This window comes from Jaculus jaculus, chromosome 4 (genome assembly GCF_020740685.1).
Source record: "Jaculus jaculus isolate mJacJac1 chromosome 4, mJacJac1.mat.Y.cur, whole genome shotgun sequence".
Taxonomy (NCBI): domain Eukaryota; kingdom Metazoa; phylum Chordata; class Mammalia; order Rodentia; family Dipodidae; genus Jaculus; species Jaculus jaculus.
In genome coordinates, this window is record NC_059105.1 from 104440398 (window position 1) to 104868163 (window position 427766).

At 42.9% G+C, this 427766-nt stretch overlaps 2 protein-coding genes across 3 annotated transcripts; one reads left to right on the forward strand and one right to left on the reverse strand.

The window, feature by feature from the left end:
- Positions 1–67958: 67958 nt before the first annotated feature.
- Positions 67959–403462, reverse strand: Sh3rf3 (SH3 domain containing ring finger 3). Of its 2 annotated transcripts, XM_004651809.2 has the most exons (10): positions 402580–403462; positions 204722–204997; positions 173960–174055; positions 156865–157224; positions 135571–135671; positions 125240–125410; positions 121011–121264; positions 102661–102980; positions 75968–76302; positions 67959–71065 (listed from the first exon to the last, which is right to left on the reverse strand). In XM_004651809.2, exons 1-10 carry the CDS (start codon positions 403138–403140, stop codon positions 70897–70899), a joined length of 2643 nt encoding a protein of 880 aa, XP_004651866.2. In that variant the 5' UTR covers positions 403141–403462; the 3' UTR covers positions 67959–70896. The 2 variants fall into 2 exon arrangements, with proteins under 2 accessions (XP_004651866.2, XP_045003087.1); XM_045147152.1 differs by lacking the exon at positions 173960–174055.
- Positions 136564–137111, forward strand: LOC101600190 (activated RNA polymerase II transcriptional coactivator p15-like). The gene has a single exon (XM_045147154.1). The coding sequence runs from the start codon at positions 136601–136603 to the stop codon at positions 136982–136984; it is 384 nt and encodes a 127-aa protein (XP_045003089.1). The 5' UTR covers positions 136564–136600; the 3' UTR covers positions 136985–137111.
- Positions 403463–427766: the final 24304 nt, after the last annotated feature.

Here is a 427766-nt window from a genome sequence, read left to right on the forward strand (position 1 = left end):
ACTTTTACTTAATGATAAAAGCATGTTTAAACCCGGGTGTATCATTTTCATTAGGATATATTTGATTAAAACTTCCTTTCAGGGAAAGAATAGTAAAGTTGAATAACTTATTAAAATTTTTCTTAGGATTGTAACTATGAACACCTGAATATTAAATATGTAAAAAAAAACCCTAATAATTCTTATTTCAGAGGATGTTTTCATTCAGTGCCTTAGTAGTCCAAGAACATTTTAATAGTTTTTAACATTTTATTAATGATCATAGGTATATAAATTTTAATCTTTTTGTACTTGGATATACTTTATCCTGCATTGATACCTTAACAAATAAAATACATCTGCATATTTACTAAAATGTGTTTAAATTATTGTTTTAACTTTACATTTGTTTTTATTTGAGAGCGAGTATGGGTGTGCCAGGGCCTTTTGCCACTGCAAATAAACTCCAGACACATGCACAACTTTGTTCATCTGACTTTATGTGGGTACTGGGGAACTGAGCCCATACCTGCAGGCTTTGCAAGGAAGCACCTTCAACTTATGTGCCATCTTCCCAGCCCTTTTTCACTTTTAATTTGTATATAGTTTATGTGTTTATGGAGTACAGTGCTATTTCAATGTGTAATGGTCAGATTAGGGTACTTGGCATAATCATCACCTCATTTTTTTTTTGTTGTGGTGTTGAGGACATTTAAAGTCCTCTTTACTATTTAAAAATACACAGTTGGGGCTAGAGAGATGGCTTAGTGGTTAAGGCGCTAGCCTGCAAAGTTAAAGGACCCAGGTTCAACTCCCCAGGACCCATGTTAGCCAGATGCACAAGGGGATGCATGTATCTGGAGTTCATTTCCAGTGGCTGGAGGCGCTGGCATGCTCATTCTCTCTCTCTCTCTCTCTCTCGCTCTCTCTCACTCTTTCTCTCTCTCTCTCAAATAAATAAATATATATATGTATGTATATTTAAAATACATAGTTACTATATTATTATACTGTGCCATAGAATATTAGAAATTATTCCTCCGGTCCAACTGTATCTTGTACCTATTAACACTACTTGATTATTTTTCCCTCCACACCCTTCTCAGCCTGTACTAATTACTATTCTCTTTTCTACTTCTATGAGACCAAATATTTTAGCTTCCATATATAAATGAGAGCATGCAGCATTTATATTTCTGTGCGTGGTTTCACTTCACAGTGTTCTCCTTTTCTTCCTGTTACACCAGTGACAGGGTTTCATTCTTACATCTGAAAAACATTCTGTTGTGTGTAGATAGATATGTACTGCATTGTCCTTTCCATTTCTCCCTTGGTAGAATGCTAAGTTGATTAAAGGAGAAGTAGGGAATGCCCAAGTCATCATCTTCTGTCTTACAAACTTTTAACCACCTATATAAGAACAGTTTTACAATATAAAAAGAAATGGTTTATATTCTTCTACACTGGAGCCTGACCAAAATAATAACTACCCACTCTTCTATCAACCATTCTACAAATGGAAATAAGACAACTTTTTTCCTACTTGGGTGTCATGTACTGGAGGAATAAGGGGTTCAGGGCACAGGTGTGTTCAGTTAAATCCTCTCACCTCAGGAGATGTTAGGGTACTGTTGAGAAGTACAGTACAAAACACAGATAAGTTTGAATTAAAACCTATCCACTGCTTTGGGAACCAGTTTGATCACACAAGTAAGTGCCTGCATCTTAGGTGCAAAAGATTTATCTCACACTAAAGAAAGGAAACCCTTTCTGTGGAGAACATTTAAAAGATAAATCATTCTCCTAAAAGTACTTCCTCAAATATTTTAAAACATAAAACAATTAAAAATCCTCACTTAAGAAAAAGATATTTCCTGTCTAACTTTTGTTTGGGAATTCAGTCATTTCTCCAGAAGGTTGCCTGATTTGATGTTCTATTATTTATCTGCTACCTTACATTTGTTCTTTTTCTCTTGCTTGCCAAACCAAAAGCATCATTGTCCAGATAAAATATCCACAAAATATGTCACCATCCAAAGTCTTGAAAGCTCTGTTATCCCTTGAAAATTTTCACTTGTTTTTTCTCAATATTTTTCTTTATTGAATTCTGTTTTCATACCCTGAATTTTTTAATTAGACCGACCCACTACCTACTTTACTAATGAAGCACCTATGAATTGATTTCAGTCTTGCCCATGCTGACCTGGAACTCACTGTTTTGTCTCAGGCTGTCCTCGAGCTCTTGGTGATCCTCCTACTTCTGCCTCCGGAGAGCTGGGATTAAAGCTGTGCACCATGAGTGAGTTTATTTAATGTGCTATTTGTTTATGTTCTCTCGGAATTCATTCAGGTGATTGTTCATGTCCTCTTTAAATTCTTTGATCATATTTATAACCATTCTTGGAATTTTACCCAAGTTCTGTAACAGGATTTTCTCATTGCTGGTACAAAATCAGAAGCAGCTTAAGGAACATAGTTTTGTTTTTTTTTTTTTTTTAAATTATTTATTTATTTGAGAGTGACAGACACAGAGAGAAAGACAGATAGAGGGAGAGAGAGAGAATGGGCGCGCCAGGGCTTCCAGCCGCTGCAAACAAACTCCAGATGCGTGCGCCCCCTTGTGCATCTGGCTAACGTGGGATCTGGGGAACCGAGCTTCGAACCGGGAGGAACATAGTTTTAATTAGATGTCCCCCATAAACTCATATGTTTTGAATGCTTGGTCCCCATCTGAGAGCAATTTGGCTGGAGACGTACTGGAGGAGGTATATTTCTGGAGTCCAATTTAGAGGTATTATAGCCCAGCTTCCCATTGCTAGAGCTCAGTTCTCACTTGTGCTGCTTTCTTCCAGTTGCTGTGGTAAGATATGAGGTCCAGCCTCTGCTCTACCATCCTTTTCCTGCCATAGTGAAGGTTTTTCTTGAGATGACTGTAAGCAAAATAAACTCTTTTCTCCCATCACCTGCTTTTGGTTGGGTGTTTGCCCCCAGGAATTCCCATCAGCTGCCTTTGGCTGGGTGTTTTTTTCCCGTGATTTCCCATCAGCTGCTTTGGGTTGGGTGTCTTGCCCCCCCCACCCCCAGCAAAGAGAAAGCAACTGCAACAGTGGATGCAGTGGCTGTGATTACTTTTATATATAGAGGTCAGAAGACAACCTTGAATGTCCTATGTCATTCCTTAGGTCTTTCCACCTTTTATTTTGAGACATTGTCATTGGCTTAGAACCCCCAATTAAGCTAGATTGGCTGGCAAGTGAGCCCTGAGAAATCTGTCTCTCATTTGCATCAAGAGCCTTGATACTACAAGTGTGTGCTACAATGCCTGACATTTTTGTTCCCTTTTCTATTATGATGATTATTATATTTTGCATAAATACATCATGTGTTGGTACCCTCTTTTCCCTCGTTCCTGCCCCATAGTACTGAGGACCCTCCTCAGCGGGGTTTCAGATATTCCCTATGGGATTGTGGGTTAAGAAGTTGTGGGTTATGCATTGTAGGAGTAGTAGTCAGTTATTTTGGGGGGTAGGGAATGACTCTGGGCATGATGTCTCAACCTGTAGCTCTTACAGCCTTTCCAACCCCACTTCTGCAAAAATTCCCTGAACCATAGTGGGTGAGCTTTAAGTCTAGTTCATTGATGAGCTCTCAGGAGCCTCTGGATCTGTGCTTTGGTAATGGTTGAGTATCCTCAGAGTCTGTCTACTTAACCTGGTGAGGATTATCAGGTTCAGCATGGAAGCAGCAATCATGCTCATCTCCCCAATTCCTCTGTGGTTTCATCTATGGCTTGACTGAAGTGTGAGGGGTAGTTTATCTCCTCAGGTCTTACTACCTTCTGAAAAAGAAAAACAGATTCTCCAACAGAGAGTGAAGTCAGCTTAGTTTAAATGGGATAAGCATTATCAATTTAGAGGGAATTTGATGTATGTAACCCCTCTTTTTTAGCCAAAGATTAATGAAATCTTGACACTAAAGAGCATAATCTTTGTCTCCATAGGATTCTGACCTGGTTCCCAATTCCAGATATGGGTTCCTTTGCACTGAGCAGATCTCTTAGCCAATCATAAAGCTACTGGTTACCCACCAAGGTTATGTGCCACTATTGGACTGGCATGAACATCCTGTCAGGGTGTTTGCTTCTAGCTCAGACCATTGGTTCCCCCAGTAGCTCATGTAGTGCTTTCCAGCACTAGACGGGCTGTCTGGTGACTGGCTCTCTTCTGCATTAAAGCCAGGTTTCTCAATGCTCTATGTTGGCAGTATATGGTGTCTTCAGCAATAGGGTCTTATCTTTTGCCTCAGGCAAGTAATCATGTGCTTTGACTGAAACCTGTCTTGTTCTGGGGAACTCCTAGTTCTCTCTGATCAAAAGCTCATTGTAGGTAGCAACTGATTTCTGGTATTGGAATTGCAGGCCAGAGACCAAAAAAAAAAAAAAAAAAAAATTTTAACTTAGGCTTCATCCCACCCTCTCCCAGGCCCTTCTTTTCAGGTGCTCTCCCTTACTACTTCTTTGGGTTATATATTTTAGGCTATTTCCAAGGGTAAAGGCTAATGTGGTACCCATCATTTTTGGATTTAGTTTTGTGTTTATTTTTCCCCACCCTCCTCTTCCCCTCACCCCAGACTCTAACCTCCCTATTGTCTTGGCCTTGAGTGGTCTATCAGGTATGTCAGCAACTCAGGCTGGTCCAGGTTAGGAACCAGGTAAGTGACACCCTGTGGCATTTGTCTATCTCTGATTGTGTCAGTTCAGTGAGTATAATCTGTTCCAAGTCCGTCCATTTTTTCTACAGGTTTCATTGTGTTGTTTTCTCTTGCTGCTGAATAGAATTCCATTGTGTAAATTGTACCACAACTTCATTATCCATTCATCCAATGATAGACACCTGAATTAATTCCATTTCTTAGCTATAATGAATTGAGCAGCTATAAACATGGTTAAGCAAATATCTCTGTTAATGATGCATGGAGTATTTAGGATAAATGCCCAGTAGGGAATAACTGGGTATGTTGGTAACTCTTATGTTCATCCTTTTCAAGAATCTCCTTGATGATTTCCATAGTGGTTGTACAAGTTTATATTCCCACCAACAGTGGATGAGGGTTCATCTTTCCCCACATCCTCACCAACATTTGTTGTTAGATTTTTTAAAAAAATGATTGCCAATCTTAACTGAAGTAAGGTGAAATTTCATAGTTGTTTTAATTTGCATTTCCTTAATAGGTAGGGATATTGAACATTTTCTTAAGTATATGTTAGCCCCTTGTATTTCTTTCTCTGAGAACTCCCTATTCAGTTCTCTGCCTTTTGGAGTGGGTTGTTTGATTTTTTTTTTTTTTTTTTTCCTTTGACAGAGAGACAGAGAAAGAGAGAATGGGTGCATCATGGTCCTCTGACTTTGCAGGCAAATCCCTAACCACTCTCCAGCCCTGTTTAAATTTCTTTTTTATTGTTTAGTGTTTTGAATTTTGTTGTTGTTGTTGATTCTAGATATTAGGCTTCTGTCAATGGTTTAGCTGGTGAAGATTTTCTCTGATTTAGTGGGTAATCTACTGGCTCTTTTTATGGTATATTTGTCTGTGCAAAGGTTTTTTTTACCTTCATGAAGATCCTATTGGTTGAAGGATTGTTTAATTTCCTGAGCTACTGGGATTTTGTTCAAGAAGTATTTTCCCATTCCTATGTTGTGCAGAGTTCCTCCTATTTTTTCTTCCAGTAGAAGAGTTTCAGTTCTTATATTGAGGTCTTTAATCCATTTGAACATAATTGTATATGGTCAGAAGAGTTGATCATTTCATTTTTCCACATATGGTTATTCAATTTGACCAGCACCATTTGTTGAAGATGCTGTCTTTTCTCCAGTCTATGTTATTGGTACCTTTGTTAAAGATCAAGTAGCTATAGTTACTTGACCTAAGGTCTGTGTCTTCAGTTCTGTTCCATTGGTCTATGTTTTTGTTTTTTTATGCCAGTACTGTGCTGTTTTTGTTACAATGGCTTTGTAGTATAGCTTTAGATTGGGTATGGTGATACCTCCAGAGGTGTTTCTTTTGCTGCAGATAAATTTTGGATATCCAAGGACTGCTGCCATTCCATATGAATTTGGAGATCTTTTTTTTTTTTTTTTAACTCTGTGAAGAATGATACTGGAATTTTTAGTTGTATTGCATTAAATCTGTATATTCTTTTTGGTAGAATTTTCATCTTAACAATATTAATACTACCTACCTAGGAGCATGGGAGGTCTTTCCAGCTTCTCAAGTCTCAATCTTCATGAATGTGACAGTTTTGTTTAGGAGTAATCTACTGTTTTTTAGTTTTAGTAGGTGGTATGTGGCTAGGAATTCATCCATTTCTTTCAGATTATCCAATTTTCTGGAGCAGAGGTTTTGGAAGTATGTCCTGATGATTCTTCCAATTTAATTGATTCCTGTTGTGACCTCTCCTTTTTCACTTCTGGTTTTATTAATTTGAGATCTTTCTCTTTTATGTATTGTTGTTGTTGTTGTTGTTGTTGTTATTATTATTATTATTTTGCTTGATTGCTGGATCAGATTGGCCAGGGGTCTATCATTCTTGTTTATTTTTTCAAAGAACATACTCTTTTATTTCTTTGAGTTTTTTAAGTTGCTAGTTTTCAGTTTTTTTATTTTATGCTCTGATATTAATTATTTCTTATTTTTATTTCATGGAGCTCCTAGGCTTGGATTCTTTTTTTCCCCCAATGGCTTTAGGTGTACAGTTAAGTTATTAATTTGCAATCTCTTTGCCTTTGTTATTATTGCAGTCAGGTTCTCATTGCTGCCAGAATTCACCAGACCAAGAGCAACTTGTGTGTGTGGGGGTAGTATTTTTGGCTTACAGACTTGAGGGGAAGTTCCATCATGGCAGAGAAAAACAATGGCATGAGCAGAGGGAGAGCATCATCCCCTGGCCAACATAAGGTAGACAATAGCAACAGGAGAGTATGTGCCTGCCATACACTGGCAAGGGGAAACTGGCTATAATACCAATAAACCCTCCCCTAACAATATACTGCCTCCAAGAGGCATTAATTCTCAAATCTCCATCAGCTGGGAACCTAGCATTTAGAACACCTATGTTTATTGAGGTCTCCAGAATCAAACCACCACAGTTATGAAGGTATTTAGTGCTCTTGAGTTTTCCCCTTAGGCCTGCCTTCATTGTGTCTTGTAAGTTTGGGTACATTGTGTTTTCATTATCATTCAATTCTAGGAATTTTACAATTTCTTTTTTTTTTTAATTCCACAACCCATTCATTGTTTAAAAGTGTATCATTTTGTCTCCAGGAGCTGTTGGAGTTCCTGATGTGTCTCTTGTTGTTAATTTCTATCTTTAAAGCTTTGTGATCTGATATAATACAGGAAGTTACTTCCGTTTTCCTGAATTTATGGAGGCATGCTTTATGGCCTAACATATGGTCAATTTTGGAGAAGTTTCCATGTGCTGCTGAGAAGAATGTATATTCTGTAGAGTTGGGATGGAAAGTTCTGTAGCTGTCTGTTAAGTCTAGTTGATCTATGGTTGTTAAGCTATTATTTCCCAGTTGATTTTCGTCTGCTTTCATGATCTGTCTATTGATGATAGTGTGGTATTGAAGTCTCCAACTGTGATGGTGTTGGTGGTTGTGGTAGTCTGAATAGATGACCCCCAATATATTCAAGTGTTTTATTAGTTTGTAGTTTGGGTCTGCAGCTATCTGGCTGGAGAAGGTGTGATGGTGGGTTTGAAATTACAATCTAAAGATATGCAAAGTGCCTAGATTCACCTGGAGTTCCTGAAGTGTGCTGTGCAGATTAGGGCTTTTGGCTTGGACCTGGAAAGCAGGGCCAGCCTCTTCAGCCATTATGAAACCTCCTCTATATCTGTAAGCTTCAATAAATCTCTTCCTCCATAACTGTGTCTGGTCTGGAAGTTCATCTCAGTGAACCAGAAGCTGCTGCTACAAGAGTGGGGTGAGGTGAACTTGATCATGTGGATTTGGGTCTTTTGAAACTTTTGTTTTGGTGGAATGGGGCCACAGACATGGTACTTACAAATAAAGATGCCTTCTGGAGTGGTAAGCCAAGTTTTATGGACTATTATGATGAGAATTTGAGTATGCTAAGGGCAGTGAGAATTATATTTGGGGGCACAGCTTATGAACTTGGAAGCTTGGCTTATGAGCAGAGGACTTTTTTAGAACTGGGCTACTGACATAAGGGTTGGCTGCATTCTGCTTCCCAGACCCAGAGAGTTTGATCAGTGTTAAATTTGTAATGCACTAATGTGCTTGGCTAAGGATATTGGACTGAGAGATTTAAGATTTTAAGTTGGAAAACCTCAAGCAAGTGAAAATTATAGACACTGAGACTGGTTTTAGGTTTCTGAAGCTGCTATTATCTATGCATTAGCAATCTTAAGGAAGATGACCTAACTTCTTTACGTTAAAACAATAGAGAGGATGCCTGAGGGAAAACTATGATAGAAATGCAAACTCTTTTAGAAAGATTCGACTAGAGAAGGAACCTGCTTTTCTTGATTAAGATTTATTTTACTCTTGAATTAAGAATATGGCTGTATCCTGCACACCTACTATTAGTTTTGGAAGCATGAAAAAATGCATGGAGTGGTCATGAATTGCACACGGTTCTAGGAGCCACAGCTGAGATGTGGCATGAGGCAGGGAGTAATGCCTTGTAGGCTGAAAGAGCCTTTGGAAAATGGACCATGGTTTGCATGGAGACCCAAAGATGTTTTGGATATACCAAGACTGTTCAAGGGCATCCATGAAATACATTGTTGGCTTGGGATGGAAGTTTTCTCTGGCTACTCTGCCCAGCTGGAGGGGTGGAACTGGAAAATCTGGAGACTGTCAGTCTCTGTTTATATTGGACTTAAACTGAAGAAATTTGATGTTTGCCTGATGGTGGTTGAGTTTGCATTGCTTAGTCTCTCCTTCCTATGCCTTATACCAGTTGAAAATGTTTACTCTGTGCCTTTATATGTTGAAAGCATATAACTTGTTTGATTTTTGCATGACTCATAGCTAAGAGACAATCTTAAATTTCAGATGGGACTTTGGAACTATCTTAAGTTGGTAAAGGCTATGGGGACCCTTGATATTGTACTGAATACAATTTACAATGTTTGATGGTTTTGAATCTATTGGTGGCCAGGGGTGAAATGTGGTAGTTTGAATAGATGGCCCAAATATATTCAGTGTTTTATTAATTTGTAGTTTGGCTTTGTAGCCACATGGCTGGAGAAGGTATGGTGTTAGGTTTGAAATTCCAATATAAAGATATGCAAAGTGCCTTGTTCCACCCGGAGTTCCTGAAGTGTGCTGTGTGGCTTGTGGCTTTTGGCTTGGACCTGTGAAAGTAGGTCCAGCTTCTGCCATTATGAAACTTCCCCTGGATCTGTAAACTTCAATAAATCCCTTCCTCCATAACTGTGTTTGGTCTGGAAATTCATATCAGCAAACCTGAAGGTGTCTGTTACAGTTATTTCTGATTTGTTGTCAAGGAGGTTTTGTTTTATAAACTGTACTATGTGAGGTCCCTGGTTCTTCAGGTGGTCATTGCCCACCGTCTCCCCAGAGGGGTCCAGGTAATTGTAGAGCAGGGTCTTGAGTGGCTGTGAGTGTGACATGCAGAAACACCCAAGAGACAGCTTCAGAGAACAGTTTGTTTATTTGTCGGGGGACTGAGTTTTTATAAGCAGTTGAGAGAGAGCAGAAAGAGGGTCCTAAGGGGATTGGTGAGTTCAAAGGTTGCTTGCTGAAGCCTAGGGATGTTCATTCCAGCACATGGGAAAAAGTCAGGTGATCTTTGTAGTGGTGGGAAAAGGCATGGGGTACAAGTCACAGGGCAATAGGCTGTGTGAAGGCTGTTGACTAATATCCTAAAAAGAGTTTCCTAGGCAAGTGGCCCAAAGTCACAGGGCTGTGAGGGAAGCCTGTTTTATTAAGAGGTCCAGGTGTTCCAGGCTGGAGAGAAGAGTGGCCTTCTGTAGCCCAGGGGCACTTAGTGGTGACTAGCAGCTCAGGTCTGCTTTAACCCTCAGTGGCCCAGGCTCTTTTGTGCCCGACAGTGGTGCACCTGTGTTTCCACATATAGATTTATGACTGAGATATCCTCATATTGGATTTTTCTCTTGATGAGTAAAAGGAGGCCTTCTTTGTCCCTTTTGATTAGTTTTGGTTTGACGTCTATTTTGTCAGATATTACCATAACAACAACTGCCTGTTTCTTATTTCTATTTGCTTGGAATATCATTTTCCATCCTTTCACCCTGAGGAGGGGACCGAGGGGCCATTCAATCAGGAAGGTGGAGCAAGGGTCCTGCTTCTGCAGCAAGCTTGCCAGGTCCAGGCAGCCACAGTCCAGCAGCAGGGGAACTGACTGGGACCAGGGAACTGGGAGGAGTGGGGTGAGGTCAATGAGATCTGGCCTACTCACTCTGCATGCACCTATGCCTGGCTTTATAAAAGTGGGTTCTGGAGATCAAACTCAGGCCTTCATGTTTTCTTGGTGAGCGTTTTACTGAGTAAGCTATCATCCCACCTCCTGTAACTTTGCTTCTTAACCATTGATCATTCAGGAGTATGTTCTTTAATTTCCATGTGTTTGTACGATTTTCACAGTTCCTTTTATTGCTGATTACTAATTTGATTCATAGTTATCCCAAAAGATACATAGTTTCTGTAGTTTTACCTAAGGTGTTTCCCAAATACCCTGAATTTAGTCCCCAGTGTGCTATCAGTGAGAAGTGGTAGTACCTTTAAGAGGTGGAACCTGGTACAAGGGCTTAGATCATTGTGGTAGGCCCTTGAAGGAGATTGTAGGATCCTGTATATCTCCTTTCTCCCTCTCATTTGAATCCTGGTCTTGAGATGAATGATTTTGCTTTGCCTAACACTCTTACCATGGCGTGCTACTTCCTGCCCCCCCCCATCACTACATGCATAAAAGCAACAAATAAACTAAATCAAGGACTGGAACCTCCAAAATTGTGAGCCCCTTTTATTTATGAACTGATGACCATAGATATTTGTAAAATAGCTGATTAGTACAATGGTATTTTAGTTTTTAAGTTTGATGAGACTTGTTTTGTTAGCTAAAATGTGGTATATATTGAATAACATTCCATATGCTGATGAGAAGAATGTTAGACTATAACTATGGATAAAGTGTTAGGTTAAAATTCTGTTAGGTGATTTGTTTTGTCTGGATAATTGTGAGCACCTCATGAAAGTAAGATGCTAAATTGCCCAAGTATTATTATCTTTTGTTCTAATAATATATGTTTATATACTTCGGTGGCATTGTGTGTGTGTGTGTGTGTGTGTATTTTTTCTCTGTTCTCTTCACTTTTATTCTTACTGGTAAATTTTATTTTTACTGGTAAAGTAAATTTTTTATTTGTTTTTGTTTTTAGGTTTCTCTGTTTTGTTTATTTGAGACATGTATCTCCAAACTCATTATGCATGACTTACCGCCTCATCTTCCTGTCTCTACTTCTAATAAGTAACTTATTCCTAACATTTGTTAAATATTTTTTTTCTTTTGTTGCATATCCTTTGTCCATTTCTTCCTTACTCATTGTAAATCTTTGTGTTTTGATAGTGGTAAGTTTCCATTTCTTTTCTTTCTCCATTTGTATATCTACATTACCAGTGAGTTTTACACTTTGATGGTTTCATAATCATTGTTTTTATCTCTTAGCTTCTCTACATAGAGCTCCCTTAAACATTTTTTTAATTAATTTATTATTTATTTATTTGAGAGCAACAGACACAGAGAGAAAGACAGAGAGGGAGAGAGAAAGAATGGGCACGCCAGGACCTCCAGCCTCTGCAAACGAACTCCAGACGCGTGTGCCCCCTTGTGCATCTGGTTAACGTGGGACCTGGGGAACCGAGCCTCGAACCGGGGTCCTTAGGCTTCACAGGCAAGCGCTTAACCGCTAAGCCATCTCTCCAGCCCAGACATTTTTTTTTGTATGCCTTTTCTGGTGGTGATGAATTTCTTTATGGTTTGATTATCTGAAAGTCCTTTATTCGTTATCCTTGAAGAGAGCTGTGCTTAGTACAGAATATTCTTGGCTGTAATTTTTTTTCTTTTAGCACATTAATATATCATCTAATTCTCTTCTGTACTGCAAGTTTTCTGCTGATGAATCTTAACAGTCTCAAGAAAATTCTCTATATGTAACTTGATGGTATTCTTTAGCTACTTTGATTTTTTTAAACGTCTGTGTGTGCATGTGTTTGTATATGTATATGTGCACACACATGCCATGGCACATGTGTAGAGGTCAGAGGACAGTCTGTGCTTACCTTGTTTGAGACAGGGGCACTTGCTTTTGTAAATAAATGAGCTTCAGATTCTCCTGGCTGTGCTTCTCATTGATATAGGCACATTGGGATCACAAATACCTGAACCACTTTTGTATCTTTTATATCTGTACATCTAGTGCAATAGTCACTTTTTCTAATTTTTTGTAGTTTTAGTTTGTGTATGCATATATATTCTTTCCCCATAAGGAAAGAATTCTGTAATTCTGTACATGCAAGGGCATGAGTTGGATGTGATATGTTAACTTTGATTCTGAACTGACTCACAAGTGCCTTCTCTGCAGTTTCTTCAGGTGTAATGTTGTCAGTGATATCTTTACTTGAACCAGTAGCCTATGCTAAATGTGTGACTAGAGTCCTAGGCATGGGACCACTGCCTGTTTGGCTATTGGATTACATTTGGGCATTGTGGTGGTTTGATTCAGGTGTCCCCCCTAAACTTAGGTATTCTGAATGCTAGGTTCCTAGCTGATGGAGATTTGGGAATTTGCACCTACTGTAGGCACTGTATTGTTGGGGGCGGGCTTACAGGTGTTATAGCCAGTTTCCCAATGTCATTGTTTGGCACACTCTCCTGTCCACCTTATGTTGGCCAAGGGGTAATGTCTACCCTCTGTTCATGCCATCTTTTTTTCCTGCCATGATGGTGCTTCCCCTCAAGTCTATAAGCCAAAATAAACCCTTTTCCCCAAAAACTGCTCTTGGTCAGGTTATTGCTTTTTGTTTTTGTTTTGGTCAAGGTAGGGTTTCATTCTAGCTCAGGCTAACGTGGAATTTACTATGTAATCTCAGGGTGTCCTTGAACTCACAGTGATCCTCCTACTTCTGCCTCCCAAGTGCTGGGATTAAAGGCATGCACCACCATGCCCGACATGGTTGGGTGATTTCTGCCAACAATGTGAACCTGACTGCAACAGCATGTAGTGGGCACTGCAACCAGATCATGTGATTCCATTAAGATTCTAAAAATTGCATGTAAACCAAAAAAATTATCTATTACACTACAAAGTTCAATCTGCTTTTAATTTTATCAAGTGAATTTATCAACTATTTAGGTATAAGATTAGAAAATGAATTCTGTTATCCACTGGTGCTTAAATTAATAAATCTCTAGCTGGTGGTGCGTGCCTTTAATCCAGCACTCAGGAGGCAGAGGTAGGAGGATTGCCGTAAATTCAAGTCCACCCTGAGACTACAGCGTGAATTCCAGGTCAGCCTGAGCTAGAATGAGACCCTACTTTGAAAAACCAAAATAAATAAATAAATAAATAAATAAATAAATAAATAAAATTGATGAATCTGAACAAAATAAAACAAATAATGTTTCATTTAAAATTTGCTTCTTTAAGAATATGAAAGGATATTTTATCTACTGGCCATTAATCTGTGAACCTGAGTTTTTAAGCTCTTCCATGTGGACTACTAGCATCAAAAGAGAAAAAAAAAAAAAAAAAACATTACCGGAATTGTTATTATTCCTACTTTGTAGATATATGAAATTATAGCATATTTTAAAACTGAAAATATATAAGCATTGAAAATATAATGCAGCTGTAGAATGAAAATTGGGATAGTGGGAGCCATTTGAGTGATCAAGATTCTTGTATTAACTGGGAAGATAACAGGCCCAGTCAGAAAGGTATTTACCACAATCACTGTTAGCCACTAAATGCATAGTGAAATGTGTGACTTCCAAGGTAATCAAAGAGACTAGTTTAACAACAACAAAGCGAAGTTCAGAAGAAAGCAAGGGAAGCAAGTATGACAACCAGAAAGCACATACTATTGGGACTGATAATATGGCTTGGCAGTTAAGGTGCTTACCTGCAAACCCTAAGGACCCAGGTTCGAGTTCCCCAGTACCCATATATGCCTAAGCCAGATGCACAAAGTGGCATATGCATCTGGAGTTCATTTGTAGCAGCTAGAGGTCCTGACATGCCCTTATTCTCTCTCTCTCTCAAATAACTAAATAAAAGATTTTTTTAAAAAGAAAGCATGCACTATTATGAAGGTATTACAGGTTTTGAGAAGAATAAAGCCTTTATCAGCTCTAGGCAAACTTAACTTGGGTGTTAGAGAGCATGTACACTCAATGGTCACTAAAACTCCCTAAGCCAGTGGCTCTTGAGTTCTTGATTTGTGACCCTTCAAGAATGACAAATGAAGACACAATATAAAAAAGGTAAGTTAAATAGAAGTTTATTAGAATGTAAAATGCAAAGTAAGGTTGAGGAGCTCCAAAGCTGGAAGAGGTTCCAAGCAGGTTGTCAGCTAATGACTTAGATCATGGGTTTTTATACCTTTGGGGTTGCAAATTAAGTATAAAGTCAAACTGAATGGTATTGACTACTTGGAATTTAAGTGGGATCTTCTGATAAGCTGATGATTTGACACCCTTGGGGATGTAAATTAGGCATCAACTTGGCATAGATTGGTGACTTTGAGTGCATATAGGGGCTCCTAATAGGCTGCTGAGCCAGAGAATTTATTTATTTATTTGAGAGAGAGAGAGAAAGAATGGGCATGCCAGAGCCTCCAGCCACTGCAAAGGAATTCCAGGTGCATGCGCCCCCTTGTGCATCTGGCTTATGTGGGTCCTGGAGAGTTGAACCAGGATACTTTGGCTTTGCAAGCAAATGCCTTAATTGCTAAGCCATCTCTTCAGCCCTATTTTAGATTTTAGTTCTCACACTCAGGACCCATTATTCTAATCTCTGTGCTCTTTGGCTCTGTCAGGCTATATACTTGTTTGTTGTTTTTGTACCTGTAACCTAGTTAGCTACCTACAAAATGTGGTTACCTTAATCCTAATCCTTATCAGTCTGCAAGATTTTATTGGAAAATAAATATAAGAAAACTCTCTGTAGAAAGGGTGGGAGGACTCAAAGAAAGTTGTCCTTGCCCCTGAGGACTAAAGTGGCTTTTATAGTTTTGGAACGTCCAGTGGTGAATCATATAGGACATGTACTAATAGTAATAGATTTACATAAACACATCCAGAGGTTACTGACTGGTGAAGTGGTGACAGGTAACATGAGATTGTTTAGGCTCACAGGGAAATCACCAAAATTTAAAGGAAGGTGACAGTGTAGGAAATCAAGAACAGTAGGGCAAAAACAGGTGGTTAGCTGGTGTCCTGATGAATCTGGTATCCTAATGAGTCAGTACTGGTTGTCCTGACAGAACCTGACTAAACTGCTTATAAGAATACTACCTAATCTCTATCAGTATTTAGATCCACACATATCAGTAGTTACGTAAAATACTTGCTCTGGTTTTGTTGAAGGTTTGTTTATTTTTTACTCAGCAGTATGCTGTTTATATGAGAGTGGTCTAAAACTTTGTTAGCAGAGAAATTTTTTTTAATGTGCTATATATTTATTTATTTACTTGAGAGATGGTTGGAAAGTAGAATGGGCATGACAGGACCTCTAGCCACTGCAAATGAACTCCAGACACATGTGCTACTTTGTGCATCTGGCTTACATGGGTACTGGGTAATTGAAGCTGGGCTCTTAGGCTTTGCAGGCAAGTATCTTAACCACTAAGGTATCTCTCCAGCCCCAGAGAAAGGTTTTTAAGAAAATGAGAAAATATAAAGTAACCAAAAGCTAATGTGTTATTGCTAAGGGTGAAGAACATTTTAAATAAGAGAATAAATAACAAGTATAAACTCTTGTGTAAAAAGTAATAGTCTTAAGTATATTTAAATTTGATGGGAACACATGGAGAAGTATGCAAACCCACACAGTGCAAGATTTTAGCATACCTTTTTTTATATTGGAAAATGGGAAGAACAAAAATTATTTAAAAATAAAGGAGACTTGAAAAGCAAATTTGTTGTGTATGTGAGTTTTCTTGGGGAGCTGTAAACAGCATATATTCAACATAGGGCACCAATGGCAAACCAAAGAAACAATTCACCCAATAATAATAAGCCAGTGAGTTTATTATTGCATCACTAAAGTGCTAACCTCAGCATGTGTGATGATTCTCGCAAACAGCATACCATTATATTCCTGCCCAATCACAGGTAGCTCTGCCAAAGAGTTTCTTCTCCCCAGCAACCATTTATTACTTTTCAACCTTGAAAAGAGTCCTTATCAGTCTTGTACCTTTCTGAGTTTACTGAACCTCTTGAGTTTCTTTAGCTTTTTGAGTTTTATCAACCTTGATTCTGTCTTCATTAAGGAATGTTTCATTTTTGAGGCAACAGCTATGCAACAGTGTTGACTAATATTGGCTTTGTAAGTATTTCTAGAATATTCTCCAAACATTCACACGTTGATTAAGTACACTGGAATCATTAATAAAGGAAAAAAAAAAAACTATGTTCTACTCATCTGTAATGTAACCTCAGAAAATTTCAAAATAAATCAGATTAATTTATTGATCATAACAGTTTAGAAGTCAATAAAAAATTCCTTAAAATTTCCCATATTGGGGAGGCTGGAGTTGTGACACAGTGTCCCAGATTGAATTCCCCAGTGTCCATGTAAAGCCAGATGCACAAGGTGATGCATATGTCTGAAAAATGAAAAATAGAAATTATCTAGGCAGTTGAGGATAATAGAGCCCTGAAAGTGAAGTATTGTGTATTGCCCCCTACCAAATTGGCTAAAAATGGGAAATGTCATTGAGCCTATAAAGTTAAACCCAGTTCTGTATTTCATTTTACCTAAAGGAACCCCCAAAGTCTCCACCTTGCTAGAGGCCAGAAATGTCAGAAGAGTCTGGTCTCATCTATACTTTTTTAAAGTAGTCCTTTTCTAGAAACCAAAGGTAAGGATATGACTTAAGAGTATAAGTCAGGCTTAGACACATGGTATGGAAACTGAACTGACCAGCCCATCAATCCAGAAAAGCCTTATTCCTATTTAGAGAGAAGGAAAACAAAAAAAAACAGAGTCACCATATGGGTTTTCTGCTTGGAGACCCCTTGTGCTATACAGGAGCTGTACCACCTTCTCTTAAGCTCTATAATAAAATATTTGTAAACCTCACCCTGTATGGCCTGTGAGTTTCATTCTTCAAATTCACAAGACAAGAACCTGGAGGCCACTAACTCAGTGGAAGTTTTGTGTCATCATGAGCATCAAACACCCTTCTTGAATTAAAAACCCAACCAAAAGCTGAGAAAGACCTTGTCATTCTAAGAAGATACCCTGAAATCTCCATATCAATCTGTTTGGAAATCAGAAAATACACTTCTAATTAACTGATGGGTCAGAGAAGAAAAGGGTATTGGAAAATATTTATATATATAACTTATTGTGTGAGAGAAAAGGAGAGAGAGAATGGGCCTGCCAGGGTCTCTAACTACTGCAAACAAACTCCAGATATGTGTGCATCTGGCCTACACGGGTACTGGGGAATTAGGCTCCACAGGCAAGCGCCTTAACTGCTAAGTCATCTCTCCAGCCCCAAAAATAATTTTAATGTCAATGGAAATACATATAACCTAAGAAGTAGTCAAAAACATTCTTTGAGACATTATGTATTGGCAAGGGAACTGAAAACAAAAATATATATATATATAAAATTTTTTATTTATTTATTTGAGAGCGACAGACACAGAAAGACAGCGGGAGAGAGAGAGAATGGGCACGCCAGGGCTTCTAGCCTCTGCAAACGAACTCCAGACGCGTGCGCCCCCTTGTGCATCTGGTTAACGTGGGACCTGGGGAACCGAGCCTCGAACCGGGGTCCTTAGGCTTCACAGGCAAGCGCTTAACCGCTAAGCCATCTCTCCAGCCCCGAATATATATTTTTTTCAAGAAGATAAATTATACTAAACAATAAGGATTAGAGCAGGAATTGAGATAGAAAAATACATAGAGTTCTTATGTTTTTAAAAGATTAAGGTTGATGAAGGGGGGGGGGAGAGCCGATAAGGAATGGGGAAAGGCCTGGAATGTCAATGTGGTTAGGTGAATGTGGGGATTAAGACAGGTAGACTGAGAATGGTAAATAAGAGGCCTTGAAGCTTAGCATGAGATAACCAAACTTACCATATGAAAAGAAAGAAAGGAGCTGTGAAAAAGCAAAACAGTGTGCTCCTGCCAACTCCCAAAAGTCCCCTACTGAGGAATTTAAACAAGATACTTGCCCTTTAACATATTCTTACAACTGATGCACTGGATTACAATAGACTAAATTTAAGTATGGCATTTGAGAAAGCCTCAATCTATTCCAGGAAGGAGGTCACCACAAATGCAAGGAGATAAATCCAGGTTAACTGTGGTAGTTTGAATGGGTGTCCTCCAATAGATTTGGGTTTATTAAAGCATCTTGGATCTCTTACATCCTGGCTGGAGTAGGTGTCACTGTGGGCAGATCTTGGAGTCCAGTCCTAAGGTATTTCAGAACTCTAGCCTAAGATATGCATAGTTCAGAGTTCTGCCTGTGGGTATCTGGATTGTATTTGCTTATGCTAGTGATTATTGCTTTTTTGTGTGTGGACCTGTGAAAGGTGACCAGCTTCTGCCATGTTGGAACTTCTGCATTTGTAAGCTTCAAATAAATTCCATTCCTCCTATACACTGCCAGGTTTGGAAGTTTATCCCAGCAACTTGATAGTGTTACTATAGAATTGTTACCAAGGAAAGGGTAGATTGCTGAGATGAATCTGACCATGTAGATTTTAGAACTTTTGTTTTGGAGGAATGGGCATGGTCTTGGGACTTGGAAGTGAAGATGCCTTCCAGAGTGCTAAGCCGAGTATTGTGAAATATTCTGAGAGTTGGAAAATGGAAAGTACAGAGAGAATTGAACATGGAGGCATGGCTTATGAACTTTCTACGGGGAAGGAAAGACTGCAGAGAACTTTATTGGAACTGAGCTACTGGCATAAAGGCTGGTTGCATTCTGCTGACCAAGACCAGACAGTTTGATCAAGGTTAAATTTATAATGGACTGATGTGCTTGAGCTAAAGATACAGAATTGAGAATTTTTTGTTTTGATTTTTTTTGAGGTAGGGTTTTGCATTCTATCCCAGGATGACCTGGAATTCACCATGTAGTCTCACAGTGGCCTTGAACTCAGCAATCCACCTTTCTCTCTGCCTTCCGAGTGCTGGGATTGAAGGCATGCACCACTATGCCCAGCTTGGAACTGAGAAATTTAAGATTTAAAGTAGGAAAACCAAGTTCAATGTTTACTGGCACAAAGACTGGTTTTAGGTTACTAAAGCTGCTATTGTCAAGCACATTAGCAATCTTAAGGAAGATGACCCAACTGTTTTACATCAAAACAATTCAGAGAATTCTTGAGGTGATTCCACCCCAGAAAGACTAAATGGTAGGATGTAAACTCTTTTGAAAGGTCTGAAAGGAAGGAGCATGCTCTTCAAGGTCACAATTTATTTCATCCCTGAATTAAAATTATGGCTGTGTCATGTATACCTGGTATTGGCTTCAAAAGCATGAACAATATTTGGAATGGGTCATGAAGTGCAAAGTATATAACTTGCTTTGTTTTAACAAGGCTAACAGACAATCTTAAATTTGAGATAAGACTTGAGACTTTGGAACTATCTTAAGTCAATACATCTTATAGGAACCTTTAAAGCTGGACTGAATACATTTTACAATGTGAGATGGTTAAGCATTTATTTGGGGCCAGGTGTGGAATGTGGTAGTTTGGTTGTCCTCCAATAGATTTGGTTTTATTAAAGCTTCTTGGATCTCCAACCTCCTTGTTGGAGGAGGTGTTACTGTGGATGGATCCTTGGGTCCAGCTCTAAGGCGGATCTGAATTCCAGCCTAAGATAAGTAGAGTGCTTAAGCTTTGTCTGAGTTCCTAGAATGTGCTTGCTTGTGGTGTAGGTGGTGGTTTTTCTCTCTCTCTCTCTGCATGAACCTATGAAAGGGGCCAGCTTCTGTTGCCACTATGGAACCTCCCTCCATCTGTAAGCTTCAATTTATCCCTTCCCCCTGTAACTTGTGCCTAGTTTGGAAGTTCATTCCAGAAACATGAAGTGACTGCAACAGTAACCAAGGAAAATTGCAGTTATATATTGGTGTGGTGTGTGCTGATGATCAGTGTAAGGAAAGTAAGAGAAAAGCAAGAGAGAACATTGGATTTGATCTCTACAGACAGTTTGTTGAGAGACATATCAAAGGGCAGCAACCTTTCTGCAGAATGAAGGGTGAGAAGCACTGAGTCAGGCTGGGGTTCAAACTTACAAAGAGGATCCTAAGGTAAACAGACTGATTTAGCTACAGGTCTAAGGGAAATAGACAGGGCATCCAAGTTAATTTGCTCAGAATAGGCTTTTTAGCAGAATTGCTAGGGAGGATATCCCACCAGGTGGTTTCTGAGCTGAATGTCTGTGCTTTCTAATCTTAAGGTTATTAACTCTTTATATTAACTCTTTACTTCCGTCTAGTTTTCAGGAAAGGACATTAACCCTTAAATCTGAATGGCCCTTTTTGTTGAAACATCTTTGAAGCTACAGTTAGGTCATTTCCACTGTATTAGAGATTAAGGCTGCTCAGGGGACACACACACACACACCTTGTACTAACAAAGGTTCTAAATCTTCAAAGTACTTAACATCACAGTTACATTCAGATCCATATTGCTGGGACAAATATTCGACCAAAAGTAGCTTATAAAGGGAAGGGCTTGGGCTGGAGAGATGGCTTAGCGGTTAAGCGCTTGCCTGTGAAGCCTAAGGACCCCAGTTCGAGGCTCAGTTCCCCAGGTCCCACGTAAGCCAGATGCACAAGGGGGCGCACTTGTCTGGAGTTCGTTTGCAGAGGCTGGAAGCCTTGGCGCGCCCATTCTCTCTCTCCCTCTATCTGTCTTTCTCTCTGTGTCTGTCGCTCTCAAATAAATAAGTAAATAAATTTTTTTAAAAAAGGGAGGGCTTATTTCAGGCTTACAAATTCCAGGGGAATCACCATCAATGGCAGAAGGACCTGGCTCATTTCCATAAATTCAAGCAGAAATATCTGCAACATACCCAGCAAGCATCAGAGGTACAGCCAGAGCTCCAGCAGCTCTCCACACTTCTTAACGCTAAACTCCACAACCCACCCCCTGTGACATATCTCTTTCCCAGTAAGACTCAGCCCACTGGAGACTCAAGATTCAAGTCTAGGTCTGTGGGGCCATACATTGAAACCACCATAATCACATGGTAGTTTGACATCCCTCCCATTATGATTAGGACAGGAAAAGGGTTACCTTACCTCATGAATATGCCATCACCTCATACATATAAACACTCCTTTAAAATCCACAACACAGAACCCACTGTGTTGCTCCTTTGTCCTTGCCTTGGCACAACCCACTTCAATCTCTTTGGAGTCCTCACTTTCCTTAGCTTGGTTTCTGTTGCACTGTTGAGTAAACTTCTGCTCAAACTATGGATCTTGACTGAATTCACTCCTTCAAGAAGACAATCAAGAGACCCCCACTACATCCACAGCTCTGGGATATAATTCTATGGCAGAGTGCTTGCCTAAGTCTCTTGAGTTTAATCTTTAGCACTGAAGAAGGGGGGAAAAAAGCCCCTCCTCCCCCCCAAAAAAACCCTACCAAATACAAGGATATAGAAAGACTAGAATATTTTGTCACTGGTGAGAATGTAAAATGGTTCAATCATTTCATAAAAGCTTTCCAGTTGTCTTCTTACCAAAGGTATTCCCCCTATAGCTGGTCTAATACCACAAGCAGGGGCTTAAAACTCAGCACTACTTTGGAGGTCAGAGGCTGACACTAGTCTCTGTGCTAAATCAAGTTGTTCACGGCTGGGCTCCCTGCGGAGGCTCAGGGAGAATTCCTTGCCCTGCGTTTTCAGTTTTCAGAGGCCCTGCACCTTGGCCACATCCTCACAGTCATCTAGGTGACTTAAGTTCTTTCATAGCATCATGGGATGGATCTGGCCTTTCCCTCTGCCTCTCACTTTAAGGGCCCTATAATGTCTAAAGAGGAGGGCTTTGAGAGGTATCTATTAGTCCACCAAACCCCCCAGCAATATAAGTCCTAGAGAAGCGGTCTTCAGGCACTTATTTAAATGTTGTTAGCAGTGTTTTCTCCAGTCCACCAAAACCCAAAGCAACCAATGTTCATCACCTGATGAAGGCATAAACAAGCAGTCTGTGGTTTGTCCACACAGTAAAAAGGAACCAGTGGAAGCAAAATCATAGATTAGTCCCATTGTGCTAAGTTGAGCCAGACCAAAGGCATACTGTATAACTACATTTATGTGACTATTTTATCAAAACAAAGCTGTAAGTACAGGCATCAGCTGTGGTTGCTAGGCCTGCTGGACTGATCTCAAAGTGCACATAAAATCTTTGGGAGAGGTGGACATATTCCATATCATTAAGCAAGTGGTTACATTACTGCATACATTTGTAAATAGGAAGTAGAACTCTACATATAAATATAAATTTACCATTTATAAAATATATTTTTATTTATTGACTTGAAAGAGGGAGAGCAAGAATGAGAATGAATGTTTCAGGGCACCAATGTGCTGCAAATGAACTCCATACGCATGTGCCTTCCTGTGCATCTGGCTTATGTGGGTCCTAAGGAATCAAACCTGGGTCCTTTGTCTTTTCAGGCAAGCACCTTAATTGCTAAGCAATTTCTCCAGCCCTGTAAAATACATTAGCCAATTTCTCATCGTGGGGCAAATTACCTGACAAATCAGCTTAAGGAAAAAAGTGTTTATTTCAGGTTACAGTCCATTATGGAGGGGAAGGTAAGACATCAGAAGCTTCAAGCATAGCTGGTAGCATCCAGCTTACAGTGAGGAAGCAGACAGCAATGAGTTCTGGTGCTCAGACAGCTCTTTCCTTCTTGGACAATTCAGTATCCCAGCCCACAAGTCAGGTCTTCACACCTCAACAACCTAATCAAGATCATCCTTTATAGGCATGCTCAGAGGCTAATCTAATTATGTAATACTTCACAGGGCATCCTATGTCCTGTGAAGTAAACAATATAAACCATCACATAACATGTACCTCAGTAAATATTTAAAATGTTTTTATTTGTAAGCAGAGAGAAGAGAGCCAGATTGGGCACACCAGGGCCTCCAGTCACTGCAGACAAACTCCAGGTGCATACTCCTCTTTGTGCATCTATCTTTATGTGGGCACTGGGGAATCAAACCTGGGTCATTAGGTTTTGCAGCCAATCACCTTAACAACTGAGCCATCTCTCCAGACCCTGACATTTTTTAATTTGATTTTTTTATCTTTTCTAAATTTTATTTGAGAGAGGGATAGAAAGGTGGAGGGAGAGAGAGAATACGTGCTCTGGGGCCTTCGGCCACTGTAAACAAACCAGATGCATGCATCACCTTGTGCATCTGGCTTACGTGTTTTCCTAAGGAATGGAATGTGTGTCTTTTGGCTTTGTAGGAAAATGCTTTAATGCTAAGCCATCTCTTCAGCCTTTGGCATTTTATTAAAAAGGAAATGTTAAGGCAAACATTGTAGGAATGTTAAGAGGGTATAACTATTAAATCTTGCCAGTAGATTTGAAAATATAGAGGAAATGACAAATTGATTTTAAAAATTAACTTACCAAATATAGGAATTTGTTAGAAAAGTCTCATAATAAAAAGCAGTCCATAAGTGCTCATAAAGGTTAGGCTGAGAATCATTCAGAAATTTTCTGAAGTATTGAAAGGTAAATTCTATTTTTCATAAATTCCTCCATGGCAGGTGTAGTAGACAGCTTCAGGACCCTGAGATGAACTTCCAAACCACACACATTTATGGAGAAAGGGATATATTTATTGAAGGTCACAGAACCGGGGAAGGTTCCATAATGGCAGAAGAAGCTGGCCTGCTTTCACAGGTCCAAGCAGAGAGAGAAAAGCAAGCACACTTCACAAGCTCCAGTCAGAGCTCAATCAGTGCATATCTTTAGAATGGAATTCCAAAGCCACACCACATCTTAGGGCTAGACCCTAGGATCCAGCCAGTGACACTTCTTCCAGCCAGGTGGCTGCAGATCTAAATTACAAACTTTGGGCTGGAGAGATGGCTTAGCGGTTAAGCGCTTGCCTATGAAGCCTAAGGACCCCGGTTCGAGGCTCAGTTCCCCAGGTCCCACGTTAGCCAGATGCACAAGGGGGCACACGTGTCTGGAGTTCGTTTGCAGTGGCTGGAAGCCCTGGCGCGCCCATTCTCTCTCTCCCTCTACCTGTCTTTCTTTATGTGTCTGTTGCTCTCAAATAAATAAATAAAAAATAAAAAAAAAATTTAAAAAAATCTAAGAAGATATAAATAAGTCATGAAATTTTTGGTTTTTTTTGGACAGTGGAACACCCAAAAGCCATAAATTTTTATTAGAAAATTTGCAGAGCCAGGGATAGGATTCCTTCCAGTGAGTTATTGGCTAAGGAAGTCACTGATGCCTCCAAAACATTATATAGAGCCATTGCCAAGGCTCTTGGTTTCCCACCAGGACTAAGACCTTATTGCTGATGACTCCACATACTTGGGCTGCAAGGTCACTGAGAACTCCTGCTAGAGCTGAGCTGAAAACCTCCATGTAGACCAGCTGACAGCTGGAAAAACCTATGCAGCATGCAGTCCAATGGGAGAGAGAAAAATAACTAGTGGAGATACTCAACAGTGGACACTGCAAGCCTTAAATTTAGCCAGCCAGGCATATCTGTTATGGGGGAAACCAACAGCTCTCTAATTGGACCAGAGGGCTGCCCCATGGGAGGTAATACATCTCTGATGCTAAAAACCTACAATGGGTAGTCATGAGCCCTAGGAGGGTAACGTCTGCTGGTATCATGCTAAATGTATATACTATGCTCACCAAACTGCCCAGTAAGCACTTCTAATATTCATACCCATATATTAATGCTAGTGTCACTTTTAGTTAAAGAAGCTTCTGTTTTCAGATGGCAGTGGCCTTGTGTTGCAGTCAGGTTCACATTGCTGGTAAAAAATCACCTAACCCAGAGCAGCTTGGGGGATAAAGAGGTTTATTTTGGCTTATAGGCTGGAGGGGAAGCTCCACAATGGCAGGGGAAAACAATGGTATGAGCAGAGGGTGGATATCACCCCCTGGTCTACAAAAGGTAGACAATAGGGACAGGAGAGTGTGCCAAACACTGGCATAGGGAAACTGGCTGTAACATCCATAAGCCCACCTCCAACAATATATTCCGTCCAGAAGGCATTGATTCTCAAATCTCCATCAGCTGGGAACCTAGCATTCAGAACACCTAAGCTTATGGGGGACACCCGAATCAAACCACCACACCTTGGGATGACTCAGAAAGTACCATGGTGGTGAGAAAAAGTGACAGAGGAGTGGTCAGTACTGAAATACCTCTATTCACACCTTTCAAGGCTCAGGGTCCATTGCAGAAGAGGTGGTAGAAAGAATGTAGGAGCCAAAGGCAGGGTAGAACTACTTACAATGTGTTCTTCCAGACACAAAATGGCCTGGATATCCTTGACCTCACAGTGCCTGACACTACCTATACAAGACCATCAGAATAGGAGGAAAAGATGATGACATTAAAATAAAAGTGATTGACAGGGGGAAGGGATATGATGGAGAATGGAGTTTCAAAGGGGCAAGTGGGGGGAGGGAGGGAATTACCATGGGTTATCATCTCCAATTATGGAAGTTGTCTATACATTTTTTTTAAATAAGTAAAAAAATAGAAGAGAGACTAGCTGGAAAGAAGGGATTTAGTGCAGGAGAAATATATTTGAGTGGGGAATGGAAGGTCGTGGCAAGGGATTATTTTGTATGTTTATATGTATGGAGGTTGTCAATAAAAAGTTTTTTTTAATTAAAAAAAAACACATTTGACAAACTGGGAATGCATAAAAAGAATAGGACTTCATGTATTTACTGGTGTATTCCAGAAATAAAAAGTTGTTTTAAACTTAGAAAATTGGTGTAATTTATAGTATGAATGTTAAAGGAAAAACATGGTCATCTCTATTTATTCAGAAAATATCAATGTAATTCAGAATCTTCTCAAAATTTAAAATGAGAAGGAAAAGTTCTTAGGATACTGAAGAGAAACATTTTAATAAATGATAATTATCAAAAATCCAGTAGCAAGCATCATACTGAAAGATAAAATTTTGAAATTCTGCTTTGGGAATAAGCTAAGGATGACCACCAACATTCTCTTCATTCCACCTTTTACTGGAGGTTGACTCCACTGCAGAAATGAAGGAAAGTGAATGAATTGAAAAGGAAGCAATGAAACTCAGTATGTGCAGGTAACGTGCTCATGTTTATTACAGTCCAGATGATGTTTCAGACAATATATTATGATCAGTAAGTAAGTATAGCAGAATTTGTATATATACATGCCTACATATTAAGAACAGTGTTCTACATTGCAGAAGAGGTGGCTGAAAGAATGTAAGAACCAAAGGAAAAGTGCAATACTGTCTTCCAGACACAAGTGACCATGGCATTCATGACTTCACAGTTGCTGATGCTATCCTCACAAGACCTGCATAATAAGAGGGAAAAATGATGACATCAAAATAGAACAGGAACAAGTTGGAAAGAAGAAGGGATTTAGTAGAGGGAGGATGAGGAAGAAGATTATGTTCATGGTATATTCTGCATAAGTAATGAAGATTGTCAATAAAAAATTTAAAAAAGAATAATGGTCTGTGATTCATAGAATACTCAAATGCCTTGATCCTTTTCCACTTTCTATACTATGAAGTAGTTAAGTTGGTTGTTCACTTCTTGATTTTGGCTAGAGAATGTTAGGTTTGTGGCTTGTGCATTCATACAATTCCCTAAATTGCATCCTTGGCTCTGTGACACTTGCCTTTGGCCTCAACAGTTCTGACACTGACTGATCTTTGATCAGGTTCCTGCCACCAAGCACCCATAACAACTATAGTTCAAAGTCATGGTCATTTGAGTTCATGGAAATGACCAGCACTGCTTTTGCTGAGGTCCAAGCAGCCTCACATAGGCTCAGCCTTTGCTTCAGTCCTTGCCTTTGTGGAAACAGTCACTCACCCATAGACAGAGCCAGAATAGGTAGCAGTAACAAGGTGAGAGCAGCACAGGCCACAAACCTTACATCCTCTATCCCAAGTCTAGAAGTGGAAAACCAACTATACAATACATATATTCATGTGAACCAGCATTACCATAGTACACCAAGCCATGACATGCTGCCATTATAAATCTGATTATTCTTGTAGAAGAAGAAAGACTAGAAAGCAGTTAGGGTTTGGCACTGGAGAATTTCTGGATTTTGGCATTGTCACTGTTCTGTGAGACTAAGTTGGCCCTTTTAGATGTGCACTCTTCTGTTATGAGGAAGAAAAATGACACCATGCTGAGGTCTACACCCCCTGGTTTCTACAAGGTCTATGTTGGAGAACTTTGGTCAGTGTCATCCATTCTCTGTTATCACTGTTCCTGACCAGTGCCATAAGTGAGCAGTTTCCAGGGGTCTAATATCCCCCAGAGTTCTGAAGAAATTGAAACAAAAGAGTGATAGCTGAAGGCCAGAACATTACCCTATTTCCTAAAGGCCAAACTTAATGTAGGATAAGCTGGATAAGAGAAGCCCAGATCTGAGCAAGTTCACCCTCACATACCTAGGCAATGCCAGAGAGCCTAGACCTATTTAAAACCATGTCCACCACTCTCTTAATTGATCCTATTTCATTCAGTTGAAAGCAAAACCGGGAAACTTTTGGTCATAAACATTTAGATAACATGGCACCTAATTGCTCTTAAAGTGCTTAATAAGTGGATTGCTCTAACACCAGTGCTTCTCTGTGAACCTGAGGAAGCACAGACAGGTGTGAAATAAAAGGGATACAATTTGGAAAGGAAGAAGTTAAGTTAGCTCTATTCACATATGACATGCTTCTATATGCAAGAGACCCAAGAGACTCCATCCCAAAACTCTTGAAAGTGACTAACTCCTTTACCAAAGTATCAGGATTCAAAATCAATGCACAGAAATCAGTAGCCTTTCTATAGCAAATGACAAAGATACAGTGAAAAAAATAAGGACAATGTCCCATTTTCAGTAGCAACAAAAAAATAAAATAGCTTGGAATAATGGTAACCCAGGAAGTGAAATATCTATACAACGAAAACTTAAAACACTCAAAAAAGAAATTGAAGAGGACTTGAGAAAATGGAAAGACCTCCCATGCTCCCAGATAGGCAGATTTACATTGTGAAAATGGCAATCCTTCCAAAGGCAATGTACAGATTTACTGAAATTCCAAATAAAATGCCAACATTGTTCTCTACAAAGAGAAAAGAATGATCTCAAAGTTAAAATGCATAGGCAGGCCTCAGATGTCCCAGCATATCCTAAGCAAAAGAAATACTTCTGGAGGTATCACCATACCTGATCTAAAGCTATATTACAAATCCGTAGTAATAAAAACAGCATGGTCCTGGCATAAAAGCTTGAGTAGAGACCAGTGGAGTAGAATTGAGGACCCAGATTTTGGGTCAAGCAACTATAGCTACTTTATATTGGAAAAATGCCCTAAAAATATAGGCTGGAAAAAAGACAGCATCTTCAACAAATGGTGCTGGACAAATTGGATGACCATATTCAGGAAATTGAAACTTGATCCACACATTTCACCATGCACAATACTCAAGTTCAAATTGATCAAAAACTTCAATATAAGACCGGAATCTCGGCTACTACTGGAAGAAAATATAGGGAACTTTCCATGATATAGGAATGGAAAAAGACTTCCTGAACAACCCACCCCCCCACAGACAAGCATACAATAAGCAAAGCCAATAGATTACCCACAGAATGGGAGAAAATATTTGCTAATTATCTAACTGACAGAGGCCTAATCCCTAGACTCTACAAAGGATGCAAAAACCTAAACAATAAAAAGTGAAACAACCCACTCACAAAATGGGGCAAAGAAGTGGACAGGCAGTTCACAGGGGAAGAAAAAATGGCAAACACACACTTAAGGAAATGTTCATCATCCCTAGTTATTATGGAAATGCAATTTAAGATAACTATGAGATTCCACCTTACCCCAGTAGGGATAGAAAACATTAAAAAATTAACTGAATATAAATGCTGGCGAGGATGTGGAGAAATAGGAACCCTCATCCACTGATGGTAAGAATGTAAGATTGTACAACCACTTTGGAAAGCAATATGGAGACTCCTAAAAAAGCTGACTACAGAGTTAGCAACAGACCCAGTTATTCCCTTACTGGGCATGTACCCTAAAACCTCCAAGCCTCAGTCCAGAGAGATTTGCTCAACCATGTATATAGCTGCTCAATTCATAATAGCTAAGAGCTGGAATCAACCCAGATGTCCATCACTAGATGAATGGATAACTAAGATGTGGTATATATACATGATGGAACTCTACACAGCAGTAAAGGGAAAAAAAAAAAAAAAACCCACACAGTGAAATTTGAAGAGAAATGGTCAAACCTAGAACAGATCATTCTCAGTGAACTCACCCAATCACAGAAAAATAATCGCCACATAGTCTCACTCATCTACAGCACCTAACCTGAATCTACCCAAGATGCTGACATACCCAGCAAGCATCTGTAGGACTGGACAACATGGTGGGTGGGGAGAGAGGGGAGGGCAAGAGAGGGGGTGGGGGATACAAATTTGGACCCAAACAGCAATGGTACCATAAAATTCTACATCCTAAAAGACAAACCAAATGGTTGAACCTTCACCAGGCCCTTAGAGGGAACACCTGAGTCACAAGGCCCTAGAGAGGGTTGGATAAAGACTGACCTTAATCTTCTACTGCTTCTCTCTCTCTCTTTCTCTCTCTCTCTCTCTGTCCCCCCTAACTCTTTTATATTATCTTTTTCTTTATTCTCTTTGTGGGCTCTGACCTATAACTCCCAGTACTAGCAGGTTGCTATCATCCATAATGAGCATTTGATCAGAGAGACCTATGAAGTTCCCTAAAAGAATGACAGATTTCTGTCAGAGTACTTGATGAGCCACAAAAGGTTAGTGGTAAGAACCTACTGCTGAAGATACCATATGCAGTTGACATGAAACATAGAGTGACATGGCTGGAAACTGGAAGAGAATTAGTCCCCAGACAGTCAGCGCATCTAGTGCCAGAATGTGTTACATGGGTGACTGGGAAAAATGACCAATATCTGTCCAAGCATCTCATGGTCTAACCTACTTAGCAGCAAATTACTCGTCATGATGCTCACACAAGTGCAATAGTGGCACACAGCCAGGGTGAGAAACCACCGATCTTGATTTGGCTAACTGATCTGCTCAGTGGAACAGGACCCATAGCTGGAGCTAGGAAACAAGTTAGAACCATATCCAAAAATGAGCCCGCTCTCCATTATCAACTATTACCCATTATGGGCCTACACCTATTAAATTCTCTCTTAAAAAATAATGGTTACCCCATTTATCTGGTGCTAACTTTACTCTCTGTCAGGGAATCTGCTTCTCCTTTTTGGACACACACAGATCCTAAGGAGAGAACCACCCCATAATACCTCAAAAGGGTCCCAGATGAAACTAAGAATAATTGGTGACACAAGTAAGTATGCTGTTTTCTTGGTGAATCTGGTACCAGCACAAGGGTGAAGAGAACAATCAACCCCTACCAAACCAGATATCCATAGACGCATAGGCTCCCAAGACCTCATCACTGAAGCAGACCTAAAATGAGCCCAACATGGCTCAGGAAAATTTCTGGAAGAGGGGGAGAAAGAATGTCAGAGCCACACACTGGGTCATAATACACAGAGACATTTCCTCCTACCCATAACTGAGGGCTAAACCCACAATGCATGACCCATATACCCCAACAAGGAGGGGCCAGGTGGATGGGGGAGGACAGGGAAGAGGCTAACAATACTAACTTGACTGTATTCACTGAGTAAAAAACTAATGAAAAATAAATAAATTGGGCTGGAGAGATGGCCAGTGAAGCCTAGGGACCCAGGTTCAATTCTCCAGTTCCCACATAAGTCAGATATACAAGGTGGCACATGCATCTGGAGTTCGTTTGCAGTGGCTGGAAGCCCTGGAGTGCCCATTCTATCTCTCTCTCCCCCACTCTCTGCCTCAAATAAATAAATAAATAAAAACAATTCTTTAAAAAACAAAAAAATAATTAAATATTTTAAAAATATAAAAAAGTTTTTATCTGAAAACAATAAAAGTGTTCTAAAGGCTGCAAAAGAAAAACAGCTTGTTGCATACAAAGGTAAACCCATTATCTCTTTTTCTACATGTTAATTGATTTTTCCCTGTTTTGTATTTTATCATAGGCTACAGACTTCAAATATCTCTGGAAATAATAAAATGTTTTCTCAAAGAAAAAAAAATCTTAAATTTTTCTGTTAAAAATTAGGGACTGGAGAGATGCTCAGTAGTTAAGGCAGTTACCTGCAAAGCCTAACAACCTGCATTCAGTTCCCCAGTACCCACATAAAGCCAGATGCACAGAGTGGCACATGTATCTGGAGTTCATTTGCAGTGGATAGAAACCCTAATGTGCTCATTCTTTCCCTGCCCCCTCCCACTCTCTCTGCTTGCAAATAAGTAAATAAATAAAAATTTTTACAAATTGACTTAAGGGGGGCAGGGAGATGAGTCATTGGATAAAGCACGTGCTGTGCCTGAGTACCTGTGTTCAGATTCCCAGAACTCCTATAAAGCTGGGCATGCTAATGCAAATATATATTATCCCAGTGTGCCTAGGGCTATAAAGGTGGTAGAGACAGAAGAATCATCTGGAAGCTCACAGGCCATCTGGCTTGGCAAATGTCCTTGTGAATAATGAGAGACTCTGCCTCAAACAAGGTGGATGGTGAGGATGAACACTCAAAGTTGTCCTCTGACCCTCACATGCACTCAGTAGCACACACCCTCACCCACACTCACACACATGAACATGCACACACACAAACATCATGCAAACACACCAAGACTTGAGGTTTTTTATTTATTTATTTATTTATTTGAGAGCGACAGACACAGAGAGAAAGACAGATAGAGGGAAGAGAGAGAGAATGGGCGCGCCAGGGCTTCCAGCCTCTGCAAACGAACTCCAGACGCGTGCGCCCCCTTGTGCATCTGGCTAACGTGGGACCTGGGGAGCCGAGCCTCGAACCGGGATCCTTAGGCTTCACAGGCAAGCGCTTAACCGCTAAGCCATCTCTCCAGCCCAAAACTTGAGTTTTGATTATGATATTAAGTGAAGAATATCATTGGGATACTGCTGGAACGACAGAAATGCAATTAAATCTTTCCTCGGCTGACAGCTTCAAGTATATAATCCTATAAGTAGTTCCTATGCAATTGCACTCCAAAATTTCCCATGGACTTCTACTCCAAAATGCTATGCCTTACCCCTTCCCTGCCACGGGTCTGTGTTGGTAGCAGCCTTGTGTGGCTATGCACTGGCATATTGATTTCTCAAAGCTTACTTCTAAAGTTTAGGAGGAAGAGGCCATTTTTATCTTTTTTTCTCATTCAGCAACAAAAGTAATAAGATTTGTATTACTACACTTTCCCTAATGTATATGTATATAAATTTTGCCACAGCCAACATGATTTTCTTTTCAGACCCTGGTATTTCCACTTCCCACCAGTAGATGCTGCTGAGCAGTTACATTGAGTCAGAGGTGGTCTATAGTCTTATTCATACTATGAAGTTAGCTGTCTTTTGAAGAACAGAAAAGTTTGAGCAAAGTTCTAAACAGATGAAGGACTTTCCTAGTGTCAAAATAAGTAATGTCAACTTAAAACAAGTGAAGACTTCATGAATCATTTGAAACTGTCCAGAAAATACCTGAGGAATTTTTGAAGAGCATTTAAATCATAATAAAATATTCCTGGAGATGGCTTACTTCAAGAAAAGTCTCTTGTAGAAAATCTGTCATTTAGATAAAAATAAGATGCATGATTTCTTTATGTCTGTATGTCACATTGTGGCATAAATAATGATAAACAGTAGTGATAAAGTATTAGTTATAAAAGAAATCTCAACTTATACTAAATTATTTATCTTGATATTAAGGTGGATAATTGCCTAGCCACTCATATGCTCCTTGACTTAATTTCCACATCCAGATGAGAAAGAGCATTTTACATGCTCCAAAAGTGCCCACTTTCTTCATGAGTGATAGGAATGAAAGAGCTAAAACCCATGTGTTTTATATTATGCCCATAGCATGTATGCCATACCTTAGTGTAATCCTCAAAATACTGCAGAAGGTAATTGCTTTTCTCTCCATCCTACTTCAGATGGACATTGAAGCCAACTCATGCACTTTGTTTGTTTGTTTGATGTAGGTTCTCTCTCTAGCCCAGGGTGACTGAAATTCACTATGTAGTCTCAGGCTAGCCTCAAACTCACTGTGATCCTCCTACCTCTGCCACCCGAGTGCATGCCTGACTTCATTTACCTTTTTGTTTTGTTTTATTTTGCTTTGTTTTGAGACAGGGTCTTACTATGTTGCCGTGGCAGGCCTGAACGTGCAGTGATCCTCCTGCCTCTCCCTCCTGTGTGCTGGAGCTGCAGGTGTGAGCCACCATACCCAGCCTCTCACCTACCTTTCTGATAACTCTTCATGCCTGGCCTGGATCAGCTCCATACGGGAGCCTCATCAAATTTACGGCCTCAGCCACATGGTGGCATTCTATGTCTGTACTCTTGGCCTCTCTTTCTCTCAAGCTCCAGATCGTCTTTCTATCTGCTGGAAATCTGCTCTGCTTGAGTTAGTTGGCCCTCATGCACTAAGTTCGGTGGAGCCAAGTGGTCTCCAGTGTCTGCTGCCCACCCTGGTCCTGTGAATCTAGGGTTGCCAGTAGGAACCTTCTCCTTGGCATCCTCTTGGCTCCCATGCCCAAGAAGTTGCAACCCTTCTCAGGGCTATGGGGCCCACCACAGCACTGCCACTCCCTGCCTCATCTCGCACCTTGACAGAAGTTGCCATCATCGGTCTGTAGGCTTTGAGAGTCTCCTTCCCTCAAAGCTGGGTCAACCCTGGAGGGATGCCTGGCCCGAGGCTGGCTGTGTTCCCAAGAGCGGACAGTCTGAGCCAGCATGCGTGCCTGGGGAGTGAAGAATGCGGCGCTCCGCTCCACTCAGGAAGGCCCGGCTCTGGTCAGTTCGGGTTCCGGAAGAGCCGAGCATCACAGAACTTAATGCTGGGGAGCTGAATGTGCACAGATGCTGGAGCGGAAAGGGAGCTCTGCCCCTCAAGAGGGAGGGTAGCTTCAGGGGCAGAGTTCACTGCAGTGCAAGAAGCGGCAGGAAGAGCACCCAAGAGCTAGGGACCGCGGCCGGGCCAAGATGGGAGGGAGGTGGCATGAGCGTTCCAGCCTGTGGTGGATTGCAAAGGAGGTAAGCTAGGGTGTGAGCGCTTAGCTACTTATCTCGACATGGATTCTCCCAAAATGAATTTCGCTGAAAGAGAGCAGAGGTCAGAGCCCCCTTTTCGGCTTGCCCCAGAGCTGGTTTTCTGCTCCAGCGGGCCAGTCTATAGGACAAGCAGTCAGCAATCATGTTTCCCCCAGAGAGCAAAGAACCGGCCAGCAGTCAGGCCATTCTGTTCCTGGTGGCACACTATAGCCATCTTTTTTTTTTTTTTGTAATAAAAATTATTTATTTAAGAGAAAGAAGGAGAGAGAGAGAGAGAGGGAGGGAGAGGGAGAGAGACAGAGGCAGAGAGACAATGGGCACGCCAGGGCCTCCAGCCATTGCAAATGAACTACAAATGCATGTGCCCCCTTGTACATCTGGCTTACTTGGGTCCTGGAGAATCTAACCGGTATTCTTTGGCTTTGCAGGCAAATGCCTTAACCGCTAAGCCATCTCTCCAGCCCTCCCCCCTTCCTTCCCTCCCTCCCTCCCTTCCTTCCTTCCTTCCTTCCTTCCTTCCCCTCCTCCTCCTTCTTTTTTCTTCTTTTATTTCAAGGTAGGGTCTTGAACTCATGGTGATCCTTCTACCTGTGCTTCCCAGTGCTGGGATTAAAGGCATGGGCCATCATGCCAGGCTCACTATGGCCATCTTCATAAGCAACTGCAACCCTGCATGACAGACTCAGGAAACTGAGTCTGCTGATCTTCCTGCATACAAGGAAGGGGGCAGGCCCCTCACCTGAGATGTCAGGCACCCTGGGCATCTATGCAGAGGTGATTTTTGTTACCTCATGTGGAGATGAGGGTGAAGGATCAAGCAATGGAGAACAGACTTTTACATGCTATGGCTTCTTTCTGTGCTCCTGTAAATATCCCAACACATATTCTGCTAAGGACAACCTCCAAATTTATTGGTTTGCCAAACTGAACTTTGTTGGAACTGGTCTTTAGTCAGCTGTGGGTGCCCTGCCTGTGAGGAACAAGCACTTTTAAGCATCTCTCTAGGAAAGAGCTCACAGACTAAGGATGTGTATCTGTGGAGTGCACACAGGGTTTGGGGTCTCTGTCAGTGGATTTCAGGCTGTGTTCCTCACAAGGAAATTAGGGGTGTCACAGGTGGTGGTACCCAAGAAAATGGGTACCCAAACTTTTTTTCAATAAAAATCACACTTTATTCTTACCTGCTTCATAAATATTATCTGGATTTCATTTGAACCAAAATTTCTAGGACTTTGTTAATTTGAAGTATAAAATCCTTTGCAGCTTACTGGAATGTTCTTATTAACAGATAATTCCAGGTTCTGGAGCATGGCCTAGTTTATAATTGAAAAGAAAATTTCCTCCTTTGTGAAAAACATGATTCTGCCCCTTCTTCCCAGCAATGCCGTTTCAGTAGTCTGATACTGCTTCAAGCTCCAGGGCCTCAAGGAGTGTCCTGGTTCACTCCCATCCCCTCTCCAAGCGCCATCCACCCATGGATTCCCACATACTTGCACATCGGGACCCTTTTGGGGCAGGGGGCCCGGTGCAGAGTAGAGTGAGCCTCTGTACTCATGGAAGCCATTTTGTACTTAGATTTGTCATAACAATGACATCCTTCTAGAACCCTGGTCTGAAAACGATCTTTGGTCAAATGCAATAACTTAATGATTTCTATAAAGCTGTATAAAGTTTAGTTATTGAGGTTGAGCCATAGCTCACTGATGTTGGAGTCCCTTCCCTTGTGATTGTGATCTTATATTGTATCTATTATTATATCTTCCTACCCTAGTACCCTAAGCTTTGAGTCATTGGTAGTTGTGATATTTATGACTTGATGTCTAAGTTATAGGAATATTTTATATGATAGAGCCCCAGGTTAGACCACTAGAGACCTCCCTTCAGATAGACAGTGATTTGAATGGGCCTCCATAGAAGATTGTATCATTAAAAGAATTAAAAGATTGTAAGGAGATTGTATCATTAAAAAAAAAAATAGTAAGTCCTTTGCAATGGAACACCATCCTGGAACCAAAAAGGAAACTAACTCACCTATTGTTAGCCTTCATAGTGCTGGAGAGCCCTGTGAGCTGTGAGGTACTAGAGGTCAACAGTCACCAATAGCATAAACAAGCAGGAGACCCTGCAGACTATGAAATCAACCAGCCAGACAAGAAGTACACGCTAGTGCAATAGTGACAGACAGCCTCTGTAAGTAACCAACCGTTCTCTGATTGGAAATGAGACCCAGTCAGTGGTAGAGAATTCACATCTGGTACTAGAAACCAAGTCAGAATCCCATGGTCAGGAAACTCAGACATCAAAGAGAGGCCCCTACTGCTCTCTGGAGAACAAGAGTGGGCTTACACACCAAAACTCTCTCAAATAAATTTGCATACCCCCTTTAACCCAAGATACTCTCATACTTGGCTAGAGAATCTGTTTTATTTACAGATGGCAGAGGAAAAGGAGGAGAGTCAGATTCCATTGATAAGACAAGAAGATTGCTGTCTGCTGACCATAAGACATGCCACCTCTACCACATCTGCTAGGGCCCAGGAGAAACTGCAGAGGAAGAGGCAACATGAACAGTGCTCTTACTGGTAGCCCAACCACTAGCTCCAGGATGATGGTGACAGACACAGTGATCAGTTTAAACCTATCAAAACAGAAATCCAGATGCTACAGAGAACTCAGCACTAAATCAGACTGCCAACAGGCCTGCCATGGCTCAGGGAACATTGCAGGAGGGGGGCAGAAAGATTGTAAGAGCCACAGAGTGAGTAGGAATACCTTGAGACACAGTCTCCCCACTACCCCACGGGGACTACTGAGGCCTTCATGTCTCACAGTGGATTCAATGACACCACAGGGGAGGGCTCCCAGGGTGGTAGGTGCCAGGGTGAGGAGATGGAAGGGTATTTATAACCTGTTATATATAAAATAAAATTAAGAAAGAGAAAAATAAAAAGTATGTCCTTTTATGAGTTAATTCTAAAGATATAAATAAATCATGAAAGGCCATGCTGAAACTCACATTTTTGGGAGTTATGATGTCTATTTAAGAGATACATTTATGAGTATCAGGTGATGTATTACATTTATGATGATTTAAATACTTTTAGCTATTTTCAAACAAAAAGGTGGTGTGGGGAATGAAGATGGGCATGACAGGGCTTAGTGCCACTGCAAACAAACTCCAAACACAGGCACCATTTTTGCATCTTGCTTTATATGAGTACTGGGGAATTTGACCCAGGCCATCAGGGTTTGCAAGCAAGTGCCTTTAACCACTGAGCAATCTCTCCAGCCCCACTTATGATGATTTCTAATAGTTCTGCCCTGCTGTGGGATCTTCCGTGTCCTTCCCTTCATAAGTGCTCAGTGACAAGCAGCTGCTATCAGAGGAGAGAGGAGTGGCCAGGAGTGAGGCTTCTGGCATCAGTGTCTCTGTAGTAGTGCAGAGCACATCCAGAAGCCATGCATGGTCTGACATCAAACACAGTTAGCTTGGAAGGTGAGGTGATTCACATCAGAGACTGAGCATCTCTGAACATCAAAAGACAAAGAGGGAGAGAGAGAGAGAGATCCCACAACAGCACTGATAACCAAAGTCAACAGCTCTGATATCAAAGACCAAGGTGCTTGTGCCATGTTCTCAGTGACCTGAGTCATAGGCCTGTCTTCCAAAATAGGTCATCTGCTTTTTAAAGCAACAATTATGTTTTTTCATGTGGAAGATGTTTATATGGTTAAGCATTGCATACCACATAAAGGACACAGATATCACGTGAGTGCATCTCCTCTCAGCCTGTGTCCTATTCCTTAACCATTTTTATTAGCACCTTGTTTATCATTCCATGATTTCTTTTTTATTTTTATCTGTTTCAGAGAGAAAGAAGAAAAAAAAAACAGAGAGAGAAAGACAGAAGAGAAGAGGAGAGGAGAGAGAGCGAATGGGTGCACCAGGGCTTCCAGCCACTGCAAACTCCAGACACATGCGCCACCTTGTGCACCTGGCTTACATGGGTCCTAGGGAATGGAACCTGGGTCCTTTGGCTTTGCAGGTAAATGCCTTTCCTTCTAAGCCATCTCTCCAGCACCATTCCACATTTTTATGCAAACCAATCAAATACAAACATATAAATATGTATGTACACATACATATTAATTTGTTTTTTTATTTCTCTGAGAAAGGGTCCACTATGTAATTCTGATTGCCCTGGAACTCACTATGTAAACAGACTGTCCTTGAACTTTCTGTAGTCGTTTTGCTTCTTGAGTGCTGGAATTACAGGTGTGCACCATCATGACCACTATGCCCAGCTGCAATTATGCATATTTCTTATTAACTCCTATTTACAAGATGTAGCTCACTACTCTACGGCTCTGCACCTTGTTTTCTTCATTCTGCAACTGAGGAGAGGAGCTGTAAATCTTTCTTTACTTCTTTGAACCTTTGCAGCTGCATGGGCTCCATGGTACACACATGCCACAGACTGTTTAGTGACCCAACAGTGGACTCTAGTTTGGTCCAAAAGTGCTACAGAGCATGGCTGGACCACATGTGACTGTGCATCCCGCCTCTGTCCCCAACAGTATGTGGTCAAGCTTCAGTTTTCTGGTATTCCAGTGGGTAAAAACTGGTGCCACCACGTGGTATGAATTTGCATCTCTGCAATGACAAGTGAGTCTCAGTGTCATTCTACACAGGGCCAGGACCACTCTGTTCCTTTCTGGCAACTCTGTTTACCAGACACGTCAGCAGATCATCAGATTCAAAGTAGAAACATCAACCTTAAAAATCAAGAAGAGGGCTGGAGAAATGGCTTAGCGGTTAAGTGCTCGCTTGTGAAGCCTAAGCACCCCGGTTCCAGGCTCGGTTCCCCAGGTCCCATGTTAGCCAGATGCACAAGGGGGCGCATGCGTCTGGAGTTCGTTTGCAGAGGCTGGAAGCCCTGGCGCGCCCATTCTCTCTCTCTCTCCCTCTATCTAGCTTTCTCTCTGTCTCTGTCGCTCTCAAATAAATAAATAAAATATTTTTAAAAAATCAAGAAGAGCACTATTTATTTTCCTTTTTTTTTTAAAATTTTTATTTATTTATTTGAGAGCGACAGACACAGAGAGAAGGACAGAGAGAGGGAGAGAGAGAGAATGGTCACACCAGGGCTTCCAGCCTCTGCAAACGAACTCCAGACGCGTGCGCCCCCTTGTGCATCTGGCTAACGTGGGACCTGGGGAACCGAGCCTCGAACCGGGGTCCTTAGGCTTCACAGGCGAGCGCTTAACCGCTAAGTCATCTCTCCAGCCCCTTTATTTTCCTTTTTGTGTGTGTGGATGTTTTGTTTTGTTTTTGTTTTTTGATTTTTGATTTTGTTTTTCATGGTAGGGTCTTGCTCTAGCCCAGGCCGACCTGGAATTCACTATGTAGTCTCAGGTTGGCCTCGACATCACAGAGGTTCTCCTACCTTTGCCTCCTGAGTGTTAGGATTAAAGGTGTGCACCACCGCACCCGGCTTCCTTTTCCTTTTTTTTTTTTTTAAACTGAAACCACTTATTCTCAATGCTAAATGGCCAGGAGTGGGAAGGTGTGGCCAGACAAACTAGAGTTGGGGACAGAGTTTGGCAGTCTGTGGGTCCCTAAGAAGGGTACCCATGGCCCACCACCCTCTTAAGTTTGATTCCTGGGAGTGTGACAGATAAGCTGACCCTTATAACATTCAGTATCTGCCCTTCCTCCTTTCTGAGGACCTCGTCCCTGGAGACACTGCAGGTCACTCCACACAGGGGAACCCTCTTTCCTTCATTCCTGGTTCACACTCTGGTCTTTGGCTGGCCTCTGTGTTCAACCAGCCCCTAAATAGACTGGTACCCCTCCAGGTACTGCAGTCAGCTTCAATCATTTGATTTATGACTGGGCCTGTGATGAGTTCAGGAAGCAACAGGACTGGCCTGCAGGGCCACAGGGATAGAGTAAACCCACATTCATAGCCATCATGGTCTTTCCTGTGGATGCCACAACAAAGCACTACCAAGTAGGGTGATTACAGATTTATTGTCCTACACGGAAGTGCACTTTGGGACTTAGTGGGCTAAGGGTGGACAGGCTGGTTCCAGAGGCTTCCTAGGACACTGCCCATAATCATTGCTCAGCTTCTACCTCACTGATATGTTGTTGATTAATGTCAGCTGAGTACTTATTATGTCTCCTCACTCCTACACTGACCTCTTGCCTTCAAGTTAATCACATGAGGCCCCAGATCAAGGCTGGCTGTTGAGCATACTGAACCCACCTTTGTTCTGTAAGGGGACACATAGGTCCTGGGGATCAGGGCATGTTAGGAGCCATCTCATGCTGTGCTCATTACGTATTTCTATACATATTTTTAAGGTTTATTTGTTTACTTATTAGAGAGACAGAAAGAGAATGGGTACATCAGGCTCTCTTACATCTGCAAAGAAACTGCAAACACATGCACCACTTTGTGCATCTGGCTTTATATGAGTGCTATGAAATCGAAAGTGGCCTGTCACGCTTTGCAAGCAAGCCCCTCTAACTACGGAGCCATCTTCCTAGCCCAGCACTGCCTGTCACATATCTCAGTAGTGTCCGTCCTACCATGGTGCTCCTGGTTTCCTTCCAGTCAGCTGCCTAATGTTTTATCCTTTTTTAAGAATATTTTTTATTGACAACTTCCATAATTGTAAACAATATTCCATGGTAATTCCCTCCCTCCACCCACTTTCCCAATTGAAACTCCACTCTCCATCATATCCCCCTGCCCCAATCTCAATCAGTCTCTCTTATTTTGATGCCATGATCTTTTCTTCCTATTATGATGGTCTTGGGTAGGTAGTGTCAGGCACTGTGAGGTCATGGATATCCAGGCCATTTTGTGTTTTGAGGAGCATGTTATAAGGAGTCCTACCCTTCCTTTGGCTCTTACAGTCTTTCTGCCACCTCGTCCACAATGGACCCTGAGCCATGGAAGGTGTGATTGTGATATTTCAGTGCTGAGCACTCCTCTGTCACTTATTCTCAGCACCATGGTTCCTTCTGAGTCATCCCAAGGTCACTGCCATCTGAAAAGAGAAGGTTCTCTAGCCAAAAGTGAGAGTGGCATTAGTATATGGGTATGAACATTAAGAGAAGTGCTTGCTGGGTAGTTTGGTGGGCATAGTATATACTTTTAGCCAGACAGCAGCACATGTTACACTCTCAGGGCTCATAACTACCCCTGTTGTAGATTTTCAGTATATTTACTCCCATGGAGAGGGCCTCCAGTAAAATTAGAGGGCAGTTGGTTTCCCCCATAACAGATGTGCCACTATTGCACCTGTTGGCTCATTTGGCCTGGCTGGCCAAATATAAGGCTTGCACTGTCCACTGTTGGGTATCCTCACTAGTGATTTCTCTCTCTCCCATTGAACTGCAAGCAGTATGGCTTTTTTCCAGCTTTCTGTCAGCTGGTCTAGATGGAGGAGGTTTTCAGCTCACTCCAACAGCGTTCCTCAGAAACCTTGCAGCCCAAGTATATGGAGTCTTCCGCAAGAGGGTCTAACCATCTATTCCTGGTGGGAAACCAAGGGCCTAGGCAATGGCCTATAATGTTTGGGGGCATCAGGGACCTCCCTGGCCAACAACTCACTGGAAGGTATCCCATCCCTGGCATGGAAAATTTTCTAGTAACCATCTGTGTCTCCCCTTGTCCAAAAAGTAGGTTTCCATGTGACTTATTTATATTCTCTTAGATTTTGATTAGCTCTCCCTCCACCTTGGGTCTTTTTACCCCCCCCCCCACATTAATCTGTTCTTCTACTTACATATAATCAATACCATCCTATTAGGTCTCCACCCCTCCACTCCCTTTCTATTCCCTTTATATCTCCTTTCTAGCTTACCGGCATCTGCTACTGAGTTTTATTCCTACTAATCCCACCTCCTCAGAGTAATTGGAACTGCTTTGTAAAGCACAGACCCCTCTGTCCATGAGCCAGGCATGAAAGCAGGTCCCTCTGTGGTATCATCGGATTCTAGCCTCCTCTGGACTCTAGGCAGAGAGGTAGTCTTCAGGAGTTCTTTCACATAAGCTATTTGGGCAATGCTTCCAAAGGTCAACAAAGACTGTGCTGACAAACAGAGCAAAATCCATCCTCTGATGCTCCCTGCTAGAGGCTGAAGTCAGAAAGGGAGTTAACTAGGAAGGTGGAGGGAGCACAGAACATCTGTTTGCACATCACTTACTAAACTACAAGTGGTGACATGGTGCCACTAAATCTGGCCTTATAGAAAACTTCAGACGCCACCAGTGCTCAACCACTGATGCCTGCCCTAGCCTGGACCTCCCCAGCTGCTTGCTCTTGTGCTGACAAACCAGATGAACTATATTTTCTGTCCATCACTCCATGTGTTTGTCCTGTGTGCCTGTCCAAAATGGCTGACATTCTGATGGGTGCTGGGCATGTGCCTGTCCAGACCTCAGCCTTTTCCAATGTGCTCCTGGGCCAAGCTGGCCATCTTTCAGTTGACCATATGTTGAGCTGCATCTTTCAGCTGCTCCCTGAAACCTTCAACATATGGAATCATGTGGCCCCTCAGGTTCCTGTGTCCAAATGTCAGCCTTCCTTACCATGTGGTAGTTTTTCCACTGAGGTGCATACCTGGGGTCTCCAGGCCTCTTTAGGAACAGCGTGGCACCAAGTACATGACTGCTGATCAGAATGCTATCTGAGGGGATGATGAGATGACTCAGTTAAAAACACTTGCTTACAAAACTTGATGCCCTGGGTTCAATTTCCTGATACCCATGTAAAGCCAGATGCACAAAGTGACATATGCGTTTGGAGTTTGCTTACAGTGGCAGGAAGTTCTAGTGTGCCTATTCTCTCTCTCTTCAATAAATATCTTTTTTTAAAGAAAAGAATGCTATCTGAGTTCAGATATGGACGTCTGGAGTATGTGAGTTCACAGGAGGTGTCCTTGAAGGTGCATGTGAGCATTTGTAGGCATGCAGTAGGGTGGGGTATGTGCATGCTCACAGTGGATCTTCTACAGATACCTATGGTAAAGAGCAGTTATTTCTCTAAGTCACAAAAAGCCATGAACTGTTCAATCAGTCTCAATCAAGCTTCATCCTTCTAGCAATCACCCTACTGAATAAATACCATGATCAATCTTGGAGGGACATCAAGACACCATCCCTTCTCTGGGGATGTACTGATCTTTCATGTAAAGCTGATGTTTGTGGGTTGAAGCAGACCTCTTGTGAGAATGAAGGCCATAGAAGAAGTGACCACAGAGGACTAAATAGTAGCTGACCAGCCAAAGGAGTAGGAGCAAGAGGGCTATGCTGGAGTCTAACACAGGGCAGGAGAGAGGATGAATGTAGGGAACCACATCCAGGAAAGAACAATAGCCACAGTACCACCTACTGAGTTTTTGCACTAGGTGTAGAGCAGTCACTTTTGCATATCTTCTCCAGGCACACAATTCCAATAAGTCAGTGCAATAATCTTCCCTTCAAAAAGAAGGTGATCACCTCCTCAAATGATCGGGGAACCTTACAGAAGAGGGAGCAGAAAGAATGAACAAGCAGGAGGATGGAGAGGAGGGCTGCAAAACACTGTCTTCGGGATCTGACATAGCCATTACACTCATGAATTCACAGCAGAGATGGTTTCCTTCACAAAACTGAACCTGTCGATACTTCATTATTGATGGCTGAAGGGTCCATGAGACCCACACCTTCCAGAGAAGCTAATGGCGGCTAGTGCTGGCTGGGAAAGGGAGTCAGCTTTATTAGTGGTGCAGTTACTGGTAAGATGCCCATTCACACAGTGAATAACCCTCCAGCCATGATCATGCAGGCAACCCTAATTTAATTCAATGGTTAAAAGAGGCATGAAAGTAAGATGAGAATTAACAGGAAAGAAGAAGGGTGTTAGTGTTAGACTCAAAAAGCCTGGCATTTCACCCATGGCCACAAGCTAGCAGGAGATGGCCCTGGGGCTTAAACTGAAGGAAAAAAGGTCTAAACCTCCAATTTGAGGACTTAGAGGATGTTAGGCAAGAACCTCCTATGAAGTGAAAGGAGGAAAATTTTGTCTGTATAAGGACATTGCAAAGTCAATCCAAGGACCCCATGTGCCAGATTCATACTGCTCAAGGGCATGTAAGAGGATCAGATGGTAAATAATGGTGGTCCAGGAGCCATGCATCTTATTGCTGGTCACTGACCTGACGAAGAAGCAGTCACTTCCCTGCATGTTGTAGTCATTTGGAGGATTTTAATACTAAGGCATTTGTGGTGGTTTGATTCAGGTGTCCCCCATAAACTTATGTGTTCTGAATGCTAGGTTCCCAGCTGATGGAGATTTGGGGATTTATGCCTTCTGGAGGGAGTGGATTGTTGGGGGTGGGCTTATGGGTGTTATAGTCAGTTTCCCCTTGCTAGTTTTTGGCACACCCTCCTGTTGCTATGGTACACCTTATGTTGGCCAGGGGGTGATGTCTACCCTCTGCTCATGTTGTCATTTTTCTCTGCCATCATGGAGCTTCCCTTATGAGCCTGTAAGCCAAAATAAACCTCTTTTTTCCCACAAGTTGCTCTTGGTTGGGCGATTTCTACCAGCAATGCAAACCTGACTGCAACAGCATCTGACAAAACAGTGAGAACTAGCAGAATCATCTGCTTTGTTGACAATGAGAGGACAACAGAGAATATGACAGAGGAGAGAGATCCAAATAGTGATAAGGATATGCATCCATGGGATGGTAGATGAGAAGGAAAGGCCTCTGTTTTAGATATGTCTCCTTTTCCTAGTAAGAGAACAAAGAGTTACCATGTGCTTAGAGTCAGAATCACTACCATTGTGCCACAAAGTCACATCATGATCTTTCCCTCTGATACTTTATGACAAATAGGATGCAGACAGGTGTCCTGAGCTCCTCTGACAGATGACCAAGAGTGCTGGCTTCCTCAGAGAACTTGGATCAGTTCAGGCCCAGCAACTTTTTGACCATCATTTACTCACTTTTCTTCCAGGTCCCACTTTCAATGCCTGATGCCAGGAAGAAGATTTGGGTGTTGTAGAGGGTCAGGCTGGAGTGGGAAGGTCCATGGGGTGCTGAGTGAGGGATGAAGAAGAAGGAAGAGATAAATAACATTTTCACTTGGGGTCTAAGAACCTCTATGTAGAAGAGCTCTGTGGGAGGGGATGTCAATAATCACGTGGAGGCCCCTCCAAAGGGGCCCTCGATGGTGGCGGGAAAAGTCTAAATTTTCACAGCTGCCACAGCTCAGGGTCCCAGAGCATCATTTTCTCCATCATGTGAATGTTTTTGTAGGAGAGGGGATGGTCCAATTACTTTATTTTGCCCAAGAGGGTATTTATTGAGGTTCACCAGGGCTGGGGTGTGAGGGGCAGCAAATGAAGTCAGGGGTGGAGGTCAGCAGAAGGGGATGGGACTCACTGGTTAAAAGGACATCAGGTGTTCATTTAACTACTGAAAGTCCTTGGGAGAACTTTCCAGGCCAGAAGATTCAAATGTCATGCTGAATCATTCTATTTTGTGAGGGCCCTCAGGGTTTTGCAACAGGAAAGCCAGGGCCACCCAAGAAATTGTATCCACAAGAAGTTGTATCCACTGTGTCCAGTCTCACAGGGACACAGACCAGGCCATAAACATACTGGTAGTCTCCTCTGGGTACTACAGAGTAACACTGTTCCCTTAATGTATCCTACTTGGTATAAAATACTTCTTTTTTTAACTTTTGAGAGAAAGAGAATGAGTGCACCAGGGCCTTTCAGCCACTGTGAACAAACTTGAGATGTGTGTGCATGTGCAGCATTGCACACTTGTGTCACTGTGTGTCTGGCTATGTGGGACCTAGAGATTTGATCATGTGTTCTTAGCCTTTGCAGGCAAGTGCCTTAATGGCTAAGCCATCTCTCTAGCTCATGAAATACTTCTTAATCTGACCTTTCAACTATGACTTCATAATTCTTTGGAGTGACCTGCACAGTAGAGCTGGGGCATTCTCATATAAGTGACACATAAGCCATTGAGAAGCAGAACTGGCTCAGCTACCATGGTAAACTTCATTGGGATACTGCCAGGCCTGGTCCACCCTTTTATTTCCTAGGCCATGGGCTGCTGTGGTGCAGTCTTGCAGGTCTGGCAAGTATCCATGTCATCCATGTGCGGCTGACACCTCAGGATCAGGGACATGTGCCATCAGCAGCCTGAGAGTTTCCTCATCTACTTGCAGCTCAGAACTTGTTTTTCAGCTCTAATTTCAGCCATTTCCACTGAAATCTATCTTCTAATAACTGTGGGGTACTGCCCATGTCACTGGAAGCATCACAGCTGCCACCTGCATAAGTGGGATAGGGCAGACTTCATGCTCCAGAAGCCTCAGATGCCTTCCCAGTTTCACTTTCTGTATTGGTTTAAATATAAAATTTCTCCCATAGGTTCATGTGTTTGAATCTCTAGCCATTGGCACTACCCTTGAAGGTGTGCAACTTTTAGGAGACAGAGTCTTGCTAGAGAAAGTATGTCACTAGAGGTGGGCCTTTGAGGTTTTATACTGTTCTCTGTCTACTTCCTCCCTGTTGCTGTGACAATGTGATGCTGCCTTCTATTCCTACCATACTTTCCCTGCCTTGATCAACAATACCCTCTACAACTGTAAGATAAATGAAACCCTTTTCCTTCCGTAAGTTGCTTTATGTCAGGTATTTTGTCCCATCAATGAGCAAGTACCTGATATACCTGTCTGTTTTAACTTGTCCATTCTTACCCGCTCCCTGGGATTTGGGCCTTCTTGTCCCTACATTGTATGTAAGGACAAGAGCTTGATGATCTAGAAGCATAATTTGAGGAAACTGACCATATTTTTTCTAATAAATATGTTCAAATATTCAGTGGTTCAGTTATGACTCAAAACAGACTTCTCCCAGAGAATTAGCTAACTGAAGAGTCTCATTTCTCTGTGTTTCTACCTTGTTTTTGAGCAGTGTTATTCAAATTTATAACTCAGCTCCTGCTGAAATTTTTTCATTTTTGAAAATAAATCTAACCTCAACAGACAAAGAAAAGCCAGTATGAAAGATACTTCCAACAGGAGGCAGAGGTGGCCAGTTCTGGAATGAGGCCGCCCTGCTGGAGGCTGTGCCCCCGTGGAGCCTGAGAATCACTTTCATGCTTGCTCCCCTGCCCTCCCTGCCTGCTCCCACACAACTTGGGTAAGGCCAAGGTCTCTGATTGAATCATTTAGTACTTTGTAATAAGCCAGACCAGAAATGAACTGCAGAAAATACCCTTGCTTTGTTTATTTCACAGTCTGCAGTTTTGGCTGAGCTGACAGTCCCATGTTGCTGGGCTACAAGACTAGGCTGGCTCTGGGTCCTCAGGGGTTCTGGCTGTGAGCTTGGTGGAATGATCCCTGAGGCTGACGCATGAGGGGCAACGCTAAGAGAGGACAATCTCTAAAGGACACACTTTTGAACACGTGCCGGGGAGGCCCTCTCTGAGGTCTTCTAAGGACACAGTGCTCTTGGGACCAGGACTACGCTCTTACGGCACGGCTGCCTTTACCAATGAGTAAACAGAACTGCTTATTGTTGTCACTGACAGATTTCCCAGGGGAAAATACCTCTTTCCCATCAGAGAACCCTCAGCAGTGAGGTCCCTGGAGGAGGGGTAGCAGCTTGTTAGTGAATTTTCCTATTGATTATGAACTTTCCAATGGAGTCTTCAAATAGTAGAGACAGGACATGGAGTTTCTGAGTAGGTAGAATGGTTAATCTCATTGTCATAACAGGATTTAGAATTTCCATGGACACAACTCTCTGGGAATGTCTGTAAGGGATTTTCCACATTAGATTAACTGAGGTGGGAGGACACACCTCAAGGCAGTACCATCCCATGGGCTGGAGTGCCCTAGTGACAAACAAGGAAACGCAAGCTGAGCATCAGCATCCATCTCTCTCTCTGGTGGTTGTGCACAGACTGTGACCAGCTCTTGCTGCCATGCCCTTCCCACTGTGATTAGTTTTAACCTCAAATTATAAGCCAAAATAAACTTTCTTCTTTAAGTTGCTTCTGGTTAGTTATTTGGTCACAACATCAATAAAGTAACTAAAACTCGGGTCTAGTTGGCCACTCATGACCATCATATGAGGTCAAGATACCACTTGTGGAAAAAGTACTAGTCAAGCTTTCCAGTAACAAAAATGTGTATAATCCTCTTACAAGGAGATTTCAGTCATGATCAATTGGCCTTACTGCTTTTGCACCTCTAGCAGGGTAGCATAGTATAGCAGAAGCATGTGACAGAGAAAAATCCACTCATCTCATGACCAGGAAGCCAAATAGAAGAGAAACGAAGGGACCATTAATCTCTTTGAGGGAATACCCCAACTACTCAAAGACCTCCATCACTCTCCCCACCCATTGCACCATGCTAGGAACCAAGTCTTTGACACTCATCCAAACCATGGTGTAAGGGTTTCTAAGTCAGACAAGTGCCCATTATAGAAAACATGGATATGAGGAGGGAAGAATCCAGAAGGAAATGAAACCGCATGGAATTCCAAGAGTCAAGATTGTGATGCATATCTTCCAGTTATTTTCCTATTATCAAATCCCAGAGGTGACAGTTTATGCCCTGCACATTCACGTACTGTGATGGCCTAGCCCCACTGTGTCTGCAGCTGACAGACTTCTCCACTGCTGCCAATAATAATCCTGAGAAACACAAACTCAAATGTTGAAATTCTGAAAGATCAAAATCCTTCAAGTATAAAATCTCCCAAATCACAACCTAAAAGATTAAAATTCCAAATGCTGAAATTCTGAAAGTGAACATCTCCCAAATCATAATTCATATTGAAAAACTAAACAAGCAATAAAAGAAGGTACATACAGACCTCTGTGAAGGGCTAGTGTGTTTACACAGCACACAGGTTAGTTCAGTGCATTAGGTGGGGTAGTGAAGCATTTTTTGGGGTGTGTCTGTGAGGGTGTTTCCAGAGGATATTAGTGTATGAATCTGTGGGGACAAGGTAGGGAAGACCTCAGAATTTCCAAAACAGTAATCCACGATGACACTGAATGTAAGGAAAGGCAGACCCTAAAAGTGGGGAGAGAAAGACTCAGTCTTCATTGCAGTGCAAGACTTCAAAATATTGTTAAAGATTGTGAAAATAGGGCTGGGGAGATGGCTTAGCAGTTGAGGTGCTTGCCTGCAAAGTTAAAGGTCTCAGGTTCGATTCCTCAGGACCCACGTAAGCAGATGCACAAGGGGTTGCATGCATTTGGAGTTCATTTGTAGTGGCTGGAGGCTCTGGAAAGCCAATTATCTCTCTCTCTCTGTGTACCTGTCTATTTCTCTCTCAAATAAATAAATAAAAATAAAATATTTTTAAAAGATTGTGAAAATCATCTAGCTCTTATGGATCACTTCTGTGTAGTTACCTGCAACTTTGCCTATCATATACTTTTCATATATCTACTTTTCTTGTTTTCCTTTCAAAAATTATTTTGAATTGTCAGAATCATTTTTTACAATTTACTATGCTGCATATTTTATCTTCATATATTTTCCAAAATTGGAGGTAATAATTATATAGTGATTTGGAAAATATTTTATTTATTTTGTAAGGAGAGACAGAGAGAACATGAATGGGTATATCAGGGCCTCTAGCCACTGCAAATGAACTCCAGATGTACATGCCACTTTGTGCATCTGACTTTAGGTGGGTGCTGGGGAACTGAACCTGGGTTGTTAGTCTTTGCAGGCAAGCACCTTAACTGCTGAGCAATCTCTCCAGTTCTACATAGAGATTTTGAAACTTATTTATTTATTTATGAAAGAGAGAGAGGAAATAAGGATGTGCCATGGCCTGTTGACACTTCAAAGAAACTCCAGACACATGTACCACTTTGTGCATCTGGCTTTATGTGGGTACTGGGGAATGGAACTGGGACTGCCAGGTTTTGGAAGTAAGCATCTTTAACAACTGAGCCATCTCTCCTGCACAGAGATTTTTAGAGTTCTTCTTCTTTTAAAAATATTTTATTTATTATTTATTTTTATTTGAAAATTATTGATTTATTTAGAGAGAGAAAGAGAAAGAGAGAGAGAAGACATGCCAGGGCCTTTTACCACTTTGTACATATGGCCTTACATGGGTACTGGGAAATTGAAAATGCCAGGCTATCAGATTTTGCAGGCAAGGGCTTTGAACTACTGAACCATCTCCCTAGTTTCATAAACAATTTTTTTGAGGTAGAGTCTTAGTCTAACCCAGGATGACCTGGAACTCACTATGTACTCTCAGGCTGGCCTCAAACTCATAGCAACCCTCTTACCTCAGCCTCCCTAGTACTGGGATTAAAGGTGTGCACCACCAAGCCTGGCCCCTTATTTATTATTTACTTCTTTATGATATAGAGAAAAATTATCTATGAGAGAGAGACAGATAGAGAGAGAATGGGCATGTCAGGATCTTTAGCCCCTGCAAATGAACTTCAGACTCATGTGCTATCTTGTGTATGTGGCTTTACCTGGGTACTAGGGAATTGAACCCAGGTCCTTAGGCTTTGTAGGCAAGTGCTTTAACTGTTGAGCCATCTCTCTAGCCCCAGAGTTCTATTTCTTTTATAAGATTTTTTTTTCATATTTGACTACACTAAAGTGTATTATCACAATGTTAACTCAGGCCATAGGCATTGTGCCCATACATAAAGATGTTGAAACTCCTTCAGTAGATGAAAGAGTACCTTTTTGTGTGTCTGCATTTGTGGAATATGCAATAGCTTGAGACCTTGGATCTTTGGTGACTGTATGTGCATCTGTGAACTATGGAGAGTTTTTAATCTACTGTGTCACATGAGTTATGTTGTCTACCACATCATTTCAGATGACCAGTTTATGAAGCTGGAAACACAACTACCAACCACAGTGATATGCATGTTCAGTTTGTCTTCTGACCTATGTTTTTAAAAACAGAGAGGCTAGTGAGATGGCTCAGTGGTTAAATGTGCTCACTTACAAAGCCTTCCAGCTCTCGTTCATTGCCCCAGTACTCACATAAATCCAGAGAAACAATGTGGTACATATGTCTGGAGTTCATTTTCAGTGGCAAGAGGCCCTGGCTCACCCATACAGTCTCATTCTCTTTTTCTTTCTGTCACTGTCAAATAAATAAATAAATAATTTTTTTTCGAGGTAGGGTCTCATTCTAGCCCAGGCTGACCTGGAATTCACTATGGAGTCTTAGGGTGGCCTCAAACTCACGGCGATCCTCCTACCTCTGCCTCCCGAGTGCTGGGATTAAAGGCGTGCGCCACCACGCCCGGCAAATAAAATATTTTAAAATCATTAAAAAATAAAGTTTTTCTGGGTGGGTAGATAGATAGATAGATAGATAGATAGATAGATAGATAGAGTCTCTCTTCTTAAAACTATTAAACCTATGTAACTGTCATTATAATATCTGAGTGTTTACACAGATAACACATTGGTTATAACATATGTTATTATGTGAAGTAGCCTATGAAGTTGTCATGTTCCTATCTCAAATCATTCTCTTTTGTAAATACAAATAAATGTATTGTGAAGAATTTTAATTTTTTTCAGAATTATACTTTTGAGATTTCTGACTTCAGGGATTTTCATCATTTGGGATTTCAACATTTGTAATTCTGATTTCAGTACTGAGTCTTCTGAGATAATGAGTCAATCTCTGTATCCCAGAGGAAGGAGCTAAGCTGTTTCCTATGGATGAGCATTCCTTTCCCTTTGTCCATTATCACAGTTAATGTTTCAGCAAATATTCTTTGAAAAAAACTTGTTCTTCTCTCTGATTATTCTCATTATATTTCCCAATGGGCATGACTTGTTCATCAAGTTGCCCTTTTACTATGTTTAGTATGTTTATCCCCATAGACTAGTGCCGATGGCATCTTTGGTCAGAGAGGCTTCATTTTGCAGATGGCAGTGACCACTGGGAGAACTTAAAAATTGAGTTGCATTTATAAGTTGTAGGTGGTATAATTTAAAGGCCAAAAGGATGAACATCTCAAGGCTTCCTGTACACTTCGCTCACCTCGAAGCCCACCCCTGGAGAGCCCTGTTGTCCCTGAGTCACCACAGATCTTCCCACAGGGACTACTACCCGTCGCTGCTCAAGCCTTTCTTGGGCCTGTTGTGAAGATGAACACTACAGCTGCAGGGACTCAGCCCTTAGTGCCACCACTGTGGGATGACAGTGAGTCTCTAGACACAGGCCACTGGAGGGCTGTTTGGTCCCTGCACAATCAGCAAGGGCCCATCCCCTCTCAAGTGGGCAATGCTTAGCTCTGTGTTGCAGATGGAGAGCTATTGTCAACTACAGGCCATAGAGCAGAGGGCCAGTGCTCAGAGATGGGGAGCCTCCAGCTTAAGCTCCCAAGACCAGAGGGTGTGTTACACATCACCCTATCCCCACGGCTCAAGAAAGCCTTGTTAACTATCAAGGAGAGAGTTCGCGAGGCAGTTGTCATGATGATGCCCTGGCAGACTGTGTACAGGAGAATATAAAATAGCAAAAGTTCTGGAGGTGTACATCAGTCCCAATAAGACATACAGTGACAGCTTTCTAATGTGGATGCACATCTATGCCTTAAGTCCTTAAATCAGGCCATCCATAACTCATGGAGCTTGAGTTTCTGTAGCTCTGTTTATGTGCATTCTTATTTGGAAACATACCCTTCCCTGTCATTTTCAATCAGGACAAGTCTGGCTGCTTATGCCAGCTGGCCCCAATAACCACTGAGCTACTGCATCCTGATATGGAGGCAGAGAGTAAGGGTTCCCAAACTCTAGAGCATGGTAAGGACCCTGGGAGCATATAGAAATGGCTTCACTGAGGCCTGGCAGAATCCTTGGGGTGGGCTGGACACTGGCATTTTTTCCATGATGATTTTAATTGGCAACTAGGTTGAACCACACTACAGATCACCAAGGAAGCAAAGATGCCCTCTTGAAACGTGCCTCCTGGCATTTGCCTCATGCCAGCTGTTAGTAGAGTCCATTTATTTAGGTGTAACCAACAATTTATTGTTTTACAATTAAAGTTTGAAGACTCAAAGCTTTCACTCAAAGCTTTAAATATCACAAAGCAAGATGCTTTTGTTGGGAAGTGATGGTTGTCCCAACTAAGCTGTTGTTATCACTAGACCTGTGCGTCAGTCTGGGACTTGGAGGACCAGCAGGCAGAGTGACAGCGATGAACTTCTCCTTCCTCTGTCTCCACAGAAAGGTAATCTTCAAGCATGTTGTTTCAGTTAGCATGTGTCCTAACAAGTCCTAATAAGAGAGTGCTTAGGTAATGAGCTAATGACAAATCTGTAATGGGTGTCACAAACAGGGAATTCTCAGGACATTCACTGCTGACCAGGTCCGCTTATAGGACTCATTTTGCCTCCTTTCTGTTGTGCAGCATGCTTCTAGGTGCCCTATCCAGCCAGAAATTTCTTTTAATTATTTAAAGCATCAGGTCTCAAATAAGAGGCAAAAATATGTAAGACAACATAGAACAGGATAGAGTCCAATGGAAGAGGTAAATTGCTGGACAGCAACATGCATCAGTGATTGTGAACCTGCGGTAGCCCTGGCTACCTTTCGTCTCTGCTAGGACTGGGAGCTCCGTGACCAGGCCCACAGTGCTGCTGAAGTGATGAGGAAACCCTGCATTTGCAGACCTTTCAGGCTTCTGAGGCATGGCCTTCACTATACTCGGCACAGTCCTTGACACGGCTGCAGGATGCCTACTAGCTGAACTTCATGCCTCGGGCCCATGCTGCAGTCCAGTAAGCTGAGGCCCAGAGCACTAGGAGAGATGCTGCCCACCACACTGCAGCACCAGGGCCTTTGCAGGCCCAAGGGCCAAAGTCATGAAAAATGATTTTGCATTTGAAAAGTTATTGTGGGAAAGCAATGAAACTGTGTGTCTCAAAAAATGCAGCCTTCGTTAAATAAATTTTCAGCTCAGACAAGAAACTGGACGTTTCCACACATTTGATCTGTTTGGTGAACCCAGTGAGCTACGCCCAGCTGTCCGGCCCTGTTTTGTGGCCAGGGCCATACAGGACAGGCATGGTTTTCATCCTTTCTCCTATGTCTTCAGGATCTTGAGTGATAAAACCTTTGCGTGTCTGTGACCAGGACGTAGGTAACTCTGAAGGGTCTGTATGCCTTTGGTGGCGACTAACTCTGCAAATGTTAGATTTCTTGCTTATGACAGGGTTCCAGCATGTGGGCCTCTTATCTGTTGTGGGTGGGTACCACCTGGGCCCCTGAGAATCCCAATCTTGTTTACCAGGAGGGCTTCCAGGGCTCTCAACTTCTTCCCATATCCTCCTATCACTTTTGGAGAAGACACCATTGCTTTGTCCCAGGAATTTTCCGTGCTTCCTCATGGTTTCCCCTTCACATGATCCATTCCCTATACTGCCGCCAGAGGGAGCTCTAATACCCTAAGATGCTGTCACACTCAGCCTCGGAGCCCCTGGAAATTCTCTCGCTTTGACTAAATGGCTCTGCAGGCCAGTCTGAAAGTCTCTCCTTAGTTTATCCTTCTCCCCAACCACCTGCCTCAGTTTTTGACTGTGCCAAGCTCTCCTTAACCACAAGTCTATGCTGTTCCCTCCACCTGAAGGCTCTTTCCTCTCTCTTTGCCTTGCTGTTTTCTACAAAAGGTACTTATTGTGTGGGCATCTAAATAAGACCAGAAAAATCTTGTAGTGACTCTCCATAGCATATCCCTCCAAAAGGTGAGATATTTTGGTATCCCCTCCATCAATTGAACTAGAGTAATTATTTGCCTAGTAAGCATTTTCATTAATTCAACTTTTAACATTCTGGCCAGATCTCCAGCAGCACAGGATACCATGGACTGAACTGTGTTGAGGTCCTAACCCCGTACTTCAGAATATGACAGTGCTTGCAGACTGGTTAACAGGAGGTCAGCAGACAGGAGTTGGATGGTAGCCTGACCCCCAGTATAGTTGTCTGCCTCGATGTTCCTCTATGACACTTGTTCTATACCAGAGGAGAAAGATAGGAGAATGGAGAGAGAGGGAATCTTTGACAGCCAGTGGCTTCTCTCCATTACTTCTGGGGGCAATATGGTCTCCTGCTCCCTGGAAGCCATTTTGCTAACAGTATCAGTTCTAAGAGATTTTGTGTGTGTGTGTGGTCTTTAGGTTCTCTTATATATAGAATCACATCATCTATGGTGATACCTTGTCTTCTTCCTTTCCTATTTGTATCCCTCTTCTTCACTTCTCTTGTCTAATTGCTCTAGCAAAGACTTTTAGTCATATATTAGATAAAAGTAGAGCAAGTGAACACCCTTGCTTTGTTCCTGACTTTAATGCAGATGCTTTGAATTTTCCTCACTTATTAAAATGTTGGCTACAGACTTGTTGTAGACATACCCTTTATTCCACTGAGCCATGTTCATTCTCTTCCCAGTTTCTTCAAAACTTTTGGGGTTTTTTTGGTCTCACTCTAGCCCAGGCTGATCTGGAACTCATTCTGTAGCCCCAGGCTGGCCTCAGACCCAGGCTGTTCCTCTTGTTTCAGGCTCCTGAGTGCTGTGAGAACAGGCCTGTGATGCCACACCTGATTGTTTCAGGGCGTCTATCGTGAAGAGATATTGGATTTTATGAAAGCCCTTTCTGTATATATTGACAGGTGATCATATGATTTCTATCCTTATATCTGTTTATATGATGTATAACATTTATTGATTTGTATACACTGAACTATTCCTATATCTCTGGAATAATTTGATCATGGGAAATGATTCCTTTGATACATTCTTGAATTTGGTTTGCAAATATTTTGTTGAGAAGTTTTGTGTCTGTGTCTATCAGACAGACTAGTCCATAATTTTATTTTTCATTGTGTCTTTATCAAGTGTTAGTATCAGAATAACACTGCTTCATAGAAAGAAGTGGCTAGAGTTCCTACTTTTCCTATCTTATGGAACAGTTTTGAGAAGCATTGATGTTGGTATGCCTGTGAAGGTTTGGCAGAATTCAGCAGTGAATATCTTTGGGCATGTGCCTTTTTAGTTGGGAGATTTTTTAAAGAAAATTAAGTTTATTTGTGTGTGTGTGTGTGTGTGTGTGTGTGTATGCGCGTGTGCACACACATGCCGGGGCTTCTTTCCATTGCAACTGAACACCAGATACTTGAACCAACTTTTGCATCTGGTTTACATGGGTGGCTGGGGAAATGAACCCAGGCCAATAAGCTTTTATAAGAAAGCACCTTTAAGTTTATTGATTTGTAAGGAAGCACCTTTAATTGTTGAGCCATCTTCCCATCCCTATGGAAGATTTTTTTAAATTACTGCTTCAATATCATTCCTTGCTACAGATGTTTATTGCATTGTGCTTTAATTTTGGTAGGCCACATATATATAGCAATTCATCCATTTCTCTAATATTTTCTCATTTTGTGAAGTATATGTTTTAAAGTTATATACTTATGATTTTCTGAATGACCTTGGTATCTGCCATAAAGACCCCTTTTTCTTCTCTAATGTTACTAATTTGAGACTTATCTGTCTTCCCCTTGGTTAGTTTGACGAAGGTTTTGTTGGTCTTGTTTCTCCATTCAATAAAACCAACTGTTTCTTTGATTGTTTGTATTTGTTTGTTCTATTTCATCAACTTACCTGTTGATCTTCTTTTGTCTGTCTCCCTGCTTTGATGTGGGTCCGAACTGAGGTTCTCACACTTGTTCAGCAAGTGCTTTATCCGCTGAGCCATCTCCCCAGCCCCCTCTCGTTCTTAATTGTTTCCTTTGGGTTTGGCTTTTCTTTTAAGACCCTAAGATGCATCATTAAGTTACTTCTGTGAGAGGCACTAGGATCTATAAACTTCCCTCCTAGAGTTGCTTACATTATATTCAAAAGATTTTCATATGCTATCTTTTATTGTCACTTGACTATAAGAATCTTTTGGTGTCCTTGATTTTTTTCAACAACTCATTCATCATTCAGTATTATTTAACCTCTATGAGTCAGTGCATGTTCTACAGTTTATTTTGCTGTTGATTTGTAGCCTTATTCCACTGTGTTCAGAAAGAATACAAGGAATGATTTCAAGTTTCCTGTATTTGTTAAGGTTTGCTTTGTGTTCTAAGATAAGTTCTATTTTAGAGAAAGTTTCATAGGCTGCTGCTAAGAATGTGCATTAGATGGAATGCTCTGTAGACATCTTTGAAGTTCATTTGATGTGTAGTATAATCTAAAAGTTTATGTTTATTTATTTTCCTGCTGGGATGACCTGTCAGTTGGTAGGAGTGGGGTTACTGAAACCATTCACTACTGTGGTACTGTGGTTGATCTATGACTTTACATTTAGTAGTGCTTATTTAATTAAATTTGTTCCACCTATATTTGGTGTGTATGTTTTAATTGTACTAGCAGGGGAGGCACAATTTGGAGACTCAGGGTATGTATTGTCCCAGTGGAGTTTGAACCAGGTACTTTTTGGAGTGAATTTCTGGCAAAATTGTATGAGATTAGCAGTCTTATTAACCGTTGATATCATAGTTTAGCTCTTCCTAGCTTGACTTAGTGCTGTGTGGCATAGGGATGAGTGGGAGCTTTCTACTTCAGCCATCTCTGTGTTCCCAATGCACTGTATAGGGGAGGCGAGATGATAAGTCACTGCCTTGTGATTCCCATAGGCATCACATGGCCCCTGCACTCCGCTCCGGCTTCTCCTGTTCCTGGGGGCCTATGGAGGTGAGCAGCAGCACTTCATGGCAATTTTCACCACGCTTGACTGTACTGCTTGGCTCTGTGAGCTTGTTCACGATGATTCACAGCTGTGTGTGCCTGCCTCCATGAAGAGATCTCACCTGGCTTAATAAGTTCATTTACAGATCTTGTCTACTGCAAGAAAAGCAATTATTGCTTATTATCTTGACTGTTTTCTTTCACTGGGTTTCATCACTGAGGCTTCTAAATTGCTACCTTATCCAGAAGCCTGTCTACTTCTAGTTTCTTTAGGGCTTTTATCATGAGGGAATGTTGAACTTTATCAAAGGCCGGTTCTGTCTATTGAAATAATCATGTGATTTCTATCTCTAAGCCTATTTATGTGTTATATTACATTCATTGATTTGCATATGTTGAACTGTTCTTGCATCCCTTGAATGAAAGCAACTTGATCTCTTTAGTATGCTCTTGAACTCAACTTGCAAGTACTTTGTTCACTAGAGAAGTTGGTCTAGTTTTCTTTTCCTTTTTTTTTTTTTTTTTTGTATTTTTGTTTTTTAGTTCCAGGATAATACTGGCCTTAGTGAATGAGTGTGGTAGCATTACTCACCCCAGCCCCATACTTTATAGAATAAATTAAGAAGCACTGGTGTTAGTTCTTTGATGGCCTGGTAGCATTTGGCAGTGAATTAGCCCAGCTCAAGGCTTCTCTTTATTGGAAAACTGAGATTAATCTCACTGATCTTTGTACACCTGCTTAAATGGAATAAATCCTCTTAACTTTTATGTTGGTAGATTGGTGGGTGTTATGAAACTCTGTTCTTTGAGTAGAATACAGCCATTACCATCTTGAAATCAGAACAGATGTGATTACTCGCAAAAGGCAACCCCAAGAATATGTCTGCTAGCATTTCCACGTGAAGTGTGTGGGGGGGGTCCATGTTGCTTATGCAGTAGACGAAGGGAACAAAGCACACCAGGCTTCTCCCCTCTCCAATGACATAGGTGTAAGCAGAAAACAAACACTAGACACAGGGAGGAGATTCTTCTTTCATGGTGTCACTGCCTGTAAATTTCCCATGCTCCTGTAAGTAGAGAAAACTTCTCATCCATGCTCTTATAAGTAGCCCTAAGTAAACTCATTGGTTTACCAAGCTAGACAGGTGGTATCATTTCTTTGGTCTGTCCTTGCTTTCTCTGTCTAGTGGTAAATAGAAATAGACTCCCCATAAGAACTCACACATCACTTTGTGCCCAAATAGGAATATGACAAAACTAAATGAGTTTTAGAGGAGCAGTTGCATTGCTTCTTCTTAGAGTGAAGATACATAAACGAATCTAAGCCATTTGAAGGTAGAGTACACACAGAGGCAACTCCAGTGTCACCATCCTTCCTCAGGTGGTATGGGATGGCATACAACTGCATTAGTGCTGAAACTGATTCTGTTCCACCTGAACGTGAAGTGTTCCTGGGCATTGTGGTAGTTTGAATACATGGCTCCCAATATATTCAGTGTCTTATTAGCTTGCAATTTGGATCTGCAGCCACCTGGCTGGAGGTGGTGTTACTGGGTGGATCTCAGGGTCCAGCCCTAAGGAGTGGTAGTGGGTTTGAGATTCCAATCTAAAGATATGCAAAGTGTGCCTAGCTGGAGTTCCTGAAATGTGCTGTGTGGTGTAGCTTTTGGCTTTTTGGCTTGTGCTTTTCTCTCTCTGTTTGGACCTTGTGGTAGTTTGAGTAGATGGCCCCCAATACATTCAGTTCTTTATTGCTTGTAGTTGCATCTGAAGCCATCTGGCTGGAGGCAATGTCACTGGGTGGATCTTAAGGTGTGGTGGTGGGTTTCAGATTTCAATCTAAAGATATGCAAAGTGTGCCTAGCTGGAGTTCCTGAAGTGTGCTGTGTGGCTTTTAGGCTTCTGTTTCTCTCTCTCTCCTTGGACCTATGAAAGCAGGACAGTTTCTTCTGCCATTATGGAACTTCCCCTGGATCTGTAAGCTTCAATAAATATCCCTTCCTCCATAACTGTGCCTGGTCTGGAAGTTCATCTCAGTGAACCTGAATCTGTCTGCTACATACCTGTAAAGGCAAGCCAGCTTCTTCTGACATTATGGAACTTCCCCTGGATCTGTAAGCTTCAATATGTCTTCCTCCATAACTTTGCCTGGTCTGGAAGTTCATCTCAGTGAACCTGCAGCTGTCTGTTACTGGGATAAACCCAGAATGGCTATCTCTGTATAGAGCAGCATGCCTTCTTGATGAGTTGGGTACACCAGTGGAACACAAGTATGTCCCCCAAAGGATGAAGAACCATGGAATATATTGTAGTCCCTGCAAGTATCATTGTTGAACAAGATTTCCAGGAAGCTGCAGCAGAAGTTGTACTGACCTTGCTATATGTGATAAGACATGGAACTAAGGCTGAGATGTCAGCCCAGAAATACCTTGCCTGAAAAAGGGAGAAATTAGAATGAACAAAAAAAAACCATGGCACTAGCCCCTTAATTGGTAGGAAAAGTTGGGGGGGGGGGGAGGATGTGACTTACTCTTTTTTTTTTAAGTTATTTTTTTGTTCATTTTTTATTTATTTACTTGAGAGCGACAGACACAGAGAGAAAGACAGATAGAGGGAGAGAGAGAGAATGGGCGTGCCAGGGCTTCCAGCCGCTGCAAATGAACTCCAGACGCGTGCGCCCCCTTGTGCATCTGGCTAACGTGGGACCTGGGGAACTGAGCCTCGAACCGGGGTCCTTAGGCTTCACAGGCAAGCGCTTAACCGCTAAGCCATCTCTCCAGCCCTGACTTACTCTTTTTTGCAGCTGAAAGTGCGTAAGTAAAGAGAGTACAAGTTATAGCTGTGTTAAATAGCCCTTCCTAGGATCTAAAATCATGTCATCTATGCAAATAATTAAGCAGTAAATAAGATGAAAATAAGGCATATATGATAGTGAAGTAACTAGAAATGAGATATGGTGTTTGATGCCCAGTTGTGGTGATATGAATGCAAAATGTTCTCAACTGCTTCAGGTGTTTGTAATTAAACCTTATACCTGATCCCCAGTTTGTGAAGTCTTGCTTGAGGCTTGTCATTTAGGAGTAGGCCTTGGGACTTTAGTCTAGCCCTTCCCCAGCTAGTTGTATCTAGCTTGCTGTCCTTCCTCCTTGCTGATATGTGATGCTGTAAGCCTCTCAAAACTGTAAGCTGAAATAAACACTTTCCTTCCATAACCTGCTTCTGGTCAGGTGTTTCATCCCAGCAAGGAAAAGATAGCCACTACAGAAAACTTGAAATAAGTGACATCATTGCTACAATAAACCTGTGTGATTTTTAGTCTTTTTGGAACTAGTTTTTGGGAGGAATATGGAAGGATTGGGAACTTTGGACTAGAAAAGCTTTACAGTGTTATAAGCAGAGCTTAATGGGTCACTCTGGTGAGAGTCTGAAAGATCAAAACTGTAGACAAAACTGTTGACTGTGAAGGCTTGGCATACAAGATTTTAGAGGGGAAAGAAAGGACTTTGTTGGGAAGTGGGCTAGGGACAGATCTTGCAGTATTCTGGCAAGGACGGTGGCTGTGTTCTACCTGTGTCCTGAGAAGTTGAGCAATGATTAATTTAAAAGTAATGGGTTGGTGTGTTTGGAGGAGGAAAATATAGAAAATGTGACTATAAAGTCCCAAGGCCTGCCTGCTGTGACGTACCTCCTTCAGCAAGGTTGACCATTCAGTGTGAGGCTTAATCATAAACGTATGAGGCTACAGGGGACACTGGATATTCAAACTACCACACTTTCCTCCTGGCCCCATCAGACTAATGGCCATTATGCAAAATGCATTCAATCCAACCCCAAAAGTTCCTATAGCCTTTACTATGTCCCCCATGGCCTCCGTGAGGGGACTTCACCTCTGCCTCACATTGTCTAGTGGCTTGTTGCAATCCAATGACCCTTATTTCCTGCATTTGTCATACTCTCTAAACCATCATCAGTGGAGATGCTACCAAATTTGTTAATCCATGGAGGATAAAGTCCAACTTTGAGGAGCAGGAAACTCCTTCAGCCTTCTTCCTTGAGGCTCCTTCCTTTCAAAAGAACCACATTCCTTAACCTCTTGTTTCACTGCAGAGAAGTGGCCGTCCTCAGTAGTAGTAATCTCTTAGGTAGCCACAGCTGAAGCAGCTACAGTACCTGAGCCCAACCCACATGCATTTCCTCCTATGCCAAGCTTCACATTTTCCCCATCCTTTTGCTCTGTATTTTCCTCCATAAAACTCACCAATCCAGGCTATAAACTCTTTGGAATCTTATGGTTGTGTAAATATAGATAATATCCAGCATCATTATTGAAGAAATTCTACAATGGCCCATGTAAAAACACCAGTTAAGGAGTTTAAACTAAGAAGGCATTCTGAATGGGAAAATGCACACTCAAAAGGCCTAAGGTTATTGAATGGAAATTCCAGTGCCAGGGGTGGTTTTACTTACTTATGAGCTATTGGTCAGGAAGCCTGCTCCTCCAAAACACACACATAATACAGACTATCGCTACTGCTATTTGCTGAATGCCAGAACTAGATGGTAAGACAGCTGAATAGAATTGCTGAAGACACTGTATGATTTGAGTTCATGACATGAAGAAAGTAGGCTGACACTAAGTTAGACACACTTTTCCTTGCAAGTTATCACGTGTAGTGTTGAATGTGCTATGAGGGATGCTGGGAACGCATTGTTGCCAATGGCCTTGCTGAGGTTTGGACATAGTGTGTTCCACAGCATGAACATAAAAGGAAAGGTGTGTCTGGTGGTGTGATAGTGGCATGACAAATAGAGGCACAATCAATTGTAAGTTAAGACCTATTTCACAAGAATGAACCCGTGATTCTGTAAGTAATCCCTTACTCTTGTTCCTTGATACTATAAGCCAGGACAGAAATCCTCTAATGGAGAAGCTGTTGCTTGGCTAAATGCATAGAGTGTGCCCACTAACTTGTCTTCCTAAAACATTTATGTTTTCGAACATAGATTATTGCTACTGTCAGTCTTGGTTATGGAAGCCTCTTTGTGGTGATTTCAGTGAAGACACATCCTGGATAAAGTTTTAAGAATAAATGGGGCTGGAGAGATGGCCTAGCAGTTAAGCGCTTGCCTGTGAAGCCTAAGGACCCCGGTTCGAGGCTCGGTTCCCCAGGTCCCACGTTAGCCAGATGCACAAGGGGGCGCACGCGTCTGGAGTTCGTTTGCAGAGGCTGGAAGCCCTGGCGCGCCCATTCTCTCTCTCTCCCTCTACCTGTCTTTCTCTCTGTGTCTGTTGCTCTCAAATAAATAAATAAAAAATTAAAAAAAAAAAAGAATAAATGAATGTTGCTGTGACATACCAGCCATCCTTACATGAAAGAAAAAAAATAATACATCACTCACTGCAAGGTTAGGGAAACACTGTGGAAGAAAGAATAGGTATAATGTAAGTTAGGGAATGGGTACAGAGTTGTGGGATTTTGCCCAATCAGGGCAGCTGTAATTACTCCTAGTTTACTTCCCAAGAGTGGGCCCACTAATATTCCCTCATAAAAGGGAGGGGCATCCTGCAAGGCACATGAATACTTGAGGCACATGATGTCCCTTCTCTCCCCATATATTGGTTGACAATTGCTGGGTGAGAGACTTTGTGTAGTTGCCTGTAAGTTGCCCATACTTTTGGCTGAGGGTTTGTCAATTTTATCTTTTTAAAGAACCAGCTCCCCGTTTCATTATTGTTTGTATTGTTCTTTTAGTCTCCATTTCATAAACATCTGTACTTGTCCTTATTCTTAATCTGATTTTCAGCTTGGCTTTTTAATTTTCTAAGACATGGAGGTATATGATTATTTGTTTAAGATCTGTTTTTTTTTTAAATGTTTATAGTGAGGAACTTTCCTCTTATAACTGCCATTGTATGTACAAAAGGTTATGATAAGTTGTGTTTTAATTTTCATTTGATTATAGAAATTTTTAAGATTTATGCCCTGGTTTCTTCAATGACCCACTGACCATTCCAATCTCCATCCATTTGACTAGTTTCTGCAGTTGTTGCTGTTGGTTTCTACTTTTATTCTACTATGTTCTGATAGCATACAAAAATGTTGTTTTTGTATTTGTTAAAACTTGCTTTATGGTTTAAAATATGATCTATCTTACAGAAAGTTCTATGGGTTGCTAAGAAAAGTATATTCCAAGGCTGTTAGGTAGAATATTTTGTAGATGTCTGTCAAGTCCTTTGATGTATATTTTAGCTTTCATAATTATTTGTTCATTTTTTTTTCTGCCTGGATTATCTATTGATGAGAGCAGAGTACTAAATTTACCCACTCTTAAGTTATCTGAACCTATATATATCATGTATGTTTTGTGAAGTTGGTACATCAATATATGGTAGTTATATATTTATAATTACCATATCATCTTGATAGGTTTTTCCCTTCTAGAATATGTAGTGGCCTTCTTGACCTCCTCTGATTAATTTTGGTTTGAGGTCTACTTTATCATGTAAAAGTATAGCTAGTCCTGCTTGTTTTTAGCTTTCACTTACTTTTTTTATTGACTCTTGATTTCACTTTGTGTGTGTCACTGCCAGTTATATGTGTTTCTTACAGACAAGAGATAGTTCCATCCTGTTCTTAATCCAGTCATCTAGTCCACATTTATTTATTTATTTTGGTTTTTTGAGGTAGGGTCTCACTCTAGCCCAAGCTGACCTGGAATTCACTATGTAATCCTAGGGTGGCCTCAAACTCAGGGCAATCCACCTACCTCTGCCTCCCAAGTGCTGGGATTAAAGGTGTGTGCCACCACACCTGGCTAGTCCACATTTTTTTTAATTGGAGAATTAAGACTACTTAGATATAGGGTCATTAATGAGACCTTTCTAATTTCTATAATTTTGCTGGTTATTTTCCTTGTTTGTATTAGAGTTTGTTCTTTTCCTTCTCCCAAAATTTGTAGAAGAGACTTCCTAGTTTACTGAGTTGTACATGATTATTTCTTGTTCATCTTCTTTCATGAAAGTTATTCTTTCTGGTGCTCTTGTGAATGAGACTGACTTCTTTAATCTCTTGTGTAACTTCATCTTGTGTAAAATAGAGGTGATAAAAAAATCACAAACACACACAATACACATACACACACACACACACACACACACACACACACACACTTGAAGGGACTATTTTGAGGTTTAAGTGAGATAAGATGTGAAATGCAATATGAATAAAATATTTTGGGGCTGGAGAGATGGCTTAGCGGTTAAGCGCTTGCCTGTGAAGCCTAAGGACCCCGGTTCGAGGCTCGGTTCCCCAGGTCCCACGTTAGCCAGATGCACAAGGGGGCGCACGCGTCTGGAGTTCGTTTGCAGAGGCTGGAAGCCCTGGCGCGCCCATTCTCTCTCTCTCCCTCTATCTGTCTTTCTCTCTGTGTCTGTCGCTCTCAAATAAATATATAAAAAATTTAAAAAAAATATTTTGAGTGTTTTTGCTCCTTGTTTTATGATTATGTGCTAGTAAGACCATTATATTAAAAATATAATTAAATACAGGGGCTGGACATATGGCTTAGCAGCTAAGGCACTTACCTGCAAACCCAAAGGATCCAGGTTTGGGTTTGATTCCCTAGTACCCATGTAAGCCAGATGCACAAGGCAGCACATGCATCTGGAATTTGTTTGCAGTGGCTGGAAGTCCTAGAATGCCATTCTCTCTCTCTGTCTCTCACTCATTCTGCCCCTTTCCCTCTCTCAAATAAATAAATAAAAATTAAATACTATATATATAATTAAATATATTTAACATACCTATCTTACTGTGCATAGTGCCTTAGCAACACAGCACTCTTCAAAGTATCTGTTGTTTCCCCTCAGGACTGCAGGGTGATAGAGCTGTAGCTTGCTGCCCCTTCCCGCAGCATAAGATAGAGAATGGGATTGGGTATTGCTTATCCCAGAAAATAGCCAAATTCAAACTTTGATGTGTTCCTTTTCCTCATAAAGTGGAAAATTCACAAGTTGAACCACCATCCTGACAAGTACCATCTGTGAGTCTCCTCCCTCCTTTAAAAATCGCCTAGGGTCTGCCTGCCCCAGCTCTCTGAGATGTATGGCATGGAGGCCTCCAGCCAGTGTGGCTACCTCTCCCAAGTACCTTCAAAAGGTTTTCTGGGTATTTCTAACATTAACTACAATGCACAATGAATGGCTGTGTATTATCTTTGCAGCTCTGCTAAGGGGAGTGGCTCTCATGGCTAACGTGCTTACCCTGCAGTACCTGGCATAGCTCTTTTTCATTAAGTTCAAACAAAGGGTTTTGCTATGGTGCTTACTCTGGGGGGAAAAAAAAAAAAACATAAGTTCTCAATTCAGGAACCTCACATCAATCAAAAGTATGGATGCTAGCTTCCTGCCCACAAAATTCTTAGAGACTGAATCTCAACTGGCAGCCCTGTTCACTGATGGAGTGTGAGAAAAGTCTGATACTATATGGTCTGGCTACCCTTTCTAATATTTTTTTTCCCCTGTGACTGTTAAATTAACCAAAACTAGTTGGTTCTGTTTGTACACTGTGTGGAATCAGTACCTGAGGAGTGGCGCATGGGATATTAGGATGAAATGGTACCAGGCCATTCACTTCATAACTGCCGTGGTGGCTACCGGGCACCTTTTGCAGAGAGACCATGACAGACACAGCCCACACTTCTGCTGTGCCTCCTCTCTCACACTAGTACTTCAATCATTACAGTCATATTTCTCTTTAATGATGGGATTTGTTCTCAGCTGATGAGATATATCAGTAGATGATTCTGTGATTATGCTAATATCACAGAATATATTTACTCAGACCTACTACATGGTAGAGGTCATTCACTCAAGCTGACCTCTTGATGTCTTCAAATAAAGTAAACATTGACATGAGCTGCTGTCACAACATACCATGTAATGTTTTACAGTGAACTTTCCGTATATACACTCTACAATAAAAAGTACATAAACTGGTAACATAGTTATGTGTTATAAAAATGTACACACTTGTATGTGTTAAAAGGGAGGCCTGAGTGCTCTATAGACCACCTCCCTGCCTTTATGTAAATGTGCCCCTAGAAGGGGAACTGAAGACCTCCTAATTCTTTGCGGCCATGGTTCCATGGCTACTTACTACTCAACTAGTAGAGACACAGTGTGTGTTGGGTACAGGTCATGTTCAGTGTCAATGCTGGCCATGCTCCCTTGTCTTCTCACAGACCCAGCTCCTAATACCCACTGTCCCCTATGCAGGGGCACGAGGTGGCAGGTGTGAGTCTTGGGGAGGGTAAGGTATGCAGACAGTTTCCTTCCAATTGTCACATCCAGGGACTCACCTTTCTGCTCAGACTCACAGCTTCTGCCCAATTTACTCCTCCCACCATCCAAAAAAAAAAAAAAAAAATCTCTCCAGGTTCATTTTTATTTAAAGACTCGGAAACACAGGCATCATAATTTGTCACCAATGCCAATTCTTCCAAAATCACATAGACATTGGTACATAACAGAAATACTGTGTGTATGTGTGTGCACATGCATGTGCACACACATGGAAGTATAAGGGTTTTCTTATACTTTGGTCGACTGCAATAGTTTTGTGGTGCCCAGCAAGGCATTCATACCCTACTGCCATCCTGTTTGCTACCCTTCCTCTTTCAGACCTCTGGGGGCTGGGATGTCCTATCATCTTGGTGACTTCCGACCTCACTCAGGACTCTGAACTATACTTTGCTATTCAAAGAAAATAATTTTGACTATCAAATACCACTGCACAACTTAGAAGTACATGTCATAGATACGGAATGTGAAGGCTCCAGATGAGGCTCTGGCCTCATCTTGGTTGCCAAGACATATGTCCTTGAGAAGAAAGGTGGCTAGAGAAAATGAACTTCTTTTCTGCTCTTGCCTGTGGATTGTATGGTGTTGAAGGCCAAAGGGCTGGATAATGTTCAAAATACTCCGACAATACATGAGGCTGGTCTTGTATTTTAAGGAGCCCCACTTTTACTTGCGAATGAGCTCCAGGGCCTCAGTTCCCTCATTTCCCTCAATGCCCACTCCTGATTCTGCTAGGAGAGGGGACAACTGGGGTTTTCTAATGGTACCTTGATATGTGTCCCAGCTTTCTATTAGACTATCCCCTACTAATCATCACTAAGTGGCCGGGCACATTCCCACTATGAACACATGTGGGCAGCAGCTGAGAGGAAAATGAGCCAGAGTTGGTCCTTTCTATTGGTTGGGAGATGCCCTCATTTAAGGGAAAAGGAAAAGACTATATTTTTATTATCTGGGAAACATGTCTCACCCAGAGTGTAAATCTGTGCACCGTTTTTCTTTTTGACAGCCTGAATTTAAACATACATAGGTCTTTTGTGCACAGGTGGGGAAGTAATTTAGCAATAACCTTCTGGTTGTCAGCAACCAGATTCCTTGTGCTTAAACCAGAGTTTCAGTTTCCCTTTGATTCATAAAAAGTTCTCAGGTCCGGTAAGTCCATGATCATCTAGAGGGTGGAAAAAATTTGCTTCCATGTGGCAGCCATGTGGCAGTCATAATTAGTCAACTTATGTCCCCAAATGGGAAGTTATCTTCAGATAAGTCTATTTCAAAGGCTTCATGTCAGACAAGAGATGCGTTTCTGTCATGTGTGGCATGTCTGAAAGTTAGTGCTAGCCACTACTACCAAAGACTACTTATTCAACTTAACTTAGGTCTGGAGGATTTTGTAAAAATATACATAAAGGATCCCAAATCATTTTTGAGATGATAAAAACTATTTTAATAGCGTGAATATCATACCTTCTGAAAGGCCCTTCAGGCTAGCTTTTGGGAAGTGAGTTGTTACATGTCTAATGAAACCAGAAAGCCCCAGAGTCAAGGTGGACCTTCTGCTCTCACTTTTCAGCACCCCTAGACTCTGCGCATCTGTAAGCCATGGACCAGACCATGTGCTCATAGTGCCTTTGCTCTCTAGCAGATGCAATTTTGCCTGGCTTGATGTGGGAAGTTGGTTTTTAAGAGGAAAAAAAACTCTTTTGCAAGGTAGTAACCTGAGCTTTGAAAAAAACTGTATTTTGAAGCAAGAATTCATGTTTTCCTTCCTCTCTCTCTCTCTCTCTCTCTCTCTCTCTCTCTCTCTCTCTCTCTCTTTCTCTCAATTGGGGATCAAATTTAGGCTCACATGCTTACTTAGAAAGTGCTCTTACCTGCTGAGCCATCTTCCCAGCTTCCAAATTATGTTTTGAGTATGATAATTGTTAGTCATTGTCTCTGCAGGCACCAAAAGAACTTTCTCCTACCCTAGGCCAGAATCAGCTTGTGTGTTTTTACTGCCACACAAAAGGGCAGTTGTATTTCCTTGGTATGTTTTCAGCTCTTGAATCATAAATTATCTCTGTCTAGACAAAGCTTGGGATTTGGGTAAGAGTTTAAAGATATCAGATGTTTCCAACTACCTACAACCTCATATTCACCCCACCGAGCACTGGCCAACACTCTGATGTTGAGGACAGAGGCTCCCCAGTGTGCTTCAAACTTCACATGGTAAGTATATAAAACTCTCCTTTGATGCCACCTCAGACATTTTGTCTTTCAAGCTCACTCAAGTCATTACTAGTTTTACAAAAAGGCAGCACCAGATGTATGAAAAATAGGCAATGTCTGACTTATACCTATTAGAAATATATAAAATCTAAGGGTTGTACATTAAAAAGATGTCATCAAAATGAAGCAATGTACAGGGACAGTGGTGTTGAAACTAATAGGTGTTGCTTATAATCCTGGCAGGAAACAAATCCACAAGGATTGTGCTCCAGTCCCCAACAAGACTTGTCTAGCACATCGTGAGGGACTCTCTAGACTCATATGAGGCCCCCGGATCATAAATACTCTTGCTGAGGGGCCAGGTGGCTGGTGTCTGAGGTATATAGAGAGGTGAATCCCAGGGCAGCAGGGAAAAATTCTCCCCAGCACTGCCAGCTCCAGCCCATAGCCCAGCCCTTCAGCCTCCCAGACTCCAAACCTTACACAGGCAGCTAGTTCCACTTTGGCTGCTGGATAGTACAGAAGTGGCCCATCTGCCCATGTGAGCACCTTCTTCTGTGCTATTGCCCATTCGGAGGAGCAGCATGGCCTTGAAGGATGGACACCCGTGTGTGCTCTTGGTTGAGGGTTCACGTGGAAGTGCGGCCTCCACAATTAGGACCCCACCCACCCTAGTCCGGATATCGTTGACAGGTGCCTCAGAAAAGCCCCCAGCCCTGGGTGCTGAAGCTCCTTCTGCTAACACTGTGGCTTCCTAGGCATCCTCCCCTGGCTGAAAAAGCCAGGTGAGAGCAACAACCCTCAGAAACTCTCCACAAAGCTGCCAGGGAAGAGGCCTGTGCGGCCATTCCGCTGCAGAGTCCCTTTGTACCAGCCATCCTCACGCTTCTTATGCACGAAGACAATGTCACCTTCTTTCAGCTCAATCTCTGCCTCACTCTGAGGAGGGTAGGAGACCACCACACGGTACCTGGGGGCGAGGGGAGAGGGGAGAAGGTACAGCATGTGAGCTCAGGGATTCGCTGCATTCCTGTGCCCTGCAACCCACCTGCTCATCAGTTACAGCCTCTCCCTCTTCTTCCCCTTCATGTAAGCTCTTGCAATTTGGGGTTACTTTTCCTACTTCATAAAATTTCTATTTATCTTTATTTCAATTTTATCCCAAACCCTTTAATTTTTTATTACAATGTTTTAAGAAGAAACTTCCTTTAGTGTCCTTTTAGACGCAGATCTAAGATGTAGGTATGCCTTCTTATTTAGCTCCCAGCCCCAACACAGCCCCTCAGATTCCCATTTTCCCTTCCACCTGCCTTGGTCTACAGTCCCTCATAGTTGGTTGGCTTCAGGGGTGATGCTGTTTTGGTCTGGAGACAAAGGCTGGGGACTTGGCTTGTTCCTTCCTGGCTCTGTGACTCTGGGCTTGTATCTTAACCTGTTTGTATACCAGTTTCTCCATCTGAAAGCAGGGCTCCTGGACTACTTCTCAGGTGGAGGTGACTGGGACCCCACCTTGTCTAGGAAAGGCACAGTGAAGACTGCTTTGCTTAAATGGCCTTTATTTTTTAAGTATATATATATTTTATTTATTTGCAAGCAAAAAGAGATAGAGATAAGAGATACAGACAGAATGGGCACACCAGGACCTCCAGCCTCTGCAAATGGACTTTAGATGCATGGATTATTTTGTGTATCTGGCTTTACATGGGCCCTAGGGAATTGAACCCAGGTTGTTAAGCTTTGCAGGCAAGTGCCATAATTGCTGAGTCATTTCTCCAGTGCCCAAATGGCCATTATTTTTAAGTGCGTTCCCCAAATAAGATATATAGCCTCAGATCTGACCTAGCTGAAGTCACATCATCATTGCCAACAAGGTCTAATTTTTCTCACATTCTATTTTTACAAGGTCTGGGTGCACAGTGTAGCCTCTGAAGATTCCTTCAAGCCTGTTTTACCAGCATGACATAAACTAAAACCAGAAACCGGACTTTTTCTGCCTCAACCTTCCAGGCACCTGGAGGACATGCTGCTGGCTATAGCTCTGACCAGTTGAAGATGGGGCAGGCCACCCAGGATATAATACCAGTATTGGAGCATTGGGCCAGTAACTTTTTCAAGAACCCAGAGCCTTGGGGTCTGCATTTGGCAGTGGCCCTGACAATGCTCCTCCATAAAACTGCTGCTAGCTCCTCTGAGCTCTCCTCTCTACTGGGCCTCGCCCTGGCCTATAGGCTTGAATAAACACTTAACAGCTTCTAAAAGCTCAAGGCTAACTCCTTAGCATGACCTTAGCCTCATTTAACATTCCTTCTTAAAAAACTTCAAACTTGCCAGATAAACTACAGTTTGTTCACGCACATAAGGATGAGACCTATCTTGAAGCCTCCCGCTCTCCAGGTGCCTGGCAGGTGGAGGGAGGGAAAGTCCTATCTGTGTATGAGGACAGGCCCACTGCGCTCCAGATACTAACCCAGATGCCCTCTCAGGAACCAATAATCCTTCCTGATACCTGTGAATTTTCATTTATGACTCTCTGAGTCCCCACTCACCTCACCCTGCTACATTGGTATAGTGGTTTGAAAGCAAAATGCCCCTCATAGGTTCTTATATTTGAAGACTTGGTTCCTAGCTATTGACACTGGGGAAGCTGTTTCTGTATCCTTCCCCAGGCCCAGTGCCACCCTAGCTGTTCCAAGTACATGGCTGCTCTGTCCAAGCCAGACAGGCAAGACCCTCAGGTCCCAAGACAGATAAGTTGCATGTGTCCATGAGGACCCGTGTGCATCCTACTGGTGGTGACCTACAAACCTCTACTTCCTCTCTGACCCTTTGGTCCTATTTCACTTCTCTAGGGAGAAAAAGATAAAGAGGGAGATGATTTCTCAGACTCTGAGTGCAAGTTTTGGCTTTGGCATTAACTGTCACATGTGAGGCATACAAGCAATTTTTAAACATGTAATTTGTAAGAAGGTAGTAATTTGATGCCTCTGATCAAGTCAATGATTTCATGAGTCCAGAGGCATGTGAATTCAATTTAGATGAGACAAGCATTTAATTTAATTTCTGTCCAGATCATTCCAAGACTCTGAGTGGCAGTGTGCTGTAGCAGCTTAGAAATGACAATAATACATCAATACCTGGGGCATAAAACTATAATTTCTTCACAAGCACAGATGTCTTCAACTTACTAAAAAATATTGCAAATTGTGAATATGGTCAGTTAAAAATGGACTTCATACATCTAACATATTGGGCATCCTAGGTTGGCCTTGTTTACATGAAGCATGATCAGAACACTGTCATTAGCCCATATTTGGGAAGACTCATCTAGTATGAAATCTGTTTTGTGTTGGCTATCTCATGTGACTGAATGAAAATTGCACTGAGTGAAAAAAGAGCCCATCATAAAGTAAAAAATCATAATTTGGTCCGTATGACTCAGGAACTATATGTAGTAGTTGCTAGTGCGGCTGTAAATGATCAACTTTTTAGCATCGTGACCCAAACTGGTTCTGAAGGCAATATCCAGCAGAGAGTACCACTGGGCCAAATTCCTGTCTGGTTGTTTCTTTCCAGAGGCTTTAGAAGAGAATCCATTACTTTACTCTTCCAGTCTATGGAAACTGTCTCCATCATGTTTCTAGAGGCCTCTTCTTCCATCCTCAAAGACAACAGGGCAAGTCATCACCTCACCTTTCCTGACTCTTCCTTGAGCCGTAAGTTCTCCCATGATTCCACTGTGCCCCTTGGACAATCTACTCATGCCTGATCTCCTTAGTGACAGGTGGCTATCAACCTTAATTTCACCTGCAAGAGGCTTAATTCCTCTTGTCACATACACTAATAAAACCATAGTTTGGGAGGGATTAGGGCATAGACCTTCTCAGTTTTCTCTGCTGAGAACCAAGGAAGTTTGCATAGAGGAGCTTTCTAGGAGATGGAGGCCAAACATTGCTATGTCTGGAGTTTAGGCCCTTCCTCCTCAGCAATATAGACTCCTTGGTTCTAACTACCCCACACTGCCCTTATGCCTGCATTCCTTCCTTTAAAATCACATACCAGCTGTGCATTCCTCAGTCCTTCCATGAACATCTGACATAGGTATGCAGGCCCAGAATGTCTGCTTCTTGCACTGGAGTTGAGCTAGCCCATGGAGCCAGATTCTCCATAGTCACATCCTCAGCCCCAATCTGCCTGGGCTCCCCAGACACCAGCTGGCCTGTGACTATGATTTTTTTTCTTCCCCACACTGTTGTCCTGATGAACACCATGGCCCCTTTGTGGGGCCTTTGAGTAAGTACCCTGTGGCTTGGGCTCTATAGTCAGAAAGCCCTCAGTTAAATCTCTCATTCAGCTACCAGCCAGCTGTGGGGCCATGAACAAGTTTCTTAGTTTTTTCTTCTGAGAATGGGATACTGAATTCATAATGTTCCTAAGGGTTATTAAATGGGTACTGAACATAATGTACTCCGGAAATACTGGTACACATAAGCTGCCTGCAGAGCCTCCTTATTCTGAGGTAAATGGCAGGATCTGAGTACCAGCCCTTTGCAGGACCCTCAGTGGATGATCCCTACTGTTTCTATAACCACAGATGTCAATACAGATGCCCATCCTAACTGGTCATCAGAAATAAAAAAAAAACCTGTGGCTTATATGTCCCTCCAGGGCCCTTCAGAGATTTGATCTGCTCATGGCCCCACCATAAGATGACCTCAGATGCAGCTCAAAGCATCTACATCTGTGGATGGTGGCTGTGATGTCAAAGCTAACAAAGTTGTGACATTTTGATATGATTGAAAAATAAATCCAAGGAATATTTCACAGTAGAAAGTTGCAGGAAATGTGAATTTTAGTGTCCTTCCATAGATCTTCTGGAACACAATGCTGTTTGTATATATGTGGTCTATAGTGGCCTTTCCACATCCCAGAAGAGGTGATGAGTTGCCACAGATATTCTATGGCCCACAGTGTTCAGCACTATTTACTATCCTATTTTTTGTCAGAAAGCCTTTGTGGCCCTTGATCTAGGTGGACCATTCTTACGCACTGATTGGTGCAGGGCACCATGTCTCCAAGGTTAGCAGACATGCAGATAGCTGCTGGCTTCCCTGGCTCCAGCACCAGTGTGGTTGAGCATGGAAATGGCAGAAATGGCAAAACTTCTTTCTCAGGATATGCTTTGTGTTTTTATTATTTAAGCAATGTTCAAATGAGTGGGAACTGAGCAAGTGCATGACCTATCACCTTTCCACAGTGCTTTCCATCCTTTAGCTGACAGCACTTTCAGGGTGCAACCACAGCACACAGATCTGCTTAGAAAGACAGGAGCTCAGGCCATATGTAAAACCCAGGCACCTTTTGCTTCTCAGTCTGAAACCTCAGCAGGTCACATCACTATAGCTTAGTTCCCAGTCTGTAAAACTTGAGGCTGAACTACATGAAATTGCTAATCTGGGTCAAAAGTGATGAGTATTGGCAGTTTCATATAGTTCACTGTAATAGACTGTATACCCTTGATACCAACTTTGGGATTACATAGCATGATCCCAAAATGTCACTGTGTGCTAAGGATCAAAGAGAAGCTGCTCTTTTGAACAAAGCACAGATGCACAGGGAACTTAGTTCAGGGGTCCATTCTAGAGTCCTGAAGGATTAGGGGAACTGAGTGTCATGAATATTTGTGATCAGAACCACATTGTATCTGACAAATTTCCTCATGAAGCAGATGAGCTGAGATTTGCTCCAGGTCTGATATAACAAGTGATATCTTATAAACTTGACCCTGTTTTCCCAATCCCCCAAGAGGGTTCCAGACATGAAGGGCTTCCCTGAAGCACTGTCATGGGGATGCAAGACCTCCTTCACTTCTTACCTTTCTCTGGGCAGTGGCTTGGGTTCAGGGCGGATGGCAGCCATGGACAAAGGTGCTTGCCGAGTGGGAGATGAGGAGAAATTCAGATCCAAAGAGCCTGCCTTTCTGTGCAGTGGCTCCAGCCCCATGGCCCCCTGCATCTCGCTCTCTATGGGGCAGGAGCCGGCTCTGCCATGGATGGATAATGAAGACACTTCAGGGCCTATGGCACCCTGCAGTGAGACATCCATGGCCAAGAGGGAGTCATGGGTTGGAGAGATGGATGGCGGGGAGCGTGACTTCTTCTTGGTGGATGCCCCCGTTAGCAGTTTCAGCAGCCCACTCTTCTTCTCCTTCTGCAGAGACACATAAGATTGAAACCAAGTAGGTTAGTACTTCTAGGAGAAGCAGCAGCCCAATGTAGAACTTAAAAGATAATCCTAGACAGAGCCAAGAACAAAGGCTTTATTTTCATTTACTGACAGGAGTGTCTTATGAGGCCCTGAACCAGCCTGTGGGCAGCTCCCACAGAGAGGTGCTATAGGCTAGGGATCCCACAACACTGAGATTCCCATTGCAAGGCCCAAGGAAATGTCATGGACTTTCATGGGTGGTGCCATAGGAGTCCACAATCAGCATAATTGCTTTGGACTGCCTGACAAGGGACACTGTTCCTATTGGGGCTTTCCATGAAGCCAGTACCACACTGAGGTCTGGCTTCTTTGAGGGAAGCCCCAGAAAATCTCCATATCATTCCCTGCTAATGTCAAATAACTTTTAAAGAAAACTGTAGGGTTTGCAGCCTAGCTCTGGGGCCGGGGGTGGTGGTAATCATTCTCTACACATAGACTAGTAGCCTCCAGCACAGGGCTGGTCTCCCTCACATGAATAGCAAGGGACAGGCTGGAACTGTTCCTCAGTGTCCTTTGCCTTGTATCTTCTCATTAGAAAATTCTCTGGCTAAACCACTAGTCCAGTTGGTATTCCCTTACTTAAGAAAAAGACCTGCTATGTGATGTGGGGAGACTTAGGGATAGACCAGGTGAGATGACTTACAGTCACGAGGCCTATTTCACCATCATCCCCTTTGTATGTCCAGAATCCTCATGGACATTCACCTCTGACCAATGGCCATGTGCTGGTGGAGCACCAGACACGGGGTGTTTGATAGAGGTCCAAGCTCTCTTCACACTACAGGGCTTCACCAATGAGATCTTAGATCACACAGTCTGAGCAAGCTCTAGAAACCTATCCAAGGGGCAGGCTTAGGCAGCTTGTATCAAATGCCACATGTGATGTTTTTGTCTGTACTAAATTCTGTGTGCTTCATGGAAAGTGAATGGATCTTGGCCTCCTCTTAGCAGTGTGAGTGTATGAAAAGTGCTTAAAACATTGCTCATTGATACGAAAAGTACTGTGTGTATGACAGAAAAAGCACTATTTTTATTCACTTAGGGCTGGGCTGTGCATGCATGAGTGTGGGTGAAGGGGGGGAGTAGGTAGCACATACACCACATAGAGGTTTCATAACCACACGCTCGATCTCAATTCGGGGCATTCATGGTTTGACTATGAGGTAGGTTTCTCCTGTTCAGTGGCAATGAGATGTACTGGTAGTGCTCAGAAGTCTGAAACTATAGACACTGAAGAGTCAGCCTTGACCACAGGGCTCACTGTGCCCTAAGGCAGATATCCCATTCCTTCCTACATCCTTTATCTGCACAGCTGCTACTTGGAGCAGTTAGTGGTGAAGCTTTCTCCAAATGTACCATCAGTGGATGTACACGAGCTAAAGCCAAGTCATGCACACATTGGTATGGATGAGCCCTTCCTCTGAAACTGGCCAGCAAGTCACCTGAAGTCTGCATTTGTTGATACCTGTGACCCAGTTGCCTGGCCAGAAAGGCTGTGGCTACTTTGGTATTCACATTAAAATTGTTCCATGTGGCATCACTGGCCAAAATGTCCTGTTACACCCTTTGGCCTTGAGGCTCATGTGACCATAGGCCCTCTCCTATGGCCCCCAAGAGCCAGGCTCTACAGAACGGTAGGTCAGGCTATGCCAGGCAATGTCCATATTTTACATAAATGTATGCACCCAGTACATATATACATAGACAATTAAGTGACTTTAAGTCTCAGAGTACATAGCTCACAGGTCCATCTGACCAGGACCTGAAGTCTGATTATTTGAAAGCTTCTGGCTCTGGTGACATACAACCTGGAAGTTTTTGGGGTAGCTCCCTTGACAATGAGTAGCCTCCCCCTTGCACAGTGACCCAAGACTCATGAACCTACACCTAGGCGGGTTTCCTTTCAGCTCTCCTGCTGGGCCCTACATAGTCTCATGGTAGGTAATCATGACAGCTGCTAGGAGAACCCATCCAGGGTGATCTTTGAATGGGGTAATCTCACCCCAGGGAATGCCTCTGGCATCTAGCCACCCACACACGCTGCTAAGCATCCTCCAATGCACAGGCAGCATCTATGGCAATAAGTTATTTGGTCTTAACACAACCAATGTGAAGAATTGGAATCCCTGCTACATAGGAACAGGGCATGTCATATGATGTGGGGAAGGAGCAGACCCACCTGGGTTCTCAGTCTAAGCCCATGCATGGTTTATTCTCATGATGTAGCCCTCCTCTCCACTCTGAATGAGGTGGGAGAGGCCAGCTAGCATGGGCCCTATTGTGCACCCCAACCCCAGATTTTTCTGATCATCCCCATGTACTTTCCTATCAGACGAGGCCAGATCACTATTTATCTTCTTCTCAGTTCCCCTCTGGAATACAAACTGTAGGAGGGGAAGAAGTATATTCATTCTGTTCACCACAGCATGCCAGAACCTGGAACAACACGTCAGGTTCTAATACTTCCTTGTCTAATGAACTGAATGCAGTGTTAGAGTTGTCAGTGTGCCTGAGCAGAAACTTGGGGTAACAAACAATTGCTCACAGGGTACCACAGGCTGTGAGAGTTGGTGGTATATGCCAATGAGCTGGGAGAAGGCAAAGCCCTGTCCTTTCACCCAGGCCACGGAGAATACTGGTTAAAAAGTCTAGCTTTAATGGTATATTTTGGCAAGGGATGGAATGGGTAAATGTAATGGGTAATTTTTCTCTGTTCCAGTTCTCCAGGATTAAGTATGACTCATCATGTTCTTATTTTGACTTGGACAAACACTGACATCATGACTGCAAAGACTTCTCTAAAACATCTGCTTTCCAGAATGAAATGCTGCTAATACCCTAAGCATCCAGTCATTACAAATCACTGCAAAGCTCTGCAAAATAGTGACTTGTCATGCTTATGCAATTCATGCAATATGGAGAGAGATGTTCCAGTCACTTCCCTGGGGGTCATCCCATGTGACACAGGTAAGAGTTAACCAATGGATACTTTGCTGCATGTGTTGAAGACAGGCTCATGGATCAGTTTTTGAGGCAACCATGTTGGAGATAACAGCTTTTATGGAATACTGTAGGTTAGGGGCTGAAGAGAAGGCTGAGCAGTTAAAGGTGCTTGCTTGCAAAGCCTGGTGACCTGGGTTTGATTCTCCAGTACCCATGTAAAGCCAGATGCACTAAAGTGGCACATGGATCTGGAGTTTGTTTACAGAGGCAAGATGCCTGGGCACACCCATACTTTCTCTGTCTTTTAATGTGTGTGTTTGCCTCTTTCTCTCTCTCAAATAAATAGAAATTTAAGAGAAAAGAGTTTATGTTAAGGAAGGATGGATTGTGGAGTTTCTTCTGGGCCAGCAAGCAAATTATTAACTTTCACAAGCCTATCACATTTCCTCATGGTGTTCTTGGAGGTTGAGATCTGCTGGCCCCATCAAGAAAGATGCTTCCCTCTCCTGGGAATGGACCACTTTTACCCCAGTGGTACTTCTCATGACCAAGTTCCAGTCAGCCTTTCAGAGGGCACCAAACAGTCCACTTAGGGACAATGAGCTAGTGGGACAAGGTAGAGTTGGGGGCTGCAGTCAAGAGGTGTGACCTGAAGTTCCTATTGTCAAGAACTGCATCTAAAAGTGTCCCTCTTGCAGTGTCATGGGAAGGAGAGCTTCTAAGTTGTATCAAGGAAACAGAATGTGACTTTTGAGATGGCATATTAGAAGTTTCACCAATAAAACATAGTGAAAGAAAACAGTTAGGATAATACTCAATGTTTACTTTTCCTGCAAGAGATACGATCTATAAATGAACTTAGTAAGGTAGGTGTTATCTCCTCAGGTAAGCAGGCAGGAGTTGCTGTGAATCTGTGAATTGGTCTCCAGCTGAACCAAGCTGCCCAGACTACCACAGTGAAAAACCATATGGGAAGTGCTTTTGCTTACATACACTGGCCCTACAGGAACATGAGAAGCTGAACTGAGTGCAGAAATCAGCTGAGGTCCATGGGAATCACCAGGCAATGATTCATAACCCACTATCCCCCACCCACTGGTAATGGGGACACTGAGGTTGTAGTTGAAACCAAAGGTACCAGCTCATCCCTCCCTGACAGAACATTGAGTGGAATCTTAGCAAAGTAAATCATGAGAACCCTAAGGATGGATTTGACTGCTCAACTCAGTGCAGGTGGGGCAGAAACTCTCCAAAAGTCAAAATTCTACTCTAGTAATATTAAGAGGCTTTCCTAGGCATCTGAGCTCCTGTACTAAGGATATTCTGCTGAACTTCAGAATCGCACACCTCAACTCTACCAAAAACCTAGACCCATGTGTTCACTAAAAATATATCAACTAAAATACTTCAACTAATTAAAAAAAAAAAACACCCAGAAATGAAATACCCCAGAACTATAAATCCCAATGTAGTAAGAAACATGAAAAGGCTAAGACAACATCATTCCTCTGAAAATTACAAATCACATTACAACATCCAGTTGATCTCAGACACATAGTTCAAAAGAATGCTTAAAAGTATGCCCAGAGAAATCAAAGAAGGCAACAAATGCTGGAGTAAATCCCAAGAGAATATAAAAAATCAAGCAAATGAGAAAAGGAAGTTGATATAAGATATAAAAGAGGAATTCAATAAAGAGACAGAAATAGAGAACAAAACAAACTGAAATATTGGGAATAAAAAACACAGTAAAGGCTGGAAAGATGGCTTAGTGGTTAACGCACTTTCCTGCAAAGCCTAAAGACCCAGGTTCAACTCCCCAGTACCCATGTAAACCAGATACAAAAGGTGGTACATGCATCTGGAGTTCATCTGCAGTGGCTGGAGGCCCTGGTATACCCTATCTCTCTCTCTTTCTCAAATGAGTAAATAAATAAATAAAAATATTTAAAAAAGATAAAACACAATAACTCAAATAAAAACATCTTTGTGGAAAGCATCATACTATAGATCAAGGAGAAGCCAGAATATCTGATCTTGAAGACAAGGTGCAAGAAGTGAAACATTCCAACAAGGACAAAGATAAGTGATTAAGAAGGCAGAGTAGGACTTGTGAGACATTTCAGAAAAGACCAAATCCCAGAAGCATGGGCATAGGAGAACTAGATCAATTTCAATCTGAATGCATAACAAACATTGCCAACAAAATCATAGAAGAAAATTTCCCAAATTAGGGGAAAAAGATGCCAATCCAAATATAGGAGGCATTTAGAACACCAAATGAACAAAACCAGGAAAGAATATTTTCTAAGAGTGTTGTAATAAAAATACACAGAACAAAGAATTTAACAGTGGCAAGACAGAAGCACTAAATCCCATCTAAAGGCAGGCCAGTCAAAATAACAGCAGTTTCCTCAACAGAAACTTTTTTAAAGGCAGGAGGGCTTGGAATTATGTATTTAAAGTTCTAGAAGGCATCAACTGCCAAACCAGACAACTATATACCCAGTAAAGATTTTTCTCACAATAGAAACACAGATTATTAAAAGAAAATCCCAGTGCAAAGGGTAGGCTACCTCTCTATAAGTCCTTGGTCAGGGATGTTTCTGAGGCTCCAAAATACAGGCCCTTCCAAAATCTAATTAGAAGATATAAAGAAGGTCATTTTTACATATTCAGGGGATAGCAAGAGGAAATTACAATTCTAAAAATATATATGAAAAACACTGGTGTACCCAATTTCATGAAACAAATACTACTAGATCTAAAGTCATAAATTAACAGCAGTAGAATAGTAGTGAATGACTTTAATACCTCACTCTCACTGAATGAGAGATCAACCTAGGAAAAAGTAAACAGACAAACATTTGGATTAAATGACATCATAAAACAAATGGACTTAAGGATGTCTACAAAATATTCCATCCAAACACTGAAGAATAAACACTCTTCTCAGAAGCCCATGAAACTTTATTGCAAATAGAACATATATTAGTATATGAAGGAATCTTAATATAGCAAAATTGAAGTACTTTCTTATAGTCTGTCTGATCAAAATTGAATAAAAGCACAAATCAATAGCAAAAGAAACTACAGAACACACACCAAGTCATGGAGATTAAATAATACATGACTGAGTTGTCAATGAGTCACTGAAGAAATCAAGGGTATCAAAAAATCCCTGGAATCAGTTGCCAGGTGTGGTGGTGCATGTCTTTAATCCCAGCATTTGGGAGGCAGAGGTAGGAGGATTGCTGTGAGTTTGAGGCTACCCTGAGAATACAGAGTGAGACCCTATCTTAAAAAACCAAAAAAAAAAAAAAAAAATCCCTAGAATCAAATGATAATGAAAACACAACAGAGTATAAGGAACTAACATGGCCATGGCAGTGCTTTGAACGAGCTGAAGAAAGAATGGAAAGGGCATTGGCAGAGATGGCCACAGGACCAGAAGCTGGGTGGCTGGGAGCACTCGTTTCCTGCCTATCCTTAGTCCAAGGCTCTAATGAATAACCTCAGTAGTTTGGCCGACTCAGCAGACAGAATGTTAACAAAGCACAATGAGTTTAGAAAAGAGAGTCAGGTAATTCTCAGATGTCATCTCAATCTACAATCCATCAGAAGGACAGACAGACAGACAAAAGGGAACATCTTTTATTCCCCATCACCTGTGGAAACAATCCGTGGCTATATAGTTAGAAAACTGGAGCAGAAGCTGAAACACAGGAAGTTAACACAAGAAGCAATGCTGGTGGCCCTAAGAAGCCTTGAGACATTTAAAAGACAGAGACAAAGGCCAAAGAAGATAAAATGTCCATGTTTTTGCTGAGTCTGATTCCAAAGCAGCAAGCTGCACTTTGTGATTATTATTTTATGTCTGGAGATCTTCCTGTCAGAGATGGGGAAAAGGTAATTAAAAGTTATGCCCTGCTAAAATTTTAATGGAGACAGTGCAGCTCTGGTTTTGCTTGGAAACAATTAGAAAATCAGAGAAAGTTTACAATGAATGTGATGTACTTTTTGAGGGCAAAGATAAAAGATCTATAACAGATAAACAGAAAGAAGTTAACAGACTAATTAATTGTGTACTGAGATATTGGGTATTTTAAACATTAAAACACATCTTCAAAAGTAATGTCCTGGAAAAGACAGAAGATGAAAAAGACTGGTTCATAAAAATTGTGGAGACTGGGTAGTAGCAGTGAGCAAATGCAATCTGGCTGCTTTCTCCAGCTTCTCTTTTTATGGAAGGATACTCACTAGAGTGTGTGGTTTTTCTTGCTTTTATCAGACAAAACCTTTGCTTAGTGGCTTTCTGTCTGTAGTTTGGTTTGAGGAGAACAGGGAGTAAAAAGCACAGAACAACAGGCAGGTTGCTGTGGTTTGAAGGGAACATATCGCCCATAGGCTCATGTGTTTGAACTCTTTGTCTCCAGCTAGTGGCCCTGCTGTGGAACCTTGAGGAGATGGAGCATTGCTGGAGGAAGTGGGTTTGAGCTTGAGGTTTTGTAGCCTGGACTCACTTCCTGTTAGCCCTCAGTTTCCTGCCTATGGTATGATTACCCATCTACCTACTCTCACCACCATGTTTTCCCTGGCATGAACCTTCTCATATATACGCTGAAAACAAACTCTTCCTGTAAAGTTGTGTTGGGTCCAGTATTTGTTCATAGAAACTAGAAAGTAACTGATAGAAAACTGTTACTACTTCAAAGAAGAGCAATACAATTGTGGTTGGAACAGTTTGCTGAACTCAGAAACAGAACAAAGAGCAAAATAAATGCTACCTTCCCTTTATGTGTGCATCATAAAGATGGCCTTGTAGGCAGGTTTCTGTGATCATCCAAGTCCCGTATGATGTGTTGGAGCCTCTGAAGTGAAGAGCTGTCTCCAAGAGGAGCTCCAGGAAGATAAATTGCCACACTAATGTAGCCTGTGAGAAGCTAGCATACTGTGACAGCTCAGGGGACAGATGGAGTTGGATGTCCATGTCATTTATCAGTTGTATTATCTTGAGCAGTTACTTTTGAACTCTTATCCTTGGTTCCCTCATATGTAGAACAGACTACATGCTTATCTAAATATAACTATTACCATGGCAATTCTTTCTTGAGAACTTCTTACAAGCCAGGTGCTGTTAAGTCTTGTCCATATACTAGCTCACTGAGCTCTTAAAGAAGTCATATAAGACCAGTGGAGGCTTTGAGATGGTAAACAGTGAGATGGTAAAGAGTGATAGAGTTTTGCAACCTGGATTTGAACACCAGAGCTTGTCAAGCCCAACTTTTAACCATTACTCAAGTCTTACCATGAGACCAAAATAAGTGTGTGTGTGTGTGTGTGTGTGTGTGTGTGTGTGTGTGTCTACATGTTTTCGTGTGTATATAGATATACATGCACATACATTTCTGCATAGGCCAGAGGTCAACATTTGGTGTCTTTGTTAATTGTTTTTCATCATACTTTTGAGACAGGGTTTCTTACTGAACCTGGAGCTCACTGAGTTGGCTAGACTACTTGGCCAGCAAGCCCCAGGGAGCCTTTTACTCCTATATCCCCAATACTGGGATTACAGGCACACAGTATCACACCCAGTTTTGTTTTGTTTTTTTAAACTGTGAAACCCTTACTTCATTGAGAAGTGGATCTTTTTTTTTTAAATTTTCATTTATTTATTTGAGAGCAACAGACACAGAGAGAAAGACAGATAGAGGGAGAGGAGAATGGGCGCGCCAGGGCTTCCAGCCTCTGTAAACGAACTCCAGACGCGTGCGCCCCCTTGTGCATCTGGCTAACGTGGGACCTGGGGAACCGAGCCTCGAACCGGGGTCCTTAGGCTTCACAGGCATGTGCTTAACCGCTAAGCCATCTCTCCAGCCCTTGTTTTGTTTTTTTAACCTGGATGCTAGGGAACCAAACTCAAGTTCTTATGCATGCATGGCCAACACTTTACCTAGTGAGCTATCTTGCTGGCCCCAGAACAATCAATGTACAAATAAAACTACTAAAACATACCCCAGCTAGAGAAAGCCAGAGATAAGAATGTCCTTGTTACCTCTCTCACATGAGTAGCCAGAGAGCCCAGGTATCTAGGGCCAGAAGAAAGAGCGATGTTATGCTGGGAGGTCAGAGCTCACATCAGCATGATCTCCACATCCTCATATTGGCACAGGATCGCCTGTCCCCACCCTTCTCCTGAAGAGAGACAGAAGTCTGAAGAGTAGTACTGGGCATGGGTTTCCTCCAGGACCTTCTGTGATACTGTATGAGGGACAGCTGTTTAGTGTCCTCTGGGATGATCACTCAGCTACTCTGAGTGGGGCAGAAATGACACCACGTTTGTGACTTAGGAATGGAGTACAATGCACAAAATAAGCTGGGTTCTAAATATCATCTTGGTCTTCTTTTGTCCATGTACACATGTGTGTGGCATGATTACACACATGTATATGGATGTTAGTATGTGAAGGGGACCTGGGACCATGTGTATGTGCAGTGTTGTATGCACATGTGTGTTCTGGCCAGAGGTCTGCTGTCTTCCTCAGTCACTTTCTATTTTGTTCTTTGAGAAAGGGTCTTTCACTAAGTGTGGATCTCACTGCAGCTAGAATAGCCAGTAGTGAACCCCAGGGATTCCTTTCTTCTGCCTTTCCAGTGCTGGGATTACAGGTGTGTGCCACCATTTCTGGCATTGTATATAGGTATTTGGGAACCAAACTCAGGAGAGACACATGCTTGCATGACAAGCACTTTACAAGACTGGCTCTGAGTGACTATATGTTTTGGGGAAACTGGAAACCTTAAAGCTCACCTCCCTGCCCCACATCTGCATAATCCTAATGTCACTCATGTTATAACCAGATGATCCAGAGAAGAACAATGCTCCCAAGTCCACCACAAAGATAGTTTTCATATCCAAAGGGCATGCTACTTTCTGCCCCATTAAAAAGGGCAATCCATGTAGGTCAACCAATGACACTCCTCTTGGCTGGTTCTACTATTTACTAGCCTCCTGTCTTTGAACACATGATTTAACTTGCCTATGCCTCAGTTTCACCATCTGTAAAATGAAGATTATAACTGTACCTACCCTAGGACGCTGTCATTAACTTCAAGTGGGCTCATATATGTACAGTGTGGGACACATGGGAGTGCCATACTTCACTTGTCTGCTCACAGTTATCAGTGTGGGTTACCACACAGAGTCCTGGCCCCATGGTGCTGTGGATACAGGCCTTCTCCTCTGCAGAAGTCTGGAGTAGGAGGCACTGGAGTATTACTCCATAGTTGCTTTTGACTCTGCTGGAAAAGAAACGATCACTTCCACTCCTAGCCAGGGGACAAGTGCCAGGACATAGTATTTTCCTCAGGATAATGCTCCTCAGCTTGTGGCAAAGGACGTGGAGCTGAAGCACACATTCCAGGATGGCCCACTCCCCATGGCCACAGGTCTACTGAGTTCTTTAGTGTCAAAGTCTTCAGGGTCTCAGGCTAATTCTTACTAGTGTATGTGTTGATGTCAACAGTTTGAGAAGCCACAGGGATTGCAAAACTGGGAGCAGTGTTTATAAGGCTACCAGTGAGTTCTCAAGGTAGTTTACTCTTGTTCCCTGGCAGAAAGAAACTGGTTAATTTATTTGAACCATGAGGGTATGAGTTGTGGGGATATGCTGAATGGGTACAGTGACTGGTTTCTAAATGTGGCCCAATACTATCTCTCTACCATTAGCCTTCTTGCAAAGACAGTGTTTCCTTTGGCTAGTGTGTCAGGGAGGTTTTAGGAGACAACCTTTGAGGTAGAGCACAGTGGGACCCTGGCAACATGACAAAGGCTGTTTCCACTGAGTCATATTTCCCAGAGCCCAGACACCATGCCACAAGCACACCCACTGCCTGATGTTTTGATATGGTGCAGCTGGGTCTCCAGTCACCAAGAGGCACTGGCTACCAAACACTGGTGCACATGCCTCCAGATGGTCCAAACTTGGCTGCACCCATCATAGTCTTTCAGGCCTATCAGCCAAAACAAAGACACTGTAGAGTCAAGGCAGGCTCTGGCATTGGTTTATCTACATGGCCAAACAATAAGGCATGAGTATGCCATGGTGATTGAGGCTATAAGCCACTGGGTTCAGGGTGATTATAATGCAGCAACAGTGACTGGAGCCAATTTCATTTCCATTTCCCATGAGATTTCTTAAGGTCAGGGCAGACTAGGATGGTGGGACTATTGGAGCTGTCCTTGAATGCAAATATCTTACCATGAGGGCTTCAGACTCTCTCTCATGTTCTCTGTTCACTTATTTTATTAATGATTTATTGACAATTTTGTACAAGTATATTACATACACACACAATTTTGGGGGGTGGGATAGGGTCTTATTCTATCTAGCACAGGCTGACCTGGAATTCACTACATATTCTCAGGCTGGCCTCAAACACAGTGATCTTCCTACTTTGGCCTCCCGAGTGCTGAGATTAAAAGTGTGCACCACCATGCCTGGTAATATATTTGGATCATATTCACCTTCTTTAACTTCTGTTGTTCTTCCCACCCTCCCAACTAGTCCTACTTCAATGTCAATATCTCTCTCTCTTTCTCTCTCTCTCTGTGTGTGTGTGTGTGTGTGTACCGCTGAGTGTAATTAGGGTGATTTGCATGAACATGGATGGGGGCTTATTTCCTAGAGCATGGGCAACTTACCAGTGACTATGTCACTGAAGCAAATGCATTTCCCTCTTCTAGAAACTATAAACTACCAATAACTTCTCAGGGAGAGGGATTCAAAAGCCCCTCCACCATCTGCAATAGAATGTTGAACGGGCGGTTAAGATGGCGGCGTAGGTACCACGCCAAAGCAGCCTAGGGGGGAAAAAGACCAAAAAAACTCAGCAAAATACACACTTTTACTAAAAAGTGAGGTGTATAGGAAATTGAAGCGGCAGCAGAGAAGTAGAAGAGTTATAGAGCATCCAGAGCCTGCACAGGCGGGAAAAGCGGCTCCGGCAGCTCGGCCAACCGCCGCAGCCGTGGCGCAGCAGAAAACCGCCAGACTCGGCCCGAGCCGCAGGAAAAGCCAGGTGCGGGATTTTCCCCTCACACCACGCTCTCCGCAACTCGGGAAACGTGAGGGGAGAGCGGCAGCGAGCAGCGGAGGAGCAGACCGCGAGGTAGAAGAACACATGGAGCAGCGAGACAACCAGAGCAGCTGCGGCTCCCTCCCCTCCCCCACCGCCTGAACCCAGCTCCAGCGAACAGAGCAGCGGCCCGGGACCCGGCCACGCCAACTTGGGCTGACAACGGGACCCAAGCAGGAGCAGAGTTCGGCAGCAACATCAGCGGCTCCAGCACCGGTAACAGCAGCTCCAGCAGTAGCAGACCCAGGAGTGGCAGCGGCGGCAGACTCGGCAGCAGCAGCTTCAGGGGGAGCAGCGGCAGTGGACACAGCAGCAGCAGCTTCAGCAGCAGTGGTGGCTCCAGCAGTGGCAGCTACAGCAGCAGCAGAGGCAGCAGCAACGGCTCAGTTTGCCCCGTAGGAAAAGCAAGTGCCCAGCTCCAGAAATCAGAACAGCAGCCTGACGACCCAGGCAGCAACTTGACTGAGACCAAAATCACCCAAGGTAACTGGGATTACACCAGGGAAGGGTCTCACTTGGTCACAAGCTGACTTGGATCCCTCAACAGACCAGAAATCTAAACCTCTTTGTTGATAGAGGATCTGGTCATTATAATAACTACTCTTGCATACATACCCGGGGCTGTTTTGGATTGAATGTGTACAGTGTTTAGTTAAATTTTAGAATCTACCTGTATTTTATTCCACTCAGCCTGCTTGAATACTCCTATAGCAGGGAAACTCAACCCCTAAGAACATCTTTGTAGATACTCTGAGAGTCTTAAGAGCCACACCTAACACCTTAAGGTCCTACCCTGAAAATATATTACATCAAATCAATTGATACAGCTAAGAATACACAGCTAGCTAGAAAATCCAAGCATTAACTTAATCCAAGATGCAAAAATATATACATTATAACACAAGAAACACTAAAAAGCAAGACGATATAAATCCACCTAAAAGTATTAATGCATCAGAAATGTCCTCCAGTGAGAAAGAGAGGAAATGCCTGAGAAAGAGTTCTAAAGCATAATTATAAATATGTTCAAAGAGGTCAAAGAACACATGAAAACAATCAAAGAAGAAATCAAAGAGGAAATCAAAGAGGAAATCAAAGGAATCAAAGAAGAGGCAGGACACCAATTTAATGAAATAAAGAAGGCAATACAAGACATAAATAGGGAAATAGAAATAATAAAGAAAAACCAGTCAGAATTACTAGCAATGAAGAACACAGTTAATGAAATAAAAAACTCTGTAGAAAATCTCACCAGTAGGATGGATGAGGGAGAGGACAGAATATCTAAGCTAGAAGACCAGGTGGCAGACCTAATGCAATCCAACAAAGAGAAAGACAAACTTATAGAAAAGTATGAGTGGGAATTTCAAGATATTCGGGACACTATGAAAAGATCCAATATAAGAATTCAGGGCATAGTAGAAGGAGAAGAACTCCACTCCAGAGGCATAGTAGGCATCTTCAACAAAATCATAGAGGAAAATTTCCCCCAAATTGGAAAAGAGGTGCCAATACAGATACAGGAAGCCTTTAGAACCCCAGCCAGACAAAACCCAGAAAGAACCTCTCCTCGCCATATTATAATCAAACTTCCAAACACACACACCAAAGAAAAAATATTGAAAGCAGTTAGAGAGAAAAATCAAGTTACCTACAAAAGCAAGCCCATCAGGATTACAGCAGATTATTCAACACAAACTTTTAAAGCCAGAAGGGCTTGGAGTGATATATTCCAAGAATGTTGAACGGCCTTATGATGTGCAGGTCTTTTGCAAGTAACCATAACTGCTGGGTATATTGGCCATGACATGTCCAGAAGGCATTGTTTCATAGCATCCTTCCAATCCTCTAGCTCCTAAATACTTTCCTTGTCCTTGTTTGTGATATTCCCCGAGCCTTGGAGGGGGTGATATAGAAACATTCCAATTTAGGGATAGGTACTCTACACTCACTTATTCTGAGAACTCTAGTCAGTTGTAAGCCCTAGTAATAACCTCTGCTTACTGCAAAAAGAAGCTTCTTGGCCCAAATCTGAGTAACACTAATCTTTGGGCCTTAGAGATATTTAGAGGCTGGAGAGATTACTCAGTGGTAAAGAATGCTTCTTGTCCAAGCATGAGGGCCAGAAGGAGCCTGAGACAGCCCTAGTTTGATTCTCCAACACCCATGTAAACAGCTGGGTCTGTAACCTCAGTCCTCAGAGGAACAGAGACTGGAGAATCACCAGGGCTTGTGAAAAAAAAGTCAAGTTCTGGACGAGAGACTGGAATCAGTGAAGGAACATGCAGACAAGCAATGTAGGGGGACACCGGATGTGCATGCATCGTTCACATACCACACCACACAAACTACATACACACAGTGCAAAATAAAAATAAAAGCAATAACTAGAAGACAGTTTGAAGGTAAATATCCATATCCACTTAGCCAAACAACATGAGTAGCTTCTATCCTAGGGCCTATGACCTCCCCAGCCACAAGCTTATGACTAGGTTTTAAGTACCAGACATGAATTCCCGTCTGTGTAAGTCACCTCAAATCTAATTGGTTACCCTCATAATAGTCACACCACTGTTGCCCCGGGGGGACATCTTCCCTAGCTGGCCAGTTGTGTAGTTCACAGAGTCTAGCACTGGAATAACTGTTGAGGATTTTTTTTTCCTCAGCACCCTGCACAACACCTTCAGCACTAGTAAAGCTAGCCTTCGGGGAGGAAGCATCCAGCTCAGGCTCAGCTAGATTTCTGTGTTCTGCAACTGAAGCCTCTATTGTCTTCAGCAATAGGGTTTTACTAGTTCTGGTGAGTAACCAAAAGCACAATGCATTTTTGGTAAATGAGTGTGGGATGGCTACATTATAGTATGTCCCAATAGACTTTATTAGAAATGTTTACAGAAATATTGGAAACATATATAATTGAATGTACAGTCATACAAATAATAAATGAGAATTCTTCAAGGAAAGATGCCAATGCCCATTTTTTAGTGAAAATGATGATTTCTAGGTACAATCAAACCAAACAGCAGGGTCATAAAAACTAACAAGACAATATTTCACACTGATGGAGCAGTTAGGGACATATTTTTGTTGTTAAATTATTTTATTTACAAGTGGAGAGAGAGAGAATGGGTGCACCAGGGCCTCTTGCCACTGCAAATAAACTCCAATTGGATGTGCCACTTTGTATATCTTACTTCATGTAGGTTCTGGGGAGTCAAATCCAGGCTGGTAGGCTTTTCAAGCAAGTATATTTAACCACTGAGCAATCTCCTTGCCCTGTGATGTGGAAGTTAGACTAGAAGGCCTGATTTTGATTTTAAGGCATAACTGAGAATTGAAGCCAAAGAATTTCACTCCAAGGACATAGACTGCCCAGAGGTGCCATACCAGGCAAATTTGAATGTGTCAAGTAAGTTAGATGGCTTTGTGGGAATGAAAGGAGAAAAAGACTAAAGAATGTTGCAATGGCAATATGTGACTTAACAACATATAAACATTTAACATATAAACATATAAACAAACTTAACATATAAAGCATCTAAATCACTCACCTAAAAAGTTGCCTCCAGCCAGGCAGCTCAGCTCCATTGAAACATAGAGCCTTTGGTGGTCTTTTCCTCCTCATGGTGGCTGGTACATTCAAAGGTTTTAACCACATGATCATCTGTACTATTTTGTCATCAGAGTGAGTCAGGTAAAGAGGCCAAGCATGCAGGAGCTTGTGAGCAGGACAGGTTTTCCTATATAGGTCCATTTCAAGGGGGAGGAACAGCTACAGTCAGTCAGACTGTTTGTGTCTCCTCAAAGTACTTCTGATTAGTTCTAACTTCCAGTGTGTTAGATATTGAAAGTGTAGCCTTTGGGAGGTAATGATGTCATGAGGGTAAAGCCCACATGAAGCGGGTCACTGCTCTTTATAAAGAGACCCGAGATTAGACAATTCCCATTGCCACCTTGTAAGGACACAGCTGGAACGCTATCTATGACACAGGAACAGGTTCTCACCACATAAGGAATCTGCTGATACTGTGAGGTTGGACTTTGAACCTCCAAAAGTGTGTGAAGTCATTTTCTTCTATGTATAAGTCACATAGTCTAAGGTCTTGTGTTATACAGCGAGAGTGGACTGAGACTGCTTGTCGTGATGGCAGAGAAATAACTGTGACACTCTGGACAAAGGCCATCAGGCAGCTTCTGCAATGCTTGAGCCTAGGTCGAAAGTACAGATGGCCTATGAGCCATGAATCACTCACTACTGTTGTGACTACATCCCCTTCCTTCTTGCGTCTTGCATATTGTTGCTACATCTTGCTGGTCTTGCTCCTGACTGTGCCATGTTTGTCGTTAGCAAGTGAGCTGCTGGAAACAGTGGCAGCAGCTCCCCACCCCAGCCCTGAACTGCATGCCTAGCTCGTCCTTGCAAGTCGGCTCACAGAAGCCCCACAGGCTTTCCTTGTCTGGCCATGCAATTTTTAGAATCATAGCCTATATCTTTCTTCTTACCATGAAGAACAGCCACAGAAAAATACACCCATACCACTTCCCCGTGCAGCACTGGGCTCTTGACAACGGCATGTGTCCTTCTGTGGGAGTTTTCCTGGCACCTGTGTCTTTTGAATATCGGCCCCCCACCCATCCTCATCTCACTCTATACATCAGATGGAAGCCGCAACCCCAAACTGAAGCTGATGCTGCCAGACAGAGGCCTACAAAGGTTTTCCAGCATCACACCCCAGATCATTGCTACCTTGGCTTCCAGGATCCTAGAGAACCAAGGAGGGTATCTATGTGGCCTTTCCACCCATAAGGGATAAATCACTGAAGGAATAATGACAACCCCAATGAAATACTTAGAAGACACCCCAAGCAAAGGCCACCCAGGCTAAGGTGATGGGTATATAGGGGTAGGGGTGTTAAAGGGTCTCTTGGGCTGTAAGAAGTACGAGGAGCTAACCTGGGGACAGGGAAGAGAAGCAGGAAACAGATCAGATATAAGGCTGTAGCAGGACACAGGGGCATCTCCTCCTATCTCTACCTAGGTGCACATTCTCATTCATCCCTTTTGTGAACCCTGTTTGATATGCAGGCTCCTTTTGGAAACTATGTCCTCTGACACTTTGATTAGCTCAGACCCCCTTGACGTTAGCCCTTCTGTCCACAGTTTTCCTTTCCATGGTTTCAGTTACTCATAATGAACCATGCTATGAAAATATTAAATGATAAATCTAGAAATGAGCCATATAACATGATATGGTTTTTCTCTTTCATAATATATTGTAATTTCTATCTATGCTTAACTTCATAGGTGTGTGGGTATAATAAAAAACAATATTTGCCATGGTTTCAGGCACCTAAAGAACATTCAGGTACACTGTGGATAGGGGACTACTGTGTCATTTGTATTCAGTACTTTAACCTGACCCTATAATGGACTGTGAAGGCTCAAATCTCAGCTGATTTGCTCTGTATCCAGGGCCAAGAGCTGATGTGGCTCAGCAAGCTCCCTATTTGAGTATGGTATTAACCTGCATTTAATACCTTGTACAGATGTCCATGGTCAAGGGGAGACTCCCACTCAGACAGGGTGCAGGGTTAGCTCCAAGTTTTCAGAGGTGCCAGGGTATGCAATGGAGACCAAGCTAGACCCAGGGTTTTCATCTGCCCAGAGATGGAGCTACCTCCCGTCATCTCTCTTAGTTTTGCCCTTCATTAGGAACTGGTTTACAGAACATGTGCAGAGTTCCCTAGGAATAAATGAACATTAAATGAAGGAGGGTTAAGAAGCTGAGGTTTTAAGAATGGAGAGATGGCTAAATGGTTAAAGTGCATGCCTGCAAAGCCTAACGACCCAGGTTTGATTCTCCAGGTCCTACAAAAGCCAGATGCACATGGCGGCATATGCATCTGAAGTTCATCTGCAGTGGCTAGAGACACTGATGTGCCCATTCTTTCTCATTTACACAAACACACACACACACACACACACACACACACACACACACACACACACACTCTGTCTCAAATAAATAAAAGAACAAAATCTTTAAAAAAAAAAAAAACAAGTTAGATGTGGTGGTGCACTCCTTTTAAAAAAAAGCTAAGGTTTTAGTTCTCCACAAATTCTTCTGGACTCAGCACCTGAAAAATAAAGCATCACCTGACACTGTCCCCTTGCTCTGGCATCCCTAAACCATTATCTCATCACTGAGGTGGGAAAGGCCCTGATAATCCAGTAGAATTTGTTAATTTCTTTAAAACTGCTTCAAAAGAGAACAAGCCAAAAGGCAAAGGTGGGCAGAGATAAGAAAGTAGAGTAGCCCTGCATCCCAATGATGTGTCTGGAGGCTGCAAGAGCTTTGTCCCATTGGTTCAACTTTGCTTTTGGTTTTGATTTCTAACAGGCCTCTGGCTTGCTTTCTATGGAACAAATGCAATGCCTCCACAAATTATTAAATGAAATTGAATATGCTCAAATGAAATCTGTAAAATCTGGCATCCTTTGAGAGGATTTCTGGAATGGATCAAGAAAGACTGAAAGTATTACTATGTAGCCAGGTTTGCCAAGCTCAGGTACTTGATTATCTTTTTAAACAAATAGAAATCAATTCCAACCAGAAAAGCAGCAAACAGCAGGTCACTTCACTGAGAGGAACAGCAGGCTCCATGCATAGGACCAGGATTTCTGAGGCAGCAGTTACAAATTGAGGCTATTATTTCCATTAGCAGTGACTGCTGGTGCACAGCATGTCAGGAACGGTGAGGCAGATCTGTTGGCTCTATAGGATGAGTGTGGGTTTTCTTCCTGTCTGTGTGTGTCTTAGGGAATATTGATTGCAGAAAACATGATAAACCAAGACAGAACCACCTAAGAGGTGCATGTATGGAAGGGCTTAAGGACCACAGGTCTTGCTATAACCAGCTTAGGCAGCCTGGACTCTGACCAGGCACCTCTCTGAACAGTTGCCCTTATTTGATCTTTGAATGATCTTTAACAGACAACTGCACCCAGAGCTCAGAGCAGAGGCCGTTTATTTGATGTAGAGATAGTTAGATCAGGTGCTATCTCTTGACCAATTCCCATCTATCTTGAAATATCCTAGTAGGATGCCATGTATCAGGAGTGAGTATGCTGTGTGAGCATGTGTTCTGGAACACAGCTGCTGTCTGGATTGCTGGGATGAGGGGAATGCATGGCATGGACCAATACCTTATGTCAGTCTCAGTAGAGGCTGTGAAGTTAGCTTCCCTGCCTGTAAACACTACTTTAGCTTTCTGGCTCTGGTCTGATTACTGATACCCTTTAAAATATCTTGAAATTGAATACTGGTAGCTCCAGGCGACCACTATTCACTGAGAAGGAAAATCCTTATGACAGCAACAAAGAATTAACAAACCTCACCAGGAGACGCTCCCCAGAATTCTACTCTTGCCATCATGCCAAGTAACCATGTGTACTTGGCTTTCCAGACACAGGGAATCATTTTTTTTTTTTCCCTGCACTGTTTGGGACCAAGCAGCTTGTTTTGATCAACAGGTTTTGGGAAATTTGTGAGCCAATGTGATATACATCACTTTTGGGATTACAATGTTCACCTGCTTGAGGGAAGTCTTCCAAGGGTCCAGAGCCCATAATGTGGTGGCAGAGGAGTGAGCTTGATCCTGGGAAAAGGGGACTAGCAGGACTAGCCACTCTAGCCAAATGATATAAAAGGTTTGTTTATATGAGAAGTGCAGAAGCATTTAAGCTCCTCACACCTTAGATTTGTTCCTACAGGTGTGTTACCCTTGGTGATACAAGACAGACTGCAATGGTGAGACTGGGAATGAAAGTGAGTGGCTGGGTAGATTAAAGTAGTGATACTGTTTTAAGTATTGATTTTTAAAACATAATTTTGTTTATGAGAGAGAGAGAGAGAGAGAGAGAGAATGGGCAGGCCAGGGCCTCCAGCCACTGCCAACAAATTCCAGATGCATGCAGCTCCTTGTGCATCTGGCTTTCATGGATCCAGAAAAATCGAACTGGCTTTGTAGGCAAATGCCTTAACTGCTAAGCCATCTTTCTAGCCCTTAAGTATTGATTTTGAAATACATATGCAAACATGAAATAGATATGCTCATTCTTCCTTCTGGCTCTAAAAATATATTTACAAAAGTACTGATTACATTCTGGTAGCTTAGGAGGGAGAGCAAGCAGGTCTGGGAGAGGCACTGATATAAATTCTCCTTTTAGAATTGAAGTTTTATTAGATTCATGTCACAGGCATCATGATGGGGTCCTAAAACCACACTGCAAGACTTTTATTCCCAGAAGGGGTGTTAGCATGTCATGGAGAAGCATGAATAGGGTCACTGAAGCCAGAGAGAGGGGGCCTCAGTTTTCTAAAAAACAAAGGGAGTTTTCTCGCTTTCATAGATTTCCTACTGGAAGGGGAAGGCTGTGCATTGTGAGATGGCAGGCTTAGTTAAAATAATGTGCTAAGAGCCACAGAGGACCTCGATAAGAGAATCAAGTTATAATTCAATGTTGATCTGGCCCAGGCAGCAGGGCTTGCCCACCTAGCCTTAGGCCCTAGGTCTCTTATGACTGCATCTGCATTGTAATACATTCCTTTTTTTTTTTTTTTTTTTCTTTTTGGTTTCTCAAGTAGGGTTTCACTCTAGCCCAAGCTGACCTGGAATTTACTCTGTATTCTCAGGGGGGCCTTGAACTCACAGCAACCTTCCTACCTCTGCCTCCCACATGCTAGGATTAAAGGCATGAGCCACCACACCTGGCTCATTCCTTTTTTAAACAAGTAAAATTCCTATCTTAGCTATTTTCCTACACCTTAACACATTTTGATAGACACACCCTGTACAGTAGCCCCACTGTACAGGGACAAGCATTCCGTCACCTTGAGCACATGCTTGTGCTTTTTCATGTGTTTACCTGTCTGCAAGAACCACTGAGATGCCACTGTAAGCTAGTTTACGTATTCCAGAATTTTCATTATTTCTTTTCTATCTGGTTTCTGCAGTGATTTTGTGTTTCAATGCTATCATTATATGTATCAACAGTTTCATTTTATTTCTAAATGGTGCCCTACTGCATGGCTGTGGCACTCTATTCACTCATCAGCTGACTGATAGCTGGATTGCTTCTAGTTTGGAGAAAGCTGCTGAAATCACTGATCTTTGATTAGGCATGCATTCTCACTTCTTATGGATAAATAAAATATTGAGGTGTCGAATGGTTGTATCACAGGTGGCATGTTTAACTTTTGAAAAATTGACTCAATCTCAAGTGGTTGCACTATTTTTCATTTCCATCAACAGTAGATGAGAGTCCTTAGTCTGCTGGCTCTCATGCTTTAAATCCTCAAGGTTTTTTGAAAGATATTTTGGGAAGATGATATCCAATATAAAGATATCCAATATAAAGAACAGTATTTTTTACTTGTTTTATTTATTTGAGAGAGGGAAACAGATAGAGAGAGAATTGGTACACTGGGGCCTCCAGCCACTACAAAGGAATTCCAAAGACATATACTACCTTGTATGTCTGGCTTATATGGGTCCTGGGGAATTGAACCTGGGTCCTTTGACTTTGCAAGCAAGAGCCTTAATCACTGAGCCATCTCTCTAGCCTCCAAAAGAGTATTTTTAGAAGGAAAAACACACCATAATATGGCAGAATTAGCAGAAGTAGCTCAACTCTATAGGGTGTGTGTGTGTGTGTGTGTGTGTGTGTGTGTGTGTGCTAACTGGGTTTGATGGGCATAATGTAGCAATGTCAGCAATATGTGTGTCAGAAGTAGTACTTAAACCTCACTTCCTACCTCAGCAAATTTCTGGAGTCCAGTGTCTGGATATAGAAAGACCCTACAAGGTGAAGACTGCTACATCTGGTCCCTCTTACAGCACATCACCTGCTGGGCTCCTTTAGATTTTGGAGGTAACATATTCCTCACTTAGATGTGCTATTGTAACTCTTTCAGCAGTTGAACCCAAACCCCACCAGTTTTGAGTGGGGCTCTGAATAAAAGGTGATGTCACAGGTCCAGCCTGTAGTACAAGCTGCTCTGCCACATGGTCACGCACTTCAGTGGATCAATGGGGCTTTACAGTGTTCGTGCAGACGGGATGCTGTCTGACTCTCAGGCAGATATGGCCTTCAGGGTTCTGGAGCAACAGCTACTATCCCTCTTGAAATAAATGCTATTTTTTAGAGAAGCAGATTATGACTTACTAATACTGATATCACACTTGATTTTAGCCAAAAGGCCAAGAAGTGATAAAATTTATTAATACTGGGCCTGGGTAGAGACTTGAAATTTAACCAAGAGCTACTAAGATGCCGTGTGACCTGACCTGCCCATCGTGAACCAGGTGTTTGTTGTCTGACCCACCAAAGTATGAAGTTGGATGGGCGCAGCAGTGTCATTATGAAATGGAAGTGGCATATCCAAGATCAGACCCAGGTAGGTACCGAGTCATGAGTTGGTTACATAGGGAAGTAATACCAGTGTTTCCCTTGCACTATTCTTCCATACCCCTCCTGTAGCCTAGGGGAGGGTGTACTCTTTATAACCACATGACAAAGGAAAGATCTGGGCTTGGTTCTGCACACTGTGTGAGTACCCCCCTGCCTAGTTGACAGCTATATTGCTGCAGCTTCTCCTAGAGACATCCCTGAGGGCAGTAGGCAGGCAAACTCAGTGGGCAGAATTTTGAGCAGTGGACATGGATGTGAAATTTGTTTGGAAAGAAAATAATTAGATGTAAGACTGTAATACTTTGGATAAATATTTATGAGAGAGTTGTAGGGAAATTTTGAAAAAGTTATATAAAAGACCCCTCTGGACAAAAAGGGATAGATACCTGTGTCTCATGTGTCCCATGCTCAGTAAAGATATTGTTTTGACTTGTTCCCCAGCTCCAGCTATGGGTCCCGTACCACTGAGGGGATCAGTTAGCTAAATCAAGAGCAGTTGGTTCCCCACCATGGCTGTGTGCCACTATTGCACTTGTGTGGACATCACAACAGTTTATTTGCTGCTATGTAGGTTGGACCATGAGTTGCTTGGACAGATATTGGTCATTTTCCCCAGTCGCCCATGTAGCACCTTCTGGCACTAGACACACTGACTGTCTGGGGACTGACTCTCTCCTGGCTTCCAGCCATGCCGTTCCATTTCACGTGTCAGCTGCATATGGTTTCTTCAGCAGTAGGGTCTTATCACTAACCTTTGGTGGGTCATCAAGTACTCTGACAGAAATCTGTCATTCTTTTTGGAAACCTTATAGGTTTCTCTGATCAAAAGCTCATTGTGGATGGTAGCCCCATGCTGGTACTGGGAGTTACACAGAGTAGCCTGTGTGAGGAACCAGTGGGACCAGGTAGCTATCAGTATGGGGGAACAGAGTACATATACTGCATGAGCTGGCAGACATCTGGCCCACATGGGAGCCCTGGATCAGAGGACTTCTAGGAGAACTGGCTGTCTTGTTAGTATCTCTGTTGTCCTGGAGGCCTTGCCAGGCCAGGCCAAGCAGAGCTAACTCTATAGCCACCTAGAACAGGGATGGAAGTCCATCCCCATTGGTATGATAGCAAAGAGCCAGCTTCTCAGGATCAGCCACTGGAAATTTTTGTAGCAGTAGCCACCTCCCAACACAGAGCAGGGGTCAAGGCATCTTCCTCCCTAACCTACCCTCAAGGTAAGCCTACTCTGTTTGTTCCTAGGGAGCAATGACACCATCCCCACTTGGGCTCCTGGGAACCCCAGCGGTCACAGCTTTCCCTCTCACACATGCCTAGAAGTGGTTTGCTCTCAGCAGACAGAGAGCTGGAAGCTTTTTGTCTTCTTGAAGAAAATTCAGCTAGAACAACAGCCTGGAGAATATTGCCAGATGAGTGTAAAGAAATTTTTTTGCCTTAATTAGACACACGCACACCCACAGTGGTGTTATTCAGAAGTAATGTGGAGCTAGCCACTATGTCTGAAGTTATTAAAATTCTGCCCAGCTGTGGTCACAGGTGCATAGAGGCACTAGCTTGGAGCTGTTCTAGCTCCAGCCCCAGGCTTCACTTAGTTTCCAGCATGTGCTGTAAACTCCAATATCACAGGTCTATTTGCTCCTGAATAAAAGGATGGGATTTAAGCATTGTCTTCTCTGCTCTTTTCTACCTACAGACGGCAACAACCACACTTTAGATGAGTGCTACCCTGTTTGTTTGAGAGGTAAGAAAGGAGAAGCACATTTAACATTTGGAGAGTGTTCTTCTGGACTGCGCCGGATCCTGGGCCTGTGCATACCTAGCCTCACAGCCTACTCTACCTGGGCACCTCATGGCTGCTCTTTGTCGTGCCTGGCCCCCAGCTGACTGGGTCTGGTCCAGGCTAGTGTTGGCCCCAGTGTCTTGGGGACTACCATAGGAGGAGGGTGTACCACCACAGGCGGACCACCAGGAGGCATCACGGAGAAGGACATTTTGGCGATCCTTGGACTCCCAGCTGCACCTGATGGAGGGTGGTGAGCAGAGGAAAGGCAAAGTGAACGGAAGATGCCTGCACATGGCACCAGGTATGTGGGCAGCAGCTCTGCTGGCTTCCATCAGCTCTACATTCTGGAGTGCTGCCATGGTGAGGTGTGGCACTCTAAAGCAGACTCCCACCAGCCTGCCTTAACAAGCAAGAACACTGCTCAGCACTAGTTGGTGGAAGCCAGCCCTACCTGTTTCAAAAACTTGATGGGGATTTGGAGCAAAGAACTAGAAATATTTACAGACACACATCCAAAATGTCCTGTGGTTTCCTCTCAGCAGCTAGCAAGGGTGGCAGACTGCACCTGTGGGAATGCTTGTTCATGTGAGAATGAAAGACTGTGCTCTACACCTCTACCTTCTAACGACCCCAGCCATGCCTCAGGAACAAGTGGCCGCAGGATGGAAGGGGAAAGAGTCAAAACTGTACTGATTTTCAAACACACACAAAGACAACATCCATTTCACTTCACACAAGGTGGGGGTCCCCTATTAGCTTCACCGCTGAGCATGGCTTCGGTAGCCTGACTAGAGCCTTTGTCACCCAGCCTGTGGGGAGGTAGGTAGGGCCTGTCAGAATGCTGGAAGCCCTGTGGAGCAGAGTTTGGCCCATCCCATGTTTTGGAGGAGGAAGGCTATAGGGGTTAGAAGGAGCTGAGCAGAGGGCCCAACAATCAGTGAGGGAGCTGTCTGTCAAAGAAAGAAAGAACCTGCTCTTGTCTGGAGCATGAGAGATGCAGAGTTCCGGGGAATCTGGCCAACATGCACAGCTCCAAGGGCTGATTTTAAAACAGCCACAGAATGTGGGAAATCAAGAATATTGTTACAAAACTCAGTATAAAAATTAAATACCTCATCAACAATGTTCTTCATAGATTACATATGAAACAAAGTATTTTAGATAATGCATTTAACAGATATGCTATTACAAGGAATCTCTACTTTTATTCTTGTTAACATTATTTTTAAAATCTGTGGTTACTAGAATATTTTTCATTAGATTTTTGGCTTATGTTTTCTACTGGATGGTACTGGTTTAGAAATGTGCATGCTAATCCTGGCTAATCAAGTGTCCAGCTGGTTGGCCACCAGGGCCAACTCGTTGACTCAGATTGTGTTCTATAAAATCATCCTTGTTTCTTTCATAGCTAAAAAAGAATAGCTGAAAATGCTATCCATATCATCCAGCAGGTTGGCATACTCCTGGCTTTTACTCCCTTAGGAAACAGGCTTGTTCCATATGGCTGAACAGGTTGTAAACTGCATAGGAATAACACATCCCAGGGACAAGATGCTATTCACACTGTATACATGCAGACCTGTGTATTTATTACTATCTTATCCCAGAACAAGGCAATACAAAATGGGTATAGTATAATGAGTTTCCAATAGAAGGAACTAAGTCATGTGAAGGAGAGAGATGCCATTTTTTTTCTTTTGATTTGCATGAAAACTGTAGCATGCTTGTATTGGCCCTTGTATTGGCAGAACCCTGATGTTGGCCTGGTTCAGCTCTAAACAGTTGCCTTCTTGTTTTGGTTTCTATCTCTGTCACAGGTCTGGTGCATCTAAGGGCAGGTCTCAGTGCACGTATTAAAACTCCAATTGTCCAAGCCACCATTGGCAACTGTACTAGAGGCTCACAATAATGGGCCAGCCCATGGCCCAGGACTGGTCCAGGATGGACCACTTACCTTCTCATTTTTCTTGTCATCTGTCTTGCACCCTGTGTTGGTGGAGCTGGATGTGGACATGCTACTGACGGGTGTCCCTCCAGCCTCGCCATTGAGGTTGGCAGCACTGACATTGGGAGGCGTGATGGCTGATGCTGCTGAGGTGAGGGGGATGGCTGGCCGGGGGCACATCTGTATCGGGGGCTGCTGGCCATGTTGTGGGGACACCACAGAACGGGGTCTGAGGCTCGTGGTGGGCAGGTGGGATGGAGAGTTCTGAGTGCGCAGTGGTGACACGGTGGCAGCTGGTCGATTCTGGGCCTGGGCGGAGGGGTGGGCAGCTGGAGAGATGGTGATTGAAAGGTTAGTGCATGTTTTGTTACATTTTGCTGTGTAATAGCAACAAACCCTCCTCTCAGGCCCTACCTCTGAGTGCTAAGTCCTCCTAGACGGCAACAACCACACTTTAGATGAGTGCTACCCTGTTTGTTTGACAGGTAAGAAAGGAGAAGCACATTTAACATTTGGAGAGTGTTCTTCTGGACTAGACCTGGAGACCATCACAAGAGGAGATACTGAGGCCAGGTAACCCAAAAATTGCATTTCCATCTTTTGTTAGCCAGAGGCTACACAACCATTCACAGCAGCCTTCCCCAGCGAGGAGCAGGCAGACATGACTGTGAAGAGCTCAGTGATGGTGTATTTCCTATTATTGTGGAATACACCAGAGGTTGGGATGATTAAACACACAGGTGGTGGCTGAAGGGCATGAAACCTACATCAGCTCAGTCATGCCCCCACCTCAATATAACCATACTTTAGGCCAAGCCTCCAATCTCCAGACCCTCTGTGGACAAGCCATATTCAAACTATAGCATCTGCTAACACACCAATGCATTCAGAAGAGATTTTCTTTAATGCCCTGGTCAAAGTGTTTACAAAACTAAATTCCATGTAAGCATCTTGAATAAGTCTCTAAGTACCTCTGAATTAGGCAACTGCTGCATGTAAGCTGGTCACAGTGCACTACTAGACGCTTAGTCTAGACCCCAGGAACTGTGGCCTAAATCTTGACTTCCTCATGGGGCACGGGACCATGCTGGGCTAAGACAGTGAGAACACACTGGCTGTGACAGTCACAGGAGCGGAGGCAAGGGTGCATCCTCCCGATGTAGCTGGAGGCAGAGATGCTCATATCTTGTGGCCATGTTCCTGTAGCTATAGTCTTGCCTGTATGACATAAATCCAAAGGTTTTGGATTTATGAACATCCACAGCTGCGATCCCGTCTCTTGTTGCCAGCAACAATCCCCTGAAGGCCTGAAAGAGCTACAGGTATAGCATGTGTAAACACCTCCCACTGGCAAAGATAAAGTTACCTTTAAGCCCAGCACTACATTGAAAAATTGTCTCCTTCTAAATGCAGAAGAAACAAATGCTCAGATGGCAGGAGAGGGTGATGGCAATCATCTGAGGATAGGGATCTGTGACTCGGGCTGGTCTGGTCCAGGCAGAGAGGCATCTCTTTATCCCAAGTGCCTCACAGCACTCCAGGAAACATCAATACAGTGTTTCCTTGCATTTTTACCCCAGCCATTCTATTATTCTGTACCACTAGCACTGTGGCTTCAGAATATAGGAAAACCCACACAAACAATGAAAACAAGATCCTCAGACCCAAATATGCTTTGACTGTAAAGTATACTTACAAATCTTATCAGTGTCTGTGGGCGATAGGCCACTTTGTACCATATTCCCACCCTGTGGGAGGGAGATAAGCCTTTCTCTAACAGCCGCATGGAGAGAGCTGCAAAGTCCACTCATCCCATGGAGACGTGGGCTACCTATAGGTAACTCTACCAGACGACATAGAAAAAGGCTGCGTATGGGTTTTTTAAAACAAATTATTTCAGTGGTATTGGATGCCTAGCATTTGAACCTTCCCACCATGTGGCCTCACATCCTAAGGAAGGATCAGGCTAGGCAATTACACTGACCAATGGAGCCACTGAGGGCATTCAATCACCCTGCGACTGTATCTACCCCTGAACTCTCCTTCACCCCAGCCTGTGAGCCCCGGAGAGAAAGTAAAACTAGCCAGACAAGAACCGTTTGAACTATGGCCTCAGAAACTCAGTCTTCGGGCTGCTCAGGGCTTTCCACACAGTTCATTCTATCTTCTAGAAAGATGCTTCCAGCCAACTGAGCTGCAGTGTGACTGCTATCTGCAATTTTGACATCTCACTCTAGTTTTTCTTCTATTCCAAGGCACGTAGCTCCTCTTAATAGTCTGTGTAATTCATTTGTTTATTATGTATTTCAATTGTTCATTGTCTTTCCCTCTCCAAGAGGCTGGTTGCTGTATTCACTGACACAATACATTACACACACCTGGAACAGGGCCAGCATGGAGAAAGTGAGTGGTTATTTGCGAGGAGGGAAGCCAAGCTAAAACAATACTATAGATTTCACAGAATTGAACCACTAGAGAAGAAAAAGTGTGCCGCAAGAAAGCAAGGTGTAGCTCACTACCAGCTGCCTAGACTTCTCTCACCCAGCCGTGACTCTGATGATCATCAACACCAACGCGGCTACATTCCTTGAAAAGTCAGAGCAGCAGGTAAAGGCTGACTCAGACAGTGCTATTCCAGTCTGTTTCTCCCTTTTCCTCTCGCCTTCCAACCTCTGGTATGCACGCTTCAGTGATGCCATGGTCTCCTGGACACCACTCTTTCTCCTCAGGTCCCTGCTTTGTCCTCAGTACTGAAATCCTGCTGGAAGCCATCCAGTCCTGGAGTGTTCTTTGTGGCTGTGCTTTTGAATCTCCTCTCTTTCTCCAGGTATTCTATTTTCTTTCTGAAGGTCCTGCCAGGGCTGTGTGGGCCCCTCAATCCGTCCTCCACCTTATGCTTCTCTAGAATACTGTTCATCTCCGGCCCTGTGATCTGATACATTCCTTTTTAAAAAAAATATTCTATTTATTTGAGAGAAAGAGAAAGGCAGAGATGAGAGAGAGAGAGAGAGAGGTGGGGGGGGGGGGAATATGAATCGGCACACTAGGGCCTTTAGCCACTGCAAATGAACTTCAGATGTATGTGCCACCTTGTGCATCTGGCTTCCATGGGCCTTAGGGAATCAAACCTGGATCCACTGGCTTTGTAGGCAAGCTCCTTAGCCACTAAACCATCTCTCCAGCTCTGGTACACTCCTTTTTATGACACCAGTGTCACCAATTTTGTCTTCAAATGTATATACTCTACAGATTTTATGCTACGTATGTTTTCTTTTCCCCAATTTAAAATTGGCTTTTTCCTCCTAGCTATTTCTGATTCATAGCTTTTTCTCCTGTATCACCTCTTTTTTTCTTTCCTATTTTTGCAGGTTATTCCTTTATTTTCTTCTTAGATCTTAAACATGCTAGCTTTGAAGACTTTTTAAGAATTCTTCCTGTTGGGCATGGTGGCACATGCCCTTAATACCAGCACTCCAGAGGCTGAGGTGGGAGGATCGCTGTTGAGTTCAACACCAGCCTGAGACTACATAATGAACAATGAATTCCAGGCCAGCCTGGGCTAGAGGAAGACCCTACCTCAAAAAACCAAAAAAGTATTCTTCCTTATCTATCTCGATTTTGAGCTTTTTGGTTATTTTTTTTTTTTCTTAATGTGTTAGCTTCCTTCCTGTGTTTTGAATTCTTAGTGAGCCAATTCACTTTGAGTGTGAGTGTGAGACTACTGTTCCACACCTCCTGCCCCCAGACCCTGGCCATTATTAGTTCTGCAATAGCATCTAGGCACTCCATCAGAACCAGTAGTGATGGGCTGGCTGGAGCACCAGTCCTGCAGGGGCAGTGTGCATCTGCTGTTCAGGCCAGAGGGTACCAGGGCAAGCTCCTTCTGTTCTCTTCCATTCTCCAGACGGTGGTTCATTGTAGATTATCCCTGGCAGAGCCTGAATCTGTTAGAGCTGGGGCACCTGGAGCTGCCCCCTGCTCCACACAAAAGTCTGCATTCTCCCACAGGAGTTGGAAGTTAATCAACATTCTATAATTTTCATATCACAGCAGTGTGTGCTTCACCCTCACTTGTTACTGTGTGTTCAATTTTGATTAGATTCACAAAGTTTACTTTTTAAACTACTGAAAACAGACATTTTTGTGTTTACAACACAGGAGAGGATCTCCATACAAACTGGAAATCATGCTTTCATACACTCCTTCATTTGCTTCTTAGTAGACCCTTGCTCCATCACTCCACCAGATCATGTGTAGACATGAGCAATTATGAATCCACATGTCACTTAATTTAATAGACAAATGTTTGAGAAAAATGTGTCTAAAAGTCCAGCTGTTCACTTTACAACTGTATCATACAGACTCGATTACTATAGTTTTATAACAAATCTTGAATTCAGGTTAGATCTCTAAATTTGTTCTTTTTCCAGGTTGTTTTTGGTTATTCTAAGTTTTTTTTTTTTTTTTTTTTGCATGCCAATACTAATTTGGAAGCCAGATTTTCAATCTGTACAAATAAATTAGTTGGATTTTGATTGATGCTCCACTGAATTCATATATCAAGTTTTATGAAAGACCATCTTAACAATGTTAAGTCTTTTCACCAACAATGTATATCTCCCTACTTATTTAGAGATTCTGTCATCTCTCTTAGTTTTATAGTTTTCAGTGTTTAGGTCTTTCCTATTATGCTTTGAAGGTGAAATTTCTTCCTCAGGCTTACATGTTTGAAACTGGCCACAGTGTTTCAAGAGGTTATAGAAACTCTAGGAGGTCAGGCTTAGCAGGAGAAGGTGGGGCAAACCTTGAGAGTTCCTGTGTAAACCTGCTTCTGGCCATATCTTTCTGCCCCTGTCTGACACTGCAATGAGGCCAGCTGCTGCAAGCTCCATGCCCCAAATCAAACCACTTCAGCTGCCATGCATTTCCTGCCAAGATGGATGGCACCCTCTAAACTGTGAGCCAAAATAAACTTTTCCTCCTTTCAGTAGTTTCTGTAAAGTATTCTATCACAGGGACAAGAAAGGTAACCAAAGTATCTATCTTTTGTTGGACTTATCCTTTTTTTTTTTTTTGCTGTTATTCTGATGCTATTAAACTTGGCATAGGTTTTAAAATTTTCAAAAATTTATTTATTTCCAAGGACAGTACTCTCGTCCCTTCCTTTCTCTTCCCTTTATATCTCCTTTTTAACTTACTGGCCTCTGCTACTGAGTTTTTCCCTTCTCACACAGAAGCCCAATTATCTCTAGCTAGGATCCACATATGATGGTGAGCATGAGGCACTTGGCTTTCTAGGCTTGGGTTACCTCACTTAGTATAATACTTTCCAGATCCCTCCATTTTCCTGCAAATATCATAACTTACTTTTTTTTTTTTTTTTTTTTTACTGCTGAGTAGAACTCCATTGTATAAATGTGCCACATCTTTATTATCCACTCATCAGTTGAGGGACATCTAGGCTGTTTCCGTTTCCCAGCTATTATGAATTCAGCAGCAATAAACATGGTTGAGCATGTACTTCTAAGGAAATGGGATGAGTCCTTAGGATATATGCCTAGGAGTGCTATAGCTGGGTCATATGGTAGATCAATTTTTAGCTGTCTTAGGAACCTCCACACTGATTTCCATAATGGCTGGACCTGATTGCATTCCCACCAACAGTGTAGAAGGGTTCCTCTTTTTCCACATCCCTGCCAGCATTTATGATCATTTGTTTTCATGATGGTAGCCAATCTGACAGGAGTGCGATGGAATCTCAATGTAGTTATAATATGCATTTCTCTGATGACTAGGGATGTAGAACATTTTTTTAGATGCTTATATGCCATCCAGATTTCTTCTTTTGAGAACTCTCTATTTATACCTCCATGGCCCATTTTTTAATTGGCTTGTTTGATTTCTTAGTATTTAATTTTTTGAGTTCTTTGTATATCCTAGATATTAATCCTCTATCAGATATATAGCTGGTGAAGATTTTTTCCCATTCTGTAGGTTGCCTCTTTTTGTTTTATTCACAATGTCCTTTGCAGTACAAAATCTTTGTAATTTCATGAGGTCCCAGTGGTTAATCTGTGATTTTATTGCCTGAGCAATTGGGATTATATTCAGAAAGTCTTTGCCAAGATCAATATGTTGAAGGGTTTCCCCTACTTTTTCCTCTAGCAATTTCAGAATTTCAGGTCTGATGTTAAGGTCTTCAGCCCATTTGGATTTAATTCTTGTGCATGGAGACAGAGAAGAATCTATTGTCATCCTTCTACAGATACATATCCAGTTTTCCCAGCACCATTTTCTGAAGAGGCTGTCTTTTCTCCAATGAGTATTTTTGGCATTTTTATCGAATATCAGGTGGATATAGCTACCTGGACTTATATCTGGGTACTCTATTCTGTTAGGACAGAAGGAGAAAAAGAGAGAGAAAGTGGGTGCTCATGGCCTAAAGCAGATGAAAAGATGAACTATAAATGCACTTTGTGCATCTGGCTTTATGTGGGTCCTGCCTGGGGAATTGAACCTGGGTTGTTATGTTTTGTAGGCAAGTACCTTAACCACTGAACCATCTCTCCAGCCCTGGCATAGATTTTAGACTGTCAATTTCTCATTTTTTGTTGATAGTAAAGTCATCCCTTTGTGTCTGTGAGGGATCTAGGATCTCATAGATATGAAAATTTGTTTGATTCTCTTGGATGAAGTAGTACAATTGCATAAAACCTGCACAAAACTTACTGTATACTTCCATTCATCTCTAGACTACTTATAGTGCGCAATACTATGTAAATGGAATAGAACTATTTGTATGTTGTATTGTTTAGGGGATAATCACAAAGTCTGTACATGTTTAATATAGATGCATTTTTTTCTTTCTTTTAAAATATTTATTTATTTGAAGGGGGTGGGGTAAATGGGTGTGCCAGGGCCTCCAGTCACTGCAAATGAACTCCAGATGCATGCACCTCCTTGTGCATCTGGCAAACGTGGCTCCTGGGAATTGACCCTGGGTCCTTTGGCTTTCTAGGCCTTAACTGCTAAGCCATCCCTCCAGCCTGTCTTTTTTTCTTTCTTTTTCCTTTCCTTTGAGAGGGGGGGATTTCAATGTAGGATCTCACTCTAGCTCAGGCTGACCTGGAATTAGTGTCAGAGTGGCCTCAAACTTATGACAATCCTCCTATCTCTGTCTCCCAAGTGCTGGGATTAAAGGCGTGAACCACCATACTCAGCTTTATTGCTTTCAAATATTTTTGATCCATGACTGGTTGGGTCCACAGATATGAAGAGCTGAGATACAACTGCCTTTTGTGTGTTGATTTTGTATCCCGCATCCTTACTGAACTAATTTTTAAAGCTCTAAATTATGTGTGTGTGCATGGGTGTGTATGTGCATGTGAGCATATGTGTCCCTCCTTAGGATTTCCATATACAAAATCCTATTGTCTACAACAACAAAAAATTTTCTCTTTCCTTCTCCATCTGCATTACTTTCCCGCCATGCCCCTAGTAAAACTTCTAGTATGATACTGAACAGAAGTGATGAGTGTGCAGCCTGTCCTCTTTCCATCTCTTCAGTCTTTTACCATCAAGTATGATGCATTTGTGTGATCTCACAGAGGCCCTTCATTGGACTAAGGGAGTTCATTTCTATTCCTCATTTTCTGAGTTTCTTAAATAAGGAATAGATGCTGGGTTTTATCATATATATTTTTGAAGTTTTATAATAATCATTTTTAAGTTTGTTACTAAGATGAATTGCATGAATTGTTAAATGGAAATCCAACCTTGCATTCCTGGAATAAATTCTATCTGGTATATTTCCCTTTTTTTTCTTTTTTGTTTTTTTGAGGCTGGGCCTCACTCTAGCCCAGCTGACTTGGAATTCACTATGTAATCTCAGGGTGGCCTTGAACTGTCAGTGATCCTCCTACCTCTGCCTCCCAGGTGCTGGGATTAAAGGCATGCGCCACCACACCTGACTATATTATCGTTTTTATCTGTGGTTATATTTAATTTGTTGAAATCATCTGTAGTATTGTTATGTGTACATTTATGAGGAATATTGGACTGATTTTTACTGATTTTATTTTCTTTCAGTTGTCTGGTTTATTATTAATGTTAACTTTATAGAAAAGATGGGAAATACTGTCTCTCCTTTTCAACCTTCTGGAAATGTTCAGAAAATCCTTTCATTTCTGACTAGGTAATGGTTTTTTAAGTAGGGTCACACTCTCACCCAGGCTGATCTGGAATTACTATGTAGTTTCAGGCTGGCCTTAAATTCAGTGATCCTTCTATCTCTATCTCCCAAGTGCTGGGATTAAGGGCATGCATCATCATGCCCAACTAATGTTTTTATATTTAAATTTAAATGCCATAAATTCTTCCCAAATTATTTTAGATAATTCACCAATTACATCATCTATTTCTAGAGTTTTCTTTTTTTGAGAGAAAACAGAAAGAGAGAGAGAGAGAGAGAGAGAGAGAGAGAGAGAGAGAGAGAGAGAGAGAGAGGAGACAGAGAGAGAGGTTATAAGCACAGTAGGATCTCCTGCCACTACAAATGCAAATCCAGACACAAGTGCAGCTGGCTTTAGTGGATACTGTTGAATTGAACATGGGTTGTCAGGCTTTGCAAGCAAGCATCTTAACCACTGTGCCATCTCTCCAGAGTTTTCTTTGTGGTTGTTTTTAAACTGCTAACTCCACTTTGTTAATACATATAGTCCTATATGCTATATGTTTCTTATTCAGTAAGTCTGACAATTTGTGTATTTAAATGATATATGACTATATCCATTTCATTTAAATTTGTTGAATTTATTCACATGATTTTAAAATAATTCCTCATTATCACTTCTCTGGTGTTGGTGACTTGCATATCTCTCCCCTTTGCTTTGTCCAGGTGGCTAGAGGCTTGATAGTTTTGTTGTTGATCTCAAAGGATCACTTTTTAGCTTTATCTATTTTTCTGGTTTGTTAGTTTCTCCAAAGGATCTCTTGCCACTCTCTTTGTGGTCCTTTGCTCATTTTAGCTTAGCTTCTTTAGGTACAACTAAGGTCATTAACATGACACCTTCCTCAGTTTCCTATTGTAGCGGTTCCACACTATGAACTTCTCCCCCGGGAATGCATTAGTTCCATCCTGTAAATTCCATATGCTGTGTTGTCATTTTGTTTAGCTCAAAATGCTTTCTCATCTCCTTTTTGATTTCTTCTTTGATCCACTGGCTACTTTGAAATATGTAATAATTATTTGTGATATTGACTTGTAGTTCAGCCTCACTGTTGTCAGAGAATGTAGTTTGTATGATGAGTCCCCTTGCACATACTGAGTTTTAAGTATTATAGCCCATATTATGGTCTATCATGGAAATGTTCTATGTGCACATTAAAATAATGTGTGTTTTGATGCTATGGGCAGTGCTCCCTGAATGTCAATTCAGTCAAATTGGTTATGGTGGTGTTCTAATTGAAAGACACAATAATACTGCAATTTTGCATTTCTCCAAGCTGCTTCATCTGTAGTTGCTTATGAATTTGGAAGCTCTATTATTTGGTGCATAAATACTTGGAATTCTTATGTCCTATTAAATGAGTTGACCCTTTGCCATTATTGTCTTTTATCCCTGGTAATATCCTCGGTTATAAAATTTACTCTGTCTGATATTATCCTATCAATTTTCTCTTGGTTAGTATTAGCATGGTATCCTCATAACTGACAGAGTGCAATTTGCAAACTGTTTTATTAACTCTTATTGAGTTAAAGCTCCACATCAATTCTTTTGGTCCTTTCATGACAATTTTGGAGATATGAAGAGTGGCAAAAATTTTGAGTTGTCTAAAACGTACCCTTTTAGCTAAAGTTAAACAAGGTTAACTGCATTTTGGTATCAACTTTCAGACAGAGATGACAGCAGGATGGCACCATGAGAACCCGTGCAGTTCAGAAGCTCTAACTCTGGCCAGTGAGTTGGGCTTTCAATCTCAGCTCTGGCACCTGTTAGTGGGGACTCCTCTGGCCAGCCACTGAATATCTCATTTTGTCTTATGTAAAATAAAAAATAATACCAACTAGGGTGAGATTGTTACCTCTGTGAGCTAGAAATGCAATCATACACATGCATGTGCACACACATGCACTGTTTCCACCTATGAGCAGCAGCAGCAGTTCAGTGTCTATGCTATGAGTGATAGGAACATGCATTCATCTTGTCTTTAAAGTATTAAAATGTCTCTCTTTCATGCATGAGTTCAGTTTGTTTGCTTGCTTGTTTTCAACAAAGTCTGACAGTCTAACCTCGGTTCTATCTGGAGTTACTGAGATCATTTACATTTAATCTGATGGATGATCTATATGAGCTTCTAAACCCATCATTCTATATATGTGTCCTCTTATATTCATGTATTCTTTATTCCTTTCCCTTTCTTTTTAATCTTTTGGACCACTTTTTATGATTTGACTTCAACTCCTTTATTTTCATATTGAATGGTTGCTTAGACCTTCTGTTTATAATAGCCTATTTACTAGTGATTCCTTGCTCTTCATACATAGTGTAAGAACCTACAACAGTATACAGTACTTCCTTTCTCCCCATATGACCTTTTTGTTTATGTTCCCATAATTTTAATTTTATATACATTTAAATAAAACTATTTTAATTTTGTTTTTAAACATTTAAATAATAAGAAAGAGGCCCCCACACTTATTTATGTAGTTCTTTACTATTTTGTCTAGGTTTGTATTTCTTTCTTTCTTTTTTTTTAGACAGAGAGAGAGAGACAGAGGGAGAGAGGGGTGGGGAGGGAGAGAGATAAACACTTGATATGCCAGGACCTCAGCCACTGAAATTGAATTCCAGACACTGTGTCACCTAGTGGACACATGCGACCTTGCGCTTGCCTCACTTTTGTACATCTGGCTAATATGGGATCTGGAGAGTAGAACATGGGTCCTTAGGCTTCGCAGGTAAGGCTTTAACTGCTAAGCCATCTCTCCAGCCCTAGATCCATACTTCTAATTCAAAAGAATTGCAAACATTTCTCACACTGTGATCTATTTCTAGTAGAATACGTGAGTTTTGTTATGTCTGAATTATTCTCTTTTAATTTTGCTGTTTTTCCTGAAAGATATTTTTTTTTTTGCTAGGCACAGAGCCCTAAATTAACAAATATTTATTTCAACATTTCTTTTTTACTGCTTTCTCACTTGAAGTGTTCTTTACATGAAATCTACATTATTATTTTGCTACTTTTTGTAGTATATTTCTCAGGCTGCTCTTGATGTTTTACTTTTCAGTGGCTTTGAACACTTAGGTTATGATTTGCTTTGCTGCAGTTTCTTCCTGCTTCTTGTGTTTAGAATTTAACTCTTTCAACTGTGTATTTGTAGTTTTCATCAAACTGAGAACACTTTTTGGTTATTGTTCCTCCAAACTATTTTTCTGTCCCACCAATTTCTCTTTCACTTTAGGAACTCTAATCACCTATATTGGGCCACTTAAGGGAGTTCCATTGTTCACTGATACTAGTTTTTTAATTCTTTCATTGGGGTTGGGGTAATGACTCAGTAGGCCAAAGTGCTTGCTGCATAGCACTTTTGATGGCCTGAGTTCAGGCCCCGAGAAACCATATAAAACCAGCCACAGTAATGAGCATCTTGAATCCCAGCCTTTGTATGATGAGGTGGGAGGCATTTTCTCTCTCACACATACAAGATTATTAAAGAATTATTTTAGCTATTTCATTTTCTATTGATTCTATAGCCATATCTTCAAATTCACTCATACTTTTTTCTTAAGCAAAGTCTAATTTGTCATTAATTCAACCATCTCATACTCTGTAATTATTTTTTAGAAGTTTGATTTTGTTCTTTTAAATATTTTATAGTCTCAACTTTACAAATATATGGAATATAGATATAATATTGGTTTTAATGTCTTGAAGCTGCTTTATTAAATTTGAATTTTGATTTCCTTTTATATAAATTAAAACAGGATATACTCTTTTATCCTCTCGTCCCAGTTCCCATTACCTTGGGGTTATGGTGTTCACTGTGTAGTCATGAAGGCCTCAGTCAGTCCCTGTGGGGTGGTGGTGATGAGGGGAACCATGCCTCAGGGTATTCCTACCCACTCTGTGGCTCTTACCATCTTTCTGCTCCCACTTTTCCAATGTTCCCTGAGCCATAGCAGGATAGTTGTTACTCTGATTCAGTGTTGAGTTCTCTGTAGCCTTTGGATTTCTGCTTTAATAGGCGCTGACTAATCACTGAATCTGTCACCACTGGCCTAGAACTGGTTGTCAGGGTAGCTATAAGAGCAGTATTCATGTTGTCACTTCCTCTGCTATTTCTCCTGGGCCCTGGCAGATGTAGTAGCGAAACATCTCATGGTGGGTGGGCAATTGGCTATCTTCTTGTCTTATCTATTGATGGATCTTGGTTCTCTTATGTTGTCTTTGCCGTCTGTAAAATAAAATAGATTCTCCAAACAAGAGTAAGAGCAGCTTGGGTTGAAGGAGGTATATGTGAATTCATTTGAGAGACTTTTTTTGGGGTGGGGGGAATGCAAGCCTACTCTTCTTCTCCAGAGATCAGTGGAGGCTTTCCCCTGAAGTCTGGAAACTGCAACTTTTTAGCGTACTCCACTTGGACTAATTGGCTGATTGTGGGCTGTATCTTCTTACTTCTTTGCACACTTAGTGTATTTCTTATGTAGCTGACTTTCTGGGTTTTATGTTTTTAAGGGCTAGGTGTTTCTGTATTCCAACAACTACTCTTGAGCTTGTTCTCTAACACAGCTTATGTGATTGGAAGAAGTTTGAGTCTTTGGAGTTTTGTTTCTCTTGTTAGCTACGACTAGAGCTGTGCTCAGTCCACTAAGGCCAGGTCCTTCTGCGTTGACTACTTGGTGCTTTGTGAATTTGGAATTTTTCCCGATCTGGCTGGTAGAAACAGGCATTTCTGGCCATGTGTATTCTGGACGCTGTTAGCACTATCCTTTCATTCTTTTCCTGGCAGTGGGTATTTTGTTCACATGCATATACTGGTTAGTTCTAAGCAGAATACGGAGCTCTCTCTGAGAAGCTGTTGTCTCTGTCCTCCACCCTGCACAGAGCCATCTTTGCTATGCCTTGCTGGGTTACACCTGGCTTCCTGCCTATGCCACAGTCTGCATTCTCCTCATGGAACATGTCCTTGTTTGTCTCCTATCCAGTCTCCCAACAACTGTTGCCATGTATTTGTCTGCTTAATTGTTTCCAGTGGGAGGATAAAGCCTGTCCTCATATGTTAGCTTGGGTTATAAGCAGGAGTCTAGCTTGATCTTTCAAATAGAAAAGTCTATACCTACTAGTTAGTATTTTCTGTTGTTTCTCCCTGCCCTTAAGATAAAACCTAAACATGGCCCCAAAGCACCGTCCTGGCCTCTGCCTGCTTGCCTACACAGCCTTACTTTCTTGATTCTTCCAAAGTGACCTTTCTCACTTTCTGAATGGCGCAGATCTGTTCAGGCCCCAGGCACTTCTTATGCCATCTCTTCTTATGGACACTCCTCTCACACTCCCAACCACCTCTACATACTGAGTTCTACCAGTTTTTCAGACCAAACATTTGTCTATGTAGAGAAATGTGGTGTCCACATTGGACTATTCCTCCCACACCTCTGCTCCAGACAAGTGAAACTAAACAAATCTACTCCAAAGAGGAGCCATGGCCTTCCTCACTGCCAGGTTGCTGCCCTAGCTGGTTCTCCTGTCCACAGCCCTGTCTGCTTAGACAGTGTCTAGCTGCCTTTTAGGATCCAGGCATCATCACTCTTTTTGAAAAATGCCATACTCTGCCCAGTCCTCTTTCTTTTCCTCCTGATCTGAACGAGTGGCCTCTTCATGCTTCATTAAGGCCTGCCCATGGCTCCACCACAGTACTTACACAATACAGCAGGGACCTACTTACTTACCTACATACCTTCCTCCCTCCCTCCCTCCCTCCCTCCCTCCCTCCCTCCCTCCCTCCTTTCTTTCTTTTTCTTTTTTAGGAATGTACTTTCTAGACCTTTCCTTTAACTGGTCAGAAATAAGGTCTGTCTGGTTTCCTCTAGAACTCCACATCCTAGCTCTTTTCAGTTTTTAAAATGTATTTTTGGGGGCTGTTGAATTGATGGCCATATGTATGGGGCTCCTGCCCATGCTAAATACTGACATAATGTTACAGAAGGAACACTGTTACTTTACAGGGTATGCACTGCCCTTGGAAAAGGATAGAACAAATCATACTAGATGTTATGGACAATGCAATTAAACCTTTGTTAAACTGCCTGCCTTTGGCTCAAGATAAGAACACTTGAAATGCCTACCAACTCAGGGCTGGGATCTACTGAAATGGGTAATTACTATAGTAGACAATTTATTTCCTTTACAGTCAGCCATGGTTTTCACTATAAGTGCAGAATAAAATGCAAAATGTATGAGAAGCCAGTGGCATTTAACTTATAATATCCCTATAAGGTGTGGGAGGAGCAGTCCCGAGTGAAAGGGCATTTCTCTTCTGTGCATGGTAGGAGCCTTCTTTAACCTGACCACCACAGCAATAGTTTAGGGACACACATTAGGTTGGAGAACGCTAGGGGAGCCATTTAGCCATCATGCATCTCACTTGCCTCCCATGTAAAATTAAACTGATGGAAGAGAATGCTTGTCAAACCATCATGGTTGCTATGGTGATGGACGATTGAGACACAATGTTGTGCTGCCCTGAGTCAAACCAATTTCTTTTGGATACTGCTTGTTGTTGCATAGAGGAGGAATGACTGGCAGGACTCCATTTTCTTTTGAATTGGGAAAGTTTCTAGTGAAGCTTGGCATGGAAAGGCATTTTTTTTTTTTTTTTTGCTGGCTGTTTTGTACAGATAACTCGAGGCTGCTTGACACACTTGCAAAGCATTCTGGGCTGACTGGCTGATAAGATGCTTATAACCAGAAGGAACCTAGTCTGAGCCATTTTCTGCCCTCACTCTTGTCTGCTGTTCCATACGTCAAGGAGGTCAGCATCCTGGCAGGCTGCTGACCAATCTGGAAGTTTTGCTGATAGCTGTATCCCCAAGTACTGGGTAGCCAAAAACTACCATTAGATCACCTTAAACCATGGCATAAGTGTGGGTGGTCGAAAGGTAAGAGTTTGGGGGTGAGGCTTCTATAAGCAGATGAAAACACTACAGAGCACTTGTGATGTGAATAACGATGTCTCCAAGGTCCCACAGGCCAAGGTTACAAAAGCATACTCCCCTTAAATCTTGGCTCATTTAAGCAAAAAGATATTCATGAAAAACTAGTGGACAACTGTAGAAACTCTGGCTGTGCAGTCAGTGTTGGAGGCTCAGCGAGCAGGCAGTGCTCAGACAATCTGTGGGGCTGAGCTAGCGCCAGGTTCACTCTGTTGGACACGGTTGCCACCCCTAAATCCACCATGACTTCACCTTGTGCTCACTGATAGTGCCAGACTGCAGGTACCAGAGGTCTCTGCTGGCCTTCGAAAACTGAATGTTTGCATCACTTGTTTCATCTCTAAAGGGAGTCCACATCGCTCCCATGTTTTCTCTTTGGAAAGAAGCATGTGCCAGAAAATGTACCCCTAGGCTGGAACTTTTTTTTTTTTTTTTTTTTTTTTTTGAGGTAGGGTCTCACTCTAGCCTAGGCTGACCTGAAATAATTCACAATGTATTCTTATGCTGGCCTTAAACTCACAGCGATCTTCCTACCTGGGCCTCTCCAGTGAGTGCTGGGACTGAAGGTGTGCACCACCGTGCCTGGCTGGACCTGCATTCTTAATGTGGGGGTGACTTTTATATGGGGAAATTGTTCTAAGTCAGCCTGAGTACACACATGAGTACACATAAATCAGACTGCCATGAACCAAAAACCAGTTCCCCTCAGACACCTTCTGTGCTGGACATATTCTTGTCATTTTCCCAAGCAAATCATCTCAGAATCTGGACCCTGGACTCAGTTTAGCTCTCTGAGTTAATCCCCACAATGTGGCTCACAAGCAGAATCACTGTGCCTCCTGAGTGGTGCAATGCCCTATGCCCGTGCTGCGGTCCTTCACTGGGTCAGGCCCCTTGAAATCTCTTGCCCTCTGGCCAGCTGGCTCTTGTTTCGGGCCCAGATGCTCCACATCAGCTCTTCTCTACCTTGCTCCATGGTAGTCTTTGGAAAAATCTTATTTTTCAGGTTTAAAATCTCTTAGAGGTCCTCCACTGCTCTTAAATTTCACCCCCACCCATAGAACCTTTAGTCCTAATTCTTGTTTACTTTGTGCTTTCCACATGCTCTAACAGCAGAGCTACAAAGTGTTGAGCACATATCAAGTGCCATGCTGGACAGTCCTCACACAATCATCCTAGGCAATGAACACATTCATTTTCCCATTTTACAGAGGAAAGCTGAGAAGCCAGGTGTGTGGCACATGCCTTTAATTCCAGCACTTGGGAGACAGAGGTAGGAGTTTTGCCTTGCCACCCTGAGACTACATAGCGAATTCTAGGTCAGCCTGGGTACAGCAAAACTCTACCTTGAAAATCCCCCCCAACCAAAAAAAAACCCCAAATAAACAAACAACAACCCAGAGGAAAGCTGAGGTCTGTGGGTTGTTCAGGTTCCTGCCTTCAACTAGACTTTTATGTGCTCTGCCTGTATAGAATTCCAGTTGTCCCCTTGTCATGAGGGTATATTCTAAGATCCACCCCTTTGTGTATGCTTTAAATCATAGGTGGTAATGAACTTTTCATAGTCCTTTTTTCTTGTCCATACATGCCTATGACACAGTTTAATTTGTAAATTAGGTATAGTGTGAGATTAGCAATAATAACTAATGTTAATAATGAACTAGAAATAGAATAATTATTACCAGTACTGTGATAAGGTTTATATATGTGTAGCTCTGTCACTGGTCTTTTTTGAGAAGCCCTTTCTTCTCTGTCCTTCCCATGTGCTCCACACTGATCTTAACCTCCACAAGCACCCTCAGCTTTCCCACCAAGCTGCTATCACTTTCTCTCTTTTTTTTTTTTTAAGATTTTTACAATTTTTTTTATTTATTAGAGACAGAGATAAGGAGAGAGAAAGAGAGAGAGAGAATGGGCACACCAGGGCCCCTAGCCACTGCAAATGAACTCCAGACACACGCGCCACCATGTGCATCTGTCTTATATGGGACCTGGAGAATTGAACAGGGATCCTTATAATTCACAGGCATGCGCCTTAACCGCAAAGCCATCTCTCCAGCCCCTACTACCGCTTTCTTGATAGACAGTTTGTCAGTATGTTGGTCAGTCAGGAAGAACCCAAGAGTTGGGATAGTGTCCTGTCTAGTTAGTAGGCCCACTGACTAAAATGCTCTCAAAATGGTCCATGCCAAATTCAGGTTCATCAGTCTTTCCTGTCTCACATAAGCCCACACCTATCAGCAAGGAAATATAAAAAGTCTTGGGTCCCATGGGTGACTATACAGAAGGAGGACCTCCCCCACCCCACCCCACCAGCCATGACTCATGCAGTCTTGTATCAACTTCTCACATGCAAGAAGCTGCTTTCTGGAGCATTTCTCATTGGCCATATTCAGGCCAGCTGATCTAAAAAATACTGTTTGATCCCCTTCTCCCAAAAACATCATGTTCTTTTTGTTCTTTAGGTACGCTTTGAGAAAAAGAGGGAGTTTCTAGAAGATAATGTTGGCTGGAAAGAGAAACCTCTGGATAATACTTCCGCATGGTGGAAGGCTACGTGGCATGGGCTCCCAAGTGCATCCTGCCAGTCAAGCAGTGCATAATAGCTCAATGCTAAGCTTCTAAACCAAAGTGTTTACCTTCTTGTTGCCTTTAAGTTCCACTCCATGGTTTCACTTAATACCACCCTTGGGCAAATAGTTTTCCTTACATTACATCACCTTATGGCTTGATGACGCTGCCTCTGTGCTTCAGGAAGGGGTTTCTCTAGCCTGAGCTCCTTACCAGCACTGTCCTGGAGGGTACTGCCTCCTGGGAGTGCCAATGAAGACCTGTGTGGGCTGCCCACAGTTACCTCACTGGGGAACATATCTGGAGGCACCTTGCTAATTTTGCTAGTCTCTTCAGTCCTCTTACCACAATAAAATGTACAGATATCTAGAAATTCTCTATCCTACTTCAGAAACTAGAACAGGGTAATATAAGGCAAGTGTACATCCTAGAGGTCAGTAGACTCCAAGGTTATGATAAGAAAACCCAAGTCCCCCAACACACCCACTTGTTAGAGACTTGAGTCAAAATATATTCATTCAGGAGCTCTAATGCTGATGGTTGGCAGGGCGAGGCCCTGGAAGTCCACATCCATACCTGTTGGTATAGTGCCTCGTGCCTGGCTGGCTGTTGGCTGGGCTGTATGCCGAAGGCAGCTGCCTGTTGGCAGGGAGGCAGCTGGGTGCTGCATGTGGGACTGTGGTGTGGTGAGGGGAAGGACAGGCCTGTTGACAGTAGCTGGGCTGCTCAGACTTCCACCGCCAGGGTGCATGGTTGTGGCCATTCCCTTGGCCAGCGGAGACCCTCCAAGCACATTATTTCGGGGTGACCCAGTACCTCCTCCAGGAACCCTAAGGAAACAAGCAGAATCAAGCCTGTGAGTGTGCTCAGATGAAACCAGGACCTATACCATGGCAAAACCAGCTCTGACCTGTAGACTCTGAAAGATGAAGATCAAGTGGTCCACAAAGGTCCTAGAACAATGTCAAGTTAGTTGAAGAATATCTGTAAGTCATGCTGAGCAGAAGGGCACCCTTTATAAAAACTTCATAGAGACAACTGCCAAGGTAAACCCTTAGGAAACAGCAAAGCCCTATGGAAAACAGGAATGATTTTAATCAAGTACTTAGTACCAGACCTATTACTCGACTCATAAATGAACTATGTGTAATTTGTAGTAAAGGAGTTAAAAATAATTTCAAGGATAAGGAAGTTATGACAGCATTTCAGTTGGTATCTATCCAACAATCCCAAGAGGTAAAGATGAAGGCACTGAGATGCTAGAATGCGGTCCATCCTGTTTTTCAGAACAGAGCCATTTGACATTTATCAAGCCACTCTATGAGTCACTGATAGTCATTATTTTGTTAGAATATCTTTCACATAGCAAAGAAATTTTCTAGCATGTATATCAAACCTTTTATTTTCGAAAATGACAATAATATATATTACAGCAAAATGATTTTAGATTTTCCAGACAATCTTATAAAGTTATTCAAATATTCAAATAAACTTTGGGGAAAAAAAAGAACCATGTGATTCCAAACACAGCTGGAAAGAATGCCTGACATGGCTTGCCTCACAAGCCTGATGTGTCTGGCACGTGGTGCAGACATGCTGCTCCTTTTACGCAGTGTTACTTTGCTTCTGCTGGGCACTATAAAGGAGTGTCGGAAACACCCTCTCTCTGAAGATGTCAGAGAATTTGGAACTCCATACCAGAAACAAACGTTCTGTCACCCCAAAGGTCTCAAATGGAACCATTTCATGTAAGATGAGCACAACCACTTTGAAAGTGGCCTTTAACCCTTTTCCTCTACATGCATCTGTCTCAATCCTTGCCTTAGCTGCGAGAGTGGAATTTGAGGTTCGGGGGCTTCGGTAGGTTCTGGTTCAGAGGGGTCAGAACACATTATAGTTTTCCAGGGCTGGATACTCTCCAATTCCTGTCCTTTTAGGCTTTCTCTTTTCACACAAGAGGATGCATGGTAGGAGAAGATGGTTATGCCTAACCCTTACCTCTCCTGGACCACAGTTGTCCCATTTTCCTGCAGCCTGCCCTGGGACCTTGGAAAGGGGGAGAGTCCTACAGCACTTAGAGAGGCCCCAGAAGAGGAATCACTGCCAAGGAGCCATGAGTGTCAGGGACCTTCTTCAGCCTCAGAATTATCCTAAAATTAGATTTCAGTGAGTGGCTCTGTCAAAAGGCCAGTCTACTCCATGAATTTAAGACTACTTAGGCAAACTCATGTTTGGTCCCAAACAAATGGGGCTCTGAATTTATGGGTCTCATTTTTGCAAGGCTCTGTTAGCAAGGAGGCAGGCAGCAACAGTGATGCAGTATGGCAGCAGTTTAGCCAGGCCTCCTCCAGCCAGCCCATATTTCCTTAGCACACGCTCACTTGCAACAGCACAGCACCCAGCCCCATTTTAATTTTTAACAAAACCTCCCTGCAGGAGCACAGCTGTGAACTGACTCTAAGTGCTCATTCTCAGCCCCAGAGCACTTTTGAATGACTTGGGTCATGGCTTCAGATTTGCATGTATAGGCTAGGCCTTCCGCTGTCCCTCTGGCATCAGTCTTGAGTTTACAGCTGAGTGGTTTTGACAATTTTCCTAATGCAATGAGGATCACAGGGGTTATCCCAGAGCTGAAGGGATAGCCCTTTGCTTCTGTGAATAAAGACCGAGGTCAGCTTTTACATTTTGCTGTGAGCAGTATGCCCAGCAGGGAAACACAGGCCCCTGAGATCCTTACCCTGGGAGCTCCTGGCAATTCCTCTTCTGAGCAACAAAAGAGGACACTGTGACCTTACAGTACTGTAGTCACCAGAGTTAGATGTGGAAAGATATCTTCACTATGGCCTTCCTGGCTCTGAGTGTCTTCAGAAAACACAGCTTGTTGGAGACAGAGGGGCTCAAGCAACTCATGAAGTGCACAAGCGGAGGTAGTCCAGATCACCCAAAGAATTCTAATTTCATTACTAAAGAGTCTTCTCATAGCAAAGTCCTAATAAGAGGCAGACAGTCCTGTGAACAGAATTTTGATCATAACTTCTTGATTTCTTTGATTTACTCAACCTGCATTTACTGAGTGTCTACCGTATGCAAATAGTATGCAATGAGACCAGAGTGTGAAGCTGGAGATAGCTGCTACGCCCAGGGCTAACAGGCTTCACAAGTCTATGCATGACCAATAATGAGAAGCCCTTTCTGGCTTGGGACATGTGGCATGGCTTGAAAAGGGACACAGGGTAAGTCTTTTCCAACCTTGCATGTGGGCTTAGGACTCAGCTTTCAAGGCTCACTGGATAACAGGAAGAGACAGAAAGCATCCAGAACTGGTATGTGAAGCCACCTAGCTGCTGGAGCTCCTGCTGCTCTGGTTCCCAGCCAGAGCACTTAGTCTGCATTGGGCAAGGGCAGGCAAGCACAGGTAAACTGCGCCACACTAGCAAAGAACCCCACAGGGGTTGTCAGGACCTCATGTCCTAAGCAGCCAGCTCTCTACCCAAGCAGCCAGATTTAGGGGCTTCCTGGAGGTCCGCTGCAACTTGCTTCTCATGCTGGTTCCTGCTGAGAAGGGCCTATCTGAAAGATCTCTCCCCATACACTTTCCTCATTCTTGTATACTGCCTTCCCTGCCTACCAGAAGACCTGGGAAAGCCATTCTCCCCACACCTGTGAGCACCTTCCATGAAGTCCTGGCTTTAGAATACCTGGTAACCCTAAGCCATACACCAATGGTGCATTTGATCTCCCAGGCACCTCCTGAAGCCTCTGGGGCAGGCAAGCATCAGTCTAGCAACTGATGTAAGGCCTATATGTGATTTAACATTTTTTTTTTTCTCTACAATTCTCTTCCAAAACCAGTCAAAACCCAAGGGTTTTATTTGCATGTTCTGCACTGACAGCCAAGAGCAGACCTCTTAGCACAATGGAAAATTCTCAGGCAACTCTGAATTTCCTCTTCAGGGAAGTTTGAAAATTAATTTTTCTGTGTTATAACAGTTATATAAGAGATTTGTGAAATGCCACAAAGTACAAGAAGGAAAAATTTAAATTACCTACAGTGCTATCAGTCAATAACAATTGTGACTTTAAGGCTTGTATCATTTTTCCTCTCCACAGACCTTTTTATGATGTGCTGTATATACATTATACATACATACACACATGCATACTGCACTAATTCTGTTCAAATATGCACATGCTAAACAATCACACATGCTGAATCACACTGCATACACACATATTGTATACAGATATACTGTACCTATACTATGTATACACATGCACATACTACGCCAACACTCAATGGATACACACATCATGACACTTGTATATATAGACACATATGCAAACCAATATGGTGCACATTCTGCATGTACATGTAACACAACTCAACTTACTAGATGTATCTACATGTCTAATAACCACCTCATACACACATTGTGCACATGCGCACCTACATGAGGACACACACTGGATAACATGCACACACTGGGTATTATGTGCACACACTGTCCTCACACACAGCATATATGTACTAGTGACCTTGCTCTTTGGTGACCTGTCCCCCTGCTCAGACACTGTTGCTGCCCAGACTCCAGCTCTTCTTGCTCCCATGCTTATCTCCTGGGTGGCCAGTGTTCACTAACCGAAGTCAAGCAAGCCCAGCTCAGTAGGGAGTCACTCCCCAAGGGAAATTCAAGTGTTCTCATTGCTTCTGGACTGATGAGAACACAGCATGACCTCCAGGGTTTCCACAGCATTAGGGAAATGAAGGCTTTGCTCCCATCTTGCCCAGGCTTCCAGGCCCTCACCTGGAGACAGGTGTCACATAGTTTCCAGGGAACACCCCGGAGACCCCAGTTCTTAGTGAAGCCCCCTTGAACCAGCCGTCCTGGCACTTCTCCAGCACACGGTACATCTCGCCCTTGCGCAGCTCTAGTTCATCATTCTTCTGGGGCTTGTAGGCATAGAGGGCCAGATACCTGTGGGCAGAGGAGGAAGCCAAGGGTCAGTGGATACCTATGAGGGACGGGGAGGATGGCAAGGCAGGCGCTGTGCACACAGAGCTCATCGTTGGATGAATCAACCCAGCAGCAGCAGCTGATGTCTGCTGGGTACTGCAGTTTGTGAAGCCCTCACAACCCCCTTACCTAACTCAATCCTACCACAAACCTGTAAAGCCTGAGGAAAGAGGCAAAGAGTGCTCCTGGTACCCTGGGGCTGTGGGAAGGGCACAGTGCTGTCCTGGCTCACTGGAGGGGCTGTGCAAGAAGCTGTGTGAGTACAGTGGGTGGAGCTCTTTGTTCTGTGTCATAGGAGGGAAGCAGCCAAAGAGGCAGTGATACCCAGGCCCCAGGGTACCTCAGACTTGCACCCTGGGTCTGGTTCCTAGTCCTCACCTTATTTTTCTTTTCTCCATGCTGCCTGCTGTGTGGTACTCTGAGCAAGAGGAACCTTAGGGAAATCCAAATGTGTGCTAAACTAGTCAAGTCTGGGCTTGTTCCCTACAGTTAGGCCTGGTATTCTTGCCTGGTTTATTCAGTCAGCCTGAGCTGGAAGAGAGCTATAGGCCCCTTCCCTAAAGGAGTAGCTCACCTAGGGAATTCCTGACTGTATTCTTCCTAGCAATATCTGTACTGTGACTGGTTGTTTGACTTCTACTTTTCTTTCTTTCTTTCTTTCTTTCTTTCTTTCTTTCTTTCTTTCTTTCTTTCTTTCTTTCTTTCTTTCTTTCTCTCTCTCTCTCTCTCTCTCTCTCTCTCTCTCTCTTTCTTTCTCTTCCTTCCTCCCTCCCTTTTAATTAATTAATTTATTTATTTGAGAGAGAGTAAGAGAGAGAGTGAATGGGCATGCCAGGGCCTCTAGCCACTGTAAATAAATTCCAGATGCATGCACCCCTTGAGCATCTGGTTTATGTGGGTCCTGGAAAGTTGAACTGTGATCTTTTGGCTTTGCAGGCAAATGCCTTAACCACTAAGCCATCTCTCCAACCCTCTTTCTCTTTCTCTTTCTCTTTCTCTCTCTCTTTCTTTCTCTTCCTTCCTCCCTCCCTTATTTCTTTCTCTTTCTCTCTCTCTCTTTCTTTTTTTTTTTTTTTAAGGTAGGATCTCACTGTAGCCCAGGTTGACCTGAAATTCACTGTGTAGTCTCAGGGTGACCTCAAACTCATGCTCCTACTTCTGCCTCCTGAGTGCTGGAATTAAAGCATGTACCACCATGCTAGGCATTTTTTTAAAAAAAAAAAAACTTCTATTTTTCTTTTTTAAATTTTTTTGTTTATTTTTTATTTATTTATTTGAGAGTGACAGAGAGAGAGAGAGAGAGAGAGAGAGAGAGAGAGAGAGAGAGGGAGGGAGAGAGAGAGAGAGAGAATGGGCATGCCAGGGCCTTCAGCCACTGCAAACGAACTCCAGATGTGAGCGCCCCCTTGTGCATCTGGCTAATGTGGGTCCTGGGGAATCGTGCCTTGAACCAGGGTCCTTAGGCTTCACAGGCAAGCACTTACTGCTAAGCCATCTCTCCAGCCCAAAGTTCTATTTTTTTTAAGCATTATTTGCAGATAAACAAACTTGGGCCTATCTTGTTACATACTAAAGATAGCTTGATTTCTACCTTACAGGACAAGTGAGGACTAGATCAACTGGCACAAGTGCTCTGCTCTTCTGGGGGTGGAGAGAACAGCTGGTTTTGAACTACTGCCGCAATTGCATTAGATATTTGTTTACAAGTTTCAGCTAGGAAAGTGGGTAGAGGCTTCATGTCTTAAAAAAGAGGGATCTCACACCAGGCTGGGGACTCAGGAGCCTGCTGACCTTGTCCTGAGGCTGCAAGCTCCTAGAGGATCCTGGGGGACAGCAGCATCTGAGGCTGATAGACTCCCTGAATCCCCAAAGAAACCTCCTGACACTGGGAGGGGTCTTCACAGCAGGCAGAGCAGAAATAGGGCACAGCTTACTAGGTTTTATATAAAAGAGAGTCTAGAACAAAATAAGATTTCTGTTCAGACCAAAGGTTTCCTGGCCTTGAAATCAAATCAAATCTGCCACCCCTTTGAACCTGCTAATTATAGAGTTTTGTTTCTATGTAGTAAGGGCCAAGGCAGAGGAAGGGAACAGAGATGGCAGAGGTCATAAGATCCAACAAGAATGACCCATGGTGTTGTAAAACCTGCCTTCAAGGAAACATAAACTGTGTCCTCCTTCTCTGGTCCTTTGTGTCAGAACAGTCTGACACTGGCCAGAGCAAAATGCCAAGAGGGGTGATGATTCTGTTCTTGAGGTTTGCATGGGTTGCTGAGAGGCTCAAACATCACCAGATAACTATGTTCTTGGTGATGGTGTTCAGGAAGTGGACTAGGGGTTCCCCAGCTACCTAAAGGGAGGATGGTCCAGGACATCCAGCCTATGAAACGAGTCTTGGCGATGCTGATGTTCCCCTCACTACTGGTGCTATGCAGAGCCTGGTGGGTACCCAGGCAAGCTGAGGCCCCACATCTGCACAATGAGCATGTCTGTGGGCTTTTCCTGGCAATCACTGGCTGTAGGACACACCTGCTCCAAGCATGAGCTGCTTGGGCTCACCTCTCTATCATAGAATGGTACCATATAAGTAGTTTGTCGGGCCAGCTTCTGAGCTCTATGCATGTGCAGCCTTGGATCACTGAATGCACAACAGGCCTTTCTTCTCAAGAGCACTGCAACTCTGAATCCATCTACAGCGTGGCTACTCCTTCCAGGACTTCCAGGTTCTCCTTGGAGTGTCCCTTTACTAGTAACATTTTTCCACATGGCTTCTTCCATATAAAGGGGCTCCCAGATAGGGTGACCACCCCAAGAAGGGTGTTAAGAGTTTCAGTTTTTCCTCTTGCTCACTCATCTCCTGCTCTTCTCACCTCATTCCTATGTAGCATGAGGATATTTGGTCAGTTATGTGCCTTTGGCACTGATAACACTTCTAGCAGAGATGCAGCATAGTGTGACAAATAGTTATGTCTCCTCCTTGAGGGGCCTGAGTATAGGTGCAGAGGCCACTACACAAAGAGGCTTGGAGGAAGGAGAGTAGCAAACTTCTCAGGCAGGCATTGTTCCAGGTGTTTTATGAACATGGATGGTATGCAGACTCCTGCCTAAGGACTCTTGTGCCACCATCTAGCTGCAGCTTTCATCTGCCCACAGCCCGATGTGCTGCTCTCTGACTGCAGAGTTTTAACTGATGACTAAAGGCATGGGTAGATTCTCAATATATACTTGTTGAAACAAAGCAAAATATAGGCCTTGGCTTGGAGTCTAAGATTAAAATTGCTTTGCTTGTACATGTGAGAGTGCAAAACCATGAACAAAAGGGACCTATTCTGGCTTGTAGTGTTGCTTCCTGGAACATATGGAGTGATTTCTAGTCACCTACCCATTTGGCATGAGACTGTCCAGAGAGCACAGGATGCAGCAGCCTGGAGACTGCAAGTGTACCTGCACAAACCTGGACACAGTGAGCAGTATCCAGTTAGCATCTCCCTAGCTGGGCACTCATTAATTTATTTCATTTGTTAAGTGTTGGCAGCTGTGATAAAAGTCCACCAACCACTGAAGTGTCTGGCAGCCATTGTTAGTGTTCTGGGGGAGCCACTGCCAAATAGCTGGAGGTCAGTTACATTTATGGGAGTGAGCTGATTATCTTTTATTCAGTATTTTAGGATCCCTAGGTGATTTAGAATAAGGACTTTATGCTTATGTCTAAGCATAAAAGGAATATTTCCATCCTTTTCCTTAAAATTGAAAATGGGGCTGGAAAGATGTCTTGGCAGTTAAGGCACTTGCCTGTAAAGCCAAAGGACCCAGGTTTGATTCCCCAGGACCCACATAAGCCAGATGCACAAGGTGGTGCATGGGTCTGGAATTTGTTTGCATAGGCTGGAGGCTCTGGAGTGCCCATTCATTCTCTCTCTCACTGTCTCTCAAATGAATAAATAAAGACAAAATATTTTGGGCCAAAGAGATGGCTTAGAGGTCAAGGCGCTTGCCTGTGAAGCCTAAGGACCCATGTTCTACTCTCCAGATTCCATGTTAGCCAGATGCATGAAGGTGAGACAAACGCACTGTCACACATGCCCACTAGGTGGCAGAAGCATCTGAAGTTCATTTATAGTAGCTGAGGTCCTGGCACACCAATTCTTTCTCTCTCTCCCTCTCTCTTATTCTCTCTCTCTAAATAATAAGTTTAAAAAAATTAGAAAAAACCTGAAGATGAAGATCATTTATACCAGGGGCTTCAAATTATTTTAAGACCTTTAAGCCAGAAAAATATCCAACATCCCATTCTTCTTAACATTCCGGGCTACATAATTCCGTGAAGAAACAGATGTTGTTGCTAATGAAATAAGGCAGGAAACGGAAAGCTGAAAGATGAACATGGATAAGCTTCCACTGCTATCTTTGTCCACCAGCATTGAGTATGTGGGTATACACTGTGGTGCTAAGTCCAAGCTTACTGGGACTCTCTCACTTACTTCAGTACAGAAGCTGCTGAGAGATACATCATTTCTATCTATAGAAAGATAGATTAGGATTTTTCTGCTACATTAAGCCTCTTCACACAGACCATCTAGCTTCTTAGCAGTGGGAAGGCTGGGCACTTTATTTATCACATGCTCAATGAAACAGCACTCAAGTGCTGAAGCCCAGTGGGGCAGATGAGTCCACTTTAGGTGCCATTACCCTGAGGACTGACATGCCCCTCTTTCCCAGAGCACAGTCACACCTCTGACTTTCCTGGAGAGCTTAGTTATCAAGTGTTAGCTCTGCAAACCCCTGGCACTGTTACAGAACCACAGGTGAGGCAAGGTAAGGGGAGAAGGGCAGAGGTCCATGGTCTTCTGTGTGTCAGACACATGGGCTGACCTAAGCTCCACCTGAGCTCAGAGCTTTTGTAGCTGGGAAACCAAAGCAGGCAAAGCCCAAGAATCTGCCCATGTTACCCCATGTTCAGAGTCAGTTCCAGTCTGTGGCTCAGAAATTCAGCACAGTCCAAGGACATGCATGGCCAGACACCTTAAGAGTCTGAGTGTCCAAGCAAATATAGCAAACGGGAGGCTGGTCTCTGGGTTTGGGACATTGCCACCTAGATCTGAACACAGGCCTTCAGGGAGTGCCAGATAGACCACAGGAGGACACCAATAAACTTGACCTCTTCCTTCTTTGTCTGATAAGCAAGCCTCCCCCTAATCTTTATTTTTCATGTTTGGCCTCTAGGTATGCACTGTGGAAGAACAAAATGGAAATAAGCCTGAGTTCATCTTAAAAAAAAAAATCTGTCTTTTTCTTCTTCTTCCTTCTCTGGGTGCCTCAGAATGGGAACCAAAAGCAGATGGCTGTGCTGCGTGGCTCCTCTGTGTGTGGTGCCTGTGTATCTGGCATACACTTGTGTGGAGCAGAGCGCTGGCCCGGGTTGGGAGTGTGGCACTCTGCATCTGCTTTCCCTTCTGAGTCACTCAAGGGAATGTATCCACAGGTCACAAGGGAAGAGTGCTTTGTACCCAGAGAACAGCTCCTGGCCACCTCCCTCTGCCTGCATCAGCTTTGGAGGTTTCAGCAATCCACCTCTGCACGGCTGACTGCCAGGTTGCTGCTGATAGTCCAGCAGTGCTGCCACTTTCCAGACCTTCACACTTACATCCCTAAGTCAGACCCACACGGGTCAATGTTCCCTACACCGCACACACGTCCTGGAACTAGGGAAGCCTGGTGCACCCGTGGATGACATGGTCCTCACCCCGTGGCTCCCACTCACCCCTTGCTTCAGAAGGCTTTGCAAACTCCACACAGATGTTCATGGGGAGATCAAGGTAGTCTCCCACCACAGCCAGAATAATCAGGCCAGTACCACCTCAGAGATCACCTCTGTCAATGCAGAGGGGCTGGCACTAGAAAGACCTTATTTAAGGTAACGGATTGTTTGGCTAACTCCTTTGCTACCATCTTATAACCTATATGTGGCTTTTGAACCAGTTAGAATCTGACCCACTGTGCAGCTGGTCAAGTGTCAAGGACTGCATGCCAGCCCTGTGTCCTGTGCCTGGTGCCCTGGGGTGGTGTACAAAGACTGGGTGGGGTGGTAGCAGTTGTGACTGGCTGGAGTATCCTGCTTCCTCTGCACCCATGTGCAAGTAGGTGCCACATGCTCTGTTCACTCCCATCACTTGGATCCACAGCAAGCTCTTCACTTGCTGTTGTCGGCAGATTTTCCTTCCGTTCTAATCATGGAATGAGTCAGACTATTTTAGTGTCTCCGCTCATCTCACACCCTTTCTCCTCCAGATGGTGGCTTGCTCACATGTCTTCTCCAGTAAGTGAGGTTTATCTCATTCCTCCTGCCAGGGGTCCTGCCTCTGCTTTTTCCTAAGCTACAGCCACCAGGAGCAGGTTGGGGAAATGTGTGCCCACCCCCAGATTGCTCTCTTCAAGTGATGGCTACTGAATGGCCTCATGAGCAGCAGATAATGGACATATCTGTGTACAAGGAGCCAGTCCAGGAGTATGCTCTACACAAGGTGACAAGAGGTTCTGCTGCTGTGAGGTGATAAGGAGTGGCTGCATGTCTATTGCTATCATGTGTAGATTCCTCTATCCTCTCCTCTTTTGCCCTCCATGCCTAGCTCCATTCCCATGAAGATGACAAGAACCCAGCCTTCCTGTGCTAGGTACCCCACTAATATATGTTCTCATCAACCTTTAGACTCTTGTCCAGTTTCAGCTGTGACTTGAGGAATGGCTTCCAGGACTGAATACTCTTATGTCCCATTATGGCCAGAAAGTTGGCCAAATGAAAGGCAGACAAGTCTGACAGCCAGAGAATTGTAGCATTGCAGAAGAGGAAAGTGTGTGTGTGTGTGTGTGTGTGTGTGTGTGTGTTTGGGGTGGGACATTGTTTCTTTAGAAAAGCCAGGCCTTCATGTACTGGGTATGCAAACTGAGCCCACCACTGTGGGTCACAACAACTGAACTCTGAGGAAATTGGTGCTGTGGAGCCGTTTACAAAGAGATGGAAGACAGCATCCCACCACCAGTGAATGGGCTGACCTACAAAGTCAGCCTTTGCCATCACCAGGGCTTGGGTTTCAAGGCACACAGGATTATGGATGAAAGCAGCTTGTAGAATGCTGTTTTCTGGGTATAACATGGCTATCATCATTTTAATCAGAGCTGCTGTGATTAGCTGCAAGAGACGTTCATAACACAGGGCTTAAAGGAGGAGGTGGTGAGAAGACTCATTAGACCATTCATTCCCTCCTGTACTCCCTTGCTGCTGTATGTAATTCTGCCCCACCTGCACGTGGTTTGGGGAGGTGCTAGACTATATAGGTGATAGAAAGTTACCTGAACAGGGGACTCCATCAGAACAGCTTTTAGGTGATTGTCAAGCATGCTGGGATAGGAATTTTCAGTGATGAAGCTGTTTTGGAGTCTCTCATATTCCTCTCCTGTAAAGTAACCTTTCACACATGCTCCTGTAAGTAAGCCATAAACTCACTGTTTCACCAAGCTAGGCTTGTGCAGAATTGTTCCTTTGGATTGTCATCATTGCCCTATCTGGAGTGAATGGACATTTGTTCATGTCTCCCCAGGAAAGTTAATGTGGCAGGGGCCACTAGAGTTATTCCATTGCTGACCTCCATAACGGCTTCATCTGGACCCTTGCCTGGAGCTCCAAGGCCATCATTCCTACATACTCCTGGCTGCACAGCTGTGTAGTTTCTGTAAATACAGCTTATCTCATGTTCAAATTTAGATTTTTGAACATGACTTACAGCTGCTGTTTTGGGAAGAACAGTCAGGTAAGAAACAGTTGTGCCCTGTCCAGATTCTTTGAGCCAAATATCATCAATGGGTCAGGTGAGTCCCCTGCTTAATAAACTTATGAGGTCAATCTTGTTGTGCTACCCAAGAATAGCATAAAAATGTGATCTTAGTGGTCAAGTTTTCAAGTCGTTGCAGCATGTATATTGCTGCAACATGTGAGATTTCTACGCCAGTGTGGATGTACAAGCTTGTTTTTCCTGGCTTCTTACAAGCCTTGATTCATTTATTGCTCAGACCACCAATGTTACCTGCAGACCCATCTCCACCCAAGTTGGCTACTCCAGGGACATTATCTGATACATTACTCTCCTGTCCTACTACTCAGGTGAAAATCTCAAGTTAAACAGTGGCAATATGCCCTAAGGGTGAGGTAGAGAAGGAGAAAGGAGAGAGCTACATGTCCTGGTGAACTTCTTTTCATGTCAGAAGGGTGCTGGGAAGGAAGAGGACCCTTCATGTTCTGTGTCAAAGTGAAGGAACACTGAGGAAATGAAGGTGTGTCTACAGTTGAGGCCTCAATAATATATCAAAATAGTCATTGCTCTTAGGTCTCAAAGGCAGAGCAACCTTCTCTGTTGGCTCATTCTGACACATAAGATCTGGAGCTCTCTATATCCAGAAGGGGGTTGACTTTGGTTCTCAGAGAAAAGTAGGAAGCTGTTGGGAGTCTAGGCATAGGTATTCAGATGTCAGGTGGGAATGCCACAATAAATCTAGTCATATCACACTGCCTGTGCCCTACCTCTCATGCTAGATACCCTATGGATAAGGGTCTTCTTCCTTGGAAATGTTGTCTTGCATCTGGTTCTTCACAGCATCCTTCTCACTCACCTCCTGACTTGGAATGAAGCCACAGGAGAAGACACAGGAGCATGGTCAGAGAAAGGACAGCTATCCCTCATATCTATAGGGACTGGTCCCAGGATACCCTGACTGCTAAATGCTCAATTCTTATCTAGAATGACAATGCATTTGTGCATAACCTGTGCACATCCTCCTGTATACGTCAATGGAGATGACTTAAAAATACTGACTACAATGTCTATATATCACTTCATGCATGTAGATGCTGCAGAGAGCTTGGTGCATGACAAATTCAATTTCTACTTTTAGGCATTTTCTGGGATTTCCTCTTGAATATTTTCCTTACATGGGTGATTGAACTCAAAGAGAGACGAACCTTAAAATGTGGTAAAGTTGACTGACTATACCCTATGTCTACTGTTAGCAAAAACTTAAATTTTAACCCAGAGACTAATCTGGAACATAGCATACTAATCTATGTTCATGTGAGGAAGCCAGGGAAACTTTGGATACAATTCAGATTTCTTTTATTAAGGTTTTTAATCATGTAGATGGGCACGAAAGAGAAAGGTGTTCAAAACTTTCTTATTCACAACAAATCTAACATTTGGACTTGCCCTAAGGAACTAGGTGAGAGTACACCTGAGTGGTTAAGCTGCTTCCAGCAAACCTTTTGAATTTGGATTACTTTTTTGTCCAAAAGCATTTTTTTTTCCTCTTGAAATGTATTCCATTGTGCCACCACACAGGTTTTGAGTGTCCCACTGACTCACCTTGATTGATGGAACTTTCTGTCTTTATCCTTTTGTTTGCCACATTCATCTACTCCACCTTAAAAATCCATTCCAGAGACTGAACTCATTGCCAAATTAAACAGCATTCTTCAGAAAGCTTTTAAATAAGAATTTTTAAACTGCACATATCTTTTAAAAGCTGTAATTTAGCAGAGCAAATTTCCTCAACCAGATAAGTGCCTCACTTCCTAGCAGTGATTCATGTGGTTATATTTGGGGCCGGCATGCAGCTGGCTGGCCTTGGGTTGCATTAATGGCAGTTCACTACTTCTGAGCAGGCAGTACCAAGCTGCTACCCAGGTTCTCAAGGCTTCCCCAGCTGCTGCCACACCCTCAGGCCACGACAGACCTCAGCAGCCTATAGGCCCACTTCAAGACATGTCTGGCTCTCTTCTTCATAGACCAGTGCCTATGATGTCAAATATTTTGAACTTTCCTTCTTCTCATAACTGTCCTAGGGACAATGATTTAAAGGACCTTGTTAGGCTTTTGTTTTCTTTTCCTTTTGGGAATCATTACCAGATGAACATAATTATACAAACCAGCTAGTAGTCAACTGAAAATCTGCTAGGTAGAAACCGTTTTGTAAACATCAGTGTGTGTGTGTGCGTGTGTGTGTGCGCGCGCGTGTGTGTGTGTGTGTGTGGCCAAAGCTGAAACATGACACTACAACAAACAGGAGGGGTAGCTCACACGTTGAGGGGCAGCTGGACTTTGGGAGATGTGCCCTGTTCTCCAGCCACTGTGGCAGCTTGCTGGATGGCCGTGGGGATGGGTCCAGCTGAGGAGGAGTCCTGGAAAGAGACAAGAGGACACAGGAGTAAGGTGAGGGGAGATTCCATCTGAGGAGGAGAAATGGTCAGGTCAGGCTGGCACCGGCAGCCCGTTTGTGCTCCCTCGGTGCTCTGCCTTCTCCAGCTCTCCTACACTCACCTTGGTTGCTTGCTAATAACATTGTTCTGGCCCTCTCTAGGGAGGCTGGTGGGGCAGGACACTTGTCTCAAGGCAGCTTCAAACAGCCCTTTCTGAATATGGTTAAGATGGGATACGGCCAAGTTGTAGGCCTGGCTTTATCCTTATAACTTTATTCTTGTGTTGAAAAGAAAATCCAGACAAAGCCTTTCATAATAAAAAAACATGATTTTATTTAAAAACTGAACATTAACTTCTAAACAGGTGATGAGACAGTGTTAAGATAACCAGAGTTTACATAACACATCATCTTCCATTCTACTATGCACCCTGTAAATCTCAAGGTTTCAAGGGCTCCTTATGTAGGGCATGGCTTGAGTGATGATCCAACTTGAGGTGGTACCTTCCAAGTGTTGGGTATGTGTTGACTTCTCCAGGACTAAGGGCAGAGGAATCTGGGAGGCATGACGGTCTTGACAATGAAATACATACACAGAGAATTTTTAGACTTTAAAGGAAAGTTAGCAACATAGAAAAAATGCTAACAAAATGAATGAGACAATCATTAATATAAATGGCAAAAAGTCAGCAACATGGAGCTGGGCATGGTGGTGCATGCCTTTAATCCCAGCACTTGGGAGGCACAGGCAGGAGGAGCGTCATGAGTTTGAGGCCATCCTAAGACTATAAGACTATATAGTGGGTCACTATATATATATATATATATATATAGTGACCCACTATATAGTCTTATTATATAGTCCAGAGCGAGCGAGCGTGCTGGAGACTGTTGGACTGTAGGGGTGGAGGAATGCCTAAATCAAAGGAACTTGTTTCTTCAAGCACTTCGGGCAGCGATTCTGACAGTGAAGTTGAAAAGAAGTTAAAAAGGAAAAAGCAAGTTGCTCCTGAAAAACCTGTAAAGAAGCAGAAGACTGGTGAAACTTCCAGAGCTCTGGCCTCCCCCAAGCAAAGCAGCAGCAGCAGAGATGACAACATGTTTCAGATTGGGAAAATGAAGTATGTCAGCGTTCAAGAATTTAAAGGGAATGTTCTAATTGATATTAGAGAATACTGGATGAATCAGGATGGTGAAATGAAACCAGGAAGAAAAGGTATTGCTTTAAATCCGGAGCAGTGGAGCCAGCTGAAGGAACAAATTTCTGACATTGATGATGCAGTAAGAAAACTGTAAAACCTGAGCCATATAAAACCTGTACTGTTCTAGTTGTATTAATCTGTCTTTTTACATTGGCTTTTGTTTTCTAAATGTTGTTTTACACACTGTTGTATATTTGGATTGCAGAACAATTTGTAAGTTTTTTTTTAATGTGCATTATTAAAAATGTTCTTAGTGAAGCTGTCAAAAAAAAAAAAAAGACTATATAGTGAATTCCAGGTTAGCTTGAGCTAGAATGAGACCCTACCTCAGAAAAACAAAACAAGCAAACAAAGTCAGCAACAAGGAAGAAAAATTTAGCAAGAAAATTTAAATTTAGAAAAATAATTAGAAACACTGAAACCCCAATGAATTAAATAAAAACCACAATGGAAAGCATCACCAATAGAAGAAAGAATGTCAGGGTGAGGACAAGTCAAGGAATGCTACATTCAAACATAATAAAGGAAGAAAATAAACTCACATGACCAAAATGTCCACACATTTGAGCATACAGTTAAGAGACCAAAATTAAGAATCCAATGGAGCAGAAGGAGGAGCTGAGAAAAAAATGAAGGGCACAGAGAATCTATTCAATGAAATTATATCAGAATTTTCTCCGAATCTAGAGAAAGAAATGGTCATCCGTACACAAGAGGCATTTTTAACCCCAGTAGACACAACTATAGGAAAACCTCTCTAGACATATTATATTAAAGATATTAAAAAATACAAAGCAAATTAATATTAAAGTCGCTAGGGAAATGCTACAAAGACAAGTAAGAGTAAGATCAAACTTCTTGCTAAAAGCTAAGAAAACATAAAATGGTGTATTTCAAGCCTTGAAAATAACTAACTACCAAGAAAGACTGTTATCCAGCAATGCAACTTTTGAAGATTAGTAAAGAAATAAGAACATTTCAAGACAGGCTCAGGACTGGAGAGATGGCTCAGCAGTTAAGTGGGCTTCTAACACAAGCATGAGGGCCTGAAGGGGCCTGAGAGAGACTGACAGGATTCAAATCTCCAGATCCCAGTAAAAGAGCTGGACATGGCCACGTGTGCCTATAACCCTAGTCCCACAGGGAAGCAGACTGGATAATACACACAGTCCTCTAAGCTCTGGAATCCGTAAAAAGAAACTGTGGTTCAAAATACTATCAGGAGGGTGAGAGATGGGGTAGAACAACCGACAGTCCATTGCAGCCACTGCAGGGGAGTGACTCCTGTGGCAGGTGAGTGGATGGGCCCCGCCAGACACATAATGAGCAGATGCCACACCTCTCTCTCGTTTTCTTACACACACACACACACACACACACACACACACACACACACACACACGACAAGCACAAACTAACCAAGCCAGCCCTACAGGAGATAGGAATACTTTGCACAGAGGAGGAAGAATGACAATCTTGCTCATGAGAACACAGGAAAGAATAAATTTCATGAAAGAACCAAAGGAGAGGTAAGAAGGAATCCATCATGTCCAACACAGTAAACCAGCAAACCCATAATAGAGAAATTAGCAAAAATCTCTCAATAACAAGTATACATGGCCTCAACGCACCAAAAAAGGGGGTTCAGAATTGGCTATTTTTCATATACTAGAATCAAAACACTCCCCACTGGTAAAGATACCTATCAACTAAGAGTCAAAATATAGAAGTCAATTTATCAAGTGAATGGAAGATGAAAACATGTTGGCATAGTTATTTTGATATCTGAGAGAGTACAGAGAACAAGTAGTCAGAAGAGATAAGAAGGCCACTAAGCATCAATAAAGAAAACAGTTCATTACAAAGATATAGCAATTGTAAATATATATGCATTGAATGCTGGGGCTTTCAATTTTATACAGCAAACAATAATGGACATGAAAGATCAGATAGATCCTGAGACAGTATAAGTAGATTATTTCAATATATCACTCTTATCTTTAGATCAGTCAGTAGAACTTACTATCAACAATAACAACAACAAAAACTCTCAGAGGATTAGAGAGATGGTATAGCAGTTAAGGCACTTGCCTGCAAAGCCTACCTGGGTTCCATTTCCCAGTACCCATGTTAAAGCCAGATGCACAAATTGGTACATGCATCTAAAGTTCATTTGCAGTGGCTAGAGGCCTTGGTGTACTATTTTTCTATCTCTTTCCTCTCTGTCTCTTTCTGCTTACAAATATATAAAAAAAAATTTATTTTCAAAAAAAGCTTTCAAGCCGCACATGGTTGAATGCAGCCCTCTTTTTGTTTGACAAGTGCAGCTCTTCACTGGCATTAACACAGTGAGGTGATCAGAGAAGGAGCCAAAGACTTCAACTTTGGGGGAAAGAAGATGGCCTGAACCAAGCAGACTGCTCCACTGGTGGGAATCCCCTGACCCTGACTAGTTTCTTATCCAGAAGCTGCCTTTCCAGAGGATGGTGAGAGAGATCACCCAGGATTTCAAAACAGACTTAAGGTTTCTGAGTATAGCCACTGTGCACTTCAGGAGGCCAGTGAGGCATACCTGGTAGGTCTGTCTAAAGACATTAATCTATGTGCCAGCCACACCAAGAGAGTTATCACCATGCCCAGAGACATCCAATTGGCTAGCTGGATATGGGGAGAGAGAGCTTAAGTGAGGGCAGTTTTTATGATGTTTTGTAGTAAATTCTATAAGTACTTTAGGTTCATTTGTGATTTTTTTTTTTTTTTGGTAAAAACTACTTGTTTGTGATATGATCTGTACTTAAGTCACTCCATCTCTCACTCAGGATGAATGGGAAAGTGACTGTTCACATACCTCAGTGATGAGCGCTGTGGCTCAGGAGGGACAAGGTGCTAATATGAAGAAGGGATGGGTGGTATTTCTTGTTACTCATGATGCATGTTTATGTGGGTTAATTACTTGTTTAGGTACTAGAACTAATAGATAAGGGTATACAGGGTCCTTTTGCAATAAAACTTGTTATTATATACAAAACTTGATCCAAGTGTTTAACAATGGGGGCTGTTAAGTCTGACCACATGTCACTGTGATAGAATGTGGGTTTTTCAAGGGTTGAAGATTCAAGTCAAGAATGTAACTTAGGGGCTGGCGAGATGGCTTAGCGGTTAAGCGCTTGCCTGTGAAGCTTAAGGACCCCGGTTCGAGGCTCGGTTCTCCAGGTCCCACGTTAGCCAGATGCAGAAGGGGGCGCATGCGTCTGGAGTTCGTTTGCAGAGGCTGGAAGCCCTGGCGCGCCCATTCTCTCTCTCCCTCTATCTGTCTTTCTCTCTGTGTCTGTCACTCTCAAATAAATAAATAAATAAAATTAAAAAAAAAAAAGAATGTAACTTAGTTTCCTAAAAAAAGAAAAAGAAAAAGAAAGAAAGAAAGAAGGAAAAAAGAAAGAGAAATTAAACACATGTACATTTATAACAGCTCTTTTATGTATTATAGTATCAATATTTTTAAATTAGATGATTTACATTCACAAGTGAAGTCTTGTCATTAAGGTGTGTATAATTTAGAGTCCAGTTGGTTTTCTCTAAATCGAGTGTACTTTTTAAAAAGTGCAAAAATGCTATCGTGCACTAAACCTTACATAAATACTCATTCTACTGCATATTAAGTAATCCTCTAGCTGATGACAATGACCTTCTATGCTCATAGATTGTCAGAACTGATTTTGTGAAAATTCTGTATTATCAAAGTAAACTACCGATTCAGTGCAATCACCACAAAATTTCTAATGACATTCTTTATGGGATTACATTCATTTGCAAGCACAAAAGACCCAAAAGAGCCAAAATAACTCTAAACAGAAAGATAAATGCTGGAAGTATTACAATACCTGATTTCAAATGATACTATAGAGTCATAGTAACAAAAATTCTATGACATTGTCACCAAAACAAACATGAGGACCAGTAGAATAGAATAGATGACCTGGAAATAAACTCAATAAGCTACAGTTACCTAATTTTCAGCAAAGGTGTCAAAATATGTATTGTTATCCAACTGATAGAGGCCTAATCTCTAGGATCTACAAAGAACTCCATAATCTAAACAGCAAAAAGTCAAACACCCCACTCACAAAATGGGGCAAAGAGCTGAACAGGCAGTTTACAGAGGAAGAAATACAAATGGCAAACACACACTTAAGAAAATCTTCATCATCCCTAATCATCAGAGAAATGCAAATTAAAACAACTATGAGATTCCACCTTACCCCAATAAGGATAGCAAACATCAAAAAGTCAAAGGAAATAAATGCTGGAGAGGATGTGGAGAAGTAGGAACACTCATCCACTGTTGGTGGGAATGTAGGATGGTACAACCACTTTGGAAAGCAATATGGAGACTCCTGAAAAAGCTGACTATAGAGATACCAACAGACCCAGTGATTCCCTTACTGGGCATCTACCCTAAAACCTTCAAACCACAGGCCAGAGAAATTTGCTCAACCATGTTTGTAGTGGCTCAATTTGTAATAGCTAAAAGGTGGAATCTACCCAGATGCCCATCACTAGAAGAATGGATAACTAAGATGTGGTATATCTACACAATGGAATTCTATACAGCAGTAAGAAAAAAATGACACAATGAAATTTGAGGAAAAATGGTTGAACCTGGAACAGATCATTCTCAGTGAACTCACCCAATCACAGAAAAAAATCGCCACATAGTCTCACTCATCTACAGCACCTAACCTGAATCTACCCAAGATACCTTACACACCCAGCAAGCATCTCATGGACTAGACACTAGGATGGACGGGGAGGGAGGGGAAGGAATCGAAGGGGTGGGAAACACTAATCTAGACCCAAACGGCAATCTACTTCCTAAAAGGCAGATCATATGGCTGAACCTTCACCAGGCCCTTACATGGAACACCTGAACCACAAGACACCAGACAGGGTATGATGAAGACTAACCTTAATCTTCTATATCTTCCCTCCTTCCCCTCCCTCCCCCCACCGTCTGTCTCTCCTCTCTAACTATTGTATATTAGTTATCTTTTTCCTCCTTCTCTCAGTGGGCACTGACCTGTAACTCCCAGTACCAGCATGTGGCTATCATCCACAATAAGCTTTTGATCAGAGAGACCTACAAGGTTTCCTAAAGACAGACAAATTTCTGTCAGAGTACTTGATGACCCACCAAAGGTTAATGGTAAGACCCTCCTGCTGAAGACACCTTATGTGGTTGACATGTGAAATGGAATGGCATGGCTGGAAGTTGGAAGAGAGTCAGTCCTCAGACAGTCAGCACATCTAGTGCCAGAAGGTGCTACATGGGCAACTGAGGGAAATGACCAATATCTGTCCAAGCAACTCACAGTCTAACCTACTTAGCAGCAAATAACCTGTTGTGATGCCCACACAAGTGTAATAGTGGCACACAGCCATGGCGGGGAACCAACTGCTCTTGATTTGGCTAACTGATCTCAGTGGTACGGGACCCATAGCTGGAGCTGAGAAACAAGTCAGAACCATATCCAAGCATAAGCCCACTCTCCATTGTCAAGCTACCATCTATCATGGGCTACAAGAGGGCCTATACCTCTTAAATGCTCTATTAAAAAAAAGTAAGGGTTATCTCATTTGTCCTGGTGCTAACTTACTCTCCATTGGAGAATCTGCTTCTCTTTTTCCAATAGATGTAGAACCTAAGGAGAGAGCCACCCCATCATACCTCAAAAGGGCCCCAGCTGAAACTAAGAAAAATTGGCAAAACAAGCAAGGGACCCCACCTTAATGCATTCAGAATGGCTAACATGAAGAAAATAAAGGACAATAAAATGCTGGCAAGGATGTAGGGAAAGAGGAATCCTTATTCCCTACTGATGGCAATGTAAAGTTGTATAACTGCTATGGAAATCAGCATGGATGCTTCTAAAATAACAGAAATATCTTATGCCTTAGCTGTACCACTACTGACTATATACACGGACTCCAAATTGAGACACTTGCACATCCTCATTCATTGTTGTACTATTCACAATAGATAGAAAATGGAATCAGCCTAGATGTCCATCAACAAATGAATGGATATAGAAGAAGGTATCACATATACACAATAGAATTTTATTTAGCCACCAAGAAAAATAAAATACTGAAAGCTGTAGAAAAATGTATAGATTGGAAATAGTTATGCTTAACAAAATAAGCCTGACTCATAAAAACAAACACCAAATATGTTCTCTAATATACAGACCTTGGATTTCAGTATGTGTTTGTGTTGAAATCAGAAAGGAACCATTACAGAGGAAAAGAAATTCTGAGGGAGCAGCTGAGTGGGGGAGAGGGCAATGGAATGAATGTGACACGAAAGCAGAAGGGGCGACCATCCATGGGTAGAGAGGACTGGCAAGAGGAAGGCAGAGGGACAGGAAAGTGAGGCAGGAGACAAATCAAAACAAAGTATAATAATGCACACGTGAACACATGCATGCATGCACACACATACAAATTCCATAATGAGACCTACTACTTTGCATGGTAACTAAAAAATACTAATAAAAGAAAATCCAGAGTCTTCGTGTTTTGTTTTTTGTTTTTGTTTTTTAAGGTAGGGTCTTACTTTAGCTCTGGCTGACCTGGAATTCACTCTGTAGTCTCAGGGTGGCCTTGAACTCATGGCAATCCTCCTACCTCTGACTCCCAAGTGCTGGGATTAAAGGCGTGCACCACCACACCAGCCTCAGAGTTTTAGATTTCTAGGGAGCAGTGTTTCAAGGCAAAGTTACCACCGGTCACATTGTGGAAATGCTGATATACAGAGGAGCTTCCTGGAGGTAGGGCCTGTTGGATGACCACATGGCTTATGACCCCGGGATGATCCTGCCTCCAAGAATGCACAAAGACTATCTGCTTGTTTCCTGCCTGGAGCTGTTGCCTCCAGGCTCCTCTCCTCTTCTTCCTTAAGTCAGGATCACAGAAGGCTGCAAGTCCGGGTGCTGCAGTGCTAAGGCTGCTGTGTGACATTCTGTCTGGATGGGCTATGCTGCCCCAGCTCAGATTCAGAAAGGACTGAGTAGGCCAGAACAGGTCCCATGGTCATCTCTCACTCATAGTTATCTGAGCTTCTCTGTGTTGTAGAGACAGAGATCAAGAGAGAATGCATTCTAAAATATTCAGGCAAGTTAGAAGAGAAACTCAGATAGGAACTGTTTTCTATATGGAAAATTTGCACTGGGGAGACCCAGACGTTCCACAGGAGAGTGATCAGTGGCTGCATAGGACACCATGCAGCCAGGCTGATGGTACAGAGGGGTGGTGAAGAAGAAGTTCAAAGAAGCAGATATAGAAGATTGCCTTGTTTTTGGTAAATGACACATTTTTCATGGCTGTAAGTGCCCAAGGCTTACATACCAAATGATAACATTGGTCCTCTGGGGTGTTTAGATTGGGGAAACTTTTTTTTTTTTTTTCTTTATCGAGGTAGGATCTCACTCTATTCAGGCTGACCTGGAAATCACTCTGTAGTCTCAGGGTAGCCTTGAACTCATGGCAATCCTCCTACCTCTGCCTCCTGAGTGCTAGGATTAAAGGTGGGGAAACTTTTTATTACTTTTTAATCACCATTTTTTGAGAGGCCAGAGCAATGGCTGGCTCAGAAGATAAAGTGCTTCAGAACATAAGTTTGGATCCTAGCACCTTTGAAAAGCACCAGGTGTGGTTGAATTCACATGTAATCCCAGCTCTAGGGAGAAGAGATGGAATCCTCAGGGCTCACTGGCTAGCTAGTCTAGCCAAATTTGGCAAACTCTAGGTTCAATGAGAGATCCTATCTCAAAGAATAAGGTGGAAAGTAATTGAGGAAGACACCCAATGTTTACCTTTGGCCTCCACACACACATGCATGTATACCCGCACATACACGTACACCCACATACATATGAAGGTGGAAGCACACATGCATTCTACACACACATACATGTGCAAAAATAAATTTTACATCATTTTTATATCAAGTGACAACTGTCTGCAATAACATTTTCAAAGAGGTATAGGCTGGGCATGAGTGGTATATACATGTAATACCAGAATTCAGGAGGCATGAGACAGCCTGAACTATAAAGCAAGTTGTGTCTCAAGGAAAAAAAAAAAAGTCTGTCTTGAAAGCAAGCTCTGGTTGGTAGAGTCAGTCTTCCCGATTCTAAATGTACCATCACTGAGGTGATAGTGGGAACTGCTGATATTAAGAGATAAGCCAGAGTAGAATAGGCAGTCACCACCTCTGCTCTGGCATGTACTGGGCTTGGCTAGCCTGGACACTAGTCTTGGCTGAGAGCATAGACTTTCTTGGACTGTGTCATGCACTGTGGTGGCATAAAGGCTCATGACCCTATCGTTGCTGGTATCTGTGGACTTTGGTGGGTCTGAAGGAACCCCAAGAGGGGGACCCCACGCTCTGCCCAGATATGGCGACACCCCAAATCACTCACGAGAAGCGGTCTTGATGCAAACTGCAAGAGGATTTTATTCCAAGCACGCTGGGGCCCACAGTCGTACACCACACAGGGGTAGAGGACTGCAGAGCCCCGAATGCAGGAACGGGACAGTTTTTATAGGGTTTCTAACAAAGCCTGTGCATTAGACCAATCATTTTTTTAACATCAGGAGCCCGTGGGGTGCGAGCCAGTCAGTTTGTGCCACTCCATAGTTTCTAAGCCAATTAGTTTAATTTGTTCAAGCCCCTCATGGACCAATCAGTCTCTCATGACCTTGGTGGTCAACATTTGCGCAGGTGCTTGGGTGGGAGTAGCAGAGTGTGGTATCAGTCTCCTATGACCTTGGAGGTCAGCATTTGCGCAGGTCCTTGGGTGGGGGTAGCAGAGTGTGGTATCAGCCTCCAATGACCTTGGTGGTCTGAGGCAGGCTGCTACGGCTTATGGTGCAGGCTACTAAGGCTTACAGTGTGGGCTATTAAGGCTTATGGTGCAGGCTATTAAGGCTTATGGTGCAGGCTATTTTCAGAAACCAAATAAGTGGTTCACTTCATTACTCATTTCCCATCCTTGAGGGCTATCTCATGCCCTTTTTACCTAGTTTTATATTAGGAGCGGGCTCTGATATAATGAGAAGAGGGATTCTTTACTTGCTTCCAACAGAGAGTAAAGCCTGGAGTTTGAGGTATGCAGGGGCCCGCTTAAGCTCCCTTTGGAGTGTGATAGTATTTCTGGGCTTCTGAATTCTTGGGCCTTTCAGGTCAAGCACCCTACAGGGTAGGTGTCCGCAGGGTTAAGGGAATGTGTGGGAACACCCAGGACCTATAGTGGGCCAGGACCATTTAGAGGACATAGAGGACAGGACACTGGCATCAACTGTATCTAAAGATAGCTAAAGGGAGGATGTTTTGGGAGTTTTGCTATAAACCTGGCCATCAGCTGAAATTTCATCCAACAAATGTTATGAAGCAAATTTGTGAGGTTTCATGGCTACACATTACTTAGAACTGAAATACAGGAACAGAGGCAAGTTGTATTTGTGGACACATCCTTTTTATCCAAGTTCAAAAGACTTAAAACATATCCTTAGTTGAGCATGACCCAGGACAGCCCTGCCACTCCTGGTACTTCAATGCAATGGTGCCCAGAGTAGGAACATGATGGATGTCCTGCCAGCTGGTGTTAGCACCGGAGTGGGCTCTGTCTTCAGAAGTTCAAAGGAATAGTTGAAGGCTGGCATTGGTTTCCAGATGCACACAGGGCTCTATCAGTCCACCTCGGAATCAGGTTTTCATTCTATCACCATTAGAATCAAGTCAGAAGCAAAGCTGCTGGGGCAGGAAACTGGGGGCTGTAACTTTCTGGAGACCACAAGTCCTTCCTGGAAGAGCATTGTCTGCTGGGATTGCTGGGCCTGCTGAGGAGCACTGAGAAGCAACTGCCCCCTGCTGGTGCATGGCTAGCACTGCAGTCCTTAAATGACTACAAACTTGCAAACACAATGCCTTGCATGCAGGTCCTAGTCACCAGCATCCAGCCCAGCCTCTGGCAGCAGGTCCAAATGCACCTTCATTCCACTCTTAATCCACTCTTCTGGGGTGTTTGTAACAAGCGTGTGAGGTAGACTGGTATTATGCAGGGCAAAAAAAGACCTGTTTGAGATTAACTGATTGTGACACCAAGACAGCAGATGCATTAGTCCTCCAGCTTCGACTGCATTCCAAGGGCATCCTGAGCCTCTCCTGCAGCCCGGCTTTCTCCTAACTGCTTGGGCCTTTCTGACCCTGTTTAGATTTTTCTTTTTACACTGTGGATCGACATCAGGCATCCTACATGCTAGACAAGCACTCTACTACTGAGCTATATACCCAGTCCTCTTTTTACTTTTGATTTGAGACAGGGTCTTACTAAGTTGCTCAGGCTAGCCTTGAACTTATTCTGTTAGCCAGATAGGCTTTGAGCTTCAATTTCTGCTGCCTCCAGATGCAGTACTGAGGATTTCAGGTCTACACCACTAAGCCACCTGGCTTATTTTTTTTTTGGGGGGGGGTTTCGAGGTAGGGTCTCATTCTAGCCCAGGCTGACCTGGAATTCATTATGCAGTCTCAGGATGGCCTCAAGCTCATGGTGATCCTCCTACCTCTTGCCTTCTGAATGCTGGGATTAAAGGCATGCACCATCATGCCCAGCTGGATTAAATTTTTAATGGCTTAATTTTATATGGGTCTAGGCTTTAAGAAATTAGTGAGCTTTGCAGGACTAAGGAAGCAAGGAAGCAGTAATAGAAATAAGAAAGGGAAAGAAAGAGCTTTGGCTGCCTTGGGATAGAAACAATTGAGAATAGTTCTACAACAATAGTATGCCCTGCTCTAAGGTGTTCTGGGGGAAATCTCAGTTTCAACTTCAAAGTATTGGCCACTCCTGTTTGCCATGAGCTGTGCCTATTGGCCCTTTCACAGGAAAGGTCTCAGACTGTAATGAAGAAGGATATGCATTGTTATGTTCTTTTACAATGACTCTGTAGGGGCACACACGTGGATTCTGCCCAATTGGGTGAACACACCCATTCCAGAGAGCTGACCAACCACATGGAGGTGTCAGAGGCTCTTCTCTTCGGGGAACTGCCCACATACACAAAAGATCCAGCAGCTACTTCAGGCCTAATGTTCAAAGAGCAATACCAGAAACGAGGCACAATTCTGTCTCCCACACCTCCCACTCTCCCTGGGAAATGGCTGCATAGCAGAGTGCATGCATATCGCAGAGATCCAGTCCCTAGGAATTGGGCTGTTATTGGTGACAGTGGTCTGCTCTATGACATTCCAGCCTTCCCTGGGAAGAAGTCAGAGTGAGCTTCTGGCTACAGTGCTGTTACCCAATTCTAAACTGTGTTTCTACCAACACCAGAGGATCTTTACTTCATCTTAGTGATCCCCGCCCCCCCCCCCCCCCCCGTGCAGACAGGGTGACCAGGTCATGTCGTTTTCATGTTGGGATTAACAAGGAGAAAGAAGTGAGCAGGTTTCCGCACAAACTGAGACACCAAGCTGCTTTCTCTGAGACCCTGGCGTAGATGAAGATCCTGAGAAGAAACAACTCATTAATTTTTAATATGAGTCCTGAAAACACTGTCATCACCCCAAGGGGCATTGAAATGAACATGTTTTATTCATCACTCACTACCACTCTATTACAGTGTTAACCAGGCCCTATGAACTTGCTTCCCAAAGAAAAGCTTATAATAAAACATTCATGGCCTGATTCTTCTTATTTCTGCACTGAACTGGAACAACAAACAGCTGTGTAGCCAAAGAGCCAGAGGTAGGGCAGAGGCCAGAGCCTGGTTGGACAAGAATTTCTGTCCAGGGAGAAGCTGACCTGAACCTTTTTGTCCTTCTAACTTCCACCCTTGCTCACAGGCCATTTTTGTTTTGTTTTTCGAGGTAAGGTCTCACTCTAGCTCAAGCTGATATGGAATTCACTCTGTAGTCTCAGGGAGGCATGAACTCACAGAGGACCTCCTACATCCACCTCCTGAGTGCTGGGATTAAAGGTGGGTGCCAACACACCCAGCTGCCCTCCACTTTCATGGCTGCCCACTGGCTATGCACTCCCCTGTCCCCAGGAAGTCCACATATGCTTACAGACTAATACAGATGGAGACTTGATGGTCTCAGTGAGGGGCTGATATGTGACCACAGGTCAACTGTGGCCCAGAATCTTTAGCCCTGCTTCTGTTTTAAAACAAAGTTTACTTGGCAGCCAGCCATGTCTACACAATTACTTTGCCTGTGTCTGCTTTAGCCCTGGCAAGGTCAGAGATGCCTAATTATCACAGAGCACACAGGGAACACAAAGTCTAAAATATTTACTCTATGGCCCTTTACCACAAAGTTTGCCAACAACTGCTCTAGGAATCCATCCTGTGAGGATGAATCATTAGCATCTGTCCCCATCTGATAGGAACTGATTTATATCAATGATCTACGGCATTAGACAGTGGGTCACCTCGACACTGATAAGACACTGATAAGAAGGATGTACTTAAGCAGGGGAGAGTGACCCATGGGACCATGGTACCCACAAAACACCAAGGAAGGGATATATGTTAGGATGATATGGGATCTATTTCTCACCTACCTGGGGCTCTGCAAGCTTCAACTCTGAGCTAATTGGTGCTGACCTGAGGCTTTTTCATTCAAAAGAGACACAAATGGTCTCTCTCCAGCCCATAGCTTTCTTATCTTAGCCTTCTTTTCCTTGTGTAAAAGTGACTTTGGGGGCTCAAGAAATGTCTCAGTGGTTAAGAATTCTTCCCATGCAAGCATGAGGGCCCAAGGGAGCCTAAGACTGCCTGAGTTTGATTCCTCAGCACCCACGAAAACAGCTTAAAATGGTTATATACATCTGGAACCCATGGGTCCTGTGGGGTGCAGAGGCTGGAAAATCACTGGGCTCACAAAAATAACACATTCCAGAATCAGTGAGAGATTCTGACTCAAGAAAACATGTGAATGAGTAATGAAGGGGGATCCCCAATGTTCTCCTCTGCCTTCTCTGCATGCACTTGTCCTAGGAAAAATTCTTTACTCTGTGTCAGAGAAACACTTCTCATAGCTATTCAGACTGGTCCTTTGGATTGACAATGGCAACAGGACAGGGTGGACACCATACTAGCCTGGTATGTGAGACCAGAGAGGGTCAATGGAGTAGGGATGGTAGTCAGAGTCCTGGCAGGTGACTCACACTGGCTCCCGATGAAGTCTGAAGTGGAGACACAGGTAGCCCAGAGCTCAGTGTGAGGAAGGCAGGAAGGGTGTGTTCTGGGAATGGGGAGAAGGAAGAAGTAAGGTAGCTTGTGAATTCAGGGTGTGATGGGAAACGTTTTAATGTCATCATCATGCTTCCATCTAAGGATAGTACACATCTTAGCACCTGAGACATGGACAACTCCTGGTGTCCATTCTTACTTAGTTTCTTTCCACTTTCCTTGTGTTGTTCCATAGCTCTTCACACTTTTCTACGCTCTGTAACATCTACCCTATTCTCATCTCCATGGTGGACCCTGTGTGTCTCTGTTAGAGGCTGGCATCCATGATCACTTCCTTGTCACTCTGTGACTTTCACTTGTGAGCTGCCTAAGGACTGAGGGAACTGGCAACTCCCCTGGAATTCCTAGGCCAGCACGTGCTAAAACAGAGCCCCCAGTGTTTACCTCTTTCCAAGGGAACCCCAGATACCTTTCCTGACAAGTCTCTCCCTCATCTGCAAGTAGACTACTCCCAGGCATAGTCAGAAACCTGGAATTCTTCATGGCAGCTAATGAAATAGATCAGCATCTGACACTACGGATGACAAGCTATGCAGTCAGAATGCTGGGACACAGCCAGCCACAGGGTTCTAGGTTTTCACTTTTAGCCATGGATAGCAAATCAGTAAGCAGACACTAATACCATCCTCTGTCCAAGGCCACCTGAACAAATGGCAGTTGATTTTCTTTTATTTGTGTGCATGTGTGTGTGTGTAGTATGTATGGTGTGATTATGTAGTGAGTGGAAGACAAAGGAGAACACTGGGTATCCCTCTTCCTTGCTCACTCACATGTTTTCTGGAGTCAGAATTAGAAGAGCTTTCTGCCTGAAAGCTCCATTCTGTCTGGGTCTTACCTCTGCTGCTAGATGGAGGGACAGACACTCCAAGCTGGAGGAAGTTCTGGGAAAGAGCTGAAGAAGTTAACAGGCAAGACTGACCAGCTGCTTATCAGCTTCAGCACAACCCCCTTCACCTCTCATCTGGCTCTGTACTCACCTGCAGAGCACAAACTGCCTGCATAGCTGAGCCCTGGGCTCATTTCTAGAAATTTTAGACAGTTATGCACTTAATGTCTCATGAGGAAGAAAAGAAGCTGCCAAATGAACCCAGATGGATACAGATAATCCCATGGTGAGGCTCTGGCCAAAAGAAAGCCTTCCTTCTGTAGACCAAGAAGTGGCTGTGCCTCCATGACTTGCTTTACTCCCCACTTTTCCCTGTTTGAGAGAAGACCCCACTATGTAGCCGAGGCTGGACTTGAACTCACTCTTTATCCCAGGCTGATTCTCCTGCCTCAGCAAGCCCGGTACTTGGGTTAGAGGCATCCACCACCATGCTCAGATCATATTTCTTTTTATTATGGCCCTGAAAGGGCTGACCTGGAACAAACTCTGCAGTCTCAGACTGGCCTTGAATTCATGGTACTCCTCCTACCTCAGCCTCCAGAGTGCTAGAAGCATTTGTTACCATGCATGACTCAGATACCAATCCCTTGATTGCAGATCAGCCATTTTTAGTAATTTCCCATCCCATCTAAGTTTATATAAATGTGCACTGTGATGTTCACACAGTGGCAAAATCATTGTGACCTCAGGAGAAGGGTTGAAGGTATGAGAGTGTCTGAGGAAGTGACAGCATGTTGGCGACAAGCAAGAAGAACGGGGCCTTGGGCACCAGTGCTAAGAGAAGGTGGGGCGGGAAGAGAGTCGGCTGTACCCCGCTGTGGCTCTGGTTGCACCTCTGCAGTTCCTGCAGAGTCCCAGGAGTCGCCCAGCAGACAAGCCCAGGCAGCCCCGTACTCCTGAACAGAGCAAGCAGCCCTGCTCTCAGCTCAGCCAGCCTCCCGCCTAGTGCTCTGCCTTCTGCCTGGGAGCTGAGCCCTTCCAGACATGGCCAGTCTCAAGCCAGTAGAATTTTCTGATCTGATTATTTGGTGTTTGGGAACCATGGATGCTCCAGAGGAAGCACAAATCCCAGATTTCTCTGGAATTTCCTATTCCTAACAATGCGCTGGAGGGCATAAAATCTGGGCCTGACCATTCCAGGCCCCTAAAGCCTAGGCCTTCTGTCCTACCCTCGCTGTTCAGTAGAAATATCAACAAAGCCCCAGTCTAAAATCCTTGTTTTGTTTTTGTTTTTTGAGGTGAGGTCTCATGCTAGCCCAGGCTGACCCAGAATTCACTATGTAGTCTCAGGCTGGCCTCAAACTCATAGCAATCCTACTTTGGCCTCTGGAATGCGGGGATTAAAGGTGCGCACTACCATACCTGGCTGAAGTCCTTTTTTTTTTTTTTTCGGGGGGGTTTTGAGGTAGGGTCTCACTCTGGCTCAGGCTGACCTGGAATTCACTATGTAGTCTCAGGGTGGCCTCGAACTCTCAGCGATCCTCCTACCTCTGCCTCCTGAGTGCTGGGATTAAAGGCATGTGCCACCACGCCCGGCTCTGAAGTCCTTTTCTTTAAACAGATAGACAGCAAGAACTTTTTTCCCAGGGCTGAGGAATGAACCCAGGGACTTATCCATGCTCAGCAAGTGCTGTAACACTGAGCCTTAGCTCTAAAAAGTAAATGCTGAAAGTATTTTAGGTCATGTGGTACTATATTAGAGTTCCTATGGCTCCTTCTTCTTCCTTTACTTTTTCTATTTTTCATTCTTCCTTTTAAAAAAGACCTTTAAATCATATAAATCATTCTAAGGGTAAGAATTTTACTAAAACTGTCCCCTACCTCAAGCCCCTGGATCACCCTTAGCCAACTATGGGTCCAGTCCAGTTTCCTGGCTACAGAAAGAATTGCTAGGAACTCAGAGGCAAAAGGTGTTAGCAAATATTCCCCCTTGTCCCCTCTGTTCCATAAGGAGTACCCATCCCTTTTCTAGAGTCACAGAGCTCTGAAGTGACATTTGCTAGAACCAGTGGATTGTGGGCAGAGGGGGAATGCTATTATATGTTGAGACCTTAAGAGGTGAGCCTGTATGTGCCCACTGGTGCAAAGTGGCATGGCTATAACCAACTGTTCTCTGAGTGGATGTGAGGCTGCTTCCTCAGGACTGAGTTCATGATTGGTACTGCAAAGCTAATCAAAAACCCATGTCTTGGAAGGTTATATAGTTCCTGGGGGGTTAGAGACTATTGTTGTTTGGATAGAGATAATATTTCCATCAAATTTCCCTGTACAAATTTATGCTTATGCTAACAGATTAGTGCTGTTGTCATGTATGGGCAGAGAAGCTTCTTTTTGTAGATGACAATTAGCGCTGGGGAGACTCAAATCTTGTCAAAGTACTGAGAATAAGTAACTGTTGTATGCTCAGCACCAAATAAGACATCTCTACTGTGCCCACTCCCCAGACTCAGGGAACACTGCAGAATAGGGGTGGAAAGAATGCAAGAGCCAGAGGATAGTAGAAGTGCTTTGGAATGTTGTCTTCCCGGCTCAAAGTAGCTATTTGCCTTCATGACATCACCACAGCTATGTCATTACAAGACCTGCACTATTGTGGGCCTGTCAATACTCCATCATGTATGATGGAGGAGAGCCAAAAACAAGACACAGAGTAGAAGAGACTTGTTAGGGAGTAACTAGGAGGAAGACAGGGGAGGGGAAAACAAAATGAAGTCATAGGAGGGAATTGTGATCAAAATACATTATGTATATGTGTGATAATTAACAAACTTCTTTTTAAAAAGGTGAGCTTGGTCTCCTACACACTAGCAAGCCAATGTTCCTCCAGACTGAGTGTCAAAATTAGGCTGATGAACAAATCTGAGCCTGCCCTGAAATCACAGCCAGTGTCCAAGCCCACTGGCTATGCAGGCACTATGGGGGCTATCTGTCAACTCCAGCACAGCCTGAGTAATTAACACATTCATCCTGCATCCCCTCTTGAGTCTGCCTTCAAACATCTTGGTGAGTTCACAATTCATCATGCTTTGAGAGCCTCCAGATCACATGGTACACTCCGGGAATCTGCAGCAGGATGAGTCACCACACAACTGCCGACTGGGGCCTCCCAGGCGCTGGAACAAAATGTGTCAGGAACAAATCAGGTCAGTGACACTAAAGCACCCTTTGCTCAGCTGGAGGTTCTTGTCCTTATCTCTGTCCAACCACCAGACAGTGCAGCAGCCACTGTGGTCCTCTGTGCACGGGCAGATTTGGTTTGCATTCATGTCAGCTTCCACAACAGCAGTTCAGAATGAGGTCACTTAACTAGTACCATGGGCAGCTCAGGTTTCAGCTGCCTCTTCTGACAGATGGCTGTCTCTATCCAGCTTCCTCTCTACCAGCCTACCAGTACTGGGTCCTGTGAGGCATATGCTCATAGAGAACATTTTATCTGTGAGCCTCCCTGAAGCAAAGTTGGCTATGAATGAGACTTAATATGGTGTTCAGTAAGTGATCCCTTCTTCATACCAGCTGTCTGTGTCCCAGGCAGATAACCCATTAGGGCCACCCTAGAGAACCCATTCCAGTGGTCCATTGGAGCTCACCTTCCATCATCAACAGCTATTTCAATCTCCAAAAGAAATCATGACCCCACAAAACTTCTGAACCTTATAACCCATGAATTCCTGGATGAACAAGGGGAAGGCTGGACACAAACCTGAGTTAGTAGAGTTCTAGATGACAAGCTTTGGTCACTTCACACTCCTATCTCTGCACCCTCCCCAGTCCTTATGGTTCAAGAATTCATCAACCAGTCAAGGTGTCCTGAGTCACAGCATGAACGGACATGCTTAGTCTGAGGGACCAGCAGGAAGCAAGGCAAGACTGAAGCCAGAGTTGTGTCTCTGGGCTGTGGAGTTGTAGGCTCTCATTTTCTGCCTATCCATGATGCTGGTAGTGGCACAGGATTGCAGGGAGCAAGGCCCAGATATCCCACCACCCAGGCACTGTACTCCTTATAGGATCTTACGGACAGTAGGCACTTAGCAACAGCCTGATTATATCCAAATAGGAAGGTAGGGCTGGGGTCCAGGTTGAGTGGCATTGTGCCTTTTGTGGAAAATAGCCATGAGGACTGCTTTTATGGAAATCATGGGTCCAATTCTGTGTTTCACATCAGTAGGCAGCTCTGGGGCAGAGGAGAATGGCAGTCATGACCAGCAAACACTGTAGTCACCATAGTGCCTACTGCAGACCTTGGCCTTAGCCTCAGATGAGACCAGCACTGGTGCATGTGCTGGTAAAAGTGTGCAGATAGGTGTGTGTGTGTGTGTGTGTGTGTGTGTGTGTGTGTGTGTGCACATGGGCATGAGGGTGTATGTGGGCATGCACATGGTGCACATGTGTGCACAGGTGTACATGTGTGCAGTATATATGTGTGTATCTTGGTAGGGACACTTTGAGGCTGATGATGCACATCTAGACCAAACTGCCATTCTCTAAAAGTTCAGTATTTAATTTTTAAAGAGCCATCCTCACCAACAGCCCATCAGAGGAAGGCCCTCAGTGGAATGGGGCCAGGGGAAAGGAAGTGTAAGAGTACAACCTTTTAAAGAAAAGAATTAAAACTGTGAAAATGAGGACAAATATTTGAACAGTCTAAAAAGGTGGTTAGGGAAACAAATGAAAGCTGATTAGCTAACAAAGATAAATGGAACAAAGGCATAGTATCTCCTGCCTTCTAAACTTTGGAGGCTGAGGCAGAATGATTGGTAAAAGTTCAAGGTTAGCCTGGAATATTCAGTGGAAGCCTGTCTCAAAAAATTAATTAAAATAATTGCATAACTTCTTTTATAAAAACAACTATTCTCTATAAATTTTCCAAGGTAAGTGAAATCTTAAAAAAATCAAGCACAGTTGCTTATTGGTTTCCTTGCTGTGAGGCATGGTCAAGACAGAGGTGACCCTGGAGGGAAGGGAAAGTAGGGCTAGCAGGTAGACCTTGGGGTGACAAGGTGCAGAGTGGGCAGGAATGGGCCCTCTAACTCTCTTCCTGTGCACAAATGCTCTATTCTGGTGGAGGATGGGCTGGGATGGCATAGCCCCACACCCACGGTGATACATTATGTGTTCCTCCATCTCAGTGTGGAAGGATGGTGGCACAGGACTGTGGTTATGTGATCATCATGTGAGTCACCAGAGAGCCCCTTCTTCTCTGGTTCCAGTCTCTGCATCCATATAGGAGAAACTTTCCCAGCTTGACAGGTTTGTTCAGGCTGCAGATAGTTACTTATTCTATGTGTTCTAGTCCTCTTTGGTTACCTAAATCTACAAAGAAACTAGTGGAAATGTAATCAGTATAAGGTTTAGAGATAGAAGAATGTACAGAAATAGTAGCTATAAAAGTACTAAACAATTTAGCACATTCTAGTTCTGAGTTTTGGCTTTTTATCTGCTGAAAGGGACATGAGCAAGCTTTGGAAATGCTCAAAATGTCCTACCCAAGACCTTTACCACAAACAAAAAGCCACACTGAGTGTCAAGAAGTGAGAAACTCTTTCTTAAGTTAAGAATATGCTACTCCAATGCTCTGTCCTGGGACCAGTGAGAACACACACACGCACTTACAAAGTTCTTGGTGCCCTATATCAGTCCATGAGGAGGCACCTAGCCACCAGAGGCAGTTCCAGGATGACTTCCTTTATGAAAGTACAGGAATAAAAGTTGCCAGCATGAAGTGAGATTGGGACCCCAGAGAACCCATGAACACTGGTCTTGGGCTATGCAATTACCTGGGTGGGTGCAATGCAGGACAGATGGGCAAGCTCTCCGATCCTGGCTGCAGCACGTGGGTCACTGGAACTGATCAGCACGGGAGCACTAATTTCCATGGAGTGTCGGTGGCTGGAAGACTGCGAGGATTTGTGTGTCACACTGAGTGCAGTGAAGGAGTGGCGCTTCTTGGCATTCTTCTTGCTGTCCACACGCCGCTGAAAAGCGCTGACCGCACCTAAGCTACTTAGGGTGGGACTTGAGACCACGTTGGCTGCTGCGCTGGAGTCAGAAGGCAAAGGAGCATCACAGCTATAGGCAGTGGCAGCAATTGGGCATGGCTTGTCCATCTCAATGAGCTGCTTGGCCGAGTCGTTGAGCTAGGTGAAAAAAGTGAGAAGGTGCTTCATTACAAAACTGTCACAGCCACCAGGCATCCTGCTCTCTGCCCCAAGCCCTGGCTAAGTTCCAACTTGGAAACGGATTTGTTCACACCATCAGATCTTTCTCTCCCTGGAAACTAGGAGTTCCCTCTGGATTTTGTTGAAAGGCACAGAGAGCAAGGGGAAAGCTCTCGAGGGCAGCCATCTTGATCCCCATCTTTCTCAGTGACATGCCCTTTCTGGGTGCAGTGTACAGTGCAGCAGAGTGGAAGGACAAGAGGACATTGCGAGCTAGATATGTTGCTTCACTTGCTCCACAATGGGCTCCTGTCTGTCTTTCAACTGCTGGCCACTCTGAGGAACTTGAAACCTGTGACCAAAGGTACATTTTTATTCATATTTGTGGCAGGGTGCATGTATGCATACAGACCATAGGATAACCTCAGGTATCATTGCCCTTAGGTGCCATTCACCTTTTTTTTTTTTTTTTTTTTTTTTTGAGAAAGGGTCTCTCACTGGCCTGGAGCTCATCAAGTAGACTAGATGGCTGGCCAGTAAATCCCAGGGATCTGCCTTTCTCTGCTTCCTCCCAGCACTGGAACTACTGGTGTGTACCATCATACCCAGTTTTGTTTTGAGGCAGGGTCTTTTTCATCAGGCTGACCTGAAACTCATTCTGTAGCTCCAAGCTGGTCTCAAACTCCTGGAAATCCTCCTACCCAAGTACTGGGACTAAAGGTGAGTGCCACAATTCCCAGATTTTTAATGTGGGCTTTGGTGATCAAATCAGGTACTTATGCTTATAAAGTAAGCACTTTCCCACCCGACTGAGCCATGTCCTGAGATGAACTTTTTAGCCATGTCGACTGACAGTCAGGAGTGTACTCAGGTTAGCATGAGCCATCGAAAAGTCTCAGGCTGTCAAGTTCCATGTCTGAGCAATGAGGCCAGTACTCTTATCTTCTAAAACCATTTAGCAAAGACTCATAGCACAGTTCCTTTCCATGTCTCCCCCAGTGTACCTCACAAATAGCAGGTGCTTTTTAAAGCTGAATTTGCCTTTGGCAAAAGTTTGGTTCTGAGTGGCATTTGTCTGGAGACATGGGATGAGTGTGTCAGCTAGTGAGTACTCTGTAGTCTGCAATAACTGGAAATGAAGACTCCAGGTAATGAGGTCAGGCCTCTCTCAGGACCATGCCAAGGCCTGGGTGGCATAGGAGTCAGCTATGTCAGCATTCGGAATGGGCAGGTCTATGTGCCAAGAAGCTTCATGGGTACCAGCTGAGGGAGGAAGAAGCCTCTGTGCTTGTGTAGTGAGTCCAATGGGGCTCAGGTTGATGACAGGTCAGTTCTCTGCACACAAGGCACGACTCCTGCTGGAGAGCATGTCATACACAGTGTTCTTCTGAGGCTATATTTGGTTCAGTTGAAATTCATGTCTAGCAGGGGAATTGGCAGCAGTTTAACAGAATGGAGGAGGAGTAGCTATTTACTGAGTGCACAGAGTAGCCAGAAAGAAAACATGAAGGTAGAATCAGTTTAGGATTATCACAAGATAGGCTAAACAAATGCCAGCAGTAAAGGCTAGGCAAAGTCCTATATGATGCTGTCCTTTCTTCCCCCATCTTTTCTGAAGTAGAAGAGGCTGAGTAAATGCCAGCTGGCCCTTTGGGTGGAAACACCCTGGGATGCACAGAGTGAAACATGAGACACTCCAGCCGTCTCTCTGCTTTCTCCTTGCCAAACAGAAACTGTGGTGGGCCTTTGGGTGCAAGTAGGGCCAGCATACTCACCTGTCAGGATTACTTGGAGATTGGGGACCCACATGGTCCCTGGGCAGCATAACCCTAAGTGTTACTGTATGTGCCATAGAGGCCCTTGAGCAAAGAATGCAGCTGGATGCCTTCATGGGGTAAAGGGACCCAGGAAGGCCTGGGAGACTACCTCGGACTCAGGGGAGAGTGCAGGCCAATGTATCAAGGAAATAAACAAAGAAAGGAAAGATCAGACAGGGAGTCCAAGCCAGTGAGGACACAGCCGTAGACTCTCAGGTCATCTGAGGAGGAATTAATTATATGTCTCTTCAGGCCAGCTGGGCAAGGGCAGATGTAACATGCCCTACATATGGCTCCTATCTCTTTGACAAGCCCCTGCATAGACTGGAAATGAGGCAGGTTTCACACAACTGTAATGTGGATCTCAGTCCAACTGGGACAAAATCTGGTATCAGAACTGGCAGGGGAAATCCTGTCCTGTGAGGCACCAGGATCTCTTGGCAGATGTCTAGAGGGGCACTGCTGCCAACACCTCTGAGAGTTAAAACAGCTACAACAGCCTCCCCAAGGCTCTGCATCAGAGGAGGGAAATTGCCTCCGTGTAGCCTACCTTTGCTTTCTCAGGCAAGCCAAGTGCTTATGCACCTGCAGCCTGCCTGGACATTCCTGCTGCCCTGAGACCTAACCACTAGTACAGAATATGGCACTCCACTCCTGTCTCTCCCCAGGGACAGCGTGAAACCTTACCCCAGATTCCAAACCCCTGTGATCTCAATCCTGGATTATTTCCCTTGAATGTTTCTTCTAGCTACAATAGATGTGTTGCTCTGATTTATGGCTTTATTTGTTTTTTGTTTTTTGTTTTTCCCCCTCAGAAAAGCTTCTCAAAGAACAAACCAGTGCTAAGTCCTTCCTGTGGCCACATGGGGTGCCCTGAATACCTAGGGATTGGCCTCTTGGACCTCAGTCTCTCATCCCTTGCCCAGCAGAACCCCAAAGAATACAGAGAAGTAAGACACATTTTATTTACTTGCATCAGAACACATCTTATATCATCCCCATGTGCCCTACCTCCATTACCATCACTATGGAGAAATAATCATAAAAGAGCTGACAGGATTCACTTCCTTCCTAGAGGTGGGGAAGGTGGTGTCTCAGTGCCTCTGTGATGCTGCTAACAAAAATTTCACTTTCAGAATCACGAAATGCAGATACCAGCAAGTTGAGCTATACACATCCAGGACACACATAATCACAGCATGAGCTGTGGGCAACAGTGTGAACTTCCAGGCCCTCTCTTGCCATTGGTGGCCAAAGTCACCAATAGTACAAGTTGGTAGTACCATGGGTCACCTCACAGTAATCATGGTGCACCCCTTTGGCAGAAGGTGGTGGAGGGAAACATGCTTCCTCCCTGTCTTAGCAGTCCAGGAACATGGAGGGAGTAGTGAGGGCAAATCAATTCCCATTTATGACAAGTGGATTCCACAGCTTAAAGATGAAATAAGTGTCTGCCTCCAAGCAATGATCTCTTTACTATCACCTGTAGCATTACTGTCCCTGACTTCCCTGAGGTGGGCTCTCCCACTGCCATGAAAGGCCCTTGTATAGAGAAGCAGTTCAGTAGTGTGTGGTTGGCCCATCGTGCATCTGTGACAAAAGGCTTTTTGCTAGAGCCAAGCTGCTTCTACAAGCTTCTCTCCTGCTGTGATGTCCTGGTTTGGGCAGTTCAGACTGGACTTAGGACCGGGTGGTGGGTGGGGGATAGTGGCTCTCAGAATACATACCTTCTTCTCTTCACAGTGAGCCTAATGGTAATGTATTGCCCTTCCATAGCAAGTAAATGCAAAGGGAAAGCTCCCTCCCAATGCTGGCTCTCCTCATTCTCATGAGCTTTCAAACGTGTCTGTAGAACAGATCCAGAACCTTTGAGGGCAAAGGGCACCAAGTCAAGGGCTCTTGGTCAATGATTTGGTAGATCAGAAGCAGGTATCCTGTTGATGAACCCTTGCCAAGAGCATCTGAGCTCATCTGCATTCCCACACCCACTCACCTGACCTTCTATCAACCACCAAGGGAAATAGCAACACAGTCATTGCACAGATGAGGAAGATGAGACTCAGAGAGTTAAGTAACTTAATCCAAAACCACAGAAAACAAGTGGAATGAGCACCAATGTTCAATCTTTTTGCCAAGTCTCGTGAGATTTCCTCACTAATGAAGAGCACAGGAATACCATTCAGACTTTTACCACATCTTTAGTTAAAAGTAATATGTTCATGGAGGGGAAAGTATGCCCTGGCATATGGAAGAGCATGATTTCATTTTAGAGAGTCAAATGTAGGTCTCTTAAAGGCTTTTTTTTTAATGCATGCATGAAAATTAGGTCAGGCACATTCTCAGACCAGGAAGATACCAGCTATGGTTTGGGTGGGAGGGCATTTGCTAAACTTTTATTCACTAAGGACTTTGAACTCTAATATACCCTGAGTGTCTTTTCATATAAAGTTGCACATACTGGAGCATCTCAGATGCCTCTGTTTCAAATGAGGGATGCTCAGCCAGCAAAGTCTATGTAAACCTCTGTAACCTATGAAGTTCTAGTTTCAAGCATTTTACATAAGAGATCCTAGCTCTTCTGGGAAACTCCATGCTGAACTGACCCTCTTCCATTCACAAAACAAATACTTTCTGAGCACTTGCTAGGTGAACAAATTCTTCTCGAGAGGGAAACCTCTATCCTTGAAGTTATAAGCTGCACAAAGGACAAGTGATGTCTGGAGCACTGGAGGGATGTGATGGGGACCCACCTGAGAGGCCATTGGCCTACATAAGTATGATAGACATACTGGGTTTCTGGTTCCTAGATGGCTCCATGTTTGGCCCACACTCCACTAGCTAGCAAATTCCTGTGCTTTCTGTCATCTGTTTTTGCTTTTCATCCTCCTTCCCTGTCACTAGTGGCTACAGAGCACTAGTCAGACCGGGATCATGCTGCCAAAGTTAGCCAGTGGGGTAAGCAATGTTTAAAATCAAACAGCTCCTACAACAAAGGCAGACACAGCTTTAGCTGTGCATTGCATAAGCATCAGGCAGGTGTGTGTGTGTGTGTGTGTGTGTGTGTGTGTGTGTGTGTGTGTTTGCTAATGGTTGCTGGGGGAGGAGAGATAATTATGTTCTGTGGTATAGCTACTGGTAAGTTGCATATACTCTGGTAAACCCCAACCCATGCACATGCCAGCAACCCTGATTGAACTCAGTGGGTCCAAGTCATACACACATACACACATGTACACCACACACAAGACATCACATTAGGAGAGGCTCTAGTTGGGGTGAAGAAAAGATTCAATGGGAAGGACAGAGGAAGGGGAAAGAGAAGATAATGGGAGGTGATTATGACCAGAATACATTATACATGTGTATAAAAATTGTCCATAAAAATACATTTTCAAAAACTAAAACGGCTAGAAATATGACTCAGGGTTTAAGTGTGCTTCCTGCCAGTTAGAATCTCTAGAATTTACATAAATATCTGAGCATGGCCAAGTACACCAGAAACCTCTGTCTAACAAAGGGGAGCAGAGATGAAGGAATCTGTTGGACTCATGAAAAACAGTAAGTTCCAATATCAGCAACAGACTTCAGCTCAAAATATGAATGGGAAGAGTGATGGGGTAAGATACTTGATGTTCTGCTCCAGCGGTGGCAGGCCAGCATCGCTGTCGTAGGCAAGGGCATGGGGTGCCACAAGGGAATGCACATAACACACACACACACACACACACACACACACACACACACACACACACACCTCAAGCAAGCAAGCAAACAAACAAACAAACAAGAAAGACCAAAGGCTCTTGACATGGGTAGGACAAGAATATTTCTCCATGATAAATCAATAATCCCCTTCAGTCACAGGGCTCCATCCACTGGGTGCCCCTCTCAGCGATGGCTGAGGAGCCTTGCAGAGTGTGGGGTAAGAGATGCTCACAGAGGCGTTGGTGCTCATGGGCCCTCAAGCCTTAGCTGATGGCTGAGGGGTCTTGTTGAGTGGCATACATATTGGTGTTTGTTTGCTTATGCAACTTTACATGGGTGGTCTTCATTCTAGATGTAGTGCTGCTCAAGCAGAAAACTCACCCCCAAGGTCTGAACAACACTTGAGCCAGCCAGGCTTATGTGGCCGTGAGGTTGAAAGGCATGGCCTGCTTGGCTATGGTTCACAGGACACCAGGCAAAACATCACTCAACCACACTGCTATTGCAGTCCTGATATCCCAACCTTGTACTGCATCAACATTCAGTTTTAGAAAATATTTTACTACTGGGAGAACCTGTAAGTGACAATCCCCTCTCCACACTCCTTAACGTCTGAGGGCATGAAGCCCTCAGGTCTCTGAACTGATAATTGGAGTTTAAGAACTAGATCTTACTTAATTATCTATCAACCATTGCAGTTTACAGATGATTAAATAACTTAGTACTGGCAAAAGTAGGTGGTTGAAAACAGCCAATGCATGGATGCAGTACCATCTATGTATTACACATGCATGATGTACTATCTGCCTAATGAGTACAGTCTAGTGTGCTAAGCCCTTCTCCACATCTGAGACTGGGCCTTCAGAAGATGGGAGGTCTGGTTACAGAGCACACAATTATCAGGTACCTGCTGCATGCCAGAAGCTCTTCTGGGTATTTGAGGTACATTGTAGGAAAAAACCAAAATAAGACAAAACCAGACAAGCAGACAAGAGATTTTGGAGCTATAACTTGTGCACCACTTTGTGAATGTGGACACAGCAGCCCACAGCAGGTGGGTGGCCTGAGCTGGGAGGCTGTAGATCCTGGTAGTCTAAGTCCCGAGTCAGAGCTCACGAGCTTCACCACAGCTGCCCACTGAGCACATGGTGTAAGCTGGGAGCTGTACTGGGGAACAGATGGCAGGTGCATGTTTTTACAGAAAGAGGTTTTCTTGGGGATACATTCCATGGTCACACAGGAGCTTAAAAACCACCCAGAGTGTAAGTAACTTAACATTCAAATGGAAGGGCAGCATGATTTGAGAAAAGATAGGGAAGCAGAAAAAATAAACACACTGAATGGTTACAGGCAAGAACAAAAACAACACAGGGGTTTCTAGGCACTGCAGGAACAGGCTAGTACATGATATGAATGCTATAAACATATGTAATGTGTGGATGCCATGTTTGTCCAGGGTCTACAATAAAGAAACATGACTGTGAGAGCTGATGAAAAGTCAAGATAGATATGAAGCCTCTGCCAGTCTCGTTAGGGTCTGATGAGCTCCTTAGAAATGAGAAAGGAAGCTGGGCATGGTGGCACATGCCTTTAATCCCAGTACTGAGGAGGCAGAGGTAGGAGGATCACCATTGAGTTCAAGGCCACCCTGAGACTCCATAGTGAATTCCAGGTCAGCCTAGGCTAGAGTGAGGCCCTACCTCAAAACAAAAACAAAACCAAACAAAACAAAACAAAAAATAAAACAGAAATGAGAAAGGAGGATTTGAGAGTCCTTAGACAATATGAGCCATGAAGAAGCTGTGGGATGAGATGGGAAAGCCATGTCCAGGTACTTCGACCAGTGTTGAGGGGACCCTTACAAACCATCTGACACTGGGGAACATGCCTATTTGGGAGCCACCACAAGCTGGAAATTGTGGGGTACTGCAGGTACATCAATGGCAAAACCAAACCAAACCAGACCAGACAAGAAGCAGGCAGGCATTTCATTGAACAGAGTGTGTAGGATGGCAAGAAATACAAAGAAGAAAAGAATGAGAAGAGTATGTATCAGAGCAAAGAGGCTGCAAATGAAACGGAGTCGAGGAGGAAATCAGCTACACCAGCATCTGGATTAGAGGATGCAGAGTCAGGAACAGGCTGTCCAGGGGCTCTTTGTTAGCAGTGCAGCTAAAGCATCGAGGGAGGAAGAGGGACACCAGAGTGCCTGGAGCAGGCACATGGGCTTAAGTGAAGCTGGGATGATGGGGTTGGTCATGGCTGGACTTCAAGCTTCTGGGGAGTCTTAGCTTTCTCTGATTGTGATAAGGATTTAGAAGAGTCTTCAGTAGCAGAAGGACATAACAGAATTCTCCAAAACTGCTGAGAAAAGGCGATAGGGAGTAAAAAAAAAAAAATACTTTGAAGCTATTGTAATAATGTCATTGAGAAACAAGTTAATGAGAAAAACAAGAGAGAAATACTTATATAGAACTGGGGAGATGTCTCAGTGGTTAAAGGTACTTGCTTGCAAAACTTACTGGACAGGGTTCAATTCCCCAGTATCCAGTAAAGCTGGATGCAAAGTGAATGCATCTGTGATCCCAATGCACCTATGGCAGTGAGAGGCACAGCCAGGAGAATCCACAACTTGTGGACCAGCTACTGTAATGTTTGCAGTCTTAAAGTATGAAGTAGCAAGAGACACTGTCTCAATGAACGTGGAGTACAGACACCTCCATGTTGTCCTCTGACTGCCACACGTACACTGAGGCATGTGTGCTTACACACACATACAGAAAAATATTTTTTAAAAAGAATGTTAATATAGCATATCCTGACACTTTCTCCAAATACGCATAGATTTATACATGAAAAAGTATGAAATAAATAGAATAATATACCAGCAATTTTTTGCTCTTTTCTTACACATATAATCATACATACTGCTAGGATTAAGAGTAATATTAATTTTCCTCACACTTTTTAAAATTCCAACTTTGAACAATAGCTATGTAATATTTTGCAATAAAAAATCATGACAAAGAAAACAAAAGTTTATTAGGCTGGGATATCCATTTGCCTATAGGGAGATTTGGAGTCCTGACAATAACATATTTTGTACTAAGCCTGAAGGGCCATAAAAGTGGTGGTTTCCAGGTTTGTGTGAATGCAAGCACATTTAGAATGTGATGTTCCAGGAAGACCTAGCAAAGGTTACTTCTTTCTTAGCTGATTGGTCTCTGCTCCAGAAGGGAGGCTCACAGTTGAGGGGAGGGGCAGGAAAAAGAACTCTGGGAAGCCCGAGCTCAGAAGGCCAGAAGAGATTAACTATAGCCCACAGTAACAAGGAATGCCAGTGGAACTCCAGGGAGGTGAGGATAGCCCACCAATAGCTAGGCCATCCAGGCAGATGTCCCATTTGTAAATAAGGTGGTTTGGGGCCATCTCAGGGCTACATTGGTCATAGAAGGGCAGAGGTTAGAAATGGGGCCAACCCTGAACACTTGTCCCTTCCACACAAGTTACTTGAAGGTGGGATGGCATTGACACCCACCAGCAGAGAAGTCTTAGTTCTTTAAATCACATGCTCCAGGAGACAGAGACCTCCACCAGGCAGCAGGCAGCACTTTGCTGGCTAGTACTTGCCCATTTGCTGCCTGCCTCCTCTGTTGTTACACTACCATACTTGAAACAAATCTAAGAAGCCACATGGTTATAACTGCTCAGCACTGATCTCTAATAGATGGCAGGACTATGTCACAAGCCTCCTGTCAGGAGTTGGCCATGTGTATATGCTTTGCAGGTAAGAACTAGCAAGGTGCTTTGCTCTCAGGTTTGATGTACATGCTTTTCCTAACACTTAGGTACCATGAAGCTCACTTTTCAGTCACCATCTCTTAGGCCCATCTTTGTTTCTCAGCTGTCAAGAAAGGGCATTATAAATGCTATCACTGAAGCCACCACAATAACCCAGTACATCTCCCCCAAAGTTACTCATTTAAGAATAGGCAAACAGGTGAACTGCATTACAAATTTAGCAATAAGAAAGGTAAATAAGGGCTGGAGAGAAGGCTTGGCGGTTAAGCGCTTGCCTGTGAAGCCTAAGGACCCTGGTTCAAGGCTCAGTTCCCCAGGCCCCACGTTAGCCAGATGCACAAGGGGGCACACGTGTCTGGAGTTTGTTTACAGTGGCTGGCAGCTCTGGCGTGCCCACTCTCCTCTCTCTCACTCTCCCTCTTTCTCTCTCTGTCTGTCGCTCTCAAATAAATAAAAAAAATAAACAAAAAAATTAAAAAAGAAAGATAAATAAAAGCAGAGTTTTGACCATACATTCATCTCTTCTTAAAAACAAAAGGTTAACACAGGCATACATTTGACCTTATTATTCTGTGCTTGGCCCCACCTGCCTCAGTCTAGGACATAGCAGCCTGCTCCTAGAGTACAAGGTGGCATGTGCAGAAACACCTAGTTCTACTGGAGTTGGGAAGTGCTCTGCTGGCTGAGGCTCAGGCCAGCCCAGCCTCCTAGATGTGAATGCCTGATCTCAGTGGGGCCACTCTAGCCCAGGCTCTGCCCTGCATTTCACTTTCCTAAAAGCTGAGGTACTCCTGAAATTGCTGCCTGCCCTCCTCTGCTGTTTCTCTAACACATTTGAAACAAATCTAAGATGCCACATGGCTGAGATTGGCTCCCTTGCTCCACACGATACTAGAAATTCATTCTCTCATGTATTATTTTCCCTCATATCAAGTGAAATGTTAATTGCATTCCAAATGTGTATTTTAAAAGGACTGACAGTTCTCCTTTTAAAATTCATTTTATAGCCTCTAAAGAAAGATGCTAAGTAAAATCAGCCAGGCTTCAAAAGACAGTGCCATGCTGGGCATGGTGGCACACATCTTTAATCCCAGCACTCGAAAGGCAGAGGTAGAAGGATCGCCGTGAGTTTGAGGCCACCCTGAGTCTACCAAGTGAATTCCAGATCATCCTGGGCTAGAGCGAGACCCAGCCCTGAATAACAAAAAAAAAAAAAAAAAAAAAAAAAAAAAAAGACTATCATATGTTTTCCTCATATGTGGAGCCTAGAGTTAAAAATAAAAAAAAGTGAAAGCAGAAAGGTAATACTAGGGAAGAAGAAGGGGAGAAAAGTGGGTAATGGGAGTAAGTTATTTGTATATACGAAAATATCACAATGAAACCACTTTTATACAATTAATATATACTAATAATGATATCAAAACCACTTCAACACTGAAAGACAGTTTTGCAATGGGATGTGGGAGCTTCTTTCTGTTCTCGTCAGTGATAACAAGGTGACTAAGGACACACAGGAGTCTAAATAGAACCAAATGACAAAAGGTGAAGCTGAGGGAATGACATTCTCTAGCACAGAGTTCTCACTATGCCAGGAGCGGTCTGAGCACCTCGTCTATGTTTTGGTTTTTATACTACCAACGCCCCTGTGAGTTAGGTGACAGGATCATTCCCACTGCATAGATGAGAAGTCTAAGGCACTGGGCCACTAAATGAGGTGCCCAGAACATGGTGAAGATTTGCACTGGGCTGGAACGTGGGGGAATCTTGTCCTTCACTGTCTCCATGCTGAGACTGCGGAAGGCCTGGACTATCAAGAGGACAGATGAAGAACAGTAAGGGACCATCAGGGCAGGGCAGGGCAGGGCAGTGAGCAGGGCTTAGGAGTTCAGGGATGGGCTGGGTAGATTCCATGGAGGAGAACTGTAGTGGGGAATCTGGTCAGAGAGCCATGGGCCCTGCTAGGACCTTCGAGCAGAAATGGGGAGTGAGGCATCTCAGTCTCTGCCCTCCCAGAAGGGCTTCTCCTTGCACCTACCTTCTCCCCTTTCCAAGACCACTAACCAGACTGTGGTCTAGAAGATGGGTCACTTCTGTTTTGTTGGCCGTACCTCCCAGCAGATCTTCAAGAAACGAATGAATAAATGAATAGCTGAATAGTGACTTCCTGGTGGACCCAAACGGGTAATGTGGAGGGTATTGGATAGCAGTGGAAACTTGCTGTTTTAGTGAAGTCAACAACAGAAATCAATGGCAGAGGGAGCAAGCCAGCCTCCCAGCTGGTGACAGTGGCTCAGTGCCAGCAGTAGGTGGACAGGTGTATCATGGTTGAAGTTAAGACAATGTTCTCTCTAGACCCCAAGCCACAGCTAAATGAGGGGCCAGCCCTGAGTGCACTAGTGCTAACTTTCTTCTCCATGATTTCTTAGAGATCTGGACAGAGTTCTGCAGGTTGCTAAGGGAGCCTATGAGCAGAAAGTAAGGAAAGTATCACTGAAGACAAGACATCTAGAAAATGAGATAAAACAAACCTTGACTTTCCACAGGAAGGCAGTTCTCAGTACTTCAAACTAACTAGTTCCCACTCTGAAGGGCTTGAAAGGCAAGCAAGAGAGGCTTTGAGTTCCTCTGAGTGGGATGAGAAGAAATAAGATGAAGCCAGAATTAGCTGACTTTTCTCATTTTGCAGTAAGTGGTTGAATTGAAAGCCATACAAAGCCTCCCAGAATATTCACGCATGGTTGAACATTTTAGTTAAATCTTCAAGTGCCACAAACTTGCACACAACCCTTTCTAAACAGAAAGTGTTCACTGAAGACAAGGTGTTTTCTCAACAGGCCAGGAGTGTGGATCTTGGTAATAACCCCTTGCCAAGTGTCAGAACTATGAGAAAGGGGGACAGAAACTCAGAGGTGCATGTCAGAGTTCCCCATCAAGGCTTGGTGTGCGATAGAACAAAGATGCCCAGAGATCATCAAGGACCTCATCCACAATGCAGAGACTCTAGAAGGATGTTTCATCCTAGCTACAAATTCATCCTTCTGAGCTAAACAGTTCCTGACCTCGTTCAGGAAGCACTGCTGTTAGCTTATAGGTGCAGCCCCAGGCATTATAGGAATTATGCACATTTCCTTCATACTTATATAGAAGAAACCCAACTCATGCATGTCCCCTCCTGTCTTTCCTCCATGAAAACACTCTGCTGCCTAGTCAAGGAGCTGAAAATTAACCAAAGACAGAGATGGCAGGCACTGTGTGATGGTGAACTCAGCATCACCACAGTTCCCCACAGTACGGAGCACATCAAAGAAGCTCACCTGCAGAGGCCTGCTGTTCCCAGTAGTCAAGCCTGTGAGTCGCTGCCTAATGCAGTAACGTTGTGTTTAAACACCAGGGTTCAAAGTAACATTGCCTCTTTATAGTCAATGCAGAGCCACTATGCCACCAACAAACTAGCAAGGTGATCTGAGTCCTCGCAGGGTGATCTGAGTCCACTGTGCAGCTGGATGAGGTTCATAAAACTGACAGTAATGCATAGTACCATTCTGGGTGGCAGGGAAATTTATTTGGCTTAATAAGGATTTTACTTCTGCCAACATAATTTTTTTCCAAGATCTATAAATAGTACCAGCAATTTCCCAAATGCAACATCGAGTTTAACACCCAAATGTAGGGACACTAGAACAAGGGCTTATGGGTGGTCATTCCAAATTCCCTATTCACCCCTACATGCTCCTATTAGTCCTGGAATGAGATAGCTACCCTTCCTGGAGCTAACCTCCTCCATAATCTGTCCTACTTTCTAAAGTCCAGAACAAGTGAGATGGCCCCAGGTGCTCTGAGCCTCTAGACCCTAGAACGCATAAGTCTCGAACTCATGAATGTGATAGGGCTGGCCACACAGTGAATGCACAGATGGATCAGGGGAGCCAGCTCGGTCGAAGTCTAGGCTGCCCCTGACTTGCTTCATGGGTTCAGTGGCTTCATTGGTCCACTGCTGCCTGTGAGAGCTGAAAGTTGTTCTCATGGCTATCTGAGAGATGGGCTAAGGACACACTGTTTTGGAGTCTTCTGAAAAGGAACTGTGCTGGCTCAGGTGAGTATTCCTGCCACAGGACAGAACCAACTCTGAACCAAGAGCTCCTCACAAGTGATCTTACAGCTCAATCTCACCATCTCAGAATTCCTCAGTGACACAGGAGGAATTCCCCCAGGCTGAGCATCTTCACTTCTTTTAGCATAAGGGTATTCTTAGCGACAAAATGAAGACAAGTTTCTCTGCCTCTCAAATACCAAGGACTGAAAGAAAGGCCTTGCTGAATGCTGGGACTTAATTCTGGTCCCATGCCTTAGATTCCTATCATTGCTGGACATGATGGACTGAGCTTCTCCTTTCTTCATCCCAGTCACAGCAGGACAGGGTCACTCCAGGCTCCTGGAAAGTGTACACTGCCAAGCTTTCATCTGAAGACTAAGTACCCTTAGTTTTGGCATACAGATGAAAGCCAGAGGGTGACTGATTACAAAACCAGTAAGAAGAAAGAACAAAGGATCTGGAAAGGGCACAAGGAAGAACAACAGATGAGGGCAGCATGAGCACAGGCAGTCCGGGGACCCATGACTATGAATGTCTTGACAGCTGAAGGATTAGCAGAGAAGGTGGCAAAAAGACTGGTTCTACAATGCACCAGGAGCAGTAGCCATTTCTGGAGGCAGGATTTGTCTTCTCAGAACACAGCTGCCAGCGGCACAAGGTATGTTGGCTCCAGCCATGTTTGCAATTTTTGTCTCACTGTGCTTGCCTGGCAAGCCTAGGCAGAAGCCACAGCTGGAGAGAGCTCAATGTAGTTTGTGGTGCATGGTTGTTTTATTTATTTATTTTTTTCACTAGGACCTACCAGAGGGCCAAGCATCATGGTCTGCACCATACTGATGGGAAAGTGAGGCCATGTATGAGTTCCTTGAATGAGTGAGCAGGTAGGACCCTGGACAGATACTTGCTCACAAACCTAGAGCTTCCATAGACATGCTTGAGGTCACAATTGGAATGGCTGCACGGAAGACTCTCATGTAGCCCACGTTATGCAAGAATGAGTTAAGACATGCCTATGCCTGTAAGTGCAAAGTCAATGCAACTGGTCACATTTCTCCATGAATACAAGGGAATGAACAGAAGCCCAAACTGCACCCCTTGGTGGAGCTGTGGCCAAAGCCAAAACTCCAGCCTTTCACTTGCCACACCACTGTGACTCTCACAAATCAAATGCAACTTCAATGCAGAGGGAGGACAGACTAGACTACTTTGTGGCTTTCTGGTCTACCAAGCTCCATCACCTAGCGGGTTACATGGGTGAGAGTCACAGCAGGCTTTAGCTCTGTGTCTCAGCATTTCAGAAGGGAGCTTGTACAGAAACAACAAAATCTCAGGAAACACCAGCTTGTTTTTTTTTTTTTTTTTTAATCTTCAGCACAAACTGCATTGGAGCCAAGGTCCCAGAGGCAATAGATGCTATAGTGGATATTGGGCAGTGGGCAGTGCAGTCTTTTCCAGGACAGAGCTATGTGATCTCCTCGACATGCCTGACAGACCCTGCTGGAAAAAGGAGATTGATAGAGTCTGACATAGAAGACACTACTTTTATGTGCCTTGGGGCCTACAGCAAGGTGTTTTCTTAGCTTTTGTTATTGCAGTTGACAGAAAAGTGAACACTTTCAGGGTATGCTATTTTACATCTGTGCAACCCACTGAAGACCAAGATACAGGGATGTTCAGTATCCCAGAATCATTCTCACTATCAGATCGCCAAGGTAACTGCTGCTTTGGCTTCACTACTGAGGAGCCCTGTCTGCTTTTGGACTTCATAAACACTTTTCTATAGTGTATGCTCTTCCATGGATTCAGTGAATACTCTTTCAAAAATATGTGTGATTCATCCCCTCTTCTCAGCCAGCAGCTTTGCTCATGTTTCCTGCTGGATAGTGTTCCATTGTATGTTCACAGCAGGCTCCATTGACCAGTGTACTGCTGGCAGACAATGGAGTTGTTTTCAGTTTGGGGGTCACTGTAAAGTTTCTGTGAATGTTTGTGTCTTTGGACATCCCTGTATGATATGGGGAAAATGTTTCTCTAGCTAAAAACACATGGGAGCTTGGATTCTGGGCTTCTGGACTACACAGTATGTGGTAATCATGCAGTAAGTTATTTGATCTTCAGCAAGACACAGAGAAAAGGGGCAGCCAATACACAATGTGTGAAAACTTCAGGAGGCATTCAAGGAAACTATAGGTCTTACACTAGGACTAGAGACATTAAGGGTATGTGTCTCTGTGTGTGTACTTACTATCTTTTCTGGGGGAGGGTCTCATATCTCCTGGGCAGCTTATCACAAGTAAATGTGTTCCAGAATATTTGGGGAGAGTGGAGGAGGTGGTAAAAGATAAGACTGAAAAATAAATAGTGCACCACCACAGAGGGCCTTGAATGACTTGAAAAAGTATCAGGCCTTTACACTAGCAAGGAACTACAGGTGAACACAGGTCATTGGTGGGGGAACATATGGAGCTGGAGAGTGAAGGGTGAAGACTAGAGCCAGACTGCATGGGCTCCATGTATCTACTGTGGGACCTGGCACCCTCCAGAACCTATGGCATCTCTGTCTGCTTACCTATAAAGTGTTGGCATTCATCATTTCAGATGTCCACCTTCTTGGGAAGATTAAAGCAGTAAGTACAGGAAAGTGATTGTCTTAGCTAAAATGATTTTTATAGTTTGACCCCAGTGACTACATGAACACATGTAGCATGCACGTGGACCACATATGTCTTGCACTGAAAAATGGTGTATGTGAATGTATGCACACACACAAATACACACATACTTGGGCAAACACTCCACAGTAAATAGTCCAGAGCAGTCACACAGTTCACACAGTCCCCATTCAGCAACTGTCTCAGAGGTACTACTAGAAAATGAATGCTTCCAGGCCACAGAAAGGAGACAGGAAGCAGGTCTAAATTAGCTTCAGATCATCTCTTCTGGCTGGCTTGTGTTGGGTGAGTTGCCTGATCTATGTAAAGTACAAGAAGGGATCAGGACACAAAAAGCAGGACTTTGAAAAATCTCAGAGAAACAAAGGCATAGGTATCTGAGAGAGGATGGGGGAGAGCTGCTCAGACCCACACCGCAGATCCATGGTGAGAATATGACAACCAGCCTGAGCAGGACCACTGAAACGTCAGCCAAGGCAGTCCTTATGTGCCCCGAGCAATGTGGTGGAAGCACCGGACAGCTGTGTGATCTTGGCTCTTATGAGTTATTATGCATCAGAAAGGGGATCCAAAGTCAAGGTAAACAATACTAGCACATAGATGAGTTAGTGAGCTAATGAGCTTACCTCCACATACAGGAGGGGGAAAATGCCAATCTTGTCTCCTAGCATGCCTTCTGCCCAGTTATCATCCACTCTTCGAATCACAGTTAAAACTTCATCCTGAGGTTTTCAGAGCCCACCATGAGTACAGACACCAAAAAGGAAACAAGAAACAGGTTAGTATGGTACTGTTGAAGTAAAGGAAAGATTCTAAGAAAGGTATATTTTCCATTCAGACTTTCACATGTGAAAAAGTCAACCTTCCTTTCTTTTCACCCATAATCTCTTTCTTTCCCTCCATCTCTGAACTTCTCTTTCCAATCATAGTTGCAAAGATTCCCAAATAGAAAAGGCTCATAATCTATAATACACTTAGTGTTTTAAAATTCATGCTTCACGGGGTATAGTGATGGCTTAGCAGTTAAAACACTTGCCTGCAAAGCCTAAGGACCTAGGTTTAATTCCCCAGTATCCACATAAGCCAAATGCACAAGGTCACGCATGTGTCTGGAGTTCATTTGCAGTGACTGGAGGCTCTGGCATGCCCATTCTATTATCTGCCTGTCTCTCTCTCAAATAAATAAATTAAACATTAACAAATTTCAAGTTCTATTATTTATTTAATGAAATAATATTTCAATTCAGCCAAGTATAAAATATTTTATATTTCTGGCTTCACCAAAAATGAAAAGAGAAATAACCCAATCCGATTACATTTGTTTAGAGTCAGGAGTACATAAATCTTTGAATAACCCTTTTAAATTCTCTGGCATATAGACACAATCAAACACAAAGTAGAAACAGATGGAAAGAGAGAGAGGCAGAAACAGGAGGAGATTTTAGGAGGTGACTCTGGAATACAGGCTGTTGGAAGGAGATGCTCAGGAAACAGTGTATGCAGGGTGGGAGGGGGAGTGAAAACAATGAGCCCTGGAGCCAAGAGATGACAAACCACCAACTGCCAGAGGTAGGGGGCTACCCCAAGGATGCCTGGAAAGGACTGGGTTCTAGTTTTACAACTCCTCCTAAACATATACTTCTTTAATAATCTACAGAACATCATCAACTTCCACATTTCCCTGTTTCCTCAACTTTACCTCATCAAAATCATGCCCTTTGTTCACAGGCATCTGCTGCAAGACCAGATGGGCCATCTGGGACTGTAATCTGTTAGAAGCTGGCATCCAAAGCAGCTTGATGGAATGACCCCCAGTAGATCTGAAGGTGACTTCCTGAGGAGCCTCCATTCTGTGAGTGAAACACTCAGTTGGAAATTGTCCTGTACCCCCACCCAGGCTGGAGAATGGTATTTCATGAAAGTCAGTAACATTCATGAGACAATTTGAGAGGTTCATGCACTGGGGGCTGAGGGAATTCACACTTTGAGGTATTCATCAAAGGTGAGGACGCTCTCTGATGGAAACTGGACATGCCTTCAGAGGACCCAGATGGACTATCCAGGATGGGACTCTGCATTGAGAATGCACTCTAAGCACTCTTCAAAATGCCTACTGGCAAGAAGACAGAATAGAGTGTGGGAGTCACCACAGCCACCCTTCATTTTTCCTGTTCTCATAATCCATTCCTAAGCTTTCATAAATGCCAAAAAGATGTCCCTGTTACTTTAGAATTCAGTCAACTCCTGCTGTATTATGTGGTCAAATATGGACTAGATATATGATGGTGGCCCCATCAGGTTACAGTAGAATTAAGAAATCCCTGTCACTTAGTGACTTTTAGGTACCATACCATCATAACACAATATATTCGCTCATGTATGTATGGTCACAGGTGTAAACACACATACTGTGCTGCCAGTCACATAGGAGCACAACACGAGTAACAGTGAGCAGTGCGCTATGCCTGGCAATGCCCGATTTATGTATTTATTGTACTATGCTTTTTGTCATTATCTTATACCATTTTCACACTTGTTGAAAAAAAGTTTATTGAAATCAGTGTGTCATTATGTACACAATAGCCTCACACATCTTGTTTCCTGTATCCCTTGATGACCATATGATCCCCTGTGTTTGATTTAGTCTCATGTCTTCACAGCCCTGGAAACACTAGGCTATGTCACCTATGTGTACTTTATGTCCCAGTGATGTAGTAGATTATTCCATGTAGTTTGAGGTGAATACACTCTATGATGTGTATGAAATTACCTAGCTACATATTTCTCAAAATATCCCTACTGTTAAGTGATACCTGGCTGTACCACTGTTTACAATTAATATTATAGGCCAGAAAATGAAACAGGTATACTAAGGGAATCAAGCCACTTCATATAAGTGAAGTAGTCAGACTCCAGGATGATAATTTGCAGATGGTCAGTCATGTGAGTATGTGGCTTTTTCTTCTAACCATTAGGGGGGGAAATGGTGTGAGAGAAGATGCGTAGACTGTCCCTGAACTTTATGCTTTACTCAACCACAAGTTCCCAACCAGGAGGGGCCACAGCCCAGTGACAAGACCAGCTCAGATCAGCCAAAGATGGTGCCTAAGACTTCACCTGTACAAACATCAATTTAAAATAGACCACAGACTTTAGTGTAAGATCCCAAATGCTGAAACTGCTACAGAAGTGAACACTTCAAGATATAAGCATAGGTAAAGACTTTCTGAAAAGGACTTTGATAGCACAGAAAATAATCTCGAGAGCTGACAAATGAGATTATGTGAAATTAAAAAGCTTCTACATTGCAAAGGAAACAATCAGCACAAGGGAAAGACAACCTATAGGTTGTTGGAAAATCCTTGAAAATATACATCAGACATGGAATTAATTTTTAAAAAATTGAATTCTAAAAATAAATAAATCATCTAATCAATAAATGGATGAATGAATAGACAATTAAAGGAGGAACTACAAATGCCCAATAAATATTTGGAATAATTTTCAACATCCATACCTTTCAGGGAAATGCTAATTAAAACTGCTTTGAAATTCTATCTCACCCAGTCAGAATGTCTACCACCAAGAAAACAAATGACAACAAATGTAAGTGAGCATGTGGGGATAGAGAGACCCTTATGTACTGCTAGTGGGAATGTAAATGTATGCTGATACTATGGAAGACAGTGAGAAGGTTCTTCAAAAACCTAAAAAAATGCAACTACCATATGACCCAGATATATCACTTTTGGGGATATATCCAAAAGATTCTAAGTCAAGACTCCACAGAGATACTTTCATAGCTATATTCATTGCTGCATTATTCACTATAGGCAAATTGAACTAACCTAGATGTCCATTAGCACCCGAGTGAGTAAAGAAAATGAGGTAAATAGGGCTGGAGAGGTTGCTTAGTGGTTAAGGCGCTTGCCTGCAAAGCCAAAGGACCCAGGTCCAATTCTCCAGGACCCACGTAAGCCAGATGCACAAGGGGGCACATGCATCTGGAGTTTGTTTGCAGTGGCCAGAGGACCTGGCATGCCCATTCTCTCTCTCTCTCTGCCTCTTTCTCTCAAATAAATAAACAAATAAAATATATTAAAAAAAGAAAATGTGGTAAATATACACAATGGAGTTTTATATAAGGAGTACAAATTAAAGAAATTATGACACTCATAGGAAAATGGAGGAAACTAGAGATCATTATTTTAAGTGAAATTAGACTGACACACGAATACTACATGTTTTCTCTTTATTCAGAAAATACATACATATATATATATATATATATATATATATATATATATATATGATATTCAAGTAGAAAGAGGACTATTGAGAGAGAGGAAGAAAAATTCTAAAAGGAGAGGATAGGTAGAAACAATAGAGGGTAATAGAGTATGTCACAAAAACATGTAATATGGAAGGAGTTTGGTAAGAGGGGTATAGGGAAATGAGAACAGTAAAAGGTGATGAATATGAACAACAATAATGATGTATGCATGAAAATGTCACAGTGGGGCTGTAGAGATGGCTTAGTGGTTAAGGTGCTTGCCTGCAAAGCCTAAAGACCCAGGCCAGTTCCCCAGTCCTCATGTAAGCTAGATGCACAAGGCGACATGTGGTTGGAGTTCACTTTCAGTGGCTAGAGGCCCTGGTGTGCCCATTCTCTCTCTCTCTCTCTCTTTGCCTCTTTCTTAAATAAATTAATAAGTAAATAAATGTCACAATGAGATCTGTTGCTTTGTCTATCAATGAATGAATCAATCAATCAATAAAATGATATTTTTATCAAAAAATAAAGGGCTGGAGAGATGGCTTAGTGGTTAAGACACCTGCTTGTGAAACCGAAGGACCCATGTTCCACTCTCCAGGACCCACATAAGCCAGACACACAAGGTAACGCAAGTGCACAATGTTGCATGTGTGCACAAGGTAGCACATACATCCAGAGTCCGACTGCAGTGGCTGGAGGCCCTGGTGCACCAATTCTCTCCCTCCTCACCACCTTCTCATAAAAAATAATTAAAAAATTAAAAGAAGAGCCAGGTATGGTAGTGTATGCCTGTAATCCTAGCATTTAGGAGTTAAAGCAGAAAGAAGGATCATGAGTTTAAGGCCAACTTTGGTTACTCTCTCTCTTTCAAAAAAAAAAAAAAAAGTAACTATTAGGCTAGTTTCAGAAAAAAAAGAAAACATCAGAATTGTCATACTATGATTTAATGCTGTTCTTAAAATTATAGCCAAAGCAATAAAAGGAAACAGAGTACACAGAGTTCTTTCCATGTGCTTGCGTGCCAGTGCGGGCACATGCACGCCACGGTCTCTTGCTCACCAGACTACCTGGCCTGCGAGCTTCCGGGGGATTCTCTTGTCTCTACCGCCCCCTTGCTGTAGGCACTGGGATTACAGATGCCTGCGCTGTAATGTTCTGGATTTGGGTTCTGGGGATGTGGACTCAGATACTCATGCTTGTGTGGCAAATATTTTATCCACTAAGCCATTTCCCCAACCTGAGCATGAGATTTTCTACCTAGAAAAAGAGTAGCATCTAAAAATTAGAATAAAATTTTGAGAAAGGGTGCCAATTTTAAAATAGATTCATTAAAATCATTGGGTCTAATAATCAGTTAGAAAAGTGATGAAAATTGGCTAATCATTTAAAACAACTCTACATATTTGACAAAATAAGTTCCATAAGATTAAAAAACATGCTAGAGGAAAACCTTGAATATTCAAAACAGAAAATATGAATAGATGTTCAAACTTGAGCTGGGGAAGTTATCTCAAAGGGTGATGACAAAGATATAGATGAAGAAATATGAAAGCCTTTACATTAAAAAACCAAAATAAAAAGTAAACTAGAAAAATATTTGCTGTTTATGAGAGATAAATTTTCATATCTTTGCTTATAAATTAAAAATGGCAGTAGGAACAAAATATAAATACATTAAAGAGAAAATATTCCAAGGGCAAAAATCAGAGCACTCACAGAAGAAAAGCAAGTTGCCATCAAACACATTTTTAAACGTTACACAAAACTGAAAATCAAAGAAATATGATTCTAAATAAGAAGTTTCTTTCCTTCTTCATTCTTTTTGCCTGTCACAATAGCATGGTTGACGTAAAGGTAACTCACAGTGGTGGCCAGGGTCCAAGGAACAGACACTTCTCCACTGAATATAAATTCAGTGCAGGCAGTCTGGTGATTCCCAGCTAACAGAAAATTCCCGGAATTCCTTTCTGACCTGAACATGCCATGCCCAGGGACTGTCTCCTAAGAAAATCCATGTGTGTGCCAAGACTTAGCACTGAAGATGCTCATTTCAGTGTTTGTTACACTTGAGAAAAACTAGAGCCAGATGCATAGCAGAAGGGATTGCTTAAATAAATTACAGCATTGCTCACTCAATGGAATATACTCAATTGTTCCAAATGACGTAGGAGAGAAGCAGTGGAATTAAAAAGAGACGTTTGTATTAAAAGTAAAACACAAATCCCAAGACTGCGTTCTGGAGTTTTAGGTTATCTCCTCAGCAACAATCAAATATTTAATACTGCTTTCCAGGAGCACATAGATGTATTCCACATGACTGCACAGACATAAACATGGGCCATAAGCACACACATATACAGGATACAAGTGGCAGAATATTTGCCACACTATTCTGTACTTTGATTTTCCCACTTAATTTGGCATCAGCTCATTCAACGGCTGTATGTAGATCTCCCTTCCTCTTTCAACACTAGCACAATAACATTTAAGTACATGAATGAGCAATAATTTATTTGGTGCACTTGATTTTAACAAGTATTACTTTTTATTAGAAAACCATTTGCACAACACCTACTCAATGAACACATCATTATTAATTTGACAGTTATAAACTCAATTTTTATTTAAAAAGTTTTGGGCCAGAGAGATGGTTCAATGGTTAGGTGTGCTTCCTGTGCAAGCATGAGGGCCTGAGGGGGGGTCTGAGACTGCCCAAGTTCAAATCTCCAGATCCCACATAAAACAGCTGGGTGTGGCTATGCATACATGTTATGCCAGTCGTCCAGGGAAGCAGAGACTGGAGAATCAATGAAACCTGCAAGCTCTGTATCAGTAAAGAGAAACTGCCTCAAATACAAGACCAGGTCCAAGAGCAACAAATTGGACACCTGACGTTCTACTCCTGCAACTGCAGACAAGCGGCCCTTCCACAGGTGAGCATATGGGATGCTAGGGGGCACATACATGTGCATACACCACACACAAGCAGGATTTCTTATAAAAAATTAAAATTTTTCCACTATGGAAATTATATGCAAAGATTTGTAGGGTGGGTAACTTTAGAAGATGGAGGGGGTAGGGTATTTCTATTTTAAATTCTTGTATTTTCTTCTATTTTGCAAATATACTACAATGAATATGAATCAGTTTCATATTAGAATTGTCTCACAACCTAGAAAATAAGTATAAGGTTGTCTTGTATTTTAGGTCAATACACTACATTTTCACTTTGAAACCTTTAAGAAAACTGAAATTAAGCATCAAGTGCTAGTTTTGCTTTTGTAAAGAAAAAAAAGTAGATTTTGAGGCAATGCAACAATAGAAGGGGCAATAACAGAAGCCAGCTTATTCCTCAGGATGTCAAAGACTGGGACATGGACATAAACAACTGCAAATTCTTATAATAAAGCTAAAAAAACAGTAACAAGAAGATAGATGAAACCAAACAGCAAGTGGATCAGACCCCTTACTTAAACAGGTATTCCATACTTATGACATGGATGTAAGAGACATGTTTACACGCTTGATCAGAGGGCAACTCCTAGTTTCCAATCTGGCACCCAAGCAGCTAAAGTTTCAGTGACACCATCTTTATAACATGTAGAAAAGCCGAACAGATTTGGAGATGGCTTGAGGTTAAAGGCCCATGTAAATCCTGACTGCCCGGGTTTGATTCCACAGTACCCACATAAAGCCAATGCACGAAGTTATGCATGCATCTGGATTTCCTTTGCAGTGGTAGGAAGCCCTGGTGTGGTAGTTTGAATAGATTGCCCCCAGTATATTCAGTGTTTTATTAGTTTGTAGTTTGCATCTGCAGCCACCTGGCTGGAGGCAGTATCACTGGGCAGATCTTAAGGTGTGGTGATGGGTTTGAGACTGCAATCTAAAGATATGCAAAGTGTGCCTAGCTGGAGTTCCTGAAGTGCAATGTACTGTGTGGCTTTGGCTTTTTGGCTTATGCTTCTCTCTGTGTGTTTGGTCCTGTGAAAGCAGACAGCTTCTTCTGCCATTATGGAACTTCCCCTGGATCTGTAAGCTTCGATAAATCCCTTCCTCCATAACTGTGCCTGGTCTAGACGTTCATCTCAGTGAACCTGAAACTGTCTGCCACACTTGGCATACCCATAATCACTCTGTGTGCCTCTTTCTCTCTGTCTGTGTCTGCCCAGTCCCCCTAAATATCAAAAAGAAAAAAGCTGAACACATGGCAGTAACATGTATGTTTCTTGAATCTGCAAGAGAAGTAAGTGCCCAAAGTGGCAGGTACATTTAGGGAATTCCAACTCTCCACCAGAGAAGCAGCCCAGTCTCCCAGGAACATGTCCAAGCAGGGAATCCTAGACTGAATGAGGAAATTCTGGAGGCTCAGCAGTGACACACTGTGCAGGGATAGTGAAGGAGAACAGAAGAAAGCTAGCTTCTGTTAGGCAGTTTCAGTTAGAAATTGAGGCCCACAGAGGACCAAGAGATGCCACCCCACATGCCACCTTGCCCTGGCACGAGGATGAAACTCTTGGCAGAAATGGAACTCAAGTGTGATCAAGATGGAACTACAGGGCTCCCTGCTGCCCACAGCCTAGTGCTACCTAGATAGACAGCCCAGGTGGGCTGGCCCAGGAGTCTGCCCTCCAAATCTACAAACCAATCAGATCTTCCCCTTTCATATAAAGGCTCTCATCTTCTTTCCTGTCTTGCTTTTTTCTCTCCGTGGGATTCTCCTGGAATTACACCATGTTGCTTGGATACACATGAATCTGGCTCCCAAAAAGTGAGGGAAGTGAGAGAAGTGAGGGTGAGGTGAAAATATAGCATTGCTCCGTCATCTGAATCAATCATTCAATCTCCCCCCCTCTCCCTCCCTCCCTCCCTCCCTCTCTCTCTCTCTCTCTCTCTTTCTCGTGTGTTTGTGCGCCTACTTCTTCTCACATAGCCTCAGGGACACACCTGAGTCTGGCCTTGTGGTGGTTTGATTCAGGTGTCCCCAATAAACTTAGGTGTTCTGAATGCTAGGTTCCCAGCTGATGGATATTTGGGAATTAATGCCTCCTGGAGAGAGTGTATTGTTGGGGCGGGCTTATGGGTATTAAAGCCAGTTTCCCCTTGCCAGTGTTTGGCACACCCTCCTGTTGCTGTGGTCCACCTTATATTGGCCAGGGGGTGATGTCCACCCTCTGCTCATGCCATCGTTTTCCCCTGCCATTGTGGAGCTACCCCTCGAGCCTGTAAGCCAAAATAAACCTCTTTTTCCCAGAAGCTGCTCTTGGTTGGGTGATTTCTACCAGCAATACGAACCGGACTGCAACAGGCCTCTACCCCCACCCAGCCTGGCTAGGTTGGGAGAAAGCACGTAACACTGTTTCTTGGCCTGTGGTACTCTTCTACTTGCCTCTGACTTACATTTTGGGGTAACTTTTCACTTCGGTTACAAGCATGATTTTCCTCTGGTCTCTGAACCTACCACATGTGTATTTCCCTTACAATCTAGATCTAGAAAGTGGGTGCTCTCACTAACTCCAGGCCTGCTACCTGTGTAATTTCTTTAAAATATTTTTTTTAATTTTATTTATTTATTTGAGAGTGACAGACACAGAGAGAAAGACAGATAGAGGGAGAGAGAGAGAATGGGCGCAGCAGGGCTTCCAGCCTATGCAAACGAACTCCAGACGTGTGTGCCCCCTTGTGCATCTGGCTAACGTGGGACCTGGGGAACCGAGCCTCGAACCGGGGTCCTTAGGCTTCACAGGCAAGCACTTAACCGCTAGGCCATCTCTCCAGCCCTGTAATTTCTTTAAATTCAGGGTAACCATAAGTGTAACTCTCATCCTTTCTCATTTCTCCTCTGAATTTCTTGGTTTCTGCTTTGAAATTTTCCCTCTTATTTTTCATTAAGCCTCACCATTTGCCCTCTTAACTCCCCTCCATAGGAAAGCACATGGCTGATGCCATGTGTGTTCCTTCTAAATCTCGCTACACATACACCTAAGTTCTACCTTCCACATGCTTGCAGCTCTATTCCACTCTCTGCTTGAAAGCCTGTTTCTCTCAAAATTAGCTTTATGAACTACCGTCCACAAACTTGTGACTCTACTTGTCTTTCCTTGAAAGCCCCTGTTTAATTATCCTCCATGTGCGTTTACCTCTACTTCATTCTTTCCCTAAAAACTCAATTTTTCGTAAATGAAACTTATGAACGATGCAGTGTTTTACACCTGCTCTAGGCTCTAGAACTACATTTTGTTATGGAAATTGAGACTTTAAAAAGTTGATTTTTTTCCACTTCCAGTTTTCTCAGCTTGGGTCTGAGATCTTAGAATCCTAACCCATTGTTACGACAAAGCCTTTCTGTACCTGAGCTGAGAGAGAAATTCAACCTCCTCTCTGCCATCACCTGTAGGCTCTAGTCTAGTTTTCCTATAAAGAGTTCAGTGAGGAATCCAGTTAGCTTCACTGCTACAGACTCCAAATTGTCTCCTTTCCCAGTGCCCTATGCAGTGTAGTCACCCCCCAACCAAATACTTTTCCTTTCCCCCAAAGGGATTAAAGCACCAGGAGTTGAAGAGATGGCTCAGTGTTTCAAGGCACTTGCAGGCAAAGCCTCTGGCAGCCTTGGTTTGATTCCCCAGTACCCACATAAGCCAGATACACAATGTGGCACATGCATCTGGAGTGAACTATAGTGGCAAAAGGCCCTGGAGTGCCAATACTCTCCCTCTAATACATAAAGATTGTTTTAAATAAAACACTTCTTTCCCTTCTTCACACTTCTCCTCTTCTGTTCTAAGCTGGGTGCAATACCCCCTCACATGTACAAACCTTCTTTCCTTCCCTCCCTGACTGCTTCTGCCTCCTTCCTGTTTGCTCCTGCTTCAGAGTTCCCTTCCCTCTCACTCTGCTCCTGTTACCCTGGATTTTCAGTTTCCATCAACATGTCCATTTCCTCTTGGCTCTGAGTTTAGTGCTCTTCTGTCCACCTTCCTTCCCACTCAGAAACATGCCATTCTTTCATTGGTATTAAATAACCCCCCTGCCCAAGAAACCATTTCAGACCTCTATTGTGAACCTGATGCAGGTTGCCCTTGAACTCGTATCCAACTGTCTCAGCTTGTGACACTACAAATGGTCAAAAAGAACTCTATGTCAGAGTACTCTGCTCTTAAATTTGGTCCTGAGGGAACTAGCTAACCAGAGCCTAACCAACCTGGGGGAAGGGAAGCCCCAACTCCAGTCTTCTGTGGGCATTTGACCCAAATAAGGGGTTAGGTGAGGGCTAAGTGAATAGATGTTCCCAACAAGGGTCTCAGGATTAAGAAGCCTGAGTCCCAGTTACCCTGAGGCACTTTAGGGTGACGGGGCTTCAAAAGTGAAAGGAAGAAATGTCCCTAAACATTCTGGCCTTTACCCGAGAGAGCTCCCCATTTCTCATAGGCAGGAACTATTTAAGGCTCTTTAGGCAAGAGGTACGCATTTCTTCTGCTGCAGGATTTTGGGGTTTAGGAGGGATCTTTTAAACTTGCTGATCCAAATTTTGGGTCCTTATCTTACTTTTAACAAAGAAATGATAAGATGGACTCAAAAAGAATAAATTATGAATGACTGAGTTTAGAAAGAAATAATTCGTGAGGCTTATTGAAGGAAAACTGATGCCTAGGAAAAGGCTGGAGCAGTTCCCTATCCCCAACACACACATGTGGAAGGTTGGATACAGAAGCCCCTTCAAAGGAGAGAAGATTACAAAATAGTAATATAAATCACATGATACTGATAGAAAGCAAGAAGAAAAATACCCAAATCCAGATAAGAATTCTCCCCTTCTCTGCTGTGGGTGATCAGGTCAAGTCACAGAGCAAAAGGAAAGAGAAAGGGCAAGGGCCAGGCCATGTGGGTAACCTCAGTCAGGTGTGTAAGCAGTGTCCTGATTGGTTAGGACTTAAGGGGCTGACCCAAGAGGGGCCAAGATGTTATTGGCTCATGGACTCAGAGGGCTAACCCAGAGTTGGCAAGCTGAAGAAGAAGCAGGAAGCTCCTGATGGGCATCACTGGCAGCCATATTGGGGAGACAGGATCAGAGGCAGGTTTCAATTTTGACAAGATGGACAGAATGGCCTTTCCTTATTTCTCCTTTGGGTTTCTGTCTCTAACTTCCTAAAAGAAACCAACCTTCTCTTGTCTCCTTCATTTCCTTTCTCTTAAGCTCTGGGCTTCCTCATTTCTGAATGTCTGGGTCATGCCTCTTGTGTGTACACTACCTTCCTTCTCTTAAATTCCACCTATAATCCAATAAAACCTGTAAACTTAACCCTCTGGTCATGCACTTTAATTCTTTGAATTTATAAGGTAGAATCTGTGACCACCTGAAAAAATCTTGCATATTTTGTGCATTGGCTAGGAACCCAAATTCCTTTATCAATAGGACTCTGCAACATTTACCACATCCTGCCTCTCCATCTGACCTCCACATCACTAATACTATTTACAGTCATTCCTTTTAAGTAGTGTGATGTGACCGCCTATTAAGAGGAAAAAGCCAAGTCATATTAAAATGCAAATAAAAACAATCACAGGTTGTAAAGTAAGTACCACACCCATCTTCAGATATGACAACTGTTTGTTAGAATTAACAGATTGGGAATTTAAAACAATTGCTGTAAAGATGCTACAGTTCTCAAGGCTAAAGTAGACAGCATGCGCAAGAACAGATGGGCAATGAAATCACGAGAGATGGATATTCTAAGTAACTACCATAAAAAGAAATGCTAGTAATCAAAACCACAGTGACAGGAATGAAGACTGCTTCTAATGGGATCTTAAGGAGATGAGACATTGTGGAGGAAAGAATTTCTGAGCTTTTTACCAAAGAAACTTCAAAAACATAAAATCAAAAGAAAAATAAATGCCCTCAATAGGAGCATGCAGGGAGTGTCTTGTAAGAAGGTCCCTAGAGAGCATGGGATGAAGCTTAACCCTAAAACATTTGGCTCTGGCTTGTCACTTCTAGTACCAGAAATTGGTTACAACCTACATTGAGCTGTTGATCAGAGAAACCTTTATGGTCCCCCAAACAAGACAGGCTTCTGTCAAAGCTCTTGATTACCTACCTTAGGTAAAAGATAAGACCCTATTGCTGGAGATACCATGTGCTGCTGCCACAGAAAATCAGGAGATCCAGCTAGAATCTGAAAGGAAGTCAGTCACCAGAGAGTCTGCCCATATAGTGCTGGAAAGTGCTACATGAGCTGCTGGGGGGAAATGGCCAACACTATTGTGTGCTAGCAGGGGACACTGCTATATGAAAGCAACCAGCCTGTGATGATGCATACACCTGTGCAATAGTGGCACCCAGCCTAGATGGGTAACCAATAGCTCTCTGATTGGTTAAGGGATGTGCTGAATGGAAAGGAACCCATAGCTTGAAGTGAGACCCAAGACAGAATCCTGTGGAGACCAAGATCCTGGACTCCAACTAGTCTACAGCCAAAAGAGAGGCTATACCCATCAAAATCTCTCTTATTTAACAATGCTTATCACATTTAACTTACGCTAACCTCATTCTATGTTGGAGAGTATATTTTTCTTTTTCATAAGGCAGTGAGAACAGAGGAGATAAATGACCCCTTGCACATCAGCCAGGGCCCAGGTGAAACCATGGCAATTGGTGAGATGAGCAAGAGTGCCGCTTCAATGGCAAGCCTGATAACCAGGACCAGGGTGATGGAGACAGGTACTGAGGATACTCAAAATGCACCAAAGCAGAAACCAAAAGCTGCTGAGAGAACAACACTCAAGTAGCCTTAAAATACAATCATTAAGGCTCATGAAATTTTGTAGAAGAGGGGGCAGAAAGATTTTAAGAGCCACAGAGTGGAAGGGAATGCCCAGAGGCACTGACCCCCTGACTTTTACTATGACATCTCATAACCCACCACCCCAGGGGGAATACCAGAAATCCCACTGAGGAGGCTCCTTAGCAAAATGGGGGCATGGAGGAGGGAAATGGTGGTACTAACACATGGTGTGTCCATAGAAAGTTTCTACTCAATTAAAAAAAAAAACTGAAGAAAAACAAAAGGAACAGAATGTATAACCAAGAAAAAGGACTTTGGAACTGATGCATATATACAATGATTCTATCAGAAGAAAAACAGAAACAGAAAAATATTTGAGACAAGAATAGCTAAAAATTTCTCTACTTACTGTCAGTTTCAAAACTACAATTCTAAGAAGCTCACAAAATATGATGCAAGATACATGCCAGAAAAACTATACTTTGGCACAGGCACATCATTGTCAAGGTAAAGAAATGGAACATAAAGAAAAAAATCCAAAAAGAGAGCATGGGGAACATGAAGAAAGGCTCTACCAATGTATAAAAATGGGAAAAATAAAAATTACACTTGACTTCTTAAAACCACATAAGCAAGAAGAGTGAAATGAAACAAATGAGGGCGAGAGGGTAGGAGGGAAAGAGAATGAATTCTACATTCTCCAAAATTATTCTTCAAAAGCAAACAGAAATAAATATTACTTAAACAAACATAATTTGTGGGAATTTGTTTCCAGTAGATTAGCAGGAAGTAGTAAAATAAATCTTTTTGGAATACGAAATAAAAGCAATAATTGTGATTGTTTAAATTGACTGTCAATGTGACAAGACTAAGAGAATTATCTAGGAAATGAGTCTATGGGCATGCCTGTGAGGGGTTATCTCAGTTAGATTAATTGATATGGAAAAATTCACTTTAATTATGCATGTCCATGGGCTAGGGTTCTGAACTACTAAAAAAAAAAAAAAAAAAAGGAGAAAGCTGGCTGAGCAGAAACATTCATTGCTCTCTGCTTCCTCTCTATGGGCTGAATGTGACCAGCTACCTCAAGCTTCTTCCACTCTGATGGGCTATAACCTTGAATTGTAAGTGGGAAAAAGCTCTTCCTTCATATGTTGCTTCTTGTCAGGTCACAGCAATGGGAAAGGAGCTAATACAATTGTGATAGTCTGATTGGATGTTCCCTGATAGATCCAAAAGTTTTATTTAAGCTTGTAACTTTGCTGGAGGAGGTGTCACTGTGGGTGGATCCTAGGGTCCAGTCCTAAGGTGTTCCTCGGGATGGATTTGGAATTCCAGCCTAAAGATATGCAGAGTGCTTGAGCTCTGCCTTGGGTTCCTGTAGTGTGCTTGTTTATGGTGCTGCTAGAGGTATTTCTTTATGTGTGGACCTGAAAAACAGGGAATAGCTTCTTCCACCATTAAGGAACATCCCCTGGATCTGTAAGTGTCAATAAATCTTGTTTCTCTCATAAACTGTGTTTGGTTTGGAGGTTCATCCCAGCAATGTGAAGCTGACTGTGACAGAATTAGTACCAGAGAGTGGGGTGATGTGACCATGTGGATTTTAGTTTTCTGGAACTTTTGCTTACACTTGCAACTAAAGACACCTTCCATGGTGGTAAGCCAAGTTTTACGGACTATTCTCAGAAGATTCAAAACTCATCAAAGCATCAGATAAGAGGGTGACAAAAAGCTTAACACTAAAGGCAATTTATAACATGCTCTCCAATGCTCAGGGAACATTGCCAAAGAGAGGCTAGAAAGAATGTGCAAGCCAAAGGATGAGAAAACATATTGTGAAGCATTGTACTCCTCATAGGAACCAACTGCTACCTTCATGATCCCTCAGTTGGTTACAGATAACCCCATTCAGGAGGGCCCTCAGTGGAATGGGGTGGGGGAGAGAGGATATAAGTGGATAAAAAAAAACTTTTAATGCTTCTTATTCTCAGTAAAGCTTACAGTTTAGTCTTTTTAAAATAAAACGTTATGGAGGCTTCAGTCAGTCCCTATGTTGATTCCTGTAACCCCATTGAGGAGGGCCCCCGAGAAACAGGACCAGGGGCAAGGGGATAAAAGAGTAAAATCTCTCTCTCTCTCTCTGTGTGTGTATGTGTGTGTGTGTGTGTTTGTGTATGTATTTTTATGCAAATTCATTCCATACTAGTTCCACATTCCTACCTATGGGGTCCAAAGGCTATGGAGTACAAAATAAATACCCAGGTCTGCTGTTTTATAAAAAGTGGCATCAAGATGCCTTCCTCCCATATGTATATATATATATGTGTGTGTGTATATATACACACACACACACACTCACACGCACGCACATACATGCATACATGCACACAAACACTGGTGACACTGTTTTGGAAGGTTGTGGAACCTTAGGGGATAGAGATTTTCTGGAGAAGTGGGTCACCTGAGGTATTAGAAAAGATCGGAATCATTTCCTGTTCACTGCCTGCTTCCTGACTGTGGATGCAATGTAACCAGCTACTTAATGCTCCTCCTACCTTCCCTGCCATGAAGGACTCTATCCTCTTGAACTGTAAGTCAAAATAAACCCTTCCTTTATGTTGCTTCTTGTTGGGTACTTAGTTATAACAAGAAAAGTAACTAAATACAAGGGAAACAATATATTTGACCAAAAATGCATACATGTGTGTATGCATGTATGTATGTATATTTATAAATGCCTATATGGAAAGGAAATACATGTCTGCAATGATACAAGGAATAGGAAGGAGAAATAAAGATTATCTTGTACCATAAGGTGCTCTTATTGCCCATGAGGTAGCACAGATTATTTGAAAGTAAATTTGGACTAGTTATAAGTATATTCTGAAAACTCAAGTGCAACCACTAGAAAGGATAACAGAAGTACAACTGCTTATACTAAGAAATAAAATAGGATCAAAAAACTGTTCAGGGCTGGAGAGATGGCTTAGCAGTTAAGGCACTTGCCTGCAAAGCCCAAGGACTCATATTCAACTCTTTAGTTCCCACCTAAGCCAGATGCACAAAGGTGAGGCAAGTGCAAGGTTGCATGTGTCCACTAGGTGGCACAGCATCTGGAGTTCAATCTCAGTGGCTAAAGCCCTGGCATGCCAATTCTCTCTTTCTCTAAAACAAAAATTGAAAAAGGAAAAAAATGTTCAGGCTGGAGAGATCGCTTATTGGTTAAGGTGTTTGCTTGCAAAGCCAAACGATCTAGGTTCAATTCCCCAGTATCCATGTAAAGCCTGATGCAAAAGATGACACATGTGTCTGGAGTTTGTTTGCAGTTGGTAGAGGTCCTAATGTGCCCATTCTCTCTCTCTCTCTCTCTCTCTCTCTAATAAATAAATACTTTAAAAAACTTTATTTAAGACAGTTCACTTAAGATCTCAAAAGTCAGAAAAAAGGGCTGGAGAGATGGCTTAGCAGTTAAGCGCTTGCCTGTGAAACCTAAGGACCCCGGTTCGAGGCTCGGTTCCCCAGGTCCCACGTTAGCCAGATGCACAAGGGGGCGCACGTGTCTGGAGTTCGTTTGCAGAGGCTGGAAGCCCTGGCGCGCCCATTCTCTCTCTCTCCCTCTATCTGTCTTTCTCTCTGTGTCTGTTGCTCTCAAATAAATAAATAAATAAAAATTTTTTTAAAAAAGTCAGAAAAAAGTAGAAGACTAAACGGAACATAAAAGCTAGAAATAACCCTAACCCTGCCCAGCACTTATGTGGGTGCTGAGGTTCTGGACTCAGGTCCTCACGCTGTGTGGCAGGCACCTTTTCCACTGAGCCACCTCCCTAGTCTAAAGGAAAAATTTAAATGCTTTGAACTTCATGAAAATGAAAGCATAATATACCAAAATTTGTAGGATTCAGTGAAAACAGTACTAACAGAAAATAGTTAAAGTATTAAATGCATATATTGAAAAAGAACAAAGTTCTAAAGCCAGTAATTTCAGTTTCTAGTCAATGACCTCAGCTTCCAATTTAGGAAACTAGAGAAAAAAGAAATTAAATCCAAAGAAAGAGGTAAAAATACTAAAATTAGAGCATAAAATTAATAAAATTGAAACACTAAATCAATGGAGAAAATCAATGAAACCAAAAGTGAGTTGGTTGAAAAGAGCAATAAATTCCATAAGCATCTAATGAGGGTAAAAATGAAGACGGAACACAAATTTGTAATATCATAAATAAAAGAAGGGATGTCACTACAGGTCCACTGAGAATTAGAAGAATAATCAAAGACATTATGAACAACTCTGTATCCACAAATGTGATGACCCAAGTGGAACAGAATAATTCCTTGAAAGACACAACTTTCAAATCAGAAAAGAAATAAATGGGCTAAACAGCTCTACATTTAGTAAAGAAATTTAATCAATAATAAATTTCAACAGAAGGCATCATATCTAGATGGATTAGATGATGAATTCTATAGCCCTTAAGAAAGAAATTATACCAGTTCTCTTATGATCTCTTCCAGCAAAGGGAATACTTTGTAACAGATTTTATGAAGCCAGTGTTACTTTAATACCAAACCAGAGAAAACTATAGGAAAACTACAGACCTATATATCTAATGAACATAGTCAAAAAATCGAACAAAATATTGGCAAATTAAGTCCAACAAGGTATAAAAATAATTATGCACTATATATCACAACCAAGTACAATTTAAGGCTGGTTCAACATTCAAAAATCAGGTAATATGGTACATCGATAGGCTACTAATAAAAAGGACTGCAGGAAATTACTTGACAAAATTTATCCCTCATTCATAATAAGAATTTTAGCAAAGTATAAATAGGAGGGAATTTCCTCAACTTGACAAATAGTATCTATGAATTTAGTTCACATTTAGCCATGAGGATCATCAAGCTCAGGAGCAAGGCAAGGACAGTTCTTGCCATGGCTTTTCAACATCATACTGAAAATTCTGACTAATGCAGTAAGAAAAATAAAGTGCAGATTGGGAAGGAAAAAACCAACTGTTTTCATTTGCAGACACAATTGTGTTTACAGCAAAGCTGACAGCATCAACCAAAAAAAAAAAAAAAATGGAACTTACAAGTAATTATAGCTAGGTCAAGGAACCCAAGATTAATGCATAAATGTCTGTTGTTTTCCTATATACCAGTAATGAATAAGTGGAAGTTAAAATTATAGACACAATTTGCATGCTGGTAAAGTGCTTGCCTTGTAAGCAAGGAAGACCTGAGTCTGATCTCCAGAACATATGTTTTTAAAAAGTCAACCATTGTAATCCCAGTGCTGAGGGAGTAGATAGATAGATCCTTAGGATTTGCTGGCTAACCAGTCTAGAATACGTGGTGAGTTGCAGGCCAGTGACAGACTCCGTCTAAAAGCAGACAGTGACTGTGGAGCACCTGAGGTTGTGTTGTGGCCCCAACATTCTTGCACACACCCATGCATGAACACCTGACATGCATACATACATACATACATACATACATATATATATATATATGCATCTGCATATATACACACACACCATGTTCAAAATTCTCACTATTACCATATTTATATAAACATTCCACAATGAAATTCTTACAAATAAAAATATGTGTAAGATCTACAAAAAGAAAACTGTTAAATTCAGAGGAATAACCAAACAACTAAACAAAAAAAAAACAAACAAAAAACCTCCGAGTTATTAGACTGTCAAGATTTTAGTTTCTTCCAATTTGACTTTGACTTATACTTTCAATGTGATCTTCATCCAAATATCAGGGCTACTTTATAGATACCCATAAACTGATTGTAAAGTTGATATTGAGAGGCCAAAGACTCAGACTAGCCAACACAATATTGGAAGAGAACTACAAAGATTGGCACACTAAATACTATGATATAATGAATCTACTTATGAAGACTATGCTATTGGTAAAGACATAAACACAGACAGGTCAAAGGAATAGAACAGAGAACCCTGAATAAGAAGAGAAAAGACCTTCTAAATAAATAGTGATAGACATTATGGTGCCCCTCCCATTTGTCATGAGCAATTGTCAAATCAAACAATGAGATACTACTGCACACTGATCTGCTGGGCCAAAGTCCAGAAGGTTGACACCAAATGCTGATACAGACATGGAAGTATAGCAACTTTGATTCAAGGATTATAGGAATGCAACACAGCTCAGCCACCTTTATTATAAAAGTAAACATAATCTTAGTATACAACCTAGCTGACATTTTCTCAAAGGAATTAAAAAATATATATTTACATAAAAACTTGTACATGGATACTTACAGCAACTTTATTTACAATTACCAAAACTTAAAACTAACCAATGGCTGAAGAGATGGCTTCACATTTAAGACACTTGTCCACAAAGCCAAAGGACCCAGGTTTGATTCCCCAGGATCACAGAAGTGAGATATACAAGGAGGCACATGTGTCTGGTGTTTGTCTCAGTGACTAGAGGCCCTGATGTACCCATTCTTTCTATTGACCTTTTTCTCTTTCTCTCTCTCTCTTTCAAATAAATAAATAATATATTTTTTAAAAGAAAAGTAACCAAGATGGGTCAGTTCAATTTCACATCACTCTGATAAAATAGCTTGAGGGGTAGGGAGATGTCTGAGTAGTTAAAGGTGTAGTTTGCAAAACTTGCTGGCCTAGGTTCGACTCCCTGGTACCCACAAAAAGCCAGATGCACAAAGTGGAACATGCATCTGGAGTTCATTTGCAGCAGCAAGAGGCCCTGGAATGCCCATATTTATCCTCCCTCTCTCTCCCTCTCTCTCTCTCTCTCTCTCTCTCCCCCCCCCCACTCCTCTTTGCTTGTAACTAGCTAACTTACTAACTAAGTAAAATAACCTGAGAAAACAACTTGAAAGAGGAAATGTTTATTTTGGCACTTGGTTTCTGTGCTTTCAGTCCATCACGGTGGGAAGGGTGTGACAGCAAAAAGTAGCTCACCTTAGGGTGGCAGGAAGCAGGGAAAATGCCTGTGCTAGGAGGCTCTCTTTTTTTCCCTTTTATTTTTTTATTCCACCAGGGTCCCCAGCCTATGGGATGGTGCTCCCTACATGCAATGTGGGTTTCCCTCAATTAGCTAATACTCTCGAGAAATGTTTTCACAAACATAATTAAAGGTGTGCTTTACCAATCTACTTGGTGCCTCTCAATCTTATCAAGTTGAATTATCACAATTTACTTTAGTATGGAATGTGGATAAAGAAACTGTGATATATCCAGTAAAGGCTTACTACTCAACAATAAAGATAATGGGCTATAAAGCTACAGGAAGACATAAATTCACATTACTAATTGAAATAAGGCAACATACAGTGTCATTCCAAATACATGACAAGGTAAAGGCAAAAGTGTGGAGGCAATAAAATATCAGTGATTGCAAAGGGCCAGGGGAGTAGGAAGAATAAACAGATGGAGCACAGCTTTAGAACAGTGAAAACACTCTGTATATATGATACTATGAAGATGTGTATACATGTTGCATTTGTCCAGATCTATAACATACAACACTAAGAGTAAACCCTCATGTAAACAATGGCGACTAGGTGATGCAATTTCAAGAAATGCTCACAGAGGCGATAAGGTACCCCTGTAGTAGGGTTGTTGATCATAAAGGAGGTTGAGTATGTGAAGGAACATGGTACATAGGAAACCTTTGCATCTTCTGCTATAGTTTGCTATGAACCTAAAACTGCTCTCAAAGTTGGTAAGTGACAACACCTTATAACATGAGTGTATAACTCACATAATGGATTCATCCTTGGTTCTCATAGATGTGGGAGGACAGGAGGTTGGTGATGGGTGGAGGTAATGCATCTCTGGTACCATGCACTTCCAGATTAGGTGGTTATTGTAAGAATACATTCTTTCTGTAATGCTTGTAAAGCTGCCTAATTTTGATTCATGGAGTTTTGGGTACACCATAGTACAAATAGATAAGATGGGTTGCTTGTTTGTTTTCTCCTTAATAAGGAGTAGCAGTCTACCCAGTGTGGACAAAGCACAGAACGCCATGAATGTGGCATATAATCGGAACATGTCTTCAAAGGGACACACCATTCTAAAGAAGCCATCAATTATATCAACACCTCAGACCCAAACCACACAAGCCCAGTTAATGAGGTAGAAACCCGTCTCAGAAACAAGAGCAGTGGGGACTATGACTGTGCCTTTGAGCTTTGCCATCATAGCTACAGTGGGAAGCCAGGCTTGTCCCCGGTCACACTGAGAGGGTACTATGGGCTGAGATTCCCTGAGAAACAGACTCAATTCTAAAGATAGGTACTGGCCAGGGAATTTGTCATCACTTCTGGTGTTAAGCAGGAAAGAATATGTCCCTTTCCAGTCTCTAACATACTTGTACATTCCCTAAGGGCTAATCCTGAGAGGGGCCTTAAGGCTGAGGGAGAGGTGATCCTTCTCAAGAAGGTTGGGGAAGCTCACTTATAGAGAGATCATCACTATCCAACCCAATGCACATATAGTAAAACGTTACTCTAATACAAGACATGGCTCCCCAACTCTGCTCACTTCACATGTTCTACTGTGAGGTCAGTGAATAGAAGGCAGAGCCTGCAAGAAATACTCAATCTGGGGCCGGAGAGATGGCTCAGCACTTAAGGTGCTTGTCTGCAAAGCCTTAGGACCCAGGTTAAATTCCCCAGATACACATGGTAGCACATGTGTCTGGATTCATTTGCAGTGGCTAGAGGCCCTGGCATGCCATTCCTTCTCTCTCACTCTCTCTTATAAATAAATAAATAAATGTTTTTTTAAAGCTCTATCTGGCTAGATGAAGGTTTGGCAGAATCTTGTGGTAGGCAACTATTCTGGCTCAAAGGTCAATTTTAGTTTCTGAGGCTGGTTAGAAACTTATGATAGTGTCAGGATTCAGAACACTTCTATGGATTCGGCTTATCTATCGATTTATTTATCTATCTACTGGGCACTAAGCTAAGAAAACACATGGAGCCGGCTACTTTATGTATCTGATTTACTTTCTTTTTTTTCAAGGTATGGTCTCGCTCTAGCCCAGGCTAACCTTGAATTCACTATGTAGTCTCAGGGTGGACTCGATCCTCCTACCTCTGCCTTCAAATAATGGGACCAAAGGCATGCCCAGTTACTTTCTATACTGAAAAACAAGTAACTCACTTTGTCTATGAATTGAGAATGGTTTTCCACAGCTCTGTCTCTAGGAAGGGCCAGAGAGTAAGCACTTCCAGTTTTATAGGCAAACTACTTAGCTTTGCTGCTGGAGCAAGATGGTAGCTGAATGGACACGGCTTTGTGCCAATGAAACGTGATGTACAGAACCAGGTGGCAGGCAGAGCTTGGCTGGGAATCCTAGTTGATCAACTGTTGGTGTAGAGAAATAGGCCAAATCAAACCAGATGCCACAGCCATCACTGATGGCTGGATGAGATGACAAGTCTCTGGACTAAAATGGTTGTATTCAAAGATTTTATGAATGAAAATTGTTTCCACAACATCATTACATTTTCATGCACAAAGCTCAATTTAATTACAGGTTTCATGTCAGGTTCCAGTGACTCACTGTGAACCAGCAGACCTCCATTTGCTGTTTTTCCTATTCCCTGATATTTCTGAGCTTTGCAAAAATACCAAGTACCATATGGCCCTGGGTTTCCTTGGCATTCAGGTGGTCTCTGGGTGGTCTGAAATGATTCTAAGTTTGAGTTATAACATAAAGTAACTATTTAAAACTATATGAACTTCCTTACTGAGGCTTAGTGAATAATACATCTGCAAAAAAGTCAGGTAACATGTTGGCCTTATCATCTATAAAGGCCTTAAAGCCAAATTTTTAATTAATTTGCCTGCCTCTCCTAACATGTGTGCATTCACTTCCACTTGTGGAGAAAGACAGTGGCAAATACATGGCCTCTGTTAAGGACAGAGCTGACTATCAACCTCCTTTGTCCCCTCCTAGGCTCGCAGAGCACAGTATTCTTTGCCACCAGTTTACAGGAGGTACAATTGGTTAAAAGCCATAGCTCAGGGTTGGAGAGATAGTGGCTAAGGCACTTGCCTGCAAAGCCTAGGGACTCATGTTTGATTTTCCAGGTTCCACATAAGCCAGACAAAGTGACACAAGGGCACAAGGCTGCATGTGTGCACAAGGGGGCCACATGTCTGGAATTCATCTGTAGTGGCTGAAGGCCCTGGCACGCCAATATTCTCCCTCTCTCTCTCTTGCATATAAAAGGCCAATCTGTTGGACTTTCCTCAAAAAAGTATTTTTAAAAATTCAAAAAGCCATAGCTCATATCAAATGCTTTAGGTCTCAGCCTGAAATGCTCAGACAAATCAAAGTGAAGAGTCCCTGCAGCACTGCTGGATAAAGCAGAATCCAAGCACGTGATATTTCTCTTCTAAGTGAACCATTTGGCAACAGCATGTGTGGAGCCCCTACATCCAGTTTCCAAAGGGCTAAAACTTTTCCAGATCTCCTCTTTATTGTAATCAAGGGGTGTCCAAGAAGGAGGAACAAACCAGAGCTACCCAGCCCCCTTTAGCCTCCTAGCCTGGCCCCAAATGTCTCCCCCTGACCTCACCCCCAAGCTGCAGCATGAAATCAAATCTGCCCTGCTGTAGGTGGCCAGCTGCAGATACCACTCTGTCTCAAAAAGAAAAGAAAAATAAAAAATGGAAAACCTGAGAAGCTACTCAGCCTTTTGTTACAGAAACAGCACAGAATTATACCTCTGGTCACTGGTATGGTTGTGTTGAGGCTCTTTATGAAGTAATTAGCTGTCACTGACCCCCCACAGAGCTGTTTCTATCCTGGTTATACTAGAACCTCCAGCTCTAACTTGCCAGACAGCTTGCAAGGGCCCGAGAGTGCTCACAGTGAGCCAGTGACAGATCTCTCACGTAGTTTCAGGGCTGAGGAAATCTGCAATCACAGGAGGGGTCTAGGGAAGAGGGAGAGGTCAGAGTTCAGACCATGCCCTTTTGGTACTTGGAGCACCCCTATCCCATTACACACATAGGATAATTACATAGGATAGTTTTTGGCCTGTATGATTGTCCATGGGTTATCAACACTTGTTGGTGAAATTCAAGGAGCTATTCCCAGTACCCAGGCACAGAGCTGGTTCCTGCAACACAAGCCAGGGTTGACATAACTAACTAAAGTAGTATTCCAAGGAAACTGGATGGCAAGAAACTAACACTCACAATAGCAAGATGGCACTTCCCTAGGCCACAGGACACTCTCAGCTTCACATATGCCTTCAACATCCCTCCCTCCTGAGTGCTACAGTGTTGCTTACTGGGGATGGGCAGTGAGCAATCTTGACCCATTCTTAGGCAGACAGTATCATGTTGCAAAACCTCCATCTCAATAAGGGAAAGGTTAAGTAAAAAGATAACCCCTGAATATTAGATAGCCCTCCCCACCCTCAGTAGGGTCTGAGAAGAGAAAGGCTGAATTGTGAATAGGTATAGTAGGATGCCAGGCTGAGAAGAAGAGATATACAGACTGGAGAGCCCATGCCTCCTGAAGAGAGAACTGACCAAGAGGTTGGTGTGGCCAGCTATAGGGAAGGCAAGGCCAGGAAGAAAGTGAGTATGGAGAAGGCCTGATTCTGGATCAGGTAGGGTCTTGGAGATAGTGCAGGACGTGCCACTGACTAGAAGGAATATGAGAAGTCACTGGTGGGTTCTAATCAGGGTACTGTTGACTGGCTTTGTGGCATCCACCCACAAAGAGCAGGCTAGGGCACCTGCAGGGCGATATGTTTGCCAGGGCCAGGATGTATCTCAGGGAGAAAGATTCATGTTATGCATACATGGCACTTTCTGATAGAGCTTTAAATGAGGCTTGGTTTGAAAACCAGAACTGTTTGCCTATTTCTTTGAACATCACCTTCAGGTCAAAAATAAAAAAAATCTGGCTGGACAAGCAAGGGCATTCTGTAATAAAGGCTAGGACTGACAAGTATTCCTGTGTCCTGCTTTGCAGCCGTGCACTTTAATAACACTTCTTTGGCCAATGTGTAGTTTACATACAGAAGAGTCTGGACGGTGGAGTTCAGAATGAGAGTTGGAACCTCTGAGTGTTCCTGGCAATTTTTCCAAGTAAAGCAGGTGAGCAGGGTGCTCAGAGGGAAGAGAGTGATTAGGGGCTCAGCTCTCTTTGGGCCTCTCTTGCTCTAGGTCTTAGCCACAAAGGGGACATGAAGCAAAAGCAAGTCCTGTGATCCAGCCTCCTCTCTCAGAAACAGCAGAACGACAGCAGATCCCAGGTATGTGGCTGTGCTGGTGACTGTGCAGCAGCCTCTGCAGCGTCCAGGGGAAACTTGTCCCAGTTATGGCCCACAGGAAGTCAGAGTGCAGCAAAGCAGTCGGGGACATCGCTCTCCATGTGAGTGAGAATTCTGACCAACCTAAGCCAAATACCCTATCTCGAGGGAACCAAGACTTGCCCGGCACCAGGAGGAAACAATACACACCACGCAATCATGGAAATGCCTACTGTGAACTCCATTCTTTTTGCACATGCAATCTCAGTATCATTTCCTTTTATAATACAAAGAAGCCTCGAAGATGGAGTAAATGTTCCAAAGTGAGTATATTACGAGTTAAAGTGGCTTCATTCCCAGTCTGACACTTGAGACTAAACTATCTGCCCTTGATCTCAGTCAGTCCCCAGGGTAGGAAGAACATAGTCTGGGATTTGGAAGAGTTCCTGGGCTTTAGAGAAATGGTAATTAAGCAGCCAGTATACAACCTCAAGTAGGTTCTATGGAAGAGTCTTACAGAGTCACTAACAGAGCAAGAGTTTGGGTAGATCAGGACAAATGGTAGACGTGTTTGCAAAGAGTTTTTGCCAACTAAAAGCATTCCCTGAGCAAAGCGCTGGGACTGGGTAAAGGTGAGGGACTGCAATGAGGATCAGAATTAAACAGCAGCTGCATCCACCATGTCTGGAGGTTCTTCCATGTGGCAGCTCACTAAGGTCTGGGTTGACATGGACAGTCTCAGCCTTGACACAGGATCCCATGACTAGCTAGGCACTGCTATGCTAAAGACATTGTAGCCTTTGTAAGTTAATAATGCCACAGAATGAATTTACACAGACAGCTCAAGTTCTCTATAACATGCATAGTTCCCTAACAGTGATACCAATGTCTTATGAACAAAGAGTTGTGTGGTGGGAGTTCAAGAAGCATTTGCTAATTTTCATGGTTGATGGAAAATAAAACAATGACAACAAGCTTCCAAAACTCTAATGAAGCTCATCTTCTCCTCAAATGTCCAGTCCACAGTTCAGCTCTTTACTTAGATCATCCAGCCCCTGGCCCCACCAAGTAGGCACTTGTATTCTGGCCTGAGGCTGAGTTGCTCTAAACTAGCAGGGTTAAGTGTCATCCAAAAGCCATATAGTCAGATACTATGTCTCCTTCTATACAAAGCCACCTTCAAGCCAGCATCTGTGTGAACTAATTGGGCATAGACGAAGAGCCCAGTGAGTGCAGGGCTGGCCTTTAATCTTTGTATTTGCATATGCCCAGTTTTTGGAGTTGGACTACTTAGAAGTTATAAAATAGGCATTTAAAAGCTGTGTCACAAAATGTAAATTAATCATTAATTTTCTTCTTAAAACACAGATTGGTTTTAGAATGGCTTTAATGATGTTTTCACAAGAGCTGTTCAAAAACCAATGCTGAAGTTGAGCTTTGACCCATTTGTTTCACAACTTCTTAAACACCAAAATGGTGAGTTTTAAAGGGACATAAAATGTCCCCCATAGGGAAGGAAAAATGGCTTAGCAATTAAGGTACTTGCCTGCAAAACCTAAGGACCCATGTTCAACTCTCCAGATCCCACATTAAGCAGACACACAAAGGTGAGGCAAGCACAAGGTCACAAGTGTCCACTAAGTGGCACAAGCATCTAGAGTTCAATTACAGGGGCTGAGGCCCTGGAGTTCCAATCCTCTTTCTCTTCTCCCCCCCCCTTTTGTTCTCTCTAAAAATAAAATAAAATAAAATAAAATAAAATAAAATAAAATAAAATAAAATAAAATAAAATAAATCTCTCCCATAGACTCATGTTTGAATCCTTGTTCCCCATCTGGAAGTGCTGGTTTTGTAATGTTATAGAACCTTTAAGAGCTAGGACCTAGCGAGAGGAACTGGCTTGCTTTGGGCAAGGGCCTTGAAGCAATGTTATATCTCAGGCCCATGTATGGTCCTGGTATCCTTTCTCTCCTTCATGGTCGACTAGATACGAGCAGCTAACCTCATCCTCCTGTTGCCACACATGTGATCTGCTCCCACTGCCATGCCTTCCTTGCCAAGATGAATTATGCCCTCAAAAATGGTGGGGAAAATAAAGCCTTCTTCTTTAAGTTGCTTCATTTCAGGCATTTTGTCACAACAATGAGAAAGTAACTAACATAGGAAAGCAATACCACCTCTGGTTCTTACAGATCTCTGTGTCTTTGCAGATGCCAGAATGGAACATATCCAAATGAAAATCAAGGCTTCTCTTGGCACTCCAAGCTGGCATGAGCCAGGGATGCTGCAGTATAAGAACCACCAGGACAGCTGAATATTCAGTCATATGTGGTAGAGGAAAGCTACTGGGATGTGGCCATGTTTATCTCAGTGGAGCTCCAGGCACTGCCCATGCCCTGCCATGAAACAGACATGGAACAAAGACCTTCCCATGTCCTCTGCAACCTAAGTATGGAGTTTTAGGAGTGAGGAGTGCAGGCAGAACAAGACAGCTTTGCTCTGTGGGGAATGGAGTAGAGAACAGAAGTCGTGGTGAAAATGTGAGATGAACATAGTACAGATTTTTTGTGAGTCATATTCAAGGCCTCTCTTATGCTATACAGGACTCACAGGAGTCAAGACAAAAAAGGTCTTGCACAAAGATCCTGTGATATGACACTTTCTACTTGGACCCTGTGGAAATAGCTTCTACTTTCAGTAAAAGAAGAGCCCCAGACCCTCACACAGCTGGTATACCTGCTCTTGGATCTCAAGTCTTGGTCTCTTTTCTGGGAACCCTGCATGACCATACCTATATCAGTGGCACATTGAGGCCAACAAAGCCACATATTCCAAACACACCAAACATTGAACAAGTCTGTGATTGTTATTCTGGTTGTCAACTAACAAGATTTAGAAGTTCTATGGAAACAAATCCCTTGGTATGTCTATTAGGAATTTTCTAGATTACATTAATTGATGCGGTAAGCCCCACCCAAACTGTGGACAGTACCATTACATGGACTGAGGCTGTATGTCTTAGGCTGTATACAAAGGAGAAAGCCAACTGAGTACTGTATTCATCACTCTTTCTACTCTTTCTCTACTGATGTGATGCTATGACATAGACTTCTTGCTCCTGCATGCTTTTCCTACCATGATGGACTCTATGCTCTGGAACTGTAAGCCCAAAATAAACTCCTTCCTCCTTTTTAAAATGCATCTGATCAGGGATTTGTACCAGCAATGAGAAAGTAACTGATATGAAAGCTAAGACAATAAAGCTCTAATTTGTCTCTTAAGGACTAATTCAATGTTTCTCTGGAAATACTAATTAATTCTATCACTGACTCACTTGGAGTCCTCACCCCTTATCTCATCTTATTCTTTGGAGATAAAGAACAGCTTAACTTCCTTTAGACTGTCTTCTGTATGCGTACATCAGTTGACTTATTTGTGCCTGCCACCTCCACCCCCAGTCCAGGCTACAGAGGGCAGTGAGTATGCCTGTTCTGTGTCCTGGACAGAGTGCAATGTCTAGCAGAGTGTAAGGTCCTAAACATATTTGTGGAATAAGTACCCATCTGTTCTCTTGTCCACAGGACTCTGGTCTTCACCTGCAGCTAAGTATCCCAGGCAGAGGTCCCTAAAATGGAATTGATAAGCAAGGAAGGCTGTACCACAGGGAGAAGGTGAGCTGCCCTGAAGTACCCAGAGCTCTGCACTCTTCCCAGTGAGTTTTTCTGATGAGCTTCTTCCTATACCTTGAGGAATTTTGTTCTCTGGGGCCCGTTTCCTTAGCAAGGCTTAAGGGTACCCCAAGAAGTAACAACGTGCCATCACAGAGCAACCAATGGCCTGTGGAGACTCACTTCCCAGGGTGGAGTTTCCAAAACCCACTGGGAAGGGAAGCCAGAAAGACACCCTGTGAAACTACTGCAAGTCATCAGACTGAGACAAAGAGAGCAAAGGAGACAGGGGGAGAAAGGCTGGTACTGGCTTCCTGGAGCGCTACACCAGCCAGATGACAATGGGAATTAGTATCTGTGCACCTTGATGAAAGGAAGAGAGAAAGAGTTATATCAATGAATGAAAAATAGATTGTTCTCTGTCAGGATGAATAACAGAATAAGACTTAAATAGCAGCCCATCACAGGACATACAAATTTCCACACACAGAAAAATGGTATGCAAGGTACTCTTGCAGTCCTCCAGAGAGCTGTGGTGCTATAACCAAGCTCTGCGTCAGCAGGTTGGGAGGACAGTGGGTGAAAAGAAGGAATTGAAAAGAACATGGTACATTAAGCCTGAGACTAAGAATTCCAGTTGTTATTTACAGTTATGAAGGGAGTGGGGACAGAAGAGAGGAAGGAAGTATAGATAACAGAATAAATGGTAGTAAAGAAACGAAGGCTCCCACTGCTTCCCTTGCATCCTCTGAACACTAAAGACAAAGTGTAAGCATGTTTGGTGCTGGTAACTAATAATAGGAGCTCAAGGGCAACTACATACCTGGTCCTCTGCATTTTACGGGAGACATCCTAAGTACTACTTAGTTAGTATCTAAGTCTTCCAGCTAGGTACTTCAAAGGGTTCTCCATTCCTGGTCAGTCCCTCTGCTTCCCTGAAGGAGGGATATAATATTGGCTTTGAGGCCAGCTGCCACAGCCCTGTTAACAAGGGGCTGAGCACACGTTTCCTCATGATCCCTGTGAGAAAGAATCACTTCCCTGCATGGAGTCAGTATTTAAAACTTTAAAACCATGATGCTAACAGTAGCTTATATATCTAAGAGTCAGCACCAGTACTGGATAGGGCCATGAGTCAGCCTTCTTGCTATGCCATCTCTTATTATTCACCACCAACAAAAACATCCCAAGAAGCAGATATACTGTGGAGGCACACAGAGGGAAGTTTGTCATTTGCTCATGGTCTGGGGGAGAAACCAGGCTTGAAATCCAGCAAGAAGATGCTGTCCAGGCTGTAGGTTCTTGGCTGAGAAGCCATGAATGGACACAAAGGCTAAGCAAGGAGCTCACCTTACCTTGGTGAAGGTTAGACAATCTTTGTCTTGGTCTCGGTCCTTCATCTCAAAATCATAAAGTGCTTTGCCTTGGGGTGGGGCCTGCGGCAAGGGCCTGACACACTGGATGTAACTGGCTGGGAGGAAGCCATGTGTGCCCTGCAGTTCCCCGTGGTACCAGTTCTCATCTACCTTGCGCCGCAGGATAATGATGTCCCCCTTGTTGAACTTGAGGTCACCAGGTTCTTTTCCCTCATAGCTGTAGAGTGCCTTGCCATAGGGAAGCTTGGATAGATTCTGAAAACAGAAAATAGCATGTGGTTACTTGGAATGATCCTCCTCAATGCTCAGCAAACCTGTCTTGGAAGCATGGATTCAAAGGGCTTTGAGGGTCTTGGGGGTATGTAGAAAGAATACTCTGGAAAATATTCTAAAGGAATAAACAACATGTCACAGGTACATGCAAGTTCCGTGACCACAATGAGACAAGGGTCCCATCACAATAAACTCTCTCAGTAGTGTACATGAAGGCCAGATGCAACTCTGGGCTTTCTGCAGACCAGTTCACTACCATGAGCAGGTTCTGAAGAGAGTGATGAATTATTACCCTTTATTAGACAAGGGGATCCAGGCATGAGAATGAGGACAGCTGGCTCACAGTGGATCCCTGGTGCAGGAGGTGGCCTCAGAGCCCAGGGGATATGGGTTGTAGAATGTTCTTATCCACTACTATTCTAAATCATTTTCCATTGGATGCTGCTTCTCAGGGAATTTCATCTGAAAATGTCCCGGATTTCTAATAACTATTATACCTCACAAAACTTCTTTTTTCACCTACTGGCTCTTGTTAGCAACTCAAGACATGCAAAATATGTTTTCAAGTTGAGCAGGTGCATCCACATCTCATTCATCATGTCATGCCTCCTTCTCCCTAGACGCTACTAGAGGTACACACTCACCAGGCCTGAGTGAGACCCACCTGCCTGAGGATCTATGAGACTGCCCCAGACCCTCGGTCCCAAGTGACACACCTCCCATCTCTCAAGCCATGACCCACAGCTTTTCACACAATATTGTGGTCCAGAAAAAAAGAACAACTCCAAGAAAATTTAACTCTAATCTTGTACCATGGAGAGATATTGTCATCCTGCAGTGGTTAGTCAACCTACACCAATGTAATCTGCCACATTGTCTCAAACAGTGACCAGCTCTAAAGCCCAAACAAAATCCTTGGCAACCTTCACAACAAGGAGTCTGTCAGTGATCCTGAGGCTCACCATCCACTCTGTGTTCCTCTAACTGGCCCCGCTCTGTAAACACTGGCAGGCTACACAGGTTTCTCTTGCTTTCCTTTCCTGGTGGTTCACACCTGCTCAGTAGGACAGCTTTGCCAAAGATCCATTCTGTGCCAGAGGAAAGCCTTGCTATTGTCCCCATGTCAATGCCCAACAATTCCCCACCAGAAGTGGTGATTTCTCACTAGGGCTGCCTGTGCCAAGGGTTTCTGTACTATTTGAATCAATCAATAGCTACACAAACACTCAGAGAAGCAGTACATCAAAAAAGTCTTTGTGGAGGGTTTAATAGCACATTGCAGCTCAATCATTCTACATTTATGTCTCAGCAAGGTCTGATGACAGCAGTTAAGAGAGACCTGCTGGCAAACTGACAAAAAGCCCTCACTACCCAATTAAATAGTAACACCAGAGAATTTTTCATTACAGACTAATTCAGGGGGGTATCAGTTTGTGTCCAATAGTACTCAATCTGGATGGCTTTCTAGTATAAGCACAATAAACTGTAACAGCCCCAATTCTAGAGGGCAGAGCCAAAGGGTTATATTCAATACAGGCACTGTACTTAGAAAAGACTGATTGGTGGCTGGCTTTGGGCCATCAGAAGAATCTCACTGCCACACGAGGATGAACCCAATCCCTGGCCCAGTCAGGGACAATTGTGTCTGAAGACACTTTTGGTGGTCATATCTGGGAGGTGGGGTGTTACTAGCATCTAATGGATAGAGGCCAGGGATACTGCCAAATACCCTGTAATTCACAGGATATCCTCCAACAAGAAGGAATTATCCAGCCCACAATGCCAGTAGGTGAGGAAACCCTGGGCCAGTCTGTTAGATTAAATATATAAAAGTATGGAAGATGACTCTTGTTATGTTTCAATTTAGCTTTAAAAGTCAAATATATTTATTTTCATGATGAGAGTATTTTCAGTACTGACCACATGGCAATATTTAGATTGTTACCCAAGAAAGAGGTTTTAAGGAAGAGTAAGAAAAGAACTTGCTCTTTATATTAAAAAAAAAAACAGTCTTCCACCGGCCTCCTCTACCCGACACACACACTCCTCACCACCATCACCACCCCCGCCGCCACCATCATCATCGACAAAGACTGCCTTCTGTTTTCTCTTGCTGCCAGACTCATCTCATTGAAGGGAATACTCAAAGTAGGTGTCTAAGAACCACATAGACGTTTGTGTTACTATTTTTTACAATGACAAGAAAGGGATAAGCTGATCTTTGGACCATGGCTCTGTCACCTCCAAGGCTCTAAAGGATCTGTTAAGAAAGATCCCTCTCCCAGCTTCCCTTCATGGTAGGGACACCACCTTCCTCATGAACCTCAGCACCAGCTTTTTCTACATAGAGTGACATGGGGCCCATGGTAAGTGCCACTCATATCCACAATGCACAACTGTGGCACTGCATCACCCAGGTTACCTAGGAAGATAGGGATACACAGCAAGAGAAATGGAGGTGTTTTCTGGGAGGAAGCCTGGCTTCAAGTTTTGGGCTCCAAACCACCTCCCAGGCTAGTGCCCCACAATATACCCTCTTCTTTGTTCTGAGCTTCAGAAAGCTCTGGTTTTTTCACTGATTCTCTCCATGGGCACTAGCCTCACATGTGTGGGTTTTGGCCCCACACATATGGACCACGCCCCACCACTATCATGATCTCCAGTTATAACTGCTTTGTGTGTCTCTGACTCTCAAATCAATGTGGGCTTCCACTTTCCTTCTGACCAGTGACCTAATGACAGTCTAGCCACTTGTCTGACAAGTAGATCAGCTGGAGAGGCTTGGTGATGTCGTTGTCTGTCATTCAAGTTCTACTTTCTGTGTTCTCTATCCTGACCATGGAATTTCTGTTAAGCCTCAGCTTTCTTCCTCATAACTCAATTGCTAGGCTATTGGAGACACCATAGCTCTTTACCTCTCATTGCCCAGCCCTCCTCTATGTCCAGTGTGCTGTTTACTGTGTTCTGGATGTCCTGGTGCAGAGGTGAGTCCAACCTGCAAGCTTCCAGTGCTTTCCACTGCTCAGAAGGAATCCAAATTCCTTGGCACAAGAGCTAAGGCCCAGGGCTACACAAGCACACTTTTTCAGTGATGCTATCATCCAGGGAGGATGCACTTCTAAAGCCTATGGGCTTTGCTGACGGTTCTAAACTACCACCTTTCCTTCTCATTCATAGTACCCAGGCTGGACTCCTAAGCCTGGAAGCTTCCTCTGACCACACTGGCCCTTTTCAATCAAGGCCCCCTGTGCAGGGCAGTGCTGTGTTCAACATGACAACCAGAACCTAAGAGAGTCTCAGCATAAAGTAGATGCCCTCTTTATGCTGTTAGCTCAGAGGAACTCAGGTTAATCCCAAATCACGCCTGTATACTGTGTCCCAACTGGTAAGCAAGGAGATGAGAGCGGGGAAAGCCATGGGGCAGGGAAGGTCAGGGCCCACTCATACACCCTTCTGACTGACTATTGTGAGCATCTAACAGAACAAAATCTTGAGAGGCAATAAGCACTTTTAAGATACAAGATACACTTCTGAGGAAAAATATGAATAAATGAATACATAAATAAATATTTCAGAAACCGATAGTGAAAGACAGTTATTGCAGGAGTAGAAGAGCCAGGAACTGATTCTCCCTGTTGCTAAGAAAATGATCCTTAGAAATGGTAACTTTCAGCCCTCCACAACCTTTCATCTTCAAAGCTCTTTTAAGATTAACTAATTAGCTCATAGACAGTCCTAGAGGCAGCTGAATACTATTGAGGGGAACAAAAATTCTAAAACTCTCCATGTAGCAACCCTTCTTCCCATAAACCCAATCTGAACCATTTCCTTTCTCTTCAGAGACAGCTTCTTTCATATGGAAGGTACTCCCCATAGGTGGAGCTGACTTCAAATATTGCCAGAAAGTCATCATTATAGGGCTCAAGATGTTAAGGAAAAAAATAAAGGGAAGAGGGGGCATAATACATCTAGGGAACTACAGAACAATTAACACCAGCCACTCCTGCAAGACATTAATAATAATTAAAACTTAAAATGTCAATTTCATGGCTCATTACACAGATGAGACATACAAATCTTCCTCTGGGCTTAATACCCTACCCCGTGGAGACAGGGCTCTTATACATGCATGGCAGCATTCACTGGCTTCCCCAGGCTCATATTTAGTAGTGAGCGCTGACAAATGTGATTCCATTATGTCCTCCATCTCAGCACATCTGTGAGCCAGGGAAGGTGTCACCATCGCCTGCAGCCAAGTGAATGGACATGCTCAGATGGTTATTACAGACCCCTACCAAGCTGAAGTCAAGATCAAGGAGGAAGAACTCCTCTTTTAAACCCTAAAACCCCCACCACTTCTCTTTCACTCAATGTCTCACACATAGTGCCTGGTACTCATGGTTCTAGCTATCTGTTGTCAATGGCTACAGGTCCCATCAGGACAGACATTTGGTCTCTTTTTGCTCACTGTTAAACCCGAAACTGTCGCCTGGCATAGGTCACAGGTTCAAGAATTCAGCTGGTTGAATGACAATGTGAAAGTTTTCATGATTAAAACAGAATCACTTTTTAAAAATATTATATTTATTTATTTATTATTTGGGGGGGAGAGAGAGAGAATGAATGGGCATAACAGGGCCTCTAGCCACTGCAAATGAACTCCAGACACATGTGCCATTTTGTGCATCTGGCTTATGTGGGTACTGGGGAATTGAACCTGGGTCTTTAGGCTTCACAGGCATGTGCATTAACCACTAAGCAATCTCTCCAGCCCTAGAATCATTTTTATCAAGCCATAGCCAAAATATTAGGCAAAGCAAGCTAAGAGGCTAAGAAAGGAATCTCAGAAATTCATGGCCCTTAACTAAACAAAAGATTTCAAGAACCACAGACATTGCACACAGATCACTATTACCTTATACAAACATGCATACTACAATGAAATCTGTTCAACCTTGGACCTGAGATTGTTATTGATTTTAAAATCAAGGATTTAAAAATAGGCAAGGATTTGTTTTATATTTTGTGTAACCCTCATTTTGCTTTTGAAACTGCTCCTTGCCTCCAGCTCCTGGCCATGTGCCTAAGATTAGAGAAATCCTCTTGACCATTATTTTCTCTACAATATGAGGCTTGGTGTCCATTGCTAATAGTGGCTGTCCCTAGACAAATAAGGAGGCACCAGAACTTTCTTGACAAGGAACAGGGCATTCCAGCTGGAGGAAATGGTTAAAGGTGGACATGAGGCCCACTTATCCACTAACTCCAGACCCACCAGCACATGACAGAGCTAATATATGATACAGAATGCACATGTATAGCATTTTAGGAATGGAGAGGTGGCTACAGGGAGAGACCAGAGCCCTAAACAAAGCATTACAAGGTCTAATCCAGTGTCTACCTTGTGTTTTTTTTTTTTTTCTAATATGTGAGAGTGTTGCAAACATCAGTGGGGAAATGAGGCTCACCAAGGCAAAGTCTGTGTTTTCCAGCCTTGCTGGTAGCAGCTCTAGAGGCACATCAAAACTTCTGCTAGTGGAGTGCAAATCAACATGATTCTGCAAATATGTAATTTCTGGTGGGGTACATGGCTGTGTTGTAGACCAATATTTGTAAGGAAATTCTATCTTTGCATGAGCTGGATGATAGACATGGTAGTGGACAGGACAGCTTTTGTTTACACACACACACACACAAATATATATATATATGTCTGGAGCAAAAGAGGGATGGATGTCGAGCCTTCAGATACCTTTTCTTCCATTTGCTCATCTCACCATCTGCTTCTGTGTCCTGAGATGCCCCTAGCTGCCTTCAGGCAAGAGCTCTGAGATAGGGATGCCCCACATCTCTGATTCACTTTGTGAACCTACCAGAAGACCAAAGCAAGCTCTGTGTCATCCAGTTCACAGAGGGAGCAGAAAGAATGGAAGAGCCTGAGGATGGAGAAGAGTTTTGTGGGATGTTACACTTATGTACTCAGTAACTATGATTACCTGTTTGAGATTGGGCCTATCAACATTCTGCCATGGATATGAGAGGGGTTCCTGAGACCCACCTCTCCCTAAGGAGCTATTGGAAATTAATTATTGCTGGGGGAATGGGAGACATTTTCTTCAGAAGTGTAGTTGTTGGTAAATTGCTCATGCTCAAGTAAGTAATCCCTCCTTCACACTCACATAAGCAACACTAATTAAACTCAGTGGATCACAAAATAAGCAGCATCAAAGACGTTGGGAAGGGTTTTAGTGGGAATGGGGAGACAAGAGCAGGTAATGGGTGTATGTGTGCCTGTGAATATGATCAAAATACATCAAACTGGATAAGAGACCACATAGGCTACAAACTAGAAACACTTGATACTCTACCCATTACACAACAGTCTATGAAGCCTGAACAAAACATCTGGGAGTGGTTGAGGTACACTTAAGGGTAAACACAGTGTGTGTAACCAGTAAGGGCTATGGGGCAGCCTCGCCATGCATCTTTTCATAAAGTACCCTAGTTCTCAGAGATTTCGTTTACATACACACTGGAGATAGTCATTAGTCCTACCATATTTCCTACTAATGTGCAATGACTTTTTGTATCTCAATGAAGGAAGTGTCATAAAAATGAAATTATGTAGTTTACTGAGGCAAACAGATATTATACTAACCTAGATGCTAGACAAGACATTTCTAGGCGTGAAAAACAGTTCACAATGACCTATAACCATTTACTGGAGTAACTGTTAGGAGGGTGACATGAGGACCATGCCCCAGCATCTGCATGCATTAGCTCTATACATGAATGGAACTAGAGCAAACCCAAGATGAGACAAATATGCCCTCTTGGGTGCAAAACCCTCATGCCCTCATACCTTGTGTGTACTTGCTTGGCTCAAGGGTACTTTCATCTGACTTCCCAGGAGCTGTTCTCACCATCCCCAGCACCTGTCTATACCATAGGCTGCTTCCCACTTGCGATCTTGTGGCCCATGGCATCCTTACAGCAAGGGCCTGAGGCTGGCCTTGTATTGTCAGGAACTTTCCATGACCACAAAGCAGGATTTGGGGTTGATGGTCCGATCTTGGATGCTCATGTACAGCCTATCTACAGTCACTGCTCACTCACAATAACACAACTGTGTGTATGCAGCTGCTTCTTCACACTAGACACTCCACATGACTATGGCTCATAGGAGTTCAGCAACGGGGGGATTACTACTACCCGTTTACAAGTGAGAAGTCCTCAGAGAAATGAGCAAGTTCTACAACATTACAGGTGTAGTAAATACGAACCAGGATTTCTAGTCTTACCTACCACCCAGCCTCTCCTCGTTTCCCTTTGGAGTTGGGGTAACAGTTTACTTCTGACAGGATAAGGAAGATGGAATCTTGTGTCCATCAGGCCAAGAGGGTCCAGACTTCAGGTATCCAGTGTGGAGAGCTCATCTACCCTTATTCTGGGAAGATGATGCCCATAAAATGAACCAGTGTTTTCAGTGATCTTGACAGATCCTGACAAAGTGAACCCAAAGGAGCAAGCAAGTGAGTTCCCAACAGCCATATAGTTCCTTGAGAAAGGACTCACGGCCTGGTAGCTCTGGGCTCCTAGGATCCCTTCCACCAGACTATGGCTTGCAAGCTTCAACCTGCAGGGCCTCACCTCAGGCGCTGTGCACAGCCTGAATCTAACTGATACAGAGAAAGTTCCTTCTACCACCAACTCCTCTGCCCCATGTAGGCTACAAGCTTGCTACTGCCTGCTTCATGGATGGGTGCTCATTTGAGGAGCCATACATCATCCACCTCAGCAAGTCAAGAGGCTGTAGGAAAGCAAAGGTCCATCAGGTCCTGTCTTTCCCCAGGGAAAAAAGGGCAGGTGATTCCTTACAGATCTCCACTACAACTTATATTAACCATCACTTTAAATACCTTTTTCATGCCATTGTTTTCATGTTACAAAAGTGAATATGAAAAGGAAGGGAAGATAGGTATGGCAGTACACACCCAGCATTCCCACACTTTGGAGGTTGAAGAAGGAGAGTCTTGAGTTTAAGACCACCCTGGTTTATATTGCTAAACCTGGAAGACCTGTCTCGAAACAGGGGACGGGGCAAAGGGATCTGCAAGTATCTGTGAAAGATAACTGCTTCTCTAAGAATCTGGCTGTAGGGCAAAGAAAGGTCTCCTCTGCCTTCAAAGAGTTTTGAAGGTGGTCACATGGGTTAATGCCTCATAGGTGTTTGAATAAACTAGGGTTTAGAACCTGCATTTCCTATGTCCTGGTGGCTCTGCGACTCAGTTTCTGCATCTGCATAATGGATGTAATTAAGTATCTGTCTCACAGAGATTTAAAATGTGAGTTGAAGTGAGCTAGTACATATCAGTGACAAGTATTTATGTTTGACCCAAAGTAAATACTAGGGAATTTCCAGTTAGTGTTCAGTCAATTTGGACCGTAGAGAAACTAAGAGGAATGATAAACACAGTGTCATGACCTCAGGCCATTGAGTTAGGGCTATCTGACACATGCTCTGTAACATAGGGACTAGGCAGGCAGCTGAGAAGACATGCTGGACAAGGACATAGTCCATGTCTCAGTAAAGATGGAGAACAGTGTGAGATCTCATCATACTACTCAGAACAGTGGTGATTTAGAACATATGAGTTGTTTGTTTCTGGAATTTTCCATGAATAGTTTTTGGACTGAGGCTGAGTGAAAAACACATTGTAGCAGGAATGTATGGTGACCTCAAGCCATTAATTACATTTGGGATACTAAATAGAGTTAGAAACTTTTTTTTTTAATAGCTGACTCAAAGTATACCTCATATTTTAGGTTTACTACTAATAACAATGCATACATTGAGTTTATGTGTTTCATAGTAATTCTGCAATTTTTTGCTGCACAGTGAGAGGGATGGACTGACTGAGCCTCAGACCACCCTTTGATGTGGATCAGCAGGAACGGAGGGAGAATTATTTTGTGTATCAGGCACTGGCAGACATGGTTAGAGCAAGAGAAGATAACATGGTGTTTAAGGTCCATGATGATTTCTAGAAATTCTGAACTCCAGAAGTTAGGATCTAAAATGCTTTGCCAACTTTGTAATGGTAATGACAACAAAAATTGGTGACGCAGTCAGTTTTATTAACTTGGGGTGAACTTCATAAATAAGCTGTAAATGTAGACTATATCTCAAAAGAGAAAGGCTCTCCTGAGTCAGAAAGATGAGGATGGTACCCAGGGCTGGCACTGCTCTCTCACCAGGTGACTGGTTCTTGCAGCAATGCAGGCTGAACTGGGCCTGCAGTGGTCTCAGCCTCTAGAAGCTGTGGGTACGCCAGTGCATGTCTTTGTGCCTTGGGTACCTTATTGGATGTGGCTTTGTTTCGAAATGTATGTTGTGTGCTAGTGACTCAACCCAGTTTCATTCTACTGTGCCTATGAGAAATTCCTTGCCATGCTTTAATTTGACTTGTAAGGCCATTTTTAAAGTGAAAACAGCATTTTAAATGATCGCTTTACCCTGTCCATAAAACAAAACCCCTTTTCTAGTATGAAGCTGGTTCCCTCGGTAGGGAAGGCTCTTTTTCCTGTGAGCAACTTCTGTGCCATTATTGAGTTTCCTAAAATATTAAATATATTTTAATGTGCTAAAATATTAAAGGTTTGTAGTTTTATCTGAACTTTGGGAAATTAAGGAGAGGAACTCCTTCTCCTCTAAAACTTTTTCTGACAGAACCCAGATTCTGTCAGCCACTTCAATTAGTCCCCAAGCTTCCATGACATCATGCATTGGTCTGACCCCAGCTCCCTAAATGAGTGCCTTACTTGTTATTAAGTTACTTCATTTGTACCTTTCACATCCAACTACTATTATAAACTTTACTGAGCATTTTCACAAGCCTTATTTAATCTTCATTCCTCATTGTAAGTAGAAAGTGATTTAGTACTTACATTTATGCATTGATTCAGCCAATCCAAATGAATGCCCATTATTTGTGGGCTCTGTTCTGGTCCTAAGGACTTGGCAGTGAACACAACACTCAAAAGTTCCCACCTGAGAGAAACTCTTTGCCAGCTATTCATCTGACAGGGGATTAGTATATCCAATATGTAAAGAATTTTTAAAAAATCACCAAAAACAGAACAATCCAGTAAATAGATGAATGATGAACTGAATAGGCATTTTTGAAATGAAGAAATAAAAATTGCTAATAAATATATGACAAATGCTCAACATCTTTCCTGGCAGGGGAACATAAGTCAAAACTCTATTGAGATGCCATCTTACTTAAGACACAATGACTATTATCAAGAAAGCAAAAACAACAAATGCTGATGAAGATGCATGGAGGGGAAGGACAGGCTTATACATCATTGGTGGGAATGTCAATTAATTAGCTAGCCACTGCAAAAGCCAATAATCTGTAGAAAGAAAGGCCATATGATCTGGCCATATCACTCTAAGTGTACACCTGAAGAGTTCCAAGTCAGCATGTCAGAGAGACATGTACACTCATATACATCACTGTACTACTCACAAGTTATGAAATCAGCCTAGGTTTCCATAGATAGATGAATGGATAGATAAGTGCATATGTTTGCAGCATATGTATAGACTAAAGACCAAGAGTGCTGGATATGATTACTAACCTCTGCCACTGAACTCATTCTTCCCCCACCCACTCTGTATGTGATATATCTCCCTATGTAGCTCAGGATGGTCTCAAACTCAAGAAGACTCCTGCTTCAACCTCTTAACTGCTGAAATTATCAGCATTTGTCATGATGCCCAACCCCAATAAAACTTCATTTACAAAAGCAAATGGTGGGTGCATTTGGCCCATTAGCTGGGGTTTGCCCACCCTTGCTCCATGCTATATATGCTACCTCACTTTGTATTACATCAACTGTGATTTCCAATCATGTTAACAGAAAGTAAAAGTAGATTTGTGTCTGTAATTTTGTTTTTGTGAGATTGGGTCTTTTTATTTGCCACTTGCCTTGAATTTCGGGGCTCAAAGAGATACTTCTGCCACAGCCTTCTGAGTAGCTAAGGATACAGGTTAAAGCTTCCACAATCAGCTTACTTTGCATTTTCTTTCTTTTTTTTTTTTTTTTTTTTTTGGTTTTTCGAGGTAGGGTCTCACCCTGGTCCAGGCTGACCTGGATTTAACTATGTAGTCTCAGGGTGGCCTTGAACTCACGGTGATCCTCCTACCTCTGCCTCCCGAGTGCTGGGATTAAAGACGTGCGCCACCACGCCCGGCTTACTTTGCATTTTCAAAAGAAGGAACCCAGCTGGGGATGGTGGCACATGCCCAGTACTTGGGAGGCAGAGGTAGGTGGATCGCCATGAGTTCAAGGCCACCCTGAGACTACAGAGTGAATTCCAGGTCAGCCTGTGTAAAGTGAGACCCTACCTCAAAAAAAAAAAAAAAAAAGGAACCCACTAAATTGACTTTCTGAAAATCTGATGCTCGACCCGCTTCCAGTGTGTTTCAGCAATGTAAGGCAATATAAGTATGTCCAACAAGGATATCTTAGGGGCTTCTTGGTTAAACAAATAACTGTGCATAAATTCTCACTTACAGGCAAAGGAGTACCTATGCTTGACAAATAGACAAGCTCACTATCCCATTGCAGGGCAGTGGTCCAAAGCCTAAGAGCCCAGCATACTTCCTCTCTTAGGCCCAGGCCAGCAGGATGCATTTATTACTGTGTCTGACTGACTTTATTTTTGCCAGTCAGAAGAGCTCTAAGGAATCTGCTAGTTTCTGATCACTTATTCTTGGTGGCAAGACAGTGGAATATATCTACAAGGACACAGCATACTCAGGACCTCAGGTCCTAATCCTATTTCTGCTCACTGCCTACAGAACACAGAACACCTTTACCACCTAAAGTTGGAGGACCCAGCCTCTAGAAACTCTGTAGAAAATGGTCAGCAGTGTCATCAATGCCCAAATCTCCACCTGGTAATTTAGGTCCTCATCCATCCACATGCACCTCCAGTCTCTGATAGAATCAGAGTCTCCAGCCAGAAGACATGAGCACTGGGAAGCTAGGCCTTGGGGGTGCAGAGGGCACAGAACAAGGCTGTGTCTCCCACATAAATACTGAAAACATTCAGGGATCAAGCCCGCAAAGAACAGCCTGCTCTTTTCTTGCTTGGCACACTGTTCATTGTGGCTGAAAACTACTGATTTTCTAAGATGAGCTATAGGCTGAGAACAGGAGGGAGAAGTAGCCCTGGCTGGAGTTCTCAGCATTGTTAAACTCTTCATGAAGTATAATATCAAGCCTCTTAATGTTCCAGGAACTGGAGTACACAGTGTGGGGACAAATGAGAAATTGCCTTGAGTTTATCTTCTAGTTATTTTGCAGATATCATCTGTCTGTGCTCAAAGAAAAACATAGAAAACTTTTAGAATCTAGCCATGGGATAGGGAGATAGTTCAGTGGATATAGCGCTTGTCGTGCAAGAGTGAGAACTGGTGTTCAGATCCAAAGCATCCATGAAAATGCCCAGTGGACACAGTAGCTCACCTGTAAGCCCAGCACCCAGAAGGCAGAGTCAGGGGACCTACAGGAAAGGTGGATAGCTAGACGAGCCAAATCAGAGAGTCCTGGGTTCACATGAGAGACTCCGAGTCAGTAAATGAAGTGGAATGTGATTGAGGAAGACATCTGAAGTCAACCTCTGCTCTTCAGACATGTACACAAACATGCACACGCACCCATGTGCACCCAAACACATATTAACATATGTACACATACCACACAGATATACACATGTGAAAATAAAAAATCTGGCCCAAAGTCAAGCACAAAAAAACTACAATATCCATGGCTTTTCAGAAGAGGTTTAGATACCACCAAATCATGTAAGGTACAACCTTTGCCCAACATATTTATTGCATACTGTGCAAGGGAATAAGATACAAACATGAGACTTGCTGGCACTTGCCACAATAATTTCAACACTAAATAAGGAGACTGCTAATTGGTGAGACTTGAGGTGAGAACATACAATTTCTTAAGGCATTTACGGGGAGTGCTGATGCTTCTTTGTGTACACATTTGAAGCATCTATCTCTATCCAACCACACCTCTAGTTATCTATTCATCTTTCTACTATTCATGCATCTATCCATCCAGCATCTCCCTCCATCCATTTGCCATGCCTCTACCTTGTCATCCACCTGTCTATCCATCTGCCATGTGTCAATCTGTCCATCCATTTTCCATCATTCCTTCCCTCTACCATACATGCAGCCTTTTGCAGTCAGGTTCACATTGCTGGCAGAAAACACCTGACCAAGAGCAGCTTGTGGGTATAAAAAGGGTTTATTTTGGCTTACGAACTCAAGGGGAAGCTCCATGATGGCAGGGAAAATGATGGTATGGGCAGAGGGTAAACATCACCTCCTGGCCAACATCAGATGGATAAAAGCAATAGGAGAGTATGCCAAATACTGGCAAGGAAAACTGGCTATAACACCCATAAGCCAACCCCCAACAATACACTGCCTCCAGGAGGCTTTAATTTCCAAATTGCCATCAGCTGGGGGCCTAGCATTCAGAACACCTAATTTATGGGGGACACCTGAATCAAACCACCACACAGCCATTCATCAACCATCCATACAAACAGGTACTGAGTGTGTGACATACTACAGATGTGATAATGTAAGGGCTGACCCTTCCATTCTCACATAGTTTGTATGTAAAATAGGAGGCTTATTTAGATTTATTAACGAAAGAACACACAGGACTTCAAAAAATCTTCAAAATAGCCAGGTGTGGTGGCACATGCCTTTAATCCCAGCACTCGGGAGGCAGAGGTAGGAGGACTGCCATGAGCTCAAGGCCACCCTGAGATGACAGAGTTAATTCCAGGTCAGCCTAGACCAGAGTGATACCCTACCTCAAAACAACAACAACAACAAAAAAATCTTCAAAATAAAAAATCTTGATTAATTCTGAGACATACCAACATGAGGAATAGGAAAAAAGAAGAAGAAAAACTAAGAGAGAAGGGGCTGGAAGGACTGCCTAGTGGTTAAGGCATTTGCCTGCAAAACCACAGGACCCAGATTCAATTTCCCAGGACCCACATTAGCCAAATATACAAGGTGACGCATGCATCTGGAGTTAGTATGCAGTGGCTGGAGGCCCTGGTGTGCCAATTCTCTCCCTCTTTCTGTCAAATAAATAAATAAAAATAAAATATCAAAAAAATAAGAGAGAAGAGGAGTTGAGAGAAGAGGAACAAGGAAAAGAATTGTGTCATTTTTCTTCAGCAAAAATTTTTAACAATATTAATTAATTAATTAATTTACAAGAAAGGGAGGAAGACAGGATGAAAGAATGAATGAGAAGAGTCAATCCAAGGCCTCTTGCTGGTGCAAAGGAATCTTATTCATGTGCCTTTTTATGCATTTGGCTTTACGTGGGAACTGAGAAATAAACTCAGGCCAGCAAGCTGGTAAGCAAACACGTCTAACACTTGAGCCATCCCCCTAGTACTAGCAAAACTTTTGAAAAACAAACCAAACTTGAAATAAAGACCATAATTTCTCCAAAATCCTGAGTTAGTGGCCACATCTTGTATATTGTAGCATAACAGAAATTGGGCAGGTGATACTGTTCTCAACACATTCCCTCAAAGTCCCCATGGCCACCCAGAGAGAGAACAGATATCACATGTGCATTACCTATATGTCATCACCCTGTTGCTTTATGGTGAATTAGCCACTTGCTTCAAACGTTTAGATTCAACTAATTTTTTTTAATTTTTTTGTTTATTTTATTTATTTATTTGAGGGCAACAGAGAAAAGGAGGGAGGGAGGAAGGGAGGGAGGGGAAAGAGAGAGGAGAGAGAGAGAGAATGGGCATGCCAGGGCTTCCAGCCACTGCAAAGGAACTCCAGATGTATGTGCCCCCTTGTGCATTGTGGGTTCTGGGGAATTGAGCCTCAAATGGGGGTCCTTAGGCTTCATAGGTAAGCGCTTAACCGCTAAACCATCTCTCCAGCCCTCAACTAAACACTTTCTATTTGCAAGCAGAGAGGAGACAGACAGACAGACAGACACACACACGCGCGCGCGCGCGCGCACACACACACACACACACACACACATACACACACATACAGAAACAGAGAGAGAGATAGAATGGATAATGGGCATGCTAGGACCTCCAGCAGCTACAAATGAACTCCAGACGCATATGTCACTATGCATATGGCTTTATATGGGCACTGAGGAATTGAACCTGGGTCTTTAGGCTAGGCAGGCAAGAACATTTAATCACTGAGCAATCTCTCCAGCCCCAACTAAACATTTTTGAAGTGCCAAGGATTTTTCTAACAACCTCTCCCTCTCAGTGCTAGCCAAACTGTCACCTTGAATGATAACCCCAAAATTCACTGAGCAATTGTGAACCTAGAGTTGAAAGATTCTTCAGAGAGACTTCTAGAAATTACTCATATAAGTATCACTATTCAGAGAGACTTCTAGAAATTACTCTTATAAGTATCGCTTTTCTTCTCTTGTTTAGTTACAAATATTACAAAATGGACGAAAGGTGAGTTGAAGGTGAAGGCCAGACCCATGGTCAGAAGAAGCATATACTGCCAAGCTTCTGTCACACTTCTGCAATTTGCTACCTTCCTTCTTACTGGTTCTAAATTAAACTGAGTTCTGTCCTTCCATGGCCTGTAGAGATGTTCACTGAAACTTCCTTCCCTGGGGCAGCTAGTCACTTGTAGATCCATATCAGAAATTTGCAGAAGGAAAGCTAAGCCATGGGAAAATGGAGACAGAAGGAAGAGGAAGAATGGTAAACAGATGAGATTCAACTGTTTGCCAGTCTACAGGGAAGGGTACTCTACTCAGTCATGGCCCATGGAATCAGTTCAATCAGTGATCCTCACTGCTGAGAGTTTTTGTATATATATATATATATACATACACACACATATATATCACATGACCCAGATCCACTCAATGATTCTTTGGGTGAGAATTATTCCTCATGGGATTTGCTCTCAATGCAAATGCACTTTCTTCCCATGAGCTCTCTCACAATCACAATCTCTAGGATGTTTCTCAGAAAGAAAGATTAAGAGATCATCCACCGGGTTAGGTGATGGTTGGTCAGAGATAGATCCTGGGGACTGGGAGAATTAGCAGCAGAAATGAAACACCAAAGAAGTACAGAGCCATCTTCCCAGGAAAGAAAGTGAACTAGGAGGGAGGAAAAGAAATATGAGGTGAAAGACATAAGTCTTCCCAGAAGTGTAAAGAAAGTTCTAGTCTCTGGGTTAAGAAGACAGCCAGCCAGTCCCCCAAGGGCTGAAACCATGTTGCACCAGCTCAGCACAGCTACCATATTGTTATGACCTGGAGGTCTCAGCTCATGATCCACATTCAGACAGTACAGATCATCATCAGAAGTCTAAGGAGCATGGTTGACCTTCCAGCCTTTCCATTCTGAATGCATTTCAGCTGAGTATTCCTATGATGTGTCTTCATATTCTTGCCACCAAAGTGCTTTTGAGTCTATGGTGAGCTTATCTGCAGATTTGGGGAGAAGGAAAACCACAAGGCTAGGTTCCAGGACTAGGACAACCAGAAATGTACAATGGAAACTTACCCACCATGGACTGTTCTGGACTTTTCTTTCTATTAAGTTCCATGACCTGAGTCTCTGGTACCCCTCATCACTGTAACAACTGAGATCTAAAAGGCACAGTTGAAGTATGTTGTGGAAATAGGAGGGTCAGAGTCCCACGTATGAAGTATTCTTAGAAAAGCAAATGTATGAATAAACAAGTTTTGCTATGTATGATGGCTTATTCTGGTTATCAACTTGCCAGGACTTAGAATCATCATGGAAACAAATATCTTGTCATGTCTGTGAGGGATTTCCAGATTAAATTAGTTGAGGTGGGAGGACCACACCATTCCATGGGCTGCATCTCTAGACTCTGTGAGGAGAAAGCAAGCTGAACATTCAATTCAGCATTCATTGCTCTCATTCTGCTTCTCCACTGAGGTGATTATGTAACATTAGCTGTCTGCACCTGTCATGTTTTCCCTGCCATGACAAACTTCCTCAAAATTTTAAGCCAAAATGAACTTTTTTCCCTTTCATAAGATGCTTTTGGACAGGTATTCTGTCCCAGCAACAACAAAGTAACTGATATATTATGCCTACAGACATCACAGGAAACACAGGGACTAGAAGAGAATGGAAAACATCACCATAAGCATACAGCCAACAAGCTCAGGAGCTGGGGAAATCTTCAGGACAAATGACCATATGAAGGACCAAAGGGCATCGGGGATTGTTGGGAAGAAGCAGAGGAAACAAGACCGATCCTGAACCATGGTGAACAAAGCAACCACATACACAGACATTAGAGGTTGTCAGGGAAATTTCAGAATTACTATAAATTTTCACCGGCATGACAATGCTTTGGGCTATGGTATTTTAAAGACCTTATGTATTGGAGATACATACTGAGGTGTTTAGGGTGAAATAATATTGTGTCTTGGATTTGCTACTAAACATTCAAAAAATGAAAACAGTAGAGAGATATTAGAAATAAGATTGACACAGAACTGATGACTTAAGATTAGATAAAGCTGGTCATGTAGGGAGCATTACACTATATCCTCCACATATCCACAATGACAGGAAAGGAAAGCATACATTGAGCTGACATACAGGAAGGATTACATAAAGGCCAAAAATGAGAGCAGGAACACTGCGCAGTAGCATGTATGAAAGTCAACTGCTTTTCCATACACCATCAGTGCAGTTAGGATATAAATTTTTCCAGATACTTTATTGTTAAAATGTACTTTCCCTTTGTGAAGAACACTGCAATTTCACTGAAGGGTAGTAAAACCTATACAAATAATTTGAAAGAAATATGTTCTTGAGTAGGAAGATTCAGAGAACCTATAATTTCCCTTCAACTTAGTGTGTAGTGCATGCACATTTCCAATGTCTGTCTTAACAGGACTTTGATGTACTTGATAAATTGATTCAAAATGAATATGAAAAAAAAGTCCTTTCCTAACCAAGTATCAAGGTTTTAAGCAAGGTGCAAGAAACAGGAAAGCATAATTGGAGAAGAAATAAGCAAAGAGACCAAAGAACACAGACACAGAAAGACACACAGAGATGATGTGATTTCTGAGTAAGGCCACTGTCAATCCATGGGACAAGGCTAGGCAGTTTAACCTGGATTAAAGAAGACATAGAAGATCACCTCACACCATATACTGAATGATACTAAACTGAAATAAAATTTCAAATTTCAAAACAAAAGTAGAAATCTTTTAGAAGCTAATATATGGGTCCAAGGTAGGAAAAGATATTTTAAATAATATGTTTACCATACCATACAAATAAATTTGTTTGTTAGAGTCATTATAATTAAAAACTTTTATTCATCAAAAGGATTTTAAAAGAAAGGCAAAAGACAAATGAAGAGAAGATATTCACAATGTGTTCCTGAAATAAAATGCTAGCACCCAGAATGCATGAATAATTCCATAGCCAAACTAGACAGAGCTGAGGAGATGAGACAGCTTAGGTGTTGCTACTCATTCCCCTGTACCCACAGGGGGTGATGAAAGAGTCCCATGTGTGCCTAGCCTCTTTATAATATCCCCACCTAGATCAATAGCAAAAGAATAAAAAGCAGATACAACCTATGTATCAATTTTCAAGAAAGGCTAGGCTTTTTCAGAAAAGCACAGTAGTCATCCTTCAGTGTCCATGGGAGAGATGGGATCAAGACTTTTATCAGTGCCACAATGTTCAAATGCTTTTATAAGATGATGTACCATTTGCATAAACTCTACACATATTCACCCATATACTATAAATCATCTCCAGTTTAATTATGCCTTCTATAACACCTAATATAATACCTGCTATGTAAGTCATATTAAAGGTGATAGTGTGTGTGTGTGTGTGTTTTGAGGTAAAGTCTCTCTCTAGCCCAGGCTGACCTGGAATTCACTATGTAATCTCAGGCTGGCCTTGAACTCACAGAGATTCTCCAACCCTCTGGCTCCCTAATGCTGAGATTAAAGGCATGTGCTATCATATCAAGCTAAATCACTGTTATATTGTGTGGTTTTATTTCTAGAATAAAGACAAGAAAAAAGTTTGTTACATGTTCCGTACCATTGCAATTTCCACCCCGCAAGTATTTTCAATTCAAGGATGGATGAATCTGTGGACGTGGAGCCCGCAGGTAGAGGGCCAAGTATAACAATAAACATTGTATAAGAAATACATGTCAACAGTCCCTAAAACCATGAAAAATTACTCAATAATGTAGATAATCAGAGAACTGAAAATCAATCATGATGACATGCCAGTGGACACCTACAAGATTAGCAAAAATTAAAAATCTCACAATATCAAGTGTCAGTATTGGGGACAAGAACATCATTCATGTCCTCATTGCTACTAGAAGTATCAAGTGTTGTGCTCTTGCCAACCATGTAGCTTCAAAGAGTGTGGCCTGGTACTCTCCAGAGTGGTCATGTTCTGTGTGTGCATCAAAAGGCAGAAGCTACCCAATTTTTCAGTGGAGTGAGTATGTGATATACTTAAATCATGGAATTCAACACAATAGAGAAAAGTAAAAGAATGTCAATTGTTGGGGATGGTTATTTGCTGACTGGAAGAACTAGGATAAAGAAGAAAAGGTTTTAATACTAAGTCTACACTATTTGAAAGCCAATAAAACCAAACCAGCCATTTAGAAGCATGTATGTTCATGTCCTGAGGGAAAGTGGAGAGTTCCTTAGTAGTTGGTGAAAATACACCTGAGTTCTTCTAGTTTCCCTACATTTTAGGCTAGTACTTGTTTGGTTATTCCTTATTTGGATATATAGGCTATGTTTCACAGTGATAATACTATTAAAAAATAAAGTCTAAAGTTTTTTTTTTTTTTTTTTTTTTTTTTTTTTTTTTTTTGTATTTAGACTGACAGCCAGAGGTGAAAGGACTGCTCCAAGTGTGAGGCCAGCCAAGATATTTTCTTGTAGTACTGATGATAACACCCAGGGCCTCGCAGGACAAGTAACTGCTCACCACTTATTTATACTACATATCCAGCCTTCTTCTTTCTTTCTTTCTTTCTTTTGACTATTTTAAGACATGGTCTCAGTTGTTTACCCAAGCTGGCATTAAATGTGCCCTGTAGTTCAGGTAGGTCTCAAACTTGTAATCTTTCTGCCTCAGACTCTTTAGCAGCTAGGATTTGAGGTTGGTGCCATGAGGCCTAGCCAGGTAAGAGTAATTTTGATACAAACATTACACACATACTTTTAGCCAAGCACAATACTTTTCCTAGAAATGACTTTGAACAAAAAGATCCGGAAAGAATGTCAGAGTCACATGTTGGGTCACAATTTGCAGAGACACTTATCATACCAATAACTGGGGGCTAACTCCACAATGCATGACCCATTTTCATTAACAAGGAGGGTCTAATGGGAAGGGGTAGATCACAGATGAGCCTAAATAATGGTACCAAACTGCCTGTATTTACTGAAAAGAAAATTAATAAATTAAAAAAAAAAAAGATCAGATAGTGGCTGGTGAGATGGCTTAAGCCAGATGCACAAGGGGTGCATGTGTTTGGAGTTCATTTGTAGTGGCTGGAAGCTCTGGTGTGTCCATTCTCTCTCTCACTTTCTCTCTCAAGATGGATAAAAAAAACAAAATAAAATATAAGAAAAGGTCAGATATAATTCACGTTTGGGTAAGAATTACTGCTACCTACTGATCATGTGGTAAGAGAAGTGGGAACCCTCTCTATTTTTGTAATGCAGGCATTTAGAGGTAAAACTTCCCTCTTAGAACTGCCTTCATTGTGTCACATAAATTTTGGTATGTTGTGTTTTTTTTTCTCATTAAGTACTATGAAATTCTGTAGTTCCTATGAAGATCTAAGATGGCAGTATGGGAGATCTTCAGAGGGACAGGAGGGGACATTTGTCATGGAAACCTGGCAGTGAGTGGGGATGAGATGAAATGAAAAGATTGGGATGAATGTATGGACTGCTCTCTAGGATGGAACTTTGACCTTATATAATGTGGATGCTACTGGGCACAAATTCATGTAGAAAATATAGAAAGGCCAGTGGCCTGTTTACCAGTACTTCAGAGAAATATGGCCAAAGAAACCATGCTGACACTACCCCCACCAAAATCCCTCCTATGTAGCCAAAGCCCTGTCCCGGAACACACATGTTCCTTGTCAACACTTAGGGGCTATGTTTTATGTATTAGTCATAACTGTTAGAAATGGAAAGAGGAGAGGGTTTGAGTGATATCCACACTGTTCCTTCAGGGAGACTGTCAAAACACATGCCCCACACTGTGAGGAGACAAAGGTACTGTGTAACACTGGAGGGGGAGGGCATCCCTGCTTGGCAGTAGAAGCATATTATTACTCAATCTCTACCCTCAGCAACATGTTGACTCTATCTCACATCATTCAGTATCATTCCAGTTTCAACTACTTTTTCTCTAAAAGGTACCCATAGCTTCCAAGAAAGAAATTCCAAAGAGAAAAAAGGATCGCCTTCACCCTCTTAAAACAACATTGTTAGCACTACAAATATTAGCTGATAGCTCTTATACCTTGTCTTCATTCCCCTGAGATGGTAGCTCACTTTCACTGTCATTTTAAAATCTAAAAAGATTAAAGGTCAAAACCACTACACACATAAGCTGGGAATGGTGGCACATGCCTTTAATCCCAGCACTGAGAAGGTGGAGACAGGAGAATTGTTGGGAGTTTGAGGCCAGCCTGGAGTACACAGTGAATTCTAGGTCAGCCTGGGCTACTGTGAGACCATCCTTCAAAAACAAAACACTTCACACATTACAATGCCTATCATCATATAGACAATAACAAGTATTGGAGAAGATGTGGAGCAACTGGACCCCTTCACTTTTCTGGTGGGCATGGAAAATAATGCAGCCACAAGGAACAATACTCTGGCAGGTCCTGCCAAGACAACAGCCAGATGGCCTGTTTCCTCCTAGAGTGATGAAAACATCTGTCCACACAATATTTCAGTATTTGTATGAGTGGTCAGAGCAGCAGTAGTTACAACAGTCAACAAACACAAGCATCCCAAATGCCCATTAGCTGACGAATGGATGAAGAAAATGTGACAATGGCTTATGACTTGGTCATGCTTTGGTTTGGAAATGTGTGAGTGTGTTCAGGTGTTGGGAACTTGGTTCCCCATGTGGAAATGTTGAGAGGTGATGGGATCTTGAAAAGTAAGGTGTAATAAGAGGTTGTTAAATGACCAAGTGACTGGAAACAACATACTAGAAGAAATTGATGTATTCCTAATGGGGCTGAGTAGTTGCAGAAGACCTCAATCTGCCTGATTCCTTGTCTTCCCATGTGATTTCTCCTTGGAGAATAATCTCCTGCTATGATTTGACATAGCCAGGGAGGTCCTCAGTAGCACCAGTGCCATCTTCTTTAGAGTTTTTACCTCCAAAACCATGAGCTAAGTTTTCTTTATAAGTTACCCAGCCTTGGGTGTTCGTAATAGTAATGACGCCTGTGATAACAAAGATAACCTTTGAAGACATTATGCTAAGTGAAAACATCAGACACAAAGAATACAAATTGCCTGGTTCTATTTATGGGCAATGTCCAGAGTAGACATATCCTGGAGACACAGAGTAGATGAGTATTGCCAAGGGGTGAGAGACAGGAGAAAAGGAGTGACATTACTGAGTGGGGAATTTCCTTGGGGTGATGAAAATGTTCTGCAATCAGATAGTAGCTGTGGTGACACAAATTCAAATCTATGTAAAAAATCTGTTCTAAAAGATAAAACAGGCATGTGAGAAAGAAAAAGATCAGCAATATGAGATGTTTGGTGATTTCAAATAACAATAAAAATAAATGACTATAAACATGCTCAGTGAGAACACAATCTTTCTGCCTTCTCTCTCTGCTGAACTTTACTACCACTTACAGCCAGGCAGGAGCATGGGCACTATGCTTTTCATCTTCTCCAAGACAGGCTTCTTGGCAAACTGTGGGAGTACACAGCCCCCATTTAAAGCTCAGGTGAAGCAAAGAGGCTCCTAGTCTTGGTGTAGAAACATGTTGTTACATCTACTTACCTGGGGGGCTTGGATTTTATGCATCGTTTCCCACAACCTCTGATACTCTTCTTGTTAGAAGTGTACAGTACAAATAAACAGGGAAGAATGCCTTGAGTTGTCTTTTTTTGCTAACTAGCACTGAACATACTTTACAGTAAAATGTGCCTGCATATCTCTGAGGGTTTTTTTTTTTTTTTTTAATTTGAGAGAGAGTGATAGAGAAGACAGACAGAATGGATATGTCAGGTCCTCCTATCACTGTAAAAGAACTCCAGATACATGCAGAACTTTGTGCATCTGACTTCATGTGAGTACTAGAAAACAAATCCAAGTCATTAGGTTTTGCAAGTAAATGTGTTTAACCAATGAGCTATCTCTCTTGAGTTTTTATCCACACAAATATCCACCATGGAGAAAATGTGGAGCCCACAGCCAGAGTCCATCACTCAGAACAAGTGCCTGCCCCTGTGCTTACACTTGCTACCTACCTACCTGATGGCTCATGATCTGATGGCAGAGGGATTCTACAGCCCTGCCTCCTTCCCACTTCAGGAGCACAAACTGCCTCTTTCCATCCTTGCTTTATCTGTGGAAGTCATGGCCTCTCTAGAGTGTCTGCTAGGGGGGTCCAAGCTCAGTTGGCCAAAACAGAAGTTGCAGTATGTGCAGGTTCCCTTCCTGTCTCAAACATAGCATTTTAACACAGACCCTGGGGCATAAAGAAAGACATTGGTGTGATCTAGTAAAATCCTCTGCAGCACAGCTCCACAGCCGTGTACACATCCCGACATGACATTTATGCCTGTTTGCTCTCATTAATCCAAGTCTAGCCAGAAAAGCCACCTCTTGGCCACATCCTAACTTTACAAGATCTGTGTATGGAACTTTGATAGCAATAAATCTGTCTGCCATAGCCCAATGTGGGGAGACTGGCAGACCCCAGAAACCCGATTTCTGAGTTGGAGAAGGATCCTCATTTGAATTTTCAGCTGCTCCAAACGAAGAATGAGCCGACAGTCTTGATGAATTAGGAATCACTTACGTGGTGTGGTGGTCTTTGTGCTCCATGAATGAGCCTTTTTAGAAAGGTTATGTCTGCCCAGGACCAGCCTTTCACGTTTGACTGGCTGCTGCTACAGAGTTATTCATTCAGCAAATTCATTCCTGAAGTACCTTCAAAATCAGTGCACACCATTATATAGCACAGGCCACATTTGTAAAATTATTTATAGACCTAGTTAGAACTCCAAGTTTTCACAAGACTGACAATTTAATTGTCTGACTGGTGCTCAACCCTAAAAAGGAGGCACATACTCTTCTTAGCTCAGGTTCTGGGCTCCCACTCTCTCACTGGTAAGACTGCCCTGGGCAATGTTTGGGCAGGTCTGGTTTTGTCTTCACTCAGCCTGGTTTCCCTCAGACTCAATGGATTTATGGTAACAGGCATAAAGGTCCAGGAAGAAGGGAGAAGAAGGGTGATCCTAGGATGCTAAAAGGTATGCCAAGCACATGTGAATCTACCTATCTTTCTCTTCTTCTCCCCATTTTCCTTTCTTCTTTTTTCTTGTCTTCTTTTCCTCCTTTCTCCCATTCTCTCTCTTTCCTGTTGTGCCTGTCAGTAGCATTTGCTGGATTATCAAGTCTGATCATTCTCAGAGCATAAATCTACTAGAAAATGGTCCCATATCCCTGTCACACAAGTCCTAAGTCCTGACCACACTGGGACTGCTTGTGAGAAGGGACTTTTTGTGGCTAGTCTTTGATGTCAACACATGACTGCTTCCTTTCTGGCATATCTTGCCCAGCAGATAGGATGGGAACTGAGCTAGATTCTGCTTCAAAAGTATGTCTCTCCTTGAAGTGATGGATGAGGCACCATGGCTGACATCTGTCACATACTTATATTGACTAGGTCTATTCTGCCACAGGAGAGTTTTTATGTAGACAAGGCTCCTATACTGGCTTTGAAAAATTGAATCCGTTATTGATTGGTCTCATCTCCTATAATCCTCCAAGTCATTTAAGATTGCTTATTAATTTCTGTTTTAATAGAAACACCAACCACAACATTTATCTTCCTTTGTTAAATGGAAACAAATCATAATCTAAGTTTTAAAATACCCTAGGCAGATAATCAAAATTCAACAATCGTACGCCCTGACTCAACTAATTTCCACTTCAAACACCTAATCCAATGTTGGCTTTGGCAATGAATAGTGATACTTTGGAGTGAGGAGGAAGCAATCTGCATTCCATATTTTCTCTGCCAACTTACCAAGTTAAGATAATAAAAGAATGGTGTTTTGATGAGAACAGTGTAATTAAAATGAATCTGAGGATGTAAGGTTTTAGTTCTATTACTGGCTCACACCTCTAAGACTATAAAGCATAATAAAGGCATGTTTTTTAAATTTTTTTTTCATTTATTTTGTTTATTTTGAGAGCAACAGAGAGAGAAAGAGGCAGATAGAGAGAGAGAGAGAATGGGCGCGCCAGGGCCTCCAGCCACTGCAAACGAACTCCAGATGTGTGCGCCCCCTTGTGCATCTGGCTAACATGGGTCCTGGAGAATCGAGCCTTGAACCGGGGTCCTTAGGCTTCATAGGCAAGTGCTTAACCACGAAGCCATCTCTCCAGCCCAATAAAGGCATGTTTGAGGGACACAGCTCTATGCCTCTCATGTCCATGTCTTTCTTCCATGAATACTACTTGTCATTAACACCTGTCAGAAACAAGCCTCACTTACATTGCTGTAACTTAACCACAGTAGCAGCTGCCATTTGGGGGCTTATCACCAGGCAATGAAGGTACAAGGGAAAGAAAGCAACTCAACTAGAAATCCAAGTTCTGGGCCCAGCACTGGTGGCCTAGGCCTGCTAAACTTGTAGGCACACAGTCAAGGACATCTGTCTCTTTCTAGACAACTTCCCTTCACTGCTTCAGAAAGAAATAAATGCAGACAGTGCAGGGAGCAATTCTTTTTAATTACAAATAATGCAACAGACATACTTTTTGGTCCTGCAAAGTTGTGCTGATGACCCTGTTTAACATCTATAGGGTGACAGCTGAGGACAAAGTACTGGACAGAACATGCCAGACCTGCTCCAGACTGAAGCTCCTTTGTGGCAGACATCCAGATGGTCACTAGGCCAAAAGTTTCTACTGCCTGCAGGAAACAAATACCAGGTAGGCTCTGCCTTGTAGAGGAGGGCATTGATCTGTTAGGGCAGACAGGCACATAGGATGTCTCAGAGAAGTCCTGGGAGAAAGGCCTCATGGCTCATTTCATCTACTTGGTTCTGTCTATGCTGGCAGGGCATTCTAGTGTGGTTCCAGAAGTTCATCCTTTCACCTCTCAAAGCCAGCCATTTCTTTGAGTGGATTTAGGGACACAAGCCAGGCTAATAAGACTTATCTTTGGACATCATCTTTAGATTCCAGGGAAACATTGACTGTCACTCCTGACAGCCAGCCAGGACTGCCCAGCTTCTAGCCAGAGTGTGAGCCAATGGAACCAGAATTGGCTTTGCAGGAACTCAGATCTCACCAGTAGTACTAAGGGAACCAGTGATGTTCCCAGGGCCAGCACAGAGAAGATTCCATCATAATCTTTACATTCATTTTGACCTTGGACCAACTCAGTCCATGAGGACAACATACAAGTCTCATACTCTCAACCCCTCAGACAGGTATGATGCCACTCAAGTGCTCTGGTAGGATTTTACTCTTCACCCTGACTCACAGCCCCATGTGACCTTTTCATTCAAGCAATGCTCTGTAGCATCCCCCTCATCTCCAGTCATGTGTAGTGATATGACCACGAGCAGATGCTAGAGCTGAGGTTTGCAAGCCTGGGAGGTTTACAGTCATGCGAGGAGGGATAGTTAAATGGAAAGGCTCCCAAATATCTGGAGCTGTGCTTCAAATTTCAAAGTGATTCTATTACTTGTACAACTTTACTATCTTGACATTAGCCAAATGCTTGAGTTTTCCTTAATGTGTTTGTGTTTTTTCTCTTCCTAAAAGTTTTTTTTTTTTTTTTTTTTTTTTTTTTTTTTTTTTGCGTAGGAAAATTCAGCCAGTTCATGGCACTGGAAAACAGGAGAAAGTGTTTGCCCACAAACCTCAGTAATGATCCTAAAACTGATCTAAAAATGTAAAACTTGGGCCAAGGATGTAGCTTACTACTTAAGCATCTGCCTACTATGTATAAGACCCTGGGTGGATACCAAGTATAGCAATTAAATGAACGAGTGAATCAATGAATAAATAAATACTGAAGTCTGGTAAAATAAAAGGAAAAAGAAAATTGTTAAGATAGGTGGTAAGTTCTTTTTATGTCATGCTATGCTGTTAAAGGCCTCTGTGAAGCATGATCACATTGACTTCATACCTGGGCTTCACCTGCGATGGACACTTGCCAAGTATCACCTACACTAGGGACCTCTCTGGCAAAAGTGCAGAATTAGCTACCATCAAGTGACAAGGTGTCTATGATCTTTCCCAGCACCCACCAATCATGTCCCTGGCTGGGTCTATACCACTGAGGCTCAGCCTGGGTCTGTGTAGACCTACTACAGAGGAGGGAAACCAAGACTCTGGATGTTGTGCAATCTTCTTCCAGATTTCAAGTTCAACATACCCTCTAGCTCTGTCACATTACCTTGAAAGTAACCTCCACATACACTAGAACTTTACTCTTAAAAACACACCAGATCTCTAAATACTAGAAAGCTTTGCAAAAGAGATGAAAATCTCTGGCACGATGGTAGGAAATATCAAAGTTAGAACACAAAACCTGCAAATATATCAAAAGACCTGAAATTCTCTTACACAATTTGGGGCAGGGACCTACTCTGGTAATGTTCAAGAACCTGGTGGCTCCAGTACTTAGGTACCTGGTGGGGTCCTCCAGGGTGGGAAAGCCATACTTGGCCATTTGTTCACAAAGGCAGCAAACCACACACACTTGTCAATCTCTAGTATGTAGGCGAGCCAGGATCTGAATAAGCAAAGAGACTTAAGTGCTTAGGATAAAAAACAAAGAGCTGTGAGAAAGATGGAGCTTGCTCCAGCCAACCCAGGCAGCCCTCTTGCAGCCCCTCATCCTCATATACAACGTTCCTGATGATTAAACAATGTGCACATTGCTGCCTCTTGTAGGCACCAAACCTGATGGTCATTTTGCTTTTGGTACCTGAGTTTTTATGCTAAGATGCATTCCTGACTCTTCATATGAACAATGGACTTTGAAGGTATAAGCTGCTGCCTCCCTGGAACTGTCAGGGGTGGGTCTGAAGCCCTTTGAAAGTCACTAGCTGTTTTCCACTGGACATTTCTCTTACTATGGAGAGGTTGAGGGTTCCCAAAGGTGTGAGGGCTCACATCTGATAAAGGGAACCCAAAAGAACACATCATAAAATGGAATCTGTTATTAGCAAAATTACTCTTTCCTTCATTATTCTGAAGTAGTACTACCCAATTTGCTTTCCATGCTGATGTAAATGTCCTGCATTCTTCAACAGGGGGGTCATTTGTCTAGGGGATGCCATGGATGCCCATGAAGAGCACAACTCCAAAGTTGTGCACTTGGCTGGTGATGGGGAGTAAGCCATGCAGAGGAGATTGTGAGATTTGGTGTTCACCAGCAACTCTCAGCTCTCCTTTAGTTCCTAAAACACACACAGGTGTGGAATGGGGCCCCTCTTAAACTCCACTGGTCAGATTTTCTACTTACTAACGCTAGTCATAGCTCTCCTTAAACAAAACCCAATGTCAAAAAATTTCAGAGCAACAACTGAACGCTGAAGACAATTCACTTTTAAAGATTCATCAAGACTTTCATTCAGGAGTAACTGCCTTATGCATGCAAAGGAGGACTAACTTACAACGTTTACACAATCTTTAAAAAACCATGGAAATGACAGGCACATGCAAATTAAAATGCAGAGATTATTTATGAGGAATAGTAAAAATGTATTCACTACTGTTTTTAGTCTTACAGTGGAGAAATTCATTCCTCCAAGGGAAGTGGTTTCAGGCTGACACACTTTTCCAGTGGGACTTGGGTCCCTATTGTGTGTCCAGGAGTCTGGGCTTCACCACTGCACAGTTTCTTAATAACTCTTAAAAGATTCAAGAAAGTCACTCCTTGAAATATTCATTCTCTGAAATCCTGGGACCCTTGGTATAATTGAGAGCTTACCAGTTTACCATTTCAAGAAAACAAAGACTCTCTGAAATGCATTTCAACTCATTACATTTGTAAGAAGTCTTCATTAAATATGATCCAGTGTCATTCCTAAGCACATGGCCCCTATCTTGGGGGCACCCGATCCCAGTCCTATTACCCAGTGGCATCTCAGTCACGTAGCCCATGTTTAGGTCATTATTCAAGTCTGCTACTTTCTGCCATTATGGTTTCTTCAAATCCATACTGGCCCAGACTCATGACTCCTTTTCTCTCCATATCTCCTCCTCCTCACTGTCCAGTAGCCCTGAGGCTCCTTAAAACCATCTTTTGTTCCTAAAGCTCATCTATTATGCCATATAAAATTAACTCACCAGGCCTTTAAAGGCCTGAACATATATAGAGATCACTCCTTGGCTACAGCCCTCCCCTGCCTGACCACTTCTCCCACAGGCACCCAGAACACCAAGCCCCTCACTGCACATACTGCCACAGCTGCCTGGAGACACAAACTCCATCAGCATGAATAAAGCAGAAGCATCCTCAGTCTAAGGAAAGAACCACCACCTGGAGAAAGGCTCTGCACTGTGATTCAGAAACTCCTCCTCCCATTCAGCACCAGAGGAACTCTCTTGTCCTCCTCTCTTCCACTCTTCTCCCATCTTCTTCTCTTTCCTCCTGCTCCCTTCCTCCTCCCCCTCTTCCCTTTTCCTCCTTTTCTCTTTTCTTCTCATCCTCCTCCTCCCTTCTCCCTTGCTTTCTCCTCCTCCTTTGCTCTCCTCCCCCTCCCCCTCCCCCTCCTCCTCCTCCTCACCTTATCTGTGGACTGGTAGCCTAAGGGGCAGCAGGCCTACTGCTGGCCAAAGCGAGCACACAGCTCCATCTCACACCTCTCTGGCTATGCCAGAGAACAAAGCCTTGCTAAGTCTCTGCCTCCTCTTATGGCAAAGGCAGGTGATAGTGATGCTTAACTCACAAGTTTGCTGCAATGACCATCTGATGGAATGTGTACCCAGGTAAGCACACACATGCACTGTGTAGGCAGGGTTGTATTTAGTGCCTCTTAGAAGCATACTTTACCCCGCCCATGCACACACACACCTGTTTTCACTCCTGGCTGTGCATTATGACCAGCTGTATCCATCCACAAATGCACTAGTATCACAGATGCCAGGCCCAAGCCCTCCAGCTATAAGTCCCATGGGTTGGGAATAGGGCCTGACATTGTCAGGGGAAGGAGGATCCAGATCAGAGATGCTAGTACAGTTTCACTACCACACTTCCCAGTACCCTTGGCTGCTCTGAGCCCAGCCAACATGCACAGCATACATACCAACAAAATGCTATCCTGATACAAGGCATAACATGAATAAACCCTGAATGCATCAAGTAAAAGACCCCAGGTTAAAAATGCTACACACTGAAAGATTCCCTTCATATGAAATATCCACAATCATCATATCCATCCATAGGGAAGAGGAACAGACTGTGTTTCCAGGGGCTTTCGAGAAGGGGAGGTGAAAATGACGGTCTATTAGGGTTCAGAGTTTCCTTTTAGGCAGGTGAAAATGTTCTGGAACTAGACAGCACTGATGGTTACACAAAACTGAAAATGTGATAAATGCCACTGAAATGTGATTTTAAAATGATTAAAGTGGTGAATTTTGTGTTAATTATATTTGTCCACAAATTTTAAAAAGTCCAAGAGCTAACTTGTTAGACTTACTTGAAAAGGGAACAGCCAACTTGTGTAGCAGAAGAGAAAAAGCAGGATTTAGAATCTGAGCTCTGGCTCACCCTTGTCCCTCAGGCCTCCTGTATTCTGTTTACTAATAGTGTGAAATTATAGAAGATTTTATTACACACTTGTGGTGGTTTGATTCAGGTACCCCCCATTAAAAAAAAAAGGTGTTCTGAATGCTAGGTTCCCAGCTGATGGAGATTTGGGAATTAATGCCTCCTGGAAGGAGTGGATTATTGGGGGCGGGTTTATGGGGGTTATAGCCAGTTTTCCATGCCAGTGTTTGGCACACTCTCCTGTTGCTATGGTCCACCTTATGTTGGCCAGGGAGTGATGTCCCCCCTCTGCTCATGCCATCGTTTTCCCCTGCCATCATGGAGCTTACCCTCGAGCCTATAAGCCAAAATAAACCTCTTTTTCTCAGAAGTTGCTCTTGGTTGGGTGATTTCTACCAGCAATGCAAGCCTGACTGCAACAACACTGTATGACTCTGAGCTCTGAAATAACCAAACAGCCATTTCTGGATAGGTGATCTATTTGGGGGCTAATGATACACAAAGGAATGAGGAGAACACTCACATATCAAAGTCCCCAGGTCTATTTCTGACTGTGGGGCTAGATGTCATGATGCCCAAGTCAGTTCAGGGATGAAAGCACTCTCAGTGGCTGACTTCATCCAACCAGAGCTTGTCACCCAGATGTGAGCCAGAGAAACACCAGCTCTGCTGTCCATATAACTGCATCCTATCCACTGCCAGGCCAAAGAGCTGTGAGTCACATGGCTGCGGGCAGAGGAAGATGAGTAAACAGCTTTGTAGCTATAATTTAAGAGCGGTAATAGAGAATAAATGGGGCAATTTACTTTAGTAAATTTCATTGATTCTGTGCCCTATGATTAGTCTTGGATCTGATCCATCCATCACTTGAATTTAGTGTCCCTTTCAAAGTAAAGTCAGAAAGTGGAAAACAAACCACCAGAGGGAATACCAATTTAAGGACATTTCCACAGACTTACTCTGGGATTCCGTATTCAGCCATCCTTCATTGTAGCACTGCTATAGGAGGTGCCTAAACTAAAATAAATACACATCTGTCCCTAGCTATGGCACAGGACACAAATATAGTGTCACCCCTGACAATAAAACCACACCTTCCCCAACCCAAGGAGCTCGAATACCAGTAAAGGAGAGTCTTTCGAGTTGTAACAGTTGTGTGCTGGTTTAAGAACTGCATCAGTCGACTATGTAATAGTTCAGTTTGCAGAGGTTTCTAATTTCTGAATGTGCATTATATTAACAGTCTAATGGACCTAGATTTTAAAAAAAATTGAACCATTACAAGCAAAAAATAAAGAACTTTGTTGATGTCAGATTATTGAGGCAAAAACACAATAAAACCTCACATTTACACACTGAACTATAATATAATAATCACCTGTGCCCTCAACTTTGAAAATAAAGTCACACATTCCAAATGGCAGACAACTGGCCTAAGGACTCCTCAGCAGCCAAATTACAAAGTCATCCTTACGGGGTGTGTGTGCCATACAGTAAGCTACCCTTCAGTTCACCTGTGATTTATCCAACTATAGCAATTTGGGTGGACATAATCAACCATCCTTCCAAACAGCCCTCTGATTTTAAATTTTCTTCCCAAATATCCACCAAGGGAGTCACTAAACAGCAGGAAATGTGAACCTACCATATGAGGATGGATTTGTCCTAAGCCATCTGCTAGGCTATGGGTCCACTGGCCCTTTTCTACACTGAAATCTTTACAAATGGTCTATAAATGTGGCTTTGCACCTGGAAAGCAAACACACAAGTTAGTGCATGAAGTCAGAGAAATCACCTCCACAGGGTCATATCAAAGATGTAGGAAGAGAAGCCTGTCCTGTGTCCAGAGGAGTTGGAGCTGTTAACACATTCACCTGTGTGTGCAGTCTATCTGGAGATGCTTGGAAGGCTCCTGGAAGGGCTTGAGGAGGTCTCTGACCTGCACTGTGGGGAGCAGGCTGTAAGGGAAGGCACACAGTGCTCAGAATAGCATTACAGGATGAGCTGTTGCTGAGCCTAAGTTCATAAGCACCCTAGATTGCTTGTCTGTCCCAGCCCTGCAACTAACACCTCCTGAGGAGCCTTTTGCTGCTATAGCCATTTTAATAGCTATTAAATACAGTTTTCTACATACATGATATACCAACAATATGATATCTGCACGCTACTAATGTTGAATGAAATAAACATACTATGGGACAAAAGCAACATCCCTAATATCCCCGCTGGGAGAAGGCAGCAAACCAACCCCTTCTGAAGCCATACTTACTATTGTAACCTTCAAATCTACTGAATGAGAACAGCCCCAAAGGCCATGCTCAGAAGGGTTGTCAATGGAGCTTTCTTTTCTGTCACATGCACTTGTCTCAGGGATACTAAGCAGCTCAACCTCTGAAGTACTACTAGAAAACTCTGTGGCTCTCAGAGGCAGCAGAGAGCCCTGCTTATACCATGCATCCTCCCATGCAGCACAGGAAGGAATGTGAAGTGGAGAGCATGCCCTGGACCGTGCATCCTAGTCTGCCTGGACAGCCACTGCTTCTGCCTCTTAGATGGAGGCACACTATTACTCTCAAGCATCCTGCTCTCCTCATTAGTGTCCAGCCAGTTCCTGTCAGCCCAGTGGAGGATCAGAAACCAAAAGGACCCCAAACATCGATGGAAACAGCGAGGTCTTTAAGTCCCCACTCCCACCCGCCTGGCAACTTTGCCACTGTTCTGCTTTATTCCAACATGATCCTGACGGGAAGATCTGCTGAGAAATGAAATATGACTTGTTAAGCCCACAAAGCTTCCTCTGTGGCACCAAAAGAAATAGAAATGTCAGAAGCAAGACATTATATAGAAAAAAGAGTTTTTCTCTTAAAACGAGGAAAGGATGGGTTGACTGAGGAAAAGATGCTGAACCTCAACATTTTTAAAAATAAAATAAAATGTTTCTAACTAAAGCACAAAGTCTTTCTGGAGATTTCTTTTTAACTAGTAGAACATGAAAGTTGGGGATTTAAATTTCAAATACAATTCTGTTCAGCAATCTTTTTTGGCACATGTATCTTGCTTTTCTCCCTTTTCTAAATGATAGTGATTGCTCATTTTGCTCATTTTAACCACAGCAAGGCAAGGTAAGGTGCTCATTGCCTGTTTGTTTGTTTTGTAGGGGTGGGTACATTCTTTTTAGTATCAAGATAAGAATGATTAAAGGAAGGCAACCTTGCAGCTCTACTTTTCTTGGCTTTCACCTGCCGGGCTCAGGGAAAGCACTCAATTGGGGGAAGGCAAAGTCCCAGCCTGAGCCTTCTCTACACCTTCTCCCTTCCTTGGTCACAGATAAAACTCCCAAACTCGGGCTGGAGAGATGGCTTCACAGTTAAAAGTGCTTACTTGCCAGCACTCAGGAGGCAGAGGTAGAAGGACTGTCATGAGTTTGAGGCTACCCTGTGACTACATAGTAAATTCCAGGCCAGCCTGGGCTCAAGAGAGACCCTTGAAAGACAAACAAATAAACAAAAAAAGTGCTAACTTGCAAAGCTTAACAGCCCAGGTTTCATTCCCCAGTACCCATGTATAGTCAGATGCACAAAGTAGCCCATGCATCTGGAGTTTGTTTGCAGTGGCAGGAGGCCCTAGAATACCCATACTCACCCTTTCTCTGTTTGATTCACCGTCTTTAAAATAAAAAATAGATAGAAATCCCCCAACTCCTGGTACCTTTTCTCCTCTGTACTTCAACCCTAATATAATCTCATCTCAGGGCTTTTCCAGGGGTCCTTGACATTCTTCTCTGTTCTCTCTTGCCCACACCAGAGTCCTAACTTTCCTGGCCTTCATGCCAGTGCATCAGGGCCCATCATCTCACCTTCAAGTATCACTGACTGTGAAGTTACTCAACAGGGCATTCACGCCCAACTTTCCTAGAGTCCTAAAGCCAGCACAGGTAATTTGGGCCAACCCAGCCATAATGTACCACTCAACCACAGACAGGCTTCCCCAAGGCAGGGCACTGGGTCTGTCTAGTGGTTCTGAACTAGCAGGAACTTTAGAAGATAAGGACTGTGATCTCGTAGGTCCCAACATGTATATCTAAGAAAGGAGGTGAACTCAGAGTGCCATCACATTAGCATCAACTATAACCTCATGCCATAGAGAAGGGTACACAGCATTTCTGGAACATGGGGCATATCTTCTGCTAACCCAGGGTGTTTATGTGTTACAAAACTCAGAATTCCATCCTTATGTATGCATGAAAAGCTATGTGCCTGGGGTTATGACCTAAATCACCACCTATGTCATTCCTGGTGCAGGATTTGCACTGAACACTGTGGCTCCTTTGGTTCCTAAAGTCTAGAGGAAAGGACAAGATAAATAAACTGCACGAATCTGTTCCCTGCTTAAAGCTTCAATATTTGATCCTCTGCTTAGAGCTAGCTCTGCACAACCTTCCTGTCATTCAGCAGTTCTGAATTTTCATTTTGAGCTTTTTAATTGAATGTTCAGCCTGGCTGTACATGCTGGGGTTTGTAAGCATTTTAATCAATAAATAAATTAGCTGGCAGCATGATCACATCCTCCATCTGGTGCTGACAACAGAGCAGAGAATGAAAAGAAAGACTTTGCTTGAGAATTCTCTTTCTCTTCCCCTCCCTCTCCCTCGCTCCTCTGCCTCCCTCTCTCCCTCTTTCTCTCTCCCCCTCACTCCCCTCCTCTCTGAAATCTCTCTGATTAGAATATTCCAGTCAGAACTAGTTTTTAGATTTATCAAGTACAGGGCAAATGAGGTGCTTTGTAATTCAGGATTTCCCATGAACTTACATGAGGCAAACTTAGACCTAAAACTCAGGAAGTGAAGGAGATTTCACCCCAGGATGACTCTTGGATCTTCCCCTAGGGAGAAGTCCTCCTGTCTGAGGGCTTAGCTTGGGAGGTAATCAAGGGCCTGCTTCCAAAGGTCCCAGAGACTGGGAGAGTCCTCAAGGGTGGCCTTAAGTACAATCACTTGAAAATGTGCTAGGAATCTTTGTGTGCCAAGCACCATTCTCAGATATATGGTTACAGTAGTGACCAAGGTGCAAAAATATTCCTGCCCTAGTAGGCTTCAGATTTTAGCCAGAAATAAATGCAGTAAGATACATATATAAAATACTAAATGGCTAAGTGGTAGGAGGGAAGGGACCTGTTGAGGAGACATGTGAGGATGTCTAGAGGTAGAAGCCTGCCTGGTTAGTTACTGGAGAGGCCCAGAGGTGAACACAAGTAAATAGGGCTTTTGTACTGTGGGGTAGGGGAGCAACAAGAGAGGCACTGACAAAAAGGCGGCTGGTAAAGCCCTGCATTTATAGCTGGAGATAAAGTGTCCTCCAGAAGCACTCACATATTGAAGGCTTGATGCCCACTGGTAGCACACTGAGTGGCAGGATCATCAGGCACTAACATCATCTAAGGATTTATCCACTCGTGAGTGGAGAGATGAATGAGTGCTGAGCAAGTGGCCTCATGGAGGAAGTATGCTACCGAGGTATTAAACAGTACTTCCACCTTTTCCACCTCAGCTTTCTGGCTGCCATGAAGTGAGTAGTCTTCCCCTGCCATGCCCTTCCACCATGATGCTCTGCCTTGCCACAGGCCTAAAGGCAATGGAGCCATCCAGCTATGGACTGAACCCTCAGAAACCATGAGCCCAAATAAACCTCTTCTCTTTTGAAATGATGTGATAAGGTATTTTGCTACAGTGCCAAAAATTGACTAACTCACATGTAAAGGCCATTGTATGGGCTCTGACTGTGATAAGAGGTACCCAAGGTTTCTGATCCTAGCATGGCATGATCTGACTCCCATTAGTAAGAACATTTTGGCTGCAGTATTAGAAGAGCTGGGCAAAGAAGGCCAGGGAGAATTCCATCATCCAGGGATATCACCAGTGCAGAGCATGGGACCAAGCACAGCTCCATGAACACTGGCCATGTGATAGCCAGGCCTAAGAGAGGATTCATGTAGGAACACAGCCCTAGGAGTCCATGACTACTCTCTTCTTGGCTGGCCCTCCCAGCTCTCCCTCATGATCATATTGCAAAGGTCAAAGGCAAGATAAAGACTGCCACGGAAAAAAGTGACTTAATGTCCTCCTCATTAACCCCCCAAGCCAGAATGTGCTTGCCTTTCTGCTATGTAAATGTGCTCAGAAATGTGCTTGCCTTTCTGCTGTGACCTCTCCAGCCATGACCTAGGGCAACCACACTCTTCTGTGACCCTGCTGACTAAATGCCAGTGTCACCTCTGCCTCTCTACCCTAGGGTGACCTCAGGTTGTCAGTTTGTTCTTTGGCTGAGCTCTTGCCCCTCGGCCACTCTCTTTTCCTCTTCATTTATATGGTTACATTCAGGTGTTTCCATAGGCTTCTTGCCTTTTGCCTGCACCCCTAGGCTGCTTTTCTATACCTTGTACATCTCTGCGTATCCTCTAAGGAGTAGCTTTGGGTAGGCCAGCCCATTCTGTCCATGCAGAACATAACTGTCAGACACATTCCCACCCCACACCTCCAATACCAGCATATGTCTCTGTCAGCATAGGTATAGGGGGAACTGAAGTCAGGGGGAACCAACTAGGTAAGACACCGACCTAGAGGGACGACCCTTCCAGATGCTCCCCTGTCCTCAGATGAGCTATGCCAGGCTGGAAACTTTGTGTTCTGCTCTCTGGAGTCACACACACTCTTCTCCTCTCCCCTTCCTCAGTGGGCCTTTTTAAATTGCTTTATCAAGGAGTTTCATCCAAGAAGGCCAGAATAATCCATCTGTGTGCTTTCTAAAGCACTTGGGTTGACAATATTATAGTGATGTTAATAAAAAGGAAATATCAAGCTCTACACTCCTTCTGGAATCAGCTGTCGGATACTGGGTGCTGACCTCCCTCCATGTAGAGCCTTCCCTGCCCTTCTTGGATCCTGCCTTTCATTTTCCATAGAGTATTTTTCCATGCTGTGTTAGCTGCATAAATAACTTAAAAGTAGAAAAGGTTTTGTTTTGGCTCACAGTTTTAGAGCACTGTGGCAAAAGTGTGTAAAGGAAAGCTACTAGCCTTATGACAGAAAAAAGGCCTGTCCCAGGGTCCTGCACATGAGTCGCCCACATAAATGGGCAGCCTCAGGCTGGCTGGCAGTCTCTGTTCCATGGCCAGGACCAGGTGTCAAGTGGCCTCCCACATGGACACATGCTTCACCACCCACCAGTTCTCTGAGTGCAAAGTTCATTTCCTTCACAAGCACAGCAAACCCTTGTAGGCATTAGCTCTCAGGGCCTCTGCTGCCCTGTTCAATTTTCACCCCAGCTCTGCATTTTATAATGAATTTGGGTGACTTAGGATCGAAGAGTCACAGAGCTTGTCAGGATACACTATGGTGGATGCTATCAAGTGTGCAACACTGGGCCATCATCATACCTGTCTGAGCTGCAGTCTTCATCTAATGGAGATGGCACTAGAACCTGTTTCAATGAGCCATTGTAAGGCATGTACATTGTACCCAAAGACACTGTGTACTCCTACCTAATGGTTGTGAGATGCTGGATGAAATACTCTAAGTCTCTGAATTTCAGTTTTCTCATCTGCAATGTGGGACAACAGTGGTATCTCCCTGCAGATATCATGATAAGTGACATTGGCTATGAATCAATGGAACCTGCTCACAGCCTAGCACATTGTCACTACTCAATGACAATACCTTAATTGATGTTATTTCCACTCCCAAGGGCCTCCCCTTCCCATTAATCCTTTATTAAGCCTTACTTCTCACTCATTCACTACCCATGTGCCTAGCTCTGGGTCAAGGGTTTGGCTGAGGCCTTGGCTGGAATACCTCCTTGTTACGGTACATGTCCTCAACCTCCTAGCAGGTTTTCCATTGCGTTGTGGCTACCTGTATACCTGGGGGGCGGGGGCAGCTCCTCCAGAAGGATTGTATATATCTTTCTCCCAGGTAAGGCTCTGGACTCTGCCACTGGATTAAGAAGAAATTCAAAAACACTTGATGACCAGGTGAAAGAATGAAAGGATGGTCCTAATAGTGATGTTTATACAGACAGAACACCTGTTTTCCAGACGCTCTTCAATGGCTCCAGTAAAACCTACAAAGGAATTTCTCTGACACAAAAGAGTCTCATTTGAAATAACAGGGAAATCTGGATAGAATAACTGCTGTCAAGGAGGGGCTAAGTAATAATCCTAAACCACACAACTGCTTCCTTTTGGTCATCAGGGAATTCTTGGTCACTTTTTCAGCACAGAAAAGATCATGACAAAAGGATATGGACATAACACAGCTTCCTGCCATCAATGGCTGCAGCTGTAGGAACCCAGCGCAGGGAAGCTTCTGGCTAACCCAGGAGCATGTAGTCCATGACCAGGCCATTTGTAGCAAGAAAATGCAGTTAAGTAGTGAGACACCTAGACTAGGACCCCACTTCCCTGGCTCCTTATCAGAAAACTACTCTGAAGTGGGTGAGAGAGGCTGTTTTCCCCTTGGCTTGGCTTTGTGCTGATGGTTTCAGGAAGGGCTGACAGCAACCAGGTATGCTAAGACAGGAGCCTCTTTTTTTTTTTTTTGTTTGTTTGTTTGTTTAGCTCACTCCCCTCTTGAAAACGTGCTGCCCAAGGACAACTGGTCTTAATCTGGTGAAAGCTCAAGGGTTGGTATGTCCTTCATATCTTTCATTTTCTAGTGCTCAATGCATTGAGGGACGATATTCTTCTGATGCAGACAGTGAGAAAAGAGGGTGGTTAAGTGGGAGAGGGTGGTAGTGTCTCTGGGGTATCAGGCCTGGTGGTGAACTAGGTATCCAGGGGGTCAAGAGAAGAAAACAGCACAGTAACCTTTTCCCCAATTTTGATGACCCTCAACTTCACATGAATGAGCACTTTTGTGTTCTGTAAGTTGTAATCTAAACCTAAGAAGAAAGTGACTGGCTAGCTGTGTGGACCTGCTTGTTTGTGCTGTGGTATAGAGAATTTTTATGGGGAAAGGATCATTCCATTTTGTACTGCTATAACAGAGTGGGCTATTAAACAGATTTATTTCTTAAAATTCTGGAGGGTAAGGCATCTTCAAGCAAAGGTTTTACTTCTTGCTGTGTTATGTCCAGCTGTCATCCCTTGGCGGAAGGTGAAAGTATGAGGGGAGGAAGGAAGGAAGGAAGGAGAGAGAACACACAAAGGGAAAAGGAAGGAATAAACTCACACTGTTCTCAGGAACCCACTCCCACAATAACAGCATCAATCCATTCATGAGGACACAGCTCTCATGACCCACTTACCTCTTACATGCCCACTTCTCAGCAATGCTGCACTGGGGATAAGGTTTCCCGCAACACACAAATCTGAAGGTCACATTCAAACCACTGTCAGGCTTGCTCAACCCTTCTATTTGCCACATCACAGTACAAACCACAGGTGAGCCTCCTGACATTCAACGATCCAGTAGGTCCATCAGACCTGCCCTGTGGGCTCTGCTTCAGTGTCCCCTGCTTGTGTCAATGCAAAACTTGTTCTTTCTTCCAGCTGGCTGGGAGATGTCTCTATGTTGTGAGCTGACAGTCTCCATTTAAATGTCCAATAGTTGTTAACTAAACCAGGCAGGTGTGTGCTCCCTGTCAGCACCTCTTGACAAGATGATTTTCCAGGCAAAGATAGGGATAGAAAGTGGGCAAAAGAGACCAGGAGATAAATGCCCAAAATAGAAATGAAGAAATATAATTTTAAGCCAGGGATAACATTATTTATAGTAGAGAAAAACTGAAATAGGCCTACATGTTTGAAAGCTGAATAGTTATGTGAATTGTAATTCTTCTGCAATTAAATGTCACACTGTAAAAACATTTTAAGGATGTGAAATTATCTTAATTAAATACAGCATGAAATCAAAAGACCAGGATACAAAACTTTGTGTTTAACATGATTTCAACCTGGTTTGGCAAATAGACATATGTAGAACCCCCAAATACTGGCAAGGGAATCCTGTGAATTGTGAATAGCGAAAGTCTTATTTCCTTTTAAAAATATTACTTTTATACTCATGTACATTATACATGTATTCTATAATGAGCTGAAGTGATGTTTTTAATTAGGAAGATACATTAAAATATGTAATCTTCTGGGATTGCTGGCACACATCTTTAATCCCTGCATTTAGGAGGCAGAGGTAGGAGAATCACCATGAGTTCAAGGCCACCCTGAGACTACACAGTGAGTTCCAGGTCAGTCTGGACTTAGAGGGAGACCATACCTTGAAAAATCAAAACAAAAATAAATAAAAAAATCCCCAAACAACAAATACATAATCTTTTCTAACTAAGGAAGCATAAACATGGCTCAGATTTTGGCAGCTACAAGATGATGAGATGAAATGGTCACTTGAAACGGGCAACCCCAGCAGGATAAGTTTTCTCATTTCCCTCACTTTTTTAGGGGATGGTGCTACTGTGATGAAAGCCAGGGCCTGGCACGTGATAAGCAACTGCCTCATCACTGAGCCACAGCCCCAACCCCGTTTTCCATTTTTATTTTTTTTATTTATTTTTTTAATTTCAGTGAAACTCAGAATTTTTATTGAACCACTAAACTTTAATGTCCTATGACAGACTTTACATGAACAAAAAATTTAAAAGACTTAATACAAACTATCTGAAGGCATCAATCAAACTTTTTTAAAAAAGTATCAATTTATTGCATGTCAGTATAGAAAAATAGAAAGGACATTTTAAAAGAAATTTATTGTATTTACTGTAAAAAAACAAATGCAAATGATTCCTTGCCATGTTAGCACACAATGTATGACATTCAAATCTGAGTTATAAAATTTTATTACGATCTCAAATAAAATATGGCAATAACAATACACGGTTTACACTATGAAACTGGACTGACTTCATCCTGAATGCATTTGAATATATGTTGAACACAACTTGAATATTCAATATGTACTGTACTGACAGAAATTCTGCTATAAATTATGTGGAACACACCCATTACGTATGTATAGATGGCATTTTTTGTTTAAAAAAAGTGTTGGTTATACATAACCCTATTTTAATATACATTTTTAAGATATAAAATATAAATGGAGATATATCTGTGCCATTTGGCACAAATGTTGACTACAATCAGTATGACTTGCCTACCTCCTCATACAAAAGAGCGTCTACTTCTGGCTAGCAAAGGGGATGTGCCTAAGTGTTACTAGAATCAGTGCATTTCACTGTCCACCCATCAAGTTAAACAGGTGTCTGTGCTCTATCATTCCCACCTTACCTGAAGATACCTAAGCTGGGGACTGATGACTAAGTTTTCCTCGCACAGTTTTCTTCATAATTACCAAACGTAACAGGTCGTTTTCCGTTTTTAAACTGGTGGATGCACCAGGCCTGGGAGCAAAGAGCAACTAGTGGGTCCAGAAGAGCTTAGGCCTTGTTGCAAAGTGAAGCAGTCTGTGAAAATGCAAAGCTGTGTGGGCTCAGAAGACAACAGAAACAATTACAAAACCATCTCCAGGAGCAGACAGGTTTTGTGGCATCTTCCACGAATGCTTCCAGAGCATACCCCACAAGAGCCACCTGGGCCCCATCCTGGTATGCAGTATGACCCATCCATCTGACTCCCTGCAAAGCAGTGAGCACTCTGAGCATCACAGAAATTGAAACACAGAAACCCCACTCAGCATGTTGAGCAGATGGGTCTTGTCCAACCAAAAGCGATGGAGGCAGCTGTATGTGGAACATTGGAAAACAAAACGACCATTCTCCCCTTGAAGCAGCTTGAAAAACCCTGAAATTTCTGAGTTTCTTTTTCTCCTGACAGCCTTCTGTTGTTTCTTTCCTGGCACTTCTCCATATTTATCTTCACAATATTTTCAAAGGAATTGTGCTAGAAGCTCTCCTTCCTACCCTCTACAACCTCATACACTCATACAATCAGTGTCCCACATTGAGTACCCTCTGAGCCATTCAGTGATCAGTTCTAGGCTCAGCCCAGGTGATTAGGTGTTGCACCAGGAACTAACCATGCACATGACAATGGTGATGCAGATGCAGAACAGGATCTCAAAAGCTAGTGAGCCTCATAGCCTGCACAGTGCCTGCAGTGCCCTCTTTATGCACACTAACCAGGCTCCCAGGGAAACCATACCAAGCATGCCAGCATTCTCAGTGAGTTTATCATCTGACCAAGAGGATGGAAAATATCTACATGAAGAATATGCACACTTACACACTGAAGTAAGGACCTAAAAAGAGGCTGAACTGTGTAGGACTCTGAAGCTGAGCTCCGAGGTAGGCAGTACAGGAGTAGTGGTAGTATGTCTTCTCTAAGTCCAGCCAGGGCAGTTGGAAGTTGCACCTCAGGTTGTGTCTTTGCTCCATCAGGTTGAGGAGGGGATCAGTTCTGGAGGCATACAACCTAGGCTATCTCCATCTACACTATCCATAATGGTGGTCCATGAACTACTTGTACTGCCATCACCAGACAAAGGTTTTTGCTTAATCCTGAATCCCAGGCCCTCCTCGTCCTCTTCAGCATGAAGATCAGACCTAGGTCCAAGAGACCCAAAGACTCAGCAGCCAAGAACAAGTGGAAGTGGAAAGGACATCAGCAGCTATCCAGCTACTCACCACAATGGGCTTGATGTAGAGACCTGAGCCTGAAAAGTCAGCTAACTTTCCAGTTCTCTGTTCTTAAGGTTTGCTGTTACCTAGTTTACTGAATCAAAAAAGGGGGGACAACACATCACAAATGCCCCTCAGCATAACACAGCCAGTGCTGTGAAGTGCAGTCACATTTCCATGTCCATAGCAAAAAAGCCCGCGAAGTAGGTGGATACTGCCATGACCTTCCATAACTGAGAGGAGGGAGTGAGGCAAACATGCCCCGGCTGCACAGCGGTCACATCCATATTGAGATCCTCACACAGATTTCTACCATGCTCAAGGTCTAGCCAATTGTCAAATGGCCATAAAGTACCATCAGAAACCCAAACAGGGAAACCAGCAGAAGAGTCATAAAACCTGATTCTGGTATCCCTGAAATGGTTGTTTTAACGTCTCCTTTGTGTAGAAACCAAAAATGTAAAACCATGTTCCAGCTGGGAGTAAGTAATGAGAAGAATAACCACAGCCAGCCGGTGACAGCATGGCACATGCACTGTCCAAGTCCTGGTCAGCACAGAAAGGGGCTGTTGTCACAGGGGCTGGAAGGAAGATGGAGGAAGAGCTAGTTAATCACTTTCTTTTCATTTGACAGCTTGGAAAATCCCAGTTTGGCTTTGTAATGCCAGCTCCTCAGTTATAATTTAACACCTATTCCAAGAATAGTTGACAAATGAACGTTAGTGAGCCACACAATGCCATTTTCATTTGCCAACCTGGCGATTTTTTTTAACGTCCTTGATGATAAGCCCACAAATAAATTTGTCAATTTATTCATAGCTGTGCTTTGGAGTAGAGATACAATCTCCTATGTTCTGCACACACGGGGACTGCTTTCTTTTCAGGACCTCCATCTGTTTCTCTACCACATAAAGATTTCCAGAAGCCCCTAAATAAGATGAGTTCAGTTCATCTATATTAGCTTCCTAGCCATCTGCTATCTTATCCCAAATGTCCTCCATCATGACAACCACTCTGACTCCCGTTCCAAAGGCAATGATTGGGGTCAGCACTCTCTCAGGCTTGTGGCAAGATTCTGTTATACAAAGAGAAAAACTGGTAGCAAGGAGTGAAATGAAGCCAGTCTTCTGCAGTGGCAATGCCCTGCATTGCAGAAGTCCCACTGTGCCAACAGGAAACAGAACAACCCTTCATGGAACGGAATGGAGGTGGTTGCAGGCATACATGACAAAAGTTCAGTTTGGGGAGGTCACCTGGTGTGCCTAATAATGTAGGAAAGGAAAAATCATCTTTAATGACATCTCAGTAGGCTGCCATATTTTCTGGCTTCACCATATTTTAAGAGCTGGCATATTCACATTCAAATGCTCCCATTGTGAGCTGGTCTTTAGATGAGAATAGCTTTGCATGTTCATGTTCTCTAATGCATCTAGAACTGTGGGGGAGCCTCCCTGGACTCCAGGCCTCCAGTAATTCTAATTGGAGTTATGCGAAAGCAATTACAGTTAATGACAGTCATCTTGATCTTTAACTTGCTTTGCTTATGAGGCTCAGGGACTTGGATTCTGAATGGTTGCAAACACTGCATCTAGCTATCTGGCTTTTTCTTAGAAACCAAAATTCAAAGAACTTTTTGGTAGCATCACTTTATGGGTGAGATAGATTAGGGGAATAGGAACTGGTGATATCACAAGGGACATTCAGCCTTGCCAGCAGCAACTCAACGAACAGCACAGAACTGCCCAAGCCCTCTGCTTTCAAATAAGCACTTGAAGCATCCCTGCACTGGGTAACTGATGGGGGTTTAAAAGTAAATTTGGCAGTATCAGTTATTTTGGTGGGGAGGGACTGCCTCTGGGCATGATGTCTCAACCTGTGGCTCTTATAAGCTTTCTACCCTCTCTTCTGCAAAATGCATAAACTATAACCCCATGGGGAAGACCTGCAACCCTACTGAGGTGTGTCCCCAATGGAATGGGGGAAAGGGACAAAGGAAAAGAGGGTACCCACACAGGATGTTAATAATAATACACATTTTCTTTTAAAAATATTTTATTTTTATTTATTTATTTGAGAGAGAAAGAGAGATACAGAAATAGACAGGTAGACAGAGAGAATGGGCACACCAGGGCTTCCCGCCACTGCAAACGAATTCCAGACGCATGCACCCCCTTCTGCATCTGGCTAATGTGGGTCCTGGGGAATCGAGCTTCGAACCGGGGTCCTTAGCCTTCACAGGCAAGCACTTAACCACAAAGCCATCTCTCCAGCCCAATAATACACATTTTTTTTAAAGTAAATTTGGCATTGTGGTTGGGACTTAGGGAACTAACAGCTAAAGTAGACCATCTGAGGACTGGCCCCTGTGAAAAGTCTCAAGCATCCTGTCTGGAAAGCAAGAGTTACATGGGGTCTACAGAGATCAGAAAAGAGCCTCATTTCTTTGTAGAGGGAGGCAGTAGCCCATCCCATGATTTTGCCTTTGTACCTGCCTAGGAATGTAGGCCTCACAGAAACCCTTGGGCAGCCTTGACATACCTGAGCACCCTTATAAAACAAAGCATGTCATTGGTAGGCCCACAGATAAATGTGTCTGTCTGTTCATGCTGTGATTTTGTTAATAACCCAGATAACACCTCCTGAAATTTCTAGGTTCCTATGTCACAGGACAAGGACTTGTACCAGACACACAGAGTAAGGGACGAGAAATAGAGGCAGTTTATTAAGAGAGACAAAGGCACTCCTGAGAATGGAAGTGGGTTAGTGAACTGGAAAAATGCATAAACTCAAAAAGCACTGGGCCATGAGCCTCAGGGCCCTTTATAGGCCATTTACATAGTATCTGCTTCTCCTGTGTTTATAATACCATGGGCTTTTCTCATGCATGTTCTATTGTTACATGTAGCCAGTCTTACACTGCCATCACTTCCTTTCATATGTTCATCTTTTCTATATATGTGTTTTTCTTTTTGAGTCCTGAGAAACAAATCCGGACCCATGGGCATGCTAGGCAAGCACTCTGCCACTGAGCTGCACACCTAGCTGCTCACAGGCTGACTGCTGCCAGGAAACCAGGGGCAATTTCTGAGCCAGATTTCCTCTGCAGGGACACTCCTGAGCCAGGCACCTGTGATCTCTCAGGGCAGCTGTAGCTGTTAAATGGGCTAGTGCCAGACACAAGAGAAAGCTCTTCCTATTCTCAGAGATTTTAAGGTTTTAGAATTAGGGAGTATGGAGCCAAATTGTAAGCTAGCCTTCAGCTTTGGGCCCGGTGGCCATCTGGGAGTTCAGAGTCAGCCCTGACTCTGTTTCAATGATTTCATCTGTCAGTCTGGGTAACAAGGATAAATGAGCCTTGTGTAGGTTATGGCAAAGTTAACAAAGCTGGGGCTGAGTGGTTCCCTTCTCTTTCAGCTTCCAGGTTTTCACTTATCTTCAAGGAGTAAAACCATTTTATGTCAGTCAACACTAAAGAAAACTTAAGATAAAACTGTAATGAAGGTCTTGGGCTGACCCTGTGAAGGAACACACCATCCTCACTTCTTCCAGAGAGGATGTGCAGAACACATCCCTGGACCATATCTTCCCTCTTCACAAGGATACTTCACACACAGAAATTCCTCCCTCAGAGAGTCACAGAAGGTGCCCTGCTTTAGGAAAATGAAATCACCAGAGAAAGTAACTTTAGAAATCCAGATGCCAAGCCCTGGGCCTCCAAAGGACCGACCACCATGTAACAGCACTTGGTTTCAGGTCCACATCTTAATAACCGAAGCATCATTAATTCTTAAGCATAGGACGTGGGATGTGAACAGTACTAGTCTCTTATGTACAGTTTTTGTTTGTTTGTTTGTTTGTTTTTATCCTAGGCAAACTTTCTTACAGGCCATAGGACCTTAGATCCCAGAGCAGAAGGGAAGAGTCAGCAGACTGTGAGGATGGGAATGTAACAGGAAAAGATACTCAAGCAACACAGCAGGCAGGGAAAGACACAGGCATCTCCACATCCTAATGCAAGGATCAAAAAGGAGGACACTTTCTGACCAGCAAACTCTCACAGTTTCCAGATCCTAAGCACAGATCCAGAACCTAACAAACATCACTTCCTTGTACCACAGGCAGATAAAAGTAAGCTTTCAGGATTCCTAAGGAACCTGTGTTCTGCATAAGCATCTGAGATGATCAGATATGGCACATCAAGTACCACTCAGCATGAATGCAACTTGGACATGACCAAAAACAAAGGTATTTGCCACTGCAGACCCCAGAATCCACTGCCAGGCATGCAACTGCCCCACCATTCAGCAATATCCTGTGTGCACAACTGCTTAGGGAAGGGCTTCACCAAGTCAGCCTAGGAAGTACTCAGAGGCTGCTACAACTGTAGTCCAAGGGAGCCAGTCTATATTCAACATGGCAGCAGACCCTGGTAGCAAGGTAAATAATTTAAATAAATAAATAAAGTTACTTCCAAATATACTAACCAATGAGCACCACATGTAGAGCAAAAGCCACAGGAGGATCAGTGATTTGTGCTGTAAGACTAATTAAGACAAAACAATTTGTACAATTGCTTTGGGAAGGCTGCTATTGACTCACAAACTGGTTTAATCCAGCTATTAACATGATATTTCCACAGATTCCCAGGGGCCCAGTGGGGAGGTATGGGCCAGGAACCTGTCCTCTGCTTCACACAAAATGTTTGTACTTTCTCAAAGGCCAGGGTCAAGAATCTCTCATTTCCTCTTTAAAACAGGATAGCACAGCAAGTTCCACTCTGTCTCTGATGCTAAGCTCTTTCTTGGTCAAATGTAGAGCTGTCAGGGTCATAGGTGTGACAGCCTGGCCACAGAGGAGCCCACTGCTCAGCACATGGGCAACAGATACTAAAATAGGCAGCTCTTCCATGTAGACAACATATTTGGTAGCATGAAGCACAGTAGCTTTGATTAGTTTCTGGTGAGAGTGGGGATCAGGGGTTTCTACCTATCCAGGCCCTGGTCTTCCTGTGCTTCTCCAATCAGGAGAGAACCTGTCACTGTCATTCCTGGGAGGGAACACTGCACTGGGCTCACCCATTTTACAGCAGATCTGACTCCAGAGCACACAGAAACAGCTAGCTCTGTGTAGCTCCACTAGGGCCCTCTGGCTTCTACATCATGAAGTGAGACCACAAAGCTGGAAAGTAAAAGAAAATGATAGATCAGTTAGACCCACTTTGAGAGAATTAATCTAAGCAGACATCTGTCATCATACACTGGAAAGAGGTCAATGGCTTTCCACACCACTCAAGTCAGCAGGGTGCCTCAAGGCCTTCTGGTGCCTCAGACATTAAGTGGCATGTATGTATGTGTATATACATATATATCACCTGGTACCTCTGGGTAGGGGACCCTTGGGCATTCTTTTTTTTTTTTTTTTTTTTTTTTTTTTTAGAGGTTGGGTCTCACTCTAGCCCAGGCTGACCTGGAATTCACTATGTAGTCTCAGGGTGGCCTCGAACTCACGGTGATCCTCCTACCTCTGCCTCCAGAGTGCTGGGATTAAAGGCGTGTGCCACCACGCCTGGCCCCTTGGGCATTCTTAATGTGCTCAGGATTCGATGGGCCATGGAGTAGGGCAGGAAGATGCCTGGAGCTCCCTGCTTTCTCTACAATGATGCATTGGCATATTGGCAAAACCCAAGCTAGCTGTTTGCCAGAGTAGGTTTTTGGTTAAGAAAAAGAAGCCAATTTACACCAATTATGAACACATGAGACTAAACAAATTAGTTCAATCTCAAGTTGGGTAAACAAGATACAAACTTATCCACCACCAGCCCATACAGATAAACAACCACACATAATTACATGGAAAGACAAGAGGTCTGGCTCATGAGCCTTCACAGAGGAACAGGGACTCTATCAGGAACTGGGATAGAGGCAGGTCATGTTATACACTGTCAAAGAAACTGGCTTCATTTTGCCCATGTCCTGAGAACTTAAATGATATTGAACTTAAAAGTAAATGACTCATTTGCTCAGTAGAGGAAACTGAAGACAGGATAGCATTCAGGCTAGTGTTAAGAAAGCACTTGTTGGCTGGGGAGATGGCTTAGTGGTTAAAGGCCACTTGCATGCAAAGTCTGCTGGCTCAGGTTCAATTCCCCAGTACCCTTGTAAAGCCAGATGCCCAAAGTGGTACATGCATCTGGAGTTCATTTGCAGCAGCAACAGACCCTGGCACATATAAAGAAATCAAATATTTAAATAAATAAATAAATAAATAAGAAACAAAAACCTTCTGCTTTTCTCTCAGATAATAGAAAATATGCCCTGAAGGCAAAACTCCACCTATCAGATGAAGTCCAAATTCATTTGAAGAAAGCCTAAACTGAGGGGATTCTCTGATGGAACACAACTGCTTAGGGAAGGGCTTCACCAAGTCAGCCTAGGAAGTACTCAGAGGCTGCTACAACTGTAGTCCAAGGGAGCCAGTCTATATTCAACATGGCAGCAGACCCTGGTAGCAAGGTAAAAGATTGAGGGAAGTCGTAGAATCTTGCACCATAGTTCCAGAGAACTGCTAAGGCCAGGCTGGTGTGTGGTGGGTGAAAGTCCCTGAAAAGAGGCCTTGAAAAGCCACAGCATGGAGCTATGAACACACCGTAAGTTAGTTGCAATAGAGGTCCAAGGATGTAGAGAAGCCAAAACCATAGGACATAAGCTGAGGCAAGCTGCGCATTCAGAGTTGAAGTGCCCCAAGGGAAAAGCTGTAAATGGTACAGGCCTGCCAGAGTTGGAAGGCAGAGCTACCCAAACCCTTTGGAGCACAGATAATTTCTTCATGAGTGCCAGATGTCAGATGTAGAGCAAGATTTAATCTTCCCTGCTTAGTTTTGTCCTTGCTTTGGTCTAATCTCTCCTTATAATGCTACAATGTTTGGAATGATAATATTTATTCTGCCATGAAATACTGGAAGTATATAACTTGTTTTTGCTTTCAGAGGGGCTCTCAGAAAATGCTTTGAGTCTCAAAAGAGTTTGAACTTTTGAACGGTGTTGATACTGTTAAAGGCTTGGGGACTTTTGCAGTTGAACTAAGTACATTTCATACCATGAGATGGTCAGGAGCCCATGTGGACAAGGGAGTGTAAGGCTATAGCTTGAAGGTGATATGTTTGAGTGCCAAGCTGACAAGGGGTAGATGTGTGATGGTTAATCTGGGTTGTCAACTTGACTGGATTTACAATCAATGGTAGATAAATCTCTGGGAATAATATCTGTGAGTGCCTTTTTAAGTCAGACTACTTGAAGTGGGAGGACACACCTTAATGGTGGGTTGCAACATTCCATGGGCTAGGGTCCCAAGCTGAATAGAAAGAAGAAATCAAGCAAAACAACAGCATCCATCACTCTGCTTCCTGATTGTGGACCTAATCTAACCAGTTCTGCTTCAAGTTACCATGCTTTACCTGACTTGTTTGACTGTAATGCTGAGCTGTCAGCTGAAATAAAGCCTTCCTTCCTTAAGTTGTTTGTGGCCAGGTATTCTGCCACAGCAACAAGAGAGACAACAGATATACCATCATCAGCCAAAAACTACTCCTTAGGAAGGATGACAAAGACAAGCCCCCAAACTTAAAACAACAAGTAACTCTATAACTCTGTTTGTCACTTATCTTCTCCGAGGTCTAATGCAATCAGAGACAGGGTTCAGTCATACAAATTCAGCTCAGACACCTGCAGCATCCCCCTGGTAACAGAACTGAGAAGGTGTCTTGAACCAGAGTCCTGGGCCCATCTCCAAGGCCTGAAAATGCCACTTCAGCTCAGCCTCTAAGTCTTCACACAGATGAGGCTCCTTCAAGCCACAGGGTTATCTGTAGGTCCTGCCTTTCTCCTTCTCAACGTCCTCCCCTGCACCTGCCCAAGTGATTGTCTGCTCAACCCTGACACCCCACCTACCTCTATGTTCAGTTTTACCCTCTCCATGGCAAGGCAAGAATCTCTATGCAGGTTTGCTTTAAGGCACACCCCTCTGCCACTCTGAACTTCCTCTATCCTAAATCTAAGAACAGGAAAATTTGGTAACAGCTTACTCAATCATGTTGTGTTCAAATTAAGTATAGCAATTTTCCAATGGGCAGACCTAGAACTGATTACAAGGGTCCCCATCCCTGATTCACAGCTGTAAAGCGCTATCTCTTTTCCCTCCCATTTGCCCAGCTGCTCCCAAACAGCTGAGAAATGCATTCTCCAGAAATGAAACCAGCAAGAGCTGCACTCAATTTACATGTTGTCTGTGTGATGGACATGGGAGACTGGAGGAGAGTCATATTCTGGGAATATCTGCTGAGCAGGTTCACTCCTCTCCTTGCTGTCTAAGTCCCAGGAGTGGAATTCATCATAGAGAAGCAAAGGTCTTCAGGCACAGTCAAGAAGGGAGGTGACTGCAAGCACTCCACCTCAGTAAACCACACTCTGTTCTCAGCCAGGATCAGGCCACAAAATGCTCCTTGAACAATAGTCCAGTAGCCATGATGGAAGGTGGGGTCACTAGAGACAGAGAAGACTATGGTTCACTAGGTCATACAGATAGGGTTCCATTTTTTATATACACAGGTGACCTGGTCACCATTCTTTCTCTCAAGGTGTACAGTAACCAGCCATTCTCATCTCCCTTTTACCCTGCTTGGCATAGAGGAAGCCTCTGGGGTCAGGGAGAAGCAGTTGTTGGGAGCATGAGGCTTGGAGGCTACACAGATCTATCTGCACTCAGCACCCCATTTCAACCTATGTGTCCTAGGTTCCTTGTGGATGAAGCCCAGGGTTTCACCTCCACATTGCAACGTAGATCATGTAACCACTTCCAAAGTTTATAGTCTGCAATCATATCCTATGGATGGAGGTAAAGCAGCTGACCACAGAATAGGTACTCAATAAACAGAGAGAAATGGGGCCCTCAACTAAAGGAATTACACAGCATACTCAAGTCACCAACTCTCATCCCCATCTCAAGTTCCTCTGATACACTGGGCAGCTGTCTACCACTTGGTGCTAAGTAGCAGAAAAGTGACTTATCATCTAAATTGCCTCAAAATATTATCTGATTACTGGCCTACGAGTGCCAATGTTTTTGCTTAATGACTCCTTAAAAAAATAAGGCTAATGACCCTTTATAGAATGGGCCCCATTGCTTTCTTTGTCCTTGCTGACCAGCCATCTGGCTAGGTCACCAACCATCCTACCCAGCCAAGAGTCCATAGGAGGCAGAGGGAGAAGCAAGTGGAACATGAATATTTAGAGCCTTCCAGAGCTGTCTAGTAGGACAGGGAGGGCCCCTCTGGGCCTTAGTTTCTTTGCATATAAAATGAAGGGGTGAAACAGAGAGACCTTGTGTTCCTTCTAGTGCTAACACTTTAGGATGCTACTGCTGACTTCTCCTTGGCCAGTTATCTTGTATTTCATGAGTCTTGATCGTTAAAGTTAATTATAGACATAGGCTGTTTATGATTCTGACAGGATTGTGGTAGAAAAAAAGAGCCACTGCAAAACAGACAAAAAAGTAAACATGCTGCATTTTTGGATAAAATAGAAAAAGGAGGGCCCATACCTTGGTTGCTGCTATAGTGCAGGCACTGCCAGCATCACATACTCCTGATATATCCTCCCTCATCCCTTTCTTAAGCTGCCAAGGAACATGGAACCATTGCTTCCAAGGGTATAAAGTTTCAAAGGAAATATAAAGTGAAAATTCCAGAAAGAAAGGATGGTGAGAACTTTTCTGGGATTCAGTAAAGGTAGGGAAAGAGAGGACTCTGTTTCCTCGAAACCCCACTATAGGCAGATGCCTGTAGGATGTGGGTGAGGGAAGAATGGTGATTTCCCCCAGAAAAGCCACAGGGATCTCATTAATGTGAAAGAGAGATAGAGAAAGACCCAGTGAAAAGTAAGAGCCACAATGTTGGGCCCTCCAGCTACTTCCAGCAAGCTCCCATCACTCACTACCCATCTAGCCTAACTGCCTGTAAATTTCATCACCTATCCTTCACTGGCCTCCTAAATGTCAGCTTGGAACAAGCAATGGAGATACTGTGATGGTCTAGAGTTAAGTCACCTACCTTAGAAGTGAGCCAACCTCCCTGCATGCTAATCAGCACAGGACACATGTGCCTCTTCCACAAAGGCACCCATGGACTCTGGACCCCAGCTTCTAAGAGATTTAAGAGATATTTTTCATAATATAACCCCAAGAAGATAAACCACATCAAAGTCAAGAACAAGCTACTGAGGATGAGTAAGCCTAAGTCTAGAGCATCTGGTTTCTCTTGACTGTGGAAAACATGTGTTGATGTCTGCCTGGAGTAGATTTCTATTTCCATTAATAAGCATTAATAAGTGAAATAACACTTATTCTTGTACTAAAAAAATATGAAATGTAGATTCACAAGTCTTGCTTGAGTGGCAATATTCTGCCAGGTTATAACATAACTGGGTCTTTTGCCTCAAAAGCTGAGAAGCTTTTCTCTCTGGAATATATGTATTTTTTTCAACATGAGAAAACTAGATGTTATATTTTTACTACAAATAGAAACTGAATGAAATGTTCCAAAAATATACATTTTCCAAAAGAAAGGGAAAGTAATATATAAAATGTTATAGCATCCAATCAGCTGGTAACTATTTCATTTCTTCAAGTCTTAATTTATTATTCCATATAGTAGGGAAGGTATCTCAACTTTGTAAGATTGATTGGTGGACTAAATGAGATTAAAGTAGGAAAAAAATCCTAACACAACTCATGAATACAATAAGCACAGAATGAAAAGTCACCTTAAAACAAATTTTAGATAGAACCATTTCTGACAGGATATACTAATTTTCTGAAGTATCCCATTTCTCAGCAAATACTCCCAACACACATTTATTTCGAGTGTATGCCTCCTTCCCCGACTGTGGGCTTGGCCATAAACTTGCTTTGATCTATGGGACACTGGCAGAGTGGACACAGGTGAAGGCCTAATGGAGGTTGCAGGCTGGGCACAAGCAGACTTGCTTTCTTGAAGTCTTGCCTTGCACTATATTAATACCCATAACAAAAATACATAAAATAATCACCACAGCAAAAACAAAACAAAACAAAACAAAAAACAAAAAACAGAAGAGCTCTGGTGGCTGCTAGTCTAAAGAGGGTAAAATATATCTCAACAACATCACAAAGCCATGCTAATGCAAATGGATCACCGTGTGCCACTGAATCTCCATGCAGCTTGCTGTGCCACCACAGTGAAACCCTATCAGGATGACAAACATTCCAGGAATCCTGCAGTAGGCCTTCCCCATATTCAGGTGTATAAGACTCACTGCGGACTTTGAACCTTGCTCAATGTGCACATATTCATTCTAGTTTTTACCAAGTACCAACTGAGAAAAAAAATACCCCCACCCTCTCAGAAGAGTCATCTCAATGAAAAATGCCACATCCCAACTGATGCTCCTTGAGCCCACATCTGCCACTAGAATCAATGTGTCCCCAAATGTACTCCAGGTTAGGGTATCTGCAGCAACCCCAAAAGCGCTTGTAGTGGGCCTGAGTAAACACTCTCAAAATTAAGCACAGAGATAATACTCTAGGTGATTTGCTGAAATGGCCATGAGCAACAGAAATGTCTTTTGCTAAGTTATTTGGCTGCTGTTTCATCACTATCCATGTCAGGCTGAAGAATGTAATTAATTTTATTTTTTTTCTTTTAATTTATTTATTTTTGAGAGTGAGAGTGACAGACAGAGAAGCAGATAGAGAAAGAGAGAGAATGGGCGAGCCAGGGCCTCCAGCCACTGCAAACGAACTCCAGACGCGTGCGCCCCCTTGTGCATCTGGCTAACGTGGGTCCTGGAGAATTGAGCCTCGAACCGGGGTCCTTAGGCTTCACAGGCAAGCACTTAACTGCTAAGCTATCTCTCCAGCCCAAGAATGTAATTTTTAAAGTAATTATTTCTCAAAAGCTTCACATCTATCCACAAGGTTAGGTGTTGGGCTCTGAAAGGCCCAGGCGTGAGGTCTAGTGGAACTTCCTGAGCCTAGCTAAAGTTTGGCATCCTGTCTCTGGCCAGCTAGGACTCAGCAAGACGCCTAATGGTTTCTGGCCTGCCACTTCTGCGTGGCAATTGTAATTACCATTTCAATAGTTAAAGTTTACTATTGGCCCTTACCTCTTCCCCCATCCAAAAATCCCCACCTTCTTCCCCAACATGATATAGGCAACTGCTCAGAGTAATAAAGCGAGTTGTTTCTGCGAGTTCCTGCATCGAAAAGACTCCCAACTCAGTGTGGTTTTTCTCTGGTGGCCAGGAGAGGTCTGGGTCGTCCAATGCTCATCATCCTTCTCAACCCCGAGGGAGGAACCAGCAGGCCTCGTCCTCCCCTCGGCACTACCTGCCTGACCGGGAAGGAGCCCCGCAGTTAAGGTCAATGATCCTGTTGTCACACATTATATCTGGGGTAGCTTGTGAACAGGAGATATTCTGAGTGGGATATGAACCCTACCCAAGCATTACCTGTTTAATGCACTGAATTCTGAGCCTAGCTGTGAGAAATAGAAGCAATAAATAAGAACAGTGTGCATAGTACCGCTCTGGAAAGTGCTTTCCCCTAAAAAACAAAATCCCGTTAGTTGGTCCTTTGTGGACCGTTCAGGGGTGCAGCGAGCTGCTGAATGACCCAATACAAGTAGGGCTCTCCACAGAGAAGACCAAGCCTGAGAAAATTACACAGTGATGTTATTGAGAACTTGAAGATGATTTCCATTACCAAGTGCTTGAGTCCCATAAACAGCTTTACATGAAATGACACTAGAAAAAAAATAATGAATTCAAAATCCAATCAAGCCATTATCTACCCAGCTCATTAATGGTGATCTCAGAGTTACATTTATATTAGTGCATAAACAAGAGGCCAAGTGTGAAAAAGCCAAAATAGCAAGCAGGTCTGGCATCAATTTAGCCAGAAATTATGTCTAACTACATAATGAATGCACTAAAAGCTAGACCTACTATCTCCAAGGGCCCTACTGCCCACTCCCAGGGGTGGCAGTATGTAGCTGAGAGAAGGCAGGGTGGAGCTGAGGTGGGGGTGGAGCTGAGGAAGGGCTCCTGTGTAGCTGAAGGATGGTAGGGGCAGAGCTGAGAGAGGAAAGGTTTGGAGATGAGGGAGGGTAGGAGTGGAGCTGAGGGAGGGCTGGAGTAGAACTGACTTCATGTCCAGCCCAGCACCCAGCACGATGCTTAGCATTAATGGGTGCTCAGTGAACATCGCCTGCGCTTAGCCATTAGCTGTCCTCTCCTTTCAAGAACAAGATTTCCTGGAGTTGAGCCTGCCCTCAACATGATATCCAGCTATCTCCACTCTCCTTTCATTTCATTTTTTTCTCATGTGAATTTTGTTGATCCCATCTTATGTAACTGCTACTACTTTTATAAGGCAACTTAAGTCCTTTCAGAAACAAGAGGGAAAGGGTGGACACAAAATTGCTTTATCCCATTGAATATCCCAGAGATATCTCCAGTACTGGAGTAACTAAAGGTTTTTGTTCATTGTGTTTCATTTTCCTTAAAAAAGGTACTATATGTGACTAAGGCTACCTGCCTGGTTCAGGTCTGCTCAGCACCTTAATCCAAAGCACTCATGATGTAACAAAAGAGCAATCACATCATTTAGGTTCAAAATATAGGCAGTAAACACAAGGGCCCTTCACCTGCTACACCTAGGATAGGTGAGAAAACAAAGTGCTCAGTGAACACACGGCAATAAGTCAAGGATGGCTTTGGCCCCTGGAGTCCTGGAGGCTATGCACAACCTTCACTTAGGCCTGTGCTGAGAATCACTCTCAGATTGTCACTATAGCTCTTCTCCAACAACAGCCACTGTATCTGTTAAGGGATACATCTTTGGTACCAGTGCCACTCACAAGCCTAATCCCATCTCCATATCACTCATTGTCACCCTTATTTAGAGCACATGAATTTTTCCTTCTTAGAGACTTCCCATGTTCAGAAATGTTCATGCTTGCACACATAACCACATAGGAGAATACTGGTATTTGCTCTAAGTTTCCTGCTGAATGCACATATGATCCTGTGAGAGGATACTGGTGTTTCCCCTGGTTTTCTGATTAATGCATGCTTTTATAGGGTCAGAAGTCCAAATCTAAAGAGGAAAAAAGAAAAAAAAAAAAAAAAAAAACGCCTGCCAGTTCGGCCAAAGGACACCCTGAGCCATCTCTGAGTCCAGATCATGCTGCCTTGGGAAGAATAGGTGTCACCTGAATGGATGGTTGTTGGGGTCTTCTCATAGGTGAGTGCTGAAAGCCCCTGGAATGAAAAGAGTGGGGCCGATAGTGGGTCAAGTGGGGCACACTTTATCTTCCCACACCCAGCTGCAAGTGCCGTGGCTGTAAATCGCTTCCATGGCTGCAGCCAAACAATGTCAGACTATAATGAATTTTCCTCCCCATAAACTTACAGTAGACATCGAAAACCAACCAACCTTGAAAAGAAAGGGCTAGATCCTATTACCAACACCTTCTGGACCCTTCAAGTCCCTCTACCAACTGTCTTGCCTCACAAACTATCATTATTCAGGGAAGGAGATATGTGGCTGTGCTGGAGCAGAAGAGGAGGCCAGTTAACAGAAAAAAAAAAAAAATGAGGATGAGAGATTAAAAAGATTAAAAATGACTTAGTTAATGAATCACCCCAATAGTTCTGGCTGATCTTGTCCTTGGATATAGAAACCATCCCACAGGCAGAGAATGAAACTGTGTACAGAGTGGCAAAGGTCACAGTTAGAGAGCACTAACCAACAAAGGTACACATTTAAGGTTAAGATTTCTAGAGGACTTGGTCATTTGGAACAAGTTAGGACCCCAGCACTAACAAATCATAACCCATCCCACAGAAGCCTCCATATGTCTTCCAAACAGAATGGAGGACCAGGGACCCACTTCAGACCACCTCAGCAAATGCCCACTAAGCTGTCACTCACTGAGGGCCAGACACGGCCCGAAGCAGCTTGCCACTATCATCACAAGTACATAAAAGGAAGCCAGCCACCTGATTTCCCTGGAATGCCCAAGTGTCTCCTACTCAGAACGGAAGGAAAGGTCAGAGTGATGATCACTGTCTGCTTCGGCATTAAACACACTCACCATGTTCATGCCTTTTTGCAAAGCTTCATGAAAGGCTAAACCTAGTAATAAGACAAGTTAAGCAGTGATCATATTCTTTTTAAAGACTTCAGTGATGGAAGCTGTTCTAAGAGAGATGTTCAGGAGGCAATTTAGCATTATTTTCACAGGTATAAGTCATACATAGGAGATGATATGACAACCCACAAATAATGTAATGCATGTGGTACTCAGAACTAGCTTTTTGGGTTTTATTTTTTATTTATTTTTATTTTTTGGTAGTTTCTTACTCCCACTGAACTGTCCAGCCCCCCCTCCCAACAATCCTCCTTTCTACGTCCATGTCTTTTTTTGTGACCAATTGAAGTAAAATCCATGTAACATAAAATGAGCCAAGTGAACAATTCAGAGGCATTTAGCACATTCATGGTGTTGTGCAAGCACCACCTCTGCGTAGCTCGAAGACATTTTCATCACTGCAAAACAAAGCCCACATTCTTTAAGCAATTCATTTCCCTTCTTTCCTCCCCTCAGCTCTTGGCAACCACCAATCTGCTTTCTGTTTCCATGGATTCACTTATTCTAGATATTTCACATAAATGGAAGCATATAATATGAAACCTTTTGTGAGTGTCTGGTACTTCATTTCTTTTTACAATTGACTAAAGACCATTGTATGTAAATGCCACATTTTGTTTATCCATGAACCAAGAAAACATGACTGGACACTTGGGTTGCTTCTGCCATTAAGTAATGCGAGTACTGCTGCTATGTGCATTCAGACACAAGTATTTGTTCAGCCACCTGTTTGATGCTCGGCTGCTTGCTTTTTATAGTGCTAGGCATGGTAGCTAGGTAAATACTACAATACTGAGTTACAATCCTAACCTTAACACCTGTTTTGTGTTTTGCACGTACACCTAGGAATGAAATTTCTAAAAGTAGTTTTTAATACACAAAATATCCAATGTCATACAGTTAGGATCAGTAATTTTGACATTTCAAATCGGTACAATGCTTGCTTCCAGGGATGGTGAATCCTTAAGTTTCTAATAAACCTACATCTAGAAGATCTGTAGAGCTACAAGGTGCCTTTACACTACTACAAGCAATGTTACTGGTGACAATACTGACAATGATAGCAAGTTAGAGGATAAACACATGCAACTCGGGTTTGTGTACTCTGGCTGTTCAGCTAACCTTCCAGTTTCCATGTCGATATTAATGACACATCAAATAACACTGCCTTGTTGTGCAAGCCAGCTGTGAATTTTCCACTGGGAAGGCCCCTGGCACCAAAGGCATGGTGCAGTGCTCCACATGCCTCCTGATGACTAACGCCCAGAGGATTCTAGGAACCACATGGGGCCCCAGCCCACTACTGAATTATGCTACCCTTGAGGGAGTGCTGGATAGGATGCCACAGAGCTGTGACTTAATTCATGATTGAGTCTGAGGGTATCCAAAGAGCTCCTTAAGTGAACTTAAAGGAAAATAACTATGGTTTGAGTAAAATGTGTTTTTTTTTAACTCTTATTCTCAAAAGCCAAATGATGCCTATTTTCGTTCTCTGCCTTTGAATTCCTTAAATTTTCTTTTGATATCCAATCAAGTTCTTCAAAGGAGAGATTGCTTCTGAGGAAAGAATCTAAAATCCAGAGACATCTACAAATATCACACCAAGCAGGATGGGAGGCCCAGAGGTGCTTAGGGGATTTTCCTGGAACAAGTCCTTCTTGGTTTCCTGTTGCTTTTTCATTTCAAGCCAACAACCCTTGTTTGGTTCATTAACACATACTCTGGGAAAGCAAACTGCCTCCACTTGCCCTTTCCTGGCTCCATCTTCTACACAGTCACTGGCTTGGAGAAATCAGAGTAGGGAGTTGTTACAGCTTAGATCTTGAATATCCTGTGACTACCTGTATGCCAAAGGCTTTATTGCCAGCTGGTGGCACTCGTGGGAGGTGGTGGAACATTCAGGAGGTAAGGTTTAGCATAAAGAACACTGGGTCATTGGGGGTATGCCTTTGAGGACGAGTGGGAGATTCTGGCCTCTTCCCCTGTCTCTCTTTGCTTCCCATCTGCCAGGAGGTCAGAAGCTTCGCCTGCCACACACCCCCACCATGGGGTACTGTGTGCTGCCACAGACCCACAGAAACAGAGCCACTGGCTCCATGAACCCAAATAAACCTTCCCTACTTTTATTTATTGTTTGTTTTATTCTATTTTATTTTACTTGGTTTTTCAAGGAAGTATCTCACTCTAGCTCAGGCTGACCTAGAATTCACTATGTATTCTCAGGGTGGCTTCGAACTCACCATGATCCTCCTACCTCTGCCTCCTGAGTTTTGGGATTAAAGGCGTGCACCACCACACCTGGCTCACTTGATTATCTAAGGCATTTTGCCACCCAACACACAGGGAATACAGTGAATATTGATTTTGAGTTAGATTAACTGATAGCACAGTAAATGTTCACTAAGTAGTGACCAAATATACAAATAAAAATAGAAAGGAAACTGCAAATCAGAGGCAGGACAACATTAGCCATGGAGAACCTAGCTGACAAGTCCTCTCCTTTTAATGCCCTGAGGCTAGCTCAGGAGTGGTGGCAGCAGGGCTCCCTACAGAGTCCCTCACCAATTATCCAAGCAAAGCCCCTTTCACACACATTTCTGCTTCGCTGTCCCTGGGAGGCACACATGGCACAGCACTGCCACCTGACAGAAAGTGAATCTAGGTGAGAGCAAGGCCCAGGAGTGGTCACCCTGCCAAAGTTCCAGATACCAGGCAGGAACGTGGCTGAGACATGGCTATGACTTTGCATCTTACATCTACCTGTTAGGGACCTACTTTACCCCTGTGTTGTCCCACCCGTGCCTCTGTGGCTTTCTTGGATGAATTCAACATTGACCTGACAGTCATACTGCCCAGTGGTCAGTTGTTCATCACAGAGGAAGAGATGAATTCTCATTCCATCTCTGCCCACATAAGTCATGTGGTCCTGAGCCTTGGGTGAAGCTGTGGAATCAAGAGGAAGCTTTCCATTTTTTTAAAAAAAAAACTTGTTTATTTTTGTTTATTTATTTGAGAGAGACAGACAGCAAGAAAGACAGAGAGAGAGAGAGAGAGAGAGGAAGGGAGGGAGAAAACGGGTGTGCCAGGGCCTCCAGCCACTGCAAAAGAACTCCAAACGCATGCGCCCCCTTGTGCATCTGGCTAACATGGGTCCTGGGGAAACGAGCCTCAAACCAGGGTCCTTAGGCTTCACAGGCAAGTGCTTAACCACTAAGCCATCTCCCCAGCACCCAAGCTTTCCACTTTTGTGGCATGACGAGCCTGAGTTGTGACTAGCCCACCCTACAGCAGAACCTGAAGCCTGTTGTCAGCAGCCCCACCCTCACTGCACAGCGGGCTGCTTCTGACGTACACCCAGCATGTGAGAGGGCAGCTTCCATGCCTCAAGAGGACCACACACTCAGAGTGCAGAAGTCCTCCCCAACACCCCAGGATCTCCAGCCTTCTCCATCCTTGCATCCTTCTTCACTGGCCATAGCTACCCAAACCAGCCAACTTTAGCTCAACACCCTTGGGAGACCCTGGTCAAGGCTGGGCCTGGAGAAAGAATGTGGCAGAGCCCAGGAGGAGGGTGTGGCTCGAAGGCCTCTGCATCTGGAGCAGTGACTCACTGGAAAACACTGGGTTCTGACATGGGCTTCTGTCACCTTAGGACAGGCTTGTGGGTTTAGCCGCTTCAATCTCCTCTATTAAGTACTTCCTCAATCTGTTTCTAGGGCTTCATTAATTTTCTGTATAGCTGAGAATTCTCTGCACAGCAAGTTTATTAGTACTAGTGACATTTTTTCTTCTCTGCAGTGGGACACTGGGACTCAGACTGATGTAATTAATAAATGCTTGAACACATGAGTCTCAAGTCTTGGACCAGATCTAAAAATGCACAAGTATTATGGCACAATCTGGTATGTGAAGTGTGCAGGAAAGAGGAGCTGGCTTTCTATTTTGATTGTCTGTTTGTGAATATTATGTGTGCTGGTGGTGGTGGTGGGGATGGTGGCATGTGCATGCATGTGGATGTGCCGACGTGCTGCCCCATGGGACTGCTTGCAACGGCCAGAGGTGTTTTCTTGAAATAGTGATGCTTGCTTAGAGCCCAGCCTGTATCTGTTTCTTACATCCCCCTATCCACAGGTTTTTCACACACCCACAGCTGTCACTGACAGCCTCCTTTGCACTGACTTTTTTAGCTTCTGGTCCTGATACACAGTTGATCCTTACACTTCCCCTTACACAGGAATAATCTCATGCCTTTCTTAAATGTTCCTTCTCAATAACAAGAAAGGCAACCATCCCATTTATCACAGCTTGCCAAGACAGATTGTATCCATAGGGCCATACCCACTGCACAGTAGGCCACTGGTCCCATGTGGCTGATATCCATGCGCAGGGGCTGCTGTAAAAACATAGCACATGACCATCCCTGATGCACACACCCCAAATCTACACTTTTTTTCCCAAGATGAATGTTGCTAAGAAGGGAGTCTGTGATGATTGGAAATGTACTGCCCAGGGGAAGTACTTCCAGGAAGCCCAGAGGAGTCACAAATGCAATGTTCACCACCTTCATTCTCCCATATCTCTTCCAAGGTGATCCTATGGCCCTTAACAATGGGCTGATGTCAGGCTGTGGATCTGGTTTTTCTCTTAAAATTACAAGGGCATGGTTCACATGTGCACACATTTCAGCATCCAGATATGCCAAACACTCCCTAGTTACTAACGTGTGTACCTTGCACATCCCATGTTCCCCAAATGTCAGTAAGTAGGGAGAATGCTGTGTGAAGACCAATGAGGCCTATGAGTCACATGAGCTCCTGTCATCCCCCTTCCCTGTGGCTCCACTTTCCACAGAGTCAGATTCCTATAGTCAGCCATGGTCTGAAAATACTGAGTGGAAAATTTCAGATACAAACAGCACGGCTTTGTTCATATAATGCCTGTTTTACTTCTTTCTGGCCTAAAAGCATAGAAGTGGAGATGCTGGCAACTTGGTGGTATCAAAAATCCACAAAGTGTGCTTTCTTCAAGTGACAATGTGATGGTACAATATAATTTTCTGAGATAGAGACAACTGCCTTTAAATGACTTGCATTAGTGTGCCATTATAATTACTTTTCTATTAATTGCTGCTAAACTCTTACAGTCCCATATTGGTAAACTAAACTTTATCACTGGTATGTACGTGTAGGAAAAAAATCCTTGTTTAGACACAACACAGGGTCACCTGAAGCTTAAGTCCATTCTTCAACTGGATTGTTGATGGACAGTCTCAGGACACACAATCTGAGTTCTATCTTTCACCCTTGCTGGTCAATTCTAACCCAGGGTGCACATCTCTGGATCAGACTTTTGGTTGGGTACTTCACACATGAGATCCCCTGTTCATGAACCAGTACCCTGGCACCTACCTGTACGAAGCTCATCAGAGGTGAAGCCTGCAGCTAGAATGTGGAAGGTTCAAGGTGGACACTTTTCCCACCATGGTCTGGCCACCCCACTCCCCAGAGGACTCTACCTGCTCACCTGCATAGTTTCTTGGTGGAGTAACATGTGATCTTTGAGTCAGGGTCACAGGTTCCCAATCATCCACCATGTCTGGCATCTTAGCAGAAGCCACAGCACTCTGTCTGGGGTCAATGGACTGTGTGGGGCCTTTTTGTATAAGCATCAGTTTGCATGGATTCCCACTCAGGAAAGAAAAGAGAAATTATAGCCCTTGTTAAGTGCATTATGGCTTATAAACAGCCACCAGAGAGTCTGAGGAATGCATCTTCTCCCTAAATGTACTGTTTACAAAATGAAAGACTCAAGAGAATGCCCCTGCTCTCCAAAGGATATGCCCAGAGCTAAGAAATATATCACAAGCATGGCTAAAATCTGCCTTTTTCTCTCTCTGTCTGTCGCTCTCAAATAAACAAATAAAATAAACAATACACACACACACACACACACACACACACACACACACACACACATATATATATATGAGAAAAATAAAAAAGAATAAATTTATCTTACCAGTAATTGTCATGGGACAAGGGATTAAAATGAATACCCAAATGAAGCCAGCCAGTGTAACAGCACTGCAATAAGGAGATAGCTTAAACCTACTGGCACCAGGGCTTCCTGAGGGAGGGAGAGGATGGGCACGCCAGGGCCTCCAGCCACTGCAAATGAACTCCAGACCCATGCAGCCCCTTATGCATCTGGCTAACGTGGGTCCTGGGGATTTGAGCCTCGAACTGGGGTCCTTAGGCTTCACAGGCAAGCGTTTAACCTCTAAGCCATCTCTTCAGCCCATATAAATTTATTCTTTTACAACTACAGACCAATGGAGTCATTACCAGCCACCAGCGTGGTATTCACAATGGTCAAGCCAGATGAGTGACAGATTCCTCCCTCAATCTCAGATAAGAAACTGAATTCAGTAAGGGATCTGCTTCCCAAGGGTAAGGAGATTACTGGGGAGCCAGGAACAGCAGGGCTATCATGCTGGAAACAAGATGCCCATGTAGGTATGTGTATACCCATGAGTGGTACTGGTCAGAGGGAGAGGAGGTCCCTGTGACAGCAGCACACACTGAGCCAAGGGCATTCCTGACCCTGGTGTTGGGGACACAGCATACACTGTCCATGTTTAGACACACATCTGAGAAGGCAGTTTCCTGATAAAGCCTCAAACCACATTTTGTCTCCTCAATAGAACAGATAAATTCTTAACAGCAATTTGCATTTTGGATCCCCTTCTGTTTTTGGAGACTGAGGCATGAAAGACTAGAGCTATGTAATTCAAAAAAACAGATAATCTGACAGTAGCTTTCTTAAAGTATACAAAGATACATTAAGGAAATAGTTTTTAATTTTTTTGTTTATTTTTATTTGAGAACAACAGAAAGACAATGAGTCAGATAGAAAGAGAGAGAGAGAATGGGTGTGCCGGAGCCTTCAGTCACTGCAAACAAACTCCAGATGCGTGCACCCCCCCCTTGTGCATCTGGCTAATGTGGGTCCTGGGGAATCGAGCCTTGAACCAGGGTCCTCAGGCCTTACAGGCAACTGCTTAACCACTAAGCCATCTCTCCAGCCCAAGACAGCCTTCTTTTAAGAGCTAGTAGCAAGTGGACTCTCTGCTGGCCCTGAGAGGCCAAGGGAAGGTCATTTCAGCTTGTTATTCCAAGCACCCCCCACACACACACACACAGTTGGACAGTTGTGGCTTTCTGGCTGACCAGCTCCCAGCCATGCAAACCACACACATTTGCATCCTCCCTTTCTCCTTCCTTCCCTTTCTTCCTCCTTCTTCTCTTTCTCTCCCTTCCTTTCTTCCTTCCCCTTAACCCCGCAGAGTTTAATACCAGAACAGCTGGTTTATTATCCCACTGTCATATATAGTACTGAGTGACTTGAGCCATCCTATCAGAAAAGTTCAACGCTGGGCTTGAGAGATGACTCAGTCTTAAGAGTGCTTGCCATTTAAGAAAGAGGGCCCTGAGACCATCTGAGTTTGATTCCCTAGAAGCCATGTGAAAAGCTAGTTATGGCCATGCATGTCTGTTACCCAAGTCCAGGGAGGGGAGCAGAGACCAGAGGATCACCGGGGCTGGCTGACTGAAAACTAGCAGCTCTAGCTTGAGGAAGAAACCCCATCTCAAGGAAATATGCAAATGAGCACTAGAGAAGGTTCTCTGGTCTCCTCACACATATGCACAGCACATGCATCTGCACACACGGGAACCACATAATACAACACATGTCCTACACACACACACACACACACACACACACACACACACACGTGTTCACCTGAGCACGAGAAGTATGCTGCTCCAATGGGAGCACTGATCAAGAGGGATTCTGGTGGCTTTGGGGCTGCTGAGACTAAAAGTAATAGGCACTGAAACAGATGGTGCTTGTGGACTCTTAAGTGCAGTGCACTGTGAGCCCCAGGCAACGAGAGTGCACTGATGTGAGTCGCTCCTACAGAGCAAGAGATCTCCTGGGGGAGAAGCTGCATGACACTGCTGACAAGAGACGGTGATGATTCTCCAGTCTCCACACATCTTCCTTCATAAAAATATCATTAAAGGTGGTTTGATGGGACTGAAACAGACAGGTACGGGAAGAAGGGATAAACTGTCACCACTTGGAGCTTGAAAGTGCCTGAGTCCTATCTCTCTTACTGTTTTCTTCAGCGACTCTTTCATCAATAGCACGGTGTTTCTCTTCTTACTGACTGGAAGTTAACTCCACCCAGAGAAGATGAGAAAAATGATTTAGAAAACAAAATTTATGCAGCTGAGGCTGAAGGCTACAAAACCAAACAACAGAAGCCATGGAGTAAGGCTGAAAACAACCCATCAGACCTGAACACAACATCTGAACCCCGTCCCAGACCTACCAGTGGTCTAAGTCTAAATCTTGTGAGCATGAATTTAAACTTGACTCTTCCATTTTCAAAAGACAGCAATTGCTTCCCAGTTCCCAGCAGCCGTGGCTCAGTTCCTTCCAGGGACCTATAGCAATGGCATCTGTATCCCCTAATGAGATTCAAGTCCCTTCAAACTGGCAGGTCAGGAATACCTTCTGGGTTCTTCCCAGGACCAAGTTCACAGCATCAGCCTCCTTCATTTCCAGGGGTCACACTGGACAATATTCAGGTGAAAGGGTGGGCAACACGCAATGGACAGATTCCTGTAAACCAGGCACTTGCCACTTTACCTTTCATGCTCAATTTATAAAATAAGTGCCAAGTAGACAGAGCCTCTACTAGGTCCTAGGGCCACAGAAGCAACAAGGTAGACTGTCTAGTGAGAAAATACAACCAATCTCCATATCCTGACAGGAAAGCAGATCCCCATAGCTGTTAAAATCCATGGCTGCTAAAATAGTAATGCCTTTGGATCCTCCTGAATACTTTAACTCAACTTTGTACCACTTTATCTCCACAGTACTTATAACACCTAATACAATGTGAATGACAACTATGTTTCATAAATAGCTGTTACACTGTTTGCTTTCAAGAGTAATGACAGGAAAGCAGTCTTTATGTATTCAATATAGGCACATTTTTAAGAAAATAATTAAGAATTTTAAAATCAATATACAAAACCAAAATTATATATATTAATGGGACATTATGTAACATTTCTATACAAGTATACAATGCATGACATTTGAATTGGGTTAAACATACTTATTTTCTGAAACATCAAATTCCTTTCCCCAAGCTTTCTGAAGCATGCAGTTTGTTACTGCTTTCTATAGTCACCCCACTGTGCTAAAACACCCCAGAGCTTCTTGTCCCCATTAACCAACTTTTCCCACACCTCCCTATCATTTTTTAAAAATATTTTCAATCCATTGTTGGCTGACTGTGCACAGGCAGGTATGAGGGACCAATGACCCATGTCTACATTTAGGGTGAGGAAAAAAGAGGTGCTGAGAAGTATTATACCACATAGGAAACTTCCAGAGGAAGTGAAGGCTGTCTGACATTCCCATCCTGGTGGGCAGAAGTGGTGGTGGTGTGGAGGGTGGATTTTGCTTTCTTGTTCTTCAGGAAACTGCATATTCAAAGTGCAGCATCGGGCATGAGGGTTTGCTTTGTCATTGTCATGTAACCTAGGAGGAGGAGAGCTGATATTCAGGTCCAGAGAAGCCATGAACTATCACCCTAGGTCTTCTTCTTGTCTCCTGGAAGACAGATCCTTAATGCAGGAAAGGCATTCCTTTGGCTCCTAAAAGGTATCCAAACTGCTAGGCCTACCCCACTCCACAATTACAGTTTTGACACCATCTTTGGTAAGATCAATCACCAAGGTCCTTTGGATGGGGTGGTGTTGCAGTCCGGTTCACATTGCTGGTAGAAATCACCCAACCAAGAGCAGCTTCTGGGAAAAAGAGGTTTATTTTGGCTTACAGGCTCAAGGGAAGCTCCACGATGGCAGGGGAAAAAGATGGCATAAGCAGAGGTGGACATCACCCCCTGGCCAACATAAGGTGGACTACAGCAACAGGAGGGTATGCCAAACACTGGCACAGGGAAACTGGCTATAAAGCCCATAAGCCCGCCCCCAACAATACACTCCCTCCAGGAGGCGTTAATTCCCAAATATCCATCAGCTGGGCACCTAGCATTCAGAACACCTAAGTTTATGCGGGACACCTGAATCAAACCACCACAGGTGGCTATGCCAACCTTACGTCCTTTGTGAATAAAGAGCCCCACCCACTCAATGGGAAAAGACAAACCCTGCCCAGCACTTCACCTTGATCACTAAAATAAAATAACTCAGAATGTCACTGCTAATGGCAAGGCAGGCAAAGCGAATTCCACTGGGTCATGGCCTCTGTGTTTCTAGAAGAGTGTCTCACCCAAGGGTCATGTGGGGTCTGCTAGAGTCCTGGTATGACTGACCTCCATGAAAAACCTCCAAGCTGATGATCCACTCTGTGGTCCCAATGGACCACCAACATTTGATCAGGAAAGAGAAGTGCCACCGACACACGAATTATGCAGACTATGTACACTCACTCATCTTGAGACACCACTGTGGCATAAACCACTATCACCCTTCAGCTTCACAGGGACTGTGGCTTTTCCAGCCTCACATACATCCTCTCTCCCCTTTGGAGGGAGAGAGAGCTCATCTGTGCCACAGAGCTCCATAGCCCAGCCAGTATCCTAGAGCATGTTCCTAGAGCAGGAGGCCAGAAGAGGGGTTATGCCAATTTGATGATGCCTCTGAATCCGTGTGGGGACACAGACCCTGTGGGGCGGGACCCTGCTCTTGAAGAGGCAGAAACCCCAGCCTCATACACCCACTTGAACCTTCCAGAGCACCAACAGGGCAGACAAGGGCAGGGATTGATGCCACTGTCATGGAAGAGGCTCTTCCAGGGGATAGACCAATCTGAGAGGAGACAATTACACACCAGGCAGAAGGAGCTGAGACAAGGAGAATAAGCCCTGGAAGCAGGCACACAAGGAAACAGATCATTCCCCAAGTGCCTTCTCTCAGGTCATGGAGCGGATCATGAATTGTTCACCTGTGCCTTGATTTGCATCAAGATCAATGATGCTGCAATCTGAAGGCTGGCCACTGTGCAGCATTAATTCATTCAATCCTTACCACCACCCAACAGCAACTGCCCACTGTAAGATGGAGAATGCTGTGGTTTACATTTTAAGTGTGCTCAAATGTTTGTATGATAAAAGTTTGGCCCCCAGCTTGGCACTATTTGAAGGTGGTGAAACCATCAAAAGTTATGGGCCAGCAGAAGGTCTGCAGGACACTGTTGGTGTGCACCTCAAGGGTTTGGTGAAACCTTGGCCTCTTCCTCTTTCCCTTGCTTTCTCCTAGACATGAAATGAACAGATTGCTCTGCCAATACCATGGCATGGCACCTCAAGCACAGACCAATGTGGCCACTAATCATGGACTGACACTTCTAAAACTATGAGCCAAAAATAAATCTTTTCTCTTTTTACATTGTTTTCATAGTAACAGAAGGGAAACTGAGGGAAGGAGTAAAAAGCTTGCCCTGGATTGCATAGGTAGAATATTATAGTACTGGCTTCTAAGTCTGAGCACTAAGTCACTCTGCAGCTGAAATATATATATATGTTAGATGAGCTGTCTTTAGTTCAGATATCTAATAGTCTAGAATGAGAGTGGTGGAGAGGCTGGAGAATGTTAGCAGAAGAAAAACTTTACGTCCTCCATGTTTTCCCCTAAGGATCTTGCTGAGATGGTTGGAGAATGTTATGGTTTCCATGTAAAATGTCCCTCATAAGCTCATGTTTGAATACTTGGTCCCCTGCTGATGGTGCTGGACACCTGTGGACCTTCTACAAGGAAGGTAGTAGAACCTTTAGGAGTTGAAGCGTTGCTGAAAGAAGTGTGTTACTGGGGATGGGGCCCTGAGGTTTCATAACATGGCACTATTTGCCATACCTTCCTTACCATAATGAAACTCCCCCTTGAAATTGTAAGCCAAGTTACTCTTTTCTTTGCATAGGCTGCTTCTTGCTGAGTATATGTTCCAGCAAAGAGAAAATAACTGATACAGGGAGACAGTTCCACTCTCACTCAGAGAAATTCTTGTGTGAGGTAGAAAATGTGTCCTACCATGACAAATTAGTATCAGTGGGATATGAATGGCACCCACCTTCTGAACTGTACTGTGCTCAGCCTATACAACCACATAAGACAGTCCAGTCCAAGAGCTGTGGGATGTGAGCTGAAGGGCATATGGTTTTAGAATAAATAAATCAAGCTTAAGATAGCCACATATTAATTCCTAGTGTTTATTTACTGAAAATTTTCTTTTTGTTTTGTTTCAAGGTAGAGTCTCACCCTAGCCCAGGCCGACATGGAATTCACTATGTAGTCTCAGAGTGGCCTTAAACTCACAAACTCCTACCTCTTCCTCCCAAGGGCTGGGATTAAAGGCAAGCACCACCACACCCAGGTCTGAAAAATTTATTTTCTTAAATCATGTTGTTGCAGTCATGTTTGCATTGCTAGCAGAAATCACCTGAACAAGAGCAGTTTTGGGGGGAAAAAAGGGTTTATTTTGGCTTGCAGACTTGAGGGGAAGCTCCATGATGGCAGGGTAAAACGATAGCATGAGCAGAGAATGGACATCACCCTCTGGCCAACATAAGGTGGACAACAGCAACAGAAAGTGTGCCAAACACTGGCAAGGGGAAACTGGCTATAATGCCACCCCCAACAAATCACTGCCTCCAAGAGGTGTTAATTCCCAAATCTACATCAGCTGGGAACCTAGCAATTGGAACACCTAAGTTTGTGGGGAGACATCTGAATCAAACCACCATATTCCACCTGTGGCCCCCATAAACCAATAACCATCCATGATATAAAATGCAATGCATGCAGTCCAACTAGTCTGAAGTCTTTTAACTGAGACAAAATACCAAAAAACAAAAAAATCCCCCCAAAACCCATAATGGCACATTCACACTGAAAAAGATGGCATTGGGCATATAGCAAAGAAATACTTAACCAATGTAAAATTTAAAAAGCACAAACATCAAATTCTGTAGCTACAAGTCCAACAATTCTAGTCAATGACAAGTCTTGAAGTCTGATAATTCTAATCAGCAACAAAATCTTTGGAGTTTCAATTCCGCCCCTCCAGCTAGGCTACTCACAGTTCTAGAAAACTTCATCCAGGGCTGGCAGCAATCCTTAGCTATAATCACATGGCCCTGGCATCTCCACTGGGTCTCTACTGCAACCCACAGTTAATCCTCACGGCTCCATTGGGTCTCCATGCAGGCACCCAGCAAACCTGCTTCACACTGCCCATGGCCATTTCCAAAACATAAAACTGTGTTGCAAATTCAATGACCCTCTCTTTCCTGTATTTCTTATACTACACAATATCAGGTAGGATGCCAATTTGTTAATCCAGGGGGTGGGGAATAAAGCAGACTTTGAGAAACAGGACACTCCTTCAGCATTCTGGCCCCTTCAAAAGACTGCATTCTTTCTGTTGTCCTAATGCAGGTCAGCTGGCCCAATCCCAATGGTTGTAATCTCTCAATTACAGCTGAACAGGCAGCAGCCTTGGCCTAAAGATTTCTTTTGTGCCACATCGCTCTGCTCACACCAGTACATTTCTTTGCAATGCAACCCTGCACAACCTCTCAGGACATGGCTATAACAGCAAGCCTCTCATATAAACTGCTGCTAGCATATCCAGGCAAAGCTCTTTCTCACCCTCACAAGCCAAACCTCACAGTCCATAGTTCTTACTGCATTCAGGTCTTTCAACTCTGACCAAAATAGTCCCATCAAGCTGTACTTATAGCACTGCAAGGCATCTCTTAGGCCAAGCTTTCAAATCCTTCTACATTTCTCTTGAGAATCAGTTCCCAAAGGCCAAAGTCACATAATCAGTTGTCTAGCAGCAATCCCACTCCCCGGCACCAATATTACTATTGTAGTCATGGTCTCATTGCTGGCAGAAATCATCCAAGCAAGAGCAGCTTTTGGGATAAAAGGGTTTATTTTGGCTTAGAGACTCAAGGGGAAACTCCATGAGGGCAGGGGATAATGATGACATGAGCAGAGGGTGGACATCACCCCTTGGCCAACATAAGGTGAACACAACAGGAGAGTGTGCCTAACACTGGCAAGGGGAAACTGACAACAACACCCATAAGCCCACCCCCAATAATACACTGCCTCCAAAGGCATTGATTCCCAAATCTCCATCAGCTGGAAACCTAGCATTCAGAACACCTACATTTATGGGGGGCACCTGAATCAAACCTTCACACACATATTATAAATCCCTATATGTCAACCTAGAGAGCATTCTGCATCTAAGTCAGAGAGACCATAACAGTCACTTGGCTAACATCCACCTGCTCTATGTTCTGTTTGCCAGGTCATTCAATTCCTTCCTACATGGCATACACAACCAATTTTTATCAATATTGTAAGCTCAGCCCCAAACACAAGTCCAAACCCAGAGATTGATCCAAGGTGAGGACTGTGGCCATGGGCAAAGTTGTTGAGGCATGCATTAGGTAATCACAGGTCTAGGCAGTACTAGACTGGCCACCTGGAAGTTTACCACCAGCCCCCATGTCCTAGAACCCTGCTACCTCAGGGCCTCACCTCATGCACACTCCCTACTTCCCACAGGAAACATGCCAAGCAAAAGCAACTTCATTTACTTGAAACATGGGAATATGCATTGGAAATAATGAATTTTTTCAAAGTTCACAAAAAACAGGGTCTCAGTGTTAACCCTGGAAGACCATCTCCCCAGAGACTCCTCAGCTGCCAAACCATGAAGATAAAAATAGAGCCTTTTAAAAGACACAGCACCTATGGTGGGTTCTCAGAGAACTGAAGGAGATAATTTCAAATACAGCCATTACATTTTTTAAAGTAGGAGTTTGTACTCACCTCCTTCTCTGAAAATAAATTTTCTGCTTCTGTTAGACATTATAGTTGTGGTCAGAAGTGAACTCGGAACTCAGAGCCATCAGGAGACTTTTACCCCTCTTCATTGCTTGAGTCTGAACTTCCCTTCACTTTGTTACACCCCAGCAGTGCTGGAAGAGATGCTTCCCCGGGGCTTCAGTGTTCAGAGCACTCGTGTAACACTATTCAGGCACCTTTCCTAGCGTACTAACTACCGCATTACAGCAAGACCTCAGGGAGCATTGCAAGGAGTGGAGAACACCCTTCAGGACAGAGAACCTCAAGCATTAGAGTAAGAAGAAATATCACACCTAGCGGTTTGTCATGAAAAGCATCAATACCTGTCAGAGTAAAAATAACAAGGTTCCATCTACATCTCCTGTGGGTTAAATGTTTTAGGGAGACAGATGGTTCAGGAGGGAGAGACCTACTTTGTTGACTCCAGAGACCCAGAGAAAGCAGGTAAACTCAACAGAAACCCATCAGCCCTGGCTGGAGTCACTTGGAACATTTATTTTGGATCATGGTTTCTGACATTTTACTGCATTGGCTGGCCGAGTCCCTTCCGGGCTGTGACAGGACGCACACACATCATGGCGGCAAGAGCACACTGTGGTGGAAGCTGCTCACCTCACATCTAGCAGGAAGCAAATAAGAAAGCAGAAGAGGCTGGGGTACCAATAGTCCCTGCAAGGGCATGCCTCCCATAATGTAACTTCCTCTCACTAAGCCTCACCTCCCACACATCCCACAACTTCTCAGTAGCACCACAGGCAGGAGACCAAGTCTTTAACATGTGGGCCTTTAGAGCACCCTGAAGATCCAAACCCTCACAGGGTCTAGACAGCAATACCAACTTGCTCGAGGCACTTAGTGAGGATGACATCAGGCTTCCTTCCCTCCATATTAAAAAGTTGTTCAGATTTCTTCTTATCCTGAATAACTTTTCAAATGAAGGAAAAAAGCAAGCAGGTAATCTGGTTGCGTAGTTGATGTTAAAAAAAATGCAGCTGATTTTTCTCTTCATTCACCAAATATGCCAATTAACTTGCTTGTATTTAATTATTCAAACCTATCATACACATATTTTTTTGATTGATGCCTCAGTGTCTCCATTTGCACTGCACCTGTCTTAATTTGAAACTGACTGCAAGGTGGCAGAATCCACTAAGCTCCGTCTGGAAATCAGATCTGTAAAAGCAACGCTGATCAGGAAAGAAAAGGAAGATTACTTACTAAATCACCTATCCTACCAAAAGGAAAAGAAGGCAATGACGAAACAACAAAGCTAGAAAAGTTTGAAGGGCCAGTACACAAGAATACCTTTATGACTTAAAGGGGAAGCTAAACAATGCCAAGTAAACAACTCAGAAAGGTAAATGGCTGATGGAATCACTTATTTAAAAACTTCATTCACAGAAAATTAACACATGTAGCTATGAAAAAATGCTATCTACAATATAAGAACTCATACCAATATAAAAAGCAAAACAGGGGTGGCCACTGTTGTGGGTTTAAAATAATAACCTCCAGCTAATTTCTATGTTCCTGGATCCAGCATTAGTGGTCATGTGACTTGCTTAGGCCAATGAGACAACAATCAAGAGGCCAATACTAATTTTTTTTTAATTTTTTTATTTATTTGAGAGCGACAGACACAGAGAGAAAGACAGATAGAGGGAGAGAAAATCCTGGCAAGTCTCTGAACTGTAACACAACATGAGAGGGGAACAAGGGAAACTGGCCACATGGAGAAGGGAGACAGGGTCACTTGGTGAGACAAGATACAAGGGGTTGAGGAGGACTCTTGGTGCAATCTTTTCATAATCACTTTTTTAAAAATCTCGTGTTTCAATTTTTATTATTTATTTGCAAAAATGTGCACAGGCATGTATTTGGTACATCCAAGTGCTTAACAAGGCCTCCTGCCTCTGTAAACAAACACCAGACATGTGCCAGTTTTTGCATCTGGTTTATATGGGTGGCTTGGAACTGAACCCAGGCTGGCAGACTTTGCAAGCAAGTGCCTTTAACCAGCGCCATCATCACTTTCTTTTGCATGAACTCATCAACTCCTAACAGACCTAATGAAACCCAAAAGATCACCATTAACCAATTTGTGAGCGTAGAGCCTCATTACCTAATGACTTTGCACTAGGCTCTCCCTCTCAACAGTTCTGTCTCCCCCGTTACCTCACTGGGGGTCAAGGTTTGATCAATTGAGGGAGTGTGGATAAACCACATCAAACCATAGCAGATAATATTAGGAGATGAGGCTTTGGGGAGTTAATGACACCCTGAAGCCAAATCCCTCACAAACAAATTAAAAAGGATCCAAAGCAGCTTCCTGGCCTGTTGCTATGTGAGGACACTGCAGGAAGGCACCATTTATGAAATGGGAGACATCACATATGTTGCTGCCTTGACCTTGGACTTCACAGCTTCTAAGATTGGCAGAAATTAAATTCCACGGCTATAAGACATTCAATTCTTATATTTGTTATAGAAGTCCAAACAGACTAGGACAGCCTACTTTAATATCACAACTAGCCTGCAAAGCAGGCACCACTGCACTTCACAAATAGACAAGCATAATTTGAAGACTGAGTCACTTTCCTGATGATGTCATAGTCCTGTGTCAAACTAGATTTAAACATAGGTCTTTTCATTTCAAGGACCCGTACTGTTTCCACACTATTGCAGTACAGTTTGTGAATGAGGCCACTTAGTAACTCCATGGTGGCAGCTCATTTTCTATTCCCTCAAAGGCTTTCCTGAAGTTTAATAAGTAGTGCTCAGGCTGGATAAAGCAGGCTGATTCCAAGCCTAAGAGGCCCCAACCTGAGGGTATTTACAAATGCTTAAAAGACCTCAGGGTCCCATGTGACATCTTTAAGCACATGATGTGAAGGTCAAGTGTTACAGTGATGACTTACATTGAGTTTTCTGACATACTATAGTTCCTGCAGGCAACTCTGTAGCAGGGGGGGAGTGTCCATGATTCTAGTCTTAGCACGAAACCAGAAACACATATACAAACTTCAAGGCTATTTTGTAGTCTAAAATTTACCTACCAGAGCCCAAGTTCCCACAGTAGCAAGGCAATCCAAAAAATAGTCCAAGAAACAAAACATTGTTTATGATTCCCAGTTGACACTTGGAAAAGAAAGTTATCAATTCACATGGAAGAACTAACATCCATGCCATTTTTTCAGACTCCAAGAGTCTGAGAATCCAGTGTAAAATCACCACAAGAAAGAAACATAGATCACAGTGCCAAGAGGAAAGTCCAGAGAGGCTGATGCCAGCCTAGGATTCTGGAGCTCAGAAAAATGACTCCAGCTCTCAACCTCACTTTGATTTGCATTAAGCAGGACTATGAGTCCTATCTCTGCATCTGAAAATCTCAAGGGCAACAAACTGACCTAAAAAGTCAGAGTCCTCTTCCTGATCCAACAGGAACATGTAGACCACACCTCAGAAACCCAACTGTACCAGGTAGACGGAGCTTCTGGTGAGGTGGGACCTTCCTCACCCTCTGCTGTGAGATGGCCATGGTCCTTCCCAGAAGGCCACCATGAGCATCAGGAATGAACACTTTGAAGGACCACAAAAAAGCAACTCATATCCATGGATATTCCTGTACTTGCTTGAGGCTGAAACCCAAAAGCAAGTTTCAGGTGGACAACCAGCCTTGTCTAGCTTTTCACTATGTCTACACACCACACAGACCAGAATCTACTCATGACAATGGGCAAGGTGTGAAATAGGTTCCCTGGCTTTGGTGGGGAGAATTGTCCTGGGACCACCACTTAATAGCAGAGAGAAGAACCTGACCTGAGCCACAGGCTGGTTCTGCAAGACTCTGACTCTCATCCCTTTAGGCTGCATAACACCCTCCTACTTCCTAACCTGAGACCATTTAACAGAAGTTTCTGATAAGATGCTCCCTTTTAGAAAGACATGCTTGCAGAGTTTCCTCCTTCTAACAGCTATTCCTATAGCAACTAATAGGCCAAACAGTCCTCATTTTCAAAGATGGTTTCACATAGCTTAGAGCCCTATAGATTTAATTTTCAGTCTCAGGTTTGCATTTGTTTTGGGGGTTTCATCACATCAGGAAGGTGGAATTATATTCACTAATGATGATTTTGTCTAAAGACTCAATGGAGTATTAGTTTTGTTGATACCAGAGGCTTATAATATTTGTTTTGTTAGTATTACTGAAAGTTTATATATTACTAAAAATCAGCTATATTTTACTTTGTTAAGCTACTGATAAATGCAAAAGTACTCATGTTCTTGAGCAAACATGTACCATGCTTTATCATGACTCTTGTGTTCTTAAAAGTTTTATGCTCCCTTTACATTTTATCTCTAGTTCCGATTAGAATCTATTCTCTTTCAGGCCATAAACCATATATCCTTCAACAGAACAGAAAAATAGCTGCAGAGATTCACTGAGCCATCAGTGCCTCAAAAACCATGGCTGCTATCAGAATTTCAAGCAGTCTAAGGCTGGCAGGAAAGAGTATACCTTCATCACAATTATCCACCACGGTGCTTAATGACCATTTCTAGCAGCAGGAGCTTTTGCTTATGAAAAGAAGTCTGGCAAGGAGACTAGAGAAACACACTGCCCAGGGCTGCAATGAGGCACATGGAGCTGGAATCAATTCTACAGCGGTTCTGATCCTTACTCGCCCATCTTATCTATGTATGCCTTCCATGTGTGTCTTCATTCAGCCATCCATTCACTATCCACTGAGCCATATATTCCATTGTTGACTCGTTCATTCAGGGAATTATTCATCAACTCATCCATTCCTTCATCTAGTCATACACTCATGCATTTAGTCATTTAGTCACTTGTTGATTCTTTGCCTTACTAACTTTTCCATTCATTTATCCATTCAGCCATTCACTTCTCCACTCCCTAAATGGTTCACTCATCCATCCCTTTGCTTGTTCATTCATTTGATTGACTCAATTTGATTATTAATCTATTTAGCCATTCACATATTTGTTTAGTCATCTGCTTATTCATTCAACATCTTTCACCTGTCTGCTAGGTACATGAGGTTGTGATATTTCAGAAGCATGATATGATGGGGAGAGACCCTAACATTGAAGAATTTGTGGTTCAGTGGAGAAACAATTGTGTACAACTAGATTATAGTATAGTGAACTGGAGAAAAGAAGGTGAATACATAACAAATTCATTGTGACAAACTGAGGTACATTCACTAATGATCACTTCCCCTGGCCAATAGTCATCTATGTATCCTCACATCACCCAGCCTTACTGGCCACTCCCAGCCTAGGCACAAGCCTGTCTTAGCACCCATGCCTCAACTTTTCCTTGCCTTCTCTTACTCCAGTGGCTTTTTTCCGAGTCCATCCCACACCAGTAGGTCACAGGGTCCTAGGCTCTGTCCTAGGATCTGTGTTTGTATCTTTTCTCCAGTATCTTCTCCAGTCTTACAGCTTTAAATGTCATTTTTGTATAAGGTGTTGATATAAATTATATAAATTATATTCCTAAGCAGAACATCATTAAAAATGAAATGGAGGTCTTTTAATAATTGTCTGGACAATAGGTATAAATAAGGACTTTCTTGGGAAAATAAGCACATGGTCACCTTTCTAACTGTATTGACTTAAACCACATGTAACATCTCAGCTTATACAGACAGTGAGCTCTTGGGAATCTCTGATATCTAGCAAATACCTCAACTCTCATGTGCTCCAATAAGAATGTTTTACATTCAAATTGACCATTCATCAGTCTTTGTAACATTGTCAAATAATATTAGCATTCAACCAGCTTCTAAAGCCACAGCTCTGGTTGCTAACCTAGAGTACCTCTTCTTCACACTAACATCTAACATATCAACACAACCTACCCTTCTTCCAAACAAAGCCTCAGTCTGTCTACGTATCTCCATCTCTACTACTGAAGTTCATTCTGTCACCATGACTTCCTGCCTATATTACTGTAATCACCTCTGTCTGGTCATCCTGTCTGCTTTTAATCTTGATTCTCTTACTAGTTTTCCTGTGCAGCCAACAATAAGAATTTTCTAAGGCAAACCACAGAATTCACTGTGCTGAATAAAAACTTCAAATGATGTCACAATGCTCTAAGGACATGATCCAACTCCTTCTTTGAATCTCAAGAACATACGGACTTTTGTTTCATTCTTTAAAACTACCACACCATTCCCATCTTAGTGCCTTTGCAACCCTGATTCCTACCTAGCTGGATGGTACTCACCATTCAGATATACAGATCTTACCTTATGCACAATTTAAAAAAAATGTTCCTACTATAGTTTGAATCTGAAAAGTTCCCTGAATGGCTGGAGAGATGGCTTAGTGGTTAAGGTGCTTGCCTCCAAAGCCAAAGGACTCAGGTCCAATTTGCCAGGGCCCAGGTTAGCCAGATGCACAAGGTGGAACATGTATCTGGAGTTCATTTGCAGAGGCTGAAGACCCTGGTACACCCATTTTCTCTATATATATCTGCCCCCCCTCCCTCTCTCCCTCCCTCCTTCCCTCTCTCTCTCTCTCTGTCACACACACACACACACACACACACACACACACACACACACACAAACAAACAAATAAAAAGGAAAACAAACACAAAAAAGTTCTCTAAAGCCTTGTGTATTGAAGGCATTGTTAGGAGGTATTGGAAGCTTTAGAAAGTTAGGCTACTGTGGGAATATACTTCAAAGAGATATTAAGACATGATTTTCTTCCTCTCCACTTCCCATCTACCATGAAGTTGAACAGGCCTCCATCATGAGCTCCCACAATTATGCACTGTGATGTCACAGGGCCCAAAGCAATCAGGCCAAAGGACCATAAACTGCAACTCCTCATACTGTGTGCCTTAATAAGATTACAAAAGTTTAAATTACATATACCTCAGTTGTTTGTCACAGTGACAATTGGCCAACTACACAATCCCCCAGACACCAAACACAAAAGTAGTTCTTGCGTTATTCTCTGTTACATTATCTCAGAACGCTGTCTCCAGGCCATCAGCCCCCACTGGAATGTGAACTTTATAACTGTGGATATCCTCTTCTCATTCCCTACCACATACTCAGCGCAAGGAAAGTGGCAGGCACTCCATAAATACCTAGTAAAAAGGTAAGTAGAAAAGAGAACACATGAGAGCTCTAAGGTGTGAGATACATGTATAGAAGGTCTGAGAAACCAGGATGAAGTCCATGATGTAGTGTCCTTCTCTTCCCCTCTCCTCAGTCCCATGACAGTTGGTCCTTTCAGTTATAGGGCCTTACTTCCAAAAGTGACTTTTGGCCTCTCATTCTATAGTTCTTAAGTTCCAATGTTGTCCAGGCATCCTAAGAAGCTTTGGTCAGCTTTGGTACCTATAGAAAGTGATGGCACCTGACTGCCAACCTGGCTCTGTGTGATTAAAGAGACCACCATCCCATAACCCTATGGACAGTCTACTGCTTCCTTCTCACAAACAAGGACACTCCAAAATAGATTTTTCCAATACTCTCTAGCCTCCAGAATTATGGAGCCATGAATCACACAATTCAACTGGGCCTCACAAAGGATAGATTCTCTCTGGTTGCAATCCTTAACTTCCTAGCACTGTTCTGTAAGATCTTCTGAAGTTTGTTCCTTTGCTGAGAGCACTCATAGGCAGAGGCTTCACTGGGGTTTCAGAGTTAGGGTCCCAATTCCCATACAGCCAACTATATCCCTGTCTAAGGGCATCTGCGGTTAAAGAAGATCTGACCTCCAGTTGTGGCTTCAAGGTCTCTGAGGGAAACATGTACCAATTGACCAAGTAGACCACTGTTCTTGACTAGACTGGTTGCTAATAAGATAATAATCTCCACTGCTAGGGCAGGAGTCAAGGTAGATCTGTTTGGGTTAGCTAGGTGTCCCAACTAGACTAGCATCAGGGTATGATGATCTACTAGCTGCAACTCAAAGCCTTGTATTATGGTCTGTACAGCAAGGCTTGCATTCTTACCTCCAAGGGTCAGGATTCTAGACATGCAATATGTACATGACCATATACAACACATCATGACACCTGATGGAGGAGGGCATTTCTGCAGCTGGATCACAGTGGCCTTAGGAATCACTACATGCAACTTCCATTCAGACCTGTGATAGCAAAAACACTAGAATGAGACAGGTTTTGGGACTGTCAGAGTTCCCAAGATGACTCCACTGTGCTGGCAAAGGTGAAGTATATGCCTATGACAAAGCAGCAAAACAAATATAAGAAGAATGGATTCTGCCTAGAGCAGATTATGGCCAGAAAAGAAAGAGAGTCAGGGAGCACCCATGTGACAGGATGTCCATGACACCTTTTCATTAAAAAGTCAGTGTTGCTAGAGGAAATATTGGGAAATGGAGCTCTTCCATCAAAGTTTGATTGTTCAGGGTATCAGGCCAAGAAATTAGTCTATAAGGGCAGCCCCAGGGAAGAGGGTGCTTCAAGTCCATGTGGAGTGAACAGATGCTGAAAGAAATGAGCAAAACTCATAGAAGAAAAGGAGAAAACAGGAATACCCAAGCCAAACAGGTAAGACCTTGGTGGTGCAGAGTGCTGGCAAAAGCCACAGAGAAAAGATGGATATGAGGAGGTCACAGGTCCCCCACCAACAGACCAGGTGGAAGAAAATGATAGCATCAAATCTGAGACTCAATTGTGCATGCTGGGGGACAGGAAAAAAGGGTGTCTTATATATATGATTTTCTGTCAACAAAATGTTCTATAATCTCATTGTATAAAATTTGAAAAGATGAAAGAAAGCATTTCAAAATCATCCCTTTCAATATATTTTTCATCAACAAATATGGTGTGAAAATAGGGAAGAGATTATATAATGGCTTTGTGTTCATGACTAATGTCTTTGCAAATGAATCGTCTTTTATTAAGAAGATTCTCAGACTGGAATTTCTAGGCCAAAGGAGACAACTGGTTTCTCATAAAGTCTACTTTTGACTAGAAAAGTTCACCCTTCTCATCACTGAATGTGAACTAACTTTGACTAATTTGCAAGACAATGAGAATACTCATTCCTAGAGTTTGCTACTAAGGTTACTTCTTTTAAGCATTTATTCCCGGTGATTTTTCTTCTCATGCTCTGTGGAATATTCTGAGCCAAAAGATAGGTGTGGGTTTGTTTGGATGTGGATGTGGATGTAGAAGTGAGGAAGAAAAGGATGAGGCAAAGGAAAGAGAGATGGATCAAGTTCTCAAGAAAGGCAGCACCTCAAGAGTATAGGAGGGAGAACTGATCATACAAAGGAACAGAAAATCTTCCAAAATTTAGAGAAAGGGACAGGATAAGACAGTAAAACTCCCAAAGGCAGGAGGGAGGAGTAAAGGGAGTGAAACATTAAGGCAGATGAAGGCATTGCACCAAATAATCCCTTGGGGTTGTGTGAAATGATCAGTAAAACCAGTGGAAGGGGAGGAAGATAAAAGATGCCAAAGGTTTGAAACCTTCAAATTGCTGTGGTAAAAAAAAATAAACAGGGCTGGAGAGATGGCTTAGCGGTTAAGTGCTTGCCTGTGAAGCCTAAGGACCCCGGTTCGAGGCTCAGTTCCCCAGGTCCCACGTTAGCCAGATGCACAAGGGGGCGCACACATCTGGAGTTCGTTTGCAGAGGCTGGAAGCCCTGGTGCACCCATTCCCTCTCTCTCCCTCTATCTGTCTTTCTCTCTGTGTCTGTCACTCTCAAATAAATAAATTAATTAATTAATTAAAAAAAATAAACAAACAAAAAAAAAACTATTTCCAACAAGTAAAAGTATTATAGACCCATGTCAGGGAATTCTCCTACTGCTAGAAATGAAAGGGATTCTAGTCCAAATATGATTTTTCAGATGAGGTTACTTAATCTCAGAGATTCTAAGTGAATTTACAAGATGAAACAACAAAGCCAAACTAAAGTTCCCAGCATAGCTCACTTCATCATGCAATATAAAGTCCTGACTTCATTTAAACCAAGTAACAAGGTCCTGAGGTCTAGGGAGATGGCACAGTGGGTAAAATATTTGTTGTACAAGCATTAGAATCTGAGTTCAGATCCCTAGACCAACATAAAATGCCAGCCATAATGGTACACACATAGAGGCAGAGATAAGAGGATCCCAGAGCTTGCTGGATCTAGCAGAATCAGTGAGCTTTGGGTTCAGCAAGAGACCTTGTCTCAAAGAATAAGATAGAGAGGGATTGAGGAAGATTCCTCAGACCTCAGGCCTCCACATGCATGCCCACACATGCACAGATACCCAGACATATACGTGTGTCCATGCACATATGAATATGTATATATGCACACACAGAGTGAGCAAGAGAATAAGAGACTGGCAGCCTCTGTAGACCAAATGATACATCCATGCTGACTAGCTAGTGGACCCTCCCAGAACAGCCTGGCAGCCACTTTGCAAACTTCACAGGACCTATGAACCAATCATATTTCAAAGCCAAATAAAGGTCTAGCTTCAAAACCTCTTCAGATCAGCATGGTTCACTTCATCTGAAAAATGTTTATTTGATGGGAGAAGAAAAGGACCACTTTAACTCACAAAATCTACCCCCTTACCCAGTTCAGTTTTTTGTGAGAAGAAATTATGTCTTTGGGGACAACCCAATGAAAACTTAAGAGTAAAATACCCCTTAAGGCTTTTAGGAACACATGAAAGCTTCCATTCCACAGGAACCTGAGAACATACAATGCATGCACAAAACCACAGCTGCCATCTGTCCATTATTTTCTATGCAGTTATATTTACTACACATCTATTACCAGTACCATACCAATGCCAGGCCCTACATGCTACAGAAAGGAGTTCTAGGAGCCAACTTTATTTTTCCCACAGAATTGTGATCTCTGTGGCCCTTGGGAGACATGCAATTCCCACATCTTCTCATGTGCACAGTCACATTGACATTTAGCATCTATTTAATTCCAGGAAACATCTATTTTTACTATTGTTCTACTAATAGCCTTTTCACTTTTCATATTAGAAAGAATTAGAAACATCAAATCCAAGTGATGGATTTTTTTTCTGTCCACTAGCTCTACCTGTTGCCTCCAGCTCCACACTGTGCACAAGGCAGAATGCTGTCCCTCCTCCCACAGCAAAGGCCCACTAGCTTCTCATCACACTTCAGCCTTCATTCAGGAGTATCTCTTTACCATAAGGGAAATACATGAAGTGCAGCCCACTGGTTGCCTGATGGTAAGACAAGCCTGAGCAACAAGGGCCTTCCCTGCATGCTGTGGAGTGAAGCTACCTACGAGCTTTCTTTTCTACAAGTTCCTCCATTCTAGGCTTGGAAGCTCTGAAGCAGTGGCATCAGCAATGCTAAAAGTAACTCTTATAGAAAATGTCCCAGAGCATTTTGGGTTTCTTCTAGTTACCCAAAGTAAAGATGTCATATACTTTGCTTATGTACTTCCCCTGAAGAAGAGCATTGTACTGTCCTCTACATAGAGAGGTCACCCTATGTAGATTTCCCTACCGTATCACTGGGCTCCCCATCCTTGGACAAACAGACATGCATGGGAAATCACCTAAAACTTAGCTGCTTTCTCAGAGAGCTCCTAGCTCTGAAGGGCCACCTCATGGATGAACATGGTTCTCCTGGATATGAGGGTCCTGGCAGGGATCCCCACATAGGACCTCTTTTTTTATCCACTCTTTCCTCCAAATTCTGGTATATGAATGAGGACTTCCTTGAAAGGGAGATATGAAAATTGAAGTAAGTATCAATGGACAAAGGAACTCATAATAAGCACAAAGGCATCCAAAATTCTCAGATCAACACTCAGCACAAGAACCAGGAGGTCTGGACAGAACATTACAAATGACACGCAAAAACTTAAGTTGAACTTTATTTTCATTATTGTCAACAAGACACATAACAAGGAAGAAAGCAGTGACATATTTAAAAAGAAATATTTGAAAGCACCAGAGCCCTCTGTAAATACTTCTTTACACACAGGCCTTTAAGTTCTCTGAAAAAATGTGTCAGTACCTATGTACAAACCATATGGTATCTACTGAATTAGGCATCACAAAAATCATTTCAAAATGGATATGCAACATTTGAATTCATTGAGTGTAAAAAAATTTATTTAGCAAACCACTAATAGTATTTGAAGTTGTTCTCCATTTTCTGTTTTATAATTTCTTTATTTTGATGAAAAATGTTGCTTTATGAATCATTCATTTCCATAAGAGTGTTCAAGCAAAATTCTACTAGTATTATATATTTTTAATTGGGAACTTTAATATATGCACATGCAGTATTTTGATGGTGTTCACATTCTATTATTCTCTCTTGACCCCTTTCTCCCCCAACCCCATCCCCTGAGGACCCTCCTCTTTAAAGTTATCTTTTTTCTGTTTTGTCATCTCATTTCTTTTTTTTTTTTTTCATCTCCATCCTTCATGACAAAATGTTGAGTTATTGAGGGGTCATGAATATGCCAGTCAGCTCATGTCAGAAGAGCAATGCCCCTAAAGAACATCCATGCATTCTGTGGCTGTTTCATTCTTTCTACCCACTCTTCCACAATGTTCCCTGAGCACTGGTGGGCATGACAGGAGCTTCCTTTACTGTTGTGCTCTTGGCAGCCTCTTATTTTCTGCCTTGTTGAGTTTTGAGTCTTTTCAGTGTCTGCTGCAATCTCTATAAGAAAGGAAGGAAGGAAGGAAGGAAGGAAGGAAGGAAGGAAGGAAGGAAGGAAGGAAGGAAGGAAGGAAGGAAGGCGGGAAGAAAGAAAGAAAGAAGGTTCTTTGGCCAGAACTAAGCCTAGAACTTATATTCACTCTGCCACTTCTTCCTGAATGTTCCCTGAGCCCTGGCAGGTACGATGCAGATGACTCATTTAGTGATAAGCACTGGACTCTCTTCTCATTTTGGTGAGTCTTGGGTTTCCCTAGTAATGGCCTTCATCTGTAAAAAGAAGGTTCTCTAACCAAAAGTGAGATTGGCATTAACCAAAGAGTATAAATATCTATACTTACACGGATTTTTGATGGGTATAACATCCTGGTTTAGCCAAAGAACAGTGGAAGCTTTCTTCTAGGATCTACAGCCTTCCAAGCCATAGGCTTTTGACTCAGTTCTCAGTAGCAGGCATGATTTACCTCCCACTGAGCAGGACTTCATATCCAATCAGAAAGCAACTGATTATTCCCATAAGTTATGTGCCACTGTTGTACCCATGGGTACATCTTGGCTAGCTGATAGATTTTGTAGCTTGTAGGATTCACTGCTTGTTCAGACTGTAGATGACTTTTCCCCAATCTGCTCACGTAGTGCTTTCCAGCACTATAATTGCTAGCCTGCAGGGAGATGGCTTCTATCTCAGTTGCTTGAGTTCTCAATGTCCTAGCACCACAGCCTATATTGCCAACAAAAGGGTGTTACCATGTAGTTATGCTGAGTAACCAAGTGCTTTGGCAGTAGCCTTTATAGTTTGGGGAGCCTCATGGGTTTCCCTGACCAACAGCTCACTGTGAGGGGGTAAGGGGTGATACATCTCCTGCAATGATATTTACCTGCAACAACCTATGGCTTCAGGTTAAAGCTTTTTCCACTCCAGTAGGGGGCGGAATCAATCTGGAGATGGTTCTTCCATGACTTTGTCCTCTGACCTAGAAGCACAGGACACTACAGGGTTTCACAATGGGCCATATATCTTTGGTCTGACCTAGGTTGAGAGGAAACCTTTACCTGTATGGGCCCCTTCCTCAGGCCAGTGAGTCTGACCCAGGATACTGTAACACCTGTCTGCAAGCAGGAAGCAACCTCATGAGTGGTAGTAATAATAATGAAATAAGGGGCAGGGCAGGACCCTCAGAACTTCCTTTCCTCACCCATAATCTTGAAGCTTTCTCAGATCTCCCCAGTTTGGACACCTTCTTGAGGTGAGTGGTACCAACCCTATTTCTAAGCAAAATAGAGCCCTCACCCATCCAACCAAGTGCAGCCAAGAAACACCAACAAAATACATTTCCTTCCTAAAATGCTCTGGCCTAGGAAGAGTCTTCCTGCTTCCTAGTAAACTCAGTAAAATCACACATGAGAGAGACCTTCTGGGGAGCAGAGGAGCAGAGATAACAATGAGCTTACACCCACAGTACGGGAGATGGTTCAGTTCCCAAGGGCTATAATGGGAAATTAGTCTGCTGGGTGGGAAGCAAGATAATGCCCAGCGTGCGCCTTCCTTCCTTGTCTCTCACCATACCCCTCACCTGCAAAAATGTTCTGCCCACTGGCTCTGGGGAAATAATTTAGTCATTAATAAGTATTTAATCAAAAATCGCCAGATAATTGGGAATTAGTTTTCATTTCTAGTTTTCTTTTTGTTTGGGAAAGTACTGAGCACCTCCAACAGCGTCCCCCAGAACTGGTTCATTTTGTAGTGGTTTAAAGCTCAAGCAGGTTAATCCTATTACAGTAGGTCAAAGTAAAGCCAAGCTCACCATCTCCATCAGTGGGAAGCAGACACAGGAAGTCATCTGTACCATCTGGGTTTCAGGGGGAAGTTTAATGAACCATATTGGCCTTGTTGGCAAGTGCAGAAGAGGGATGTTAAATTAACTGCAGGGCAAGCATAAAGACGTGATGAAAATGGAGTCAATATTCTTACAAATGTGGTCACAGGGATGCCTGGATTGTACATCTTAAAGCTTTGTAGCTGTGGACACATGCTACCTCCACCTGTCCTGTTACTCAAAGTACAAAACAGAAAAATCAGAATACACAAGTAGCCTTTGAGGCCCACAGCCTATGTAGCCAGCTATGGGCCTCCTACACTCATTATAATAGTACCTGCTTTCTCACATACAGGTGACCAGATGGCCCTGCCTACTGCTTACACCTGTTCTGTCTTCCTAGTGTGAGCAGGATAACATCCTTTCACACCCTTTTGGGTGATACCTGGCCACTATACCTAAAAACATATAGTGTTTAAAAGATGAGAGTCTCTTTCCTTAGACTCTTTGGAGACTCAGAGATCACAGAGTGGGGACAGAAGAGGGAGGGGAAGATGGAAGAAGGAAGAAGAAATAACACTTTGTGGTAAGAATTCTTGACCACCAACCCCTTTTATCCCAGAACCATTCAGAGGTTTTCTGTTACTTGCACATGTCACAAATGTGCTGATATGCTATGTAGAGTGTGAGGAGCCAGATGCAAAAGCCGCACACCAAATGTATATCGTATACATGTAATACCATGTATATCGTTCTGGAATATGTAAAACTATAGGAGCAGAAAACTGACAAGACTATCAGAGGGCGGAGGAGGACAAAGCATAGGATAGTGATCCCACAGGTTCTGAAGGCATTTGAAGAAATAGTCCTGCTCCTGTCCATTTGGGAAGACAATGCTGGATGGCCTCCAAGAGGGCCTCATGCTCTAAAACTTTACACTCTGAAGTGTGGCTTGGAAGCTGACCCATGAGCAAGGAGGGAGTGATGGCTTAGGGACACGGACTCGGGAAGCTGACCCATGAACAAGGAGGGAGTGATGGCTTAGGGACACGGACTTGGGGCAGCTGCTTAATGTGCTGAATTCAGTCACTTAACAGGCTCAGGGAACCTAGTGATAAGCCACAAAGTAAAGACACTTGTCCAACAACTTAAAAATAGACAAATAAGCAGAACATATGAGCTTGCTTTGGACCCTTTAGGGTCCTTTAGGGAAGAAAGTAGGACTATTGAATAATATTCTGCTCTTCATATCACCTGTCTCTAGGAAGTCAGGGTGGCCACAGACCTTATGGCACATTAAGGTAAGTGGACCAGTATTGCCACTTCTAGGCAGAAAACAAAAGTCAGAATTGCCGTATCTCCCACACACATCGGCCTATGACTATGATGGAGTCTAAAAAGAACCAGAGCCCCAGTGCTCCTGAGAGAAACAACAGGATGAAGAAGAAAAAAATCTTAATTGCTTTAAGTAGCTGCCAATAAAACTGTGTGTTACAACAGCACAACAGAGCCTGACCAGTGCAGAAAAGTTTCCCAGAAAACAGAATTAAGACTGAGAAGAACCTACTATAGCAGGGTCTCCCAAAATAAGTTCCAGAGGACACTAGCTCCAGAAGACATAAGTGATCAAGTAAATTTGGAAAAATTCTACTTTCCTGCCTCAAAGTGGCACATGCAACCTACAGAAAGGCCACAAGCTTTAAGCACTAAGAATCTTGTAATTTAGAAATTGTTTCACTCTGTTTAGCCTTAAGTTTTCACACATTAACTTATTCAGGATGTGCATATCCAGTAACAGTTTGAAAATCATAAGCCTAATAAATTCAAAAAACACTTATGAATGTCAAGATAGAACCACATTCTTACCAATCACATAATAGTTAAATTCAGAGATTCCAGTTGTTTGTTTGAAATATTAATTTCATGGTGTAGCTATTTTGAAGAAAAATCTGGAATGTTCTTATAAAGATAGCCATATAGTCACCATGTGATCCAACAATCCCATTCCCCCAATATTTACCCAAATTAAATGGAAGCTAATACATAAACTTGTATATGAATGTTTACAGTGCTTTAATAATATAGAAATTGCTAAAAGTGAGAACAATTTAACTGTCCTTCAGTGTTAAATAAATATACAAACTATGGAATACTTCTTGGAAATTGAAAACTGGAACAAACTACTGAGACAGAAAAACATACATGTCACAAATGCACCACTGCCACCTGGAAGAAGCCAGGCTCAAAGGTTGGCTCATGTGTTTTCTCATTTATAAGACATTCTTTTATGTGCTTAAGTATATGAATAGAAAAATCAGTGAATCATTAGGGCTGAGGAAGCCTAGAATATGACAAACATGTGGATCATATAAGCTGGCAGACCACAGGCTTTCACATCTTAAAGGTGTTCATGTCACTTGACTAACTGCTTGTCAAAAGCAGAATTGTACAGCAAAAGAATGAATTTCATGATGTATAAACTACCTTCAAAGCAATCTACATTATTAACTGGGTTTCCAGATGTAAAGCACAGTCATGCTTGAGTTACCCTTTACATATTATCAGGGAGATTCAGGGTATAATCCCTACAACTCCAGATTCCCTCCCTTGATGCTTCAAGTAAAGCATATCCCATTCCAAAAAGAAGAGAGATAAGGCAGACATAGGTAGAGACTCATAGATACCTTTATGTACAATGATAAAGGCTCTCTTTTATTGGTTATTATAACATTAGGGGGCTATTCTATTTCCTGTTCATTCTCAATCAATCCTTATAAACATCCCTGAATAAAGTAAAACTTTCTCTTATTTATAGACAAGCAAACTAAGACACAGAGAGATACCCCGCGAGGTCACATAGTAAGTATAAAGCACTAACTTGAACCCTATCTATGCTATGGTGGTTGAAGTAAGCATCCCCAATAAACTCATGTATTATTTCTTAAATATTTTTACACTATTTATTTATGAGAGAGAGAAAGAAAGAGTGCACATGCACTCCAGAGCCTCTAATCACTGCAAAAAAAACAAAAAAAAAAAACACAAAACAAAACAAAAAACTACTCCAGATGCATGCACCACTATGTGCATCTGGCTTATGTGGGTACTAGGGAATCAAACCCAGGTCCTTTGGCTTCACAAGCAAATGCCTTACCCACTAAACCATCTCTCCAGCCACAATGCATGTGTTTTGAATGCATGATCCCCAGCTGATGGCAATTCTGGAGGTGGAGCCTTGCTGGAGGAGGTGTGTTGTTAAGAGTTCGGCTCACTCTCTTACTGCTGTTTGTCACCTGCTGTGGTGAAGAGGTGATGTTCAACCTCTGCTTTGCCATCTTTCCCCTCTCCTCATGAAGCTTCCCCTTGAGACTATAAGCCAAAATAAACAACTTTCCTCCCACTGGCCACTTTTGGTCAGGTGCTTTGCCCCAGAAACATGAAGGTAACTACAACATATGTTTTCAGCAACTACTCTGTGTTATTTCACCACTCAGGAAAAAGATGCCATCAAGATGGCTCTAAACAGTAAGACAGATAATAATGTGTGTTGACAAGGACATAGTAAAACTGAACTTCACATACATTGCTGAAGGGAGTGTAAAATGATGCAGCTGCTTTGAAAATGGTCTGTCAAACAGTCAAATGGTCACCATATGTAAGCTTCCATGTAAACTCAAGAGAAATGAAAACATTAAGCCCACACAAAAATTAACTTCTATGAAATATTTATAGCAGCATTATTCACAGTGGTAAAAAAAAAAAAAAAGTGAAAACAACTCAAATCTCTAACATCCAATGAATGGAAAAATAAAATGTGGCCTATTCATAATATAATACAATACAGGAAGGAAAAGGAATGTACACCATTCCTGTTTCTTTAGATACGTGTGTTTAGTGGTCTAAAATCTATTGGTATGATGATAAAACTCTGAATAGACCTGAAGCCATTATACTGAACACTTTAATGGGGAAAAGTATAATATGTAAACTATATCTCAATAATGATTTTTTAAAAACAATCAAGCAGGACATACACACCTAATTTGGAACTCAACATGACTAAAGACAAGTAAGAGGAATAGTGGATTCAACATAATAAACAAATGCCAAGTGCTCTGTAGTTGCCTTTAAAATGCACAATAAGATTTAATTTGGAAGCAGACTAAAAGTATTAATTATATTTTCACTTAGGCTAATGTTAAAATTAGTATGTAGTCCTCAGGCACATGTCAAGTAAGAGCAGAAGGAAGCAGCCCACTTAACTAGTGGGTGGAAGGAAAAAGCTGATCACAGAATAAAGGAAGACAACAGAAACTCTCAGTGGAAGAAATCTATGAGCAGATAATGACTTCTACTCTTCAAAGCTGTTGGAGCTGGAGCCGGTGGGGTGGAATCCAAGCACTGTATATTAGAATGTGAGTGAGACTTGGTGTGCACAAGAAAAGAAAAGCAGCCTGGCTCCACCAGGCACAAACCTAATGCTGCCAGCGCTAACGTGGTGATAACTGCATTAACCTTCTCCTAGGGGAGTGATTTTTTATTGTAACACACTTGTCAAAATGTCATCGCATTAGCTTGCCTCTCCCACATCCGCCCACCAGTTCCTCTCAGCTGTAAAAGACAGAGCAGTAATTAGAGCAGGAAACAGCCCCTGGACAAAAAACTGCTCTGAGCCTGACAGTCCATCAAACCCTGAGACAAGAGGCTCTGCCCTGACTCCTGGTAGAGAGGTAGGTCACCCCATTCCAGGCAGGCCAGGCCACCCAACTCCTCCCTCAAGTCAAGGACAGTGAGCAATAATTGCGTCCCAGAATCCAATTCTGTTGCTGTCTGAATGCTGACATGCAGGAACCATCAGAATTAATTGCACATAACCAAGTGCCCTTTTGTCTAGATCTGTACAGTCCAACTCTACCACAAATAAGTGTGACCTTCTTGCCTTCCTACTTGGGCTGTCCCTTAGCTGAGATGGAAGAAGCCTCCAAAGGGGTTTCTATGGGCCTGGGCACTCGCCCTGTGAATTTAAAAATGAAGTAAAGTATCTTGGAATTCTCTAAAATTAATATAAAATAAAAATAAATAGGTTAAGTGGGTAAACAATGTTTATGTATATATACACATACATATATGAATTATTAACCTTAAAAAGAAAAGACATTTTGACACATACCACAGTGTGGATGAGCCTTGAGGTTCATTATGTTACATAAAATATTACATTAAGTGAAATAAGATCAACCCAAAAGACTCATATTATGTACATACAGTTATACAAGGTACCTAGCCATATGAACTATGTACTATTTTCTATATTTTGCAACTTGAACATTTAGGTTTTTGTTGAGGGGGAGAGCTGCCAATTACCAGAGATGACAAACAACTTGTTCAGGAGAGCACTTTTTAAAACAATATTTTATTTTATTTGCTTATTTATTTGAGAAAGACAGAGAGAAAAAGAGGCAGAAAGAGACAGAGAGAGTAGGTGTGCCAGGGCCTCCAGCCACTGCAAATTAACGCTAGATGCATGCACCACCTTGTGCATCTGGCTTATATAGATATAAAACCTGGGTCCTTAGGCTTTTCAGACAAGTGTCTTCTGCTATCCCATCTCTCCAGCCAGAAGAGCACTTTTTAACTGCCATTCAATCAATCCAAAACCCACATCCAACCATTTGCTTCATCAAGCTCCCACACTCTGGCCTCTACCCACTCCTGGACCAGTCCAAGAAACTCTCACAATTTCAAAGGGGAAAGTGTTGGTGGGGGGGGGGGGAGGGAGGGAATTACCATGGGATATTTTTTTATAATCATGGAAACTGCTAATAAAAATTTTTTAAAAAGGGGATGGAGGGCTGGGCATGGTCACACATGCCTTTAATCCCAGTACTCAGGAGGCAGAGATAGGAGTATCGCTGTGAATTCGAGGCCACCCTGAGACTACATTAATTCCAGGGTAGCCTGAGCCATAGTGAGACCCTACCTCAAAAAGAAGGAAAAAAAAAGATGCAGGTAGAGAAGTGTGTGACACAAAAATATATCCTCGGCTTTGGCTTTCATGCCTGATTCATGACATACAGCTCCTAACACCTTTTTGATTCCTAAGCAGCAGAGGTTGCTTGTCCATCTTCCAGCATATTTGGCCTTTGGCCTTTCGCCTCAGTTTTGAACACAGAGCTCCCAATCCTTTGGAATTTCGTAGGTAACAGGAGCATCTTTGTCATAATTAGGTCACTCCCAGGGGGCTTCTGAAGGGAGGGTCTGGTCATCAGAAAGACCAGCCATGAGCATTCCATCCCAGTATCATCCTGCTACAATGGGAGAAGAGACTGAAGCAATGATCAATTGTACCTATGTGATGAATGTACCACAAAAAATCTCTAAAGATGGGGTCTGGGGAACTCAGAGATTGATGGGCATATCTACATTCCCACAAGGTGGCATACCACAGCAGTGAGGGTACACAAACTGTTGTGGTGGGACTTTCTCAAACCTCACCTATGTGTGTATCCATCTGGTTGTCCACTGTATCTTTTCATTACCATACCCTTCATTAACATAATAAGCCGGTGGCAGTCAGTAAGTGCTTCTCTGAGTTCTAAGATCCATTCTAAACAAATTATCAAATGTGAGAAGAAGGTTTTGGGAACCTCTGGTTTATAGCCAGGCTGGAGAGAAGTTGTAGGTTGCCTGAAACTACTGGCATCTGGGGGCAATCTTGTAAGACACAGCCCTTAACCAACTTCCAGGAACTGGAGAAAATGCATAATGAGGGGAAAATCACACACGTCTGGTATATGTGAAGTGCTCCATGTGTAACTTGAGGAGGTTGAGCATATATCTCTAAACATTTTCAGACTATCAGAGATGCGTGTACAGCATACTTAATCACACCTGCTCATTAAGGAGACAATAAGAGCTCTTGGGGAAAAGACTTGTGCAGTGTTAACACCTGTCACCAAGCAGATTCCTCGGGATTATGAAGGCTGCTGATTGAATTTATGACAGTATTACAAGAAAGTGGCATAATGTTTGCCAAACATTGCAAGTATATAATCTGCAGTATGAAAATTTAGCCATTTGAGACCATCTGTACCTATCAAGAAAGAACCCAAGTATCAAACTGGATATGCACACCGTGTCTGGGTACCACTTTACTATCAAGAAAAAAAAGTACTAACTACTCCCCACTCTCCTGCCAACAGGAAACATAAATTCCACCACCACTCCCTGAGCCAGGGAAGTACTAATATATATTCAGTAAGGGACAAACTAGAAATGACAATACAATATAGTACAGATATACCAGGATCAAAGGAAGAGCCGCCCAAGAGCGAAGGGCCATCACCAGAGTGCACAGGCATTCTGGGAAGGATATGGGATGGCCCAGAGGATGAGTGATCTCTGATGGACCTTGAGGGACTCCACAATTCTTACATCTATAGAGGGATAGACCAATTGATGGGCAAAGAGGGAACACTCTACAGAGCCAGTGTGCACAGCTGAACTAGATCTTAGAGATTCTTCCATATGCAAACTATCCTGAGAGTCAAGGCTCTCCTGGGGAATCAGGAAGGGGTGAGGATCAGGGCATTGGGCAAACCAACATGGAATTGGCCTTCATGTTTCTAACATTTGTATCATAACTCTAATCACATCTGGTTTCCACTGGTAGTACTTTAAAAATATTTTATTTTTATTTATTTATTTGAGAGAGATAGAGAATGAGCACACCAGGCCCTCTATCCACTACAAACAAACTCCAGATGCATGTACCAACATGTGCATCTGGCTAACATGGGTAATGGGAAATCGAACCTGGGTCTTTGGCCTTAGCAGGCAAGTGCCTTATCTCCAGCCCAACTTGTAACACTTTTAAAGTCCCTTAATACAGTGGCTTCCTGGATTATACCCTTTCTTCTGGAAGCAGCCATCAATTTTCTATTGAGCATTGTCCTTAGTCTTTGAGACCTGAGAGCAATCTCCTCAATTTCAGGAGGAAACACAGAACCTAAGTCTGAGATAACTATTACCAAATAGTAGTTCAACCAATTAGAACAAATCTCCTAAATTCTATAGCTGCTAGAAAATAATCTCATAAAGGCTTCTAGAGATAGGACTAAAAGCCTACAGTCACCTTGCTCTTGTGAAGATTAGCATGAAACTGCCAGGTCTCTATAAGGAACCTTGTGTGGGGCCCAAAACTAGAAAGTAACTGAGCCCAGGCGTTGCAGTCAGGTTCACACTGCTGGCAGAAATCAGCTGACCAAGAGCAGCTTGTGGGATAAAAGGTTTATTTTGGCTTACAGACTTGAGGGGAAGTTTCAAAATGACAAGGGAACATGATGGCATGAGCAGAGGTTGGGCATCACATCCTGGCCAAGATCAGGTGGACAATAGAAACAGGTGAATGTGCTGAACACTGACAAGGGGAAACTGGCTATAATTCCCATAAGACTGCCCACAACAATACACTGCCTCTAGGAGGCATTAATTCCCAAATCTCCATCAGCTGCGAACATAGCATTCAGAACACCTAAGTTTATGGGGGATACTTGAATCAAACCACCACACCAACTGACAATGTCTGAGGTATGATCCTGGCCACAGGATGCCAGCTAATTTGGAACCATCATCGCTAAGTCACTGCATTGCTTCTTTTACTTAAGTTTTGGGTTCCTTGCAACCCTGGTCCATTGCTATAACCAGCTAGTTCTCTTACGAGGCCAGAACCCCCTTGTGGCACAAAGCAGATCATGTATTCCCAAAGAGCCAGGACACATGGTATACTGCCTTCTACTCGAGGGATCTTAAAAAGACCAAAGGTTGAACTAAGCACCATAAAAAGATGAATCACCCCTTGAGAAACCAAAGTGTAGGGCTGAGGAACACTCAGGGAAGAGCAATGCTCTAAGGAGAAATAAGAACAGGCAAGGAATGACCCAGAACAACACTAAGGAAATAAACCTTTAAAAGACTGACAAAGCTGATGCCATGATTTAATTTTAAGTTTCAAGATACCAGGAGGGTCCATGTAACCACTAGGCATGCACAGGAGACATGCTCATCTAATCCATGAGCTCAGAATCTGCTGTGAGCTACACAGACCACAGAGTAGCTGACTGTCAGAAGTAAATGTGACCTTTGCTTTGAAATAGTCTACAGGGTCATGTTTAAAATGACCTTAATGATCTATGTACACAGCTACTCTTACATGAACTGTGATGATAAAAATTCAAAAAGAACTTCCCTAAGCTTCTCTGTAGATGGCAACAAATGGAGTTGTGTTTCTGGGCCTAGGACACAGATCCTATCTGTTATTAGGACAGCCACCTCTTACATCTCCTGTGACTAAAGTTATTCAGCCTGAGCCAAAAGTGATGAGATTACAATTTTGCAGAAAAACTGTTCAGGCTTAGGTCTGCTTTTGATTCATGGCAAAATACTACTTTAATACTAAAATCTTATTTTGGTGAACCACTGAGACTGGATCCAACAACAGAGCATTGTAATAGGGTCTCTTTGAAAGTAAACCTGAGGCTGATGTATAAAAATAAATTCAAAGTCACAGTCAGGGCAAATGTGCAGGCCTGCTCCTGCTACTATCCCAATTTTCAATACTTACAAGAAAGAAAGGGATTATCTTTTGACTTTCTAAATTGTCAGACGGTCACTTAAGCCAATGCAGCTGGCTAGTCCCAAAGGTGGGAGAACCTCATGTTCCTGGCCCATATTTCAGGAGAAACCACACTGTGAGCACCACAGTACCCAGTATAGGCAGCCCTAGCATCCTGAGATGGGCCTTTAATGGGAAACTGCTGAGAAACTTACGAAGTGCATTTCTGCTGCCCCTCCCCAACCCTCTGACAGCCTGTATAGAGCCCAGAAAACTATGGTATTTCCAGATGTCTCTACCAGACTGAGAACACAAACACTCCTGAGTATTTCATAAATAAGAACTGAGGTTGTAGCTCAGTAGTTGTGGTGGTTTGAGTGTGAATGTGTGTTCCCCATAACAAGAGGTATTTCTTATAAAGATTGAGCTATCAATTTGGGTCTCTAGTAACCCTGCTAGAGGAGGTATCACTGGGGAATAGATCTTTTAATCCAGCCCTAAGGTTAAGTTGAGCTGGGGCTACTGGTGCTTGCTGACTATTGGCTGTGTCTCTCTGCAATGGATCTATGGAAATGAACCAGCTTCTTCTGAGGATGATGGAACTTCCCCTGGAATCTATAAGCCTGAAACAAGTCCCTTCCTCCCATAAGCTGCTTCTAGTCAGGTGTTTGCCCCAGCATTAAAATGAAAATTGGTACAAAGAGTGGGGTCATTGCTGTGATGAATATGACCATGTAGATTTTGGTCTTTTGGTGATGTGTTTGGGAAAAAAATGTGGGAAGAAAAAAATGTGGTACATTTAACTAGAGAAGCATTTCAGTGCTGTAAGCAGAACTTTATGGGCTATTCTGGTAAGAGTTTGAAAATGACAAATACAGAATTGTGGACTGTGAATGGTTGGCTTATGAACTTTAAAGTGGAGAGAACTGTGTTGTGACTGGGCTATTGGAGAAAAAGCTGGCTGCATTCTTCTGCCCATGCCCTGAGAGTTTGGTCAAGGTTGAATTTAAAGGTAATGTATTGGTGTGTTTAGAGGAAGATATAGAACAGAAAGGTATGAAAGATGTATGATCATCACAGGAAATTCAAGCAAGTTTGAAGTTACTGGTAAAGAGATTGGTTTAAACTGAAATTGTTAAGCAGACCACCACCATTAAGGGTGGAATAACTGATTTGCATTTAAACAATGGAAATTATGACCTGAGGATGAGCCACTGAAGGCTCAAATGAGTAGGAATACAAATTCTTTTACAAAGAAGAGGCTTAAAGGAAGACTTCTAAGGGAGTTTGTTGTTCTTCAAGGTCAAGATTTTTTCTCCCCTGGATTAACAAATTTAATAGCCCACCTGGTATTCTAGAATATAACAAATGCTGGAAAGAAAGGGTCACTGGATGTGTAATGGTTTCGGATTTTAGAAATAGCCCCTGGCAAAGTGAAGCAGGATTGAAATCCCTGTGTGGATGCCCAGTAATGCCAACGTAAGCAGGTGAACCAGAGCCACGGAGATGCAGCATGTGAAGCAGAGTTGCTGAAATTCCTGTGTGGAGCCTAGCAAGGCCATTCTACAAAAGTGAGCCAGTTCCAGAAGCCACTGAGATGTGGTATGGGAAGCAGGGTTGTTAGAATCCATGTGTGGAGACCCAGTAAGGCCACTGTATGGAGCTCTGAAGATGAACAGTGGCTTTTGGGATAGACTCAAAGATGTTTTGAGTATACTAGAATTGTTGATCAGCTGTCATGGAGCACTGCTGGCTCAAGATGGAATTTTTCCCAGGCTGCTCAGCCCAGTTGGAAGGGCAGAATTGGAATCAAGACTTTATCATTACTGGTTATATATGCTGGACTTGAACTAAAAATGTCTGATATTTGCCAACTGGTTATTAATTTTTCATTGGTTCAACCTCTCCTTGTTATGTCACTTTACAATGGAAATGTTTACTCTGTGCCATTATGTGTTAGAAGTATGCAACTTGTTTTGCTTTTATAGGATTCACAGTTAAGAGACAGTCTTAAATCTCACATGAGATGGAACTTTTGAACAATGTAAAAGTTGGTAAAGATTGTGTTTGAAGTTTGACTGAACGCAATTTGCTTTGAGATATGATCATAAGTCTATGGGGGCCAGGGGAAAAATGTGGTGGTTTGAACATGAACATGCACTCCACAGCCTGAGGTATTTTTGATTAAGTCTGAGCTTAAAACTTGAGTCCCCAGCAGCTCTGCTAGAGGTATCACTGGGGGCAGATCTTTCAGTCCAGCCTTAAGGTACATAAAGAACAGTTTGAGCTCTGGCTATTGGTACTTGCTGGGGTTGGTTGTGTCTCTCTGCTATGGATCTATGGACTTGAGCCAGTTTCTTCCACCATGACGATGCTTCCTCTGGGTTCTGTAAGCCAGAAATAAACCCTTTATTCCCAAAAGTTGCTTCTGGTTGAATGTTTGTCCCAGCAATGAAAAGAAGCTGCAAAAATAGTTGTAGAGGACTTACCTAGCATGCCTGAATCCCTGGGCTCCATCCCCAGAACCACAAAATATAACTTTAAAATTTTACTAGAGCTCTTGTGGCAGAGGTGATATTCAACCTCTGGCCATACATGCTTGCCCATGCTGTCATGAAGCTTCCTCTTGGGACTGTTAGCCAAAATAAAAGCTTTGCTCATATCAGCTGCTTTTGCTTGAGTGTTTTATCCCAGTAATGAGAAGGTAACTACAACAGTTTTTTTTATACCTCCAGTTGCCAATACTGGAACAGAACAGAATCCTAGGACCACAGGCACCATAGGGTCTCATTCTACACATAAGGAAACGGAGGCCAGTGAAGCTACATGACTTTTCCAAGATTACTCAGACCAGACACAGAAAAAATCTCTAGACCAGGTGTAAGAATTCCTGCCTCAGCCTCTACCACCTTCTGGATAGTCTTTCATTCAAACACAGTCAATTCCTTTTCATTAAGCAAAAAGGAAAATGAGGTTAGAGAATGCTAAAATGTCCTGTTAGAGTAGCCACTAGCTACATGAAGCTATTTATGTATCAATTTTGGTTGATTAAAATTAAATGGAATTTTTGAAAGTCCAGTTCCTAAGACATAGCAGCCACACTCATATGCTGCATAGCCACATGGCTTCTGGCCATATCTCTGGACAGAGCAAACACAGAAGAGTTCCCCATCACTGGTGATGCAAACTGAACCCTGCCTGCTGTTTTCATGTCCTCTTTGTGTCCCAAGAAAATGAAGATTGGATACTTCTGGACTGAACCCAGAATATATAAAAAAACTCAAAAACTTACATACCTGTAAGATTCTCAGATGTCCCGTATGTTGCCTACCATTCCATTGTGATTAATAATAATACCAAACAAGCCTTATTTTACAGAAAGTTAATTAAAAATCTAATTGTGGGGTTGGAGAGATAGCTTAGTGGTTAGGGTGTTTGCCTACAAAGCCTAAAGACCCAAGTTTGATTCTCCAGGTCCCACATAAGCCAGATGCACATAGTGGCACATGTGCCTGGAGTTTGTTTGCAGTGGCTAGAGGCCCCAGTGTACCCATTCTCTCTCTCTCTTTCTCTCCCTCTCTGTCTCTAATAAACAAGAAAAATGAAGTTTAAAAAATTCTAATTGTGACACCAAATATAATCTCATTATATAGCCCCACACATGTACACTCCTTGGGAAGACCTGCCACTCAGAAGACAGAAGGAAAAGGCTGGACCTCAGTTTACCCTTCTATGAAATTATGGGCCTGGACAAGGTATCTCGAAAGCCTGTTCCAACTCTGACATCCTATCCATTTTTGAATCAATTAGATATCTAATTTAATGACCTGTTAATTCCAGCAGGCACTGTCACAGCAGAAAGGCACAGGGGCAAGAAAAGCCACCAAGAGATGCCAAAGAGTTACAGTGGGCCATAGAAGAAATAAATTATCTCTGTGCAAACCTTTGGCACTTTCCCAGCCCCTAAATTGAGGACACAGCTGAAGCATGTGCCCAAGTCCCCTCCTTCAAAGGCATTTCTCATCTAGGATCTTGAAAGCAAAGACACACCAGCTTATTCCCTGCTCCTGACCTGGGTGGACCATGTCCTCCTCTAGGGGGCTGCCTGAAGTAATTCTGGAGTCAGAATGCATCTGCGTCTCTGCCCCAGCCAGCTTTAAACAGTTCATACAGAACTCTGAAGCCTCTCATCCTGCTCCATATTCAGGATATTTCTCAGGAGTCCTAAGAAACAAACTTACAAGGGCTGTTCTGCTCACTGAGATAGAGGATGACCTGGACTCCAGAATCACAGTGACAGCCAGCTACTCAGTTTAAGGTACATGCCTTTGTGTGGGATGGCAGAAAGAAAGACCAAGTATTCACGACATTTAGCAGCATAAGCCACATCTGGCTCTAGCAAGAGATACAACCCACATCTTCCTGCCTCTGTCCAGCCACTCACTTCCAACCTGTCTGGGACAAAACACCAGATTAAGGGTTCCAGCCTCTGCTGAGAAACAGGACCTCACTATTTGATTGCTGCAGGAGTGAACACTGTTTGCAGGGCCCTCCTTTACTCTGACAGGTATAGTGCCTTTCAGACCACTATGGTGGGGGACACTGAGGTTGTTAGTCTCAGGGAAGTGCAAGCTCATCCTTATGACACTTGACCAAGCTCCAACATGGGACACAAAGAAGCCAGCGGGCCTTTGGAAAATGCCACATGGTTACAAGTAAACAGACTTGCTGGCTGACAGCTTTAAAATGTTATTCATTTGCTGCATGTTTTCGTTTTGTCTTTTGGCACACTAAAAACTCCCGAGGCAATCACTAAATTTCACAGAAGCACTTGGCTATTAGCTTCAGAAGAGATGAGCCAATGCAATCCCAGGGTTTTGCAGGAAGGGCCCTGCTGGCTCCAGCCAGGGTTCCCACAGGCGGTCCTTGCCCCAGAACATCTCTATATTCTAGAGCCCCAAACAAGGACCCGTGTATGCTACAGACATATGACTGCAAGCACAGAACCACTTTGTCAGCCTGATGCACCTTAACCCCTATGGCTGTACAAACTAGAAAACTTCACCAACCTGTCTGCTTTTTATTTCTGCAAGTTGTAGACAAATCCATGATCTTATTGTGTGTGACTTGCGTGTACCTCACCAGTTCAATATCACCATGGAGAAAGAGCCATCCATTCATGCTGGGAGGCTAGGGCATGTTTTCTACACACTCCCACCCAAAATCTGAGCACATGGCATCTGGATGATGAGTAGCTATGGTCCCCAAGTAGAATGCATTTCCCTAACTGAAACCAGAAGGGCACTTGATTGTCCTTGGGTTTGGCTCTTGTCTTCTAGAGGTCTGGTCTGTTCAGACTTAGGACAGAATTATGTGAGAGCCTGACTCAGGTGTGGAGTGATCCATCTTTGCAGGACCAACTTCCAATACAATGTACCAGTGAAGACAAGTGTTTGCAACAGTATACCTCATAAAGTGTCTCACGAAGCACAAGTAAGAAAAACAAGCAAATAAAATAACATTCTACTGCTCAATATGGACACCCTAACTGAAGATATCTTATCAAGGAAGCAGTTTACATGATGAAAGAAAATATTTGACCTTATAACCTCTCTTCTACCACCTCTATGAATCTGATTACTAAAGTAATCTCATGAAAGTGGAATCATGCAATATTTTCCTTTCATGACTAGCTTATTTCACTCCATATAATATCCACATCATAGCATCTATCATATTGTCTTTCCTTTTTAAGACAATAAAGTTTCATTATATATACTTACCACATTTATTTATCTATTCATCCAGCAAAGTACACTTGGCTTACTTTCACCTTTGGGCTATTATGCAGATGCTGCTATGCATAAGATGTACCGGAGTCTGCCTGAGCCCCTGTTTGCAGTATGGCTATTTCCAGGAGTAGAACTGCTGGGTCACGTGGTAATTCTACAGTCAGAGTCCCAGCAGCTGCAGCATTCGGCATTCCCACCACCAAGGCACGAGGATTCTTAATGTGTTACATCTTCACTCCTATTTCTGAAACTCCAAGGATAAGAGGCCTCATTAATGATGCCTTTTCTTCTGGCTGAATCCTGACATGTTCCAAATGCCCCCCCTTTTTTTTTTGTTTTTGTTTTTGTTTTTTTTGTTTTTGTTTTTTCAAGGTAAGGTCTCACTCTAGCTCAGGCTGACCTGGAATTCACTATGGAGTCTCAGGGTGGCCTCGAACTCACAGTGATCCTCCTACCTCTGCCTCCCGAGTGCTGGGATTACAAATGCCCATTTTAAACTGGTTTGTTTGTCACATTTGTGGTATACAAATTCTTTATATATTTTACTTACTAAAAACCATTTATTAAATAATGATTTGCCAGTATTTTATCCCATTGTATGTGTTCTTTTCACTCTATTGGTTGTGTCTTTTGATGCATGGAAGTTATTAATTTTGATGAAATCCAAGTCTACTATTTTTTTTTGTTCTTTTACTGCCTATGTTGTTGATATCATACTGACAAAATCATTGCCTAATTTAAAACCATAAAGATTTTAACATGGGTTTTCTTCTAAGAGTTGTAATTTGAGTACAAGTTTGGATATCTGATCCATTTTCAGTTAAGAGTGTTAAGAAAGACCCAATTTTATTCTTTTATGTGAGAAAATACAGTTTTCCTAGCATCATTTGTTAAAAAAGATTGCCCTCTGACCGCTCACCAGATGATCCTAGAATACTTGTTTATCTAGTTTCCTACACAGGCATCTTTGCCTCTTTAGTTGAGCTTATTCCTAAGTATATCATTCTTTTTGAGGCTACTGTAGGTGGAATTTTACAAGAAATTCTTCAGATTACTCATCGCCAAGTAAATAACAATACAACTGAAATATGAATGCTGATTTCATATTCTGGAATTGATGATGTCATTTCTCAGCTCTAAAACTTTTCTGATGCTTTTATAGAACTTCTTGTACAACAAAAAAAACACATCTGAACACTGAAAATTTCACTTTTTCCTTCTAATTTGGAAGCCTTGTTCTTTCTTTTTCTCACCAATTTCTCTGACTACTATTTCAAGTACCATGTTGAGTAGAAGTGACTGCCCTATTCCTATGATCATTAAAATGTTCAGTATTTCATTAAATGATGGTGACATTTAATATGTGACATGACAAGAAATGGAGATATACAAACTCTATGCTGGTATGCAGCATGTTTTTGGAAATAAGAATGAGCCAAAACCCAACACTGTCTAATACTGACTCTGCTACATGACCTCATAATGGCTCCCAAGTGCAAGCTCCAGTTTTCCAGGCAGCTGCCCTTCTGTATAGGTGAAGTCTGGAGTGAGGGACAAGATCCCGCAAGTTCAATCCAATATAACACTACTTGAAGGCCAGTTGGGAACCCAAAGACTTGAACCTCAATATCACCCCACCTAACAGAGCAGGGCCAGCTCCCATACAAGGTATAATCCCAAGAAGAAAGGTAAGAAGGGAAATGACCAAATGCAAGCCTTGAAGCCTGCTCACAGCAGAGCACTGGCCTGCTCAAAGTCCATGGCAGTCCTGAAGGCAAGTATTTGCCTCCCCCAACCCCACTAAGAAGGGTGAACATACCAACCTGTTCCATGCTATCTTGGGTCCCCACTAATCAGCTTCTTACATATACATATACATATACATATACATATACATATACATATACATATACATATACATATACATATACATATACATATACATATACATATACATGTGCACATGGCACATGCAGTCACATCTGTAAATACATATGCACACAGGCACACACATGTACATGGGCAACAGTGAGGCTTTGGCTTACCAGTGTGAAAACAAGCTTCACTGCTTAAAGGACACAGACTGGGTTGAGGGCACTGATTCTAGGCTTGAACCTTCTGTGATTTAAGCCTCACCACTTTCACTATAGGTACTTCTCCTTGACTGACGTTGGGAACCATACCTGGTCAATGAGCTCTTATGGAGACCAAACAGAAATGAGCCTCTTACCCCAAGCTCGGCTCAGGATTCCTGTCTCTGGAGACAATGGGCACCTGAGTCCTTTGGATTCCTTAAATCTTCTTTTCTTTGATTCTAAGCTTGGTCCTGAGGGAAGGGGTTACAGTGTAACCAGCTCTTCTCAACCTCTGTTTAGCCTATATGGCTTTATGTGTCATTTGATCTTACCTCTTCTACCTCCATCGTCCTGATTGTATTAATTGTGGGAATTTTCTGTGTATGTTTTTTTTTCTTTCCTTTTTTAAAGATAAATCACTTCAAATTTATTTTTAGCAAGGCAGGGGAGCATAGAATAAACAGCAAAAAAAAACGTTGTCAAAGTTCTAGTACAGAGCTATTTTGGTTTTCACCCAGAAAACAAGATGAAAAGCTTAGGAAATCCACAGCTGCATAGTTTTGTGTTGCCTTCTACCTGCAAAAGGAGGTGACGGGCTACCTTCTGACCAGGAGATAAAAAGGACTACGGCTAGGTGCTGGGTCAGAGGGTGTCTGCGTGCACACCTTTTCATCTGCTCCTGTGTTTCTGCTTAATAAGCTGCAGCACACAGGCACGTCCACACAGCAGAAGCGAAATGAAAACAGAAACTCGTTTTTGTTCAGCATATCATTTTCATGCTAAGACTGTCAAACGGTTTACCTCACAAATGAGAAGCCCATATTTCAAAACAAAAGGATAAGCGGAGAAGTAGAAAACAACACACTTTTCTTTAAGCCACTGAAAAAGAGGGCCAGAGATCCAAGAAATTTCATATAACATCCTCTACCATGGGAATGACCCAACTCAACCTTTCTTTTGTCTGACACCACATGAAACTGGAGATGCCCAGCAGAATGTATTTTTATGGGGGAGGATGCAAAAAGGACAGTAAAACAGTTTCCTATCACTATTCAATTTCCCAAAATCTCTTTCAGACTACTGTCAGAACCATATGGACCCTTACCCAGCCTTATTCCTCACCCTTCCCCAGCTTAGGGTTTACTCTCTGGAATATCTGGTTCCACAGAGGGGCATAAGAGGTGGAAGCCCTAGAGGAAAAGAACCTTTTGTCCCCCTGACTGAGAATCCTTACAGGTCTCCTGCACCAACTCAGTGCCCCATGTGTCAGGCCCCAACAGATATTATTCTGCATACAGGAGCAAAGGATTCCCCAACCTGAGGGGAAATTCAGATCCCCTTCACAGAGGCCACTGGACAGCACCCAGGCTTCCAGCAGAGCTATCTAGAGCTATCTGGCCTGCTCTGTGTGCTAGATCTTGGGAATATGAGTCTAGGGCCTCTTCTATCCTCCTTTGGTTCCTCTTTCCATAGAAACTGAATTTCTACATTTACAGTTCTACTCTATTTTCTCTCCTCACACAAAGAAACTTTAAAATTAGAAGTTAAATAAAGCATAGGTACATAAGATAAAGAAGGCACCCAGTGTGTCTGGGACACAGCTCATCCTGCCTACAAGTCAGTGAGCAGCTCAGGACAGTCAAAGGAGGCAGATCCAAGGGCAAAGACTGAAGGCACAACCCAGCACAATGCAGCCTCATCCCGCTCTACCCTCAGCAGAAGGGCAGAACTCTGGTCCACAGAGCTGCACTTCAACTGGGTGATGTGGGACCAGGCCGGGATGAAGATGTGTTGGCTTACCAAGAAACCACAGATGTAGCCTGCACCAAGACCACAAAGGAAATGAGGGAAGGCAGTCTTTCCCTCACTTAAACAGGGAGGAAAGGAAAAGAAGTCAGGGTAGGGCAGGGAGCCCCACAAAATCTGACTCTGATCCTAATCCTGAGTTTAAGGCCAGCCTGGGGTACCTGGAAAAGCCATGCCTCAAAAGCAAACAAATAAACCAGAAGATGGTCTCCCACTGTACCATACAGTCTCTCAGACATGTATAAACATGTGGGAAGGAAAAGTTGTATTTTACAATCACAGTGCTTCTGGGCCAGCTGAATGACAGGGTAGATTCTCTTCCAAACACAAACACTCTTCTTGAGAGTCATGGGCAGCTTTGGTGACTCACAACCATCATGAGTGATGCAAGAAGTAGTGTTGGGAATGCAACATATCACCAGAGATGTGGGGCCCAATCTCATGGCCCAGAGGTGCTGACGGTGCCCAGCCAACTCCATGACCACAGCCAGGCTGGCATTAATCAGAGTCAGGAAGGAATCTGCTAAGCTATTCACCAGAGAAACTTGATATTACACAACATCCCAGTCCCCAAAAAAGTTTTGAGATATCTATTTCCTTGCTGGTGAGATAACACTTTCTTGGGCTTAATCTATCCCATTTATGTCTTGCACATTCTATTTCCATTTGGATTTTGTCTAGCAGCTATGCAGAAGTGCATGACCTAGTAAAGGAAACCTGCCTTGAGGAGCAATGTTTAAGACACCTGAGGGCTGGACAGAACCAAGCTGAGCTCCTTCTTGTAAGATAAGGAATTAGACCAGTCCTTCAATTCTGTCTACAAAATTTTGAGTTAGGAGACACTAGCAAGTTGAGCAGATGACAGTAAATATCAGTTTGACTCACTTATATCCCAACCCAAAAGATGGAGGTAGGAACCCAAGGAGAAAAAGTAAGGTGAAAACTTGTGTTGCAGTTTCACTCATAATACAACAACTATAATTCCACAGGCCTCTAATATTCTCTAAGGACACTCTGTATGCCAAAATAGTAATAAAACATACTCACAAGTTTCAGTGAAAGACAATTAAATATTTAGAAGTATTTCTCTCAGAATGCTGTCTTTTGAAATATTTTGGCAAAAGCAACCTTTATTGTTTATTGATAGATGAATACATAAACAGACATGCTGTATACATACAATGGAGTATTATTTAGCCTTGGAAAGTGTTCTCTGGATTTCTACATGGTAAAAATCCAGGCAAGCAAGAGGTACAGTCGGCTGGCAGCTAGTGAGTCCTATACCACCTCAGTGGATCAGTGCTCCTTGATTGCCAGCAACTGCTCTGCAAAGTTAACACAGAGTGATTTTGAGATGAGATGAGATGAGATTATACAAAACACACAAACACCACCCCTAAGTTGGTTATATTGTGGTGGGGGTCCTATTTCCTGGAATCCTGTTCTGTCTGTTTCAGGACAAGCATTGGCCTGAGAGAAGGTGGTCAGGATCTAGAAGTGGGCAGTGAGACCAGCCAGATATATTGGTAGACAGGCCATGTTGGGTTCTATGTCCCAAACTCTGAGCTGAGACCACATTCCCCAGGGCTCCCCACCCTAGTAGGCATGCTCAGAATCTTGGATGAACTTTCTCATCCCTTGCTGCCCCAGTCCTGATCTTAACTGAAATACAAGACTAATAATAAACAAGCCCTGGGAAATGGGCATCCAGCAACATCCTCCAGTGCCCAAATGGCCCAGGTGAACGAACATTCACCGTCTTATCTTTACAGTACACACTACTCTGCCGTTACCTGGGATTCCTGACAGTTGCTTTCTCGTCAGAAGAAAGAAATGGAACAAATTAATGCAACCCACACCCAGAACAAATTGTGTGCCCCACTCAGCCCCTAAAATTGTGCACAATGCCAACTACTAGACTAAAGCAGCAAACAGGCAAAAGTCATGGCCTGTCTGTAAGATTCACAAAGCAGCATGACAATAAAACATTATCACACATAAGAATATATATCCCTGGTGGGAACTTATGGGGCACTTCCCAGCTAAGCCTTCCCTTGTGAGAGGCAAGGGATGTCAACAGTCAGGAGGTTGCCACTCAGTACTTAGGACCCCAGCCAACAAATATGGTTTTAAAGGCTTGAAAAGATGTTGGCTAAAATAGATAATATACAGATCTTTACCAAAGTTTTTATTCTCCATAAAACAATTTCCTTCATCTGTCTTAAATGAATGTCCTGATTTTACTAATATACAAAATATGTAACAAGTGATGAATAATAACTGCTCCCAGAAACTATGTATTGTTATAAAAATATCCCAGTGTCCGAGGTAGCATATCTCCCAGTAAGGTATTGGTCAGTAAGGACCCCGAGGCCTTCCAAACAACACAGGTTATACCCAGAGCTCTTGACTGCTCAGCAGAACTAGACAGTAAAACCCTGTTGCTGAAGACACCACATGCTTCTGCTATAGGACCCAAGTCAAGCTGGAACTGAGCTTGAAGCCTCCTTTCTGCTGGCTAGCTGACTCTGCGCTGGAAAGTGCTCTGCAGCCTACAAGGAGAGAAATGACATCAACCACTTTAACCAGCAGTGGACCCTGTCAGTTGTACAGCTGACCAGCAAGGCAAGATGTACACACTGGTGCAATCATGGCCAAATGCTCTCTGATGGGACTTGAGGCCCATTCCATGGAAGTGAACTTATACCTGACACTGAAAACTTAGTCTAACGCCTGTGACTGGGAAGGTCACAGGCACTAGAGGGGAAGCTACTACTGTTATTTGCTAAATGACTATGTTATTACCATCAAGCCGCTCTGTAGACAGGTTGGTTTGTGCTCTAGGATTAGTGCTGCTCTCACCTTTGGTCAGAGAAGCCCCTCTTTGCAGGTGGCCTTAACTACTAGAGAGACTCAAAACTCATGAAAGGATGCTGAGAATAAGTGACAAGTGCAGGCTCAGCACTGAGATGTCCACATCGATACCTTCAAGCCTCAGAAAAAGGAGGAGTTATAATGTAAGACATTTAGGAGAGGGGGCAGAAAAAAAATGTAAAACCCAGAGGACGGAGAGGGGTGCTATGGAACACTGTCTTCTGGACATGAAGTAGTTGTTGTAGTCATGACCTCACAGCAGCTGCCATTACCTGCACAATCAGCATGTGGTCATCAGTGATGGAGAAGGAGACAAAGGACATAAAAATAGAAGAGGGACTATAGCTGCCAAGAAGAGAATTCAGGGGAAAGAGGACAAGGGAGCTGAAACAAAAAATAGGTAATTCTAGTGGATTGTGATCAAAACAGTAGGCATATGCATTAAAACTGTCAAATTTAAAAAAAAAATGTTTAATGAACACTCATTCTCTTTCATCCTGTGACCTCAAGATGCCTCTTCCCCATTGTTCCCAATTCCACGTGTCCCTGATAGTGACAGGGGATTGAGCAGACTTCCTTATTCTGAAGTAAGAATGTTCCACTCAAGCAATAGAGAAAACGGTATATGTGGAGCAGTTAGCAGGGTGAACTATGATGCTGATGGAGGCTAATAATCCCAGCTTAAATTTTAATGATGCTCAGGTTTTACAAGGACAGTACTGAGAAGTGTATAACCTGTGTTCCCAGATTATTTGAGATCTCACTCTGCCAGTGTTTAAGGGGGTAAGCTTGAGGAAATTTCTTTTCTCTCAGTTCTCAGATCCCCATAGCTGGAGCCAAACTTTGCTGCCAGATGCCAGCTCTGGATAAGGACATGTACCAAAGCATGGATGTATATGTTTACCCCCTTGTCTGTCCTCAGAGCTCAGCCCTCAGACGTGCACAAGCCTCTTCACTCTCCCTTTGATGGGTACAGCAAGCCCAGAGGAGTGAAGCAGTCAGCTGAAGGTCACACAGCTACTCTGATGCTTTTCCAATTGTAAATCCCTCAGAAGTATCCTGCAGATGCCAGCAGGACTGTGAAGTTACACCTTCCTCTAATGCCCTGATTTCCTCCTTCACAAAGGATTCCTGTTCAGGGACCTATGACTTTTCTCCTTTTATTTACTGTGAAGTGAATTCTTTACTCCTGTCTTACTGGGCCTCCTGTAGCACCCAGTGATCCTTTGAAATCTCTTGTGTGTACTCCTTGGCACACATGGCCCAGTTCTTGCTTCCCTACTCTGGCTCTTCCCTCAACCTCTCCTAACCATCACAGTCAAGTCCCTGGGAGCACAGAACAAACCTTTCTTCCTTGGCTCCTGCCACCTCATTTTGCCATTGTTATCTCTCCTGTATAGTTTAAATATAAGCCACATTTTGATAGCCACCACTGTATGCCTCACCCCTTTCTGTCCAACAGCCTACTGGTATCATCTCCGCAGATGTGCCACAGGCACATCATTTACTTGAAAACTGTCCCTCCATCAATAATCCAGTAGCACCCTTCTCTAGAATAAGACATCCATTTAATATTGTCTGGGAAACTTTACTTCATAGTCTTCGAGAACATGAGTGCAAAGAAGAGGAAGATAGCTCCAAGTTGCATACCAGCGGATGGCACCAGAAGCTGAACAAAACCACACCCTTCCCAGGGGTGTGATTCTGCCAGTCTGAGGTTAGCTGCAACATCACTTGGTCTGGTGTTCCCTCCATTTTCCAACATCTTCCTGGGGTTCTGTGACACTGGCCCAGCTGCACCAAAACAGGTGCTCAGTACAATGTGCACTGAATTCTATGAGCTCGTGTTCAGGGTTCTAGGAAGAGATATCTGGGAGAGGGGAACATACAGGGAATCATTTGTATATGTGTGCCAGATGACCCTCACTGATTCAGAGTCATTCCCACCTCAATCAAAAGAAGCATGACAGTAAAAGCAGCTTTCATGCCTGCCCTGAAAGAAGCTCAGGACTTACCTGCCCTGCCCTACTTTTTGGCCCTGTGAAAGACTAACCCAAGCATAGATATGAGTCACACTTGCAGTGGCACCTGCTCAGACCATTGTCTCTGAGTTCTGTGAGGCCACTGCATCCACATGACTGCTCATGTAGGAGTACTCCAGCTTACCCTGTCCTCCAGGGACATGGGCTACCATCTCCACCACAACCTTCAAAACAACACATGACCTCTCTGGGCTCAGCACCAAGAGACAGCATGACACTTTAGATAAGACCCATGCTCACATGGGACTTCATAGGCAGTTATATTAAAAATATTAAAATGCTAGGAAAAGGGGAAATAGGTAGGGAAATGAGGAAAAGCTACTTAACAAGTCAAGGGGTAGCAGCAAGGGAGAGAGAGAGAGGGAGGGAGAGGAACAGGGAGGGACAAAGGGGAAAGATCATGGGGTAGGTAGAAGGAAGGCTGGGAAAAGCATACACAAAACTCAGGGCAACATGGATCAATCCCATAGAAACCTTCCTCTTGGATACCATTCTACAAGTCACTACCGTCAATATGGGGGTGGGGAACTGAAAAGAAGAGCCCCATAGAAGGTGGAGAAAGCATAACATTAAAACCATGAGTTTTGGCTATTAAATCCCTGGGCCAGAATTGGGTTGTCCCCCCACCCCTAATGAGCTGTTGGTCAGGGAGACACATGAGGTCCCCAAAATAATACAGGCCATTCCCAAAACACTTGGTGTTGCAATCAGCTTTGTGTCACTAGAAGAAAACACTCAACTAAGACCAGCTTGTGAGAGGAAAGGGTTTATTTTCGCTTACAGGCTTGAGGGGAAGCTTCATGATGGCAGGGGAAAATGATGGCATGAGCACAGGGTAGTCATCACATCCTGGCCAACATCATGTGGACAACAGCAGCAAGAGTATGTGCCAAACACTGGCAAGGGGAAGCTGGCCCACCCCCAACAATGCACTGCCTCCAGAAGAATCCAATTTCCAAATTGCCACCATCTGGGGATCAAACATTGACAACATGTAAGTTTATGGGGGACACCTGAATCACACAACCACATTCTGTCCCCAGCCCCCATAAGTTGATAACCATACATGATGTAAAGTGCAATACAATCAGTCACACTTTAAGAATCCCCATAGTTTTTATTAATCCTAATGTTGTTCAAACATACCCATAGTCCAAGGTCTCTTAACTGAGCTCTAATAACAAATAATAATAATGGCACAGAATAAACATACTGCAAAAGATGATCCTGGGCATAGCAAATAAATACAACAATTAAAACAAACAGTGCAAACATCAAACTCCTGTAGCTCCAAGTATGACAACTCTAACCAGTAACACATTTAGTCCAATAAATCTAACCAGTGATGAGTCTCTGGAGTTCTAATCCCTTCCCTATAGCTAGGCTACTCATAGTAACAGAAAACTCCATCTAGTGCTAGCAGTTCTCCTTGGCAGCCATCTGATAGTCCTAGCATCTCCACTGGGTCTCCACTGCAACCCATGTTTCATCTTCATGGCTCCATTAGGTCTTCACACAGGTAATCCAACAAGCCTACTTCACACTGCCCATTGTAATTTCCAAAATACAAAACCATGTCGTAAATTCAATGATCCTGTCTTTCCTGAAGTTGTTATATTCCACAGTACCAGTGGGCTGCCAATTTGTTAATACAGGGGGAATAAAGCAGACTCTGAAGACCAGGACACTCCTTCAACACTCAGGCCCCTTCAAAAGAGTCTTCATTCTTCCTGCCATCCCATTGCAGATCAGGTGGCCCAATCTCAATGGTTGGAATCTCTCAAACATTTGCAGTTGAATCAGCAGCAGTTTGGGCCCAAAGATTCCCTTGTTTTCTGTGTTATATTTCTCTGTTCACACCAGTCCATTTTTATACAATATATCCCTGCACATGTTCTCAAGCTACAGGAAGACTGCATTAAGTCTCTCACACAAACTGCCTTTAGTTTAGGCCCTACAAAGCTCTTTCTCACCCTCATAAGCCAAAACTCACAGTCGATAGTTCTTACTGCATTCAGGTCTTCCAAATCTGACCAGACTAGTTCATCAAGCTGTACTTCTAGCACTGAGAGAATAGGAAAATTCAGGAAAAGTTCTACTACCTGTGAAACAATGCTAATGCAATTGAAGTGTGAATTTTATGTAGTTGAACATAGTAAATTTTATATTCCAAATATTTTACAACAAAAATAATAAACCTTGAAATTTTCTTGTTCAATTCACCACACTACAAAGCAAGAGCTAAAAGAGCTTTGTACTTCCCCCACCAGCTCATAAAAGATGATGTTAATCCCTATGGGACAGTACATAGCACAAAGGAAGGGAGCTTTCCATGGAGCTGGTAACTTTCTTCAGCCAGAAGATAACAGACACAGGCAAGCACACATCATATCAATGGGATGATTCCCATTGGTCAAGCTGGGGCTGGCTCACATTAACCCAAGTCCCAGCCAGTGACCTTATGTCATTAGCCTGGAATCATGGTGGGCTCACTTATACCCTAGAAACTGGCAGATGCAGAGGGTTCCTTCCCTCTCAGTTTTCATGTAGCCCAGACATAGTCTATGATGCCAGAGGATATTAGCCAGTCAGGCCTCCACTGCAAAGCCAAGATGGCCAAGCAGCCCCCCCGAGCACAAGGTATTGACACATTCCTTACAGAATATCTGAGACAGTGCTGCATGAAGCTGGCCAAGGAAGCAAGGAACTTCGGGGACACAGACTGAGAACACTGTTGATGTCCACAAAGGGATCTCCTCCAAGTTGGAGGTGCTAGAAAAGATGGTCGATGTCTGAGGGCTTGATTGGTGGCATGGCTGCCATGAAAGGTTGATATGCACCAACAGGACCACCAGTGCTATTCACCTTGGGTATGTCCTGCCAATGATGATTCTTCACAGAGCACAAGCCCCACCCATCCTGCTGCTTCAAAGGTGCGTGGCACGGGTCCACTGACTCTTCTGCATTCACTTACACCAACCATCATCAAGGCTCTTATCAGGCAGGTAAGTAAGAAAGACTCAGAGTTTGCCTTGTTCCAGAGATGCATCTCATCTTTGGCACATTCTTCTCAGTGCATGGATTCCTAGCAGGCATCTCTTGATCTTATTTCCTCTGACAAGGAGATTTAGCATTGGCATAATCCCAAAGCAACAGGATAGAGTTAAAGAAGAAACAGCATTCTGGTCATCTGTTGCTGCATAATGAACTGGTCCAAAGCTTACTGTGTTAAAACAAGATTCCCCTGAACGTTGACTACAAATATGCAACTTTTTTCAAGGCTCAGGCTCAAATGCTGAGCCTAACAGATTCTAGGCAAGTTCTCTACCCCCAGCTACATGTCCAGCCCTGTGAATATGCAACAGAGAAGGGCAAAAAGCTTGCCTGTGCTCCCCCGAAGAACCTCTGGGTGGTTTGACTGGGGCTAAAGACTCTGCAACCAAGATATCACTCACATGACACTCACCTGAGACAAGTACCTGGGAACTCCTCTTCACATGAGTCTCTCCAAAGGGCTGCCTGCACATGCTCAGATGATGGCTAGTTTCTGATCAAGGAGGTGCAAGCAGTCTCTGAAGTCCCCAAATCAGTCAGTGGAAAAGGCACTTTGGCTGTATTCTACTGGTTGAAATATCCACAGAGCTCAGTTTCACGAGCAGGGCTATGCCCCCCTTTATAAATAGCAGGGACATCTTCCAGTCTGCAACCATCATGCACCCACCCCATGAAGACATGAAATGGGGCCGGTGAGGATGCACCTCACTCATTGGTAGAACACTTTCTTAGTATATGTAGTTTCATATTCAGCATGAGTGAGGGAATGAGAAAGAAACAGACAAACACTGAAGTTTCATTTATGTTTTAAGAACCATTTAGGCACTGAAGGACACTCACATAATGTCTTAGTAGACCTTGAACTAGATGATAAGCTCCAATGGAGGCTGGAGCATATTGGTCAGTAAAGAGTGCTTAGCACAGGCATTCAATACATATGTGATGAATTGTGAAATTTAATAGCTCTTAGGTCAAACTTCCTTTTTTCTTTTAAATCTTATCAGAATTCTAAAATAGAGAAAGGGAACATTCTTAACTGCCTATGAGTAAAAGAAAGATTTCCAAATTACAGCATCACAGCAAAGTTAAATGAGGCTTGGTAAATTGGGAAGATATAGAAACAAGTGTCTAGTTGTTAAGCTGATCCTAAACAATGTGAGTTACAGTATAGTTTAATAAAAGGGAGGGCAGACAAAAATGGTGCCATTGAAAGTGCTCAAACCCAGTTATCAACCAGGGCACAGGTGATTTTAGCTATGTGTAATATTAAACACTCAATTTTAAAAGAAGTCTTTCTATATAAATGCTTTGTTTCCTAATGAATATATCTTTCCCAATTCCCTAAGTAGCATGTGACATCATTAGCAACTACACCCCTAGAAACAATTGTAGGGCTCCACTGTACATTTATTGTCCATAATTTCAATATTCTTACACACAAAGAACAAAATAACCAAAACTGTACTTCTAACATTAATGGTATAAAATTCCATAACACCTCCTCCCAAATACAGATGGCTGTGCTGCATAACTAACACATATGTAATTGCCTACATCACAAATATTTCCAAAATCAAAACTGCTAAGCTTTCCTGCTTGTCACTTTTCCTTATGCCATCTCCATGGCAACCTGCTTCCCTCCCCTAGAAACAATAAAACATATAAGACATCTTTAAATTGATATAGAGACAAGTTCTTTATTCAGACACAGCTTACTGTAATGTATCATACATCAAAATTATCCCCAAAATAACCACTGTAGCTCATTAACAAATGAGCCACTGTAAATAGACCTCTCTGTTTACACAAGATGACAGAAAAATCATAAAACATAACATGCACAGGCTTCTGTCACCAGCACATCCTTACCCCCGTATTATGAGACCCTGTATCCTCCTGTAGCTACCCTTCCCATGCCCGTCCAGTTCCATCAGCCCTTTCTTCCAACTGGGCCAGGGCAGATTTTGTTGCAGGTGCCCAAGGGCTCATCTTGTCACTCTCCCCTTCTGCAGATACAGCACTCTTCCCAATAATGACATGCCAAGTTGATTTCATCAGCCATGACAAGACACAGAAGAAATTACATGACATTCAAAGTTAGGCAGGGGGCTGGGGAGTTATCTTATTAACCAATCATCGGTGAAAGAACAGCATATGCCAGAATTAAGCAACTCTTTGTCCCTATTTCCAGAAACCCTATAATTCTTCACCAAATTAAAAATATTCTACCAAGTGCCAGGAATAATACTCCACATCAAGGAGATCTCCAGTGAGGAAAGGCTGGCTGGGCTACACACACACACATACACACATACACACACACACACACACACACAGAGAAAGAGAAAGAGAGAGAGAGAGAGAGAGAGGGAGACAGACTATAGTTCACACACCACCTAAAGAGCCACTGCAATGGCTGGAAAGGCCATGTTAAAAGAGTAAGCTACAGCTTAACAACTGGCTCTCAAGTGCTATTTGGTCTTGAAACACTTTTGACAAAGCACCATGATAAATCCAGGCATTACACAGAACTGAGAAGCAGAAGCCTACTTCTTTCTGAATCAACAAATGATTCATAGCCTTTCAGTTGGTTTCTATGGAAAAGCAAGAAGTGGAGAAGAGAAAAACTCAATTTGAGGCTCAGAAGTACATTGCTTCATCACCTCAGACCCTCACAGACACTTCAGGAGGGCACTCAGAAAGGCCAAATAGCAGGGAGCTGCTGTCCAGCCCAGCAAGCAAGGCATGATGCCGAGAAATGCCCACACATGTGACCTGCTTCACCAGCCCTGACAGGGTGGCAGTCTAGTGACTGCTCTAAGCAACCATGCACTGTAGCTCTCTCCTGTCTGGGAAACCTACCCTCTCCACTTCCAGAATTTATTCTCCACATGAGCATCAATAGCTGTTTCTCTACTCTAGGAGTAGGCTTCCAAAATTGCTTAATTGGAACATAATTAAGCTTTACTCTAACCCCCACTTTAAAAATTAAAAAAATGAGAAATAAGTTCAATAGTGACAAATACACAAAAATAGACCCAACAAATCCAGAACATCAGATATTTGACATGAGACATTTGACATAATTGGCCTTGTATCTCCAAAAAGTCAATGCTTTAAGAAACAAAGTTTAGGAGACTGTTCTTAAACTGTTTCTCAAACACTAGTACTTTGCCTGCAGACGGGGGAGGTGGGTGGGGAATCTTGACAATGTATAGTGCAGGTTTGGGGTTCATAGCCTAGATAAGGTAGAGCTGCTGGAGGGTGGAGGACAGGGACAAGATGCAACTAAAGAGAATCCTTGATTGGCCAGAGGGTCACACTCCAAGTCAAAAATACCCTAAAGTCAAAAATGCACTAAACACCTGTGTTGCAGTCATGTTTGCATTGCTGGCAGAAAACACCAGACCCAAAACAGCTTGTGGGGGGAAATATGGTTTAGTTTGGCTTACAGACATGAGAGGAAGCTACATGATGGGAGGGGAAATGATGGCAAAAGCAAAGGGTGGACATCACCTCCTTGCCAACAGGTAGACAAAAACAACAGGAGAGTATACAAAACACTGGCAAGAGGAACCTGGCTACAATACCCAAAATCCCACTTCCAAACAATGCACTGCCTCCAGGAGGCAGTAATTCCCAAATCTCCACCATCTGGGAACCTAGCATTCAGAACACTTGTTTAGGGGGATACCTGAATCAAACTACTACATTCTGCCCCTGGCCGCCATAAACTAATAACCATCTATGATGTAAAATGCAATGCATTCAGTCCAACTTTAAAAGTCCCCATAGTTTTTATCACTCCCAATGATATTCAAACATCCCACAGTCTAAAGTCTTTTAACTGAGTCAAAATGCCAAAAGTAAACCAAAAAACCCATAATGGCACAGAATATATATTTACACTACAAAAGATAGCAAAGAAATATTTAACCAATACAAGATTTAAACAGGGCAAACATCAAACTCTGTAGCTACAAGTCCAACAGTTCTAGTCATTGACAAATCTCCAAGTCTGATAATTCTAATCAGCAACAAGTCTCTGGAGTTCTAATTCTACTTCTCTATCTAGGCTACTCACAGGCCTGGAAAACTACATCCAGGGTGGCAGCTTTCCTTAGTAGCTGTCTCATGATCCCCAGCATCTCCACTGTAACCCAAAATACATCCTCATGGCCCCATTGGGTTTCTATGCAGGCATCAGGCAAACCTGCTTCACACTGCCCATGGCCATTTCCAAAACACAAGACCATGTTGCAAATTCAGTGACCCTCTCTTTGCTGCATTTCTCATACTCCACAGTACCAGGTAGGGTGCCAATTTGTTAATCCAGGGGGTGATAAAGCAGACTGTGAAGAACAGTATACTCCTTTAGCATTCTGGCCCCTTCAAAATAGTCTGCATTCTTCCTGTAATCTCAATGCACATTAGCTGGCCTAATCTCAATGGTTGTAATCTCATACAATTGCAGCTGAACAGGTAGCACTTTGGGCCCAAAGATTTCATTTTTTCTGTGCCATATCCCTCTGCTCACACCAGTCCATTCCTATGCAAAGCAACCCTGCACAAGTTCTCAGGACACGGGCATAACGGCAAGCCTCTCACACAAACTGCTTCTAGGCCAGTCCAGGCAAAGCTCTCTCACCCTCATAATCCAAACCTCACAGTCCATAGTTCTTACTGCATTCAGGTCTTTCAACTCTGACCAGAACAGTCCATCAAGTTTTACTTACAGCACTGTAAGACGTCTCTCAGGCCAAGATTTCAAATTCATCCACATTCCTCTTGAAAATCAGCTCCAAAAGGCCAAAGGCACACAGCCAGGTTTCAAGCATCAATAACACCACTCTTGGGAGCAACTTTACTGTTGCAGTCATTCTCATGGCTGGTGGCAGAAAACACCAGACCAAGAGCAGCTAGTGGGAAAAAAGGATTTATTTTGGCTTACAGACCAAGGGGAAGCTCCATAATGGAGAGGAAAACAATGGCATGAACAGAGGGTGGACATCACCTCCTAGGCAATATTAGATGGACAACAGGGACAAAAGAGTGTGCCAAACACTGGTAAGGGAAAACTGGCTATAATACCCATAAGCCTACCCCCAATAATACACTGCCTCCAGGAGGCATTAATTCCCAAATCTCCATCATCTGGGAACCTCGCATTCAGGACACCTATATTTATGGGAGACACCTAAGTCAAACCACCACAACCTGGAACCTCCAATTATCCTCCACTTTTTGGAACCCCACAGCAACATAGTATATGTGGGTGCTGGCTTGTCCTTCTTGATACTGGGCATACAAGGAGCTGAGGCTCACTTCTGCTGCCCACATCAAGACCAACAGTAGTAAACTGCTTATCACTGGCTCAGGAAAAATGAAAATCTGAAGTACACTGCTTTCAGACTATCCTAAAGTATAAATACCCTAAGCAAGTCAAGGGCTATCTTTACCTTTTTATGTGGACTGGAATAGTGTGCTAAGAAACCATGGTCTGGAATAAGTGAGTGAGGGGATGGTAACTAACAGCCAGGAGGGACCCTGGTTTAGCTAAGACCACAGTAAAGATTTAAGAGAAAACTCAGCCAGGTGTGGTGGCATACGCCTTTTATCCCAGCACTCGGGAGGCAGAGGTAGGAGGATCTCTGTGAGTTTGAGACCACCCTGAGACTACATAGTGAGTTCCAGGTCAGCCTGGGCTAGAGGGAGACCCTACCTCAAAGAACCAAAAATAAAAAATTGACTGGATCAATGGCTTAGCAGTTAAGGCATTCCCAATTTCTTTCTCTCTTTCTCTCAAATAAATAAAATATTTATTTTAAAAAAAACACAGAGGAGCTAGAGAGATGGGTTAGCAGTTAAGGCACTTGCCTGTGAAGCCTAAAGACCCACGTTCAATTCCCCAGAACCCATGTAAGCCAGATGCACATGGTGGCACATGCATTTGGAATTCACTTGCAGGGGCTAGAGGCCGTGGCATGCCCATATTAATTCTCTTTCTCATAAATAAAAAAATAAAATAAAATAATAAGAAACAAAAAAGGAAAATCAGAGAAACTCAAAATGGACGTTTTAAAACTGATTTGAAAGAACCATGAAATTCCTCTTAAATGAGATGATAACAGTAGAGAAGAGCACCTTTATTCTTATAGATAGATGTCTGCTATATTACCCAGGGATAAAGCAACATGACAGCTACAAAATTAGCTACATGGTCCACTCAAGTCAGGTAGACAAAGAGAAGGAAAAAGTAAATAAATGAGACAAAAGGAATGGCAGAATCCAAATTTCAGGTGTGAGCTGAATCCTTTTGTCTTTCCATCCTCTTTAAGACTGCTCATGACAATAAGTAGGATGTAAAGACCCAAACGGCAATGGTACCATAAAATTCTACATTCTAAAAGGCAGACCAAATGGCTGAACCTTTACCAGGCCCTTAGAGGGAACACTTTAGCCACAAGACACTGGAGAGGGGTCCAATGAAGACTGACCTTAATCTTCTACATCTTCTCTCTCTCCCTCTTCCCCTCCTTCTCTCTCTCTCTCTCTTCCTCCCTCTCTCTCCCCCTCTCTCTAACTCTTTTATATTAGTTATCTTTTTCTTCCTTTTCTTAGTTGGCACTGACCTGTAACTCCCAGTACCAGCATGACGCTATCATCCACAATGAGCTTTTGATCAGAGGGACCTACAAGGTTTCCTAAAAGAAAGAAAGATTTCTGTCAGACTATTTGATGGCCTACCTACCAAAGGTTAGTGGTAAGACCCTACTGCTGAAGACTCCTTATGTGATTGACATATAAAATGGAATGGCATGGCTGGAAGATGGAAGAGAGTCAGTCCCTAGACAGTCAGCACGTCTAGTGGCAGAAGGTGCTACATGGGTGACTGTGGGAAAATGACCAAGTCCAAGCAACTCATGGTCTAACCTACTTAGCAGCAAATAACCTGTTGTGATTCTCACACAAGTGCAATAGTGGTGCACAGCCATGGTGGGAAACCAACTACTCTTTATTTGGCTAACTGATCCCCTCAGTGGTATAGTACCCATAACTGGATATGGGAAACAAGTCAGAAATATATCCAAACATAAGCCCGTTCTCCATTAACAAGCTACCACCAATCGTGGGCTACAAAAGGGCCTACACCTATTAAATTCTCTATAAAAAAGTAAGAGTTATCTCATTTGTCTGGTTCTAATTTACTCTCTGTTGGAGAATCTGCTTCTCTTTTTCAGGTAGATGTAGATCCTAAGGAAAGAGGCACCCACATACCTCAAAAGGGCCTCAGCTAAAACTAAGACCAATTGGCAAAACAAGCAAGGGTGCTGTTTTCTTGGTGAACTGGGTACCAGCACAAGGGTAAAAGAGATCAACCCAGAGAAAAATCAATTCCTACCAAATCAGAGATCCAGTGACCCAGAGGTCCCCAACACCTCATCACTGAAGCAGACCAAAAATGAACCCAACATGGCTCAGGAAAATTTTGTGGAAGATGGGGCGGAAAGAATTTCAGAGCCACATATTGGGTAGTGATATGCAGAGACATTTATTCTACCCATAAGTGTGGGCTAACTCAGAATGCATGACCCATATACCTCACCAAGGAGGTGCCAGGGGGAGGGGGTAGGACATGGATGAGCCTAACAATAGCACCAAATTGACTGTATTTGCTGAGTACAAAACTAATTAAAAAAAAAAGAAATGGAAAGAGCCTAGATGTCCATAGACAGATAAATTAAAAAAAAAAATTAACACTTGGGCCCATTACGTTTAAAGCTATATGACTGTAAAATTTTCTTTGAATTCATTTTGAAATATATCTGTAAATACCAGAAAGTAATAAAATTTCAAAAGTATCAGCTATTACAATCAGAAAAATAAAATAAAATAAAATGCTTAATTCAAAGATTTATTTTGGAAACCAATTTTTATACAGAGTGATGAGTTGTATGATAAAATTTAAAACTTTTCATATGAAGAGACATTATGGTACCATTTAACAACTTGAAAGAAATAAATACTAATATATGTGTGAAAATGTTTAAAAAAATAAAATAAATTCAGGCTCTTTGCAAAACACAAATGTGGACTGTTCTGTTTTTCACTTGGTGCTGTCTCATATACATAATAAACACCACAGCACCATGTAGGCACTCTGCAGGGAGGCCATAACACTGCACACATGTGCCCTGCCTCGGAGAGGTTTATGGGCCATGAAAGAGACAAGATGTGGTGGAGGGAAAGGGAGGCACCACAGTGAGAAAGAAATGTTCCAGGAGTTCAAATGTACACAGGAAGAGAGGGTTACAGACAGCTTGGTGGAGAATGTGACAGTGACATTTGATTAGTGTTTGGAGGCTAATCAAAGGGAACTTGGGGCCACAGTAAAAAGCATTAGGTCACAGAAACAGCCCTCACAGGGCCATCCCTCTCATTACAGGGCAGGACTAATAACCAGAAAGCTCTTCCATCTTTGCCATACTGTCTGTGGGGTCCACTCAAGAAGCCACTCATAGCTTCCTCATAATAACTATGTGTTTAGTCCCTTTTTAATTAATTAATTTATTTATTTATTTATTTGAGAGCGACAGATACAGAGAGAAAGACACATAGAGGGAGAGAGAGAGAATGGGCGCGCCAGGGCTTCCAGCCTCTGCAAACGAACTCCAGATGCGTGCGCCCCCTTGTGCATCTGGCTAACGTGGGACCTGGGGAACCAAGCCTCGAACCGGGGTCCTTAGGCTTCACAGGCAAGCGCTTAACCGCTAAGCCATCTCTCCAGCCCTAGTCCCTTTTTATATACTGTGTGGTGGTTTGATTCAGATGCACCCCATAAACTTAGGTGTTCTGAATGCTAGGTCCTCAGCTGATGGAGATTTGAGAATTAACACCTCCTGGAGGCAGAATATTGTTGAGGGTGGGCTTATGGGTGTTATAGCCAGCTCCCCCTTGCTAATGTTTGGCATACTCTCCTGTTCCTGTTGTCCACCTGATGTTGGTGAGGAGTGATGTCCACCCTATGCTCATGCTATCGTTTTCCCTGCCATTATAGAGCTTCCCCCTTGAGCCTGTAAGCCAAAATAAACCTTTTTTTTTTTTTTTTTTTTTTTTTTTTTTTTTTTTTTAACCACAAGCTGCTCTTCGTTGGGTGATTTATACCGGCAATATGAGCCTGACTGCAACTGTCCTTTGGCTCGATGAAGAAGTGCTCTAGCCCTGCATCATTCCTTCTTGTGGGCACAGCATGCTTACTGGGACAACAATGTGCCTAGGCAAAAACGGATGATGCACCAGGGGAGACAAGTCAACATGGGGCTCCAGGCTAAATGGAGCTACCCATGATCCACAGTACCTCAGCCAGCTACACATGTTGGGATAGACAGAGCTCCCACTACACACCTTGGTGAAAGGACATCTCCATCTCCTCCATGTAAATGTAAAATAATCATATAAGGATTGGAAACTGTTTTAATGAGCCAAGTAGCTTTTCATTCTATGAATTCTGCAATGAAACTTAAAACAAGGCCCTTTCCTAGAAGCTCTCTCCCCTTTCATTACTTTACCAAGCATGGAAAGGAACACTAACAGCTCCAGAAACAAGTGCTGTTGCATGGCTGGTCCATAGAAGGAAACAGGCTTGGAAGAGAAAGATCTATTCAAGGCTGTATCCTGGCTATTTTCCCAGGATCACAGGGCCAGGCCTCTTGCTCCCTCTCTACACTCTAACGCAACATCAGGTTTCTAAGAACCTCACTGCAGCCAACCAGGGGGATGAGGGGAGAAGGAATGGCCATAATGACTGTTCCTCAACTACCCAGACACATAAGGAACAGAAAGTTACAAACCCCGAGATATAAAAAGAAAACACAAATGAACATTTCAATTGCACTCCCCAATGATGGCACCCCAACATGAAGTCTCAGAAAAAGACAGACCCTTGGGGCTGCTGAGTCATAAGAGAATTCCATCTCCCACCTCTCCTATCCAAGGAGTCAGGGCCATCTTACTTCCACCTAAAAAGCCAGCATTTCCTGGTGTTGACTGAGAGGATGATGAACATCAGACCAGGAACTAGCCCTCACCTGTGGTTCAGACAGGCTCCAGAAACAAGGAGAGTGGGGAAGAATGTTTTATACCACTCCATTTCATGCCCAAGCTACAAAGATGACCCTTTACAAATCTGCTGAAGGGAGAAAGGAGCCATGTGTGACCTCTGCATGCTGGAGGCCCAAGATCCCCTGCAGACAGATAATCTTCCAGCTACCCATTAAGACCCAGACAGGCCCTAAAGACAACCCAAATGTGGCATGCATCCATTATTCCTGTACCTGATCTCTTCTGGATATGTTACCAAGTGATTTGCATTAAGCTGTTTGCTTCTCAACCAAAAAAAAAAAAAAATTAACGATATACCCACAAAATTTTACACATGTCACCAGACTTGGTGAGCAATGACTGGCTTAGCAACACAGGACAGGAATCCCTCAGAAGGCACTGTGTTCCCATTTAAAGAACACAGAGAGATGTGCTGAGCAACATCTATGCTGATGTCTGAAACTATTTCATGCTAATGTTTCCATCTTTTGTAGCTTTTTTTTTTTTTTTCGTAGCTGTGCCTCTAAGCAGCATGTAATCCTCCTCGTGAGAGGCACCACAGCGATGCTTGGTGGGCCAGGCTGACAACAAACACACAACATGCACTTCATGGAGGCTGAGGTGGAAAACCTATGTACAGATGCTCAGAGGCACCCTCCCAGGTCTTAAAACTGAAAGAAATGAAGAAAAACTTTACAAATAGTGTGAGGAGACCAGAGTCTAAGGTATAAATTAGGGTTACTTAATGGAGAAGATGAGGCTAGTCGGCCTCAGCATGGGTACAATGACACCAATTGGTTGAGATGAGAGACTAACAGGAGAGAGGTGGGAAACAGCTCTCCCACTAACAGGAGTTGTATGAGCAGGAGGCAGAAGCCCACAGGCCACATGATCCCCTGATACACAGCACAAAGCTTGGACAGGTTTCAGGCAACAATGCTTGGCAGGGGTAGAAGTTACCTGTGGAGTTTTCAAACACAAGGCTGATAGGCTTTCATATCAAATGAGTTTCTTTTCTTTTTTTTTTTTAAAGAATTCTGCAGTTTATTGTTTTTATTTTTTATTTTTTTAAATTTTTATTAGCATTTTCCATGATTATAAAAAAAAATATCCCATGGTAATTCCCTCCCTCCCCCCCCCACACTTTCCCCTTTGAAGTTCCATTTTCTATCATATTACCTCCCCATCACAATCATTGTACTTACATATATACAATATCAACCTATTAAGTACCCTCCTCCCTTCCTTTCTCTTCCCTTTATGTCTCCTTTTTAACTTACTGGCCTCTGCTACTAAGTATTTTCATTCTCACACAGAAGCCCAATAATATTTATTTATTTATTTATTGGCAAAGAGAGAGAGAATGAATGATAATGGGCACACCAGGGCCTCCAGCCACTGCAAACAAATTCCAAACACATGTGCCACCTCATGCATCTGGCATTACATGGGTACTAGGGAATTGAGCCTGGGCCCTTTAGCTTTGCTAGCAAGCGCCTTAACCACTAAGCTATCTCTCCAGCCCATATCAAATGAATTTCTAAGTACAGAGGGAACTAGATCAAACCACCTTGGAGGACATATGCATTATAGCCTAGCAGAGGATGACTAAGGAAGATACGGATAAGCTGGTGCAGCAACTGTTACAACAAAAAAAAAAGAAAAAAGAAAAAAGAAAAAGCTAATGGAAACAAACTAATTCAGGTGGGGCAAACTGAGGGTGGCTTTTCAAGGCTCAGAGCCTCAGCTAACATATGCTCCCATCCACCTCTCAGGACTGACAAATTCTCAGCCATCAGCCTTTGAGTGGTAACCTCCATAGCCACTCAGAAGCTACAGCCATCACATGTTCCTAGTAACCTCTAGGGTACCAGTGTGGCGGGACTAGGGTCAGACATGTTATACTCAGCTCTAAGTTGCTGGTGGACCAATTTGCTGGAAGGGTCTTCCTTCCCTAGAAGTGTCCTGACCAAGGAAGAGTGACACTAAACAGCAATCAGAAAACCCCACACCAAATGGGCAGGTCAGGCAATTATGTAAGGAAAGATTATTTTTCTGCTTTTTGACCAGGGGGCCCTGTGCATTCATCTTCCACCCAGCTTTCCCTAAGGGATTTGGTATAAAGCATCTATACAGGGCTGGCAGAGGGAGGAAGGGAGCAGGGGAACTAAATGAGGGTCACTGGGTCAGGAAGGAGGCCTAATTTGCTAAGGAGACCTCTGTGACCTGATGCCTGGGTGAAGCTGTCAGCATCTCTAAGCTGAAATAGCAGCAGTGAGCTATGTACACAAGCCAGGTGAGGGGCTTACAGCCCCAAACTGAACAAGATATAGAGGACAGAGCCCAAGAGGGATGACAAAAAAGAAAGAGCCAGAAAGATGAGACAGATAAAAGAAACACATAGGCAACCAAGCAGAGGTGTCTGAGGGAAGGAGGCTATTGGTGTTACCTTCTTCTACTGCAAAGGTCATGGGGCCTGAGCCTCTAATCACCAGTGTCTCTCTATAAACCTAGCAGGGCATGGCCATTTTCCAGGTGCCTCTGCTGGTAGATGCTGTGGAATGTGATTTCATTAACTCTGTTTTCTTGTCATCAGACAAAAGACCATCCTGACAGTCACTGTAAGAGTGTGTGCAGATAAAGGTAATACTCCTTCCATCCAGGCCATGGTCACCTCCAGTGCTGGTGGTGTCTCTCTGTGGTGGGGACTGTCTGATGGATGCACTGTCGGATACTTAGGAGTATCTCTGCTCTCTACGCCCTGATCCCAGTGGCAACCCTACTCCTAAGCTACCTCCAGACACTGGCAAATGTAGAAACATACTATAAGGATGAAGCTGTGGCTTCGTGTCTGGACCAACCTCCCCCTTCTCACCCCCAAAGTTTCTATGTGGAAGCCCTCACCCCAAAGTGATGATACCTTAGGATATGATAAGGTCATGGAGTGGCACCTTGTGAATGGAAGCAGTATCCTTATACTCTGGAGATACAAGGAAAATTCTCTTGTCATCATGTTAGAATGGCAAAAGGGCAGCCATCTGAAAACCAGGATGAGGGTCCTTTCTGAAGAAATTCAGCCTCCAAAACTGAGAAGTAAATGTCTCAAAGCCACTCATTCATGGGGCTTTATTATAGTGGCTTGTGGAAACAGAGACACCTGGTGTCCTCCAGTTTGTGCAGGGCAGGTATCCTACAGGCAGTACCACACCCTTCTCCTTCCACATGTGCCCCGCCTCATTGAGTCATAGGTTAGTTTTCTCATGAATGTTTAAAGCAATTCCTGTCTGCGGCTGTGGAGAATCTGTTCTCTAGGGTCATAAATCTCACAGCCATGTAGAGCTGTAATCTCTCACAGGGTTTGGATAACAGATTCATTTGTCTGTTTCCATATACAACATATGTGCACACCATCATTTACAGTCCCAAAAGGTTCCTGGCAGCAGGTGAGAGAGCTATGTGCAGTATTTAGGGCACCAGAGAATGCAATTGTTGCCCCCGGGGCTCAGGCTACTGAGTCTAACTCCTGTAAAGCTTCCAGGCACTACATCCATTTACAGACAAGTGGAACTCAGCAACGGACCCAATGAAAGTCCATCCCTGACTCAGTAAAGCCAAACTCCATCAAAATACTCATCCCTTGGCTTAGCAGTTAAGTGCTTGCCTGTGAAGCCTAAGGACCCGGTTCAAGGCTCAAGTCCCCAGGACCCATGTTAGCCAGATGCACAAGGGGGCGCATGCATCTGGAGCTCATTTGCAGTGGCTGGAGGCCTGACGTGCCCATTCTCTCTGTCTCTGTCTTTCTCTCTCTCTCTCTGCCTTTCTCTGTGTGTCTGTCACTCTCAAATAAATTAATTAAAAAATTTAAAAAAATCCTCATCCCTGCCCATCTGTCAGGCCTTTGAAAGTTGTCACCTGAGGACAAGACCTAACCTATGGGACCCTAGTGAAAATGCAAGTGTGAAGACTTTATACAAAAGCATGAAAATAGCTTTTTTTTTCTTCTAACATCTGCCACCTGATTTGCAGTGGAGTGCTGTGTGCGTGTGTGTTAGTTAATGGGAATTAAACCTAAGGCCTGCCACATGCTAGGCAAACATTCTACCACTAAGATACAGTCCCTGCCCTCTTTTTACTCTTCATTTCAAGATGGGTTCTCACTAGGTTTCCCAGGATGCCCTTGAACTCTCTGCAGTCCAGACACTACTTGAGCTTTTAATCTTTCTGCCTGGGTCTCCTCAGTAGCTGAGTCGTACATGGCATGTTTGGTGTTTCATGTCACAATTATGTTTCGGTCTGAGATATCCACCACAAACTCATGTGTTTGATTCCCTGATCCACAACTACTAGTACTGTTTGGGGGAGGTTGTGAAACCTCTGGGAGGTTATAGCACCTAGCTGACGGATACGTGCCACCACAAGACACAGGAGCTAGCTGACAGATACGTGCCACTAAGACACAGGAGCTAGCTGACGGATACGTGCCACTAAGACACAGGAGCTAGCTGACGGATACGTGCCACTAAGACACAGGAGCTAGCTGTCGGATACGTGCCACTAAGACACAGGAGCTAGCTGACGGATACGTGCCACTAAGACACAGGAGCTAGCTGATGGATACGTGCCACTAAGACACAGGAGCTAGCTGACGGATACGTGCCACTAAGACACAGGAGCTAGCTGATGGATACGTGCCACTATGAGACACAGGAGCTAGCTGATGGATACGTGCCACTACAAGACACAGGAGCTAGCTGACGGATACGTGCCACTAAGACACAGGAGCTAGCTGACGGATACGTGCCACTAAGACACAGGAGCTAGCTGATGGATACGTGCCACTAAGACACAGGAGCTAGCTGACGGATACGTGCCACTAAGACACAGGAGCTAGCTGATGGATACATGCCACTATGAGACACAGGAGCTAGCTGACGGATACGTGCCACTAAGACACAGGAGCTAGCTGACGGATACGTGCCACTAAGACACAGGAGCTAGCTGACGGATACGTGCCACTAAGACACAGGAGCTAGCTGACGGATACGTGCCACTAAGACACAGGAGCTAGCTGACGGATACGTGCCACTAAGACTCATAGGTACTAGCTGATGGATATGTGCCACTATGAGATATAGGAACTAGCTGATGGATATGTGCCACTATGAGACAAAATGGAAAGGGAAATTTTGGGAGACATGAGAAAGAAAAGGAGCTCTCCAACCCAGGAGTCTGGTTCTCATCAGCAGAGACTAAGAATTCCAGCACTTGCTTAAGGCCCTTTTCCTGAAATTTTCTGTAAATCTTACTAGAATTCCAATTCTAGTAAAATGGGAAAAGACAGGTACTAAACCTTTTGTGCAACTCTACTGGTTTCTTTTTTTTTACTTTATCAGCTTATAATTCCATCGAAGGCATCTCCAGAACCACCCTGTAATCGCACTTACCAAAATATAAAGAAAGAAACCAGAGTTTTTTTTAGCAATTTTGGGGAATGTAACTAATTTACAATCCACCAACATGGCATACATGGCTAATGCCTCCATTGAGGAGTCCACACCCACATTTAGGTGTGGCTTTCTTTCTTTCTGAGTATTGTTCTTTCTCCTAACCCTCATGTTTAAGCTTATATTAAAACAGCTCTAAGAAGGTCTCCAACCCTGCTTCATATTGGTTCTTCCTGAAATTATTTTCAGTATCAGATCCACAAATTCTGTGTTTGCCTGAGTTGGTATCTCATTCAGTTTTGTTGGGAGGATGTTAACTGATGAAGCCACATACTAGAAGGCAGGGAACTGGTGTGGGGCTGGTGGGGTGTATGGGGAGTGGGGAGATTCTGTGAGGAAGCATAGCAGCCCCACCTGCAGGGAATCCCAGCCATCCCGTGCCAGCCTTCCACTATTGACTCCTTTGGCTGACTCTATAGTAGATGGGTGGGAAAAAATTACCCTGCCTGCCTGGGCCTCCCCTACTCAGGATACAACTTTATTCCCCAATTACTGCCAATGTGAGGCTTGGTATTGCCTAGCATACAGAAGGCCCTGGGATCCATCCTTAGTACCACAAGGGGGAAAAAAATAATAACCCTAGTTCTAGTTACTAGCTGTATGACCCCAGGCCAGTTCTTCTCTGTGCCTTTAGTGGACCCATTTATAAAAGGGAAAACAGTTACATCAACTCGGAGTTGTACCGTGAGCTAAAAATACTAATGGGTGAAAAATGCCCAACACAGCTCGTAAGCTCCTTCCTACTACTCAACAATGACATCAACTTCCACAGAACTTAAGGTTTCAGTGGATGCCTGACTGGGACCACGTCGTTCTTCAAGGAAATCCCCCATGAGTTGTACCCCAGCACAGAGTCAGCTCTTCAGTTCTTAAGATGAGTATCTGGCCACTGGGCATCCTCATCCCTTTAAGACTTGCCACTGGGTAAGGGTACCCATGAACAGAGCCAGGGTAAGTGAAAATAAGTGGCCTGGAACCCAGGAATGTGCAGGACAGGCATGGAAGGACAGTTTCTGCCATCATCCCTCCTTAGAGATGGCCTGGGATGGTCTTAGTAACTAGTCATATACCAAAAGCAATGTGAGATGGACTTGAGGTTGGAAAAGTACTCCAGAGAACTGTGGTTATGCATGGAGCACATGTCTACACAACCCCTGGCCTGACCCACAAAAGACACTTTGGGCAGCAGCCTGAGGACTGCAGTCCCCAATGGTAAACCAGGTGGACCCTTGGATCTGCAAATCTAACATGTCTCTGGAATTTTTGTTTTGATTTCTAGAAGACATATAAGATGGGCATGTTCCCTGTCCTCAAGACAGGGCACTCAGTAACATGGCTATGCAACACTAGGAAGTAGAAGGTCTATTCTGGAAATCCACCAAACACTGAGATTTACTCCACACCAAAAATAGGCAATGAAAAGCAAGATATATTTAAAAGTGGAAAGGTAATATAAATGTCATTTCACACAAGAAGTCCAAAGGCTATTTTAAAACACTTTATCAGAAGTCCAGATCAAATGACTATTAAAAGAGTGCTCAGAAAAATAATAAACAAACGAGGAGCTAACTGGCATACTCTCAGAGACTGCCTGTGGGGAAAGAGGCATCTTCCCAAAAAAGTCATGTAAAATACCTCCATTGAGGGAAACCCACAAAGTATGCCAGATTTAGGTACAATGGGAATTTAAATAAGTACCCAAAGAATGTAAGTTTCCAAAATAAAGCTGCCAGTTCTTTCAGAGGCCAAAAAGGGACAGAATGCCCAATGACCAGACACTCATCCCCGGGAATAAGGGGCTCACATTGGTATGTCCTGGGCCGACTGTGCAACTCTTAACTCTCCCCTTTTTCTGTATGGCATCCTTCCTTCCCTCCATGGGCACTGGCTGGCACAGAACCCCAGCTGGCACTCTCCTTACCTCCTATTCCCATAGACTGGCACATAACTAAAATCATTTGCTATTCACCTGGATCTGGCTCCAACAAGCCATCCCCAATTCAAAGAGCCAAATGTCCCTTTTTTAGTTTTGTTTCCTTCATTATTATTTAACCACTGCCACCAGCAAATATATTTGTAAAATGTTTTCCTTTTCAGTCAGTAAGTGAAATACCAGGATTTCTTTACAAGCCTTTTCCCCTCTTTCTCTTCCTGTGTGACATCACAAGCAAGGGTGCACATAGCATGCCAGCCTTGTCAGCACTGCATCGTTCTCACTCCACTTAGTTCCTCTATTTCTTCTCTTAGTGTTTTCTTTTATCTTTCCATTGAAAGGTAAATTAAAAGAACATGATTTTATGTTCTCTATGTAGCATGTGAATCCTCATTGTGTCCTTAGCCATTCTGAGCAGGGATCCTGAAATCAGGATTAGAGGGGAAAAAAGCCCAATGCCTGCCAGGTAAAAGCTAAGTTTTACTGAAGATATATAGATGATATATAGAAAGAGAGATAGACAGATGACAAATGCTAGCTATATTCCCCTACACATGCAGGAGATAGCCAGAACAGGCCTGTGTGTGGCTCTTCACCCACCACCTGCTTTTGACAGTGGGATCTCTAGCTGTGAAGGCAGTAAGGGTCTCTGCTTCCCAGACTCATCAAAGAACTCTTCATGACAAACAGAAGTGACTCAGCTGGTATCAGCCAGCACAGGTCACTCAGCCCATGATCAAGTCTTGCAGGGAAGTAAATCCTGTGTGCAACAACTAAAATCAAGGGAGGACAGCAGAGGAGGCTAAGGATAAAGGGAGGGCAAGGGCAGAGGCAAGCAAGCCTGGCTTCCTGTCCTCACACAGGTAAGAAATGCAAGGCAGCCTTTTGTATGTCCACTGGAGCCCCAAGGCTGGGGTATGATGGGTTCTCCTATATGGTCAACTATAGAAGCACCTGAGCCTGTTTTGGGATCCCACAAGTGCTAGAAGAATATGGAGATTGTACAGTATATGCCAGTAGCCATTGCCCACCAATCAAGTGTCCTGGGGGAAACTGTTTTGTCTTTTATTTGGTGTGTGTGTATGTAGACAGGATCTGCCCAGGCCTGCCTCCAACTCACAATTTTGCTACCTCAAGTGCTGAGATCACAGGTGTGTGCCACCATGCGAAGCTAGGAACTTTTATTCAAAGCTTCTGAGCTATAGATTTGGCACACTGTGCACACACATAGGCAGAACCAACAGTACTAAAATTGTGCAAGGTTTGTTTTGGCAACTGGCCCCTTGGGAGGACAAAAGCAGCAGGACTCATCTGGCATTGGTGTCCAGGGCAAGGCTGTTAATCTGTAGAACCCTGTGAACAGAGTTAAGCAGGGTAGCTGCTCTGGGGTTACAAAGTGCTGCACAGGGAATGCTCTGTCCACAGCACTAAGTACTACACAAGTGTGAGCTCCCCATTTATTGCCCTGTTGCTGGAACAAACTTATTTGTGCCTCAAAAGGTATTTTGTACACACACACACACACGTGTGTGTGTGTGTGTGTGTGTGTGTGTGTGTGTATATATATATATATATATTACATATATATATATGTAATCTTTTTACACAACCATTCAAGTAAATGCAGAGGTAGAAATAACTCAATTATCATTATCTGATGAGTGGATAAGCAAAATATTCTATATGCACACACTGGCATGTTTATTAAGCATTACAGAAAACAAGTGGAGCTTAAAGGGAAGGGACAGTAGAACACATGTGATATGAAAGTAGAGGAGAGGAATATTAGGATTGTGAAGGTTTAAATGGGATGCACATACGGGGATGAGGGACAGGACAAAGTGAGGGTAGGGTTATCAAACTTAAAGGTGTATTTTTAAAAAAAATCTCATGGAAATATATTTTGTTAGTCAATTTTAACATATATATATATTTTTTTTTAAAGGAAAGAGTTTGAAAGCTAGAAAAATAACTTAGTAGTTAAAGCATTTACCTGTGAACCCTAAGGACACAGGTTTGATTCTCTATTACCCATGTAAGCCAGATACACAAGGTGACACAGTGTTGAGTTCATTTACAGTGACAGGAGACCCTGGATAGACCAGTGTCTGTCTGTCTGTCTCTCTCTCTCTCTCTCTCTCTTTATCCATCTTCGTCCTCTCTTTCTCTAATAAATAAATAAAGAAAAATGCTATTTTTAAAAAAAGTTTGAATGGATGCACCTTGAGTGAGTGGATAATGAATGCTGCTGCCAGAAGCCAAAGGTTATAATATGAAAATCACAGGGCCAGGTGTGAGATGCCTCCCAGTGAGTTGTCAGTCAGGGAGGCCTCTAAAGCTGATGCTCCTGGCTGCCTACCAGACCTAGATGATAAAAATCCCTTGCTGAAGACATCATATGTTTTTGGTTGCAGAACACAGAGAAAATGAAGCTGGAAATGTGCTGGAAGCTTCTTCCTTGCTAGCTAGCTGTAATAATACTAGAAAGTTCTATTCAGGCTGTCAGGGAGAAAAGTCATCAATAGTCTTAACTCGAAGTAGGACCCTGTGAGCTACACAACTGATTAGCCAGGTAAGATGTACCACTAGTGCAATAGCAAATAGTCTGTTATGGGGGTAACCAACTGTTTTGTGATTGGTTTTGAGGACTGCTCCACAGAAAGGAATTTATTCCTGGTACTCAAAACTGACTCAAAAGCCTGTGGCTAGAGAAGTTAATACTGTTATTTTGGTTAAATGGATATGTTGCACCTTCCAATATTTCTGTTTATGCCTATAGATAAATACTGATATTGGCTGTGGTCAGAGAATCTTCTTTTTATTATTTTTTTTTATTTATTTTAAAGAGAGAAAATGGGCACATCAGGGCGTCCAGCCACTTCAAACAAACTCCAGATGCATGTGCCACCTTGTGTATCTGGCTTTACACTGGTACTGGGGAACTGAACTTTGGGTCCTTAGGCTTTGTAGGCAAGCTCCTTAACCACTGAGCCATCTTTCCAGCCTGAGAAGCTTCTTTTTCAGTGGGTAGTGATTACTGGGACGACTCATAACTGGTCAAAGTGCTAAGAACACGTGACTACTGAGTGCTCAGTCCTAAATGGGGCATCTATATCACCTCTTTCAAGGCTCAGAAACTCTGCAGAAGAGGGAATGGAAAGAATGTAACAGCTAGAGGATGAAGAGGACAGCTGTGGAATGCTGTCTTCTAGACACAACATAATCATTAAACTTATGGACTCACAGTGGCTGTTATTACCTGCACAATATCTGCATAAGACTGGGCCTGCCAACATTCTGTCATGGATGATAGAAAGGTTCATGAGGACCCCACCCATTCATGAGGTGCTATTTGCAGCTAGTGAGTGAAGGAAATAGCAGAGTGAATGTAAGAAGCCAATCAGAAAAGACATATAGTAATTCAATTCTTGTGCAAGTCCAAAACAGAGAAACCCATAGAGGATGCTGAAAACTGGAATGGTGGGAAAGGGTAGAGAGTTTCTTCTGGCAGTGATGAAACAATTCTAATACCTGCTGGCTGGTGACCACTGCATGTATCTGAAAATACTAAAAACCACTGGATTGTACATTTTGAATAGGTAAAATGTTGTATGTGAATTCTTTCCTGATAAAATGATTTTTAAAACAATGAGAAGATTAGGTTGATGACCAGGAAGGTTGTTGTTTGTTTTTATTTTTATCACCCTGGGCTAATATACCAAGAAGTGTAAATGATATGCTCCATTTCTTAAAATATGAGACCTCTTAGAGATCCCAAATTCAGTTGTTATATGAGTTGAGAAACGTTTTTCATAATTTTAACTCATGACCTCTATTAATTCACCTTGGAATCATGATAATTATTTCTTTTTCATAGTGCACTTTTCAATACATCTACATTATAAGGTAGCCAGGTCATAGGTACTCTTCTTTCGTAGATCACCTTAACTTTAATGATAGCTTCCTTGACAGAATTCAGCATCTCACTAGAATGTCCTAAATGGAAAATTCATAAAATCAGGGTACATGACCAGGTGGTCATAACTATATGACTATGTTATAAATTGAAGTCATACCAATGTACTTTCATACACACACACACACACACACACACACACACACACACACGTCTGAACTCATCTGCCAGTGCTATGATCTCCACATGTGGCAGTATTCAAGCCCTCAGGGATAGAAATCTCTAGACTTTAAGTCCTTGAGAAACAGAGTTCACTATTTAAAAAAAACTCTTGCTCTGTGGTAAAAATGCATGATCTTTTATATTTAGGCACAGTTCTTCCTAATCTTACAAAATATTCCAGGTCTGTTACAAGATGAAAACCCAACCTGAGGGCCACATTTGCAGTCAAAATTTTACCTGATCTCTATATACATGACCTGATCAAATCCAATATTGATGTACACCAGGCTAATAAAAATCGAATCCCAAGTAATACAAGGGGAGCGGCAGGAGGGGAGAAACAAGAAAGAGGAGAGTAGCAGGAAACTGATTGGGGATACTCATCATACACTTGTATGAGAATAACCTTATGTAACCCAGTTAAATGAAAAAAAAAAGTGTATTTCTAAAGCTAGAGAGATGGCTCAACAGCTAAGTGTGCTTCCTGTGCAAGCATAAAGACCTGAGGGGTCCTAAAACCACAAGAGTTCAAATCTCCAGAACATGTTAAAACAGTGGGGCATGACCATGCATGGCTTATAACCCCAGTCCCTCAGGGGAGCAGAGGAGTGGGAATCACTGAATGAAGGAGGGCAGAACAGCAAGCTACAGGATCTGGGGGATCAGCAAGAGATTCTGGCTTAAGGAAGAACAAATGGGAGAGGGATGGAGCATAACACATGACTTTCCACCCTGGCCATCACAGGTGAGCAAACCCTGCTACAGGCAAGCACATGGGGTTCCCCAAGGGCCCATACAAATGCATAACCCACACACCACACACATAGCATTACATATACACACCAAAGAGAGACTTGTTGGGAAATTAATGTTTCCAATGAGTAGTAACATATCCTGTGAATCGTCTGCATTTTAAAAACTCATTTTACTGCCTTTTTATCCAAGCATCTCCAACACTTTTCAGGAGTCCATGTTTCTTCCCTCCTCTGCCTGCAATCATCCCTAAGACAGAGCAGCAATGGCAGGCTCCCATTTTAGGTACAGACTGAGTCCCAAAGAGACTACAGAGCCGGCTGAACAGACCAGTCAGAGGGTGCCAGCACCTGCACAGGAGACTTAGAGAGGATCCTGAGTTCAGAAGGAATGAATTGTGACTCATGCCTCTCAGTTCCCTCATTTGCAAAGTGAAGGCACAGGCAGACAAGCCCAGTATCTCTCAATCTTCTCCTCCCAAAGGACTGCAGGGGGCTGGGTGAGGGGAGTACAGAGCGCCTTCATCAGCCAGAACAGAGTTACACAGAGGTTCTCCTGTTGAAAACATTACTACTAATAATTCAGATTTCAAGAATGCTGGTCCAAATAGCTCCATAGGATTATTCTTTATAGTCATAGAGAAAAGGAACCCTCAGACCCCAGTGGGGGATTTCCCCTACAAATGACTGATACCCATGTGATAAAGGCCTGGACATCTAGATTCTGCTGAATTCAGGATGCACAATGAGAAAGGCAGCTGGCCTCTCCTATCACATTACCTCCCTGTATGGCCTTTGATAAGTGGCTCCCTTCTCTGTGCTAAGCTTCCTTCCATTCAAATTTCTTCATGCAAAAATGTGGGAAACTCCTTTCCCTGGAGCCATATAACATGGGAAACAGTCTCACACCCTGGGAAGGTACTGACTTCCTCTCCCTGCCACCCCCTCCTTGGCTCCCAAGCAACTGAGAAAGACTGGGGAGATAATTCACCCATAAGCAGTGGAAGTGGTTACATCCCTAATTCACTGACTCATAACTGACCCTGCTTTCTTTTAAGCAGGATTCATAGTAGGTACATACCAGAATCTAGTCTTTCAACATGTTCACTGGGGCAGGGCCCCTCCAGAGTCATCAGGAAGCCAGCTGGTCTGCCAGGCACCACATAACTCCTTCTCCATCCCATGTGGCTGCCTTGCCTCTTGGGTTCATCTAATAACCTTACAGTCTGCTTTTGTAAGCATGCATTTGATCTCATCCTTTGGAGAGACACTGTCACTCTTCATTCTCTCCTGGATTTCTCAAGGTTCATTCAGATTGTCTATGGCTTCTTTTCTGCTTCAAAGCCCAAAATATTTGCTCTCAGGCTCTTTGTAGAAAAGATGTTGATTCCCATAGGAAGCAATTACTGAAATTAATTGGAATTATCTCTCCCACAAAAGTGTTTGCTTCTAGTGAACAAAATATCACAATATCTTTTATATTTCTCACTAGGTAGGGCCCAGTGCTTTGCATACTGTGTGTTTAACCAAATGATTTTTTTAATTAAACACTTCCTAATAGGTGACTAACCTGAGCCCAAATCTCTGTGACACCTATCAGTGATCTGATTCCGCAAAGCAGCTCCTTTGACCAGAAAAGGGGGAGAGCCACCAGGACACTAGAAAACACTTTTTTATCAATTTTCAAGTGATTTTAAAGGCACTTAGGCTGTAAAGATAAAACAATAGGAAACATTTACAGCACAAGTCACCTCAACATAATTAGGTACATTGGGAACTTGGCAAGTTCCCCATCTCCATTAACAATCTGTTTGCTCAGGTGTTATACATACCACAGGAAATAGAATCAACATTTTGGAAGATTACAAGCCATCAGCAGCAACCTATAAAAATAAGATACCAATGTGACTGTCTGAGGAGAAGATTTTCCTCACAGTTTTTGTTAAGGCACACATACACATTACCCACCTGCCCACAGAGAAAATTTAAAGCAGAGAGTTCTTGCAGTTTCCTTTCAGTTCTTCTGACTTCCTCCATCACAAACCATGGCACAGCTGCAAAGAAACCTTTGGCAGGCAACAACTCTGCACACTCAGAGTTCAGACACGCTTCGTGGAAGATCTGGCCCCATCCCACTGACCCCAAGCTGGACAAGGTCTCCAGAGTGCCCACTACAGGATGTGCCTACCACCATCTCTCTTGGCATTATAGGCTTGAGAATTTGGACCAGTGCTGGGAAGGGGGAATCTATGCCAGGGAAGCTCAAGCCACTGGAAGCTCCACACATAATGCAGATCATAAAGAAATGCAAAAGCTACTTTTTCTAAACTTCTAAATTCAACTTTCATTATTAATAATATCAATTGATGGAGGGAGCAAATTTAAAAAATGAATGTTGATATAAATAGCAAATGGCTTTTTAAGTTAAAAAGTATCAAAGTTTATTCTATATGTAAAAATTAATAGTCTCTAAGATTGATCTTCAGAATGCCAGTTTTCAGCATTTTAGCTTGCCTTTTCTGACAACTTCATACTTGTGTCAATTTATTTTAATTATATTCACCCCCATTGTTCTCTGCTACCCACTCCCACTCCTGCTGAGTCCCTCATTCTTACCAACTACTCCCTCTTCTACTTCCTTGGCTTTTTTGTGACCCACTGAATTTAACTGGGGTTGCTTACATGAGCATGGATTGGGATTATTTTCTGAAACATGAGCAGCTTACCAGAGGCTACAACATTAAAGGGAACTGACTCCCCTCCTCTGCATATGGCCTTTTTTAAATTTTGTTCAGTTGAGCACATAAATTCCTCTCCTGTCTACCTGTTGGATGGGGCAGTATACAAGCAGCCCGATGAGTAGAAGTGCTGGAACCAGTAATTCCAGAATGCACTTGGCAGACCTCACACCATCTCCTTAAGAAACCTAAGGCTGGGCTGGAAGAGATGGCTTAGCGGTTAAGCGCTTGCCTGTGAAGCCTAAGGACCCCGGTTCAAGGCTCTGTGCCCCAGGTCCCACGTTAGCCAGATGCACAAGGGGGCGCACGCGTCTGGAGTTCGTTTGCAGAGGCTAGAAGCCCTGGCGCGCCCATTCTCTCTCTCTCCCTCTATCTGTCTTTCTCTCTGTGTCTGTCACTCTCAAATAAATAAATAAAACATTTAAAAAAAATAAAAAAGAAACCTAAGGCTACTCTATTCAGGGTATTCTAAACAAAGTTTTCCATGCCAAGAGAAACTCAAAACTTCCAGTGAGATCACAGTGAAGAGGGTTATATAGCCCATTATGGAAGCCTCTATCTGCACACAGATCCCAGATTCACGGGCCTCTCTATCCCCTCTGGAAGGCTCAGGGTGGTGAGCAGGATTCCCTGAAAGAGAGAGAAAGATTGCTCCTCCTCTTCTTGGGAGAAGGTGCAACTTTGCAGGCTGAAAAGAGATCTTCAGACCTATTTTCAGTTTCCTTTACTAAGCAAAGAAAAAAGTGATAGACGGCAAATGTCACCTGCCCTACCACTGCCCAAAAAGCAAACACTCAGCCCATCAGTTGTAGCACAAAGTCAGAGCCACATTTATTCTATCCACCTCTGTCAAAAATAGTAATAATAACCCAGCTGTGATACTTTGCTTTTGTGAGAGTATACCTCTCTGAAAGTCTCTAAGAGGCTACTGACAGGCAGTGACAAGCACCATGTGATGTGCCCTTACAGAGCCGACAGCAAACTGCAGCACTTGCCATTTCTAGCATTTCTGGGGAAGAAACCGGGACCTCAGAACAAAGCAAGCTGTATTGATTGGTGGGGGAGGTCCTCTCCATGTTGCTTAGGGAGCTGGCTTAATGATTGGGTGCCTCTTCTCTGGACCTGATCTTCCATCTGAACAATAAACCAAACCCAGGGACGGCACAGCCCCACAGGGACCACACTTTTCTCAAAGCCTGTTCAGATAGCAGGGCTGCTGCTTTGGCCCTAGCAAGCAGTAGCCCCCATGGAATCTAGAAAGTAACACAGGAAAACCAGGCTCCAGAGAAAAAGGTTCCCTGCCTTCTGTGGGTCTCACAGCAGATATTGGGGTGCCGCTAGAGGGGAGTGGCACTGCTCTATTCTTAACCACTCCCTGTTCTCCACCCTTACCAGCTGCTCATCAGCCATCTATGAGTTCTGCACAGAGCACAGGTCTCAGAAAGACTGCTTACCACCTACACAGGGTGACCCTGAGAAACTGGGTACAGCTTCCACACAGGAAAGTAAAATACAGTGGAGGGAGCTGGCCACCACCTTTCACTCCCTCAAAAAGCAGGGCTCTCTGCAGTCCCAGCTGGTGAGGGCCCCCAGAATGTTTGGGGCCTGTGAGCTCCAGGAGGGTGAGGGACATGGCCTGTGTTTGGGGCCTATGGGGCCAATCCGTGCCAGCACCTCAGCAACTCCTGCCTCAACATATCTTTTGGGCCTTGGCCACCTCCTCTGGTCTGCTACTGGCTGCTTCCACTCATCAATGCCCCAGCTACTGCTGAACAAGCCTGGTGCCACACCTCTGCTCTGCCCCCTCCCCCACTGCTGGTATTCACCTACCTGTGTCCCCTTGAGACATTGCTCTTGCCCCAGACAGGGAGGACAGGAATATCTGGCAACCACCAGCCAGAGGTACCAGTGAGCAAGTCCTCTACAACCTGCTTTGCTGTGTACAGTGGAGGAGCAGGGCCAAGTACTATGGCCCCTGGGCCCACAGGCAAGGCACGACTTTGATCATGAGCAGAAGAGACTGCAGACCAACAACAGCTCTCATCTCAGCCACCAGTCCAGAGCTGCAGGCACACTTGAAACCTCCAAAACCCACACATCTGTGGACGTACAACATCTACTCCAATCTGGTTCAAACCCAAAATAGAACACTCACTGAAGGGCTTCCTCATTAATAAAACAGACTTTTACCTGAAGATGGGTAGACCCCAGTGCAAGAAAAACAACACAAGACAAGAAACTGAGAGACCTCCACCAAGGCTGCCTAATCCCACAATGGAAGTCTCCAATGAAAATATACAGGGGAAAACAGAAATTTAATCCCAAAGTGACAGTAAGCACAATAAGTTTATTTATCCTGACCAACCAAATCGTTGAACTGGAAGCAAGTCATTAAAAATCCAACAACTGCACATTGCAAAATTGAGTGAATTATCTCTTACAGCACACATCTTTAGCAGGCAGGCTTAACTTACTTGAAGAAAACTGAGCCCAGATGGAACAGGTACCATAGAATCCTCTATCCTGGAAGAGAGACTAAAAGGTTGAACTTTCAATGGGCCTTAGCACCTGAATCAAAGGGCCTTGGAGAGGGTGAGATGAAGCCTAACCTTAAATTTCTCCTGTTTCTTTCTTTTTCCTATTTCCTTCTTTCTTTTCCCTTGGTTCTGGCCTGTAATTCCCTGTACCAGGATGCAGTTAACATCCACAATGAGCCGTTGATCAGAGAGACCTACAAGGTCTCCCAAAACAAACAAGACATACTTCTGTCAGAGAACTTGATTACCCACCAGAGAGTAATGGCAAAACCCTACTGCTAAAGATACCATATGCTATTGGTACAGAACATGGAGTGACCTGGCTGGAATCTGGAAGAGAGTCAATCCCCAGACAGTTAGCCCAACTAGTGCTGCAAGGTGCTACATGAGCTAATGGGGGAAAGTGGCCAACATCTGTCTAAGCATCTAGAGGTCTAAGCTACTCAGAAGCAAACCTGACATGATGCTCACACAAGTGCAACAGTGGCACACAGTCACAGTGGGTAACCAACTGCTCTTGGATTGGCTAACAGATCTACTCACTCAATGGGAAGGAACCCATATGTGGAACTGGGAAACAAGTCAGAGTCATATCTAAATAATGAGTTTAGCTTTCCAATATCAAACTCTTACTAATCTTGGGCTACACCCATTAAATTCTCTCTAAACTAACAAAGGTTATCCCATTTAAACTGTGCTAACTTCACTCTCTGTTAAAGAGTATGCTTCTCTTTTTCAGATGAAAGTGGGTTCTGAGGAGAGAAATGGCCCATTGCACTTCACCAGGGCTCCAGCTGAAACCATACAGGAATTGAGGAAATGAGCAAGAGTGCTGATTTCTCAGTGAACCTGAATTTAGCACAAGGGTGAAGGAGATAGACACTGAGGGCACTTATCACCTACCAAACCAGAATCCAGAGGCTCCTAAGAGCCCATCACTGAAGAATACTTAAAACACACCCAACATGGCTCAGGGAATATCACAGAAGAGGGGGTGGAAAGGTTGCTAGAGCCACAGTTTGGGACATTATGCACAGAGACACTGCCTCATCCTCATAACTAATGGCTGCCCCCACAATGCATGACCAGAATCTCCATGGGGATGACCTGCATCCTCAATGAGGAGGGTCCCTTTGGAGGTTTTTCAAGGTAAGGTTTCATTCTAGCCCAGGCTGACTTGGAATTCACTAGTCTTGGGCTGACCTCGGACTCACAGCAATCCTCCTACCTCTGCCTCCCCAGTGCTGGGATGAAAGGTATGTGTCACCACACGCAGCTAAGGACACTTTTTACTCATCAAGGGAACAAGCCAACAAGAGGACATCATAATCATAAATCTATACACACCAAACACAGGTGTACTACAGTTTATAAAGTAAAACCTGCTTAATAACAAACCAGAAATTACACCAACACCATCATAGTTAGGGACTTCAATACCCCACAATCATCAATAAACAGATCATCCAACCAGAAAACCAGCAGGGAAATAACAGAACTTAACAACACCATAGATGAATTAGATGTAGCAGACATCTACAGAACATTCCTCCCTAATTCTACAGAATACAGATTCTTCCCAGCAGCCCATGAAACCTTCTCTAAAATAGATTATATATTAGGGCATAAAGCATGCCTCCATAAATTCAGGAAAACTGATGTTACTTCCTGCATCATATTGCACCACAGTGTATTAGAGCTAGAAATAAACAAGAAGAAAAACATCAGAAATACCAGCTCCTGGAGACTGAACAACACACTATTAAACAATTAATGGATTATGGAAGAAAACATGAAGTGAAGTTGTAAAATTTCTACAACTGAGTGAAAATGAAAATACAACATACCAAAACTTATGTGACACAAATCAGGCAGGAAAATTCTTAAGGGGAAAACTCATACCACTAAAAGGCTTCACAACAAAGAGAGCGCTCTCAAATTAATAAAATAACCATCCACCTAAAAGCATTGGAAACACAAGAACAATACAACCCTAAGAGTTCTAGACAGAAAGAAATAATTAGATCAGAGCTGAAATTAATGAATTGGTAACTAAGAAAACTGAAAAAACAAAGACTGGTTCTTTGAAAAAAATAAAGAAGATTGATAAACCTCTGACAAATTTGATCAAATGAAAAAAGGAGTAGTCTCAACAAAATTAGAAATGAAAAGGGAGCGGTCACAACAAACACCAACGAAACTGGAAGAATCATCAGAACATTCCTCTATTTCACAAAATTGAATAACCCAAAAGAAATGGATGAATTACTAGACACATACCAAAACTATATCCATAGCAGATAAATCTCCTAAACAAACCTATTATATCCATTAAGACTGAAAATGTAATCAAAAACTTCCCCAAAAGGAAAAGTCCAAAACCTGATGGATTTGCAGCCAAATTCTGCCAAACCTTCATCAAAGAACTGAAACCACTTCTTAAGCTATTTCACATAATCAAAGAACAGGGAATCTTCACCAAATCCTTCTATGAAATTAGCATCACCCTAATACCAAAACCAGACAGAGATGCATCAAGGAAGCTATAGAACTATATAGCTGATGACCTTAAATGCAAAAATCATGAATAAAATCCCCACAAACTGAATTCAAAAACACATCAAAAGCATCATCCACCTCAATCAAGCAATCACCTAAAACACAAATCATACTAAATGGGAAAAGACTAGGAGTTCCCATTAAGATTGGGAACAAGATAGGGGCTCCCACTCTCACCAATACTCTTTAACATACTACTAGAAATCCTATCCCAAGCAATAAGACAGGAAAAAGATATAAAAAGAATACAAATTGGAAAAGAAGTCTAGTCAGCCCTATTTGCAGATGACATGATCCTATAGGTATGTGACCTGAAAGACTACCAAAAAACTTTTTTAAAGGTGATAAATCCTTCAGCAAAGTGGCAGGATACAAAATCAACATACAAAAGTCAGTACCCTTCCTATATGCAAAGACAAATAGAACAAGAAGTCAACAAGGCTGTCCCATTGTCAATAGCCACACACACAAAAAAAAACAAATACCTTGGATAACACTAAACAAGGAAGTGAAAGACCTATAAATACACACAAGAAAGAAATCAAGGGGCTGGAAAGATAGCTTAGTGGTTAAGGCACTTGCCTGAAAAGCCAAAGGACCCAGGTTCAACTCCCCAGGACCCATGTAAGCCAGGTGCACAAGGTGACACATGTATCCAGAGTTCATTTCCAGTGGTTGGAGGCCCAGGCACACCCATTCTCTTACTTCTTACTCACACTCTATCTGCCTGCCTGTCTGTCTTCCCCCCCCCCTTTCTCTCTCTCTCTCTCTCAAATAAATAAATAAAATTATTTTTTCAAAACATAAGGACAGGTGTGGTGGTACACACCTTTAATCCCAGCACTCGGAAGGCAGAGGTAGGAGGATCACCATGAGTTCGAGGCCACCCTTAGAATAACATAGTGAATTCCAGCTCAGCCTGGACTAGAGTGAGACCCTGCCTCAAAAATCCAAAAATAAATAAATAAATAAAAACAAAAAAATTGAAAGAAAGAAAAGAAGAGAAAGAAGAGAAGAGAAGAGAAGAGAAGAGAAGAGAAGAGAAGAGAAAAGAAAAGAAAAGAAAAGAAAAGAAAAGAAAAGAAAAGAAAAGAAAAGGAGGGCATGAGACAATGGAAGGATTTTCACCTGAATCACTTTCTATGCTACTGGACAGGTATCATTCATATTGTGAAAAATGGCAATTCTACCAAAAGCAATATACAGATTCAACACAATACCAATAAAAACCCCAACACAATTCTTCACAGAGATAGAAAAAATAATCTCGAAATTCATATGTCATGACAGAAAGCACTGGATATCCAAAAATATCCTCAGAAAAAGAAACAGCTCTGGAGATTTGATCATACCCAATCTAAAGCTATACTACAAAGCTACAGTAATAAAAACAGCATGATACTGACATAAAGCAGACATATAGACCAATGGAACAGAATTGAAGATCCAGCCCTTAGTTCAAGCAACTACAGGTACTTATCTTTCTCAAAGGAGTCAACAATGTACACTGGGGAAAAGATAGCTCCTTCAACAAGTGGTATTGGGAAAATTAGATAACCACATATAGAAAGAAGAGATTAGACCCACTCCTCTCACCATGCACAAATGTCAACTCCAAATGGATTAAAGATCTTAATATAAGACCTGAAATTCTCAAACTACTAAATAAAAAAAATAGGGGGAACTCTCTATAACACAGGAGTAGGGAAAGACTTACTGAACAATACCCCAGTAGCCCAGAAAATTAAACAATCACTCAACCAGTGGGATCTCATGAAACTAAAAAGCTTTTATAAAAAACATACTATAAACACCAATAGACTACACACAGAATATGACAAAATCAGGCTGGAGAGATTGCTTAGTGGTTAAGGTGCTTGCTGACAAAGCAACAGGACCCAGGTTCAATTCCCCAATACCCAATAAAGCCAGATGCACAAGATGGCACATGCATGTGGAGCTCATTTGCAGTGGCTAGAGGCCTTGGTGTGCCCATTCTCTGTCTGTCTGTCTGTCTGTCTGTCTCTGTCTCTCTCTCTCTCTCTCTCTCTCTCTCTCTCTCTCTCTCTCTCTGTGTATGTGTGTGTGTGTGTGTGCGCGCGCGTGTATGTGTGTGTTTCTACTCTTTCCCTCTCTCTCAAATAATTTTTTTTTAAATGGGAGAAAATCTTCACCACCTATATACCAACAACAGAGGCCTAATATCTATAATATACAAAGAACTCAAAAAACTAAGCAATAAAAAAAAACAAATAGGGCTGGAGAGATGGCTTAGTGGTTAAGCGCTTGCCTGTGAAGCCTAAGGACCCCGGTTCAAGGCTCGGTTCCCCAGGTCCCACGTTAGCCAGATGCACAAGGGGGCGCACGCGTCTGGAGTTCGTTTGCAGAGGCTGGAAGCCCTGGCGTGCCCATTCTCTCTCTCTCCCTCTATCTGTCTTTCTCTCTGTGTCTGTCACTCTTAAATAAATAAATAAATAAATAAAATAACAAATAATCCACTCAAAAAGTGGGGCAGAGAACTGAATAGGGAATTCTCAAAGGAAGAAATAAAAATGGCTAATACTCACCTAAGAAAATGTTCAACAACCTTAAACATCAGGAAAATGCAGATTAAAACAACTATGCGGGCTGGAGAGATTGCTTAGTGGTTAATGCACTTGCCTACATAACTGCTTCTAGCCCAGTCCCGGCAAAGCTCTTCCTTACCCTCATATGCCAAACCTCACAGTCCATAATTATTAGTACATTCAGGTCTTTCATCTCTGACCAGAATAGTCCATCAAGCTGTACTTACAGCACTGCAAGGTATCTCTTAGGTCAAAGTTTCAAATCATTCAACAATCCTCTTGAAAATCAGCTCCAAAAGGACAAAGCCACAGTCAGGTATCTAGCAGTAACCCCACTCCTAGTGCCAACTTCAATGTTGCAGTCAGGTTCACACTGCTAGCAGAAATCGCCTGACTAAGAGCAGCTTGTGGGGAAAAAAAGGGTTTATTTTGGCTTACAGACTCAAGGGGAAGCTCCATGATGGCAGGGAAAATGATGGCATGAGCAGAGGGTGGACATCACCCTCTGGCCAACATAAGGTGGACAATAGCAACAGGAGAGTGTGCCATACAGTGGCAAGGGGAAACTGGCTATAATAGCCCTAAGCCTTCCCTCAACAAATCACTGCCTCCAAGAGGCTCTAATTCCCAAATCTCCATCAGCTGGGAACCTAGCATTCAGAATACCTAAGTTTATGGGGGCACACCTACACAAGACCATCATTAACAGGAAGAAAAGATGATGATATCAAAAATAAAATGGAGACTGATTGAAAGGAGGAGGGGATATGATGGAGAGTGGAGTGCAAAGGGGGATGGGGGATTACCACATTTTTTGTCTGTAATTATGGAAGTTGTCAATAAAATAAAAATAAGCAGACTTTCCAATGATTAAGGATATAAAAACTGCCAGAGAAGGGGCAAGTAGAAGGACAGGAGGCTGTATATATGCTGGGGGTACCTTCATACTTTAACTAGCAAAACACTGTGGTCCCTCTCCTGACCAGTACAAATTGTTTACCCAACTGTCAGTATGCCAAGCTAGTCCTCCAAACTCAATAAAAAGCCCTAGATGATTTCTGCTCACATGTCTGTATTTCCTCTCCACCAACTACTGTGTGCCTTGGGCTGTGGCCTCTAGCACTTCAACCCTGGGTGTTCTGCCTCCCAGGGGGCATGCTGGGAAAGCCAACAGTACTTCATGACATTTGCAGTTCTCAACATGCTGTCACTAAAGTAAATGTGATGTTACGAGTTCATTTTGTTAAAATAATTTGATTTGGATCAAGGCCTGAAAGCAAGTTCTTTTATTATGTGCCCCCTTTGCAAAAGCAAGCATAGCCATATTCCAGAGCCCTAGAAATCCAATTTTTATATTGTTGTTGTTGTTTTATCAAGCACACATCAAACTTCTCTTATGTGGGGTTTTACTTTGGTTGTGAAAGAACCAATATCTTGATAACATGTCCCTGTCAAGTTATTTTCATCTGGCAATATATACAAAAATAACTAACTGCCTTTCAAATCCCAGTGAAAGGGAAACTTGAGCAACCAGGAAAAACACTGTAGGTACCCTGTACAGTACCCACCAGTCCCCGCAAAGAGAAGCCAAACACACAGACATGTGTGTTCTTGAGCACAGACTGGGAGAGCAATAATATGGGTCTTTTATAATATGGGTTCTATTCTAATTTTCAAGTGGGAATAAATGGGAAATGTATTTATTTCCCTATATTGTCTATTGTTTCATGAGACTATTGCTCCCTGGGGACCAGACTCATTGAAAATCAGCTTTTGTCCAGTTTCCTGGACAAATATTTACCCATTTCACTAGACTTGGCACATTCCTTCTTTTTTTAAAAATTTTATTAGCATTTTCCATCATTATAAAAAAAATCCCATGTTAATTCCCTCCCTCCCCCCCCCCCACACTTTCCCCTTTGAAATTCCATTCTCCATCATATTACCTCCCCATCACAATCATTGTACTTACATATATACAATATCAACCTATTAAGTGCCCTCCTCCCTTCCTTTCTCTTCCCTTTATGTCTCCTTTTAAACTTACTGGCCTCTGCTACTAAGTATTTTCATTCTCATGCAGAAGCCCAATCATCTGTAGCTAGAATCCACATATGAGAGAGAACTTGTGGCGCTTGGCTTTCTGGGCCTGGGTTACCTCACAGTATAATCCTTTCCAGGTCCATCCATTTTTCTGCAAATTTCATAACTTCATTTTTCTTTACTGCTGAGTAGAACTCCATTGGCACATTCCTTCTTGAATGCCACACAGCTTCTTAACTCTGCAGGACTAAGAAGAGAGGCCTACAGGGTAGGAACCTGCCACCCCAGGAGGAAGCTACTCTAAGAAGCACAGAAGGACAGGGGTGGGGCAAGCCTTGCTTGCTTGCTTTCTCTAGGCAACATGGAAAGCACAGAGTAAGCACCAGGATAGAGCAGGGTTAAGCAGACAACTGGGAAGGAGAGACTGAAGCTGAACACTATACCTGAGCCCCTTTCCCAAGCCCATCTCCCAGTATCTGAGCACAGCTCCTAGCTTGGCAGGAAGGAAGCCAAGTGTGGTGGTTTGATTCAGGTGTCCCCCATAAACTTAGGTGTTCTGAATGCTAGGTTCCCAGCTGATGGATATTTGGGAATTAATGCCTCCTGGAGGGAATGTATTGTTGGGGGTGGGCTTAAGGGCTTTATAGCCAGGTTCCCCATGCCAGTATTTGGCACACCCTCCTGTTGCTGTGTCCACCTTATGTTGGCCAGAGGGTGATGTCCACCCTCTGCTCATGCCATCGTTTCCCCTGCCATCATGGAGCTTGCCCTTGAGCCAGTAAGCCAAAATAAACCTCTTTTTCCCAGAAGCTACTCTTGGTTGGGTGATTTCTACCAGCAATGTGAACCGGACTGCAACAGTAAAGTGGTACCGAGGAGTGGGATTGCTGCTAGACACCCGACTGTGTGGCTTTGGCCTTTTGGAGCTGATTTTCAAGAGGACTGTGGGAGGATTTGAAACCTTGGCCTAAGAGATGCTTTGCAGTGCTGTAAGTACAGCTTGATGGACTATTCTGGTCTGAGCTGCAAGACCTGAATGCAGTAAGAACTATGGACTGTGAGGTTTGGCTTATGAGGGCGAGAAAGAGCTTTGCCTGGACTGGGCTAGCAGTTTGTGTGAGAAGCTTGCTCTTATGCCCATGTCCTGAGAAGTTGTGCAGGGTTGCTTTGCATAGAAATGAACTGGTGTGTGCAGAGGGATATGGCACAGAAAGAAAAATCTTTGGGTGAACTGTTTCCCATTCAGTTGCAACTGAGAGATTACAACTTTTGAGACTGGGCTAGCTGACCTGTGCTGGGGCAACAAGACGAATGTAGACTCTTTTGAAGGGGCCCCAGTGCTCAAGGAGTGTCCTGTTCTTCAAAGTCTGCTTTATTCCCCCCTGGATTAACAAATTGGCACCCTACCTGGTATCGTGGAGTATAAGAAATGCTGGAAAGAGGGTCACTGAGTTTGCAACCACGGTCTTGTGTTTTGGAAATGGCCATGGGCAGTGTGAAGCAGGTTTGCTGGTTGCCTGCATAGAGACCCCATGGGGCCATGAAGATGAACCGTGGCTTGCAGTGGAGACCCAGTGGAGATGCCGAGACCATGAGATGGCTGCCGAGGAGCTGCTGGCCCCAATGAAGTTCCCAGGACTGTGAGTAGCCTAGCTGGAGGGGCGGAATTGGAATGCCAGAGACTTGTTGCTGGTTAGAATTATCGGACTTGAAGATTTGTAACTGGCTAGAGTTGCTGGACTTGAAGCTACAGAGTTTGATATTTGCCCTGGTTGTTTTAAATCTTGTATTGGTTGAATGTTTCTTTGCTATGCCCAATGCCATCTATTGCAGTGTGAGTATTTATTCTGTGCCATTCTGGGTTTTTTGAGGTTATTTTTTGGTATTATGGCTCAGTTAAAAGATCTTGAACTATGGGGATGTATGAACATCATTGAGATTGATAAAAACTATGGGGACTTTTAAAGTCAGACTGAATGCATTACATTTTACATCATGTATGGATATCAGTTTATGGGGGCCAGGGGCGGAATGTGGTGGTTTGATTCAGGTGTCCCCCATAAACTTAGGTGTTCTGAATGCTAGGTTCCCAGCTGATGGATATTTGGGAATTAATGCCTCCTGGAGGGAATGTATTGTTGGGGGTGGGCTTAAGGGCTTTATAGCCAGGTTCCCCATGCCAGTGTTTTTCACACCCTCCTGTTGCTGTGTCCACCTTATGTTGGCCAGAGGGTGATGTCCACCCTCTGCTCATGCCATCGTTTCCCCTGCCATCGTGGAGCTTGCCCTTGAGCTAGTAAGCCAAAATAAACCTCTTTTTCCCAGAAGCTACTCTTGGTTGGGTGATTTCTACCAGCAATGTGAACCGGAATGCAACACCAAGGCTCCTCCAGGGGCCTGCCACTGCCAAAGCATGGACCCACCTATAACATTGACATCGTCATGCATCACCTAAAAAGTCAACTTTGTGTTCCATCCTGCTAGAAAATCCAGGCTCTGTGTGATAAGGTCTGCTTTTATGAATGGAGATGGTGCTTGCTAATTTGTAGTTGGGAGTTGGGAAAGAGTTTAATACTGGCTTGATCATTCCAAGAAACCTCTAGAACTCCTATGAAACAGAGAAGAAATTCAAACCATCCTGGAAGTGGATCATTATTTATATAAACAGCATAGGCAAGTATAAGTCAAGACAGGCTGAGGGATAACTTAAAGTACTTGAAGGTACTCATGAAGTTATGTGTCACCACCACATGACTCTGACATGTCACATGAATGAAGAGAATGTGGCACACAGGTGATCACCCAAGGCTCAACATACATGGTATCATTTTCCCCAATAAGGGCTGTATGTGCCCATTCTATACAGAGGGCAACTGAGGCTTAAAGGCCTGAGGGTTACACTCAAAGCTGCTACATGAAGGGATTCAGGTGTATGGGATTCCAGAGGCCACAGTCTGCTGACACCCACAGAGCCTATGGGATAACACAGTAAACTGGTATGGGCCCTCAGCAGGTAATGTACTCTCCCTTCCTTATCTGTGAAGCTATAAATAATTCCTGCCCTGACTGTGCTGCTGTTAGGATCAAATACTACATGGGAAAGTGAAGAGATGGCATCACTTGGGTATTCTTTTCAATGTGGGGGGTGAACTGTATATTTGCAGAGATAGGCAGGTGGATGAGCAGGATAGGAAGGAGTTAACCTCTTTCTTTTATTTATAAAAAGAGGAGAAAGCTAAGATTAAATTGTGAAGAGCTGGCAGAAAGCTCGAAGTCCTGTTCCCAGCTCATATGCAAAGCACCTTCAAAAAACTACTGCTCTCTCTCCAGGCTTCAGTATAGCACAGAGTTTGGTTGCCAATAGTAGCAAAGGAGGGTCATCTTCTTCTGGTTTCCTAGCAGAGTCTCCAATTGCAAAGCAGCCAATCAAGAAAGGACACCAAAGTATGCTTAGAGTAAACATGCAGTCCACAGCCAACTTGATCAAGTAGTGTTGGGATACACAGAATTGACATAAAGCCAGCAATGTACTGACACAGGAGCCCAAGTGCTGAGTATGTACATAACCCTTTGAAGATCACTTTAAATACAGGTAATTGTTCTACTATTGGGTGAATCAATCGTCACAGCTCAGAATAAAAATGACTAGAAAGTATGTAGAATTATGTGCTCTGAACCATAAAGGCTAAAGATTCATGTGAAATTTCTGAATTAGTTTATAAAATATGAGAGTGAAAACTATTTTAATTAATATCTTTTTATTTGACTTTAATATATATAATGAATCTTGCTAAACAGAAGCATACATTTGCATATTCTACTTAAAGTTCCAGAAATCCAGTTGGCCTGACACTGCTAATCTTTGCTTAAGGGAAAATGGGAATTCATTTAAACTGAGAATCACTTCATACTTACTCTGATTTGGTAGTTGATATTAAGGATATGATCACCAGCTGAGCCTCAAAGCAGTAGACTGCTATCAAAGCAATCACTTCCATATTAACTCACCCCCCTTGATCATCTATCCTTTATCCATACATTCATCCCCTTGCTCATTCATAACTTGTCCATACATTCACCCCATGCTCATTTATAACTTGTCCATACATTCACCCCTTTGCTTATCCATATCTTGCCCATACATTCATCCCCTTGTTCACTGTTGAAGTCAGGTTCACATAGCTGGCAGAAATCACCTGACCAAGAGCAGCTTTTGGGAAAAAAGGTTTATTTTGGCTTACAGACTCGAGGGAATGCTCCATGATGGAAGGGGGAGATGATGACATGACAAGAGGGTGGACATCACCCCCTGGCCAACATAAAGTTGGCAATAGCAATAGGAGAGTGTGCTAAACATCAGTAAGGGGAAACTGGCCACAATACCCATTAGCCCACCTCCAACAATACACTGCCTAAAGAGGTGTTAATTCCCAAATATCCATCAGCTGGGAGCCCAATACTCAGAATGCCCAACTTTATGGGGAACACCTGAATCAAACCGCACACTCATCCATCTCTTTTTAATTTTTTTTTTGCTTATTTTTATTTATTTATTTGAGAGTGACAGAGAAAAAGAGGCAGAGAGAGAGAGACAGAGAATGGGCACTCTAGGGACACCAGCCACTGCAAACAAACTCCAGATGCGTGCACCCCCTTGTGCAACTGGCTAACATGGGTCCTGGGGAAATGAGCCTCAAACCAGGGTCCTTAGGCTTCACAGCAAGTGCTTAACTGCTAAGCCATCTCTCTAGCCCATCATCCATCTCTTATCCATACATTCATGCCCTTGCTCATCCATCACTTCTCTTTATGTGGATCCCTTTGAGTATCCATCACTTATCCATGTATTGATTCCTTGCCCATATATCTTATCCATACATTCATTCTCTTACCCATCAGCTCATTCAACAACTATTTCTTATGTAACTTCCATATGTCTTCCATGGCCTAAGAACATCCAAAAAAAAAAGTAATAACCAATTATGTGAGGTAAGACTATACAGACACTTTGCTAGGGTCTCCTCATACTTCAGCATGTTAAGTATGTATCCAGTTGGGGTTTTTTTTAACAATTTTTTTTATTTATTTATTTGAGAGTGACAGACTCAGAGAGAAAGACAGATAGAGGGAGAGAGAGAGAACAGGCGCGCCAGGGCTTCCAGCCTCTGCAAACGAACTCCAGACGTGTGCGCCCCCTTGTGCATCTGGCTAACGTGGGACCTGGGGAACTGAGCTTTGAACCGGGGTCCTTAGGCTTCACAGGCAAGCACTTAACCGCTAAGCCATCTCTCCAGCCCCAGTTGGGGTTTTGAAATTTGTTTTGTGTTGCTAGGGATCAAACCCAAGGCCTCTAAGATAGACAAGCACTCTAAAACCAACCTAATACCTTCAACCTTGGTATTTCTTTCTTTTTCTTCATTTTTTAATTATTTACATTTGAAGTAAAGACATATTTATCACATTGAGATTTTTTTGAAATATAAAATCAACCTTCTCCTCCACTGGACAAGGAGTGTATATCCTTGGAAATAGGCTATGGTTTTGGTCAGTGTTCACTCAAGTGCCTTACAACTATGACAATACAGTTGTAGTAAAACTTAAAAGGAAAACCAGAGAATAACCTATCAAAGTAAACTTAATTCCCTCCAGAGTATGAAAAGTTGATACATGTTATAGAGAAATATGGAGAAATAGAAAGTGGCAGGAAGAATATGTTCAGAGATGCAAAAAAAAAAAAAGCCAGCAAAACAAAGGCAAGGAGGGAGAGGAGGATCCCCAATATCCACTAGCCTGGCTGGAGGAGGAGTGAAGACTCATAATAGGCTGTTGGAAGCTCAGTCTGGCTGAGAAGCCTGGAACTGATGTGCTCAATAAATATCAAGTAAAGGTCCTTGGGCTGGACACAATAGATAAAGATATACTGCCAATTTCCAAAATTATAGAAATAAATAAATACATTTTAATGAAAATAATGTGATTTAAAGTATATATTTGAAGACAAAGGGACTCTCGGGATTCTTTTGTGCTATGGATAGGTATGTGTATATGTGTAATTATCAATGGGATCTTTTCTCACACAACTTGAAGCCATGGGTTTCATGCTTCCCAGAACAGCTATGAATGTAGCCCAACACAGTTATAGATGAAAATGTCATATAAAAACGTCAAAAGGGGGCTGGAGAGATGGCTTAGTGGTTAAGCACTTGCCTGTGAAGCTTAAGGACCCCGGTTCGCGGCTCAGTTCCCCAGGTCCCACGTTAGCCAGATGCACAAGAGGGCGCATGCGTCTGGAGTTCATTTGCAGAGGCTGGAAGCCCTGGCACACCCATTCTCTCTCTCTCCCTCTATCTCTCTTTCTCTCTGAGTCTGTGGCTCTCAAATAAATAAATAAATAAATAATTTTTAAAAAATTAAAAAAAGAAAAATAACCTTTAAAAAAAAAAGTCAAAAGGTTGGACATAGAGCTGGAGTAAAAGCTCAGAGGTTAAGAACACTTAGTGCACAAGCCCAAGGTCCTGAGCTGGAGCCCATTCCAAGTTTGATTCCTCAGCACCCACATAAAAACAACTAGGTCTACTGAGGGGAGTGGAGACCAAGAATTGCTGGTTCTGGGGAAACTTGGAGCTCCATATTCAGAGAGAAACTCTGTTTCAAGTAAATATGAGATTAACAATAGAGAAGGACATTCAACATTCTCCTCTGCCCTCCATACATATGCTCATTATGGGTGGCATGCATTTGTACATATACATGCATACACCACATACACAAAACATACTACATGCACATACACATGTGTGAATTTTTCAAAAAGACTGAATGTGACACTCTGGAATTAGATCCTAGAACAGAAGAACAACAGGAATAGTGTGAACTGAAGTTCCCAGGAAAAAGCTGTACCTGTGCTAAAGATTCTACAAGTTCTGGTAGGCCACCAAGAGCAATGGTATATCAGTTACTTTCTTGTTGCTGGGTCAAAATACCTGACTAAAAGGACCTTACGGAAGAAAAGAGTTGGTTTTTGGCTTATGCTGTCAAGTCAGACATGGCTGGAAAAGCATAGCAGGAGTAAACAACTGACATCGCATCTTCCCATCAGCAAGAAAGAAGTAGAAGAAGCCAGACAGCTATTGTGGCTGGAATCTAAAGCCTCAAGGTCCACCACTACTTCTCTGCACCACTCCACCTCTGAAAGGTTCTACAACCTTCCCAAACAGTGCCACCTACTGGGAATCAAGTAGTCAAACACATGAGGCTATGGGAGACATTTTACTTTCAAGCCACCACAACTGGCAATAGCATGCACTGTCTTAAGGGTCTCAGAGACCTCCCTGACCAAGAACTGACTGGGAGACAGCCCATCCCTGAAACTGTGATTTTTCTGTAACAACCTATGCCTCTGGGTACAGCATTATCCATCCCCACAAGTTACTACTGCCCAAACTCTTTAAATTATGTTTTCAAGGGCTGGAGAGATGGCTTAGTGGTTAAGCGCTTGCCTGTGAAGCCTAAGGACCCCGGTTCGAGGCTCGGTTCCCCAGGTCCCACGTTAGCCAGATGCACAAGGGGGCGCACGCGTCTGGAGTTCGTTTGCAGAGGCTGGAAGCCCTGGCGCGCCCATTCTCTCTCTCTTCCTCTATCTGTCTTTCTCTCTGTGTCTGTCGCTCTCATATAAATAAATAAATTTAAAAAAAAATTATGTTTTCAAGTAGGTAACAAAGAAGTAGGTTTTGATATGACTTTTTCATTCATCTTTAGTTGTAGTTAACCCTAAGACTCTATTGTTGAAGATATCACACACTTCAGTTGTAGGACAAGAAGAAACTGAGCTGGATTGGAAGTCTTCTCCCCACTGGCTAGGTGTCTTAGTACTAGAGAGTGCTAATCAGAATGCTGGAAAGAAAAGTCATCAACAGCCTTAACCAGCCAGCAGTGGACCTGTAAGATACACAGCTGACTGGCCAGGCAAGATGTGTGCAACATGAGTGCAATAGTGGCATGACTGTTATGGGAGTAACCAACTGCTTTCTGATTGGTTTTATGGATTGCTCTATGGAAAAGAATTCATATCTGGTGTTGAAACCTAGTCAAAAATATATGGCTGGAAAGATCACAGACCTTAAGGGAAAAAAAATACTAGTGTTGTTTGGCAAAATGGATATGTTAGGCCCATCAAATTTCCCTCTAAATATTTATGTTTATGCCCATAGATTAGTGATGTTCTCACCTTTGGTCAGAGAAGCTTCCTTTTTCAGATGGTGGTAACTACTGGGAAGAATCAAAACTCATCAAAGTTTTGAGAATAAGTGACTGTTGAGTGCTCAGAACTAAAGAGACATCTACATCACTCCTTCCAAGGCTCAGAGAATATTGCAGAAGAGGAGGTAGAAAGAATGTAAGAGCCAGAGTATGGGGAGGAGTGCTTAGAAACATTTTCTTCCAGACATGAGGTAACCACTGCATCCATGATTTTATAGTGGCTGTCATTAATTGCACAAAACCTGCCCAATATTGGGGACCATCACCATTTCATCATGTATGATAGAGGACAAAAAATAAAAATAAAAAGCTATCAAAATAGAAAAGAGACTAGTTGTAAAGAAGGAGTGTAGGGGGAGGACAAAAGAAGACAATGGGAATGGATTATGGCCAAAATACTTTATGTACATATCTGAAAACTGTCAACAGATTATAAAAGGATTCTACAAGGCTGAATGACTAAGTAGAACTTCTGTGATTATCCAGAGTGGAAATGCAGGTCCAAAACCAAATTTTCTTATTCTGTCTTTAGTACTCTTAATAGTTATTGATTGCCCACCTCTGTTTTTGATCTAACATTAATCCTTGTGACTATTAGGTAAATCCTTTTATAAAATACAAACAGATCCTTAGCTTCTACCTACCCAACTGCTATGAATGTCCTCAGGAAACAGATGAATATAGTATCAGAGCTTGGCTATACTATACTTACCTGATATTTCACCAATGTAGTTTTATAGACCCTTAATTTATGACTTTCTTTGTTCTGTTACTACTAAAACTACATGAGGGCTGGAAAGATGGTGCTTTCTTGCAAAGCCTAACTTCCCAGGTTTGATTTCCCAGTACCCACGTAAGCCAAATGCACAAGGTGGCACATGCATCTGTATTTCGTTTGCAGTGGAAAGACCCTGGTATGCTAATTCCACCCCATCCTCTTCCCTCCTCCCTGAAAATAGATAAATAAAATATTTTTTGAAAAGCTACATGAAACTGTTGCTACGTTGGTACTTGCTCTTTAAGGCAACCTGAATCTGTGTTCTAGGGCCATGGTCACTCATTTGGCTCCAGAATGAACTATTTCTCATTTCCTTTGAAGGGACAGTTGTGTTTTTGTGTTGACAGTGAGTCAAAAAATGTAAAATCCAAATAAAGTATTGAATTTAGATAATTGTCATGTACCAGTGTTATTTCTTAGCTCTAATAAATGTACCTTAGCAGCAGGGAGATGTCAGCAGGAGAAATTGGGTGATGGGTCAGCTTGCCAGGATCCCCAAACACAGGAAATCTTATGACAGGATCCCGCCACTTAAATTTGTGACTGTATCTTACAACCAAAATAATCCTTAAAAATATCTTTGGGTCAGCCACCAAAGATTAATGGTAAGACCCTACTGCCAAAGACACCATATGCTGTTGAGACAGAACATGGAGTGACCTGGCTGGAATCTGGAAGAGTGTCAATCCCCAGACAGTTAGCTTGTCCAATGCCAGAAGGTGCTACATGAGCGACTGGGGGGAAATGACCAACATCTGTCTAAGCAACTCGTGGGCTAAGCTACTCAACAGCAATCAACCTGATGTGATGCTCACACAAGTGCAATAGTGGCACACAGCCATGGTGGGTTACCAACTGCTCGTGATTTGGCTAAGGGATACACTCAGTGGAACAGAACCCACACCTGGAATGGGGAAACAAGTCAGAACCATATGCAAAAATGAACCCACTCCCCAATATCAAGCTCCCACCAATAGTGGGCTAAAAGAGGGTCTACACCTATTGAATTCTCTCTAAAATAATAATGGGTATCCATTTATCTTGTGCTGACCTTGCTCTCCATTGGAGAATTTGCTTCTCTTTTTCAGATGGACACAGAACCTGAGGACAGAATCAGCCCACTATACCCTACCAGGGTACCCTAGAGTTAGTGGGGTAATTAGCAAGAGATGCTTTCTTGGTGAACCTGGTACCAGCACAAGGGTGAAGGAGGCAGACAAAGAGACCACTCAACTCCTACCAAATCAGATATCCAGAGATATAGAGACTCCCAAGACCTCCCATCACTGAAATAGACCTAAAATGAACCCAACATGGCTCAGAGAAATTCATGGAAGACGGGGCAGAAAGACTATTAGAGCCATAAGTTGGGCCATTATGCACAGAGACATTGCCTCATTCCCATAACTGATGGCCACCCCCCCAATGCAACACTCACAATCTGCAGGAGGGGGGAAGACAGGGAGAAGGCTAATGATGGTACCACCATGGCTATATACACACTATATATATAACTAAAAAATATATATATCTTTGGGTCAGAATGATCCAGCCTCTGATTTATTTAATGGCCCTAGTAAAATTTATATATATATTTATTTCGCTCTATGTCCCTCCTATATAGAACACATGAGTACAAGATGTGTGGCTCAGGTAAGAGGACCCTGGGCTGGCACTTAAAAGCTTTTAGGATCCCCACTTCTGCTGCTACTCCAGGTAAGTCAAGACCTCAGGGATTCTGCTGTCTTCATTTAATTCAAGTAGAGTCCGTGAGAGTGCTACAGACTACTTTTCTTTACATCAGCCTCTTACTCCCGAAATGTCCCCTTCAGAACCCATGGTGAAAAGGGTATCTATCAGCATAGGAAGTATACCTTGATGATTCTGACTATTTCTACACAGCTGGGAGATACATATTTCCCTGGCCAAATACACTGTACATCCCACTCACATCCTTCCAGCCACATCTTCCAGACCCCCTGGAGGACCAATCAAAGGACTGGAATCCAAGTGCATTTACACATACTCATTCTGATTAAAAAGTAATATATACACACATTTACACATACAATATTGTTTTAATTTTTTAAAAGAGCACATTTTTCCTTCAAAACATCCCCACACAACACAATGTCAGTATCTAATACTAAAAAGACAATACATATCCACTTCATTGTGTTTCCATGAAGTCATTATTTAATTCATTCATTAATTCAGTTACTATGTACATATTCATTTCACTGTAACCCAATTACTTTGCTCACTAAACATTTTGTGCTGCAAGGGACACCTATAAAATCTAATAAGTGGTTTCCAGAACTACACAACATGTCAATTAAAAATGTTAATCTAAGTGGACAACATAAGAAATTTAACAAACTGAATATAGGGAGAGAAAAGGAAGAAAAACAGATCCACTAACCAACAGCCCTTCCTTACTCTCCTACTATGGCCTACTGATTCTTAGAAATATCAGGTTTGAGTCTAAATTTCTGGGTCAAGATTGGTATGATGACATGAGTTCTTGAACAGTAAACTAGAGAATATAAACTATCCAAACACAGCATCTCAAGAGAAATATGCTATGGAGCCATTGAGGGATCACCAAGCAAAACAAAAAAAGTAAAATAAATAAGGAGAACAAACAATATTCTTCTATCATGCTCAACATATGCTATGCTCAGTAGAGGCAGTACTGGCACCCAGTAGAGAATGAGGCAGTTACTTTCCCAATGCTGGGACAAAACAACCAACCAAAAGCAGCTTATTGAAGCAAAGACTTTATTTTTGGTTATAGGTTCAAGAGAAAGTTTCATGTGGTGGGGAAAACACAGCAACAACAGAAAGCAAAGTGTCACATCTAGTCATATCAGCTATGAGAAAGCAGCAAGAGTGAGCTAGCCAAAAGGGGCTGGATTACAAAATATCAAGTCCTGACCCAAGTGACACACCCCCTCCGGCAAGGCGTCACCTCCCAAGGGTTCCACAACTGTCCAAAATTGCCACCAGCTGAGGACCAAGTAATCAAACGAGACTCGGTATGTTCAGGACAACATGACCATAGATGGGATCGAGTATTCAAAACATGATTCATTCAAACCACCACAGAAAACAATCATAAAAGACCTTTAAAAAATTAAAGCAATAGTGGCACACAGCCATGGTGGGTAACCAACTGCTCTTGGATTGGCTAAAAGATCTGCTCAGTGCAAAGGAAACCATATCTGGAATTGGGAAACAAATCAAAATCATAATGATAATGATTCTGCTGTCCACTGTCAAGCTCCCACTAATCTTAGATTATAAGAGGGTCTACACTGGTGCTCACTTAATTCTCTGTTGGAGAATCTGCTTCTACTTTTCAGATAGGAGCTGGACCTTAGAAGATAAATTTCTTGGGTATAAAGTTTTCACCTTTTTAACATATATTCTTTACTGCATTAATTGTATATTTGTTATTGTCTTTTGAATTCTCAATGCTTAACACTATGTCCTACAATAAAAGAAATACCAAGGAAATTCAGTTTTCTTTTTTTTTTTTTAATCTTTTTGTTGATTTTTATTTATTTATTTGAGAGTGAGAGAGAGAATGGGCATGCCAGGGCTTCCAGCAACTGCAAACAAACTCCAGATGCGTGCGCCCCCTTATGCGTGTGGCTAACATGGATCCTGGGGAATCGAGCCTTGAACCGGGGTCCTGAGGCTTCGCAGGCAAGCACTTAGCCACTAAGCCATCTATCCAGCCCTAAGTGAGTTTTCTTAATGAAACCAAAAGCAAAAGGAAACAGACCCCAAGTAAAGACAGGAGATCTCTCATGCATACATAATGTGCAATATCATTTGCTCCATGTGGATCTTTCTTGTTTGCTTGATTTGTTTTAATGCACACAATACAAATAAATGGAAGTGTACCAATAAAATGCTCAAAAAACTAGGGGAAAATTAGTGTATGTTGAATAAATAACTCATATGTGAAACTAAAAAGCATATTTTAAATTACTACTTCTACTGAGACCCCTTTATCTAAAATGCTTAGGACAAAAGTGTTTCATATTTCACCTATTTTGAATTTGGGAATTTTGCTCTTATAAGGCCATCAGTTGAAAATAAAACCCAACCTCACACAAAGAATTATATGTTCATCTATACCTTATACACACAGCCTGAATATATTGGTGTTATATTTTGGGTGTGCATTTTGACTGCCACATGATGTCAAATATGAAATTTTCTACTAGTGGTATGCATGTGAGTTCTCAAAAAGTGTTGGATTTTGAGGTAGTTCTGATTTCATATTTTCAGATAAAGGATGCTCAACTTGTACTGATACAACAGCTTAAAGCTGATAAAAGAAATTGTGTTGTCCTTTGCAACAGACTGTCTTTCTATGAAGCCTCTAGGTCACACTGTTCAATTTATTTACCTCTATTTTCTACTCATTTTACTTAAAAAAGTGCCCAAGTCAGTGCAATCTAAAATATGCCCTATCCATGATTATGGAGATCCTTAAAGTTAAGTATTCTGTTCAGACCTCACTTTTAAGCCAAAGCAATAACCTAAAATTTCACATGTTAGCTCATGCAATTGAGCCATCACAGGTATAGGTCTCTTAAAGGGGAGCTATGTGCTTACCATGTTTGCTCTTGGTCAGTGAGTGTTGAGTAACTGAACAAAAGAATGTTCAGATCACCTACCAACTTCTGAGGAATCTGCATTCCTTTCAAGAATGCCAACTGCCATCATTGTTTGCACTTCAATAGGCAAACCCTTGGTTTCCATGAAACAAAATGAAATCAAAATTAAGCACATACCAGAGGAAATTATAGGAAAGCCATGTCCCAACTGACTTCACTATGGACTCTGAGGAGGGGTATACATATCAAGTAAATAGGAAATGCTATGAACAGGCCCAGGCTTCAATAGCGTTAACTCTGACAAGGGCTGCCAACAGACATGAGCACATTTCTTACTGATATCTAAGATAAAGTCATCCCTCCATATATACAGGCACTGGTTCTAGGACCCATCCCAAGATACCAAAATCCTCAGACAGTCATGTCCCTTATATAAAGTGGCACAGCATTTGCATAGAACCTACATATGTCTTCCTGTGTACTTGTACTCATTTCTAGATTGCTTGTAATACCTAATGCAACATATATACTAAGTGATTATTTTATTATCCATTTTAGAGAGTGATGACAAGAAAAATGCCTGTGCATGTTTGGTACAGATGTTGTTTTTTTAAACATTTTCTATTTGTTTTTAGATTGAATCCATGGATATATAAACCAAGGATATGGCTGAACAACTATACATTCACAGAAGTCTAAAGACAACAAGATAATATATTATTTTTTGAAAGAGATATAAATGAATCTCTAAATATTTGCTACTGTAGACAACTGTAAGGAATGTTCTCATTAGACATCAATGTTGTTTAGCTCAAAATATGACAGGAGAGACAGGCAGAGAAAAGTTGCTGCACCCCTGCCAGTCCTGAGACATGTACACTAAGCCCTGCCCCTACTGGGTGTGCCAGCAAGTCTCTAGGGAATAATTCTTCAAATAGGGAAAAACTCCCATCTTTTCCCCCAAAGACACCATTAAAATCCCTCACTTCAACTCATGAAACCCATCTAGTAAATATTATTATCTTCTAAATAACCATTCATCTTCCTATTTCTTGTCATCTATATGAAAACAGATATCATGCCACACAGTAGAAAGACTGCAGTTGTGGTCTGCTGCCCTGGCTGACCTCTCACCAACTCAGTGAATGTGGCCAGAGCCGGACTGCTGAGTGCCAGCTCCACTCTGCCCCACCCACACCCTAGCTCTACAGTGGGGGATGAGCAGACAACTGTTATGAGACATTGTGAAGGGAAAAATGAAAGTGCAAGTATATGACAAATGTCTGAAAATGTTTGTTCTTTTCCTTTTTGTCCAAGCATAGCAACACGGTCTTTTTCTCTGCCTGTTTCTATGCCCTGTCCTAGATAGCCGGATAATAGATACCTTACTCTGAAATAGTGAAATGACTAGAGAACATCCAAGGCTACTTTCATGGACCTCCTGTATCTGGGAGCCTCTGGTTGGGATGCTCTGCTCTGCTATGGCCCTGCTGATCTGAGGGCAGCTGGGAAGGATATGAGGGCTTGATGGAGCTGTCCATCAGGCTGCACTGCCTCACTTCCCCTCTCATACTTGGTCTTAATTAAGCCTACTCTGCTGCTAGTACTGGCCTCAGAACTCAGGGCCCACTGCTGGCATCAGCCACCTGCTTTAAAGGGCGTAAGAACTGGCCATCACCACATTCCACATTCCTTCTTAAAAACCTTCTGCATGAAGTATCAGCACAGAAAGCTGAGCCTACTAAGTATTTGCTTCCAAGAACAGCAGGCACTTTCCAACCTGTCCCACACCTGGCCAGGATAGACCCAAGACCACAGCAAAAAAAAAAAATGTTTCTGGTCCTCCAAAGAGAAGGCTTTCTACTCTGCTTTTATGGTCCTTGTAGCAAGTCTCCAGCATAACAGGTCAGTAAAAGGACAAGAGAATCAATACCACAGGCCTCACTCACAGTGTTGGTCTCTGCCATGACACTCTCTCTGCTACTACAGATGAAGGGAGGCAGCCATGGAAGACCTGGAAATCCCCCCACCACACACTCACCCATCATTTGCCAGCACTTTGGGTGCTGCCTTAACTACAGGAAATAGAGAGCTGGGGTATTTATCCAAATTATCCCAACCCAGAGCCAACCATTTCTCAGACACTCAGGTGTAGCTTGGATAGACATGGAGTCAAGACGAGGTGACAGCTCAAGCTGTCACTTCATCTTGGCATTATAGACAGGCTTTCAAGGCTCTTTCCAACTCTCAACTTCTAGAATTCTAAGAACTGTGACTCAATCTGTATTCAATTTCCATGAAGAGAGGAAAAAAAAGATGGTAAGGCCCTAGAAAATAGGAAATTAAAAAAATTCTAAGTTATATGTACATTTATACATAGATAAGCTCATTATGAAAATCCAAATTATCTAAGAACATGAAGGAAGGAAACACCCCCATTAAATCCTGCTCTCCAAAGTTAACCTACTAAGCATGTTGGTAAAGTCCCAGCAACATCCACATAAACATAAACACGATGTCACACACCACACATGCTGAAGTCACACAGTTACCAGTCATACACCAACCCACCAACAAGCTATCACTTTGAAATTAAGTATTCATTTTTAAAAAGAAAAACGACATTGAACAAATACAACATTCTCCTACAGTATATAGCAGTTGAGATCTGGTGCTAGGATGGAAGCTGAGGAGGCCAATTTCCTAATCCACAAGGAATTTGGTTCTAGTTCGAACAGAATCCAACCACCCAGCCAGTGCTCTTACATAAGCAACAATGCCTCACCATGACAAGGAAAGGGAAGAAAATGAACAGCCCAGTACACAGCATGTCTGACAGTTCAGCAAGATATACATTATTACCATTATTATGTGAAATAACATATCTCAGAAAGGAGAACAGAAGAATGAAAGGAAATGAGGAAAGAAGGGAGAGAGGAAGGGGGGGAAAATCACACAAATAAAGTACATTACCACCAAGGGTATAAAAGTTTGATATCTCAATACATATTTTTTAGCATCTGAAAATTACCATCTGGATCACAAGAAAGGGAAGACCACCACATCTAGGCCACAAGGACAGTGAACTAAGCGCAGGATGCACAGGGTCTGTCTTGTTGCTCAGCACAGTTTAGACATGAAGGACGCTGAGGGGTGTTTTCATAAACATGTGGCCAAGTGCTGAGCCATGGGATATACATCTACTTCCAGCAGATGTGCCTGGCCACTCAATGCCTCAGCGTCTATGTGCCAGAGACATGGCTGCCTTAGGGACCCTGCAACGTGGAGCTGACTGACAGCTCACTCAGCAGCACATTCCAGATGGTTCTGGCAGAGGCTGTATGTGCTGTGCCTTAGGCCATTTCTTCAAACTGGGAAATGATGTGCATACCAAGTTTTCCCTTGCTTCAAACCAAGCCACCAAGACAGCCCTAATGAAGCCTGCAGTGCCCCATGCTGCTTTTTATCAGGAAACAAGCCAAACTTCTGAAAATCATATTCAAAATGAGCAAGGACTGGATGAGGGCCCACAGGTGGTGGTGCTGTGCAGTTCTGATCTTCTGGAAAGACTCTGCTCTGGAAACCTGGTGATGAAATATTTATAAATCACTCTCCATCTTTGTGTTGACCTGCAGTGAGCAGACACCGTAAGTCTAACAAGGAGGCACTGGAAACATAATCAGAGGTCTGTCTTGTGTGGGTTTATGGGATGACTTCATCTTGCTGAATGGATGTCCCACAGAGACTGTACACAAGCTGCGCTGCAGAGGCATCACTCTGCATTACGTGTCCGGTGCTCTAACACACACTTCCACACTAGAGCCAAGAGACACGCAAATAAACAGAGCAACAGCCCTTTAGCCCTTGAAGATTAGAGTTAAGTGCGGGATTCATAAACTGAATAGATGCACAGTGATAGCCACCAGGGAAGTTCAGAGTAAAGCAGGAAGTAAGCAATAATGAGACAAGCAGCAATCCAAGGCTGGGAGGGGGTCACTACCATGAACATCACCATTCAGTGTAATCCAAGCTGAGGATGCACACCATGCTCCTCTTAATGCAAACGCTGAGAAGCTGTCTTGATCTAATGGCTCAAAGAGCTCCGCCCTTAGTGTCTCAGGAATAACTGAATAAATCAGTGGCCATATACTGGCCTAAAACTGCCACTTCCCTCCTCCTCTCTCTGCTTTTTAAATCTTCCTGATGGATACTTCTTTATTTCTATTATTTTCCAGAACAAAATGGAAGAATAAAAATCTATATTCCCAGAAATATACCATAACAAATATGTAAGAACTTCCCCAAGCCAATTCTGCTCATTCAACTTCTGGACTCTCACTAGCCCCATGAGATGCCACAGGAAGCTGACACACTGTCTATCTTGTGTTTCAACAGTGTTCTGGCTACATAACTTGCTAGGACCTGAGGGACAAGCAGTAGACAAGAACGCAGATTTAAGGATGCAGCCTGTTATATACATAGTGATTATTATTCTGTAATGTAGTAGTTCTAAGTTTAACTTACAACTAATTCATTGTATAAATAATACATAAGAAGCTTACAGTTTATACTAAGGCTTAACTATAGTTTTATACTAATGGTTTAAATAGATGCAGGCTGAACTTCCTTAATCTGAAAATTCAAACTCCAAAATCTGAAACTGGGTACAGACAGGACATGGTGCTAAGTGGAAAATTCCACACCTAACTCCATGTGACGATCACATTCAAAGCTCAGGTGAACTAAAAATATTGTATACAATTGCTATCAGAGCTGAGAAGATAGCTCACTTTGTAAAGTGCTTGCTTCAAAAGCATCAAGTTCTGAGTTTGAGCTTCAAACCACACATAACAATGCTGGCCACAGTAGTGCAGGATTGTAATCCCAGCTCTGTAGGGGTGGAGACAGGTACATCCCGGGGGCATGCTGGCCAGGCACTCTAGCCCATTTAGTAAATTTCAGGCCAGAAAGTAACCCTGTCTCTAAAACAAAAAGGGTGAACCGCACTTGAGGAACAATACCTGAGGCTGTCCTCTAGCCTCTACATACATGCACGCATGCACAGATGTGCATCTGTACACAAAACACTTGTGCACACAAAATGAACACACAAAATTACCTTCAGCTCTGTGTTCAAGGTACATATGAAATATAAATCATATTTTGAGTTGGCTCCCCTCCCCGATATCTTATGCATATGCAAATACTCCAAAATGCAAAATATTTGGATTCTAAAATACTTCTGCCCCAAGCACTGCAGATAAGGAAGACTCAAGATATATAATGAAAATTTGAAGCTAGGTCCCTCAAACCACAATTACCAATAAGATGAAGAAAAAAGAAAGACACTGCATATTGCCTTGGTAAAGAATTTAACGTCTCTATTTTTCTGTTCCCTCAATTCTTTCTGCTCATGACTTCTCCCCACATTCCCTCATTGGAATTCTCTTCAAGCATTTTATTTGAATCAACTATTCCTGACTGGTCTTTCCTTACCTTATGATTTTGCTATGACTGAGTCATACCAGTGACAGTGAGTGGCCTTAGTACCATGATAAAGGCCACTTTCCTCTAACTCAAGAACTGAGGACCACAGTGACCCTGTTAGAAGTCGGTGCCACTTCAGGTGCCAAACCCATTCCTAAGCTCTGCACTTATCCTCTCTGGCTCTGAAAGTTGCACTTTGCATGGGGCATTCATCTATAGAATGAGCAGAAAAACAGGGAAAAGAGATACCCTAATAGTGGGAAAGAAAAGGGAGAGGTAGGAAGAAAGGCACTAAAACAAAGCACTAAAGACTTCACATCTCAAACACCCACTCAAACATGGGAGAATTAAAGTCTAGGTTTAGTCACAGATATTCTACAATGTGCTAAAATTTCCTTGTTATTATCTTTGTGCTAAAAAAGGTGACTCTTGTATACATAAAAGAACAGAGTTGGAGTGGGAGATTCAGGGCAGAGGAAGATTACCACCCATGCTGGGTTTCCTGAGAGAAACCTGCTCCAAGTAGCAGCTCCTCCCAGCATCAGTCACTGAACAGTGGCTGCTTCATGGAAGGGAAGGCCTGCAGCATTTCTCTAGTACCAGAAAGCACATATTCTCAGCTTGGCAGACCAAATGATTCTTATTGTCAAACTGCCAGCACTGTGTACATGTGTGCACGTGCATGGGCTGGCAGCCATGTCCCAACTCTTACTGGTATCATTTTCCAGCCTTATTTAAAGGTTTTCTCTCATGCCCCATCTAATGTCAACTTTCTGCTAGCATGAGTGATGGGAATCTTGAACACACTGTCCTCATGTTCCCAACTGCCGCAAGTGAGGATATCCACCAGCATTTCCAAGATAAGGCAGGAAGTAAGGAGGTGGAGCATGGGAAGAGCTGGTATGGCCCCACAGCAGTGGTCAACATGAGTGATCACTGTTTCTGCCCATGATGAAAGTAAGCCTTCTGGGGTCGCATACTAAAGCTGTTTATAGGATTATCACATCTCCCCTCAGCTGCTGAGGTTGAGAACTAAATGTGGGTTTGGCAGTAAATAGGTAATGTCAAGCTCAGTTGCCTTCATCCAAGGAGGGGTAAGAAAAGCCAGGAGAAGGACTAGCCCTACGTGTGGAACACACGATCCTGCTAAGGTCCATCAACAGGTCTGGATAACAATTCTGTCAAGGAAAGCAGCCCTCCTCTCTCCTATCCCAAGAAGTAAGAGGCTTCAAGAGAGAAAACAATTTCTGCCTCTGCATTGTTGGAATCATTTGCGATGGTCTAGCTCTGACTGCCACCAGCAGACTCCTTTGAACTCTTAAAGGGACTGGAGCTCCTGCTAGGTCTAGGGGGATAAGGAAGCTTGTATCCTGGCACAGTGAGGGCTACCATCAGCTTTTATCAGATGGCTTACTCTTTTTTTAATTTTTTTTGGTAATTTTTTACTTATTTATTTGAGAGTGACAGACACAGAGAGAGAAAGAAACAGAGAGAGAGAGAGAGAGAATGGGCATGCCAGGGCCTCCGGCCACTGCAAACGAACTCCAGATGTGTGCACCCCCTTGTGCATCTGGCTAACGTGGGTCCTGGGGAATTGGGCCTCGAACTGGGGTCCTTAGGCTTCATAGGCAGTTGCTTAACCGCTAAGCCATCTCCCCAGCCCCAGATGGATTACTCTTAACTTTAACCAAACATAATGTGTGTAGCTTATAGTCATCTAGTGGGGAATATTTATTTACAGCTTGGAAAGTAGCAAAGCTAGAGCCAGCATTTGAACTTTTGTCAGCCCAGCCCTGCCCAGCAGAGTCCTGGAAAAGGACCTGAATGGGAAAAAAAAGGGATTTTTTTTTTTTTTTTTACATATAAACTGGGAAACAATCTGGCTTGGCCAGTATCAACAGAAAAAATATAAAATAAAAAGGAGGATAAGAGAGATGTCCCAGATCAAGACTTCAACACTTAGTGGCCAGCAGTATGTCTCTTGTGCCCACACCCTAAAGGATTCACCTTAGAGGCAGATATGACCTTATCGACTTTCACTGTGTGTGTGGAGGAGGGAGTAAGAACATTAAGAAGTAAACACATGTCCAGATCATAACATTGAAATCATTCTTATTCCAGCTATCAGATACTAAGTGCATTCCTTCATTCATACTTGGTCCAACCACAAATAGTTGGTAATATACCAGCAAGATCATGAAAACCACATTGCTAGGGAAAGCAGAGTGATTACTGAATCATTCTGTCCTTATTCTGAGCTGCGGAGAGCACTCAACAGTGTGCTTTTGACCACGGGGTCATGAAATCTCAGAGCTTAAAACCTTAGTATCTACTGAGCCCTAGCCTACCCTGGGATGGCCTTTAAGCATTTGTTCACTTATGACTTCCTTTCTCCCAACACTATAATCATCTACCTCATTAAAGAAGGCGGGAAAATAAAAAACCCTATGCTATTACCCTATAGTCAACATACCACACACTGAGAAGAACCTTAATGAACAGAAGCTTCCAGAAGACTCACTCCTGTGTACCTGGGCCTCCTTGCTAGGGCCTGTGTTTCCCATCCTGCAGTTCCAGATAAACAAAAGCTCCTGCTGTGAACTTGAACTCCAGTCTGTTATTTAGCAGATCTCTACCCTACTTATTGCTATAAATACTTAGGAGGGGGTATTTGCCTCTAAATCAAAGCAGACGTGTAGGAAGAGGGAGCTTTCTCTGGGGAGATTTTCCACAATATGATCCTTGGTATAAAGGTATCAACATGCAGAAGGGCTTACTCATTCTCTCCCTATTGAAGGGCTGGGGAGCCTTAAGAAGGGGTAAGGGACCCTCATGTGCTTTTGGGGTTTTTTTCTAGGTAAGATCTCACTCTATCCCAGGCTGACCTGGCACTCACTCTGTAGTCCCAGGTTGGCCTCAAACACACGGCAAGCCTCCTACCTGTACTTCCCAAATGCTGGGATTAAAGACATGTTCCACCACGCCCAGCAAGACCCTGGTTTTGTGAGTGCTTACCTCTGACCAAGTTCTTGCAGACATTTCATGACCAGCAGTACCTCAAAAGAATTTTACAAGGCTATCTGGGGTGTTCCATGTTTGTGAGCCTCAGTACACACAGGAAGCAAGCTTCCTGAAAACTGATTTTGGGGTCTTTCCAGAGTCAGGTTACAGCCAAAGCAGTTAGAAAACAAGCCAGAGTACTGCCTCCACTCCTCTCTTTTCCAGCCAGCATAATTCCTGAATCAGTATCTACAGAATCATTTCTTCTGACTAATTAGGACATGGCCAAGGAGAAGACTTGAGGGGAGCAGTTCTTAACAATACTTTCTGCACACTGAGCACCTGGTAATACCTGCAATGCATAAAGTGTAGCCCTTCCTTCCCCAGGGTATCACCTGGCAAGTGACAGGCAGTACAGAGTATTCTGTCATCTTCTCCCCAGGCATCTCCCACTCCCACTGAACAGATAGGAGAGGAGGTTCAGAGGCTGCCCATCCTTCCAAAGACACACAGCAGGTAAGCAGGAGAGAGGAATATACACGAGCCTCACCTTGTCTTCCTACCAACAAATTGCTGCAGTACCCTGAACCAAACACTGCACACTCACGCCACACTCAGAAAAGATCACCCTACTTTCCAACTGCCCTCATGATTTGGCTGCTCTAGGACTACACGTGACATCTCACTGGAGTTGTCTTTGATCTCATGCACAGAGGCCAAGGAGTAGAATCCCCACATAATTTCTAAGTGAATGAAAGCTTTTTGCTCGTAAGTACCTGAGACCCTTCATCTGTCACTAACGTCATGCCTTTCACATCCAAGCCAGAGTTCAGACTCCTATTGCTTTAAACTCCTTCCCAACTGCCCTCAGCACACCTCTGGGCTAAGGCTCCCTCACCTCCTAGACACCTGCTGCAGGTGACCATCTGCACTCATGATGCACCCATCCAGCACTGCCCACTGTGGATGAAGTGAACATCTATACCTTACCTCAGGGCAGAGGTACAGTTCATACCCACAAGCCTGTAGTCTCCACCCTGGGTTTCAGAGTGGAACAGCATGGTCACAACATTGTCAGAGGCTTGGGTTTGAATCTAGCTCCACTATGTTTGAGTTCTCTGACACAAGGGGCCTAGTTTTCCTCTGCCTAGAAAATCAGGGCCATAGACATGCTTACCTTGTAATGTTATTGTGAATATTACACGTCAAGAATCCCCAGAAGCATTGACCCAGAGTCCAACCCACAAAGGCAATCAACACAGTTCTGCCTGTAGGAGGGCCTTACCACCAGGTCCTACCCTGACACCTGAGTGTCCTACCCTGTCACTGCATTCAGTTCCTTTGTTTCCATTGCTAACTTCTGTGCTGCTCCTGCTTTGGGGACACATCTACCTCCCTCTCTTCACCCAACAAAGTGCAAGCTTCCACTAGGAAGCCTTTCTGGCTTGTCTCTGGAAAGTAGCTATATGCTTTTCTGTTACTGCCATGGTCATTCTCACAAGATGCTATGAATCTTGAAGGACAAGGACCTGGTTTCCAGATGATTCCTGGACCAGGAAAGTTATGACACGTGTGTCCACAAATCAGTTCATGTCATAAAGAACTTTGGAGTTTCTTGGTGATTTTCTGGACATAGGGCATAAATTATGAGTAGGATTTCCATGCTAACAAAAAAACCTAAGTAAAATGAGTTCACCCTCCAAAATCCACATTAATAAAGGAGACATATAGTCATACAAACAATGAAATGGGTACTGATTACTAATGACCCACACCACTGAGAAACAGGTAGGTGGGCACTAAGGAAACAATTTTTCAGGGAACCCATCTTGTCAGATTAGGAGGGCTTAATAGAGGCATGAGTAAAGTTTTGTGAGCCTCCAGCTCAAGACAAAATACACAGCAGAAAAGACACCTCTGAGGACCAAGTCTATTCCCAGTGTCTGAGAAATAAAGCAATTGCGAGCGTTGTTTACTATGACAAGCTCTCCGTGGCAGCAGCTGCACAACGCAGACACCCCGCTGGTGCCAGCTCAGGGGCAGATGTGCTTCACAGGCATGCCACCCTAGACCCAGTCTCGGGCTTCATCTACTCATGGCCTCAATATTTTTCCTGACATTCAATGGTAAATTTTTTGCCCTTTTATAACTCTGTTATTTCCCTTTTTTTTTTTTTTTTTTTTGAGGTAGGGTCTTGCTGTAGCCTAGGTTGACCTGGAATTCACTGTGTATTCTCAGGATGGCCTTGAACTCACAGCGATCCTACTACCTTGGCCTCCCAAGTGCTGCGATTAAAGGTGTGCACCACCACACCCACCAGAGAGAGAAAGAGAATGGGTATTCTAGGACCTCCAGAACAAAAGATGCATGCACCACTTTATGCATCTGGTTTTATGTGAGTATTGGGGAACTGAATTTCACTCATTAGGCTTTGCAAGCAAATGCCTTAGCTGCTGAACCATCTCTCCAGCCTCATTATTTTCTTCTTAACAAACCACCAACCTGTCCAAAATTGAGAAAACATCAGCAAAATTGCCTTTCTAAACCTCAAAAAAATTACAATCATTTAAAAAAAAAAATCACTGAGAGGACAAAGGAAAAAATGCAATTTTAGCATCTTCTCAGTTCTTCCATATTGCCATGGAGAAAGCATTCAATATGAAGCGAATGTGTTCCTCTGGCCACACTCCCCAGCACGCTCAGTGCTAGCACAGATTCAGTCACTAGCTCTGTGCTAGCATTTGCCCAATTGCTACGTTCCACTCTGGGGGTGGGAGGCCAGCTTTTCCATGTTGCTTCACAGTGGCAGTCTTGTCTTTACAGATGTCCTTTAGCCATAGACTGAATCTTTTCTACCTGTCAAAATGTACTTCCTTGCCAAGCATGGTGATGCTCATCGGTGGTCCCAGCATTGTGGAGGCCAAGATAGGAAGCTCATTTGTATTCTAGACCTAGAGGTCAGCCTAGGTAATATAAAAAGACACTGTACCAAACAAAAAAAGGTAGGACTGGGTTGTGGCTTAGTGGTAGAGCACTATCTAACAGGCATTAGGCCCTGGGATTCATCCCCAGCACGGCAAAGAATGGGAAGAACATGCTCCCCAGAGCATCACAACATCAATGGTTATGTCCTCACCAGACAGCATCACCCTAGAGACAGAATCTTTAACAGGATGTCCAGTGCCTCCATCTGTGGGGCCCAGAGAGAAAGCTCAGAGCCACACCTCAAGTCTGAAGGGCAGGTGACATTTGCTATAACAGCACCAAGAGGCAGCCACATGAGAGATAAGCTAGACATGCCACCACTAGGCCTCAGAGGGGGCAGGAGGAGACACTCTGGTACTCCCTAACCCCCAACCTCACTCCAGCTGGTCCTGTTAATTGAATTTATAATGATGGGTTGAAACAATGGAATGCTCTTTACTGAGCAATACTGCTAAACAAGTATGAGAATCCCCATTGCCTTGACTATAAATCTGATAATACATAATCTAAATAAGAAAAGGCAGAAATCCAATTTCTACTCAGTGAACTTTCAAAGACTCTTGTTTACAGTAAATTAGCTTTCATTCGGAACACTGTAATGCCATTGGTGGCGCATCAGGTACCCAGAACTAGGCTATTACATACCTGTTCTTAACTTGAGACATGAGCTCAGAATTACTTATTTAATCCACTGTATGTGTCAGTGAACAAAGGGGGTTTTTTGTTGGTTTGTTTACTAAATGAAAGATCTGCCAAATGCAGGCCACCTCAGCCAGATTCCCCAAACCATAAATACAACACAAAGATAAGGGGGAAATATTCACCTCCCATAATAGTGGGTACCACCTGTCACCTCAGAAAATGGAAAACTGGGCAGGTGACAGCTTTGTAACCATTTATTTCTAAAACACCAAACATTTTTCCTATGAAGGAATGTGAATCTGGGGACTAGATTTTTTTAACTTTTATTTTTATTTATTTGAGACTGAGAGAACGAGAGAGAGAATGGGCCTGCCAGGGCCTCCAGCTACTGCAAACAAACTACAGACACGTGCGGCCCCTTGTGCATCTGGCTTACATGGGTCCTGGGGAACTGAACTGAGGTCCTTTGGCTTTGGAGGCAAATACTTTAATGGCTAAGCCATCTCTCCAGCCCTGGGGACTAAATTTTATTCCCTCCATAAAAAGCCAAGAGAAAAAAAAAATAGACTTAGTGCCCACTCAGACCATTGGGAATAAATAGCTGATAAGATTTATCACAGCAGTCATCTCTTCCCAAGGAAAAATTCAAATAATCAGCTGGGTATGGAAAACTAGGCTCATTCTCTTACTTTGAGTTTTAGATAAATTTCTCAGTATGTGCTTTATAAAGTTCAAACCAAAAATACCTATAGTTATTTTCAGATTCTATCATGATGAAAATTCAGAAATCAGAGGACGCTTCATGGTGCTGCCTATAAACCCTGTGAACACGCATTCTGCAGGTCCTAAGCTACCAGTCATCAAAATGATGTTCAAGGAAGAGATGATGGAAAAAAATACCTCATTAACAACTCTAAGTAGTGATTTCATGTAGACAGGAGATTTCTGATACAGGGAGTTAAATGAAGCATATTATTAAGATTAATTTCACCTGATTTTGCAATATGGATGCTAAATTTCTTTGAATTACTTGTATAGCTTGAATCCTATTCTGTCAGAATTGAGCCTATCAAAGATTGGCTGTTAAATCATTAGGTTTTTGTAAATGTTTTCACAACATATGGGCATGAATTTCCAGGGAGGAAAAAAAGTCTGCATTTTGTCTGTCTCCATGGCCACAAATATTGAGCTCCACAAACATCTGGGCTGATTCTAGCATTCGATTCAAAGGGAAAGAAGCCCAGATGGCAAGAGGAGGTATCTAGACAAGAAAGCTTCAAACACTTGTGGGCCATGGACCACAGTGCATACTTTCCATCATAAGCATTAGACTGTGAGGATCAAGGCACCAGTCCCACAGGAATGTAGATCCACAGCCAAAGCCAGAGTCAGCCTGATTCAAGTCCTATGTCACTGTCCACAGCTGTGACCAGCTATGCAATAGCCCTAATGCCTTGCCTTTTTCATAAGTAAATATGGGTGACCACAGTACCTATATCACTGAGTTATCACAATGACTACATGAATTAATGGCTTGATTTCCTAATTTTGGGAAAAAAATGTTTTTCTAAGGAATTATTTTTCAAATGAGGTAAAATAGTGAAGTACAACAGTGCTGGTCTCCTAACAGTCCAACAGCCTTCAGGCTCACAACTGAAATGCTTGGCATGATGCTAAGGTTTAGATGTGGTTTGTTCCCCCACAGGCCTATGTGATAGAAGCTTGTCTCTCAACGCAACAGCATAGGAAGCTCTGGACCTCAGACAGCAGAGGAAACTGAGTCATGAGGGTACAACCCTAATGGAAAATAATGTTCACCTCACTGGGGTCAGGTAGTTCTGTGGGAAATGATGAGTTACTGTGAGAGCAGGTTTTTATAAAGGACAATCCATACGTTCAGCCTCTTCTAACCAGGCAGCTCCCCACTTTCTTTGTTTGAGATTTTAGATATTTATTTACACATGTGTGTGTATCTGTAGGGGGCCATGCCAGGGCTTCCTGCTGCTGCAACCAAACACCAGATGCTTATTCTGTCTGGCCTTCTGTGGGTGGCTTGGGAATTGAACCTGGACTCACAGGCTTTGCAATAAAGAGCCATTTATGGGCTCAACAGATGGCTTAATGGTTAAAGTGTTTGCCTGAAAAGCCAAAGGTACTCAGTCCAATTCCCCAGGACCCATGTAATCCAGATGCACAAGGTGGCAACATGTGTCTGGAGTTCATATGCAGTGGCTGGATGCCCTGGCACACACATTCTTTTCCTCTCTCCCTCCCTCTCTGTCTTTCCTCCTCCTCCTCCTCCTCCGCGCACGCACGCATTCTCCCTCCCTCTCCCTCTCTCTCCCCTTCTCTCTCTCTCTCTCTCTCAAATAAATAAATTAAAATTAAAATATTTTAAAGAGTCTTTACCACTAAGTCATTTTCCCAGCCCACCTTCACATAATCTCCTGGAATGAGATGCCATCTGATATGTTATAATACAGCAAGAAGCATTTGCCAGATGCAACTATTCCATCTTGAACTTCCCAGCCTTTAGAATTGTGAGATTAATAAATCTCTTTTCATTTTAATGTCTCCAGTCTCAGGTATTTCATCGTAGCAACATAAACAGGCTAAGGCACATGGTCTGGTCCGTCACCTATCTTAGCAGTCGTCTCCAGTGCAGTGGTCCCGAGTAGTCCTCCACCATCTCTTTCAGAATCTCAATAGTCCCATGCTCCTCAGGAACCTGACCCTCTGTGCCTACTGCCCCCTCTTCATTTGGCTAAGTCCTGCTGATCATCTGGGGGCACACCTGTGAGAATTGCAGGTGTTGGTTCTCAAACCCTCCTACAATTCTTTCCATGCAGGAAATGGACTGCCAGGAAAGCTTCCCCCTTTTTACCCATTTTTGCAAACCTCCTCCAGTTCAAATCAGCTATTGCCACCTGTTATAACACCATCAGGAATCCCTAGACATCTGATGCCAGGCTGCACTTGGCAAAAGCTTCCAGGAGACCCACATATAGCCCAAGTCAAGAACCACAGCTATAATATGTTAAAAGATTGCTTTAACCATCAGTGGTGGTTAGTCTTCTTGGGTTCATAACACCAAGGAAACCACCTCTGGGTGTCTCTGTGAAGGTGTTTCCAGAAAGACTTTACTGAGAAGAGAAGGCTAACCTGAATTTGGCCAGCACCACCCCATGGGCTGGGGTCTTGAACTGAATAAATAGAAAAAAAGTTGGTTAACTGTTACTGTTCTCATCAAACTGTAAGCAAAAATAACTCCTTTCCTTAAGTTGCTGCTTAAATTTGTCACAACAATAAGTAACTAATATACCCGCTAATAGATTTTTTTTAAATACTTACAAAAATAACTCCTTGTTATTGTGAAATTTAAATTAAGTCCAATTAGAGCACAAAAATACATACATTGCAGAATTTCTTCCCTTGCACCTAGATTTTGATGACCATGTTAGTCAGTGTCTTAATAGATCTTCAGATTCTGACTAGACTCAAGTTCCATGTGGTCAAATTTTACCTGGCACCCTGCAACATGTGATCACTGCAGAGGCCCACATCTGGCTTGCAATACTGAACGGATCTGTAAAGTGATTCTCATGCCTCCTCCCACTGGACCCTGAGTGGCAGAACACAGACAAGGACATCCTTCACAGATCCAGGTACAGGCTGTCCTTTGCTAGTTAAACAAGTGAACTCGCCTCAATTCTCATTGCTGGTGGGCCTCACAGCCATTCCTCTATGGCTGGAAGAGATGTGGTAAACTTGTTGATGAAAGAGGTTTAGAAGTTCAAATGACCATCGATATGAGTAATAGCAGGCTATTAATAACTGAGGTTGAGTGCCAGACACTTGACTCTTGATTAAACTGAGTAGAGCTCAAGCCAAACCAAAGACTTCTCTGCTCTGAGCCAAAAGATCTACAAGAGGACAAGCCCCAGGGGAGCCTTGAATGTGCTGATTGACTGGCTAGAGAAGCGTGATCAAATAAGGTGACTGTAGGCACATGTCACCCTGCCCAGGTCGACCTGAGCTCTTTGAGAAAGAGCTCTGCTGCTGTTCTTCCCCAGAGCCCCCAAATGCAGGGTACCAAATCCAAGCTTCTGGGTAAGGAAGGGGCCACTGAATAAATGACAGACAGGAGGGGAGTTAAAGCTGAAACACAAAGTGCAAACTGCTCACCTGGCATAGGCCTGCTCCACAAAGAGTACAATCCAGGGCTTCTTTTCTGTAAAAACTATGGATCAGGACTGTTCCACAAGCTGTGAGTTCAACTAAAACATTTCTTTTTAAGTGTCAAGGTTGCTCTCAGTGCAAATATTTGAGGCTAAAATGAACAGCAGCTGTCCTACCAAACAGTCTGTCTATGACCAAGTCATAACTGTGAGGCTCAAATGCACCAGGTTATGCTCTGCTTCTTCAGACACGAATGTGCATTTCAGTACTTGAAATTATCCCTTTCACCATTTTAAAATGCTTGGGATTCTGCCTGACTAATGCCATCTTTAATTATACATAATCGTGTATTTTACTGTGATCTAATGGGGTCTATTACTCATCAGAATGGCACCAGTCAGCAATAATATTCCCCAGAGCCAATTACTCAACCCCCCTTTCATTCCTCAGAAGCACAGCATGCACGTGCAGAAATCTATACACATTTGGAGCTATCACATCTTGTCAAGTTGCCCAAAAAGACAGAAACTGCCATCAAGAAGCCCTTACTATCATGGTCTACAATGAGCTCTTGAACAGTGACCCTAACAATGATGACTGATGGAGCTGTGACCTTGAGCCAGGTGGCTCCACCACCCTCTGGATACGCCACATGCTCTGCACAGGTGGCACAGTCAGGAGGAAGCGGATGCTCCGGAAGGTCATTGTTTGCCCAAGTTCTATAGCACTCAGGCAGAAAGGCTAGGATTCCACCATCAGTGGAGCACACTGTGTCCCTACTGTACAAGACCAAGAGAAGAAACACACAGGAGATTGTCAAGGACTCAGCCAAAGCCCCTTTTCCTTTGCATTGCTCCTATATCCACACAGCAACTCAGCTAGTTCACCTTGTCTTGTGTACAGCCTATTTAAAGGGCCTGCATGACCTTAAGAAAATGCCAAGATCCATCACAAACCAGCTAGTCCTCAAAACTTTCATTCAAAGGTCATGGCCTTCCAAGCCAATTAGTAATTATAAACACATAATATATTTGTAAATATATATGTATATATACAAAGGTACATACATACGGATATGTGTTACTGATGGAATGAAAAACAAATGAGTTAGGCTCCTGTGCTAGACATTATACCTAAACAACTGTTTATCAGGTACCAAAAATATTTATAAAAGAAATTCAAATTACTCAGCCAAGTGCCCCAAGGCCTAGAAACAGGGAAATATACTGAAAAGGTCACTCAATGAACAATGAACAAATGAATCATTTTTGAAAGAAGTGGGAATCAATAGTAAGTAATGACACTTTGATGTGCCCCTTCTGAATAATTGACAAGGCATCTTTTTTGGACCATTTGCAGTACTATGTTTAGCATCCCATTTAGAGCTACAAAACAATGTGCTCAAATGTTGGCTTCTTATCAAATCTGTTGACCAAGCAGCAGATGGCAAAGAATAGACACAGACCTAGTGTTTCTCTGGTGTAACAGCATGCTTAGTTATTCAAGAGCTCCTTCAGTCAGAGCTACTGACAGAAAGGCTGCCTGTCAACACTTGGACCAAATAGCGCCCACCAGTGTGTGCAAGGTTCACTGATATGCCTCTGGTCTACAGAGCAGCACTGTTTCCCTGCACTTCCTTCCTTCCAGCAAACCTCTCAGGAGCATCTGATGGCTGCAATTCCAAAAGATGGGTGATCCAGCTGCTTCCTCTAGGCACCTCAATGAAGGAGCCAGCCACTACCTCTCTTAAGGGACAAAGAGGAAACCCATTGTGTAACTCAATCTTGGATCTCTGCTGTGGGTAGGGGAAAGCATCTGCACAGGACAGGCAGGGAAAACAAAAACAAAAAAAAAACAGCCATGTGGGAAGAAGCCTGAAAGGGCGAGTCTTGGGTAGAGAAAGTGGGCTCTGGGGAGGCAGGCACCAGAACAGAGCACTCATGCCGAGAGAAGCCTGGGGGCAGGGGTTGGCTAACAGGGTATGGGGAAAGGGGAGGGTAGAAGAGGGTCAGAGAGGTCAGGGAAGCAGACAGCAGGGAAAGAGTCACTAAGAAGGAAAGGGAGAAGGGGAAAGAAAATAAATGGACAAGGAAGGGGAGGGCAGGGGAGACCATGGGGGGGACAAAGGTGACTGGGAAAGGAAGAAAACAAAGGATGGGGAAGGGAGAAGAAAGGAGGGGGGGGGGGGAAACGGTGTAGAGAAAAAGATACCCATAATTTGGAGAAGAAAGATTTGGGGGGAAAAAGGTAGTAAAGTGTAATCCCTGTGGGATCCTCTAATGAAGACCCTCCCTCTTTCCTGGGGGTTGCAGCTCAATTTTGTTGGGGTATCACCCCTTACAGCCACCTTATGCTGAGGGAAGAAAGCAGTCAGACCACCTTGTTGCAAGCTCCTTACTGGTGGAAGAACAGTTGTCACCCAAGTGATCCTAGGAGAGAGGTACCTTCAGAGGATGGTTTCTTGGGTCCTAAAGATAAACAAAGAAATGAAAGACCCTTTATCCTGCCACTGCACATTCATATGACTCATGTGCTTGCCTGCCATCCTGGAGGCTTCCTGGCAAGTACTATATACTGTTAAGACTTTGTACACAAGACCTGCCTGCCTATCTTTGATGAACTGGAACAATTCCTCTTCTAGCTTAATCTAGGTATGTTTCAGGAACCATTACTGATGCCCTCTGTCCCGAAGTCTGTTCCAAAAGCAACCAGAATGAAATGCACAATAACTGTGATACCCAACTATAACATCTACTATTCTGGCACTTACTATAATGAAAAAGTAAGGCACAATAACAGTTACAGTAAATACATCTCCAAACCCCATGACACTCTTACTAACCAAGCATGGTAAGCACTCCTGTAATCCCAGCTGGAGGATCTTGAGTTCGAATCCTGCCTGGCCTACACGGCAAGTTTTAGGACAGCCTGACCTACTCAGCACAACCTTAAGAAAGGAAAAAGGGGAGAAGGAGGGAAAGAGAATGAGAGAGACTGAACCTCTAGGTTCAATCCTCAGTACCACAAAACAAAGTTCTGGGGACTGGTTTAGTGGATAAAGTCCTTACTGCAACCACAGATTGGATCCCCACCACCCACATAAATGCTGGGCAGGCATGACAGCCCACCTGTAACCCTAGTGTTCAGGGGATGGAGACAGGGTTCCCTGGGACAAACTGGCTAGCTAGACTGGCTGAATCAGCAATCTGTGGGTTCCAGTGAAAGACTCTGCCTGAATAAATAAGGTAGAACAAGATCAAGAAAGACATATAACATCAGCTTCTGGTCCCTGCTTGTATATGTACATATGTGCATGCACATAACACACACATGCAAATAGCATACATACATGTACATACATCACACACATGCAAAAGAAAAATAAATGTTCTTACTATATAACAATCATTTTCTCAGTACTTTCCATATATGACCTCCCTCAGCCATACATTCCTGCCCAAGCTAGACACACTTTTCAGTCCCCACTGAATGACGAAAACACTATGGGCCAGAAGTTTCATTGCCACATCCAGAGTGCCCAGAGGCACTGTGAAGATGGACAGGGGGCCTGTTGGCTTGTTGATCATTTTGGTTCTAACCAAATCCTACACACTATGTTTCCCACAGTTGCTATGTGGGTTTAAATATCAAAGCAACAATTCTTTCAAACACTGGCTTTCAAGCACAAAATGCAGCTGCTGTGGGAAAATCACAGCCACCTTATCCACTCCTCTTCCACCTTATAAAACCTCAGTACATCCAGAACCCAGGTGCCAGCATCTATCTATCTATACAGAGGAGATGGAGCTAGGAGACAAATGTCCAGATGCTATGGATAAACAATCTGCTTATTCTATGAGGTAGAGCAGTTTGACAACTTAAAAAAAAAAAAACCTTTCATTATTATGTGATATTTCCCCAGCTACATTGAAGTATAATTGGCAAATAACATTGTAATACTTAAGACATTCAATATAACACTGTTATACTACTACACAATCAAGAATGCTAACACATGCACCACCACATATAATGATTTTTTGTTATGAATAAATCAGGCTAATTCTCTTAGAAAATGTCAGGTATATAATATGCTATTGTTAATTATAGTCACATGGTATATAATGGATTTCCATAATGAATCTATCTTATAATTAAAAGTTTAAACTCCTTAGCCCCTGGATTTGTCTGTCTTATTTCATTTAGTATTATGTCCTCTAGGTTCATCCATGTTCTCACACATGACAGATTTCCTTTTTATGACTGAATAATAGTCTGGTGTATGTATACCACACTTCCTTCATCATTTGGTGGACACCTGGATTGAGTCTCTGATCTGGCCACTGTGAATAACCACTTCAATGACCATGGAGGTGCAGCATTTGTTCAAGGCTCTGATTTCATTACAACTTAAGACAGTTTTGATCCAGAGTACTATTATCATGCTTTATCTTCACAGTATTTCTTTAATGAGATTTTAAAATTAATTTACTTTTTATTTAAATTTGTTTTCAAATGAAATTATGCAAATGTTACCATTTTAAATGCACACTTTCACATAAAAAGGGCCCATTAGTTGGAGAATCTGTTTTATTTTACAGATGGAGGAGAACATGGGGAGAACCAGGATGCATCAGTAGTCAAGAAGAGAAAAATCAACTGTCTACCATGAGATGGGTCACTCCACTCATCTGCCTGGGAACAGAAGTCATTATAGTGGAAGTGATGACACAAATACTGCTCTCATGGCTAGCCTGAAAACCAGTTCGAGGCAAATGGCAACAGGCATTGGGGTCACTCAAACCTCATAAAAACGGAGAGCCAGAGTCTATAGAGAAAGCAACACTAAATCAGATCTTGCCCACCAAGGCTCGGGATGCATAGCAGATAAGGGGACAGAAAGATTGTAAGAGCCTCAGGGTGGGTGAGAATAGCCTGAAACTCCATATTCCCCCATCCCTGCAGTGACTGACTGAGGCCTCTTGGTCCCCAAAATGAACACCAATAACCCCACCAAAGACCCTCAGCAGAACTGGGGTGGAGGAGGGGATGACGTGTGCAACCTGTTTATAAAAAAGTTAATAAATTTAAAAAAGAAGAGCCCATTAAACATGAATGTAATCATAAAACACATCCCTTAAATACTGCTTGACTATTCTACAGTTTCCCACCCTAGAATCCACTAGTGCCTCAAGTCTCCATCAGAAACATCAGTCACTTTTTCCCACACAGGGTGCTGCTCCAAAGGCTAAGGTTGTAGCTACAAGTCCCCAACACAACTAAAATATCAGTACACTCCTTCTATCAGCATAACAATTTTCAACTTGAAATTCAACATCCTTGAACATCTCACCACCTGACAGAGCTTTTCCCCTGTGCGGTTAAGGAACAAATGTGTGCCTCGATGACAGCAAACTTTCTCCACAATTACTGACAAGCTGACGACATTCTCCTCACATGCAATAGTCCCCATTTATCTAGAAGGAAAAGCCAACTCCACAAAAAAAAAAGATAATAATGCTAACATTACTAATCATCAGAGAAATGCAAATGAAAACCATAGAGGGAAGCATAACCTCACTCCTGATAGAATAGCTATTATCAAACAACCAAAAGAAGTACTGGTGAGGACACACACCGTAATGTGAATGTAACTTAGTGCAGCCAGTATGGGAAACAGTATGGAGGTTCCTCAAACAGCTAAAACTAGAACCACCATGGGTATGATCCAGCAATCCTATCTCTCATTATACATCAAAAAGAAATTAAATCAGTATGGAGAAAAGACATCTGTATTCCATGTTTACAGCCCTAGTATGCATAATAGCTAACAAATGAAATCAACCTAGGTGTCTATCAATCAACATATGAATGGTGATTTTAAAAGAAAATGAAGGACTGGGGAGATAGCCCAGTTAGTAAAGTGCTTTCCTTACAAGTGTAAGGACTTCAGTTGAACTCCCAGAACCCATGTAAAAATGCTGGGCTGCATAGAGTATACTTGGAATCCTAGAACTGGGGAGGTGGATACTGGCACAGTCTTGGGGATCACTAGTCAGCCAATCTATCCTAGTCAACAAGCTTCAGGCCAGTAAGAGACCTTGTCTTAATTTTAACAAGTGGGTGGAGGGACAGAACTCCTAAGAAACAACATCTAAGGTTGTCCTCTGGCCTCCACATGCATGCACACACATGTGCACATGTACCTCCCCACATGCTTACACGTGTGTGTACCTATACACACACATAAAACACATGTAAGAAAAGAGAATAGCTGGGTGTGGTGGCACACACCTTTAATCCCAGCATTTGGGAGGCAAAGGTAGGAGGATCACCATGAGTTTGAGGCTATCCTGAGAGTACATAGTGAATTCTAGGTCAGCCTGAGCTAGAGTGAGACCCTACCTCAAAAAACAAAAAACATAAAACAAAAAGAGAGAGAGAGAATAAAACCTTTTCATCCAAAGGACATGATGTTAAAAGAAATTAGTGCACCCCCCAGCTGCATGGCATTTAGCACAGCCAATCAGAACACCAGATCCTGCAACCCAAGCAGCCTAACAGAATTCACAGCACAACAGGGAGGGACTGAGGTGAGCACTCAGCACTGTGAGACTGGAAGCAATCCCAAAAGAAAAGAGGGCTTACTTACACAAAGCCAGATACATAGGCCTGCACTTTAAGTGCTAATCTCACCTTCCACGTCAGGGCAGGTTATGTGTTAGATTTGACTGATATATTCTTGGTCGGCTATACCATTCTCAAATAAGCTATATTTTGGTGTTGACTATTATTGCCTTTAATGTTTCCTGATTTATAGGGCCTCTGTCTTTTTCTTCTGTCATTATTGGGAGCAGGGTCTCACTCAGCCCCAGGCTGACCTGTAACCCATTTCAGAGCAGAAATCTCGGCCTCCAAATTGACAGGATTAAGGGTGTGGGGCAACACACACCCTTATGGACTTTGGCTTTATTAGATTATATGTTTGTTTTAATCTCCACTCTTTTATAAATACTCTGTGCTGATTTTGATTAAATGTATAGTCAATGTATATGCTCAATTGAATTTTAGAATTTGCCAGTAATTTGCTCTACCCAGCCTATTAGAGTACTTGCAAAGCAGGCAAACTCAGCATCTAGGGTCACTTCTGCTGCTACTCGGGAGCAATATAACAGGCATACCTGTCACCTTAAACTCCTACCCTCAAGATATAGTCAGATATACATGTCTAAGAACACTGTAGATAGTTAGAAAACCCAAGCATCAAATTATCTCAAGATAAGAAAAATCTTTACATTATAATACAAAACAAAACAAAAAAACAAGACAATACAATCCCACCAAAAATTATAAATCCATCAGAAATGACCTCCAGTGATACTGATTTAGATGGAATGCCTGACAAGGACTAAAAAAAAAAAAAAAAAAAAAAAAAAAAGACTATATCTATGTTCAAAGAAATCAAAGGAATCAAAGAAGAAAACAAACTCCAGAAGGAGAACACAGGAAACAAACTTGATGAAATAAGAAGGTTGATGCAAGACATGAGTAAGGAAATAGAAATAATAAAAAAGTACCAAATGTAAATACTAGAAATGAAAAACAGAGTAAGTCAAATAGAAAACTCTGTAGAAAGTCTCACCAGTAGAATAGATCAAGGAGACAACAGAATGTCTAAACTAGAAGACCAGCTGACAGATCTAATATAGTCCAACAAAGAGAAAGACAAATTAACAGGAAGGCATGAATGGGAATTTCAGGACATGTGGGACACAATGAAGAGATCAAACAAGAATTCAGCATAGGGCTGGAGGGATGGCTTAGCAGTTAAGGCATCTGCCTGCAAAGCCAAAGAACCCAGGTTCGATTCCCCAGAACCCACATTAGCCAGATGCACAAGGGGACACATGTGCCTGGAATTCATGTGCAGTGGCTGGAGGCCCTGGCATGCCCATTCTCTCTCTCTCTCCCCCTCTTTCTCTGTCAAATAAATAAAAATAAATTATATTTAAAAAGGAATTCAAGGTATTGTAGAAGGAGAATTTCACTCCACATGCATTGTAAGTATTCTCAACAAAAATCATAGAAGAAAATTTCCCCCCAAATAAGGAAAGTGATGCCAATAGAGATACAGAAGCCTTTGGAATGCCAAACAGACAAAATCAGGAAAGAACGTCTCCTCACCATATTACAATTAAACTTCAAGACACACAAACCAAAGATAATATATTGAAAGCAGTTAGAAAAGCCAAGTCACATATAAAGGCAAGCCTATTAGGATCACAGCAGATTACTCAACACAAACTTTAAAAGCCAGAAGGGCTTAAAATGATGTATTCCAAGTTCTGAAAGATAACAACTGTCAACCAAGATTACTTTATCTAGTAAAGCTATCCATCCAAATTGATGGAGAAATAAACCACTCCACAACAAAAATAGGCTAAAGGAATATATGACAACCAAACTAGCTCTACAGAAACTATGTGAAAGGATCCTTTATGCTGAAGAAAAAGAAAAGCACAGCACAATCTAACAGGAAAAAATAAACCATTCTCAAATAACACTTAATACAAAGCAAAAAAGAAGAACTACAAAACAAGAAGAATGGTAAGAATAAATGCACACTTTCAATAAGACCACAAACAAGCAGGGCATTGTGGTGCACACCTTTCATCCCGGCACTCAGGAGGCAGAGGTAGGAGGATCACTATTAGTTTAAGGCAAGCTGAGACTACACAGTGAATTTCAGGTCAGCCTGGGCTGGGAGGAGACCCTGCCTTAAAAAAAAAAAACCACAAACATTGCTTACTGAAAATGTGACTAGATAGGTACTAGCAGAGAGATAGAACAGCTGACAACAAAAATGGGAACACAGTCTTCCAGGTGTTAGAGGCATCAGAAACCTACCCAGAGGACACCAGGAGCATCACAGTTCCAAACAAGGAGGGTTATGGGTGCCTGCCTCACTCAGCTATGTAAACAGTGGCTGTTTGACCTGTGGGAAACTGAGACTCAAACACTTCCAGAAGACTTGGAGAGGCCAGGATGGTGGAGGCTGAGGAGGCTGCAGAGCAGAGGTAGCCAGCAGCTCAGCATACCTGGGAAGCCCAACAGGAAACCACTTGGGCACCAAGGATAGACAAAATTTGAAGTCACTTGAACCACTGACTGCTCTGAACCTCATTCATCCTGTTCCCACCCACTGTTGCTACAGCCAAAAGAATGACTGACAGCCCCCACCCCCAGAGCTTACTGCATGGTCAATTATTCATTCAAACCTCACTTTGTCCCCAACCATTATCCGCCCATGTGGTATATATACCCTACAAATCAAGGCTCAGGCCATGCCCTGTGTAGAGCCTTCCAGCTGTAAGGCCAGTGGTCATGGCAGTAGGTCTCAGCCCTGTGCTGAAGACATGGCAGGGAAAGAAGAGTGACAGAAGAAAGAAGCCTTGGCTTTAGCAGGTTAGATTGTTCCTGACACTGTCTCCCTCTAATTTGACTGGAGGCCCACTCCATGGGAGGTAATACATCCCTGATATTGAAAACCAACAACAGGGGTAGTCATGAGCCCTAGAGGTATAATGTCAGCTGGTGTCTGGCTAAATGTGTATACTATGCTCACCAAACTGCCCAGTATGCACTTGCCTTATTGCTCATACCCATATACTAATGCCACTCTCACTTTTGGCTAGAGAACCTTCTCTTTTCAGATGGCAGTGTCCTTGGGATGACTCAGAAGGCACCATGGTGCTGAGAAGAAGTGACAGAGGAGTGCTCAGCACTGCAATATCTCTATCACATCTTCAAGGCTCAGGCCCATTGCAGAAGAGGTAGCGGACAGAATGTAAGAGCCAAAGGAAGGGTAGGACTCCTTACAACATGCTCCTCCAGACACAAAATGGCCTGGATATCCATGACTTCACAGTGCCTGACATTACCTACACAAGACCATCATTCTAGGAGGAATGGTCATGACATCAAAATAAAAGAGACTGAGAGAGGGAGGGGATATGATGGAGAGTGAAAGTTCAAAGAGAAAAGTGAGTGGAGGGAGGGAATTATCATGGGATATTGTTTACAATTATGGATGTTGTCAATACAGAAGAAACAAAAACAATGATTCTTGCCATTGTTTTAGTAGTATTGTGTGACAGCCATCGCTGCCTGCCCAAGAAAGCAAATTAGCATTAAGCACTGATGGCATTGCCCTTCAGCCCTGGGTCTCTCTATTCCACACAATGCAGACACCAATGCACCTGCAGCAGTGGATGCCCAGGACTGACCCCTTGACCCCTCTCTGAAAGAACTACTTTAATACAAATTGTCATTTTGAAATTGTACTGAAAATTTGCTTTCCACTTTGCATGAAGTGGCATAAAGCTATATGAGCATGAAGCTGTTTTGAAACAGCTTTGAAGTCCCAGCAACAACAGACACCAGGCATTCTTTGATAACGAAAACCCCTAAGCCTTCATTTTTTAACACAGAAATTGAAGCACTGCTACTTTAACCCTACACATTTTTTTTATAAATTTCTATATAATAAATAAATATTTGGATTTTCTCACTGAATTCATTGGGCATAAATATTCCACATGTGTCCTTGAGAAGATGGCCTGTCCCTCAAAAGTGACTACTCAAGGCCTCTACAGAGCTTTTCTCATGCTTAGTAATCATTTAAAGAATCTTTGACCCTTTAAATCAAACAACATTGGCAAACAAAGCCTCAAAGGACTGGCCAACTCATTTTTGAAAGCCAAAGCAACTGCTTGATTACAACTCACCGTGTCTGAAGAGATTAGTTAACCTCCAGCCATTGGCTGATACTGATACATCTTAACCTCCCTTGTTTTCCTTCCTTCTGTCCACTATTTCTGGATTCATTCTGATGAGTCAAGTAAAATAGTCTTGTGTTAATGTAGCTTGGATCTATAATGACAATTTTCACTTACTATGCTGTTGATGGTGCTGAAAGATAATTTTCAAGTCATTGTCACTCAAACAATGTGGTGGACACATCTGACCCCCCCAACACACTGTTGCTACAAAAAAGTCCTTCTGTCCCTTAATCACATAGCACTTAGGGAGCTGCCACATAAGAAGCAACAATGCTCAGATTCCAAGGCTGAAAAGCAATTCCTGTGTGGCCAAGATGAGGAAGAAATCAGGAAACCTGCAACAAGTGTTCTGAAAAAGCATCAGCTGGCCAGGAGGTGACCCCGAGTGCAGAGATCAGTCTCTAGCACGAAGAAAGAAAATGAGTGTGCTGGTGAGAAGGGAGGGTGGAAGAGAGGGAAAGGACAGAAGGGGAAAGAGAAAAGGATAGAAGGGGAGGAAGGATACAGCTGTGGAAGAGACTATTTCATCCTCTCCTGCTTGAAGAACAAAAATACAGAAGGCAAAGTGTGAAGTCCTTATTTGGTGAATCAACATAACAGTATAAGAAACAATAACAATAAACAATACGGGGACCAGGAGCCCCAAGTCCCACAGATACCACGTTCCTTATCAGAAATTCCTGCCCAGGGAGGCTGGGGATGTGGTAGTGGAACTCTTGCGAGCATGTGCAAGGACATAAACTCAATCTCCAGCACTGAGGAAAGCGCCTGCTAACAGGTAAGCACAGAAGAAAAAGATACAGACATGTTCTCTCTGCAATGTATTTGATCATAAAACTAAATGGAAAAACTTAACATTTAATTATAACAAACACCAGTATAATTTTTTAAGCAAGATCATTTTTTTTTACTTTATTTCTATTTATTTGTTTGAGAGAGAGAAAAAGAAACAGGCTGAGAGAGGGAGAGAGAGAATGCCTGTGCCAGGGCCTCCAGTCACTGCAAATGAACTTCAGATGCATACGCCCCCTTATGCATCTGGCTTACACGGGTCCTGGGAAATCGAACTGAGGTCCTTTGGTTTTGCAGGCAAACACCTTAACCACTAAGCCATCTCCCGAGCCCCCGAGTACAATTTTCAATACCAGCACCATCAACCCACCCTCTATACCAGTGGACTGCCTGGTACACAGCAGGTACTGCAATGAAGCTGGAGAGGAAAATGCATCAGCATCCCTCTTCTTGAACTACTGTTCAAAGGCCTCTCTAAGAACTCTCCATTGCCCTTGTTCTTTCTCCCTCTAAACGCTGCTGGGGATTACCTTTCCCACTCTCTGGGCTCTAGCACATTACAACTGCCCTTGGCGGGGGGGGGGGGGGGCACATTTTTAAATTCTCTTTTGCCCTTCTATGGATCTCAGCTCCTGTGGCAAATCCTAACTCATCTAGACTCATATGAATTCACATGAGCAGGACACACATAATTCATTAAGCAGAAATGCAAACATCCTAATATCTTCAAGCCTGCAGATAACTAGTGTTATCAATGAGCAGAGTAAACAAATGTGTGTAGCAGAAGAGAACATTTCTCCATGGAGGCTCTTTGGGGTCCAAAAGACAACTGCATCACTAAGCATCTGTAAGCCATTAGTGGACAAAGCAGAACTCCAAAGCAACTATGGCAGAATCCAAATCATAATAATACTTTACACAAATTTCCTTTGAATTTCACTCAATAAATAGGCAAAAAGGTACCACATTATACTGTGTTGGTGGGACTTATAAGTCACTCACTTCTGCCAGCACCTTCAGCTTCACATCATATTTTTAAGGTTAATTAAAATTCCAACAGTATACCCATGAAGTATGCATTTCTCATTCACCAAGTTGGAGGATCTCACAGGCACAAGTCTGGTAAAAACTGGCCATGGCCTCTTAAATTGGAGACATAAAGAATATTTTCTCCTAACCAAGAACTTGCTAGGATATTATTTTTAAAAATGTATCTGAAATAGATGTGTAGCTATAAAAGCTAGAGACTAAAAACAGGCTGGACTGAAATTCACACTACAAACAGTCACATAATAAAGAATCAGTTTTGTCATGTTCCAACAGACAGGTGGCTCTCAAAAGCCACAAAGAAAAAAACAACTGGGTAGAATGCTACTGAGTTCAACCTCACTGGGCAGGCCAGCCTTGGACAGTGGTAGACATGCTCTGTGTCCTACAGATTAAGGAGGAGGCTTTGCTTTCAAGAGAGTCCACCAGCCAGCTGGATCATCAACTAAGTGGGATCATTTTCCCTTGTTGTCTTTCTTAAAGTAGATTATGGTTCTGTCCCTTTCCCCTACTTTAATGACACTTGAAAAGGCCAAGGGCATTGCTTCTGATGACAAAGACTAAACCTAAAGCAACTTAAAAGGTGAAATAGACTCCAGGTGTGATGCTCTACTTCCACTCTTCTTAATACAATCGGACTTTGAATCTAAAAGATACCAGACTACATGGACATACACAGGCATGCAATTCACAAGCACACACATTCATGCATGTGCACACATGCACTCACACAGTTTTCTACATACATACCTACTCGTATGCACACACCCTTAATGTAGGATCCTGTATGCAATGAGCCTTAGAGGGGAATCATACTGAAATAAGGGCCTTGCTCCAGTAGAGGAAGATGAGTAATAAGACACAGAACAAGTCCCAAGGTACAAGGATAACTGTATCAAGGTGGACAGGACACACTTTGTTCATATACTCAAAGAATAAGAACAAGCCCTCCTTTTGCTGCTTCTAGGTATGGTCATAGGTAGTATCATCTAGGGAGGTGACACCTGAAGCCACTGCTTCAAGATCTTAAGAAGATCTACAATAATAGGTTGTGAATGAGACCAACATAGTCGCAAAGCATGTGTGGGGCACAGGGCAGATGGAGCCCACAGGTTGGCCAGTCTGACCCTTGGACTTCTCATGTACTGTTCACACCATTGCAAAGGGCTTCTTGTCACTTTCACCCAAACTATACCAGATACATGGACAATTTTCTGCCCTCACAATGCTCTACATAGCCCCCAGATTTATCAAATAGCAGCCCCAAGCTCTTCAAAGATCACGTTGAGAAGCCACACACATACAGTATTTGTCAGCAGGCACTGAAGAGATACTAGGCAATGGTGCTTGTAACCTGGTGTAGCATTTACAAGGGAAGCATCATTAATTGATCTTAAAAAAAAAAAAAAGGCTTCATCTCAAATGGCTCAGGTGAAAGTAGAGCTGAGGAGAGACTCTGCTAACCCAGTTAAAGGGCTAAAGTATGCCAGTGATCACCCCCACCCCCGGGGCACACACAAATGCAAGTGATGATTTGGGGGAAAATTCATTTCATGACCTGCAAGTGAAGCCAAATAGAACTTAGGTACATTTGATAAATGATGCAGTCCCAACATTCAGCTGTAACTGAGGGAAGAAAGTAAACAAGATGTGCAGGTTATTTGTCTATTATCTATGCATTTAAAAATGTAACTTGGGAAGAGGAAGAAAATCAGCCAGAGTGAGAGAGGAGCAAAAGAGGGCAATAGAGTTGAATATGATCAAAATACATTATATGACTATAAAAATGTCAGAATAAGATCCATTATTACATATAAACATATGCCAATATTTTTCTGAAAGTTCACTATCCTAAAAGATTTGAGGAGTTTCTAATGGGGGGTGGGAGGGACATAGTTATATTTATAGTTACCTACTATTAGGTCACATTTGGTATTTGTTAAATGATGAAATGAGTGCCCATCTATTAAACAACATGCAGCAATGCTCAGCACTGAGCTAAATCAGTACAATCCAGGGGCAGTGGAGCACTGAAAATCTTTGGAAGCAACTGTCAGCTGAAGTCTCTGCCTACACCAATAAAACACTGTTTCAATCTCTTTCTTTCCCCTTTCCCACCCATTCTTGTCCCGCCTGGAATGTGCACCAGGAACTGATGCTCTTACCCCAACGTTGCAGTATGACTATAGCACATAGGGTTTCTGGCTGACCCAGACCACAAATGACACTAAACACCACTGAGCAAAAAGCTACAGGAATTACAACCTCCGTCTGCCTCCACTACTTCCCATCTAAACATGATCCAGTATAGCACTGGATTCAATTCAGACTCTTCTCCAAGTACTCTGAAGCCTGCACTTGAATTGACATGATGTAAAGAAAGAAAATACGCCAAGTTCCAAGTGCAGAAGTCCTAAACAGACTGTGTTTGCCCATACGGTCTCAAAGATCTTACTGAACCAAATATCATTTCCCTGTTATTCAGCACCACTACTAAAGGCTACAAGCTTTCACTCCTTCACCAAGTTCTAAAGGATGCTATAAATAACACAGGGGTCCAGCAGGCACCCCAAGGCTATGCATTTCTCATTTCAGAGATTACTTTCTAACCTGCAGGCTAATCACAATTTCCCAAGATAAACAAGGAGGACATCTGTAAACATAGTCATGAAAATACCCCAGCATTTTACCAGAAGCATAGTTCCAAAGATCATTTAATTACTGAAGCAGGGGGAGGTAACAAAGTTATTTTGCAAATAAAAATAGTTAATTATAGCATTAGATGTGAAACAACAAGGATAGGAAGATTTGCACATCTCTAACTGGTGCATGTAGTTGAATATTAAAACCAAAGAAAAAAATTATTCAGCAGTGACCACAGGAAGGAACGTTCCTTGACTATATCCTTGGCTGACAATTCTTCCTGGTCCATGCAAAACCTCAGTTCAGCAAAGTACATTTGCCTCAAGCTGGACATCAAAGGATTGAAATTCCTAAGTTGGCAATGTTGTAGTGGCTGAACAATTCAGAACCTAGAATTTTTCCAGAACTTTGGGGATATACCCATTGTGGCTTAGGTATTGTGGCTTAGGTATCACCAACTCCTTAATTGGTCAAAAGTAAAATATATATATATATATATATATATGTATGTATATATATATATATATATATATATATATGGTTATGTTTCCCCCACACAATGATAATTCCAATAAATCAGCAACATATGTTTTTAAACCTTTAAATGTTTTTTTCCTGTATTTAAAGAAATTATAAAATATATGTACTTTGTGTCTGTAACCAGCATCCCAACATAGCAAGGGGACATGTAATAACATAGAAGAAAATTTTGAATCCAAGTCACAGAAGCCCCCAGAAAAAGCCCTTCTGTTAAGACAGAATCACTGAAAGCTGTACAATGCATTTGCACATAAACTACTAACGACAAAAAAATAATAGCCCAAGTGGAAATGCAAGCCTGCCTAAGCACCCAGAGGAGGAGCAAAGCATGGCCCAGGATTAATAGCTGGTTCAAAGCATTCCTGGGGCCTTCAGATAAAAACTCTTTCCTTCCTGGTGAAGGCAGACACAGTATCCCACTCTGCCCTCTCCTCCTTCACCAGGCTGTAAGCCACCGGCTTCCTGGCAGACATAAAAACCAGAGCAGCGTTCAGCAGGAGCTTCCCGGCTGGTGGTGTAAAGGTGCAGAGGAATGGTCCAGGGGTCTCCTGATAAAAGACAATTTCTGAGGACTTCGAAGGGTAATGTAATGTAAAGAGGCAAAGAAATCGGCCAGGCCAAAATGGAGGTGATGGAGAACAGTGGGACAGAAGGCATGCCCACCCCACAAGAAGGGGCCATGCCCCAGTTAGGAATATGTTCATGAGAGCACAGGCAGCCAGTGAGTGCAGGTGCTGGGAGAGTGACTCCAGGGGAGCAAATGGACCTACAGTAGATACCCACAAGTTTGGACCAGGGCGCCCCCTCCCCCCACGAATGAGAGATATACAAGGATGTACCAAGAGTGGGAAGTGGAATTGAAGAGCCATGCACAGTGCGTGCAGTAAACAAAGTTAGAGAGAAAGATGGCCAAAACAAATGAGTCGACCAACGCAACCTGGAGCCACCTCTAGTCTCCTCTATCCGTCACCACTGCCCCCACATCCATGCGCCCACAAGCATACCCGGCCACACAGAGTGATGCCATGCCCGGGGAGGGGGGCAGATTCTTACCTTGACCATTGATGCGCTCCTGTTGGTCACCAGTTCGCACAGGCTGGAGGTGGCGCTGCCCGCGCCCGCCGTGAGGAAGACCGGGGAGCCAGGGGCGCTGCCAGCCGCGCCGCCCCCGCCGCCCACGAGTCCAGGGGACATACTAGGACCAGGGCGCGCAGGCGGACTGCCGCCAGGGCTGGTGCCCGCGCGGGGCCTCTGCCGGATGCCGTCCAGCAGGCGCACCAGCAGTATGTTGGCGGGCAGCTCGTCCACACCGCAGCCCACCAGGATGCGACACTCAGGGCAGCGCAGCTCGTGGCGGGAGCACACGATGCTCTCCAGGCAGCGGCGGCAGAAGGTGTGCTGGCATGGCAGCACCTTGGCGGTGGTGTCCAGACGCTCCAGGCACACGGAGCACTCCAGCAGGTCCAGGAGCGATGACTCGTCCATGTCCTCTCCGGTCCCCGAGTCCGGCGCCCGCGGCCGCCGCCGCTCGCCCGGCCTGTCCTCGTCACCGTCGCTCTGCGCAGCAGTGGCGGCCGCCTTGGACGCGCACAGCCAGGACGCTCCAAGCAGCATGGGGGAGGTGCCGGCTCCCGCCACCGGAGCTGCCTAAGTCCGGGGTTCGGAGAGGGGCCCGCCGCGGGCAGCAGGCATCAGGACCCAGCCCAAGTGGTCGCCGCCCAAGAGCAAGGCGCGGTCCTCCCTTCTTCCGCGCGGACAGCCTGAGCCTCTGGCTGCCACCGTGTAAAGTGGAGCGCCGACCGACCCGCCTGCGTGGCGGGGACCGGAGTTCCCAGACCGGGGAGTCAACTCCAAGCGGCCGAGCCCGCCCTAGCCTTCTAAACGCACTGCCAGCCGCCGCTGGCTATACCTGCCGACCGCCGCTGGCTGTACCTGTCGGCCGGCGCTGCTGGCCTCCCGGAGCCCCGCAGCAGGAAGTGCGGGAGCGGCCGGCCGGGTCCCCGGGGAGGCCGAGGCGCGGCGTGCGCGCTCCCCTGCGCCGCTGGCGAGCCGCACCGCCCCCTGGGCGCCTCCATACGCCCCTGGCCGGCCTGCGCGTCGCTGCCTCGGGCAGGTTCTGCGGGGCTGCGCCGCTTCCCGGGCCGCGGGCACGTGCGCGGGGGCGGGGGGTGGCGTGGAGTTCTCCGCACAGCGAGATGCGAGGCGCCCCCTAACTCCCCTCGCCTGGGCGCACGCCCTTTAGGGTACCTCCAGGGCTCCCCGGAACTTCTGCGCAGGCTTGGACGCTGCGCTCTTCTTTGGGTTTCTCCGAGAGCCCCAGAAAAGGATGTTCCCTCCCAACGCCGCCGAAAAGGAAAGTTTGGGTAGCGTTATCCCATCAGCTTTCTTCGCCAGTGTAGGAGAGCAGCTTAGGGCCACAGCCGACGCCCTGGCACCCTCCTCGACGACTCCAGCTATCGCTCTTGGACTTGTCCCCTCTCCGGGCTGCGCCCAGAAGTGACAGCTGCACTGTGAGTGTAAGGATGCTCCTTCAGGTGGGAGAGGAAGGTGCTGGGGCTGGAAGAGGCGCCCTCCCCCCCCAGCCCCCGGGCCGCAGTGACTCCTATGGCCTGCAGGGCTGCCCTCTCCAGAACCGCGGGGCTGAGGCTGACGCCGCCCAGCGTGCCCTCGCCGCCCGGGCTCTGCGCGGCAGGGGCACCCTCCGGCTCCGCGCCGCGCCCTTGGCGGCGGGGCAAGAGGCACTCCAGCGCCCGCTCTGGCAGGGTCTGGGTGCCCAGCTCAGTATTTCCTAGCGAGGCGCAAAGGAGGAGGATTCGCGCTGCTTCCCGACGGGGCTTCTGGAGCGTCAGAGCAACGGAAGTACGTACGGGAGGACGCGGAGCAGCAGGGAAGTTTGTCGGTGGGCTGGGGTCGGCTGCGAGGATTCCCTGCCGTGCGCTGCCCCCTCGTGGCCGCTGCGAGTCCCCAACGCTCCCGCTTCCCATCTCCAGCCAGACAGGGACCCAGGACCAGCTGGCTGATGTGGCACAGCCACTTCAAGTCCTGGCTAACCTCAGAAGTTATGTGATTGTCCCACCCGCCGATCAGGCTGTCGTGTCCTTTGTGAATCACTCATTTTTCTATATTTTTAGAGAGAAAATAATATTTGCTGTTGTTTCAATACCAAGAACGTACCTATGCTTTATTTTGACTCCTCTAAACAGGCTTGTGAAATTATTTTAACTTCATTTCACAAGTGAAGCTCTTCTTCTCTTCTGAAGTCGCTGACATAATTTTTGTATCCACAGAGCCCAAATGCATGAAGCCCTCATGCCTTTAGAATAGAAGCTGTCTATAAGGATGTGTCTTCTACGCTGTAGCACCTTCAGTACCGGGGTAGTGTCTGGAACATAGTAGGTGCTCAGTAAACATCTATTGAGTGATTGAAAGGCTGTCTTGGTCTAGTGCTGATTTGAATGCGAATCTTAGTACCAAAGTTCCAGATCTTCTCAGTTCCTACAGGCTTCCAGGACCTGAACATTTTTGGAATCCAGATGGTTTTCCCAACCTAGATGTATCTCCGCAGTGTGGGCTTCCATATATATCATTCGCATCAGCACAGGAAAGAGTGTCAAATGGAAGGAATCCCTAAACTTCCTGGCTCCACATGGCTGGGTAAAGAGGACACCTTTCTTTCTCAGAGAACAAAACTTTTGCTCTGAGACCTTGCTCAAGAACACTCCAGTGGAAATCAGAGGATCCAAAATGCTTGATCCAATAGTGGGTGATGAGAACCTTGGACAAGGGAGCAAGAGGAAGACCCCTCAGGTACAGAGGAGGGGATTGTAGAGGCAAGGGCTGTGTATGACAACACACTCTGGATACTTTGGGGTACAAGCAACAGAAACTGACTTTAAGATTATCTTCAAGGGATCAAAATGAGAGACATCTCACAGGCCTGCAGGACCTTGTTATCCCCTCTTTATGTGATGGCTCCTGCCCTCACCTTTCACCAAGTACCTCAGTTTCCAGCCCACATGGCAGAGAATGTGGCCAAAGTTCCACCAGCCTTGAATGCAACAGCATCAGCCGCTAACAAGAGGGCCATCTGGTGTTGTCATAGGCTAGAAGTTTGGAAATCCTATCACCTAGCCTGGACCCTGGGGGGGAGGGCATGCACAGGTCCATGGTGTCCACAGGAGCAGAACCATAGGAAATTAGCACTCTCAGGAGTCACAGAAAAAGAAGTGGGAGTTTCCAGAAGTAGTATGCTGGGCAGACAAGAACAGATGTTCATTCCAGGAGCCCAGGACCATACCTCTCATTATGTACAACCAAAGCCAAGAAGAGTTAATACAGGGCTGCCGAACCCCCTGTGCTTGCACTTCACCCTGCCACCCACACCACAGCCAACTTGTACAGTACACATGGGCCAAAAGCCAGCCCTACACAGAGCCTGTGGAGGGAAGTAAACGAGTGAAGCAGCTAGGCTCAGGCAATAAGGCATCCTGAGGACTGTGGTAAGCTGCCTGAATGAAGGGAATACTGCTTGCTTCAGCTCCAGCCACTCATTCACTGTTCTGAAGAAACAATGACTATTACCACATCCTTCTATCTTGCAAGAGAGTTACAAGTCATACTTTCTATATGATACCTGCTGAGGCTCAACTGTTGACAACCAATTCTGTTCCCCAAAGAAACACCATATTAACCAAGCAAAATACATATATGGCTAAATTGGCTCAAAGACCACTAGTTTGTAATTTCTGGTTGAAAAAACCAAGTGTACTATGCCAGGGAACTTAAGAATGTGGACTAAATAGTTGAAGTATTACAAATTCAGTTTTAAGTTACTCAGTTAAATTTGCACATGTTCAGTAGGCCAATTATGTAAGTAAATGATGGAAGACCTGGCTTTACAGCCATTCATATGAAAAGATCTGGGAATTCAGTCAACCACAAGCATAATGTGAGCCAGCATGAGTCATCCGTGCAGCATGGCTGCCTAGGAAAGTCACGAAATCTTCAGATGCCTGAATGGAAGTAAAGGGACTGGGATATGGAAAGAAAGAATCCTACCACACCTCAGGCTTGTCAGGCCTCATTTGCAAGATTGCTTCCAACTCTTGGAACCAAACATTAATGAGAGAGTGCTAAGGGACCTGGAGGCCTTAACCATAAAGTTAGAATGGAAGAACAGAAAGCAACCATCCCAGAAGAGAAAGCTCAGAGGAAGGGGGAGGGGCGGCTCTGTGTCAGGTTTTTGGCTACCCAAAACTTGAACTCCTTTTTACATTCTCCACTTGGTGCATTAGCCAGGAATTTATTTTTACAGTGGAAGTGTGGAATTGTGACTTGGGCTCAGACAATCTAAAGCTGTGTCCCCAAACTGCCCTACTCTGAGAAGTGGCAGGAGGAGGGTAGATGAGCATGCAGAGCTCCAGATACCCCAGGCACAGGTGGCCAATAGCACTGGGACCCACAGGCTGGGGTCTGCCTGGTGGCAAAGAAGCCCATGGCATCTCCAGATAGAGGAGGGCTGTCAACTTCAGGCTTCCCCTAGGCTTGACTGTGGTGGTGATCCTGAGTTGTGGCCTACACTGTTCTGCTGGCTTTTATTGATACCATGGTCTTCCCTGCTTTGTTTAATTAGTTCCTTTTTGTTAAATCAGCCAGAGTTGCTTGTTTTTGTTGTTGTTGTTGTAATAGTAAACTGAGAACTCCAGTTGATACATGCTATTATTTCCAGAGACCAATGAAGGCTATTGTAATGAGACAACGGTCAGCATACTGAACACCAGCAGTAGTCCCTTTGCCTTTATGCTGCAAAGTCCTTCAAGTAAGTTGCTTGGAGAACCATTCATTCATTCATGTAGCAGCATTACCTGAGCCTGTTCCCACACTTGGGCAGGTGCTAGGTAAGAGCAAAGGCCATGGTTAGGTAGGCTGTGTGAGCAGAGCTTGTCTTCAGGGCACAGGAATCCCAGGGACTGGGGGAGCTATATCTTCTACAGATGGAGAAAATGGGGAACACTTCACTTCCTCAGAAATGTGAAGTCTTTGAAATCCCTGTGGTTGGGTAACATATAAGTAAAGAATGTTTTTTCCATCATGTTATGGAGGGTATGGTGGTTAATTTAGGTGTCAATGAAGGCATTCATTCTGGGTATGTCTATGATGGCATTATCACAGGAAATATTAGTTGCCCTGAAAGTTTGTGGAATGAGTGAGAAAGATACATCTCCATGTGAGCAGCACCATCCAATTGACTAGGATTCATAGTAAAAAGAAGGGAAAAGATTCCCCTTGCTCTACCCTAAAGCTCTTTTCCTCTAAATCCTGAGCATCAAAACTCCAGGTTCCTTGGACCTGGTACCCTGGGACACACAGATCCCCCAGAATTTTGGGGCCTTCAGCCTCAGACTGCAAGTTACACTATCAGCTTCCCTGACAGGAGTGAGCCACCACACCTAACTTCATGGTAAATCTCTTGATCAAGTGCTGTCCTCTCTCTATGTCCCTGTCTCCATGCCTACTGATGTTCCCCAGGCCCACTTCCGAATTTCACCACATGATCTCAAAACCTCCTCTTTGGATGTGCTTCTGGGAAACCATAGAAGGGTGTAAAATGCAAAACATAGAATGGGCTCTTGATCACACCAGAAGCGTTATTCTTCTCACTCACTCCCAAACTGTTCGTGTTCTTCCCATCCCAGCTTTATCTTTCCCTCCTATGTGCCACAGTGACTTTGTCTCCCTTTACTCCCATCTGAGCTCCCCCAGCACTTGATCATGTCTGTGTCCACCCCTTTTTTAAACACAGTGCTGTACACACATCAGATACTCACTATATACTTGCTGAAAGCACACAATATACACAATTTATCTCTCCTGGCTTGTTGATTAGATGCAAGAGAGAAGCAAGCATGAGACATCATGTATACTGTTGACCAAAAAGGCAGTTCAGGACAATTTCAAGGACCAGAAATGAGTTTTATTTCAGACTTGAGTTTGAGGTGCATGCAGGATGAAGAGGTACAGGGGTCTGGCAGTGGGGACCATGTTTCAAACACAGCTTCAGAGGGAAATCAAGACTGAGGCATGATCATGGGAGTTTCTTTACTGGAGCGAGTGGGTAGGAGAAGCAGCAGCCTGGTTTTCACTCAGGAAGCTACAGAAAGGAATCTACTTGCTAAGCTGAGGACAGAGGGGAAGGGCTGGCAGCAGGACTCTCATCAGTCCCTCTTGCTCATAACACTCCATCTGCAGGTCACAAAATGCCTTATAAGTGTGTTTAGTGCCACACAAACACCATTCCTATGACAGAGAGACAGAGGAAAATTCTTAGGTTTGCAAAGTAAATGTGGGTCCATTTCATATTCCAAGAAGTTGTTCTCGAGCAGTTGCAGCATAAGTATCAATAGCACAAGGGGAGGGTATTTCATCATGTGACAGTTACTCAGCTTTCTTACTTTATGTTGATTTGTCTGAATCCCTGCTTGGCTATAGTTTTAACTCAACTGTACCTCCTGCCCCATGCTGGGGACCTGGGAACCTAGGGCCTCATGAATGCTAGTGCTGAACGACTGAGCAATATTCCCAGCCCACTTAGTACTTTTTCACCTATAAATGCTTCCCTGCATGAGGTGATGGCCTCTCTGCTGTTTAGGGCCAAGCTTCACGGAGGAGGAGGGGGCTAGTCACCCCTAAACACACACACAGAGGATCTTTCTTGTGTTGTCACGAAAACTACTACCTTATTACTTCTTGGTATTTAAAGCTGAGGAGTGTGAGTCCTTCCCACACTCTTCTCTGACCTTCATCAAGATGCTTTTTTCATACAAAAATATACTAGAAAGGCCATTCAGGTCACAGAGTGGTCAACTATCAAAGGGAAGTGCAGATTGTCTGCTGTCTCAGTGTTATTATGTGGTGGCTGGGCCAGCAAAGCAAATAGCTGACCTTGGAAAGTCTTCCCTCTGCAGCCTTCTTGTAACAATGGCTAAATGTGCCAAAGTGACTTCAGGAGAGGTGGTCTGGGGAGCTCTCTGCCTAAAAGTAGCCTGAAAAGAAGAACTGGTCCATAGAAGAATCCCTTATCTGCTGGGATAGGCCAGACCAGCTGAGCATACACTGGATGTCCTCACCACCTTTTATACATGAGATAACAAGGTGACTACCACTCTGCAAAAATACCACAAGGACTCTGAGTTATTCTTCTCCCTCAAAAGACATTAGACCTGTGTCCTTAGATAGGAATTCCAAAATAATTCCTATATAAATCTAGTCAGGTGAAGATGAGTGAATACTTAGACCATTAACTTTTTAACATGAATCTGATGGAAGAGGTGACTCAATTATATTTCTTTTAGGCCATGAATACTGAACAATTACAATTTATGCAACCCCAAACAACACATGTTTTACTCTGATGAGGTATCCCTTGTTACTGACTACAGTTTCCATAGCACCATGACAAAAATATTTTAAATTCTTTGGGGGTCTTAAAAATAATCCTGCAGTTGCCTATGTTTTATTTCACAGTCTTCAAAAGAATTATAATAAATTCTCTCCTCCAATTTGGAGACATAACACATTTTATTTTAGTTTGGCTCAAGATCTTGGAAAACACTTAAACTTGCTTTCATGGTGCAGTTATTAAGTTAAATCACTACATTGATAATACATTTAACACAATAAAGTCCCTGATTTAAATTACAGTCATAAGTAGAATAAATAAAAATTGAATATAAAAAAGCTTCCAGAAGAATCACAGCATAATTGACATTGAATAATATTTAATATCTGAATACATGCCTTGGCAAAAGTATATCCTAAATCATCCAAGGAGAGATTGTCAATTATAAATAATACTGGTGTGCTTTCCAGAAAAATGTGAGGCACTTTATGAAAGATATAGAGAGATGGGAGAATAATCTCATGAGAAAGAATAATGGAATCTTCATGGATGCGGCTGTATTTGCCTTCTTCTGAGGAAAGATTAAAATTCTGAATCTGCCATGAATGTTTTTATTCTGAGCTATGGTTAAATATGTAGACCTTTCTGCAATAAAACACATTTCCAATATTTTCATGTGCTTCAGTGGACATCCTAGCCAGGGACTTCAGGGCTGAGAAAACCATCTCAGCATTTCCCCAGAGCTGCCATCAAAAGAAGGGGCTCACGGATTTCTAAACCAGCCCAGAGCCTTATGTGTGCCTGACACTCAACAAGAAAAGGCTCTTGAAGGTAACCAGGGTGATCATAGAGTCACAGCATTGAACTGGACTGTCTCATTTGACTTTCACACCACCACCTCTGGAACAGCAAGTTGGTCACACACCTCTGCTTGGACATTTCCGGTGATAGATAGCTGCTATCATTATCTCCTCAAATGACATTCTACTTTACTGAGATGTCATAACTCAGAATATCCTTCCACATATGAGACATCATGTCCATCTTCTGGAAGATTTACCTATTTCCTTTTTTCTGTCTAACTGGAAATTAATCAAGTCCCTTAACCACATGGCTCTCCAATTTTTTTAGATCATGACCTCTTAGTTGACTTTTGCTAGAAAGCCCTCTGCTGGGCCTGGTGAACTCAACTATGTGCTTGCTCTTACATACCCAAACTTTGTCATGGGATGTCAGAATGAAATATTTCAGTTAACTATTGCCATGTAAAAAGAGACCTCTAAAACTTAGTAGCTTAGAACAATGGCACTGTTTAGTCTGCTCCTGCACCTGTCCTTTGGCTAGAGCTACTGGACATAGCTTGTTTGTTCTCCACTCAAAGGTGAGAGACTATAGTTGTCAGAAAGCAGACCTGTCTGCTAGTGAATCCTGGTTAATCTTGGTTGGGTTGTCAGCTGGATTACCTGCATTTGACTCTCTAGGTGATATGGTGTCAGGTAGTATGACTGTTCCCATGGGGGAGCCAGGTAAGAACCTCATCACAGTCTTGCCACAAAGTCAGGCAGCATCTGTGAGGTCCATACAATGCTAAGATTCTGTACTTTTAGGAACGGCATACTTTAATTTAAAGCACCAACAAGACAGGGGCCTAAAAGTTTATCTCCCTCCATCCCAAGTGTTATTTTATGGGTAATGACATGCATCTTCCATGTGGCTTGGAAGAGAATTCCAAGATACTCTGATCCTACATAAATGTGGTAGGTTTATCATGTGATAGGTGATCACAAAGTTAAGAGCATGGCAATGTCAGAAATTTGCTGTAGGTGAAACCTAAAAAGCTAGAGGTAACCAATAGCAGGGATAAAGAGATGACAAGGGGGCTGGAAAGATAGTATGTTCATTAAGGTGCTTGGCTGTGAAGCCTAAGGACCTGGGTTCAATTCCCCAATACCCACATAAAGCCAGATACACAAGGTGGCAAATGCATCTGGAGTTCATTTACAGTAGCTAGAGGCCTTGGCATATCCATTCTCTCTCCGTCACACAAACATACACACACACACAAAAAATATTTTTTTAAAAAGAGATGGTAAGGAAGGGAATGAAGAAAGGACAACAGGACACATATGACATGATCAAAAGTTAGAAGGATGAGAGGATGGGCTGGGAAGAGCAGAGTGGGTAAGAAGAATCAACTACCAAAAAAAAAAAAAAAAACTGTACCTGAAAATGCCAAAATTTTATCTAAAACACAGTGTGATAAATAAAAATGAAAATTTTAAACAGGAAATCTGCTAAATTCCACTGACAAGAAATTTCGTCTGCCTGCATTAGTAGTTCAGAGGCCCTGAGACCTTTCAGTTTGCAGTACCTAACTAGGCTCACCTGCTCACACTGTACTTACCACTGTATGCCAAGTAGGCAAATAAGAAGCTCAGGAGGAGGAACACTCAGCTACCATCAGGCAACAACAATTGCATTTACACTCTACTATCTGCTGTTGCACAAGTGTGCCCATGTGCATTTGTTTCCAGTGTCCCTCCAGTAACTTCCAACAGTTTGTGAAGCAAGATGCAGAGACAGAGGGGAGATAGGGAAGGACCTCCTGAGAAACCAAGAGGAGCAGTGTGTGAGGCCCACAGAAGTGGATGGCTTCTATTGTCTGCATCTGTTCTAAACAACACTTGGCAAAAAGTTCTGGCAAAGGAGGCTTGGGAGACTCAAGTGTTGAATTTCCCATATTTGGAGCAGCAGAATCTAAGATCAAAGGTTTTTTTAATCAGATGTAGAACATAAGGAAAATATAATATGCAAATATAATCATGCTAAGACTACTATCTAGTGAAAAGGAAATTGATTTGGTGTCCTTTTAGCTTCACCTAATTGTATCAGAATTAGTGCAATTGAGTCTTAACCTACTGGTACAAGACAAATATAATCTGCATCCACATTTATGAAGTCTCATTTTGAGTATAAGATGTGATGAGATAATAAGTATTCACATCATGTAAATAGGAAACATATTTTATTAGTCAGCAATGAGTTGCATTTGAAGAAAGCAATTTAATTTAACTCGTAACACAATAAATAAATGGTCATTAAAAACCTATTAGTGTTCCTATATTTCCTGTGTCTGCATTCCTGTAAGTAATCACTTGCTTAGACTTACCTAGGTTATCTATAATTAAATACAAAAGCCATTTTAAAATACCATTAAAGCCCTGAATTAAATTCATATTTTCAGTGAGATCCAGAGAGCTCCTACTTACTCCCCTTTTCCCTTCGATATACCTGTACCCTGTATCATGAGTAGGAAATAAAAAAAGCTCCTAAGAAAAGTGCCTCTGCCTTTCAGGAGCCTTTCATCATGATAATTTCTTTGTTCAGTCAGTCAGTCAGACAGGACCCTTTGCCTTTGGTCCCAGAGACAGGCTATGCCCATCACACAGCACACACTAATGCACATTTAGTATATAAGTAGTAATCTATAAAGTCATAGTACAAGGTAAAAACTGAGCAGCATTTATGCCCAACAGCCTGAATTGTCCAGGCACATCCCAATACAAAGGGACTAGAATTACCAATGCTTAGCCTTCCCAGTTTTCCTTCTCTCACTGACCACTAGAGAGCTCTACTTTGCTCCCTCCATGCCCACCTAGATGGAATTTCCTGGGTCATCTTTGGGCCTCCTAAAGTAGAAACAAGTCAGAGGCAGGAGAATAGACTCAGAAGAGTTCTGAGAAGGTGAGAAGGGACCAAAAGTACTGTGGAGGGTCATGAGAGTTCCAATCAGGTTTACCATGCAACACTCTCATTTCCCAGGTTTCCTTCCTGGTTGTTCCCACATTAGAGCTGGCAAAAAGAAAAAAAAAAAAAAAGAAAGAAAGAAAAAAGAAATGTGAGCATGCTTTGGAAGGCTGGCTTTCTGACATGGTGAAGGTCAGTACAGGCTAGGCCTCTGCACATCCAACTCCTTGGGAGTTGGAACCACCATATGGCCTTCTTGGGTCCTGGCCTGTGTACCTCAGTGCAGCTCTGTTGAGGAACAGCACAGCTTCCTTGCCAGTCTTCCCTATGGCTGGAGTCAGAGGTGAGAGATAGACACCATTCCCAATTATCTCTGTTCCCCCTTCTGTGAATTTCAGCTCCTGTCCTCACCAATGCTCTTCTGCCCATTCTTACATGAGCCAGAGTGCCCTGTTTTTTTGTTTTGTTTTGTTTTGTTTTGTTTGTTTTTCCCATGAACTCTAGCAATTCCTGGGTCTGTGCTCCCCTATGGGTCTGTGGTTACAGACCTGTGTTGCCATGCCCAGCTTTTTATGTGGGCCCTGGGATCAAATTCAAGTGGTTTCTCTGGCCTCCTCAGGCCCTTATGCTTGCACAGTGCTCTTAACCACTGAGCAATATTTTCAGCCCCTCTTTTAGAAATTATATCTTTTAATTAGCTAAGAAATGAGTTTCCATATGGTTTTTTCATATCATCTTTGTTTTTGGACAATCCTCCCCATCCCTTCTTTGCCATCCTCCTCCCCTGATTCTACTTTAATATTCTCAACCCAGTATTCTGCCCAATTTATTTACATATCTACTATCCCTTCCCCTTAAGTTCTCCCCCTTCACATTCCTCTAACAACTCTTTTCTAGCTTTCTTGGCCTCTACTGATTCTAGTACAACTTACATAGAAACCTAAAAATTATAACCTAGGCTCCACATATGACAAATGAACATGTGGTTTTTTATTGAGCCTTGTTTACCTCACTTACTATTATACTTTCCAGATCCATCAATCTTTCTGTGAATTTCATAATTTCATTTTTCTTTACAGCTGAATAGAACTCCATTGTGTATCTCTACCACATCTTCATTATCTGTCATTTGTTGATGGGCATCTAGGCTGATTTCATTTCCTAGTTATTGTATTTGCAGCAACAACAAACATGGCTGAGCAAATATCTCTATAGTAATATGTAGACTTATTAGGGTATGTGCCCAGGAGTGGTATAACTACATCATATGGTAAATCTATTTTTAGCCATTTGAGAGCTTATGGCTATACCAGTTATGTTCCCACCAACCATGAATGAGGGCTCCTCTTTTCCCCACATCTTCACACCTTTTGTTGCAATTTGATTTCTTCTTGATAGCCATTCTGACTGGAGTGAGATGGAATCTCAAAGTCATGGTAATTTGTATTTCCCTAAAGGCCAAAGATGTTAAACATTTAAAAAAATATTTATTGGCCATGGGTATTTCTTCTTTTAAGTATCCTGCTCAATTCCATGGCCCATTTTGTAATTGGGTTGTTAGATTTCTTGTTTAGTTTGGTTTTTCCTTTAGCACTTTGTAATTCCTAGATATTAGTCCTTTGTCATATGCATAGCTGGCAAAGATTTATTCCCATTCTATAGGTGCCCTTTTTACTCAGTTGATAGTATCTCTTCCTGTGTAAAAGGTTTTAATTTCAGGAGGTCCCATTTGTGAATTATTGGTCTTATTTCCTTAGCAAGTGGAGTTCTGTTCAGAAAATCCTTCAATATGCCTATATATTGAATTGTTCCCCTACTTTTTCTTCTAGCATTCTCACAGTTTGGGGTCTGATGTTAAAGTAGTGGATTCTTGTGCATGGAGGAGATAAGGATCTAGTTTCGTTCTTCTGCATATAGAATGTGGATGTGTCCTCTTAGGGCAGTAGACAGTATGTCCATCTTATATATAGATATCCAGTTTCCCCAGTACCAGTAGTTAAAGAGACAATTCCCTCTCTCTCTCTCTCTCTCTCTCTCTCTCTCTCTTTCTCTTGCGCGCGCGCATGCGCGCGCTTTTTTTTTTTTTTTTGGTTTTTCAAGGTAGGGTCTCACTCTGTTCCAGGCTGACCTAGAATTCACTATGTACTCTCAGGGTGGCCTTGAACTCACAGCAATCCTCCTACCTCTGCCTCCCAAGTGCTGGGATTAAAGGCGTGCACCACCATGCCTAGCTAAAGAGATTATTTTCTTCAGTGAGTACTTTTTGTCATTTTTGCCAAAAACCAGATGGCTGTATGCAGAAATCACCTGACCAAGAGCATCTTGTGGGGGAAAAAAGGTTGATTTTGGCTTATAGATTCAAAGGGACACTCCATGATGGCAGGGGAAAATGATGGCATGAACAGAGAGAGGGTGGACATCACCTCATGGTGAACACCAGATGGTCAATAGCAATAGGAGAGTGTGCCAAACACTGGCAAGGGGAAACTGGCTATAATACCCATAAGCCCGACCCCAACAATACACTGCCTCCAGGAGGTGTTAGTTCCCAAATCTCCATCAACTTGGAACCTAGCATTCAGAACACCTAAGTTTATGGAGGACATCTGAATCAAACCACCACATTCCACCTCTGGCCCCCATAAACTGATAACCATATATGATGTAAGATGCAATGCATTCATCCAACTTTAAAAGTCCCTATGGTTTTTATCAATCCCAATGATGTTCAAACATCTTCATGGTCCAAAGTCATAATACCATAAATAAACCATAATGGCACAGAATAAATATTCACACTGCAAAAGATGGCATTGGGCATAGGAAAGAAATATGCAACCAATACAAGATTTAAAACAACTAGGGCAAACATCAAACACTGTAGCTCCAAGTCCAACAAGTCTAGCAAGTGACAATTCTCCAAGTCCAATGATTCTAACCACCAACAAGCCTCTGGAGTTCCAATTCCACCACTCCAGTTAGGCTACTCACAGTCCTGGAAAACTTCATCCAGGGACAGCAGCTCTCCTGAGCAGCCATCTTGTGGTCCCAGTATCTGCACTGGGTCTCCACTACAATTCATAGTTCATCCTTATGGCTCCATCGGGTCTCCATGTAGGCATCTAGCAAACCTGTGTCACATGGCCCATGGCCATTTCCCAAACACAAGACCATGCTACAAATTCAATGACCCCCTATTTTCCGGCATTTCTTATACTCCACAATACCAGGTAGGGGTGCCAGGTTGTTAATCCAGGGGGGCAATAAAGCAGACTTTGAAGACCAGGGCACTCATTGAGCATTCAGTCCCTGACAAAAGACTGCATTCTTTCTGTTGTCACAATGCAGGTCAGGTGGACCAATCTCAAGGGTATTAATCTCATACAAATGGAGCTGCAAAGGAAGAAGTTTCAGCTCCAAGATTTCTTTCTGTGCCATATCCCTGTGCTCCATTTCTATGTAAGGCAACCCTGCACAAATTCTGAGGTCATGGGCATAACAGCAAGCCTTTCACACAAACTGCTTCTACCCCAGTCTGGGCAAAGCTCTTTCTCACCCTCACAAGCCAAACCTCACAGTCCATAGTTCTTACAGCATTCAGGTCTTTCAACTCTGACCAGAATAGTCCATCAAGTTGTACTTGTAGCAATCAGGTCCACATTGCTGGCATAAATCACCCAACCAAGAGCACCTTGTGGGAAAAAGGGCTTATTTTGGCTTACAGACTTGAGGGGAAGCTCCATGATGGCAGGAGAAAACGTGGCATGAGCAGAGGCTGACCATACCTCCTGGGAAACATCTGGTGGACAACAGCAACAAGAGAGTGTGCCAAACACTGGCAAGGGGTCCCTGGCTATAACACTCATAAGCCTGTCCCCCAAAATACACTGCCTCCAGGAGACATTAGCTCCCAAGTTGCCATTAGCTGTAGACCTAGCCTAAGTTTAAGTTTAAGTTTATGGGGGACACCTGAATCAAACCACCACACCATGGTTCTGTAATAATATATCTTGAAGTTAGGAGTCTTAATTTTATTCCTCAGTATTAGTTTAGCTATCTGAGGATTTTTATGATTTCAAATGAATTTTAGGATTATTTTTATTTTTCCTATTTCAGTGAAGGTTGGAATTTTGATAAGGATTGTATAAAATATATAGATTGTTTTTGGTAAGATAGAATCAATGAGCATTGGATGCCATTTCATAATGTCTTCTTCAACTTCTCTCTTGAAAGTTTTAAAATTTTCATTGTAGAGGGCTTTCATCCCCTTAATTAGGCTTATTGCTTTTTTTTTTCTTCGAGGTGGGGTCTCACTCTCTCCCCGGCTGGCCTGGAATTCACTATGTAGTCCCAGGGTGGCCTCAAATTCATAGCAATCCTCCTACCTCTGCCTCCTGAGTGCTGGGATTAAAGGCATGGGCCACCACACCCAGCCCAAAGCATTTTTGAGGCAATTGTGAGTAGGATTGTTTCCTTGATTTCATCCTCAGCATGTTTGTTACTGGTATATAGGAAGGCTACTGATTTTTATATGTTAATTTTGTATTCTGTCACTTTGCTCAAAGTATTTATCAACCTTGTTTTCTGGTGGAGTCTTTAGGGTCTCATATATAGAATCAAATCATTTGCAAATCAAGATAGTTGATTTCTCCCTTCCATATTATAATTCTTTTATTGGCTTCTGTCATCTATTTTTTTTTCTAGCTAAGACTTCCAATACTATATTGAGTAAGAGTGGAGAAGTGGATACCCTTGTCTTGTTTCTGACTTTAGTGAAAATGCTTTAAGGTTCCCCCCTCCACCCCGCCCTTTTAGTAAAATGTTAGCTGCAGGTTTGTCATGAATAGCCTTTACTATGTTGAAATATGTTCCTTCTATTCAGTTTCTTCAGGACTTTTGCATTAAAGAGATGCTGGATTTTATCAAATGCTTTTTTCTGTATCTGTTGAGATGATCATGGGATTTTGTGCTTAAATCCACTTATGTGGTATATTACATTTATTGATTTACATATGTTGAGCTATTCCTGCATCTCTAGAATAAAACCATCTTGGTCATGGTAAGTGATCTCTTTCATGTGTTCTTGTATTCAATTTGCAAGTGTTTTGTTGATAATTTTTGTATCTATGTCCATGAGATTGGTCTGAAATTACATTTTTTGGCTGTGTCTTTATTTAGTTTTGGAATCAGGGTAATAATGAATTCATAAAAGGAATAGTTTGAGAAGCACTGGTGTTAGTGCTTTGAAGCTCTGGTAAAATTCACCAGTGAATACACCTGGGCCTGGAATTTTTTTAGTTGGGAGTGTCTGTGTGTGTATATGCGTGTCTTAATGATTGCTTTAATTTCATTGCTTTTTATGGGGCTGTTTAGATGGTTTATCTCATCTTGGTTTAATTTTGATAGGTCATATGTATTTAGAAATTCATCTATATGTTTTAGATTTTCCAATTCAGTGGAGTATATGTTTTTAAGGGATATCCTCATGGTTTTCTAAATTTCATTAGTATCTGTTGTAATGATTCTCTTTTAATTCTAATCTTATGAATTTAGGTCTCTTATTTGGTCCATTTTTCTAAAGGTTTATTGATACTGTTTATTCATTCAACAAACCAACTTTTTTGTTCCATTGATCTGTGTACTGTTTATGTTTTGGTTTGTGTAGTGGTTTGAATAAAATGTCCCCTATAAACTCACATGTGTTGAATACTTAGTTTCCAGCTGGAAGCAATTTGGGAAGTGGAGTCTTGCTGGAGGAGGTGTTTTGTTAAGGCTGGACTTATGGGTGTTATAATGAGCTCCCATTTGCTAGAAATTGGCTCACTTTCCTGATGCTATTGTCAAATAAAATGTCCCCTATAAACTCATGTGTGTTGAATACTTAGTTTCCAGCTGGAAGCAATTTAGGAAGTGGAGTCTTGCTGGAGGAGGTGTTTTGTTAAGGTTGAACTTATTTATGGGTGTTATGGTGAGCTCCCATTTGCTAGAAATTGGCTCACTTTCCTGATGCTATTGTCAACCTGATGTTAGCAGTGAGGTCATGTCCACCCTCTGCTCTACCATTTTTTCCCTGCATATCATGAAGATCCCCCAAGACTGTAAGCCAAATAAAAAACTTTCCTCCCATTGATTGCTTTTGGTCAAGTGCTGTATCTCGGCAGTTTGGAAAGTAACTGAAACAGTTTGGATATTGGGATTTTTTGGTTTCTATTTCACCAATTTCTACCCTGATCTTAATTATTTCTTTCCATTGACAGATTTCTGGTTTGGATTGTTCTTTTTCAAAGACCCTAAGGCATGTTGTTAGGTTATTTATTTGATATGCTGGAAAGATGGCTTAGCAGTTGAGGCACATGCCTGTGGAAGCCTAAGGATCCAGGTTCCATTCTCCTGGTCCCACATAAGCCAGATGCACATGGTGGCACATGCACCTGAAGTTAGTTTGCAGTGGCTAGAAGCCCTGGCATGCTCATTCTCACTCTCTCTTTCTCTGTCTCTCATAAATGAGTAAGTAAAAATAAAATAAAATAAAATCTTTTTAAAAAGTTATTTATTTCCATCTCTCTAATTTCTTATAATAAGCACATATAGCCCTAAATTTTCCTCTTTGGACTGCCTTCATTGTATATTGAGTATGTTGTTCTTCATTGTCATTTGATTCTAAGAAATTTTCATTCACGTCTTGGTTTACTCAGTGACTCATTCATCATTCAGTAGTGTATTATTTAATTTTCATGATTTTGTGTATGGCCTACCTATAGTCTCTCTGTTGATAAATAGTTTTATTCCATTGTGATCAGATAAAACATAAGAAGTATTTCAATTTTCCAATGTTTGTTAAGATTGTGTCTTAGTATATAATCTATTTTAGAGAAAGTTTCCTATGATGCCAAAAAGAATGTGCATTCTTTAACATTGGATGAAATGGTCTATAGATGACTGTTAAGTCCACTTGTTCTATGATGTCATTTTAGTCCAAATGCTTCGATGTTTATTTTTGCAAGAATAACCTGTTAATTGGTGGCCATTATGGAGTAACCAAGTGCTGTCTGATTTGAGGTCTGCTTCATGGGAGGAAGTTCACACCTGCCTGGTACCAAAACCCTATTCAAAAGTCTATGGCTTGGAAGTTCATAGGCACTATGGAAAGCTACTACTGTTGTTTGATGAAATTGATAGGTCTATCAAGTTGCCCTCAAAATCTTTATGTTTATGCCCATATGTTAGTGTTGCTCTCATCTTCGGTCTGAGAAGCTTTGTTTTTGCAGATTGCCATTTGTGACTTCTGGGAGACACAGAATTTGTGTTCACAGTAGATGGCAGTTGAGTACTTGGCACTAAATTAAACATTCCTACCAAGGCTCAGGGAACATTTCAGAAGAGGTAGTAAAAAGAATATAAGAGCCAAAGGATGGGGAGGAGTGCTGTGAAACACTGTCTTCCATATTTGAAGTAGCTGTTGTATTCGTGACCTCACAGTGACTGTCACTGCCTGAATAAGACCTGCATAAGATTGAGCCCATCAACACTTTTTCATGGAGGATGGCAGAGAGGGAGAGACATCAAAACTAGAGAAGGGACTGGATGGAGTGAAGAGGGGATTCAGTGAAAGGAGGGTGAAGCAGAAGGGACAGAGAAGGTAACAGGAGGGGATTGTGACCAAAATACATTTTGTGTATATGTGTGTGTGTGTGTGTGAATTGTCAGTAAAAATAAGGAGATGGGGACAGATTGTTTCATGAGATTCATTACTGCTTTTTTTCCCTTTTATTACGTTGAAACTGTATACAAACACACCATGTGTTGGTCCCCTCATTTCCCTCCTCCCTGCCCCTACTCTACTGAGGACCCTCCTTAGATGAATTGCTGGCATTCACCATGGAGTTGTGGGTTAAAAGTTGTGACATCAGCAGTCAGTCATTGTGGTGGGAGCAGTGCCTTTGGATATTCCCTCCCACCCTGTGGCTCTTACATTATTTCTAGCCCTCTTATACAAAATTCACTGAGTTTTGGTGGGTATGCTTTAAGTCTACTTTAGTGTTGAGCTCTAAACAGCTTCTGGGTTTCTGTTTTGGTGCATTTTGAGTATCCTCAGTGACTGTCTCTATCACCCTGGTACAGGTTGTCAGGCTCGCCATGAACACAGCATTCTTACTCATCCTGCCAATTCCTCTGTGGTTTCACCTGGGCCCTGGCTGCTGTGCTAAGGATGGTTCATCTCCTGCCAGGGCAACAGTTATCTATTCTTGTCTTGTTGATATGTTTTGCTTGTCTTTTGTTCTGGCTGCTTTCTGAAAAAGAAAAACAGATTCTGTAGTGGAAAGTTGAGATCAGGATAAGTTCAAGGGAATAAGCATTTTTTATTTAGAGAGATTTTGATGGGTGTAGCCTCACTTTTGGCCAAAAACTAGTGGGAGCTTCTCATTGGAGTCCATAATCTTGGTCTCCATAAGACTCTGACTTGGTTTCCAGTTTCAGATATGGGTCCCTTTCTACTGAGCAGATCTCTTAGCCAATCAGAAAGCCATTGGTTGCCCGCCTGGGCTGTGGGCCTTTATTGCACAGGTGTGTACGTCTTGTCAGGTTGGTTGTTTTCTTTACTGCTTTTGATCTACTCTCCTTCCACAGTCAGGTCACTTCACAAACTTCCTTAGAATAAAGCAATGCATTAAAATTGTCTTGGCATTATTGTTGCTTCTTACCACATCTTCTGAAATTAGAAGCTCTTAAACAGCTGAGAGAGGAGAAACACCTTGCATTTCTCAGCTGACAGACTCCAGAACTGATTTGCAGACTTGCTCCCCAACAAGGTTCTGGTGGGTTTTTGAGAAATTTTCTAGATTTTTAAGATTATTGTTCCTAAGTATCAAAGATTTATGTCCAGGGGCAAAATATAAATGTTGTTGTCTCCTCATGAGTTTATGTGAGTATTTTGAGATTAAGAATTAATGAGACATCACCAGGATTTTCTTTTTCCTTTTATACTACACTCTGAAATGCTTTCATTTTGGTGTCGTTCTTTTTGTTTTCTTGCTTCCTTTCTCATTTTTAAAGAGGAATTCTTATAAAAATATGTATTCTGCCATTCCTGGTTATTTTCTCACAACTCTGTATATGCTTTAGATTTTTGTGTTTCCCTTATAAAGTGAGTGAGGAATTCCCTCCTAACTTGCCTGAGGGCTGTCAGGAATCTCAGTTGGAATGGCTAGCTAGGCAATCAGGTTGTTCAGGCTTATTTGGTCACCCTTTAAACACAAAGCTGAGTTCCCTAGCATTGAAAACACTCTAACGGAAGAACTTGAGTCCCTGAATTCAGACAATTCCAACCCCAGCCCTATTACTGTTCCCTGCCGTCTCCTGGGCATCCTACTATGTCTCTCCTGTCTATTCTGCCTTTGTAAAATACCAACTTAGAAACTGCTTCTGTTAAAATCCACTGACTCCTCACTTGAGCCCACAAAGAAACAAAAAAGTGGACATAAGCTTGGTATCTCTGTCTCCATTACCTGCTTCCTTTACTTGGGGTCACTGCTAAACTCTGCATGTAGGCATGTTAATCACTCAAGGAGTGTATTAGCCAGTAACATCTCATTCCCTCAAGGTTAAAAGCACAAAGATCAGAGAAACTTATTCATCCTACTGTCAGTTGTCATAAGGTCCTATTCCAGACCCCCAATGGAGCCTAAATGTCTCTCACAAACCTGTAGTCACCCAAGATTCCAGGAACAGCAGTGGTCATCAGCCATAATGATATCACAAGTTCTCTCAAGCAAGAACAGACATCTCATAGGATACAAGTTGTATCTCTCAATCAACAATGACTTTTTGTAACCACTTTGCAGAACCAGAACTGAGATAATAATCAACCAGACCATACTTTGATAGAGACCTCCTTAATTGTAAAAACTACTTGCTCCCTGCCCCAGTTCTTTCTCGATTTAAACCTCATGCTCATGTCAGTGTCCTGAAGATGGACTTGGGGGTCACTTAACCCCTTCATCTGTTCCTCTTCCAAGTTACCACACTGATTAAATCGCCTTTCTCTGCTTCTCACCATTACTCATCTCTTTAATCAGCATGTTAGTTAGTAAAACCAGGATTTTAGGGCAGAAGCACCAGCTCTGGCAGCCCCAACAAGTGAGGCTCAGCCACCAGTTCCAAAGCTGGGGATTTTGCCCTAATGCCTTATCTTACCACCGTGATGCCATTTCCCCACGAAGTCTCTCCTTCCTCCTCTTACTGTTACCCTTTCTGCTTTTGTGTCCTCATTTTTATATTTTTAAATTTTTTTTCTTTTCTTTCTTTTTGGGCAAACACAACAGACTAATCTTTTTTTTTTCCAAGGGGTAGCCTCAAACTCACAGTGATCCTCCTACCTCTGTCTCTGCTGGGATTAAAGGCATGTGGCACCATGCCTGGCTCAGACTAGTCTTTTTTCAAATGAGAGAGAGAATTGGCTTACTAGGGCCTCATCCAGTGTAATCAAACCCTGGGTGCATGTGTTGCCTTGTGCACATGTGTGACTTTGTGCTTGTCTCACCTTGTGCATTTGACTTACATGGGATCTTGGAATCAAACATGGATCCTTAGGCTTCAAAGGCAAGAGCCTAAAAACTGCTAAACCATCTCTTCATCCCTATTTTTATATTTTGATCCTTGTTACACACAGTAGCTATAGGAATACTAATGATTTGCTTAGCACAACGTTCTTCTAAATGTTTATTTTTATTAAAGTAATTTATGTATAAGGTGTAAACTCAGAATAAAATCAACCTAGTGGAAAACAAAGAAAATTCCATGTAATGGGGACTAAATAGGATTTCAATCTGAGAAAAGAACCAAGCGATCTTGACAATGTGCCAGGAGATTTTACAAAATGGCAACTGTTATGTATAGCTTTAAATTGCCATAGGCTAGCAGTCCAGTCACTTGTCAGTCAGGAGTCCCGACTGGCTGAATCCCTGGCACATCAATATTCTCTTTCTCTCTCTCTCTCTCTCTCTCAAAAAAAAAAAAAATCAATTATATGTCTCTTCTCTTCACCCACAAGAAAGCTAGATTTTGATGGTATAAGCCAATTTACTCAAGGCCACAGAATGCAGAGGACAGGATTCATACACTGCCTGGTTCCAAATCCATACTTGGACCATGGTGCTATCATTGTTTATGAAGCAGTGTCATGGAATAACTCCCTAACCTCCTAACAGAGGCTACCATCTTCCTACTATGTTATCAGTATGCCTTCTCCTTTTCCACTTCCTGACCAAGCTTCCAGTTGCTGCTCAGAGACCCACTCCAACATCCCCTAGAATAGCTGCCACTATCCCTCTTTTAAGATAAAGAAGCTGAAGCCCAGAAAGGCTTAGTAACTTACATTAAGTAATATGGTAAGTGTTGGTACTAAAAGTTCAACCCATAATGGTCTTACTCCAAGTCTCCTGGCCCTAACCATTATCCTTGACAATTAAAATGTACCCAACCCTCAAAAGATCCTTTGTTATGCAGGGTAGGAGACACAAGCTTCAAAGTTAGAAAATACAAGCCCATGTCTGATCAGTTTTGCCAAGAACTATCTACATCCTTAAATAAGAAATCTCATCTATATATACCTCCATTTCTTCTGTGATAGGAGAGGATGGGCTAGGTGATACTTAGGGACCCTTCTTTTGCCTTCTACAAGGCAAAACAAGGGAAAGATAGGGAAGAGGTGACAGAGGGAGGCCACTTTCATGGCCAAGAGTCCTCCAAGGTAGATGTGGGCTGAGTCACCCAGACCTAGGTATATCTGCTCTGAGAAAGACACCTGAGTGGCCTGGATAGCTGTGGCCAGCTCTCATAGCTCCAAGCATCTCCAAGGGCCCATAAGAGAATAGAGGTCTTTGGCCCAAAGACAAGTCATACTTTTCAGTTCACTGCCTTGTCTGTGGGGAGTTCTGTGTCCCAACTTGCTCCCTAAAAATTCAGGTGCTTTGAAAAGACTTCATAAAAATCCTTCAACTCAGCAAATGTTAATTGATCCATTATCTGATGGAAGTCACTGTACTTGGGGCAGGAGGATACCAGCATGGCCATTTATGAAAAGCCAATTTATAGGAGCAATGACAAACCTTCCCCAGTGACCCTGCTGAAACAGGTAAAGATGATGTGAGGCCATAGGCTAGGTGTACTATTGCCACCCAAAGAACCCCTTTCTCTTGACCTTATGTGGGTTGGCAAAGATATGATCTGCCTTCACACCAGCAAGCTTGTAATCCTAAGGATAGGGATACACTGTTGTTCTGATCAGCAGCAGGCAGTGTCAGCATCAGACAAGAGCCTCAGAAAATGAAGCCTCAGCCTGAGACCTGCTGAGACACAACTTGTACTTCCACAGTGTCATGGAAGGGTCACTTAGAAGCAGAGAAGCCCAGGACTGGCCTCTGCTCAGCCTACTCACTCACTGGCACTGGGTATCTGCCACTTTCTTCTACAGGGCCTCTGGCAAGTTTCCAACCTGGGCCTTATCTATAAAATGGAATGAGACATCATACCTCCTAAGGCTGTTTGAAGAATTAAGTGAGATCACACACATAAAAGAGTTTCACACAGCATTTGGCAAGTACGATATTCAAGAAATATGAAGTCCCTGCCTCTAACAGTTCCAAAACTGTCAGTGGCAGGAATGAACAAGTGCCTTTAAGATGATACAAAGCAGACACGAGAAGATTTCTGCACATCCGAGTTCACAGTGGCATAATTCATAGCAACCAAAGGTGGAAGTGACCCAAGTGTCCACCAGTAAATGAATGGCTAAATAAAAACTGGTATTTCCAAGTCATGGAACTTTCATTCAGTCTTAAAAGGGCAAGGAAATTCTGACACATGCTACAACACCAATGTACATTGAGAAAGTTATGCCAAGTGAAATAATCCAATCCCCAGAGACAAATATGGCACACCTATATGAGGTCCCTAGAATAATCAAATTCATAAAGACAAGAAGTAGTATAATGGTTATCAGAGGCTGCTAGGGCAAAGAGGGAGTGAGTGCTTAATAAAGCCATAGGTCCAGTTCTGGAAAATGATAATGTTCCAGAGATGGATGATGGTGATTGGTTCCATGATAGTGAAAATGTGTTTGATCCTACTCTTTGCTTCCCTAAGTTTCTTCTGGTCAGGTATTTGTTCAGAGCAAAAAGAAAATAATTAGTACATCCTTCTTACCTCTGTAGATTCACAGTGTTCCCTTCCCAGAGACTTTCTCATGCACATTGTAAGCTTCTTAGATATAAATGACAGAAGGGCTAACTAGGAACTGAATCAGAAAGTACACTTCTTTTATGAAAAACTGCTGAGAATAAAGGGCAGAAGGTAGCACAGAAGAATGGGGAAGACTCAGAAACAAGCCCTACGAAGGTTGAAGCTGAAGATTCAGTCTCTCAGGACTGCTTTCAGACATGAACTTGTCACCTGTCAGAAAAAGACAAGGACAACCCAGATCTTGTGAAGACTTCAATTTCAGACTCTCTCAACTGATATCAACACATCTCAAAATGTTGCACAAAATTGAAAAGGAAGAAACACTGCTAAATTCATTCTACAATGCCAGTAGTAACTCTGAATCTCAATCCAGATAATGCACAACAACAACAAAAAAAAAGAAAGAAAACAATAGACCAATATCCCTGATGAATAAAGATACAGAAATTTTCAACAAAATACCTGCCAACTGAATTCAAGATCACATTAAGAATATTCATACATTACGAGATGGCTTAGCAGTTAAGGCACTTGTCTGTGAAGCCTAAGGACCCAGGTTTGATTCCCCAATACCCACATAAGCCAGATGAACAAGGTGTTGCATGTGTCTGGAGTTTATCTGCAATGACTGGAGGCCCTATATGCAGGAAATATGCAGGAAAATAGGTGGAACTGAAAAACATATTAAGTGGAGGAACTGTAGTAGTCTCTTTCTCATTTCTAGGACAAACATGGTGGAGGATCACAAAGCAGCTGGTCATGTTGGTTCTGCCACCTGGACATAAAGAGCAATGGTTGCTGGTGTTCAACTAGCTCTCTCCATTTTATAAATTCTATGGCCACAGCCCACAGAATG

Coding starts and splice junctions, on each gene's coding strand:
- Sh3rf3 (XM_004651809.2), bottom strand. CDS start 403,140: ATGCTGCTTGGAGCGTCCTGGCTGTGCGCGTCCAAGGCGGCCGCCACT. Junction 135,672..156,864: donor CCTGCATTGCACCCACCCAG/GTAATTGCATAG, acceptor GTCTCTTTCCAG/GACTCCTCCTCAGCTGGACC. Junction 121,265..125,239: donor TATGTGACACCTGTCTCCAG/GTGAGGGCCTGG, acceptor TTGTTTCCTTAG/GGTTCCTGGAGGAGGTACTG.
- LOC101600190 (XM_045147154.1), top strand. CDS start 136,601: ATGCCTAAATCAAAGGAACTTGTTTCTTCAAGCACTTCGGGCAGCGAT.